Raw genomic sequence first — 576,716 nt, 5'->3', positions numbered from 1 at the left:
TGTTGCCTGCTGGGCTCTCTCACACACTGACTGTGGCCTCCAATGTGCAGCGATATTGGTCTTTTTAGTTCTCTATCTTAACACATGCACTAAAATATCCATACTCAATTAACATATTTTGTGATAACCACTATTTTTTTTTCTGATGGATGAATGTCAAACTATGTACCATAGAGGCAAACCCAGGTTATTGGCTCTGCCAATTTTCCTAGCCTAGAATGGATTTTTGCTCACCTTTAAAATGGGGCTGATACCCCCTACCTTTGGAGTTGGTGGGGGTTTGGGCTGATATAAATAAGGTACTTCTGGGGGTTAAATGAGATAGTTACAGAAGTGCTTAGTACAGGATCAGGATGAAGTAACTAATACTATTCTTTCATGCTCTTGTGAGAACTGGGATCTCCTAATACTATCAGAAAGCCAGAAGTTCCAGAAACTGTGTAATATTGAATTCCAAGATAATCATGAGCAGTATCCCACAAAATCCCTTACTGCATTAGTTTTTAAAAGCCTTCAACATATTAATATTTTCAAATTTGAAATAAGAGTATATTAAATGCCCATTTATCCTCTGCCTATATTTAAGAGTTATCACTGAAGGGCGCCTGGGTGGCTAAGTCGGTTAAGCATCCGACTTCAGCTCAGGTCATGATCTCATGGTTTGTGAGTTCAGGCCCCATGTCAGACGCTGTGCTGACAGCTCAGAGCCTGGGGCCTCCTTTAGTTTCTGTGTCTCCTTCTCTTTCTAACTCTCCCTCTCTCTCTCTCTCAAAACTAAATAATAAACATTAAATTTTTTTTTTTTTTTTTTAAAGAGAGAATTATCACTGAGATGCCTACGTGGCTCAGTCAGTTCAGCCTCCAACTCTTGATTTCTGCTCAGGTCATAATCTCACAGTTGATGAGATTTAGCCCTGTGTCAGGCTCTGGGCTGACAGTGTTGAGAATGTGTGGGATTCGCTCTCTCTCCCTCTCTCTCTGCCCCTCCCTTGTTCGCTCATGCTCTCTCTCTTTCTCTCTCTCTCAAAAATAAATTAAAAAACATGAAAAAGAATTATCATTTGCCACACTTAATTAATCTTTTCTCTCTTGCTGTGAATTTTCCTTGTTGAAACATTTGAAAATGACTTGCAAACAGCATGATCCCTCATAAACACTCAGCCTGGATTTCCTCAGGACATCTTCATACATAACTGCAGTAACATTGCCACACCAAGGAAAATTAACCATGCTTCCATGACACCATTGTAATATCCATTCTCTCTTCAAACATTCCTTTTTTAATAACAACAAAAAAAGTCCAATTACATTGGCAAAATGAAATAAAAATGAGTAATAAAAATGGCCAAAAATATCACAGAGATTAAAAAATTTTAACTAAAATGACACAGATAATAAACTTTTTGGCCATTTTTGCTATGGAGCCTCTCTGTTACACTGTATTAGGTAAACTGAGGAATTTTTCTTTTCTTCATTACCCAAACAGATCTATGTATGGTGGATAAAGTTAATTTATCTTTAAAAAACAAAGAAGAGGGGTGCTGGGTGATTCAGTCAGTTGAGTATCTGACTCTGGATTCCTGCTCAGGTCATGATCCCAGGGGCATGAGATCAAATCCCACATCAGGCTCTCACTGAGCTTCGAGTCTGCTTGAGATTCTCTCCCTCTGCCCCTCTCCCCCACTCACTCTTGCACTCTCTCTCTCTCTCTCTCTCTCTCAAAAGAAATAAATAACCATTAAAAAGAACATATAAATAAATTAATAAATAAAAGGTCATCTTCCCCAACTAAAGATTCTAACCTTGAGAGTCTGGCAATGAGAAACAACGATATTTACAACGCCCCGTATTGTCCCAACTTCCCGATGCACTGACCGCAACTAACTGGGTGTAGGAAACCAGCAAAGGAGGGGGGAAATGAAGACAGAGGTAAACTAAGAAATAGGCTCTTAACTATAGAAAACAAACTGACGGTTACGGGAAGGGAGGTGGGTGGGGGGATGGGGAAACAGGTGAAGGGGATTAAGGAGGGCACTTGTTATGATGAGCACCAAGTGGTATATGGAAGTGTTGAATCACAATATTGTACACCTGAAACTGATATTGGACTGCGTGTTAACTAACTGGAATTTAAAAGAAAAATTTTAAAACGGCCAAAAAAAAAAAAAACCTAAAAACAAAACAAGAAGCAAGAGACAAAGACCCCACCTGTTAAAGATGCCACATCTCTCAAATAGCAGACAGAGGGACGTGTGCCTTCTCTCTGCATTTCTTCTTGACACTGGAGATCTGGGCCAATGCCTTCCTGAAGACCAGACTGAGAGCTTCATTTCCTGTCTCCTGGACACACGCACAAATACTGCCAAAGACGCCCAAGTTTCTGGGTTTACATGTGATTGTCCACTTTGAAAATCAGTTGATTTCAGTTAAACAAAGAGGACACAATGGAGTTTTCTTTCCTCCCCTTCTTCTACTCTTGTCTTGGTCTATCTCTATGAGAGCATCTTGGGAAGAGGGAGAGAAGAGGTATGGGAGCCATGAGACATCTGGTCAGATCATCTTCCAGAGCCTGTGGAAGGAAGCTGAGACTGGCCCGGCGATCCCAGGGATCCCTGCAGCAAGGGCTCTCCAGGCTTCTTGCCACCAGAGACAAGCATGTCAGGGGAATGAGTTCCATCCCGTTCCTGCCCAGCATCAGATCGTCTCAACTGCAAATCTGACTGGGACACTCCCTACTGACCAGACCAAAACTCCCTCAGGCTGGCACCACAAACCAAGACTTTTCCTCCCCACTCTTTTCTTCTCTCTCTCTCTTTTCATGCGTTTCAGATTCGGGCCTTGGCCCAAAAGCTGTCTCTGCTTACTCTTCCTCCTTGATCCTTGACAGGACCTTCCCTGGTAAATCTCCTGCACACCTAGCCCCGTCTAGTCGTCTTCTTCTCTGAAGGATGTGAATAAGAAGTGACTTTGCTAGCATCACCCTTCATCAGTATTGTGTTCTAACGATGGTCAGTTGTGTTTTCCTTGAAGGACAGCAGAGGACAAGAGCCTCATACCTCACACAGCGCTTACAGATGTGATGTGGCCTCTTCAAGGCACTGGAAAGCTGAGAAGGAGTCAGAGGGAAAGTAAAGGGGAGCAGGGGTCTATGAAAGAGGAGAAAGGGGGACCCGGAGAAAGGGGGTCCATGGAAAGGAGATTAGGCAGGAACTCACAAAGCCATGTTGCTGTGAAAAAGGCAGGTCCTGAGTGCAGGACACATAGGTAGAAACACAGTCTTTGGAAACAGGAAGCAATGTTTCCATTGACATAAACATTCATCAGGCCCTTACAAAGTGATGCTTTCTACCATAAAGTGGTTCTAAAAGACACAGAAAAGGAAACCAGTAAAAACACAAAGGAGCACAGATGGTTTCACTTTTTAAAGAGAATGATAGGTAATTCCTCATTGATTCTCGAGCAAGCAGCAGGATGCAGACATTTTGAAAAAGAGAGATTAAGAGCACAGTTGAGAAGGAAACAGAGCTGGGTATGATGGCTGGTGTTGCCACTCATCTTGGGTTAGTTACTCAACTTCTCTGACCCTCAGTGTCCTCGTCTGATAATAGGGATGACAGCAGGACACCGTGAGTAGTCAATGCATGACAAGCACCAAGAACATGGCGTAGACAGCTAACACTCACTGAACACAAATTGTTCACCAGAGCTTATGAGAAAGGCTTTATAGGGAATACTTAAGTTAATCAAAATGGATTATTACCCTAAGGTTTATAGTGTCAAAAAGGAGTGAGTGACATCAGTTACTGAACTAAATCTAGAGATTTTTAAAACCTATAAATATCAATGCATGAGATAGACAATGTCATTGTTTAAAGAAATTTTGATCTTATTACTCTAAATGCTACCCTGTTTAAGAAGTCTTCCCAGGGGAACCTGGGTGAGTCAGTCAGTCAAGTGTATGACTCTGAGATTTCAGCTCAGGTCATGATCTCATGGTTCGTGAGTTCAAGCCCCACATTGGGCTCTGTGCTGGCAGTGCAGAGCCTGCTTGGGATTCTCTCTCTCTCTCTCTCTCTCTCTCTCTCTCTCTCTCTCCTCTACCTTCCCCTTCCTTGTTCACACTGTCTCTCTCTGAAAATAAATAAACTTAAATAATTCTTAAATAAAAAAATAAGTCTTCCCAGGTCAGATGCTTCCAGAACACAAATACCTTGTAACTTGTATTGCAACAGCCAACCTTATAGAACCTGACACATAGAATACATTCATAAATAATAAAATGACTACAAGTTTGGGGGCGCCTGGGTGGCGCAGTCGGTTAAGCGTCTGACTTCAGCCAGGTCACGATCTCGCGGTCCGTGAGTTTGAGCCCCGCGTGAGGCTCTGGGCTGATGGCTCAGAGCCTGGAGCCTGTTTCCGATTCTGTGTCTCCCTCTCTCTCTGCCCCTCCCCCGTTCATGCTCTGTCTCTCTCTGTCCCAAAAATAAATAAACGTTGAAAAAAAAAATTTTAAATGACTACAAGTTTGAAGACGGCAACTTAAAGTCTGCACTTCTTCTTTTCCTTCCTCAGAAATCATTCAAAAACAATGATGAAAACAAAAAACAAAATCACTAATCCATTTTTTGTGGAAATGGGAAAAAGCAAAACCCCCAAAAGTCAAAATAGGTACACAATCTGTCAAAAACAGTGAAGATCAAGCAGAAGTGTGAGTATGAAGGAGTTGAGAGAGAGAAAGCCAAGTGGAACAGAAAGAACATGGAAAACAAGCTTGGACAGGAAAAGAGAGCAGAGGGGAGGGAAGGGGAGGGGAGGGAGGGAAGGAGAGGGAAAGGAAGGGGAGGGAAGGGAAGCGAAGGGCAGGGAAGGAAGGGAAGCGAAGGGCAGGGAAGGGCAGGGAAGGGCAAGGAGCATTCCCTGAGGTATAAAATACTCCTGTGATGACAAATTTCTTACATGTGATGACAGAAATGAGATGAACAAGTGACAGGAGAATCATACACTAGTCATAGTGGTAGGCACCCCTCTGTTTCAGGGACAGAGAGAAAAGGCTTTTCAATGAAGTGTGTGTGTGTGTGTGTGTGTGTGTGTGTGTGTGTGTGTGTATCACAGATCCTTGGATCCTTTATCAATTGACTGGAAAGAAGTCCAAACAAACTCACATGCACAAAATCATCAAAAATTATCTCAACTAACCTGGAACAGAGTTCTGGGCCTCCTCAGGATGTGTTTTAGGCAAACATATGAAAAAGTTCAGGTATTTCAAATTTTGATAATCAAAAAGAACCTACACAGGATCTATTCAAACCCATCACAAGAAAAGAAGACAAAAATAAAAGAGAGAGGGGAAAAAAGCCAGATAAAGAAGGAACAAAAGGCAGGGGTAAAAAGTCATCAAGGAGCTGTTGAAAATTTGACCATACTTACACAAGACATTTTTAAATTAACAAAATATTACCATTTATAAAGAAAAAGTCAACTCAAGATTCAAGAGCTAAGACAAAGAGGAGGGAAAACAGAGGGAAAGCAGAGAGAAAAGAAGCAAAGAGAGATAAAGCATGAACTGACAAAGCTCAGAAAAATACAAATTGAAGAAAAAGTTAAACCATCACAGAAATGAAGACAAAACTGGGAGAGACAGAATGAAGTATATCAATAATTAAAGCAATGTAGAAGACAAATAGTATAGAAAAAATAAAATCATGCAAAGTAAAACATAAATGTAACAAAGTTTTTTAAAAAAATTAGGGAGGTTCACTTCCACCTAGAATGTAAAGGTTGAGAGGGGAGGGGCCAAGATGACGGAACAGAATGGAAGTTGTTTTGTGTTTCCCATCCCATAAATACAGCCAGATCAACACCAAACCATCCTGCACACCTAGAAAACTGATTTGAGGATTAACACAACAATCTGCACAACCTGAACCAGAGAACTCAGTAGGGACATGGCACGGGAGAGGTAAACTGGGGGAGAGAGAAGCCGTGGAGGGGAGGGAGCTGTGTTGGTTTGTGGACAGAGGACAGAGATGGGGGGCAATGGGGGGGAAGAGTTTGGAAAGCATCCCCCTGCCTAAAAGCAGCTGGAGAGAAAAGGAAGAGTACTCAAGGGACTGAACAAAAAAGGGAAAAAGGAGAAAGGAGAGGGTTTAAATTCCATTAAGACACTAAAAACAGGGGGAGCAGGGACTCTGAAACTCCACAGCTTGATACATGGCAGTGCTCTGGTGAGAAGGCAAATCCCCAGGAGCAGAGAGAAAGGTCCTCGGGGTCCTTCGTCACATGGGGAGTGGGGATATCCCTGCTGGGTGGACAGAGGGTAGAGGCGATACAGCCACCCCACACACAAAGGCTGCAGCGGACCCCCAGAGAACAACCACATTCACTGGTGCTGGAACAAGGATGTTAAGAGAGAAGCCTGGCACCAGATGTGTGTTGTGATTTTCCATAATCCCTGAAACGCTTCTACTACACAATCACGTGAACGTTTTCTGGGGTGGACCCAGCAGCAGTCTCTGGGCATCAGCAGCAGCACAGTCCCACAAATATTCCTGGGTGTGGCCAACACCCAGCCATTGCTCTGAGACCCTCCCCCAGAAGGTCAAAGCTACGGTCCCTCAGAAGTGAGGGGATGGGAAACATAGCCATATCTGAGATAAAACTCAGGAGGGAGGTACCACCTGGCAACCTGACAGCTTGGTCACAGACAGTGTAAAATCAGGGAGTGGATACAAGCTGAAAATAAAAGACAGGTGGAGACTGCTGGTCGGGGAGAACAGAGTTCTGATACTAGAGACTGGGTAGCTGGGTGATGTCATTTTCACCCCTCCCGCTCATGCACATACACATCTACAGGCACCACAACAATCCACCCCAGGAAGCTAAGCAGCGCCATCTAGTGGAGCACAGAGCTGTTACACTAAGCCCTGCCAAACTGGGCCAACCTTGGCCTTCAGAAACACCACAGGTCTCTCCACCTGCTTAGTTTATGAACTATAAAGTGCTTCATAGTTTACCTTCTAGGGCAAACCGATGTAATTTCAATTGTACTTTAGTCTGTTCACTGGTCCATCTATTCAATTTTCTTTTTTTTCTTTTTTGTTTCTTTTTCTTGAATACACAAAGAGAAAACACTTTATTTTTATTTTCCATTCCCATTAAAAATATTTTTCTTTAGGGGCGCCTGGGTGGCGCAGTCGGTTAAGCGTCCGACTTCAGCCAGGTCACAATCTCGCGGTCCGTGAGTTCGAGCCCCGTGTCGGGCTCTGGGCTGATGGCTCAGAGCCTGGAGCCTGTTTCCGATTCTGTGTCTCCCTCTCTCTCTGCCCCTCCCCCGTTCATGCTCTGTCTCTCTCTGTCCCAAAAATAAATAAACGTTGAAAAAAAAAATTTAAAAAAAAAAAAATATTTTTCTTTAATTTTTTCTACTATATTTTATACTTTTTGTAAATTTTCAAATTCTATTTTCTTACTTCATCATTTCATTTTTTTCTATTTCATTGTATTCATTTTCTCAAGTTTTCAAATATTTTCCTTTTTCTTCTCTTATCTTTCTCTTTTTTCTCTAGTCTTTCAAGCTCCTTTCAACAACTAGACCAGAAACACCTAGCATCTAGAATCCTTTATTTGATTTTTTGTGCTTTGAACTTTGAATTTTATTTTTTTTACCATAATATTCCTTTTCTTCCTTCAAAATGATGAAATGAAGGAATTCACCCCAAAAGAAAGAATAGGAACAAATGACAGCCAGGGACTTAATCAACACAGATATATCCAAGATGTCCGAACCAGAATTTAGAATCACAATAATAAGAATACTAGCTGGGGTTGAAAACAGATTAGAATCCCTCTCTGTGGAGATAAAAGCCAGTAAGGATGAAATAAACAATGTTGTAACTGAGTTGTAATCTCAAACGTCTGTCACAGCGGCAAGGATGAATGAGGCAGAACAGAGAATCAGCAATATAGAGGACAAACTTATGGATAAAAATAAAGCAGAAAAAACAAAGGAGACTACTGCAAAAGAGCACGATTTAAGAATTAGAGAAATCAGTGACTCACTAAAAAGGAACAACATCAGAATCATACAGGTCCAAGAAGAGGAAGAGAGAGAAGGCGTAGAAGGGTTAAGTGAGCAAATTATAAACGAAAACTTTCCTAACCTAGGGAAAGACATAGACATCAAAATCCAGGAAGCACAGAGGACTCCCAACAAAAGGGATTCAACAGAGGATTCAACAAAAAGTGACCATCAACAAGGCATATCATGGTGAAATTCACAAAATACTCAGGCAAGGAAAGAATCATGAAAGCAGCAAGGGAAAAAAGGTCCCTAACATACAAGGGAAGACAGATCAGGTTCACAGCAGACCTATGCACAGAAACTTGGCAGGCCAGAAAGGAGTGGCAATATAGATTGAATGTGCTGAATTGGAAAAATATGCAGCCAAGACTTCTTTTTTTTTTATCTTATTTTTTTAATATGAAATTTATTGTCAAATTGGTTTCCATACAACACCCAGTGCTCATCCCAACAGGTGCCCTCCTCAATACCCATCACCCACCCTCCCCTTCCTCCCACCCCCCATCAACCCTCATACTGTTCTCAGCTTTTAAGAGAGACTTATGGTTTGGCTCCCTCCCTAACTTTTTTTTTCCTTCCCCTCCTCCAAGGTCTTCTGTTAAGTTTCTCAGGATCCACATAAGAGTGAAAACATATGGTATCTGTCTTTCTCTGTATGACTTATTTCACTTACCATAACACTCTCCAGTTCCATCCATGTTGCTACAAAAGGCTTATTTCATTCTTTCTCATTGCCACATAGTATTCCATTGTGTATTAAACCACAATTTCTTTATCCATTCATCAGTTGATGGACATTTAGGCTCTTTCCATAATTTGGCTATTGTTGAGAGTGCTGCTATAAACACTGGGGTACAAGTGCCCCTATGCATCAGCACTCCTGTATCTCTTGGGTAAATTCCCAGCAGTGCTATTACTGAGTCATAGGGTAGATCTATTTTTAATTTTTTGAGGAACCTCCACACTGTTTTCCAGAGTGGTACAGCCAAGAATTCTTTATCCAGCAAGGCTTTCATTCAAAATAGAAGGAGAGATAAAAAGTTTCCCCAACAAACAAAACTTAAAGGAGTTCGTGACCACTAAACCAGCCCTACAAGAAATTTTAAGGGGGACTTTCTGAGGGGAGAAAAGACACGAAAAAAAATATTTAAAAAAAAAACAAAGACTAGAAAGGACCAGAGAACAGCACCAGAAACTCCAACTTTGTAAGAAACATAATGGCAATAAATTCATATCTTTCAGTACTCGCTCTAAATGTCAGTGGACTAAATGATCCAATCAAAAGACAAAGGGCAAAGAATGGATACGAAAACATAATCCTTCTATATGCTATTTACAAGAGACCCACTTTAGACCTAAAGACACCTTCAGACTGAAAGTAAGGGTATGGAGAAGGATCTATCATTCTAACCGTCATCAGAAGAAAGTTGGAGTAGCCATACTCATATCAAACAATCTAGACTTTAAAATAAGGACTGTAACAAGAGATGAAGAAGGGCATTATATCATAATTAAGGGGTCTATCCACGAAGAAGACTTAACAATTGCATACATTTATGCTCCAAATGTGTGAGCACCCAAATATATAAATCAATTAGTCACAAACATAAAGAAACTCATTGCTAACAATACCAAAATAGTAGGGGACTTCAACACCCCACTTCCAGCAATGGACAGATCATCTAAACAGAAAATCAACAAGGAAACAATGGTTTTGAATGACACACTGAACCCAAAGGACTTAAAAGATATACTCAGAACATTTCATCCTAAAGCAATGGAATACACATTCTTCTCCAGTCACATGGAACGTTCTCCAGAAAAGAATATAAAGATTGAAAAAGACCATCATTCATCTGGAGGAAAAAATGAAAAAATAGCAGGTAAACAGGAGAAAATATACTTGTCTTTCAAGTCACTGAAGATATGTGGAAACGAAGAAGTCTAGGTAAATTCAACCATAACAAGCAGCCGGCCTTCTGCAGGTGAGCAGAGATGCATGTCACCGTCACCTCTGTGGTGGTATTTCCTGGGGCTGGGAGCATGGAGAAGTCAGGGAGCAGTCCACTGGCAGGCAGCTAACCTATGTGGAGATGAGCAGAAACCACCTTAACTCTCAATAGCTATATGCTGTCTGGAATGGAGGGACCAGAATCCCAAAGAGCCCTAAATCTGGGGCTGGGCTTTCCTGTTCACCAGTTTCCTTCCACAAGACCTTGCTGAGTAAATAGTGGTATGGGGACTTGTCTGGAGGACACAAAAGGATCTGACAGACTTGCACTGCTCAGATCCAAAAGAAATATGAAGGAATAATGGGGGGGGGGGGGGAATTTTCCCCAAAGGATAAAGATGTTAATCATGCAGTCAAGCTGAGCAAATCCTAAGCAGGGTAAATGAAGGAATCCAGTGTTAGGTACATCAGAGTGAGCATGAAAAGTAAAAGGAAAATCTAATATGCAACCAGTAAAAAAAGGCACAGTAAAATCAGGGTTAACAAAAACAAAAAAGAATTACAGCTGACTTCTCATCAAAATAATGGAAGCAATGGCAGAAGGAAGGTAGCTTTAAAATGCTGAAATGAGAAAACTATCAATTTTAAGTTGTAGTGAATGTATCCTTCAAAAATAGGCAAAGATAAAGACATTTTTAGATGAACAGACGTTAAGTGAATTTGTCCTTCTAAGATTCATACAAGAAACACTAAAGAAGTTCTTCCTGTTGAAGAGAAATTATCCCAGATAGAAGTCCAGATCCACAGAAAGAAACTAAGTATATTACAAGGAATAAATATATGAGTAGATATAAGAGACTTACTTACATATTTATAAAAATAATGTTGACCATTTGAACCAAAAGTGGCATTTAAGTAAAGAAAGGAAAGATGAATTGTTTGATAAGCAGTTTGGGAACAGATGGTTAGTAACCTGGAAAAAAATTAAGTTGGCTTTGTTTTTCATACCTTAGATTAACATAAATTTCAAATGGATGAAACATTATAATGAAACCGTAGGGAACTGGAATGATCTCTGGAGAAAACATTTGTTAATCTGAGTATGGGGAAGAACTTTGTAATAGGACTTTAATGCCAGGAGCATAAAGTTTTAAAGTTTGAGTCATTCACTCCCAAAATTCAAATTTTTATACTTGGTAAAGGCATAAAGTCAAAAGTCATCCAAGAAATTAGAGGGAAATTGCTTTTGTAAATCATATCACAGACCAAGAAGTAACCATGGTAAAAATAAATAAAGAAAAGGTACGCTAGAAATCAATAAGACTAAAAGTCTAGTAGAGAAATAGGCAGAGTCCATGAAAGGCCATGAAAGGCCATTCACAGAGAAAGACATGACAAGGTGCTCTATTTTAGGTATGCTAAGAAGAATGCAAATTAAAAGTACACTGAAAGATCATTTTACACCAAAAGTGGTCACTGTATATTCATCTCAAAGACCCATGCCCTTTTTGGCAAGACTGTGTCAACAATGACTTTCACCCTTCCTTACAGAGGACACGCCCTTCTAGATGGCACATTAGTCAGTGTTCATAAAAGTTACAAATAAATGTATTCTCCGATCCAGCAATTCCATTTCTACAAAATTTGACCCATAGAAACAATCAAGCAAGTACAGATGTAGTCAATGAAATGTTGTTTGTAAAAGCAAAATGAAAAGAGACAACCCAAAGGCCTGTCACTGAGGCACCAGATACATTAATCATAGTACATTGCTGTAAAAGGAAACTATAGCCGTAAAAACAAGGAAGCAGGGTGCCTGGGTGGCTCAGTACACTGAGCCGCCAACTCTTGATTTCAGTTCAGGTCATGATCTCATGGTTCATGGGATCCAGCCCCATGTCGGGCTCTGCACTGAGAGTGGTGCCTGCTTGGGATTCTCTGTCTCTCTGTCTCTCTCTCTCTCTCTCTCTCTCTCTCTCTCTCTCTCTCTGCCCTTACCCCACTCATGATCACTTGCTCTCACTCTCTTTCTCTCTAAAATAACAAAAAAGGAAGAAGCAGTTTATGCACTGAAACAGAAAAGCTTGAACTTTACAAGCTAGGTTGTTAAGCAGAAAAAATTTAAAATGCAAAACAGTGTGCATTACAGAACAACTTTAGGAAAAAGAAAGGAAAGAAAATATTTTTACTTGAATATGCATAAATATCTGGAAGGATTCACCAGACTGATAACATCGAAAGTCCTCACAAGGGGTGGAGAGTACAGACCATAAAAGGGAAGATTGAATAAGAAGAGAGACTTTTTATTTCATATCCTTTCATACTTTTTGACTTTTTAAGCAAAAACTATTCAAACCATATTCAAACCCTATATAAACACAAGTTTAAAAAATACACATACTATCTTGGTCATGTTGAATTTGGTTGTAAGAGTAAGAAAAGAAAGGACTGTTGAAAAGAAAGAGGGAATCTTTCCAGTCCCTTTCCTTTCCCTTTTGTGGAAAATAAATCCAAACCTTGTGGAAACTAGAAAATACACATCTCAGTTGTACACAACCTTTCAGCTCTAGATTCTTAGCCTGTCTCACAGACTCCGTCTACACCTGAAGTACATGTATGCCCAGAAGACAAACTCTAACCACTCTGGCAAACATCACCCCTGAACACGGATGGTTGGCATCACAAAACCACCAGTGCAATGAGTAGGGCTCATTATCCCCCAAAAAGGAACAAATAATGGGTGTCTGGAAACAAAAAAGACAGAAATAAGTTAAGCTGGCAGTAGGGGAATTTAGTATAGACCCTAACGTTATTTTCCCCTGTGTCCACTGTGGGCAAAGATCATAAGATACAATTAGAAGATACCAGATAACTAAACCATAACTTTTATGTCTCCGTGTACCAGTTATCTATTGCTATAACATTACCACACACTTAGCATCTTCAACTACCACACATTTGTCATCTCAGAGTTTGTGAGTTGGAAGTCCAGGCATTGCTTTGTTGAATTCTCTGCAAAAAAATGTTGGCCAGGACGGGTGCTCATCTGAGGCTCTCCTGGGGAAAGGTCCACTTCCAAGCTTGGATGGTAATTAACAATATTCTGTTCCTTGCAGACTGCCAAACTGAAGGTCTCGGTGTCTTTCTGGCCAGAGAAAGTTCTTTGCCACATGGCTGTCTCCACAGGGAAGTCTACAAGATGGAAGCTTGCTCTTCAAGGCCAACAAGGAAGAAAATGTCTCCTCAGAGATTGGAAGTTATATTATCCAATGTAATCCCATATACAATCCCATACAACCTGACCCCTTTGCCATATTCTATCAGCTGGAAGCAAGTCAGAGGTTCCTTCCTCCCTCAAGAGGAAGGGACCACACAAAGCAGATAATACCAGGAGGCAGAGATCCTGGTGGCCTCTTTAGAGTCTATCCACCACATCCAGCACCACAAGAGATTAAAAGAGAATTAATATTCTCTGACCCCAAATCTTACCATTGATCTTCAAGTAGTTGTTTGACTTCTCTATTGAAATATTCATCTCCCACTGCTTGGTCTCTACAGCTAATTTATGAGTACTCTCTGGGCAGGGATGATTTGATGGCCTATTGGTTGGTTGGCTGAGTTTTTTGTTGGCAATCCATACCCCATTTCTATTCCACCCTCTACTAGTTCAGCTAGGTGTCTGAAAACTCTTAGTGGAATGCATTTCTTTATTATCAGTGTCTCTATTTGAGAGGTGGCTCTGTGCTGACAGCTCGGAGCCTGGAGCCTGCTTCAGATCCTGTGTCTCCCTCTCTCTCTGCCCCTCTCCCGCTCTTGCTCTGTCTCTCCCTCTCTCTTTCCAAAGTAAAAAAAACATTTTTTTAAATTTAAAAAGACAGAGAGATCTGGGTATTATATTAAAGAAGTGCCTTGGGAAAAAGTTGCTGCAAGGCAGAGAGTAGGTAAAAGTCAGCCCTGTACTTCAAATCAAGGAGGCTGTATTTAAAGGGGTCAGTGGCAGGTCTTATAAAACACTGCTAATTCCAACATCTTATGAATCTCATCTCCAGAGTTATTTCCAGGAGTAGAAAGTGAAAAAGCTTTTGAAGTGACTGTTTCCATTGGCCAACTGAGAAACCTCCTTTAAACTGTTTTTAATGCTGCATTTGTTCTTAAGAACTCTTAGGGATTCTAAGTTTAACTCCATCAAGAAAATGTCTGAGAATGCGACTCCTCCCTCTAAGAAAATTATTTCAAGTTTTCTCTTATGGAAACACGACATTCCAAATGTTTCCATCAGTGTTGTTTGTTTTTAACAGAGCAAAACTCACAGTATGCTTTTCCACTCAACTGTGAGCAAACAATAGCAGTAACGTGAATAAATCCCATTTCTAAAGCAGTATCCATACAGATTGGTTGGCTCTTGTAAGAGGCCTTATACAGCAAAAGAAACTGCTGGCTTTTAGTTTCCTACATGTGCTTTTTACTTCTTGTTCTCGAAGCCCTTTACATGAAGATTTATTTACCCATACAACAACTTACATCTGAAAAAATTACTGAACTCAAACATGCATTCTTGAGGCACTTTGCACTGTAAATAAAACACTGAGCATCTAGGACAGAAGAAGCAGAGAGAGAGACAGAGATAGAAACAATTGTTCAACCCATTCTGTTTCTTAATGGCCATTTCTCCTCCTCATTTTCTTTCCCTTCTTTATTTCCCAACCCTTGAAAAGTATTCCTTCGTACCTTCTCCGTCGCTATTTCTAAATTAGCTTTTTAAATTATTTTTATCATGAAGCAGGGCTGAACATACTAACACACAAAAGTGTTCACAATAGAGTAAGTAAGGGGAACAAAAATCAGAACAGTTATAGTAGGAGTCCAGTTTTTGTGTTTATATATACATAAGTTATAGTAAATACATATTTTTTTCTAGCATTCAAATCCATTTAATCTGTTAATATATATTAATAGACTTACGATGGGAGAGAAAATAGACTAAAATGCTAGAAAGATACCTACCAAATTTTTAATACAGTGATGTAGGGGAATGACAATGGGAAAATGGGACATTCAGTTGATAGGTATGAATTTCCTTGCTTTTAAAAAATGTCAGTTACAAAGAAAAAGGTTAACGCTTTCAAATTGCGTCTATCTGCACAATATCCAGTTATGCCCAAAGCTGCCCAATCTTGTTCTGCCTATTACTGATACACTGCAGGATTTTGACAAGGATGGAACTCAGTGGTGACTGTTTCCCCTGCTATTACCACAAATGTCATTGTCTCAAAAACAGACGTGCTACCTACAATGCAGACCTACACGCATGCACCTTGCCCTGGGAACTTGCCCGACGTGTCCTGTCTGCACTCCATGGCACCTGTCCCCACAGAACCTCCTCCAAGCGTTCCAGCCACTGCCCTAAGAGCAGAGCAGAGCACCTGCCTGCAACTGTCAGGTTTGGGAAGTTAGTCGATGCTTCCCCTGGGAAAGCTAATCACTGTTTTCAAAAGCCCAGTTATAAAAGAAATCACCACACAAATGGGAACCCAGAGAATAATCTCAAAAACAATAATAAAGCCATAAAACCTCATACTTAGCACGTTATACTTGCCCACTTCTTTTTTGATTCTCACAATAATTCTGTGAGCTAAGAGAGGCAAGGGCTTACAGAGAGTCCCTGCTCTTTGCTGCTTTGCAATTCACCCATGTGCTCACCCAACTCCACCAAAGATCCTTACACTTTGTGTTTTGCTGATTCATTTGCTTAATCATCACCTCACCTGCAATCTCCAAAAAAGCTCCAGACCTTTGTATCTAGGGAACATAGCTGAAATAAGCATTTTTCTTCTCCTGGGAAGAAACACTGTACTGAAGAGCCTGACAGCTGGAGTCAGAAAGACTTCTGATCTAATCTTGGTTCTGCTACTTAGTAGCTCATGCAGTCTTGGTCACATTGCTTAACCCACTAACCCTCAATTTTCCCATCCATAAAACAGGGAACTTAACTCCTACTTAACAGGGCTGTTCTAAGGATTAGATGAGAACACGGGATGAAGCAGCTGGCTTTAAGGAACCTCACTAAGCATTTGGACCTTGGCAAAATCCTTTCCCTGGCCCCATCTGCTGGCGATAAAGAGTAAAGTCATGGCTACAATGAAGGAAAACAGTTTTCACCAGGTAGCTGTTCTTGGACTCACATAAGTTACAGAAACTCGTAACATTGAAGAACAGGAATCGACTGTATCAATGTCTCTGTGTGGTAGTAAAAGAAACCAAAGGATGCAAGGCAGAGTCACGCAGCTCGCTGGGAAGAGAACTGCAGACTCAGAGTCCACAGAACCCAAACCAAAGAGGTCTGTGGGTAGAAGGAAGGGAAGACAGGCTTTCAAGTCTGCCTCCACTGCTGTTCTCGGGGAAATCTCTTCCCCTCCTCAGAACCCTTGGCTCCTTTCTACGCCTGTTCCATACTGACAGATACACATATTTTTGTGTTTTACAAACTTTGCGAAAGGCTTGCAGTAAGGATGCTATACATTGCTGATACATAAGCATTTACGTTGATGAGTGGACATCCACAGTCTGGACAGTTCTTCAGCAAACTGACACCAGCAGCTTCTCCCTAAGAGCCTCTTTCTGGAGACGCCAGCTTTCCACCACAGAGCTCAGACTCCTTTCTCCCTTAAGTCTCTATTATCTCCAATTCCTTTACGATTTTTCAGAAAATGTCAATTGCCACTTGCTCCTAAGCCCTGGACCTGTATTTGCACAAGCACATCCATTAATAAGGCCCATTCACATCAAGGCCCATCTTTCTGGGTCTCACCCTTCAGACACACCAACTTTCAGAGACGACAGCTTCATTTCTGTCTGTCCATACCCAAAAATCTCTGTAAATAAAAGGGCACAGTGTAGATATTTACAGAAGGACCAACCCTCCCCCACCGACTCTCCCTAAACTCACAAGTAAACCTGAGAAAGCAGAGGCAGTTACAGTTACATCTTTAACATTGCATTTTTTGTTCCTCCCACTACTCAAAGAGACAAGACAGACTGAGGCTGCTTACTTTTGAATATTAAAGAGCAAAGAGAAGTCAAAAATGACATATCCCTAAACTCAGGAAACTGGAAGGAGAAGGTGTCGAGATGCAGGATGGACTCTTTGGTTTGGGAAGCTCGGGGTCAGAAGTCCCTGGCGTTGAGCCCACGGACGTGTCCAGCTGTGCGCAGGACATGTGGGTGCAGAGTAGAGGGAAGAGGTCAGCGCTGGAGCTTAGGTGACACACAGCTCCCAAGATGACATAAGAAAGATGACTAAAACAAGACAGGAAGCTGTGCTCCTCAAAGAGAAAGGGGTGCAAGGAAACAAGGAAAGAACAAAGCTCAAGCCTCAGGCGATGCCTACAGTTAGCAGTTGCTGGGGAAAAGAAAGAACAATGACACAGAAGAACCCTGAGCATCTTAGAGACTGGAAGAGCCTCAAAAGAGAATCAAAACAATGTGCTGTCACAAAAGCCACAGCGACAGAGAACTTCAAGGGAGAGTGGGAAGTAGGATCAGAGGCTCCAGGTAGTTCAAAGATAACTGCTTCACAAGGTCTGCAAAAGGGCAGGAATCTCTTACCACTTCAGTTCTGCAGTGTGTTGGGAATAAAATTCAAGTTTCAAGTTGGTAGTAGCATCAACAACTTTATCTAACATTTACTGAGCACTTAAGCTATTCCCAGGTTGCCAGATGAAATACTGGATGCTCATTTAAATTGGAATAGTAGGCAAATAATGAGTAACTCTTAGTGTATCTTCCATTTCACATAAATAACTTTTTAGTACAGGTATGTCCAACTGCAAATAAAAATATCTGAAATTCAAATTTAACTGGGCATCCTGTATTTTTAAATCTAGCAATCCTACATACATGAGGCACTACATGAAGCATTTTATATACCTAACCCATTTAATGCTTCAAACATCCAGTTCATTTAGGAGGTCTGTTGCATTTTGTTCCTCTCTCCCCTGAGAAAGCCATAAAGGTTCTATACTGACAATAGAGAATAAGTCTAAATTTGCATATTTGCATTGATTAATAGAGCTATTTATTAAGGCCTATCTGTGCCAGGAATACAACAAGGAATAAAACACACTATTTCCTCCCTTATGGAGTTTATTATGTAGTCTTCCTCTCTTAACCCCTCATGAAAAGGAAGCCAGTATGATCACACTGTGTGTATGCATGTGTATGTGTGTGTGTGTGTGTGTGTGTGTGTGTGTGTGTGTGTCTAGGAGCTTTAAAGGCACTCACAAAAATCTAAAATGAAATGCTGACTGTCTAGCACCATACCATGTAAATGACCAGCACTGGCAAGAGTATTAGGAACATGCAAGTCATCTTTTATTCCATACGCATAGTTGTCTAGAAGGTAGAGGTAGATTAAAGAATAAAGAATGGGTATTTCCATAAGACCTTAAAGGTATAAAGCAAAAAAAGCAGTGTTGAATATAATTCATCTGATCCAGTGATCTTATTTATTAAAAAGTCTTGAATTTCAGGGGTGCCTGGGTGGCTCAGTCAGTTAAGCGTCTGGCTTCAGCTCCGGTCATTATCTCACAGTTCATGGGTTTGAGCCCTGCAATGGGCTCTGTGCTGACAGCTCAGAGCCTGGAACCTGCTTCGGAATCTGTGTCTCCCTCTCTCTCTGCCCCTCCCCTGCTCATGCTCGCTCTCTCTCTCTCTCTCTCTCTCTCTCTCCAAAACAAATAAACTTTTTTTTAAAGTCCCGCATTTCACCCTACATAAGTAAGGCAAACACAGGTCCCTGAACTGGTACAACAAAATTGGTTTGAGAACTGCTGAACCCATTAGAACTTCTAGTTCACTGCCTTAATAAGCTACAATGTTAACAGAAATCTCAAAATTTACATCATGACCTGTTTAAGCAGTGGACTCTAACATACATTTTTATATAACTTTTATCAAAGAGTCAATTCTTGATTATAGAGGTGCTTAGGAATATAGCAAAAGGAGCCTGGAATTAAGTATAAAACAACCTAAGAGAGTTTTCCTACATCATTACTTACTAACATTCCATGATTTCTCTTTGAGCCTAAATTTCTTACCTGTAATGATCGTTGCCTATTACAAAGGGTCATTGTGCAAGCTTGTGTCCATAAAACTGTTCCATAAATTATAAATACTATACAAGTGGAAGGAGACCTCATTATTATTAATTATGGCAACAATAGAAGCAAATATGGTTCGTGTAACACAAATTTGATTAATATGATTTTGGAATCCACCTGATGCAAACTAATTTTTCATTTAACAATGTGAATTTTCAAAAGCATAATATATAGTACAAAGCATTTTGTCTCATTTTATCCACTAACTGTGTTAGTAATTGCCTCATATTAACAATGAGAGTCTTATACTCCATGGTCTTTCCAAGGTCTGTTCATCTCTATGATAACTAAATCCACAATGACAGTAGGACAAAATGGCACCTAAGCATTGCTAGATGCTGGTGTGAAGTCAGCCTAGATTTAAATTTTTCTTGCAGAAGATGCACAAAGTAAATAATTCACACATGGACCATGAAATTAAAATTCTAAAATATCAACAGAAGGCAAAGGTTTGATTCCTTCTGGCTCAGATATCTTTCTCTAATAGAATTCAGCCTAATAATGAGTTCTTGCAAACATTTAGGAAGCCAAGTCCTATTGGGTGTTGGCAAACAAAAGTCTTTGAGATCAAGGGGTTTAAATAGCCAAGAGTAGAGACAGTCAGAAAACTGAGTACATTGGGGTACCTGGGTCACTCAGTCGGTTAAGCCACCAACTTTTGGTTTTGGCTCAGGTCATGGTATGTGAGTTCAAACCCCCAACATGGAGCTCTGCGCTGACAACATAGAGTCTTCTTGGAATTCTCTCAGTCACTTTCTCTCTTCCCCTCTCCCTCTCTGAAAGAAAGAAAGAAAGAAAGAAAGAAAGAAAGAAAGAAAGAAAGAAAGAAAGAAAGAAAGAAAGAAAGAAAGAAAGATGCATGGAAGGAGAGGAAGGAAGGAAGGAAGGAAGGAAAAGAAGAAGAAGAAGAAGAAGAAGAAGAAGAAGAAGAAGAAGAAGAAGAAGAAGAAGAAAGAAAGAAAAGAAAAGAAAAGAAAGAAGGAAAGAAAGAAAGAAGGAAAGAAGAAAGAAAACTCAGTACATTATGGGACATGTTTTTATGGTACAGTATTATGGGTATTACCATGAGGATGAAGTAATTACACAGAGATAATTCCACATCAGAGGAGAGCAGGAAAACAAGCGTTAGCAGGTCAAGGAAGCGGTCCCAAAACAAGTGACATCCAAGAGGGGAGAGGATAAGTAAATGAGTTAACCACACATGAGTGGGATGGGATAACATTTGGAACCAGTGAGTGTGTCCAGAGCAGAAAGCATAAAATAAATAAAAGAAGTATGCACTTGATAAAATATGGTAGAACTTGGGAGACCATGAGGGAGAGATAAGAGTTCAGATTGGACAGCTAAGGAGGAAGTGAAAGAAACAGTATAAACCAATCCAGGAGAGTTACAATTAATGTAGAGGGCAAAAGTTGACCTTGCCACATTTTAGCCAGAATAAATATTACTGTTACTAGTATGGAGAGTAGAGAATGAGTTAGACTCTAAATTTTTTTTATTTAAAAAATATTTTTTAATGTTTTATTTATTTTTGAGACAGAGAGACAGAGCGTGAGCAGGGGAGGCTCAGAGAGAGAGCAAGACACAGAATCCGAAGCAGGCTCCAGGCTCTGAGCTGTCAGCACAGAGCCCGACACGGGGCTCGAACTCACAAACCGCGAGATCATGACCTAAGCTGAAGTTGGAGACTTAACCGACAGAGCCACCCAACGCCCCTGGACTCTAAATTTTTAAAGAAATTAAAACTAGATGAATGATTTGAAGCATAGGTGAGGTAATTGTAAGAAAGAGAAAGGAGTCAAGTGAAATAAGAGATTTCTTGCTTGCAAGATCTGGTGGATGATGGCATTGTTAATTAAGAGAGGACACTAGTCAGTTTTCACTAGTTTAGACCATGGCAACAAACAACCTCAAAGTATCAATGTGCTATGGGAACAATTTATTCTATGTTTACATTACATGTCATTGGCTATAGGTCAACTGCCACAAATTTTCTCATTCGAGGACCCAACCTGAAAGAGACCCTGTCTGAAGCTCTGTAAACAGAAAGAAAAGACAAGATAGGTTCAGGAAGCGAGTATTAACATAAACATCATCAACTCATGCACCATTGGCCAAAGCAAGTCACATGGCCATTCCCAAGGTATTCAAAGAAGACAACACATACTTTCTTTGTCCAAATGATTCAGTCTAGCACAATCACCTTTCTGGTCACAACTATTTGCATACCTCTTTTATTCACACAAAATGAATGAGACTATAAATGTCTTCTCCAACCAGCCTGGAAATCCAGGATCTTGTTCTAGTCTCTATACCAGATTTAAGCCCCCCCGACTCAAGACACCTATAAATAACAACAAAATGAAATAGAAAATATCTTCTCTACACACATCCAACATACAATGGTAAGTGGGGACAGGAGAATGATAGATATTCCTATTTAACAAAGAGAATAACTGGAAGGCATAGCAGTCATTGGTTGATAGCAATGCTGAAGCCTTATGGGACTAAGTTGCGATAAACCTGTATCTTGGGGAATAGACATATTCTTGTTTAAGGCCAGGTTTTGTTATTTGGGATTAGCTCCCCAACCTATGTTTTCCCATAGTCCTTGGTTACTCCTCAGAGGTGCTCCCTTTTCCAATATCCTCCTTGGCCACACATGAAGAAGGTGTAGAATATGCAGCTCTTTGGGGCTGGGCAGCTTTCTCAGTCTACCCACTGCCAGAAACAGCTTTGGGAGTCACAGCTGCTTTTAATCCAAGTTGGCAACTCTTTTGGCATCAACAGTCATTTAAAAACTTTTTATCGGACGCCTGGGTGGCGCAGTCGGTTAAGCGTCCGACTTCAGCCAGGTCACGATCTCGCGGTCCGTGAGTTCGAGCCCCGCGTCGGGCTCTGGGCTGATGGCTCAGAGCCTGGAGCCTGTTTCCGATTCTGTGTCTCCCTCTCTCTCTGCCCCTCCCCCGTTCATGCTCTGTCTCTCTCTGTCCCAAAAATAAATAAACGTTGAAAAAAAAAATTTAAAAAAAAAAAAAAAAACTTTTTATTACTATGTTATAATCAGCTTCACTTGCCAGTAATCACACTGTCATTATTTCTGTGATATACAACTTTCTACATTCATAACTGGTAGTTTATCAGGATTCTACTAGACCAGTCCCTTAATCTTTGTCCACCAGCCGATTTTTTAAAACTAAAAGGATATACTGCCCCCTGCAGTACACTCTGTCCATGTGGAGGTTTTAACAATAGATAACATGGCACACTCTTGATCTGGCCTTTGTCCCAAGGCGGAACCCCAATGAGCCCTTATTGCTTAAAGCATTTCTGCTTCTCCTCTTTTTTAACTAGTTGGAGAAAAAACACAACTTCACCTCTCCACCATTCAAGTCCTAGAATTTCTCGATTCCTTCTGTTCTCTTCCATCCCTTCTTGCAAACTTCCTGGTTCTTTTCTAAGATCCTTTCTTCCCAGTAGAACCTTGGCCAAAGGAAGCTAAAAAGAACCAAGGCGCATAAGTGACATTCTGTTCCTAACCTGTTCACTTAAAACCACATGCACATCAGGCACATTACCTGCTTGTATGTTACCACAATATTTTTATCAAATAATTTTCCACTGAAGAACACAGGCTTCCATCTTTTGGGCCTCCAGTGGGTTTCCTTGCTGCCTACTTCGTGATCCCAGAGTCAATTCCACATATTTTATTTCTTTAGCTGAATCCCACTTCTAGCGACCAAATTTGGTGTTTGCATTTTCCCACGTATTGAAGTTAAACCATGTTTTTTTCAGAGCTGATTGTCATCCATATATCCTCTGTGAGGTGAATGGTCTTTTCGAGTCTTTAGCCCATTTTCTTTAACTGTATGTTACTTTCTTATTTCTGGGTATTAAGACTCTTTATATATTCTAGATCTGAGTTCCTTACCAGACATGTGATTCACAAATATTTTCTCCCAGTTTGTAGCTTGGGTTTTCATCTTAACAATGTATTTCCCAGAACAAAATAATTTTAATGAAATTCAATTCAGCACTTTTTTTTTTTCTCTTACAGATTGTGCTTTTGGTACCCTAACTAAGAATTCTTTGCCCAATCTCAGATTACAAAGATTTTCTCCTATATTTTCTTTTGGAATTAAAATAAAAATAAAGCCATTATAGTTTTACATTTTGTGTTTAGACCTGTGGTCCATTTTAAGTTAATTTTTGTATAATATCAGAGGTATAGGTCAAAGGTCTCTCTCGATTTGTGTGTGTGTGTGTGTTTGCTTATGAATATCCAGTTGTTCCAACACCACTTGTTGACAACAACTATTCTTTCGCCATTGAATTGTCTTTGTACCACTGTCAAAACAAAAACAAGAAACCCCATGAGTCATATTTGCGTGGGTCTGATTCTGAACTCTTCTGTATGCACTGACCTTTGTGTCTGCCCTGTTGTCACTATCACTCCATCTTGATTGCTGTAGCTTTATATTAAGACTTAATATTGAGTATTATGGGGGTGCCTGGATGGCTCAGTCGGTTGATTGTCTGCCTTTGCCTCAGGTCATAATCTCACGGTTCGTGAGTTCGAGCCCCAAGTGGGGCTCTGTGCTGACAGCTCAGAGCCTGGAGCCTGCTTCAGATTCTGTGTCTTTGTCTCTTTCTGCCCCTCCCCTGCTCTCTCTCTGTCTCTCTCAAAAATAAACATTAAATTTCTTAAAAAAAATAATATTGAGTACTATGGGGGCTCTTGGGTGGCTCAGTCGGTTGAGCATCCGACTTCAGCTCAGGTCATGATTTCACAGTTGGTGAGTTCAAACCCCACATCTGGCTCACTGCTGTCAGGGTGGAGCCTGCTTTGGATTCTCTGTCCCCCAACCTGCCCCATTCTCTCTGCCCCTCCCCCATCATATTCTTTCAAAAATAAATATACCTTAAAAATTTTTTAATAAATAAAATAGTAAAAAACTATGGAGTACTGCAATTTCTTTAACTTTATCCGTTTTAAAATAGATCTGGCTATTCAGATTCCATTTCTTTTTCATAAAATGTTGGAATCACCCAGACAGATCAAAGGTCTATACCCATGAGACAATACTAATAGTGAAAAATCAATTTGGAAAAATGTGAATGTATGTTGAAACTTCAATTCACTTACATGGTAAGTCTCTTCAGTTCTTTAGATCTTTTATTTCTTTCATCACTCTTTTGTAGTTTTTAGCAAACAGGTCCCTCCCTTATCTTTTTTTTTATAACTATTATAAATGGCATCCTTGGCAAATTTTGGTTTCAAGGTTTTCATTGCTTTTTTTTTTTTTTGAAGAAATGTACAGCTTTTTAATGCATTCACCTTGTATCCTACAATATTACTGAACTTACTTGTTAGTTCTAGGAATATTTTTGTAGATTCTTTGGGATATTCTACATAAATAATCACCTTATCTGTGAATAGGGACAGTTTTACTCATTTATTTTCCAATCTGGATTGGGGTTTGGTGTGTCTGTTTCTTTGTTTTTCCTTATTTTGCTGGGTAGCACTTCTAGTAGGATGTTGAACACGCATGACAAGGGTGGACATCCACCTGTGGGAAAGCATGAGGCTATCGCCATTAAGTATGTTAGTTGTGGGGTTCTCTTAGATGCTCTTTATCAGACTGAGGAAGTTCCCTTCTATTCCTAGTATGCTGAAAATTATTATGATGTGATGTTGAAATTTTCAAGTTACATTCCTTCAGCACTTGGTATGAGCATGTGGTTTTTCTTCAGATGGTTAATATGGTGGATTATACGAACTGTATTATTTCCCAAAGTCCCTATGGGGAAAGTGCAGCGGATGGATTTTGGAACTTTTTTCCTAATAAATACATTCAAGACATGAGTTGCCATACAGCACAATTTAGCTGCATCCTAGGAATTCTGATATGCTGTGTTTTCATTTTCATTCAATATGAAGTATTTCTCATTTTTCTTGTGATTTCTTTCGTGACCTATGGGTTACTTGGCTGTGTACTCTTTGATTTATAAATATTTGGTGTTACACAGGTATTCCTCTGCTATTTAATGCTTTGTTTTATTGTGGTCAGAGAATATAATCTGTGTGATCTCAGTCTTTTTAAATTTAATGAGACTTGTTTAATGACCCAGGAGATGGTCCATCTTGATCAATGTTCTGTGTGGATCTGAAAGGACTATGCAGTGCAGTTGTTGCTATAGCATTCTATGTAACTGTCACTTAGGCTGAGTGTACTGATTGTCCCGTTCAGGTCCTCCATATTCCTACTGGCTGTCTTTCTACCTGTTCTATCAGTTATTAAAAAGGATCACTGCCATCTTCAAATATAACCAGGAACTTATCCCTATTTCTTTCCACTTTCTCCAATAGTTTTTCTTCATATGTTGTGAAACCTGTAATTCATTTCTTACTGTTTAGTGTGGTTATATTTTTTTATACATTGAAGCTTTTATCATTATAAAACATCTCTATCTCTTGTAATATGCCTCATTCTAAAGTTTACATGGTCTGAACTTAATACATCCACTGTGCCTGTTTTATAACTAGCATTTGCATAGTATGTCTTTTACAAACATTTTACTTTTTGTTTATCTGTATCTTTTTTAAATGTTTTTTTAATTTATTTTTTAAGAGAAAGAGAGAGACACACACACACACACACACAGAGAGAGAATGAGCAGGGGAGGGGCAGAGAGAGGGAGACACAGAATCCGAAGCAGGCTCCAGGCTCCGAGCTGTCAGCACAGAACCTGACATGAGGCTTGAACTCATGAACCGCGAGGTGGTGACCTGAGCAGAAGTCAGATGCTTAACTGACTGAGCCACCCAGACGTCCCTGTCCTTCTTTAGTTCGAACAAACGTCTTGTCTATACTGATAGTCACAGATGTCATCTCTGCAACAGAAACAGAGGTGAGGACATTTCAAGAATGTTAAAAAAAAAATCACACCCACGTGCCTTTTAAAACCAATTAAACTTCTATAAAATGTCTCTGATTCTTTCAGAGTATGTGTTGTAAGGAGCAATGTAGGTGATGCTATAGTATTTTCTGTTTTTGCTTATAATGGCAACTACTAATTCTTTTTCTTGATAAGTTAGGTTGAGAAATTTTATTTAATGGCAACTGAAGGGCCATTTCCAACTGTCTTCAACTTTTTTTGATAAAAAGTTGCACCAGTATTTTACCACCAGATGAAAAAAAAGAGGAATATCATTTAAAAATTAATGTGTTTAGGGGCACCTGGGTGGGTCAGTTCGTGAAGCGTCCAACTTCGGCTCAGGTCATGATCTCACGGTTCGTGGGTTCAAGTCCTGTGTCAGTCTCTTTCCTGACAGCTCAGAGCCTGGAGCCTGCTTCGGATTCTGGGTCTCCCTCTCTCTCTCCCCTTCCCCCGCTTGTGCTCTGATTCTCTGTCTCTCTCAAAAATAAATGAACATTTAAAAAATTAATGTATTTGAAGTACAGAGAAAAATATGTATATATCAGGTTTTGTTTTGAATGAATCTTTTTCTCTGATCTTAACGTAAAGATCTTGTGCTATAACTTTTAAAGCCATACAAATAAGAGAGCTAAACTGTGGGCTTCAAAGTATGTGTGTTTAAACCGTATTACTTGGAAAATAAAATAGAAGAACTAGAAAGAAAGAAAGAAAGAAAGAAAGAAAGAAAGAAAGAAAGAAAGAAAGAAAGAAAGAAAAGAAAGAAAAAGAAAGAAAGAAAGAAAAAGACATTTTCATGGGGTTTACTGTCTTCTGATTTGCATAGTTTCTTATATATTGTTGTAATTCTTTGTCCCTTTGAATGCAATGTGTCCTTTTCTCTTGCTATTTTTAAGATCTTCTTATTACAAATTTTTTTGAAATGTGTCCAGACATGGTTTTACTCCTGTTTATCCTGCTTGAAGCTTGTTGAATTTCTTAGACCTGTAAGTTTACAGTGTTCGTCAAAATTGCAAGGATTTTTTTTTATTATTTCTTCAAATATTTTTCATGTTCTTTTCTCTTGTATCATTTGTGGAGTCCAATAACATATATTTAGGTTATTTATCTAAGAGGTCACTGATATTCTGTTCATCTCTTTTGGTCTCTTTCTCTCTGTGCGCTTAATTTTGGAAAGTTTCTATTTCTGTCTTCGGGTTTACTGATGATTTGTTCTGAAGTGTCTTACCTGTTAAGTGGACATGTTTTGTTCTCCAGAGTCTAATCTGTTGATTTTTCATTTATTTGATGTCTGTGTGTGTGTATACTTTTACTACCCTTTCTCTATTCATGCTTTCCTTTAAATTCTTGAAAATGTTTATAATTTGTTTTAATTTGCATGCTGCTAATTCTACTGTTCTGCATTATTTCTGAGTCTGTTCCTATTAACTGACTCTTCTTTTAGCATGTCCAATGGTATTTTCATTAGATGCTAGACAATAAATTTTATGTTATTAGTTCATGGATTGTGTTGTTTTTATTTAAGGAGTTTGGGCTTTTCTGATAGGCAATCAAGTTATTGGCAGTTTAGTCTAAAGGGCTCAAGGACTGTTTTAAGCTTTGTGAAGGCAGTTACAGAGTATTCTTTAGGGGTAGATTATCCTCTCTATCGAAGCAGGGCTCATCTGGGGTTTTTACTGAATGTGTGCAAACCATCAACAAGGGCTCTTTCTTCTGGCTGGTGGAAAAAATCAAATGATTCCATTCCTACAGGAGTTCTGGGTTCCATTCAGCTCACAATTTCCCAGTTACTCAATTTTCCAAATTCTTGGAGCTTTCATCTGATGGACTCATTTCTCCATATTCAGCAAAATTTATAGAAATCCATCTTCAGATTTGTGGAGCTCTTTTCCTCTATAATTTCCTCCTTTCCAGAATTCTACTCTGCAACGTCCAGCTGCTTCAAAGTCCCTGACCCCTGATCTCCATCTCACCAACCCAGTAGACCATTATGAAACACTTGGAACGTCTCTCTCTGCTGTCTGTTTGGGGATGTGCCCCCGGGCAAAAAGCCAGCATGGTCATCAGGCTCAACTCATTTGCTTCCCTTCAGGGATCATGATCCAATGAGTTCTGTTGTTTAATGTCTGAAAGAGTTGGTTCATAGATTTTGTCAAGGTTGCTAATTGTTTAAGACAGGAAATTAAATCCAGTCCCTTTACTCCTTCATGGGCAGAAATAGAAGCTGTCATACCATTTTTTTATTCTGGAAAAGTATTTCCCTGTTTTTCAAGAGACTAGAACAGTTGTTTTAAAATTAATGTTCAAATGGTTTGTCTAATCATCTCTTCATTACTACATTAAGATCACGTCCTCTTGTCAGGAAAACTACAAAATGATTCTGTGATCCTTCAGGATATATACCAGAAATATACCATAATATACCATAGTAAAGTAACTCATTGTTTATAACATATATTTAGATTTAAATACCTTGTAATTATTCATAATCGTAGGTTCAGACCCCATCTTTTCTCCTGATAAAATCTCTTTTTCCCAAAGAGTTAGGCTTTTTCTGGTAAAGACTCAACTCTACAGTAGAAAAAATATACATATATTTTCTAGATGGTTACATATTGAATAGAAGAAACAGATATTTACATATTTTTATATACAACATAATCCTGAAAATGTCATTTATGCAGTATGATAAATAGTATGTTTTAACATTTATTATACTAGAAACTGATTTTTGCTTTTTATACTTTCCCTATACAAAACCATAAAAATATGGTTTATATTTTTATTTGACCCTGCTGATTTCTTTTCCCACTCTGTGATTCATGGCCCTTGACAGATAAGAGGTTCTCAACAGTGTATGCCCCATTTCCCATGGCAGTTTTCATTAAAAATTATAAATGAGGATACAAAGTCTCTTAAAAGCATCACTGAATAATGGAATCAGATAAATTGCTCAGAGATCAGCTGCTATGGTTTTTACACTGGAAAAGGGAACATCATTTAACACAGTACCGTACAAAGTACAGCATTTTCCTTGACTAAACGCTGGTTCTCTTATACACCCTCTTCTCTCTCTGTGAGCAGGAAGACACCCTAATGCCCCAGTGGCAAAATCAAAAACGCTTGATTGTGAGACCCAGGTTCTGTTCAACGCTAATCTTGCTTATAGCTAAGATTTAATACGAGGCTAGCCCAACACTGTTCTCTTTACCAGTTCTAACACTGGTTCCAAAAGCACACTTAATTCCCAGGGATACGCTGGAGACACTTCATGACACAGTGAACCCCGGCTGCATATTGCAGCTAATGATCCCAACTATGCAAATGAAGCTGTGACATCTGTAATTAGAAAGGATCTCACTGTCAATCATTTGACATGAATCAGCGTCTTCACTGCACTTCAGGAAAGGTTTTTTAATGAACAAGGTCTAATCATCTTAAAGGCTTAATGAGCAATTACGCTAAAACCAATGATAGCACTAAGAAGATTCCTCATCATTTATTGTTTTTTTCTCAGATGTGATTTCTAATTATAGCATAGGCAAGATCGTGATTGAGGTTCGACCCTTATCAAGACACCATCTCCATTACAAAATGAATCTACCCTTTACCTAATGTTATGTATTCTAACTAGTGGGAAGGAGAAAAAAGAGAACGGATATTTATTAAAGATCATTACTACAAAGACTCTCATATATTAACTCATCTAATATATATCCAAATAGGACTATATGATAGATACTATCATGTATTACGTTCACATTTTTAATATGAGGAAACAGAGAGTCAGATATATTCAGGAACGTCTCCAAAGATTAGAAAGATAAAGAGAGGAAGAATTTGAGTTGGACCCAGAATAACAGACTTTAAACCTAATACCCTTTCCACTGTATTACACTGCCTCTCTTTTATACCACTGTAGCTACATACTGCCATTAATTTGGGGTCCAAGAGTAGTAATTTAATTCCTTTTCCTGTTTATGCATTTTGATTAAAAATTGATATATTAACATGCCTCTCATTTTTTGAAATTTTTATTTGAGGTAATTTTATCTGATTCCCATAGGAGATACTATGGCTTTATTCAGTCAGTAATACCTTGCATGTCTGATGTCAAGCTAATTTATAAATGGAAAGATGTGTAAATAGCTATCCATTATACTTCTGTTTACACCTGCTTCTGTCTTCATTGCACCTATCACTTCTGCTCAATGCCTGAACAAATGGGGCAAAGATGGTTTTCCTGAGTCTCATTATATCTACCAGTGTCTTGTGATCCTCTGAAATCCCTACACTCACTTGTTTTTTCTTCCCATCAGGAAGCCATTTCATTAATTTGTCCTATGGGCAAAAAAGTTTTGTTTGCCTAAACACAATGGAAACATGTCGACGTGTGTAATTAACAACATTAATGCCATTTTATCTGGGGGCTTAAGAGCAGAAATTAGTAGCAGTTCTTAGCTCAGAAGAGCCCATGTCTTTGTTTTTGTTTTGTTCTGGTTTTCCCTATCTCTTCTCTATTTCAATCACAGTCGTATTAGTTAGGTGAACTGAATAAATCTGAGAGGGCCCTCATTTCTTCTTTTTAAAGTTTATTTATTTGAGAGAGAGAGAGAGAGAGAAAGCACCAGGTGGGGAGGGCAGAGAGAGAAGAGACATCGAGAATACCAAGCAGTCTCTGCACCTGCAGCATGGAGCCAGATGCGGGGCTCAAACCCATGAACCTTGAGATCATGACCTGAGCCAAACTCAGACACTTACCCCACTGGACCATCCACGTGCCCTGAACCCTCATTTCTTCTTGCCTTCTCACCTGGAAGGCTTGTATTATAAAACCAAACTACCAGGAATCCCAGAACACTTAATTACTGCTAGTGATGATTTACCAGAATCAGTATTTTAGAACCTATTTCTATCCTAACTGAAGTCTTCCAAACCACGGTCATCAGAGTAATAACCCTGAAAATAAAATTTTCATTGTTTATTCTGTCTTTGGGGGGAGCTTCTGTAATGTCAACAAAATGACATCTGAGCCTGCAAGGCTATATAGAAATAACTGGAAAAAAAACACCAGAAGAGATTCATTTCCAAATGCATTCTTTTCCCCAGTGCCAAGCACAAATGTATCAGTTGGGGAAATCTAATGTCTCCAGAGGACCAAGGTCACCAAATGTTGTGGGCTCTATGAAAAGCCCACCATTTTATTTCAAATTGACACATTGCCCCATCTAGTTGAAACTCCACAGCTCAAGTACAGTTTAGTTTAGGTTCTTATTAAACTGGCTCAAAACACTTTAAAATGAAAGCTTCTGAAAGGAATTAGAAAATGTGCTCTGGAAATTAAAATAGTAAAATAAAAACAATGGATCTCGTATTTGCAACAAGTCTGAGAATCCAAAAAGAAAGTCTCAAGGAACAATATGCAACATTAACCACTGTGTTAACAGCTCCCCCATCAGTGACGACTAATTGAAAACTAGCCAATCCATATTTCTACTAAATGAATACATGGTATTATTGGAAGGCAGAAAGTTAAACTCTCTTCATCCAGCTCCGTATTAATAAAAGGAAGCTATTCCTTCACTATTTAAAAATGTGCCAAGATTTCATATAAGCCACACTATACATGTTTAAAGACAGGGACTATTAGAAAGGAAACTTAGTAGACCCTGGGTCCACAACAAGAAAGACAATGAAGACCTGAAGAACAGCCTCTCACCTGATGTCTCTCTTGCCCTGCTTTCTCATCTTCTCTCCCTAGTTTATTGGTGTCAGTTAATAGACAAACTCTGTTAGAAACTGAAATTAATATAAAAGAAGACAAGACATGGTCCCTAATCTGCTTTCTGAATTTTGTATGTTAACTATACTGGAATTAAAATGTGAAACTTAAAAAAAAGAAAAAGAAATCTATACCTAACAAAGTAAGATGCTCATGGAACATTTACAAAAACAGACCATATGTTAAAAAAAAAAAAGAAATCATCAATAAAAGCCAAAGTATGAATATTATGTAGACTATATACACTGACCATAATGCAATAAAATTGAAAAATAGAGCTTAAAATGTTTATATTTGAAAAAACTTAATAGGATACTTCTAAGACAAATAAAAAGGAAATCATATAGGAAATTCAATATGTTAGTGATTATGGGTCTTTTTTTTTTTAGGTTTTCACTTAAATTTTCTTATTTATAATATCTAAAAAGGCAGGGGGTAACAGCTAAAATGATGCACCTTCTGATGCTGATGTTAGTGATTATGAAAGCAATCTATTAAAATGGGGGGGATAACTAAAAAGTAAGATATGTCTTACCTCACAAAGAGCCAATTTTCACCTTTTTAAGGGTGATATCACCCATGTTGAGAATGCACACCCTAAATAATCTACCAATTTACAGGAACTGAAGCGCAGAGGGTCATATTAAATAACACCCTGGGATGTAATCACCAAAAGCTAGCGAGTGCTTATAAATATAAATGTAAACGGAAGGATAAAACAAGAACAATTTTTTTTAATGTTTATTTTTGAGAGACAGAGTGAGAGCAGGGGAGGGGCAGAGAGAGAGGGAGGCACAAAATCTGAAGCACGCTCCACGCTCTGGGCTGTCAGCACAGAGCCCGACATGGGGCTGGGGTCCATGAACTGTGAGATCAGGAATGGAGCCAAAGTCAGACGCTTAACCGACTGAGCCACCCAGGCACCCCGTAACAAGAACATTTTTTAAATGCTTAAGTGTAAGAAGGGGAATCTAGTAAGGTAGAAAGGACAAGGATGGAAGTTTAAATTATCTTAATATATCTTGTTTTGTAGAATTGACTCTTTGCAACTATTAATTTTCATAATTAAAAGCAAAATTAAATTTAAAGACGAATGCCCACAATTTGAAAGCAAAAATGAAACAAATCAACTTACAAGGCAACTTAAACCATACGGACTACTCAATTTCTTCAACAAGTATATAGCAAGAAAAAAATTGAAGGGAAATATATAGACCAAGAGTAACTTAAACAACACCTCACAAACTGTGGTGTAGGGTATATTTTTTCAATACTGATTGAGAAAAATAAACTGTACCAAAAAAATTCCCTACCCACGTGCAGAAATTTAATATTAATATATCATTCAGTTTTGATGCCACAGAAATAAAAGGGATCATAAGAGATTACTGTGAATAATTTTATGTCAACAAATTTGATAAGCTAGAAGAAATGGACAAATTCCTAGACACATACAAGCTACCCAAACTGAATCATGAAGAAACAAAAAATCCAAACATATAAAGAAGAATTAACAGCAACTTTTCCAAATGCTTCCAAAAAATTAAAAAGCAAAAGATACTCCCAAACTCATTTTATGATATCAGCATTACCATATTAGCAAAGGCATAAAAAGACTTTATGAAAAGAAAACTCGGGGCGCCTGGGTGTCTCAGTCGGTTAAGTGTCCGACTTTGGCTCAGGTCACAATCTCACTGTCCGTGGGTTCAAGCCCCGCGTCAGGCTCTGTGCTGACTGCTCAGAGCCTGGAGCCTGTTTCAGATTCTGTGTCTCCCTCTCTCTCTGACCCTCCCCCGTTCATGCTCTGTCTCTCTCTGTCTCAAAAATAAATAAATGTTAGAAAAAAAAAAAAACAACTCCACGTCAATATCCTTGATGAGCAGACATGCAAAAATCCTCAACAAAAAGCAAACCAAGGGGCACCTGGGTGGCGCAGTCGGTTAAGCGTCCGACTTCAGCCAGGTCACGACCTCGCAGTCCGTGAGTTCGAGCCCCGCGTCGGGCTCTGGGCTGATGGCTCAGAGCCTGGAGCCTGTTTCCAATTCTGTGTCTCCCTCTCTCTCTGCCCTTCCCCCGTTCATGCTGTGTCTCTCTCTGTCCCAAAAAATAAACGTTGAAAAAAAAAATTAAAAAAAAAAAAAAGCAAACCAAATTCAAGAGCCCATTAAAAACATAATATATCACGACCAAGTAGGGATTTATTCTTAGGAAAGCAAGGAATATGAAAAACATTCTATGGGATATGCCATTTAACAGAATGGCAGATGAAAATCACATGATCATCTCAATAGAAAATTATTTGACAAAATTCAACATCTTTTCCAAATAAACACTCTCAATAACCTGGGAATAAAAGGAAATTATATCAACATAAGGAAGGGTATATAGGAACCTACAGCAAACATAACACTCAATGTTAAAAAATGGAAAGCTTTTCCCCATGGATCAGGAACAAAACAAGGATGTCCATTCTCACCATTCCTGTTCATAATAGTGCTGGAAGTCCTAGCCACAGAAATTGGGCAAGAAAATGAAATAAAATCAAACAAATAGGAAAGGAAGAAGTAAAACTGCCTTTGTTTACAAATGACACGATCTCACATGTAGAAAACTCTAAAGATTTCACCAAAGCACTGTTAGAATAAACAAATTCAATAAAACTGCAAGATACAAATCTACATGAAAACAACCAGTTATGTTTTTTGTGATTTTCTTAACATTTCTGTTAGCTTTGAGAGACAGAGTGTGGGCGGGGGAGGGGCAGAGAGAGAGGAGACACAGAATCCAAAGCAGTCTCCAGGCTCTGAACTGTCAACACAGGACCCGACACTGGCTCGAACCCACAGACTGTGAGATCACGACCTGAGCTGAAGTCAGATGCTCAACCGACGGAGCCACCCAGACTTCCCACCACCAGTTTTCATACTCTATAATGAACCATCCAAAAAAGAAATTAAGAAAACAATCTCATGGATAATTCATCAAAAGAACAAAATACTTAGAAATAAACTTAACTAAAGAGGCCAAACACTTGTACACTGAAAAATTACAACACGGTGATGAAATAAATTAAAGACACAAATAAATGGAGATATGCAATGTTCATACACTAGAAGACTTAATATTATTAAAATGCCCAAACTATCCAAAGAGATTCTAGATCTGATGCAATGCCTATTAAAATGTCAATTTTTTTTTCTGAAATAGGAAATGCAATCCTAAAATTCATATGGAACCACAAAGGACTTCAAACAGCCAAAACAATCTTGAGAAAGAACAAAGCTGGAGACATCACATTTCCTGATTTCACAATATATTACAAAGCTACAGTACTTAAAACAATATGGTACTGTTACAAAGACAGACATATAGACCAACTGAACACACTAGAGAACCCAGAACTAAACCCATCCATATTTAGTCAACTGATCTTCAAACAGGGGTGCCAAGAATACACAACGAAGAAAGAGCAGTGTCTTCAAGAAAAGGTACTGGGAAAACTGGATATACACATGTGAAAAAATAAAATTGCATTCTTATCCTACATCATACACAAAATCAAATCAAAACTGATTAAAGACTTTGATGTAACAGTTGAAACTGTAAAACTTGTAAAAAAAAATAGGAAAAAAATCTCATGACATTGGTTTTGGCAATGATTTCATGGATATAACAGAAGCATAGGCAACAAAAGAAAAATGAACAAGACTACATCAAACTAAAAATCTTCCGCACAGCCAAGGCAACAATCAACATAAGGAAAAGGCAACCCATGGGATGGGAGAAAATATTTTCAAACTGTGTATCTGACAAAAGGTTAATTTCTAAAATATATAGGGAACTCCTAAAACTCAATAGAAAAAAAAAAAACAAACAACCCAATTAAAATAGGCAAAGCACTTTTGAATAGACGTTTCTAAAAAACCTAAATAAATGGTTTAGGATGAATCTTCTGCTATACCAAAAGATAGAGGATAAGATGCTCAATATCACTAACTATCAGGGATATACAAATCAAAACCACAAGGAGATGTTACTTATAAATATGTTAATCAGGTAGATTTCATGTGAAGTATCTTTTCTGAGGTGAAATGAAATAATACAATACAATAAAAAAAGATAACACTCAGTTTTTAACATTTTTAGGTAGGATAATGGCATTGTGGTTGTATTTCAAAAAGGAATCCGTATATTTGGAGATTACAGTGTAGATATTTATAGGTTAAATTCTATGATGTATGGATTTGCTGCATAATGATCTGGAGGGGGAGACAAGTGGGCAAGGTAGAGGGGAGGTGAGATGGTCCAGACTGTACCTGCTAAAGCTGCGTGCAGGCATATGGAACATCACTGTTGCATCCTCTCTACTTAAATAAATAAATACACACACACACACATACACATAAATATATAATGTTTTATAAACTATTCCATATTTTAAGTTATATATTTCATGTATTTTATTTTAAAAAATAATACAAAATTGCATATAAAATATATTGCTATATAAAATATTCAACATATAAATATTAAATTATATATAAAAATATGCATGAAAGTTGCAAAATAAAAGTTTTTTTAATGAGTATTATTCATCTCAAAAATTTGGACTTAGAACAACCAATCATAAATGCCCCCCCCCCAAAACAAAGAAACCAGAAGGGAGGAAATAATAAAGTTAAGAGCAGAAGATGAGCAAAACTAAATGCTAGTTCTTTGAAAGATGAACATAATAAGCAAGAAATACCTATAGTAAGATTAAGCAAGAGGAAATGGGGGAAGGATATGGTTAAATCAAATTTAATTAAAAATGAAAGTAAAAAGATATCAGTTATTTAAAAATGATAAAAAGCTACTGGAAGCAGTTTACACTAATCAATTTGAAAAAAGACAAAATGAAAAAGTTCTAAAAATGTACAAAACACAAACACTGGTGCAAGAAAGAATGTTTAAGGCACCTGGGGGGCTCAGTCAGTTGAGCATCTGACTCTTGATTTCAGCTCAAGGTCATGATCACACAGTTCATGAGTTCGAGCCCCGCATCAGGCTCTGTGCTCACAGTACTGAGCCTGCTTGGGATTCTCTCTGTCTCCTCTCTCTCTCTGCCCTTCCCACATGCTCTCCCACTCTTTCTCTCTCTCAAAATAAATAATAAATGAACCTAGGGAAAACAAAGAGAAGTTTTATAGAGCAGTAAGTATTAAAGAAATTAAAATGGTATTAAAGACTGTTTCTCCCCCCAAAATCCAGGCTATCTTGGCTTTGCAGGACAATTCTACCAAATTTTCAAGGAATAATGCTTTACTATTTTATATTAACTATTTCAGAAAAAAATGGAAAAACAGATGCCCAATTCTTTTTATGAGGTTAGTGTAATCTTTTTCTCAAATTTTTATCTATTTAAATTGTAATTAGTTAAAATATAGTGTAATATTGGTTTCAGGAGTAGACTTTAGTGATTCATGAGGTTAGTGTATTCTTGATTCCACTGTCATAACCTCAGGGAAAGAACATTGTCAGTCCATTTCATTTATACATTCAGTAGAAAAGATCCTTAAATAATATGTTAGCTAGTAACATGTTCATTCAATAATTCTACAAGTCCCCTCAAAGAATAATAGCATTAAGCTGCAGAGGGTTTACACAAGGAAAGTAAGAATGATTTACCTCAAAAATATTAGAGTAATTCCTCATGTCAGTAAACTAAAGGAGAAAAAGCATAATTATTTGAGCCTATGCCCAAAAAGATTTGATCAGATTTAACATGTGTTTAAAATCTTATTTTTAAGAAGAGCAAGCTAAATTAGACAAAAATCCTCTTTTATAAGTAATGAGTAATACTATTATAAAACTTCATCTTCAGTATTGGTTACTATATCAGACACTATGCAATTGGGTTTTATAAATCTCATTAAATGCTTACAGAAATACTATGAATACTAAGAAGTACATGTAGAGAGATTAATTTATTTGCCGATGATCATAAAGCTAAAAGGTGGCAAAGAAAAGACTCAGACCAGGGCTGCCCAGTGACAAAGCCAAATGATTTTTCCATACTCCCCAGTAATTCCTGTACAAGAACCAAGCCAATTGTGTTGTTTTCCATAAAGACCTAAAGCTACCCCATAATGAAGCTTTTTGTCCCGAGTAGAGGTCAGTGCTCAAGATGATCTTTCATCACTGCATCTATATTTTATCTTGGAAGAATTATAAACAGCCCCAAGATGAAAATAAGCCTTATCCAAAAAATAACTTAAAAGGTAACAGAGACAACACTAAATCGACGCAGACGAGACTGAGTGTGGTAAAACAGGTCCAGATTCTGCAGATATAAAGAGCCACAAATTCACTTTGATCAAAAGAATGCGGAGATGTAGTACACTGATTTCAGAAACAGTGACCGTGGGATGAACATACCGCTCATAAACAGCCATAAAATTCACCACAATTTACAGAAGAATAACTGTATGTCAACCGACCCTGCGTAACAATTAAACTTCTGTCTAGAGCAAAAGAATACAAGCTACAATTTTTCTGCCTGATGTTAAATGGAGGCAGATGGCAGCCAAGGTCAGAATATCAGAATAGAAGGCTATAGACGAGTGCCAGGAACTCTCGTATCTAATCTTCCCAGCTCAGCTTGCCAAAACTCTCAGGTGGTCTAGGGAGCTAGAGAGAGGAGACGCTGGGGACAGGTACACCCAGAAATTTGGTCCTGGAAAACTTACCTTTGACAGCCCTCTGAGTAAGTACTCTGAGGATATGCTGACGTTGCATCTTGTTGGCAAGCAGGAAAATGGATGGAAATCTACAGAACAGTCCAGAGATGGCAGGAGTCCACAAACAAACCAAAAGCTCAAAGAAAGGTAGAGGGCGCTACTCAAGGGACCAGACAGGATTCCTGTCCCAAATGATGGCAACACTTTGGTGAGGCCTGAAGACCAGGGACAGTTGGTACCCTGCTTCTAATTGCTTCTGTCTCTCCTACTCTAAGTAATATCTATCTGCACATTCTTAGTTCTATCCTTTTCCTGTATTAAAGGAACTTGTTTTCTTTACCAATATGTATTAGCATCTTTCTGTTAATCATATCACCATCCCATTACAACAACATCAAAGGAAGGGAAGGCTCAGTGATCTCAAGGTTACTCAACCTCCATTAGGTTTTAACAAATAGTACTCATTCCTATTTAGCTTCTCCTACTCCTGTCTTATCTATAATGCTACCTTATTAAAATATCAAGTTTCTTATAATACAAAAAATATCTATGGTATAAAACAAGGAATTTTGAAGCATTTATTGACCATTATCTATCTGGACAATATATATTTATTTATAATCCTTGTAACAAAGCATTCTATAGAAAACAAAACTTTTACCATGCATATGGCTAAAAGATTACATTTTTCAGATACATTTTCAGTTTTAGGGATGGCCATGAGATATGTTTGAGCTGATGATATACACCAAGGTGTTGTATAAAACTTCTAGAAAGTCTCCTTAAATGGGAGGGTGTGTGTCATTCTCTGCTTCCTCCATTCTGTTAATTCATGCAATGGCCGGAACTCCAGCAGCCATTTTTGGATCATGAAGACAAGGATCACACCACAGGGTGGAGAATCACAGAAATGGTTCCTATGCACATCATGAGGATTTTATTCCACACCCCTGATCTTCTCCTGTATGAGAAAGATTTTTTAAATATCATTTAGCCAGAATTGATTCTGTGTTTTCATCATATGTAGGTGAATCTGATCCTAAGTGACATAAGAATGTAACATTCCAAGTTCACATATCTAGTAAGTGACAAAGCCAGGATTCAAACATGCTCCAAAGCCAGATCTATATGATGCCAAAGTCCAAGAGCTCTAGAAAATAATCCAGTGAAGAAACATGTTTCTTAGATTTGGTTCTCCAGGAAACAGACTTAGAGCTGGAAATTGGAGATTTGCATAAAAGAAACTTACTGAAGAATTCTCTCAGGTACCACATCCATGAATGCTGGACAGATAGAGAAGTTGAACGGTAATTCAGTTGCAAGAGACCTCATTCAGTCCCATGGGTGCTTCAAAGCAGGGATGGCCCTTCAGAGATGTCTCCAAAGTGAGGTGAGGGGCAGGGTCTTTGAACTCCACCTCTCCCAATCATTGTATGCCAGGTGTCTCCAGGTAAGGCCCATACCTTGGGTGAAGTCATTTCTCAGAAGGGGCTCAGCTATGAGCCAGCACTGAGAGTTAACATTCCCAGCCGCAGGAATGAATGCCTTGGTTCTACAGCTTCTAGATGTTGCTAGAGCCTCCAGTGTGATGCGTTTATTATTAAGGAGATATCAAGAGGACTTAAATCTGTTTCAGATATGATCTGACAACATCTGTTCTCTCCAATGTGGTACATACTTCAGCACCACAAGGTGCTATGCTGAGTGCCACAACAAATAGGAAGATGATTTCAAAATATGTCCTGTATCAAGAGGTCAATATGGAGATGCCAGTGACCTGATGATTAGCAAGGTTGAGAATGTCTTTTGTAATAAAGAAATGAGTGCATGTCCTGAGAATTCAGAGAAGGGAGAAGATATTTCCAACTGGGGATTTATTTCATGAGAATAGCAGCACATGAGCTGGACCTTCAAAGTGAGTAAGATTTGGACATATAAAGGTAAGTATGGGACTCAGAGAGGTACTCCAAGGGGAGGAAATAATGGGACCACAATGAATAAGAAGAAACAAGTTTCATTTGGTTGACGTATAAAAGCACCAAAAGGAAGTAGGAAAACTCCCATGACAAAGGAGTTTGAGGAATATTTTGCTGAGAGTTGCAAATGCCTAAAATTAATTCCAGAAGCAAGAGTGACCAACTGAAGTACTCTGAGCTCCAGAATGACACAGCAAAAGCTCTATTTCAGGAAGATTAAACAGAATTACAGGGAGGACTAGACCTTCAGAGTTGTTGTCATCTGCTTCAGTGAAGAACAAACATCAAAACTGTCTTTGTCAGGCAGTTTCTTCACATAGTGCACCAAATAAGCAAGGCCATACTTTTGCATGAGACAATCCATTTTCTTCCCACTGTGTCAGTATTTCAGTCCCGGATTCTAATTTTCCCTCAAATAGACACTGTCTTTAATCAAACTGTTTTGTTCAGTAATTAATTTGATCATATACTGTAACCACTAGGAAGAGCACAGGGGTCTCAATCACTGATGCAGCCCAAGATCTAGTAAGGGTCAAGGACTAAACGGAGACCCAGAAGAGACAAAACTAGCATCACAAGGAGTCACAGAGGTGGGAGAGGAACGGATGAGTCACCATGGTGCCCCCAAACTTGTTGGAGAAAAAAATGTACTATTATGGGTAGGCTAGAAAATTGCTGAGTATGTTTATTAAGTAGGCTACCATTCTTTTATTTCTGTAACAGGTAAAAATAAAAATAGACCAAAACAAAATAAAAAAGGACACTCTAATTCAGTGACGATGACACTTCAGTCTCTTATGTGCAGTGGTTAGACATACAGTCTCTGGAGTCACATCCAAAATACAACCTGTATTACTTGTCCAAACTGCTGGACAGCTGTATGCCTTATTTTTCATTTGCAAAATGGGGTCACTAATTGTATCTGCCTTGAGGGCTTTGTAAGGATTAAATGAGTTAACGTATACCCTTATAAAGTGCTTGGCACAAAAAGCATCCAATAAATGCTAATGATCATCATCATTAGTACCACCACCATCATCAACATCAACATCATCATCATTTTACTAATGCAAGATCTACTCATACAAGTTTTTATGCAGATGCATTTACATAGCTTTGAATCACGTGGTATATGCATTTCTTACTAGCATTCAGTTATTCAATACAATGTCTTGGTCAACTATTTTTCTTTCTTAATAATAACTCATATTATTTTTAAACAATATGGGGTGCCTGGGTGGCTCAGTCGGTTGAGCGTCCGACTTCAGCTCGGGTCACGATCTCACAGTCCGTGAGTTCGAGCCCCGCGTCGGGCTCTGTGCTGACAGCTCGGAGCCTGGAGCCTACTTCGGATTCTGTCTTCCTCTCTGCCCCTCCCCACCTCATGCTCTGTCTCTCTCTGTCTCAGAAATAAACATTAAAAAAAAAATTTTTTTTAACAAAATAACAACATACACATGAAAATACCTCTTTTTTAATCCCCAAAACCCCTCAGTAGTTGTACTTCTCCAGCAGCATCTTTCCATCTACTGCTGTCTCTCTCCCCTCTCCACACTTTGTTCAGAATTAATGCAACAGATTAGACAGAAGTCATCAAAATTCCTGAATCCCGAAAGAGCTCTGTCCTAATGTAAAACCCACAGACAGCACTCAGGCCAACACTACCGCTGCCCTCCTAGCATGGTTCACTCCCGTGAGGTCTGTGCCACCATAATGGAGATGAAGTTGGGTACAAGGAGGAAGGAAAAGGTTAGAGTCATCTTTGTCTGCGTGGCCTCCTCTTTCTCATGCTTCCACATAATATGGTGGTGCAAAAAAAAAGCCAAGAAGGACCAGAGAGTCACCCAAAGGAAAGGCATGAATACTCATGTGATTAAAAAGCAAGGAAAAGGTATCACGCTCACAAGCTGTCCAGCAGTGTGCCTCCAATCAGGAGAACTACTTAGTGGTTCCATTAGCAAGGCCAGAGCTCACACATGCTCTCTTCTAGGCCCCTTGCCAGTTATGTGGGACCCCACAATTTCCCTCCCAAGGGTCTCCAGTCTGCTTCCAGGGCCTGCTCAGTTCTCCTCAGGAGGTCTGGCAAAGCTATTTATGCAGCATGGACAGAGCTTGGATGTGTGGGCCAGTGTCCTCCTCTGGGAATGCAAACCTCCATGTGGTGAATGGCACAACCGAGGGCATGCAGAGGATGGAGCAGACTACAGGCCTTGGCCAGGGGCTATGGGCTAGCTCCCCATTGCTGCCACATTCCAGCACAGATCTCCGAGGAAGCCAAGTGTTCTCAGCTCAAACTTGGCCTTCCATCATGAAGATAGAAATAGGGTAGACAGATAGCATTTAAAACATTTAGTCTGGTTAATCAATTTTTAAATATTTACACACATGGGTCCCCATTTGTACTCTTGTGCCACATCATGCACATGACAGCACGATCATTTGTCCACCTCCACTCCTTAAGAACCACGTGGGAGCCTACAAACATCGGTGGCCCAAAAGGCTTTGGGTCATGGACCACGACAGGTTCATCCCAATGAACAGTACTGAGACTGGTAGGAACAGGCACTGTAAAATGCCTAGATGGTTCACTCAAATACCTTTGTAACCCAGCAACCATCAAATACTTGTTGAATGAAAAAGGAAGGAGTGGGTGAGCCCAAACTTTCTCAAAGGGCCGGGAAACTTGAGAAACTTAAATACAGCCTTCCTCTGGATAGCACCATTACTGCTGATATGGACAGGTGCCTTGTGCATAAGAAACAACAAAGCTGATAAACAATAGCAAGAGCTGTGAAATTTGCATAAAATGCATATAGAAAGAACTATTTTCTGCTTTTTAACAACACATTGAGATACCCACATGTGTAAACCAGGGATGTTACACTTGGAAACAGGTGCCACTTCTGCTCAGCTCCTTGATTACACATTCAAATAAATGTACACAGCTTTATTTGAATGTGTAATCCTATGTGAATGGGAACATTCAAACAAACTCATTCAGTCCATTTATGTAGATGTCTGATGGCTCATTCTAGGAAAATGCATGTACTTTCCCCATTTTGCTTTCTACACCATTAACTGGAAGAAATACAATTTAAAACATTTTGTTAAAATAGCATTAAGGATGGTGGGTTATGTTTTCTTTCTTTGTGGAGAAGTTACACTGAACTGTGATGCACAGAAACATATGTATGCATCTCCAACATAATGAATACATATTATATATGACCTCAATAACATTCTATAGGATAAAATGTCGTAATGTCTAGCAATATAAGTTTTTATGTATAAATGGGAAAAAAATGGATTGCACTGGAAATAAAGGGAAAAGACATTCTTTCTTGCCTCCCCTGCTGCTTCGACAATTGTGAATTGCAGGATTTGGATGGGGGAAGATGGAAAGTAGGACTTTATCATTATATAAAGGTTTTTTTTTAATAGTTACACTTGTGCTCCAGGGCCGCTAACGTGGGGAGTCCTATAAAGCTGAGTTTCCAGAAGGTTAATCTGGGAGCAGTGTATAAACAAGAAGGAAGAAAGGAGAAGCTGGGAGGGAAGGCATCTGTCCCTTAAGAGGCTCAGAGAGAGTAACAGGGGCACAGAATGGGATGTGGTAAGGGAGATGGGGATGTTCAGCAAGGACTGGTCATGGAAGGAGGAACAAGAGGACCGGCAATCCAATGGCTATCATTGCCTCTGCCCTCACCTGAACCACAGACCCTCATTCCAGAGCATCGACGGACCTAACACACAGGCACCTTTCAGAACTCAAAGTCTTCATGGTCCACCATCTAAATACCCCGTCTCTGGAGGCAAGGGAAACAAAAGCAAAAATGAACTACTGGGACCTCATCAAAATAAAAAGCTTCTGCACAGCGAAGGAAACAATCAACAAAACTAAAAGGCAACTGAAAGAATGGAAGAAGATATTTGCAAATGACATATCAGATAAAGGGTTTATATCCCAAATCTCTAAAGAACTTATCAAACTCAACACCCAAAAAACAAATAATCCAGTGAAGAAATGGGCAAAAGACATGAACAGAAACTTCCCCAAAGAAGACATCCAGATGGCCAACTGACAGATGAAAAAATGCTCCACATCACTCATCATCAGGGCAATACAAATCAAAACCACAATGAGATTCCACCTCACACCTGTCAGAATGGCTAACATTAACAATTCAGGCAACAACAGATGCTGGCGAGGATGCAGAGAAAGAGGATCTCTTTTGCACTGTTAGTGGGAATGCAAGTTGGTGCAGCCACCCTGGAAAACAGTATAAAGGTTCCTCAAAAAATTAAAAATAGGACTACCTACGACCCAGAGAATGCACTACTAGGTATTTATCCAAGGGATATAGGTATGCTGTTTCAAAGGGTCGCATGCACCCCAATGTGTATAGCAATAGCTATAAACTATGGAAAATAGCTAAACAATAGCTAAAGTATGGAAAAAGCCAAATGTCCATCAATGCTTGAATGGATAAAGAAGATGTGGTGTGTATACATGTATATATATGTATGTATATATGTGTACACATATATACACATATACACACACACACATATACACACAATGAAGTATTACTTGGCAATCAAAAAGAATTAAATCTTGTCATTTGCAAGTATGTGGATGGAACTAGAGGGTATTATGCTAAGCAAAATTAGTCAGAGAAAGACAAATGTCATAGAACTTCACTTATATGAGGACTTCAAGATACCAAACAGATGAACATAAGGGAAGGGAAGCAAAAATAATATAAAAACAGGGAGGGGGACAAAACCATAAGAAACTCTTAAAAGTGGAGAACAAACAGAGGGTTACTGGAGGGATTGTGGGAGGTGTGATGTGCTAAATGGGTAAGGGGCATTAAGGAATCTACCCCTGAATTCATTATTGCACTATATGCTAACTTGGATGTAAATTAAAAAACTAAATTAAGTAAAAATTAAAAAACAACTAACCCAGTAATTAAAAGATTTCCTAATGGAATACTGTTGAAAAATCCGAGTCAGTCATGACTCCCCACTAAGCTTTCTAAGTAAGTGGCTTTCTTAGTTTTCCTACTTTCTCATCAATACAGACCATGTACTCTGACACAAATCTCCTCTTGCCCTGCCTCAAGGTTAGCAGAAAGAAGATATTCTCCTATGACTTGGCTTGTTAAAAAGAAAACAAGAAAGAAAATTCATCTGAGATAAACCAACTATTTCTCATGATGGAAAATCTGCATGATTACTTTGGACATAATGTATTGCATGTGTTTCTGGCTGACTCTGCCTAAATTAGCGAAGCTTTTTGAATGACCAAATACTGCACATTTCACTTACACTCTCTCTCACACACACACATAGCATGAAACAAAAGTGAATAGGATATAACCAAGGACACTAAGGACATAAAAGATTAGTTTTCCTACAAAATGTAAAAAACTGCTTTGGGAACAGTTTTCTATTTGATAACTTCACAAGCAAATTTATGTTGACTTCTAATTTATTAACCGCTTTTAGAAATACTATTTTTTTTATTTTTTTTTTAACGTTTATTTATTTTTGAGACAGAGAGAGACAGAGCATGAACGGGGAGGGTCAGAGAGAGGGAGACACAGAATCTGAAACAGGCTCCAGGCTCTGAGCTGTCAGCACAGAGCCCGACGCGGGGCTCGAACTCACCGACCGCGAGATCATGACCTGAGCCGAAGTCGGCCGCTTAACCGACTGAGCCACCCAGGCGCCCCAGAAATACTATTTTTAATAACTCTAAACACAAATGTGATTATGGTTCAGAGAGAGGGAAACATTTTTTTTCTCTTCGTAAATTAAATCTGCCAAAAAGTGAAAGGCATCAGTTTTGCAAAAGAAAATTCCAACAGACAACATTGTTGATATCTGAACTATCATTTCAGTGAAAGTAAAGTCAGTGAGGCTGTACCCTTGACTCAAAATCATGTACCATTTGCAGAGGGAACCCCAGAAACTTTCCTCCAACATGATGATTGTCATCCAGGAGCTGTACTTTTTTTTAATTTTTTTAATGTTTTTATTTATTTTTGAAGAGAGAGAGAGACAGAGCATGAACAGGGGAGGAGCAGAGAGAGAGGGAGACACAGAATCTGAAACAGGCTCCAGGCTCTGAACTGTCAGCACAGAGCCCGACACGACGCTCGAACTCACAGACTGCAAGATCATGACCTAAGCCAAAGTCAGACGCTTAACCAACTGAGCCACCCAGATGCCCCTAGACCTATTTTAAATTCACAAATTAATATCAGACTCCAAAAGTATTGATTATTATCTAAGCCTTTAGCTCATTCACAAGGTGCATTTACTTTGAAAAAAGTTTATTGAGATAAGATGCTTTAGTCTTCTATTTTTAGGAGCTACACAAACATAGAAGCAGAGAACCAAGAGCTTCCTCATACACAACTTAAGAGCCATCTCTACACCCCTGATGCCAATTTAAAACAACCATTACCTGGCGACTTGATCAACATCCATAAGTTCAGGGCAGTGGTTTGGAAATGCCAAAGGAAACCGGAGCTCAACAGGGGTGAGGAGTCATACCATGACCATTTCCATCTACATGTCCAAATGACAGCTATTAACAGCTGCTTTCCTGTGAATTAATGATTGCACGACTTGCATGAATACAAACATAACATACTTTTTAAAGCAAAGCTCAGTCTAAAGTAAAAATCTATGGAGAAAAATCCTAAGTTCTATTTTAAACAATCAGCTGCACCCAAAGAGAGAACGATACTCTCCTAACTATAAATAACTGACTTTCAAAGTCTACAACGTTTTTTCACCAAGAGAGCTCAGGCATGTTATCAAGAACACATGGTAAAGTCTTACAACAAAGTCAATGACCTTTTCCTCTATATTTTAGGATAAAATAACGGCTCTTGCCTTGACATTTATGAATTCATTGTATAATTCTGACCTCTTACAAAGGAAACAAACTCTCTTAGTATTCTTAGTGGCTAAATTTTGCCAAGGGAAGAATACATTTAATCATTAAGGATAACAGAAATTGCTGCAGTAGAAAAAAAAAAAGGATATGAAATTCAAACTCCACCTGTGGATATAATTACTCAGATTCTAAATGTAATCCTATTTCCTGAAAAGTGACACCAGCTTTACAGGTACCATTGCTTATAATATATCAGACTGAAGTATGGCTTTTCCCCATTCATCTTGGAGACAGTGTGGTAGATGAAAGAAAGGGAGCTTTGGAGCCCATGAGAACAAAGTTATCAAAAGAACAGCACTTACTAGTACTGTGACCTCAGAAACATGACCTACTCTCTTTTGAGCCTCAGATTGTAGATTTTCGAAATGAGAGTAAGCATACTTACCTCACCTGGAGGTTATGATGTGCATCCTAAGGATGTAATTCCAGTGCCAGCCAGGAACTTGGAGTATAGAGGTAGAGGGAAGATGCAAGCCTATACAAATAAATAAACAGTTATAACTTGGACTAAGGGCAAACTGGGATTAGCACTGTGTGGGCAAATAATGGAGGCAAGGGCATACAGAAAAAAAACCCATGTGAGTAGTGACTAGGTACTACAGACAGAAAGCTGTTATGGAATGGATTTGCCCCCAAAGTCCATACATTGAAGTCCTAACTACCCATAGGACTGTACTTGGATACCAGATCTTGAAAGGTAAAGTGGAGGTTGAATGAGCTCATTGGGGGAGGGGGGAGGGATCCTAATCCGATAACTAGTGTCCTATAAGAAGAGAGTGGGCACCTACACACACAGAAGGAAGACTACGTCAAGACAGGGGGAAGGAGGTCATCCACCAGCCACTGAGAGAGGAGACCCACCCTGCCCACACCTTGATCTCAAGTGGGAGAAAATAAATCAATCAATTTCTGTTGCTTAAGCCTCCCAGTCTGTGGTACTCTGTGATGGCGGACCCAGCAAACTAATACGAAATCCCAACACTTACTCAGCGAATGGTGTCTGAGCCTTTGTAGGAGTTAGACACTGTTGTAGAGGCATAAGGAAACAGCCCTAAACAAAGCTACTTTGGTATTTGGACCCCATAGAGCTGACATTCTGGCAGGGACTGCAGTAGGCAACAGACAGCAAGGAAGTAAGAAAAACAGATGATGCCCACGGCCAGGAAGAAAAAGAATGTGGGGAAGGGAGATCAGGTGTTTGGGTTGGAGAAGGAGCACTATTGTTTTAGATAGAGAGCTAGCAGAGGCCCCACTGAGCAGGTGACGTCAGAGCAAAGATATGACAGAAATGAGGGAGTATGTCATGTGGGCACATGGGAGAACATTCCGGACAGAGAGAGGCAAAGCCAGCGCAAAGGCCTGAAGCAGGAGTGTGTGCCTGACATGCTCAGGGAGCAGAGAGGGGGCCGGTGTGGCCGCAGCTCAGCAAACAAGGGGAGGGGAAGAGGAGAAGCCTTCAGGGAGGTAGCGGAGGCTGGGGAGGGTAGCACCTGTGTGGTGTGCAGACGGAGTCAGGCGTCTGGAGACAGGAAGAGCTGGGGGCAGAGCTTCAAGACGTGGAGGTCCCAGCTGCTTGTAGATAGAAGCCTGAGGCTGGCTGCGATCGCCCCAGAGTGAGGACGGGCGGAAAGCTGATGGGAGGTGGGAAGAAGATGAGGACAGACCAGCACAGACACTGGTGAGCAGCGGCCCGGGCGGTGGGAGGAGGAAGGAAGGAATTTTTAAAGAAAGGGAGTAGTTACGTGCGTCTGTAAAATGGTGCCACGTAGCCCGCAAACTGGGGGTTGAGACTTCACCGTGAGCTTCAGCGAGGTGAGTGTGGTTCCTTAATGAGATGAGAACTAGAGCCGAGTGGGAGAGGAAGCCGGCTCAGACTCAGCTGACAGAGGGAAGATCTGCAGGTGCTGGCACGTGCAACGTGGGACGTAGGGAGACAAGCAGGTGGTGGTGGATGGGAAGTGATTGCCCCCCGTGGGCCGGGAGAACCAGCCGCAGGTGCACGGGATGGCCGTCCCGAGGAAACCCCCAGGTGTGCAGGAGAGAGTGAAACGGCGCAGGAGCCGCGTGAGCGAGATGGCTTCCTCCCTTAGGAACATGGCTCAACTGTGGCAACGGGACACCAGCCAGGGCCGTGGGGACAGATGTAGCAAGGTGGGCGGCTGTGAGGTTGCTGGGACTGTGTGTGATTGGCAAACACCGTGAAGATGCCCTACGTTCTCTCTGCCTGTAGGACGGGATCACGGCCGGGATTTCAAAAGTGATGCACATGAGAAACAGAGCATCGGGCCCTCCACAGGGACCCCCGTGTTGTCCTCTTACAGCAGACATTCCCACCTCCTTCTTGCCCCCGTCATCTTCGCGATGCCTGGCAATCCCTCATCTGCTCTCCATTTCTATGATTTTGTCCCCTCGAGAGTACTACACAAGTGGAATCGAAAACCGTGTGACCCTTTCAGGATTCGCTTTCTCCCCTCTGGGCATAATTCCCTGGAGATCCGGTCCTGCTGCAGTGTCTATCAGCACTGCATGCCCTGGCACTGCTCACCGGTGAGCACCCCACCGCACGGGGCTAGCATGGTTTGGCTGTCTCCCTATGGAAGGACACGTTGTACTAGGCTGGACAATGGCCCTCAAAGAAATCAAGTCCTGATACCTGGGATCTAACTCCCATCAATGGGATCTAGTTAAGGATCTTGAGTCCTGGGTTTTCCGAGTGAGCCCTACATGGAATCACGAGCATCCTTAGAGAAGCAAAGGGAGACTTGACAGAAGAGGAGGCACTGTGTCCATGGAGACAGACTGGGGTGATGTGGACACAAGCCAAGGGAGGTTGGGGGCCACCGGGAGCTACCAGAAGGAAGGGTTATACACTGTCCCCTGGAGCCCTGGGGTCTCCAGAGGGAGTACAGCCCTGCTGACACCTTAGTCTTAGCCCAGTTAAGTGTATTTTGGGTTCCTGGCCTCCAGAACTGTGAGAGAACACGATTTTGTTCTCATAAGCCACCAAGTTTGTGGTAAAAGAGCAGGTGTGCACACAACAGGTCCCCATTCCCATCTCCCTCGGACCTTGGAGTCTTCCTTCCCTGAGAAAGTCAGGGAAGCTCTGGCATTTCAACCTAGTTGACTGAAGACAGCCATTGAGTCATTATTACGACCGTTCCCAGTTGTCAAGGCAACACGTTAAATCACATTTCCTGCAGGAGGAACCCTGCACCATGTCTGGCCTATCATGTGTCACCCTCCTTGGTTTAATACTCTTTGAACCCACTCCCATCCCCAGTCTCCTACCAGTGCGAAGTGGTAATGCCCTGCCACTCCCTGCATGAGCACCTGATCCTGTGTGGACCTGATCCCGCACCCCCATTTGGAGTACGCTGGCATCCCGTTATCTTCCAGGAAGTAAACACGGATGGTAGACGTGGAGCCTGAAGATCACTGCTCTCTGTCACGACGGTATTGTCTTAGGTGAAGCCATTGAAACTTTTCTCTACGGGTTCTGGGGGTGGGGTAAGACTATTTCCCTCGGACAGGGGGGTGGGGGTGGGAGGAGCTGCTTCTCTTGGCAACAAAATACAAGATAATCCCCTCATGAGGCCATACGTTTTCTGATGTTTCACCCTTGCTTTCAATCTCTCCTATTTGCTGAATATACCCCAGACATCCAAAACTGACCCGGACATCTCTGTAACTGCCCCCCATGGCCACAGTGAGGACTCCACCCGCAATCCTCCAGCGTGCTGTCTACCACTCTGCAGCAGCTCTAGTGGTAACGTGAGCAAGTGTGATATCACCTCTTGCCGCCAATGACCAGTATCCACAAGGAAGTTATTTGTATGTCCACCAGAGAGAAGAGCAGTCCAGTCCCAGAGTCCCATCTTGAGGCGGTTTCCTGAGGCCACTCCGGGTACAAATTACCATTTGTGCACAACTGCGACAGGAGACAGACCACACACCCAAAAGCAACGAGTGGAGAGCGCTGCAAGTGAAGGGAGCCTCCAGGAGACAGCAGAGAGAGTAAAGCAGCCATGCTAAGCGAAGGCAAGATGTTTCCACTAAGAGGAAAGTGCAAGGAAAAGTGGTTCCTGATCCTGTGAGATTTATCTGGAGACAAGGGTCGTGTGGGGAGATGTGATACAGAGGAACACGACCACAGAACCCCCCGTTATCCATGGGGATACGTCCGGAGACCCCAGGTGGGTGCCTGAAACCACAGACAGTACAAATACTACAGTAGCCATGAAGGGGTGCGGGCTGCATGCCCCCACAATGCCGATGACGGGGTGCAAGTCGCTGATGAAGGGGGACAAGTGGCACAACCCTAAATCTCCGACGAAGGGGTGTAAGATGTCCATGATTGGTTGCAGGCAGCACACCCACACCGATGAAAGGGTACAGGACGCCGATACAGGGGTGCAGGCAGCTCACGCCTACGTGTCCCATAAAGGGGTACTGTCAGTTCACCCCTACATGGCCCACAAAGGGGCACAGACGGCACACCCCTACATGGCCCATGCAGGGGTGCTGGTAGCACACCCCTACATGGCCCATGAAGGGGCACAGGTGTGATGCCCCTACATGGCCGATGAAAGGGTGCAGAAGGGGTGCAAGTGTCACACCCCCTCCATCACCGATATAGGTGAATCAAGGCTGTCCTACAAGGGTGAAAAATTTGACTTGCATACTGTACTCGGGTGTTAGGGATGCGGTGATGAGCGTTAGTTGTAGGGCTCAGGCATTGGTATATGATCTTAAGATCTGAATATCAAAAATAGACAACTAACTGCTAACTTAATACCAGGTGAATTTCACAATAAAAGCAATAATGCTAGGATGTGCAACAAGAAATATTTGTCCTTGCATAAGCTTCTATCAGAGCAGATAACCAGGGATAGTTAACAATAAGATAAAAATAACCTGAGTATTAATATCAAACCAATTGTGGACCCAACACAGATAGGAAATCAAGGAAAGATTAAAAAAAAAAAAAAAAGTAAAAGGAACTCAGCGCACACAAACCCCGCCTGTTTGCCAATCACATCACCTCTAGCATTTCTAGTTACCGAAAACCCCAATGGTAATCCTAACCCTAACTCTTAACAGACGCGTGCTTCTTCAGCTGTGAAAGGGAAAGGAGCCATTCGTGAAATGTCACATTTAATAGTGGCATCACTACTCCCTTGCTGAGGGGTGGTGCTGCACATGACCCGCTCCCGAGCGGAGGTGGATGGGGCGCAAGCATACAAACCCTCCCAGAAAGAGTTGTCCAGACGCAACTCTCCAGCACTGACCGAGGCGCATGCTTGAAACCCACGTGGGGGGGGGGGCAGTGCGCATGTGTGAACTCCCTTTTGAGCCGAGGGTGGGCAGTACACATGTGTGAAACTCACCCGCGCCGAGGGGGGCAGTGCGCATGCACGAACACCCTCCCCCTCCCCCCCCCCCCCATGAGAGGGGTTGGGACGCTTGCGTGAACATTATTCCCTGCTGATGGGGGCAGGGCACATGGTGAACCACGTCCCGGGGGCCAAGGGGGGGGCAGTGCGCATGCGTGAACACCCTCCCGCACAGAGGCGTGGCAGGGTGCATGTGTGAACGCCCTCTCGAGCTGAGGTTGGCCGCATGTGTGAAACTCACCCAAGCTGAGCGGGGTGAGGCGCTTACGTGAACATTCCTCGGTGTCAAGGGGGGTGGACGCATGGCTGAACGCCCTCCTGCGCCGTGGGAGGCGGGGCGAATGCGTGAACACCTTCCAGGGCCTAGGGGGTATGGGGCGCATGTGTGAACATTCTCTCGCTCTGAGGGGGGTACAAGCATGACCTACCCTTACCAAAACCCCTAATGGTAATCTTAACCCTAATGCTTACCTTAGAAGGTAACTGCTTCTTCAGCTATGAAAGTGAAAAGAGCCACTCGTGAAATGGCACATTTAATAGTGGCATCACTACTCCCTCGCTGAGCAGGGGGGGTGCTCCGCATGGGTGATGGCTGCTACGCCGAGGGTGGAGGGGCGCATGCGTAAAACCCTCCAGGCAGAGGTGGGGCAGGGCGCATGGTGAACACCTTCCCCCGCAAAGGGGGACGGGGCGCATGGGTAAACGTCCTCCTGCACTGAGGGAGTTGGGACATATGTGTGAACCCCCTCCCGCAACCCCAAGGGTCGGGGAATATGCATTAAGCACCCCCGCCCCAAGGGGGGAGCAACCATGACCTACCCCTTACCCTAACCCCTAATGGTAATGCTTACCCTAACCCTTACCTTAAGAGATTCGTGCTTCTTCAGCTGTGAAAATGAAAAGAGCCATTCATGAAACATCACACTGAATAGTGACATCACTACTCCCTCCCTGAGGGGTGGCTCTGTGCATGGGTGACCCCCCTTCCTGTGCAGAGGGTGGCGGAGCGCATGCGTGGAAGGGTGGTTTGGGGAGCTGTGATGCAGAGGAACACGACTATAGAAGCCTCCCCGTTATCCGTGGCGATATGTCTGGAGACCCCAGGTGGGTGCCTGAAACCGCATACAGTACAAATACTATAGATAGTATGTTTTTTTCCTATACATGCATACCTAAAGTTTCACTTATAAATTAGAGATAATAGTCTCTAATAATAACTAATGAGTTTAATAATTTGATAATTTAATACATTTTTTCCTATACAGGCCTACCTATGCTAAAATTTGATTTATAAAGTAAGCATGGTGAGAGATGAACAATATTTGTCTCTAATAATAACTAATAATCTAACAGTAATAGTAACTCATGATCAAATAGGGCAATTAAAACCAGATACTGTGATACAAGTTCTGGGAATGTGATCTCCCTCTTAGAACTTCTTGTATCAGACTCACCTTCTGCTTGTCAGGATGTGAGATGATAAAATGCCTACAGGAGGATCTGACAGGAGGTGACCATTGTGATGTAATGGGGCTCCTCATGACCTCCTGAGGATTCTACAGGAGGCTCACCTGCTTCCCTGGGAACAGGAACCACAGGGAACTGCACAGAAGGCCTGCTGCCTGGTCTCCAAACCACTGCCCAGCAAGGGAATCAACACCCTGACCGAGTTCCCTTCCCACCCAGTCTTCCTCGCACTTACCAACTCCAACAAGGAAAAGGGATTCTGTTTAACACAGCGCCTATAGTGAATATGCTTCTGGTGTCCTGAGCAGGTGGAGAATGGAGTTAGAGGGGGAAAGAGTGGCTGGATGGACAGGCTGCCTGTCCCTCCAGCACTGTCAAGAGCACAGGAAGGGTGCAAAGTATCAAAAGAAAAAAGTGGGGGCTGGCCAGGATCGCCCAGGTTCTGGGCCTCCAGTTGCCCAGGGCTCCAGGTCAAGGCCACAAGACTGGCCTCACTCCCAGTGCGTGGGCGCTCTCCTGTGGGGCAGCACACTGAGCATTAGGCTCGACTTCTGCTTCTGTGTCCCAGAATGTTTCCTTCCTTCCTTTTCATATTGGTTCCTTTCCAACTTTTCTACGAAAAAAATCCTAAAAGAACAGTGACTGTATACTTGTAGGCAAGAAAATTCCTTTGAAGCCCTCCTCTGCCTTTTGGCTTAAAATGTGGGCAAGTTTGTTCGCTTCTTACTAGATCTGTACTGCTTTTACCTAAGAGTCTTTCACAAACTTTGAATGAAATGAATGCCTCCAGAAGGTGTGCAGGTGTAACTGCTGGCACATCACCGCCTACCCCTCAGGGTACCTGTGATCTCCTTTGAGAAGTCTGAGATCAGTGAACTCATCATTCGACACCGTTGCCACTTTAAATAACGTACAGAGACCCCAACCTGATGTTTCAGTCCCAAGAGAAAAATCTAGAAGTACAGGACACCACACATCCAGGATGGGAGTGCATACTTAAGTAGTTAAGTGAATAAAATTACAAGTGATAAGAGGTTGTCTCTGGAGAGGGAAGGCTTAAGGGGGGAGGGGTGGGAGGTCTTCAGCTGCACCTGTGTGTGAGTGCACGTGGGGCAATCTGAAGTTAATACGGCAAAATAGCAGTTAAACCTACAAGCTGAGTTACACACGGGACATTATTTCACAAAATCAGCAAAAGCTACCAATACGAAGGCTCTCGGACCACATCATCCCTGCCCCAGGATGCCTTGCTGTTAAAACTTTCATCAGCATACCGCTGAATTTTGCAGAGTGGAGTTCAGACTCTGAATCTAGCCTATCTGGTTTGAATTATTGAGTCCACTATTCAACAGATGCATAATTTTTAAAAAGTTGTTCAACATCACAGTGCTTTTCTTGCCCCATTAAATGGGAATGATACTATAACCTACTGTAAATGTTATGAGGATCGAAGAGCCTGATACTCGTGAGGTGCTTGTGAAGGAAGATAGCTATTCTAATAGAAATACCCTAAGACAAAGAAGCCACTTGATCTTAACTGGATGTATGTCCAAAGACCTCTGCTAACTTCAAATTCACAAACACTATCATGGCATATTTATTTGCCCCATAAAATGAAACCAGCTCCCTTTATATTTCCTTTGAGTACTAGCACATGGAATTGTTTTCAGGAATATTTTTGACCAAAGATGTATGTACCCACATATTCATGTATAAACCTATTTTGTTATCAAGTTCAGGTGGCAGTAGTTAAGCCAGTGGGGGCTACTGAGCTACCCCAATCTGATGGGTTTCTGAGTTTGAAGCTGAGTAGTAAGGATAGTGTAAAATTTCATTGAAAATTTGATTTCTGAGCTTTACACTGCAATGGATATATGAACATGTACACATACATATGTCGATCCATTTTTCAAATCAACCCGTCAGTTCCTATGCAGGGAATAGTCTTCTATTCATAGAAACCAATGAAGCTGTCCCAAGCAGTATATGGTGTAATGCAAATAATGATTTTGGACTCAGCAAAACACAGCTGTGAAGCAACAGCACTGTGGTCCAGCCCAGCGCAGGATTTAACAATCGTCGGGACCAAACACTGGGCTTCAGTGGCAGGGAATGGAGTAATCTGTGTAAGCAGCAGCTGAATCCCTTACACCACCTGCATAAGGGGATTGCCCCTTCCTCTCAGAAAATACATCTTCCATGTCCCTTACGCTAGCATCTGCTACAAAACAAGAGGCAGAGGAAATGGGAAACCAGGGAGTCTAACAGAAGGAGAGGCAAGGGATGCCCTGGTGGGGGTGGGGGGGAGACAGTAAGAGGAGATTCCAGGAATGCAGCTGGGCTACAGCCACAGAAGGCACAAAGTCCAGACCGGACAAAACAGACTGCTCCAGACACGGTTTCTCCCAGAAAATGGATAAGTGGACAGTGTGGATATGTGTGAACATGCATCTCGTAGTTTCAGTCGGCATTAGCAAAAAGTGCTTACAACCCTATGCAAACAAAGTTAATTGTCAAGGAAAGAAAACTGCCATCTAGGGCAAGAACAGCCATGATCCCTGGGCACAGCTTTACATATTCTTAATAAAATGTAAAGGTTCTAAATCAGTGAACAATGTAAGCACTGAATCACATGATTATACTGGGAAGAGGGGGCAGGAAGGGAACATATAATGGACTGGAAACAGAACAAGCTTTTGAAACTAGAAATTAAAAGAATGCCCATGATTGCAAAATCAAGTAAAACAGAAGCATGTTATTCAAAGATATGGTAATAGATAACAAAAAGAGCTTGCTCTGGGGGATAGGACATGGAAGAATGAGGTCAAGGGGTGGTATTTCTCACTCAGAAAAAACGAGCCTATAGATTCTTTAGACTCTGTAAACCATGTGTAACTTTGAGAAACAGAAAAACAAAACATGAAATCTAGCGCAGTGTCTGGCTCATAAAAATTCACTGACGTTATTTGCTTTATTATCATGACAAGACAGATGACAGGTTTTCATATCACTATTACATTCATGCTAAGGGACAACAAGGTTTCCTATTTTATATGTTACTTGATCTTTTAAAAACACATTTGCTCTGCTTGGAGTATTCGGGCATGCTTCATAAAATAAAAAATTACAAAACATTCCAGTTGTGTTTTTTACTAAGCAAATTATCTAATTTTATGCAATTTACACACAATTATTAATTTTAGTAACAAAAACAACAGAATTCTTTCACTTCTTGGTATCCCACAATAACAAGACTTAAAGTCCCCAAGACATGCACTACAGCTGTGTAACAGATTCTGTCATCGACGTGATGGTCTTGGCATCTTCTAGATTTTGTTCCCACTTTAAGTGCTAATTCACTGAATTAAAACAGGCAAAGATTATGAACAACTGGTTCAGAAGAAAGGAATAAACACAGCTAGTAACAACAATAATGTATCAATCTCATTTGTAATAAAATACAAATTTAAAAACAAGACACCATTTCTCACTTATACTGGCAAAGATCAAATGAAAAAAACAGAGAATTTGTACAGCTGACCAGGGAGAATGTAGGGGGAGGGCGGAGGGGTGGTCTCACATGTAACATTAGCTGGAAGTGGAAACCACACGGCCTTTTCTTCTCAAAGTTCTAGAACTGTTTAAGCCTTGTGAACCACTTCCAGACACGCTCTTAAGGACGAGAAGCACGTTCCTCAACATGTGGTCACAAGGACACTCACTCCACCAGTGTTCACAGTAAACAGCTCACACGGACACAACGTCCAGCACGGGAAGGGGTGCACGTGGTGCGAACCAGACCTTCCCTGTGATGGCAGGTGGCCGGGCACCCTCGATGCCACGTCCCCACCCTCGCCGGGCTCCCTACCGCGGGTCTACTCCCCACAGAGGCCATTAACATCAGGGGTCCGATCTGAGTCAAGAGAAGCTGGGGGGAAACATTGTGGGGTCTGTTGGGAAGTTCTCTTCACGGATGACAATGAGACTGAGAGGAGAAATGGCCTTTCCTGCCTTTTAGACCCAATCCTATGAAGATGTGAGGCTCACGTTACGGGAGCAGCTCTCTCCATGAGGGACAGGAACCCCAGGCAGAACCGATAACCCGAGGCTGAGGTTACGGGCACCTTGGAACCGTGTGCCAATTCGGATGATAAATGCCCCGGGGTTACTTGGATAGTGTTACCTCTGGTCACGACTTCAGCGCCAGTTAAGCCACAGATGCAGACTGATGAACAGGAGATATACAGTTAAGCCAATAAAAAAATTACAAAACACTACGTTTCCATGAAAAAAAGAAAGTGGATTAATATGGATTCATTTGCCAAGAAAAGGGTCTGGAAAGAAACTTCAGGTTTTAGGAATCATTATCTCTGAAGCATAAAAATTTACATATTCCCTTTCTCCATATTCGATTTTCTACTTTGTTCTACAATGAGCACCTACCACCGTAAGATTCTGCTCCTTTTTCTACTCCTTTTGTCAATCCAGGACGATTTGGGAAGGAAGAGGTAAACGTGTGTTCTAGGGAATTAGCTTGAACTGAGAACCTGGTGTTTTTAATAGGAAAAGTGGTTTGCTTTTATAAAAACGGGTTTTTGAAATAAAATTGGATACTATCAGGCATTTATTGTTTTAGTGAGTACAGAAGATTACAAACAGTTTTCATTTTCCTTTGTTACTTGGGGAATCGTATCATGATTTTGTACCATTCCGTATTGGAATTTCTTCTGTGAAACAAAAACAGTCCCAAAACGAAGGATCTTCAGGGGTCATAGGAACAGCAGATGATATTAAATCATTAAAAGTGAGGACACTAAACTGCCTCGGAGTTGGTTTAGAATCATCTTGAGCTAGAACCTAAAAGGGAAAAAAAGAGATTACCTCACTGTTTTACTGCATGTGAATCTTATGATCAATTTCATAATTAGGGAAATGGGAAATATGACCAAATTATTCATGTCAGTAATATTAAACTGCAACACAGCAGGATTTCTAGGTAACTGCAATTACTCCTTATGTTACTGTTGTCAGTATAACAAGTTAAAAGAACCTAATTCTTGAACCTTTTTGGTACCTAACCTGTGGTATGTGTTTAAAATGTAGATTTCTAAGCCACACATCCAAAAATTCTCATAGAGGAGTTAAAAGGATCCCAGAAGATGAGTTAAAAGTATCCCCAAAATATGTAACTTTTCATAAGCAGGTAGGTTTTTCTGATAGAGAACCACAATGCTAACTTGTGAGGAACATTCTAAGGGACAGATGTGACAAAATACCCATGACTACACAAGAGACGCAACACTTCTATAGGAAATGATTCACTCAACACTAACCTGAAACTACATCTTATATTCTCAGATATAGCCCTTGTTCGCAACTGAGCCCAGGGTGGACCTTCTTCAACATCAAGAAGATCCACCAATTGGTGCCACCTCTCACAACAAGTTAAATGGCGGACGCGGGCCTGGAAGCCAGCCACCAGGTCAGGGGCCTGTCAGGCTCCCTGCAGTGCCACAACAAGGAGGCAGCACGTGTCCACAAGTGACACAAGTATAAAGCTCTATACAAACAAGAGAGTTGCAGAGTGTAAAGCTGAGACTAAATCACACGAGGACAAGTAACCAAGGCCAGAATATCTTCAGATAAGAGGGGTCAATTTTAACATACTGTCCCCTTTTAATTAAAGTATCTAAGAAGACTTTTAATCCTTTGATAATTTATCAAGAGTACTGTCTGGGGGCGCCTGGGTGGCGCAGTCGGTTAAGCGTCCGACTTCAGCCAGGTCACGATCTCGCGGTCCGTGAGTTCGAGCCCCGCGTCGGGCTCTGGGCTGATGGCTCGGAGCCTGGAGCCTGTTTCCGATTCTGTGTCTCCCTCTCTCTCTGCCCCTCCCCCGTTCATGCTCTGTCTCTCTCTGTCCCCAAAATAAATAAACGTTGAAAAATTTAAAAAAGAGTACTGTCTGTGCATCGAGCTATTTTCCAGCAGTAACGACACATATCTACCGATCATGCTACAGTGTCTGACGTGGATTCCTGAGAAAGGAGGACACGCATATAGCTCCAATTATTACAACATGACCAGGATTCCTTACAAATATATTCCCACAGAATCACAACTGTGTACATGGAGGCTGAGGGCCCTTGACCTGAAGGGTGTTTTGGTTTGTTTCACTTTCTTCACTCAACAACTCAGCACAGAAGAAAGAACAGACTGTGGCGGGAAGAACAGAGACCAGTGTCCCATAGCAGCATGACACAGGGCCTCACACGTGTTTGGCCCTGTCACTTGGGGAATCATTTGGGGGATTACTACAGAAGGTGGAGGGGTTCCATCCGACAGATAATGCCATCACTCAACACCCTCCACTGAACCTTTACATTCAACCCAGCTCTAGTTCATGGGGAAGAAACCACTGGTAAGATGCCTGAGACAGTGGTTATCTTGAATTTCTACCAACATATAAGCACTAGGACAATACTAGCGACATTTTTTCTTTGTAATATTCACGAATGTGAAAAAATAGATAACATGCTTTATAAAAATTACTGTGAAATTCCAGGATCTTAAAGATTTGGTCATGTAAAACTCTCTTAAATCTATGACCTTAAAAAACAAACACACACCTCTAACAGGATATAAGCCCAATGACTGCTTCTATTCAATAAAGAACACATTCAACAAGGATTCATGCTTTTTAGAAAGAAGTAAGAGAAATCTTAAAATCTTACCCCCTGACGTCTAGATCCGTCCGGTTTCCTCAGAGCGACTGCCACAAAATGGTGCTCATCTATTTTGCTTTCCTGAAAAATAAAAGGTAGTGGATAACATATTACTGAAAGTGCAAACGCAGATACACTTCTGTTTCCATTTTTAAATCTCCGTCTCCCTGTCTCTCTACACACATGCACACACATATTCCCTCGCCTCCCTTGAACCATTTAAGAAGTCACACAGATCGTGGCCCCTGACTTGTAAATACTTCAATATGTATTTGCTAATAGGGATATTCTCTTATTCTCTTATACAACCACACTAGCTAATAGCTTCAGTAAACTGACATTCAAAGAATACTTAAATCGACTACCTATAATCCAATTTTGTGAATTAATCCAATAATGTCCTCACAGCATTTCCCCCTTCCAAAACCAGAGCTCATCCAGGATCAACTGCTGCTTCCAGCTGTCATGTGTTGATAACAAGATGGATTATTGTATCTAGAAGCACATCTGGGTCCTCATCAGCCCTCACAGGTGACATTTGAAGTGTATATGTAAAAAATCAGACTGCAACACTGGTTTATAAGCATTCAGGTAACTAAATAGTACAGCCCCTGGAAACTCAGTGGAAATTCATAGCTAAGACTTAAAGAACACACTGTTTACCGTTTTCTGTTTTCCTCTATGTCTGAAGCAACAGGGAAGGGGTTTAGAATAGATATCGAGGCAGTTACCTCAATTCGCAACTACTAAAACCATAGAGGCACTGGGTGGTTCATCGGTTAAGCACCTGACTCTTGATCTAGGCTCATGTCATGATCTCATGGTTCAAGGGATTGAACCCTGCCCGTGTCAGGCTCTGCGTTGACAGCACGGAGACTGCTTGGGACTCTCTCTCTTCCCCTCCCGTACTCTCTCGCAAAATAAATAAACTTAAAAAAAGAAAAATCAAAACCTCCAAAACTATTAAAATTTTCAATGAAAAGACACCTAAGACATTCCTTCATAAGGTATCATTTGAAATGGAAACTATAATCAGAAACAGCATCCTCTTCATATCTTCACACCAAATGAGCGGAAAAGAAAAAAGAAAATCCAGTGAGGACAGATATGTGAAAAGAAGAAAAAATATAACCAGCTAAATGTCAGAAGATTTAACTAAAAACAAGCCCACGATATCCATTATTATGAACAAAATTACTCTTGTTGATATATGGTCTTCCACTGCTCACACTGAATATGCTGAGGGCATGAGCATCGTAAATGCAGACAGGTTTCAGCTGCCACTACTTTGGGAAAATCTCTCAGATCATGGGGCTCTGTGGTGTCCGTATCTGGGGGGAACATCAGAGGGAACTGTGGGCCGTCCACTAGAATACCAGGATGCCCCGCTCATTACTCACATTATCTCATCATCAGCCACAGTTCAGTGAGACTGATTTCACCATAAAGCTTCGTCCTCTCTACTCAGACCTCATCAGCAACAGGTAAATATGGCATCTGACACGGCAGATATAAAGAAACACTTCACGAGGAACAACTCATTGAACCCACATGAGAACAGAAGCCCTGTGTGGTGAGCTCTGCACTAAATCCTTCTTGCCAAGAACAGTGCACGAATAAGACTCAGGTGAAAAAGGAAATGAAACTAGCAACTTACTACCGACACGAGTTCATTCAATGCTACTGAAGATTGAAGTTTACCTTCCAAGACTTTCTAAATTTTCAAGATTTTCTTAACTTTATAAATTTTATCCATAAAATTATTGTAAATACCAGAATTTCCCTATAATCTCTGACAAACCAAAAGGGAGCAAGGATATTTTATCCTTTTAGTGTTAGATTACAAACATTAATCTGCTTCAGCAAGTCTGCATGTTATTTTCTTAGTACTTACCCATCTTAGGAACAAAGAAAAACAGAGTTTAAGCTATAACTTGAAACACTCACATTTTATCATTTTTTTCCCAGTGGCCTAGCACTGAAAACGTATCTCATCAATATTACCATTTCTACCTTTGTAAGTACTTTCCCTTCAATGCAAAGAATTACTATTCCATGTAACCTCCTCATCTGGAACTTTTTGGTGGCAACCTTCCTAACAGCAACTGGCTGTGAAAACTGAGAGCCTACAGAATAGGACATTCCTCTTGGCAGAAGAGCTCATATTTTCTCTTGAGAATTATCCTTCCAGGTGCGAGGTACAATACTCGGGGAAGTGGAGAGCCCTTGGCATTCGTTAGAGTAAATCACGGTCTATAAATTAGATACCAAAGCTGTCAGTGCCCCTGCCCTCAGCAAGCACTCAGGAGGTAAAACAAGGGGCCGAGAGATGATGAGGTGCGATGCGTGATGTCACAAGGAAGGAAAAAAGCACAGTCGTACAGGAAATCAGGAGAAGGCAATGGAATTGGGCTTCAATTGTCAAAGGAGAAGCGGGAAGAATGGGGGGGGAGGTGGTCTTGGAAGAATGAGAATAGGAGATTGGGGGACACTGGAGGAACGGAGAGCAATCTGCAAGGTGGTAACAGGGTGGAGGAAATGGGAGCTGATGGCCCGAGGCTGAAGGGCAAGCAAGCAGGAGACCAGCAGTCTCTGGTCCTCTTGTCCAGATGCTGTTCCAGGTGGTTCTTCACCTGTGCCCTCCCTGGGGCTCCCAGCTCCCACCGCACAGCCATGCTCTCCCTTCACGTGTCTTCAGACACTGAGCAGGTGTTCTGTACACCTGCTTTGTGGTCTTTGGATTTTCACTTCCTTCTGAGTCCTCAGGGAAGCCAATGTCCCTGTTCCTCTAGGGGCAGAATTTCACTGTGTTCCTGGCAGGATGGCCCTGCCCTCTAGCTGTGCCCGAACGAGGACAATGTCCTGGGCCTATGGCACCATCACCTGGGCTTTCCAGACCGATACCTGGAGTTGAGGCCGGTACCTGTACGCATCCCTGACTCTAGTGTCCTGCAGGCAATCTTTGGTTATTTTTTAATGATTTTATTTTTTTTAATTTTTTTTTTTTTCAACGTTTATTTATTTTTGGGACAGAGAGAGACAGAGCATGAACGGGGGAGGGGCAGAGAGAGAGGGAGACACAGAATCGGAAACAGGCTCCAGGCTCTGAGCCATCAGCCCAGAGCCCGACGCGGGGCTCGAACTCAAGGACCGCGAGATCGTGACCTGGCTGAAGTCGGACGCCTAACCGACTGCGCCACCCAGGCGCCCCTTAATGATTTTATTTTTAAGTAACCTCTATATCCACCGCGGGGCCTGAATCCACAACCGCAAGACCGATTGGCATGCTCCCCGCACGGAGCCGGCCAGGCGCCCCCAGACTTGCTTTTAAATCTGTGTCCAGAAACGGGACTTTTTCCAGCATAGCTAGTTAGTCCTCACACTATGAGGAAGAAAACGCAGGAGTGTGAGTAGCTCACACTTGTTCACGGCTGCACACGGTCATGAGTAAAACCTGTAAGCCTCCCACACGTACTATCCTGTTTCCAGCCCAAACAACACTATTTCTCAGAACGGTGTGGATTGTTAAGTCGTGCTTTTTTGTACAAGTGACCTGTAACTCAAAGACCCCACCTTATTCACTATGTCAGCAGCTGTGATGCGGTGAACACACTTTCTCACCACACCCCTGCCCTTGGATCCAGAACTTCTGGCCATCCTGGTCATTCTTCCTCGGTCTCTTCCACTCCACCTCCAACTGTCAGCATCCTTAGGACTGTCCTGCGCCTCTCTCCCCTCTCTTAAGCAATTTTACAGCTGCCACTTTAAATCCCGCCTGCGTGATGAGGACTGCCCCCGCCGACCCAGCCCGTTCTGTTCACCGGACGCCTTCGTGTGGGTGTCTCTACGGCTCCTCAGACTTAACATCCCTTCTCTTCTCTCGTGTGCGGCACCTCTCAAGATGGTCCTAGGAGTCACAGAAGTGTGCGTGCCTCTTTCACTTACTCACAGCATCACAGACAGCACTGGGTCTTCAATTACCTACCCGATCTTATCCCAACTTCATACCTGCTAAGCTTCCTGGAGAACACCAGTCAACAGCTCCTATCTTATCCATTCGTCGTTAACTCCTTCCTCCGTACCAAGCCTCCCTGCACACCATTCCGGTGATGACACCAGGAACAGCCACATTATACATGGCTGCCGGGCTCTCCACACAACAAGCTGGACCCATCCCAGGAGACCACCTGGCACCAGTGACCGGTCAGGAGGTAAGCACCCGGCCCAAGCCAGGCCAGGGAGTCCCTCTCCAGGTCTTTCCGGGCTGGAAACACAAAGGCAGTTCACCAAGCTCTGAGCTGCAAACTGCTATGTGCAGAAGTGGAGGGAGCCCCATTTCCTGCCACACAGAACAGAGAAGTAAAGAAAGCTGGTGTGAAGAATGAGAGGCAAGGGCAGGAGTAGAGAAAGGCAAAAGTGAACGGTAAGATTTCTGAGTTTCCTAGTCCCCAGTTCTGGCTGACTGTGGGACCCAGTTACAGGAATCAGTCTAACAGCCCATGAGGCTGTATCTCTGGCTTCAATGGGCTTGTGTTGGTTTCTGTCTCCAGCAAGCAAGACCTGCTGCTGCCAGAGACCAGATACTTCTAGAAAGAGGCCTGTACGCTCACTCAAACGTCCTCATCACGGCCACGGTGGCTCCCTTTGGCTGTTCACACACTAAAAGCTCTTCTTATTCCAGAGCGGCTTCTCTGCTTCTCCCTTCCCACTTTACTTACCTTACTAGGACCTATCTTTCCAGGATCAGCTTAAATGTTACACGCTCACATGGTGTCCCGGACCTCCCCTGCAGGGCACCAAGCTCACACCCGGGGTCCCTGACCGCCCCCTGCAGGGCACCGCGCTCACACCCAAGGTCCCTGACGCCCCCCTGTAGGGCACCACGCTTACACCCGGGGTCCCTGACCCCCCCCTGCAGGGCACCGCGCTCACACCCAGGGTCCCTGACCCCCCCCCCCCCCACAGGGCACCACACTCACACCCTCACACCCGGGGTCCCTGATGCCACCCTGTAGGGCACCGTGCTCACACCCAAGGTCCCTGACGCCCCCTGCAGGGCACCGTGCTCACACCCAAGGTCCCTGATGCCCCCTTGCAGAGCACCAAGCTCACACCCAGGGTCCCTGACCACCCCCTGCAGGGCACCGCGCTCACACCCAGGGTCCCTGATCCTCCTCTGCAGGGCACCGTGCTCACACCCAGGGTCCCTGACCCCCCCCTGCAGGGCACCACGCTCACACCCGGGGTCCCTGACCCCCCCCCCCCCCGACACAGGGCACCGCGCTCACACCCGGGGTCCCTGACCCTCCCCTGCAGGGCACCGCGCTCACACCCAAGGTCCCTGACGCCCCCCTGTAGGGCACCACGCTCACACCCGGGGTCCCTGACCCCCCCCTGCAGGGCACCGCGCTCACACCCAGGGTCCCTGACCCCCCCCCCCCCCCACAGGGCACCACACTCACACCCTCACACCCGGGGTCCCTGATGCCACCCTGTAGGGCACCGTGCTCACACCCAAGGTCCCTGACGCCCCCTGCAGGGCACCGTGCTCACACCCAAGGTCCCTGATGCCCCCTTGCAGAGCACCAAGCTCACACCCGGGGTCCCTGACCACCCCCTGCAGGGCACCGCGCTCACACCCAGGGTCCCTGATCCTCCTCTGCAGGGCACCGTGCTCACACCCAGGGTCCCTGACCCCCCCCTGCAGGGCACCACGCTCACACCCGGGGTCCCTGACCCCCCCCCCCCCCCGACACAGGGCACCGCGCTCACACCCGGGGTCCCTGACCCCCCCCCCCCCGACACAGGGCACCGCGCTCACACCCGGGGTCCCTGACCCTCCCCTGCAGGACACCGAGCTCACATCCAGGGTCCCTGATCCCCCGCCCCCCACCACAGGGCACCGAGCTCACACCTGGGGTCCCTGACCACCCCCTGCAGGGCACCACGCTCACACCCGGGGTCCCTGATGCCCCCCTGTAGGGCACCGCATTCACACCCGGGGTCCCTGACCCTCCTCTGCAGGACACCAAGCTCACATCCAGGGTCCCTGATCCCCCGCCCCCCACCACAGGGCACCGAGCTCACACCTGGGGTCCCTGACCACCCCCGGCAGGGCACCACGCTCACACCTGGGGTCCCTGACCTCCCCTGCAGGACACCGAGCTCACACCCAGGGTCCCTGACCCCCCCCCCCCCGACAGGGAACCACGCTCACACCTGGGGTCCCTGACCACCCCCGGCAGGGCACCGCGCTCACACCTGGGGTCCCTGACCTCCCCTGCAGGACACTGCGCTCACAACCAGGGTCCCTGACCTCCCCTGCAGGGCACCAACAATGCTTCCTGTCATGCCCACTTTCATCGAGTGGCCTCCCCTAATTAAGCTCACAGACATGCACAAAATAAATTCTTACAGCAAGTGATAAGTTTTTTACCTCAAATGCCCATTCTTTTTCTTCTTCCCCATCTAGGAACAAACGTGTTTCTTTATAAACTTGGCCTATATCGAGATTTAATGGGGATATATCGAATTCAAGCCGTTGCAATTCAAATCCTAGGCCAACACCAAGGGCTTTTATGAAGCTTTCTTTCAGGGCCTAAAATACAGAACAATTTTCTCTTAGCAGAGCCTTCAGCGGGTAAAATCTCCATAAGCTCTACAGGCCCAACACATCTGGATTGTTACCTCTGTGCTACACGGTGACTCCAAGTTGTTATCATTACTTTTACCCTTGCACTAGCACAGACACAAACCAGACATGGGATCACACGGTCAATCATCTGATCCCCTGGGCCTCCGCTCTGGGTGTAACAGCACCTCCCTCAGAGCCCTGTCATGATCATTAAATTAACCAACTCACGAAGGGCATGTTTTCTGGCATATAGGGAATATTACAGTAGTGTTTGTTAAATAAGGCCTCGTGTGTACGAGTTCCTTTGAAAAAGAAAACATTAAACATTGTGAGAAATGTCTTGTTTGAGCTTTAAGAGCAAGTACCTTATAACTGACCACTGAATATACATTCCATTTTCTTAACTGTCATTAAGATTTAATTATGCTGCAAAAAAAAAAAAAAAAAAAAAAAATCACAAAGTTCCCAACAATCACCCATTTGTTTTAAACACTGTAGGAACTCCCCTAGTAACCAAAGGACTTTGAGGCCGATTTTTAGTAAAGACAATGAGTCATCATGGGCTTTTAACTCTCAAAATTAGAAAGAAATTATACCCAATTCCTATAAAACATATCCAGTTGAGTCCATTCATCGTTAAAGCTTCTGATGGTTTCCCATTCTTTGTTGGTAAACTTTCTTTTCATAATATGAAAGAATTCTGGAATTGAACCACGACCTGTCAATTGAAGAAATACACAATTAAAAATAGACAGTGACAAGCAGGGGTTAGCCCAGGAACACAAGGGTAGTTATAGAAATAGTGAAATTCTGTGATTAAATAACAATGGGAAAAAAACAACACACAGTTGTATTGATAGATACCTTCCGAAAATCTGATACAATTTACCAGCCAAATGTGGTATAAATTCTAAATAACATGGAGGAAAAGAACTAGATGTGGTAGAGTATCAGAAATCTACAACAAACACTCTTAAAAAAGAGCTATATTCCTCTGGGGTTTACATTTTTTACTTTGCTATAGAACAGGAAAAAAAAAGAGCAATTCCTTTACTGAAAGTTTTTGAGAACTGCTAGAAAGCTGAGGGTTTATTTTTTTTAATTTTTTTTAATGTTTATTTATTTTTGAGAGAGAGAGATACAGAGACAGAGACAGAGCATGAGAGGTAGAGGGGCAGAAAGAGAAGGAGACACAGAATCCGAAGCAGACTCCAGGCTTTGAGCGGTCAGCACACAGCCTGACTTGGGGCTCGAACTTATGGAGTGAGAGGTCATGACCTGAGGTGAAGTCAGACCCTTAACTGACTGAGCCACCCAAGTGCCCCGAGGGTTTTTTTTAAAAGTTTTATTTTGGGAGAAAGAAAGCCCAAGAGGAGACGGGCAGAGAGGTAGAGAGAGGGAAAGAGAATCCCAACCAAAGCAGGCTCTGTGCTGTCAGCACAGAGCCCAACGCGGGGCTGGATCTCACAACTGTGAGATCGTGTTCTGAGCTGAAATCAAGAGTCGGACGTTCAACAGACTGAGCCATCCAGGCACTCCTGTTCTTGTTTTTTTCTAAGCTACCACTTTGGAAAACTACTTTACACTTCTTTCCTTCACAGGAATGATTTCTGAACATGTTTTCTTATTTGACTTTTCCAAATGAAAACAGATGCTAGCTTCTGCCTTTTCAGGGATGCTACTGTGAAGTAAGTTTTTCAAAAAAATTGAGATACACCCCTAGACCCTCTGTTCCACAGACAATAAAATATCACAGAGAATTCTGAACATAAATAACAAATAATTCAAGGAATCTGATTCTCAGAATTGAGAGCTGAGACACAAATTAAAAATACAAGATGTGTCTCTCATATTTTTCCAAAACAGAACTATGCGCTTATCCTATCATTACCACTAGACAGGATGTTTCTGTCTTTGTTTACTGATTCTGCAAATATGTCAACTGTAAATACTACACAAATGTGTACAGAACTAATGGTCACACATGGGTCAGTCATGGTGCCTGGCCTCCCACACGGCCAGCCTGGAGAGCCCATCAGAGTCTGGCCCTGGGCAGAAGGCCCACAAACGTTCACCACGTGGATAAACGAAATGAACCGTCATTTGGTCCATTACTGCCCCATGCCCTGCTGTCCCGTGTCCTTAGTTCACGACTACAGTTCCTCGCGGAGCACGGCTTCCTCTTCGTGGCCGTCCCTTTGCAGACTGTGTTAACTCCGACTCACAGTTCTAGAACACCCAGCTCTAAAATCCGACATTCCCACTGGCTACAAGTCCTCCAGTGACGGCCACCAGCACACGCTCTGTGGGTGTCAGAGGCCTGTCTGGAGACCAGAAGTTGAGTCCCCGTGCTTCACGCGTTACTGGCATTTCACAGCTAACTTCACTCTAGAAACTCCCCGGTACTGCACACCGGAATGCTATGGACTGCGTCTCCACAGGGAGCTCACAGCCGGTCCTACAGCAACCAAGGATCGTTCCCATAGTGATCTCAAGGGTAGAAAGTATCAAAAATCAGTTCCTCCACAGAACTGTTCACGATCCCCCACCATTCCCATTTCAGCAGACTTAAGAGTATCCTCCTTAGCCAGGAGATACTTCCGATGATCCTGTGGGGAGTGATATGTGGTCCTTTACAGATCAAGACAGAGACTCTCATTTACTTTCAAGTTCAACAGACTCATTTAATCCAACTATCTTCTCCTTGGCACTCTGTTCTCAAGAAAAATACATTCAAACAGTTTACGAGTTCAATTAGTGTTCACTGTTTGTGTTGTTCACATTGCTAAAATACTGTTACTTCCTAAAAGCAGCCCAGCAGACCTATCAAGTCATTTCACGTAACAGCACTGAAATATTAGCTGATCATGGAGTCCCAGGGGAGGGGGATCCCTCTGATGGTCCCGTGCTTCACTCTCCCAACACCTCCCTCAAGGCTCCTACTAAACAGTCTCCTTAGAAAGCAAGCAGCACTAGCACATGGCGTGGCTTGAGAAATGACACTCCAAAGTGACAATAAATCTGTAGAATTTAAACACGGGGAGCACTGTATCTAGGTAAATCATCAACTGCTTCCTCTTGAACACGTTCAGGCACAGTGCCAACACTAACAGTGGGGAAAACAGCTACCTTGGATTTGGAGACTACACTGTATGTTTTGAGAACTGTAGCTTTAATGGAACACTGCCCCAAATGCCATAGTCAAAAATATATGCCTATTGTCATCTATAATGTCATTTTGTTTGTTGGTTTCTTCATAACCTTCAAAAAACCCTCTAATTTTTTAACTAAATAAGATGGGGTAATCAAGACAAAAAAGATTAAATATGCAAGCTAATAAAAAATGAACTGATAAAGCCCTCTGATTTTTTAACTAAGTAATATGGGGCAATCAAGAGAAAAAATATGCATGCTAATAAAAAACAAAATGATGAACATAAAAAGCAATCTAGCACAATCACTGAAAGCAATCACAAACTGATTATGTACAGCTAAAAAAGTACCCAATATGAGGGCGTTTTCATATACCTTTGAGAGCATCTTATCCATTCCACAAAATAAGAGCTGTGACAGCAAGAAAAAGAGAGGATTTTCTAATTATTTGGCCAAAGCACAAGAGCGCCACAGTGTGGCACTATGGTGGAAATACACAGCGGGTGAGTCCTCTGCTAGGTAGTTTATCTAGGAAATTGGAATTCGTGGGGGGGGGGGGGGGGGGGGGGAATCAGTAGGAAATACCAGACCAGTACATTTGTCCCTCAAACCATCTGAAGGCAGCATAATTATCAAACATATAATCTGGCAAACCACCTAATAATACCATCACGTATTCATGTTTCCTGTGAGTCAGATTTAATCATCCCACCACATGCTGAAGGGGATAGGTAAGGAAGATGAAGTGACTGAAAAACAAAACCACTAACCACACTTACGGAAACCAGATTACCCCTCTTGTTGCTTAGCCTTTAGGAAAAGCAGTGTTAGGTACTAAGCTTCATAATGATCAACTAATCCAGACCACAGACCAACTGGTAGGTTGACTAAACATTCAGTAATAACCCACAACAAAGAGTTCACACAAACACCTCAAGCTGCTATTGCAAACCTACAAAAAGAAATCCCACTAGTACCAGAACCTCAAAGCCCACCTACATCAATCTGTCCCCCAATGTCACCAATGTGTTCACCATCCTTAAAAGGGATCTGTTACTTTAGGGAGGGGTTGAGCCCTGTCCATCTGTGTGCTTCGAAATAGTGAAATTTAGCTTTTGATCAAAAGTCCAATTAGAAACTCTAGTAGTGCCATTTTTTGGATTACATATATTCTTGCTTCCACAGGAGCGGGGGAGGGACAGACTTCTATTCTAGACTTTGAGCCAGTATGCGCACAGTGATGATGGACTTGTGTGGGAATTTACCGAGGCACAAACCCAGAATAAAGCAACAATGTATGAGGTCCTCAGGTGCGTTTCACAAATCCTGACAAAGAAGCAGGAGAGCACAGACTGAGATGCGGACACCTGGGCTGGACACCCCCACTCAGGCAGTCCTGAACCCCAGCAGCTCGTAGTGCCTATATAAATGCCCTTATCAACACATGTGGCAAGAAACAGGCCTGGAGAGCGAGAACGGGACTCAGGGGCTGCAAATGTGTAATCTTTTCAGGAAGAGGGCAGGACCCCCTGAAGGCAGGTAGAGGGGCCAGAGGGTGGGGGAGGCCCCAGGACCAGGAAACAGAGCAGGAGACACGAGCTATTCTCAGGCCTCGAAACCATACAAAGTTTGCCCTGTTGGCTTTTCAACCTGCTTGGGGCCCAAGGCCTCCCTTTCCCACTTGACCCTCCTGAAATGGGAAAGTCTACCCTGTGCCTATTCCACCAAGGTGTTACAGAAGCAGATGGTTTATTTTCTAGTTTAACAGGTTCACAGGAGAGAGAGGAATTCTGTCCCGCCATGGAACATACCCAGCCTCACCTGAACCTGAGTTAGATCATCCACATGATGAGACGTCGAAGCTTTGGAGCTGATGACGTTCAGAAGAGATGACGTTCAGAGTGAGTGCTGGAACTCCGAGCTAAGGCTCAGAGAGGCTGGGACGGGATGAATTTATTTTGTACGTGGGAAAGAGATACATTTATGGGGGAAGGTGGAGGATGGACCGTACTGGGTTGAACAGCATCTCCCAAAATTCATGGCCACGCAGAACCTCAGGTGTAGTCTGCAGACGGAATCACGTTAGGATGAGGTCACAGTGGATTAGGGCAGGCCCTGTATCCAGTGACGGAGAAACACTGAGGCACAGAGAGAATCTAGGAAGATGCAGGTGGCACCGAGGTGGCCAAGCTTGCGGCCAAGGGCGGCCAGGAAACCAGGAAGAGGCAACGAGGGGTTCTCCCTAGAGCGTCAGAGGAGCGCGGGCCTGTTGACTCTGACTGGTGGCCTTGAGGACATCACAACCCTCTGGGGTCTAACACAGGAGTGCACAGTGGCCACTCTGGAGCCCCGGGAAACCAGGGCCCAGGCACACGACGCACGTCACGTGTGCAGACGCACCCACACTCCAGACGGCTTCAGCGCCGGCGAGTCAGACGCTCACGTCCGGGCACCACCGCCTCTGTGCCGACAGTCCTTTCAACCTCGGTAGTTCCAAAGCTTCCAACAAGGCAGAGCGGGGGAGATTACGGAACACACGTGTAAAGGGCCCCAATTACTCAGTTCCTCACAAATGGGGGCGCTGGTGTCGTGCACACTCTTACTGTTCTGCTGCGAGGCGCGGCACTGCATCCCCTGTGCATTCACCATGTCTGGGCGGTTTTCCTGTCGCTACTTCAGCAGTTTGTACGTTAACAGGGTTAACCTCTGTCCGTCGTATGTGCCACAAATGTATTTCCTGGTTTCTGAGAGAAGATTTAATATGAAACCGATCACGTCTACGGACTTGGTTTCCTCTGACCTTTCTAGCTTCACAGGCATCCTGCTCCCACAAGTCTGAGAGAGTACACAATTCCACTGTGTTCTAGCAATCGTCATGAAAATCTAACTCTAACTTTGTTCTCTAGTGTAACACAGGGTCTAAGGGCTTTCTCATGACTTCCATCGTTAAAAAAAGGGACGGGTTACGGACTTCCTCACTGCTGGATCTGTAAACTATACCAAGTACAGGGATTCCCAAACATTAATACGACTGACATTCACCTGAGAAACCAGCTGTGCTCTCAGAGATTCTGGTCCAGTAGGTCTGGGGGGGTTTCAAGGAATCTGCATTTTGAGGAGCAGCCTGGCTGATTTTAGTATCCTGACCACCATTTTTTTTTTTTTTTTTAATTTTTTTTTTTCAACGTTTATTTATTTTTGGGACAGCGAGAGACAGAGCATGAACGGGGGAGGGGCAGAGAGAGAGGGAGACACAGAATCGGAAACAGGCTCCTGGCTCTGAGCCATCAGCCCAGAGCCCGACGCGGGGCTGGAACTCACGGACCGCGAGATCGTGACCTGGCTGAAGTCGGATGCTTAACCGACTGCGCCACCCAGGCGCCCCTATGACCACCATTTTAAAACCATCACTGTACAGATGTCTGAGTGGCTCAGTCAGTTAAGCATCCAACTTCAGCTCAGGCTACGATCTCTCGGTCCACAAGCTCGAGGCCCACATTAGGTCTGTGCTGATAGCTCAGAGCCTGGAGTCTTCTTCAGATTCTGTGCCTCCCTCTCTCTCTCAAAAATAAATAGTAAATAAAACATTAAAAAAACACAAAAAAACAAAAAACCACCACTCTATGCATATAACCACCACCACCTCAGAGCTAACCTTTGTTAAGTACGCAATCATTCCAGGCACTGTCCATGTCTATGCCTTCAACTATCCAGCTTTGGTGGTAGAACTGTTTAGCCATTAGGATATAAATCATCACATACACACAAATTGTAGAAGAATTAAAGATTTAAACGTAAAAATAAAATTGTAATTTTATTTTTTAAGTTTATTTAGAGACAGATAGCATGAGTGGTAGAGGGAAAGAGAGAAAGAGAGACAGAGAGAGAGAAAGAGAAAGAAAGAAAGAACAAATCAAGCAGGCTCCATGCTGTCAGCACAGAACCTGACCTGGGGCTCAAACCCACAAACCCCGAGATCATGACCTCAGCCAAAACCAAGAGTCTGACACCCAAGTGACTTAGCCACCCAGATGCCCCTAAAACTGCAATTTTAGAACAAAATCTAGTGGACTCCACCCTATAGGCAGAGAATATCTTATATCAATTTAATTATTTTTTCCGAATAAGACAGAATTCAAAATTTATCAATCAAGAGATAGATGTATTTAATTAAAAAAATATAATTCATATGGCCAAAAATATAACTAAATTTAAAAGGTAAATAATAATACAATGGGCAAAATACAACAAATTTGGTCAATAAACTATTAATATCCACAATATGTAAAGAAGTTTTATACAATGATTAGAAAGTACTGATAAGCAGTTTATACAAATCACAAATTCGAGTAGTCGATAGCTATTGCTCTAGTGATGAGAATAATGCACCATTTAATCAATAATCTTTGCCCACTGAACTATTATTTTGTGTAGACACCGGGCTCTCACTGTTAACTGTCAGTTTTCTATTCTTGTGTTTACAATGCTTAACAAACTCGTAGGAAATGGTAAAGCCAGTCCCCTCTCGCTGTATTTTTCATACTCTTAGACATGAATTCCTCCATGAAAACCTTAAGTTCATTTAACCCCATTCTGCAGAATGCTTCACATACTTTGTACCTGTAAAACCTTAAACAGGAATCAGTACAATCTAGTACAGACAGGCCACATATTACAGACTACGTGGGTGGGCTTTGCATCCTGGGTACAAATCATGTTCTACTTTTTTTTTTTTTTTTTTTAATGTTTATTTTTGAAAGAGAGACAGAGCATGAACAGGGGAGGGGCAGAAAGAGAGGGAGACAAAGAATCTGAAACAGACTCCAGGCTCTGAGCTGTCAGCACAGAGCCCTATACAGGGCTTGAACTCACCAACTGCGAGATCATGACCTGAGCCGTAGTTGGACGCTTAACAGACTGAGCCACCCAGGTGCCCCTCCATGATCTACTTTAGCTGTCACCTAGGGCCGGGGTCTTACTCTAGTCTCTAAAATAAAAATAGCACTTGGTCCTAGGCATCAAAAGACGAAGTAAGATAACACATCCAAGGCTCTAACACACATAGAAGCATCAGCACAGAGGAAGGTGCCCCACAGCCAACCCCACCCTGTAACTGGGAAGGGGATATTCCCTGCTGGGAAGACCTGGCTTTCCAGGGAGGAGGTCAGAGTACAGAAGGAAGTGTGACTTATTTCAGCTACCTGCTTCCATGTGTCCAGGCTGAAAGAAGACAAACGTGGTCAGTAAGCACCCCTGCAGAACACAGGTCCAGGAGAGCGGGAGCCTGGACGCGGCAATGACTGTGAAAGTAACCTCGGGAGCAAGCAGGTGAGACCTGGATGGGAGCGGAGTGGAGGCAGTGGAGACAAAGGGGGGCGAGGAAGACGACTCAACGGGAGGAAATGCTTGTAACCGCAACTCACTGACCAGGACAGTTTCTCTTGTAACGTTTTCCACCACGGATGTGTTCTCACTTTCTCATTTGTAACAAACACATTCAGCCAAGCCTAGGACTCCTCTCATTTGCACATGTGATAAATATTTACCAAGCACCTGCAAGGTGGCTGCACCCTCGGCTAAGTATGGGGTGCGCTGGAGCAAAGCCGCAAGAAGCCACAATCCCCAACCTCATCTAATGAGGAAGGACAGACGACAGTCCAGGAGTTAGGCTGTCAGGACAAATGAGAAGGGCCACACAGAGGAAAAGAAGGCCAGTCGGTGGCCAGAAAAGTCTCTTCGAAGGAGGAACTGGCCGGTGCCATGGCTCAGTTGGTTGAGCATCTGACTTCGGCTCAGGTCATAATCTCACGGTTCAGGGGTTTGAGCCCTGCATCGGGCTCCGTGCTGACAGCTCAGAGTCTGGAGCCTGCTTCAGATTCTGTGTCTCACTCTCTCTTTCTCTCCCCCTCCCCTGTTTGTTCTCAGTCTCCCTCTTTCAAAAGTAAATACACATTAAAAAAAAAACTGAAGGAGTAACTAACTACCTCTCACGCTCCAGGTCTCAGGTACTCAGGAAAAGAGAGGACAGGAAGAAAGATCAGTGTTTCTGCAAGGACGCAGAGCAGTTTGCTACTCGAAGCAATGAAAGCCAAGGACAGCAGCTAGAAGAAGAGAGAGGTACCAACAAGAAGGACACAGGGTCGTGAGAAGGGGACTGGATTTTATTAAGAACCAACCCAAGAGTTTTGAGAAAACTGCTGTAGGTATTTTTAAAGACCACTGCACTCCATACAGAGAACTGTACCGACAGCACAAAAGCGGGAAGCAGTCAGGAAGCTATTACAGCTGCACGGGGAACAGTAAGGTGGAAGGACACAGGAAGACCAGACCACCCGCCTACCTCACAGTCCCACCGTGCACTTTATACTCACTGTGCTCAATTTATGTAGCAGCTGTTCTAGACAGCAGTGCCTTGAGTCATTTCTAAGCTATTAAATTAGTGCCAAATCTCAAAACATCGAGTCATTTTGTCCTGCCAATTACTACCCAGCTAAGTTTATAATAAAAATGGGAACCTGAAAATGTAAAATCATGGGAAAAACTTATTTTGGTCTTTTCCCAAATCTAAATAATAATTTTGATACTGTGTCTATCTATCTTGTCTTGCTTTGTAAATGTGGGAACACAACTAAAAAACTCATAGAACTGCATTTTCTTTTATACTCATTAACCACAAAAGGCTTTGATGCTAGATAAAAATTAGAAAATGAAGGAAAAACCAATTTCCCAATCTGGGGCGGCAAATTATCACGAGGACCCACAGAACACCTGTCTCCAGGAGTTAGAAATGTGCTGCACTGGCTCATTACCCATCCTGGGGTCCCCAGCACCTTATAAGCCCTCCTGTCTGGACATTAACTAAACGATTATTTCCTGAGGGCCAGCCCTGCACCAGCTCTTTTCTCCAAGAAGGAAAGAACACAGCAGCAGCTGCCACATCGCCCTCCAGCTGTGGGCATCTGGCTAGAAGGCCCCCCCCCAAGGCTGCCTGGGTCCAGCAGTTACTCCCTAGTGCCCTACCAGCAGCGACGGGAGCCCTGGGAGAGGGAGGGACCTTTAGCCAGCAGAAATGGCTAACAAGTTCCTACATGATGCTTCCCTGCAGACACGAACAGAAGACAAAATGGAATGGAGTTTTCCCACACACCAAGGATGCCCCAACGGCTGACTCCGACCTGGAGGACAATCTGGTAACAACGTCCGCCACAAAGTTATGCTTCTGCTGCCGGCCTGGGCTGTGCCCTCCATCACTCAGCAACCTTGGGGAACGTGCCTTGCTCGGCTATCACTTATTCTGATAAGCAGAGCAATTCAAATGAGTCCCCATTGCAGTAGAACAGCCTACTTCCCTCTCTCACTGAGTGATAAACTGTCCATTCACACTTGAGAACCAGCGCAGTGACCGGAAAACCGCTCTCCCCCTGTTAGGAGATACAGCAAGAGCTTCTTGGCAAAGAAGCAAAGAAGAGTTAAGGTCTAGACACTGTGACTAGCCAAATAAGATCAGTAAAAAACGGTGTATGTGTATGGGGGGGAAGGTGTCCTAATAAAATATAATAGGAAACTGAATTTTCAGTTTTTGCTCATTTAACTTTTTAACTATTAAAAGTTTTAATCAGTGGGGTGCCTGGGTGGCTCAGTCGGTTAAGTGCCTGACTTCAGCTCAGGTCACGATCTCGCGGTCCGTGAGTTCGAGCCCCGCGTCGGGCTCTGTGCTGACATCTGGGAGCCTGGAGCCTGCTTCTGATTCTGTGTCTCCCTCTCTCTCTGCCCCTCCCCCGCTCATGCTCTGTCTCTCTCTGTCTCAAAAATAAATAAAAACATTTAAAAAAAAATTTTTTAAATTAGTAATTACTTATTTATCCAGTATTGACCATCAGCCAATATTGTCCCCAGGATGCCAACTGGTAGTAAAATCTATCTCACAGGCAAAGTTGCAAGGCAGCTGTGAGCCCCAGTGGCCAGCCATTCTTGTGTCATTGTGCACACTGCATTCAAAGGACCAGTGGCCTCTCAAATCATTTCTGACTTTTGGAATAAGGACAAAAGGAAGCTATGAAAGCATATGGGCTCGTTCCCATGCACGCCACATCTCCTTTTCAGCAGTGGCTTTTCCGAACAAGCTCTCTGTGACGCTCCTGCAAACCAGACGCTGTCCTGGGAAAAACACACATGTGCATATTCACACAAAACGTGGTGAACAATTTTAGGACATTAAGAAAAAAAATGCCTTGGGATGCCTGGGTGGCTCGGTGGGTTAAGCGTCGGCTTCAGCTCAGGTCATGATCTCGCGGTTGGTGAGTTTGACACCCACGCTGGGCTCAGAGCCTGCAGGCTGCTTCAGATTCCGTGTCTCCCTCTCTGTCGGCCCCTCCCCACTCGCGTTCTCTCTCTCTCAAAAATAAATAAACGTTAAAAAGAAAATTTTTTTTTGATGCCTTGATGTTTATCCAGGAATTTTTAGGCCAAGAATCTCCATTGTCACTAGTAGAGCCTCCTTTGCAAATCTGAGAACAGCGTGGGCGAGGAAAAAAGCAGGTGGTGGCAATGAGAGGTAAAGGAACACCCCGACAGCAACCGTGAGCAATGAGACTCACAGCCACACTCTGAAGGCCTCCAGCCAAGACACAGAGTACTTCTTCATGCACCTGGCAAAGAGCGAGCTAACGATGTTACGACCTGAACTAGGCAGGTGCTAAGAGATATGACAGCAGCCAGCCTCGGACATAGCTCACAGTTCCTGCTCTCATGTGGCTCTGAGGACCAAGAGAAAGACCATCAATTACCCTGACAAATAATTATAAATGGAAATATGTAGTGGAATGAAGGAAATATATTTTAGGAGGGCTCACGACAAAAGAACCGACCTATGACTGTGGCTCACAGAGGTGTCCCTAGTAAGGCTGAGGGGACAGCTAACCGGTACAGAAGTCATCTCTGCAGAGATGGGGGCAGGGGATAAAGTTAACACAAATCTTCCAGAGTAAGGCCAACAGAAGGAAAGACTGCGGTGGAGATAGTGTGGAGATAAGGAAATTATACCATGAAATTAGGAGAATGTTTTTCTCTTATTAACACCTTTCTTCTTAGCCTGTTACTTACCTCCTCATAAAAATAGTATATCGATGCTAGGGTGGTTGGAACAATTAAAATGGACAATATAAATAAGGCACTTAATAAAACGTGCCGGCTTATAGTAAGTGCTCACTAAATGTTACAGGTGATGAAAACTACAAAGCAGTTAAGAGAACCTATGCTCTAGTAAAACTGCCTGAATACTCAATCCCACAGTCAATGTAAGCAGTTCCTATGGCCACCAATTACCAATACCTAACGCAAAATATAAGCAACTTAAATATTTTAATAATGGCTTGCTCTTAATTTTCGCTCTTGTAAATGTGCTGCAAAGAGCTGTAATTAAAATATTCCAGAAATACAGGTCATCTCCACTATAGGACTATAGTATACTTCACCAAGGAGATGTTTTTGTTTTTTTCATTTTCTTTTTCTTTTTTTTAAGCGAAACAAGTTACTCATGAATTCTGGAAAATACCTGAATGAAACAAAGTTCTTACAATATAATTACTATGTTTTCTAACTAGAATGCCATTCGAAACGGACTGTTCATGGAGTTCATTTCGGTTTAACATTATTTAAATAATACAAAAAGCTACTGAAAAACTGTTCTTTACAAAAGTGAACAATCTTCAAAAACAGTTTGAAATGTATTCTTATTTAACAAGCTAGGGTATAATTCAAGAAGGAAACCTTTGTTATTTTCATTTTGCCTCTAGGCAAAGCATTACACATGTGCTCAATTCAGAGAACCTTTCCTTTCCACAGACGTTTGCTGATATTCACAGAAAAAGGGAAATATACCCTTTTCAGATACATGTTCTCTCAGCTACAGCACCTTTGACTACTGAGCACATTCTTCCTAAACTTAAAGATCTGTAATACACCTCCTGGCCCGAGTCTTCGGACAGATAAGAACTGAGAACACAAGACTGGTAACTTGTGCACTGCAAAAATGCAACATTACCTGGAAAACTAGTCTTCATTACATCAATTCCAACTTGTAGCTCAGGTTCAGCAGCGAGCACAGCATAGTCCCCTTGATGAGAGATGTTAAAGTTGAAATTGGGGTAAGGATTCAAGGAGTCTTTCGCAAGAACTGGTTTTCCCTTTGCAGTTCTCTGCAAACGAATATTATTCCAAGGGATATTCAATTTCTCTGCAACTAATTTCCTCATCATCAGACGACCGGCCTGTTAAGTAAGCAAAACACATAGCACGTATTGATGTGTACTAAAGATTCAAATACGCTGCCTGTAACAAAGTCCATTTTTGTGGTTTCTAAAATATATTCATTTTTAAGTGTTTAAAAGTACAGTGTTAACTGTTAAAAGTACATACTGTGTTAAGATTTCAGCAATGCTTAAGAAGCTAGAAGAAGAGGTCAAAGTCTCCTGTCAACAAGTAACCAATGTTAAGAATCGGCACCCTTCTGGTCTTTTCACGATGTGTCTAAATAAATATGTGTTCATTTAGCTATGCTTTTGCTATCTATCTCATATAGGAGATCCTACTCTAAGCGGGCCTGCACCATCCATAAGCTTTATAACGTGCAAGTGCTGGGAATTATGGGAATTATTTCATGTCTGTACACATGGGTCTGGTCTGTACCCTTTTAACTGTAGCATAGTACTTCATACTCTCAAGGTCCTCCTCTTGATGGACTACTCCCCTATTACCAGACATTTAGGCTGGCTCTAGTTTAGCTATTATAAACAATCTCCCAAGGAACCACCCTGTTGTTCCTACATCTTTCTGCCTATGTCCAAGTACATGCAGACCCTATAGACACATCACTCAGCTTCAATAATTAGCAAGTCAGGGACACCTGGGTGGCTCAGTAGGTTATGCACCTGACTCTTGATTTCAGTTCAGGTCATCATCTCAAGATTGGTGAGATCAAGCCCCATGGTGGGCTCTGTGCTGACAGCAGGGGAGTCTACCTCCCCCTATCTCTGCCCCTCCCCCATTCTCTCTCCCTCTCTCAACATACACACACAATTAGCAATGCATGACTTACTTCACATATACCTCATACCTCTCCCAGTGTCCCACGTCTTTAATTAGTAAATTACCAAAACCACACAAAAATACCCAAAGATATGAAGTAACAAAATATATGATATTTTATAAAATACCTTTCAAGTATTTTCAACCCTTCCATTCTAACAATGATTTTTAAAACTCACAACGCTCTGCATTACGGTTTCTTACAAATTATAAAAAAAGTTTTAAAAAAATTCACCAATATGCCTTCCAAACATTATCAATTAGCCCACCTTCTAAAGGAAAAGGCGTTTCCATACAGAGGCATTTTCAAGAACTGAGGGTCTTTGAAGTGATGGTAACTACAAGCTACTTCAAAATGCTGTCTACAGAAGAGATAATTTCCAAATGCAACTTTCCATATGTTGCTTAAAAATTTATCACTAAAATAAGTAATTCCGTTTCCCAAGGTATAGAGTCAGTACGGGGGTATGCCTAAGACGGCCCCTCCCCGTGGCTCGGCCCACCCCTCCCCGCGGCCCGGGCCTTCTCTTTTCGGTCCAGGACCCCTCCCCTCAGCCCAAGAACCCTCCCCAGTATTCGGCCCTCCTCCTCGCCGCCCAAGACCCCTCCTGGGGCTCAGTGCCCCCTCTTCGCGGCCCAGGAACCCTCCTCGGGACTGGGCCCAGCCACATCCCCGCGGCCCAGGTGCCCTCCCTGGGGCTCGGCCCATCCCTCCCCGCGACCCAGGTTCCCTCCCCGGGCTCAGCTCCCCGTCTCCGCGGCCCAGGACTCCTCCTCGGGACTCGCCCCCACTCCCCGCGGCCCGGGCCCCTTCCCCGCGATCCAGGAACTCTCCCCGGAGCCCAAGTCCCCTTCCCTGGGGCTCGACCCACCCCTCCCCGCGGCCCAGGCCTCCTCCCCGGGGCTCGGCCTCCCCTCCCCGCGGCACAGGTCCCCTTGCCAAGACTCGGCCCTCCTCCTGGCGGCCCAGGACCCCTACCCGGGACCCTAGGCCCCCTCCCCAGGGCTCGACCCACCCTTCCCCACGGCCCGGGACCCCTCCCCGCGGTCCAGGAACCATCTCTGCAGCCCAGGTCCCTTCGCCAGGACTCGGCCCATCCCCGTCCCCGCAGCCCAGGCCCCCTCCCTCAGGCCCAGGACCCCCTTCTCGGGACTCGCCCCCCTGCCCGCGTCCTGGGCCCACTCTCCGAGGCCTCGAGGCTGGCCTAGGCCTCCCCCAGCTGGGCGGCGTGCAGAGCTAAACAAAGTGGGGCCATCAGGGATTCCGAGGGCCTACCGCGCGCAGACCTTCTCAGGATGTGGAGACTGCAGCATCGCACCGGCAGGTGCATGACACGCGCGGAGGTAAGATGAAGATCTGACAACCCCGGACGTGCATGATGCAGACCCCTCGCCGTGGGGCGGGCGGCGGCGTCGCCCCCAGCATCACCGCCCCCGCGGCCGCGCGGCTCCCACGGGGTAGGGGCTGTCCTCGCCGAGGCCCGGCCACCCGGCCCGCACGTATAGGCCGTCCCGGGAGGCCCACGACCCCCGGCGGCGGCTACCCTGGCCCTTCCACCCCCCGCCCTCCAAACCTGTAGTACCATGGCTGCTTTGGCGTCCCGGGCGAAGACGAACTGGCCGATGCGCTCCTTCTCCTCGGGCTGGATCGACCGCACCGCCAGCAGCCACTCGGCGCGGCTCGGCAGCCAGGTGCCGCACGAAAAGGCCCAACGCACGCCCTCCATCGCAGGCACCGAAGAGCACCGCCTCGCGGGCGAGCCCATGCACGGAGAAAGGACCCCGCAACCGCCCCGGGCCCAGGTGGCGCGGACGCAGGCGTGGCCCCACCCCCTTCGCACCGGCGTCAGGAGGAAGGAGGCGGGCGCCGCCGACGTGCGCGCGCAGCCCCGCCCACCAGGGGGCTTTCGCTTTTCCCCGGCCGCGCCGCCGTCTCCTGGAGAGAACGGCTAGGGGCGGAGACGCAGGCCCGCCTCTGCGCTCTGCGGCAGCGCGTGACGTCACGCGGGGCGGGGCCTCAGGGAGCGTAGGGAGGGACCAAGGCCGAGAGCCCCTGGTTGCGCCACTCACACTCGGAGAAGCGCTAACAGGACAACGGTTCAGGCCAATCGCAGTGAGGCCTGCGGCGGCAGCGAGACTAGGGTGGAGACTTCGGAGACTGCAGTTGCAGGTGGGTGAGCTCTGGGGTCTGAGGGAGGAGTGGGATGGCAGCGCCTCGTTCTGGGGGCCCCGCGAAGGAGGGGATCCCCGGGGCTCCAGCCGCCCCTGTCAACCCTCCGTGTGCGCGGCCGGGCGGGCGGCCGGGCTTTCCGCGGCGGAGAGGGCGCCGCACGGTGCCCCCGGGCTGCCTTGCTCGCCGCCCCGGGCCCCGCGGCGGGAGGGGGGCTGCGGCCCTGTGCCCCGCGCGAGGCGGCCCCGCCGACCCTCACTGTGTCCCGCGCCGGCCGAGCGGCCCCTCCGACCCCTGAGTGCGGCCGGGCGGGGACGGCCGGGCCTGGCCCAGAGCCCTGGGGACAGGGCACCTGCGGTATCGCGGCGCCGGCCGCCCTGCTCTCCAGGAGCGTCGGCACCGAGTTAGAGCCCCAGCAGCCTTCCTTCCAGGGCGGCCGAGGGTCAGATCGATGCCTCTGCGCCCGCACCTGCCGCGGGGAGACTCTAGGTGACGCTTCTGCGAGAGTCCTCGTGACCAGAGCCCCTTGCGGGTATTGGCCCAGCGGAAAGTTGGCCTCTGCGGATGAATGTCAGAGCCCAACTTTGCGGTACACTGAATGCTGTCCTCCGAGATTTGGCCGGGTCCCTCCTTCCTTTGTCGGCTGATGGAGGGCCAGCAGTCGTAATTCGCAGTTACCTAAGGATTCTTTCCATCCTCTTCTAGGTGGCTTCTATTTTGTTGTTTTCTATACTTGTTTCCGTTAACTTTTCCTAATAACCGTGAGCCCTTTCCAGTCCTTTGCAAGTAGGTGGGATTTTGAACACACAACACACACATCCTCAAAGGGATGTAAAATAAATTACTGGCTTGATATATCAGCTTGGGTAGTACTGACCAAAAGCCTGTGTCAGGTGCCGTGTTTGAGATCCGCTTACTACCTGCAGAGAGCTTACAGTCTGGCAAGGCACGTAAAGCGTGTACAAAAAATCCGCAGTGAGTGACACGTAAAGGTGTGCAAAGCATAAGGTGTCTGCTAATACAGCTATCACCAATGATCATAACTCCTTTCTGCGCTTTTAACTTTATGTATCTAAGCATCCTATGATACCTTCTCCGCTCTTGTCTTTTTCAACTGATTTTTACAAAATTTCACCCTGTTTTCTGTTTCTAAAACACTTCTAGGTACATGGTCACATGTTCTGTGCAGTAGTGATTATTGTTACTGATGGAGAATCTGAGATCAGAAAGGGGATCTGTGGAATTAGGTAAATTCAGGTTAAGGAATGCATAGTTGATTCTTTTACCACGGAACTAAGCTCTGTATATTCATCCATAGAGCCTAATATACAGACAGATCATGTGCTTATTCATACTTGCTCTCTCTGCCTAGAATATTCTCTCCTCCCGTCATCACATTCATTCCCCTGTATCATTCAGGTCTTGGCTCAGATGTCCTCAGAGAATCTCTCTGTACACCAGATCTCAACAGCTCACTCTCCCCACCCCCTGCCTCATTCCCAAGCCTGGTCCTATCCTGGGCACTCTTTATAGGTTTCTTTAATGGAATCCCCTTCCCTGTGTACTTTGTAAATTATTACTTATTCAAGGCTGAGGGCAAACCTTGCCTTTTCTTAAGGACTACCCCAGAGTATGTTTTTGTTTGTTTGTTTTTAACTAATTAATTTGGCAACTCTTCTAGCACTACCTTATAATATCTATTATCCTGAATTATGTATGTGTGTTATCTTACAAATTAGGATGTAAGCTACTTGAGAGGGAATTTAATGCATACCTTCCCTCCTACAAATAGTATGCATAAGTAAATGTTTTGATCAACCTTTACAATATAGAGTTTACTCCGTTTATAAGCTAACACTGGCATTTATATTCGGTCTACCTTTATTTCCCTCATTTTTATCTTAAGGAAATATGTGCCTAACTATATTCAGTAAACCCAAACATTTTGTTACAATATCTTTATTGCATTGGTCAGGGGGAAAAGAAGACTAAAATATTAGAGGTTCAGCAAATTTGTGAGTAATAGTCATCTTGACAGATCTTGATCTGTGCCTTCATATTGGGATCCTAAGAAAACTGTTCTTTTCCCACTTCTGTCACCGGTTCTCCGTGTGACTTTGGGTAAATAACGTAACCTCTTCCAAGGATCAATTTCAGTGGAAAGGTATCAAATGAAATCATCTCTAAGGTTCAGTGATTTCTGAGTGAATAATGTGCATTTAGCTTTTTACTGAGTCCACTTAAACTTTATTCCATTGTAAAACTTAACTTTTCAAAACTTTAGTAAATAACTCCATGATTCGACCAGTTACTCAAGAAAGAAACCTTGATTTTTCTTTTCCTTCAATTTTCATGTCCAATCGATTCTATGTTCTACTGATTCTACTTCTAAAATAGAGCTAAAATCCATTTGTTTCTATCTCCATTGTTACCATTGTGGTCTAGCCTGCCATCATGTCTCACCTGCAGTACCGACTAGTTTTCGAGCCTGCAGGAGAAGGGAACGTTGTTTCCTGTGTCCTCCCTGTCGTAAGCACTCCTCGGCTCCGAGTTAACCACTGTGCTGTCCGCGCTCCGGACTAGACAGGGAAGGAAGGAGACCAGCAAGATAGAAAACCTGAAGAGTGATGTGCCACAGACACTAGAGATGCGTGTTTCCGGAAGGGAGACTAGTTAGCAACGTGAATACTCCTGAGAAGTTCTCTAAAATGGGGAGAGAGAATTTAGCATTGCTGGCGGCAGCGTGGTGATACTGCCTCAGTCAGGCGCCAGGGTGAAAGAGAGGAAGGGATGGTAGTGGGCTCACACAGCAATTGGAGGCAAAGCTACTGCGGACTGTTTCTGGGTCGCGGAGTAGAAAAATGGGATGGTAACTAGAGGGTAATACAGGTTCAAAGGACAGATTTTTGTTTGATGTGTAAAGTGGGAGATACTAAAATGTGTCCACTGATGGAATCTGTCCAACATAATTGCGAGAAAGTGTTGACGCAGCAGAGGGGGTAGGTTGTGTGCGCGCGCATGCGCGTGCGTGTGTGCGCACCGCTCTAAAGTGTACCGCAGAGTGGAGGACCCGGTGTCCGTTGTTTCTGGCTGTGTGCCCAGTTACTAGAATAGTGCTTGCCAAAATAGTAGCTACTCTGTAAACTTTCTAATATTTGAATAAATGAATGACGTGAATTCTATTGCCCTTTTTCTCTTAATTCTTCTTACAGCAACCAGGAAGATACTTTAAAAAGTAAATCAAATCATGTCACTGTCCAGCGCAAAGTCTCCCTTTGTTCCAACAGCACTTAGGGTGAAATCCCTGCTCCTCCTGGCCCATAGGACCTGCGTGAGGTGGCACGGGCCTCCGCAACATTCTTGCTCTTGTCAAACGGTTCCAGTGATGCTGGCCTCCTTTCGTTTCCTAAAACTGAAGGACCCCTTCCCACTTTAGGCCTTTCTACATGATTTCTCCCACCAACCCCTTACCTTCAATGACACCTTCTCAGAAAGGCGCGCCCTGACACAGTAGCGGACAGGACCATCTGGGTCCAGGTCCACGCTTACTTGCTGTATGACCTTGAGCAAATTAAGGTCTCAAAGCCTCCCCTCCCCCTCCCTGTAAAGTGGGGACAATAGCAGAATCTATGTTACACCGTTCTTCTGAAGATTAAAGAGTCTCTGAAGCACGTAGGACAGAACACACAGAGGAAGCACTCTGGAAGTGTCACCACCATTACTATCTGAAGTTGAACATTCCCCATTGTTCGTTTTTATTCGCGTTTCCCAGCTCTTTCTTCACAGTATGGATAACGATGGATAATTTGTCAGTCTTTCTCATTACATAGTGACCACTGGGGAAAGCCAGGGTCACGACTGCCTCTCTTCTCCATGCTTTCTTTAGTGTCTACCTCTGTACCTGGCATACAGTTAGCACTCTGTCGTAAGTGCTTATGAGAAGATGCCACCAATCACGTTCTGTTTTGAAACTCCGGTGACCAAATTCGATCACCGGAAGGCCAAACAGAAAGGGCCCACCCAGGTCAGTCACAGCACAACAGCACAGCTTTCTTTTCATACTGCGCTCCCATCAAATGGCACGTGCTATTCTTGTCACTACTTTCTATCAAGGTCTTATCACACTTGATTCTTGGACTTTTATTCATTTAACTATTTAAATCAAACGTTAGTGGAAGACATTAAAGGAAATAACGAGAATAGTTTTAAAAATTGACTCAATGTTTTGAGCACAGAGTAGTTTGTTGAAGTTGAGATGCAGTCTTATAAAATACACCATTGTTTTACGTGCCACTGAGAAAGAAAACAGCGCCATTTTTAACTCCGACACAACTCTATTGTGTGGAACTTTTCATACTTACGGAAAGCCCTTTTAAAAAATCACGTATCACCCTCTTACACACATAAAAAGCAAAATTAGCTGAGATGCTTGTAAAACTTTGTCATATTCAGAGTACAGTGCTTATAATTCACTTTCAACTCAGAATCTCAATGTCCATGTTTTTCTATATAAGGTCAGTCTCTGTAATCCAAGAGCATTAGTGACACATCATTTCATTTTTTTAATAACAAAAAAAATTTTAATGTTTATTTTTGAGACAGAGAGAGAGAGACAGAGTGTGAGCAGGGGAGGAACAGAGAGAGAGGGAGATACAGAATCTGAAGCGGGCTCCATACAGGCTCTGAGCTGTCAGCACAGAGTCCAATGCTGGGCTTGAACCCACGAACCGTCAGATCATGACCTGAGCCGAAGTCACGACTGAACCCCCCGATGCATCATTTCCTAAACGAGTATCCATTGTTATCTCCAGAGTTTTCTTTTAAATCACCAATACCCATTTTCCACATTTTGATGCACATACATATGTAATGACAGGTGTCATGACTGCTACCTGACCAAAAGCAATTATAAGATACCTGTCATTTTCAGATATGTTGAGTGTGAAAAAATGTGTGTCTTAAAATTAGTGAAGTGTCATGCTGAATTTGCAGAATATTTGAAGAAAAAAGTTGCCTTACAGATCTTTGACCAAGAATTGTTTTACAATTAATAATGTTACTAAGTACATGTTATTGCTGAGTTTAACCATTAATATTGATATACCCCATGACAATATTAATTTTCATGATATAATTTACAACAATACAATGTAATTGGGGTGTCCACTTTGCACATGAGGAAGCTAATGCCTCAGAGAGCCTCAATAGAGGTTACTAGAATAGTGATGGGCCATTTAGGACCCTGTTCTTGCAGCTTCTAAATCCTGCGGCTCTTTGTTGTTTGCAAAACACAGTAGGACTGCAAGTACACATTTACTCCAACCAAATTTAAGACATGAAGATTTCAGCTTCTTGGATTTTTCATTCTGGATTGAATTTAATGGCAGGGTTTATCTTTTAACAGCTTCATGAAAGTGGATACCTGTATATGACTCTAATATATTTAAGAATGTGTATTGGGGAATACATGAAAATTTCTGTTAAAGTTTGCTTTTTGTTACCATGTGCAGAAATAATCATTACTTTATACTTCCATCATTGGGTTCAGTTCTTATTTATGAACAATAAACCTCAATAAGTGACTTAATCCAACACAAGAGCCAAATTAAATGCATGTTTTTAATGATAATAAAGTTAATGTTTGTGGTTGGGGTTTCTTAAATTTATTTTCTCAAGACATGTCATTATGCAGAAATACAGTTTTTATCATTTTGAAAGTCTTAAGTTTGGGTACCTTTTAGCTTTTTTGTTTTACATTCAATTTCTTTTAAAAAACTAAGTAACTACTTATACCAAAAAATAAAATGATTTTTCCTTGGCATTTTTTAAGTGTTTTGAACAAGAAGAAAACTGGGATATTAAAATGGTTTCTAAATTGAATTTTTGTCTTTTAAATTTTGTTTTGAAATAATCACATATACATAAAGTTTTAAAAATAGTATAAAGCAATCTCATGTACCCTTCACCCAGTTTTCCCCATGGCTACATCTTACATAATTATTGTCCAATATCAAAATCAGGAATTTGACATTGGGCCACAGTTTGTGTGCAGTTTGATGTCATTTTTTTCACATGGGTACATTCCTGTAACTAATCAAGTTACAGATTATTACAAATCACGATAAAACTCTCCCTTGTGTTAACCCACCCTCCCACCCACACCAGAGTCCTCAGTCCCTGGAAACCACTAATCTATTTTCTATATAATTTTTCATGTCAAGAATATTACAGAAATAGAATCATACAGTATGTGACCTTGTGAGATTGCCTTTGTACACTCATCATAATGCGCTTGCAGTCCATCTAAGTTGTTAATGTATGTCAGTCGTTTGTTTCTTTCTAATACATTCCATGAGATGGACGTACCATCGTTTATATCCTCATGCATATACTGGGCAACACTTTGGATATTTATAGTTTTTGACCATACATGTAAAGCTGCTATGAAAAGCCATATGCAGATTTGTATTTCTCTAGGATAAATGCCCAGATCTATGGATAATATAGTGTATGTTTAGTTCCTCCCCCCACTTTTATTGAGATATAATTGATACATAACATTGTACTAGTTTTAGGTGTACAACATGATAGTTTGATATTTGTATATATTATGAAATGAATACTACAATAAGTTCAGTTAACATCCATCACCTCACATAATTAGAATTTCCTTCTTCTGAAGCTTTTAAGATTTACTTTCATAACAACTTTCAAATACAGAATACGGCGTTGTTACCTGTAGTCAAAATGCTGTACATTAGATCTCCAAAACTTCTTTCTTTTATAGCTGGAAATTTGTATATTTTCACCTCCTTCACTCAGTTCCCCCATCCCCCACCCCCTCTGGCAAACAACATGTTCTCAGTTTCTATGAGTTTTTTTTTCAACATTCCACATACAAGTGACATTATACAGTATTTGTCTTTATTATTTCACTTAGCATAATGCCCTCAAGGTCCATTTGTGCTGTCACAAATGGCAGAATTCCTTCTTTTTTAGGGCTAATATTTGTGTGTGTGTGTGTGTACCTCACGTTTTATTTATCCACTCATCAATCCACAGACATTTGTTTCCTTGTCTTGGTTACTGTGAATAATGCTGCAGTGGGGTGCAGATACCTCTTCAGGAGAGCAATTTAGTTTCCTTTCGATATACACCTAGAAGTTGAATTAGATCATATAGTAGTTCTATTCTAAAATTGTGAGGAATCTCCTGTTTTCTACTATATTGGTTGCACCAATTCACATTCCCACCACAAGTATACAAGATTCCCTTTTCTCCGTATCCTCAATAGCACTTGTTATTTCTTATCTTTTTGACAAAGGCCATACTGACAAGTGTGAGTTTATATCTCGGGATTTTGATTAGCACCTTCCTGATGATTAGTGACATTGAACACCATTTCATGTATCTGTTAGCCATTTGAGTGTCTTTGGAACAAGTTCTGTTCACATTCCCTGCCCATTTTTAATTGGATTATTTGGAGGTTTTTGTGCTATTGAATTCTATAAGTTCCTTATATTTTTTGGATATTAACACTGTCAGATGTGCAGGCTGAGAATATGTTCTCCCAGTCTGTAGGTTGCCTTTTCATTTGGTTGATCACTTCTTTTACTGTGCAGAAGTTTTGCAGTTTGGTGTGGTTTCACTTGTTTATTTTTTGTTGTTGTTGCTTGTGCTTTACATGTCCTATCCAAACAATCACTGCTATTACCAATGTCAAGGAGCTTTTTCCCTAGTTTTCTTTCAGTTTTTTTTTTTTAATTTTTTTTAATGTTTATTTATTTCTGAGACAGAGAGAGACAGACCATGAGTGGGGGAGGGGCAGAGAGAAAGGGAGACACAGAATCCGAAGGAGGCTCCAGGCTCTGAGCTGTCAGCACAGAGCCCCACATGGGGCTCGAACTCACAAACCGTGAGTTCATGACCTGAGCCGAAGTCGGACACTTCACCAGCTGAGTGACCCAGGCGCCCGTTTTCTTTTTTTTAAATTTTAACTTGTTAGTGTTTAGAAATACTACTGATTTTTGTATGTTGATTTTGTATCCTACAACTTTACTCAATTCATTTATTAGTTGCTATAGATATATTTTTTTGGTGTAGTCTTGAAGATTTTCTATATATAAAATGCCATCTGCAAACAAAGACACTTTTTTTTTCCTTTCCAATTCTGATTCCATCTATTTGTTTTTCTTGCCTGATTGCTCTAGCTAGAACTTCTAGTACTCTGTTGAATAGTGGTGACAGTGAACAACCTTCTCTTGGTCCTGATATTAGAGGAAAAGCTTTCACCCTCTCACCATTGACTTTGATGTTAGCTCTGCACTTCTCACATATGGCCTTTAGTATATTGAGAATTCTATGCTCACTTTCCTTCTGTCCCCAGTTAATTGAAAATTTTTATCATGAATGGATGTTGAATTTTGTAATGTTTTTTTTCCTGCGTCTGTTAGGATGATCATATGATTTATATCTTTCCATTAATGTGGTAAATTATTACATTTATTGATTTGCATATGTTAAACCATCCTTGCATTGTAGAGATGAATCCTGATTGATCGTAGTCTATTATCCTTTTAATGTGCTGTTGGATTCAGTTTGCTAGTTATTTTGTTGAGACTTTTTGCATCTGTAGTCATCAGAGATGTTAGCCTGTAGGGTTTTGGTTTTTGGTTTGTTTGTCTTGTTTTTATAGTGGCCTTATAAAATGTGTTTAGAAGTATTCCCTACTCTTTAGCATTTTGGATACTAAAAGGATTGGTATTGATTCCTTTTTAAATGTTTAGTAAAATTCACCCATGAATCATTTGGTCCTGGACTTTCCTTTGTTGGGAGGTTTTTGATTACTGATTCATCTTACAGTAATTAGTTTGTTCAGATTTTCTATTCATGATTCAGACTTGGTAGGTTGTATATTTCTATGAATTTATTTCTTTTGAGATTTTAATTTGTGTATAATAGTACATAGTAGTTTCTTATGATACTTTGCATTTCTGTTGTATCACTTATAATATCTCCTCCTTCATTTATAATTTTATTTGGGTGCTCAACCTCTCTTTAGTTAGGTAAAGGTTTATCAATTTTGTTCATATTTTCATGGAACCAACTCTTATTTTTGTTAGTTTTTCTGTTCTTTTCCTGATTTCTATTTCATTTCTTTCTGCTCTAATTTTTATTATGTCCTTAGTTCTGTTAATTTTGGACTTATTTTGTTATTCCTCATTCTTTGGGATGTAAAATTAGGCTGTTTATTTGGGGTCTTTTTCATGGTATTGTATTTATTGCTATAAATTATGCTCTCAGAACTGCTTTTGCTACATCCCATAAGTTTAGGTATGCTGTATTTTCATTTGTTTCATGATATTCTTTTATTTTCCTTTTAATTTCTTCTCTCATGCCTTGGTTGTTCAGAACTGTGTTTAATTTTCATTTATTTGCTAATTTTCCTTTTTTTCCCATTACTGATACCTGCTTTCATATGATCATTGCTGGAAAACATAGTGTAATTTCTGTCTTCTTAAATTTGCTAAGATTTGTATTATGGCCTAACATTTGCCCTATCCTAGAAAATACTCTGTGTATCTGTCACTTAGGTCCTTTTGGTCTATAGTGTTGTTTAAATCTACTGATTCTCTGTTCGGATGATCTATCCATTATTCAGTGGAATGTTAAAGTCACCAATTATTATATTAATACTGTTTATTTCTGTCCATTCTGTTAGTATTTGCTTCATACACTTAGGTGCTCTGGTATTGGGTGCATAAATATTTACAATTATACATTCCTAATGGATTGACTCCATTATCATTATATAATGACTTTCTTTATCTCTTGACTACTTTTTAGCTTAAAGTCTCTTCTGATATAACATCCCTGCTTTCTTTTGGTTACCATTTGTGTGAAATATCTTTTCCCATTCCTTCACTTTCAGTCTACATGTGTCTTTAAAGCAGCAGTGAGTCTCTTGTAGGCAGCACATCATTGGATCTTATATTTTTATCCATTCAGCCATCCTGTCTTTTGATTGGAGAATTTGATCCATTTATGTTTAATTATTAATAGGTAAAGACTTATTATTGCCATTTTGTTTAGCCATGTTCTGTTTCCTAGATGCTTTGTTGCTTCTTTGTGGTTTGATGACTGTTAGAGCAATATTTTGTCACTTATTTTATTTTATTTTATTTTATTTTATTTTTAATGTTTTATTTATTTTTGAGACAGAGAGAGACAGAGCATGAACAGGGGAGGGTCAGAGAGAGAGGGAGACACAGAATCTGAAGCAGGCTCCAGGCTCTGAGCTGTCAGCACAGAGCCCTACGCGGGGCTCGAACCCACGGACCGTGAGATCATGACCTGAGCTGGATGCTTAACCAACTGAGCCACCCAGGCGCCTCTGTCACTCTTTAATCATAGTCTTTTTGTGACTACTACAGGGTTTTCCTTTTTGGTTACCATGAGGCTTATATAAAAGATATTTATAATGTTCTGTTTTAAGTTGATAACAGTTTTAATAACATAAACGTTAAATTTTTATTTCTCCCCTCACAGTTTAGATTATTAATGTTTCAGTTTATACATATAAATATGCATATATACATGTATTTATGTATTAAAATTTTTTATTTTTAAGTAATCTCTGCATCCAATGTGGGGCTCAAACTCACAACCCTGAGATCAAGTGTCACATGCGCCATTGACTGAGCCAGCCAGGCACCTCATAGTTTACTTATATTTTATGTTGTGTATCCAGTAACAAATTTTTGTAGTTATGATTACTTTTAATGTTTATTTTTTAACTTTTTAATTTAGAGTTGTAGATGAATTGAAATAATTGAGATTAGTTTTCTACATATTCATATGTTTTTATGATGTTAATTAGCATCATTTTATTTGGCACGTGGGTGGCTCAATCAGTTGAGCATCCAACTTCAGTTCAGGTCATGATCTCATGGTTCGTGGGTTCGAGCCCCGCGTTGCACTCTATGTTGACAGCTCGGAGCCTGGAGCCTGCTTCGGAGTCTGTCTCCCTCTCTCTATGCTTCCCCTACTCGTGCTCTGTCTCTCTCTCAAACATAAATAAACATTAAAAAAAAGAGAGAGAACTACCTTTAGTATTTCTTATAAGTCAGGTATATTGATGATGAACTTCCTTTAGTTTGAGAAATTCTTTACGTCTCATTCATTTCTGGAAGACTGCTTCGCCAGCTATACTATGGTCAGCTGACAGTTTTTGTTTCTCCTTCAATATTTTGAATATATCACCCCATTCTCTTCTGGCTGAAAAGTTTCTGAGAAATCTGTGCATAGTCTTATGGGAGGGGAGGAGGTCCCTTGTACGTGATATGTCACTCTTGCTGCTTTCAAAATTCTTTGTCTTTGACTTTTGACAATTATGTCTCCCTGTGTAGCTGTTTAGGGGTTCAACCTATTTGGGTCCTTTGGGCATCATTACTCTGATATCCATTCCTCATGATATCCTTCCTCATGTTTGGGAAGTTTTCAGCCATTATGGTTTTAAAAATATTTCTGTCCTTTTTTCATTCTCTTCTCCTGGGATTCTTATAATGCATATATTGTTCTTTTAGTGGTGTCCACTGAGGCCCACAGGCTTTCTTTACTCTTTTTAATTCTTTCTTCTTTTTGCTATTCTGACTGGATAATTTCAAATGCCCTACTTTATAGTTCACTGATTCTTTTACTTGATGGAGTCTGCTGTTGAAGCGCTCCATTGAATTCTTCATGTCAGTCACTGAATTCTTCAGCTTTAGAATTTCTCTCTCTCTCTCTCTCTCTCTCTCTCTCTCTCTCTCTCTCTCTCTCTCTTTTTTCCTTCCCTCTCTCCCTCTCACTCCCCCTCCGTCCCTTCCTTCCTTTTTTTCCTTCCTCCCCTCATTCCTTTCTTTCTTTTCCTCCCTTCCTTCATTCATGATTTGTTTCTTTGTTGAACGTCTCATTTTATTCATGCATTTCCCTAATATTATTTAGTTATTTGTGTTTTCTTGTAGTCCACTCAACTTCTTTAAGAGGAATATTCTGAATTCTTTGCAGTTTATAGAGCTCCCATTTCCTTAGGGTCAGTTATTGGGGCTTTATTACTTTCATGTAGTGATGTCATTGTTTACCTGATTCTTCATAATCCTTGATTCTTTGTGTTGGGATCTATACATTTGAGTAAGCAGTCTCCTCTTCCACATTTTACAGGTCTTCTCCAAAGACAGTCTTTCACCAGTCAGTTCACCTTGGTTCTGGACTGGTCAGCTGGCAGCATCCTTGGTCAAGTGGGGCTTGCTATCAGGGCTTTCTATTTGGGCAAGGAGGCTGCCTGAGCCCTGAGGTCAGACTTGGTGCCGATGGCTGGAAACTGTTGGTTTCCTGCCCATGCACAGCTGTGGGATGGGCTCTGTGGCTGCATGGATTCTCTGGTTAAACTTCCTACTCAGGCCGACTGGGTGCTACACTCAACAGTTAGGCAGGGCTGCAAAGGTGCTTCCTTGCCTGAGTGGAGTTGTACAACAGGCTCCACAGCCCTTTAGCTTGATGGCCAGGGGCCTGAATCCAGCAGAGAGCTGCTCACCAAACTCCTTGCTCAGACACTACTACCAGCTTTGCTGTGAAGGTGGAAAGAGCTGCTGGCTTGGCTCTCTGCTCACCTGCTGCTGTAAGCTTGGCTACAGGTTGGGCTATACAACTTCCCAGGTGCTCTGGTTAGGCTTGCTTGTTGGGCAGGGCTGGAAACTGTATTCAGTGCGAGGCAGGGCTTCACATTTGGGCCACGTAACAGCCTTCACAGCCAGTTAGGCTCGGTAGTCAGGGACTTCAATCAGGCAAAACACATTGAGCTCTCTGGCCAGACGGGTTCACTAGCTGGGCTCTGCAGACTGGCAGAGATGTTGCTAGGTGCTCCTCTCAAGTGCTGCTGAGCTGGTCAGTTTCTCAGATGCTCTGCTCAGGTTTCTCGGTGAAGCTGGGCTGGGGCCTGCACTCAGCAGTGAGCAGGACTAAGATTTAGCTGTTCTGCCAGGCAGGGTGGCAGGACAGGCTCCGAGGCCAGCAGGACTGGTTGTCGGGGTCTTGAATCAGTCACAACTACACACTGGGTTCCCTGGTCAGATGGGGTCACGATCTTGTGGTTAGCTTAAGAAACAGCCAAATAATTTCCATTATCAACATGTGAATGATATGGTATCTCGGTGCCCTCTCAATCATCTGATGTTACCAATATTTTTTTATTAGCCATTCTAATGGATGGGGTGATATTTCATTGTGGTCTTAATTTTGTATTTCCATGATTAACGATATTAAACATATCTTCATGTGTTCATCTCTTGATTTTCTTTGGTAGAATACCTCTTCCTATCTTTTGCCCCCTTTTTAATTGAATTGTTTGTTTTTTTACTGATGGGTTTTGAGAATTCTTTATATTAATAGATATCAATCTTTTATCAAATTTCATTTGCAACTATTTTCTCCCAGGCTGTAGATGGTCTTTTCATCCTCTTAACAGGATCTTTCACAGAGGAAATGAAACATACTCAGTTTTGATAACATTCAAGTAACATTTTTTCCTGTTTTGTGAAGTGTGCTTTTAATGTCATAGATCTAAAACTCATTGACTAACCCTTTGTCACAAAGATTTTCTCCTATATTCTAAAAGTTTTAGTTTTTACATTTCACATTTAAGCCTATGATCCATTTTGAGTTAATTTTTGTATTAAATGTGATATTTAGATCAAGGTTCACTTTTTTGCCTGTGAATATTCATTTGCTTCAACACTATTTGTTAAGAGATTATCTTTACACTATTGAATTGCTTTTGAGCTGTGTCATAAACTGGTTGATTTTACTTGAATGGGGCTATTTATTAATTATATATTCTGTTCCACTGATCTGTGTGTCAGTCTTTCTCCAATAGCACAGTTTGATTAATGAAGCTATATAATAAGTATTGAAATCAGGTAGACTGACTCTTCCAACATTACTGTTATTTTTCAAAACTGTGTTAGCTGTTTTAATTTCCTTGTCTCTCCATAGAAGTTTTAGAATAATCCATGTCTACAAAAAGATCTTACTGAGATTTTGATAGGAATTGTGTTAAATCTGCACATCAGTATAGGGAGAATTGACACATTTACTATGTTGATTTTTCCAGTTTATGAACATGGTACAATCTGTCCATTTATTTAGGCCTCTTTGGTTTCTTTTGTCAGCATTTTGTAGTCGCAGTGTATAAGTCTTGCACTCGTTTCAGTAGATTTCATATCCAAGTCTTGTCTTTCTTTTCCTTTCCTTTTCCTTTTCCTTTCCTGCTATTGTAAATGGTATTATAATTTAAACTTTGGCTTCCATGTGTTGATTGCTAGTTTATAGAAGAAACACTGATTTTGTATGTTGCTCCTATATCCTGTGGCATTGCTGAACTCCTTTATTAGATGTATGTATATTTTGTAGGTTACTTGGGATTTTCTATGTAGACAATCTTATCATCTGTAAGTATAGAGGCAGTATGTTCCTTTCAAATGTATAAGCCTCTTGTAGAATTTTGTTGCCTCAGTGTGCTGGCAAGGACTGCCAGTACCATGATGAATAGCAAAGGTAAGAGTGGACATACTTGCCATTTTCATTATAGAGCAAAAGCGTTCAGTCTCTTACCATTTAGTATAATGTTAGCTATGGATTTTTTATAGATATCTTTATCAAGTTGAGGAAGTTCTTCTCTGTTCTTTGCTGAAAGGTTTTCTCGTGAATAAAAGTGGGATTTCTCAATGATTTTACTGTGTCAATTGATACAGTTAACATGATTTTTCTTTTTCACTTTGCTTCAACACTGGATTACATTAGTTGATATTTGAATATTGAACCACCCTTACATCCTGGGATAAAACTACTTGGTCTTGGTCTTGTGCATAATTCGTTTTAGATACTGCTGAATTATTTTTCCTGATTGTTAAAAATTTATATATTTATGAGGGATATTGATCTGTGGTTTTGTTTTTCCCTTTCTTTGTTTTTGTATTGTCTTTGTCTGGGGTACCACATTAGTACTGACTTCATAAAATTACTTGGGAAGTGTACCCTCCTCTTCTGTATTCTGGAGGAAATTATATAGATTTGGTATTAACTTTTAAAAAACTTTTGGTGAATTTAATTCCCTTAATAAGAAATTACAGGGCTGTTCAAATTTTATATTTCATCTTGAGTGAGTTGTGGTAATGTGTGGATTTTTGAGGAATTAGTCCATTTCATCTGCCCTACTGAATTATTACATGTAGAGTTGTTTCTAGTATTCCTTTCTTCATCCTTCTGATTAACTTCAAGGTGTGTAGTGATTCCCCTATTGCATTCCTGATATTAGTAATTTATGTCTTCTCTTTTTTGTTCTTTGTCAGTCTTGCTAGAAGTTTGTCTATCTTATCAAACCTTTCAAAGAATAAGTTCTTTATTTCCTTTGCAGTTTTCTATTTTGAATTTTGTAGATTTCTTCTCTTTATCATTTCCTTTAACCTGTCTACATTGAGTTTATTTTGCTCTTCTTTTTGAAGTTTCTTGAGGTTGAAGCAAAAATTATAACTGTCTATGTAAGGGTTATTTAAATCAATTATATAATAAGGATATGAGGGAGAGTAAAGGGAAGTAAAAGAGTGTAAAGCATATACACTTTATACTGACACTGGTAAAATGTTTACACAAGTATTTGTTATATACTATATACACACCATATATAATATATATATATATATGTGTGTGTGTGTACATATGTATATATACACACATATACACACATATATATGTAATACTTAGAACCACTAAAATGTCCATACAAAGAGATATGCTCAGTCACTATAGCCAAATCAAAATGGAATTTAAAAAGGTTCAAGTAACCCAAAGGAAGGCAGAAAGATAAAGATAAATTAAAAATAGAGAAACATAAAACAACCAACCAAAAAGCAGCCCTAAGTATTACCATATCAATAACTGCACTAAATATAAGTGGTCTATATACGTCAATTAAAAGATAGAGATTAGCAGAGTAGGCTTTTTTTTTTTTAAATAATCCAACTTTATACACTTCCTATAAGTCATTCATTTCAAATAGAATGATATAAGTAGGTTGAAAGTCAAGGATGAAAAAATATACACTACGCAAGCAGTAATTAAACGGTTGTGGTTATATTAATACCAGATAAAGTAGACTTCAGCAAGGAAAATTATGAGGGACAGAGAGGAATATTATGTGTTAATCCACCCAGAAGACATAGCAAACCTAATTGTCTATGTACCAAACAAGAGAGCTGCAAAATATCTGAAGCAAAAACTGATAGAACCAATAAGAAAAATAGACACATTTACTTTTACAGATGGAGACATTAATACTTCTCTCTCAATAGGACAAGAAGACAGTCAGAAGTGACACAGAAGAACTCAACACCATTAACGAATATAATCTAATCGGCATTTATAGAATACTCCACCTAACAAAAGAACCCACATTATTTTCAAGTGCCATGGAACATACAGCAAGAGTAACTGTATCCTAACCCACAGGACAAACCTCAAAAGACTTAAAAGAACTGAAATCACACAGACTATGTAATTGCTCACTGAGGCATATCTGTAAAGGCTGCTTTAAAATTCCTGATAGATAATTCTGACATCTGTGTCCTGTGTCGGTGTCTGTTGATTCTTCTCTCTTTCAACTTGGTATATTCCTGGTTTGGGGATATACTGGATATTTCATAATAAGACTCTAGATCCTATTTATATCTTGTATTTTGGTGGGTCTTTTCTGACACTGCTCTGTTGAGTTAAGGCCACCAGCTCGTTACTGCTGTGTTGGGATAGAAGTCCAGATTTTCCACCTCACCTCTTTGACATCTGGGATAGGAAGGGCTCTTTTTACTGCTGGATGGAGTTGAGAGTTCAGGCTCCCCTCTTTGCATCCTCTGATACCACTTTGGCTGAGAGAGGGAGGGGCACATCCCCTGGCAGTGAAAAGTCCTACATCTTCAGTGGGCCTCTGGCTCCACCCCAGGAAGGACAGGGAGGAATGCCATTTTACTTCCAGGTAGGGGTAGAATCCAAGATCCCATGTGTCACATGACCTCCACTGATGGTGGAGAGGAAGTGGAGGACACTTGCTACCCCTGGACTGGCTACCCACTCTGCCTTCCCATGGATAGGAAGAGGAGAGTTGACACATCTCATTACATCCTGGGAGGGGTGGGATGCTAGGCTCTCCATTCCGCTTTTGCTGACGTGGGTGCCTGTAGATAGTCAGTTTTTCCATCATGTTTGTCAAAACTCTTCTTACTAGGTTGCTCCTGCCCCTGGTCCTATGACTAAAGAGATCAGGTTTCTCTCGGAGCTCTTTATGCATGTGCCCGCCCAGTCGTGTTCGTGTTGTCCATTTGTTCAGTATCTGGGATATCTTAGGCAAAAATAAAACCCAAGGAACTCACCCCTGTATTATTCTTGGGTCCCATGTTCACTAGCCAGTCTGCCTATTTCTCTCCACCTTTCACCATCTGGATAGGTTTATGATATATATTTTTATATGTGTCCAGGGTTCTCAGTCATTTTTAGCAGCAGAAATAGTGCCAAGCGTGTCTACTCCACCTTACTGGAAGACAAAGCCTCACTGTTTTTATAGGAGTAATATTTATAAGAATTAAATTAAATACTGTGTGAAACCCAGGGATCAACACCTGACACAAAGTACTGGCTCTATAAATGTTAGCTATTTTTATTATCCTGTATATCTTTCTTATTCAGAATGATGTTAAACTGCCGTGGTAACTTTTTTGGCCAGTACATTTATGGTTGGATCTTGGGCACATGAAAAGGACTCTATGCTTTCATTTAATATTAATATCTATGGCCAGAAGAGCATTGAAAAGAGTATAAACTTTGAGTTAAGCAGGTTTCTACGGTTTTACATCTTTATGCTCATCATTCAATCTTGAGCCTCAACTTCCCATTTTGTAAACAGTCATTATTACCAAAGTTAAATTATAAACGCTGAATGAAATAACTATATAAATTACTTATTATAAATTCTAGTACCTTCAGGCTTGTTCTATCACTAAATAACTATAAAAGTTAAGAGTCTCTAACCATTTACTTGCCTATCAATGTTTACCTGTTAACAGAAATGGAAGTTTCACCATATAGTATTGTTCTTTGATGTACTGGTTTAAAGGTCCAGAAAGATGTGCTTTGTGGTATGGATGGAGGTGCCGAATGTAGATTGTTGTCATCATTTATCTCGATTGTCCCCATGTTGCCACTCTCTCCTCAGTGTATTTCTCCCATCTCAAACAAAAGACAACAGAATTTCCTAGAATCCACCTACTCCTCTAGTCCTTACCTCACTGAACTTCTTTAAAAAATAATTTATACAAATTTGTGTCCAGTATTCCCTTTTAAAACTACTATAATCTGACCTCTCCTCACCCCACCCCCGAATGATCAACATTGTCTTTTCAGTCCTTACCTTGCCTAACCTTTCTTAGCTTTGGATGATGTAACTACTTCCTACGTGAAATTCTCTTCCTGTGCTTTCCATCACCACTCCTAATTTTCCTCCATTTCTGTCCCTGCTCTTTGTGAGTTTTTCCTTAGCTGTAGAACTTCCTCACCTTGTGTCTTCCACAAATTATACTTTCAACTATATCTCCAGTTCATCTAGACTGTCACCTGGCAGGTAGCAGGTGCTACATGAATAATTCTTTTCAACTAAACGGTCTTTCCCTTAGGGTTAGTTATCATTGGAGTTCCATTCTCAGCCCTCTTTCTCTACTGATTCTACTTATTTTTCTTGATTGATTTGTATCCATTTCAGTGGCTTTACTTATCTTGTGGATTCAGTTCCCCTATCCCTTTCATAAACTTTCCAACACTCTTTCTCTTCAATAGCACTTATAATTATTATGATTAAATAAAGTCTACATATATAAATGTGCTTAAACCAAGTTAAGAAAATAGAAAATTTCAGCTTCTGTATGAAGCCATTCTATATGAAGTAACCATGGCAGCCTTTAACTTTTAACCACTTTACCAAAATGAATGCCTATGCATAATGCTAATGTATTAGTTTGATACTTGAAAGTTTCCACTAAGTAGTTTTACTTATATTACTAGTCATAGAAATAAAAATTACTGGGGGCGCCTGGGTGGCGCAGTCGGTTAAGCGTCCGACTTCAGCCGGGTCACGATCTCGCGGTCCGTGAGTTCGAGCCCCGCGTCGGGCTCTGGGCTGATGGCTCAGAGCCTGGAGCCTGTTTCTGATTCTGTGTCTCCCTCTCTCTCTGCCCCTCCCCCGTTCATGCTCTGTCTCTCTCTGTCCCAAAAATAGATAAACGTTGAAAAAAAAATTACTGTATACTATTATCATTGGGCTCACTTTTTATCCATGAATTATGATCCTCAATGATTGATTTAATCTAACACAAGTTACAAGTTCCTTATATATGTATAATTAGCTATAAAAAATTACATATAAATTATATATACACACACGTTTATTAAAAAGTATTACAAACCGTTGTTGCCTTAATTAAACATTGTACAGGAGATCCTAGCTACTTCTGTAGTAAAAGAAAAAGAAATAGTGCCTGTAAAAAAACAGGAAAGAGAACAAGCAAGCCCCATTGGCTACAAATGATGTAGTTTTTTATGCAGAAAACACAAAAGAATCAACAGATATTTAGATTAATAAATATACTTGAGTTGCTGGGATTAAAATTAATATGCATTAATTAAAATAATCCTATTTGTTGTAATAGACACATCTCAGTGGCTTAACAAAAACAAAAATTTCTTATCCAATAAAAAAACAATGTTTGGATTTTTTTTAATTGATATTACTCATACCAGTGAATGCTACCTTCGATGGTAAGTGCAGTGAGAACAGATGCCACATCTTGGTTACTCACTGCTGTATTCCTAGCAGAATGATGTTTCTAAAATATAAATCCAATGGTGCAATTCCTCTCCTATTTAAAGTCCTTCTAGATATTCCTCATTACCTCTAGAATGAAACCCAGGCCCCTTGCATGGTAGCAAGACCGCGTGAGCCAGGCCGTTTACTATTTCAGCTTTATCCGCCCCATCTCTGGTCCTCAACAGGGTGTCCCTCCCAAGGGGCTGTGATAACTCTGTCATCCCTCTCTCTCCACTTACCATTTTTTTCTCTTGGAAATGTCTTCCTCACCTTCTTCAGTAACCACCTTTCATTTTTTCTTTAGCACCTCCAGTACCACATCCATCAGAATGTCTTCCTTCATCCTCTCCCCTCTGCTTTGTCCTCCTCCTCCCTGAGAGCAAGTCTGAGATTGTCCTTCCTGCCTCCTTGATACTCTTCCCATGTCAGTTTTGACGCTTAGCACATTTGTCACTTCCTTCTTCCCAACTGGCCTGGAGGCCTGCGAGAGCAGGGATCCTGTGACCCATTTACCTTCATATGCCCAATGCCCACATAGCTCTGAAGCCCCGAGGGTATTCAATAAAACTGCACAGAGGAGGCGAGATCCGAGTGGAGGCACCACAGCCGTTCAAGTGAGAACAGTGAGAGATTCATCCTGAAGAACGGCAGCGGGGTGGAGAAAAGGTGGTGCTTTTAAAATAGATATGGTTGGTGGAGGAGGATTTCTGAGTGTCTGGCTTGGGCAGTAGAGAAGCTCTTCATCTCAATGGAAACATATAACGAACAGAGCTTGGGCCGGGGGGGGGGGGGGGGGCGGCGGGTGGAATCAGCATATTACTTAAACTTTGGTAGTTTCCAGTGGTAACCATGGCCACATTAAAGAATTGGAAAAGAGAGGTATTTTTTAATGCCCCTAAAAATATATTTTAAAGTTAATTGTATGTATAGATACACACACACACGCACATAATCACATGCAGAATGAAAGTGTTGTGTTCAGTATCTACCCACCTCCTTCCCTCCATCTCCCCCTCACTTGAAGGCTCCCCCACGGCTTGAAGGTCAGGGTAGCAATCTCTGCTTTACATTATCCCATGTGGATCACACAGCCTTGTCAACACCTATCATCCTAAACTTTGAAAGAACTTTTACAACCCAAGAAGAATCTAAGATTATAGGAGATGAGTGTGTATTTCAATCTTCAGCATCTAACTTCCTCTGTTAGATTTAAATACATACCTTTAAATGGATGAGAATTGAGAGCAGTTCCAGGGGGTGTCTAGGCGATGCGGACTGCATCTCCCAACCAATTCTGTGGTTCTCTGAGGCAGGACAAGCAGAGACCCTGCATTGCTATTACAGATTACTGATGCACCAGCCCACTGCTAGACGTGAGAAACAGACCAGGAGATACACCTTGGTCTCACTGTGTGGCTGAGAAGATGCTTTGACCCTTTGCACAGCATTAAGTCACATCTGTCTCTCTTATATAGACCATGCCTGCTTCTCTGCCCCGTGTACTCTTTTATGTAGTGGACGCACTCCTTGGCCTCTCCCTCCGGTGTCACGGAGGCAGTAGGAGAGGCTGGCTCAAGTCTCAAGCAGGGTTATGTCTTCTGTCCACTGATCTGGCACTTCAGAGAAACTCTTACAGTGACAGCACTTGTGTTCAACTCTTCTCTTCAGCTTAGCAATTACTAGAAAGCTGCCTCTCTCACTCTTCTCCCCACCATGTGAGGAATGTAAACCTCCTGATTAATGTCAATTAAGTGTTTTCCTTGGCTGTTGTGTTAAATTTTTGGTAGAAAGTAAGTGCCAAATTCCACTTATCTAGCATATACTAAATGCTCAAGTATGTATTATCTTTACTCTTCTCAACAGTACAACGACTGACAGGTACAGTTTGTCCCTATTTTACAGAAGGAAAAAATGAGAATCAAAGACCAGAAGTTCCTGGCCTCAGATATTTCACAAGTCAAGTGCTGAAGCAGCACGGAGCTCATCTCTCCAATTCTGAAGCCTGTTCATCCTACTGCTCACATTATATCGCAGCCCTGGGAAAATGGATGACTTTATAGTTCTTAGAAAAGGACAAAAAAATATCCATAATTTTAATAACAGAGTTTTACAAGTGGCTTAAGAGGCATGCCTTGCGAGGTGAAGAATTACTCCTGGGATGGCAGCCCTACACAATTCTCTGTGCACCCCACTCTAACTTGGGTTATATGTTCTTTTCCATCTAAGGTCAGATATTGTTAACATTGTTAACATTTGTAGTGTTGTGATGATTAATTACTATATCAACTTAACGGGGCCATAGGGTGCCGAGACATTTGGTCAGATATTATTGTGGGTGTTTCTGTTGAGTGAGCTTCCAGATGAAGTTAACACTTGGACAGACAGACTGGGAGAAGCAGGTTGTCCTTCCTCATGAGGGTGGGCCTCATCCAATCAGTAGAAGACCTGGATAGGACAAAATTGCTGAGTAAGACGAACCTTACCCGAGTGCGGAGTTGAGACAACCATTGCTGCCTTTGGACTCAAACTGAAAAAGTCAGCTGTTCCCAGCTCTCCAGGCTGCCCAGCTTTCAGACTGGAGCTTACACCACCAGCTGCCCTGGGTCTCCAGCGTGCTAACCACAGATCCTGGGACCTCTATAATTTTGTGAGCCAAGTCCTTATTTTTTATAGACACACAAGTACCAGCATGTGTGTGCATGTGTGTCTACACAAAACCAACAGGCTTGTAACCTGTAGGTTCACTGGCTCTGTTTGTCTAGAGACCTCTGACCAATACAACTGTTTTCTGCCTGCCTTTTCTTCAGAACTGACCCCAAACCTCTCATTATCTCTCTCCCTTCCTGACACCCACACTTATTATGTCTCCCTACTTACAACTACTTTAGAACACTGCTCACTGAATTACTGCAGGTAACTTACTTCTCCAATAATACTGCCAATTCCATCCTATTACTCCCCCACTTGTACACGCACATGCTCTCTCATGCATGTGCACACACTGTTCTTCCTTCATATACTACAGAAGCCATCCAACTGAACTTCCGTGATAAGGAAAATATTGTGCATTTCTGCTGTACAGCAGAACAGCTACAGGTGTTGGTGGAGTTCTCGAGGGAAACCAGGTGGAGACATAGACGGACAGATCTGCTATAAGTTGGTTTCCATGATCATTGAGTGTGAGAAATCCCAAGATCTGCAGCCCGCAAGCTGGAGGCACAGGAGTCGACAGCACCGTTACCATCCGTGACTCAGTTCAGAGCAGAAGCCTGAAGCTCCAACTCCTTGACATCCAGGCAGACAGACAGAATTCCTTCTTGGCCTTTTGTTCTATTCTGGGATGGACTGGATGAGTCCCATTCACATTACAGGGTGGGGGGGGGGAGGGCAGGGCAGCCTGCCAATTCCCAATTCAAATGTTAATCTCCTCCAGAAACACCCCCACGAACACACCCACAAACACTACGTAGCCACATATCTGGACACCCCATGGCCCAGTTGTGTTGACACGTAAAAGTAACCATCACTACATATGGCTACTGATTACTTAAAATATGGCTGCAGCAACTACATTTTTAATTTAATTTGATTTTAGGTAATTTACATTTAAATAGTGATACATGGCTCATGGTTACTATATTGGACAAGAGAGCAGTAGATGGCTCAGTCCTAGAGCTTTAATTGATGTTGTAGGACCACTGGGTATATAGCTCCCACCCGGGCCTGAAACGCTTTCTCTGGGAGAACCCAGCCACCGTGACACTGCCATGCTATGAGGGAGTAGAGGCTGGCCACATGGACAGAGTGCACATAGACACCGTCTGTTCTAGCCATCCCATTTGAAGCATCCAGAATGGGAAGGAAGGAAGCATGTTGGACCTGTAGCCCCATCAGGCCTTCAGATGACCTCAGCCAGAGCTCCCATCTGACTCTAAGTATATGAAAGTCCCAGAGCAAGAAGCTCCAGCGAAACCCACAGAACCATGAGAGACAATAAACTGTTGTCTTAAGCCACTAAGTTTAGGTTGATTTGCAAAGCACTAGATAACTGGGATAAAAACATACTAAGGGAAACAATGTTCCCTATTTCTTTGGCTCCCTAGTTCTCAGGCTTCTTTTCCTTTCTGAAGACTCAGGGATCATTTCTAGTTTGCTACTAGACAAGTTTCTCTGAACGGGTAGAGAACCTGTTTCCCACTTCCTTGCTTTTTGGTGGGTAAACTTGTTTGCATAGAATTGAATCTGCAGTTTGGCAAAGTCACAGTTGTCTGGCCTTCAACTGTCTTAGATTTCTGATCGCATGTTTAAAAGGCCTTTTTTAGTGAAGTTATACTGTTTTCTGTCCTTTCAAATAGGCCAACTTGGTTAAAAAAAAAGAGAGAGAGAGAGAGAGAGAAAGAACTAAATAAAATGACAAATGATGAAGGAGAAATAACAACCAACACCGTGGAAATACAATCATAAGAGAATATTCTAAAAAACAGTAAGCCAACAAATTAGACAATGTAGAAGAAATGGGTAAATACCTAGAAACATAGAAACTACCAAAACTGAAACAGGAGGAAATAGAAAATTTGAAAGGCCAATAACCAGCAAGGAAATTGAGTCCAAAATCACAAACCTCTCAACAAACAAAAGTCCGGGACCAGATGGCTTCACAGGTGAATTCTACCGAACATTTAAAGAGGAGTTAATATTCTTAAACTTTCCCAAAAAATATAATGGAAGGAAAACTTCCAAATTCATTTTTTTAGGCCACCATCACCCTGATACCAAAACCAGATAAAGATTCCACTAAAAAAGGGAACTACAGGCCAATATCCCTGATGAACATGGATGCAAAAATTCTCAGTAAAATACTAGCGACTGGAATCCAACAATACATAGAAACGAATCATTCACCACAGTCAAGTGGGATTTATTCCTGGGCTGCTGGGGTGGTTCAGTATTCACAAATCAATCAACATGATCCACCACATTAATAAAATAAAGCACTAGAACCATTGGATCATTTTAGTAGAAGGAGAAAAAGCATTTGATGAAGTTCAACATCCATTCCTGATAAAAACCCCTCAACAAAATAGGGTTAGAGGGAACATACCTCAACATAAAACCCATCTATGAAAACCTCACAGCTGACTGACATCATCCTCAATGGGGAAAAACTAAGAGCTTTTCCTCTGAGGTCAGGAACAGGACAAGGTTGTTCCCTCTCACCGCTTTGATTCAACATAGTGCTGGAAGTCCTAGTCATAGCAATCAGACAACAAAAAGAAAAGGTATCCAAACAGGCCAACATGTATCAATGCTTGCCTTTTTGTTCCTTTCTAAAGGCCCTAACTAGTTAACACAGTGTAACACTGATCTTTTTCAATTATTTCTGTCTTGAAAGTTGAACCCCACAAGGCTATGCTTCAAGATCGATACTTTAACATCAGCTATGCTACCAGAAGAAAAGGGATGGGAGGGCAGAGGGATGTGTTGGGTATATACCCATGTGATGGCTACTATAAAATAATACCTCTTATGTGTAACAAGACTAGCCATGTGGGGAGATCCTATATGAGCTATATATATAAATGATAAATGGTGCTATTTGACACAATTATATGGCTTGAACTTTATGCCTCAATTTAATATAGTCTTTTATTTTCTAGAGAGCTCAATATTTATAAAAGTTCAAAAGAAATTCATGAAAACAAATGTTTAGATCAAGGTTTATTATGATCTTAGATTTTTTGTGTAATTGACATTAAACAAATTTTGGATCTGAAATTTTTTCAGGACTCTACTACATCAGTGATTGTTTTTCTTTCCAGTTCTAAGAACAATTGGAATTGGCTATGGATAATTCATATCATCTCAACCAACGAAACTCATGTAATGGACTTCCATCTGAGAAGAAAAACAACTTCCTTGTGTCTGAAGATCATGGACAGAAAATCTTAAGTGTACTACAGAATTTTAGAGAACAAAATGTCTTTTATGATTTCAAAATAATCATGAAAGATGAAACAATCCCATGTCATCGTTGTGTCTTAGCAGCATGCAGTGACTTTTTCAGGTACTGTACCTTGTCTTTGACTCAGATTTTGTGTTATTACACTTATTTGTCATAACTGCTGAATTTCTCCCCTACAGGAGCATGCAGTGGTAATTTTTAATTCTTAAAAAAAAAAGCTAATTATAACCTAGATTAACTAATGATTTTTTAATATAAAAATTTAAGACTACCTTTTTTAAAAACTCAGGTCTTCCCAGATCAGCATTTCCCAATGTTGTATTGGACACTGATTCTTTGAAATGTTCTGGGGGAAAAAAAAAACAAAAGAAACTTGTTTTGATCCAGAGTCCATTTTATTTGGGGGAATTCTTGCACTGTGCCATTTAGAAAAAGAGGAAAGGATGGATAAAATATGGAAGTATAGTTCAAAGAAAACAAAGAGGCTGAGAGGAAAACGGATTTCAGTCATGTACTGTATCCAAGGATTATTCCAGGGAGGGGGGGCTCATACAGATATTTCAAAGTTTCTCCTCTCTTTGTTTGACAAAGGGGAAAAGTACCTCCAGAAGCATTTCTGGAGAATACCCAACTTTTCTGATTCTAGGCAACCTTCTGAATAGAATTTGGTTCTGAATAGAATGTCCTAGTCATGAGCCTGTACGATTCCACTGTGGTGACAGTGGTTGTGGAGTCTGCAAGGGTAAGTGTTGGATGCATGACCTTGCTACGGTGGCAGCTGTTTCACGGTCATACCATCCCGCGAGGCCTCTTGGTCACACACAGACCTCTCTTGGTGACATCCTGGCCTCCAGCCCTCCAGTCATACTGCCATAAACTTCATCCCAGTTGTGGTATGTGCATTATATTCGGTTTTGGAAGTAATTTGTATTCAAAGTAAGCAGGCCTTAAATCTCTAGTAAATAAAATTGGTAAAAACATAGTAAGATTTAAGATGTAAATACACTAATCCTTACTTTAACTCCCGTTTTACTGCCAGCATCTGATTAGACCTCACCCCTACTGCTCTGGAGCGAATCCTCTAAAAGTGTACTGATACTCCCCTGCCCCTGGGGGGTCCCCTGCCGGAGGTGGGAGCAGTGGCCCAGGGCCGCACCTGGCTCACTGGGGAAGCGCCTCTGGCCTAACTGGAGTCTGCTTCTGACCCTGTAACCTCAGCTGTTCTCCCAGTCCCACTGGAGCCCTCGCTGTCCCTATGCTCTGCCACACCCTGGTGCCACCAGTGTCCCAGCTCTCTTGTATTCCACGGGTCTTCTTCCTGGTAGCTCCATTCTGCTCCCTCCCCATCCTGCCACCTCGTCATGAGAGGAAGTGATGGTATAGGGATTAAGTACTTGGCCTCTTAATACACATGCCCTCAATCTAAATCCTGGCTCTGCCACCTACCAGACATGACCTTAGGCAAGTGACTTAATCTCTTCAGGCTTCAGGTTCCTGATTTGTAAAAATTAAGACCATAAAAACAGAATCTAATTCACAGAGTCATGATGAGACTTAAATAACGTATATGTAATGATTAGGACAGTGCCCACTATATTCAACCTATTACTATTATTATTATTATTATTATTATTATTATTACTGTTTCCAAACCTAGCAAAAATGGAAAAACTCTGGTAAACACACAAGTTGATTTCCCTACAGTGTTTTCTTGTTAACAAAGTAAGTCTATGTAAGCATTTCAGTTGTAAGTCCTCTACTCTTCATGGAGAAATATATTTTTTTTTAATGTTTATTTATTTTTTTTTTTAATTTTTTTTTTTTTTCAACGTTTATTTATTTTTGGGACAGAGAGAGACAGAGCATGAACGGGGGAGGGGCAGAGAGAGAGGGAGACACAGAATCGGAAACAGGCTCTAGGCTCTGAGCCATCAGCCCAGAGCCTGACGCGGGGCTCGAACTCACGGACCGCGAGATCGTGACCTGGCTGAAGTCGGACGCTTAACCGACTGCGCCACCCAGGCGCCCCATTAATGTTTATTTTTGAGAGACAGAGACAGAATGCGAGTGGGTTAGGGGCAGAGAGAGAGGGAGACACAGAACGAAGCAGGCTCCAGGCTCTGAGCTGTCAGCACAGAGCCCTACGTGGGGCTTCAACCCACGAACCGTGAGATCATGACCTGAGCCAAAGTCGGCCGCTCAACCGACTAAGCCACCCAGGTGCCCCAGAAATTATTTTTTTTTTTTAATTTTTTTTTTTTCAACGTTTATTTTTGGGACAGAGAGAGACAGAGCATGAACGGGGGAGGGGCAGAGAGAGAGGGAGACATAGAATCGGAAACAGGCTCCAGGCTCTGAGCCATCAGCCCGGAGCCCGACGCGGGGCTCGAACTCACGGACCGCGAGATCGTGACCTGGCTGAAGTCGGACGCTTAACCGACTGCGCCACCCAGGCGCCCCCAGAAATTATTTATTAATTAAATGTATCTGCACCTAATTTTTGGCCACAATATTTTCAGGTACTCCTAGCTTTTATGGATCTACTTTAAATTTTAAAAAAAACTGCTGTGAAAACAGAACAATATATTTAAAAATTTTTCTCCCCGCTTTGAAGTAACACAAATGGCAGTTTTATAATGACCTAGATTAGATATATTATATATAGTATTATATTTATTATATATAGCATTTTACTAAAGGAATACTAAATTTACTGTGAGTTTACTAAAGTTCATATAAAACTATTAACAAATTTAGACTGAAATTCTATAATTTACATCCTTATATGATAAGGCCACTAATTCATAATATTTGTGTTATGATCAAATTTACTGGATATTGGGAGGAAAAATATGAAATAGCAGGAAAGTGCATAATGCATGATAAATGCACTTTACAATGATTTTGGAAAATTAAAGTTTTTGAATGAGATGTAAAGTCATGGAGAGAAGACTGAACAGAGATCACACATACTGTACAGCCACTTTATGATTATGGTAAATTCAAGATCGATGTTAACTGGAAACTTTCAAGCTGATGAAGTATGGAAAGATGATCTTACATATCTCTCAAAGATCTCTCAAAGATCTTACATATTTCTCAAAGAAAATACACAGGATCTGATAGGAAATATTTTCCTTACATATCTCTCAAAGATCTCTCAAAGATCTTACATATTTCTCAAAGAAAATACACAGGATCTGATAGGAAATATTTTGTAAAAATGATAATAATAGCTAATACTTTGCATTGATTAACTCATTCCTCCTCAACTCAGCAAAGTAGATATATGTGTACCCATTTTCAGATGAAGAATTTGCAGCACAGTTAAGAAGTGCCCCCCCCCCAACCGAGGTCACACAGCTAATTAGTGACATAGGCCCGATACCCACCCAGGCAGCCAGATTCTAGAGGCCAGGCTCTCACTATTACCCTAACCTGATTATCCGTGTCCTCATAAGTCAATGTAATTATCATCACAGTTTAACATTTCTGACTTGATCTACATTATTGAAATAGTGTATATTGTGTATAGTTTTTGTAACCGTATTTTTTTGTGTATTAGAACAGTCCAGTGGGAAGATGTTTTGTTGTCCTTCCTTTTCCTAAGGGGTGTTCCATATTTGGAAGGCTCCTCAGATTTTTTCATTTGGATAATACTAGTGCTTCTTAAACAGCTTTCATTACCCTCTAGAGTGGACTCTAAAAAATAATTTGGTTTAGGGGCACCTGGGGGGCTCAGTCAGTTAAGTGTCTGGTTCTTGGTTTTGGCTCAGGTCATGATCGCACAGCTCATGAGTTCAAGCCCCGCATCGGGCTTTGGCTGACAGCACGGAGCCTGCTTGTGCTTTCTTTCTCCCTCAAAATAAATAAACATTAAAAAAAAACAAAAATGGGGCGCCTGGGTGGCGCAGTCGGTTAAGCGTCCGACTTCAGCCAGGTCACTATCTTGCGGTCCGTGAGTTCGAGCCCCGCATCAGGCTCTGGGCTGATGGCTCGGAGCCTGGAGCCTGTTTCCGATTCTGTGTCTCCCTCTCTCTCTGCCCCTCCCCCGTTCATGCTCTGTCTCTCTCTGTCCCAAAAATAAATAAACGTTGAAAAAAAAAAATTAAAAAAAAAAAAAAAACAAAAAACAAAAAACTAAATTGTATTTCCCCCCAGAGTACTTGAGCACCGAGGAGCACTGCTCACGGAGGTATCCTGGACAATTCGGTGCAGACACAAACCAGTATTATACCAGAACCCCAACCAGTCAACCTCCACTCCTACTGAATGTCCAACTACTGGAAGTCCTTGCTTCTTTGTCATAGCTCTTTCTCTTGAATCTCGACCTCCACCCACTGTGCTACCAACAACCACCATAGCGAGTCTGTGTAAAAGTGAATGATTCTGGATATGATGTTAACTAACATAGGAATGGGTGGCAAGATTGGTCTTACCAAGACCAATAGTAAAATACATACGTCGTAGTCTCCTGCCCAACCATTTCCACATAATTTATATTTTAGCTTAAACTGAGTCCCTAAAGTTCCCACTTCCTCAGAGTCTATTACGTCTGCCAGGTGGGGAAAAATTACAACTCAGAAGAACTCTTGGGCTGGTCTGATTATTCAAATCTGAGGACCCCCCCTCCATCTCTCAGTGGTTATTTCTTCACAAACTTACTTTGAGCCTTTTGGTTTGGCATTTAGCTTTATGACATCACGTTCCCTTTTCTCCCTAAAGTGCTGTATAAAACGTGTCTCTTTAGACATGTTTGGTGGATTTTCCACGCAGGCAGACTCGTTAGAGACATCTGATACCTCACTGTATCCCATCTTCCACGTGTGTCACTGCTGCCAAACTGAAAATTCATTTCAAAGATACTTTTAAATCCTAAACCCAGAAGCGCTATCTATTTTAAATATCTGTACTTATCACCTGCAGAGCTGATACTAATTAACTCATAAAAAGAGAAATTCAGCCATCAGAGAGACCTTACCCTAATCTTATGAATGATATTTAAGAGCATTGAAATTGGCTTACAAAATATGAATCTTTTTATATATAGCCTTCTTTGGAGTAAATGCTGTACCGCAGCTGTAACGTACGTATTCTGCAGTGTGGTAGCTACGTGGTCCGTGGGTTTTAAAGGTAAATGATATGGTACGTAACTGTGCTAGATATTCAAATGATTTACTAAGATGGTTTAAAAATACATTGCATACGCATACACCTGAGATTTGTGAAACATTCTATGAACCTGAGGGTAAAGGGCACGTCTTCAAGGTAACCTTGAAAAGTACCACGGAATCACATGCTCCTGTTTTCCTTCGCTCCTGTGTTCTCCTTCCTTCTGCAGGGCCATGTTTGAAGTGAACATGAAAGAGCGAGACGGTGGGAGCGTCACCATCACTAATCTGTCCTCCAAAGCAGTAAAAGCGTTTCTCGACTATGCCTACACTGGGAAAACCAAGATAACGGATGATAACGTGGAAATGTTCTTCCAGTTGTCGTCATTCCTTCAAGTTTCCTTCCTAGCCAAAGCTTGCAGTGACTTCTTAATAAAGAGTATTAACCTTGTCAATTGTCTGCAGTTACTATCGTTGTCAGACAGCTACGGCTCTCCCCGCTTGTTTGACCACGCGCTGTACTTTGTACAGCACCACTTTTCCTTACTGTTTAAATCCAGTGATTTCCTCGAGATGAACTTTGGAGTACTGCAGAAATGTCTGGAATCCGATGAACTGAATGTCCCTGAAGAAGAGACTGTACTCAAAGTGGTCCTTAGCTGGACCAAACACAACTTAGAATCAAGGCAAAAGCATCTGCCTTATTTGATTAAAAAAGTTAGATTACATCAGTTATCCGAGGAGACCCTTCAAAACTGTCTGCTCAACGAAGAGTGTTTACTCAAAAGCACAAACTGTTTTGACATAATCATGGATGCTGTTAAGTGTGTGCAAGGTTCTGGTGGACTCTTCCCTGACGCTCGACCATCCACAACTGAAAAGTACATATTTGTTCACAAAACTGAGGAAAACGGTGGAGACCAATATACCTTTTGCTACAATATAAACAGTGACTCGTGGAAAGTGCTGCCACAGTCACACCTGATTGACTTGCCAGGGTCTAGTCTGTCTAGTTACGGAGAGAAGATATTCCTGACGGGCGGGTGCAAAGGGCCGTGCTGTAGAACGGTTCGGCTTCATATCGCAGAGTCCTATCATGATGCGACTGACCAAACCTGGTGCTACTGTCCAGTGAAGAACGATTTCTTCCTGGTATCAGCTATGAAGACACCAAGAACCATGCATACATCAGTTCTGGCTCTCAACAGATTATTTGTCATAGGTGGAAAGACGAAAGGGTCTCAGGACATTAAAAGCCTCTTAGATGTCGAGTCTTACGACCCTCTTTCTAAAGAATGGATGTCTGTCAGCCCGTTACCCAGGGGCATATACTACCCTGAAGCGAGCACCTGCCAAAATGTCATTTATGTTCTTGGGTCAGAGGTAGAGATTACAGATGCCTTTAACCCGTCACTTGATTGCTTTTTCAAATACAACGTGACCACCGATCAGTGGTCTGAACTCGTAGCAGAGTTTGGGCAGTTTTTTCATGCGACACTAATCAAAGCTGTCCCAGTAAACTGCACACTGTACATATGTGACCTTTCCACCTATAAGGTTTATAGTTTTTGTCCAGATACTTGTGTCTGGAAGGGTGAAGGCTCTTTTGAATGTGCAGGCTTTAATGCAGGCGCAGTTGGAATTGAAGATAAAATTTATATCTTGGGTGGCGATTACGCACCAGATGAGATCACAGATGAAGTACAAGTCTACCATAGTGGCAGATCTGAGTGGGAGGAAGTCTCACCCATGCCACGGGCCTTAACGGAATTTTACTGCCAGGTGATTCAGTTTAATAAATACAGAGACCCATGGTTTTCTAATCATTTCTGAAAGGCGTATGTGCTTAGACATCCTAAAACTATCCCAGTTCTAGAAGCCTACCATAAATCTGTTAAGCTTAATAGCTGGTAAAAAGGTCTTTACCTCTTAGTAAAATAAAATGTACCTTCTGCTAGAGAATTACTATGAATGTATAGCATATATGACTTAGCGGTTGCTGGAAACTTAAATACAAGATGCATTTACCAAAAAATTATATCGAATATAATTTAATCCTGGAGAATCCAGAATACTTAGTATTTTCATATGTAAATAAGACTCATAGGCGTTGATGTCTTGATTTTGAGAGTAATTTATCCGTGAAAGACTAGTAAGAACAAATCAGTGTTCACAGATTTGTACTATTTAGAGGGGAAAAAATCTCTGTAGGTAGTGAAAGTGAATTATTTGTACACTATATTATATGAAGTGAAAATTAAGTTAGAAAGAGGTGAGAAGCCTACCTTGTTACTACAGGTGTAAGAGTTACTGAATTCCCGTCCTTTCTGATCACTACTTAGCTTCTTTTAAGCCCCTCTTTCTTTTTTCATCATCATTTTTTTTGGTCAGAAATTTTTCTAAAATGCAGTGTATTTCCCAGCCTTCTAAACTTGCGCTAAACATGGCTTGACATTTTTTACGATTCAACTCTTCATTAGGAGCATAATGTACCATGTCATAATGCCATAATGCCATTGGCAATTACTGGAATGCTTTTAAAATTGCTGGTTCTGGCAGTCCTCTGTGCTGGTTGGTTTCGATTTCTGGTGGCAGCATATCTTACTTATTTTCTGGCTGAAGCTCAGTAAATGAACATTCTTGATTTAATGATTACTTGTAAGTTACACCCCCTCTCAGTCTATCTTTACATGTAACCCACTGGGTGAAGTTTTGGGATTCTGGGATTTTCTGTATCCTTGCCACATTCCAGCATAATTGAGGACGTAGCAAATCGGATCCCTAGATAAGTGTATCATTTTGTTGCATTTCTTAAATTTGTAAATATCCAAATTTGATCTGTAGTAAGAAATTTCTGTGCTTCAGTTAGTACCATATCAGTTTTCCTTGGTGATGTATCCCAACTATAAAGCACCGTGTGGGTTTACTATTTTCATAAGATATTCATAGTGGATTATTTTCTAAATTTAAAAAATTCACTAGGTTTTTGTATTGATCACATTCGCAACCCATATCCGTTAAGATGTTTAATCACCTTTAACCCCAGTAAAGAAAGAGTAGCAATCATCCTTGCTCTCAGGTGTGACAAGATTGCGTTGCAAAAGGAGTATGTTTCTTTTCTAAGTTTAAAAGATGTAACCATATTAGGTTTTAAAAGTGGAAATATACCTAAATGAAGGTCCTTTTATTATGCCATATAAATTTATTGTATAAGCTTCAAATGTTTTTTTTCAGAATAGAACAGGATATTAGACTACATTACCCTGCAATTCCAAAAATCAGAGACTATCCCTAATCAGATGACAGTTGCCTGAGAAGCATTCTGTCAAATTGGTGGTCTTCCTTCCTACCTAAGTTGGCTCTGCCGTGTGTGTGTGTGTGTGTGTGTGTGTGTGTGTGTGTGTAAGAAAAACAGGAAATTCAATGACCAGTTTTGTGTGGTCTATTTGTGGCTTTGGAAACCAATTATTTAAGAAAGACCATACCACAATGGATGACCTATACGTGGATTGACTGAACTGTTGATTTAAGCATATATAAATAACCAAAGTATGTTTAAAATAAATAATTGTTTTCATTATTGACTCTAGGAAATGTTCATCCTTTCCAGAAAGGAAAAACTAAAGGGAAATAGAATCCCTGCTGATCTTGTTTCATTATTCTGTCATCCTGATATCCACCAATCTTCTCATTGGCCATTGATGTATGGTAATGTTTCTAGAAATATCCTTGTTGTCAAGCCTAGCTCCCTCTGCATTTAATATACTTCCTAACACACAAGGCTTTCTGCCTTTTTTCTACAATTGCTGCAGTTTACTTGCTAATCATTTTCTTCTTAGTGCCATCCCTTTACCCCAGGGAATAGTACTCTGTCTAGTCACAAAACCCCAGACTCTTCCTTTATTTCCTGTTCTTGATCCTTGGTGCTATCGCGGTCTGTGCTGGGCTTGGCTCCACTAATCACTGATCTTGTTCACTCTAATTTTGCGTCTTCTGTAGAGACAGCGCTTTCTTTTGATCTATCTGCCGTACTGAGAAATGGTTCTCTGTGTTCCAAATCCTCAAGGAACCCAACCACAGGCACGGCACACCCGGTCAATGACCGGACTGGTCACACCTTCCTGACCCTGCCAATCCCTGGCTTCACTGTCCGAGAACCATGTCTGTCATTCTGGCCTCACCCTCCGTTCCGGACCTCTGACAGGCAAGTCTCAGTGATCTCTCAAGTTCATTCTCAGTAGCCCCAGAAAGAGCTGTTTTTCCTGTCTGTAAGCTTAGGTGAGAGGAAATAACATCCCTTTATCTATGGCCTCTTCCCTGAGTCCCTTTTTTGTCTTTAAAGTCTGCTGTCCTTTCATTATCATCCTTCAGCCAGTGTTGCATTGTAAGAGACAAAGTAATTGTGCTCATTATCCAAATTGCTTTCATTCTTGTGGAAAAATTCTGTTAAACATTTCTAAATCCTTTATCATTTGGTTTGCTCCATTGCACTTGGATTATGCATGCAAAAAAAAAATCTAATATTGTAACCTCTTCTACAACTGAAGGTAATTATATGGCATTATTATATATAAAAAAATTAAATTCAGCATTTAGATGAGATCAATTCAAAGTCAATGGACACTTGTGATCTGCAAACTTGATTTAAAATGTGGACCACCTTTTGTTCGCCTGTTGCCTGTGAGACTGTGAAGTAGGAAGAATACTTGCATAATCACAAGTAACTCCATTCCCGTAACAGTCAGCTCTGGTTCTGGGTGGGAAAGAGGACTCCATCACAGCTGTATTCACTACATGCTACCCTTGAGGGCTAGAAACTTATTTGAGAGTGACCACATCCTGCAACACGATTCTGTTTTTCCCAGATACCAAGAGAGGCTGAGGATGTGAGTAGTGTACCTAACTCAAGGTGTATGGTCAAAAAATCAAAGTATGGAGAAAAGCATCTATTTACAGTGTGAGATTTGGAAGCAATAAATGCAATGATTAAATATACTGCTGAACATGTAGTGTTACTTTTAAGTCCTCATTTTCAGTGTGATCCAATCCAGTATTTGGAAACTCTTTTATATTTAGAATTGAAACTAAGACCGTCTTCCAGTGGGCAGCTCTGGAGGGCACTGAAGAAACGAAAAGTGTCGAATTTGCAGGGAAGCAGGTTTCCATCCAACGTAAGAAACAACTTTACTCCACAAAGCCATATTTACACGAAGACTAGTGGAACATGGCATGTGGCACAAGGTCAGCCCAATTAACTCCTATACAGGAGTGCACAACCAAAGATTTCTACGCTCTATTTACACATTTTGGCTCAACAGTTTTCTGTCCTAGGACCCATGACTTCCTCCTCCAATTTATTTAGCATCTGGGCATTCTAAGTAACTTGATTCCACTGGTCCTGCGTACTCAGTTTCTACAGGACTTGAGTCTTAAACTCCATCATTTCAGGAGCATTCTTGTTGGAGGGAATTTGCTCTTTGTTCCTTTTTTTTAATTACTCAGGAAAAAGTCTGTAAACGGTGCTGACATTTACAGTGCACTGGTAATAGGGATTTTTCCTTCCGCCTACCGATGGTGCACATTTGTTTCACAGAGAATAGAAACTGAAAGATCAGTACCTAAAATTTTCTCCTGAATTTGTGATTTTGCTGCACATGTTGCTATATAGTTAAATGTACTGATTCTAGTTAAAGATTATGTGATTTAAAAAGTATCTTTATATCTTAAAAACCTACATGTGTTTGTAAGTCAGTTCTATTTGATGGCACTATGATGCTTCATCAGATTTAATATCTGAATAGGGAATATGCTCACGGGATGATACTCTTACACACTTAGCAAAAGATAACTCTTCTAACTCCTAGACTCCTATTCAAACTTGAAAGTCACCTTGGAATCTGATACAGCTTCTGGCCTGGTAGAGAAGCCCCCCTAAATTCCAAAGCACCCTGACGATTTTTTTTTTTCCAATTTCTAGTTCAGTTCTTTCAGGAAGAAAGAGCTCAATGCCTTCATGTTGGAAAAGTTCTGTTAGAAAGTTCTCTTTGATATTCAAAATGCTGTTACCTCCCCGTACTAACTTCCAGCCCTTGGTCCTAGGGAGCTGTCTCCACAAGTATTTCAAATAGTAGTGGGTCTCCCCTTCCTCTAAAATCAAGGCCTCATTTTCCTTCTTGTTCAAATGCTTATTAACACCTTAAAACCTGCCACAATGGCCGGGGTTACAAGCCTTTTTTGTGTACAGTTGCCTCAGAAAATCTATTGGCAGCTCGCGCCTTGTTGGTGGGTTGAGCCTGACCAGCATTGCCGAATCTCTTGATAATTCTGGCATTATTTATTCCCTTAACCAGCTCTCTAGTTCTTAAACACCTAAATATGAGCTGGAGCCTTGCTGGGTCTCTGTTCTTTTACCCCCACCCCTAACCCGTCAACATTATCACAAACACAAATTTTCTAGGAAAGGAATTCTAAAGCCAAATTTTAATAAGTCTTTCAATCATTTGTCATTAGATAGGGTCTTCAGACTCTTAAAGACACTTCTGATAAAGACCTTAAAAAGTATGGAAAAATTAGAAATCAAAGCAGTCGCATCCTTGGTGGTTACTGGGAAGACAATTTGCTCACAAATTAATAAGGACCAGCCTACGGTATGAGTCTGGCGCTTCACCGATGCTGTTGGCCCAACTGGATAGAGCATGGTACTTCCGTGAGACGATGCCATTGTTCGATAATGCTATGTATGAATCAGGTAGCATTATTCATCCCATTAACCTTGACAACATTCCCTGCCATAACTGTCCAATGGCTCAACAAATTATGCTGTGGGTTCCAAGGGTAACAAGGTTGCTGGGATCACTCAAGAGTACAGTTCTCGGAGTATCACGGTGTGGCGTAAGTATTTCTTTACATGCCTGTCTTCCTCATTTAGTTGGAAGTTCTTAGGAATAGGGACATATATTCGTCATTTCTGGACCTGGCAATTAGCACAGTACCTGCATATAAGTAAGACATCCAGTAAATGGACATTCTGTTGAGCCAATATATGAAGCAAAATACATTTGCTACAATTAAATTGTTACTGAGTGGGTCCCTTATAACTGTACATTTTGCAACTTATTTTCATGTACAAACAAAGTTATTTTGATTTTAGGATTTTACATGATCACGTTGTACTTTAGTTATTTATTAATGTATATGTTAATTCTTTTTGAAATATTTGATATCTTTCTCATGTTCAAAGTCTGAGAAAATTGGGTTAGATAATTTCTACCACGGCAGTTTTTGTTGGTGTTTAGAAAAGTAAGAATGAAGGCCTTGTGGAGAGTCAGACTGCGTTACACGGTGCCCTGCCCAGCTACGGAGAACATGTACAGTTGCATAATACGTGGGTAGTTGGTTCTTGAAAGTAAAATTATAGATTCAAAGTCATTTTTCCACATAATTTTTTAGTGCATAGGGATTACTTGTTCTCAGTGAATTTTAATTATAATGTCTAATTCTGTGTTTCCTTTCAAAGGTAATAATAGATAAGACAGTGACTGCAAATTTCCTTAGGAGACCTGCAACCCTCTGTGTCCCCCGTTAAAGCATAACAGTTTCAGAGACCTTCCCCTTTGGGGAGGTAGTGCTCCAAGCTACCGGAATACCGGACTGGCACACACGAGTAATTTTCTTCCTTTGCCTTGTAGTGGAGTGTGGGCTCTGCTGTATGCTGTGCGAAATAAAATCAGAAGTTTCGCTTCAGGTCCATGTGAACCGTGTTAACACGCAGTAACCCATTTCAATTCTACAAAATCATTATTAATTTATTAAAATGTATCTCAGAAAAGAACGCATTCTGTGTGTATTTACTGTTCCTGGAAATAAAAGCCGTAGATAAAGGTGGATGCTAAGGTTCTCATCTTCTTGCCACCCTCGCCCCTGATGGCCCCAAGTGGCCCTGATGAGTGTCAGGAATACAGAGTGTGGCGGTGGAAGTTTGGGGGACTGGGGTGGGAGGGGGCATGTGAGAAGGGGCCTCTGTAGCTGGGAGAACATGACCCGCCTGTCCCTCAAGGAGGACACCCCAGTCTACAACAACAGAATACAGCCTGTGACCTCAGATGCGTCACAGGCTGCTGAGAGACGTGCGGGCCCTAAGTGAGCTAAGAGAGAACGGACCAGAGGTCCACAAGCCACAAATGACAACAGCAGAAGCTGCATGTACAGGACCAAGTACGTGGCCACCCCTGCTTCACTGGACACGAGGACACAGCTTCCCGGAGCAGGCCTCCTCCCTGACCTCCTCAGCCCAAATGCTTGGGGGAAGCTAGTGAAGGGGTCCAAAGCCCGAGAGACCACATGGTACCATGAAAAGACACATTAAATGTTCACACTGGACAGATTGCTCACTCCCAATCCCGGTAATCTTTCTTCATTCTGCACAGGGCCATTTCCCATCATCTCTCTGGCTTCCGTTTCCTGTGTGCTGGGCTATGGTTTACTAATGACCTCAGCTCCCGGGCCCCTCTTCTGGCCTACTATCCAGGTGGAAGCAGAGTTCCCCCTTGGAAACCCAACCCTTGAAAAGCCAATGCTGTCCCTGTCCCACAAGACTACATAAGGCCAGCCACAGGCTGAACTTCGAGGCTCTGTGGCGCCCTCTGGCTAATCCTGGGTCCAGACTTCCTGCTCCAGACATTTTCTCCTTGCCTCCCATTCCCCATGTGCCTCCCGCTTCCGCAGTTTACTCTGCCCTCAAATCCGGATTCATCCCCTCCTCTTTAATCCCCCTAGACACAAAACTTAAAGTTTATTGAGAACACAAAGGTGTCCCAGGGACTTGACCCGTTGCTAGGTGTTGAGTTTGCTGCCCTCCAATTGGAGGTCTCCCCTCTTGGTCAACATTTTAACACTCAAAGGGCCCCCAGGGACACTTTGCTCTTAAGTCATGGAACAGAATAGTTAACAGTCTCAGTGTGACGTACCAGCATTTGAAGCTCTTTCCCTGCATTCTGAGCCTGCTTCAATTTGCCCTTTCCCCCTCCCCACATGGGAGAAAAAAAATGAGAAAAGCCCCTCAATGACAGAAGTTAATCTCCATACTTACAGAAAATAAACCGCACAGAACATTTAAACTAGCAGTTTGTCCCCTTTCCAATCACCAAGGGTCACTTAATGCTGTGCTGCAGGCTCTCATGCACTTACAATAATTGATGCAGAATATGTTCCATCAAAAACTACTCATAGCAATTTAGCCAATGCACAGATTTTAATTGACTTGTACATACATTTTGCAAAAAAAAAAAAAAAAAAAAAAAAAAAAAAGAAGTAATCCTAAAAAATTATAGGACTATAGAGTCAAAATAATGTTTATAAAGTGCTTTGAAGTTTTTGAAACTGTAAAATACTGAATTTTTAGGCAATGTGGCACTAAACCAATCTACTTAATGAAGCTTAATGAATTAAAACTACAGGCAATATTTTTAAATGCTTGTAAAAAAACCCAATTTTCCAGGATAAAATTTGTTGTACTTATTAAATTTTACGATTTTAAAGACTTCTATAACGCTTGACGAAACCACAGCCAAAATAGCGAACTTAATAATATTCATGAAAAAACTTAAGAAATCTGTGGGAGCCATCTTAAAATAGAATTTAGGCATTAATATTAAACAGATCATCCTAGTATTTATAGTGTTTGATTCCACTGCACCTGATAAATATTTTTGCATTTCCTCCAAGTTCAGGGCTCATACAGCCTGATTTTGCCATAGCATTAATTAGTGAATCTTCCATGGGAAGCTAATTACCCTTCCCTAACCCTGACCAAAATGCATGCTGTAAAATGAGTTAAATTTTTTAATCAAGAAAAGGCTTTCCCTGTGGGATTTTCAGATTTAAAAATCCAATTAGCCTTAATGTTTTCCTTTTAGAGATTAACCACCCTTTTATGTTATGAAACATTAATTGGAATTCAAACTATTTATAGTTCTTTTTAAACAACCTTTTAACAAATCAGTAAATTTTTTCCTTCTTTTACAAATAGTATTTACCTTGTATCTATTCCTGAAGGAATAAAATGTTACCATAGTATTTTTCCATCTAACTACAGTTTGTTTCTCTTACAAGCACAAGATTACAAACTAATGTGCACTCTTATTCCCAGGAATTTTTACAAGGAAATTTATTCAATAGTTTAAAGTATCTAACTTTCTTCCATGGATACGAGAAATATTGGAGCTCTCACCAAATAATTACAGTGTCAGGCAGTGTTCCTCAAACTTGCTTCCAAAAATGTATCATCTAGGGTGCCAGTTAAAGATAATAGAATCCGGGACCTCACTCTTGGATATCTTGATTTAGTTAAGTTCTAGATTCGGGTCCTTGGAATTCATGTTTTCAGTAAGAACTGCAAACAATTCTTATCAGTGAGCAAGTCAGGAAACATACTGGGGTAGAGGTGGAGAAGCCAGTTCTCAGTTCTACTACAGAGAGTGTTTTAAAAGCTGCACAAGCTTGGGACGCCCAAGTGGCTCAGTTGGTTAAGGGTCTGACTCTTGACTTCGACTCAGGTCATGATCTCTTGGTCATGATCTCCAGGTCGTAAGACTGAGCCCCGCATCCAGGCCTGTGTCAGGCTCCGCGCTGAGGGTGGAGCCTGCTTAAGATTCATTCTCTCTCTCTCTCTCTCTCTCTCTCTCCCCCCCGCTGCCCCCCTTCTCTCCCCTGCTGCCCCCCTCCCTCACTTATGCTGTCTCTAAAATTAAATAAATAAATAAATAAGTAAAAGCTGCTTAAGCTTGACAAAGTTACTTAAACATTCTGTGCCTGTTTCTTCGTCAGTAAAACTAGGATACCAGTACCTCCCACAAAATGTTGTTGCGATAATTACATAAAACAATGCCTGTAACATGATTGACACAGTGCTTGTGAATGGGAAATGTTCAATAAACGTCTGGTCTCCTTCTTCTCTTTTTTCTTGCTTGATTTCAGCAGAACACATTCCCCTAACTGTTCACTGTGGTACTGCACTCTGACATTCTACAATCAGAGATAAAATCTTAAATCTGAAAAGTACCACTTACATCGGCGCAAGGAATGGATGGGACGACACACAGTTTACCTTTGACTTGGCCCTAAATATTCCCTCTTGGTTCAACCATGAGTTTCTCATTGACTGACTGATGCACCCAACAGGCACTTCCTGTGCCGCCTCTGTGCATCACCAGTCATCACCCTATTGAGCTTGGGAGGGTGATAAAGAGCCAGAAAGTCACGTGTGTTCCCTGTTCTCCTTGAACTCATTGAGTGTGCTCCTACTTCTACCCATTTTTCCAGATTTGATTTTTGGCCCCATTTTCGTTTTTCCCTCTCCTCTTCTCCCTTCTCTCTCCCTCCCTCTGTCGTGAGCCTTAGTGAGTTCCTTGGCTTCCATATTGCCCTGCGCACATGAGAATTCCCTTTTGCTCCCGGACCCAGCGCAGTCAAGTTCAGCCCTGGCTCCTGCAGCTGAGGCCAGACGGAGGATGAAGCCCACTCCCCTGCACACGCATGAGCAGAGGGCCAGACAGCCCAGATCACAGAGCCCTAGGAGGGGCATCAAATGGGTGAGGGCTCCCAGCAGTTCACAAGGGATCTCAAATCTAATATTTTATTTGCCCAAAATGCAACATAGAAAAATGTGTAAATCTTTGGACAAAATTCAAAATATTCTCAAAACTCTCCTACCCTGGGATATGCATCCAGCCCTCTCTAGCGTGTCACAGATCATGCTCAGTACAACTTTAATATGTTTTCACCATTTCTCGTCAGTCCCCCAAGTATGCATCTTCACCAAAATACCAGAAACCGTGCAGAGGTCAGCGATGGGCATCTGGAAATACAGCACGAGCACGGCCCGTCAGGAAAAATTCCACTCAGGTACGATGATGCCTCTCATGAACAATTTACGAGCCCTCCTCGACCCCTCCTTGATCCCGCAGCTGTAATTAAAGCAGCATCGAGGCAGTAAAGGAAACCAGAGGTGAGGGGTATCAACTCCACCTGATGAGGACACCGGGGTCTACACCTGTAGAGCCAGCACCTCGGTGGGCAGGAAGGGCCGAGGGCTCAGCACCAGGGATTCTCCGGGGGGGGGGGGGGAGTCCGACCAGTGGCCGTGCAAACCATCCTTCCTCATCCTGCCTTCCTGGCCATCCCTCTGGCCCTAAGGGGGTACAGGGGAACATACAGCCAGGGGTTAGGACACCTACGTCTTTGAAGGAAAGGAGACTATCCTGTGGGGAGCAGGAGGAAGCTGGACTCACATGTTCTGTTGGGTCCAGAGGAGAGACCCTCATATCCAAGCGGGAGCGGGGGGCGGGGGAGGGAGGGTGGGGGGCACAATCCTTGTTCTACCTCGTTTCTCGACGGTTCCACAGGGACCTTGCAGAGCAGGAAGAGCGTGATGCTTACTTAATGAAAATGGTTTCTTCTTGCCCCTTCTCCTTGGAGCACCTTCCTTCCTTCAGCTGGGGCCTAGGGGCCCAGAGCGCTGCTGCACAACAAAACTTCAGGATTTGACGGAAACATACACGGCATGAAGGGGTCACCTCGAACATGCCCCCTCAGCGGTGCCACTGTGTTTGCAGCAATCACCTGTGGCCACATAACAGGCTACCTCCAATCACGGCTCAACACCACCTCACCACCCCCGACTCTGTGGGCCGGGGACGTGGGCTCAACACCACCTCACGGCCCCCGACTCTGTGGGCCGGGGACGTGGGCTCAACACCACCTCACGGCCCCCGACTCTGTGGGCCGGGGACGTGGGCTCAACACCACCTCACAGCCCCCGACTCTGTGGGCCGGGGACGTGGGTTCAACACCACCTCACAGCCCCCGACTCTGTGGGCCGGGGACGTGGGCTCAACACCACCTCACGGCCCCCGACTCTGTGGGCCGGGGACGTGGGCTCAACACCACCTCATGGCCCCCGACTCTGTGGGCCGGGGACGTGGGCTCAACACCACCTCATGGCCCCTGACTCTGTGGGCCGGGGACGTGGGCTCAACACCACCTCACCACCCCAGACTCTGTGGGCCGGGGACGTGGGCTCAACACAACCTCACGGCCCCCGACTCTGTGGGCCGGGGACGTGGGCTCAACACCACCTCACCACCCCAGACTCTGTGGGCCGGGGACGTGGGCTCAACACAACCTCACGGCCCCCGACTCTGTGGGCCGGGGACGTGGGCTCAACACCACCTCACCGCCCCCGACTCTGTGGGCCGGGGACGTGGGCTCAACACCACCTCACGGCCCCCGACTCTGTGGGCCGGGGACGTGGGCTCAACACCACCTCACGGCCCCCGACTCTGTGGGCCGGGGACGTGGGCTCAACACCACCTCACCACCCCGGACTCTGTGGGCCGGGGACGTGGGCTCAACACCACCTCACCGCCCCCGACTCTGTGGGCCGGGGACGTGGGCTCAACACCACCTCATGGCCCCCGACTCTGTGGGCCGGGGACGTGGGCTCAACACCACCTCATGGCCCCTGACTCTGTGGGCCGGGGACGTGGGCTCAACACCACCTCACCACCCCAGACTCTGTGGGCCGGGGACGTGGGCTCAACACAACCTCACGGCCCCCGACTCTGTGGGCCGGGGACGTGGGCTCAACACCACCTCACCACCCCAGACTCTGTGGGCCGGGGACGTGGGCTCAACACAACCTCACGGCCCCCGACTCTGTGGGCCGGGGACGTGGGCTCAACACCACCTCACCGCCCCTGACTCTGTGGGCCGGGGACGTGGGCTCAACACCACCTCACGGCCCCCGACTCTGTGGGCCGGGGACGTGGGCTCAACACCACCTCATGGCCCCTGACTCTGTGGGCCGGGGACGTGGGCTCAACACCACCTCACCACCCCGGACTCTGTGGGCCGGGGACGTGGGCTCAACACCACCTCACCGCCCCCGACTCTGTGGGCCGGGGACGTGGGCTCAACACCACCTCACGGCCCCCGACTCTGTGGGCCGGGGACGTGGGCTCAACACCACCTCACGGCCCCCGACTCTGTGGGCCGGGGACGTGGGCTCAACACCACCTCACGGCCCCCGACTCTGTGGGCCGGGGGTGCAGGCCGCATTCATCAGGGTCATCTGTGTTCCCCACGGTGTTGGGCAGAGATGTCCCCCAGGGGCTTCAGCGCCCACACGGCTGGTGCCTGGGGCCTGCAGCCAGAGGACACGTCTGTCCTCTCTCACGTGGCCTCTGTCCTCTGGTGCCACGCTGTCCACTGCGGTGAGCGCTTCCCTTGTGTAACTATTTACACTGAAAACAATACCGATCCAAACTTCTAGCAATTTTAATTACACACTCAGCTTCTTGGTCACAATTCCACGTCCAGCGCTCGGCAGTCCCACGTGGCTACCACAGCTGACAGCATTTCTGCTGGAAGGAACTGCTCGCAGGCCCTTCTCCCCAGCAAGACGGCCTGCACTCCTCCCAGGCTCCTGCTTCTCCCTGAGTGAAAGGAGAGTGACCTGGCCTCGGACGTCCCTCACGTCACTCTGAGTTCTCCTTGGCCAAGGCAGTTCACAAAACCACAGATTTGAGGGGTGGGGCATGAACTCTAAAGCAAAGAGCAAAGAAAAGCTAGAACGGGTGCAGAAGCAGAGAGAGCATTTTCTGGGTGCCATTTTCAACAGCCTGCCACCCCAACAAATTCAACTGTGAGTTCTGGTCAGGAAGGAAGTCCTCCTGCCAGACTCCTCTCTCTTGGCGGCCACATTCCCTCAAATCTCTGCCCCGTATCCTCCTTCCCTCACCCTCGCAAGGTAGAGACTGCTTAAATCCCACTGTCAGACCTGATGATCACTCCCATGCATGCCCCAATCCTTTGTCCCTGTCTTGCTCTGCCACACTTTGCGACATCAACACCAATCAAAAGTGATCTGACAACCACATCTCTAAATTCCCACCACTGACCACGTCTACCCACCTAGCAGCAGCGTTACCTCTAGAGTCTTCCTTCCTCTTTCTAACAGGATAGGAGCTCCCCTTATCCACGCCGCGGGATACATTCCAAGACCCCCAGGGGAGGCCTGAACTACAGACAGTGCTGAACCGATGGACATTGTTTTCTCCTCAACATACACAACTATGCTGAAGGTAACTTTATAAACCAGGCAGAGTAAGAGATTAATAAGAGTAATAATAAAAGAGAACAGTTATAACAATAGATAGCAATAAAAGTTATGGGAATGTGGTCTCTCTCTCTCTCTCAAAACACTTTATACTGTACTCCCCCTTCTTCCTGTAGTGATGTGAGGTGATAAGATGCCTGCCTGATGAGGCAAATGACCAGGCACCGAGGAGGCGTTGGGCTCCTAATGAAGTCTTCTGACAGGAGGAAGCCTTCTCATCAGGAGGAGGATCTTCTGCTTCTGGAGGGCGGGTGACCAATGGTCATGGAAGCTGCAGATGAGGGGCCTACTGGAGATGCAGTGTTCTTGGTCCCCTCCCCTCCTGTGAGATCACACCCCCCTCTCACCCAGGCGATCCTTCCTCCTTCCATGTCCCCATGTCTGTGGATCGTTCCTGTCAGCACACAAACAAGGTGGCACCATGTACCTTTCAGCGACTGCCCCGTTTCTCTGCATGCATCCATTTTTTGTCTTTCTTCTCTCAGGCTTTTGCCAATTACTCCCCCAAAACAGCTTTTGTCAAGACCACCAGCAGCCTCTGGATACTCATCTCATTTGACCTATAGGCACCTTCTTACCCAGTTCTTCACTCACTTCTCCCTAATACAGTTTCCTCATGGGGCTTCCAGAACGTCACCCTCTTCTGGCTTTCCCTCTGCCTCACCCCAGCTCAGTCTGCTATGTTTGCTCCTCTTTTCTCTGATCTTTTGACGTGACAGTGCCCCAGGGACCAGCTCCTAAGACTTCTTACCTTCTCCCTCCAAGCTAACTCCCTGGGGGATCTCATCCAATGTCAATACCATCCATTTGCTGATGGCTTCCAAACAAATAGATCTAATCCATGCCTCCTCCAAAGTTCATATACTAAACTTCCTGCATATTTTCTTCTTGTGTATTAAATTTCCAAAGCTAAGCTCCTACTATACCTTCCTATATCCCAGACACTTGGTGATAGCATCTTTATCCTTCCATTTTCTCAGGCCAAAGGTTTTGCAGACATCCTCAACTCCTCTTGCTCACATCTTATGTCCCATCCATCAGGAATTGCTGTAGGCTCTCCCTTCAGAAGATCATCAGAATCACCACCGCCTTTGCCTCCACCTGGGCCACCATCATCTATGATGTGGATTATTAGAACAGTGTCTTGACTAGTCTCTCTGCTTCCACTCCTACACCCCTAAAGTCTGTTCTTAACACAACGGCCAGCATGATACTATTAAGATCTACCCAAAACCTTCATTCTTCTACCCAAAAGCCTTCCAATGACTCCAGATTTCTCTAAGAAAACCAAAGTCCACACAGTGGACCCATTCCCTCTTATCTCTCTGACCTCCTCTCTTACTAGTCTCCCCTCCACTCAACCAGCACAGGTGGTTCTTCCTCGGGACATTTACACAGCAGTTTCCTTTGCTGGAAGGCTCTTCCCCGGCTCACCCTGTCCCCCTTCAAAGCTCAGTGCAAATGTCACCTGCTGAGTGATGCCTCACCTAATACTCTACTTAAACCGGCAATCATTCCCCTTCCTCCAGGGCCTCCTACCCCTGACACTCTGCTCTTCCTGTATCCCATGGCACGGCTCATCTTCTAATGCACATATAGCTCTATTTCAGGACTTCTGCTGAAGTCCCACTAAGGCAGGGATCTTTGTCTATTTTCTCTCACTGCTTTATTTCTAGTACCTACTACTGGCTACATAATACGTACCTAATAAATATTTTTGTCGAGGGGCACCTGGCTGACTAGGTCAATGGAGCACACAACTCTTAAGCTCAGGGTCATGAGTTCAAGCCCCATACTGGGTGTAGAGCTTACTAAAAAAACAAAAACAAAAACAAAAACTGTTGAATAACTAAATGAGGTATTTGAACCGTGCATATTTTATCTGTGCCAGTACCAGAACCAATGCCAAAATAAATTTAAATACATCATAGAGCAGTTTGATAACCAACACTAACTACCCCAGGAGATGAAATAAAAAATGACAACAAAGATAAATCCTATCTTTTCTACAACCAGTTCCAGGTCAAATTGTCAAGACAGGTTAATTACCCTTTTCCTTTTCCTCTCTGCTGGCCTTCCTTATTTTTCTTGCCTATATCCCATTTCTAAAGAAATCTGCTACTTAAAATTCCTGTTAATGCATTAACCCATAATGGGCCAAAGGAGTTACTTCATCAGGAAAATGCCTATAACAAAAATTTTATTTTCAAAACTCATAATCATTTTAAACCAGAGTTTTGTATTACACTTTCACTTGTCCTATGTTTGTGAACATTGGAGAGGTTTAAAAATCAGTTTTGCATTGTGAAGTTACTGAATGAGTCTCTCCTCCTTGCCCTCTCATTCCCTCCAGAAGGAATTTGGTATGTCGAGCGAGACTGTCACGAAGCTATTCGGCATCTTAGTGACTGCCCGCCTCTGAGAAATGGGGTAATAGCCGTGACCTCATCATAAGACCACCGTGAGAGCTGTGTCAGCACGTGCAGAATCCTTGCAACAGTGCCAGGCCATCATGGTACCATGTGAGCCTTAGCTTTTATTACTGAAACTCTAATTTTGAAATGTAAGTCATATATTTATTCTCAAATATACTTCGATGGCTTGTTAACTTAGAGGGCAGATTCAAAGATAAGGAGATGGGAATGAGAATGAAGTAACACAATTTTCCAATAGTAGCTCAGTGAGCTAATAAGTTATATACTTACTATTAAGGAAGTTAATGTATTTGTATTACACCTAATGTTTATTTCATTCTAAACCTACCGAGGGCAAGAACTGCTCTAATTAAAAACAGAGCGGCCCCAAGTTCCAAATAGAGCACAGTCCGTCTCCGGGATATGCAGTCAACATTTAATGGTAACACTTCAGCATTTCTCAAAAAGGGTATTTAGTGTTTGTTCTCATATCTTTTGGCAAAGCAAACTGCATATTTGACCATCATGTCTTTCAGTAGTTGAGGCTGCATATACAAATGGTATTTGCAAGGTGAAATCTATTTAAAGCCAAGGACTCATTTAGCCTTTCCTCTGAACATTTTATCCCTTGACTAAATGCATTCATCAAAAACAGCATAGATCTGTAGCTCTGCTATTTCATAGCTTAATGGATTTTTGTTTGATTACTGTATTGATTTAATTTTTTAAAGATGCAAATATGCGTGGCCTACTTGCTGAAATGTTTTTTCTCAAATGGAAAAAATTCAGAGCGCTGTCTTCTTTCTTTCCCTTTTTTTGTCCTTGTTCCTTTCTCACCATGTTAGAAAGGCAAGTCAAAGAAACGTCTGATACCTAGGCTCAGCAGGCACAGCCACGTGACACTCTCCAGGCAAGCCGAGCCCCCGGTGTGACCTCTGACTTGAGACAGAAGGTGACTTCGCAGAGACTAGCGGGCGCTGGACAAGAAAGTGCCACATACAAGGTCATCTGCAAGTCACCTGGAGTCTTGAGATGCGCAGTCCCTGGGCTGCGGGAGAGAGGTTGTGCTCACTGGAAGGGAAGTCCATCATAAGGAAGGGCAAGTCATCAGGGGTCCTGTTCACAAGAGCTACAGACTCTGGAGCCATCCAAAAAGAGACACCAGAATTAAGAGTGTGCACAAAGTGTGGTGTGTGGTGTGCTTGCCGGCCAGGGCCGGGGCCCAGCAATGGCCGTCCTGGCCTCTGGGAGCTCTTCTGGCACCTGCCCGACTGTGGGCAGGCGTGAAGTGGACTGGGGCAGGACAGTGTCCATCAGCCGAACTCACGGAAAGCTGATCTAGACGAAGGGGACCATGAGAAACGTTACAACAGAGGCTGCCCTTCACCTGGATGGCTCAGTCATAAGAGTGTCGGACTCGACTTTGGCTCAGCTTATGGTCTCACGGTTTGTGAGTTCGAGCCCCAAGTTGAGCTCTGCGCTGACAGCGAAGACTCTGCTTGGGATCCGCTCTGTCTCCCTGTCCGTCTGCCCCTCCCCCATTTGCATCCACACTCACGCGCTCACTTGCTCTCTCTCAAAATAAATAACTAAACTTAAAAAAAAATGCAGGTTGCCCTTTTCAGGAGCCTCCAGTCAAGAAAAGCTTGGGCTCTGACCCATCAGAAGCAGTAACAAGCAGTGGCAATAAGACTGGTGACAGCGGTTACTGAAGGACAAGGGTGAAGTTAGTGGCGAAAGCAGCAAAATGGCCAGCCGGGGGTTCCGATAGAGATGTCGAAGCACAAATCCCAATGAGAGCCGTGAAACACGGAGCCTCACGACAGGTACCCTACGTCCACCTCTCGGTGACCTTCATAACCACACTGTTACCACATTCGCCATCCAGGAGTGAAGAGACGAGCAGTCTGAGGCAGAGATGGTCGCACGTGTTGCCTCAAGACGTACAACCAGGAAGATGACCCCACGGCAGAGCCTACAACCATCTCCTTGGAACCACACTGCCTCTCTCTGCAGATTGTTACTAACCAGATTATCAAACTGACCGGAACACCCAATTCCAGGAAACCACGCTTGGTCAATGTTTTCTGTCGTATTAATGGAACATATTTACCTGTGGTTCAACATTACAAGGTTATCATCTATGAGAATTATTATTGAAAAGGGAGCCCTTCCTTCATTAACTGGAATGTCTCAAAGCTTGAGATGGATTGAAATACATTATCGATCAATTCTGCAGATGAAGAGCCTCCTAGCTGACAGTAAATTAAAAATATGCTTGCTCCAGAGAGATAAAAACAGCCAATACAACTTTACTGCTGTTTTGATTTCTCCTTTGCTTTTCTATTATTTAGAGAAGCACAATTGATTTTTATTTCCTGTTTCAAATTACCTTGGTCAAGAAACAATGAGCCATAGGATCCCTTTAGGGGTTTGTGATTTGTTCACATGATTGGAAAATAATTTTGCTGATTTAGAAAATGTAGGAATGCTTTCTAATCATATGAGGCCGAGATATAAAATATATTTGGAAGGAAAAATGCTACTAATTGCTTGTAAGATTGTTATTAAAATAACATAATAGGGTAATTTCTATGTTTCATAAAAGATATTCCACCTAAATTGAAAGCTACCAGGAAAGACTGTGGAAGGAATACATGAGCTGATCTCCAAGCTCTGTGCTCATGACTGGGAAGAGCCAGCATGAGGTCACAGAAGTGCACACACACGGGCACACAAAGACCAGTGTTATGGACACAGAGGCGTGTTTCACAGAGCAGCCACGCTGTGTCTGTGCAACACTCTCACCTCCCCACCCTCTCTGAAAGTCACGGCAAGTAGCTGAGGGGGTGGGCAAGGAGCAGCATCCACATTGCTGAACGGCAGCAGTGGAACAGGAGCCCGGGTTCGCTTCCCTACTGCTGGGCGACAGGGCAGCCCCAAATTCACTGGTGTGCTGCCACCGCTGTATCTGCCCCCCAACCATGCTCTGGACCAGGAATGCCGCAGGGCCGGCTCAGCTGGGTGCTTCTGACCCAGAGAGCGTCAGCTGGGCACGGTGTGAGGGTTCGACCGCCAGCATGGTTCCCTGGCCCACACGTTTGCCGTCCCAGCACTTCTTTTCATCCTTCCCTCGCCACCTCGCAGCCTACCCTCCAGCTCTCTAGCACACGGGGCTTCTTGCACAGCAGGCAGTGTGGGGGTGGGCATGTTTCTTGCATGGCGGCTGCCTTGCTGCCCCGCCAGGCAGGGCCCTGTCTGAAACTGGGAGAGCAGCATCCTGCTGGTTTTCTTGTGGTGGTGGCAATGGTTGCTGTTGTTGGCTTTTTGTTTGTTTTTTGTCAAGGCGGTCACAAGACCTGCCCAGATTCAGGGAGGAGAAAGCGACTCCTTCTCTTGACTGGGCAGTGGCAAGGTCACACAGGAGAAGAGTGGGCGGTTGGGAGGTGCCTCTGTGGCGTCTTTGGAAAATCTAATCTTCCACAATCTCACACCTCTTTTAATCTGGATCCCGGAATGTCTCCGCCACACCCAACTGTTCCAACAGGAACAGTAACAAGAAAGAATCACTAAGCGCGTGATTTTAAACTTGCATATTAAAGTCTGTATTCTACCCATCCGATGAAATGTCTCATACAGCCATGTATTGCAGGGTATCTTGTGCTGTTTTTCCTAAGCATGCCGATTTAATTAGGCCTAGAAAATTGGCCCAACCCACTTTTTTTTAAGAGGAAAAAAAAGTGTATTGTTGACAAACTATTAAAGCAGACCGTGATGTGCATCTCAGGCAAACTGCAAAGAGGTTACACACCCAGAGACGCTTTCAAGACGGGCACCGCTAGAAATTGTCGTGCTGCTCCATCCCGACACCCGCTAGTCTCGTCAGGCCCAGCTTCCTACCTCCGAGCAAACCCCTTGTTTTCCTTGTCAGGCAGCCTCTATGGTCCTGTCTGCTCTCCTCACCAACTTTCCGCGCTAGTCCACAATACCCCAACCCACTTTCCTAACAAAGGCATGGGACCCCACTCATTCATTAGAATGTGACATGGCCTAAAAACATCCAGACCCCTCACCACCCCTTTCTCTGCTAAGCCAACAATACAAAGAGTCAAAAGTCTCCACGTGTACAATAGCCCACAGAAAAGGTATAAATGAGGGTAGAGAACTTGGCTGGGTGAGAAAAGAAAATGAACGTCCCCTCGTTAAGACTCAGAAGCTGTAAATGAGTTGCTGGAATGGAAAAGAACAAAAGGCAGCAGAACGAGAGGCAGAGGTTCTTGAGAAAGGGAGCAAGAAGATGGGGTTCATCCTCCAGATGGGACTCTTGGAAGCAGTGAAGAGGATGGGCCCGGGCAGGGGGGTGACTCAGGGGGTCAGTCCTTTCCACAGTCAAGAGATGTCGAGAACTAGGACACGGCAGAGATGGAATGGAACCGTTTGGAGACAACACTGAAGAAACAAACCAGAAAAGACCAACAAGATTTGGGGTTAGGGAGAAACATGCCATCCGTGTCAGAGCGTACCACGGGACCTTTCTTCTGTGAGCCGTAAGCAGCTCTCTGTTGGTGAGTTTATGTCAAGTCAAATGACCTTAGATGTCTGTGCCTCCCTGAGAAAGTTGTCCCTCATGCTTGTGAAGACTGCCTTGAAATAACAGTTATTAGTTTAGTCAGTGATGCTGCAAAACCATTTTGTTCTCTGCATAAAGCAAAACTCCCATTCAGCTTTACGGCATAATTTAAAATAATGTCCAGAGTGCACATGCATGAATGCAAACAAGTGTAATCAAACGGCCGACACAGAGAACGCCGGGTGATACTCTTCTTCCTAACTGTCCCCACAGCGCTCTGCTGGCATTTTGGCAATCAACTACAAAGCCATCGCTAGGTTCCCACATCTGGGTAGAATTTCTTCTTCTTTTCATTATTCTCAAAGTGCTGAGGCTGTGTCTTTGGTTTTTCATTGTTACTTTGTTTTCTAAGGTACCTTACCAGACTTTTGCTCATTTTTATTTGATGTCACTATTTTCAGGAAAAAAAAAGGAAATGGCAAATAATTGTGGGTTAATTGGCAAAATAAGTGTAAAAAGTAAAAAGTGGCTAAAAGTGTTTTTATTTAACGATCTGTTTACTGTGAAAGAGTGCCAACGCTTACGCATAAGTTACGGAACCTGTAAAAACAAAACAGAGCAGAAGTGAACACCTCACTGACCAGCAGCCGTCTAAAGGGGGTACAATGCTGGCAGGACCTTGACTGAGCAAGTTTTAAATAAATTCAAAACAAATTTAGAACTTAAACACTCATAAGTCAGTGATCCAGGTCATGAAGTCCATGAGATCAGTTTTTTTTGTTGGTTTTATTCACATGGTAGACCCCCAATAAATTTTTGTTGAATAAACATGGTAATTAAAATAAATAATATGCTTCATGCACAGAATATGAAAAGCGACGGTTTTCTTACTGTGCCATGGGGAGATCTCATTTTGAATCTACAACACTGCATCTCACAACTGGAAAGATAGGAAATTCTTAGTGATGCTGGGCAGAGGCGATACAGACATTCCAGTGTTTGAACTCGCTCTCCTGTACAGACCTTCCACTCCTGTGAGTCACTGGTTCCAGTCGTACTACTTGGAACATCGGACATTAGTTTTCCAGAGAGCTCTTCGAAAACACAGCATCGCAGCCACATTATTTCTATCTGGCGGGGTAACTCTAATACCTACATTAGACTGTAACAACTGTTGCTCCCGTAAGCGGTGGTAACAGCATACTCCTTAACTTCCAGAAATACACTTTGAAACATGTAGAGATGAACGAAAAATAAAGTTCAAAGTGTTCCAAGGAAAACGATTAATTTGTAATGACCTATGTGATGAATGGGATCACCTCTCAGGAATCAAACTTTGAAATACTTTTCTTTTGCGTCCCCTCAGCCCCTCTTCAGAGCTCCTCATCCACATGGGACGGGCATTTCCTCTCCAATCCATTCACGGAAACTTCCAGGAAGGGTGACTCTCCACCACCTCTCAAACTTGGGTCTCCTCCTGTTTGTCCCAGAAGCATTCCAAAGCCAAGGACTTTGATCCGGTTCTTAAGGGTTCAAAGGCTTTAATTTTTCATATGGACAAGGGCTAATTCTGAGTAACCTACCTAGTGAGTTATGAAGGATTAATAAAACTTGATCATAAACCAAAATTAGCACATCACGAGTTCGCTGAGCATCTTGACGTCACACAACGCTTGGTAACACCGCAATTTTCCTCAGTGTGCATAGGCTATGCACATCATTGGAATGCCCAAAACTGGAGGAAAAATCGTTATTTTACATTAATTTATTTATTTTGAGAGAGACAGACACAGTACAAGCAGGGGAGGAGCAGAAAGAGAGAGGGAGAGAGAATCCCAAGCAGGCTCTATGCTGTCAGTACAGAGCCACATGCAGGGCTCGAACTCATGAAACTGGGAGATCATGACCTGAGCCAAAACCAACCGACTGAGCCACTCCGGCGCCCCAAATTGTTATTATTGAATTGTACGTATTGGTTTGACCTGGCTATAGTTTTTGACTGCTATTAACTTAATATTTGTAAAATTTTTCCTTTTATTATTGTTTTTTATCTTTTAATGACTGCTACTTCCTATTTTTACTGTTATTTTGTACATTTTCAATATGACTGTGAAATTCTCTTGCTCACTAGGCAGGATGGGGACAGCTTTAAGGGGTCAGTGAAGGGTTTAAATGGAAGTTAAGTGGGTCCAAGTCAACAGCACCTCAGAACCACCATTCCTGGAGAGCTCACTTCCTTCGCATAGATGTGGACATTGAATTAGTTTCCTGTGTCTGCTGTAACAACACAAACACAGTGGCTTACAACAACACAGATCTATTCTCCCACAGCTCTGAAGTTCAGAATTCCAAAACCAGAGTCTCTGGGTTAAAATTCATTTCCTTGCTTTTCCAGCTTCTAGAGGGTTCCCTGGCTCATGGTTCCCTTCTCCCCTTCCAAGTTAGCAATGGGCGGTCATCTGCTCACACTGAGTCACTCTCATACTCTCCTCCTCCCTCCTTTACTTATAAGGACCATTGTAATTAAATTGGGCCCATCCAGGGAATCTAAAACAATCGCCCCATCTCAAGATCCAAGATCCTTAATGGCACGTGGAGAGTCCATTCTGCCATGTAGTAGGGTAACATGTTCACATGTTCTCCTGGCTAGTACGGAAATAGAGTTAGCCAGCACATTACTGGTACCTAAGAATATTTTTTGTTGCCAGAACTATCAGTATGGCTGGTGGGGATGAACTCCTGAAATCCTGAAAGGGCAATTAATTTTGAACAAGTAAAACAAATTTATGAAAGGGACTAGAAAGCACTCGAGTGGTACTATTATTTCCACAATTCAGGCACAACTGGCATTAGAGGCATTCTTTCTGGTCAACCCGGAAACTTAACTACCATTCGGCACATGGCTTGTATAGAAGAAATCCATCTTGACTTCCCAAGGCCACCTCCTAAATAAACCTACAGATACCAGTCATTTCGTTTCTTTTTTTTTTTTTTTTTTTTTAATGTTTATTTTTGAGAGAGACAGAGTATGAGCAGGGGAGGGGCAGGGAGAGAGGGAGACACAGAATTGGAAGAAAGCCCCAGGCTCTGAGCTGTCAGCACAGAACCTGATTTGGGGCTCGAACTCACGAACCTTGAGATCATGACCTGAGCCGAAGTCGGATGCTTAGCTGACTGAGCCACCCAGGCGCCCCAGATACCAGTCATTTCTAAAGCAGACGGTACTGTGACAGAAGTGACCCATCAGGCCACTGTGCCTATTTACACACTACTCCGAATGACCTGGTAGAGTTTCAGGAAGACTTAAACAAAGGGTACTGTTCGGTGGAAGCTCACTCCATTACGATTTATTCTGTCCTGCTATGAGCCGGGCACCGTGCCAGGAACTGCATTTCCAAAGGTAGAACTGAGCACGGCCCGCTCTCCATACTTCAGTCCAGCAGCAGTCATTCTGGTAGGTCAAGGTCACTAGTAAGTTGTGGGATGGAGAGAGCCTGGGTGAGTTACCATGATGACAATGCTTTGTCAGCGAGGAGAGGGGCTGCTGAAGGGAAAAGGAAGGTAATCAAAGGGGCTGGAATAAACGATCGCCTGCTTTAATGATTTTGCCTAGCAGGCAGCGCCCTCAAGTGCTACTGCTTAAAAAAATAAATAAAAATAAAATAAAAGGGTTTCCATTTCAATGTGGCAGAATTCTCTATTTTCAGAAGTTCAGAAAAAAAAAAAAAAAAAGGCTTGAAATAGCATGAAATGACCAGACAGACATGCCTGAAACCCCATGCTTCAATCTCCCTGACCACAAATGGGAAGAACACTTATTTGAACAGAAATGAGAATTTCTATCTCCCTTGTAGCCTTTTTGTAGAATTTGTAGACTTCTTATTAAATAATGGACAGTAAAGCAAATTGCTTTCATCTCTTGAAAGGCTTCCTTCTTTCTTAAATGACTTTGAACTTTTTCTCCCCTTTTTGAGCATTCATACAGATAAGCGTACTTTAAAAACTGACCAGAATGGAACGGTAAACATATCTGGGAAAGCAACTATCACTATGGCAACAATGAGTGTGTCTGACATTTAGTCTTTCCATTATTCTCTGTTACTATAGTAATGAAACTTTGTATTCTTGACACCATTTCCAAATTCTATTAAAATAAAGCTCCTCTCGGGGCGCCTGGGTGGCGCAGTCGGTTAAGCGTCCGACTTCAGCCAGGTCACGATCTCGCGGTCTGTGAGTTCGAGCCCCGCGTCGGGCTCTGGGCTGATGGCTCAGAGCCTGGAGCCTGTTTCCGATTCTGTGTCTCCCTCTCTCTCTGCCCCTCCCCGGTTCATGCTCTGTCTCTCTCTGTCCCAAAAATAAATAAACGTTGAAAAAAAAAAATTTAAAAAATAAATAAATAAATAAAGCTCCTCTCGCCTCAGAGAAGGAGGGAGGGCCAGAACTATTAATGCACAAGATGTCTAAGAATGTTTTCCAGCACTGGGACACAGACGATGTGAGACACTTTGCTACACTTTAATCGAACTGAGAAAAACATGCTTAAAAGGTGGGAAAAGCACAGAGGCAAAAACTCAGTAAGTACAACAAAAGTAAAGTAAATTTTTGTCGTTAAAAATCAGCATCTGATTTGGGGCACCTGATTGGCTCAGTCAATAGAATGTGTGATTCTTGATCATGGGGATGTGAATTCAAATTAAGTAATTGGGAGATTAAATAAAATCTTCAAAAAAATCAGCCTTTTATCTTAAACACATAAAAATAGCTTTAATTTACAAGATATTGAAATTTAACATCAAATATTAATGGATAAGGAGAATTTTTGTTTCTTCTTAGAAGAAACACAGAGGAGGATAATGGCAATTAAGGGTCACAAAAATTAGTAAAGACATTACTTGGGGGTTTTGAGGGGCTTCTGTGTTTAAGAAAATATTATCTGGGGCACCTGGGTGGCTTAGTTGGTTAAACGTCCAACTTTGGCTCAGGTCATGATCTCGTGGTCCGTAAGTTCGAGCCCCGAGTCAGGCTCCAGGCTGACAGCTCGGAGTCTGGAGCCTGCTTTGAATTCTGATTTCTCTCTCTCTCTCTCTCTCTCTACACCTCCCCCACTCACACTCTGTCTCTGTCTCTGTCTCTCTCTCTCTCTCTCAAAAATAAACATTTTTTTAAAAAAAGAAAATATCTGATGTATTATTCATCAACTCTGAAACTTTGAATTGGGAACCAGAATATTATTAGGTTATTATTAAATTATTATCTGTAATAGTGGAAACATGCTTCAGCGACCCATTTCTAACAAGAGATAAGCAGGGAGGGATTTAGAAGGAAAAGTGGGGGTGGGGGGAGGAGTAGTGAGTGAGAGTGCTGTGTACGAGAAGGGGTAATCAAAGGTAAAGTGAGTGATCATGTAAGAGAGCTCAGGCAGTATAAGAACCAAAAACAGGAAAAGGTAGACAGACGATCGAGAGACAGAGCCAAAGATCCTGGGAGGGATGTCTTCTATGACCTATAGCTTATGCCACAAGGGTTACTGATACATCATCAGATCTGGAAGTTGCCACTGATTTCTGCAAGCTTTTTCAGCTCTACAGTAATTCAGAAAAAAACTTCATTGCTAGGAGACAAAGTATTCATAAGGGTTCGGTGAAGCGTGGGGCTGAAACCAATGGAAGCCATCCTGGCCCCAACACTCCCTTGCTCTGTAACCTGGGGTAAGCCTCCTACCCGTTCTGAGCCTCAGTTTTCTTTTTCATAAAATGATGATACATGGGGCACCTGGGTGGGTCAGTCGGTTAGGCATCCGACTTTTGATTTCTGCTGAGGTCATGATCTCAGGGTTGTAGGACTGAGACCCGCGTCAGGCTCTGCACTGAGCATGGAGGCTGCTTGAGATTCCCTCTCTCTCCCCTCCTCTGCCCCTTTCCCCAGTCATTCTCTCTCTCTAAAAAAAGAGAATAGAATAGAATAGAATAGAACAAAAATAAAAATAACATGATACCTCCTAACTTTAGTTTCCCTAATTGTAAGCCCCTTCAAAGAGATAATGTGTACAAGTATTTAACAGGGTCTAGTGCCTAGTAAGCACACAGCAAGTGTAGCTGTTACATTTTCTAGCTAGGAATTAAGGGAAGGGAAGGGGGTAGAATTTGCAAAAGACATAACATGGGTGTATTTTGTCTTAAGTTGTTTTTTTTTTGTCTTTTGTTTCCCAAGTCATTAAGTATTTGAGAAATTAAGTAATTTGATACAGAATAACGTGCTCTCTGGAGTAGCACACAGGGAGGGTGCGGAGAACCTGAGCCGGAGCTCCCCCCACCTCCCCTGACTGGTGGCGTGGCCTCAGGCGACCAGAGGAGCCACACAGCATTCACCTGTCTGTTTTGTAAGATGGTGATAAAAGGGTAACATCCTGAGGACAGAAACGAAGGGCAGAGATTATAAATGAACAAACTCCTCTGGATTTATGGCTTTATGAAGTTCGAAATTACTTTGAAACATGATCAATCCCCTGGGTCCCCATATCCATCTTGTTAACCATGGTTTGTATCTGTATTTTCACTTCTTGGCCGTGCAGATGTAGCATGTGCATTAAAGGGCATTAAGGGACTGTGTGTTTGGAAATGGGGAGACAGGCTAAAATCTGAGGTGCTCTTTGTTCCTGGGTCTTGTGAAATGCTTTTCTTTTTTTTTTTTTTTTCTGTGCCCCTTCTGACCTTTGTTCTTGCTTGTATAATTGAACCCAAAAAGTCTGGCCAGGAATCACAGCTCCTATGTTTTAAAAATTTTAATGAGATGCACCTGGCTGGCTCAGTCTGTAGAGCACATGACTCTTGATCTCAGGGTCATGAGTTCAAGCCCCAAGTTGGGCACAGAGATCACTGAAAATAAGAAAATAAATGAGCTGAGTAACCGAAAGCATGTTTTCTAGGCCCACCCGGGATCCCATTTACATTTGTGTTATTGTTATTGCATACTGAGTACAACAACTATTACTCCCCACAGACAAATTATGTGAACAGGAAACATATCAAGAAGCAAGTCTGCCCAGAGACAGCACAGCGGTGGTGTTTGGAAGCCATTCTGCGGAAAGTGGTAAGGAAGTAAGGTCAAAGCAGTGGACGATGTGGCCCAGAGCAGCTTCTGGGCAGCTCCTGACCACGGATAGCCTAAGGCCACTGTTCAGAGGAACTAGTGACTTCGGTCCATTCCACAACCCAAAATCGAAATTCGTTTGGGAGCAAACAGTAAATCCACGGTACGTGCGAGGTGCTGGGTATAAGAGGCACGTGACACGACCCTCACCTTTGAGGAGCTTCTAACACAGTCCAAAAACATTAGGAAAAGAAGGTATTCTGTGAGGGAGTGTTGTTGCCCCCTGACTCCACTAAAATCTTTCCAAATGTTTTGGCCACCTTCAAATCCCCACGTCACAGGAACAAGCGTTTCGAGGGGGGCCACAGGATGGGGTTTGAGTGTAGACTGCCTGGGTTTACACTGTGGGTCTGCTACTGATTAACCGTGCAGGCTTGGAAAGATACCTAACATCACTTATGCTTAGTTTCCTCATCTAAACAGTATTAGGGTTGTTATGATAGTTAACTAGATCCATGTATATGAAGCCCTTAGATCAGTGGTTGGCACAGAATAGTATTCGGTACTAATTTTTGAAGTGAAATGAGCAAAGACGCCCGGCCAGTGGATGAAAAGCCCCTACCTCCAAAACTCCGTGTAATTCTTGCAAAAGGAACTCACAAATAAGTGTGCATGAACTGGTGCAGCCACTGTGGAAAACGGTATGGAGGTTCCTCAAAAAATTAAAAACAGAACTACTCATGACCCAGCAATTGCACTACTAGGTATTTATCCAAGGGACTCAGGTGTGCTGTTTGAAGGGGCACATGCACCCCAACTTTTACAGTAGCGCTATCAACAACAGCCAAAGTATGGAAAGAGCCCAAATGTCTATCGATGGATGAACGATTAAAGATGTGGTGTATATATATACAACGGAGTATTGCTTGGCAATCAAAAAGAAAGAAGTCTTGTCATTTGCAACAATGTGGATGGAACTAGAGTATATTATGCTAAGTGAAATTAGTCACAGAAAGACAAATATCATAGGACTTGACTCATATACAGAATAACATACAATACAGATGAACATAAGGGAAGAAAAGCAAAAATAATATAAAAACAAGGAGGGGAACAAAACATAAGAGACTCTTAAAGACAGAGAGCAAACTGACGGCTGCCAGAGGGGGTGTGGGTGGGGGGATGGTTGGTCTAAATGGGTCAGGGGCTTTAGGGAAGACACTTGTTAGGATGACACTGGGTGTCATACGTAGGAGATGAATCACTGGATGCGACTCCTGAAATCATTATTGCACTAGATGCTAACTAACCTCCAAGTAAATTAAAAAATAAAGTAAATAAATAAAAAAATTTAATTAAAAAAAAAAAGAATGTGTGTCCATAAAAAGAACCAAGAGGTTACAAACACTGACAGTCATTTCTCAAAGTGAGAAAACAGTACGATTAATCTTTACTACTAAAATAAAATTTTTGCATGTTTTTCTGTTGACACATTATGCAAAAAGGTCCAGATCAACTTCACTAAACATTCAGTATATATTTGGAATGAGTCAATTTAAAATACAGGCTATTTTGCATGAATAAAGCTCATTCTGCAGGGGATTTAAAGATACAGATGGTCACCCCATGAAACTGTTAAAACTGTCTTCAACAAGAGGTCTGACTGCCAAACAAGAGAGAGAAACCACAAGTATATATACGCCAAAAGTGAATTTTTTTAAACGGGCTCCAAACAGAAAGTCACCAGGGCACACATTCCAACTTGCAAAAATAGATTTGTAGTCGATCTGTTTCTCCCCTGGGAAACTCCATGTCCAGGAGCACAGGGATGAAAACCGTGATTATCTTCTGAAAAAGTGCCGTGAATGATTTCCTACTAAGGACTGGCCCGCATTATTTCATTGGCTACTCCAGGAGAGACCAAACCTCCCACCGGAAACAAAACTGGCAACTCACCCACAGCGGATGCTGGTGGGAATGCTGGGACCCGTCTGACTTCTGGAGATTTGACACCAGACTCATCTTGGAAATGAAAATCTGCCATCCCTACCTCTTGCTTTGATGATTATCATTTTTAAATAGCTCAAGTTCTAACATCTTCTATTTTTTCCAGTTGTAAAGAGAAACAAAATCCACAGGAAAAGAGCTGCAACAATTTCTACAGGAACCGTACGGGCTTTCCATTCAATGTAAAGTTTTTAGAAACACAAAATTCGCCAGTGAAAAGCTTTCAATGTCACTTTATAAACTGTTATAACTTAACTGATAGATGATGAAAATTGCAAGCGATCTGGCGACACCGCAGAGGACAGAACCGAGTGAGTTTTATTTCGTCAGTGTTCAGTTTGAATCACCAAAGGCGTGTTCGCCAGCCTAAATGCCAGGCGGTGTGTTAGGTGCTACCGATAAAAGGGGAAAAATAGCAACTCAGGAGAAATCTACATAAGATGACTTGTAAGCATAAAACTCATATGAAAAAGGACAAGTTGATCTGTTCAAAGGTTGTCAGGGAAAAGCTGGTGTTGAAGAACAAGACTATGTCACAGGGACAAGACAGGAGGAAGGACATGTGCAAAGACAAAAGTGGGGAGTGAATGCAGCACAACACAGTCCCTGTTGATATAAAATGTAGGTTAGAACATGTCTGCTGGGCTACATTTATCTTAAGTAAACTGCATTTGGAGGAGAGACAGCCCAAATGATCTCCTTCTTTCCCTTTGATTAAACAATAGGCAATGAAACAGCAATCTTTTAGCTAACGATTATATTCTCATTCTGGGGCTTTCAATAAGCTGTGGCCAAGCACAGCCTACAACAGCCTTGTCTAATAGAAATGTAATGCAAACCACATGTAGAAGATTAAATTTCCTATTAGCCTCACTTTAAAAAGTAAAAAAAAAAAAAAAAAACACAAAAAACAAAAAAAAACAACAACAAAAAACACACAGGTAAAGTTAATTTCAATAATATAGTTTCCTTAACCCAATTATGTAAAATTTTATAATTTACCTTACAATATGACAATTGTCAATGAGACACGGTACATTTTTATACTAAATCTTTGAAATCCTGTGTATGTTTTACTCTTACAGTACATCTCAATTCCGATGCTAATTTTTTTTATCAGGAATACTCCATTTGTATTTAGATTTCAAAAAATGTACAGTTGAAAAAGCAGATTCACATAATTCAAGTTTTCCAAACGTACCTATAAGTTATCCAATCACTGAATTGACTGAATTCCATTTTTAAAGAAAAATTAAGAACTAAAATTCAGTTATTCAGTTGCCCTAGCCAGGCGCTCTCTGGCTAGTGGCTACCACAGCTGGGCGGCTCAGTTCTAGAATAAGTGTGTAAGAACCTGGCATCAGATCTCTAGGCTGAAGTTAATATTAGCAAAAATCAAATCAGTAAACAGACTATCAGGTTCAGAATGGGGTCATGACATTAGGCATTTGGGATGACCCTCCGTCTCTCCCTTGTTGGCCCACTTGCACTCACGCAAGTTACAGTGGAGAAAAATAGCGAGGGTGTCTAGGACAGGTGTTGCACTCAGCCTGAGACGGAGGTTTCGTCGCAGGAACGTGAAAGAGTTCCTATGAAAGCAGAAGGTTCTTAGTACTTACGGACACATTCCAGGTGTGATCTCTGCTACTGAAGTAAATAGAATGGATTCAACACGCGGACATTCTCTGAAAGGGAACAGAGAGAAAGCGTCTGGTTATAATTGGGATGGAGTGCTGTCTTACCTTCCCACCTCAGAAACATCCACCACAAACAAAATCCAAAATTAAAAAATCCAAGTTCTCATATAAAAAAAAAAAAAAAAAACCCACAACACCTGTTTGTTTTAATTAGGCAAAAGTATAGGCAGGCTTCTCACACGAACTCTTAAGTGCAATCTGGAAGATTAAACCCATCATCACCTTTCAAAGACCCTATTCCACAAGCACTTCCTATTTTGCGGACTGGAGTTCCTCCAGGAACATCCAGCAAGCATCCACCGTTCATCCGGAATATTCCATCCTTTACTCACCAAATCTCTTTTGAGTGCCTTATATTCTAGGCACTGTGCTGGGCAGACAAAGTACAACAGTGAATAAGAAAGACCACCCACATGGAACAGGTCAGAACAGCTGACAGATGGAGGGTACCCCCCTCCCAAGGTGAAGGATTGGAGTAGGATTTAATAGCATGCCAGGTGGTGCCTTGGACCACACTTAGGCTGACCCTTGTCATTCACCTGAATTACAGATGTAGCTGAGCATCCTTTAACCGGGGAAACCTCCATCACAGAGACAACTCGGAGGGAGAAGCCGGTGAACGGAGAGAAGGCTTCCTTTAGAAATAACTCGTGAACCGAGCCGCGAGTCTGGCAGGGAAGAGCAGGGAGCGGAAATTACAGGCGGATGCAGTGCAACACAATGTCCCAACCACCATCGCAGCTAGAAACAGACAACCCGGTTGGGGCGGGGAGGTTGTGCAGGGATATTGATGGAAGACCAAGAAACCCTTGGAAAAGCTCCGCACTATCTGCCAGGACTGAGGCCGCACCCAGCAACTGCACACCCACCGCCCCGGCCACAGTGGGAAGAAGGGACCACATGGCCAGAGCCATCAGTGACTTAAGGACTGAGGGTGGCGGTGCACGACGCGACTGTCAAGGGCCACAGAGGAGTAGACAGCGAGGGAGGAAAGCACACAGGAAAACTAAGATATGGTCAACAGGTCAAATGTTTTTGGAGGCGTCAAGTGACACAAGGACACTAAGTGACAGTCGGGTTGGGCAGTAAGGAAATCACCGGTTTGTGGCAGGGGCGGCCTCAGAGCTCAGAGGTGCGGCCGAGGCGAAGCTGAGCCTCACTCGATAGGGAGGTGAGAGCGGACTAGGACGCAGGTGGGGCCACGCCTAGGCTTCACTTCCCCTCTGCCCTTTTAGCAGGTGAGGGTCAAGGACAGAGGGAGCGTTTGGAGGCGGGGCGGCCAGGGCCCCAATCAGAAGGAAAAGCGCCACGGGCTGATCGCGAGGAACCAATCCGCTTCTAGAGCGCACTTGACTGACAGAGCTTCGCGCCAACGCCCGAGCACAGAGCGGGAGGCCACGAATCACAAGAGTGCGGAACCCCAGAGCACTAACCCGGAACCGGTTGGGGACTCGATTCCCATTGTGAGGCCAGACCTGGGGCGGGCCGTCGGCCAGAAAGGCAATACCCTCTTGACCAATGGATGAGACGCCTCGCATGAGTGGCAGCCATATAATCCAATGGGTGGAGACTTGAGGCGGGCGAGGTTGGTGGGCGGGGAATCAGGGAGGCATCTCCCCACCCCCCCGCCCCAGCCCCGTAAGAGGCGATCGGGTGGAGGTGCGGTCGGGGTCGCAGGTGAGCGGTTCTGTCCTGGATGAGCCGGCAGCGCCGCGGACGGTGGGTGCCCTAGAGGCGGGGAGGGTCCCGCAGGCAGGTGGCCGTCCCTGCGCTGCTGGCTTTGGCCCTGGGGGTGCGTCGTAGCGGGACCACGGCGCCGCGAGGACCACGAGTCCGCGCGGGGCGGGTGGAAGGGCTGTATCAGCCCCCGTCCGCGCCCCTCATCGGGGCTCTGACCTCCGCCCAGGCTGCCCATAGGTGCGGTGGCGGGGCCCGGCCACCTCCCCCGGGTGGCCTCCCGGGAGTGCAGCCGTCCCCCGCCCGCCCGGAGTCCTCCTCGCGGCTGTGAGCGGGCGGCCCCCCGAGAGCGCGGCGGGGACGGGGAGACACGTTTACCTGCTCGGAGGACAGGCGGCCCTGAAGTGACCCGCAGGTGTCCACCTATCACAACTTTGAGACAAGAGCATCCTCCTGCTTGGCCGGGAAGCGAATTTCCTAGAAGGCGCGGGGAAGGGGGGTGGAGGACTTGGGGAAGTTTCTATAGTTTGTGATGCCTTTTTTTTTCTTGAACCACCTAACGAATTTACCAAAAAAAAAAAAAAAAAAAAAAAAAGTTTGTGCCCACAATTGAGTGCCTGAATGTCCTCCTCACAGCTCTTAATTTTGCCTTCTCGCGCAGTGTTTAGGAACTTCATTCTTAAGTGTTATTCCTTAAAAAAAAAAAAAAAAAATGCCGTTTTAATATGCCTTTGGTGGTACATCATTCTCACAGGAATGACATAAGCGAACTGCTGCACCTCTTTGCAGCCAGTGAGGAGTGGCTGTCCACCGGGACTTGAGGAAGACGGCCATTCTCTGGGTCAGGCCTTGCAAGAGCTGCGAATCTTTGGAGGTTGCAACCACCGAATTGCCTTCTGCAAAGATAGGGAACACAACCAGTATGAAAAGGAGAGTGCTGGACACCTGGATGGCATCTTTGCACGTTTTAGGAAGCAGTTCTCTATCCCCAGCACCAAGAGTATGTGCCTGGCACGTAGTAGGAGCTCAATAAATATTTGAGTACATTATTGGGTAATGGAGGATAGAAATCCAAGCTGTGTTATAGAGGAATCAAAGTGGAAAGAAAACAAGAGAGAAAAAAAAGACTTCCTGGAAACATAGCTTAGCTTTTAGCCATGCAAAGGTAGTGCCCACATTTCAACTCAGGTGCAAATTTCAGTTGATTTTGGTACTTTATTACATCAATCAGGTGTCATAAGTTTTCACACAAGCCGTAACCGCCTGGAGATCTAAGATACATTTACACAGGAATAATGTTGTGCTAAATCATATTCATACTCTTACATAGCTTTTATTGCATATATCCCATTATGTAGCTGTGGTATGGTTTATTCATCTAATCTTTTGATGGATATTTGTGTTTTTTACCATGCTTTTCCCTTAAAACACATGATAGCATTTTTTAAAGGGTTGAAGAAGTTATTTAAATGCCCTGAAACCTTCTATATCTTTTGCAAACAAAAAGTCCTATCAATACACTGTATTTAATATGATACGGAATTTGGTATTATTTTAGCTGTTCTATTTTTAAAGACCTCTAACCTGCTGATTCCATATTAAAAATGTGTCTTTGATAACCTACTCATTATTGATCCATACAGACTATGGTAGCAAAATAGCATTTTTGCTTAAAATTTTCTTTTTCACAGTTTCGTAGAACTTGTGATGTTTTTACGTTTTTCGGCATAGTGAAAGGGTGGGTAGTTTATCTAAAGGTTTCACGTAATTTTACGAACTGCTTCTTGCCTATACTGACTTGGGCTGCCTTTTCCTTTTAAACATATGCTTTGCCCATGGAAGTGTGTCAGCTTTGGTAGCTTAGCTTCCTTGAGTTATTGTCTCTCACTTTCTGACCTCTCCCATTCCCTCATCACCTTATTTTAAGTTGTATTTGTACCTCCTGTTTGTTAGGCACAGTGTTAGGTATTGAAGATAACAGCCTTTGGAGCCAGTGGGCTCCAGACCTTCCTAGATCCTCCTAGATCCTTCTCGATCCTTCTCCCAGACAATCCTAGTGCTACAGCAGTGGTACAGGAAGGCAAAAAAGCCCAGTTTTCACTGGAGTAATTCTCTGAAGTGTGTGCTGCGACACAGGTACTAAGGAGAAGCATATCCGGGCTACTTTAATGTGTAGAGCACATTGTGAAGCACAGTTTGCTTCCCTTCTTTCTTCTAAGTATATTAGAAATACGTAAGACACGTATAAAGATATATGTGTTCTATATATAAGCAAAAATATAACTTGTAAAAGGTATACACAAGTATATTTAAAAATAAACCTAGTGGGGCACCTGGGTGGCTCAGTCGGTTGGGGGTCCGATTTCGGCCCGGGTCATGATTTCCCAGTTGGTGGGTTCGAGCCCTGCGTCGGGCTCTGTGCTGACAGCTCAGCCTGGAGCCTCCTTCGAGTTCTGTGTCTCCTCTCTCTGTCCCGCTCATGCTCTGTCTCACTCTCTCAATAATAAATAAACGTTAAAAAATCTAAAAAAATAAACCTAGTTTATAAATGTAGTACCTCGTAAGTCACCTCTAGAGGAAAGCTGAGTACTTGACCAGCCCATTTTATAATTTAAATTACATAAGGAATGTTAGGCCAGAGTGCTAATTAAATGTGATCCTTTAACATTTACAAGTGTTCTAGAATGTTCACCGAACTTAGGATCTGATGTGCAAACAAGTGCATAATTTTTGTCAGGTATCCATGTCCTAGGCCGAGGGGACCGTGTGTGCAGAGGCTCCAAGCGGGGGAGGGGTGGACAGAACGGGTAATGGAAAGGCCAGTGTGGCTGGAGCAGAAAAGTAACTGGGGGTGGAGGAGAGTGAGGAGGCCAAGAGCGTCAGCCAGTGGTGAGGAGCCCTAGGGGGAGCCCAGGTGAGAACAAGCGGTCAGGGACAGGGGTGACAACCGCAGAGGCAGAGGGTGGGCGGTTTTGAACCGCATTTACAGGGACGTGTGTCCAGCTTCTTGGGTGGAGGTACGTTGCAAAGTTGCAAGCGGACTGATTTTCTACTTTTCTCTTTAGGCATTGTCCAGCCTGCCCGTGCTACCAGATGAGCGGAAGACTCTGATTTAGACAAAGCGCCAAGAAGGGACTGCTCTTGATTTGTGTACTTTGTAGCCTTTGTCAGCTTTTCACACCTTCTCTGACCGTGAAAACTCTGCACTTAAGCAAGGAAAATGAAGCAGTTGAAAAGGAAGAGAAAAAGCAACTTCAGTGTTCAAGAAACTCAGACCCTTTTGAAAGAAATTACAAAACGCAAAGAAGTCATTTTTTCCAAGCAGCTCAACACGACGATTAACGTGATGAAGCGGATGGCGTGGGAGGAGATCGCACAGTGTGTGAACGCCGTGGGGGAAGGCGAGCAGAGGACGGGGACGGAGGTGAAAAGAAGGTACCTAGACTGGCGGGCGCTGATGAAGAGAAAGAGGATGAAGGCCAACATTAAGCTGGTTGGCTCAGGGTTCCCCCTCCCCACCTCCGATCTAGACGACTCTCTCACCGAAGAGATGGACGACAAGGTTGCGTTCCGAAATGATCCCAACTTTGACTGGCAGAACGTGGCCGATTTCAGGGATGCAGGTGGATCCTTAACTGAGGTCAAAGTGGAAGAGGAGGAAAGAGACCCCCAGAGTCCCGAAGTAAGTACTGGCCTGGGAATCCTCTTTCTCCTTTTATTCCTTCAGTTCTGATGGGGGAGATGGTGATAGTCCGGGCACAGTTAAGATCCCACTTTTCAAGCCAACTCACCAGTTTGACCTAACAGTGTCATTCCATTGCTCTTCCGGTCACGAATCTCTCTTTTAACCCACGTATCCTTCTCTTAATTTTTTTTTTTTTCAACGTTTATTTATTTTTGGGACAGAGAGAGACAGAGCATGAACGGGGGAGGGGCAGAGAGAGAGGGAGACACAGAATCGGAAACAGGCTCCAGGCTCTGAGCCATCAGCCCAGAGCCTGACGCGGGGCTCGAACTCACGGACTGCGAGATCGTGACCTGGCTGAAGTTGGACGCTTAACCGACTGCGCCACCCAGGCGCCCCTCCTTCTCTTAATTACATACCCGGTTGAACAGCGTGGGTGGGTGAAGGTGCTGGCTCTCCGCACCAGCGAACGTCCCTGTATAAGCTTTCACTCCCCCAAATTAACTACTAACAGCCTGCGGTTGACTGGAAGCCTTATCATTCACATAGAGTCAACTAACACGTAATCTGTATGTTATGTGTACCATGTATTGTATTCTTAACACGAAGCAAGCTATAGAAGGTAGTTAAGAAAGTTGTAAGAGAAGATCCATTTGCAGTCCCACACCGTACTGAGCGAGAAAATGTACGTGTAAGTGGACCCGCACAGCTCCAGCCCGCGCTGTTGAAGGGTCACCCGTATTAGTGACAACAGGCAAGTCTTGGTAAATATCTTTCAAAACCCCAGTGGTTTTCTGTGCTCGCCCGGTGCACAAAGCTCGAAAGCAGTGTTTAGACACATTACCCGCCGAAGCTGAGATACGTCCTGAAAAGTGCTTTGTCCTTCTAGTTTGAGATCGAGGAGGAGGAGGAGATGCTGTCGGCCGTCATCCCGGACTCCAGGAGGGAGAGCGAACTCCCCGACTTCCCCCACATCGAGGAGTTCTTCACCCTGAACTCCACGCCGTCCCGTTCCGCCTACGACGAGCCCCACGTGCTGGTCAACCTGGAGAAGCAGAAGCTGGAGCTGGAAAAGCGGCGCCTGGACGTGGAGGCCGAGCGGCTGCAGCTGGAGCGGGAGCGGCTGCGGCGCCTGGACCTGGAGGCCGAGCGGCTGCAGCTGGAGCGGGAGCGGCTGCAGCTGGAGCGGGAGCGGCTGCAGCTGGAGCGGGAGAAGCTGAGGCTGCAGGTGGTCAGCTCCGAGAAGCCGCCCTCCCCCGACGGTGAGCTGGGCCAGGGCGAGAAGCCCGGGCCGCAGCCCCAGGACCTGGAAACGGAGAGGCTGAAACTCGAGAGGGAGCGCCTGCAGCTGGAGAAGGAGAGGCTGCAGTTTCTGAAATTTGAGTCGGAGAAGCTGCAGATTGAGAAGGAGCGCCTACAGGTGGAGAAGGAGAGACTTCGGATCCAGAAGGAGGGCCACTTGCACTGACCGAGCTGGCTGCCCGCGTAGCAGATGTCTGTGAACTGGAGCTTTCCCTCTGGGTCGGGCCACAGAACACTGGTGGAAGATGAACTGTGTTTTTCCCTGTGTCACGTCGGTGTTTGCGGGAGGACAGAGGTGGGTCCGTGTGGGGACCGTGGGTTCCGGCAGTCCGTCCGGCACACACACGGCAGGGCAGGGGCCCACGTGCTGAGGAAAATTCCACGGTGTCCTGTGTGATCTGTGCACGCAGAGTCTCAGTTATGTCTGAAGTTCCAGCTCCCTGCTTCTCCCTGGGGAGGATCTTGACCCCACCCCACCCCACCCCGGAGACGTTTGGTTGGGCTGTCGGGGCCAGAGCGCCCACCTCCTCCTGCTGTGCACAGGACGGCCCCCCAGAAAGGACTTCTCCAACACAAAACGTCCGTGTTGCCGAGGCTGACGGCCCCTCCCCTAGTCTGACTCTGCACCTCTCTGGCTTTGGTTGTAGTTCCAGAATATGAGAACCGCAGATACTTACGTGGGTAGTTACTTACATGGCCAAAAACTTTCACTGCGTAGCGTGATTGTGTAGTATAGTGAACAGAGGCAGTGATGAGGATGGCAAGTCCTTTATTCTTGTTTCCATCTATAACCAGAGACTCCCATCACTATAAGGGAACATCAGAGAGTGGCCGAACGGGTCACTCTGAAAAGCCGTTCATTCAGCTGGGTGTTGATGCTTTAGAAGCGACATGGTTTAAGGCTTAGTTGCCTTTTTTCTTTGAATTCGTGGTCTTAGTTTAGATAGAAAAATTCTCTTTTGAACCATGTACTGAAACTTTAATGTAAGTGAACGGGTGAAGCTAGTAAACGTGGTACCGACATATACAAATGGTACTAGTAGTCCATGGGCTTGAGATCAACAAGGGTTCTATCTTAAGTGAGTACTGGCAGCTATGGGGGAGCGGGGTGGGGGGGAGTGTGGTCTGTATAGGCTGGTGGTGGTGATGACAGTAGTAGCTGTGTGGGAATGAACTAGGGAAGCCCTTAGCACACACTGTCTGACCTGATCTGTACCATCCTTGAGAGTATTCATGACCGTCCCTGAATCAGAGGCGCAGAGAAGGAATAGGGAGCAAGAGTCTGGTCTCGTACTGTGGTGTGTTTTGTCTGCGCCCCTCCTGGAGGAGCAAAGTTGCTATCTCTTGTGAGACCAAGGCCTGGCGCAACGTGACTTGCCTTTAGTCCGCTGAAGGTTCTTTTCCTACCAGGTGGCTGATTCTAACGCACACCAACGCTGAGAATCACTGCACGAGACCACTTTGTTTTTTCTGAATTCCAGGCTGATACTGTAGCTTTAATACATGTCTTCTGTTGACAGGTCCTGTCTTGATTCTGTGTTTGTTCCCTGTTAATTTAAGAATGTCTTAAAACCGTATGTGATATTGGAGTATGGACATAGAAGGAAAAAATATACTTCTGTTTCGTTACCTTGACCTTGAAATAGTGTTATTTTTCTATAGCCGGAATAAATGCTTCTACCGTAGAAATAAAATTTGCCTATGCCAACTGTCTGGAAGTTTATCATTTCCAGTGATCATCAGCACTGTGAGGTTTGTAAGAATGCAAGAGCCCAGGCCTGGGGCCTAGCCTCTGTTAAGCATCGAGCTGGCCGCTTTTCATACATTATTTTATTTGCTCTCCAAAACAACGTTTGAGCTAAGTCACGTGATCCCTACCTTCATAAGAAAGGAAATAGTGCTCATCGACTCACGTAAATACCTGACAAATGATGTAGCAGTACCAACCCAAGATTTCACCCTATGAGCTTGGAGGGGAAGGGTGGAAATTTGCAGGTGTGGCTGTTCAGCAGAGCTCGTGCGTGAGCTTTGCCACTGCACACGGGGACAAGTCCCGTGACAGGCCCTGTGACTCGATCTCATGTGTCAGATGTCCCCAAGGCCTGCCTGCCTGTGCTTCATAGTTTCATTTTTTTTTTTTTAATAAAATGTTAGGTAAACCACAAAATGCTATTTAAATGCAAGGGATATTGGTGTTTATATTTAAAATCAGAAGATTTTCATTTTCTAGAAGCATGAAGATAGCCAATATTATTTTTGGGGTGGAGCCCTCCTAAGTTCCTGGAAGGAAGAAACTTAAAAAACAAAGGCCGCAGCAGCTTCTTACCTTCCAGGGTGTTGCTGGAAGAGCTTTGGGGTTTTTTCTGTGTTTTGTTTTACTTAAGGTTTTTGAGAGCTGGAGCATGAGCAGGGGCGGGACAGAGAGAGAGGGAGACACAGAATCTGAAGGAGGCTCCGAGCCGTCAGCACAGGACCTGGCACAGGACTTGAACCCAGAAACCACGGGATCATGACCTCAGCTGAAGTCGGACGTTCCACCGGCTGAGCCCCCCCCAGGCGCCCCGAGAGCTTTGGGTTTCTCATCACTCCCCAAGCTGTGGATAGATTGGGTGGGTTCTCTCCAGTAGGAAATATGATGGCTGCGTTCCTAAAGTGTGGGCACTTCTGTGTCCTGACCCAGAGCTAATGTTGCTCTTGATGATTCTGCAAATAAACGGGATGATAGAGATTTTTCCTTCTTCCCTACTTGTTACACAGCTGCCTTTAAACACCTTCCACTTTATCCCAAGGGTACTGCTAAAATGTTAGCACTTCTGATATGGGCCGAGCTGGGAGAGACTGCTTTAGTAAAAGTATGGCTTCGTGTAACCAAAATGGACTTGGTACTGCCTATCCACTCTACTTGTTAAAGTACACATTAAAAATTGTGGGGTGCCTGGGCTCAGTCGGTTAAGCGTTCGAGTCTGGATTTCGGCTGGGGTCATGATCTCGTGGTCTGGTGCGTTCAAACCCCACGCCGGGCCCTGTCATGACAGAGCGGAGCCTGCTTGGGATTCTGTCTCCCTCTCTGCCCCTCCCCTGCTCTCTCCCTATCTTTTTCGAAATAAATAAACATCTTTTTAAAACTGTGTATTTTTTTCTAAATATTTCCAAATGGGTAAAGTTACTGTGTGCTAAAGCTATGCTCATCTGTCCTGAAAGGAAGATTATCTGGACTCTTTTAAGATTGGGATAGAAATACCTGCAGCAGGAAGGTGCCAAGTTTTAATTAACAGACATTTTTGGGGGGGATGCTCAGCATCTATGTCCTCTTCCTGAGTTTATGGAGTTTTTTCTAGAAATCGCTGTCTCTCTCATCTCCACAATCCCAGGAGGGTTAACGTAACTTCTCACTCTAGGAATAAAGTATGATGGGCTCAGGCCCATACATATATTCCATTCTCTTGCTACAGTGGTTGCTTCAGTTCCAGGCACACAAGCCATTCAGAACCAATGTATTCGTTGGGACTTCTGTAAGAGATAAGCTTTCACACTTCCTACTGACGTCGTAGCTCCTCATCAAGTGGAGATGTCTGGACAGGCATAAAAGCATTTTTGCTGCATTGAGTGGTGCATTTGGGAAGTCTCTGTATGGAGCCTATCAGGGGAGGCTGAATAAGAGAGGGTGAATTTGAGTCCTTGATGACATCATCTGAACTCCTGGATCAAACCTCACCTGCTATGGGAGGGGATCCTGAAATTTCAGGTTGACAGATCAATGCATTCGTCCCTGTTCTGTGTTTTCTTAGTTTCTGTGATTGGTCTGTTTGGCACCCAGTCATCACAAGGTCAAGGTGATTGTGTGTATCTTGATTATATTAACTAGATCTTGATATGTTAACTAGACCTTCTAATCTTCTGTATTCTCGGTGCTCGGGCATTTGCAGCCTCTCTGGGGAGAGACTGCTTCCCCCAGGACTAGCCAATTCTCAGGCCTGGAGCATGTGTTTCGTATGCAAACCAACCAAGGCCGAGTCTATGCCCCCGGACACCCCCTTTATCAAACTTGCACACCCAAAGCCAGTGTTTCCCCTGCCCTAAATCAACCCAGGGCCAGGCACCAGACAGCTAGAGACAGCCCATATGGCTTAGATCCTGCCCTCAGACTTACCTGTCCTCATCTGTTGACCTGACCTACCACATCTTCCCCAGAGAAGCTTCCAGGAAGGCTCTGTCCTCTTCCTTGGGCCTCCAATGAAAACCTGCAGCTCCCCTGTAGCCCTGCCTGGTGTGGCATGGAAACGTAATTAATAAAAACCTTTCACGGGCCTTGGCCTCAGGTCCTCAGTCAGGCATCAATACACTAAATCCTGGCTTTAATATCAGAACACTACCCCCACTATCACCTTTTTTTTTGGGGGGGGGGGGGGAGGGGGTTAAGTTGTTTGAGTTTCTGTTACTTAAAACTGAAAGAGTGGGCGCCTGGGTGGCGCAGTCGGTTAAGCGTCCGACTTCAGCCAGGTCACGATCTCGCGGTCCGTGAGTTCGAGCCCTGCGTCAGGCTCTGGGCTGATGGCTCAGAGCCTGGAGCCTGTTTCTGATTCTGTGTCTCCCTCTCTCTCTGCCCCTCCCACGTTCATGCTCTGTCTCTCTCTGTCCCAAAAATAAATAAACGTTGAAAAAAAAAATTTTTTTTTAATTAAAAAAAAAAAAAAACTGAAAGAGTATGGACTTATGTAGCCAAACAAAGAAAAAAGTAAGTCACCCTAAGCTTATGCTCATCGGATAAATGTCTACCCCTTTCTTTTTTATTAGATAAACCATCTGTTCTTTTCTACCCTTCTTGTCCCCCTGATTCCATCCCTCCCACTTCCTCCCTCCCTCCCTTCAGTATTTGTGAAGTGCTCCTGAGTGTCTGTATTGGCAGAAATGTTCCCAAACTGTGTCAGACGTTTCCTGCCCCCAAGTGGCTTACAGCAAATGCGTGTGGAGTAGACACGTGGCAAGTGATGGGACAGGGGAATGGCGTGGGGCCTGAGGAATGGACAGACCAGCTTTTTCTGAGTCCTGTGCAAGAAGAGCTTCAGAGGAGGAGCGATCCCTCAGGTGAGTCCAAAGTCAGGAACAGAACAGAGAAGAGTTTTCAGTCAGAAGGCCTTGCACGGGAACTTAACTTTGTCAGGCCTGGGTGTGGGCAAGGGCCTTTCTCTGGCTGGAGCTGGAGCTCGGGCTGCAGCACTCACCTTAGCGCACAACGTAGCGGGGCTCCAAAAAACTGAGGCGTTCGTACATAATATTTTAATGTGGCATTTTTAAAAATAAAAATGAATCCAAAACGCTTGATGTGCAAGATATCAAACTTATTGTTAATCAAGATGACAATTTAAAAATGAACACGTTGGAATTCACAAATGGCACCACGCAAAAGACGTTTCGGCAAACTGAGTTGTAAATTATGGAAGGTGCACACTTAGTGAAAAAAAAGGGTCAAAAATGTCAGTTCTCTCAACTGAAAAGACAAAGAAGTGGATTTTCAAAGTATTACTGAGGCGTCTGCTTCCGTGAAAGCCAAGAAAGTAAAAAAGTAATACATTTAGTTTTAGAGGCGCCTGGGTGGGTCCATCGGTTAAGCTTAAGTGTCAAACTTTTGGTTTCGGCTCAGGTCATGATCTCACATTTTTTGGGATCCAGCCCCATGTCAGGCTCCACAAAGTCAGTGGATTGGGACTCTCTCTCTCTCTCTCTGACCCTCCACTGCTCACGCGCTCTCTCTCTCTCTCAAATAAACTTAAAAAATTGAATACATAAATTTTGTTTTCATGTAAATAAAAATTTAAACCTAGAAGAATATTGTGGGTTTTAGTACACTTATTTTGCAAATGTTTAATCTTTTTTCCCACTACCTTAATATTCTGCAATCGAGCTAATCGTTAAAATATATAAAAAACGTATAAAGGGACACATTTGTTTTTCTTTTACCTTGGGTTCTCATAGGGTTTAACAGGCAACTCTCTAAATCTTATCTTTGTTAAAACATTTGGTACGTTTTACAACAATTTTGATATTTAGAAACATGTTTAAAATATTATTTACCGGGTCGCCTGGGTGGCGCAGTCGGTTAAGCATCCGACTTCAGCCAGGTCACGATCTCGCAGTCCGTGAGTTCGAGCCCCGCGTCGGGCTCTGGGCTGATGGCTCAGAGCCTGGAGCCTGTTTCCGATTCTGTGTCTCCCTCTCTCTCTGCCCCTCCCCCGTTCATGCTCTGTCTCTCTCTGTCCCAAAAATAAATAAAAACGTTGAAAAAAAATTACAAAAAAAAATATTATTTACCTTGATCATCGAGTTTTTTGGTTCCCTTTCAGATTTCACTCTTGCAGCAAATGTCTCATTGACCTCAGCGGCCCTGGAAGAGAAATTAGATTCGTTTAAAGAAATAACCACTTAATGTTCATACCCACTTGAAATGCTTTTTGAAGGAGGAAATAGTTTAAAATGGCAATGGTTAACCGAAACTTCCCACTCCGGTCTAGACATGTAACAAGGGTGTTAGAAAAACTCAGTAGTGTTCCCCCTGCACGTCTCTCTACTCCTCACACAGAACGCCTCGCTTCTGACGCTTCTGGTTACCAAATGGGTGGGTTTTTTCTGAGGAGGGACACACAGGCCAGAACGATGTAGTTTAAACTCCCTTACAGCCGGCAGCCCAACGATGGATGTCAGGCACCTGCAGGGAGTAACATTTCCCAAGATGCTTATGGTGCCTTAATGCCTCAGTGTTTACACTTCCTTGAGAACTAAAAGCAACCTTATCTAGACAATAGGTAAATCTTCAGGGTCTCACAGGACCATACAGAAACTCCTTGGAGACTTACGGTAACTATACCTCCCTCCCTCCATAAACTTAAAAGTATGTGATCAGTGGTTCCTCACAACCCGGGTGTAGCTCTTTCTGCTCACGGGTCCTGTCCCCGTGCTTTAATAAAATCAGCTTTTTGGACCCAAGACGTGTCAAGAACTCTTTCTTGGCCCTTTGCTCACGAGCCCCACTTCAAATCTTGTCACCTTCCCCCGCATCCTAGCAGTTCTCCGTGACCCCAGCTGGGCGTCCTGCAATTGAAGTCAATTCTGACACAATCGTGTGGGACCTCAGAGGTGAAGGGCTCTCACTCCCAAGACGGCTCTCACCCCCACTTCAGACTCCAGCAGCAACGAGGTCCCCCTGCCACCCACACCGTCCGGCCCACCTGGCTCCAAGACCAGAGGCCCCCAGAGCTTCTCCTGGGGCTCCGTTACGTGTGGAGGTGCTGGCAGAGGGCAGGTGTAACGCGTACTCACCCTTATCACTTTATTGGCGTTAGCAAGTAGTTTGCAGATGGATTGCCAGATGAAGGGGTGCAAGCAGCAGGGGCTGGGAGGGGTCCCGGGTGCAGGAGGCTCTGTCCCTGGCCGGGTGGGGTGTGTGCCTCACCCCCGCCAAGGTGGGTGTGTCCCGTGACCGTGACCCGGAAGCTCTCTGCACTCCTCCCTTCGGGACCTTTAGGAGGGCTTCATCGGGAGCAATCAAGCATCAAGTCAATCATTTGCAGCCACTCCTTCACACCTTGAGCACTGTGGGGCCCCTCTCCAGCTGGTAACCCCTCCGCCTCCCCCCGAATGGCAGGCAGCGGTTGCTGCTTCCTCAGCAGCCGCTAGTGGTGGAAGGAGCAAGCTAGCGTTTCTTTCTGGTTTTTTTTTTTTTTTTTTAATTTAAATTCAAATTAGTTAACACACAATGTTGTCATGGCTCCAGGAGCGGAACCCAGTGGTACATCACTTACCTACAAAACTCAGTGCTCATCCCCACAAGCGCCCCCCTTGATGCCCATCCCCCACCCTCCTCCCCTCCAGCAACCCTCAATTTATGATCTGTATTTAAGAGTCTGTTATGGTTTGCCTCCCTCTCTGTTTTTATCTTATTTCTCCTTTCCCTTCCCTTATGTGCATCTGTTGAGTTTCTCAAATCCATATATGATTGAAATTGTACGATATATGTGTTTCTGGGACTGAAATTAGCATTTTCTTGTGCTTTTGAAGCACCGGATCCTACCAGGCAGTTGGTTTTCCCTTAGCCCCACAGCCTGGGGGGGGGGGGGGGGGAGGGGAGACTTCGTGACACCCTAGTCCGTCTTGGGGGGAAAAGTTCCTGCAGGGGACAGGATGTCTTGCTTCAGTCCCTTCTCCGGAAGCAATGATTTCTTTGTGCCATGGAGACAATAAGAGTTTCTAGTCCTCCTCATTCCCCTGAGGCCTGTGACTTGTAGGAGCGAGAGGTCCGGGAAGTCAGGCTAGACATTGTGGGTGACCCCCCAGGGGCTGTTCACCTCATGCACCTGCTCCACCCAGGGGATCTCTGTCCAGCCTCCACCCTGCCCTCCATCTTTCTTCAAAGCACTCGGTGAAGGGTCATGAAAAAAGGCTTACGAGTGAGTTCAAATTCTCTTGGTCCGGGGTCCTCAGCTATTTCCAACTGTATCATAGCCACGCTCAGCCTTGAAGAATGTGTTCATGTTTCGGGGGTGCCTGGGTGGCTCAGTTGAGCGTCTGACTTCGGGTCAGGTCATCATCTCACAGCTCGTGAGTTCGAGCCCCACCTTGGGCTCTGTGCTGACAGCTCAGAGCCTGGATCCTGCTTCGGATTCTGTGTCTCCCTCTCTCTCTGCCTCTCTCTCTCTCTCTCTCTCTCAGAAACAAATAAACACTAAAAAAATTTTTTTAAAAAACCGAATGCGGTAACATTTTGGCTCAACTCTTCTTACCAGCAATGTCACTGCCACCGGAACACCACCTCCTCTGTGCTGAAGACGTGAAACTATTTGTGTGTCCCATTTGTCCTGCAAGGGACTTGTCCTCTGGAATTTGGTTTACGTGGCTTCCGAGAGCAGCTTCCTGAGTCACACAAAAAAAGTTATGATTTTGTAGACTATCTGGCTTTTTGAGAAAGTCACTTTTCTCCCCCAGCTTTTTATGTCCTAAGCAGAACTAGAAGCCCAAAGGCTACAGAGACGAAATAAATATAGTTTTGTTTCCTGGGCTTCTATGGAACTCCACTGCTGTGATTAGCAGTCCATTAAACATTCCTCTTCAAATTCACAGAAACATCAAATACGAGGTATTCTTGTTCCCATTTTACATATGAAACAATAGGCTTTTTCCAGAGGCCAAAGAGTAATTGCCAGGGCAAGGATGCACACTAGTTTTGTCTGCCTCTACAGCTCCAACTTTGTTCTTTCTGCCGCTCACTGTCGCGTATGTAATCAATGAGTCTGGAGACATCAAGCGGAGACATTTATAAAAATAATCCTGAAACCGTGCTAGAAGTCCACAAGACACAGAGACATTAAAAAGAGGGATCTCCAAACTTAGAGGATTAGGGATGTGTGACCAGAGATGATTTCTAGAACGCTTCTTGATGGATGAGTAGATAGTCGTTATAAAGACACAGGTGACATATACCACATTTTGTGCCCATCCAGCTTCTTTTGGATTCTCTTCCCATGTTTATTTTCCAGATGGTGCTTCCCCTAAGTGGGAGGCCAGTACTTGGTTCCCATGTCTCCCCCGCTGCTAGGTCGCAGGTAACTGAGCGCCACGACTTAGATATTCCTGCCTGAGGTTTGAACTGGAAGGAGGCGCTGTGTGGAGTCCATTTCCTGGGAAGGAAACAGAACACGCTAGGGAGGCACCCCACGCTTAGAGATAGTACATACTGAAGCTTCTCCTCCGTAAATTCCTGGGTGGCTCAGTCACTTAAGCACCTGACTCTTGATCTCGGCTCAGGTCATGATCTCACGGTTTACGGGATCGTGCCCCATGTTGGGCTCTGTGCTGACAGTGTGGAGCCTGGAGCCTGCTTGGGATTCTCCCTCTCCCTCTCTTTCTCTGCCCCTCCCCTGCTCTCTCTCTCTGAAAATACATACATAAACTTAAAAAAAAGAAAAGAAGAAGAAGCTCCTTGCTCAGTGTCCTTGCTGTTACCTCTGTGTCCACGGGAAGCTGAACATGGCTTGGGGCAGATCGGTGACAGATTTTTGGCATTGTTCTTGCTTTCAGCCACTTGCTCTGCCTTTCCCAGAGAGTCTGCGAATTCTCTAGTATCTGTTCATGAATTCACCTGTGGCTTAGCTGAGCTAGAGTAGGCTCTGTTGGTTATAGCTGGGACCCTGCTCTGAAATAGAGCATTGCAGGGAGAGGTAATTATTAGAAAGGGAAGATCGGGGGACGCCTGAGTGGCTCAGTCGGTTAGGGAGGAGTGGGAGGCAGTGGGAAGGTGAACGGAGAGCAGGATGAGAAGCACAGGACTTCGGCTCAGGTCATGATCTCAAAGTTCCTGGGTTTGAGCCCCGCATCGGGCTCTGTGTTGACAGCTCAGAGCCTGGAGCCTGCTTTGGGCTCTGTGTCTCCCTCTCTCTATGTCCCTCCCCCACTCACACTATGTCTCTGTCTCAGTCTCAAAAATAAAAAATAAACATTAAAAAATAAAATAAAGGGAAGATCGAGAAGCACTCTGGAAAGTGTAGCTATGAGTAGTAACCGGGTGTTATCAGAGTAGCAGGTGAGTGAGAGAAGATAGTGCAGACATTGACAGGTGTCACATAATACACACAATTATTTTCATCAGGAAGGTGACAGGGCCATGTGTGGGGTTTAGGAAAATCACCCAACAGGTGTGTAGAGAAAGGACACAAGGGACATACAAGTGAGACAGGCAGCAAGGGGACCTTGCGGGAGACACGTGTAGTAACGACACTGAGAAGTCATGAGTCTCTGAAATGTGAGTCCTGGAACGGATGAAGAGAACAGGGTGCGGTAGGAAGATACCTATGAGATATAAGAAATTTAGGATGTTAGTTGGCTGGATGTGAGAATGATAAAGAAAGTGGGTTCTAGAATGACACTCATGCATCTAAGTTGTGAGATTAGGTAAATGGTAGGACCGTTCACCGAGACACGGAATGGAAGAGGAAGGAGGAAGGCAGCGGAAAACATGAGGAACTAGATATGTTTCAGTTGAGAAGTCAAAAAGGAACAACCCATATGAGATTGGACATGTGGGACTGGAGTAAACAATAGAGATTTCTGAGTTAACAGCGCATGGGTGATTATAGACATCTTGACGATGGTAAGATCAACCAGGTGGGATATGTCCTAAGAGAGGAGAAAGAGGCAGAAGATACAACCCTGGGTAATATCAGTAAATTGTTTGGAAGAAATGGGGGACATAAAGTAAGTGGAAAAAGAATATACAAGATAATTAGGGGGGGCACCTAAAGAATAAAGAGATCAATTGGGTTAGTTCCATATTGAAAATGTTCAGCTAATATGGCCATGAGATGTTTATTGGTGACCTTGGGATGGATATTTTGATAAAGTGAGGGAGCCAAATAGAGAAGTAAAGTAGGGGATGAAAGGTCACTCTTTCCAGTGACTAGGGTATGAAAGGAGGGGGAGGTGAGTCATCATCTCGAGTAAGATGAGCAGGCGAACGATCACAAGGTCACCTACGTATCTATTGGTGTGGTTGACTTCAATCACACAGGCAAAGACCAATGGGAAGTCAAGCAACCACAGGGCTAGGGTTCAAATGAAGTATCTCCACTGGCCTTGAAGGCACTCAAGATGATAAGAGCACTCAGGGGGCAATGGCAGAATGAGCCAAATGCCATAATCCTTGATGAATGTGAAGCAACGACAGAGAATTCAGCAGACACAGTGGACGAGTGGGTGATCCATGTGACAGCACGGTTAGGTGACCTAGACCTCAAAGAGGGGGGGTAATTGTAGGAATGGACATTCCTTTTCCTTCTAGGTTTGTGGTATGTGGAGTGATGGTATAAGGGCATTGGACAGTGCTCTGGCGGGGGGGCAGGGGGAGGCTGGGAATCCTGGGGGTGTCCTGACTTTGTGCTGAGGGCACCAGGGAGGGTGATGGCAAGGTCAGGGGGAGAGGGAGGCAGTGGGAAGGTGAACAGGGAGCAGGATGAGAAGCACAGGAGTGTATTGAGAGAGAATGTGGGACGAGAGAAAGGTTGTCAGGATGATTTCCACACGAGGTTGTGACCAAGGTTTCCATGTGGAGGGTAACCTAGTGGACCGAGCCTCAGAGTTCCTATGTGGGTCTGAGGCCCCATGATCCAGAAGCCACGTGCCCTGATGGTGGCCTTGGAATATGAATGGTGTCACCACACTTTAATTGTGCTTAGATTTACGAACAATATTGGTAGCAATCATGGCTTTGGAAAAGTCTCAGGCAGATGGAACTAGTCAATTTTGTCTTTCCACAAGTTTGAAACAGCAGTTTTAGGTGACTGAAGGATTAGGTACATCTTCAGGAGAGGCCAGCTATGGCCTAAATTGTTCCAAATCTCTTCTTTTAAAACAAAAATGCATTGGGGCGCCTGGGTGGCGCAGTCAGTTAAGCGTCCGACTTCAGCCAGGTCACGATCTCGCGGTCCGTGAGTTCGAGCCCCGCGTCGGGCTCTGGGCTGATGGCTCAGAGCCTGGAGCCTGTTTCCGATTCTGTGTCTCCCTCTCTCTCTGCCCCTCCCCCGTTCATGCTCTGTCTCTCTCTGTCCCAAAAATAAATAAACGTTGAAAACAAAACAAAACAAAACAAAAAAACAAAAATGCATTGAGAGCATTCACATTCACACTGGAGATTCCCTCTGAGGAGCAGACAGAAGCTTCTGCAAAGGCGATTTCTTTCGAGGGGCTTCACTCATTTCTTGTCTTCTTTTTCTTTTCTTTTTTCTTTTCTTTTCTTTTCTTTTTTTTTGAGAGAGAGAAAGAGAGAGACAGTGCTGGCGATGGGCAGAGACAGAGGGGGAGAGAGAGACAGAGAGAGAGAGAGAAAGAATCCCAAGCAGGTTCCATACTCAGTGTGGAGCCCAACGCAGGACTCGATCCCATAACCCTGGGATCATGACCTGAGCTAAAATCAAGAGATGGACACTCCACCGACTAAGCCACCAAGGCAGCCCTCATTTCTGTTTTTGTTTAGCCCGTCAGTTCATTCAATCATATATGGGAACTCTGCTTGCCAGAGGACTATAGGACTATAGGACTATAGGACAATAGGACTATAGACCTATTCATCTTGAGCAGTAACTCTGCACAGTATTCAGCTGGTGCTAAATGTTTAGGAACTGCACAAGTGTTGGTTGAACATACAGACTCGGAGGAAGAAATCATAATAATCTACTTGAGCAGGCTCACGTTGTGTTTGGGATTACAGGAATACACATCTCCTAAATCACCCAAAACATGGAGTAGTCTGGCTTGCTTTCTTTCTTTCTTTCTTTCTAATGTTTTTTTAATTTATTTTTGACAGACAGACAGAGAGTGAGCAGGGGAGGGGTAAAGAGAGAGACCGAAACCCAGAATCTGAAGCAGGCTCCAGGCTCTGAGCTGTCAGCACAGAGCCCAACATGGGGCTTGAACCCACGAGCAGTGAGATCATGACTCGAGCCCAAGTCGAACGCTTAACCGACTGAGCCACCCAGGCACCCCATGGCATTATAGTTTAATAGAATAGTTAGGTATGTATTCTAGAGATCCTCTCAGACCTACCCTCTCCTCCAGATCCAGAAAAAACTGAATGACATTGTGCTCTTTGCCATGAGGAAGGACAAGTCCCAGTATAGATTTCTGCACATTTCTATGGATAAGAGACATGTAATTAGGGTTATTTCTGGTGTAGCATGAACCCAAACATGGGACTTGGAATTTGCTCCTTGACTCCCTCTAATCCAACCACAAACACCAGCCCGTGGTTCGTAGGAAAACTTATATGCAGGTCGTGGGAAGCAGCATATATCAAACATTAACACACATAACAGTGGAAAATCATTTGTCAAGCATTCCTTTTCTGCCAGGTTCTTTTGCCCACCCACGGCTGGCCTTTTACTTAGCTTTCTGCTTTCTTAACACGTCCTTTGCCTTATCTTTTATTTCCCTCATTCCTCTGCCTGCCTCTTCCTCCAAAGAAAATAAAATCAAAGCAAGATTAACAGGTTATTCTATTTCACAGGAAATAATTATCTTTTGTTTTTTTGCAATACAATTTCCAAATTTCATCTTTTTCTCTTCCTAATTTGTCAAAATCGTTTCTTAAAGAACGGTTCTATTTTGCCAAGATCCCTGGTACCAGCTGTTTAGAAAATACATAAATGGGGCGCCTGGGTGGCTCAGTCAGTTAAGCATCTGACTTCGGCTCAAGTCAGGAACCAGTTCGTGAGTTCGAAACTTGCCTCCGGCTCTGTGCTGACAACTCAGAGCCTGGAGCCTGCTTCAGATTCTGTGTCTCCTCTCTCTGCCCCTCCCCAATTTGTGCTCTCTCTGTCTCTGTCTCTCAAAAATAAATAAATATTTAAAAAATTAAAAAAAAAAAGAAAATATGTAAACAAACCACTTGTTCTATGTGCCTTTGGTCCTACAAATGGTAAGGACTGGAGCCTGCTGGGCCATCTGAAATGAAACGCTACTTAGGGATGTGCACAAGAGCCCATACATTTCACGCAGCACCATGTAAACAATTCTAATGAACCTGCACGACTCCAACTTGTCTTTGCAGAAACTCCCCTGATGTCAGTTTCACTTGGTTCTTTTCTATTTGCACTTCCTTGGTGTTGCAAATTGGAATAGTCTGTTTTCTGGGAAAATTATTAGAGCACATTTTCTTTTTCACTGATACCGACGTAATATATAAATGTGTGCTTATGCATTGACAAATATGTATGTTACACCTACTGCACGGCACCTACTGCCTTAGGGAAATGGATGAGTTCACAGTCAGCAGGTGGGGAGACCAGGGAGCGGCCCGAAGCCAGCGCGGTAACAGGGGAAGCTGGCGTTTTTAATTAGTAGCTATTGAATTGAGTGTAGCCAAATGGTTCTCTGGAGGGCCCTCCATAGCCTTCAGACATGGTCATTGTGTGCAGTTAAGCAGCTGATGTAGCTGCAAAATTGGTTTTGCCGGGCATATTCAGAAACTTGTGCACTGGATGGTGGGCTGGCTTGCTTGGTAATTGAGTTCTTTTTTGGAACGAAATGCTTTCACTTAAATGTTTTTAACTTAAACAAAAATGTTTTAAAATCACATTACCCAGCTTTATATCACTTCCTCAGATTGGAGTCCAGATTTGTACTGGTGGCAGATTTAAAATTTGGTTTTGGCAAAATTATTCCATAAGAAATATAGAAATTTAACTCTAGAATGCTATTACTAATACAGAAATGGAAGAAAACAAAGACAAAAAACTATAAGAAATACAACTTTTAACTTTGCATCATTAATCCACTCTGAGGCTTCACGAGATTTTTAGAAGAATGGGTGAAACCAAACCCAAACCCTGTTTTGGGTTATTTACCTTGTGACAATTTCTCTAGCTAAACAAATTATTCCACGGCTAGGTACATGAAACACCTTCTCCTCCGATCAGAAAATTGATTAGATCATCTTGTTGTTGGTTTTTTTTCCCCTTTCTTTTGTTTATTTTTTTTTCTTTCTTTCCTTCTTTATTTATTTATTTTTTGCCGTTGCTCCTTCCAGTGAGATAGACAAGTTCATGAAATCAGCCAACTTTCTGCCTTCCTTTTGACCTGCTATATATTTCACACACACTCTTGGGACTGTTCATGAGGACACATGTCTTTCTGCTTCCACTTAATGAAATTAATTCGATTCAATTCATTCATTCATTCAACAAATATTTATTAAGCACCTACAATATGCCAGGCACTGTGCTGGGTGCTGGGGATACAACTGTGGACAAGATAGACACAGTCCCTGCCCTCAAGGAGCTTACAGTCTAGAAGTTACACAGACAAGTACACACACAGGCAGTTACAATGCGGTATGGTAATGTGGTGGGGAGAGGACGCCGAAAGGGCAGCTAACTCAGTCTCATAGGCAGCGGGTGGTGGACAGCTGTGGATCGCTTCCTGGGGCAGGTGCAGTCGATTTGGTACTGAAGGATGAGGACAAGTTAGGCAAAGATACGGGGAAAAGTTACAGCTCAAAGAAAGAGTAAATGCAGTGTCCTGTGTGTCCTGTGTGCTGCTTGTGAGGTTCGAGGGTGGGCAAGGTTGGGGAGGGGGAGAGAAGTCATGGAAGAGAGAAGGGAAGACCAGGTCACGAAAAGGACTCATTCGCTCTGCGGAGAGCTTGGGATTTTTCCTGAGGGAACGGTGCGTGTGTGTCCTCGGACCTGCGCTTGTAGAGACTGACCAGGGGAGGGAAATCTTGAGAGTGGGAGCCAGGCGCTCAAGCCTTCACCTGCTCCTAAGTCATCTTCCATGTCACACCCTGTGCTCGCTCCAGCCCGCCTGGCTGCATACGCTCCTTCAACAGTGTTCTGAGGAGCACAGCGGTGGATCTCTGCTCAACCCTAAGGCTCTTAACACCTCCTCCCCCTGTGAAAACGCATCTTTCAAGGCCACACTTCCGAAGCTATCTTAACTTGTGCTTTCTGCCGAGATCTCTACACATCGTGATGTTTATCGGGACCACACGATTAATTATTTCAAATGATCTAAACCTTCCTTCGAGCCATGTTAATTTCACCCATACCGAAGGTGGGTTTTGGAAATAAACATGGGTATAATTTTCTTCACCAATGCCGGTTGAAAACAAGGAGAAATTCTTCGCGTTTCTGGTCTACCACAAACCATTCTCAGTGCCTTCGAGTGATTTAAAGGGAACGAGGCGAATGGGGGGCTGGGGGAGAAGCCAAAGAGACACATTATTTTATGCAGCAGAGTGTATAGTCTAGTAAAATTTCAACACACAAGTGCAGGGTATGTTGCTCTTAGGACAATGAATCCTCCCCGACTCAAACACTCTGCCCGGGACAATGTCACCGGCTCACAAGGCAAAACGTCCGTAAAAGAGGGCAGCTTATTATTTGGAGACGGTAAGGGCTGAGGACACGCTCCAATGTGGCCCACACTTGACTTCTACAAATCCCCTCCTGCACAGTCTGAGAATTTCTCAGGTAACTTTTATAATGAGAAGAAAACAACCCTTAAGCTCTGTGGATATTATAAGAATGTCCCTTGTTTTATTCTTTTTGGTGGGTACAAAAACCACAATTTTGTACACAGAACAAGATTATAAATAATACTGATAACACGAGTGACCCGGAGTCTCTCGCGCTTCTACACTGCAGGCTGATGACTTCACATGACGTTGTTTTCGTGTTGTCTGTGTTCCGGGTACCGAGACAAATGGGATCTGTGGACACCGACGCAGGTGACAGAGGGGAGGTTACGGCAACGAGGAGGGGGTCAACTTTTGTAAAAAAAAAGTCTCTAGAGTTGATTACAGTGATGGCATTTATCTCAATTATTGCAATGTATTGTTCCCTAAGATGGTTAGAAAAAAGAATCGTGTTGTCCTCTACTGAATTTATGTCGGTTAAAAAGCAAGCATGTTTCAGTATGTTTTCTCCAAAGTGAGTGTAAATACTTCCTTTAAATTTTCACAGGATTTACATGTGTGTTTATTATTTTCTTATCACAGTTTAGTGATTTGTTTTCTCAGCTGGAGTCTTCAACGGAACACGTGGGTGTTCTGGAGACAGGTTAGCAGGTTCATGGACTTCTCTAACTACTTGACCCCTTGCGGTGAAGACGGAGGCCTTTCTGAGAAAGGACTTCACAGTTTAATGCGCTAGCTCGCAAGTCTGATTAGTTTTTAAGTCCACTCCAGTGAAATTTGTTGCTGTTAATACGCCCATCCCAGCTCCCCCTCCCCCCCCACCCCACTCCCCGAGAAAACCTAAATTGTGAGTTTTCCTGATATAAAATCTGAGTTTGGGTTTCCGAGCTGAGCTCATGCACGCGTTGCTGCTGGACCGGCGGGAGCATCGGGACGCGCCGCCCGCTCTGGCCCGGAGGCCTGGTCCGCGGCCCCTGCTCAGTGCGTGGGCTGCGCTCCCGTCCGTCACCAGCACAGTTTGATTAAGGCACTCGATTATGTTTTTGGTTTTCATGGTAGGTCCGATGCAATGACAGCCAATCCCGAACTCTGTCTAATCGTGGTTCCCGTGTGTACCGCCTTGGGGCAGTCGGGCGTCAAAACGCGGCCGTTCTCACCCACGCTCCCAGTGATGGATAATCTGGCTTTGTTTCTTATGGCTTCAGAAAAGGTCAGCTGGGTGCATGGAAAGGAAAGAGAGAGAGTGCGCAGTGTTACAATGCTTCTGTTCCTTCGGCAATGCGAGACACAACAAACACCAAGATATCGATAATTAGACATCTGCATTTTTTCCAAGATTCTCTTTGGTCATATGAACACTATGCATGCCAGGGAAGGAACGGTCAGCTACCCCCAAGAATAAATCGGTCTCCAGTTTGTGGTCCTACCTGTTTCGGAACTAATTTTGAAATTTGGTTTGGCACATCTGGGCAAGACACGGCTTTTGCCTCCTGGCCCTCTAGAGCCCGGGACTTCTGGTCCAGCTCACAGCCTTCCCTACGTTTGTTCATGGGTAATTGAGACTCTTGATTCTTGTCAGAAAATGTCTTTACGGTGCAGGCATTATCCTCAACACTTTGATGAGCTCCCTAGGCACACTGTATCTATCTATAGACTATTCTTGACACGCCTTCCTGTCTTGGGAATACAGATCCACAGACACTTCAATCGTGGGGTACACATGACCCAGAACAGCTCAGTTAGTGACTTCAAGGTCCTCCTCTGTGTCTTCTGGAAGCTAATTCATATTTTAGGAAGCTCTGAGTGCTTCAAGGAGGGTGCACAGAAAGGGGGCATGTTTAGATTCCTCAGGAGCTGGCCTGGCTGCGGAACCTTGCAGCTTGAGGTTATGGGGTCAGGTTTCTGAAATCCTCATGAAATTCCTGTTCTCTGTCACATTAAGTCAGTAGCAGGTGACAATATTATGCAGAGGAGAAACAGGCAGTGTTGTGTCACTAGATAGTGACTGCTCGTTCGTTGTCTTTGAAGTTTTTTCTAGTGGCTGAATTTTAATGTGAAGTCCAGAGGAAAATAAGGTAAAATGAGATGTTCCCTAAGTTTGTTATGGCTCATTATTTATTTCTTGTAACTTATAATATGTCTTAATTCCCTGTTGTGAATTTAAGTTTACCTGATTCTTTAGGAATTCTATCTTTATATTTATTCTGTCCTGGAACTTAAATATTAGAATAATTGTATATCAAATAGTAGGATTCATAATGGGAGTAGAAAATGGTGTAATGTAAAGGTTTAGGGATCAGATACCCTGATAAAGTCAAACTGTTAGTTAATGGCTTATTGATGAAAACCAAGGTCATTATCATAGTTCTTTAGAAGACAGTCTCAACAATTAATATGCATCTTCAAAATCAGAGGTTAGGATACAATCTCTACAGAAACTGCTCATCACCAAATTAAAATAAACCAGGACCAGAGTTTGAATTTGTTTCCTCAGATTCCCTTCCGACATTTAACATGAAGTAAAATAGAAAATTATTTTTAAAAGTCTACTGGTTTAGTTTTGTTTTCCTGTTTTTTTAAAAGGAAATACAGTTAATAAAAGCATTGTGATATTTTGAAGTTTTGTTTTGTTTTTTTTTTTCCCAGAAGGCATTTGCTGTAAAATCTATTTTGGCTTCCTTTCTTTTCTTGATTGTCTTTGTGAAGAAAGGAACATATACAAACGGGAAAGACTCTATGTGCAGATTCAAGTAATCATCTATAGATTACTTCTCTATAGATTAGTGCAACTGAGTGGAATAATGTCTTTGAGACCTCCTTATTTTGTCTTTAAATCTTAGCATTCTTAGTTTTTCTTTTTAAAAATTTTTAATATTTATTTTTGAGAGGTGGGGAGGAGCAGAGAGAGAGAGGGAGACACAGAATCTGAAGCAGGCTCCAGGCTCTGAGCTGTCAGCAGAGCCTGACGTGGGGCTCCAGCTCATGAACTGTGAGATCATGACGTGAGCCAAAGTTGGATGCTTCATCGACTGAGCCACCCCGGTGCCCCTTAGCATTCTTAGTTTTTAGCATTATTATTTCTTATACTTAAGTCTCCTAAGACTATTAGCATTATTGTTTCTTATACTTAAGTCTCCTAAGAAAGTTTTCCAATTTGAGCAGCCTCGATACGTTCACAGCAAGCTGAATAAAATGTCATTTCTATTCAGCTTGCTGTGAACCTATCGAGGCTGCTCAAATTGGAAAACTTTCTTATGAATTTATACGTGGTCTGGGCCGTTTTAGATTGTTGAGCCTCAAGGCAATGACCTTAATTGTAGGTGTTCCTGTGAGGGGTAATCACTTTTAGACTAAATATTCTACATACAGAAAGTTTCAGGTTTTGTTTTTGAGATTCTAGGACATTATTTAAATTATCAAAAATTTGCACAATTGTGGAAAATAGAGTTTTTGAAAGGAAAAAAGTACAATAAAAGCTCTTCAATCTTCGTGGTGGACATCATTTCATTTACCCTGGGTGCCATTAGGTCTTTTTAAAAATCATGGATACGAATGCTTTACTTTTATTTGAAATGTACTATTTCAGGCATGAGGCAATGGAGGCGAATCATTTGATAAGTTGTAATGCCAGGTTCCGACTCCAAAAACATTCCTACATGTAAATTGTATGCACGTCACCTGGGAATTTTTATCTCTTTAGCAACTTCCCAGATTTTGTAATGAACTGGCATCTGTGTTTCTTTCTAGCATTTTCTAAGGTTCTTTTTCTTTTCTTTGCAACCCTTGCCTTGGACCTTGCTGATGGTTGGAATGCTTTTGCTATGCTAAAGAGAAGTCAGTTGTAATGAACTGGTAATAAAAAACCGAAACAAACCAAAACAAACAAATAAAAAACCCCCTTAATTGTAAGACATAAAAATCATTCCAGAATTAAATCCAAATAACTGACTCTGAAAACTCGTCAGGGATTGTTTCTCTCAGTTTGGGAAAATCTCTCCTCATTTGCATAATTAAGATATAAGCATTTCTATAATGGCCAAGAGACCTTGACATTATCATTGTTTGTTGTTTTGCGATCAGAAGGCAAACTCAAAACATTCTGATCTGAGTGAACTGAGGCTTTGTTCTGAATTCTTTTCCATTCCAATTGGGAAAGAACCATTTGGGGCTTACGTATGTGTAGTTAATACTCAGTCATCCATCGATTTGTGGATTCTGGATAAAAACACATCTTGGGTAAAAGAGAATGGCTTTGTTCTTTGTTTTGATACACTAACAAAGTGTTTCAATAGCTTTTATATGAATAAATATCAAAATTAAGCATATTTATCTGTCAGCACCTCAGATGTACATCTTCTGAAAATTATATTGGATGTTTGAGTCTCGGTGCATCAAACATGTGGGTTCATAGGCTCAACTGTCATTGGACACAGAGTGAGCAGCTGATTCAGTCGACTATTATCTATAATTTTAGTAAATGGGTCTTACAGACCTGATTTTAGGAGGAGTAGTAAATGCTGGCAGATCTTTTTTTTTTTTTTTTTAAAAACACCGTCTCTCCTTAGAGAAAGAATGTAGTAGACAGATTCTTAAAAAAAGTATTGCCGTCTCCTACATTTCATTGACTATTTACAATTTTTTATCGTGGCACAATGAGAGGATGTGAATAACTGGGGCTGATCCGGCTTACTTGAAAGCAACTAAAGCGGGAGGAAAAAGAGGCCATAATTTACTGCAATTTTTATCTTTTCTGTCTCCTCGCAAAGAACACATACATCGTTGGCATCTTTGATGGAGACGCTGCTGTCTTGCCTAAGCTGTATATCCACCTTAGTGATACTGTGGACCTAAGAGCTGAATTTTGTCTAATAAATATGAATTGTAGTCAATATCCTGACGATCCCTCCTACCTAAAGGTCTGGCTCAAGGTACTGTCAGGTGAACAAACAGCAGAGTGGCACTCTTAAAAAATACAGAATATCGTTAATGCAAAACAAATCAGAATAGGAGCTAAGATTTTGGGGCACTTACTCTGTGTTTGGAGTTGTTTCTAAAAAAAACAACAACATATAATCATGGAAGAATAGGCAGCTGTCTAAGCTTTGATCATCTGAGACGTTTTTATGCTTATTTTGTTAGCAATTCTCCCAAAATTGGATTGTTCCACAGGAAACCCAGAACTAATTTCCGTTTTTTTCCCAAATTTGGGGGAGGAAATCCTGTTTTGGTCATTTTCCAGAGCAATCCTGGAGGTTTGTTTTTTGTCTTTCTGACCCTTTCAATGCAGATATCTATTGGCAACATAAAGTTTCGAACGGTGCACCCGCAGCCAAAGAAAACCGAACCACTTTGCACTGAAGTTTTCAAAAATATAAAGCTCTAATCGGAAGCAAGCAATATCACCACTGGACAGACAGGTCACGACACTGCGTTTACAGGATGCATCACCCACTCACTGTCGTCAGCCCTAAGTCCTACCCCTAAATTTTAATACTTTCGGTTCCATATACGTTGTAACCTTCTCTATAGGTTGCTAAATTCTGGGTATTGTGCGAGGAGGTTGGGTTAAAAGTCTGTGCACTGTTGGCCACCTTCATTCTCTTCGCTTCTGCCCTGGACTTGTAACAGAATTCTATCAAAGCCACCAGCATCGCCAAGCCCAAGCCGCCGACCAGAATGTAGAAAACGCCTGCGACGTTGCTCAGGCTCAAGGCGCTCGTCTTGTCCTGGGGGAGGGGCGGATAAAGACATTTCAGTTAACCCTGCAAATGTCACACCCGGAAGGCAAAACAGCACATGACATCCAAACAGCTAATCAAAGCAAGTGCCTAACTGAACCTGAAAGTATCAACGTGTATAGATCGCTGATGCAGGTGCATGGATGCAAGCATAAAGCTTACAGCTCTCAGAAGTGAAATGATGACGACTGCCAATACAATTGCATGTAATTACATTCGGTAAAATTTGTGACATGGTATCATTGCTAAATATGCAGGAGAAAACCACCCCACTCAGCCAGAGAGAAGCGTTTATGTATTTACTCAGCGCGGCAGAGTGGGCTTATTGTTAAGTTTGAAAATGGCATGTTCATGACCCAATTACATGGGAACGGGATTCTTCTGGTTTTCCTGCCATTACGTAGACTTTGAACGTGTGAAATTTCCCTTGAATAAATCTCACTCCAGGTTGCCTACTCAAGGAACTACGGTATTGTAAGCTACCATTTTCACATTTTCTTCATTGTTGCTCTACCAAATATACGGTCGTAATGTTCTGGGTCTGCACTATTTGTTCCTTCAGTCACAGGTGCATGGGAGATCTTAAATATCATATACTCTTTAGGAATAATTATATATGCATCACACTTAGGTAGCTTTTTACGAAAAAACCTTAAAAAATACATGAATCAGCATGGCTACGTGAGACATAAATTATTTTTCTATGGACAAATTGATAACTGTTCTTATTGATTGAAAAATAAGATTCTATTATTAATCAGTTAATACTTTAAACATCTGTTTCTCCAGAGCTTTTGTATACATACTATCTCATAAGCCATTTGGAGACAGTCAAGCATATGATTGGAAGATACTAAAATCGTAACAAGAATTCAGAATTTTTTCATGAATTGTAAAAATGTCCATTATGTCACGTCATTGGAGGAAGTATTTTGGGCAGACTGCATGCACGGTATATGTTTTGTGCGAGATGTGATTTAGACACTTAAATAGTTTTCTTAGGGGAGTATTTAAGTCAAAAGATGTGCTAGGTACATGGTCCGCTTAGCCGTGATATCAGCTGATTGGGCCACAAATTTAGAGTAACTTCATGTTAAAAATAATTGCTCATTAAGTATTTATGCTTCTCTGACTTTGCATGAGGATTTGAGAGAAGGATTTCATTATTTGGCCAAGCTGGTCTCGTTCCACTCTGGTGCAGAGGCAGGAAAACAAGTGGTGAAAACACAGGGAGAAGCCCTGGAAAAGTATCAGTGAACATAGATACTTTGTCTCTTTCTGAAATGAATGGAGGCTCTCCTCTTTAAGCCGTTTACTTGTTTAGTGTTTTAGAATAACTAATACATTTTTTTCTTCGTAAAAGAAGATAAAGAAAAAAATAAGAAAAGATTTCAAGAATCTCCAATCATGGCTTTCGGGCACCGGTATTACAGTCTATTAATTTGTGCAGGTAATTAGATTCTCTGGTAAATTATTACAGTGTTCCCTTTAGAAAGAAACATTTCCTTTAGAATGTAACACTATTTTCATTCCTACTCCGCTGAATCAGGTCTACAGATCTCCTGCACTTGCACCAAAAAGAATTCATGAGTAAGAGATCTTAACTTGATATTATTCACAAGTATCACTGACTTATTAAAATCATTTGGATAGACTCCCGGTCGGACAGTTCATCGCTCATCGGTCAGCACAAAACTGTAAGAGGGCCTCTTCAAACTAAAGTGGAATGCTTGGCAACACAGCGACCAAAGGCTGGCCTTCAGCATAATAATGTTTAGTGTTTACAATCTTTCTCAGGATGCTTGCCCAGCAATTTCCCATTTCCTGCTTTGAGAACCCCTGGGTTCCCGAAATCATTCACAGATTTCGTGGTGTTTGCCTCTGAAAACAAACAGGAACCGCAGCGGAAACACTACTTTCGCTCGTGGTTGTGGAATCTGAGAGCCACAGAAGGCATCTCGGCGTTTTGCATGGTTTTGCTGCCAATCGGAGTTTTCCGGGCAGCATTCCCGGTGGGGAGCAGGGCCTGGGCCTCTGCGGAGGCCGCCCCGGGCCGGGATGCGCCTCAACGGCCTCTGCGCCCCGCAGGGTGGGCACAGGCGCCGGGTGCTGCCGTGTCCGCGTGTGCGGTTGCCAAGCGCTCCCGTTTAGTGCCGTGGGGACCCGACGGGAGGCCCGAGCTGCAGGACTGACCTTGCTTCCCGAGTCCTTGGCTCCACATTCACCTTTATCGTACCACCATCTGTTTTTCAGCTTGTCTAAGACGCCTGCCTCACTGAGTTTCAAAACGGCAAGGTTTACAGGAGTTCTTCACGTGGAAAATAACATAAATAACATCATACATGTTATTTTATGTTATTCAAGTCAAACTACATCAGAACCGCACGGCAAAGTGACGGAGCGGAGGCCACAGTGGGTGCTGGGCGCGCCGGAGGCCCGGCTCCAGCCCCGGACGGAAAACTGGGGCCCTGCTCCATCGCTTCAGGTAACAGGCGCATACTGCTAAGGGAGGATCTGTAAATAACACGTATGCAATTACTGTGAACCCAAAACTATTGGCCTGGCTCGCTTTGGCGTTGGCGACCTTCCCCAGGCAAGGGTGGGAGTCGTTCGAAATGCAGCGGCCCCTCCCCGCCCCTTACCCCCCAGGCCCCTTTCAAAATTGGTGGCAGTGGCGGCAGAGGGATGTGAACAGGAGCTACACTGCCCTGGCCTCACGCCTCACGACCCCGTGATCCAGTCTGTGGGATCTGACTTGACGCCCAGGACACCTGTGCTGTGTGCATCCTGGCCCGGACTTGAACCACGCTCATCGGGACCTGCTGGGAGAGGACAAGGATGCCGGTGTCACTGACCAAGGGCTGGCTGCCCCGTGTAGAGGGCAGATGCCTGCATCACTGACGTGGGAGCCTGTGCTGGTACCTTCCTTCTAACTGCAGGATTGAATCTAAGTCATATCGCCAGGAGCCGGGTTCCTCTACCTTGAGTCTATCGCCTTGATGGGCTGCAAATACAAAGGGAATGGACTTCAGGATGTACTCTATGAACAGGGTGTTACCAACACACACATGACAGGTGAGGGGTAACCAAGATTTTTATGAACAAACTCTTGTCCGATAAAATACCACTCCTTTTGTATTAACTGTTACGTAAGGAGTCTCAAGGGAGAAAGGCCAGGCCTCCCTCAGGATCAGTGTTCCAAGGAATCGAAGAGTTGCCCCAGGTGTCGCCGCCGTGTTAACACCTCTGTGTGTGTCAAATGAAGGGGACGGATGGCGAGCGCTAACTCCCTGCCTCTCCCGTTGTTGTTACCGTTTCCGTGCTTGGTTGCTTCCTGTTTCTCTTTGCTTTTACACACATTCAGAGACAGACTCATTCAGTTTCTCCTGACATTCCTAAGGCTGCCACGATCGTTTTCTCTGGCTCTGTCTCCTAACACCTCACTTCTTCTAGGAAATACTGAGTGCATTTGGAGAGGCACGGCCTGCGTTTATTTGATTACCAGGGGACTAATTCCATAAACTTATCTGCACAAGGAGGCAATGCACTGATAATGATGGTGATGATGCTTGCTGATGCTGATGGAACCCTCACGACGTACCAGGAACTGTCAGAAGCATTTTACATGTTTGGATACTCTCAAAACCTGTATCTTACGAATGAGGAAGCCAAGGCACAGAGAGATTAAATCATCTAGTCCCACAGCTAGGAAGTAGCCGAATCAGGTGACTTCATAGCTTGTGCAGTTAAAAACACTAACAACACAACACTCAGGAAATGGAGTTTCTGGTTAATTGAGTTTTCTGATTAACAGGTAAGCCAAAACCCTATTTTTTTTTTAAAGTTCTGGAAAAAGTTTCTAAATTAATGTTTTTCTTTTTACCTGTTTTCTGAATAGGATTTCATTTTCATATCAATCTTGTAACGTCTTACAAGGTTCACTGTTCCATTTAAGAAGTAAAATGCATTTGCCACATTCCTAGAAAATTATATTGTGTTTTGGATTAAAACCTATTATGGGTGTGATTTAACACTTTGTGCTAAAGGCTGAGTTTGGGGTTGGGGCCGGATGAAGATTCTGGTAAACTGGGGTGCTTGGTTAATCTGGCCCCAATCTAGGTTTTACCACCTATACCCTCCCACCCCCGTTTATGATGATTACAAAACCCACATCAGGTTGGCTGATGAGCTGTGAACTCCAGAAGCCACAGCTCATTCGTCTGTGTAAGACCGTATTTACCAGGGTGTCTGACCCAGAGCGTGTGCTCTGTGAAGTTGCTATATTTATTTGGAATTGAAAGCAAGCTTTTTTGTTTAACTGATACTGTAAGGGTTTTGAGGTCCCAGGCTGCTCACCAAAGCCGTTTTCACACCTGCACAGGTGCATGTAGGAGCCTATGCTGCACTTTGAGAATGGGGTTCTCCGGGAAGAGGAGGACTTCATGCTGAAAAGGGCAGGAACATGAAAGCAGAGTTTCCTTCCAGGGTCTTTGAGAAGGGACGACCTGGAGGTCCTGCTTTCCCATTCTCCCTTAACTTTCCCTCTTGCCATTTTATTCCTTGTGCATTCACTCCCGGAGCCTGGTTTTAGAGAGTATGAGTAGGTTGGAACTGTGAAGTTGAGAAATTTAGTATGAGCCAAACTTAAAGGTCAGCTGGTGGAATTTTGGACACTGACCAAGGCGTTCATTATTGGGGGATCCCTGGTTTTTGTCTGCCAAACTTTTTTTTTTTTTTTTGCTTATGAATTTATATTTTTAGTAATAATCCCTTTATTGTTGGCATTGGCCTCTATGGTTATGGTGAAGGTGGGAACACCACTTATGACAAACTTTAAAGTCAGGAATGGGCTACAGCGTTCAAAGCGCCACATTAAAAATGGGTACTGTGTGATCTAACACAATTACTAAGAAAGACATCACTTGGTAATCACATTTACAAGATGATTTTTAGAGGAAGATCCACATCCACGACTTACCTATTTTTATATACACAGAGGGCATAAAACAAACAGAAAAAGTCAATAACTTTATAGATCATGAATGATGACAGGCGTTGCCAACATTTTCAACTAGAACCAGGGTTAACTAACTCACCTTAAAATTGGATTCAAATTCTAGGTATGGTTTGTGCTCAGACTGAACCATATCAGATTAACTGAAGAGGAAAATTAGTTTTAGACATTGCAATGTTATTTTTAAATTGGTTCATTGTTAATTAGCAAACTTCTGTTATTTTATTCACAAGAATAAGGATGAATTTCTTATAATCATTAAAAACAGACCCCACCGCAATAATCAGTAAATTTTCCAACAAATGCATTAGCATCCCCCAAATCGTGCCTTTCTACTTTAACTTTTTTTTTTTTTTTTTTTTTTTTAAGATGCAGGACTTTTTTTTTCTTATTTCTTTTCTTAAATTTTTACCTTTCCATGTAAAGTCTCTGGGTTGAGGCTCCGGGATCAGGACTTCATGCTCTGGGAAGGGCCATCAGGTGAGTGGGGAGGCTAATTATTTCGCAGCCATGGGGTGTGAGTACAAGGTGCCACAGAGACTCTAAATGGTCCAGGTGTGGGTAATATTCAATGCTAAGTTCCTTGAGACAAAAGACAGTGCTAATTCTCTCTCTTCCCCAGAGCTACTGGCACATGGCCCAGTGAAAGCAGAAGGTTAATAATTTGCTCCTTAATGGAAGGCTGGAGATGTCCTCTGGGGTTATAATCCTGCAAATGACAGGTGGGTCCCTTGTCTCCTCCAAGTGGGGTGGTCCCCCCTCCAAGGGGGGTGGTCTAAGGTTTTCCTCCTTCAGGTGAACCACTACTAGAAAACCGAGTTTTCTCCTATCAAGAGCCTGTATTTGAAAATCCGAGAAGCGTGAATTCCGCCTACCTGTGCTGAGCCCTCTGAATGGGCACATTCCCTCCTGCACTCAAGGGGCCTCATTTACTTGTCGCTCCTGCTTTGGCTCGGCATGCAGCCCATGCAGCCCAGGCTTCGGAACCAGCTTGACTCCCCACCTGGGCACTTCTCCTCATTCTGCCTCCTCTGAGGAAGATCGGGCTACACGGGAGGAACGAGGTCACTTTGAAAAGGAAACCGGTCACCAGGAGAAGGTACAAAACAAAAACGAAAAAGCAGCTGTCTCCTGGTCATTTGCTCTGGCCTAAGTTAGGTCAGGGGCGTTTAAAAAATCCCGTTACATTTCAAGGTCAGAGTAGGGCGTTATTAACATTGAGACTGTAACCCCCTACTCGCTGGGTGATAAACGTTGTATCAGTATACAGCCTGCTGCCAATGTTTTCAGGGCGAGAACAAAATTCCTGAGGGAAAACAAAACAAACTGTGACAGCATCTGGGGGAACGTTTTATGTTAATTTTTACAACACTTTGATAAGATTTGAAGTGACGTTTTAGAATATCACTTTGCAGTTCCTGTATGGTGAAAGTAATGTATTGCCTACCTGGGGGAACAGCAGTGTGATTTTGGAAACTAAAAGGTTAGATTTATATGTATTTTTTGACAACAAACATTTATTCAATGTCCACTGTATACCAAACAATCTGTGGTATACAAACATAAAAATCCAACTGAGCTCTCCAAACTCTTATTTCAATAAACGGACGTAACTTTTACTAAATGGATTTTCCCATTATGCATGCGTTTCTGTTCTGCTTATTTTTCTCTGGAAAGACTTTTTCATGGACACTAAAATAGGACTTTGTTATTCATTTTTGTAGAAAGTTTTACTTGTGAAGCAGTGTGATACTTCTATTGGAGAGTAAAAAAAAAAAAAAACACAAAAAACTAAACCTTTGGGAGCAAAATTTTTCTGATAGACTAGAATATCTTTGCTTTTCATTTTTGGTACTATCAGATTACATTTTCTTACACTTCTAATTTGCAAGGAAAGATAGTTCTTTGTGCAACTTGAAATAATTTCCTCTGCATATATGTATTTATTTACTTAGGTTTTTATGGAAGCTATCAAGTTGGGGCCCCAAAATATAGAAAGAGTTGGTGTTCCTTGAGTAAACATATGGCATGGAGGAATCTTGCAGGGTAACGATCCCAGAGATGCCCCCAGCATTCTCCTACCTTTCTGCTCTTTCTCTCCGGAAGGATTCTTTCCCTGGACCAGGAAATGGGTGATCAAGGCTGGGTCCAGATGCCTCTCTGTGGCTAGAACAGTCACTTGACAAAGTTTAATCTCTCTCTTCCTGCTACAGGGCTGGGGATTAGATGGGCAGAGACAAAGGAGCGAGATTTGAAAGTCTTTTCTGATCCAGAAAGAGGGGGAAGTTAGCGGCATTGGCAGAGAATGAGGTTACTAGCCATCCCAGCAGGCACTCTCTGAAAACAGAGCATTGTTCTAGGGGTTGGGTGGCCAATCGAGGGAATCTACACCCTAGTCAAGAAACAAGACAAGCAAGACTTCCCATTTTGGGCAATTCTCTAGATTTTAAAAGAAAGACAAGAGTGCGTACTTTAAAATTTTCGAGATTCTTACGTGCCAATTGAAAGTATGTAAGAAGAGAAAATTCAGTCAGAATATTCCCACCTCTGGATTGGTATCTTTAAGTCAATACATAGTGAAGAAGGTTCTGGCACACGAGTTGGTAATTTCTGCTGCTGGCATACCTTTTTTCTCTTTTGACACCGCTTAGGAAAGAAAGCTGGAAATATGCCACGGAGGTAGTGAAGACAGAACTGAGCGGGACTTGTTTTTGTAGTTTTTTGTAGTTTTGATCGTTTCGTAATTTCATCTACTTACGGGAGGCCAAAAATGTCTCGTTCACATGCCTATCCTTGACTTTTTATGTACCTTGATATTTAATGGAAACATGAGGGTTCTGGGTGGAGCAATGACCTCCTGGAAAGTATTCTATGGAGTCAAGCTATTGCTATTACTTACACACGCTTTGTAGAAGGTCTAGACTTTCAGTGGCAAAGGAAGCACACAGGCTTACCCTCTGTGTTCGCCCTGCTCCCTTCACTAAATTCCCCTTTTCAAGACTTGATCCCTCCCTGCTTTGTAAGATGAGGTGCACAGGACTACAGCGTCTGCTCCATAACCTCTTTGAAGCCAGAGCCGTGTGGTGACTATTTCGGTTAGGCTGCTGAGCGTGTCCCCAAATTGGTCCCAGTTGCAAATATTTTTGCTTTGACAGTAATTGCATACTTAGGTTTCAAAGGGACTTGACTCGCCATTTCTGGCCGTGTCCAGAGACCCAAACCCCGTCTCCCAGCAGATGCACCTGTTACTGTACATACTGTTTACCCGCTTGTGGTGACATTGAGGCTGACCTTGGAGTCACCGCCCCCGCTGCCACACTCTCCTTTGTCGTACCACCATTTGTTTTTCAATTTGTCCAACAGGCCTTGTTCATTCAGTTTTAAAACTGCCAGGTTAACAGCATTTCTTGAAACGATAAAAGATATTTTGTAAGAAACTGCACAGCTGTTAAGATGTTAGCAGGAATGAGGATGTAAGCTCTTTTATAAGCTTCTCCCAGACGCTAAATAAACCTCTCATTTTGCCATCCTGCACCCCCCCTTCCACTGGAGTCCAAACCAAGGGCGATTGTAACTAATTTCAGAGGGGATCAAACATGTGCTGTTCAAGCTCAGACTTCATTTGTTGTCAGACCAGCGACAAGAGATTTCTTTTTCGTTTTCTTTTGCGAAACAGCAATAAACTTGAATTTACTAGTAACTGAGAAAGAATGGTGTCTAAAATTCCTCTGCCTCCAAGAAGGTCAACAACCAAAAAGAGACTGAAATGAAAATTCATCCCCAGAAAGAGAAACATCACAACAGATCAAAATGGCAGCCACTTTGTCCTGACAACCAAGAAAAGGCTTAATTATTTTTCCCTTTATAGTCTGTGTGAGCTTAGTTTGTTCTATTCGTTGGCCCCTGAATCTAGGATTTGCATGTTACCTGGGCTACAAGTCAGGGGATATTCAAGAGAAAGGTAGCAGGAGACCTTTGGGAAAAGATCTTACATTTGAATTTTGTGCTGATTCTTAAAGGCTTTGGATGCTCTCTAGAAACCAGGATCCCACAGCCAATTTGACTGTTGACATTAAGTAACGAAACCCCAGGAAGTCCTCCTGCATGTGATGTGGACTTGGCACACAAACACTTGAGATTTGACCGCCTCTGTGGGTATCTCTATCGGGGAATGAGGGAGCAGATAGAAAAGATTCTCCAAAGGGATTACAGATGTGTCACGGGCTTTTGCTTCCCAGGTACTTGGTTTCTTACTTGCTTTCAAGTTATAGTTTTTAAATGAGTCATTATCTCTTTCCAGAGGTTTTCCCAGCGTTTAATGACATTTCTGTTAAAGCAAAAGAGTGGCTTTATAGACTGAGCATTTGGGTTATGCTCTTTGATGAATGCTGAGTTTGGGGATTACTTAATACCAGATGAATTACAAATAAAACAAAACAACCGCATATTAATGAACAGCACTTGAAAATTGATTTGCAAGTGAAATATCGTTTTGTGGACTAGTATAAAGTATCATGTATTTCACCACTATCAGCCTATTGAAGTGTTTGTTTTCTTAAAAAGGGTTGATAATATTTCACGTAAACAATGTTCATTTTCCAGGGTTGGGACAGTCTGATCCACTTGGAGAATAAACATTTCCCATGAGTAAACCATACACTTTAAGGGTACTACTAACTTCTTGAGAGGGAGACTGCCATTTACAAAATGCGAAGTAAATAATCAGCTGTTCCCACATTCCCCAGTAAGTGCCACACTACTGGTGTAAACTAATTAATACACTTCCTAAAGTGGACACTGTCAGGTGGTTGGTTTAATCACCAAATAGACCAGACTGAAATTTAAGAAGGAATGAATATTCAGTGAAGAAAGAGAGACCTATTAAAAAATTTGGGGGGAGGGGGGGGAAGAAAGTAATTTTAATTTATTTTGTGTCTACAACAAATTAAATTTGTCTTCCAATGATTTAAACTGAACTACTAAACTTTTTTGTTTTGGAGAAAATTATTTTTATAATCCAGTTTATTTTACTCTTAAACGTTCATATCATATTTATTTTATTGAAGTCGTATCCCCATAATTTTATATGTTGGTTTAGACCATTCCTTTGATAAAACTGAAGTCATTTCATGAGAGGGTTATTTAACAGGGTTATATTAGCCATATCCAAAGACAGTTCCACAGCACAGGAGAAAACAAAAAGCAAAATAAAGGAATGGATAAGGAAAAAAAGCTTCACGTTGAGAAAACTGTCTGGAATAAAGTTTTCTGCAAAATTATTCTATGACATTGTCTTTCTAATATCATCTAACAGGCCATGTAAAACCAGTTTAGTTTCACACTGCTATCCGTATGTGTGTGTATGTACATCTGTATTTGGTTAATGTAATACAGGTGACCAGTAGGTAAGTCACTGCCCAGTTCACAGCCGATCCACACGTTGTCCTTCCAGAAACATGGTCCCTTGACAAAGTCCACTTAACACTATGATATGTAAATTTACTTATCTTTAATGATGCATAGAAGGTAACTTATAATTAATATTCAGAAAGAAGTCTATGGATTCAAGATTGCTTTGCATATTCGAACTGCCTGTGTTCTACAAGTGTCTGACTACAGATGCAATTTCTTCGTATAACCACCTAGGTCTAGCAGCCTCCTTAGATTGTCATTTAAACTGCAGCATTCACCACATATGTAAGGACCGTTTGAATATCTGTCCTACCTCATTTATGAAACACATTGCCTTTACACATTATTAATAATGAGCATCATCAAATGACTTAAAAAATACATAAAATGACGTCACTCATTGGTGCTAGAATAGATTTAAAAGTTTTTTTTTTTTTTTTTTTTAATCTCGGCAAGAGAAAAGGGAACCCTGAAGGAGTAATTGTAAGCAAACTTAAGGAAATCCTAAGTAGTGGGATGAATGAGCGACTGAGAAAGCAGAGCCTTGTGGCAGCATGTTTTATGGTTGCTTTGCCACCGCCTTCAAACCTTTCGGACACAGATTTGAAAATCAATGTCAGAAACATATATTAATGATATGGGATATTCTGGTCCTGATTAAACTTCAGAGAAGCTGAAATAGTGGTCTGTCAAGAAGATAAGACATAGAAGAAAAAGGTTGTGGGCTATTCCTTACATTAATGATTCCTTTGATTCTGTAAAATGCAGCTTTTACATGTAAACTCAAATGAATGGATTGTTTCCATTTAAAAGAAGAAACAGTAAGTGACCACATTCTTGCTGGATGTGTAAACCACAATCGATAGCCCAGGTGTGTTGGCAATGACCTGTTTATAGACTGAAGTAGGACTCAGGCAACTGACTTCTTGCCTTTGCCTTGAGTACCTCAGGGGAATTCTACATCAGAAAAGCCCTTCTCCAAACAGCCTGTTTAGTAAGAGTGAGATGATGGGGGACTTGATGCAGGGAGGAATGAAAATGCTCATGTAGCCAAACTCTAGGACCTCAGGAAAACTTCCCAAGGTTTTCACTCCTGAAATTTCCTTCAGTTGAGCTGCAGATTATGAAAACCCTCAGCTCACTGCCCTAGCATCTGGGACCCATTTTTGTTCATCAGACTCTCACGGAAACACCACACAGAACAAAAGCTTTGCGACAGGAACCGACAAACCCAAACCTCTCCCGTCTAGTAATATTGGGAAAATTCATCCAGGGAACAGTAAGATTTTCCTGTTAAAAGCACGCTTAATTCAGGCTAAGACATCTATCTCTCACTGCACCCTTCCATAAATAATCTATCATTAAATTCTACAGGTTTGGACATGCTTTTATGCTTAATTTATGCCTTACTCATTACATTTACTTCTGGACCGTATTTGTTATAATTTTTCTGTCAGTGAGGTTTCAAAATTTACATCTGACAAAATATTTACCTAATAAGAACAATTTTAAAGTTTAAGTTTAGGAAAGTATTTTTTTATGATTTCCTGGATATAAGAATACTACTGTAAAGGACTGATATGTAAGCCCTAGACTTAGTCAATATCTGTACATAGGATATTTAAGGCATAAGCAGTTTGTAGAATAAATAGTTGGCAACATCATATCTAATCTGGTTAAAACAAACTCAATCCCATTTTACTTAATAGGATGGATATTTCCTTGTCGGTGATGAGATCAATGATATATGGACAGTCTATTTGTCTAATCTGCTGTGTAATTTTGCTGGTGTTCCATTATTCTTATAGGAAAGGATCTATTAATGATACACACATGAGAAAGTCCTGTCACCTTTAGGCTTGTGCTCTCTTAACCAGAATGCTCTCTTCATACCAACCTCTCTCTCTCTCTCTCTGTGTTTTGACATTTTATTTTTAAGTAATCTCTACACCCAATGTGGGACTTGAACTTACAATCCTGAGACCAAGAGTCACACACTCCACCGAATGAGCTGCCAGGGGCCCCTAAACTCTCTACCAGATTTAAATATCAGGTGTTCAAATGTCCAAAATATTTACCTGAATGATGCTAGGACACAGTTTTCATAGTCATTCACCACAAATCTTAATATACTTAAAAAAAACTGAAAATTGTGTAAATCCATAAGAAATTATGTAAACAGATAAGAAAATCCCTTTAAAATCAGCAAAATCCCTTTAAAATCATTGGTAGATGATTTATGCAGAAAGACATACAAACCATACAAAAATAATTCAACTTAACCTGGAATTAAGCTGATGTGAATTCAGACAATTCTTTGCTAATTCAATTCTTGGCCACTCATGTCAGGAAAGATAAAAGTAAAGATGATGTTCAGTATAGTCAGGGATTTTATAAGATGTGCATCCTAAACCACTGATGAGAGAATTTAAAAACTAAGAGGGAAATAAGATGGTTTTATACAATAAAAGCTTGAAAACAATTCCTGTTCTTGGAAATTATTGATAATGTTGATAATAACATTAATTGATTAATGTTAATGTAATTGGTTAAAAAGAATTCTCCTTTGAGGTATCAATTCTAATAAGTTTGTCAACAATGCTGATAAAGGGGCTGAATAAATCTCATAGTATATTTCTGTAGCAAAACATTGAAAGCAATGTACACGCCCAAGAGGAGGGGAGAATTAAGTAGATTTGGGGTGCAACAGTGATTCTCAAGCTTGATCTGGGTATAGAATCACTACTACAAATACAGATGATCAGGCCTGACATTGCGGTATCAGATTCCTCTGAATTGGGGCGGGGGGGGGGGGGCAGCATATCTACATTTTTACAAAGCTCCTGAGACGATGGTGGTATTTATTCATAAGCACCCATCGGTCTTATGACTGAATGTTTTACAACCATTAAAAGTTTTTAACAACATGGAAAAATAATTACAGTATAATGTTAAGTGAAAAAAGATATCTGTATGTTCACTATGACTTTAAGAATAAAAAATATATATATATATATATATTTATAGAGAAAGACATTAATAGAAAAATATTAGAAAAAAATACAACAAAGAGCTATCTCTGGATGTAGGGATTATGGTCAATTTGGATTGCATTTTGCTTTTTATCCTTCCCCATCCACCCCCCATTTTCTACAATAAAGTGATACTTTATTAATCAGTAAAAACAAACAAAAAAACCTTCTCGGTTATTTTACAATGTTACATTATTTTATAATCTAATGTCTACAAGAATTGTTTTATGCAAACCAAAATATACATTCTATTTTGGGTCCAAAAACAACAGAAATGGGGAAATGGTGGACTTCAGGAGTTATTATTAAGGACATCAGAAAAACACTCATTGCTCCTGATGCTGTGGTTTGCTTTGGTCCACTTGGTTCTGTCCTCTAGCCACAGGCTGGAGGGGGTCTGATGCACTTGGCTTCCACCAAGATTCTGTCTCATCTGAGGGGAAGGGGTCAGGCTGAGAAGTATGAATAACGCACGGATTAGCGGGCCCACCCGCTCAGATAGGATCTGCAGGAGGTTAATAGAACTCTCTGTGCTCACACACATATCTGCAGAGACAAGGTGAGCTTTTCCCCTTAGGCTTCATTAAAAAGATGTCACTGTGAGTACACTGGCATCCTGCTAAGTGGGCCATTAAAAAATACGGATATACTTCTGTTTTTAGTAAAAGAGTTTTCATGGCTGGCAACTACGTTTTCCCCCAAACAAACAGTAGTAGAGATTCTAAGAACAAAGTCCTTTTCATTTTATGGAGGTTTTTTTTTTTTTTTTCTTAAATGAAAAAAAAAAAAATCTTTCAACATAGCACATATTTACTGTATCTCTTTCTTGAAATTAAACTAAAATTCTAGATTGGAAAACTCATTGGATTTAAGCTTTGTTATGCAGCAGGTAAATATATGCAGAAACATTTCCAGGACGACTCTACTAAGAAGAGTAATTTCATGAAAAATGAATAACAATCAACTCTGCACTGGGGTGCCTGGGTGGCTCAGTCAGGTGAGCATCCGACTTCAGCTCAGGTCATGATCTCACGGTTCATGGGTTCGAGCCCCGCGTCAGGCTCTGTGCTGACAGCTCAGAGCCTGGAGCCTGCTTCTGATTCTGTGTCTCCCTCTCTCTCTGACCCTCCCCTGTTCATGCTCTGTCTCTCTCTCTCACAAAAATAAATACCCTTAAAAAAAATGAAATAAGACTCTGCGTAGACTTTTCGTTCTGTTATTTAAATGATGGTGGCAATGCCACTGTTGTCAGTGTTGTCACAAGGGTGACATACAGCAAAGTCTATCCCATAGAATAAGATGAGATAGGCAGAGAGGAGCACACATCATATGGGATTTTACTTTTGGGGTGTAATTAGCGACATCCCCTCACTTAACGGGGTTGGGGAAAAATCAGCCACAAAACTGAGAAGTTACAACAACAACTCCAGAACTTTGTATAAAGTCATTGAAAGAACTATGCTATCAACCAAGAAAACAGAATAAGTACATAAAAATCAATAGGTTGTCAGATGATAAGGAGGTAAGAACTAAGTATGTCTGCTTCTCAGGAAAGGCACTGGTGTCCACAATTCTACCCTTTCTCAGCTGTTGAAGGGCTGAAGAGCAACCAGGTCTTAGCATTATCAATGCTCCACTAAGTTTTCAATTTAACTTGTAGCTGCTATTACCATTCTTTCCAAACTACTCCTTCCGATAAACAAGCACATGGCTCTTTTCGCTTCACTGGATTTGTGCACTTATTTCCAAAGGTAGAATTTGGGCTGAATTGCTCTGCATATATATGCAAATGTTTTTAGAAAAGATAGTAAGTTCTCATCCCACTTTGCTCACACATTGACAGGTAAGATTTGCTAAAATGGCACCAACCAACTCATAATTTAATCTCAAAATTGGGAGGGAACATTTTTTTAAGTGGAAAGACAACTCAGACCCAACATGATGTATCATTAACATTTGGACACCACTTTGGTAAGGAAGGATTTATGGTCCTTGTGTTGGATTTTGGATGACGCATACACGGTTAACTTATGTATACAGTCCTCTGACATTTCACACTCCAAGTGAGTCAAAGACAACTAAATAAATTGAGTAGATACTGCGTTAGATTCCAGAAATTGTCTCTAAATTGTGTGTTCTTTGGAATTTGCATGACTAATTTCTATTTCAGGACTGGGTCTGAGGAACGTGATTTGTTGAAGACACGTTGTGATTTTTGTGAGGATGCCTGCCAGTAACTTAGAGCACTAGCTAGAGATTATGATAAATGAAAATTTTAATTCTATTTTTGGTGTTAAATTTTTAAAAATGTAATCGTTACAGGGGCGCCTGGGTGGCTCAGTCGGTTGAGCGTCTGACTTCAGCTCAGGTCACGATCTCGCGGTCCGTGAGTTCGAGCCCCGCGTCGGGCTCTGGGCTGATGGCTCAGAGCCTGGAGCCTGTTTCCGATTCTGTGTCTCCCTCTCTCTCTGCCCCTCCCCCGTTCATGCTCTGTCTCTCTCTGTCTCAAAAATAAATAAATGTTAAAAAAAAAAATTAAAAAAAAATGTAATCGTTACAAATATTTCATGTGGTTTAGTTTCATGATTTTGTCAATTTTAGGTCACAGAGTAGAACTTTCTATCTTCCTCTGGGTCAGGGACCTCTTTTAGAAGTCTGTGCAGGCTATGGAGACTTTCTCAGGACAAATGAACAAACATACAAAATCAGAGACTGGGGATCCACAGAGCTTGGAAAGGCGATCATGAACACAGATAAGAAGTATCTGTTCCAGATTCGAATAACAGTTATTTTACATTAATTGACTACTTTCAAGTATGTCTACGAAGGGAAGGGGAATAAAAATATTTCTATGACCGATGGTTGCTCCAGAATTTTCATAGAGAGGAGGTTTTAGACTGTGATTTGGTGGGAAGGAACTTCCACCATACTAGCCTGAATTTGGAATCATTCTGCAAGCACTTCATGTGTGGGGCTTCATAAAGACTATGTTATATTAATAAAAATTAAAAATACAAACTGTTGAAAGATACTTCTGGTTACCCTTCCATGATATGGAGAAAATGTTAATTATTCATAGCAAATAATGTAACTTTTATTTGTGGTGGTCTTGGGGTGCTGTTGGAGAGGATACGGGCTAAGTTCTGCACCCCAAGCCACCCTGTTTCTGTTATCATTATCTGTGATCGAATCCTACAAAAGAGGGCTTTGTTTCAAGAGGAGACCACAGCTACCTGCAGACTGTGAGGTGCTTTGGGTTGTCTCCAAATATCATTCACTTGTTCAGGTGTGATTGTTATTAAAGTAAAATTTCAAAAACGGGAGAGCTGGTGGCTGTCACCATTCGCCATGTGCGAGCTGTTCAGCAGTACTTGGCTTTTCACACAGATGCCTTGCGTGGCCCACAATTTGCTGTGTGGCCTCTGCTTCATCCCTGACTTTGGGTTCCTTCAACTCTTAGACCACCCTCCTTATTCTCTTTAGATGACTTCCAGAATTCTAAACACTCGCATTTCCCTTTTCTTGCCTTCGCTGATTTTTCAAAACTTCCAGCAACTGCTTTAAAGAACTAGAATCCTAGCAGTTTTTTTTTTTTTTCTGGGGTGGGCGGGGGGATCAAAAAAAATTTAGAGGTTGTCTCAAACCTTCTCATCTTCCAGTTGTGGGCAGTGGGGTCTAATGAAAGTTAGGTGAGTTGCTCACCAAGGCCCAGCTGGGATGCAGGTCTCCTGTCTCCTGGTCCAGTGCTCTTTCCCACAGTACAAGGATAACTTTCCTTCTGTTGGTGTCCGTTCCTGTGTAGCTAAACTATTTATTCATCCCTATTGTGGTTCTCCAAGGGAAATTTTCTTTTTCCTGTTTGTCAGGCTTCCTGGGGGTGATCCTTGGTGGAGCCTTGACTGATATATTTGCTACAACTTCTGTCCCTTCTGGCTAAGTATTTTTGGAGCTGAGATAAAGCTTCAAAAGCATGAGGTCTTATCAACTGAAATTGATCCTAAATATGCAAGAAGGAAGAAGTGTAGATGATCTTCTTTAAAAAGCCGTACCCATAACCTTTAGGTAAAATCACTTGATTTGATTAGATGGTAACCCTTTTTCTCTCTTAAGGTTGGAATAAGACGGATCTAGTTCGATACATACTAGGTTCCTAGTGATTTAAGTTCTGATCTTTCAGGACAGGTAATGTTGGATCCCAAGGACAGCATCATAAAGAAACTGTTTCACAGAAGATGGAGAAGTGTAAAAACAATGAATAGCGAAGCTCCATCACACAAACTCAATCTCCTCTTTGAATTTTCATTTCCTCTCCTTTCTTACAGCTAATTATCCATTAAGAACTTTTTTTTTCCTGAAAAGGTGTCTCCCAAATTGTATTTTCATTCTTATTATACTGTTATTACCTCAGGGAAAGCCTTTATTACCTGAAACAAGATCCACAGATTGTCTCAGTCTGTTCTGAGCGACCCAGACTCAGAACGGCCGTGCTTCTCTGCTTATTCACTGTGCTTTGTCAAAAACCCTTACTGACTCATGACTGCCTCCAAGGATACTATTCGATTTTTTTTTTCTGACATTCAAGGCTTCCTAACAATTCAGCTTATATATACCTTTAAAGTATAATTTAATTACATTTGATTGGGCCAGACTCTGTCCCAAGTTCTCCATATTTTCCCTGAATCCTTATTGAATCCACATGGCTAGTAACTGGTGTAGGCGGGATTAGAACCTGGATCCTTCTAAGACAGAAGCCTGGTCTCTTAACCACCCTAATTCCCCAAATAGACCTTCTCTGCCTCCAGCCAGGCTAGTTTCCTGAAAGTCCCCCAAATATTTTACTCACAGTTGATTCCAATCTCATGACAGAACCTTCACCAGACATTTCTTTTTTCCCCCCACCCCAGCTTTTCTAAAGTCCTTACCATTTTCCAGTCATCACTCCTAGACTTATTCATTCAACTAATATTTATCACCTAGTACACCTGAACCTTTATGAGGTCTATCCCAGATGCTCTGGACTCTATCTCCTTCAAGTTTTCTATTGTCTGGAGCACTCACACTTGCTCTGAGTCATACATTACTTTACCGTGTTATCTTGGCACAGTTCTTCTCCATGGAGGACAGTGACCGTGGGACTTCATACCCTGTTCACCCCCAAGGCAGGGCAAGAACCACAGTGGGTGTAACCCCTACACTCAGGGATTAATTTAAGGTGCTACTTTTCAAGCAGCCTGTTCAAATGAAAGAAGACTGTGCTGAACCATAAAAGGGAGTTCCTTTGACCATGATACCGAATGGATTTGGGAAAGACGTGGTATGGAGAGGGTTTTAAAACAAAACAGATAAAGCAAAAGGCTCCCAAACTGTCTACCAAATATTGGCAAAAGGGACATAAAAATTGCACTAGCTATTTTTATGAATAATGGCAAACAATTTTGTCCATCATATAAACAAAATTATCTAAGGTAATATTTCAGTGACATTAAAGATTGTTAAAATGAAGGGGTTACCAGCTCGATCTGTGTAGCTGGGCAAGGAAAAAATAACTAAATGATAAAATCAAATACAAGCTTGTTGTGAATATGAAGCGAAATCAGACATTTCCAATGAAACTCTAAGATAAAAATCCCAGATAATGGCATTTTTGTAATTCAGTACTAATCTATTTAAGTGTAGCAAATAAAACATGTCACTTTTAGAAAATTCTTCTGTTGCTAAACATACTACTGAGAACAGAATAATTCAGTACTTTATTTTAAGAATTACATTTGTCATCAACAGATTATCAAATGCCAACTCTATGTCTGGTTTAACTTGATTAAGATTTATTTTACTGTGTATTTAAGTACGTATTTAATTCACTAAATATGTCTAGTAAACCTTTACCTACAAATATTTTAACTTTCCCACCAAGCTCTTAAAATAAAAAAATAAAGTTTCAAATTTTCTTTCATTTACAGCGCCAGATTCCTTCACGACAGACTATTATTTAGTTAGAAGTTGAAATATATAGCTTGAAATGTCTTGTAATCACTCTTGTTTCATCTACCCTAACTTTTGGCTTGGATTTTGGTTAAGGGGGAAAAGAGCATAACCAGAAAAAGGAGACTGACAAAAACAGGTCTTGGACAAGAAGGGATTCTAAGGTAATCAGCACTGGAGGGGACGCTGTGTGAACCTGCCGTTGAAAGGCAGGTGCTTTTTCCGTTACTCTCTAACAATAGCCCAACCCTACGAATACTAAGCCTCCGTGTCTTTAAAAATTTTAAGTTGATGCCATTCTAAGTGAAACACAAAGCTGCTTATCTTTGAGAGCAACAGGGCTCACAACCAGATTTCAAAACAGAAAGGTATCCTCTAATTTACTTGTATTAAACAATTTAAGCGCGAAAACACCAAAAAGTTTAAATTCTTCAGATAGTTTCGCCTACATTTGCCTCTAGTGGTGTTCACACTAGACCACAGCACGTGGCCTTTTGGTTACTTGCTCCTCAGCAGAAGTACTTGGGTAACTTTTTAAGCTACCATTTCCGTTCGCTATTTTTAACGTACCTAAGAAACTGCATGTAATTGACAGGAGATCAATACTATTCTGTTTACAAAGCAACAAGACACAACAAAACAATAATGGTGATTCATCTCCAGGGCAGTTTGCCTAAAAGAATCACCACAGAAGCAGCACCAATGCTTTCCCCGAATGGGCTTACCGTGGAGCATTTCATAAAATTCAAATTATACAACAAATATGCCTGACACAACTAGTGTCAGCATGGATATCAAATTCTAATACATAACTGGTCCACTAAATGATACTGTAACAATATGGTAATATTCCTTCTTTGTGTCACGGCTTAGGCAAGCCATACATCAGGCATCTTAAAATTCAGGAATGAATAATGTGCCTCAAATATACCCTGTGCTTTTCCTTAGGGGAGTCAGTGAGCGGGAAAGTAAAAACTAGGTTCTATCTGACGTCTGATGACAAAATGAAGTATCTGCAGAAAGCCGAGCGCTTAGGTTTCTGTATCTGGTGACCACTGCGATGTTGTCGGCTACAAAAATAGTTTGCGTTAAATCAATTTAAAATCAAGTTACTATTTCATGTGTGCCTTCTCACGGACGTTCCTAATCACATGACTACTGAGGTTCCTGCTCAGAAGAAGACAATCTCTAACAAAAATATACCCGTCTGAAGTGATTTTCTTTCATTAAAACACCCCGACGATCCAAGTTGAAGGTGATGCCGAGCTTCTGAACCCTCTTGTAAGGAAACAGCCAGAACTGTTTCTGAATGACAACTATCTGTTGGCAACAAATCGCCTGATTTCTCATCCTTCCTGCATTTCCTCTCCTTTCTGAGCTTCCTTTCTTCTCGAGCCTCAGGTATGTCCATTGTCTGATCCTCAAGCTTCCCTAAAATCTACTGGAGTCACACAAGAGAGGGCCAGGAAGACAGAAGCTGTCCTTTCATGAGCCCAAAGTTCTACCTTTCTTCCGATATCTCAAATTCTGGATGTATTTGAATTCTCTCACTCGTTTCTCGCCTTGGATTTCTTCCCCCGCTGGAAGGACCAAGGTGAAAACAGTACCAAAGACAAGGAATACTGATGATTTCCAAGGACAGCAACATAGAACGTGAGAGATAACAATGGCAACCACTTAGAAGTGATACCCAAGGCCCGAAAGTCTCTAGAAGCGTGAAGAAACACTGCTCAAGACAATATCAGCTCCCCTTCCTCATTTTTCTATCCAGTTTTCATATGGTACCTTAAACATCTCATTAAATCTACGCTGCCTGCACACCCAAAATCTAGCCTGAGCCAATTCCAAATTATATACCATCTAAATTCTATCAGCTGCTTATTTTAGTAAAAAATTCTTAAGAATACTATTTTTTCTATAGAAATCCTTTGGATTTTCATTTTGATATTTTTATAACCCCATTACTCATGACGGCTTGATGAACAGTTACTATCTGTATTCTACACGTAGGGAAATGAATAGCCAATGGTAACTTCCTAAGGCCTATGCAAGAGATTGATCCTTAGTGGAAGACTAGCACTGATACTTGATGATGATGAAAAACATAAATGCATTCGCGTATAACTAGATATGACTAGTTTTCCCTGCTATCACATTTGTAAGGGGATGTTCAAGTGACTGTTATGCACAGGTGGCAAGCTGATTTCCTAATGCGTGGGTTAAAAAATATAAATGTATAAAGAAAAAGGGATTGAAAAACAGGTGGGGGAGGGGTTTCCTTCAAATGGATGGAACCCATTCTTTTGAAAGAAAACTCCCCTCTTACCTTGGTCCTGGAGCTGGTTAGTTCTCCTCTGTCCTCCTCCTAGGGGAGAAATACCCAAAGTTAAACAATAATAGAACATGGTCTTGTATTACAGTCAAGTTCAGTTCTGGCCAACCCTTTCCTCAGGTCTCACAAGACACTACCAACTGTCTGATATACTGGGGCGTTCATTGAATCCAGCTTAACATTTATTTTAAGGATTAAGCCAAAGGGGAATGAACGTTCACTGTGTAAGGGGGACAAAAGTGTCTGCCCTTCTCAGTGTTTTGTCAGAGCTCCAATGAACGGAAGGCTGGCTTAGAGCAGAGGAATTCATGGAAGGGCTTTGCTTGGGCAGTTCTCAGCAGCTGTAGTGAATCAGGGAGAGTGTATGGGGTGCCCCTGGAGCTCCTTAAAAACACAGAGGCAGGCTGTGGTCTTCTCAACCCATTTCCCTGATGTTCCTGGTGCAGGCCAACACCACGTTTGGGGCCGTACTGAATCTGGTGTTAACAAGAATTATTGCAAAAAAAGGAAAACAAACCCTAAGGGGATATTAAAAGGGAAGGTTAGGAAAGTTGGGGAGATGGGAGATTATCGGAAACTATGTACTTGTTTTATTTTTTCCAAACAGGATATCACAGTAGGGAAAAGATGGGATTTTTCTCCCTCAATGTACCTCCATGTAACTAGGACTCCTGGCGTCTCTGGAGAGAAACAAAGCAGCACAATGGAAGGAGCATGGACTTGGGATGAGAGAACGACGGGCGCCTACCTCACCTGAGTTTCAGGAGAATCACCTGTGCGGGTGGAGACAGTAACACCAGCATCAAGGATTCCTTGGGGAAAATATATTCGTATACATGTGCTTGGTATGGAGGAGTTGTTGGATTTGTTTCCTTTTCATCTATATGGCATCTGATACAATCTTTTCTTACTTGAACTCCTTTGTCTTTTATGAGACTGCCGTGTAGTTAACTGAGTTTAGAGTCAGTTCCTAGTTACCCTTTGGCATAATTTCAGAGACAGTGACTGGCTCCCATAAAACAGATCAAATACCAGACAATTGATTGAATTCCGTGAGACATGGAGGAAAGTGGAGACCAAGAATGAGCCTGAACCCATACAAGATCATGTGCTATTGTTATTTAACTTTGGGTAACTTATTAAAATTCTTTATCAAGCAAAATGACATCAGGTGAGAAAATGGATGGACTCTGGAACCTTGGGGTTGTCACCATATATTTCAGAGGCGTCAGAATGAAGGATGGGATAATTGTTACTCTAACGGCCATTATGAAAATATGCGGGGGAAAAAAACACCGTATGGCAGAGTCCACATTATACGTCTAGTACTATTACGGTGTCTTTAGCGTTACGCTCACCCTACGAACTCTGATCACCTTCAAGTTACAGGATGTGAATGTGGCATAGTCAAACTTCCCTCTATAAGCATACATGTTTTTCCTCATGTTCTTCCTTGGGAACTATATGTTCATTCGTTATATTAAGGAATATTCTAAAAATGGCTATTTTGACAAACCAGCCTTTTATCCACTAAACTCTATAGATTCCCAAGAATATACACAGAAATAGGGAATTGACCCCCGCCCGCCCCCGGAACAGTGCTTTTGGAAATTGTAAGGCTGTGTTATAACTGGAAAAAAACCCAGTAAACTGTCTTTTTATAAAACACATACTTCATCCATGGAAGTCACCTAATGACATTGGAAGGACGTATCTTTAGATTCTGAAATGATGTGAAAATTTCGGAGTAAGAACAACTCTGGGGACACTGCATAGATTGGATAAAGTTCCACTGGTTGTGCAGCCTTCATGCTTCAGAATAAACTGACGGCTACTTGTGATGAGGCCAAAAGGAAATTAAGTACCATTGACCTTGTTGGTGTTATTAGGGTGCCCTTAGAAAGCACCCTCTCAAGTACTACATATTAAAACACCATGGGACACCATATTACCTGGGTCAGTTTTCATCATATCTAGATATGGAAGCACACGTTTTGTTCTAAAAAAAAAAAAAAAAAAAAAAATCCAAGCTACATGTGTCTCACTTTTGCTGTTTTATTCCCCCTTTTATAATCCAGTGAATTTTGTCAGACTTGTACCTTGCCAAAAGTTTGACGTCAGTATATAATTTTAAAAGTCTGTATATAGAGACAGACAGGACCTGTGTCTATCTCTAGCTCTGTGCTTCTTAAGGAGAAGTGCTTTCCCTAAATACCTTTCTATTCACAGTGTAGACAGAATGCTACAGAAGCAGCTGTTTATCAAAGAAGTGACTTATTTGATCCCCAAACCAGATGAGATTCTATTGAGGTTCTGGGAATGAATTTCTCCCCAGTCTTAAGTGTCTGCAACTTCAAAGAGGTGTAAGGGAATTCGCCGGTTTTTCTGCTAAAGATAGTCCACTGCGTGACACAGATTCTCAGACTCTCAAGCTGGGAAGGGGACTCAGATGTCCCAGCACAGTCCCTCAGAGACGTGAGAAGCTCTTTGACTTGAGCGACTTTGGGATCTTAGCCAATTTCCTCCCATCTTTGGACCAGTTTTAATTGTTGTGAGATCCTGGTTGACCTGAAATCTACCTCTGTGCAATGTCTTCCATTGAACGAGCGTTTGTTTAGATCTTGATATAAGTTAAACGGTTTCTTGAGCTCTTTGTGGGTATTCTCAATACGCCTTGAGATTATGGATGCTGTTGAAACCGAAACACGGAAGAATCACAGAAACTGCTGAGCAAGTTTTCAGCGTAAACTGTATTTATGTTAAAAAGTTCTCTTTTGTTCTTTTCCCTGTAAGAGCACTGGAGAGAGTCAGAAGAGCTCAGTTCTAATTGCAGCTGTGGGACAGTGGGCAAGTCACTTAACGTCTCCCAATTTACAGAGTCTTCCCATGGAACGGAATGACATCATAAAAGGGTGAGAAGGAGCAAGTGAAATAAAGTGCTTTGAAAGCTCTCGTGCTGCACTGTAACTATTATTGTCTCACTTAAGAAATATCCTGCTTGGTAATGTTGAGAGTTCCATCATTAAGCCAAACTTGAACATCAGCTCTTAAGAGTGAACAAACTAAAAAGAACATTAATTAGATGGTGTATTAACTGAGTCTTTGCCTTAAATGATACTATCATTGCTAGATCATTTAATAGAAAGCAACTTTTTTTTTTGAAGCCTTCACCCTTTGCTTTTTACCCTGGGAGACCACTGAGGCCAGCTCTTGCTGGATCCGTTGACTTCTGTTGACCTCTGGCTCGCCTCAAACAGAAGCTAAAAGATTAGGGTGCTGACTTAGGGCTCTGGATACTTGGTTTGATTCTACATTTTCTATTTCTCGTGCCTTTTTGAAAAAAATTTACTTTGCGTGCTAAAGGCACTAGCAATGTAGAGCAGCCATACTTGCTGATAATGCCTTTGTGAAATATTGTGGTCTTAGCTGCAAATACCTGAAAAGACAGGAGAATCGGGGCTGGGTATCTGATGAGGGTTTCTCTTAGTTACGAGTAGGATTCTGGCATGTTGCCATTTTAAGAAGTACGTTCAGAAGCTGCATATCTGTCAGCCTCAAAGAGGCCACAACCTGAATTCTGTAAGAGCAGAGGCCTTATGGGTAGTTCTTGACCGTGTATGCAATCTTCTGTATGGTGAAGGGACAATGGAGAGGGGTCCATATGCCCCTATTTTCTTTGAAAGTAGAGAGCTGTTTGTGTCACATTGGTTTAACTGACTCCAACTTAATTCTTATTTTGGCTAAGTCCCAAAGACTGAACACGTAGAGAAAACAGAGTGAATAACATTTCTCTGAAAAATTATGTTGTGTGTCAGTTTCTTCACTGAGTACCCCAGAAAAAAAAAGTAAGCTACAGAAAGTCTAGTTTATTTCAACATGTGATATGACTCTGCATGGTTGGTGGTATTTAAAATGATGTATTTCTCTCACATCCTGGTATTATAAACTTTGAAAGGCAGAATTGACACTTGGGATTATTTTTATGCCTTTAACTTTTCTTCATTGTTGAGTTGTGTGATACTAAAAGAACATACTGAAATAATTTCGTAAGGTTTTTGAAAGTCTATCGGGGCACCTGGGTGGCTCGGTCGGTTAGGCGTCTGACTTTTGGTTTCAGCTCAGGCCCTGATCTCACGGTCTGTAGGTTCAAGTCCCTCATCGGGCTAGGTGCTCACAGCATGGAGCCTGCTTGGGATTTCTCTGTTGCTCTCTCCCTCTTCCCCTCCCCTGCTCACTCTCTCTGTCTCTCTCTCAAAATAAATAAACTTAAAAAAATTTTAAAAAAATTAAAAAAAGAAAGTGTATCTCATTCTGTGGATGAGTCCAAACAATGATTTTTTAAGGTTTTCAGAGCATATGGAATCTATCCATTTAAAATAAACTACTTTCAACCATGAAACAGATTTTTCTGATATTAAGGAGGATTAACAATACATAGACAGTATTTCTAACTTCTGTCAGTACTATTATTATTTACAAAATATTCTCATCACGAATACAGTGCTGTTCCAGAGAAGGCTTGGGGCCAGGGCTAGGTGGTTCGCAGAGTCATTTTCTATTCAGATGTTGCCAGATGTGTGTGGTGTTTGTAGCAAAGTTATCTCAAATGTATGTTCTTTCATTCTGAAAGCAAGAGTGCAGGACTGAATTGGGTGAGGGGGACAAACGTTAAAATAAATGAGCCACAGTTTCTTATTCCTAGCTAAGTTAAAACAGAACATAATTTTAAACCAAGGTCTTTACTATTTTCCAGCTCATTCCAAATCATGGCCAAGCTATTTTATATCCCCCTTTCTTAAGTATGAATTGTAAACCCACCTCATCTTGGCTGATACTATCTTTAGAGACAAAAGGAAGACAATATTGTCTAAACTTGCGGATGGCTGCTTTCCCATATGCTATGGGTACATTTTCATTTTTACGGAAAGCCATTATTTACTTAAGATGTACTAAGTGGATGTTTATCATTAGTATAAAACTGCATTAAAACAGCTTTGTATAGAACTCTGCATCTAGGAGTACATTACATCTCCACAATAAAGTGAGATCTATTTTTAGTTTATTAGAGATATTGTGGGGTTTTATGGTAAATCTGATTGCCATTCTCCCTCCAAGGTCCTGTGTGTGTGTGTGTGTGTGTGTGCACATGGGCACGTCTAAAATGTTCTTTACATGTCTAATCACTGCAAGCATAAAGAGCCCCTCTTCCCTCTCTTCCACAGTCCCCCCCCCCCCCCCGCCCACCTCCACGCCCTCAGGTACGAGGGACTTGGGACAGTAAGGGGAGGAATGTACCACAGCATCGCTATAATGCTTCTCCCCTCTCCGAGTACAAGGAGTTGTGGTCTCTCTGAGAACTTTAATGGCTCCTTCCTCTGCAGCAGCTTGTGCTGGACCTCCTTGTATCCTTTCCTGTAGGAAGGTTAAGTCTGGAGAAGAGAATCCTACACAAACAGTGCACTGAAAGCAAAAACAACAATAATAATAATAATAATAATAAAGCAACCCTACCACTTGATCTTGGTGCTGTTCTGAGAACTGCTCCTACTCCGTAAACGTCAAGGGCATTTACCATCTAGACAACTCGTGGTCCTACAGCCTGAGGTCTTCTAGGGAAGAACAGTAATCTGATACCTTTTCTTTGATAACTGAGCACAGACAGGGCCAAAGAGTAGCTGTGTAGCGTGGGGCAGAAGCTGCAGGACGCACGGCAGAGACAAGTGTCACACAGGGCATTTGTCCTGTGGCCGAGACTTGCAGTGTGGGCAAGTCCACGCACCGGACCACACCGACACGTGTGATTCAATATAAAAACACCAGCAGCCCATCCAGGTACGCTCGCAGCTGCTGCCTTCGCTGTCTTCCCAGCTCCAGAATTCCTGGTTCCACAGATTTTCCTTCCATCCCTACCTCCTACCCCCAAACCTTCTGTGTTGGACATTGTTTTCAATTCTTTGCTTTGACTACGTGGCCTTTACCTCCTTATTAAGGTATCTTGGTTGGGCCTCTTTCTAGATCTTGGCATTGCCAATGCCCCCAGGGGATGTGTCTTTTCTCCAGACCTGGCGTTTTCAGCTTTGGCTCTGGAGAACCCACACGTGGGCTTCCAGACAGGGCTGCACAACAGGGCGCCCAAACACGCAGAGCCCTCAGGCACTTCTTCCTGGTGCTGTGTTGTCCCCCTTTTAACCCGAGTCCTTAGCGCTGCCATTGTTTCTGGGAGCTGTTCTGCATCAAGATGACATAATGTGGGGGCGCCTGGGTGGCTCAGTTGGTTGAGCCTCCGACTTCGGCTCAGGTCATGATCTCACAGTTTGTGAGTTCGAGCCCCGCATCGGGCTCTGGGTCGACAGCTCGGAGCCTGGAGCCTGCTTCGGATTCTGTGTCTCCCTCTCTCTCTGACCCTCCCCCGTTCACGCTCTCTGTCTCAAAAATAAATAAACATTAAAAATAAATAAATAAATGTTTAAAAAAAAAAAAAAGATGACATAATGTGGAACCTGTCTGGCTACGAGACAGCCACCAAGAGGAAAACACTTCAATACGCTACTAGTGTAAGGGTAGGTTCATCTACTGCATGTTTATTACACATCAGATCACGAACCCTGGTCTCAGGCACCACGTTGCGTCTCCTAAGCACACTCAAACCTGTAGGTTGAGGCTGCCCGACCTGGCTGGCCACGGGCTCGGCACTCACATTAACTGCATGTTATCACAATTTGAATTGTATGGGAAACAGGCATCCTTTCCGCAGACTCCCTACCTTTACAGAATTTGCTCATAAGGCAATTGTGTGGGACTAATGAACGACATTTTGGAAATTCTGGCTTTCCCTGGAACTGTCAGAATTGATGTCCAGTCTTAGGTCTCTCCTCAGATCAGGCCGTGAAGGCTTGAGCTGTTGAACCTCTTTTACGGCATTTTTATCTCATTAACTTGCATCCTCTTTGAAGTGCTAGAAACTAAAATGGCCACAACTTACCCAGTTTCTGAGGCAAGCGATTCAAGTCCGGCTTCTAAGTGTAATGGTGAGTGAGAGTGCACAGCAAAACACTGAGTTTAGAAACTTTGCAATGTGCTTTTACCTCTTACAGTCACAAGGCTGAACACCAGCTGGCAAATTCTCAGTTGGAACCCAGTGACCATCTGTTGACTGAACTGGCAAATACATGTAGGCAAATCATTAGCATTGGCCGCTTTTCACAGTGGGCAGAATGGAAACCATGGATAATGCCTGCTGAATCTTCAAGAAATGCAGACAAATGCAACATTTTTTTTTCTTCTTCATGGGCAGCTATAATTTGAAGCATCTTTTAATCGTAGGCAAGAATGAAAAGTGTAGAATTTCAAATGGCAGTGGAAAGTTTTCTGTTTTCCTTCAGGACTCACCACCTAGAAGGGAAGGGAGGACGGGCCTCTGGATTCTAAAGGGGATTATTTTCCCCGGCATGGAGGCATGCGGCATTGATACATTTACCATGCGCATCTTAGTTGGTGAGGGCAAAATACTTGGTCCCCCCAATAAACACCAGCATCTCTGGTAGCCAACTGGGTAAGTGATTAAGCAGATCACGACCAGGGGATCTGTGTACTCGTGTGTGTGTGTGTGTGTGTGTGTGTGTGTGTGTGTTCTAATCCCTAGTCCAACAGACTATGTTCCCAATCATGGTGGGATATCCAAAACTAAGCTACCTATAGCATCTTTTCATATGGCACCAAGAGAAATGAAGGCTATTCATAAACAAAAACATCTCCTTCCAAAAAAGTTAAAATTAAAAAAAAAACAAAACTGTGTATCAATCTGCTGCAACTCATTTCTGGAAAACACATGAAAAGTTTATTCACTTGAGGCCAAGCACTGCCTAGGCATACTAGCTCTCAGCTTTAACTTTCTGTACTTTTAAGTTTTTCTAATGCCCACATTAAGTACTAATGGTTGACTTGTTACTAACACCAAAAACAGACATCAGCTTTATTTTCACGCACAACATGCAGCAAACCCTTTGTTTCTAAACCTTCTACATAGACTTGAATGGATGAATAAACACGTATCATCAATCCTCCATAAGAAAGTAGTTCCTTAGGGATAATACGTTTTCTCACACATGGATTTGAATATTAAGTTTAATACATCGGCCCTAAAGAATCCTTTGAAGTGGAAGGAACGATTTGGCCTACACAGAACTCTGCCGACCCTGACACAGAACTAGACTTGGGCCAAATGTCCTGTGAGGTTGGGGATGGTGTTAAACACTGAAAGAAAAAGTCCAGTGAAAGATGTGTTGCTCTGATTCCCATTCTTAGCACTTTCCCTCTGGCCACGCCATTGCTCTGGGGCCCTGAGCGCCTGTTGTAAACTAAGCACTGTGCTCCGTTTCAAAGGTTTCGCTCCTGTTGCCATGGGTTCTTGCAAGTGGACGTCAGCAAATCCAACCGAGCCTTCTGTTTGTCAAGACTTCAGTTACTGATCAAGTTCTTTTGGAACAGTTTTCTTTCAAAACATCATGAGTGTGTGTGTGTGGGGGTGGGGGGGTGGGGGGGGTGACAGAGCATTTGTCTTATTTTAGACACAGTCTTGCCAACATTTTTAGAGAAGGCAGAATATGAATGACAATTATCACTGCTGAATAATAAAAGCTAGGAGACTCTTTTTTTGTTTTTTGTTTTTAACTTGGCTTCAAACATTAGGGTCAAGTATGTAACTTCTTATATACTTGGCCAGGGACAGTCTTCAGATGTGACCCATTGCTATGCTCCCTAGAGATACTAGATACCACGTGTATCTTTAGAAGGGGTATTCTCATATAACAGCTATTTAGTAGCCAGTAAGTCTGCATTAACTAAGTTATTATTTGCTCTAAACAACATTGATCAGTTCTGCTTATTGCACAGTAAAGTCAAGAGTATAGCAACTGGTGTAATATAGACATAATCGAAAAGACAGAATTTTGGTAGCAAAGTATGTAACTTTACTATGCAATAAATAACTGCAGGATGGCAGGTATCTACTGTAGGGTAAAGCTGATTGTACTGACGGTAAAGTCAAGGTAAACACAGTGCCCCTTTTATCTAAACTACGGATTTCACTGTAGTGCTGTCTACAGCATGTCTTTTTTTTTTTTTAATTTTTTTTTTCAACATTTATTTATTTTTGGGACAGAGAGAGACAGAGCATGAATGGGGGAGGTGCAGAGAGAGAGGGAGACACAGAATCGGAAACAGGCTCCAGGCTCCGAGCCATCAGCCCAGAGCCCGACGCGGGGCTCGGACTCACGGACCGCGAGATCGTGACCTGGCTGAAGTCGGACGCTTAACCGACTGCGCCACCCAGGCGCCCCTACAGCATGTCTTTTAAGACAACCTTGAAACATTTCCCAGCCAGAGGAAGGACTTTGCAATTGTTTCTGGTTGCGAAAGGTACTGGAGAGGGAATGAGAAGGAAGACCAGGATGTGGACAGTAGTAAAGGTAGCACTGTTCACGTGAAAAGAAGACTCAAGACAAGTATCGGGGGGTGGGGATTAGACGGGGTTGATAAGATACGACAGGAGGTTTTGCCCTCTTCTGTCACAATGAGAACTCAAAGTCTTCTTTAGAAGATGACTTTGGAAAACAAGTAACTATGCCAGGGAGATTTAAGTTCTTCCGCTGGTCAGTATTTCTAGTTTATTTACTGTAATTGCTTCCTTTTATTATAGCAGGATCCATAGATGTCACATTCAACAGCATCAGTAGCCCTAGCATCCTCCTAGGACCTAAAACTCAATGAATCTATGTCAACGTCCAATCATCCCAACAACTTCTGAGCATAGCTACTGGCCTTCTGTCACTGAAAGCTATCTGTAAACCCAGCAAACAGAGTCTGGCATAAAGTCTCTTTGAACAAAGAGGAACCTTTGGGTGTTATTCTCTAGTGTAAAGACGGGTGCTGGTCATCCCTGCTGAAATATTTTCTATCCCAGACAGAAGCGGTCTCTGTAAGGATCCTGACTGCATTTGTTTTAAAGTCTAAAGACCCAAGCCCTGGCTTTCCATCATGATTCTATACGATACCCTTCCTCTTTTCTGTGACATTTATTCTGAAGCATTGGGACCAAACAGCCAGGTTTGGAAATGTGAGACTCCCAACATAAGATCGCTAGCCGTTTGTCTGCATTCTGACACAGAAGACTAGTTTTCCGGTTCTTAAAGTCTCATGTTGCCCTACGAACCACAACAGCAGAGTTTGTGAAACTTGTAACTAATGACAATGAAACAGACAAGTCTCACTGTATCCAGAAGTATTAACCTAAACACTTAAAAAAAAAAAAAATAGAACCTATCGGAAAACAAATAAGGCAGAAAGGTTTCAAAGACACTCTTGATATAGGTGTGCCTTCTGGATCTTGCTGTGATAAATTCAAATTCTTTTGCATTTGATTCTACAAACTAAATCATTCATACAGAGGGGGACTATCAGTCTATCTCTTTATTAGTTTGCCTCTGTTCAAACACAAGGATCCTAATGGAATAAGAATGATAATATAAGCCTAATGACACCCCCCCACCCCGCCCTGTAACCCCTCTCCCCATGTAGCATGGGCTGGGAGTGGGGCAGTGAGGAGGTGAGGGGTAAGGTGCATGCTGGTTAGGCCTCAGTGCCCTTCCAGTGTTCGCCAAGACAGGACAGAATGCCTGTGGTTTTGGCATGCAAGGGCCAGCTTGCTCAGGAAATTGTGGCGCGGATAAAACAAAGTGCATAAAGAAACTCTCCATCCAGGAAGTGGGGTCTAACAATTGACTCATTAACAAGATCCAGGGAAGGACAGGAAAAGGCGGGGGAAGCCAATAGCTGATGATTATACAGTTCCAGACAGACGAAGGCCTTGAGCTCGTCCCCACACAATCCCCGTAGTGTGGATTTGACAAAGTGGCACATTTAAGGGGCGTCTCTCTCTTGCCATCAATGGGAGTCAGGCGCACCCGTATCTGAGGGCCAAATGCAGTCCTTGGAACTTGACTTTATCAGCAGACACAAGACAGAGGACAAGGCAGCTACACCCACAGAGAATTAATTAAGAAAAAGCGACATCCGGTGAATGTGATCAGTGGTCTGAACACTGACGTATGTATCAACCACCGCTGCCGTCTCCCGGTCTATTTCTCTTACGTTACTTATGTTACTGCTTTGAGAGCTGGTACTTCCTTCAGGAGCGATTTCTTTGCTACGTGGCTTCCCTGCCATCACAGATTTTTACACCGCATCATGCAAAATACACCCTCCAAGACCGAATACCCTGAAGCCAGTTTACGTTTCTGAGTGGTTGAAATATTTTGGGGGAGAGTCTGATCGTGGGTAATTTATTGGTTTGGCTTTCTCCCTAAACATTTCTCCAGTTTCATGCGGGCGGGAGGGATGTTCAAATGAGCCTGACTTCACAATGGCCAGAGTCCACACCCAAACTGGACTCGACTGGCTAATTTCTGTTCTCTCTCCTTTGAGAACTGTCCCTTTGGACATACCATGAAAGCCCTCACTAGTTATCACGGTGTTGCTTGCAAACACAAAATACTGGTTTAATACAACCTTCCCAGGACTAGCATTTGTTTCCTCTATCTGTGTCACCCCCACCCACCCCTCCCAAGACACACATCCAAAGCACGCTGCAGTTCCCTTGTCAAACCAATGAAAACAATCATGTAATTTTTATATTGTTTTCATTCCTACTGTGCTCAGGTCTCATTATTTTCACGTTTCAAGGGCTTACCAGAGACATCATTTTTCAACACCAGGTTCGTGGTTAAGTCCTTTAGCAAAGATTCTGACTTCTTCTTGAATCTGTGCTTTGTACGAATCTCTCCTAAGCAGCACTGAGACCAGAGTAATTTGTCAGTTGTCATTTCTGACTCCGGCTTTGCTCTAGCCCCAACGATTCAACAGCAGCCTTTACTTGCTTAAGGAAAAGAGGAAATTCTGCCTCCGGGGCATAAACATGTGAATCCTCTACGACCAGGACCAAAAGGGTAAAAAGGGCAGGTTTTACCAACATTTCCTTCAGAATGAAAGTCTCATCTTTAACACATGTGGATTAATACCACAATGATTACGGTATTAACCCACATGTGTGATGCTTTGCTCATGACTCACACTGCAGGGTTCTACATTGTCATCAGGTCTGATTTTACGGATCTTACTTAGGCCACACTCCCTTTGCAATGGGCGAGAGTGTGACTGGAGTAAGCACCATAGAGTCAGAGCCCAGCTTTCTGGCCGATAGCGACTGCATCTATAAACAGATGCGGTTACAGAGTTAGCACCCATACAACCTCACGGGGATCTGAAATATAATGATGCCGTGATTAAACGAAACACTGAAATGGAAAAGAAAAAAAAAAGTGATTTGTTAGGAAAAGGTTGGTTTTTCTTTTACTCAGAAACTAGAGGGCAGGCAGAGTGCGGAAAAATAATGAGAAAATGTAGAATTGTTAACTGACAAAATGAAAGCGCAGATTTTAGTGACCAGACAAAGTTGATGAGACACAGAAGTGCGGCTACCCACGTTTTTGGCCCACTGGAAGCAGCTAGTGTTCAACCAGTTTGGTTTTTATATGGCCTTAAAAGATATACATGTCAACTGTGATTAATTATTCCAAAATTAAAAAAAAAAATTACCTGACTGTTGATCAAAACGTATGAAATGGAGGAAAAGAAAACGGACGGACATGCCACGTTCACACACAAAACCAGACACGTCTGTCGGGGACATCAGGGAAGGTGGAATACTATAACAACACATGTTCTATTGTTATACTATCCCACCCACCTTAATGAGGAACCCTTGGGCGTTGCTACTCCATAGCCTTTCGAATCCAGATTTCCTCCCACTTTCATCGTGTCACACGGCTTTCGCTGCTCAATGTACTCGTTCATAGTGGACTCCAGGAGGAACGCAAATTTGCCCTTGGATTTGCGGACACGAGCCACTCCCTCAGCTGTAGTCCTGGTGAACACGGACGGCTCTGCCGATCGCATGTAGGTCCACATCTTTTCATACACTGCTATTTTTGATCTCTGGAGGAAATTAAAATAAAATTAAATACAGGAAAGAAGGGAAAAACATGTTAATATCGACCGAACCCACATACGGAGAAAGCCTTGTTAAGCACCTTTTTTTCCCTTGTCCCGTCAGTCCAGTCTCGCCTTGCTAGCACTTTGCCCTCCAGCGAGGAAACTGCCTGTTCCAACTATTTTAGGAAATCACTGAAATGGCAGACACGTAGAAGCCATACCTGAAGGAGCGGGCCTGCCTGTCATAAACAATTACCCTCCTCAAGCGCTTAAAGAGCAAAGTACTATTATTTTTATTTTTAAATGTAGAATGCCATAACGAGAGTTCTGTCACATTCCTGGTAAACCGGAAAAGGGCCAGATTACACTTGAGGTCAGCTCTGTAAAACTCCTTTTAATCCGGCACTTGAACTGTAGCAAATGAGGGGTGTTACTATGCTGTGCCATTTTTGTCTTCTCTCGTGCTTCAGACTTGTACACGTGAAGCATTCTAAGTCGAACAGGAAGAGCGGTCCGGACCAAGTCAGTGGCAGAGGGGCACAGGAAGAGGGGCACAAACCAAACGACCACAGCACAAGGGGCAAACTCTAGGTCCACCCAATGTTTTTAGACTTTTTCTAATAAAATCTCCAAGTAGAACATACATTAAACTTAGAAGTGATTCCTTCTCTCTCTGCAGGTACACACTTCGAGTTAGAAACGTCATGGAGATGCAAAGCACACTGTAGGGAATATAGTAACTGTCCAGTAACGTATGGTGATAGATGTCAAGTGCAGTTGTCCATGATGCGCACTGAGTGATGTATACCTGAAACTACTGTAACGTTGCATGTCAACTACACTTCCAAAAATAAAAAATAAAAAAATTATTTTCAAGTAAAAAGTCAGAAAACCTGAAAAATAAAGAAAGTGATTCCTGTTTTCCTATTAAATATTTTACAGAGTTAGTCTTTCTAATACCCTGACTTCAGCCAAGAAATTTATTTTTGTCCATTTGGGCTCCATCTAAGTTACTCCCACTACTTAATTTTTCTAGATCCTTGTGCTGGTATCTGTATTCATATTAGATCTTGTATCCATACAGACATTTCAAATGCAAAAATATTTCCAAATGAACTCAAATGTCCCCGAGGGATATATTTAACGAGTCAGAGAAGCCTGCCTCGTGTTTGATGTTTGATAATACAATGATGCTCAGAGTTTTCTGGTACGAGTGTTTGCCCAATAACAAGGTGTTGACCTTTTGTATCTGGATCCAAATAAAAATTAATGGAGACTTCATTCAGACTTAAGTCTCTTCATTTGAGAGCAAATCCTGACTACCATCTATATTCATTGTACATGGACCTTCCTTTGTTTATCAGAATATAGAATCCGATAAATGACAGATTCTCAATTATCAACAAATATCCTGAAGAGCAAACTTAAGAAGACACGTCTTTGGGGCAAAAATCAAATGATTCAGGTCGACAGAGAAAGATGTTGATAAAAGTTGGATTTAACATTTTCGTTTCAGAAGACGGGAATGGAGTACTCCATATCCTATGTAACAGTTAAGAGACATGCATACTGCAACACTATAAAAAACAGATACTTTATGCCAACGTGTATTCAAATGGTGATAACTATCAAGATGGAGAAGGGACATCCTGTATTATCCCACGGAGTGTGTTTACGTTATTAACGCTTAAACATATCTCAGTGGCACAGAGCTTGTGGGGGGTGTGTGTGTGTTCAGGTAACGTTGGGTTACTTGCGCCTAAAGAAAGCCACACATGAGGAAACTGCATGCCGACACTAAATGAAACGGCAGATATTCTCTGTGGCTCCAGGACAGGGGCGGATCTGGACTCAGAACCCTCAACCTCGGGATCCACTAAGGAGGCCATGCTGCTTGGCCCCCTTCATTCTGTCTTCAATAACAGAGCTGTCTTCCAGACAACTAACTCTTCCATTTTATGAGTTCTGATCTCTGAAAATCCTAAACTGTCTGGATCACCGGATACAGAAGTCCTTAAGCATTCATTCTGATAATTTCAACTGAAAGAAATGCTGGCAAATGACATGTTTTAGGCGTACAATCACCCTAAAAAATACGTCAACTTGTGAGTGTCACCGAAAAAGGTACAGAGGTCCACATACATTTATACTTCATGAATACTACGTTGAAAACAAAAGAAATAAAACCTGGGTATAGTTTTCATTGAAAAGTGTTCTGAAATTTTTTAAGAACATGAGAGTTCGGGTGGTTACTTGGCAATTTTCCAGTCAGTGTCTGGCATCTTACTCGAAGGGATCAGAACCGCTAAACAAAACTAACACAGCAGAGTGGAAAAAGAGTATTTCCAGGGCTTGACAACGAGGAAGACAATTACAGAGTGCAATGAAATAGTAAAACAAATGATTCCTTTTTAAAAGAATAAAGTATCTTTAGGCCACTGATATTTTTTAGAAGTCCATTTGTACAATATTCATGTGAGGAAAATTACTGCTGCATTTGTTTAAATACATTGAATTACATACACCTTAAGTGCAAAGGAAGGTAAATTAATTCCTTTAAAATCCAGAAGAAAGAGGAATCCAAATGTAGTTGCACCAAACTTAGCAGGCCTTATGTATAACAGAAATGGTAATGAAAGGAACTCTTTTGGGGGGGAAAAAAATTGCACTGTCACTCTGTGAATGTTTAGGAATTCTGATTCAGAGTTAAAGGCGCGTGGCATAGATAACATCATGTTCACATGGTGAAGGGGGTGGGGGGGGGGGACATTCAAGAAGGGAAAGACGGAAATAACATCCCTGTGCCTTATCTGTGACCGCAAGAGGTGTCTGCTAAGGAGGGAGGGTAAGCAAACCTTTATACATTTGATGAGACAGGTTAAAAGGGAAATTTCTGCAGACCCAGCAAACTCATGAATGCAGTGATAATGGGATTTTAAGTCCCTAAAATCTTCAACTGTCACATCTTCTTAAAGATTAGGTTTGGGGAGTGACTAGGCTCAAGGTAAGAAGCAAAGATGATATAAAAGTCATTCTTTGAGATTAGAAAAATAATCTCAGATTTATTTGTTTATTGTGAAACTCCATGAATAGGAGGCTTACTTACTTAAAGCCCTATTTTATTACTTGAAATCATTCTTGGAGTTTTAAAACTATGCTGTGCTTTTAATTTCTCAAAAATGAAGTATTCTGCCATTCCGGTTTTTTAAGAGAAAATATGGACACATGTCACGCATTATACTTCATATGTGCATTGTTGTCAGGTGAATTATTTCCCGCTTCTAGTCGCTTATGCGGCATGGCTGATGTTCACAAGATTTGATAATCTTATAACCCATGAGAGAGTAATCTACCCCGTTTACGCATTCGTGGTTTCCCCGAGGGCTGAAACAGCCACAGTGTAAAATCTGTGTAGAAATAAAAAAGCAGCATGTGCAAATCAGGTGTATAATAATGTCTCAGTACCTACAGAGAAGGCTGTCGGTAAGTGACAAATAGGAACTCTCTTTAAACGCCTCTGTGTTTATGCTGAACTGGGAGCACAGAACACGAAACATACCAAGCTTCACAATGAGGCACGCCCAAGGCAACAGGTGAATTCAGATGTAATTTTCCCCCATGGCCTAATTCTTTGTCCAGTTGATTTTAACTGCAACATTTTTTGAAGCCCTGAGTACAGGTCACTGCCCGAGGCAGTTCAGTGGGGCTGAGAGATGTACCATTACTGTGTTCCTGCGAGGAAACATTTTCGACAAGGGCAAAAATACCCTTCACATTCTGTTTCCTCAACCCGTCACACAAAATGGTTTATTTAAACCAGGTCATCATCATCTGCGGGAGAGGGGGGAGAGCACAGGGTAGGAAATGAATTCGATTTTTATCAGAGAACCCGAGTTTATGCATTTCTGAAAGTGTGCGGTCAGGGAATGGGCTTTCTTGTCCCATTAGGGTTCAGGCAACAATAAATACCTACACTTCTAAGAAAATCTTTCCATTTTGAAACTGAAGTAGGGTGGGAGAGAAAGGAAACGGGGCACAGTGATTGCACAGCCTGTGTGAAAGGCTCTGCAAATCCAGCAAACAGCTTCCCTTAGTCCTGTATTTCTTATCAACATACTCTCTTATCTACCTCACCAGTTTTTAGAATTTGGGACACTTTAAAAAAATTCCATAAAGATTAAAAATAAACATTTTCAGGGTGCTTGATGCTCGAGAGCTTTACAGGGAGTTATTTATGAAATTTTTTTTCAGGGAATCATCATGACCTTTCTTCCTTTATCACTCAAGGCAGGATGATGAACCTGCAAATATTTGCCTGATTTCCATGAAAATCAGTCACCTTTTTCCAGTAAAATGCAAGTGATAGCACAAACTTGTATTCTATTTTGATGCATACACGTGATGGTTTCTGGGCACAGTCACTGAATTTTACCTACTTACTTTTGGACGGAAGCAGTTACAAACTTAGAGATTTCCGGCAAGGTACTGAAATTATGCTAAAACGTGTTAGAGCAGTATGTTTCTATCAGTAACTTTTAAAGACTGGGATGTACTCCGTAAATTTTAAAAATTTGCTTAGTTAAATGTATCCATAGAATACTGTTAATAAAATCTATTGCGATGACTATTATTTATAGTTTTAGAAAAATCTGCAAATACTCTCATTATCATTAATTTTTCATTATATCTATTGGCAATGTTCCAAATTGTTGACGAAGACACTGTTCACAGCCTGGTTTTTTTTTTTTTTTTTTCAATATATGAAATTTATTGTCAAATTGGCTTCCATACAACACCCAGTGCTCATCCCAACAGGTACCCTCCTCAATGCCCATCACACACTTTCCTCTCTCCCCCACCCCCCCATCAACCCTCAGTTTGTTCTCAGTTTTTAAGAGTCTCTTATGCTTTGGCTCTCTCCCACTCTAACCTCTTTTTTTTTTTTTTGCCTGGTTTCTTTTTTAAACAATGCCCAGTGATGCGTCTGGCAGAATTTTTGTGTGGTTTGTTCTTAATTTAGTATTACATAAACATCTGTAGTTTATAAGGATAACACAATCAGATCTTTGTACAAAAAGAGAAATCTCTTACTGAACTCCAAGCACATGAAACTTAAGGCCAGCTTAAGGATTAGGGCATTTTGTTGTTTTTAATTTTCAGGCTGAGTGGGAAAATGATAAGCATATACATTTAAAATGACAATGCAAACTTTCACGTCCTATACATCTAAGTGTGAACTTCCTTTAAAGGGCGATCGTTATTTTTACACAAAACCTTAAAAAATAGGGAAATCTGTCTTGTCTTCTGAATTACTAAGTATCTGTCACTAACCAACTGAAAGTATCCTCATTATTACTTTGGTAAATCCTTGAGAAAATGTCACTCTGACTACCTTTTAATGATTTGGTTCTGAAATCACAAAATGAATCCTTATCTCTGACCAGACATTACCAAGTATGTATGTCTGGATTAAGCAGAAGCAGAGTAAAAGAGTTTCACCGATCAAAAATTCATCCTCCTAATGGAACAAACAACTGAAAGACAGAAACAAAAACTCCCAAATACCTGCCATCCTGAGGGAAAACAAAAGGGATCATAGCCATATGTAAATTTCTAGCAGTGTGAACAATTTTATCCACAAAGCAGAGAAGTCAGCACATACAAAGCCCCACAAAGGTGTCCAGGAACATAACAGTTCTCTTACCATTACCTTGTGAGGAAGCAAATATATTGCTTTGAAATCCACTGTTACAGAATAGATTATAGACTATATATACCTCATAGAAGGGAGTATAACCTGCAGTTAAGGGTTTCAAATGTAGCACGTTCAATTTATTCTTTAAAAAAACAAAAACAAATCTTACGTTCATTTTTACGCTCTTAACCGCAAACACACATAAATTCAATCTTCCCAGATGCAGTATCATCATAGCATTACCAACACTGGAATCCTTTGGATAAGTTACATTATAAAGTTGTTTTAATTACCTTTTGGTTGTCACTTTTCCTTGAGTCTTTCTTGTCATGTGAATAAGTCAATTAGATTTTGCAAATTAAAGTGATTGTAAAATCCAAGTAGGAGTATTGGCATTAAACGTAGCAGTTACTACTGTATGTGTAAAACCTACCATGGCTACAGCCCATAGAATGACTGTTGGCAAAAATGGCCTGAGCTTCAAAATTACGAACATTTCACCGTTGGTGTTTCCCTTAACTTACTCTGAAGAATTCTTTTGTTGACCCTGAATCCAATGTTCCATAGGCAATTTCTGTTTGTTTGGCCAGGTCTTCCGCACTTTCTATGGGGGAGACCATTCGCTCTACCGTCAGGAAAGCAGCGAGGTTAGCGGTATAAGATGATATAATGATGAGCGTGAAGAACCACCAGACACCTCCGACAATCCGACCTGAGAGGGATCTGAACATGGAGAAGATAATGCACATTTTCCTTTCTCTAACCAACATAGAGAAATAAAAGAAATACCATCGATTCCCAATGTACGTTGAAAGCAACAACCGCAAATACTGTTTATTTTCTGTCTACTCAAGAATGATTCTAGCCTTCAGTACAATCTGATGCCCTTCATGGCACAGTGAATTTAGAAATGCCACTGGCAAGATGGAAAACGTTTCCTTTTTACTGTTTAGTCAGCAGAAACATGGGACTTAAGGCATTTCCTCAGGTGCAGAAAAGGAACACGCACTTAAATCCAGTGATACCCTCGTCCCTTTACATTTTAGCATCTCCGGAATGAGGATGCAGCCTACAGGCCAGGAGATAAAACATAGTCATGTGCTTTAATGGGCAGCATTATTTCTCTCTCCGTGGTACCTAAAATAGCAATACGACTTAACACTGGGAGAGGTCTTAGATTTGACACAATCTGATCAATACCCTTACGACAGAACCTGTGATTACCTTCAGTCAGAGCCCAGCCAGGGTGGGTGGGGCATGTGCCAAAGCGGCACCTGCCATTGGCTGGGCCACATGATGCCTCAGACTGGTCTCAGAGGGACTGCAGTCGAGGGCTGTTTTGTTAGTTTGAGATTTCCTTTCTGATAATTTCATTTGTGAGCGTTACTGATCTGAGTGGAGGATGGGCTATGCCCTAACGCATCTTCACTTTCCGGTGTAAAAATGTTCCCTCTGCCACTGCCAACATGAGACCTGAGCGTGTGACCTGTCAAGGGACAGCAGGACGGCATTAAAAACCGATGCTAACCTTCCAGAAAAAAAGTTCTGTCCTCATCCTTTCCCTGCTATCAGAGATGTGTGGGTGATGTGGATGCAGAGGAAAAGCGGGGATGGAATGAATTAAAAATCCAGGTCATTTTCATAATTGATTACCACTCAGTGGGACCATCAAACTATTTAAAATTCCTGGGACAGGGGCGCCTGGGTGGCGCAGTCGGTTAAGCGTCCGACTTCAGCCAGGTCACGATCTCGCGGTCCGTGAGTTCGAGCCCTGCGTCAGGCTCTGGGCTGATGGCTCAGAGCCTGGAGCCTGTTTCCGATTCTGTGTCTCCCTCTCTCTTTGCCCCTCCCCCGTTCATGCTCTGTCTCTCTCTGTCCCAAAATAAATAAACGTTGAAAAAAAAAATAAAAAAAAAAAAATAAAATTCCTGGGACAAATTGTCTTTAAACCATTTTGTAAAGTAAGAAACAAATTTTCGTATTTTCCATGACATTTCTAGCCTTAAAATTCTCCCTTTTTTATCAGTATTGTATTAGTCGCACTTGTTGGTTTTAATTTGGCATTTGCTTCATCCTGGTTTTCAAAACCATTACTTGATTTACTTTGCTTTCTTTTCATTTCATTAATTCAGAGTTATTGACTCAGATGCATATGTCAGTGGAATTTAAACACATTTATAGTTTTCCTGGGTCTTAAGGAACATCAAGTGACTTGTGGCTAAAATGTCTCCTTTTGAGAAAGCATACATTTCTTAAACAAAAAAATCTGTATATTTGCGATGATGATATAAGTCACTATTTAAATTCAATTCTTAGCTTCTCCGACTTTCTGTTGGTTTTTTTTTTTTTCCTCCAGGAGAAATTTGGTATTTTTCTTGTAACGGGAGATTAGCTGCATTTTTGGCAAACATAACTGAAAATGTCTTAGTGGCATCCAAAGGAAGTGAGGCATGAATCCAGAGATATTGAAAAACATCTCTATTAAACTAACACAGCACATAGCTGAACTCTGCCCACGGCTTGTATTGTTAGATAGAACAATGTATACCTGCTACCCACCATCCTGACTCAGGTTTTCGGTAACTATGTGGCAGAAATCTCCTGTAAGGTGCATGGGATGTAAATCAAGTTCGAAATTAATTAAAAAAAAAAGTGAACAACAGCCATAGTAACAAAGACATTTGATTTTGAAAAGGAGACAAAATGGAAATGAATTTCTGTTCTTACAGTTGAGATTTTTGTCTCCATCTGTCAAACCAGTGAAGGAAATATTAATACCGCAGTGCTTTTTGAGGGTTCTCACGGGTAGCATGTTACTTTTCCATCGGGAAATTTCATCCTTATGAGGTTTCCACATTTGGCGCTAAGTTGGAGAAATTGGCCGTGAATATACTTAGATTAATTTGGGAACTGCAAGTTTTTTTGTATGTTTCAAGTAAAGCTCTGCTTCCAGGACAAGAACCTGGATAGAGATGTTCTGCACGACACGAAGGATTACTGGGGAATCGGTGAAGAACTGAGGTTTTCAGACTCACCTGGGTGAAATGTCGCATCCTTGCTGCATGAAGGCACCCAGGGAAAACCAGAGGCTGTTAAAGATGCCAAACTCATTGGGAGGCTGGTCGCTGGGTCCTTCCTTTCCATCCTCCGGCTCTTCTGTGTGCCACTCGTATGGACTGAACCTGCTAACTAGGAATAAGACCACGCTGACACCAATGTAGGCAAAGACTATGCACATCCAAATCTCATAGGCCAGAGGATCCAAGAAGGAAAACACTCCTGGTTTGGATTTCTGAGGCTTTTTGATCATGATAGATATGCCCAAACTCATGAAGGGCTTAGAGAAGTCAATGACCTCCTCTCGGACCAAAGTGATTGTCAGAGGGGCGATAGCAATCTCTGCTTTCTAAAAGAGAAAAGACACATGAAAACACATAGGTTAATGCATCTTGTGAAGCTTTAAGGATGTGGGCTGGGGCAGAGGGGGAGCCCTAACTGCCTTTCCTTATGGCTGAATTTCTGAATTTCTTGGCCAGAGTTACTACGTTGCAGCCTTTTCTGTTTCCTTTGGAACGGTGCCACGGACTCATTACTTGGCCATGCCTTAATATTATGAATCGCAAATTTCAAACAGTCCTTCTTTTTCTTATCCCTTTCCAGTTGTAACAAACCTATCATACTGTCTGTGTTTGTGGGACAGAAGAAACCCGTTGTTTGATGACATTTTCCAATCCAGCGCGCACACAAAAATCTGGAAATTGGCATTTATTTCTTACTATGCCCATACGGTGATTTTTTTCTACTTCCAATTTCTAACACAGCTTTTGGAAAACAGTGGATTCAATTCTCAGATATTATGATCGTTAAGACACCAGCTTCCATTTTTGTTCTGAGCGATTTTTCTGAGCCCGTTTTCCATATCTCTACAATGAGGACACTTTCCTGTTTGCCTCGCTGCATTACTGTGATTATCCACTACAAAAATGAATAAAATACTAGTGAGCACTTATTGAGGGATTATGTACCTGACATCGAACTAAATATTTAAGGGCATCTCATTTAACATTCATGGTAATCCGGCTTATCACTGTTTTCTAGACGATGGAATGGGACTCAGGTGAATTCTACACATCACGGCAGTTCTGGGATTGGGGCTTGTGTTTCCTTGTAAATCATGCCATCTCTCAAACTGATGAAATAAAGTGTCATGAGAAAACTGTAAGATGTTACATGATCTACACTGTGAAAACAAAGATTATTTGATTGCTCGTTTGGAAAGGAAAATATTTGGCATTAAAGTGGTATCTGGGACGTTGCTCAAGCACTTGTGCTCTTACACAGAGGCTGCCTCACTCCCGTATACCCTCAGGTCGCTGGTTCCCCCGACGGCCAGCAGCTTGATACAGGGGCATCTGGAGGGCTGCGATGGGCACTGCACTGCAGTCATGATGCTGCCCGCTGGGTGAGTGAGGGTTCACCAGCAGTGCCTTCTAGGGGAACGAACTTAGCTTCCATCATAAACGCCCACACACACAGAAGTCAGATTCACTACTGGGAGGTGTTTATTTCTGCAATCTTATCACTTGTATAACTCTCATTATACAAGTGATATATAAACTAGCCATAGGAAAATTAGTATCTAAACACAGAATCCCCAAATTAAGGAAAGTTCCCTCCACTCTTACCTACTCTTATTTTTTTCTTAATATATGCCCTGCTAGACCTGGTTTGATGAAGAATATTTTTCTTATTTTACAATGGGGTAATATAAAACACTATGTTTTTTTTAAAAAAAATTAATATTTATTTTTGGGAGAGAGAGAGAGAGAGACAGAGAGACAGACACAAAGAATCTGAAGCAGGCTCCAGGCTCTGAGCTGTCAGCACAGAGCCTGATGCGGGGCTTGAACTCACTAACCTTTAGATCATGACCTGAGCTGAAATCGGAACGTAACCGACTGAGCCACCCAGGTGCCCCATAAAACACTATTTTATGATTCTTTTACTTAGAAGGAAAGGATGAACGCTTTTCATTTTATCTTACATATTAAAAATTAGTTAATGACTGCTAGTATTTTATCATATGAAAATAACAAAATTTACTCAATCTACTTATTATTTTAAGAGTTGTTGGTACTGTTTCCAGGTTTACACAGCTTAAAACTTTGAGGAACTATGTGAACATCTTTGAAGAAAAACCCTAGAAGATACCTTAATTGTTTAAGATGGATTTCGAGAAGTGGGGTTGCTGGTCTAAATGGTACCCCTCTTTGTAACGGTCATGATGTATTTTGTGCAACTTTTCTCCAGGAAGACCATGCAAATTTCTACTGTCACCAACATTGTGTGACAGCTTCTGCAGCTATGGATGGTGGACAGCCCATGTGTGTCTTTATTCTCATTTATCTTTGTCAATTTGCTCTATAGAAAATTAGATCTCTTTTATTGAGTTTATTTTTGTAAAACGAATAGCTACATTGGCTTTTTAAATATCATAACCTGTTATAATCTGCCCGTATTTTCCATACGGTGAATTCATTTTTTCCTGACTAATTTGTAAGTACTTTCAAATATATTCAAAATATTAACTTTTATTTTCCACATATGTTGCAAATATTCTCCCTACTCAGCATCTGTTTTCATTATATAACTTAGATCATGGTACTTCATTGCAATATATGTATTAAATTTTTTGTAGCCTATAAAAGTATTTTTTTGTGTGTCTTTAGCCTTTGGTTTCATGCTTAGAAAAGTTCTTGTCATATCAGGGGATCCCCGCGAGGCTCAGTTGGTTCAACATCTGACTCTTGATTTAAGCTCAGGTCATGATCTCCTGGTTTGTGAGTCCAAGCCCTGCGTTGAGAGTCTCGTTAGATCTCTCTCTCTCTCTCTCTCTCTCTCTGCCCCTCCCCTACTCAGACTTTCTCTCTCTCTCTCTCTCTCAAAATAAACATTTTGAGTATAATTCTTCTCATATCGTATGATCAGTCTCCATCATACGTGTTTTAGTCTTGCCCCCACAATTCCTCTAAGCTGTATTTGGTAGCATACGTGATGACATCCTACAAAATTGTTAGTTTTCTAAGTGGCTGTTCTGCTGTTGCAACAGGAGTATGTGGCCACGACATCCTTACACCGATCTGAAACACCACTCATGTAACTCGTTCTGCAGAACGTTCTTATGAAATGTTTTACTTATGCAAGTGACCCTGAATGAGTTAACTCTACAAAAGGAAAGCAACACGGAGAGAAACAAGGGGGCCCTCCTGCGTGTGAAAGTAGATGTGAGGGAGGGCAGACCTGGGATGTCTGATGAGGGTACTTGTGACGTCTGCAAGAGGATAGTGAACAGAGGAGACAGACCTGGGCTTTGTCTGCTAACCCTGGAGATGGTCCATAACCTTTCGGCGATTCCCGGAAGGAAGTAGGCAAAGGGTCTCCTGCAAGCGCTGTGTGATACCTGGGTTTTCCAGGGCCTCTGGGGCAAGGCTCATGAACCGGCACGTCACCACACGGCACACGTAATCCTGGTGCCGGCCGGCCATGGAACATGCCTGGAAGAACATTCCCGTGGATTCAACTCCATGCACACGAGTCTGGCAGGACCCAGCAGAAGGGCCACAGAGGACCACGGAATGGACTCGCTGGGCGCACAGGTGCCACAGGGGGAGAGCACCTGCCAGGAGCGGGGAGATCTGCGCTTGGGGCCACCTCCTGGTGGTGCACTGAGGCCGCACGTGAGTGCTTCACAGGACGCTTATTCCTGACAAGTCCATTACAAAGTGTGCAGAGAACATGACAACAACAACAACAACAACAACAACAACAACGGGCTCAAGGTGAATCCTTTTGCTTGTCTAAGGAGCTTTGGTCGCTAGGACAGAATGGGTGTTTCACCCCGGGCCCCGGAACCTGGACATCTGTTGTATGTGTTCGCAGTAAGAAAGTAAAATAACTCAGAAGAAAAGTGCAGACTTTACAGACACCTGGATGCACACTGACGCCACAGAAAGTGTACGAGACACGTGGGAGAAGATTCCTTTCGGGAAAAGCTCAAGTGGCAGAGAAGAGACAATTTAAACCCTGGAGGATTAACTGATGAGTGAACATGATGAGAACTGATAACCACTAGGTTATCTTCTCTTTCTCTTTGCCACCTGCTTGACTTTGGGACTTGCCGTTACTGTGGTGTGTACCACGGATACAACTTTTCGTTACCTATGCTACTCTCTAAATATCGCTCATTTTTGCTACTTGAACCATATGGTCAGAGCCCTCGCAAAGGGGTGAGCCTGGGTTGCCCAGTGGGTAGGGGCTCCGCGGAAGAGAGAAGTAACAAATGCTCTACAAAGAAACCTAAGTTGTTACGCCATCCATGGCTAATTGGTGATCCAAGTAGGATTTTTTGAGATGAAATACCCAATAGTGATCTCTGAAGGAAATGAATTCTTGTAGCTCCAACAACTTGAATAATGTTTATATTTAAAATCTACTTATTGTATCAAAAGTTAAAAATATTACCGACCGTCTAAAAAATTACCAAGGAACACCTGGTTTAGGGATCCTTTTCCTTTCGAGCTTGAAGCTCACTATCAAACCGCTGATGAGCCCTGTGGTAAAATACTTTCTGATTCTTTAAAACTGCCAATTTTTTTCACCTTCATTTAGGGCACCTCACTGGTCAATAGTTCTTATAAATGGATATAAAACTAACTGATTGCTCTTTAATGCCAAACAATTTCCTCTTCTGCTGAGGGGACAGCCACAGGCCTGGACTGGTTGCAGAAAGTTGGTCGCTGCATGGTGTGACGTGCAGGGTGCAGAATCATGACTAGTGGATTGCAGGTCAGGCTTGGGAACGGGGCCCCGCAATAGACCTCGGTTATGTCCTCAATCGTTTCATCATTATTCTTGTCTAGGGAAGGATGGCTCTCATGCAATTATCTCAGAGTCATCTTGTGAGGGTGAATCAGACAGGGTGTGCTCTGAAGGAGAAGTCTGTGAAATATGAATTGTCTTCTAGGAAATTTCTGAGGACACCTCAGGTGGACACAGCTTGCTGCGAGCTCTCGGGTTGGTTTCTGGACTTTGGTAGGATCACGCATCACCAGCACTTGGTAACCACTGGTTTCATTTCGATCCTTTGCAGGGACAGCTGAAGAAACTGATCTTGTTCTGAGTAAGGCAGGAATGTCTACACAGAGTATGCCCTTGGCGATAAACTGTGTATACTTCATATATGGTGAACTCACAGGGAAGGGCTCCCTCCACCTGTTTTCACATGAGGCCCGCTATGAAGTATGTTCTAGCTTTTTTTGTTTTGCTACATTGAAAAAAATGATGCCACTGCATAAAGTGTAAATTTACTATGTTCAGCAGGACTGTGAATATTTTATAGATGCTAAAGTAATTTCATGATTGCTTCACCAAATTACATAAAAGATATTTACCAGTAAGTACAAGCAATGGGGATACAGAGAACTACTTAAAATAAGGTCTTAGTTTATGCTGTTGAAGGAAATCTTTCCCTTCAATTACCAAGTAACATAAATAAAAGATTTGTTGTCTGGTGCTTAAAACAACATAGCTATGATAGAACAACATCAGGCAAGAGAATAATCATCACAGGTATTGAAGTCACCACTTTTTTTTTTTTAAATAGGACATCATATTCTAAATTTTTTATCTTTCTAGATTTTGAAGTTATAAGGTATTAACTTCTCTCATTATTTGGGAATGGCACCATAATGAACTACAGAAACGTCTGAACGTCGTATATGCCTCTCTGAATGTTAACTGCAAATTTAAAAACAGTAATAGGTCTTTAGAAACAGATATGTGCCCGGGCGGGGAAAAAAAAAGTTTCAGGTTTATGTAAGTAAATTCTTCAGTAAGTTGATTTGCTTACCCCATAAACAAGTTCTCCTACCATCCCATTCCAGATTTTTGTGTCTGCGTCCCTCGCTCCATATTTTCCATCAGGGACAATGGCAATTTTATACTTGATACCAATATGTTTTGCAATTTCAGATGCCAAATCTACACAGTATCCTTCATACTTGTCATTTCCTTCAAACATTTCGTGATTTTTCTTGTACATAACATATGGGGATTCCTATAATGAGAGAAGTAGAACTGTAAAGGGGGAAAATAATAAAACATTCCAAAGTCTTAAACTTTTCAACCACAGAATTTGACAAAACGATTGTATTTAGTATTAGTACACACACTGATTTTGTGTGGCAAGAAATCAGTAATAAAGGATGAATAGAGAAATATGCTTACAAGTATATTCGATGGCTTTATATTGGATACTGAAAGTGAAATCTTTAAAACAGTTTCCTGCTGAGTGACTGTTAAATATCTAGCACGGTGACAGGAAAAATAAACATTAATAATTGTCGAGAGAGGCATAAACTGTCATCTTTGGCAATGGGATTAGTATTCTAAAATATCTCATGAAGTTAGAGACCATTTAGTAGTTAGTCAAGGTCACAGGTCTCCAGATTCTGCATCTGGTTTAGGCCACATTCAACTGTGACCTCCTTTGGGAAAAGAGCTAGATGATTTTTCTTTGCTATCTAGCATTTTGCCGGATGCCTCTCTCAGAGCAGGTGCTAGCGAGTTCAATGAAGAAATGAATTAAGAGCTTAAAAAATTTATATACTTATTTGCATTAAATCACCTTTCCTAACATTGTCCAATAATTTTGCTTTCATTAGAAGTTTAATTAGGGTCGTGTGGTCCATGAAATTTTATTCTATTCTAAAATATGTCTCCGATGAAAACTAATAATTCCCCACCCCCCAATATGACAATCACGCCCTTCAAGTCATATTCCCATTTAGTTTTTGAAGCAAGTAAGAAAACAGGAAGAAGAATGACTGTGAAAACCCTTATAATATGAAAAAGTTTACTGGTGGCTGATAAGAGTAGACAGTTTTCAATTCACACGCACACACACACACACACACACCTAAACCAAATGATTTGAAGGCCATGAACTAGAGAGATAAATTAACAAACACCTGATTTTATAAATGAAGACTAAAGCCACCAAAAGACAGGTGTGGTGAACACGGCTGAGGTGTGCTGGTCACACCTCAGATTTTTTAGATTTTTTAGCCATATGCAGACAAGAAGTGACTGCTTTTTGGCCACAATGTCATGGAAATCATGGATTTATAACATTGTACTGTAACAGTCACAGAGTAGTTTTCACACAACTCTTTTCTTCTCCCTCAGCCAGCGTGTTAACTAGCAAAGTTGAACATGGCTCTTGTGACTCTGCGATAGATGGTATTTCACCTTGCATAACATGGCAGTTTCTATACTACTTCTGATTTTTAAGGACTTTGCAAACGTGGAAACTACTTTTGAAAATTTAATAAAAATGTAAATGACATGGTCCATAATTTTCTCTCAGAGATGCCCTAAGTAACTCTCCTGTGGGCAATTGTCTACGCTTGGTCCTTGAATACTACTGCCTTATGTTGACATAGTCAAGGGACCCAGAAATCTCTTGCCTCTTTGTAATTAATGAATATTTTTACACTGGACTTGGGTGAAGAAAGTTTCTCTACCTATAAAATTAAGGCAACTAATTGTCTCTTCTTTAGATAGATGAAAACGGTTTGGTAACTTACAGAAAACATTCTCCTGTATAATTTAATTAAATTATAAATGTGGTTATGAAAATTGGTGAGCTGTTGCAGAGCAGTGTTAATTTCTAAGAGAGTTTATAAAATATTGGTAGCTACAAGGAGCTAATACTTTCCTTCTTTTTTTTTTCTTGTGACAGCTAATTAAAATGTGGGAGAATATGTAGAGAAAATCAAGAATTACACATTTATAAAATACACCTGAAATTGCTTCATGGTTACCACTTATAACTTTTAGTATAACACACTTGAGAGTTTTCAAAAGTTGTACGGCTATGGCTCCCACGTGGTACTAAGGTTGAAGTACAATTCTAAAGTGTGTGCAATACTTGAACACTTGAGTATTTTAGCCTTCATATACATATATGACCGTATCAGTTCATGTGCACATGATTCTCTAGCTGGTAATCACATCTGTGTTGCTAAATTCCCTCTACATTATATAGTGAGCAAGTTGCTTTAGGAAAAGCTGTGTTTCTGCTGTGTACTCAAACATTTATTAAGCAGCCACTGCGTGCCAGGCAGTGGGAACGAGGAGGCCAAAAATAAATAAAATATTCCTCTTGTCCTCTTGTGATTAAGATTGTAATTCTTTGTAAAAAGGTGGTGGAGGACGATGATAAAATATAGTCGTGAATGGGGCGCCTGGGTGGCTCAGTCGGTTAAGCGTCTGACTTCAGCTCAGGTCATGATCTCACAGTTCGTGAGTTCGAGCCCTGCACCGGGCTCTGTGCTGACAGCTCAGAGCCTGGAGCCTGCTTCGGATTCTGTGTCTCATTTTCTTTCTGCCCCTCCCCAACTCGTGCTCTGTCTCTCTCTGTCTCTCAAAAATCAATAAAAATGTAAAAAAAATATATAGTTGCGAAAAATAATAGTAGCTCCGACTTATTTAGTACATGTGAAGAAATAATGTGAAGTTCTTTAACTGTACCTTTCATTTACTTTTCACACTGATATTTTGAGACAGGCACTTCCCACTTCTCAGGCAGAGAATTTGAGGCTCAGAGAGGGTAAGCAAATCATCCCATTTCACAGAAGTAGCAGAAGTGGGATCTGAATCTCTATTTTGAAGTATATGGAAATTGTTGAAGCTCTTACTGCATCTGTCAAGGTGTGTGCAGCTACTTGAGGTTTGTGATTTAACTAGAGAGGGGACAGGTGTAAGTAAGGATGTGGGTTTCTGTACTGTGAGTGAATGAAATACTTTATATGAAATTATAACTACACAGTGTAGATAAAACCTCTCCTTATCTCCTCTGTTGTCTGGTACATATAAGGCACTCAATAAATCTGAAGATTTCCTGGCGGAATTGTGCTCCTTAAACAGGAGGGTCAGGGCAAAGTAATTATATTAGAATTCCTGATTCAGGTCTTCAAAAGGAAAGTGACTATTAAGTGCTAGGCTATCTCTTCTGAAACACACACATGCAAATCTAAGTAAAAAAAAAATATCTAGTTTTCTTTTCTTTTCTTTTTTCAGTTCCCTTTTTGGACAGAACGGGCCTGTCAGGGTCTTTGAGCTCCTGCCAAACAAACCAACAAAGACTGGAAGACCTTCAGCGTACTGAAGATGTTGACTAGAGATTTAGCGAGACTTTTTGCACAGGTAGGGGCATGCACAGGTACTGAGATTCAGGTGTGCGGTGCTCCAGTGTGAGAGAAACAAGATGATCACCCTCAGGAAGGTGGGAGAACAGGTGGAGAGAAAAGCGAGGCTTTTCTTGAACAAAAGATCTCCCGGTTGCTCAGCTCAACCCAGCTTCTTTGCGAGTGCCTCATTTTGCTTTTCTTTCATATTAAGTCCACATGAGTAGCAGATCTTCAACACTCTCCCAACCTCGTCCTTTGCACCAACCCAATCTGACAATTTGCCCACATGTAGCCCTTCTACCCTGCATACTTGCGGAGGATTTGATACAAGGTTTTGGGGGCTACTATGCCTGAAGAAAATACCAAATCTTCTCAAAAGAAAAGAAAATAGAGTCCTGGTTAGTCATTAAGGGGGATTTGTGGGGCGTCTTTGATATGCAGCCTTATGGAGTCCCGGGTATTGAACTGTGAATAAAAACGGAAAGATCAGACAAGCAGAATATAACCACTTAGTTCTGCCTTAAGAGTATAACCTTCCATCTTTATTATCAACTACTGTGCTCTTTGGGACAGTAATTCCTCAGAAGTTATTTTAAATGCATTACTTCTTAGTGATTATGAGTTTATGACTACAATTTCCATAATGGGTAGTGTTCTACATCTGCTCTGCTATTTCAGGAAAGAAATCAATCCCTGTCTAAAACTGCTACATCAGGGCTTGCTTATGAAAATGTTTGTGTAAATGAATTAAGATGATTTTCAATCGATAAAGTATTTTCCTACTGAGAAAAATTTGGGGGGTTATTTGTATTTAGTAGAAGTAAAACTGTTGAAAGAGATACTTTTTGGAACGTTTTTAAGATTTTCTAAACATCATGAATATAAACATTACAAGCACTGTTGAAAAGAGTTAAAACAATAAAATCAGTACTATCAACCAAAGTCAGCTGCTACGTGATATTTCCTTTTCCCTGAAGAATATTAATGGATGTAGATAATTGATCCCATGGGTAAAATTCTTAAAGATGGGAATTAAAAGGTTATTATTCAATTCAGAAAAAAAGGAATAAATTGGATGGCTGCACAATTTTAAGTTCATTCAAAATAAGGTATTTCAAAACCAACCGAGTGCTAAGCCCTTCAGAGGCAGGCATATGTATGGGGAAATTAGTATTTAGTACAAGGGAGAGAATAAATACATCTATGTTTTTGTGCATAGGTCTATGTACATGTCATATATTATATAAAATATGTGTGTACTGTTATATGTGCACATGTATATAGACAGTGCATATCTATAAAATCCTAGAGAAAATACGAAACATCTAACAAAAGGTATAATAGAGTAACCTCTGGAAAGATCATGTGTGATAAGTAGAACTGCTTTCAGGTTTGTAACATAATTCTGATGCTGTAGTGAATAAATCTGGATGTATGTATGCACAATCTTCCTCAAGGTTTGTTACATTCACAAGACGGTAAGAAATACCTTCTAAGCTGAGTCATGCATCATAAGCATTGTTTAGCTTCAGAAGTGAACATGCAGGGGGAAATGGGCTCGGCTGAAATACTGCTTTATCTCTCCTTTTCCAGAGAGTTCCGCAGCCCGAGTAGTGAGATCACAGACGGAACCACCATTCTTGCTTTTCTCTACGGCACTAATGCCTTTTCCTCAACCGCGTGTCCTCAAACCACATGGTGCAGACCTGGCTTTCTTGGGTTGTTGACAGGAATTGTTACTTAGAATTCAGAAAGTTAGGAGGGCTCAGAGTCTCATATACAATTACAGACTTTATAAAATTTTTGTAAGTTTTGGTCACTAAGGCTGACAGAAAACAGTGAGCATCTGAACTCAAAACTTCAGCCCTTCCAACTCTGTAGTCCTGACCCTCATGGGAGGGCACTACCAATTTTACATTTTATGCACGTTCAGCTAAGTCGCTGTCAGCATGACTACATTCAGGTGGAATAAGCCATTCAAACGGAGACCCCACTCTAGATATACAACACGGTTCTAAGGGGAAAAAAAAACAAATTTCACCAGTTCAAAAAGCGGAAGCCACACTTTACTTGAGCATGAGATCTAAGATACTCATCTACTGCCTGTCGTCTGCTTTCTCTCACTAGGATATAAACTCATCTGAGTGCAGGGTTTTGTCTGTTTTGTTGTGCAGCATATCCCGTGCCCAGCTTAATAAATATTTGTGGATGAATAAATGAATTTCTCAATCAATTTTATTTAACAGCATGTATCATTACAATGTATCGACACATAAATAACAACATACACAAAGGAAAGACAAATGGGAGAACAGCAACGCCATATCAGTTTTGATCAAAACGAATGATTTCCAGGGCCACAACACTCTCAACCTTCCGTGTCTGGGTACGTGTCTCGTGCACGTTACAGTGTCTAACCAGTGCCATCTGTGTTGGGAGTTCTCAGTTGAATTTGGGAGATTTTTACATGTTGGTGCCAATATCTCATTCATCTACAAGGAATCAGATTTTGTTCAAAATGAACGAGATGGTGGAGTGGTCATAGGTCCCGGGTGACCATTTTCAACAAGAGCAAACACAAGGAACACTTTGAGGGAAAAGATTCTGGGATGTTTTTAAATTACCGAATCATTATGCAATTGCACAGCCCAGAGGTATTACTATAGGAAGATCACATTTTTATACAAAAGACAAATACGAGTATTGCACTGTTTTAATAGCAAAAATATTGATATCACTGTCAAACAACAGTTAACTTTACAGAATATTCTTTACGTATATAAGAAACCACTGAATCTCAATCACTGTAACTTATGTTTTGGTAGCATGCTTCCTGAAAATGAGCCATGCTTGCAAGGCGATTCAATATTTTGGTTTCAAGAATTAGATCTCCCGTGCCTTTAATAACATGGACGAAAAGGAGACTGTCTACATTATACCTATAATGCACATGAAAACACTTTATTTCACACAGAACAGGCAAGATTTCAGAGAACCTTTAAAGAAAACAGCTGTGTATACTCAGAAAACAAGCACACAAACTCAGAGATATTTACGTTTAGAAGACCTTCACTTGGAATTAGAAGTGACAGAATTCCACCTTTCTGTACAATGCCCTCGTTTCAAGATAGGGGAATTGATAGGTCAAAATTACTGAGTGATTCTTTTTCGACATCTACGGATTTTCTTGAGAAAGAGGATTAATTCTTCTTTTGTTCTAGTATCTCGGAAAAGTCACAGAACTTAAAAAAAACTTTTTTTTCTGGTAGTCCAGAGCTGGTCATCCAAGAAGAATCCCACATGAAAAATTAGCTTAAATCTACTACACAGGAGAACAAGACGGGAGCCTTAGTTAGGAATGGTCGAACAGCGTGGAACTCATTTCCTTCTTGATCAATTTCTTAAAATAGGATTCTTCATCAGAGGCTGAAAAGAGGAGGACTGTACTGAAGTACGACTTTCCATTACTGTGTCTTTTTTAGGAAAAGAAATATAGACGTGTATATATATATATATATATGTATATATATATATATATATGTATACTATATATATTATATACTGCTTTTCAAGTCCCATGCAACTGTTACACAATTAATTAGAAGGTGTATATTTTGCACTCTTACACAAAAAACTGCTGTAAGTCGGTTTGCATTCTAAAATCATCAACCTTCAATCAAGGCTTGGCAGATTAACAGTAAACTGCTAGCTGGTGGTGCAACACAGAGAAAACGAATCCCAGCACACGGAGGCTTCTTTCCCTCTGGCATTTTCTCACGCTTTGACCTCAGGGCCAAGAGTTTTGGAAATAACTTGAAGTTACTAAAAACTAAAGTTACATAAGCTAAGAGTTAAATGACATAAAATACTTCCACTTTATTTAGAGGAAGGGCTTCATGAATTATTAAAAATGTGTTCTGCCTAACGAGACAGTGAGCTGAGGATATAGGTCACCGACTGTTCATCTCCTTTGACCAGCATTGACTCTAAAGGGCCGGCTTGACTTTAGGGGAGAAAAATATACCAGATATTCTCTATTATTTAAAAGGTATTTTCGTTAGGATCGCTTTGAGAAAATGTCCTTAAAACTTGGAGTATTTTTCATTTTGTGATGTGGTGGAATGGAGCAGTCGTATTTTTCTTAAATCTTACGGGAAGTCCAAAAATTATATTGCGTACGTGTCAGTGGTCAATGAGAAAAATAATCGGTGCAAAACACCCTTTCCACGTGAAAAATATAAAATAAAATTTTCAAAGCATTTAGTTCTGTAAAACATGCTCATTAAAATCTTTACATTCATATCCCCACTATTATAAACAGACAATGCAAATCACTATCCAATGATTAAACTACTTGAAAATTATCCATTTGAACACTATGAACTATTATTACATTGATGTTTAAAAAAAACAGTAACAACAAAAATATGGTGTTTACTACCAGATATTTTTCTGTGATTGGCTGCTGCTTTTCTCATGTTCATTCTTGTGTCCTTTGGAATGTTAGCATTTCATCCATTTCTCACTAGAGTGTGACAGTTTCAATTGTTAACATCTGAGCATTTTTCCAAGAACAACAGTGCAACAAAAGATAATACAAATGAAAGTACCGAGTGTACTCAAAGCTCAGGACAAACCTATTCAGGGCCTCAACGGACTCCCGTGGATCGTGTGACCCATGACCCATGCCACCACACATATGATGCAGCGCTCACCCTGTTCCCCATGGCTGGGGAATCAAATCTGCCTGCGGACAAGACGGAACAGCATAAAGCATAGACCAAAACTTACCATAATTGTGGTTACAACCACTGTTCTGTTCTCAATAGCTGCTGTGTCATTGCCAAGAGTGGGCACGTCCTGAATCAAGACTAATTTATCCATATCATTCCAGTAACCAACCTGCAGAACAGAGAAAATTGTTGAAGACGCATTTTAGAATAGTCTTCTCCAGCTCTTTTGGGAACAATGAGGGGTATTAATAAGCAGGCAGATTTAAAAAGGAGATAAAAAGAAGGCTTTGGGAGTTTTCTTAGTTGGCAATGAGCCGATTTTTCTGATGTTAATGATACTGCCCGGTTGTACATTTGGCAACTTCACAATATACCATCGTGGAGTGGCCACGACATTGGGGAGGAGGGGTTCAAAAAAGAATAGGGATACAGATGGAACACCATTTTATGTTGAGCCTCTCTTCTAGTGGGACCGTAACCTTCTAAAACTAATTTACATGGTTTTATCAATGTTACTGGTTTTATCGTAAAGGGAATATATACAGGTTATTTTCAAGCAAAAAAAGTCTTGCATATTTTTGAGGCAATATAGAAATAGCTTTGGGTTTTACATAAGCTAGCCCTGGGGTAAAAGCCTGACCGCTTTCTAAAAGGCTACATACATCAGAGATTAATATTAATGAGCAGTATTTTCACTTTCAAAGATAACACTTAAATTTGTATTCTTGCATTTTTACATCCTTGTATTACTTCCTCATTTGGACATGAAACAAAGTCCTTTCCATAAAATCTATGAAGTACTTAGTTAAGTACTTTACAAAGTAATGAACTGTGACGGGGTCCTAAAGGAAATCCAGGGCTCTTTGTATCATGTAGACCATGAAGTAACAGGAAGAGCCACCACTTGGGCTGCTTGCACTGGGACACACACTGCATCCGATGTGTTTTGTTTAGATGCATGGAAAAGTTTATACACACAGCAAATTCAGGAGTAGGTGCATTTACGAACCAGATTTTGGAGATGAGGGCCTATAAAAGAAGGTTAAATACACTGCACTCGGGAATACTCCATGGGGTCAGAATTCAAAACTCAGGTCTGCAGGACACAGAGTCCACACACTTTGCTATTAGGCTCCACAGCCTTCTCAAACAGGTGTTCACTTAATACTTGCTTAACTTCCTTCCTGAATTTCTGGATGCAGGTGATCATACTCGTGTCTCCGATAAAATTTATGTAATTGCTTACTGGTCTCATTTGTTCCAGTATGTTCTGGAAGTCTCTCCTGCTTCTTCCAAGCTTCTTAACTATTGTGTTAGTATTTGTGAACATAGTAAAATGAAGTAAGGATTAACATGTCAGAAAGAAGCACCATATTATTCACAAATGTTGCATGTATCATCATAGGGCAGACAGAGGAAACTGACTGTCATTAAGAAGGTTTGATACCATTCTTAGTTTGATCTGAAATCATGAACGTACAGCAATTCAGCAATTGTTTTCAAGTGTCCGAAAGAATCTATTTGTAGCTGATGTTTATTTAAGAACTCAGTTAAAAAGTTAATTTAAAAACAAGTACGCCTCTGAGACATACACACACATCCTCATAACCGTCAATTCCTATGTGTACTTAAAAAAAAAGCAACATGTCAGTTAACAGGCTTCCAGTTAATTCTCCTTTCCGCATGACAATTATAAGATGTGAAAATAGGTTTTACAGTTTAGCACTTCGTTAAGAGGCAGCCACCTTCCAGGTCCCAGCAGCTCATTGTCTAGGAATGGCATTTTTCTTTCTTAATGAGTTCCCACAACAGAAAAAACACAGATTTGGGACACATCCTGGAGAGTTCTCAGATGTTGGCAAGACCCTGACATTTTGCATTTAAAAATGGCCTGCGGCTTCAGGACTCTCGACCCTTAAAAGATAAGTGATTTAGAAGTGCTGACAAGTTAAAGTAATAAGCAAAATTTTACCTAAGTGGATGTGTTTGCCTTTTATTTACTTGCAATTCTGTGCAAAAAGAAAGCCAGGGCTTGGGGTATGGGACCATTCATGGCAAATCTCATTAGACCATGGACTCACTGGGAATTGAGTCAATTAGAGCGGACAGCGATATAGGGGTCACCTCCTGAAGAAAGGAATCTTAAGAGTTGGGACCTAGAACCTCACGTGAGATGCAGTTTCTCTCTTTAGTTCGTCACACCATCGGACAATGTACTGGCAACTTTTCCCAAGCCTGATCTCATTTAATCAGATGGGGAGCTAGGCATTTTTCCTAGAGACAGAAATTGGGGGAAGGATACTTTTGTAATGCTAGAGCAAAAATAGGGAAGCATTTAAATCACTAAAACGGCAGCGATGTCAGAAAAATATTTGTCTTCTTTGGACTCCTAAAGGTGAATTGTGCATAAATATTGCCATACTATGAATAAACATCTCTGTTTTTACAGGGGACCTTGACTGCAAGGTAGGGATCTGGTGAGGACTGAGGGGCCATGAGGAGCCCCTGTTGTACTTAAAGCTTGCTCCTGGGAGGGCTGATAAGACCAGACCTGTCCCCCCAAAATAGGAATCTCATACCAGCCCTAAAGAGAACTCTTGGAGGCCCTGGGACTGACAGGGTTTCACAGCAATGAAGAGAGTGAGCTCTGGAGCCTGGTGAACCCTGGTTTCCACCCCATCTCCACGTCTTTCTAGCTGAACATCGCTGGGCAGGTTAGTTTCTATGAGCCTTACTTTTCTTTAAAACGAGAATAAGCAGGGGTGCCTGGGTGGCTCGGTTGGTCAAGCTTCTGACTCTTGATTTCGGCACAGGTCATGATCTCATGGTTCAGGGGATTGAGCCCCGCCACCGGGATCTGTGCTGACAGAACAGAGCCTGCTTGGAATTCTCCCTCCCTCTCTCTCTTTCTTAAAAATAAATAAACTTAAAAAAAATAAATTTAGAAAAAATGTATCTCACCTTCAGGCTGTTGTGTGGATTAAATGTAAAAATGCACATCAGTTTTCCATTTTGGTGTGTGGGATGTAACCTGCTCTCAATAAATACAATTGTTCCAATTAAAAATCCCTGCACCAGGCACATCTGGTTCCAGGGCACTTCCTGGGGGTCAGTGGAGTGGAAAGGTCCCACCACACTCAGGAGCCAGCGTTTCTGAAAGAGCGTCATGGCTGCTCCTTAAGGAGTCTCTCCATCAGTTCCTCTGTTACAGAAGTCACGGAAACTGACAGGCAGACCTTCTGATCTATTTTCAGAGACAGCTCCCTTGCCGGCAACTGTTCCATTTACAAGAACGATCGCTCAGTTTGCAGACACTTTGCCGAGTTCCACCAGCAGAGTGTTTCTCGGCGTGGCTCGTTTTTAAGTTTGATATTCCTGACAGAAGGCCCAAGTTGCTCGCTGCCATGGAAAAACGAGGACGGATGAGTCTACCCGATTTTACACTTCGTATTTCTCTTAAGGGTTTTGGATGGATGTCAGCTGAGTGGGAAGATGTTCATCACTCTCCCAACTTGCTCTTTAGCCTTCGCCTCCAAAAACCTTAATTGCCGTTAGCGTCACGGTTCAACAGGCCATGGAAGGATTCAGTGCCATATACAGCTTCCTTGCTACTACTGCCAGTTACCACCAGCTTCCTTTTTATTCTTTCTTTTACGGAGAGGCCATTCTACTCTCTGTACTTACTGTTTTGTGAAGTAGGGGGTGGTCTTTTGCATTTCGCAAAGCTTCTGTTTACAAGGCTCCTCTTGTAAAGTCTGGTGTGTGGCCGGAAGGTGCGCCTGGGGGTGAGTCACTGTTGTTGGGGCGGGGACTCTGTCTGCTCCACAGAGGGGAGAAGCATTTGCCCCAAACGGGCTGCCTCCTTTCTTGTCGCTGGCGGTGTGTGGACGCAGTGGGTCCAGTCGGTGTGTACACGGGACTCACCACGTTTCTTCCCGGGAGCACATCTCATTCCCTTGCCATGGGCGGTGTCCTTGGAGGGGCCCATGGGGCAGGCCTGTTCCACAGGTGCCCTGTCATCTGCTCTTCCTGACCTGCTTCAGGTTCTCACCACGTCCAGCCTCCCTTTCCACCTGTCCGGACGCTGGTTTCCTGCGTCTAAAGCCTCCCTCCTCGACACAGCCTTCCTTGATTTGTCTTCCTCCAGCTGGAAGGGATCTCCTCCTCTTTAGGATTTCCACATGCCTTCTTTTTAAGTGTCGTGGAAATGACTATATTCTACCGTGCGAGAAAGTAAACTCCTTTGGAGCAGGACCACGCGGGTGGGGTAATAATGTAGAAGGTTCTGGCGTCAGACACATCTGAATTAAAGTCTTCGTTTTCTCACTGCTGGGCCTGAGACAAGGAGCTATAACCTGTCCGGCCGTAGTTTTCTCGTTGGAAAAAGGGAGCTCATAGTACTCACGTTACAGGTTTGTTGGATTAAGTCATACCAAGTCCAGTGTTTGGGACACAGCAGGCATTCCATACGTTCTAGCTACTATTACTGCATTGTAGCAGGAAATTATACATGAGACAGTTTTTTAAAACAGCCAAGGGTTGAGACAATTTTTAGATGAGGGAACTGAACACGTCTTTCCTTGGGCATCCTAGCTAATCCTAGTGAAAGGAATGTTAAAAATTGTATGTGTTGGGTATAAAGTACCTACTAACTACTGAGATTGGATTGTCTGGTTCCGTAACATCAAGTACTGGCTGGATGTTCAGACGACCAATGATATGCCCAGTCAGGTCATCGGACCAGCAGAGTCACCTTCTGAAATCCAGGAAGCTGGCATCAGCAGCTTCCTATCCAACTTCCCCATCCCCTCAATTAGAGTTTCCCAGGTGTTTGTTCCTCTACCCTGCTGGCCAAGTGATAAACTTAATCTCATCTTCTATCTGCTCTTTCTTTTGTTCATTGCAATGTGTTTACTTGCTTATTTCAAGAACGTTTCATCTGTTCTAAATATGTTTTTGTTGTTCTGATGATTTCATAAATGACTGCATGGAGGTGAGTACGTGTCTTATCTGCTAGGTATGCTTTCCTGCACTGTAAATTTTGGTTTTTGAGACTCTTTTTGCTAAATCTTTTTTTTAAAAAAAATGTATTGTTTCCACTTTGGATACAGGATATAAACAGCATATAAATTAGTTTGTTTCAGCTTTGGCATACCATTAAATATCAATTATATGACACAAGAATTTATTTCAGCACAGATTATTTAAAAAAATGCTATTTGTAAGTACTCACATTTAAAAACCAGTGTAGACCATCCAGCTACCTATTATGTATAAGCCTTTACCAATGTCAAATGCAAACTAAGAAGACCGGTTGAGTGTGGCTCACCTTTCTAGGCCCTGTGCTCTTCAGCTCAAACACATCCATTGTGTAATTGACCCTACGTCCATAGTGGTCAAACTGAACATTTCCTGTCAGTCCTTGAATTCGAACCTATGAATGAAAAACAACACCCACACATATATTCATTTGCCATTTTGCTTACAGAAATCTTGACTTCATTTGCTATAACTATAAGCTATGAATAACTAAAATACCATAGGATATTTGAGCTGCTGGGATATAATCTGAAAGAAGTAAATCAAAGGGATATAATCAATTCTGATATATATTTGAAAGAGGAATATGTTTTTTTTTTTTTTTATGTGATAAAGAATACTTCCTTAATATTGAAGTATTGCCTATGGGAAAGGAAATAGGGTTATTTATAGTTGCCTTTCAGTTTTATCTATGTATTCACATAACACATTAAATAGTCCTGATAACCATACTGTATCATATTCTCCTTGATAATATTAAAATTAAGCCCTGAGGGGTTTAAAATACAGATATACTAAAAAAAAACTTTCAAGGGTTTTTTATTCCAAATTTCCTTTTAATTCATTTTTACCTATGATCTGAACACATGGCATTTCAGAACGTTTAAAATGTAAGATTACAAATATACACATATTACATTAATCATTTGAAAAATACTGTTAGTATAACCCAAACAGAGTAAAATAAACAAATTACTTAATCCAAGTTTACAAGACAATTTAAAGATCTACTGTGGTAGTAATTAGCAGTGGTTAAAAAACATTTCTAGTTTTTGGATGTTCTGGCCCCAAGATAGCATGGACTTCCTAGAGTCCTCGTAGTTAGGTAGGTCAATGTGACTGAAATAAGTGAGTTGTAAACAGAGGTGATGAGTGTCACCACTGGGCCACAGCATTTAATTGCCAATTCAAAACCTTCCATAACTCTCTTTCTCTTTGTAGCATTTGAGACAGTTATTGCTGTGTTAGCCTGAGTGATTACAACAGGCAGAGTATCTTTCCTAATCTAACGTGTGTGTGTGAGTGAGAAATACTCCTGTTGTTTGAAGTCACAAGGACTTGGGGTTGTGATTGTGACATGACCTAGTTTATCTGGACTAAGCATCTATATAAGATACGAACAGTATTCTACTTAGTATTTTATTTAGAAATGTCTCAAAAATGATAATGGCTTAATATATTAAAATGGCAATTGTAGTATAGATTTACTCTCAAAAAAATTATTCCATTTTCTTGAAGATGCCACACTTAGCACTGCGAAATCAACTGAACTTAATTAAATAAAATTGTGAGTTACCTGTTTGAGTGTCCTCTCCATGTCAATTCCCTGGCCCCATGGAGCAGCAGGATTTGCCAGACAATCCCCAGCATTTCCTCTCCTTGAAATATCAATTTTCTGCCTCCTAAGATTTCGGAAAGTTTCAGCCATCACAAGGACTCCATCATAAGTCAGAGCAGACGTATACTAACAAAATGAAAGTAATTATAATGGTGAATGATCAACTCTTATCAGTCACCAGGAACAGTCTTGGGGTCCTTGAGCACCCGAAGAGGGGCCATTAAACACCCTCTTGCCTGAAGGACAGTTAAATTACCGATATTTAATTGACTCTGGCTTCAGAAATTTCTATTATCACTTTATTACAAAGAGTGTATACTGAATCTTACCACTCTGATTTTAAAAGGGGAAAACACACTCTGAAAAATAGAAATTTTAGTGCACAGTTTTCCATTGGGTGAGAAAAGCAAGACCCCTTGGTGAGGTCTTTTCACTGGGTCCGAGTAGAAACAGATAAAGTGCAAGCAGCTAGGTGCATTATTACCACCATCTGCCTTGTAGTCATGTGCTGCGGCTGAGTCCAGAATGGCTGGGGTGCCTCATTCTCCTCTTCTGAAATGCCCAGCAGGGCTCCTTAAGATTTATTGTGCATTTACTGACTTGACGTGTCTATGTTGGTTTGGTTTCTCAGAAGAATGTGGGAGTGTTTACTGTCAGCCATAAGATGCCAGAAACAACATCTACTTATTGAATAGAAGTGTATGTACCGGTCACTGTGCTACATAGGAATGAGCATAGTTAGGTCCACGCATGTTGTCCGGTGTGCATGTGCACGGGAACATTTGGTCATCCCCCTAAGTTTCTGCTGTCACATAGGGTCAAAGTAGAGACCTGAAGTGAGGACCCTGTGCTTTCTGATGATGCCCCTCGCTTCTCTGTGAGAAAAGACAAAGCCCTCAGGAAAAAATTATTCAGGACAGAAGAGGAAGCGAGAGGAAAAACCAAGAACGTGTAACTTGTTTAAGCTGAAAATAAAAAGAACAGTGCCCTGGGGCTCCTGGGTGGCTCAGTCGGTTCAGCGTCCGACTTCGGCTCAGGTCATGATCTCACGGCTGGTGAGTTCGAGCCCCGTGTCAGGCTCTGTGCTGACAGCTCAGAGACTGGAGCCCGCTTCGGATTCTGTGTCTCTCTCTCTCTCTCTGCCCGTAACCCACATGCATTCTGTCTCTGTCTCTCTCAAAAATAAACAAACATTAAAAAAAAAAAAAAAAAAAGAACAGGGAATATGTGTTGGCTTTGACTTGGCAATGCCTGAACACGTGGAACACAGGGCACAATTTTCCTGAAGCACGGCAGAGCGCCAACCACCAATCATGACAGAGGCCTGCCTGATCTCTTTCCCGAGTTCCATCTGGTCAGATCTCTATGATGAAAACATTGTAAGCCTGTACGGGAGGCAGTTGTGTGCTGTGGAAGGTAGAGGATGTCCCCTTGCTTTGCTGCTAGCAAAGGAAGAAGAATCATTTGAAATTCAAATTGCAGAAAGTAAACTTAGGCGATGTGACTAGTAGGCACACCAGCTGGAGAAGAGAGAATGAAAGGTGGATGAGGTCGAGAATATAAATCCTGACAAAGAACCTTTCTATGTAGAGAGCCCAATTAAAACGGTTCATCAGGAAGATGTATGGCAGACCTGTAAACTATGAGCCTTGTAATATATTCTCCTAGACATGATGAGGTAGGCGTAAGGGCAGGCATGTACCATAGGCAAGGGCCAGCTACCCTCGTAGCTGGGATGATGTTCTACCTCCTCCCCTGCCTGGACCAGACATCTCTGAGCAGAGAAAGCCATCAAGTCATGTTGTTGTTGTTGTTGTTGTTGTTTTGGAAAGTAAGAAAATAAGAACAAGAAAGAAAGGAGAACTTCCTAAAGACCTAAAACACCTGAGAAAAATGCAATGTTGGTATTTTAGGTTTCAAGAAAGGAAACAACAACAACAACAACAACAACAACAACAACAACACATTGTCACTTGTTTAATAGGGAGAATAAAGCTGAGAAGAGATGGCACCAGAAAGCGAATGCACTTGCTGTGTTTTAAAAAGTCCATCCAGGGGCGCCTGGGTGGCGCAGTCGGTTAAGCATCCGACTTCAGCCAGGTCACGATCTCGCGGTCCATGAGTTCGAGCCCCGCGTCGGGCTCTGGGCTGATGGCTCAGAGCCTGGAGCCTGTTTCCGATTCTGTGTCTCCCTCTCTCTCTGCCCCTCCCCCGTTCATGCTGTGTCTCTCTCTGTCCCAAAAATAAATAAACGTTGAAAAAAAAAAAAAATTAAAAAAAAAAAAAAAAAGTCCATCCATTTTCATGAAACAAGTGAACTCCAAAAGAGAACAGATATCACACAGAGTGGAGCATGAGTGGCAAGGGCCTTTGACAGGTTGGAGAGCTGGGACTTGGGAAGATGTAGTGGTTTATATAGATTTTCCTTTTTTGAAGGATATAATTCTCTTCCACGTGTCTTACTGTGTTAATGTCCAAGAAATCAGATTTATGGACGCACATTTCTAGATGGCATCCAGAAAATTCTTACTGACAAAACACTTCATTTTAGGGCTGGGTAAAACTCCGGTTTGGCCTGGAGTTATTCCTGCTTTAAATGGTGATGACAATGGTGAAGTGAGTTCTGGTTACCCAGGTTCAGAGACAACAAGACAGAGTTTGGCAGAATCATAGTGCAGCGCTGAGAGCCTGAGCTTTGAAAGGAAAGGACTACGTGAATTCTAACTTGTTACTCCTAGTTTTATGGGAATGAGTACATTTTCCAGCTATGGAATCAGATCAGAATCAAACCAAACAAGCTAATAGTGACTATTTCCTGTGGTTGTTGCAAGGATGAAATACCACATCTGAGAACTCTTTGAAAAATGTGCTAGACACTGGCTAGGAATGGCAAAGTCTACAAAGATGTGTCCTAGATGGTTACTGCTGCATAGGAGTTTACAGAAGTGCAACAATAAGCATATAAAAAATTACATTAAGTCCTCTGTGAGAATTACACAATTAAATAACATGGAGGGTACACAGCAGAAAGGGATTGTATTTACGGGGAGACTAAGGAGAGGCTTCCTAGACAAAGTAGGATTTGAGATGAAGGCTCATATAAGGTGGTTGGGTTTGGACAGCTGGAAATAAAGGTGGAGGACAGCTAAGGTGGGAGCAAGGACACAGGGACTGGTAAGGAGGGGAAAACTTCAGGGCCGTCCAGCGTGGCTGGCCAGAAAGGCAGCAGAAGCACCCACGACTGGAAAGACCTGCTGGGCCTGCACTGTGGAGTGCCTCTATTCCAGAAGGTTTCCTTTTCTTCACAGCAGGGGGGGGGGGTGACACGATCAGAAATCGTGTTTCAAATCTTTGATGAGGCACCAAAGAAACTCAAGGGAAGTTCAGTTAAGTACATTTGATCCCCATTACTCACGGATCCAATATCTGCAAATTCACCTACTTCCTAAATTTGTTTGAGATGCCCCAATCAATAGTCTGCAGACGTGTGTGGAGTTGGTGAAAAACAGGGTCAGGCAACACACGCGCACCCAGCTGCAGTCAACCAAGGCAACACTCTGCCTCCTTGTGTCTCCTCCCACACTGTAAACAAGGGGCCTCTTGTGGTCTGCTTCGTGCCAGATTTTTCCACAGCGATGTGCTTTTTGCTGAGGATTTCACTTTTCAAGATGACCCAAAAGTGTAGTGCTGCTGTGCTATGTAGTGATCTTCTGTGCAAGAAGGCTGTGGTGTGCCTTGTGGAGAAAATACACGTGTCAGATAAGCCCTGTGGAGGAATGAGTGACAGCGCTGTTGCCTACGAATTCAATGTTAATGAATTAACGATGCAATACATAGGGTGTCTGTAAACAGACCTAAAACAACATGTCATGTGATATGTGTTGAATGGTTGACAAAAATGTTACGGCCAGAGGCTTGTAAGAACCTAACGTTGTATTTCCCTTAGGAGCACGTGTTCACATGTCACTCATTGTCCATGGCAACTGTATAGACCATAAATACCATGTGTAATGAGAATTGATCGCGTCTATTTATGACATGCCTAGTAAGTGCCTAGCATCATGCTAATAAGAGCTGTGAAAAATGGGAAAATTATGTTTTTATATATAAAACAAAGTGTCTCACTCTGTGACATAGACAAGTCTAGTTGGAGGTTATCAAGTAGGAGACACTGGGACGGGCTCAAGGCAAGAGAGGGAAAGACTGACCCCATCAGTGTGCCCAGAGGGGAGAACCACAGTGGACACTCTGACCACGTGGTGATGTCAGTAGCCACAAGGAGCCACAAAACCCTACAGAGAAGCTTGAAGCCTGTTCTGGATACCACAGCTCAAAGGGTCACAAGATCTTTGAAAGATGGTTTACGGAAGAAAGGCCGAGCAAAATGACGGTGTGACCATAGACAGGGTGAGGAAGAAAGAGTCAGACAGATCGGTGTGAGGAGCAGTAGTGCAAGGAAGTCTCTGCACACAGACAAGAGAATGAGGGGAACGTGTGGCAAAGTGTCCGGATCAGAAATGAGTCCAACAGGAAACTTTGTACATCCTCTCTTTGCACATTAATGCTTGATATAATTGGGCTTTACGGAGGATTTATCTCTGAACTTGCGTGAAGGCTAAAGGACTTCTCAAGGTGCTTTGAATCCGGATGGTGATTTGCATCTTAAAAATATTTAGGCTCTTTCATATGCTTTCACATGCGTTATCCAAAGTACAGAAAGTGGTAAAATGTAGTAGACAACGCACTTGTCTAAGACTCAGGAAGCACATGATTCAATTCTGGGCATCCTGCAAACTCAAAGATGGCCAATTAACACACCTGTGTAACAACTTGTATTTATTAGTTCCTAAAATCAGAGGGTTGGATATGGTGCTTGACGCATAGCGGATACTCAATAAAGGCTCTGTTTTGAAATTTCATGATTCTATAGAGTAGTGAAGCTGATATGATCAGCCAAATTCCTGTTTTACCGAGGGGAATTGACATAGCTGGTGGCAAAAGTGTTACATTGAGAGAACAAAAGACGTAAGACTATTTACCTCTAGATCTAGATTACCTATAGTTTTCTAGGATTGAATTTCCAAAGGACATTTGAAAACATTTTAGTAGAAAACACTGACAGTGAAGGATCAGTGCACATTGAGAATGAGAACTGCCGTAATTATGCAGGAGCTCAAACCCACTAAGCTGGAGTTGGAGACACATTACACCATTATTTACATGACGTCTACGGCCACTGTCTCTTCAGCTGAGGAGAAAATGGGCCGTGATGACAAGTTTGCCAGCTTCTTTTGTGGCTACCACTAACATGCTTCTGCAATGTCAGTTAGAGAAACATTAAGCAACCTGACCTTGAACTATTAGTGTCAAAGAGTTTTGCATTTTACATTTCTACCAATTCCCCAATTTGCCTACTCATTATAAATCACTTTGCAAATATAGTTTTTGCCTAGCGGTGGTTTGGGGGTGGACTAGTTACCAAGGATTGTTCACCTTTGAGATATTCAGTGAGTGAAAAATTGTTTTAAAGCCTACAGTTTCTTCACAGAAATTTATATGCGACGGAATAAAAATAATAATAGTAAACTACTCGAGCTAACGTCCAACAATCCTGCTCTTACGTATAAAACTTAGAAATTATTAAAGACTTGTACAGTGCAGTGCTAGTGACAAAAAGCTTCCGCTCTATGCCACCCTATAACTGACAAACATTTACGAGAACAACTACATAATGAACTTTCTACCTTACATTTTAAAAACGCTAAAAATACATAAGATAAAAACAAATACATACCTTTGGAGGCGTCTCAGATCCTGGATACTCTCTCTGGTCTAGTTTCTTCCAGCGATCCATTAGTTTGGTTACCATAGGTGTATTAAAATCAACCAGCTGGAATCCTGTAACATTGGCTCCACCATGGATAAATCTCTCCAGAGAAATATCCTTGAATCCCTATAGAAATCAATATGATAGTTTGTTAAGTTTAGTTCATTATTATACATTTCAGCTCTTCAATGGAAACATAAGTTAATAACCAACATGTACATTTATCTATATTTCTAATAAAGCAATGGCTGGAAACGTGGAGGGTTTAATTATGCCAATTTAACTGTTAAATTCTGTCATTCAAAATCTAATACATGGGGAAAGCAATAAAGATATTTTTAGTTCAGTTCAACTCAATTTAACAAGTATTTCTCGAATGGCTCTGAATGCCTTTTATGAAGCATGAAGGGGGATATAGCAGATGAAAATGACAGTACCAAAACGTCTCCTATTGAGGCCATAACTGCCCTCTGATGTAGATATGTAGAAACGTGTCTTATGTGAAGGGAATATCAAGGTAGTATACTTTGAGTATGTGATGCAGAGTACCTTTATGGGGGGGGGGGTTCAGTTTAATTACAAAGTAGTCTAAAAGCAGACAGAGCCGATAAGTTGAGCCAGGGAGAGTAAAAGCTTTGATCGTATGAGTCACTACAACCCTTAGAGTCCTGGCATGTGGTAACAGAAGAGCAGAGAGCAACACAGGCCATTTGTGGACTTCTGTGTGTGGGAAACAAGATGGTGTCCCCAGGCGGGCTAGGGGAGCTTTGAGGGAAGAGTGTTCTCTCTCTTGGTCCACACATAGTTATTATCTGAGTTTCAAAAATTCTGGAAAAATCACTTATTTTATTTCTTTTTTAATTTTTTAATTTTTAATATTTTAATGTTTATTTATTTTTGAGAGAGAGAGAGAGAATGCGGGAGGGGCAGAGAGAGACACAGAGAATTCAAAGCAGACTCCAAGCTCTGAGCTGTCAGCACAGAGCCTGACGTGGGGCTTGAACTCACGAACCATGAGATCATGACATGAGCTACAGATGGACGTTCAACTGACTGACCCACCCAGGTGCCCCTTATTTTATTTATTTATTTATTTATTCATTCATTTATTTATTTAAATTATTATATTATTATTATTATTATTATTATTATTATTTTAATGTTTTATTTATTTTTGAGACAGAGAGAGACAGAGCATGAGCAGGGGAGGGTCAGAGAGAGAGGGAGACACAGAATCCAAAGCAGGCTCCAGGCTCTGAGCTGTCAGCACAGAGCCCGACGCGGGGCTTGAACCCACAGACCGTGAGATCATGACCTGAGCTGAAGTCAGACACTTAACCAACTGAGCCACCCAGGCGCCCCATGTTTTGTTTTGTTTTGTTTTTAAAAAAATTTTTTTTTCAACGTTTATTTATTTTTGGGACAGAGAGAGACAGAGCATGAACGGGGGAGGGGCAGAGAGAGAGGGAGACACAGAATCGGAAACAGGCTCCAGGCTCTGAGCCATCAGCCCAGAGCCCGACGCGGGGCTCGAACTCACGGACCGCGAGATCGTGACCTGGCTGAAGTCGGACGCTTAACCGACTGCGCCACCCAGGCGCCCCAAGTTTTGTTTTGTTTTTAATGTGAATTTGATTCACTTGTGTTGAGGAAACTAAGAAAAAGTGTTTTGTTTATCTATTTATTTATTCTTTGGCAAAAATAAAATATGCAGCTGTGATCCTGCGGTCACAGCGAGAACCAGCGCAGGAACCAGGGAGAAGAGAAAGACCCGGTGCTCCCTCTCTTCCTGAAATGTGTCTCAGACTCAATTTTGGAAACGTCTGTGTTTTTTGTTAATAACAAAGCAGGTTATATACACACACTGCTGTGTGGCTACCTGAGGAGAAACGGCCCGTCTACTGGCAACCATGCAAAGTTGCTCCTGAAACCTCCAGGAGTGTGTGTTTATAGCTAACCTTGATGCTGCGCTTCTTATGTGTCGGGCACTGTGCTGAGCACCTCACACGGGCTATGCAGTTAGTTCTCATCACAAGCTTGGAGACAGATCGGCGTCTCAGACTTCTCTTACAAACAAGGAGACCCAGGCTCGGCAGATTACAGCAAGACTCCGGAGGATTACCCAGAAACACACATGATGTGTATGAACCAGGACGACTCTTGCGTTTGCCGTCTCTGCCCTCTGCTCCTGTGTCTTCCTACAAGAGTATGTGTTTTCAGTTTTGGTATCTATCATCACTGCCTCTAGCAGAGGGAAGGTGACACTGTAGAAAACTGCCCGGACCCTGACCCCTCCTCCGTAACCCTCTGGCCTCAGGTTTCCCGTGTGCAACACAACAGTCACAACGCTGGATTAGCTAGCACATCTGGTTTGAGTTCAGCCAGCGATAGCTATTATTAATTAATCCCCTCGACAAATATTTATCTCAGGCCTATTACGCGCCAGCTAATTTGACAGCTCATCAGTAACATTCTCATTTCACTGGGAAAGAAACTAGACACCAAAAAGCAAATCTACGTTTCTGAAATGGGAAAAACACTGTCCATCAATCTCAAGCTAGTAAAATGTCAGCCGAACATTTGTTTGCGTCTATGAGAAGATAGGGCAGATTCACAGGCAGCCCAAAAAACCCACAAAAATTCAGTTTTCTAAAAGCCACAGTGATTCAACTATTGCATTAGTTGCTAATTGACGACATTATTATTTTCTTTCAGCAGAGGCTGAAATCAAAGAGCTGCCACGCTTTCTCTCATTGCGTTATCCCACAGCTGCAAGACACAGGCAGAGACGCAGCCTTCAGAAAAACCATCTGATGGAAAGTCTAACTGATGAATAACAGCCCACATTTCTCTGATTCTATCCTACTGCTCTGCTGAAGGTGAAGGAAAAAATATTACCGCATCTGATTTTAAACTCCTTTCAGTTATGATCTGGATGAATGGTGGGTGGCTCAGTTAATTTTAGCCATGTCTGCTTGAGGACAGGCAATATTTTTCCTTTCATATACTTTAAAGGGTTTTAGATCGAAGAGTGATAGGATCTAGACTGTGAAGCAGTATTCTTGGAAACAGTTACTTTGGTGGCTCTTTAGACTTCAGTTTTTAACCAGAGAAGTGAAGACACTGCTATAAAATTGTAACTCTTCACAGTGTGTATGTGTGTGTGAAATCCACGGTTCAGTAACTAACGTGACTAACTTAACAGTGTCTATATGATACACTGATACCCTAAGGAAAGATTAACCTCCAACTCGGTTTTCCTCTTAATGTCCATTTACAGTTCATACATCCAATGGGGGCAAAGAAGCAGAGGGAAATTAATAAACTACAGGACTTCAGATATCCTGCTGACTACAGATGTAAATCTGCAGGTCGATCACATCATAGGTGTTTAATAAATGCTCGCCCTTTAGCATTTGTCTAATTCTGATTACATTCCTGCTGTTTTCCATTTCAGGCTCAAAGGATGACTCAATCATATCGACACAGCTCTGGTCAGTTAACAGAAGGACTGGCAGGGAGCATGGGAGAGGTTTCCTTTTTTAACGTCTTTTAAAAGCTGGGTTGTTAAGAAATTGACTTAAAGTATGCATTTTTGGTGATCAAGTGTATAGATGGTGGAATCAGACAAGCTCAGTGCGGAAGTTAAAAAATGCAGTAAGCACAAAACAAGAGGTAAAACAATGTCTTCAACTTCATGGAATCTCGAGTGGGGTCCTCGCCCTAGAGCGAAACGATGCTATTGTGCAAATTGTGGGAACGGAGTTCTAGTCCCCATTTGGACATCAACTGGATGCTGACATGTGGACAAGTCACTGTAATTTCCTTACCTTCCAGATGAGGTGTGGGTGGTGTGTGCATGTCTGTGTGGTTCTGCGTGCTGAGGTGAGGGACAGGCAAGGAACAGATGCAGTGAGTCTTCAGGGACATACCCTGGTCAGTCCGCAATTTTATAATTTTACACTACTTCATGAAAGATCCAGGCGTTTTCCTACGTGGAAATGGAATGTATTTTTAAGATGAGAAATCTAAATGAGAGCAAGATTCCAGGACCTTGCCTTGTAGGTACAACAATGTCCACAGCTTCTTGTGCCTACTGGTGGCTCCAGTTACATACTCTGCTGGAGGAGGGGTGAGGAAAGACATGAATACAAACACAGAGGAGGTCTAAATGGATGCCCATTTTGTGCCTACAGCAGGTATTTACCCATCTTGATTTTATTTATTTGATTGATTTATTTTTTGCAATCAAACAGGACAGAGTTTCAGTCTTGCTTTTGAGACTTAGGGTCTGTGTGATCTTGGATAAGTTACAGTGAACCCCAAAGTCCAGTCTATAGAATAACATATGGTCTATGTTGAGGGTTACTTAGAATAATTATAGCAATGAAATAAGCACAATGACATAAGCTGGGAGACAGAGGATAGCCAGCCACTAAGCAAAGAGGAAGGATAAGGGCACTTCTTATAAGATCAAAAAAGGCACTGTTTCCACCTCTTATTCTTTTTTTAGAGAGAGCACTTGAGTCGGGGGAGTGGGGAGAGGGGTTGGGTACAATGAGAGATTCTTAAACAATGCTGAGCATAGAGCCTGACACGTGGCTTGATCTCATGACTGTGAGATCATGACCTGAGCTGATCAAGAGTCGAAGGCTCAACCCACTGAACCACCAGATGCCCCAATGCCCTTAATGAGCTTTCGGGGTGCTAATAATATCTTACTGGCAGCTGGGCCACAGGATAGTGGAGAATATCCGGCATACAGGAGGTAAAATAATGATTTCATGACTAAAAAAAAATAATGCATTTTGTATTATATGTATTCTTTATAAATCATGGGGTGATTTGTGAGCCCTGACAAGACACTATCAGATTAAGTGCATAAGGACAGCTTTCTAGAAGATGTGACTCTCAACTGGGTGGGGTAAGTACCTCCCAGGGAGACAGGGCGAAAGCTGTAGAGACTTATCAGGTATCTGGGAACTAGTCTGATTTCAGGAAGGGGCACAAGTAGGGTGCCGTGGGAGAAAAGATCTGGGATTAGGAGGGTAAAGCTGGAAGGGCTTTGTGCTTTGGGGAAAAGAGTGTCAACACCTCACCATTAAGGATTTTTGCAGCCTGGCACCTAGATTTACCCTGGTAGGAGAGGGTAACAGATGGGATGGTGGCAGTGCGTCATTTTGAGACCTGCCAGTTTTGTGGGGAGGTGAGATGACTAGTATTATCAGGTAGGGTTGGAGAAATCTCAGGGTCCTTCCCTTTCACAAAGCACCTGAATCCTTTTATTGTATTTGCAGCCTGGAGTCAAAGAAATAATTTAAGCTGGGAAAAAATATGATCGTACCTGTGTTAAAACACACACACACACACACACACACACACACACACACACACACACACACGGGAGCTAAGTAAACACAGAACCTGAAACAAGAAAGTCTGTGGGCAAAGTAGGGAAGCAATTTCCTCCCTTAGATCTCTGAAAAAGACAGTATAGTGAACCAACAGATAAACTTTTCCTGCCTGTAAGTATCTGGGAAATTTCTAGAACAGAGCTTAATCTAATGAGATACCATGGACTTTCACCAGTACCTTTAGATGATGGGCATGTCTAAGTAAAATATTCCCACACACAAACAAAAACAGGACAGAGAAAAGACAGATTTCAGCAATCTTTCCTTACAAATTTTACTCATTCTTAGTATTCCATTGTTAATGATAGTGGCAGTGATATCATGGAAAATTTTCAAAAATCTGGGAGAGGCATGTCCATTCACCTACACATGAGGCACAGCTCATGCTATTTAGATGATGCCAGCTCCCTGTGGGTCTTCTTGGACTCTTGGCAGGCTAAATAAAGTTTGGGTAATAAAGAAACAGGGTCCTCATTCCCTTTGGCTCCTGAATGGAGGTGAGATTCCCAGCACACCGCAGTAGCTACAAAGGGAACCAGTGGGGCACGAGGACATCAATCTATTCGCATTACATCAAGACAGAAGGTTGTGTGACACTGAATCACAGTTAATTGAAGATGATAAATTTAACTTACGGATAATGAAAAGACAGTTTAAGGAATGCTGATGAGCTTTCACAACCCATTCGCATCCTTACTCATAATGAAATGGAATATTATTTTATTTAAATATGTGGAGTCTGCCTTCGATATTTCAGCCAAAGAATTTGATGGTCATTAAGGAGCCAACGTTTCTGTGACTGTACTTATTTTCTTTCTCGGTTTAGAGATTTATCATTTTGAAAGATCCCCAAAAATATCCATAATGAAACTCAACTTCTCCGTGGAGTAAACCCTGCTTAAATAAGGGAGGTTCTGGACTTTTGCAAAAATGTGTGCCTGTAGATAATTTCATGCATCACATACTGATGTCTGCCTTGCTTCATTCTTTGGTAAATTTAACTTGGTGTTCATACTTTCTGCTTTCCTTTTCAACGTTATGACTACGGAATATTAAAAAATTTTTTAAAGTGTTTGTTTATTCCTGAGAGGGAGAGAGAGAGACAGAGAGACAGAGAGACAGAGCACACGTTGGGTGGAGCAGAGAGAGAGGGAGACACAGAATCCAAAGCAGGCTCCAGGCTCTGAGCTGTCAGCAAAGAGCCCGACGCAGGGCTCGAACTCGTGAACTGCGAGAATGTGGCCTGAGCTGAAGTCGGACGGCCAACCGACAGAGCCACCCAGGTGCCCTTGACTACAGAATATTTTAAAGTGTCTGGACAACTTGTATCTACCAGTAACCAGTAAGAATTGTTCATTTAGAAATCAGTTCTAACTACTACTGTTAAATCAGTCTCTCTTTCAGCTATATTGAGGTATAATTGACAAGTGAATTTGTAATATATTTAAAACAGATAAGGCGATGATTTGATGTACTGATGCTTTGTGAAAGTGTTCCCACCATCGAGTTCATTAACTCATCCATCACGTCACGTGTTTACCTTTTTTTTTTCTTTTTAGGTGAGAACCCTTAAGTTCTACTCTCTTAGCAAATTTCAGTTATATAATACAGTATTACCAACTATAGCCACCATGTTATATATTAGATTCCAAGACCATATTCATCTCCTAACTGAATGTTTGTACCCTTTTACCAACGTCTTCCTATGTCCCCCACCCTCCAGCTCCTGGCAACCAAAACCCTATTCTCTAAGACTTAATCTATGAGTTAGATTTTTATTTTTTTTTAAAAATGTTTATCTATTTATTTTTTTTGAGAGAGAGAGCTAGAGAGAAAGCAGAGGAGGGGCAGAGACAGGGAGACAGAAAATCCCAAGAAGGCTCCACACTGTCAGCATGGAGTCTGACATGCGGCTCAAACCCACAAACTGTGAGATCATGATCTGAGCTGAAACCAAGAGTTGGACGCTTAACTGAGTGAGCCACCCAGGCACCCCATAAGTTAGATTTTTAAAAAAATTCCCAATATAAGTGATACCATGGAGTGTTTGTCTTGCTCTCTCTAATTTTACTTAGCATTATGTTATCCTGATTCATCCATGTTGTCACAAATGGTGGGCTTTCATTCTTTTTTATGGCTGAATGTGTCCTATGTCTTTTATCCATTCATCTGTTGGTGGACACTTAGGGTGTTTCTATAACTTAGCTATTATGAATAGTGCTACAATGAAATGGGGGTATATATATCTTTTTGATATAATGATTTTTTCCCCCTTTGGATGCATACCCAGAGTTTGGACTGATGGATGATATAGTAGTTCTATTTTTAATTTTGTGAATAATCTCCATATTGTTTTTGACAGAGGCTGCATTTCCACCAACAGTGTACAGGGCTTCCCCACTTTTCTACACCCTCACCAGCATTTATTCTCTTTTAAAGAATAGCTATCCTAGCACATGTGAGAGAATAGCTCATGGGGGTTTTGATTTGCATTTCCCTCATGATGAGGGACGTTGAATACCTTCTCATGTACTGTTGGCCATCTGTGTGTCTTTGTTAAAATGGTGCTATGCCCATTTTTAAAATGAAGTGTGCACGTGTGTGTGTGTGTGTGTGTGTGTGTGTGTGTGCTATCGAGTTGTAAAAATCCTTGTATATTTTGGATATGAACCCCTTCTTAGATATGTGGTTTGCAAATATTTTCTCCCATTCTGTAAGCTGCCTTTTCATTTTGTTGATGCTTTCCCTTGCGAGATAGAGCTTTTTAGTTTGTTGTGGTCCCACTTGTTTATTTTTGCTTTATGTGGCTGTGCTTTTGGTGTCAAATCCAAAAAACCATTGCTAAGGTCTATGTCAAGGGGATGACGTCCTAGGTTTTCTTCTAGGAGTTTTATAGTTTCAGGTCTCATGTTGAAGACTTTAACCCAATTTTTATTTCATTTTTGTGTATAAGACAAGGGCCCATTTCCGTTCTTTTGCACGTGAATATTTACTTTTCCCAACAGCATTTATTGAAGAGACTGTCCTTTTCCCATAGTATATTCTTGGCTGATTTGATGAAAGTTAATTGACCATATATGCAAAGCTTTATCCCTGGGCTATATGTGCTGTTACACTGATCTGTGTGTCTGTTCTTATTCCAATAGCATACTGTTTTGATTGCTACAGCCTGGTAATATAGTTTGAAGTAGGAAGCATGCTGCCTCCAGCTCTATTCTTCTTCCTTAAGATTGCTTTAGCCATTTGGGGTCTTTAGGGGCTCCAAACAAATTGTAGGATTGTTTTTTTCTATTTCTGCAAAGTACGGTATTTTAATACTGATAGGGGTTGCATTCAGTCTGGACAGTGCTTTGGATAGTATGGAAATCTACACATACTTTTAATTTAATACTTCCATTCTATGAACACACAATATTTTTCCATTTACCCGTGTCTTCTCTCATCCATGTCTTTGGGTTTCTGGTGTACAGATCATCCACTTCATTGGTTATATTTATTCCTAAATATTTATATCACTTTTGATGCTCTTATTAATAAGACTGTTTTTTTATTTTCTCTTTCTGATGGTTTGTTGTTACTGTATAGAAACACAGCTGATTTTTGCATACTGAGTTTCTATTCTGCAACTTTAATGAAATCATTTATTCTAATAGTTTTAGTGGAATCATTAAAGTTTTCTTTTTTTTTAATGTTTATTTTTGAGAAAGAAAGGGAGTGTGTGTGTGTGTGTGTGTGTGTGTGAGTTGGGGAGGGGCAGACACACACACACACACACACACACACACACACACACACACACAGAATCAGAAATAGGCTCCAGGCTCTGAGTTGTCAGCACAGAACCCGATTCAAGCAGGGATTGAACTAACTAACCTGAGATTTTGACCTGAACTGAAGTCGGATGCTTAACCAACTGAGTCAGCCAGGTGCCCCATCAATGTTTTCTATATATAATATTGTAAGATCTACAAGCAGAGGCAATTTTATGTCTTCCTTTCTGGCGTGGATGTCTTTTATTTCTTTTCTTGCCTAATTGCTCTAGCTGGGACTTCTAGCACTATACTGAAAAACAGTGGTGAGAGTGGATATCCTTGTCTTATTCCTTACCATAGAAGAAAAGCTTTCAAAGCTTGTCAACATTAGTTGGGTATGAAGGTAGTGGTGGTGGGCTTGTCATACACGGCTTCTGTTATGTTGAGGTATATTCCTTCTATACCCAGTTTTTATCATGAGATGATGCTGAATGTTGTCACATGCTTTTTCTGCATCTAATGAGACGATCATGTGTTTTTAATCCTTTTGTTAATGTGACTGAGTTGTGGATGGTGAGCCGTCTTGGCCTCTCTGGGATAAATCATGCTTGATATTGGTATGGCCTTGGTATGATCCTTTTAATATACCTGCTGAATTTGACTTACTAATATTTTGTTGAAGATTTCTGCATTTATGTTCATCAGGAATATAAGGCTTTAATTTACCTTTTTATTGTAGTGTCATTGTCTGATTTTCGTATCAGGGTAACAGTGGCTTTTTAAAACGAGTGTGGAAGCAGTCTTTCCTCTTCTATTTATTGGGATAATTCCAAAAGGATTGGTATTAACTCTTCCTTAAATGTTGGTAGAATTTACCCATGAAGTCATCTGGTCCTGAACTTTTTTTGGTGGGGGTATTTTGATTACCAATTCAAACTCTTCACTTATTATTGGACTGTTTAGATTTTCTTTTTCATCATATTACATGGTAGGTTGTATGCTTCTGGGAATTTATCTGGTTCTCCTAGTGTTCCTTTAATGCTGGTGTATAATTGTGTATAGCACTGTGTTAACGATCCTTAGTATCTGTGTCATGAATTGTATTTCATCTTCTTAACATTTGTTATTTTCTTCAAGTCTTCTTTCTTTCTTCTTAGTCTAGCTAAAGATTTCTCAATTTTGTTTACCTTTTCATAAAACCAGCTCTTAGTTTCATTGATCTATTGTCTTTTTTGTTTCTAGTTCATTTACTTTCACTCTGACCTCTGCTATTTCCATTCTTCTACTAACTTTCCCCTTAGTTTGTTTTTCTTTTTCTAGTTCCTTGAGGTATAGAGTGAGACTGCTGATTTGGTATCTTTTGTCTTCATGTAGGCATTTTTCACTACAACCTTCCTTCTCAGAACTGCTTTTGGTGCATCCCACATGTCCTAGTAAGTTATGTTTCCGTTTTCACTTGTCTCAAGATATTTTTTGATTTCTCTTTTAATTTTTTATTTAAGCCACTGGGTATTCAGGAGCATATGGTTAATTTCCACATATTTGTAGATTTTTGAATTTTCTTCTGGGAATTGATTTCTAGTTTCATATCTATGTGGTCAGAAAGGATGCCTGATATTTCAGTGTTTTTAAATTGATGAAGATTTGCTTTGTGGCATAACATAAGATCTATTCTAGAAGGTTCCATATGTGCTTGAAATGTATGTTCTGCTACTGTTAAATCAAAACTTCTGTTAGGTCCATGTAGTCCAACAGGTAGTTTAAGTCCAAGCCCTCCTTACTGATATTCTGCCTCAAGGATCTAGCAATTACTGAATATGGGGTATTAAAGTTCCCTACTGTTTTTGTGTTGCTGTCTATTTCTCTTTTCAGATCTGTTAATATTTGCTTTATATATGTAGGTGCTCTGACGTTAGGTACATAAATATTTACAAATGTTATATTTTATTGATGAATTGACTTCTTTATCACTATGAATGACATTCTTTGTCTCTTGTTATACTTTCTGGATTACAGCCAATTTTGTTTGATATAACTATAGCTACTTCTTTCCTCAGTTTCCATTTGCATGATCTCTTTTTTCTATTCTTTCACCTCTGATCTGTGTGTATGCTTCAAGCTGAAATGAGTGTCTATAGAGTTGGGTCTTTTCTTTCTTTCCTTCTTTTTTTAGGAACCTATTTTCATTCAGCCACTCTATCTCTTTGGATTGGAGAATTTAGCCCATTTACATTTAAATATATGTTGGTAGGAATAGACTTACTACCAACATTTTATTGTTTTCTAACTGATTTATAGTTCCTTCCTCCCTCTCTTCTTTTGTGATTTGAGGATTTTCTGTAGTGGTATGTTTTGACTCCTTTCTCTTCATGTTTTGTGTTTCTATGAGAAGTTTTTGCTTTGTGGTTACCATAAGGCTTAGATAAAACATCTTATAGCTCTAACAATGTACTGTAAGCTGGTAACAACTAAACTTTGAATGGATACAAAAACTCTACAATTCTACACATTTCATCCCACATTTTATGTTTTTGATGTCGCAATTTACGTCTTTTTATATTGTGTATATATTAAGAAATTATTATAGTTATAATTATTAATATTTTTGTTTTTTTTAACCTTTATAGTAGAGTTAAAGTGATTTACCCACCACTATGACAATATTGGTGTATTGTAAATTTTTCTATATATTTACCTTTACCGCTGGGTTTTATACTTTCATGTGTTTTCATGTTACTAATTTGTATCTTTTTATTTCAGCTTTAAACATTAACATTTCTTTTTTTTAATGTTTATTTATTTTTGAGAGACAGAGCATGAGCATGGGAGGGGCAGAGAGAGAGGAAGACACAGAATCCAAAGCAGGCTCCAGGCTCTGAGCTGTCAGCACAGAGCCCGACGTGGGGCTCAAACTCACGGACTGCAAGATTATGACCCGAGCCAAAGTTGGATGCGTAACCAACTAAGCCACCTAGGCGCCCCTAAATATTAACATTTCTTACAGAAACACTCATGATCAATTCTTTCAGCCTTTGCTTGTCTGGAAAGTTCTTTATCTTTCCTTCAGTTCTCAGGGACAACCTTGCCAGGTAGAGTATTCTTGGTTGCCAGTTTTTTCCTATCAGCACTTTTTTTTTTATTAAATATTTATTTATTTTTGAGAGAGAGAGAGAGGGAGAGAGAGAGAGAGAGAGAGAGAGAGAGTGTGAGTTTGAGCAGGGGAGGGAAAGAGACACAGAATCTAAAGCAGGATCCAGTCTATGAGCTCACAGTACAGAGCCCAACACGGGCTCAAACTCATGAATCCTGAGATCATTACCTGAGCTGAAGTTGGACCCTTAACTGACTGAGCCACCCAGGTGCCCCTCAGCACTTTCAATATATCATCCTATTCTCTTCTGGCTTATAAACCTTCTGCTGATGGTCTTGTGGTGGTTTCCTTGTACATAACAAGTTGTTTTCCTCTTGCTGCCTTTAAGATGCTCTCTTTGTCTTTAACTTATGACAACTTAACTATAATGTGTCTTACTGTATATCTCTTTTTTTATGTTTATTTCTTTTGAGAGGGAGAGTGAACGAGCAGGGGAGGTACAGAAAGAGGAAGAGAGAGAGAGAGAGAGAGAGAGAGAGAGAACCCAAGCAGGCTCGGCACTGTCAGCACACAGCCCAACGTGGGGCTCGATCCTGTGAACTGCAAGACCACGACCTGACCTGAAGTCTAGAGTCGGATGCTTAACCAACTGAGCCACCCATGTGCTGCCCTAGATCTTGATTTCTACTTGTTTCCTCAGGTTAGGGAAGTTTCCAGCCATTATTTATGTGAACAAGCTTTCTGTTCCTTTCTCTCCTCTTCTTCTTCTGGGAGCCCTATAATATGTACACTGATCTATGATGGTGTAACAGAAGTCCCTTAAGCTATCTTTACTTCTTTCGTTTTCTTCTTCTTTTTACTTCTCTGAATGGATGGATTCCATTGCCTTGTCTTCAAGTTAGCTGAGGTTTCTTACTACCTATTCTAGTCTCCTATTGAACACCTCTATTGAATTTTATAGTTCAGTTATTGTATTCTTCAGCTCTGTGATTTATGTTTGGCATTTTAAAATATTTTCTAACTCTTTGTCAAAATTCTTATTTTTGTTAATACTTTGCTTTTCTGGCCTTGATAAGCATCTTTATGACTGCTATTTTGAACCCTGTTGTGTAAATCATTTATTTCCATTTCATTAAGATTTATTTCTGGAGATTTATTTTGTTCTTTTGTTTGGAACATATTTCCTCGTTTCTTCATTTTTACTGATTCCCTGTGCTGGTTGGTTTTTGCACATTAAATAAGACAGACACATCTTCCAGTCTTGGCACAATGGTCACATATAGGAGATGAGCCTCATCAAATGGGCCTGGACTAAATTGTTGGTTGTCTCTTAAACCTATGTGATTGCTCAAACAGCTTCTTTTTTTTTTTTTAAGTGGATCTTAGTAGTTGACAGGCCTGCCAATGTTCCAAAGGAAGGAATCACAGTCAGCACCTAGATGCAGGCTGAATGGAAGTTTGACTCTCAGGTAGCAGCCTGTGAAATATACGGTCAAACCCACTTTTAGGGAAAGACTAGGAAATGTGCACCTTGCCAGCTGCCTCTACATTGAGCCCTGGGGGGATGGCCTGGGTTAGTACTTTTGCACATACCTGTTAAGAAATGCCTCATTGCTTGCTACAGTACTGTGGGATTTGTGAATATAAGCTCTGTTGCCTATCGGATCCAGTCACCTCTTGCGTAGGTCACCAGGCACATGTACAATATTCTAGAGACAGGTTGATGTCCTGGTTTTATAGGAGGAGTGAGCCAGAAGGAGAAGGTGACAGAAATGTCCACCAGCTCCCCTGGGCTCCATGAAGAATCATGGCCAGTTCTTTGATGCACGCAGCTGGACCCTTACATATGGACACTGAGGCAGCAGACTGTGAAGTAGATAGTCAACTGCCTTTCAGGGAAAGAGTGGAGATGAGCATTTTTGCTTGCTCCCTCTGTGCTAGTAGGGTCTGTGGGGATAGTTACATTGAATGCTCACGAGCCCATTAAGGATATGGCTTCTTTGTTTTCTATAGTCCTGTGGGTCTCATGGACATATAACCATTGGCTTTCAGAACTAGGTGTTTCGGGGCCTGTCTCTTGACAGCCTTAAAAGCTGGGGTGCTAAATGTATGGTCCAAATCCTCACTGCTCACGGAGAAGCTGGGAGTCGGGGATTCCCTCCTGATTGTACGGCACTGTGCTGGGGTAGTTTTTATGGAAAGAGTGGTCTCAGCCTTTCCTATCCATTTCAGTGTGTGTAGTTTCTTAGCTGCTTGGATTTCTCTCAGGGCGATGACTCTGTGTGTGTCTGGGGGTGGAGGGAAGTTCAGGAGCTTCCTACCCCACCATCGAGGTCCCTCCAACTAAACAGTCCCGATGAATTGGTTAAATACCAGTTCCTGATTAGTTGCAAATTGTAAGTGGAAGTTATAAATGGAATTATTCTCTTAACTTTACTCTCAGAATGTGTGTTGCTAGTGTACATAAATACACACATATTTTTTTTTAATGCTGACCTTCTATCTGGAAACCCTGCTGAAACTCTTTATCAGTTTTCAGTTTTTTAGTTAGATTCCTTAGGATTTTACATTCACAAAATCTCCTTTTCTTCTTAATCTGAATGCCATTTATTTCTTTTTCTTGCCTAGTATCCCTTGCTAGAAGCTTTAGGACCATGTTCAACAGAAATGATGAGGGGCCATTCTTGTCTGCTCCTGATTTTAGGGGGAAATCATTCAGTCTTTCAACATTAAGTATATTAATATAATCTTTCTTTTGATAATGGATTTACTTCACATTTGGGAATCCTATGCAGTAGTTTTCAGGAAACAGCCGTGACTGGCCCAATGAAACAAAAAACATTCTGGTTTTGGAAGTCACAGCTATTTAGAGATAAATGAATTAAGTCAATAGAAACCATAATTAATAAATATATTGTAATTTAGATCTGCACAATTTACTGAATAATCATGTATTACAATGATATCAAATACATATGGTAAGGGCTTTGTTATTTTTAGTGAGAGTGATGATCTATGCCCTAATTCAGGGAAATATTTTTTCCTACTTCATATGCTGTAATGACACACATAACTTAACATGCTGTCATCTCCTAGGGCTGTTTAAGAAAGGCTGTGATAGCCATTAGGATGTTATAACCATTCTTTCCATTTTGTACTGGTTTGTTTGTCAATGTCAGCAATTCATTTCTGGTATGACAGTCTATAACACATTGACTTTTTTTTTCTTCTTTAATTCCACTGTTTGGAAAGAAGAGATGTCAAAACGCTCCACTTGCTAGAATCACCTTGTACAATGTCACTGTGAGTGTACACATTCCATAAACATAAGAGTTTTTTCTCTTATAGTGACTAATATGAGAATATATTAGCTTTAAGAATTATACTTTTATAAAATATATTAAAACATCCAGACTATGGACCTACTAAAAGCAATGGAAAAGACAAGTCAACATTTCTCAGTGTTTTCATGATAATCCATGAAGTAGCAAAATTATACTTTATTAATAAAAACAAGGAAATAGGAGTTTACAGTCTATTGTTGCATTTTACTATCTCTATTCCATAGTGAAATCCAGTTCACTAAAGACTGAAAATTCCTGTCTCAAAGTGTGATGGTCCACTCACTACATGACAAGAATGGATAAATCTGAAATCTCTATTGTAGCCTTTGGCTCTTCTGTTGTAAGCAAAAGATCTTTACCAAAGAAATATACGGTGGAAAAGAGAAAAAGGAGAAAAAATTCTTAACTTTTCTAAAATAAACCACTTTTGAGAGCAAGCCCTTGGGGCAGATGGCACTCTAATAAAGCAAGGAGAATGGCCCTCCACATAGTTCGCTTTCCTTCTTCACCGCAGTTAACAAGAAATACTTGGTAAGCCTTGCCAAGAAATCTAAAAGGACTTGCCTTAGGCCTTTTAGGATTTTATACTAATGTATGTATCTTGTTCGATAACCTTCTACATATATGAAAAACTGACTTAATTAAAAAAAATATGGATCACTCCCAATCAAAAGACTTCCTTATACAATAGTCATTTCAATCTTGCTTTTTCTTAAAATCAGAGGACATGGGTCATCAGTTTGACGATCCTTGTGATAGCCCAAGTAATGGAAATCTGGATCTATAGGTACATTTATCATTTATACAGAGGAAAGACCATTATTTAATTTGCCAAGTGATATCACAGTAAAGCAAACATTATCATTACTTTTAAGGTTGCTTTGGCAGATGTCAAGCTAGTCTGCACCAAAATATATTGAATTGCACATTATGAATACAATGACCACTGCAATAAAAATATTATCCTGTTACCAACAGATTAGTAAGTAATGTCGTTTATTCATTTACTGAAGTGTTATTGTAAAGCACAGTTAAAATAATCTGGAATGCTTGAGCAATTCTTATGAAAAACAGAAAATAAAGAGTTCTTACCAAGTTTGCAATGATGTAGTGGTAACCCTTAACATGCTTCCCAACACTCACAATCTGCAAAGACAGAAGGAAATAAGAGAAAACCTGTTTAACTTCACTGAATGATATTTTTAAAAACAGAATTTTAACTATTGTAGCATAATTCCATGTGGAAACATGAAGAAAAAATGTTACAGTTTTCGTTATAATAGAAGAAATGCACAAGCCACCTTAAAAATTAAGTGATTAAAGTAAAAAAGAAAACCCTCTAATATCAATCGTGCTGTATAAATGACTCTTCATTCACTATACCTTGTTCTTGTTCAGAAAACTACTATGCTATGATCCCCTCAAAGAGAATGACAAGGTGATAAAACAAACTGATAGTTTATATGAATATTTCTATAACGGAATATGCACTAACATAAGAAACTTGAAATTATTCTGGTCCAAAGACTATAGTCATCCTTAATTTGTTGATAATTTATAGAAATGTATGATAGGCTGCTGGTGTCTTCAATTGTTAAGAATGATTTTCTACGAGTAGACTGGATTTTTGTCCCGAGCAGGAAGCAAGGTTTTTCTAAGGCACAATCTCTGTGTGTAGACACCTCTGATACTATAGAATACTTAGTTAATTCCCCCCTGCATATGGATAGACTATTATTTTATTATAATAAAAAGACTAAAGACAAAACATCAAGAGACTTTTTCTCTCTGCTAGATTCATTTTTTTCCCCTAAGAATGTTTTCAGAAATGTTTTGAAAATTATAAAGTCAGAAATTTCTAATGCAGGAATAACGTTGCATTAGAAATTACAACTCTTAGGGGCGCCTGGGTGGCTCAGTCGGTTGAGCGTCTGACTTCAGCTCAGGTCATGGTCTCCCGGTTCATGAGTTCCAGCCCCGCGCTGGGCTCTGTGCTAACAAACAGCTCAGAGCCTGGAGCCTGCTTCAGATTCCGTGTCTCCCTCTCTCTCTTCCCCTTCCCTACTCATGCTCTGCCTCTCTCTGTGTCTCAAAAATAAATAAATGTTAAAAAAAATAATAATAAAAAAAAGAAATTACAACTCTTATTTTCTATAAAACTGAAAATTCCTTCAATGAGAGAAAATCTAATGACAATTACCGATGGGCAGCTTTGGAATCTCACTGGTTCCCCAAAGGTGATAACACAATACATGATTTTCATGTACTTTCATCATAAAAGGAAAAATTAAGTTGCTTTTAGCATTTTAACATCCTCTAACAGTAGTTCTTTGTAAATTGGTGACTTGTGTATAAAATAAAGGAAAACCCTTTTGAAACAGAAAACAGAGTTTTGCATACACGGCTATTGGTGAAATGGTGTCTCTGCTCATGCAATCTTTCCTTTTTGGTGACAGCTAAGACCTCCTCTGTTTTTATGGTTCTGCAGTTTCACTACAAGGCAGTTTGGAAATTTTACTTTGAAATTTTTGTTCATATTGTTCAGGATATGTCGTGCATTCTAAGTATGAGGATTTCCCTTCAACAATTCTGGGAGATTCTCTACCAGTAACCCTTCACACATCTGTGTGTTCTGACAAATACTGCAGTGTTGATGTCACTGATTCCCAGATCTCAGCAGGTGGAATAAATTCAAACTTAAACGACAATCTACCTCAAGAAGGTTGCGATGACCAATTCTCACAGAAGGTGTCTCCCTCACCACGCTGAGCCCAGGCCAAGGCAGAAAACACTCAGCTGACTCCTTGTACAGGAAGCAGATTTTTTTCTGCTCCTCTCTTTGACTGGGTTGTCACTCTTCTAGAACGTGGCTTTAAATGGGACCTGAGGTCTAACTTACTGCCTTGGCTGAGCCCAAAGTCCCTGTTCTCGGGTGAGCATGAAACCCCCAGTCAGTCAGGCTGCCCAATCTGGCAACTTCCCTGGGTGCAAGTTTCTTTCACTCTTGGCTCCTGGAGACTTCACTCTCCAGGAAGCTCAACTACACATTTGCAATGTTTTACAAGTCGTTTTTATATTGCCCCATTTATCCAGTCCCCAGTTTATCTAAAACTGAATACCCCTTGACAGTCTCACCACAGAAATGAGAACAAGCAATACAGAGACAGGATGATAAGGAAAGTTCAGTAAAGAAACCGCTTAATTGGTCACCATATTGGGTAACCCAAACCCGAGTGATTTAGCGGGGGGCTGGACGGGCAGGAGCCCTCTTTTTCTCCGGAATCTCAGGTACAACTTGTACAAAAGACAATGATCTAGGGACACTTGACAGCTGGTACTGGTAGGAAACTGCAGAGTCGATGATCCAGTCGGCCAGCACTTCCTGCTATTTGACCCCAGCAGGGATTGCTGCCACAAGACAATTCATTATTAATCTCTTGCTGACTCACTGGAACTTTCTCTGGCTTGGCTGTGTAAGCCGTTTTGCACTCTCTTTAAGCCCCCCTGCTCATGCTGCCTCTTCTCTCTCAGTGCTCTCGGCTTGGGGTTTCTCTGTGGCTGCAGTCAGTAACCTGTGCTTTCCCCTAGAATCATTTTCAAGAGTTAACACTTGCACATGTGAAAAAGCTGTGGAAATTCTGCACTAGGTGTCTCCGCGAGGAAATTACTGTCAGTTCTAGACTGCCTAGCAAAGAGCTGTCATAAATTAAAGCTTATGTAATGCGTTTTCGAGGGATGAGGACTTTTAGAAACCACAAACAATTGAAAGTGACAAAAATCCCGGCAGAAGAGGCCTTGCAGAGCGTGATACGCCTCAACGTTCTGGGAACCAGGGGCCTCAGGGAGAAGTGATCTGAGGATTTATTTCCCTGGGTGGGGACGCTACAGAGAATGCCATTTTTGCTGAGCCAGATCCTGGCTGGGGTAAAACGAACGTGAGAGCCTCACTGCCTTTGAACACTCACCACCCTGACTGAGGGTGGCCAGGGGTTAATAACGGCCAGATCTCGGTCCCTCTGCCAAGCATCCAACACTAGATGGAAGTTTCTTCGTGAAAACAAATCCAATTTATACTCCATTACTCCGTAGTAAAGGGCCCTGCACCTAGGGTGTCATTTGCTTAGGTTTTTCCATTGTTTTTATGGTTGTGTAAAACCAACAGTCTCACGGATATGGTTCTCCACGGCTGTCGTCATCTCAACCAAAGTGAAGGCTATGCTGTATAAAAACAAAACAAAATAAAAAATCCGAGTGGCTGGACTTTGGATGCAGACCACACCTGTGTCTTGCTATTTCTGACATGATTCTTTATAAAGAAGGAAAGTAAACAGTGTGAGGTGAAAGATATTAATATCTAACAGCACAACACACAGTGTGTTTGGCCCACTTGTTATGGGAAAGCAATGTCTACAACAAAGACTTCGCTGCAGCAATTAATTATAGCCTTTCATAAAGACAGAAAGGTGTAGGAGTAGAGACTCCATCTCCGTTATCTTCTTAAAAGACACAGAGGATGATAAATGGACAAAGAATAATGATCAAGTGTCTGTTCAGAGTTCTAAAGAGTGAGTTAGGGAGAATGTACAAGTTACACTGATTGTACACTTGCAGAAGAACCCATCTTTACAAGAATAAAATGCTTCAGAAAAGGCACTAAATGCTTTCTTTCATTACTTTCTCTTGGTTGTTTTTTAGGAAACAGTTGCTGAGAAATATCTATGTTGCTGGTCAAAAGATTCAGTTCTAAAGTCAGGCCTATGCATATTTAATAAGGTAAATGCCAGATGCACTCACCAAACTGTTCTATTAACAAATTATGGCATAATCTTTATGACTGTAACTTCTAAGTCTTTATTCATTTATTAAAATTAGGGAAGGATGAACCCAGGATACTTTTCACCTCAATCCCACCTTTATTTTTTTCTAATTTTTAAAATGTTGATTGATTTTTTTTTTTTTTTGAGAGAGAGAGAGAGAGCTGGGGAGGGGCAGAGAGAGAGGGAGACACAGAATCCAAAGAAAGCTCCAGGCTCTGAGCTGTCAGCACTGAGCCCAACGTCAGGCTCGAACTCATGAACCATGAGATTGTGACCTGAGCTGAAGTCGGACGCTTAACCGACTGAGCCACCCAGGAGCCCTGACCCTACCTTTAAATAAATTTAGTTCAATAAATGTGTCCTATGTATAAGTTTAGGGTAAGGAGATTCAAGGCTTAAAAAGATAAGTCGGTGCTGCAGTTATAAGAGTGTTTAATTTCTCTCCTAAGACGATAAGCCTCAAACAGAAATGACTGAAATACCGAGTAAAGGGTGTGCCATGGATTTGAAGGAGAAGCGGGATCATTTTGTAGGGAGAACAAGGTAATTTTAAAGACAGAATAGATGTTAAATAAATACTGATTGAGTGGATGAATAAAGAAGTTAGCCTATAAATGCCACAAACACTAGTATATTAAGATCAATTTGAAACTTGTAAATGGTGGGAGTTTGGCCTTTAACCCACCATACAATTTTACGTGAATCCTTTCTGTATCAATGGTTTATAAAGCATTCAGGGGTCTCTCTAGATACGAGGTGCTGTGTATTACCTCCCACTGTTATTACGAAGCCACGATCACTGTAGTGAACACTATCTTCAAGCTAGAGACCGGCAATGGCACATCCGAGTAGGAATGATTTTGGCTCTCCTTTTACTCCGATTTAATAGGCAGCTAGAAATTCCTCTCCCAGCCGTTATCACGTTCCAGAAAATTCCATGACAGTGGCCAACCAGTACAGCCTACCTGGTGGTGTGGGGGACATGATGCCTCGTCAACGGTAGAGACTTACTGTAACGAGGGCAGTCACTCACTAGTCCTTTGTCTCTGTAGAAAGCCCAACCCCCTAGATGCCTCCTGAATGTTGACTTTCAGGGTGCTTCAAAATACCTTATTATAGAGAGAAACAAAAGCTTTCCCTTGTTTCGTTTGATTAGCTAGTTTACCTCAGTTTCACCAAAAGAAAAACGTAAGGCAAAGGATTTCTACAAACACACTGCAGAGTTCAATTACAACCATGTAAGAGAACAACAGGACCTTTACTTCTGGGGATGCAATTCACAGCCAGTGAGGGGAACATGAAGAACCCCAGAACAAAAGGAACTAAGGCTATTTGTGTGAGAAGAGATTTAGGGAGAGGACAGAGAATCAGAGCTCTCATCAGTATATGCACACGCGCGCACACACACACACACACACACACACACACACACACAAACTGTATTTTTTCCTTCCACACTTGAAGATGTTAGAAATTACAGAAGTTTCTAATTAGGACACACTCATTTTTCGGAAGCTCTGAACAGTGGCTGACTGCCTTCTGGTAAAAGATGTCAGGGGAGAGTCTTTCTCAGGCTTAAAGTCATGTGTTTGCATGGCCAGTGAGTGTCACAGACACTACTGATGGCCCACCAATGCTTTTCCTCTTAGCACTTCAGTGCATATTGCTATAACTGCCAGCACCTGAATTTCCTGGACGTTGGGATCTTCTCTGATCTCTGGCGCCCACTTTGCTCATGGTCGGGTGGGCTAGCAGGCCAGGCAAGAGGTGCCAGAGAATTAATGCCCTCCTTCCCAGCAGCCCCCACACAGAGGCGGACGGGAGCTGGTGCAGAAGTATTCCAACGCCCATGCCAGAGAGAGGAGTCTGACATGTGTGCTCTATTTACACTAATTTCAAATGACATTTACAATAATCCTCTAGTAATTTACATTAATATCAAATGAGATTAAGCCTTGGTCACCCACATGGTAATTTTCTAGATAAACGTGCCTTTAATTGATTGCATTTCTCCACTGCACTTGCAGTGTGTTCTTCAACTCCCAAACCTACTGATTACACACAAATCCTTGTCTTAAGATCTGCTTCCGGGGAAACCAAACTAAGTCTCCAAATTAAAAAAAAAATTACCCATGTGACAGTGACATTGTTAAGGGTGAAAAAATACTTTTGTTGGGTAACTGTCCCAAGCTTTCATCTCTGTAGCATACACATGTACGTTATATTCTGAGTTCCTAATCTCTGAGTATAATCAAGGACTCAAGTTGCACGAAATACCATGATTTTATTTGGATATCTAAAAAAAAAAACAAGAAAAAAAGGTTTATTTTGATATGGAGAAATAGGGATGAATCAGTATCTTTAATAAATTCTTTTCATTCCTGATACGTGATTTTTCCCTTTGTCCTGTCTTATATACTTTAAGGACATCCATACTTAGCACTGGTTGGCTATTGGTTTTTTCTTTGAGTGTATTCCAGATGTTAAAAAAAACCCTTCAGTTTCGTCCTTCCAGAACAAAGACAGTAGATCACTTCTCCCCACCGAGGGCCCTCTGGGGGTAGGAACTGAATGGAGTCGTAGAACTATGAGCGAAAGAAAACCAACTGCTAAAACGTAGGTGTTTAGTTCTGTCTCCACACCTCACCTCAGCATGGTAACTGCCAACAGCTACAGAAAAGCACATCGTAGAATATATCCTTCTCTCTGACTGCTATGGTGGCTCCAAAATTCTACACCCACAGAGCTTGAATAATATTAGGATTCTCATCATGTTAACAATGGCCATCTCTTAGCAGAGATCCATTCTGTTTAACAGCGTTTTCATTTAGTGATTGAAAATATTTGTAGAGAGGCACAGAAGGTTCCATGGAATTTGTGATTTCGAATGTGAAACACACATAGCGGCCTGAAAGAGCCAGTGAGCACAAAGCTCTTTTTTAATTACAGAGATTATTTTTTAAGAAGCAATATAAAAAACAATTCTATGGGGCGCCTGGGTGGCTCCGTCGGTTAAGCATCCGACTTCGACTCAGGTCATGATCTCACAGTCTGTGGGTTGGAGCCCCATGTTGGGCTCTGTGCTGACAGCTCAGAGCCTGGAGTCTGCTTTGGATTCTGTGTCTCCTTCTTTCTTTGGCCCTCTCCCACTTGTACTCTGTCTCTGTTTCTCAAGAATAAACAAATGTAAAAAAAAATAATTCTTTTGAACAATTCTAATGAGCTGTAGGTGGAGGGGGGAATATTTTGCTTTCATAAACAAACACATTAAATAAATACAGTCATTAAGTGATGAAGCTGGGATGCCAGCCCAGATGTTTTGACTACAATTTCGTCTTTTTTTTTTTTTTTTTACTATACCCCGTTGCCTTCCTTAGGCCATAGCAGTGAGAAAAATGACTTATTTTTTGGCCAGTTATTATACATCTTTCCTAAGAGGAAAATAAATAACAGACATTTATGACAGTGCCCTTCATTATCACATTAGGTAGTAGGCAAATGCCAAGGCTGTGGGTGAGAAAAACCAGCTTTCTTTTAAGGAACCAAAAAAACCAATTCCTTTTCTTTAAATAATCTCCTATCTGCACATACTGCTTATTTGAATCGCATCATATATGCAAGGTTTCCCTAGTCCCATTTTGTAGCAGATTGGTACAGGGCCACACAGATGGAATGCTATCAGGTAAAACTTAACATATCTAAGTTTAGGTTTGCAAATTCTTCATATATCCATAATAAAGCTAATAGCAAAAAAGCTTCAATAACTTGCATTCAGTTTTGTTTACCTTGTACTCTATCAGGTATACATTTAAGATGACAGTTCAAGTATATAGTCTAACTTTAATGTAAGTGCAACTCAATCCAGTGGATAATTCTATTTATGTGACAACCTCAAAGTGATCATTAAAGGTTCAATTATGTACCATATAGTTTTTTTTTCTGTGCAGTTTTAAATACATTTTATGTTGTTCTCTTTGAAAACCCCACAAACAGTAGTTTATAGAGTACATAAATCAGAATATTTTATTTCTTGGGGTGCCTGGGTGGCTCAGTCAGTTGAGTGTCTGACTCTTGATTTCAGCTCAGGTCATGATCCCAGGGCCGTGGGATTGAGCCCCATGTTGGGTTCTTCGCTGACTGTGGAGCCTGCTTGAGATTCTCTCTCTCTCCCTCTGCCCCCTCCCTGCTTGCGTGACATGTCGTCACTGAATAAATATCTATTTATGGGTTATAAAGAAAACTTGAGGGGGTGGGTGGGGTTGGTGGTGATGGGAAAAAATGTCTTCAAATGTCACATATTGTCACATAGGTTTCAAAGGGATAGATAATTGTGAGGGGATATTTGAATTATACGTCAACTATGTTCGAACACCCTGGAAAGGTGTTGTTTCTGGGATAGATGGCCTCTAAGATCCAGCCAACCTGAGAGCCTCTGATTGTGTGACTTTCCAGTGTAGGGAAGTGTTAATGAACCACTGGTTCTGGGGGCTCCTGTTAGTATACCACCTTCTTACCACTCTCCCCTTAATTTTGTATTTCTTTTCCTTATCATTTTGATTTGAAATATTATCATCTGAACATTCTTCCCTCTCTCATTTTTAATTCAAACTTCCCTTATTTTCTTGGAGACGTTTTATTTTCCTGTATTTTCTAGGCAAATAAAATGTAAAGAGGTGACTGCAGGGAGGGAGGGAGGGAGAGAGAGAGAGAGCTAAAGAGAGAGCAAGAAATTCTGTGGCCACTCTTGCAGGGAACACCAGGTTAAATAAGGTTTGAGGCTGCTTTGCTATAGGAATTTTTAGAGACTTTAATATGCTAATGTTCACCAAAATCCCAAGAGCCAGATAGAGTACACAGCTCTGTAGAACAGTTTTAAAAGGTTGTTTAAGGACATCCTTCCTACAGCTTTACTCTCTACTCATCGCTTTCCTTAACCGTCCCATACATTTCAGACTTGAGTTGCTTTAGTGGCATTTTCTTATTTCTCTTCTGTGTTGATCATCTTTACCCACAATAAAAAGTCAACGGAACTATTTGAGGCATATTCAAGATATGTTCTGTCCATAATTTTTGTGTTAGTGCCTCAACTATGTAATAATGCCAGCTGGTACCTTTTTAGTCACGAGTTCTAAAATTTGCACGTTGGTAATCTATTCAACAGATGGTAAACTGTGACTAGTTAAATACAGAAGACATATGACCCCAGAGTTACTCTCTTTACTTTTATTTCAGGAGAATGCTTTCCTTATAGGGGACTTTATTAAGTTTTTTGGACTTCAGACAGCTTGGTGCTGGACTTCAGAAAGCAGCTGGTGCACAGAACCAGGTTCCTATGAAGTGGATTCAGAGTGCAGACAGAGATGTACGCAGAGACCCAATCTTCACAGACAAATACAGACTTTTCTATGTAAACTCTTTACATTTGTTCAAGTGACTAACTCTGAAACTATTAAAAAAAACCAAGCAAATGAAAGGTCATAACCAAGAGAAAAAAGGCAGGGAAAATATGTCCCTCCCTAATAAATGACATTGTCCTATTTCAGTGTCTGTATGCTGTATTTGCATGTAGGTGTGTAGGGATCTTATTCCCATGAAGGCTATTATCCATAACTAACAATACCGTTTAATTTTCCAAAGGAAATTTTCTTTTAAACCCTAATCATTTTTTAAATGATTTTTAAATTTAAAACATTTAAACCATTTTTTAAATGTTTTTTTTAAACCCTAATCATTTGAGCTTCTCAAAATCTTAACCAAAGTAATGGTGACTATGAATCCCTGAATTAAATGCATATCGTGGTGCTTGGCAAAGGAGACATTAATTAATACGTTTAAGAAGTTCTCATTATCACTACTTGGCATTAGATATTTACTTGTTTATTGTGTGGCTCCCTCACGAGTCAGGGACTTGCGGGGGGGCCTAGGACATTGTCTGGCCTCTGATAAGCACTCAATAAATATGTGTGATATAGACGCCAAATAAATGAAGCTAACTACTGGTATACATGAGACATAAAAAATAAAGACGAAGCACCATTGCTCTCTTGATCACCAGTCTATTCCCCTTTCAGTCCATTCTCTATGTTGTCATGAGAATTATCGTTCTAAACCACAGATCGATCAGATCACATCTAAAAACACCCAGTGACATTTAAAGGCTATGCGGAATAGAAGACTACTTAACAGAGACTGTGAGGCCCTTTGGAACCTGTCTTCAATTTGCCATGAGCGTCTTCTCATTTCCCCTGCACCTGATGTTCCAACCACACGTACTTGCTTCCAGCCACCCGCACCCCCCCCCCCCCCCCGCCCCGCCAATGGCTCCATCCCAGGGCTCTTCTTTCCCTCTGCCATCTGCCAAGGCCCTTTCCCACCGCTTCCTCCTGGGGAGTTCTGACTCATCTTTCAGCCATTTGCTTTAGTCTTTATTACACCTTTCCACACTGTGCTATATTATTTGCTTGTGTTCTTGTTTTCCTTTACATTTGAAATTCCTTTAAGGAATGAACCACAACTGATTTAATTTTATACACAGTGCTTAGAAATGGATAGGTATGGAATAAATATTTGTTGAATAACCGAGCAAATGGGTGAATGTTAGGTTCATGATTAAGAAAGGAAAATGATAGGGTACAGTGGGCAGAGACCAGAAAATTAGTTTCTTTCATGTTATGGGCAAGATACTTCTATTGTTCTGTCATTATACTGGATTAAAATACTTGACTTTCAAATTTACATATGATAACAACCAGCAAAAATAGCCATAATATTATTACAAGAATAGAACTAAAAAAAAATTTTTTTTCTGGGGCACCTCGGTGGCTATGTCAGTTAAGCGTCCGACAGGCTCAGGTCTGATCTCATGGTCTGTGGTTTCGAGCCTTGCGTTGGGCTCTGTGTTGACAGCTCAGAACCTGGAGCCTGCTTCGGATTCTGTGCCTCCCTCTCTCTCTGCCTCTCCCCTGCTGGTGCTCTATCTCTCTCTCAAAAAAACATAAATAAATAAACATTAAAATAAATTAAAAAACATTTTTTTTCCAGTATACATTCTGTGGTTATAAAGGAAAAGACATAAGGCAATATTCAGACAACTGAGGCCTGGACTTGGAAGAACATAACAATCTCTTGGTATATGTGACACTGGGGGTGGGGAACTTAACAAAAAAAAAGAAAAAAAAATTCCCTGTGTATAATCTTAATCTTCCTTCCATTTACCAGTGATCATGTAGACCTTCTTCTTCTTTTTTTTTTTGTAACAATGACGCCATTTTAACTTCCTTCCACCATCTGATCTTAATATATTTTTTAAAGTTTATTTATTTATTTTGAGAGAGAGACAGTGGGGGGGAGGGACAGAGAAGAGAGTGAGAGACAGAAAATCCCGATGTGGGCCTTGAATTCACGAACGGTGACATCATGATCTGAGCCAAAGTTAAGAGACGCTTAACCAACTGAGCTGCCCAGGAGCCCCCATAATCTGATCTTAAACTTGGCACCAGTTGTACGCAAGGGTAGAGAAAATCTAGGTGATCAGTAGGGAAGATGTGTGCAACGTAAGGGGAGGATTAAGCATGAATCTGTCCTGTTACCTTTCTAACGAAATCATTGATTAAAAGATGTGTCACTTCACGTACTGGCAGGTAGTGCACTCTATTACTCAACTGATAGGAACACTGGACGTTTTATACAGTGTGGTTATACTGACGTTTACAAGACCCCGAAAAGTGTCCTCAAAGGTCATATTGGGAGCTTTGCTTCCTTTTTGTCAATCTCACTGCCTTTTAAGCATTTGGAGAGTGGATGCAGAATTCTGATGGAATAAATTACATAGTTATCCTCTGTCTCCCATTCAATGAGGAATATTACTTGCCTTTCTCTAAATCATAGTAGACAAGTCTACGCAGCAGCTTTCTATTTAAGGCTAGAAACACTAGCTTACTTCTCTAAAATTATCAGATTTTCTTTTATCTTTTTAAAAAGAAACTGAGCTTTTGAATGTTTGTGTTAACAACAATAACAGAAACTATTTTAAGAGGTATTCTTGAAGCAGCAACTAAAACAATTTTAGTTGAACACAATCAATGCCTAGAATTCACAATTCTTCCAAGTTAAAGTACTAGCATTCTGCCAACCAGTTTCCTTCCTCCTCAAAAAACATACATCCTTTGCTTTCTTCACTTATCCTTTATATATTAATTTTTTTTTTTTTTACTTTGTAAGGAAATGAGGAATATCCACAACCATGGTAACGGTTGCTAGGAGACAATTAGAGACCCCTTTCTAACTCCCACCAAGTTCCATTTGCACTAGTCTGACTGAGATCTATAAAGGTGTTTTTTTCCCCTGTTTTCTATGAAAACAACATACCCAGTGCATTAGAATGGGATTTACCCATTCAAATCAATTCAGCTAAAACGTAAGATTAAAGAAGTGAAAATTCACCTTTAAGAAAAAAACAAAAAACAAAAAACCATAACCTCACGTCTTTTAAGTTTCTCCTCACTTTGCTGCGGTTCCTGACGGATATGCAGAAGCAGCTTTACAATGGAGCCAAGCAGCAGGCCCTGCCAAGGGCCCGCAGTGCAGGAAGCTGCTGATACAATTTCTTTGCTGTAGTAATTTCTTTGAGTGCCTGATTTGCTCCCATTCCATCTCACTCATTGTTGCTCTAATATATGGAAATGAAACACTTGTGCTTTTTCAGCCAGTACGAGCACCAGAAAACCCGGATTTCCCATCATCTTCGGCGGGCGAGACATATTGGACAAGAAAGCTTCCCAGGTAATTGAGGGCTGACCTCCAGAAACTTCAAGGACTGGTGAGTGCTCTTCCTTCAAACGCGGGAGAGAGATACCTCCTGCCTGTGTCTTCAAACGAAGCTCATTCAGACTTTCATTTATTGGACAATCATTTTGCTCCCTTTTCCTATCACTGGGGATATATTGGCAAATGCTAATTACAGACTCTGCTCTGATGGAATCAAGATTTCGACAACAAAGACAGACAGCTGAACTAGGACAGCACAAGGAATCCGCATTCCTGCTGCCTCGAGTCTTGTCAGCACCATCTTGGGTTACCTGCTCCACTCCAATTTCTACGTTTGCCACCTGCCCAATTTTTACCACGTAGAATGGGTCTCCGCCTCCTGGGCTTTCCCAGAACTCCTTGCCTTCCTGCTTGTTTCCATCTGGAATATCCTTACCCCTCCTTGGTTCCTGGAGAACTACAATGCATTTTGAATTTAAAAGTCTGTTTTCCCCCGGGAAGCACTTCTGACTTGTCTCCATTCTACTGGGTCAGCACATTTGCTGGGGTCCTGATACACGTTGCAGTATTTCTGATTCTGAACCATCACATCGTCTGGTCATTATGCATTTTTGTTTCTGAGTTCCCAGCTTGAGAGTATGCCTTCATGGTTTAGGGGCCATGTTTTGCCCATCTTTGTTCAGCCCCGCAGGGCCTGGAAGGATGTTGGGAACACAGATGTTGAATGCATGCATTCGGAATCAAGTGTAGGACTCTCCTGTCTCTACTGCTGTCTCCTGTCTCCTGTCACCTCCTGTCTCTACTGCTCATTCCTACTGTCGGGATGCATGCTGCTTAGTCCTTCCACAGATGGTTCCAATAATCAAAGCCATCATCCCCAGTGATGAGGCCTCTTCTGGAGTGACTACTCACGACTGAAGCTAGTGTTCCTCGTCTCCATGCTTGTTTTTTGTCTCCTCTATCTCTTATACTTCTGTTTTTGACGATTTTTTTTTGTCTTGGTGTGGAAAAAAAATGACCCCATGGGTATTAGTCAGTAAATAAAATGCTCCTTTTCTACATAATGATTCAACTAGTTATGGCACACGGAGGCAGGCTCTTTAAGCCGTTGGCTCTTTTTGATGCTTTATTCAAGTCAGAGATGTTTTTGGAAGTGGAGGTGGGTAGAGTTCTAGATTTAGGGCAGTTCTTTATGTTACAGACATCTGAAAACTTATAAAGGCAGATTATAGATAAGCAGACGCTATCTGTTCCGACACATTTGGCAGTTCGCCAAAAATCCTGTCTGGGCCCTGATCTTATCACTGGGCGATACTGGATGAAGAGGCAGCCTTAGCCTTAGGACACACTGCTGAGGCCCTGTGCACTTTCCATCACTTAGGTACAAATGGCCACATTGCTGTTTGTGAGAAATTTGCCTCTTTCCAATTGGTCGTGCCCTGAAGCAGGATTACTGCCTTCCTCTGGTAACGCAAGAAGCCCCTGAGAGGTCAGGCATGGCTTTTAGGCTTTCCTGATTAGTTTGCAAACAGTATGGGAAGGTCACTGGCTTTGCCAACTGTCTGAGTGTCACGTTGTGTCTAATGAGAACCTGAATTCCCCCTTTCTGTGGTGAAAGGGGAAACAGTGCAGAAAGGGGCACCAATTATGTTCGAGGTATGAGACAAAGTGGCAGTTTGAGATACTCATGAGCCAATTTCTCTCTTCCCTTGTCAAACAACTATTTCATAATGTAAGGTCAGTCCTTGTCATCTTCTCCTGAAAAGACTTGGTGAGGCTCCTTAAATACAGCCATCATGTGCCCTAAGGGCAGCTGGCTCTCGTTCCCTACCAGACGCCTCTGACATCATCACGTATTGGATAAGAACGGGCACTCATCCCCAGATCGCCGAGATGTTATGAGATCCTTGATCATTTTCTACGTGCTCTATTTCTAAAGGAAAGAAGGCATTTTCATAGGATTTTAGCCAGTGCTTTTGGTTTAAACCTTAGTTAACCAGAGAAGAGTTGCTAACTACAACAGAAAAGAGAAATAAATCTGTTACCTCATCACTTGATCTTCAGCATACAGAGTCTAGTGTCTCACCCAATGTGGGCACTTGATAAATATCGGTACGATGAATGAACGTACAGAAAGGGCCAACTGACCAAGGTTTTACTTTATACTCCTTTTCAAGGTGTATCCCGTGTGTAAAATTATATTGTTTCAGGATCAAATGCAATTATCAGTCAGTCTTTATCAGAAATAGCATTCGTGAATTCTAGAGTGAGCAAAATTTTCTAACATCACCTCAGTCTAACGTTCTTTATTCAGAGAAAGGAGAAGTAGAATCACGGGCATTAAATTATTTCATTTACTTTTTTTTTCCTGTTATTTATTTATTCTTGAGAGAGAGAGAGAGAGAGAGAGAGAGAGAGAGAGAGAGAGTGTCAGTCCCAAGCAGGCTCCATGCCCAGCGCGGATTCTGACATGGGCTTGATCTCATGACCCTGGGATCATGACTTGAGCCAAAATCAACAGTTGGACACTCAACTGACTGAGCCACCCAGGTGTCCCTCTGTTTACTTTTTAAAAATAAATAATTGCACATTTCTTAAAAAGTGAAACTATTCATCTTTTTTGGAATCATAATTTTGGGGATATAGGTTGAATGAGCAAAGAAAGAGGTAGCAGAGAGTACAGACCACCTGTGGCCCTATGTAATGACTGTATCCAGAGGATGAGTTGGGTGTAATGAGAGAAGCGTTTCACTGACCACAGGAACACGGGAATTTAGCTGCGTGACCCTTGTTATTTTTCATGGTGGAGTAAAACGTGTGAGCAACCATTAGCCTTAAGTGCTATTTTGCTCAAATAATTTTTGATGCCAGAAAGACAGTTAAGATCAAGTTTGTTGTTGCTTTTCTGCTACTGGGCTAAGTATATGTATCAGTCTGGTAGTCGATATTCAGTTGATAAGGTCTTAGACTCCCTAAGGACTCTTTGTAAGTAATGAAGCTCAGGATTCAAAATTAATGGATATGTGTGAAAATAAAATAATATATAAAAAGGTTTCCACTATAAAGCACTGATTTTGATATGAAAGCAATTCATTGGATTCCAGCTATATTATTTTTAGCTATTCTATAAAATAATTGTCAGAGGAAGAAAACTATGTAAGGTGAATAATGCTAGTGCCCAATATGGTATATTAAAGTAAAAATTGACAGCTTTAATAATTGATCACAAATTTAACAAACACTCATAGAGTAGTTTTGGTTTTTGTCTTTTTTTTTTCAGAGTTATTTTCAGCAGATGAGTGGACCAAATTGCCCACTGGATTTAGAAGGCCAAAAATGCAACTTGTTTTATTACAGCCTTGGGCAAACAATGACAATAAATCTAGCTTTGTAGTTTTGTTACATTTCTATTACCTTAAAACTCAGTGGGTAATATTTATATAAATTCTTCCTTTTTTCCTATGGTGTAATTTAGCATAGAAAAATCAATATACCTTAAACTACACTCGCGAATAGTTGTTTTGAAACTGATGTTTTGAAATGTTTGAATGCATACACGGCTACTTGCTATTTTGAACAGTAATCTATGGAAGGGAAACTTCCAAACTCATTCTATGAGGCCAGCATTACCTTGATTCCAAAACTAGGCAAGGACCCCACTAAAAAGGAGAATTATAGGCCAGTATCCCTGATGGACATAGATGTAAAAATTCTCAACAAGGTACTAGCAAATTGAATCCAAGAGTACATTAAAAGAATCATTCACCATGACCAAGTGGGATTCATTCCTGGGTTGCAAGACTGGTTCAATATCTGCAAATCAATCAACATAATATACCACATTAATTAAAAAAAAAAAGGGTAAGAACCATATGATTCTCTCAAAAGATGCAGAAAAAGCATGTGACAAAGTACAGCATCAATTCTTGATAAAAACCCTCAACAAAGCAGGGAAAGAAGGAGCATACCTCAACTTCATAAAGGCCATCTACGACAGACCCACTTCCTTAATATCCTTAAGCTAATATCATCCTTAATGGGGAAAAAGTAAGAGCTTTTCCTCTATGGTCAGGAACGGGAGAAGGAGGTCCACTCTCACCATTGTTATTTAACACAGTACTGGAAGCCCTAGCCTCAGCAATCAGACAACAAAAAGAAATAAAAGGCATTCAAATTGGCAAGGAAGAAGTCAAACTTCAATATTTGCAGATGACATGATATTCTATGTACAAAACCTGAAGGACCCCAGCAAAAAACTGCTAGAACTAATACATGAATTCAGCAAAGTCACAGGATGCAATCAATATACCGAAATCTGTTGCATTTCTATACATTGTAATGAAGCAGTGGAAAGAGAAATCAAGGAATCGATCCCATTTACAAACGCACCAAAACCCCTACGATCCCTAGGAATAAACCTAACCAAAGAGGTAAAAGCTCTGTAGTCTGAAAACTATATAACCTTCATGAAAGAAACCAAAGAAGACACAAAGAAATGGAAAAACATTCCATGCTCATGGATGGGAAAAACAAATATTGTTAAAATGTCTATTAGTACCCAAAGCAATACACACATTCAATGCATTCTCTATCAAAATGCCACCAGCATTTTTTTTGCAAAGCTAGAACAAACAATCCCAAAATTTGTAAGGAACCACCAAAGACTGCCAATAGCCAAAGCAATCTTGAAACAAACAAACAAACAAACAAACAAACAAACAAACATAAACAAAACGAAGCTGGAGGCATCACAATTCTGGACTTCAAGCTATATTACAAAGTACAGTATAGTACTGGCACAAAATGACACACATAAGTCACTGGAACAGAAGAGAAAACCCAGAAATGGACCCACCATTATACGGTCAACTCAACTCATCTTCAACAAAGCAGGAAAGAACATCCAATGGAAAAAAGTCTCTTCAGCAAATGGTGCTCGTAAAAATGGGACAGCACTGTGCCAAAGAATGAAACTGCACCACTTTTTTACACCATACACAAAATAAATTCAAAAAGGATGAAACAGAAAAACTATTAAAACCCTAGGCACAGGCAGCAACCTCTTTGACCTCAGCCATAGCAACTACTTACTAGACATGTCTCCAGAGGCAAGGGAAACAAAAGCAAACATGAAGTATTGGGACTTCATCAAGACAAAAAGCTTCTCCACAGCGAAGGAAACAACGAAACTAAAATGTAACCTTCGAAACGGGAGAAGAAATTTGTAAATGACATATCTGATAAAAAGTTTATTCAAAATCTGTAAAGAACTTCTCAAACACCCAACACCAAATAATCCAGTTAAGAAATGGGCAGAAGACATGAATAGACATTTTCCCAAAGAAGACATCCAGATGGCTAACAGACACATGAAAAGATGCTCAACATCACTCATCACCAAGGAAATACAAATCAAAACCCAATGAGATCCCACCTCACACCTGTCAGAATGGCTAACATTAACAATTCAGGAAACAAGAGATGTTGGCAAGGATGCGGAGAAAGGGGAACCTTCTTGGTGGGAATGCAAACTGGTGCAGCCACTCTGGAAAACAGTGTGGAGGGTCCTCAAAGAGTTAAAAATAGAACTATGCATTCAGCCCAAATGTCTATTGACTGATAAATGGATAAAGAAAATGCAGAACATGTACAGAATGAAATACTACTCAAGCCATCAAAAAAGAATGAAATCTTGCAATTTGCAAGAACGTGGATGGAGCTAGAATGTATTATACTAAGTGAAAGGAGTCTGAGAGAGACAAATGTCGTATGATTTCACTCACATGTGGAATTTAAGAAACAGATGAACACAGTGGAAAGAAAAAAAGAAAAACAGAGAGGGATGCAGACCACAAAAATGACTATTGACTATAAAGAACAAACTAAGGGTTGATGGAGGGAAGTGGGTGGGGGATGGGCTAGATGGGTGATGGGTATTAATAGGAGGGCACTTGTGATAAGCACTGGGTGTTATATGTAAGTGATGAATCATTGAAGTCTACTCCTGAAACTGTATGTTAACTAACTAGAATTTAAATAAAAACTTGAAACATTAAAAAAATAAGCCAACTGAAATTAAAAAATAAAGATAAAGCCCATATTTAAAAGTATAACTATGAAGCATTCATTTACTCAGCCTTATAGTCAAGAACTTTAGCTTTAATAAACACCCTAGTTTTGTTGTCCTTATCACAGATTTCTAGTGACAGTTTGGCTTTTTTAGTAGTGTTTTGGGCCCAAGGTCAGAGTTTTTCAAGCAAACTATCTAAAGACAGGGATAAAATTCTGCATTTTTTTTTTAAATTATTTATTTATTTATTTATTTATTTAAAAATTTTTTTTCAACGTTTATTTATTTTTGGGACAGAGAGAGACAGAGCATGAACGGGGGAGGGGCAGAGAGAGAGGGAGACACAGAATCGGAAACAGGCTCCAGGCTCCGAGCCATCAGCCCAGAGCCCGACGCGGGGCTCGAACTCACAGACCGCAAGGTGAAGTCGGACGCTTAACCGACTGCGCCACCCAGGCGCCCCAGCATTTTACTGTTTTAAAAACTGCTTTGGTTGATTCTCTGAAATTGTTTTCTCCTGTCATTTCAATTTATTAAAGAGGATGTTGAAATACAGGTGTATTAAAATACATGTAGAAACTCTTGATAAAGTTTGGATCAGCTCTTATGTTTAGATGAGACAGGAGTAAAACCAAGAAACATTAAAAAATGATTTGGCTTAGAGGTACAAAGCATTAAAATATAGATAGTAAAAAAAAATCATGTTCAGGATCAGAACATGTCTTTTTGGGGGGAAAATTTTACAGGACAAAGAGTATATTATATTCTCATAATGCTGTAGATTTTGTACAATCGATTAGGTTTATAGTTGAGAGGGACAAAGTCTCATTATTACTATGCAGTCACGAGAGAAAAGAAACAGTTTAGAATGTGGAAGGAAGAAGAGACACGGAAAAGACATGCTCAAGTTTTCTAAGTTCTGGGGATCTAATGTACAGCATGGTGACCACAGTTAACAACACGCTGTCCCGAGGGCGTCGCGGGGCTCAGTCCGTTAAGTTTCCAACTCTTGGTCTCGGCTCAGGTCATGAACTCGTGGCTTGTGAGTCCAACCCCTGCATCAGGCTCTGTCCCGACAGCGCGGAACCTGCTTGGGATTCTCTCTCTGTCTCTTTCTCTGCCCCTCCCCTGCTTGCTCCATCTCTCTCTGAAAGTACATAAATAAGCTTAAAAAATTTTAAAAAACCAATACTGTGTTATCTGTCTGAAACCTGTTACGAGAGTAGATCTGAAATATTCTCATCCCCAAAAGGAAATGGTGACCACATGAAGTGACAGAACTGTTCGTTCACCAGCCCTTCTGTGGTCGGTCACCACATCATAATACGTTAGTGTATCAAATTACCACACTGCACACCTTAAACGTACACAATGTTATATGTTAATCATATCTCAATAAGGCTAAAGAATATAAAAACAGTATTTTTGAGGGGCGCCTGGGTGGCTCAGATGGTGAAGCATTCAAATCCTCCTTTCGGCTCAGGTCATGATCTCACAGTTCGTGAGCTCCAAGCCTGCGTCAGGCTCTGCGCTGACACTGGAGACCCTGTATGGGATTCTCTCTCTCCCTCTCTCTGTCACTCCCCTGCTCTCTCTGCCTCTTAAAAAACAAAAGTGTATTTTAAAAAATGATCTTTTTGAGATGACAAAAAAAAAAAAAAAAAAAAAAAAAGACGTCTGTTTCCCGTAGCAAGATTTTTTATTTAAGGCTTGCTCACAGAGTTTATCCAAAGCCCCCGGGCAGGATTTCCTTCTCAGAAACCAGCTAAGCCCTGAAATGGGGCTTCTCCAGACGTGGTCATTTAAGCACAAGCGCTAAGCTGGGGGTCTTTCTGAGCCTTCCTGGCCCTCTGACAGGAACGTGGTAACCCAGGCAGTTCTCAGAACTGACTGTTCTGTGGGATTCATGAGGAGGTATTTACAGAGCTTCAGTCATTCATGGCAAACAACTCAAACTCTCCACGCAGGGGTGGCGGTGGGAGGGAGTGAAGACGGGGTTTGAGCTGAAGTGACTGTCTTACTTAGGCAAGTAAGACCGAAAGCTTTTTCTTGGATTCCATAAATACACATTTAAACGTTCCATACACCTCGAATAGTTGCAACCTTGATGACTTTTTGGACTCCTACTCAGGAATAAACCTGAGTGACATACAGGTTTATAATTAATATCTTCCAATACGGCATAAACGTATTTCTTCAATCAAGTTTCTTTTTTTCTTCTTCTATGAAAAGTTAACAGGCAGTGAATACTGTTTCATTTCCTCTTACAGTATAGACTGGCTTCACCAGACGTTTCAAAGAACGACCACAGGCTTTTTAACCTTTAACTTGCACTAATTCTTACACAGTTGATGGGGGAAACTCTGGCCATTGAGTTTAGGGCCCCTCAGTATTAAGGAGGAAGCTCTGAAACGTATTTTGGTTTTGATTTTTCTAGTTGGGTACCTGAGTTATTCTTATAAATACACCTCCACATTGGTAAGTTTACTACTACAAATCAAACCCTATTATGATGCAAACTGTATGTGGTAAAATAACCAACAAAACATCACTACAATACTGCTTCAGCCAACCTGACTTGGTGTAGAGAAACAGGAGCGAACATTTCCGAAGCCACTAGATGGCATTCATTCCCTGCAATTTTGGCCAAATAGAGCTACAGCTTATCATGACATGTAGGGTCAGGAGGAAGGCAAAAGTGAACCACTATTTGAGGATATTTTCCTATCATTTAGCACAATAACAAAGCTCACTTGTACCTTTTCCTGTCTACTTCAAATCAAATCACAAGCACGTATTGAAAAATTTATTAAAGGAGTCTTCATTTGTGAAAAGAGTTGAAAGCCATCTTCACTGCACACTTCAACACGTAGAGGAAAATATGCTACACACGGTATGCAATTTAACTCTTACTTCATTGCTTTACATGTTGTTGGTTCTCACGCAGCTAGTTTTCTAAAGGTTACCGAAAACACACAGTCACAAATACTGAAACTTTCTAAGATTGTAGATGGCATTAGTCTTCAAAATTAATGTTTATGAAAGTAGGAGGCCAAGAGCTCTTGATGACTCACAAAAGGTCCTTTCTATGGCAGGTCTTAAAAATGTGTGAGAAAGAGTGCTTCTAGCGCACTGAGACCTGAGAACCAAAACGGCCTTTGGTGATAAAGGGTTATGATTTAGTTGTGGAGATGAATCATGGAATGAAAAATCCTGACCTCTGCACTTCAGACGAAATGGTGGGGAGGAAATATTGATGGGAACAAGTAAATCAAGAGTCAACTTTTTGTAGAAGGCATAGGGTTATAGTAACATAAAATCCAGGACTTACCTGTTCTAATATGTTTTGAAGCCTCTCTATCTCACAGTCTATGACAAATTTCTTCTCTTGTCGTCTATCAAGTTCTTCTAGAAGTTGCCTATAGCTGACATCATTAAAATTTTCCACACATATAGCGCTGACATGCCAACCATTTTGTCCTGCTTTTTCCATAATAGCTTGAAGTATTGAGTATCCTAGTGGGGAAAAAAAAAATCCAGACGGGTTACCAAAATCATACTTTAACTCCCCTTCAATAACTTATGTAGGCACTGAATCTACAGCAACATTTTTATGTTGCAAATACACAATGAATGCTTTAGAAATTTAAAATCTGACTGGCTATTTGTGAATCACTTGTTTTTGCTTTCTTTACTTGAGGCAACACCCTTTAAAATATTACTTGGATGAAGGAAGAACACCTTAAGAAGTTCTCAAAATTTCTCTACTGGAGAACATTACATTGCTTTAGACATGTTTTTGATGAGATAAACCAAAAACCAAATTCAGTACTACCAGCAGTCAATACAATTTCATAAATTCATTTTGTTAATTCTACTCACTGGAAAGAATTAATTTTGAACAACTGTTTAGGCTCTTCACTCGAACATGGTAGTAAAAACATTTTTTTTGGATTCAGCTATGGAAAAGATGATGTAGAAAAAACAATGCAAAAGTATGTATTGAAGACCCATTATTGTGACTGGAGAGGCATGATTATGTCCCCTCCCTGCCTTTTCTGGAAAGAAGGCGTTCTTTAACTCTTTGTCTCTTGGCTGGGGAATGATGTGGATTGAGGTGGAACTGAATGGCTACTAGCTGGGGCAGTAGGCACCCAAACTCATAATCTAGTAGAGGAGAAAAAGACATTCAAAGAAACAAAGGCAATCGAGTTTAAAATGGTGTAATGATAGCTGTGCTCAATGCAGTGTTGGCCCAAAGGGACGGTTTGGTTAAATCTGCCTTGTTGGACGTGGGTACCAAGTGCGGAGAACAACTTGTACTGGGTCGTGAAGATTCAGGACACTCATCCAAGATTGCAGAAATCCGAGGAGTATTCGCTAGCTGGAGACAGCCTTCCAGTGAATGGCGGGGGGGGGGGGGGGGGGGGGGGTCTGTGCCTTGTTATCCATCCAGACCTCTCTGCATCAACCAGCACAGAAGGAAAGTAAGAGGTCTTGGTATCTGGATTAAGGAAGATGCGCAAAACTTGGAATACAGCACCTGGAGTGTTTCTTCAGGCCAACACTGTCTTGAAATCTTGCTTTTTTCGGCTCTCGGTTTTTGACTGGCGGAGCCTTTAAACTATGAACAGCCCTTACACACGAACTGGTTAGACTCAGAGCCTGGTACCCAGTTATTTTTTCCCCCTTGTGGCTTGGCATAAAAAAAGATGCTAGTCCTTTTTAAGAAGGTCTGGCATTTCTTTGAGTTCATTCTATGACAGATGCCTTCGGTCTCTCCCTCCCCTGGTCCCGGGAGTGAGCCTGTAGAACCAGGTAGATTAAAAGCAAATACTTGAATACAAAGAACTTGCAACATAAGAGGACATTTATTCAGGTTTATGATTGGTATGAGTCTCTCAGATTCAAGGGTTTTGATTTTTCGGTATATTTTCCGCAAGTCAGAGTTTCAAACGTTACGGATGCTCAGTTAATATCAACAGATGGAACTGATGATGAGATCATATTTGAAATATAAATTACCTGATATCCTGCCAAATGAAATACTGTGGCAGTCAGGACTCATTTTTATCTAAATGAAAAAAAAAATTCCCCAAAGAGGAAGAAAGAGGGCATGTTAATTACTATATAATTATTCTGATACACCTACTGCTCTATTTAGTTTTCCCTTCTGCAACGTATGCCTGTCATTATCTTTTCAAATCTCACCTAGATTCCCCTCGGCCTCCACCCCAAGTCCAGGGCTCTTTCCCTTGTTTTCGGTTGGGCACAAATGTCACAGGATGGTCTGAGTGCTCTTAATGTACCTGTTTATGCCTCATTTATTCAGTTACTGAGACTTGCTCTCTGCTAGGAAGGGAGGCAATGTTACTTTTATTCACTTTTGACACCCACGAACACGTTCTTTTCAAAAATACCAACAGACATCTTCCTTTTCCTTCTTCTCCCTCTATTTGTTGTCAAACCAAAATAATTTAAAGGCATTCTGCTCGATTTTTTGCATGTCGTGCAAATGAGAACTACTGTTCGCACACACCAAAGCAGATGTCCTGCTCCGTGGGATCAATTCTTTATGTATCACCTTTAAATTTATTTATCTTTTTAAATTTTTGGCATCATGTGATTATCAGGATTCATGTCACCAACTAAGCATCCAGGTTGTTATTATCCTTCCTACGGGACTTTCACAGAATACACAGCATCAAGCCTTCTGATGAAATTCATATATGGTCACCGCTGCATAAGAGATATTTCACGATTCACACTAATGCCAAAACTATAATTCAAATTCAACATTTCGTGATCTGCTTTTTCCGATTTACAAATGACACTAGAATTGACATAGACGAACCCCTAGGACACAATCTTTGTTAAACGGCAAAGAAAGTTGGCTGCCTAAAAAGAATCATCAATCATGGTCAGAAGTAAATGGCATCTTTTCAATGCAGTGCAAGGGACATGCAGTTACAGGTTGGAAGCTTGAATTCTTTTATAAGCTGTGTTGGATTTTAAAAGGCTTTCTTATTTATGCCACTCAGAGGTGTGTGTCTTATTTATTTGCCAGGACAGTTGTAACTTGGAGAAAATACTGCTGTTGAATCTATGATTATGTAACTTAGCTGTTATGTAAACTAAAAAATCACAAGTCGTGTCACACTAAATCTACATCTGGCTATGATTTGTGTCTCCTACTTATTAGAAAATCTGTCAGGCAATATTGTTGGCCATGAACACTGCAGTGCTGGGTGAATCCCACAAGACAGACGGAGACTGTACTACTGTAAAGGATCTTTTTAGTGTTGCTTCGACATTAATAAGCTGCCTAACATTTTAATTCAATATGATTTACTGAAAACCTACTACATCCAAGATTCTTGAAGGTTTGCCAAGATAAAGACATGATTCCTGTGTCTACAAGGAATTAACTAGCTAGTCACTTACTAAGTAACTATTATGCAAATTACACAGTATCGTATAAATAACCAAAATAATTTTTTTTTCAACGTTCATTTATTTTTGGGACAGAGAGAGACAGAGCATGAACGGGGGAGGGGCAGAGAGAGGGGGAGACACAGAATCGGAAACAGGCTCCAGGCTCTGAGCCATCAGCCCAGAGCCTGATGCGGGGCTTGAACTCACGGACCGCGAGATCGTGACCTGGCTGAAGTCGGACGCTTAACCGACTGCGCCACCCAGGCGCCCCCAAAGTAATTTTATTAGACTCGTAGCGAAACCATCCCATGGACAAGATCACAGTGCTGTCCTAGAGTAAGTAATTAAAGAACACTATCAAGTGACACACACAGGTATTTTTAAAAATGTTATTACGCCACGTAATGATGTTGTCAATGATGCTGACAACTGATCACAGTGATGTAAGCGGTACTCAACTACTGCATCCACACACACATCAACAGTTTTTACATCATCCCCGGGGAATGGCGTATTTCCCATGGACAGTACCATCCAGACATGTGGCTGCTAGCAACGCAAGCTGGATTTTGTTTATGTGATGTTCTCTCTTTCAAGAGTTATTTGATTCAACTATCTGTACACAGAGGAGCAGGAGGAGAATCATGAAAAGTTTATGTCATGGTGGACACAATTTCAAAAGAAGCGAGTTATCCATAAGCTGTAAAAAAACAAAAACAAAAAACTTCCCTGGGATAAGGACAGAGAAGAGCTCATAGTGCTCTTTAATTAGAAGGTCATTGGTGCACTCAAAGCTGCATCACTGGAAGGCTGGACGCAGAAGGCATATTTCAGAAGGCTGAGAAATTGAGAAAACGAGAGGAAGTGAGACTGTAGACATTATCAAGGAGTGTCGTCAGGGTACTGAAGTAATCAGATGAAGTGTGCCCCATCATGATGAAGAGGGGTGTAGAAACATCGAGGTCGTGAGAACCCGTCTGGAAAGGAGAGGGCTGAGTCTATCCCACGGGGGTTGCTGAGCTTAGAAAAGAGAAGGGGCACAGCGACTGCTTCTTTGTACTCCAATGACAACCCCTCTCATTAACCTCATGAATTGCTAGGCAGGCATGGACCACCAGTCTAGTGATTTCTCTGGTCTGGGCACAATCACGGGCATCCCCAGCTAGTGGATTTGAAGAGAAAGGTTTCTATGCCTGGGAGTATACTTCATGCTGTGGATTAACCTCAGTTTTAGGGAGGAATAAGAGTCTGGAATCCTCGGCATTTGATGCCGCCATGCTGGAAACGGAGAGCAGATGTTGTGACCACAGAGTCTGGAACCTTACCAAAGCAGCGTCGCCTGGAAATCACGTGTTCAAAGGCCACTGTCTGGACTCTAAGGTCTCGGCACATGGATGGAGGAACAACATGCGGCTTGGTTAAATTTATGGGCAGCTGTGACCATAGCATTTACTTTGTGCCACAGTTCATGAAGGGCAGAGTGAAAATAAACAAAGATCTTCTAACTTAAATAGTTTGAGGCCATACATGCACAATCAAGAGTAAAAATGGAAAACCCATCTTTAAAGATGGGCATTCTGGGCCTTAGATTTTCCCTGTGGCCTCTCGTATTTTCTGACAAGAACATTCATCGTTTCCTGACCCCTATACTCCAGTGTTCATAGTTAATTCAGATGCCATCTTACAGGTGAACTTAGTAATTTAAATGTTTAAAGTTTCCGTTAGTTGCACCTGAACCTAACCCTCAATATGGGAATACAGCAAATATTTTTAACCATTTGCCAGAGGTTCAAAGCATAGAACTCCTCCCTCCAGACATGCCCTAACACTATTTTTTTTTTCCTTATTTCTCTTGGGCTTTTCTCAAGGCCGCTGGAGAATTTGATTTCAGTGCAAAGAATGGTTGAACCTATTAACTGATACATCACTTGTTTACACAGCAACTAGACTGCCTATTTTTGTAAGCAGAAACTCCATGGCACTTCCTTGCAGTGCCCTGTTTTCTTATTCTTTTCTGATATATACCAAAGTCATAATCATCCCTCCCTCTCTTTCAGTATCATTTGGGCCACTAATGTCTCTGTTTTACATTCTCCAGCAATACTGCTCTTCTCAGAAGTTCTAGGCGGTACCATGCATCTCTACCTCAGTGCCTTTGCACATGCTACCATCGCCCTTAAAAAACTGTTTCCTTCTACCTTTGTCTTCTTTCATCTTTCGGAGCTTATTGCAAACATAACTTACCTACCCCTGACTGATCACTTTCTCCTCTGAGCTCTTCAAGCTCTTATAGCTTTCTGTACATTTCTTTCAGAGATTTTTACCACAGTTTCTGGCTACATATTTAATGATGATCTGATGATGCCTCTGCCTTCCACTGTATTGTGAGCTCCGTGAACATAGTGACCACTTCTGGGCTCGGTTCGTAGTTCAGTGGGGGCACAGTTGATGCTCAGCAAATTGTCTGAATGCATGAGTGAACTAGTGGGAATTTTAGAGGGAGGAATCAGAATTTTAAAAGGCTCAGAGGTCAGACAAAGCGTGGCAGTTCACATCCAGGAACCTGAAATATGTCCAGTTTATCTTGTGTGTTTGGAAGGACAAGGAGGGTGCTGGAGAACTGGTGAGGACTGCAGGAAGGGCTGGAGAGAACAGCAGGCAAGTGTCATCACAGGGGCTTTCTCCACTGTATCACAGAATTCAGTCTTTATTCCCCAGGGACATCAGGAAGCGCATGACCAATGTGTTGTACAGTGATCATTCAGCTGAGGTGTGAGAAACACTGTGGATGAAAGTGACAGGAAATGGGAAAATCAGTTCATGCCATACTGAAAGGATCCAGGCAAGAGATGATAGGAAAGGAGAGTGGATTTGAGACTATGCGAGAAGGATAACTCAACTTGGTGGTCGACAAAACAAACGGGATGAGGAGGACGTGGATTTGGGCGTAACAACAATCTGTTCTGCTGGTGGTCATTTTGTCCCGTTTTCTACAGCAACTTAGGTCTCTTTGACGTCCTGAAGAAGCACGTACTTTTCTACTTGGATTTCAGATGTCAAGTGACTTCCGGTGATAAGGCCCGGCAGTCCCCTCCTTCATCACCCGAACCAGTATGCTAGATTCTGACACAGGTTTGAGAAACCCAGTGTTCTCTCTTGCTTCAGGCATCCAATTTTCTAGAGACCGTCTCTCTACATTCTGAACAGTCCCTAAGAATAACCTGGAGGGGCACCTGAGTGGCTCAGTCAGTTAAGCATCTGACTCTTGATTTCGGCTCAGGTCATGATCTCACAGTTCCATGGGTTTGAGCCCCGCCTTGGGCTCTGTGCTCACATCAAGGAGGCTGCTCGGGATTATCTCTCTCCCTCTACCTCTCTCTGTCCCTTCTTCCTTCTCTCTCTCTCTCTCCCGAACTAAATAAATAGACGTTAAAAAAAGTTAAAAAAAGAATAAACTGGAGGTCTTTTCAAGTTTGCTTCCAGAATTGTTTAATCTGCTCAGCACTATGAGTATTTATCCATCTTTTTATGGTGCACAGCAAAGCCTTTTCACGCAAGAAAGGCATTCTTCAGAATTTTGCATAGTTTTAAACTCCAATAACTAAAGACTAGTTTCCTGATCAGAATAAATGTCTGGCATGATTTCTGTATGGTTATGATTTTGCTCATAGGCTGAAGTTTTATAAATTTCAAATATCACACTAAGCAAAGTTCACAATTATTTTTTTTCACAATATAAAAACTTCACAATTCAAACTTGCACTAAACGCAACCATATAGTTGCATCTAAAATATAGGTTTTGAATTGGGGCGCCTGGGTGGCTTCATTGGTGAAGTCTCTGACTCTTGACTTTAGTTCGGGTCATGATCTCGTATTCGTGAGTTCGAGCCCTGTATCAGACTCTGTGCTGACACCTCGGAGCCTGGAGCCTGTTCCGGATTCTTCTTCCCCACCCCCGCCCCCACTTGCTCTCTCTCTCTCTCAAAATAAATAAAAATAAGCTTAAGAAAATAATAAAAAATATAAATTTGTGATTTAACAGCAAGCAAATAACTTTAGTCTCATATTAAGCATTTAAAGTACTTAAGACCTAATTTTGCACGTTAAACTTATTCAATATGCAACACTCTGGGAGAGCAAATTGTTGCGTGGAAAGGAGGGACAGGGCCCCTTAGAGACAGGACTGCTCTGCGCAGAGAATGACAGGTGGAGAAGGGGAGGGTCTGCTGGGGAGACAGTGAGGTGGGAAGCTTGAGGAATACTTAACAGATTACTAATAGTTTAGAGACTAGTCTGCTGGAGTAGTAGGTTCATAAACATACAAAGCTTTATTTTCATTTGACAATGTGCCGGGACCTCAAGAGCGGCCCGGCCCCTGAAAGAGGTAGGACTGTCCCCACCCTGTAGGTGAAGAAACAGAGATAAAGATGGGCTGTGTGATCGACATCAAGTCATAACCCTAACAACCGGCAGGGCTGTGAGGTTCAGCTCAGGCCCTCCGTTCTCAAGCCCAGGGGTTCCTGCACCCCATGTGAGCACACAGGGAGCTGGAGATGATGCTTCAAGGAGGGCTGGGGCTGTGTTGTGGTCTTCACCAGCTCTGGTGAGCCTCTCACCAACACCCCTCGCGCATCAGCAGACGGTGTCGGTGCTGTCTTCAGGGACACCGAGAATCTGACCGCTTCTCCCAGCAGGTGCAAGCCAGCACTGCCTCTGGTCTGGAACATGCAGGTGTCTCCTGACCTTGTCCTTGCTCTCGTCACCACCCCCCACCCCCCGCCCCTGGGACCACTGGTAGCACAGCTGTGCGCAAGCCAGATCCCGTCACTCCTGCTCACCCCTCCTGCTGGACCTGCGCTGCGGGCCACTGAGTCACATCTGTGACCTCAGCCTCTCCTACCTCAGCATCTCTGACCCCAGTGTCTCCAACCTCAGCCTCTCTGACCCAGCCTCTCCGACCCCAGCCTCTCCGACCTCAGCATGTCTGACCTCAGTCTCTCTGACCCCAGCCTCTCTAACCTCAGCCTCACCGACTGCACCCACGGGGCTTAGTCCCAGACCCGCCAGTCAAACCAAGAGCTGTGCCCTCTTGCTGTCCTCCAGGCGGGTCCATGAGGCTCCCCTTTCACCTCCGTCCAGCCTTTACCCCCTGCCCTCTCTTCAGCAGGCCATCCCAGTCTCATTCTCCAGCAAGACAACTCTCTGGTCCTGAGACTCCACATTTCCCTTCCTCGCCAGACTCTGTCTCTAACATCACCACCTAATATACTAGGTACATTATTCATGTACCGTGTGTATCATCATTGCCCCCACAAAAGTGCAGGCTCACACACAGAGGCACACTGGTTCTGTTTCCTGAGCTAGAAGACTGGTCACTAAAGGGCACTCAATGAATGTGCTTCAATAGTTAAAAACCTCAAGTTAAATTTTACTTAATTTTTTTTAAATGTTTATCTATAGCTGAGACAGAGAGAGAGAGACAGACAGACAGACAGACAGAGAATGAGCAGGGGATGGGCAAATAGCGAGGGAGACAGAATCTGAAGCAGGCGCCAGTCTCCCAGCTGTCGGCACAGAGCCAGACTCAGGGCTCGAACTCACGAACCATGAGATCGTGCCCTGAGCTGAAGTTGGGCGCTCAACTGACTGAGCCATCCAGGTGCCCCAAATTTTACTTCATTTTTAAGAGGGAACACAGGCAGATGACAAAACTGCTTTCATATTAGCTGACATGATGCACTCCAGTAGAGAAGGAAGAAAGGGAGCCCCAACAGGAGGCTCCAGAAATGAGTCCAGGTCCAAGGCAGTGACTCCTCCAGCCTACAGTCATTTGAACAAAGATGGGGGACAATGGAGAAGGTCAGTGGCTTGCTTTTCTCCAAATTCTACACTTGCCACTCCATTCTGTACTCATCCATCGAGTATACCGGGAGATTCTTTACCATAGCAGGTTGGAACCATACAAGACTGCCATTTTTATGCATTTAGATGCTAAAAGAATGTGGCAGGTAAGTGCAAAAACTCCCAAACCAGGGCAGAGAGGAGTCATGAGGAATGGGAGCCAGGAGCCTGGCACACCTCAGCCCTCCTTAGGGTATCCCTGGAAACTGCTCTACAGTTTCTGTTATCAGTCTTTCTAGCAACCATCTTGAGTCATTAACAAAGGCTGAAACAAGCCTCAAAAAAAAAAAAAAATAATAATAATCAGAATTAAAGGAAATTTGAAATCCGGTTTGGAAAGAACTCTATTCTAAATGCTAAAAACAGAACTACATTTGGTTTATAAAAACAAATCCTCAGCTAACCTTGAAGAGCTCTTTCACTGGCTGAGGATGGTCAGTGCTCTCTACAAAATGCTGGTTTTTAAAAGACCAATTAATTTACTCTACCCTACGTTGAAGCCTGAGTCCCAGAGAGCTCATTAATTAAACATGAAAGCAATCACTAGCAACACAAAACACATGGAAGTGTTACACATCCTATTAGATGTCAGTTTGTTACTTCACGTGCCGAACTGTGTACTGTAAATAATATTAATTTAGATCTGGCTTTTATATACAAAGCCAAAACCATTCATTTCGGTTGATTTGAAAGTGATATTTTAAAACATTACTTTGTCTTTTCTTTTGAAAAGGAGTAGCAGCACATAATTTTCTTTAGATGATTCTGTTGAAAAGATTTGCATACAATTACCGAGACAATTTCTGTTCCTAGCGGGAACAAACACAGGATGAAGTAAGTATTCACCATATGATTAGCCTAATTTTTATATCCCACGGAGGCTTGCTCAATTCCAAGAAGTAATTGTAAACTCATGTCAGTGACTGAGAGTGAATACATTTGATTACTCACTATTAAATTTCTTTACTGGGGAAATGACACTGAGGTGATCATATAAATAAAGAGTGATTTCTTGAACAGCGTGCCAAGAAACAAATGACGGATTCAGTGGTAGACTCAGTTACCTTCAGCTGCAACAACTGTGTTTTTCCCTTCAACTATATGGTTCTGAGGCAGGGTATTTGAATTCCTTAATCATCCAGTTTTGACTTGTATGCAGTGAAGATGATTAATGTAGGATTTTATTACATATGGAATCTGCTCCATAGCTGTTAACAAAAATCGCCTTCACTCCCTATGGCAGAACGGAGGGAGAATGCTCTTGTCTATTTGAGGGATGTGCTTTGTGAATTCATGGCAGGCGAGGGAATTCTTCCCCACAACTCTGGGAGACTCAGAACGTATAACTCAACATCCCATTCCCGCTGGAAAACGAAAAGAAAAACTTAACCCTCATTCTCCAATTCTGTATTTGGTTACTAGCCATGGACTCAACTCGGTTTCGTCAGGAACCCAGGAGATGCTCTCAGACTTGTCACTTTTTTTCACCGTCATCTCTAGTCAATGCTGATATGTCTTCCTAAATATTGTATTTAAGACCTTCCATGAAAAGGTCCCTACTTATCCTTTCCATTTTCACTCAGTGAATATTTCCTGAGGGTCTGCTGTATGCAGGCCATTGCTCCAGAGTCTGCATATACAGGAATAACAAAGACAGTAGAACGTGCAGACCTTCGAGAACCTTACACTCCTGGGCTTAGGCAGACAATAAACAAATACACCAATACATTTATAATGACAAGACGTGGCAGGTGTTATGAAGGAAAATGAAGCAAGGATGGGACAGAAATGACTGGCGGCGATGGTGGCACTTACTTTTCCACACCAGTCTCTCACAATCTCTCTGAGCTACACATCCCTCAAGTCACACCGAAGACCAGCAGCTCACTGAGTAAACCAGTTTCTTTTTCACTTGCTTCATGTATTCCAGTGGCTACCCTTTGTGCTGAGAAAGTCTATGTTCCTCATCCTAACTTGTACCTTCTGATTTCAGTTTAAGCCTCAGCCTTAGTCTTAGGTCATTTTAGAAGACTTCTTTCACTGGGTCTACTAAAACAAAAGCTTCTGCACAGCAAAGGAAATAATCAACAAAATGAAAAAGACAGCCTACGGAATGGGAGAGGTTATTTGTAAATGACATCTCTGATAAAGGGTTAGTTTCCAAAATATATGAAGAACTTAGACAACTCAAATAATACCCCAAAACAATCCAATTTAAAAATGGGCAGAAGATATGAACAGACATTTCTCCAAAGCAGACATCCAGATGGCCAACAGACACATGAAAAGATGCTCATCATCACTAATTATCAGGGAAAAACAAATCAAAACCATGATGAGATACCACCTCACACCTGTCAGAATGGCTGAAATCAACAACGTAAGAAACAAGTGTTGGCAAGGATGTGGAGAAAGGGAACCCTCTTTTACTGTTGGTGGGAATGCAAATGGGCACAGCCGCTGTGGAAAAGAGTACAGAGGTTCCTCAAAAACTTAAAAACAGAATGATCCAGCAATTGTGCCACTGGATATTTAGCCCCAAAATAGAAAAACACTCATGCAAAGGGATACATGCATCCTGATGTTTATTGCAGCATTATCTATAAGAGCCAAATTAAGGAAGCAGCCCAAGTGTCCATCAACTGGTGAATTCACTAAGATGAAGTGGTGTATGTATATGTGTGTGTGTGTCTGTGTGTGTGTGTGTGTATATATGAATATATACACCTATATGAATATATACATATATATGAATATATACACATATATGAATATATACACATATATGAATATATACATATATATGAATATATATGAATATATAAAGTATATATGAATACATAAAACATATATGAATATATAAAACATACATGAATATATGCATATATAGGAATATTACTGAGTCATTAAAATAATGGTATCTTGCCATTTGCAAGGATATGGATAGAGCTAGGCAGAAAGTACCAAGTGAAGTAAGTCAGGGAAAGACAAACACCATAACATTTCACCCATATGTGGAATTTATGAAACAAAACAATCAAGCAAAGGGAAAAGGATGAGAGACAAACCAAGAAACAGACTCTAAATACAGAGAACACACTGATGCTCACCAGAGGGGAGGTGGGTGGGGGGATGGGGGAAATAGGTGATGGGTTACTAAGGAGGGTACTTGTGATGAGCACTGGGTGTTGTATGGCAGTGTCTGAATACCTGAAATCTAATATAACACAGTATGTTAACTAACTGGAGTTAAAATAAAAGAAAGGAAAAAAAAGAAGACTTCTCTGTCTTTTCATATTGAGTATTTTTTGTCTTTTTTGAGTATATTTTCTTTTTTCTTTATTCTTCCCCAACTGTCTGTACAGAAATTACAGCTCATATCTCATTGAATTAATTAATTAAATTATTTATCAAGTAAGCACGATACGCTACTTTTGGAAGTACCAAGTACACAGTGAGGCCCAGTTGCTGATCTGAAAGACTTTGAACTTTAATAACCATTATTGTTAATTTACCTGTCTAGTTCTCTTTAAGTATGATATGAGTTCTTATTCACTTTTGTTTCCCTAGTTTGTTTGTTCTTTTCAACACAAAGGAAAGAATCCAAGAAGGAGATCGAACTGAATGGCAAAGGTAAAAATCCTGCCTGTTTTATATCACACCCCTCCCCCATTTGATCAAGTGTAATAATAATAAGGATAATAAAAATACCTGTAAGTTATTGAAGGCCTACCTAATCTGTAGCAGGTACTGTATTAAGCGCTTTATGGGCATAGTGTTAGTTTTATTATCTTCATTTTATATAAAGCAAACTAGATGATGGAGAAGTTGAATTCTTGGTAAGATTACTTAGCAATTATGTTAGAGCACTTCGTGTGACGTTAAAGTCTGCCTTTTATTCTCCTCTGTGATACTGTCTTTAATACAATGAACACTTAATTCCATTCTGTTTGGGATAATTTTATGCCCCTATTAAGGATTCATTTTTGACCCAGAAATATCCCTGACCATGAAGCACTCCTGGTATCAGGGGTGTCTCCAAGGAGCGCTATATATGGCTGCTGCTATTCGTGTTGGGGATGTGCTTACTGTTTCAACTCTAGGTTCCCAGGGAAGTGATATGCCTGTCCCCCAGCACCCCACCCGACCACTCTCTGGCAGATCTGGCCCAAATGTTACAACTGAAAAGATTACAATAATGAACAAAATTTATTCCTTCACAACAGTTTATGAATGCTGCCCTGTGGTTAAGCTTGGTTAATGATGTCGCCCTGGCCCTGCTCAGGACATACCATCAACTGCCTTCTCTCTGAAGGATGTCAAACACTAAATCACAGAATTAGGTCAACTCTTGACAAAGAGCTTTTGAATTACTATTGAGATCTACCTATATGTTTGCCCACATTCTTCCCTTCTAGAAAGAGTCACAAACCCATTTCACAAATTATATTTGAATCACAGTACAGAATAGCTTTTGCTGATGCAGGGGTTAATGTAGGGGAGTTTTCCGGATAGGTATTAAGACAGCAAAACCAGAAAGCACTTGCATTTTTAATTAAAATAAATTTGCCCGAAAATTATAATGGATATAGAAACACTTGTCTACAATTTTATAATTGTAGCAAAATTGAGTCAAGTTTGTACTATCAGGTAGAAAAAAATCAGATGGAGCTATTCATTTTTTCATCAAATACTCAGAACATGGCAATAAGTCAGTAAGTAAGTGTCTGCTTTGCTTTCTGACCCAACAATCTCTACTATGTATCACTGACATCTTGACTGAAACTCATGGTGCAAATTTCTTTATTAAGTGCTTTACTTATTTATTTATTTATTCATTCATTCATTCATTCATTCATTCTTGGAGAGAGAGAGTGTGCAAGTGGGGGAGGGACAGAGAAAGAGAGAGACACACAGAATCCCAATCGGGCTCTGTGCTGAGCTGACAGCTGACAGCACAGAGCCCAATGCGAAGCTTGATCTCACTAACCATGAGATAACGACCTGAGCTGAAACCAAGAGCTGCATGATTAACTGACTGAGCCATTCAGGTGCCCCCATTATTTGAAATGTAAAATTTGAGCTATGTTCTGTATTTTCATCTCCAAATGCTCCCTCAAGGCTCAAAATGTTATTAATATAATTATAACACTTAAACCATTGTTTTTGTTCTAAGAAGTGTTTAGTGCTGGGTGTTTGTGAACATATATTATACATCATTTCTGAAAATGTCCCCACTTGCAGAGAGATACTTGAGAGTTAAATGAGCATCTACATAGGATATTTGCCCCAAAACTGCTAACTTCTTTAAACATGGATTGCTTTTCATGGTACCCCTTATATGTTTGATAATTCCAGCAATTTCTGTAGATCAACTGTCTTTAAGCACTATTTCAATACAATCAGAAAAAATAATAGGTTTTTTAAAATTTAAATGAAGGAATTCTATAATTTAAAAGATTTTTATTTTTCCCTGGGACTCACCTCTTTGTATATGTGGGGTGGTCTTGTTTGCAGAAGAGTGTATAAATGGGATTCTGAATTTTGTAGCAAGAAGTCAGCTTTGCCATTGGTAGATCTTTTACATAAAACATACAAACTCACCCTGTAACTGGAAATGCAGACCTTATGCATTACAACCATCCTAGCAAATCTAAAACCTTACAGACTATTTGCAGCCCAAAGACTTTAGAGATAATATAGTCCAAACTCTTGACCTTGAGAAAATGAATACCCCTCCACCCACCAAAAATGACTTACCAAGTTATGTGTTAGGTATCGTAGAGACTCAAACAGAGGCCTCCTGACTCCTAAGCTAGTATACTTTCCTGAATCTCACTACTTCCTGTTAAAAATCCAACTTGACAACTGCTATTTGAGGAATGTGAGCTAAGAAAGGTGATCACCAAGGATGTCATCCTCAGACATAAATTTATTTACTTATTTATTTATTTATATTTATAGACCACAGAATCATATAATTTGCAAAGTAATGAAACATTCTTAATGTCCCTTGTTTAAGAAAGAACCTCATGATAAATTCTTTACTTTTTCATTCTCAAGTTAGTTAACATAGTGTAGTCTTGGCTTCAGGAGTAGAACCTAGTGATTCATCTCTTACATATGACACCCAGTGCTCATCCCCAAAAGTGCCCTCCTTAATGCCCATCACCCCTTTAACCCACCTCCATCAACCCTCAGTTTGTTCTCTTTTGGTTTGCCTCCCTCTGTTTTTGTAAAGATGTCCATCAACTGATGAATGGATTAAGATGTCCATCAACTGATGAATGGATTAAGATACATACATGATGGAATACTACTCAGTGATGAAAAAGAATGAAATCTTTCCACTTGCAACAATGTGGATGGAACTGGAGGGTATTATGCTAAGGGAAATAAGTCAGAGAAAGACAGATATCATAGGATTTCACTCGCCTTTGGAATTTGAGAAACTTAACAGATAAACATAGGGGAAGGGAAAGAAAAAGAAATTCATTTTATAATGCAGAATGAGGAAAGGATCTGCCTCTCATAATCTAAATCCTAATCTAATCTAGGTTATTTTGTAAAACAGTCTGAATACAAACCTAGCCAATCATAGCTCCTGTTTTCCTTTGGATCCAAAAAAAGGTAAGAGTGAAGGCTGAAGTCATGGTACATCCGTCCCTGATGAATATAATTCTAGTGTATAATCACACCACCTTTCATATACTAAATGTAAAACAACTATTATTATGCTACCAGATGTAAGCTGATGATCGCAAGTAGCCCAGAGTAGAGAGATGGGAAGGTGTGTCTGTAAATGCACTGGCCCTGTAGGAAAAAAGTTTAAAAGTACCGAAGATGGCTGAGAACTTACTGAACATGGCTGAACACTAGTTTCACATTTAGCAGTCACAAAAGTTTAAAGACAGAAGAACTCGACTCTCAGTTGACAAATAAGGGAACGGGTAGTCTGGAGGAGAGGAAATGACTTCCTAAGAAGCCAGTTGTGAAACCAGTACCTGAAGATGAGAGGCTATAAGACATCGTCCACACAATGAGGGCCTGGAAGTCTCTCTCTGTCTCGTCTCCCCACCCTCCCTGCCTTTCCTTTGATTCTCTTTCTTCTCCTCCATCCCTCTGGTATCATCTCACCTTGCTACACATATTTACATTTATTACATTTTACTTTACAAAATGGGATTTACTAGACACGGAGACACAACACTCAAAATATTTAACCACTTGTGTGACATTGGTCAATCAAAATGGCCACCGGTGCAGCACTGTCCTAAGGGGAAGAGTATCTCATCTACACACATGCTTTTTGTAAACCCATTTTTCTTTAGTAATAGATCATGTGTATCTTTTTTAGGTAAATAAACACAGAACTACAACATGATTATTAATGGTAACAGAGCATGCCATTGGATGGGGTATCATACTTCACTTAACATTTAGGTCGTTTCCGCTCTTTGCTCATTGTATACAATGCATGGACTTTTCATTTTAAAATGTAATTCACATCAAATCCATGTTCACTGATAATTTGATGAAGAATAAAAAACAAGCTTAAGTGTAACAAATCATTTCCGTGTTTAATGGATAACATATCAGTACTAAATTGCAACATAGCTATTAGGCTTTTCTAAACAGAAATAAAGTGGTACTGGAATGTTCTCTCCCCATCCAAAATTCCTTCTATGAACATTTAAAAGTGCATATAAAATGAAACTTATTTCTCCTTTCCTCGGTGTTTTTTTCCTGTTGCCTTTACTTAAGTCTTTGAATTTAAACTTCAGACTAAAAATTTTAAAGGCTCTTAAATTATGTACTAGCTGCATCTAAATGAAGAATATCTTAAGATGAACCAAATGAACCGTTTGAGAGACAGAAGCATATAAAATAAACGTGCTTGTTGCCAATTTGTGTTTCCTGTGCCTCAAGAGCTCTGATCTGAGTTTTAATGCACTTGGAAGTGAGAGCAAATGAAGTGTGAGATAGGATAGCTTCTCCTCCATGACAGGCACTGCCCTGGGTCTCTCTCACCTGCATCAGGCAATCAAACAGTTTAGACCACTCAAGAAGGTCTCAGGGGGCAAGTCAGCACAGCATTTGTACAGAGACTTTGCTTGTTTCTTTTCTTATGCATTACTGTCTACCCAGCCTACCTGTAACGTCAAGACTCAGAAGTTGAGAAGTGTTTTAAAACCTGTAAGCATCCTTCTCACATGAAAATAACTTAAAAAAATTTTTTTAATGTTTATTTATTTTTGAGACAGAGAGAGACAGAGCATGAATGGGGGAGGGGCAGAGAGAGAGGGAGACACAGAATCTGAGGCAGGCTCCAGGCTCTGAGCTGTCAGCACAGAGCCCGACGCGGGGCTTGAACTCACGGACCACAAGATCATGACCTGAGCTGAAGTCGGATGCCCAACTGACTGAGCCACCCAGGCGCCCCCCTTAATAACTTTTTAAAGGTTTCCACAGATTTTTAAAAGTGTAGCCATTTAACATCTTACTATTCATAAGAGCAATTATATATATATATGTGTGTATGCACACACACACACACACACACACACATATATAGAGAGAGAGGGAGAGAGAGGGAAAGAGACAGAGAGAGAGAGAGAGAGAAAGAGGGCGAAATTGCACATGCATGTAAGAGATAGGCATAAAATAGAAAAAAAAATTAAAAACCAACCACGTATCTACCATCCAAAGGTATCTATTAATATTTATTGAATTTTCTCCAGTCCTTTTCTCTTACGTTTTCACCAATATGAATGCCAATATTGCATGCACACTTTTCTTCCATGCAAATAATTATGTCTATGCTCTTCAAAACTTAACAAGCACCATTTTAAAGGTTGCTTACTATTAGATATTTAGTCACATTTTTTTTTTCAGATGAAGAAACAGAATTAGCAAAGTTAGTAGCAGAGTATTTTCCAAGAGAGCTGCACTAAAATTTTTTGCCTGTCTTCACACGTGAAACTGACCCTCCTCCCATACTGAACTGTGGGGATCAAAGTTCCCTCCTCTTGAATCTAGGAGGCCAGTGACTGTGGGATTCCCAAGGTTAGATCATGAACGTTGACAGAGCTTCCTCCTGGTCCCCTTGGGATGATTGCCTTTGAAACGGAAGCCCAAGCACCCGGTGCAGAGGGTATTACGTCGGGGTTGACAGCCAAGAGCACAGATGAGGTTTTCAGCTGATAGCCACAATCTCCACGAGACCCACGAGGTAGAGGGTCTCTGAAGTCACTGGCGGCCCAGTGCCCATCTGACTGAAACTACACGAGAGACCCCTGAGCGGGAAGCACCCACCTAGCTGCGCTCTGCCGTCTCTAAAGCCATGGGAGGTAATCTACACTACTGTCAGTTAGATTTGGGGGTGAATTCTGACGTAGCGATAGATGACCAGAACCCCAACCAAGGTCACACAGCAAGTATGCAGAGCCTGGCCATGGCAGGCCTACATATGGCAGTCCTACTTCATCACCTTATCTACACTTCCGACCACTACACCATACTGCGCCCTGTTGACTGCCTTCTATAAACTGTAGAAACGTACACAGCTTTCTTTATGTAGACGCAAGGAACAGTGCGTGTGCGTGTGTGTGCGTGTGTGTGTGTGCGTGTGTGTGCTAGAGGTAGTAGAAGCAGCACCAGCAGCAGCAGATTCTTGTGCACCAGTAACAGTTACAGTAGTGATCTCTGGATAGCAAGAGAGCGAATGCCATTTTGTTTAAATGCTAGATAAAGGAAAACATTCCACGGACTAGTTGAACTCTTAGGATATTTTGGATAAATATTTATATTCTCAATGCATTTTCTCAGGACCGTAAATTCTACAAGTTACGAAGACTATATTATGCAATGGATGATAGTTACCTTCTTAAAGTTGGTACTGCATAGTTTGGTCTTAACGCAAAGGGTTCTGTTTTACAATTGCTCTGCAATTCATTAATTTTCATTTTGTTCCTTTCAAGGGCGTTTAGGGTCTGGGATATACAGTTGTAAAACACAGCTCTCACTAGAATTCATAATTTACTAGGTCTTAATATTCCATTTGAAGAGGCTCCTGGAATATGATGAGGTCAGAAGAGAAGAATAAAAAAGAAAACCATTTGGCATGCTTAATAACAGACTATTTATCCATGGCATAATCTGAAATCTTTTCAAGCACGGCTGAAGGTGACCTGTACCTCAAACTCATTCAGATGGGATTGGTCACTTTGTAAGAATTGGAAGGGGAGGTTATATACATCTCATTAGTTTTTCTAGCCCAACGATATTTAACTTTGATTGCTTATTATAAGCAGAGTGACTGTGCAATTTTTCATACAATCTCAGCCACTTTCAAGAGTAAAGGGGGGCACTGTGACCATTACACTAGGCTATCAGGTGTAAACCAGAACGGTGCAGGCAAGCCCAGATGAGTGGGCCAGCTGCCAGGTGGATCCTGGGGGAAAACAGAGATGAACGAATAAGGCACTGCCCACAAGCAGCTCCTAATTTTCCCCCTCCTCCTGCATTGTAACTGAGAACTAACAAAAAGTATTGACAGAAAAAGTGCCCAGCGGGAGAAGTCATGTGCAAGTTGAGAGGTACTTGGTTGTCTAGGCAGCCCCTGAGTCTCCTTCACTGTTTTTCTCCTTCTAATCTGGCCAGACATTAATTAATCCAGGTCTCTGCAGAGTTACAGTGATCCTATCAACACTTCCATTTTTTATTATTCTTAGAAGGTTATGATAATATTAGAAATTCCATGAGACTAGAATCTAGTGTTTGAGATCAAAGAATTCTGGATCTCCTGTGTTCGCAGGATGTTGAGACCAAGTTTATTGGAACTTAACTGAATTCCAATGCAAATCAACTAAAACTTTCTTGGTCTAGAAGACACTAAAAAGTGTAATGCAATTAGGTTCACAGAATGGGTTCAATGGATTCTATTCCTAAAAAGCCAAATTAAATTTTAGACATATGAGAGTATTCAATCAGAGGCTCTAATACATCATGTATTGAATTCTCATGTTTATTGCATATTTTTTATATTTTCCAAGCCAATTTAAAAGTGTTAACAAATAAACATTATAGTATTTTTTTATGAAGCAATAGAAACTAGGAGATTTAGAGATCACGTGACCATATTGGGCAAACAAATTTCCCTTCCAATTCTAATCTGTGTGAAATCAAAGCATTTTACAGCTGAGCGGATCATGGAAACTTCTGATGTGGACAAAGGCTGAGCCAGAGTGCTTATAAGACTTGCCCAAGGTAAGTTATGGGAAGAGCTGGCTGATGACAGAGAAGGCTCTATAAACTTCCTTTCTCATGTCTCTGAGAACTGTCATTGTCCTCGGGGGAATGTGGACAGGGCAAAGCTGAGTAGGAAGTCTAAAACCTTCCAGACGATGTGAACTCCTATTAGTCTTGGGCAGAATAGAGCAAAAGACGAAAAAGGACAAAATTTAACAACATGCCTATTGAGTTCCCATTAAAATAAATCTTTTAATAAGGCACTTAAAGGTTATCCAAAAGTTTGTTACTCTCTTCTCAGCATTGCATTCTTCTAGGAATGGATGTGCAATGAGAATTCTTGATCATTCAGATAAACTGCAAACCTATAGTAATCAAAACATTACAGTACTGGCACAAAAAGAGACACATAGATTGATGGAACAGAAAAGAGAGCCTAGAAACAAACCTGCAACTACATGATCAATTAATCTATGACAAAGAAGCAAGAATACACAATGGGGAAAGAGTCTCTTCAACAAATGGTGCTGGGAAAACTGGACAACTACATGCAAAAGAATGAAACTGGACCACTTTCTTATACCACATACAAAAAATAAACTCAATATTGATTAAAGAATTTAATGTGAGACCCAAAACCATAAAACTCCTAGAAGATAACATAGGCAGTGATTTCTTTGACACTGGCCATAGACACATTTCTATGGGTAGATTTCTATGGACCATTACTATGGTCTAGCAATAGCACTGCTAGGAATTTACCCAAGGGATACAGGAGTGCTGATGCATAGGGGCACTTGTACCCCAATGTTTATAGCAGCATTTTCAACAATAGACAAACTATGGAAAGAGCCTAAATGTCCATCAACTGATGAATGGATAAAGAGATTGTGGTTTATATGCACAATGGAATACTACGTGGCAATGAAAAAGAATGAAATATGGCCTTTTGTAGCAACATGGATAGAACTGGAGAGTGTTATGCTAAGTGAAATAAGTCATACAGAAGGACAGATTCCATATGTTTTCACTCTTATGTGGATCCTGAGAAACTTAACAGAAGACCATGGGGGAGGGGAAGGCGGAAAAAAAAGTTAGGGACAGAGGCAAACCATAAGAGACTCTTAAAAACTGAGAATAAACTGAGGGTTGATGGGGGGTGGGGGAGAGGGGAACGTGGGGGAGGGGCATTGAGGAGGGCACTTGTTGGGATGAGCACTGGGTGTTGTATGAAAACCAATTTGACAACAAATTTCATATAAAAATAAAAATGTACCCCAAGTAAAAAAAAAAAAAGAAACATTTTTTTAGATATGTTTTCTGAGACAAGGGAAACCAAAGCAAAAATAAACTAGTGGGACTACACCAAAATAAAAGGTTTTTGCACAGTGAAGGAAACCATAAAACAAAAAGACAACTTATTGAATGGGAGAACATATTTGCAAATGACGTATCTGATGAAGGGTTAACATTGAAAATATATAAAGAACATATACAACTCAATACCAGAAGAACAAATAATACAATTAAAAATGGGCAGAAGACCTGAATAGATGTTTTTGTGTTTTTTTTTTCGAAAGAAGACATACAGTGGGCCAACAGACACATGAAAAGATGCTAAATATTACTAATAATCAGGGAAATGCAAATCAAAACTACAATGTGATACCACTTCACACCTTGTCAGAATGGCTAAAATAAAAAACATAAGAAATAGAAAATGTTGGTGAGGATGTGGAGAAAGGGGAACCCTCATGCACTGTTGGTGGGAATAAAAACTGATGCAGCCATTCTGAAAAGCAGTATGGAGGTTCCTCAAAAACTTAAGTGATCCAATAATTGTACTACTGGATATTTACCCAAAGAAAATGAAAACTAATTTGAAAAGATACATGCATCCCTATGTTCAGAGCAGCATTATTTATAATAGCCAAGCTATTCAAGCAACCCAAGTGTCCATCAACAGATGAATGGATAAAGAAATATATGTATATTCTTTATCCATTCATCTGTTGATGGACACTTGGGTTGCTTGAATAGCTTGGCTATTATAAATAATGCTGCTCTGAACATAGGGATCCATGTATCTTATGCATCTTATATCATATATATATATATATATATATATATATATGATATATATAGGAATATAAAGGAATATATGATATATATAGGAATATAAAGGAATATTATATGATATATATAGGAATAAAGGATATGATATATATAGGAATATAAAGGAATATTACCCAGCCATAAAAAAGGATGAGGTCTTGTCATTTGCAACAACACAGGTAGACCTACAGTGTGTTATGTAAGTGAAATAAGTCAGGTGGAGAAAGACAAATACCATATGATTTCACTCATATGTGGAATTTAAGAAGTGCAACAAATGAACAAAGAAAGGAAACAAGGGAGAAAAAAACCTCAGACTCTTAAATACAAAGAACAAACTGGTGGTCACCAGAGAGGAGGTAGGTGGGGGGAAGGGTGAAATAAGTGAAGGGGATTAAGGCTACACTTATCTTGATGAGCACTGTGTAATGTACTGAATTGTTGAATTGTTACACTGTACACCTGAAACCAGTATAACACCATATGTTAATTATACTTCAACTAAAAAAAAAAAAAAAAGAATTCTTGAATCATTCAGTGATTGGTTGGTTCCAGAGTCTGCGGATCTGAAACTCCACTTTCCATTGTATCTCACTGCGTTTACTCTTTCATTTCTCCTTTAAAGTGAAGGGCTGCCTCACTTGATCTCTTCGGTAGAGATCAGGAGATGTGAGCTAAAATTATCATGTGATCGTCTCATGGCCTGCTTACACAAACTGGCAGGTAAAGTATTTGTTGGTAAAAGACCCTAGGAACACATGGGTCCATGCATTCCAGGAAAGGGTGATCTACTATTGCTACTACTAAATATTGTTCTACTATCTAAATCTGCCTTCAGAATAAATACGGGAACTTCTCAATATCTTCACTACTATCACCCTTGTCCAAATCTCTGTGTTTTAGTAAATGGACTTCACTGCTCTCCTGTACTCATACAAGGCATGATCTCTTTTCAAGGCTTTGCACATTCTGTTCCCTCTACTTTACATGCTTTCCCCCTAAAGCACCACACAGCTCCCTCATTCCTTTTAAGTTTCACTCCAAGAGGACCTTCTCAATGAGACGTCTCCTGAGAGTCCCATGTAAAACACTAAATTTAAAAGATTAAATAAAAAAGTAAAAGCTACATCCCCAGGGCTGAGTTGACAGTAGGCACTCAGTAAATACGAATTCTGTGAATGAAAGACAATGGCTTGTGCCTCCACTGGCTGTGACATTCACAGTTACCAGCACCAGGCATCTCTTACCAGCCCTAGCTTTTCTCGGGGAGAAAAAGATAACCTGGGTAGATTGGAGGGCTATCAATGCATAACTGGAGTGTGTGTCTCTGTGTGACTTCGGGCTCAAAGTCTCCACAACGTCTGCAATGAGAGCAACAAGAAAAATGGAGGCACCCAACTGTACTCACCAAGTTTTTATTTTAACGAGTCAGAATGATAAAAAAAACCCCACAAAAACCTTATACCCACCATATATATCTGCCTAATTTTATAGAAGAAAACATTTTCATTCTAAAAAAAAAATTTTTTTTTTTTCAACGTTTATTTATTTTTGGGACAGAGAGAGACAGAGCATGAACGGGGGAGGGGCAGAGAGAGAGGGAGACACAGAATCGGAAACAGGCTCCAGGCTCTGAGCCATCAGCCCAGAGCCCGACGCGGGGCTCGAACTCACGGACCGCGAGATCGTGACCTGGCTGAAGTCGGACGCTTAACCGACTGCGCCACCCAGGCGCCCCGAAAACATTTTCATTCTAAAATGGTAGGAAACATATAATTTTAGGATAAAGGACATTTTTTCAAATAAAAAAATTAGCTTCACAGAAACTCTCTACACTGTCCTGATTCTTTCTCCTGCCTTTTTTTTTTTTTTTTTTTTTTTTACCTTTTAAATGTTTATTTATTTTTGAGAGAGGCTGAGCCACCCAGGCGCCCCTCTCCTGCCAATTCTTGAAGGTGGATCCATAAGAAGTCTGGGCTTTGGATTCCAGACCTGCAGTCCTGCTGTGAAAGTTCCCAGCCACATGCAGGCAGAGCAAACTTCCCCCACCCTCAAAGCTGCAGACACAAAGATGCTTACGTCTCCATTTTGTCATCAGACGACTAAACAAATGGTTTCAGCAGAGGAGTTGGTTAAGATTTTGTATGTAGAGACAAAAGTGAAAATCCTAAAAGATTTAAGGACTTTTCTTGGGTATACCCATTCTTCACTCCTTTCAAGGTCAAGCATCTGAATGATCACTTCTTTGATTTTACTAATGAGAAACCATATTGTTAAGAAAGGAAGGTTGAAAAGAATCCATAAAACCCCGAGGTGGATGGGGCACCTGGGTGGCTCAGTCGGTTGAGCGTCCGATTTTGGCTCAGGTCATGATCTCATGGTCTGTGAGTTCGAGCCCCGCATCGGGCTCTGTGCTGACAGCTCAGAGCCTGGAGCCTGTTTCAGATTCTGTGTCTCCCTCTCTCTCTGCCCCTCCCCTGCTCACACTCTGTCTCTCTGAAAATTAAATAAACATTAAACGAAATTAAAAGCAAAAAACCCCACAGAGGTGGCACGCTAATCAGTAGAATCTTGCCACAGAGTAGACTGGAAGGTTAAAGCCCAAAATGAAATCCCAGTTTGTAGGGTTTCTTAACAAACAAGCAGCCTACACAGGCTGACCCCTTTGCTTGCTTTTAGTGTTTTCCATAAGTCATGGAGGGCAACAGGATATTTTTTTGAGGATTTACTAAGATGGTTGATTATGAAAAATCCAAAATGTAAGGAAAGGTCAAACCTTTTGGTTAATAACAGATGAAGCCACACGCAAACTCAAGTGAAGGGGCAGTTTTGATACCAATTCCTTCAGAAGACTGGATTTCTATCAAATGCACGTTTTCACCATATTTTGAGTCTGTGAGCTGCCTGTACTTTTTGATGTCAAACGCTAAACTTACAGAAGACATGTGGAGACTCAGAGTCTCCTTGAAATGATTTTGGTGACTATTGTAATATAGCAAAGAAAGTGCACTGTTCAAACCTTCTCAGTAGATGGGAACACGGCCTGGTCCCACCAGTATCATCAGAGCATCAGGACGCATTATGCCGCGTTAATGGCGCATTCTCAAATGCAGTGCACACATTCTGTAGGTATATTTGGGGATTTCTGTCAAAACAAATCATTTCACATTCACCTATCATATCATACTTATCAAGTTCCTCATGAGTTATGCTGTCAGTTTTGAGGGACAGTCTTGAAATTTTAAACACAAATAGTGTACTTCGGGTGCATTTATTAGTAAAAGAGCATATATGGTTTTGTGCCAATAATATGACCACTTTGTCGTGGGTAGTAATTTGGTTAAGATTTTAAATAGCATGGTCAAGAAAAGTCTTGTGTCCAAGAGTTTATAAGGGCAGGAAACTTCAATACAATTTAATAAAATAAAAATTCATTGACTTTAAGGGCACCTGGGTGGCTCAGTCGGTTAAGCATCCAACTTTGCCTCAGGTCATGATCTTGTGGTTCATGAGTTCGAGTCCTACGTCGGGCTCTGTGCTGACAGCTCAGAGCCTGTAGCCTGCTCCAGATTCTGTGGCCTCCCCCCCCCCGCCCCACCCCTGCTTGTGCTCTGTCTCTGTCTTTCAAAAATGAACAAACATTAAAAAAAAAATTAAAAAAGTTATTGACTTTAAAATGAATAAAAGTACTCAGAGATTTTAATCTACCATTCAACATAAATAAAAGTTGTTTGAAATATAATAATATCTATCTATAACAACTTGTAAAATATTAATTAAACTGTTTGAAAACATGTAATATTGTTTTGACAATAACAACAACCAGCTCAAAAGACTTACTTAGTGCAGACTTAACTACTTCCGCTTCTGCAAAAAGTTTAGGTAAGGTCGAACCAGATTGACATTTCCCTTAGCTTACTAATGAAATTTTGTAAGAAAATAATATTAATAAAGTAACTTCGGAAAAGTTGATTATGTTTAAAAATATACTTTAGAAACTTTAAAAATAATACGATAATCACAATATTCTGGTTAAAAATACACTGCAGGCACATTTCTCTATAGGGCAATGATTACGTATTATAAGTAACTGTACTGTGTATTACAGAAGAGCCCTAAGAAAATCTACTTGCTCCCAACTGCTGGTCAACAGCACGCTACTGAATAAGCTTTATTCACATAAAATGCTATTTTTGTTAAAATGTCTATACTTCTGACTTACAGGCAGAAAGTAGTAGATAGAATTTGAGAGCTCCAGATAAAGTTCTGTGAAAGTTCAATGAAAATAACCTCTCATTTTCTAGCGTGAGTAGAACGTACTATATGTCTGTCTTCCCAACATCAGAAAGGAATGCAACAGCCATGGCAGTGGAAAGCAGGCCAGAGGAGGCCTGGGCCTGGGTGGGGTGAGACGCAGGTCCTGTCTGTCTGAACGCATGTGGGGACGTTGGAGACACCAAGGAAGCAGACGAAATACATCTGGGGGGCAAGAGCTAGAGAAGGTCTCAAGGAGCAAGTCGTGTGAGTGGAGCCTGGATGTCAGTTTCATGAAGTGGGCAAGTCTTGGGGGCCTGTCATGAGCCACTGTCATGAGCCACTGTCCTGGCCCTGCCTCGGGTAGATTTGACATCGCTTCAGGGGTCCCGTGCATATAAGGTCTTCTGCATCTTCTTTTTTTTTTTTTTAATTTTTTTTTTTCAACGTTTATTTATTTTTGGGACAGAGAGAGACAGAGCATGAACGGGGGAGGGGCAGAGAGAGAGGGAGACACAGAATCGGAAACAGGCTCCAGGCTCTGAGCCATCAGCCCAGAGCCCGATGCGGGGCTCGAACTCACAGACCGTGACATCGTGACCTGGCTGAAGTCGGACGCTTAACCGACTGCACCACCCAGGCGCCCCTGCATCTTCTGAGCCCACATTCCTTCAATGATTCTGCAGGACCAGAACCAGAACTCCAGAACCGAGCATCTACCTGAGAGCCTGGGGAGTACAAAGTCTGTAACTATAAAGTAGCAGGGCTGGGTCTGTAAACCCTACGGCAGAAGAAACCCCATTACTTTATACAAAATAAAATGGGCCTATGGTCCTATGTAGGCCCACATGCCACATCATTACGTAGGAAAAGGCTCACTTTACTGCTAATTTGTAGAAATGGAACTTCCAGATTTTAATTTAAAACTAAAAACATTTTAACTCATAAAAAGAAAACCATAATTATTTGATTAGGCGATTTCATCTTTATTAGAAAATAATGCTAGTGTTAAGTACTCATTTTTTTTATCTTCACCTTTTATTGAGCTTTGTAATCAGCTTCTTATCAAAGTTTAATTTATTTTAATGATCAAAACCTTAATGTGCATTTTTAAATTGCCAGAAATAGGTCAATAATTTTGAAACTAATCTAAATAAAGTGTCTTCAGATGAGAGGTACAGAGGGGGCTTTATCTCTCTAGTCCCGTTACGAGTGTATTGGGAAGATAAGTGATTGCAACAGAAACAGAATTAATCACTCTGGCATGTTTTCTCTCCTAGTGCTACAATTCCTGGTCACAGTTCTTACTTGGAAATTGCAATGTGCTAACAAGAAAATCTGCAGTATTCTCCACTTAATTAAAAGACAGCAAATATCCTACTAGAACAAAAGAAAACATAGGACATTCAGGAACTCGTGATTTAAAAAATGTCTTCATACCGTTAGAACCTATTTCCTAGGTAATACGGAATGCATTCATGGATTCCTGATCGAGTTCCGTGAGGTACCTCTCTTTTCCTTTTTGATTTCCAGCGTTAGTGTCCCTGGTGTCCTGGGCTAATCTCACCTTCAGCAGCTGGCCTTGGTGTCCCACAGGAGAAGACAGAGGACACCTGCAAGCACATCCTTCAAAACCTCTCCAAAACTTCAATCTACACAGGGCTCTGTATCCTTTCTCCAACAACAGAGGGCCTGGCTACACGTGCTTCTCTCTAACGCCAATGACTCCAGCTGTGACCACGGGTCTAGCACGCAAAGATCTGATGTGGTCTTAAAAAAGTTGTCTGTGGGGACATTTTTGCTAGTAGAAGAGCTAATTTTAACGATGTCACCTGAATCGTCCCACTGCTACTTCAAGAGTGCTACGCAAATACTGTTTGGAACATGGATTATCACACGTATGCAATATAGAATAAGAGTTACCACTTTGAGGAGTAAGGCACACACACAATACACTCATCGCTGTGCATCGCTTAAGACTATTTCTCGAAGTGTGACATTCAGATCATCTACATCAGAATTACCTCTGTGCCTGTTAAAAGAGAATACGCCTGGCTCTCCACCAGACCTCTGGGGAGGGGACTCACAGGCACCCCACATGATTTTTTTTGGTAAAGGGGGTTTGGATGCCACTGACTTAATACGACGACAGAGACAGTATTAGCAATGAGTACTCCAAAGCTTAAGCCTAAGGAAGAAAATTGGGGAAAAAGGAGGATCATTGGTCAAGGGAGGGAACCCAGAGCTAGCAGTGGGTGGGTGGCCTGCTGGGGACGACTAGAGTTCCCCCATCAGCTGGTCTATGGTCCTCACACCACCCTACCACCTACAGGCGTTCCCAGCTCAATGGCTAAAAACTCTGGGGCAGCCACCACCAAGTTCAACAACTCCACGGCCAGATTTCTCATTGAAATTAAGTGAGGGGATCCCCCCTGTCTCTTGCTCTGGGTCTGCTGAAAGGGAAGAGGGAAGAAGAACACAGTAACATAGCTCCTTCGAGAGTCCCCTTCTGCCATGACTAGGGACTGTCCTTTTCTAGCAGCCTCGGGGCTTAAACCCTCTACTATGAAGGGAAGCTAAGAAATAATTATTGACCTGAAATTCTGTTAATTCACAGTACATTTTTGTTATCACATTATCCTCTTCTCCGTGATCATGAAAATCTCCTTTTCTCAGCTCTGTGCCTTCTTACCCTCAAACTCAAAGCCCCTTTCTTCTTCATAAACTGTTTTATCCTTTTCCCCTTTTAACCTAATTAATTATTGTCTTATTTTTCTCCTTTCTTTCACTACTAAAGTTTTCAAATAACTAGGGCTAATATGCTGGATTCAGCTCCTAGCCCCCACTTTAATTGACATTGTTCTCTCAAATATCACCAATGGTCTTTGCTCTTGTAAATCGAACGACTTTCACTTTTTTTTTTTCATGTTGGTTAAAAGCTATAAAAGAATAATGACATTTAATATGTATCACCTGGGAATCCAAATGGCTTAAACTGCTAATTAATCCCAAGTTTTAGCACAACAATCAATCAGTAAAAGCCCATGGGCTTACAGATCTGCACTTAGATGTCCGTGGTTACATCTCATCAACACGGGGTCTGCCCACTGTTGCATTTCATAACATTACTTCTTATTTATTGTAACAGAGGATGAGAAGGGAAGATCCTAGTACACCAAAATTTAAATAAATACCACATCACACACATCTGTGTTTTAGACCTTTGTTCAATTTATAACGTAGTGTACTACAAATATATTAGTAAAGGCCATATCACACAATGCATGTATGTGTGACATACGTGCATACATAAATAAATCAAATTTTACACATCTGGTCGTAGGATATTTTAAATGATGAATAGAATTTTCTACTTAAGGGGCGCCTGAGTGGCTGAGTCAGTTAAACATCCAACTTCGGCTCAGGTCGTGATCTCACAGTCCGTGAGTTCAAGCCCCACACTGGGCTCTGTGCTGACAGCTCAGAACCTGGAGCCTGCTTCGGATTCTGTGTCTCCCTCTCTCTCTGCCCCTCTCCTGCTCATGCTCTGTCTCTTTCTCTGTTTCTCTCAAAAATAAACACTAAAAAAAATTAAACAAAAATTTCCTACTTAAAACTGGGCAATGTAATTAATTTTTATTTGTTTTGCTCACGTTTTTATTTATTTTTAATTGTTTTTTTAATTTTTTTTTAACATTTATTTTTGAGACAGAGAGAGACAGAGCATGAACGGGGGAGGGGCAGAGAGAGAGGGAGACACAGAATCGGAAGCAGGCTCCAGGCTCTGAGCCATCAGCCCAGAGCCCGATGCGGGGCTCGAACTCACGGACCGCGAGATCGTGACCTGGCTGAAGTCGGATGCTTAACCGACTGTGCCACCCAGGTGCCCCTGTTTTGCTCACGTTTTTAAATAATGAAGTACAATGTTTAATAAGGTTAAATAAAATATTAAATTTTAAAATAGATTATAAAGGCATATGGAATAGGGGATAATGTCTTGCAGCTCTCTGGGATTTTCAGTATCATATTCACATTTCTAGAACATTAAGTTCACTTTGCATTTTAATAAAATACAAATAATTGGAAATCTTTTTTTCTTAATTTTATTTCTTTATTTTGAGAGAGAGAGAGAGTGTGCATGCAAGCAGAGAACAGGCAGAGAGGGAATCCCAAGCAGGCTCCATGCTGTCAGCACAGACCCCAATGGGGGACTCGATCTCATGAACTCACGAACTATGAGATCGTAACTTGAGCCGAAATCAAGAGTTGGACACCCAACCAACTGAGCCACCCACAATAAATAATTGAAAAGCTTAATTATCTCTCTTTCATACACATATATTGATCAGAAACTCATGAATCAAATGCACTACACTAATGAAAACTCTACTTACTAGGGTGATGTTAAAATTTATCAGAGACTATCTATAGCAGGCTGACATTTAAACAGTCAGCCTGAATAGGTTTTCTCTTTGTTAATACGTGAACTTGCTGCAGGCACACTTGAGGACTGGATGTCTGTTTGAACCCGGGGGAACTGAACTTCTGGGCTCATGCCCCAGAGCACGGCAGCTAGAAAAGGTATTTATGTAGCAGGACAGTAATACTTACACCTGAACGTTTCCTTAAATAACTCTTTGTGTTTCTAGGTGAAGGCCACATTTTCCATAATTTCTTTGATTCATTTAAGACCTTTCTTTATTTTCTTAACCTTAAAATGCCAGCATGCTTCCCACAGAGAACACTGGCATCACTATCCCAAAACACACTTCATTACTGGGGCAAAGTGTAACAGTGTGCCATGGCGTCACTCTCTGTTTAGTGAGGCTGGAATGGTCAGGGCTTCGAGGTACAAAGGACCAGGGGTACAGGCAGCAGGTATGGGATGACGTGGGCTCCAAAACCTCATTTGTCCTTAAGACCTTTGCCCATGACCTTCCATTATATTTGCACAAATTAATTTACAATGTTAAATAATTATTAGATAACTCAGCTATTACACAAAAGATTGAAAGATTGAGATATGCAGTAAGGATTGTGTGTGTGTGTGTGTGTGTGTGTGTGTGTGTGTGTACACATACTAGCTTGGAAACATAAAGACAGCAACTTCGGGAACAGTGCTGGCATTTGCTTTCTTCCTCTAGTTTTATCTAACTAGAGTTTACTCTCAGATGTTCTTTCTGGCACATCATAACATCCTGTATTTCCAAGGTCATGGCAACAAACATTTTTATTATAATTATCGCCTACATCGGCCGTCTTGACACAATCAACTAATCAAATATTTTGGAATAGAAAGGCATGGACACTGATCCCATTAAAATAAACAGCTGGGACCGAAGGGACAGGAACAGTGTCTATCAAAAAACAAAATAAATATAATACATAACGATCATGTAAAAATAACAACATAACAAACAAAATGGGAAGATGGCTGCAGACTGTGTAAGGGGTTCCACGTCTTCTACAGAACAGAGCCATATGACATCTTCCAAAGTGGAAACACATAGCTGAGACAAAACAAAAAACCACCGTAATTGCTCCAGCCTCTTAAGATCGTGCACAGTCTTTGTCTTCATATTAAATAAATCTTGTGGATAGTAATACCATTTATTATAAAAAAATTTATTGGATGTTAATCAATTACATATTTCCTTACCTTCTAAAACTTCAAGAAGAATAATTGTAATTTTTTTAAAGTTTATTTATTTTTGAGAAAGAGAGCGGGCACGAGTCAGAGAGCGACAGAGAGAGAGGAGACAGAAAATTCTAAGCAGGCTCCACGCTGTCAGCACAGAGCCTAACACGGGGCTCAATCTCACAAACCATGAGATCATGACCTGAGCTGAAGTCAAGAGTTAGGCACTTAATTGACTAAACTACTCAGGCACCCCAAATAATTGTTAATTTTATATATAAAAAGAGCATTATTGTTTGAACTCAATTTTGTGAAATTATTTCCATTTTACTCCCTTAAGATATATATATATATATATATATATATATATACACACACACACATATATATACATACATATATATTCACAAATTAACTTACACAAATATATATATTCACAAATTAATTTTCACAAATTAACTTACAAGGTTAATTATTATCTTGAATAACTGAGATATTATAAAAGGAAAGACTCATATGGAGTAGCCATATGAAAATATGTCCATACAACTATAGATACATGCATAAATCTATCTATATTTATCCAGGAGTACTTGAAATAATGCTCAGCAAATATCAATACCATTTATTTTTGGATAATAACCCTTTTGTAACTCTAGAATATTACTGGAGTGTTTACTGCCTGCCAAGCAGTCAATAAATATTTGTTGCATCAGTGATAAGAAAGAAGCATTCTGCTTGGAAATAGGGAGTAAAGTGGTGAATACCGTTCAGAATAAAGTTTTGATGGGGGAGTGCTAAGTGTTGCCAAAAGATGTGGGAATTTGGCAGAAACGGTATTATTAGATCATTAGGAATATGTTTTATAATTACATAAATTTGGGACATGAAAAAATAATGAAAGATGTTTCTACCTGCAAAGAGCATGTTTGATTTCCTAATTTTAAGCTTTGTGCAAATGCATTCCTAAAGGCAGAAATAACCAATTAATTTTCTTCACGGTGTGGAAAAAAGTAACATATACTGTGAAATTCGTGTCACAGAAAGAGAGGGAGAGGAACACACAGCCACAAAAACACAGAAGGAGGGACAGGTGTCAGCCATCCCGGAGTCCCAGATGCTGCCACATCTTCCGTGGCAGGACCGACACCTGTAAGATGGGGAACTCCCAGTTTAGATAACCCAGGCGTCCGCTTGGACAAACGAACCAAGCAAGGATTTGATCCTTAATGTAATTGAGTGGCTCAGCGGAAGCAGAACTGAATTAAGAGTCAGAGGACAGAGCTCCACTTTGGAATAATCACCGCTCTTGGCTTCAGTTTGCTCGTCTGTAAAATGAAGATACTAATACCTGCCCTGCGTACTTCAGAGGGTGACGGTAGGGAACAAATTAGATGAAGTAAGCGAACATGCTCTGTAAACTGTAAAGCACTATAGGAGGCAAACTTATCATTATTTAAGGTCATCCTTGATACTCTGCCGTGAGAGGAAAGTCAGAGAGAAAATGCAGCTTCTCCATGAATTATCATCTTGTCTCTGAGAGACTCTGGGAGAGCTTGTGTAAAGACGGCAATAGAAAGTTAATTGCTCCTGTTTTAAGTAGAGATCTTTACTTTTTTTTTTTTTTTTTAATGGCTTTTAGTGCTCTGTCTCCTTCTAGCAGATAACATGTCATGTCGTGGCGGCTTTCTGGCTGCTCCATCTGAGAATGCTTCACTGGATGCCATCACTCCGTCTCCTACTTTACAAGACTGTTGTTTTAGGCTCATTCTCTTCTTTCCAACCCTACTGTCCTTCGATGATCTCATCTATTTCCCGGTCTTACTCTGCTCCTACTATCCATCACACACCTCAAGGTGGCTGATGTTCGATGGATGTTGAACAGGCACCTGGAGCCCAGTGTGTCCAAAAGGGAATTCATGATCTCCCCCCACACCTCCCTTACACTACTCTTTCTTCTGGGTTTTCTATCTCGGTTAATTACATTGCTATCTCCCTACCCAGTCTCTCAACTTGGAAATCACACAGGTGGTGGGTGGTTTTGCATGGCACACCTCTACAGTCAACTGTAGTCTCTGTGAATGCAGCCAATGCTGTGCAGTGGACAAGGTGCATAACCTAACATGGCAGCCTTCCCAACAGCTTGGTACACTATCTCAGTGGCCACTCATTCCTGGATTTTCACCAATAGAGAGGAGTCTGTGGACTTCTCAATTATCAGAGGCTCCCACTTAAACATTCACGACACTTTATCATGGTTGTACCTTCAACTGGTAAGTGTGGGACTATTTCTGAGTGTGCATTGTTGTGTATGAAAATTATAATGCAGGAGGTTTTTATTTATTATACACATGCATATTTCATCACTATTTCCACACGTGCGTGTGCATGCGCGCATGTGTAAGAATCTCTAAAGGGAGCACTCGGTGATCCCCTCTCCCCAGATTCTCTTGCTGCTCCTCTTATCCAGAGGTAGAAGTTGTTTGTCTTTCCCTTGAGTCTATGTGGATCTTGGGTCCACCCTGGCCCGAGCTACAGATATTACCAACAAAGATACAATCAAAGACTTGCTGAGTCTTGGACACAGTGCTTGAACACTGGGATTTCTCCTTTTGAAACACTCCTTCTTAGAACCCAGCTGCCATGTTTTTTATATGTTAATATACTTATTTTGAGAGAGAGACAGACAGTGGGTGCATGGGGGAGAGGCAGAGAGAGAGGGGGAGAGAGAATCCCAAGCAGGCTTCATGCTGTTAGTGCTGAGCCTAATGCAGGGCTCCATCTCACAGACTGTGAGTCCCCTCCAGCTACCAGGTTTTAAGAAAGATACAAAGAGAAGAACCAAGGCATTTGGGTAATGGACCCAGCTGAGATCCCAACCTACAGCTAGCATCAACTTGCAAGTCATGTGAATGAGCCATCTTGGGATATTCTAGCCCCATCAAGTCCCCAGATGACTACCACCCCATCCATCACTACAGGGAGAAGAACTGCCCAACTCAGCAAATCACCACAAAAAGTCATTAGGAACAATAAATGCTTCTTCAAGTCACTACGTTTGGGGTGGTTTGTTACTCTGTGAGAAAGAAGCCAAACAGAGAGAGTGTGTGTGTGTGTGTATGTGTGCACATGAATGTACATTTAGTTCATCTCTTCAAAGAGCCTAACAGAAAGGCAATTCTTTGCCTAAAAGTGGTATGTATACTTTTGGTTGAAATAGTTTCCAAGATAATTCTCTGTAACACTTAGTAAAACTGTCTGTTAAAGTCATGGATCAATAAGAGAAGAGACGAGAATGCCCCAGAGAGGAGGAAAACAGAGTCTGACCCTGGGTGGAGAACACAGACGAGGCGGTCTTATAATCTCAGCTTCTCGCTACCCTGTTACATATCATACCCACGGCCAACTGATGCGATACAATGTCAAGTGAACGACACCTAAGACTCTGGAGGTTCACACACCTCTTCCACCTCGGACTTCCACAGGAGGAGTCCCTACCCACCGGCTCACTTGTCTGTAAGGCCGGGGAACCTGCCGGTATGTAGCTTGTCGTGTGTGTGGCACTGGTCTCACTACCGGCTCGAGGGGCACTGCGAGCCAGGAGTGGGAAATTTGCCCTCGTCTTTCCAAATCCTCATGTCACGTGGGTTCTCCGGGTTTTATCTAGATAGCCTTGAGATAAGACACCCTGCATCTGAGAAAGCTGGGGTACATCCCGGTCAGTAGTTTGAAAACGAAGCCCAACACAGCTCCCATTACCACTTTGACTATTTGAGCTCACGTCCTCTTCATCTTTGAGACCAGACCACCACACTAGTTGCTTAAATTGCGAACCCCTGGCCGGAGTTTCCCTTTCTTTCACAAATGCTCCACCTGCTGTCAGTGGTATTCCTAAGACACAAATCTGTGCCCTCACTGCCCAGTTAGAAAACTCATCACTGAACTTCTCAACACACAGAATGGGGTCGTCATTACGAGCGTGGAGATGACACAGCTTGGCTGTCAAGCTGAGGAGTTTGGAGTTTACACAGTAGGAAATAGGGATTGTGTAAGGACGGCTGAGGACAGAAATAAGCAAAGCGGTTTTCTGAAAATGTCTTTTCTTCCCTCTCAATCAGATTCATTCACTGCTGTTGGTTTTTCCCGGGTCTACCAGTCTGCTAGCTTTCATTCACAGCAACTAGAATAATGTTTTGTGGGCCTCTCTGTTACACTTCTCGCATTCTCATCCACACGTTGTCTCATGCTCCAATGCACATCCGTGGTCACATGCTCCAACTCAGCCCTTCCTACCCTTTCCTCTCTCTCGGAGTCCATAACTTCAAGCTTAGATTTACATACAGATAAAATAGCTTTCTGCTTGTCTCCCTTCAATTTCTATCTAAAGGAAGTGGAACCAGTCCCAGTGGATCAGATAAATGTTTCCCTTTCCTTCAAACATCTGCCCAAACACATACCAGCACCTCTGTTAGGGTATGTGGACATGGGGCGGGGATATCTTGTCACTGGGCCGCCATAAGTGGTCGCTCTGGCAGGAGGACTAATTCTCTGTGGGGAGCTGATCATATTTCAATTTAAGCTGCCTGGCAAAGTCCCTTCACTTTCCACAAACACAACTGCAGGGGCTGTTCTTGGAAGCCAGCAGTCATTGCTACTTTTGTCACTGGCAGATGAGGCTGGTAATTAAAATCATCCTACAGCGATCCTCTGAAGTCTTCTCAAGTTGTGGCAGATTGGCTGAGTCAGAAGATTAAACATTAGGAGACATTTCTCGACTGTGTGAAGCTCCTGCTAAAGAGCTGGTTATTGCTCTTGGGTTGTCAGAAGGCGGGACATCAGCTCAGAAGGGACTTGGGTGTCTGAGTTCCTCACTTGAGACATAATGTCAGTGTGAATCTCTCTCTACCTTAGTAACTAGGTGGTCTTCCAGAAGTTACTAAGGCTTAAAAATTACTCTCAGCTGTAAAAGGGTTGTAATGGTATCGGTGACAATTAGAGATGAGCAGCGTGTCTGTGCGTGTGTGGGTCCGTGCACGCACGTGCCTGTGTGTATGTGTGTCCACATCCCTTGATGTAGCGCACAGTAAATGGAGCTCTTATATTACGTGATTCTGTAACTCTTTGGCCCGGTGCAGAAACATCTGGGCAAAGCAGGAACTCTACTTCTCTTCCCCACTGTCCGGTCTCCAATTTGCAGTATCAGTCAGTGGTTCCCCGTGGTAAACCTGAAAATTGTCTCTGAACATGCGGAGTACTTTACGTAGCTGAATATAAGCAATCTTGTGTCAAAAATCACATCTCATGACACCACAGGAACAAGAGGCAATCCCCAAAGACGGGAGGCTACGATGCTTCCAGATAAACCGTTCCTCAAGAATTGTGTGATGGTCCTTTGAAAATTGCTGCACCATGCATGAACAATCAGACGATGGAGCACAGAAAAACCGAAAATATGAAAGCCTTAGACTCTCTTAATGAAAACACTAGGCTTTGTCTTACCAGCCTTTCATCTTTTAGAAAGTCTGCTGACTGACAAAAGGTCACGCTTAACGCTCTCCCTATTTTGAATTGTGACTAGGAAGTGCAAGTTTTACTAAATCTGATTTTCATCCGTTTGGGTAGCTTGTACTGGCCATCCTGGGCAGGAAGTGCCGACAGTGCATAGGTCGTATTTCCAACATATGGAATCGGATGGGGACAGATCGCACGCAGGGTCAGTGGGGGCACTGTGCCAACCGCAGCTCTTCACGTATAAGAAATGGAAGCTTGGCTATGTCACTGGCCCACCTTTAAAAGTCATTCTGGATTCAGCACGAATGCAGTGGCTCTTACAGAGCACAAAACAGGTTGGGGAGATTGTATTTTCCCTCTGCAAATGCCCACGGGCACTCGCTCCAGTTACGACACAAATTGAGTTTTGTGCAGGAGGATCAGTAGTATGTCAGAAACATCCAGCCTTGCTCCTCTTCACTTGTATTTAAAAGTGACTAATCTGGGGCGCCTGGGTGGCGCAGTCGGTTAAGCGTCCGACTTCAGCCAGGTCACGATCTCGCGGTCCGGGAGTTCGAGCCCCGCGTCAGGCTCTGGGCTGATGGCTCAGAGCCTGGAGCCTGTTTCCGATTCTGTGTCTCCCTCTCTCTCTGCCCCTCCCCCGTTCATGCTCTGTCTCTCTCTGACCCAAAAATAAATAAACGTTGAAAAAAAAAATTAAAAAAAAAAAATGACTAATCTGATTTAATTCACATTTGTGATGTCAATTGTCCGATCGAAATAAAATCCTGTGGTTCTATTCTGAACGACTAAAAATAGCGTTGCAATATACATTCTGACTGGAAAAGCATTTGCCTCGTGGTATTTAATATGTGCACGAAAGTTCTTCTTTGCACCAGAAACATAACAAAGTTTTTTTTGGCATTCTTCAATCTCTGCATACATAAGAGAGCAAATTTAGCTAATACTCAATTGATTTAACGAGAAATCATTGATTTAAAAATACTTGTGAAGTCGAATAAAATGTAAGGAGCTTCAACAAATGCATATTTTTCCTTCTGGTGCCACCATTAATTTCTCTTCTGTCCTTTTGATGATGAAAATCATAAAATAATCAGCAGTAATATCATATAGCTCTATCTCTTCTCTAGCTCTGTAGCACTGATGAATGGAAAAAAATTCAACAATTTTTTTTAGCTCTCATTATAGTTCCCTTTTATGAAAGACAGCGGTACCAGAATAGCTACACCATTCTCATCTCTATTATCCTCTGACTGTAAAATAAAATTATAGAATATTTTAGTAAACTTACAAAATGAAGTAGAATTGATTTTAAGTAAGTTGCTCTAGCATGAGAGAGATTTCGGAAATAAAATTCAACTTCAGGTTGAATTTTTCTTCAAGATGTTTCCTAGTCTGCTTAATTGGTAATCAGTCAGCAATATAATCAAACAAATACCCCTTAGACAATGCCACCAGCATTGGTATCTTGAGTGGAAATACATTTCTGGGCCTATGATTGGGGCCCGTCTGCCTGGGTTTCCAGGTCTGCAAACCGAATTTTGTGTCACTTTACTGTCCCTGTAAATGCTCTGCTCCAAGGCAAATGCAGTATATCCAATCAGCCAATGCCCAAATGCCACACCAACTCCGGGCTCTATACTTACTTCCTTGTTCCTTAGTCATTTCTATTTTTCTCTTCCTTGTTTTTAATTTTTTATCCTATAAAAGCTTCCCTTGTGCCCCATTTTGCAGTTCTCTGGACCTTGGAAGCCAAGACTTCCCACTTCAGTAAGTGTTAAATAAAGTTTCTTTTAGCATTTAAATTGTATTCTCTAATTATTTTTAACCCTTGTACATAATAAAATGTCATTATTTTACTTTGGCAGTATTTCATGAATTCTTGGTTTGAGTGAATGTTTTTGGAATGTTTGTGGATTTTAAGCAGACACTTCTGGAATGATGGGAGCCTGAATGCCTCAAAGTGGCAGCCTAGATATTCTTCGAGGTCATCTGAAAACAATTGCTGGCCTTAAAAACTTTCTATCTGAATTCCCCAAAGCTTTACAAACAATGGCTCATGATTATCATGTGAAATCCCCCATTTCACCTATGGGAAGTGAGAGTCCTTGCCTATTCGGCTTCTTTGCCTCTCTAGAGGCTCTTCCCTTGCTTAGAAGTGTAACATAGTTAAATATGGCAGATTAAATACAAATGAATATTTTTGCTTCCTCTTGAAATCCAACTAAAATGACATTGTAACTGGGTAAAACTAAGAGAAAAAAAAAAAAAACCACAAAGGCAAAGAAAGTTGGAGAATATATGAGAGCATGCTAGAGAAATCAACAAATTTTTGGAAGCTGGAAAGCAGGAGGACAAGTGGTGATATCCATTCTATCACAGAAAGCTGAAAGCTATAAGCAGGAATCAAGATGAATAATGCCAGAAAACACCGGAATGTGTCAGGATTTAGAAGTGTCAGAAAGCTGAAAGCTATGTGTCTATAATGAAAGAAGCAAGAATCAAGACGAATAATGCCGCAAAACACCAGGATGTGCCAGGATTTACAAGTGTCAGATACTCTTGAAGGCTGACTAACTGGTAGGGCTAAGTAAGAGACATAGAGTGGGTTAGGCATCCAGGTTCTTTCATCCTGCCAAGAGACAAGTAGTTTACTGCCTGGAGAGGACACCAGCCCAGCTGTGGGTAAGGGCGCTGAACTGGAAAGAGGAGAGGATTTGAAAGTCTATGCATTAAAAGGTAAAATATCAGTCCCTTTCTCAAGTTCACCTCCAAGAATTTTGGCAGCCAGGGTTACGTACAATAGGTGTGAGTTTGATGATTTCTCTCTAGGGATATTGACTAATGCAAGAGGAAAGGCCCAGGGAGCTGGAACAGCTAGGATTCTGTCCCATCACCCTATAGGGAGGCCAACCACTTCACAGGCTCCGCCTATTCCAATAAGAGCTTCCAGTCTGCTATCTGGTGCTGTCAATCTTACAGAAGGATGAACAGGTGAGGAACATCACAAATTTCAAGAAAGCCTCTATGACTAAAGACAGAATAAAACAATCCAACAAGAACTAAAAGGAAACATGGTGATGCAGGGGACAGAAGACGACTCAGAAGACAAAAAGCCCTTAAAATTGGTATACTCAGAGGGGCGCCTGGGTGGCGCAGTCGGTTAAGCGTCCGATTTCAGCCAGATCACGATCTCGCGGTCCGTGAGTTCGAGCCCCGCGTCGGGCTCTGGGCTGATGGCTCAGAGCCTGGAGCCTGTTTCCGATTCTGTGTCTCCCTCTCTCTCTGCCCCTCCCCCGTTCATGCTCTGTCTCTCTCTGTACCAAAAATAAATAAACGTTGAAAAAAAAAAATTGGTATACTCAGAGAACCAGGAAAAAAACTGTACCCACGAAACAAAAATAAGTAAGATTTTGAAACGAACCATTCAGAAACTTAAAAGAAGAATCTTATATTTAGAAAATTTAAAATGATGGCAGACATTAAAATTTTACTAACAGAGGTGGAAAAGAAAGTTGAGAAAAATCTCTCATAAAGTAGAACAGACAGAAAAGGAGAAAACCAGAGGAAACATAAAAGAATGAGAAGGTAAGCCCTGAAAATCATCATGAATAACAGGGGTTTTAGAAAGGGAAACAGAGAACCCGAGAAGAGGACATGACCTAAGAAATAAAGATATGTCCTAGAAATGAAAGGCGTGAATTTTGAAACAATGTACTCAGAACAATTAATTTAAGAACAAATGTGTATCTTGCACAAATTGCTGGAAGACAATTCATGGTCTCTCACACTTACACAGGTCTTGGTGAAACTGACTGCCTTTGTCCCAGACTATCTTTTCATGGATATGGATACAGCAAACAGCCTTGAAAAACAGAGATAGGCATCTCCCTCTGGGGCAAAAACTGGGTTTGTTTATAGTGTTGGAAGATAAAAACAGCGTCTCCCTCCAGAGCACAGGGCAGGCATGCTTACTACTCATGATAAAAGACTCAGGATCCTTAAACTCATGGTTCCCTCCCCTTAGATGCAAACTACTGTGTATGCAGGTTTCCCCTAACCCTCCGTGTCTCAGCTTCTAGAAAGCAGGACTTAGGCAAGTGACACAAAGATGACACTCTAGCTACTATGATTGTTGTGATTAACAAACCGTCCTTCACCTTTGACCCAGGAGACTTTTGTCTTCTTCCGGCAGCCGTGAAACTGTGGCAGGATGACTACTTAGCTGAGAGGCTAAAATCTCAGACCCATTACCACTGCTTATGGTTTTGGCAAAGAGGATGGGACATTGAGAGATACAGCTTTCTAAAAGAAGAAAGACAAGGGTCTCAGGCTGACTGATAGGACTTGAAGAAAATCCACAGAAATGAGTAACCAAGATATTGATTAAATTGCATGGTCAATCAGGCAGTATCAGGGTAATGCTGGCTTTGTAGAATGCATTTGAAGCTTCCTTTTCTCTTCCATTTTTTTTTTTTTTTTGGAACAGTTTGAGAAGAATAGGTATTAACTTTTCTTTAAATGTTTCTCTTAATTCACCAGAGAAGCCATCTGGCCCTGGACTTTTGTTTGTTGGGAGCTTTTTCATTACTGATTCAATTTCAGTATTAGTAACTGATCTGGTCAAATTTTCTATTTTTTCTTGATTCAGTTTTGGAAGGGTATATGTTTATAGGAATTTATTTCTTCTAGATTGTCTAATTTGTTGGCATATAATTTTTCATAATATTGTCTTATAATCCATTGTGTTTCTGTGGTGTTGGTTGTTATTTCTCCTCCTTCATTTCTGATTTTGAGTCCTCTCTCTTTTTTTCTTGATTAGCCTGATTACAGGGTTATCAATTTTGTTGATCTTTTCAAAGAACCAGCTCCTGGTTTTACTTCTCTGTTCTATTGTGTTTCTATTTCATTTATTTCTGCTCTAATCTTTATTATGCCCTTCCTTCTACTGGCTTGTGGTTTTGTTTGTTCTTTTTCTAGCTCTTTTAGGTGTAGGGTTAGGTTGTGTGTTTGAGATTTTTCTTATTTTTTGAGGTAGGCCTGTGTTGCTATAATCTTCCCTCTTAGAATTCTTAGTTTTTACTGTGCCCCAAAGATTTTGTACAGTTGTTTTTATTTTCATTTGTCTCCATGTTTTGTTTTTGTTTTTAATTTCCAATTCACTGCATTTCTCCTAAATGCCTGAGTCACATCCACTGGTGGTTCAGCTAGGCCAAAACCCAGTCATGTCTGCTGGAATGCTGCAGCTATACAGACTCATTGCCAACCATGCAGAATTAAAAATGGATGTGGTTGTCTTGCTCAGTGGACAGAATGTAAGTTCATTCTCATACCTCTGGCATGTTCCCCTTCATGAACTTTGTTTTATTTTTACTGACTCATGGGTGGTTGCCAGTGGCCTAGCTTTTTGGTCTGACACTTGGAAAATTATTAACTTGCTAGATGAGCCATACCTCTCTTTGAGACCACAAATTGTGGGGAAAAAATGTGGCTGTTGATTGAACTATCTGAGTCACTCACCAGCCTCAGGGACTAACAATGGATAAGTGCACACTCTCTGAGAAGACTGGAATCAAGGGATGATGAAGTCTGCACCCCTCAAATTGCCACCATTGCTCCCTGGATGCATCGTCATAGTGACCATGGCATCATCCACCATCACAGACAGGGAATGAAAATAAAGGGATCCAAGTGTTTAAGGAAACACTGAGAGTCTTCCAAAATGAGGCTATCCTTGGTTGATTAAAGATGTTCCTGGGAACATCTGTACACAATCTGTGAGGCAACTATTAAGTCCAGGGAAAACAAAATATTGTACATTGATAGCCATGGTGCGCAACATGGCTCAACTATGAATAATACTCCAACAAGCACAGAAATGAACACACCAGATACTGTGATGGGTGTGTCTTGTGAAGACAAGGAAAGGGAAATGTGCATGTAGATGTGTTTTGCGATACTGGAATAAGCTTCCTTAGTAGGAAGTCATTAGAAATTGTCTACTTAAAATGTAAGAAATAATATGAAATGCTATTTAAATATAAAGAGATACATGCCAGAAGCAACAATGGGAAGAGCTGAAAGTGATTACCTTTGGGATATGGGAAGGTGGATAAGCAGGGGGCGGAGCAAGACGACACTGTGGAGGAAGTTTTCAAGTCTAACTAAATTGACTTGTTTTTTTTTTTGTTTTGTTTTGTTAGAGAGAGAGACAGAGAGAAAATTAGTAGGGGAGGTACAGAGAGAAAGGGAGAGAGAATCACAAGCAGGCTCCTCACTCAGTATGGAGCCCTACGTGGGACTTTATCTCACAATTGTGAGATCATGACCTGAGCCGAAATCAAGACTTGGATGCTTAACTGAATGAGCCACCCAGATGCCCCTTGAATTTTAAAACCATATGCATGCTATCTTAGTTTCCTAGGATTGCTGTAACAAAACACCACAGGCTAGATGGTTTAAACAACACAAATTTACTTCTCTCAGTTATGGAGGCTGGAAGTTTATAATCGAGATATCTATAGGTTTGGTTCCTTCTGAGGTCTCCTTCCTTGGTTAGCAGATGGCTGTTCTCTCTGTGTCATCACATGGTCTTCCCTCCGTGCATCCTGTTGTCTCTCTTGTGTCCACATCTCCTCTTCTTATAAGGACACCTGTCAGATTGTGTTAGGGCTCACCCTAAGGGCCGCATTTTAACTTAATCACATTGTAAAATGTCCTATCTCCCAGTATGGTTACATTCTGAGATTTTAACGGGTTAGGGCTTCAACATATGAATTCTGGGGTGACAATTCAGCCCATAACTCATGTATTAATTAAAATAATTTTAAAAACCCTATGTCAGAAACATCCTTCAGATTTAAACCACATAGGGCTTAACAGTTATCTGGAGCTTTCAAACTGTTGTCAACTCCACATGCCATATCCACAGGTACTATTATCCTTGGCACAATACGTCGGGACTTGGAGAGTAACATTTACTTTTAGATTCAGTGATCGTGTTTCAAGCCAGATAGCAGTAACTACAATAATAAGGGGGAATTACGCTTCTCCTTCCACTAGTTGTTTCCACTCGATCTTGCAAAACCTGCTCTCTCCACCACCTGTTTCTCAAATTCACAACTGTCCCTCAAGCTTCTTCTCCATATTGTTAAAATTTGTTTGCTTTACGGGCGCCTGGGTAGGCTTAGTCGGTTAAGGGTTCGTCTTAGGCTCAGATCATGATCTTGCAGTTTGTGAGTTCAAGACCCGTGTTGGGCTCTGTGCTGACAGCTCAGAGCCTGGAGCCTGCTGCAGATTCTATGTCTCCCCCTCTCCCTGCTCCTTCCCTGCTTATGCTCTCTCTCTCTCAAAGTTAAATAAACATTAAAGAAAAATTTAAAAATTTGTTTTGTCCTCTCTCCCCCACTTTTTTGATCTCTCCTTATTTTATCCACAAAGAACCTAACCACAGAATTCTTGCCTGTTCTTGTAAAGAAACTGGATGATTATAATGAGAGAAGAAAAAAAGAAATGCCCCTCCGTGGTAACTAGTTACTTCTGCAATTTGAGATCCGTGCTATAGGAAGTCAAAACTAGCGCTGGTCAAACCTGGACATCGTGAATCTGCCAACAGGCACTGTGATCCCCAATGACGTTCTCTAAACAGTGATACGAATTCCGCTTTATGACAATGCCTTTGAGATGATGCTGACAGAAATCCTCCACAAGAGTAATGGGCAAACATGAAATGGGATTGAACTCAGAGTTAATGGATGGCCTAGCACCACTGTCATCGTGCAAGGGCAGAAAATACTGTAGCACCTGTAAATACTGGGAACAATGTAGTACTAAGAACACTATGGAACTGGAAATGTTCAGGAGCATCACTGATGTTAACGTTGGCAGAAAGGGAATGACCAGCAAAAATATATTTATTCAACATTTATACTGTATGCAGACCTTGCAAGTAATTCCCAAATATTATACGTTCCCATAACAAATCCATTTTGGTTACATAGTCTTGCTACCTAACAACTCCACCTTTTTTTCAGATGGTTTCACTCTTTTCCGTGCCATGATCCTATTATTATATTAAGATATTTTAAATTCCAGTTCATCAATGTTAACTAATTACTCAATTACCAAAACACAACAAAATGTAAGTAAGCTTACTAGGACAAAGAATAAGAGTGTGAGCAAATATGATAAATTAAAAAAATCACCGTAGAAGCAACTCAGTGCATTTCCCGAGCATCCTATTATTTGCCGACACTAAGCTAAAGGCCATGCACCTACAGAAGTGGTTAAAAAGAATTCAAAATCAGGCAGTGACTTACATAAACATAAACACTTACTGTAATGATCTAACGTTCTCACACTGAGAAATAATCCTCTCAAATCAAACCAAAAGAAAACAAAGAAAAGAATGAACTTCAGCTTGCTTCGCAAAGACCCACCCTGCCTTCCTTTGGGGGAGGCCTGAGACAGCACTCCTGGCCAACTCTTCTGGGCAGCATCTACACTTGATCTCAGTTATCACTGCATTACAGTCATGAAACTATATTTATATTACTTGTCAAGTGCCTTATTACCTTGAAGAATGAAAGATGCTACAGGAGTTAAAGTCACATTTGGTCTACAAAGGGATGGCTGGGCTTGAAGCTAAGCATTTCAGTTCTACCTAAGCCCTGGGTATCACCAGCCCTGTTTAACGCAAATTGTTCCACTGCACAGCATTTTCCCAGCTCTGGAACCTGGTGGCAAACAGAGGTGCCGCAGCTGATCTACAGCTTGCCATGTTCTGTGGCGTTATGAGGCTACCTCCGCGCGGCAGTCCAAGCAGCCAGGCTCAGCTCAATGTGCTAAGTTATGTTCGTGCCTGCTGTTGCCCTAGTGCGGGGTGTTTGTGTGTGTAGATTTTTTAACGTGAATTTTATGAAGAAATTATAGAGAAGAAGTAAAAATTTCAGAATTCAAATTAGTAAGATCCACCCGTATTTCTTCATGAGTGATACTGCTGACATTAAGTTGTTTCAAGACAATTTTAATCCAGGGGCACCTGGTGATTTTAATCTAGGGGTGCTGCTTCAGTCGGTGAAGCGTCCAAGTGGGCTCAGGTCATGATCTCACAGGGCATGGGTTCAAGCCCCACGTCCAGCTCAGAGCCTGGAGCCTGCTTCGGATTCTGTGTCTCCCTCTCTCTCTGCCCCTCCTCCACTCTCTCTCTCTCTCTCTCTCTCTCTCTCGAAAATAAACATACATTAAAAAAAAATAAAAAATAAAAAATAAACACACACACAAAAACCCAATTTTAATCCAGTGACTTCTTCCTTCATTTTTCTAGAGTATTTTCTGGAAACATTTTCTATAATGTAACTTTTGAATCCAAGTTTCCATCTTACCATTTTATTGAGTACTGGGATGAAGTGAGGTTTCAGTTCAGGACCTTCTAAAAATTCAGTGAGATTTCAAAATTAACAGAAGGCACAAGACCGAAGAAGAGGGTTAAATGGAGAGTCAACACAACAACAACAACAACAACAACAACAACAACAACAACAACAACAGAAACCAGTGGAAGGCCAGGCTTTGTATGATATCTTGGACAGTCTTCCCTCCATCCCTAATAGACTGCTAGTCGATTTGTGGATTAGAGAACAGGACAGAGATTTCATACAGCATGAGCATATGTGGCAAAAGTTAGATTTCAGAAGTGTGAGGTCCCAGTAAAATTTCCAGTGCATTAGTCTGTTGTTCCTTAAAGGACTATTATGTTTGTGATCCCGACTCTAAGATACTTAACATTCAGTGAGGCCGACAGACCGTTATGAACTACTAGTAACCTACAGACGCAACTGAACGAAACGACAGCTAAGTGGGATAACGGAAGACAGGATGTGGAAATAAACAGGGGAAAAAGGCGTCATTCTGACTAGCCAGGTGACAAACATGGATCTGGGGTGTTGGAAGTGGCGGCTGAAGGATGAGGATTTTCACGAAGGGAAAAAGGAGGAAAACTTATTTTAAGTTGCGAGAACACTGCATACGTACGTTGCCTGTGTGATGCCTGGCATGGAAGAACCAGTCAACAAATACTATTTCTTCCCTCAGACATGCAGCATGGGCACGGATAGCGAGTATGAGGGAGGCTTAGCTGCAGAGTGTGGCTGGGGTGGAAGGGATGCGAAGGGATGATGGAAAGAGACAAAACACATAGGTCCCTTTACCTACTAAGTGCGTGACGCTGGATGAGTCTCTGCCTGGACTTCCTTCTTTGCAAGATGGGGATGATGTTAGCTGTCTGTGGCTGTGATAATAAAGCGCCACAAGCTTGTGGCTTAAAACACCAGAAACGTAGTGTTCCATAGTTCTGGGGGCTACAAGTCCACAATCACGGTGTCTACAAGACTGTGCTACTCCTGAAGCCCAGAGGGGAATCTTTCCTTACCTTTTCCTACCTTCTGATGGTTGCTACCTTCTGATGGTTTGGTGTTCCTTGGCTGGTAGCTGTGTACCTTCAGTTTCCGCCCTTGTTGTCACATGACATTCTCTTTTTTGTGTGTCTTGCCATGACTGTAGTCTTTATTTATTTATTTTTTTTTAAGTTTTTTTTTTTTTTTCAACGTTTATTTATTTTTGGGACAGAGAGAGACAGAGCATGAACGGGGGAGGGGCAGAGAGAGAGGGAGACACAGAATCGGAAACAGGCTCCAGGCTCTGAGCCATCAGCCCAGAGCGTGACTCGGGGCTCGAACTCACGGACCGCGAGATCGTGACCTGGCTGAAGTCGGACGCTTAACCGACTGCGCCACCCAGGCGCCCCCCATGATTGTAGTCTTAATAGGACCCTAGTCTTATTGAATTAAGGGCACCCTATGACCTCATTTTAACTAACTGTGTCTATAATGATCCTATATCCAAATAAGGTCAGGTTCTGAGAGATTTCAACATATCTTTTTATTTTTTTAAGGGGACACACTTCGACCCATAAGAGGGACAGTAATATCTACTTATTTCATTGTTGAGAGGTTTACATATGTGATGTATGATAATGTATGCATGTTACAAAATACAAAATTAACTGAGAGTATATGTCAACTAACTGGAATTAAAATAAAAACCTGGGTGGCTCACTCAGTTAAGCTTCTGACACTTAATTTTGGCTCAGGTCATGATCTCAGGGTTCATGGGTTTGAGCACTGCATCTGGCTCTGTGCTGATGGCATGGAGCTTGCTTGGGATTCTCTCTGTCCCTGTTTCTCTGCCCCTCCCCTGTTTTCTCTTTCTCAAATGAAAAGAGTCTGTTAAAAAAAAAAAAAAAAAACTTGGGAAGGGGGTGCCTGGGTGGCTCAGTAGGTTAAGCATCAACTTTGGCTCAGGTCAGGATCTCATGGTTCATGGGTTTGAGCCCCACTTCAGGCTCTGCAAGCCTGCTCCGGATCCTCTGTCTTCCTCTCTCTCTGCCCCTCCCCTGCTCATGCTCTGTCTCTCTCGATCTCTCTCTCAAAAATAAATAAACATTAAAAAATTTTGAAAAACTTGGAAAAATTTTTTAAAAACCGAGTGCATGCCATATGATGAGCACTGCTATGAGTGAATCACAAGAATTGTCACCAAAATAGGTCCATGAAAATTCTCATTTTAACAGAAGGGAAAAGTGAGGTACAAGATGTTAATTGTCTTGCACAGTCACATATATAGTAAAATGGAGAGCCAGGATCCAAAATCAGATAGCATGACTTTAGACCAAAGGTTCTAGAACTCAATCCTGTATGACTCTCAACTGGAGCATGCAAATAAATAAGTAAAGATACATTTCTACTTTTCTACCTTTACTTGCCCTAGTTCTTCCTGAAACCATAAAATGTTTCACCATACCTCAAGGCACAATTTATATACTAAAATAAACTGACAGCACCCAAACCTGAATGGCTGCTTTTTAGGTCTTAATCCATGCACCTTAGAAAGATGAAGGGAAAAGTTCCTTCCATTGTCCTAATTTCCTTGTCTAAAATGTATGGTTATGAAGTCTAACCTAATTCATACAGCTTGGCTTTCTTATACAATCATAAAAAGATGGACTAAAAAAAGAGGAAACGTTTAGTTTAAAACATATGACTTCTAGGGGCACCTGGGTGTCTCAGTTGGTTAAGCATCTGACTCTTGATTTCAGCTCAGGTCATGATGTCACAGTTGGTGAGTTCAAGACCCAAATTGGGCTCTGGCTACTGACAGTGCAGAGCCTGTTTGGGATTCTCTCTCTCTCTCTCTCTCTCTCTCTCTCCTCTCTCTCTGCCTCTCCCCTGCTTGTGTGAATGCATGCTCTCTCTCTCTCTCTCTCAAAATGAATAACACTTAAAAAATATGACTTGTAAAATTCTACATCAAACTTGTAGCAATTTTCAGAGGCCTATATTAAATGCATGTCAACATGATGGAGTAAAGGTCACATATGTAGGGCTATTAGCACAAGCCTTTCTTGTTTGCTTTCTCTGTCCTGCTGCTGTTCCTTTGGCCATGTGGTTTCTGTTATGCCCTCTCCTGTGCCCGTGAAGGGAAGATGTCAGCATGGAAAAGTTGCACTTGTCATGAAACTGTTCTCAGCAGGCATTTTGTGCTTCACACAGACGAAGTTTGTGCCCATTCTGCGAGTGTTATCCATCTGCCCTTTGTTGTCATTATTATTATGTGTAATAAAATATTACATGAATATTTGGAGAAGAATAACATAGGCTCTTTACCTATAAGTATTGGAGGCTATAACAGGTGGAAATATCACTAATCAATATGACATGCAAGTTACTGTCACACAATAGGTTATTCAGACCACTCTTTGGATGTGAAAACAGTGTAACCATGAAGTTACATTCACCTCTCTCCTGAGTAACAGACCTGTACTTCCAACTCTCTAAGAGACCTCCCCTTGTAAGGGTGGCACAGTCACTCCTAACTGATTAGGCTCCAAACCAAACTCCACCTTCTCCTAACCAATTTTTGGGACTCTGAATTTGGTGAATTTTCTGGACCTGTCTTCTGTAACTGCATTTGCTATCTAATCTCTTAAAAATCTTTACTTTATCCCACTTTATTTTGCTTACTTTTGATGACCCATACTGTACTGTTAGCAATATCAAGTCTAATTTTTATTTCTGATGTATTCATTCATTCATTCATTCACTCATTCATATATACACTACTTTCCTGAGCTCTAGTCTTGAGAACCTGTATCTCTGCTTTGTGCTCTTGCTTCATTTAAGTGCTTGCATCAAATTAAAACGTTTGCCATAAGTTTTGCTAGACTCAATTTGTTGTCACATGTTTTTCAGTTATTGTTTGTTTACATCCATTTCTCTATCACATTGCCATGTATCCCTTTTGATTATTAACTTTTGAAGGAGGCCAGTTTTTCCTGAAATAGCTATTTATAGGCAGTATATATTGGAGGAGGATGGATGGAGGTCTTTTCTAGGAAAGCAGAAATTTTCCTTAATAGCTTGGGTTTTGCCTGTGGGTTTATTTACCTTTTACTTCTTCCCAACCATTGGAGAAATAGAGATGCTATGTTATTGACAATGTAAAGCCTCTTTTCCACCAGAACCCCTCCTCTTCTAGCTATGGGGATTTGGCTTCTTGCAAATACAGACTGTGTCAGTCCATACTTAGCAATGTCTTCTCAGTCCTAAAACAGTCCAGAGTAGCCCTCACAACCATGATCTGTATGCTATTTTGCTGTCAAAGTCACAGAGTTTTGGTTATACCTCCAACTGTGCCTCTCACTTTAAGACACATGGTTTTCCAGTTCTGAGATCTGCAGCCTTGATGTATTTTCTACAATGCCTTCCACCGCAACCCTGCTTGATACCACTTTGGGCAAACTTTTTATAAGTAAGTAATAGTTGTTTTGTTTTAAGGTTTCTGTGTTTTCTAGTTTCACCAATGATGGGGTTTATGACTGTTTTTCAATTTTATTTTCTGTTATTGCGGAAAATTTTCATGAGGAGAAGCAGCTAATTTTATTTCATCATATTTAAATATAATTAGAATGTGATAAATGTTTTTAGGTAAAATATTCCATGTGATTTTGGCTATACAAGCATTGTAGCTATATTGCTTTTCTTGAACATGCTATCTTTTTAAAAAAATTAAATATAATTCACATACTATAAAATTTACTCCTTCAAAGTATGTAATTTAAGATTTTTAGTATATTTTCATTGTTGTGCAACTCCCTAATTGTACTTTATAATTCCAGAAAACATTCATCACTCTATAAAGAATTCAGTGGGCAGTTCATATTTCTTCTTCCTCACAGCCCCTGGCAACCACTAATCTACTTTTTGTCTCTATACATTTGCCTATTCTGATCATTTAAACGGAGTCATACAATATGTGGCCTTTTGTCTCTGGCTTCAAAGTTCACCCATGTTGTAGCAGGTGTCAGTATTTCATTCCTTTTTATGCTAAATAATATTCGGTTGGATAGAAAGACCATATTTTGCTTATCCAGTTATGAGTTGATGAGCATTCAGTGTGTATTCAAGAAAACCAGAACTTAGCAGAAAAAAAGGTAGGCATATACTATTTATTGTATTTACTCATCACTTATAATATGTAAGATCCTACTAGAAATCATAGTATTTCTAAACATAAAATATTTAAAGTGTAGGTATTATTTTCCTAATCAGAAAGTAAAGATCACAGAAGTGAAGTGCTTGGCCCAACATCACAGACCCAGGATGAGTGGGCCCTTGCTTTCTCCATTATGCTTTCTCCATTATGCTTTGCTGACTCTTGTTACAGCAGGCTTTTCTCACATACACACCTAGAGTGGTACCCATGATATGGGGGTGGGCTACTGGGCATTAAGGAGGAGCTGTATCTTAATTAAGCCATTCATAGGAACATGTAAAAAATGGATAAATATCTTGGCACATTAGTAAACTCAACCAACTTTAAAGCTACAGAGATTTATGATCTCAGTATGATGGGTATGATCTTTTCCCATTAAAATTATATGGTCCTTGAAGCTATGTGACTTCCTAAAATATTTATTAAAAAACTAGAGAGAGCCAAAATTATTTCCAAACTCTCAACTCTGCTAATGCTTTGGAAATAAGAAAGAAGAAATCACCCTAAGACTCATCCACACAATTTTTTTTTTTTATGTGTGTGTGTGTGTTTTGTTTGTTTGGTCTTTGCGGGGTTTTTTTTCCTGTTGGTTTTCATTCATATAACCCTCTTAAATATATCTGTTAATGAATCTAAAAGTTTCCTACTCAGCTTTCAGCAGTAACAGCTGGAACAGCATCAACAGCAGATAGGTTGGGTGACAGAGAGGACCTAGAGAGCTCTGAAAATGAAAGTGATGTGGCACATGGAGGATGTCCGTGGTCAGGTGAGAGGACAGATGCAGAATGGGAAGAGCAGAGGGCTCTTGGAAGGGAAGGACATTTCCATTTTCCTTTCCGTGAGATCAAAGAATCTTAACCGTGGTACTTCTTGTCTTAGCAGATTATCTTTATAAGGCCCTTTTTCCAAACTGAGTAAAGGATTTGCTTTGGAGAAGAGCAATTTTGTGTCCAAAATGAATGCATATACTCCCTTCCTTCCTTCCTTCCTTCCTTCATTTATTTTAAGAGAGAGACAGTGAGAGTGTATGTGAGTGAGGCAGGGGCAGAGAGAGGTAGAGAGAGAACCCCCAGCAGGGATTCCCCAGCTCTGTGTTGTGAGCACAGAGCCCTACATGGGGCTCTATCTAATGAACTGTGAGATCATAACCTGAGCAGAAATCATGACCTGAGCTGAGATTAAGAGTCAGACGCTTAACTGGCTCAGACACCTAGGAGCCCCTATTTTTTTTGGTTGTTGTTTTTTTTTTTTTGTGAGAGAGTTGGGGAGGGACAGAGAGAAAGAGAGAGAATCTTAAGTAGGCTCAATCCTGAGTGCAGAGACAGATGTGGGGGCTCCATCTCATGACCCTGGGGTCATGACCTGAGCCAAAATCAAGAGTTAGCCACGCAACCAACTGAGCCACCCAGGCACCCTGAGAACTGATTTTAAATTGCACTGGTTTATTCGACAGGAATCTTTGATTCAGAACACTGGTTTAAGCCAAAAGGGGACTTAATGACTTGTAAGTGGAGGTGTCCAGTGGAAAGTCTAACTTTAGCTACTGCTTGACTTAGATAGAGCCTCAAACCCTGTCATCAGAATTCTCTCCAATTCTCAATAAGCAAAACAGATTGTTAGTAGCTCTAGACTTAACGTATCTACCTTATTCACTCTAACAAAAAGTGAATTGAATAAGAAAGGTGAATTTTCTTATTGCTGGAGCAGGAAAGTCCCTGACTGGTGAAGCCTGGGTCCCGGGTCACATGCTCGTCTCTGAACCAATCACTGTGGCTGGGGGAGGGTAATTGTAGTTTATCCAGCTCTGGATCACATGTTCATCTCTGGTGTTAATGGTCAACAAGATCTACCCCATCCTTGGTAGGGACTCTCCATGAACTGCAGAGATTTTCCATAGCAGGAATAAAAAGAGGGGCAAGACAGGAATATATGACAAAAGATGTTCACACTAATTGCCATGCATTTATTTCTCTCTATATTGCATACATGTTTAAGAATCTAAGGCTGACGAATGTATCCAATTTTGTTTTTCCCTTTGTGTATACACTTAAAATGATAATAATGGGTAGCATTTGTTATTTGCCTACTATCGGCCCTTCTGCTAGGCATTTTATATATGCTCTCTGGTTTGAATCCTATAAAAGCCTTACTATTATTACCATTTTACAAATCAAGTCACTAAATTTCAGAGAGGTTAATTTGCTCAAGACTACATAGAAAACAACAATTGCTGCAAAAGAATTTATCCTACTTAATGGTACAGATCATGTCATTTTAATTTCTGTAAATGGTCACCATACACATGACGCTGTCATTAATACTCTGAGTGCACATCTAGAGTAACGTCAACAATAACGATTAGCAGAAGTATTATGAAATAAGTAATAATAACATTAATTACTAACATTAACTGAACACTTACTATGTATCAGCCACTAATATTCCTTTTCTCTATAATAGCCACAGTGATTTTTTTAAAAACTATAACCCAGATAAGGCCACCCTCTATTTAAAACTCTTCGTTAACGCATTCTGCACTTCAAATGAAACCCTCTTTTTTTTCCCGAGACATTTCTTGTTATCTTTTATTGTTACTACACCTTTTATTTTATTTTTTGCTTTTATATTTATTTATTCATTTTTTAATATATGAAATTTATTGTCAAATTGGTTTCCATACAACACCCAGCGCTCATCCCAAAAGGTGCCCTCCTCAATACCCATCACCCACCCTCCCCTCCCTCCCACTCCCCATCAACCCTCAGTTTGTTCTCAGTTTTTAAGAGTCTCTTAAGCTTTGGCTCTCTCCCACTCTAACCTTTTTCTTTTTTTCCTTCCCCTCCTCCATGGGTTCCTGTTAAGTTTCTCAGGATCCACATAAGAGTGAACACATATGCTATCTGTCTGTCTTTCTCTGTACAGCTTATTTCACTTAGCACAACACTCTCCAGTTCCATCCACGTTGCTACAAAGGGCCATAAACCCTAACTTCTTAAGATGGTTTAAAAGGCCTTGTTTCCCTCCCTAACATCAACTCATACCCCTCAGTCCTCTTGCTCATTTTGTAACACATTGAATTCTTTCTCAGCTCAGCGTATTTGCACTTGCTGTTTCATCTTCTAGAAAGGTTTCACCTTTGTTTGGTTGTCGTTTGCAGGGCTGAGTCTTTAACTATTCAGGTTGTAGTGAGTCTTCCAAGACCACCTATCTAAAGCAGCCCAACCCCCTTCCAGGACCCTTACTCTCTCTCACGTCCTCTCATTTGTTTTGAAGGAATAGAGAATATGTCACCCCAAAATATGTCATTTTGGCATAGTGATTATTTTGAATTGAAGTTACTTAAGAAACAGCCGGTGCAAGGAGTCTGACCCTTCTTTGTCCCCCTGAAAGGAGGAAATAAATCTCTCAGGTGAAAGGGACCCTTCCTGTACCAGAAGGAAAAGAGATACACATCCTTATTGCCAGAGATGGGGAATTCAAGGCTGAGAAGTATGTATAAATAAACCTTGTTTCTTCTTTACTAATTTACTACCCCAAGCCCAAACCTCTTTGTTCTGTCCATTCTTCAGCAACGTATTGTTTCTTTGTCTAAAAGGTATAAAAGTTACCTTCTCTGAGTCTCACATTTCTATGAGCTCCCGTAGGTACAAAATTAAATTTGTTTTTCTCCTAATGTTTTATGTCAAGTTAGTTATTAGGCCAGTCAAAGAACATAGAAGGGAAGAAGGGGAAAGTTTTCCTCTCCTTCAGTTTCCTTCATGGTTCTTTTCTTTTCTTTTCCTTTCTTTTTTCTTTTCTTTTCTTTTTTCTTTTCCTTTCTTCTCTTCTCTTTTCTTTTCGAAAGAGACAGCATGCAAGAAGGGGAGAGCAGCAGAGGGAAAGAGAGAAAGAATCTTAAGCAGGCTCCATGCTCAGTGCAGAGTCCAACACAGGGCTTGATCCCATGACCTTGGGATCATGACCTGAGCTGAAATCAAGGGTCAGACGCTCAACCAACTGAGCCACCCAGGCACCCTTCCTTCATGGTTCTTATGGTCTGTAAATGTTTACCTTGTGCTCTTCATGTTTGCTTAGTACTTTGAGCACAGGGCCAGACACATCCTTGGCACCCAGTACTTTCTGAAGAGAGGACTGTTCACAGAGTCTTATAAACTGCACACTATTAAAATCTCACTTTATACCAATAAGAAAATGACGAGCTGGATGGGCTTAGGTAAAGTATCCAAATATCAAACAGCTAATGAGTCACAGAGTCCACATTCAAACAAAGCCTTATAACCAGATTCCTGACCCTACATACATATTGACCTTATTCGTCTGGGGCCTTCCTAGATCCTGCTTAGAGCTAGAACTAATAAGTGTCCCTATACCATTCCCTCCCCAGGGGAAAAATACTGATTGCTTATCTACTTAGAGTCATTTTTAAAGTATAAAGCAGGAATGTTTCTGCCTCCAACTCTTTCTAGAAATTTTCTTTGTTTTGCAGAACTATTCTCACTACTTTAGTGACTCAGTATCAACAGCACAAATTTTATTACAACTGTTCAATTCCTGAAAATATTTCAAGCTCTACAAAGCATTGCTAAATATAAAAGGAATTATATAACGGATGAAATCTTCCTTATTGAGGACCTCCAATTAATCCATTATCTGAATATGAATAGGCCAGATGTGGTTTCATGCTGCCTCCCCCTTCCTCCCTTCCACCCTCTTATAAAAACTGGCATTTCTCAATCTTCATGCTAACTCTCATATTTATTTTCTAGCCTACACGAAGAGACCAGCTCGACATTCCTAATTTCTTTGTAATCATCTCTTAAATAAGAACCAAAGCACTCTTTGCTAGTCTTGCTGTCCCAAATATATGAAATTAACCCTGTTTATGAGCTGAATGATTTCAAGAGAAGGTATGGAGCAGAAGGCTGGAGTTGTTATTTGGGCTCTAACATCATGGAGTTGTGACACAGTCCTATAAGGGAGAAGGAGAGGAAAGAAGGGAGTATTGATTCTCCACCTTGTATCAATCACTTGATATCCGTGTTCTTATGTAATTTACTCTAAAACCCAAGTAGGGCATTATTATCATTGTTTCAAGGAGGAGGAAAATGTTTCGTAGGGATTATATACATTTCCTAAAAGGACAAAGGTAATATACGTTGACAGAGATGGGATGCAAAATAAGGTGTCATGGTCTGGCCGTTTACATCATGCTAAAAGAAGGCACCCAGTAGTCGAAAGGACAAATCGTAACTTGCCTGGGTCTTACTGTTCCAATCTGGATAATGAGATGGCTGGAAAAGAGTTTCTAGAGGTTCCCTTCACACAAACTTTCATAATTCTTCATGCCCCATCGTTCACAACATATTCATGGAGTCTGGTTTGTCCGTATATTTATCAAATAAGCTGTGGCGGTGGCCCCCCTTCTCCTCCTATCACCTAAGAGCCCCTGCATGGGTAATTTTAGAGTTGGGGAAAGGGGTGACTGCTCTCTCGTTAGTACAAAGGCAACCCATCACTCCCAAATAACTTGTACTTCTCCCACGTCTTCTCAAATCTACCAGATCTCACCATGCATGGAATTTGATAAAAGTTGAGGCACTGCAGTGTTCAGCAACAACAGCCCTGAAAGCAAGCAAGCAGTCATCAGACACTTAAACATGCTAAAACACAGTTGCAGATAATGTACTTTCTCATAAAAATAATTCTGAAGAGCGCAGCCCATGAACATTTGCCTTTTTCCTCACTGTGGTTTACGCAAAAGAGCCTGCTTATTCTTGTCTCGAGGTGTCAGGTGAGAAGTTCTGAAAGGTGCTGGGGAAATAGAGAAAGTTTACCTGGAATATCCAGGCAAGCTTTAACTTTTTTTTTTTGACAACCTCTTCTTCAGAGATTCCACTGGGGCTCAGGAAGAAAGTAGGAGACAGATACCTTCTGATAAAGTTCCTGAGAAAATTTCTTTTTCCTGCTCGCCTGGACCAGCCATCCTCAGGAATGGTTGCTTGTTTAAGTTAGGCTTTACAGAAGCGCTCATGATGGGGCTACAAAGCCCCAGGAGGATATGATGCCTCTTGGACCTACTGGAACAGATTTCTCAAGATGGGCTTTCCCTTTGACAAGATGACTACGCTGATGTGCGTGGCAGGTGTCATTGTGTGAGGCCTTTGAGGTCATCTTCAACAGGTGGCCAGGTGGCTAAGTGAAAGCACACAGACCCTGGCTCTCAGGCTGAGACCTAGCTCCCCTGCTCTTCCCCCTCCTCTCAGAGCAGAGAAAGACATTAACTACTGGCAGGCTGTCTTCCAGGCAAAACTGGTTACGTGACTGCAAGGGCTGCCCACAACCTGGCCAGCCAACGGCGTAGCAACAGAGGCTCTTCCTTTTACAGAACACAAATGTTTCTCTTGAGCTGCCTTTACATCTAAATTTTTAAGAGAAATGGATTAGTGACAGTTATATAATGCATCACATTTATTAAGTCGCTTTAAAAAAAATTTAATGTTTATTTTTGAGAAAGAGAGAGAGAATGAGAGCAGGAGAGGGGCAGGGAGAGAGGGAGACACAGAATCTGAAGTACACTCCAGGCTCCAAGCTGTCAGCCCAGAGCCCGACACGGGGCTTGAACCCACTAATCACGAGATCATGACTTGAGCCGAAGTCAGACGCTTAACCGACTAAGCTACCCAGGCGCTCCAAGTAGCTATCTTTTTTTTTAAGGAATCTATTCCCTTCCTATAATACATGTGGCTGTTATTACTGCTCTTATTTCTGGTGGAAAATAAAGCACTCAGAACTTACAAGTTTGAGTTCAAACATGCCAAGATGCTCTACCATGAAAGCCTCAAGCTCAACTCCAGGCTGGATGGATGAAGTCCATGAGGGAAAGCAAAATGAAAGCTGTCCTCACTGGTGCAGGTCAACGGTGAGGAATCCGTGGAACAGACTCAGAAAAAGTAGAAATCAATGAGCTGTCCTTTCTTGTAACAGGTAACAAAGCAGATCCTTAAATCCCTGCAAACTCTTTACAGATGGTGACTGATGGAGCTAGCATCACCTTAATTTGATCATTATCTCAAAGAAAATTTTAAGTATGTGCATTTATGCCATGAATTTGTGACACTATTTGTTTTCGCTCAGATTGCATTAAACTCCACATTGGTGGTTGTATAATGAATTGGCTGCAGATTTTTTTTTGTTCCCCATTTGTTATTATAAACTTAGCACTTAATTTTAAATTTCAGGAGATAAAGATTGAATCTGTATTTTATGACTTGCAAGACAGGCTAGACATTGGCATTTATTCATGTTTGGGGAAAAGACGGATTCAAATACACTTGTGATCAAAAATCTCTATCCACTTAGTTTAAATTTTTGTGTTGATCTGCCAGCTATATGGTTTTCTTACTTCTTGAGAAAGGAGTGAATTACAGCTATGAGTAAAGATCTTGCCATCCTCAACTGCTTTATCATAATTAAAATATTTTAGATCAAGTGACAATGGAGAAGGATAGAGATTGTTACAAATCCTGAGTTTAGTACCATAACTTTTCCCAGTGAAAATGGATCTTCTATTTACATTTTTTCCGCCTTCTAATCTTGGATCCAGAGAAAAAGGACTTTGAGCTCTTAGGCTATAGAGAAAAAACATAATTAAAAGTTGCCCCCCCTCTCCTTTGAATGCAAACTGGTGCAGCCACTCTGGAAAACAATGTGGAGTTACCTCAAAAAATTAAAAATAGAACTACCTTACGATCCAACAATTGCACTACTAGGTATTTATCCAAGGGATACAGGTGTGCTGTTTCAAAGGAGTACGTGCACCCCAATGTTTCTAGCAACACTATCAACAATAGCCAAAGTATGGAAAGAGTCCAAATGTCCATCGATGGATGAATGGATAAAGAAGATGTGGTATATATATACAATGGAGTATTACTTGGCGATCAAAAAGAATGAAATCTTGCCATTTGCAACTACGTGGATGGAACTGGAGGGCATTACGCTAAGCAAAATTAGTCAGTCAGAGAAAGACAAATATCATAGGACTTCCCTCATATGAGGACTTTTAGATACAAAACAGATGAACACAAGGGAAGGGAAGCAAAAATAATATAAAAACAGAGGGGGACAAATACATAAGAGACTCTTAAATGTGGAGAACAAACAGAGTGTTGCTGGAGGGGTTTTGGGAGGGGGGATGGGCTAAGTGGGTAAGGGACATTAAGGAATTTACTCCTGAAATAAATCATTGTTGCACCATATACTAACTTGGATATAAATTTTAAAAAATACATTAAAATTTTTTTAAAAATAGAAACAAAGTTGTCTGCCCCTCTCTTTATTGTTTATCTTTTCCCCTCTGGTCCTAGACTTTGGTAGGATTTTCTATTTCAAACAGGACTAAAGGATGAGTTTTAAAATAGTCCTCCAAGATTGATGGAAACATAAAACAAAGATCAAAGGAGTTGAACTCATGGATGAATAAACAGAAAACAGTAATATTAGATCCATGGAAAATATTCCTGGCACACACATAAAAAGAAGGATACACTGTAGAAAGATGAGGAAATATCTCCTTAATTACATCTAATAGACTTAAAAAAATAATTTCTACAAATAGCTCTTTTTTTAAATTAAGTAGAATAAGACAGGAATAATAGAAATGATCATAGCATAAAAATTGAAAGAGACCAAATAAAATTAACATTGAAAACAGTTAAAAAGTAACAGATCATCTGAAGTTATACAGAAGGTAATTGTGACAAATACCCAGAAAACAAAGGAGGTAAGCAAAAAATCCAGAAAAATGTGAACAAAAATGAAAAGAGTAGGGACATAATAAGGAGAGGTATTTTAAAATTAACCAAAGTCTGTGAATAATCAATGAACAGAGTTAGATTCAATAATGAGTGATACAGTAGGACAAAAATCCCTTCAAAGCCCTGGTAACCCCTGACAGTTTTTGACTGAATTCTAAATATCTAAATATTTAAGTTCCGAATATCATACTTATACTGCTATTTTCTTGGCCCTTTTTTTCCATGTTAAATATTACCAACTGACTTTTTGCCATGAAAGGTGAAGATTGATCTATCTTGATTCTGTTCAATACACACTCCCTTACCTTACCTCTATTTTCTTCCTTCTAATACAACTGTTATAATTATTTGCATTAGGCCACTTTATTATGCACTCTGGAAGCTGTTAGCATCTTCCCTTTATTCTCTGCATTCTTGAATTATATAAGACATGAAGGAGACTAGCGTTTTTCCTTCCATTCATTGTGCCGAACTGTCTGTGGATCTGTTCGGTTTGGAAATTCTTATACTTGGAGCCTATGAAATTTTTAGTTTTCTCTGTTCTCTTTTTGGAATTCCTATTATTTGGATATTGGGTGTCATATACGGATTCAGAAATTTTCTTAAGTTTCCCACTCTTTTTTTCCTTTCTTTGCCTTTTGGTTGCAGCTTCTAAGAGATTTTTCCAAGCTACGCTTCTTTCTTGTATTTCTTTTCGTGTTTTTGTCATCTTATTTTTCCTTTTCAAGAGCTCTTTGTTTTTGTCGTTCTCTGAATATTCCTGTTGTTGTCTCCTACGTACATAGCATCTTCTCTTATCTCTGAACAAAGGTGGTTTGAAATATTTTTTGGCTTCCTGAACTGAAATTACTTTACTACTTTACTCCAAAATTATTTTCTTTTTGGTTTTATTTGGATGAATAATTTGCCAGTTGGGACATTTCACAAATTTCTCAAGGGGTGTCTGCTAATATTTATAAAGGCACTAAAAAGCTGACTAGAAGGAGGTGACCATTCAATAAGTAGAATTTCATTTCACAGCCTGCTTTCATCATGGCACATCTCTAAACTCTGCTTCATGTCCTCAAGTTTAGAATATTTTTGCATTATTCTCTTTCGAAAGTACACATCCAGATTTGCACAGGGTGGGACATGGACAAATGCTGACTTAGGAAAGGAATGGGGAGTGTGAGTTTTTATTTATCTATTTTTTCTAAGTATACTTTCAACCAATATACCCATTACCAGCCCCAGAAGCATTCTCTTTTCAATGGAATTGGTACCTCCGTTCTTGAACCTTCTTGGTGGGGTCTGGGCTTCTTATTGTCCCTCCTTGGGTCTATCTTCCTTCCTCTTCCCACCTGGCACCAGCTCCCTCTGTTCTGCTAAGTCAAATCCTTGCAACCTCCCTGCTTTACAGACCCCCCCTCCCCAATTTCATCGGATCCCCATTCCCACTGCTCAAGTAATTTTATGACCACGACTCACCATTTATCTGTTTACCTGTCGTTTTAGGGAGGGTTTTGGAAGAAATGGTGGTGAATAAAGATGTTCAGTTCTTCTCACTTAACTGAAAGTTTAAATGTTTTACATTAAAAAAATAGAATCCTGTAATTATTGATCTACGAAGGGTAAGGAAAAAAGATGAATCACTTATACTGGTTTAAAAAAATTAGGACAGCTTTGAATTCTTCTGCAATTACAAATTGCTTTGGTTCTCTACTATCTTAAGGCCTAATTCTTTCCTTCTCATCTTTGCTTCTTAGATAATGTCATTTCCCCCCCTAAATTTCGTGATTAAATGGAACTCTTAGGTCAGGCCCTTGGTTTCCAGTTAGGCCACATTTATGGGTTACTAAGGAAGGCTCTCTGCCACAAAATAACCTTAACATAGTCTGACATTCTGTCCTTTAATAGAGGAATATACACTTAGTGTCTAGAAGGCTTTTAAAATTTCACAAGTCCGCATTAAAATGTAAATGTCTAGGATGGGAGACCCGCCCAGGCTATTAGCAATTACTACAGTCAAGAAACCCCAGAGCCAGAGGGAAATGCAGCTGATCACATACAATGACCTTTAACAGTCTGAAGTATTTTGGTTTTGACTTTTATGTTGTATTCCTTTAAGTGAGCTATTTATCTTGTGACAATTCTTTGACTTTGACACTATTTTTGCTTCTGTTATTTTAAAGTTTGGCTTCTGATATAGTTTCCTCTTCTTGCAGCCATTTTCCATTGCTTTTATAATTTCTTCCTATCAGCTTAAGCTCACACTAGTCGGGCATTTTGAACATTCAGACTGACTTGAAAGCCATTTTAGACTTAATTGTTCATGTTTTCCCTCTAAATTACCAATTGCAGGTGAGTGGGTCTTCTTACTAGAACTTTATAAATGATCTCTCTATTTTTTGTTCCCTGATGAATCTTTCACAGATGAGTCACATTAACTAATACAGACTTTTAAATAAAACATTACTCTGATTCCTTGTTAGCATTCTTACTCATTCCTAAATAGATATCACAATTCAATAGCATCTCTCTCTCTCTCTCTCTCTCACACACACACACACACACACACACACACACACACACACACACTGTATAGGAAGGCTAGCTTAAAGTCATCTATGCAACAAAGAATTAAAGTATTAGCAACCAAATTCTCAATCTAATATAAAACTGTTGGAAATTTAAAAATTCTTTGTCTGAAAGGGAAAGTCTCCGACATCAGTTGCTTTAGCTTAGGAGGATACAGACAACCTCTAAAGTGAATTTTTTCTATCATACACTCACACACATCAAGTAGTTTTGTTTTTTTTCCCCCGTAGAGTCGTTTTTATGTTCTCCTTGAAAAAAGGCAAATGCTGTGTTCCAGTCACTTAATTCAAAATACCTCTGCAATGATCTTCACATCTAATGCATTTCCCAAGTGGTTTTCATACAGGAAGAGTTTTCAAGTAAAGCATACTTTTCAACCATTCAAAGAAGCAGCTAGTGGTTAAAAAAATGAAGGCCATTAACTTGCCACCAGTTACTAACATGCTCTTGGAATTTTAAAATTGTGCAATCATCCATGTAAAATTATTTATTTCATAACAGTTTTCTCCTTCTTCCAACAAATTATAGTTAGCTATGACTTAGTTACCTTCTTGCACCTCTAACAATCCTTATCAAGATCTCCTTGTGTCTACCATCATTTTTTTGTGCAAGAGTACATGACCAAAATGCATTTTATCTGTTTCAATATAATTCGTGGCTTAAAATAGCTGTTAGGAAGGGGATTCTGCTTTTTTTTTCCTTTAAGAAAACTTGTGTCATTCCCGAAAATGATCCAGGTTGTTTGTGTGGTGTGTGTGTGTGTGTGTGTATGTGGTGTGTGTGTTTTAATTAAATGGAACCACGGATACTTAATGTCCAGAAAACTGCGCTTATTAAGAAAATCTGAAGATAGTTTTAATCATAATATGCCTCTAATAATGAGGTTTATATTCTTCAAACTCTAAGTGAAATTATTTTAAGAGGTTATATTTATATGGATCTACTAATTAGGATGTTTAGTTAACATTTCCAATGTGTGTAATGCATGAGTGAATCACTAGATCACCAATGTACATCATAAGTAAATGTCATATCAATAATAGGTAAGTAAAAATGCTTTCTGCATAAAGATTCCAAATACTGCAAATGAACAGGTTTGTTAATCTCTTTATGCTCAAATTTCATATCCCTTTCATCTTCAAATATACTTTTAGGCTTTTTTTTAAGTCTAGGAAATGTCAAACATGCAAGACAGGACAGAAGTATACTCTATTGTAATATTCAAGATATTAGTCACCATGGCTCTCTACTTTTTGGGCAGATAGCACCAGTTAGAATCATCGATGCATTCTATCTATCAACTGTACTGCAAACTTACTGCGAGACAAGTACCACATCTATGTTTTTGAAGCCTCAAACAAAACTCATTAGGAACTCATAGAGTGCTCTTTATCTGGAAGGTATACAATGTGTGTTGCTTAACTAATTAACAATTATGATGGAAATAGCACTCAATTTATTTAGCTGTTCATGAACAGTGATCTAAAATATTGCTCAGAAAAGTGTATGGATTTAATTATCTCAATTATGCCTTAATGCAGTTAAAACAATTAACTTTTCAGTATAATTTTATTGTCACATTAGCATGTATAATAAAGAACTTTTGTTATACTTTATGAAGTATATCACCCATAAGATTCTCATATATATAAAATACTATTATGTACACATCTACGTGTATGAATTTGTGACAACATGGACGGAACTTGAGAGCATCAGGCTAAGTCAAACCAATCACACAGAGAAAGACATGGTATGATCTCTCTTAAACGTGTAATTTAAAACTCCAAAACAAACCCTACGAAAACAGACTTCAAAGATTAAAAAAACAGATTGGTGGTTGCCAGAAGTGGGAGAAATAGTTAAGAAATGAGTGAAGGGGACCAAAATGTAAACAAACAAACCACAAACAGTAATACCTGTAGCTAATACCTGAATGCACAGAAATTCAGTGAAAAAAAAAAAGACTCTTAGACCAGGAAGGTGGTATATATCTAAATCATGAACAGGATGCATTAGCTATGGATTCTAAAAACAACCTAATGAAGTGGGAACTCTTAATACCATTTAACAGATGACTACACAGAGTTTTAGCAAATATAAAAAATTTTCCAAAATTTGCAGAGCTAGTAAAAGATAGTGCCAAGATTCAACCCTATTTTCTTTTTTTTTTTTTTTTTAATATATGAAATTTATTGTCAAATTGGTTTCCATACAATACCCAGTGCTCATCCCAAAAGATGCCCTCTTCAATACCCATCATCTCCCCTACCTTACCTCCCACGCCCCGTAAACCCTCAGTTTGTTCTCAGTTTTTAAGAGTCTCTTATGCTTTGGCTCTCTCCCACTCTAGCCTCCTTTTTTTCTTTTTTCCTTCCCTTCCCCCATGGGTTTCTGTTAAGTTTCTCAGGATCCACATAAGAGTGAAAACATATAGTATCTGTCTTTCTCTGTATGACTTATTTCACTTAGCATCACACTCTCCAGTTCCATCCATGTTGCTACAAAGGGCCATATTTCATTCTTTCTCATTGCCACGTAGTACTCCATTGTGTATATAAACAACAATTTCTTTATCCATGCATCAGTTGATGGACATACAGGCTCTTTCCACAATTTGGCTATTGTTGAGAGTGCTGCTATAAACATTGGGGTACAAGTGCCCCTATGCATCAGTACTCCTGTATCCCCTGGGTAAATTCCTAGCAGTGCTACTGCTGAGTCATAGGGTAGGTCTATTTTTAATTTTTTGAGGAACCTCCACACTGTTTTCCAGAGTGGCTGCACCAATTTGCATTCCCAGCAACAGTGCAAGAGGGTTCCCGTTTCTCCACATCCTCTCCAGCATCTATAGTCTCCTGATTTGTCCACTTTGGCCACTCTGACTGGCATGAGGTGATATCTGAGTGTGGTTTTGATTTGTATTTCCCTGATGAGGAGCGACGTTGAACATCTTTTCATGTGCCTGTTGGCCATCCGGATGTCTTCTTTACAGAAGTGTCTATTCATGTTTTCTGCCCATTTCTTCACTGGATTATTTGTTTTCCAGGTGTGGAGTTTGGTGAGCTCTTTATAGATTTTGGATACTAGCCCTTTGTCCGATATGTCATTTGCAAATATCTTTTCCCATTCCGTTGGTTGCCTTTTAGTTTTGTTGATTGTTTCCTTTGCTGTGCAGAAGCTTTTTATCTTCATGAGGTCCCAATAGTTCATGTTTGCTTTTAATTCCCTTGACTCTGGGGATGTGTCAAGTAAGAAATTGCTGCGGCTGAGGTCAGAGAGGTCTTTTCCTGCTTTCTCCTCTAGGGTTTGGATGGTTTCCTGTCTCACATTCAGGTCCTTTATCCATTTTGAGTTTATTTTTGTGAATGGTGTGAAAGTGGTCTAGTTTCAATCTTCTGCATGTTGCAGTCCAGTTCTCCCAGCACCATTTGTTAAAGAGACTGTCTTTTTTCCATTGGATGTTCTTTCCTGCTTTGTCAAAGATAAGTTGGCCATATGTTTGTGGGTCTAGTTTTGGGGCTTCTATTCTATTCCATTGGTCTATGTGTCTGATTTTGTGCCAATACCATGCTGTCCTGATGTTGACAGCTTTGTAGTAGAGGCTAAAGTCTGGGATTGTGATGCCTCCTGCTTTCATCTTCTTCTTCAAAATTACTTTGGCTATTCGGGGCCTTTTGTGGTTCCATATGAATTTTAGGATTGCTTGTTCTAGTTTTGAGAAGAATGCTAGTGCAATTTTGATTGGGATTGCATTGAATGTGTAGATAGCTTTGGGTAGTATTGACATTTTGACACTATTTATTCTTCCAATCCATGAGAATGGAATGTTTTTCCATTTCTTTATATCTTCTTCAATTTCCTTCATAAGCTTTCTATAGTTTTCAGCATACAGATCTTGTACATCCTTGGTTAGATTTACTCCGAGGTATTTTATCCTTCTTATTGCAATTGTGAATGGGATCAGTTTCTTTGTCTTTCTGTTGCTTCATTATTAGTGTATAAGAATGCAAGTATTTCTGTAGATTGATTTTGTATCCTGCAACTTTGCTGAATTCATGTATCTGTTCTAGCAGACTTTTGGTGGAGTCTATCGGATTTTCCAGGTATAATATTATGTCATCCGCAAAAAGTGAAAGCTTGACTTCATCTTTGCCAATTTTGATGCCTTAGATTTCCTTTTGTTGTCTGATTGCTGATGCCAGCACTTCCAACAGTATGTTAAACAACAGCGGTGAGAGTGGACATCCCTGTCGTGTTCCTGATCTCAGGGAGAAAGCTTTCAGTTTTTCCCCATTGAGGATGATGTTAGCTGTGGGCTTTTCATAAATGGCTTTTATGATCTTTAAGTAGGTTCCTTCTATCCCAACTTTCTCGAGGATTTTTATTAAGAAAGGATGCTGAATTTTGTCAAATGCTTTTTCTGCTTCGATTGATAGGATCATATGGTTCTTATCTTTTCTATTATTAATGTGATGTATCACGTTGATTGATTTGCGAATGTTGAACCAGCCCTGCATCCCAGGAATGAATCCCACTTGATCATGGTGAATAATTCTTTTTATAAGCTGTTGAATTCGATTTGCTAGTATCTTATTGAGAATTTTTGCATCCATATTCATCAGGGATATTGGCCTGTAGTTCTCTTTCTTTACTGGGTCTCTGTCTGGTTTAGGAATCAAATAATACTGGCTTCATAGAATAAGTCTGGAAGTTTTCCTTCCCTTTCTAATTTTTGGAATAGCTTGAGAAGGATAGGTATTATCTCTGCTTTAAATGTCTGGTAGAATTCCCCAGGGAAGCCATCTGGTCCTGGACTCTTATTTGTTGGGAGATTTTTGATAACCGATTCAATTTCTTCGCTGGTTATGGGTCTGTTCAAGCTTTCTATTTCCTCCAGTTTGAGTTTTGGAAGTGTGTGGGTGTTTAGGAATTAGTCCATTTCTTCCAGGTTGTCCAGTTTGTTGGCATATAATTTTTCATAGTATTCCCTGATAATTGCTTGTATTTCTGAGGGATTGGTTGTAATAATTCCATTTTCATTCATGATTTTATCTATTTGGGTCCTCTGCCTTTTCTTTTTGAGAAGGCTTGCTAGAGGTTTATCAATTTTATTTTTTCAAAAAACCAACTCTTGGTTTCACTGATCTGCTCTACAGTGTTTTTAGATTCTATATTGTTTATTTCTGCTCTGATCTTTATTATTTCTCTTCTTCTGCTGGGTTTGGGGTGTCTTTGCCGTTCTGCTTCTATTTCCTTTAGGTGTGCTGTTAGATTTTGTATTTGGGATTTTTCTTGCTTCTTGAGATAGGCCTAGACTGCAATGTATTTTTCTCTCAGGACTGCCTTCGCTGCATCCCAAAGTGTTTGGATTGCTGTATTTTCATTTTCGTTTGTTTCCATATATTTTTTAATTTCTTCTCTAATTGCCTGGTTGACCCATTCATTCTTTAGTAGGGTGTTCTTTAACCTCCATGCTTTTGGAGGTTTTCCAGACTTTTTCCTGTGGTTGATTTCAAGCTTCATAGCATTGTGGTCTGAAAGTATGCATGGTATGATCTCAATTCTTGTATACTTATGAAGGGCTGTTTTGTGACCCAATATGTGATCTATCTTGAAGAATGTTCCATGTGCACTCGAGAAGAAAGTATATTCTGTTGCTTTGGGAGGCAGAGTTCTAAATAGATCTGTCAAGTTCATCTGACCCAATGTATCATTCAGGGCCCTTGTTTCTTTATTGACCATGTGTCTAGATAATCTATCCATTGTTATAGGTGGGGTATTAAAGTCCCCTGCAATTACCACATTCATGTCAATAAGGTTGCTTATGTTTGTGAGCAATTGTTTTATATATTTGGGGGCTCCTGTATTCGGTGCATAGACATTTATAATTGTTAGTTCTTCTTGATGGATAGACCCTGTAATTATTATGTAACACCCTTCTTCATCTCTTGTTACAGCCTTTAATTTAAAGTCTAGTTTGTCTGATATAAGTATGGCTACTCCAGCTTTCTTTTGACTTCCAGTGGCATGATAAGTAGTTCTCCTTCCCCTCACTTTCAATCTGAATGTGTCCTCAGATCTAAAATGAGTCTCTCATAGACAGCAAATAGATGGGTCTTGTTTCTTTATCCAATCTGATACCCTATGTCTCTTGGTTGGCGCATTTAGTCCATTTACATTCAGTGTTATTATAGAAAGATATGGGGGGGGGGGCGCCTGGGTGGCTCAGTCGGTTAAGCGTCCGACTTCAGCTCAGGTCATGATCTCATGGTCCGTAAGTTCAAGCCCCGTGTTGGGCTCTGTGCTGACAGCTCAGAGCCTGGAGCCTGCTTCAGATTCTGTGTCTCCCTCTCTCTCTGACCCTCCCCCATTCATGCTCTGTCTCTATCTCAAAAATAAATAAACATTAAAAAGAAATAAAAATAAATAAATAAAAAGAAAGATATGGGTTTAGAGTCATTGTGATGTCCGTAGGTTTCATGCTTATAGCGATGTCTCTGGTAATTTGTCTCACAGGATCCCCCTTAGGATCTCTTGTAGGGCTGGTTTAGTGGTGATGAATTCCTTCAATTTTTGTTTGTTTGGGAAGACCTTTATCTCTCCTTCTATTCTAAATGACAGATTTGCTGGATACAGGATTCTCGGCTGCACATTTTTTCTGTTCATCACATTGAAGATTTCCTGCCATTCCTTTCTGGCCTGCCAAGTTTCAGTAGAGAGATCAGTCACGAGTCTTATCAGTCTCCCTTTATATGTTAGAGCAGGTTTATCCCTAGCTGCTTTCAGAATTTTCTCTTTATCCTTGTATTTTGCCAGTTTCACTATGATATGTCGTGCAGAAGATCGATTCAAGTTACGTCTGAAGGGAGTTCTCTGTGCCTCTTGGATTTCAATGCCTTTTTCCTTCCCCAGATCAGGGAATTTCTCAGCTATTATTTCTTCAAGTACACCTTCAGCACCTTTCCCTCTCTCTTCCTCCTCTGGAATATCAATTATGTGTAGATTATTTCTCTTTAGTGCATCACTTAGTTCTCTAATTTTCCCCTCATATTCCTGGATTTTTTTATCTCTCTTTTTCTCAGCTTCTTCTTTTTCCATAATTTTATCTTCTACTTCACCTATTCGCTCCTCTGCCTCTTCAATCTGAGCCGTGGTTGTCTCCATTTTATTTTGCAGCTCATTTATAGCATTTTTTAGCTCCTCCTGGCTGTTCCTTAGTCCCTTGATCTCTGTATCAATAGATTCTCTGCTGCCCTTTGTACTGTTTTCAAGCCCAGCGATTAATTTTATGACTATTATTCTAAATTCACTTTCTGTTATATTGTTTAAATCGTTTTTGATCAGTTCGTTAGCTGTTGTTATTTCCTGGGTGTTTTTTTGAGGGGAATTCTTCCGTTTGGTCATTTTGGATAGTCCCTGGAGTGGTGCGGGACTGCGGGGCACTTCCCCTGTGCTGTCTTGAATAACTTGCGATGGTGGGCGGGGCCGCAGTCAGACCTGATGTCTGCCCCCTGCCCACCACTGGGGCCACAGTCAGACTGGTGTGTACCTTCTCTTCCCCTCTCCTAGGGGCAGGATTTACTGTGGGGTGACATGGCCCATCTGGGCTACTTGCACACTGCCAGGCTTGTGGTGCTGGGGATCTGGCATATTAGCTAGGGTGGACTGGCAAGGAGCACAGGGGCAGGAGGGGCAGGCTCAGCTCGCTTTTCCTTCGGTGATCTGGTTCGGGAGGGGCCCTGCCGCACCGGGAGGGAGTCAGACCCGCCGGAGGCATGGATCTGCAGAAGCACAGCGTTGGTAGTTTGCGCATGCAAGCAAGTTCCCTGGCAGGAACTGGTTCCCTCTGGGATTTTGGCTGGGGGGTGGGCGAGGGAGATGGCGCTGGCGAGCACCTTTGTTCCCCGCCAAGCTGAGCTCTGTCGTCCGGGGCTCAACAACTCTCCCTTCCGTTGTCCTCTAGCCCTCCCGTTCTCTGAGCAGAGGTGTTAGCTTATAACCTTCCAGATGTTAAGTCCGCTTGCTGTCAGAACACACTCTGTCCGGCCCCTCCGTTTTTGCCAGCCAGACTCCGTGGCTCTGCTTTGCCGGCAGGCTGCCCCTCTGGCCCGGCTCCCTCCCGCCAGTCCGTGAGGAGTGCACTGCCTCTCCGCCCTTCCTACCCTCTTCCATGGGTCTCTCATCTACGCTTGGCTCTGGAGAATCCGTTCTGCTAGTCTTCTGGTGGTTTTCTGAGTTATTCAGGCAGGTGTGGGTGGAATCTAAGTGATACGCAGGACGCGGTGAGACCAGCATCCTCCTACACCACCATCTTGCGTTCCCAGAATCGATTCAACCCTATTTTCTATCTGAACTGTAAAGCCCATGCTCTTTTGTTATTCTGACTTTAAAAAAAATTTTCTGAAAATAATACAATTATATAGCAAATATTATTATCAGATTTACATTCCTTTTAAAAATAATATTTATATTCTTAATATAAGTGTCATTAACATAAGTTCATAAAATATAGCTATCAAATCATCTATTTTTAAAGAAGCAAATTAAAAATAATTTTTCAATGACATAAGTTTTAAAATTAATTAACTTGTTGGATGTACTGTAGTAAGAAAGTTGTGTCTAATATACTTGTAAAGAAAAACAAACTTGGTAAATAAAGAAATACCTAATGTTTTTATTGTAAAGTTTCTTTTTTTTTTTAACTTTTTAAATTTATTATTGAGAGACAGAGAGACACAGAGCATGAGCAGGGGAAGGGTAGAGCGAGGGGGAGACACAGAATCTGAAGTAGGCTCCAAGCTCTGAGCTGTCAGCACAGAGCCCGATGTGGGGCTTGAACTCACGAACTGCGAGATCATGACCTGAGCCGAAATCGGTTGCCTAACCAACTGAGCCACCCAGGCACCCCTTATTGTCAAAGTTTCTTAAAAAATTTATTTTTATTCGAGTATAGTTGACACACAATGTTACATCAATTTCGGTTGTAGGACATAGTGATTCCACTTGTCTGTATGTCATGCTGCGTCCCTTGCAAGGGTAGCTACCACCTGTCACCATGCATGGTATTACAGTACCATTGACTATATTCCCGATGCTGTCCTTTTATTCTGTGACTTAGTCATTCTGCAACTGGCAGCCCGAATCTTCCACTGCCCTTTACCCATTTGGACTGTCCTCCTACCCTTCTTCCCTCTGGCAACCATTAATTTGTTCTCTGTATTTCTAAGTGTGAATCTGCTTTTTGTTGGTTCATTCGTTTTATTAGATTTCGCATATGAGTGAAATCATATGGTAAAAATATCTTTTTGATTTAATAAGCATTATCTAGGAAACCTTTCAATAGCTTCACTAATTGTTGAGTAGAAGAGAGAAAATATCTTACCTATTGCAATATACTGAAATATATTTACAGTTAGAAGTTACCTTTATTGATAGGCTTGATTGTATCTCAGACCTTTTTTGTTGTTGTGGTTTTCATTTTGGATCCAGAGTTCAATTAGCTACTACTTTCTACCTCTTGATGGCTAGGGTCACTGATGAGATTGACTAAGTGCTTGGATTTTATTTGTTATTAATGTGTGTCTACTCATCATCATCCTGCAAGTACCTAGTTATTTCAGATTGTTCTAAATCTCATGGAGATTGCCTCTGCTCCTCAATAGGAATGCACAGGAGAAGCTCTATTTCGACACCTCGTCCAGCACCGCCATTCTGGCTTTGCCTTTGGTTTTCTACCAGCAGATGGATTCTTGCTCTTGAACACCGCCCTCTGTTTGCCTGTTTTCTGTTCTTAGGTTCCCTTCTGCCACTGACAGTCTCTGGACCTCAGATGCCCTGTAAGTTTGTTTTGGGTCATTGACCAGACTGATGAATCTCCTTGATGGAGAAGCATCTGCCCATCGGGACCCAGGCAGGCTGTCTGCCCATCTGGGCTTTTGTTAAGTCATTCCCTTTCTTGGATCTCCACTAATTGCCTGCCTTGTTCTGCTCCAGTTGGCGCCCCAGATGCTGGCCTTTTCTTCAACTTTGCCTTACAATACTGCTATTGTGCATGTTCTCCCCCTTGTGACTCACAGCCAGGTATCACACTTAGTATTTGTAGACTCCCTTAGTTAGATACCATGAAACTTGTACACCTCTGGGTTACCAGAAGCACAATAGCTACCAAGGAACTCAATTCCATTTTCATTACACTTATTGTTAGACAGTTCTTACTCTGAATCAAAATCAACCTCCTGATAGCTTATTCCCTGGTTGGCCTCACTGATAATGAGCATAGTACTTGTGCATTGCAATAAACAGTAGCAGCTGCTATTATTTATTACTCAGAGTTTTCCAATGAAAGTCCCCCCCCCCTCCCATGGAGAATATTATAGTGGGAATAAGAAAATGAGGCTCACAAAATGTAAGTAACTTGCCAAGTTATAGTTAGTAAACTGTGATCCCTGTATGAACACGGGCTGTCTCAGGTTCTTTACTTCTTTTTTTCAGTGATCTTGGTTTTACCCAATCACACTGTAGGCACTCACTCCAACGGTTATAGTCTTGACATTGATTAAAAACTGCATCCCATACATAATATCAACTTCAATTAGTCACCTTCTACACTCTACCTCCTGTCCCTCAGACCCGGTTATCTCTAGTGCCATACTCCAACAATCCTTTGGCCTCAACAGAGTCATCAGTCCATGGTTCCTACTGCGTTTGCTATATCCCTTATTCTCGTCTTATCTCATGTGTTTTCTTGTCTTATCTCTGGAAGAAATGAGGGCAGGAACTGGGAGGAAAGGTCACAGAACCAAGGACTAATCCTTCTCTAGACGTGGAGAGTGAGAGAGATAGACACAGCAGAGCTCAGTAGGGCTGGTTTCAGGGAAAGGGTAGAAATAAGGAACTGAGATCTGAGCTAGATTTTATATTCCAGAAATTCAGATGTCATATTAACACACCTGAGCACAGCCTGTTCAGTCAGATAGACCTGCGTTTAAATGGCACTTCTGCTTTTTACTTGCTGGAAGACCTTGGCCAATTCACCACATTTTTTGAGCTACAGTTCCTTTTTGTTTTTAAATTACGTTTTTAATTTTAATTTCAGTATAATTAACTCACAGTGTTACATTAGTTTCAGATGTACAATATAGTGATTCAACACTTCCCTATACAACCCTGTGTTCATCATGATAAATGTAATCTTAATCCCCTTCACCTATTTCCCCCATCCCCTCCTCTCTGGTAACCATCAGTTTGTTCTCTATAGTGAAGAGTCTGTTTCTTGGTTTGTCTCTCTGTCTTTTTTTCTTTGCTCTTTTGTTTCTTAAATTTCACACATGAGTAACATCATACGGTATTTGTCTTTCTCTGACTAATTTTGCTTAGCATTATACCATCTAGATGCATGCACATCGTTGCAAATGGCAATATTTCATTCTTTTTAAAAAATTGTTTATTTTTTTTTGAGAGAGCAGGAGTGGGAGAGGGGCAAAGAAAGACGGAGACAGAGAATCTGAAGCAGGCCCCTCACTGCCCACACAGACCCCAATGCAGGACTCAACCATGAGATCATGACCTGAGCTGAAACCAAGAGCCAGACGCTCAACTGACTGAGCAACCTAGGTGCCCTAAGATTTCATTCATTTTTTATGGCTGAATAAAAATATACACACATATATATCCCACATCTTTCTTATCCATTCAACTATCTATTAATGGAAACTTGGGCTATTGTAGATAGCCATACATTTGGATATTATAGATAATGTTGCAATAATAATTACGCTTGTAGACAACCTCAACTTGTTTTTCCTCTTTCATTATATTCATATAACAAAATTGCAGCCCAGATGAAATCCATTCTTCATCACTCTGAGCCTACATCCATATTGTTCAATGTGGCTAGATAAAAACTCACAGCCATACCAACTCATCGCCCTTTAATGGTGTCTAAAAATCTACTCTATCTCCCTAGTCCATTCTCTTTCCTACTCTTTTAGATGATTTTTAAATCTTTTCTTCTCTTTCCTCAAACATACCACAACTTTTCCATATCCTCAATTTCATAACTTTGGTTTTATCTAAAAATTTAAGCTTTTAGAAAAGAACTTCACAGCCTACTTTCTCTTCTATTACTATGGGTGGATGATCTGTACTCCTAGGTAAGACCAAGTCCTCTATGTGTACCCTAGATCCATTCTGACCCTGCCTACTCAAGGACATCTCCAGAAGTGCTCTCCTGTGTCTTCAACATCACCATATTTACCCTCGCTAATGATCATTTATCAGCTTATGGATATGCTGTTATATCCCCCGTATCTTAATCCCACTTTCCCTCCCGCTACTGTCTCATTTCTATCTTTCCCTTTATAGCAAAACTCCTTGAAGGAGTCCTTTATTTTTGAGGTCTTCATTTTCTCTTTCTGTGCTTCCCTGATCACACTCAAATTAGGTTTTCACTCCCTCAAGTAAAATGGCTATTGTGAAGTCACCAATGACCACCATGGTGTTAAATCCAATGGGATTTCTCAGACCTAATTATACTTAATTTACAAATACATTTTACCCAGTTCATTACTCTTCCTTGAAACCGTTTGATGCTTGGCACCTACAACTACCACATTCACCCAGTTTTCTATCTTTCCAGCCACTCATTTCTCGGTCCCTTTGCTGTTTCCGTTTCATTTCATCTGTCTCTACGGATCACAGTGACTCAGGGCAGAGTTCATGACTTCAATTTCTCTCTCTCTCTCTCTCTCTTCTGTCCTCATGGTCTAGGTGCTGCCACTCTTAAGAGGTGACTTTAAATACCATCTTAAGGGTAATAACTCCCAAATTTCTATCTTCATTCTGTTCCTCCCTTCTGAATTTTAGACCAGCATATCTGTCTACTTACCATCTCCACTTGGTGATGTAACAATAAACACCTCAAAATTAACATGTCAGAGTCTGAGCTCTCCTCCACTCTCCACAAATGTTCTTCCATGTGCTCTCATCTCAGTAATGACAATTCCATCTTCTGGTTGCTAGAACCTAGGAGCGTAACGTCACTGGTAATCCCTCCCTTTCCCTCACATCCCACAGTAGCAAGTTCTATTGTCTCTACCGTCAAAATATATTCTGAATTTGACCACTTCTGACTCTCCCCAGTGCCGGTCTATGAATTGCTTGCCTGGTGCTAAATGTCCTGTTTCTGCCCTGTCCCATCTTCAGTAATGAGAGATAGCCCATTAAAATGTAAGTCAGATTATGTCATTTATTTTTTTTCATTCGAAATGAAATCCATGCAAAGTCCCATGTAATAAAGCATCCATTATCTCTTTGACCTAACTTCCTATTCTTTTCATTCTCTCTTTCTAGCTTTGCTTTGTCGCTGTTTCTTAAGAACTCACAGGAAGGTGCTTTCTCACTCAGATATTTGCAACTGATGTTTCTCCTGCCTGCAAAGTTTCCCACAGATGTTCTCAGGGTAAACTCACCTCACTTCCTTCAAATTTTCCCCAACGTTACCTCCATAGGTGACTCCAGCCACCTTCATATCCCTTTTCTCTGCTTTATTATTATTTTCTTTGCTAACCTATTATCTGACATATCTTTGTTATTATATGCCTCTTCTAGAAGAATGCAAGGTCCGTGGGTATAGAACGTGTTGTTGTTGTTGTGTGTGTGGTTTTTTTGTATACGTGTTTGCACTTACTTCGCTTTTATTGCTAAATCTAGAAGAGATCTTGGCACATAGTAGGTTCTCTATAGATATTGGTTAAATAAATCAATCAAGAGAGGAGGAAGAATTCAAACTTAGCATTATCTTGTTCCAAAAATTCACTTAATTTCCGTTGCTTCAATTTTAGTCAGCAATCATCTAAATAAATGACCCGAGCTCTATGCTGTATACTAGAAGGCATGGTGATATGGAAGTTTGCATTCTTTCTGGAGAGTAGATGAAACTGACAGCAAAGAGCAGGGCTTGGTCTATAATTAATTGTCATTGGTGTGGTGCAGATTACAAGTCCTAAGAAGGGGAAATGAGCATGATATAAAGGAATCCATTACAGTTTTAAAAAGGTGGTGTAATTAAGCTGATTTAAGTGATGGGTGATATGTAGCCAGATTATGTGAACAAAGCGTGAGTTAAGTTGGAAGGGTGTTGGAGACCTGACTAATCAGGAGTGAAATGAGGAAATACATTTTAATACGGTGGTGGTGGTATTCCAAGAAAAAACAGAAGAATTGAGACTCCGTGCAGTGGTAAATGTGAGAGTCAGAGACTAATCATAGACCTAAGAGCTCACTGTATAATCAAGTTCTGTGATTATTCATTTTGTAGACACAAAACACTTTAATTTTTTTTTAGGTACACATACATCATAATTATCTTCAAAAAGGTGCACACCACTCATTAAGTCTTCACTCTGTAACCCTGCATTGACAGCTTCGTTCGTGTCCTGCTTCTCATCTAAACACAAACTCCTTAGTAGTTCTTACGTGTCAGTGCTTCTAAGGCAGTGCCTTCTGCATAGTTTCTGATTTGTTTTAGGCTTATTTATTCCCATTACCAATGGAAAACAGAGGCAAATTACAGAAACTGTAAATGAAAGAAACAAATGGCAACCTACCGACTGGGAGAAGATATCTGCAAAGGGTGTGTCCAGTAAGGTGCTAAAATGCCCAGAGCAGATAAAGAATTTATACAACTCAATATGCCCAAAGTATATAAAGGATTTATATAACTCAACACCAGAAAAACAAATAATCTGATTAAAAAGTGCACAAAGGACCCAAATAGATATTTTTCGAAAGAAGACGTACAGATAGGCAACAGCCACATGAAAAGGTGCTCACCATCACTCATCATCAGAAAAATGCAAACCAAACCACAATGAGATGTCACCTCACACCTGTCAGAATGGCTGAGATAAAGAAGACAAGAAATGACAAGTGTTGACAAGGATGTGCAGGAAGAGGAACCCTGTGCACTGTTGGTGGGAATGTCAATTGCTACAGCCACTGTGGAAAGCAGTATGGAGGTTCCTCAAAAAGTTATAAGTGGAAGGGGCGCCTGGGTGGCTCAGTCGGTTAAGTGTCCGACTTCAGCCCAGGTCATGATCTCACAGTTCGTGGGTTCAAGCCCTGCGTTGGGCTCTGTGCTGACAGCTCAGAGCCTGGAGCCTGCTTCGGATTCTGTGTCTCCCTCTCTCTGCTCCTCCCCCCTTTGGCTCTGTCTTTCTTTGTCTCTCAAAAATAAATAAATGTAAAAAAAAAAATTTTTTTTAAGTTACAAGTGGAAATACCATTTGATCCAACAATTTCATCAGGAGGTATTTACCCCAAAGAAACAAAATGACTAATTCAAAAAGATACACACACCCCCATGGGTACTGCAGCATTATTTACAAAAGCCAAGATATGGAAGCAATTTGTAACAACATGGATGGACCCAGAGGGTATTCCGCTAAGTGGAATAAGTCAGAGAAAGACAAATACCATACGAGTCAGACATATACATACAGAGAACAAACTGATGGTAAGCAGAAGGGAGGGCTGTGGGAAGATGGGCAAAATGAGTGAAGGGAAGAGGGAGGTACAGTGTTCCAGTTATGGCCCAAGTCATGCAATAAAAGGCTCAGCCCCGGGAGTACTGTCAATGGTGTTGCGATAGTGTTGTGTGGTGACAGGTGGAGGCTACACTTGTGGTGAGCACAGCATAAAGTGCAGAGACGGTGACTCACTATGTTGACACCCGTAACTAACGCAACATTGTGTACCAACCATACTCCAAAACCAAAACAGAACTTCCATCAGCTCCTTATAAGACAGAAGCTACACTGTCTAGGAAAATAGCAATTTAGTGCTCAGTGTAAGTCTGGCACAACTTTAAAAATGTCCAGAGGAAACTAGATATTACTTGATTTACTTGAAGACACTTTATTTTGTAAGGAAGACAATTTTTTCCTTCTTGTTATTTTCTTCAATTCCCATGTGTTGATGCTCTAAGCAATTACTCAGTACCTACTTGTCCTCTCCTGCACCTCACAGGACGATGGAGGAATCTGAACCCTGACGGAGATCAAATTCACACAAAGAGAGAATGGTTGCAGGTAAATGCAGTAATTACAGTGTTTACCAAGTTCTGCAAACATATGACTACAGTTGAGGACTAATATTCATGGGGTGAGTTACAGTGGAAACTAAATCCTTTTTTAAAAAATATTAATTTTTGAGAGGGAGAGAGAGAAAGAGAGAGAGACAGAGAGAGAGAGAGAGAGGCAGGCTGAAAGACTGAGAGAGCATGAGCAAGGGAGGGGCAGAGAGAGAGGGGGAGCGAGAATATCCAAAGCTGGCTCTGCACTGACAGCACAGAGCCCAACACAGGGCTTGAACCCACAAATCATGAGATCATAACCTGAGTCAAAGTCATATGCTTAACCAACTGAATGACCCAGGCGCTCAGGAAACTAGACACTTTAAAAAAACAAACAAACAGGGGCGCCTGGGTGGCGCAGTCGGTTAAGCGTCCGACTTCAGCCAGGTCACGATCTCGCGGTCCGTGAGTTCGAGCCCCGCGTCGGGCTCTGGGCTGATGGCTCAGAGCCTGGAGCCTGTTTCTGATTCTGTGTCTCCCTCTCTCTCTGCCCCTCCCCCGTTCATGCTCTGTCTCTCTCTGTCCCAAAAATAAATAAACGTTGAAAAAACAAACAAACAAACAAACAAACAAACATTTTTAATGTTTATTTTTGACAGAGAGAGAGAGAGACAGAGCATGAGCTGGGGAAGGGCAGAGAGAAAGGGAGATGCAGAATCTGAAGCAGGCTGCAGGCTCCGAGCTTTCAGCACAGAGCCCAATGCGGGGCTCGAACACAGACCGCGAGATCGTGACCTGAGCCGAAGGTGGATGCTCAACCGACTGAGCCACCCAGGCACCCCAAAGGCAACTAGACACTTTTAGAGGCCAGCTCAGTTTCTAGAGCTCACTCATTTCCAACATATATAACAATAATAATAATAATAATAATAATAATAATAATGTTATAAATGATGGATAAAAATCATAAATAAAAATGATCCCTATATAAAAAAAAATCAAAGTTGTAGCATGGTTTGTAGGGCTTGGAAAGAACACAACAGTTTAACATTTAATCAACAGAAAGTAGCCAAATAAGTGACACACGTTACAAAGAGCAAAATTTTGGACAGTCTTGCCGAACAATGTACTGCATTTGATTTTAGGCTAATGGGTAAGTTGGATGCAATCAATAAAAACACTGAATTGCATCCTGAGGAACAAACAGTACAGAAAAGAGAGGACTTGGCTGAGATAAAACTAGAATGGAAGCAGCTCACGTCAATGTCCTTTGACAACGATAGAGCTTATCAAGAAATCGCTCTGTCCGGACTGGAAGCTTGGAATAACGATTAGAAGTGGGTCCCCCAGCAGAGGTGGCCGAGCATCTTTCTCGCATCAACTATTTGTCGTTTGCTGAAGCTCCTACCTCAGTTTCTGACTGCGAACGGCCTGAGTCACGAAAAGATACACACAGGCAACAACAGTCAAGTGCGTGCTACTGCTACCGCTGGCAGCAGTAAAGCTGATACGAAGACCCGGGAAGCACCGACGGGCTGGTGCCAGGTTGGTTTTCTTCGTTTCTGTATCTTCCTACTGGTAACACAAGACTCTGCGATCCTCCTGAACGATTCTGCGCACACTGCTTGCTCTCTGTGCTGGATGCATGCGCGCCCGTCCTGTAATCTACGGTCTCCGGAGAGATCGCTTGCTTTCAGGTTTTAAAACCCACAGGGAGCTTCCAAGCTCATCCTTGGAAGGCAATGCAGACTCTCTTGAGTCTTACTTAACTTGGCGTCAGTTTAAATGTGCCCTTCCAACGGCCCCCAACGCCGTCTTCCTCACACACTCACGCGGTAGTTCTTTCGTTGACAAACTTCCTTCAGTTCCTCGAACACGTCCACACTCTCCCCTGTGTTTTCAGGGGCAAGAGGGCACGACTTCTCCGGGAATCCTTACAAAACCAGCCATCTGCCCCACGTATGTGCAGTGACCGCATCTCATTCTTCCCCAGTCGGTACACCTGCCGTATCATCAACAATAATTACTTCCCCCTAGACCTGGAGTTCTTAACAGTGTGGGTGTCATGCGTATATAGAGCGTTCTGGTGAGGTCTACAGTTCCAGTCTCAGAACACTGTTTCTAAATGCGTAAGATAAATTACTTATGGTAACAAAATAACCCAGTTATTTTGAAACATACAATTTCAAAGTATTAAAAACTAAATTGACGATATCATAATATACTTGCTTTGTTATTAAAGTAACAAAGCCTAGTGGTGTGTCCACAGCAAATACCGTAAAAATCATGTCAAGCAAAAATGAAATTTTCAGCCATTTAAAACACTGAAATGGAATATGAAATTATCTGTGATTTTTAAAATACTTTTTTAAAAAATGTTTATTTATTTTTGAGAGACAGAGAGAGACAGAGTGAGAACAGGGGAGGGGCAGAGAGAGAGGGAGACACAGAATCCGAAGCAGGCTCCAGGCTCTGAGCTGTCAGCACAGAGCCCCATGCGGGGTTCGAACTCACGAACTGTGAGATCATGACCTGAGCTGAAGTCAAAGCTTAACCGACTGAGCCACCCAGGTGCCCGAAATTATCTGTGATTTTTAATGGTGACAAAGTCACAGGGACTATTAGTACCTGTATGGTTTGTAGCCTATGTTCATAATTAAATTGAATGCTAAATTTCAGTTACAGGTTAGGGAAAATAAAGATGTCATTTTGTTGTTATTGTTATTCTCTCCATACAAGTTTATAGTACCTTTCCTGTGTTCCAGGTTCAAACCCCTGTGCTAGTGTGCCAGTTCCAGAAGGACAGCCATCAGCTTGGCCTTGTCTATCACTGAACCCCTACGTGATATCGCATAATCACACAGCCATAACTGCATACATCAGACTTTCTGTTGTAGCTGTTGGGAGACAGGGCTGGGAACGAGACAAAAGCCCCGTGTTATGGAGCTTTCTTTCTAGGGGGAGGGCAAAGCTGTGTCCAGTGCATCATAGGCACCCAGACTGTGTGTGAAGCTGAATGTTCCTCTTTTGCTCTGAACTCTTCTCACATCAGTAAGTGTCCACAAACACCTGCTATAATGGTGTTTAAGCAGGTACTGAAGTTCTGAATTAATTCGCTGACAATAAAGAGGTCGTTTAAAAAACTGAGAGAGATTCTGTGTATTTAACATACACCTTTTCATGATTGCTAGCTACATTTAGGGTTCCTTGATTTACAGAATTATAATTCCTAGATCTCTGTGTCTTTGCTCATGCAATTCTCCCTTCCTTGATCCAAGAGTTCCTGAGGCTCCTGGTTAACTACGAACATTTCAAGACTTCTCTCCACTCCCGTCCTGGCAGCTTCACCGCCCTGGGTAGGAATCTCTACGTGTTCAAAGAGCACTGTGAGCATCTCTCTATTTTTGGACAGCTGACAGACAGGAGTGAAATGATCTGCCTGTGTATTCACATCCTCATTTTCTTCCCCTTAAACTGTGACCTTCTGTCTCTGCTGGAGCTACAAGGCCTTTAGCAAAGCAGACATATTGCTCTCCTCACTGAGGCACTGCTTCCAAACTCTCCATGGGAAGGAAAATCTTACCGGAGGCTTTCAGAGCTGCAAGAATCCGTTCTTGCTTTATTAAGAATGTGTGGGGCGCTTGGATGGCTCAGTCGGTTAAGCATCTGACTTTGGCTCAGGTCATGATCTAACAGTTTGGGAGTTCGAGCCCCACGTCGGGCTCTGGGCTGACGGCTAGGAGCCTGGAGCCTGCTTCACATTCTATGTCTCCCTCTCTCTGCCCCTCCCCTGCTCACGCTCTATCTCTCTCTAAGATAAATAAACATTAAAAAAAGTTTTTTAAAAGAATATGTACAGGTCAGCTTGAAGACATGTATCACAGTGCCTTCACTGGAGTTCTCAGAACCCCCTGAGAAGGGACATTATATGGACTTTCTGAGCTCCTTACCATTGGCTTCTATGGCACTAGCTCCCTGCAGGAGACAGAACCCGCAGGACTGTGCCTGGATATGGGGATCCTAATGCCTGACCCACGCTATGTGGCTCCCTCTCTTTGCGCCTGGGGAAGGGCGAGAGCAGGGTCTGTGTGGTATGCTTCTTACTGGCTGGACCTTTCAAAGTATGGCAAATGGCACTGGCCTCAGATACGCACCGAACGCCTGCCGGACCTCACTCCATCTGCGTGGTCTAACCTCGGTACCCCAGGGACTGGTAGCCCGTTCTTATTTTTATTTATATCTCCAGGAGTTAGCCCAGTACCCACGAGATGGTAGTTCCCCATACATGTTTCCTGAACTGAACCTTTCACAGTGATTTTAGGGAAATTATGAGATTGGCTAGCCTGCTGGCACAAGAACCCGTTTTTCCGTAGATAAAGTATGCTTTTCCTTAACTAAGAGAATAAAGGGAATCTTTGGGATCTGACATAATTTTGGCTGTATGGTTTAAAGTCTCAATAATCGAATTCCTGAGTAAACAGGGATGATACACAGCCCATCTTTGCATGTGGGACAAACTCCCAGTTGGTAAAATGGCAAAGACCCAAACCACATGCCTGGGTAGGACTCTAAATATCAATTTCGTGTCTGTCTCCTGCTCCAGACTATAAGCCACTTGAAGGCGGTGTCTTAACCCATTAAATTATATTTGCTGAACTGAATAGTTTGGATAAGGGTTTCAATTAAAAATTAAACTAGCAGGTCCCAGAAAAATAAGATGTATAGCCATTAAGTACTTTCCCCCTTGCTGATAATTATGGGAAAAACGAAGAAAATGCCTTCAGGTACGGTAAAAGTATGTGTTCCTAATTTTAAAAACTCCCATCTTCATAATACAAATAGTGAGTGTAAAATTATACGGGAGCAACTGAATATGTATTACAGTTACAATGAGAGGCTGTATTAGTTTTCCATATAGAAAAAGGACCTAACTTATTCTTGACAAGAAATCTCTAAAAGTGTTACAATAGAAACAACCAAACATTCTACGATCAGGTGTGAGGATTTTGTTTTCACTGTGAATGCCAAAATTTTTCCTTCTCATAGGAACTCTTCTGCATAAACTTAGGCAAAATAAATCGCATATTTGGCTATGGCTATTCCCCTTGCAAATTACTTTTTGTATCTTAACGTACTTAAATTGTTTTTTAAATAATTTAAGCTCTGGATTTTGAGAGTGGTTTACTTCTTGATGTGCGTTCTGTCTACTTTTCCACACTCCACAGCCTGCTGTTGCTGCCTTTCATCCTACAGATGAAATAGTTCTATGAAACTCGGTACTACTTTATTTCTGCTTTTCATACGAGAAGAACCAAGTATAGTTTTATTCGTTGGCATCCTTACATTTTTTTTCTAATGTCCTTAACGTATGACATTTATAAATACTACTAAATTTTTTTTTAACATTTATTTATTCTTGAGAGACAGAGAGAAACAGCATGAGCAGGGGAGGGGCAGAGAGAAGGAGACCACAGAATCCGAAGCGGGCTCCAGGCCCTGAGCTGTCAGCAAAGAGCCCGACACGAGCCCCAAACCCATGAACTGTGTGATCATGACCTGAACCAAAGTCAGATGCGCAACCAACTGAGCCACCCAGGCGCCCCTATAAATACTATTTTCAAAGCACTGAGTCACCTAGGGGATGTGATGTATTGCTTCTGTTTTCATTTCAGCCAACACTGGATTGTTTCTGGGTGAACCACCCTTCTTATATGACATTCCCTGAGAATCTCTTCAGCATTCTACATCTCTTATGGGTCATATGGGGATAAATTCTTTTACTAAGCTTTAATGTTTTAGAACATTGATGACACTGTCCAAGTGTAATTCATTTTGAAATTAAATATCTATAAATATTGGGGCACCTGGGTGGTTCAGTCAGTTAAGCATCTGACTTTTGATTTTGGCTCGGGTCATGATCTCATGGTCCTGAGATCAAGCCCTTCGTCACGCTCTGCACTGAACGTGGAGTCTCCCTGGGATTCTCTCTCTCCCTGACCCTCCCCCACTTGTGCACGTGCTCTCTCTGTCTCTCAAAATAAATTTAAAAAAATCTCTATAAATGTTCATTTCAAATGGATAGTCAACTGATAGCAAAACTCCTATTGCTATAGCACCTTTAGACACTGGGTGTATTGCTGTCCCTCACTCTCTATGACGACACACTGTAAAAGGAGTCAGTCTTTTTGAACACCTCAGAAGATCCTTGAGTGGCTAATATTAACGGGAACAAGTTTCTGTGCAGGTACGCGTTCCGGGTAGTTGAGAAGACTGCACAGCTTTAGACCCTGGCACTCCTGGCACATTTGATGACTGGTGACGACAAACAACCATGAAGGATTCAGAAACAGAAGGAGGGCACCTTCTGTTTACACGTGTAAACTGAGTCTATCGTAATATTTTTAACCTTTGAAAAGTGAATTAGAAAAACAATTCCAAGCTCTTCTATAGAAAGGCACTATGTATTAATGCACAATCATTGCTTTTTGAGACCAAGCAACCAAGTAGAGTGTACATGGGCCTGTTAGTCTTGATATACACAAATACCACAATTGTTTCCCCTTAACACTGTGCAAAATACCTTTACTTTGGTAACTGTCTTTGGTATCTTAACTGATAACTAATAATTCAACTTTATGATTACTTTTGGTTGGCTCACACCAAACTGCCTCAGATGTATCCTGTATTAAATGAGCCAACTTAAGGGAAGAACAAAACAAAACAAAACAACCCTCAGGCTAAATCAGCAAGAAGGCCATCTGGGCTGGAAGCTCCCTCAGCACTTGCCGGGCTGGAACAGTAGAGCTCATCATCCACCCAGTTGGAGGACAGCAGAGGCCACGGGCTCTGCTCACACACACTCGGGGTGATGGTAAGTGGGGCAGAATGCTGTTGATATGAAGAGGGCTCCTCAACGGACGGCCAAGGTTCTTTAGGGGCAGAAAAACAAGCAAATGAATAAACCACATAAGAAGTAAATGGAAGTGTACGTGATTCCACAGGCAATGACCACGAACATAATTTTAACTTGCCATTTCAGGCCTCAGCTCTCCTCACCTCCTTTTGTTTTGTTTTGCTTTGGTTTGTTTTTTGATCTCAAAGAACTTTTTTGATGTATCGAAGCCTTAAATTTAAAGTATCAGTAGTAACATGATAATTCTCCTGTATCTTGCAAACCTGGACTAAAGCCACCACGGACTGTCACATTTTTCAATTTATAGCATTACATCTAATCCTTTCAGTTCCCTGGCTTGAGGCAGAAAGGTGAAAAGCAAGGGAAGAACGGTGCACAGGGGCATTAAGGTTATATTATAGATGCTTCATATTTTTTTTCTTAATTCTCTGTGCTTGACGGGGTAGTTTAAAAGCTGGCAAGGGAGCCATAGAGGTTGCATGTCATTTTTTGCAGCGTGGGAGAAGATAACCAAGCTGACAGATCACCTGCTGCCGGCGTCTGAAGTTGAGGGTGGGTGACACAGGTGCCCCTAGTGATTGACAGAGCTAAAGAGAGTTTCCAGACAAAGCTCGGTGAAAAGATTGGTCTCAGAATGTTGGCAATGAAACACCAAAGCAGGACACACACCAATGCGCATTGGCTTCTATAAAGGTAACAGATGTCTCTCTGACAGGTTAGCTGGAGAAAACGGTTTGTATAGCACAAGGATGTAAAAGGGAGACAGAATAAAGAAATTTGGAGAAGTTCCCATCCAGCCTGTGGTTCTTACCAATGCAGGTGGAAGGAAACAATGGATGATCTTCCGTCAGATTTTAGTAGACAGTTTAGCATTCTGAATAGCTAACAGCATTTCATAGCTGTGTGAGGTTGATAGAAAAAGATTCTGCATTTTCCTCCTCACTTGCAGAAGCATAAAGTCCCCTTGTGCGATTCAGACTGCCCTGATCATCCATCAATGTTGCTGTCCACTCTGTTTTAAATAGGAGTGCTTCAGAAGAAGCGGCCTATTCTTCAAACTGACGTTTAGGACCGTTAAGAACACCACAATGACTTCACTTAGCAAATTTTCTGTCCTGCTTCTTTTGGTCAGTAAAATCACCCTGAGCATCAGTGGTATTAAAGATATTCATTTACAGAATCTGCTTATGTAAGCTTAAATTTCACATCAACAGGGCAGAGTATTATCTTTTGTTTTCCTTTTAAGTAACGTCAACAGAAATACGGTAACAGGATCTGAATTGTTGGGACTGTAATGAGCCAAGGGTAAGATTCACACTAATAACTTTCCAGTCTAAAAACCAAAGCCCAAACAGGTAGAACTGCTTCAGGTCACAGGGCAAATCAGGCGCAGCCGCTGGGGGAGATGAGGTTGCAAGAAGAAACCAGAAGCAGGTGGACACCCACACACCGTCTCTGAATACTTTGATCGCTTGTTTAAATGAGCCCTTGACTTGTCATCCAGATGTACAACTGGTATTATATTCTTTATGTTTTCGGAGAGTTTAGAGAAAATAAAAAGTCAATGGGGGCTTGACTAGTTAGGGAGAGCTTTCTCAGCAGTCTGAAGTCTAACACTGAACCACTGGTAAGATACCCCTTGTGGCCTTTTATGGGTTCAGTCTAGCAGACTAGAAGCCTAGGACTGTTTTTGTAGATCTGGATTTCATCACATCAAGGAATGAGCCACTTCATTTGTCTTGCATGACTTTTATGTCTTTTTGGTCTTGACAAAAATTCTATTTGGAAGGCCACAAAGTTTATGTTCTTTGTTTTAAAAAATGCTTATTTCACTCTGAGCTGATTTTACCTTCAGAATAAGGGTAGAACCCATTAAATACTTTCAGCTACTTCTACGTGGGCTAGAAATATCTAACTCCCTCATCTGATTATAGACATTTCAGTCCTAAACGCAAATTCCCTTTGGCTTGAGAATTCCAGCATCCATGACTCAATTTTCTTATACTGTCTAATCTTTAAATAAATATATTTTATCAGAACTGTAAGAGTTTTCTAGGGCTTTATTAGATTGTCATTTCAGTACCTGAATGCTAGTTCTAAATCCAACCAGTCATGGAGATATTGACTAATGCTGGAAAGTCTTTCTTTTCCTATCATTTCTCATATGGATATTCACAGCCCCTCATTGAAGGTAATGGTGATGTTGACCACCTTAATGCTATTAATTTTAGAACCAACACATAGAGTTATATGGGATTGTTATTTATAAGACTTGAATGCCATTTTAATAGAGTATAAGTGCAATTTCTAAAATAGCATTTTAGGTGTAGTCATTTAATTTTTTTGATCATTATTTTATTATCGATAATAGTATTTAGTATTTGTGTTACTGATCAAACATGGATTCATTCCATTTGCTTTTCTTTCTTGGATTTGGAGGAAGAATCTCTTTTTTGAAATGAATAGTGAATCTATTCCTATGCAGAAGTACATTATGGTGAAGATCTATTTTCACTGCTAAGGCTAGTGAAACAAAAAATGGAACAAACAGAACCCCTGAGACTAGGGACAATTCATCTTTTTACTCTAGAAATAGTACCTAAGCAACATTTGAAAATATTAAACTTATGTGATATTAATAACAAAAGTGTGTCTGATTGTCCGAGTCTACCAGCTTTCCTGTTTCTGAACTTGTAGAACAACTTGACATACAGGATTCTTCACCTCTTACAGACTGTCTTATGTCATTTACAAAATGTTTTCCTTGTTTTAAATTTCTCTCAACTCTCTGACTGCAGGAACAATGTCTCCTATTTTTCTGTATACTTCAGAGGGTCTAAAACAGTCCTACGCAAACAATGAGACTTTATGTACTTTTAATTTATCACGGGAAAATAATCACCATTGCTCATTTACTGTGTCTGCTCATATTTACATTACAGAGCTCTATATAATCATTTAGTAATTATTTTGCATATCAGCTTATAGAGTCAAATGCCTTTATACTCCTTAATACACAGAAAAACAGATTTTGAACAGCTGAATTAAACTGAGGTCGGTATTCAATTAATTGTCTTTGGCTTGAAGTACATATTAGAGTCTCTCTGTGTTTTTCACGACAATGGCAGGAATTGAAGTCACTGTAATGTTTAAAATGTGCACTAACAACACTGGGTATTATATGTAAGCGATGAACCATGGGAATGTACCCCAAAAACCAAGAGCATACTTTACACACTGTATGTTAGCCAATTTGACAATAAACTATATTAAAAAAAAAACAGAAACAAAAACACTCAAAAAATAAATAAAATGCACACTAAGAAAAAGAATGCTTTTTGGCTATTTTCTGAGGAGAAGCTTGGAGAGTCTGAGAACAGTGCATCTACCTGCATGGGGGTGAGTGTTGAGTGCGATAGCTTTCTGTCTGCTCCCTCACTGAAGATTTCTCTCTTTGTGTGAAGGAATCCATTTCTCTTTTCCAAAAGCCCAACATGCGCCATAACAGCATGTTTAGAGTCTAATTCACAGCGGAAATGCTAGTGGTTCAATTAAAACCACTGTTTTGTAGATTAAAGATTCTAACAGAGCTTCTCCTGCAGAGTAATAGCAACCTTACTTTTAAGCTTACCTTACAAAAAAGCAAAAGAACCTCATGTAATAAAAGACCTTGCCCTTGGGCAAGATTTTTTCCCCCTACTGATTTGGAAGAGAAAGACTGGAGTATGCACTATATCTTATTTATTGTTTAATTCCCAGAATCTAGCACACTACATAATACAGTATCAACCCATGACAGTTTTTGGTTAACTGAATGAATTAATGAGTTACTATACTCCATCTAGCATTCTGTTTAGTATACTATCTTTCACCTAAAAAAGAAACATAGGGAGAAATTAAAGCATTATAAAGATAAGGGTTTTACCAATCAATAATATATTGAGAAGTAAAATCTACTATGCTCTAATGGTTAGATTCTCAAATGTGTTATAATGAATGAGCCCAAAAAGAAACAATTTACTGCCTCACTTCCATCAGAACTTGTGATAAGTCACTGTAATAAAAGATTCAACTCAATAATGTCATAACAAGGGCATTGCTGTTGTGTAAAACATTGTCGTTAATTGCTGGTCAATAGCAAATATGTCATTCCGGGCATGAATGCCTGTATCCTAGCCCATTGAGACCAGTGACAAGAGTTCATCACTATTTCCTTTTGCTTCAGTTACTTGATTTTATTATTAGATTAAAAACCAGATAAGGGAAGTTAAGAGAAGTTAGCTACCAGAAATGTGAAAGAAGTAATTATTTTGTTGCCGTATAACCTTAAAGATAGGGGCATGACGTGATTTATTTTGCAAGTTTCCTATGGGAAAGATTGGGATTAGAAAAAAAAAATACTGCAAGTGCTATCTTGCCCATGACGAGGTCATGCTTCAGAAATGTCCGATGGTGATCATTAGTCACAACTTCCTCAGAAACAATTTATGTCCCTTTGGTACTTCGTAGCAATAAATTAAATAAATCTTGATTAATGTTCTATTTGTCATTTTTTTCATTCTGTTCTTGTAATGTCTTGCTTATTTCCAATTTGATACTGAAAACAAAATTTATTACCTTTCAGGCTGATATAATTGACCAAATTATAGCAATAATTAATAAAGGCATCCTTTACTTTCTACTTTTTGATTCTAAATTAATTTATTTGAATTCAAGTTAGTTAACATACAATGTAGTACTGGTGTCAGGAGCAGAACCCAGTGACTCATCACTTACATACAACACCCAGCGCTCATCCCATGTGTCCTCCTTAATGTCCATCCCCCTGCCTACCTCCCCTCCAGCAACCCTCAGTTTGTTCTCTGTAGTTAAGAGTCCCTTATGGTTTGCCTCCCTCTGTTTTATCTTATTTTTCCTTGCCTTCCCCTATGTTCATCTGTTGTGTTTCTTAAATTCCACATATGAATGAAATCATATGATATTTGTCATGCAGAGAAAGACAAATACAGACACACTTTATACATATACGCAAAACACTTTCAATATGTACTGGCAAACTTCACTTGATTGACTCCTTACCCCAAATGAGTAAATTTTGGACTTCCAAATGAAGAACGTGAAGTTCAGAGAGACTAGTTGATTGCTGGAGCCTCAATACTTTACATGAAGTATGCAATAGAAAGAACACAGGCTTTGAAGCAGACTGCCTGCTTTGAATCCTGGCATATGAGTATATTGAGGTATTAAATTAGTGAACTATATAAAGCATTTAAACAGTAGCTATCACATTAAGCATAGTCTCAGTACATGATAGATTTTGTTATTATTTCTTCAGTGTTTCCCAAGGCATAGTATCCAGAATCATCCAGGGTGCCCTACACTGCAGATTCCTGGGATCTCCCCAACATCCACTGAATCAGGACCTCTACTTGAGAATCACAGCTGTTATATTTTGCTTTTGCAGGCTTTTTTTTTTTTATTTATGCTAGCAAAATGACTATGGTTAAACCTTTAACTGCAAGAAATACTTGTAAGATCAAAACATTGCCTAACATACCAATGGAAAATTGGTAGCTTATTGTGGTACCGTAGAAAAGATGATGTGAACAAAAAAGCAAAAGAAAGAAATTTCAAGGTCTAAGCCAATCCTCACTATTTAGTAAATAGCTCATTCATTCAGCACATACTGACTGAGTGCCCACACAGGCCTAGCACTCTGTTAATTACCAGGATTACAAAGATGAGTCAAAGGGGCCAGACTCCTGCACTCATGCCATTTAAACAGTGAAATGCTCACATTCAAGAATTACCGAACACTGAATTAAATATTTTATTAACAAATATGAATTTTTAATAGCTACTTATCTAGGCTGGATGTAAGTTATAGAAAGGTTGAGATGTCTATAGGAAATGTTTCAAAAAGCCTTTGAAATTAATCCTGATTACAAGGTCACCAGACTGTACTGCAGTTAATTTGCTAAACCAACGTAGAGATAAATTTCTGGGATGACATTAATAATACGAACAATGACAACTATAACTTAGTGTTTATGATGACTTCGGCACTTGTTCAAAGCACTTTCCATAGATGGACTCAATTAATCTTCCAAAACCACTGCACGGGGAAGGTAGGATTATTGCCTCCATCTGACTCGCAAGGCTGAAGTAGAGAGATAAACAACTTGACATCACACAGATATAGGAGGTGAAGTCAGTACCTGAATCCCTGGATCCCTCCAGGCAGGGTTGCATTCAAGTCAACTCTGCTCTGATAACGCTGCTCAATCAACATTTCAATGACTAATGTATTTCAAATGCTGATTCACATAGTTGAATAGTGTGAAGCCAGAAAGCTGTGTTTTCTGAAATTAATTTTTAGAAATTAATTACCCCATACATTACTATTTCAATTATATACAGACTAGTAAGATTTTTACTCTTTCGTACACATACACACACACTCTTATACACACACACACACACACACACACACACACACAACCAGAAGCTGTTTTAGCTCTTCTTATTGCAAGGCCTGAATATATTCTGAATAGCGTAATTAAGGAAATATTTTAATAGTATGGCTGAATAAAAAGTATCCAATATAATTTGAAATTTCAACTGTCAGCAAGAAACATATGGATGATAAAGGAAGCTTTGCGATGTTTCTGATGAGCAGCTGTTCTAGTTGGTTGAATCCTTCCTTGGGATGACCGTTACTGAGTCTTTATACTTCTGCACTGGCATTATGCTTCCTCTGAAAGCAATTCAGAATTATCCGAATGAATGGAAAGAGATCTATCTGTGTGCAATTGGATAATTCCCAGTGTAACAGCTGTGTGGAGCTAAGACTGAATGTAACTCGGGAAACGAGAAGATTGTGTGACTCTGTGTTCCCTTAATTTTGGATTTACACTTCCCCAAGAGTCTGGGGACTGCTTACCTCAAATGGTTCATGTTAGATTGAGTTCAAAATGCCTTTTAATCCACTGCAATGGTGAAGTTAGTACACACGTTTTCTTTTCTTCATTGGGAGTGAGATATTTGGGGGAAAAAAGAGACAGACACAGTAAAAGACATTTCTGCCTGAATTATCTTACTCTTGATTTTTTTCTGCCCAGGGCCACACGGCGTTGTAATTGTGAAAGTATTGAATTTAGTATCCAAACCTCTCAATTTTAAGCTAATTTATGAATAAAGTGTGCATAGCCTTTAATAAGCAGCTTCTATGGGCTAGGTGTTTATTATTTCATTCAATTCTCAGCCCTACCTGAGGTTTGGAAAGGTGAGTAAGCAGCCAGTACGTGCTGAAGCCAGAACGCAAACATGTGTCGGGTCTGTTTGAACCCTTCCTGTCTGTGAACAGTTATGCTGGTCTTGTGTAGAGGAGTGTGGTGTTCCTACGTATTCCTTGGTTTCATCTGAGCACGCAAAGTTCTACCCACAAGTCTGCCCAATCCACACCCTGCCCCCCACCCCCACCCCTCCATTCGGTCTTCAAGTTAAAGGACACGTTTCTTTCTCAAACTTGAGAAATCAAAGGCCTGCAAGAGTATCTTCAGATCTCCAAGAGTCCATGAGTCCAAACGCGAGAAGTATCACCTTAAAAACTGAACCCTCTAACACTGACTGATGTTTGATGCCAGTGTAATGGAGAATTCACATGTTGACAGAAACACTGAAATCATGCACCACTTGGTTATAGAGGGATATTCAAGAAACCTTTACTAACGTTCTGTTATCGCTATTGAAATGAAAACACGCATTTTAAAAGTCCAAAAACTTGATAATTACTTTGGGATATGGATTTTGTTTCTAAGAAACCGTTAACATCAAATACACATCTTGGCAGGTCGTATGTTTACTCAGAATCATTCAGTAAAAAGTCAGCCCTGATACATTTATGAGATTATTTAGTAAATATCTAGAACTATCTTGAGGGAATGAGGCACAGGCCATATAAAGTTTTCTGTAGGAAAGAAGTCTGAACTTTGTAGGTTGAGGGTTATTGATACGGGAACTGATAACAGAAATGAGACCCAGGCCAAGTACACCATGTGTGATCTGATCATAACAGGACTTAAATTCAGCAAGGGGAACAGTTTACAAGCTCTCATCTATGCTTTGAAAACACACTGAGTTTCCCTGGGCATCATCTTCTGCTTCAGATTTGTTTATTCTCCCATTAACAAAAGGGTACTGTCTCCTCTGAATCTTTAAGCAAAAATTTCTTAAAGAGCCTAATAGTCTTTTGTTAGTTGTAAAATAAATCTGCAACGAAGAAATAAATGACTCTCTTTTTGGGGGCCAGGGGGAGGATTCTTTTTCTAACCATTCTTTCTAAGCCAGCTGGGTATAATTTATCCTTGAGTTTGCTAGAACTTCAAAGGTAAGAAGTTAAACTGTGTTATTATGTCCTATCTGATTCCTGTGGATATTATAAGTGATTTTTAAAAGAACTGTGGGTTTGAATTAAACATAGCTATAAATTGAAAGAATATCAATAAAAAAAAACAGTTGGTTTTATTCCTCTAGGAACTAACACTAATTCTTTATAGAGTCATCAATTTTTACTTTCCATGAGCAACAAAATAACCACCAAAATAAAATAAGATGTACCCCAGAAATTATAAATCAAAATCAAAAGAAATTAGGTATGCAATTTATTTATTCTTAAACTTCATCTCTGATAAAAACAAAATTCAGACTTCAACTGTGGAAGAAAAATGAACATAAGTATGCATAGATGAATAAATGCAGCCACAGAACTAGAGATCCACAGGTGAGAGATCCCTGCGAGGGTCCCTGCAATGTTAAATTTAGGAGAGACAACTAATAATTTTAAAATTCCTATGATGAAATCAGCACATATAAAGATCAGCAGTTATCAGCAACTTGAATACAGGATGAGTTTTGAAACTGATTTAGAAATCAGATTGTTATTTTTGTCTAATAATCTATCAGATTAACAGATAACCTAGGTTCCTGGAACATTTCATGTTTCTGTTATTCAAGTCTGTGGCGTTTCTTTCTTCCTCAAACATTAGAGCCCGTGTCATATCTCAATTATAAACGTATTCTATAAACTTGGCTCCCCCCCCCAATTCTTGGTAGGTAGTGAGGCATATATTTCCAATAATAAAATTCTAGGTAACAAAACCCAGAAGGCTGTTAGAACATGGGGGAAGATCACACAGGAGGAGGCCAACACAGAGGGCCAACTGGGGTAGACTTGAGGTTCCCGTCCCCTTGAGAACTAGCTTTAGCTGTGCACTTCCATTATCCTAATGTTCATACTGTTTTAGGAAACTTCTTGAGTCAGCTGATGCCACACTGGACGAAGACATCACATAGCTTTCAAATAACTACTAGTGAATTTCAATGCAAGCCTGTAATGTGAGCTACTCTACAAAAATGTGAATAGTATTCTTTTATACATAGATACCTTACCATGATCATATAGAGCATGAGCTGAGGTCTATATTCTATAACATTGATGGGATTTTTAATAATGTTTTTCCTATTCTTGACTGGTGTCTTAAACTATCTCCCCTTTCACTTAGCATTTGAAAGATTTTATTTACATTTGCTTAATAACACCAGAGAGGCATTTGTCAAAGATATGCACACACCTTTCTAAAAAACATCCTTAGGGATCTGCATGTAACACACAATGATCCCATTTTCTGAAGTGCCAAGCTGTAAGACAGAATCCCTGAATTTATAACAAAATGATGTTAAGTACTAAAAACTAGAAGGCTATTAAAAGCATGAGTGAAAACTACACATGAACATACTACTAACTTTAGCTATTTGGACAAAGGGAATTCTTTCCCAAATCTGAGCCAAATGAATGGTCTTTTCTACAAATTTGGAATAAAAACTAAAACGACCTAACCCAGTTCAGTGTGCCTTAGTCTCATGAATCAGCATCTGTGGAGTGACCGCTCTTGACCTAACCTTGAAATAAGCAATCGCAACTGAAAACACACACAAAAAAAGAGGAGTGTCTCACTGCTTATCCTGACGGATTTTCAGTTCTTGGTCCCTTTCCTTTTCTGAGGCCTTTTGCATTCCTGACCTTGGGACCTATGAAACACCCCTGTCTGCTAACTGTTGTCACTTTCTGTTAGTTTCAAATGAAGAGTCAGAACAAGTAACACTGTGGGGATTGTGAGTGGACATCCGTTATTCCTGGGATTACAATGATGGAGGTGAATGGCTGTCACTGTATGATGAGGAACAGGTTCTAGAAACTAAACTCTTCCAGGTCTTCTCTCATACTCCCATGAACATAGGCTTCATCCTGATGATATCTGGAATCTTAAAAAATCTAAAAGATATTATTTGAATGATGTGTTATTTTGGGCACTGGTGAAACAACTTCAAAAATTTTCCTGAATGGTTATGTATTAAAATGAATGGGGACTTATTTTAATCAGATGAATATAGGTTTTATTTAAATAAAACAGGAGGATGAAAAGCAAGACATATAAGTCTTGATAGAGTATTTATCTCCATGGGAAGTAAAACATTCTTCTGTTGCTATTTGCCTGCCATTACTGGCTTCCTTCATAAATTATTCTGTGTGAATAAAAAGGCCTAGCTAACTGAAGCATACAACTAAATGGCAATTCAAGAGAAAACAAAACATGTACTTTGAAAAACTGTTTCCTTGAATTTATTAGGAACCACCTCTATTTTAAAACATTTTTTTTCCAAATTCTATAAGCAATATCTGTTCACTGAAGAACAACTATAAAATAAAGCACAAGGAAAAACTTAAAGTCACCTGTAGACCTCAATTCTAAACCAAGCGCCACTAATGATGTTTGGTACATGGTTTTCACCTATAACATTCTGTGGTATGTAGTGTGCGTGTGTGTGTGCGCGCGCGCACGCGTTTGTGCATACACGCGCTTACACACTAGGTGTTGCTTGGCACCAGAGCCTCTGAGAAGGGGCCACAGTGTTCTCCTCGGATGAGATGAGGTTCTCTGTGGATACGGGGCCAGGACCACCTCCCGTTAGTGCGGTGGTAGTAGAAAACTGTGCCCTAAAAATGCCTAAAATACGATTTGAGATTAGAGATACTTTGTAGGGGAAGGAAGCCCTAATTATTGTTTTAAACTGGCATTGCCCGAGGTTATCTCTCTCCACAACCCCAAGCATTTCAATAAAGTCTTCTCACAAATGTTTTGAGAGACCAGTTTCACATCTGGCTCCCTGCCTCATGGGAAGGGATGGCACGTTGAAAGCAGGGGTCAGGAAATTCTTTTTTTTTTTTTTTTTTTTTTAATTTTTTTTTTCAACGTTTATTTATTTTTTGGGACAGAGAGAGACAGAGCATGAACGGGGGAGGGGCAGAGAGAGAGGGAGACACAGAATCGGAAACAGGCTCCAGGCTCTGAGCCATCAGCCCAGAGCCTGACGCGGGGCTCGAACTCACGGACAGCGAGATCGTGACCTGGCTGAAGTCGGAAGCTTAACCGACTGTGCCACCCAGGCGCCCCAGGGGTCAGGAAATTCTTAAGGTCCTGGGATTTGTTTGAAAATCATTGAGACATTCCAAACCAAGCAGCTTTTATCTAGTCCTGAGAGACGAGGGAAAGTGTACTTGACACCGGAGATATATATATGTGGGTATTTTCTTTTTTTCTTTTTTTTTTTTTTTTACATTACTGTGTGCCTGGCATTTTGCTAAGCAGTTTACACGAATTATCTCACTGAATTTCCATTACCCCTATGAGGTTACTGGTAGATCTAGAATTCAAATGCAGGCTATCTGGCGTGTAGATCAATTTCTCTCTTACCTATCTATCTATCTCACAAAGAATATACTGGTTTTCCAACTATCCAACTAACTTTTCTTCTCGTTAATATGGAGACAAGGTTGATATATTCCTAAAATACGAATGTTAAAGGCAGATATCATTATTAGCAAAAGTGATCTTTTCCAATTTGACGTGTGTGGTATTTCAACTTAATTCATTAATGTGAAGTTGAGAATATTCCACATTATTTGTTGACTGGGCGTATAATATCCTCACTTATGGCCATGTCTATGTATTTTGGCTCAGGGATGTGTGTATTCTGAATATTTTAGCCTTACAAGTTTTCACGTCTGGTATGGAGGCATCTGGCTTCTGCCAACTTCTCTCCTGTCGGCTAATGCTAGGTAAATTTTTTCATTGGCCTTAAACATTAATACTATCTCCAGATCAGTATATTTGCCTTTTGAAGAAACTAGGTCTTGAAATTAACAGTTTTACTTTTTTCTACTTCTTCAATTACTGCTTTTATCTTTGGTATGTTATATTTCCAGCTTTTCTTCAGTACCATTTTTATTGTAGAGACAGGAGATTGTGTACATGGTGGGGATATTTTAATCTTTTACTATTTACTAAAGAATTAAATGCTATAATTTACATCTCAGTATAGCTCTGGTTCATCTCTGAGATTTTATGGTTTCTGTTTTCTTTTCATTATTTTTAATTGCTTCACATTGACTTTTTTATTTCCTCTTTGGCACAAGTTCATTTTCCATATTTTTATTTTATAAATTTACATAAACTTTGATTTATATTAAGTTTTTGCTTCTCCTATGTATTTATCCTCTATAATAGAAAATATGGCTTCCTTAATCTTAATTTTTTGAACCTATTAGTTTTCATTGCATATATGGACTTAATATATAGCCTGTTTTCATAAATGTCCTGTGAAAAATTTATAAAAGAGAATAAAAGAATATCTATTTCCTCTTGTAATTAATTTTTTCTTAAACAAAACATTATTTATATTATCCAAATCCTCTATATTTTTATTTCCTGTCTGTTAAAACCAAGAGTCATCTTTCTTTATTATGATAACTTTCTGATTATATATTAATTTAATGTATTACTTTATGGTTTAAATATCATGGCTTTTGAATTCAATTATGAATTCAATTATTATAAAATTGATTTATTAATTTTTTAGTAAGATTGCTTGCTTTGTAAGAAATTAATATACACCTGTTAGATCTTTGTTGCTTGCCTAAACGATTACACAACTTACTTTTTTGGACCACTGCTATTTTTCTTTTAGATTTGGCTCTTCTTTCTCTCTCTGCTCCCCTACTTTGGACTTAATTTATCTTCTTAAAAATGTGCATTTTTCTTTTTTCTTGTTAACTCTTTACCCCTGCTTCTCTTCTACCTCTCCTGCACTTTTGCCTTGAGAATCTTTACTTCTCCTTTAACTGATGGCTCCCACATCACTGCCTCGGAAAAGACTTTCTTCAGTTTCCAAACTAGGTCATAGTCTCTCTGTTATGTATCTTTTAGTACCTTGCATTTTAAAGAAGGTGCAATTTCAAGGACAAATGTGGAGAAAAGCACATTTAAAGCATACTGTTAATTACACAAGGGGAAAAAAAAGGATGAGAAGAAACAAGAGTAGGGGAGGTGGAGGAGATAATGGGGACCCACTTACTAATGAATAGCTAAGTGAAACGTCCCTGCACTTAGTCATATATATTCATTTTTCCCTTGTCTCTGTTATTTAATTTTTTCCTGAGTGTTTAATTTAGGCCTAAAATGTGTCTTTTTTTAAGCTTCTTAAGTTGAAGGCTTATTTGTATTTGCTTTTCTTCTTTTATGATAAATGTCTTTAAAGCTATGAAATTTCCTCCCAGAACAACTTTAGCTACATCCCACATATTTTTTACAATAATTTTTTGGAAATAAGTTTAACTTACTACACATAAAAATAGGGGCACCCAGGTGGCTTGGTCAGTTAAGAATCTGACTCTTGATTTCAGCTCAGGTCCTAATCTCACAGTTCGTGGGTCTGAGCTCTGCTTTGGGCTCCGTGCGGACAGTGTGGAGCCTGCTTGGGATTCTCTTTCTCCCTCTCTTTCTGACCCTCCTCCACTCATGCTCTCTTGCTCTCTCTTTCTCAAAATAAACTTCAAAAAATAATAATACAACAAAGACCCATACACCTTTTACACAAACTTGTGTGTGTGTGTATTCCAAGTGTCTTACACACTTTTTTTCTGAAACAAATGCATTCATCATGACCCTTTACTTTAATTATATCAGCACATATTTCTTAAGGATTAGCTAACCTATACAAGTTTATTTAAAAATGTTAATTACGCCTTCTTAGAGGAACTTGTTTGACAATGGGAACTGAAGCTTTAGCCTAAGTTCATACTGAGATATGGATCTGGGAATCATTCAGATCAAAATTTTAGTTAGGGCAACAGCAGAAATAGCACTGGCTCCAGAGACCATGTTGAGAGAGTTGGGCTGAGTAATAAGCACCAAATGCAGAGGAAACTTATGTTTAGGATCAGGAACATAAGGCAGATAGCATACAGATTGAAGATGACCATGGAAACACAGGGTTTCAAAAAATAGTGAAAAATAGGGGCGCCTGGGTGGCGCAGTCGGTTAAGCGTCCGACTTCAGCCAGGTCACGATCTCGCGGTCCGTGAGTTCGAGCCCCGCGTCAGGCTCTGGACTGATGGCTCTGAGCCTGGAGCCTGTTTCCGATTCTGTGTCTCCCTCTCTCTCTGCCCCTCCCCCGTTCATGCTCTGTCTCTCTCTGTCCCAAAAATAAATAAACGTTGAAAAAAAAAAAAGTTTAAAAAATAGTGAAAAATAGTGTCAGATACCCAAGAGGTATTTGAGAGGATAAAGAACATGAAGCATGTAAGAGTAGGAACTATCGGGAACATCTCTGGGTTTGGAGAGCCGAAGGTTAATTTTTGCAAAGGTTCAATTTTGTAGAGTAGGGTAGGGGTAGGCAGAACCTACTGAACAGGGCTGAGAAGTGAAGATATAGGGAGAATTTTGTGCACCATGTTCCAGTGACATGATGAAGAAAGACTTATCAGCACAGGGACTCAGCAAAGTTGATACTGTAAAGGGTACTGAATGTCTGTTTACAGCTTGTGGGGGGGGGGGGATTTGGGCCATGTGGGTAGATAACTGAAGAGAAATATCTTCAAGTATGAAGGAAAACATGGGCTCATGTGGAAGGTTAGCCTTTGATTGAAGGCAAGGATGGGTTCTTTTTTTTTTTTTTAATTCTTTTTAATGTTTGTTTATTTTTGAGAGACAGAGAAAGAGTGTGAGCAGGCAAGGGACAGAGAGAGAGGGAGACTCAGAATCCGAAGCAGGCTCCAGGCTCTGAGCTGTGAGCACAGAGCCCAACACGGGGCTCGAACTCACGAACTGTGGGATCATGACCCGAGCTGAAGTCAGACATTTAACCGATTGAGCCACCCAGGCACCTCAGGATGAGTTCTTAAAGGTAGAAAGAACACAAAGGAAATGAACGAGTATACAGATCATTTCAATATTGATAGAATATTGATAGAGAACTCATATTAACTGGCCCCCAAAACAGTACCTGATCTCCAGAGAAATAAGGGAGGCGAAAAGTCCAGCTTGATATTTCTGAAAATTGGAAAAATATTTGATACAGAAGCTTTGGGGAAAGTAATAGGGTTTTAATAGGGATAAGCAGAGGAACTGCTCAGCAGAGGGACAGCCTAGGTCAGTTTGTAATGGAATGAAGTAATCCCATTTTATGTCTTTCTTTAGGCCTAGTAGGCAATTTTTCCAATAGGAAAAAATTAGATAATTGGGATTATTTAAAGACCAATTTCAAATTGGAAGAATATTTTTAAACCATGTATTAAAATACTTAAAACAAATCTGAGGTAGATGAGGAAGGGGTTGACAAAATTTGGCCAAGTACTCAAACCTGTCTAACTTACACAAATCTATTTATCTAGACAAACTAAGACAGAAAATATATAAAACATGACAAAAATATACCATAAGTAAAGGGAAGTGATACTGGTAAATACATTTCATACCTTAAAGGTCTTGAGAAGGAATTAATTTTTTCTTCATAAAAATAGCAAAATTTTACAGAGCTAAACAAATCAGAAGAGTCACCTATAACTGGCGTCTATCCTTAAATAGGGGATGTTAGGACATCAGCAAGGTGTCATCATAGATTAAACTCTCCTTGCATTGGGATGTTAGATACATTACAAGGCTACGGTGCCCTAGAGCACTTTATCATCCATGTGATAAATATGAATCATGTAAATACACCACAGACTAATATAAATGATGTATTATAACATATTGAAAAAATTTATATATTGACATTATAACCAGCATCTTTTGTACACACTCTAATACATAATAGGAGTTCATGAATTAAAATAACTAGTAATCTATATCTGGTTTTTGTTACTTTTAAGTTAAAATAGGGGGTCAGATCTTTAGAATAAAAGCTGGCACCAAATCCCAAATGATAAACTCTGACTAAAGCCAGCCTACTCTGATGATTCATGTACTTGACATCTTTTTAGCATTTATGGATATAGGTTGTACTATCCTCATTTTCACTTGTTTATGTGTCACACTGTTAATTTTCCTGGTTGGTTTTTCTTGCCTGAAGAATCTCTCTCACTGCCCCCATTTCATTCTCCATACTGCCTTGGTGTTATATTTCTGCAGCATAAACTTTTATCATGCCACTACTCTACTTTAAAGTAAGTACTGGCTCCCCTTTCCCTAGGCCACAGGATCCAGGTAGGGCATATTCAAGCCGGCATTATCTGTTCTCATCCATCCCCAGCAGCTTCATCAGCCCTATTCTCTCTGCCAATCATCTCCCCCTGACCCTCTGAGTCAGTCTTTAGGATCTACTCCACTCAAGCGTCATCCTTTCTAAAGCCTCCCTGCCTCTCTAGGCAAAATGACCTGCCTCCTCTGTACCTCTGCACAGTCTTGTATGTGTTTCCAGTAGAGCATGCTTTACACTGTAGAATGGTTGTCTGAGCAGAAACCATTCTACATTTTGTCTCGCCTGACAATTCACCTGCATGCCATTTCGTTTTACCTAACGTTAACCAAACACCTGCTAGACGAGTCAGGACAAGAGCTGGTGCTTGTTGTCCGGGGCTCCCAGTTCCCTTACTAGACTCTAAGCTTCTCAGGTTACTGAGCTTGTGCTCCAGAAAATGTGGGCAGCTCCCCAAACATATTGAAACTTACCTACCCACATCTTCTCCTTTACTCAGTTTCCTCTCCCTGGAATACCTCTCCTCTAGCTGGACGCCTCTACTAACTTCTTAGCCACCAATTCAAACCCGACCTTCTACTTAGGGCCCAACTTAATCCCAAATCTGATACAGGGTCTTCTTCCCTGGACTGTCAACACTGTCTTTGTGATTCTCTTAGGCTGCTTACTGAGTGCACTTTCCATTACAGTGACCTGTTTTCTGATTTCTCTATGCTATCAAAATCTACAGCTTGTGCACATATTCACGTAGCATGGTGCACACAGCTGGCCATTCAGGTGAACGACTCAACTCGTAGAAGGAAGGCTACCACGCCCTTGCACCAAGGTATCAGCTATCATGGTCACTGAGGCATCTACTCATAGAAAGTGCCAGGTGCATTTTTTGGAGGGAGTGGGGGAGCCCGGGTGTAGTTTATTTCTTTGCTTTTCTTTTTTGAAAAAAAACCTAAGCACTCTGACTTCCTAAAACTGAACTATGTGGATTCCGACGGTTGTTTACTTGGTATTCAAGTGGCCGTTCCTTGACATAACTCTGAATTCATCCCTCTCTCAACTCCAGTTTGTAAATCAAATTTTAATTCTTAAGCCTGCTAATGCTACTATTTGTTATGCCAATATATCCTTTATCTATCCACAGATGATGTTTTTTAGAATACGACTTTGTTTTTCTTCAATGAAAATGCATTTAGAAGAAAACTGGCACGTGCATATGTTTGACTTTCAGTATCGAACTTGGCATTACCTCCTGGGGCTGGCAGTCCCCACTGTGCTGGCCTTGACATCCTCTATTATGTGCTCTAGCAGTACAGCCAACACCTGTGGCCGCACAAAAGACCAAACACAGCAGCTGCAGGACTCAGATGTCCACACTGAAATCAATTTCTAAAGCTGAAACATTTGGATCTCAGACGTGTTCTTTTTTGAGCCTTTCAGGAACTGTTGGGATTGCCCAGTGCTACACAGTGATATATATCAAGTGTCCAGCACTTGGGTACTCTATCTTCTTTGGCTATTAATTCGAATTGAAGGTGGAGGTCCTCATTGGTAGCATAATATACTAGTTAAGAGCACAGATTCTGAGATCAAACGGCCTGGATTTGATGCCTGGATCTACCACTTACTTGCGGTATAATCCTGGACGAGTTATTCAACCTCTAAAGACCTCAGTTTTCTCATCTGTAAAATGGAAATGTCATGTACCTCAGAATGCTGTGAAGATGAAGTGAGGTTATACATATATAAAGCTTTTAGAACCATGCCTGTCCATGGTTAGTGCTATAGAAATGCTTACTGTTATTCTTAGATTATAAATTCTTGAAGACCCTTTGGTACAACTTGAAAGCAACTTTTTCATATCTATGATCTATGAGTTTTTCTCCTTGTTCATACTTTTCTTTTTGCATTTTCATTTTTTTTGACAAATGCTCCTTGCTCATCCAAAAAATGTACATGGGTCATTAAAAACACATCGGGCTGAAGCCTAACCCTGGGTGAATTTAGAACAAAATATGTTAAGAGTTTTTTCCCCTTCTTTTAGAATTTTAAGAGCATACCATAACACTACTTACTTATACAGTCAACACTTGTTAAGTGGTAAAATTATTTTTAAACAGCCCTTCTTCAAGTATAAACAACTTAATAAGCGATGGGAATATCAGATACTCCATGAATCCCACACATATCCTAGATGCCAAGCACTCCTGGTTATCCATTCCTGGGCCTAAGGAATTCCAGACCACCCTCTCCTGTGCTTACTGTCAGATTATTATGCAAGCTCCGGTTCTTTATTATTTTCATTATTATTCTTGCCAATTTTAAAATTCGTTTATCAAACTTCATTTGACACATATGTATGATGCACCTTTTAGGTGAAGACCCTGAGGCTGCAGCGTGAATAAATAAACAAAATGCCCTATCGCAATAGAGACTACCTGAAGTAAAATGTGTAGAATGTAGGGTGGTGACATGTGCTATAGAGAAAATTAAAGCAGACAAGTAGAATGAGGGTATGAGGATGAAGGATGGAAGTGGTCAGAGGCTCACTGAGAAGGTGACATTAAGCAGAGATTTAGAGGACAAGAGGGGTGAAGTCTTCTTAAATCCATAGAAAGAGCATTCCAGGTAGAAGAAAAGGCATGTTCAAAGGCCCTAAGGGGTAGAATGTACCTGGCATGCCATCATGAGAACTGTGATTCGACACTGAGTGATTTGGAAGCCACTGTATAGCTTTGGGTGGAGCAATGCGATCTGTCTGTTTTAAAAGGTTCAATCTGGTTATTGCGTTTGACAGACACAGAATGGAGAAAGGATGGGAGTAGAGAAATCGGTTAAGAAGCTATGATAAGACAATTTAACAAGATGGCAGCAAAGGAGGAGAACCCTAGGCTTGTCTCATCCCTCAAACACAACTAGATAACTACCAAATAATCCTAAGTACCCCAGAAATCAACCTGAAGACTGAGAGAACAAACTCCACAACTAAAAGGAGAGTGGATGCCACAGAGAAGAAGGTAGAAAATACAGAGATGTGGCTTAGGGGAGAAACACACCAGGGGTGCTGAGGAGGGGAGGGGGCCATGGTGGAGGAAGGTGACAGAGGAACACACAGGGGAACACACAAGGAGGATGTTTCCCCAAAGCTATTGGCTTGGAAAATGAGAGGCACTGAATTTCTTGAGTTCTTGAAACCAGTGGGTTTAAAGCATGGAGTTTTGGGGTGCCTGGGTGGCTCAGCTGGTTAACTGTACAACTTCAGCTCAGGTCACGATCTCACAGTTGGGGGGTTTGAGACCCATGTCAGGCTCTGTGCTGACAGCTAGGAGCCTGGAGCCTGCTTCAGATTCTGTGTCTCCCTCTCTCTCTGCCCCTCATTGTGGTCTCTCTCAAAAATAAATAAATAAACATACATACATACATACATACATACATACATACATACAGGCTGGAGTTTTCATGGTCATCAGGATTGTCTGGGAGAGGCTGGAGGGCACTTCCCTGCTCCTGAAGAGAAGGCAGGCAAACAACCCCGGGGGCAGAGAGCATGGAAATAGGGATCTGAAAAACACCTGGGGCACCCAGTGGGGAGATTATTCATTTTTCTTGGAGCATGTTCCTGAGAAGCAGCGTTCACAGAGATGCCTCTCCTGGAACAAAGGAGCTGGCTGGTGCCATTTCTCTCCCCTGCCTCTCGGCATAAACACAGAGCCACCTGTGGGAAGTGGTGCAGTGCCCACACTAGCTGCCTAACCTGCCTACACAAGCCCCACCCTCTGTGTTCTGGTGGAACACCTTCACTCCTGCCTTACTCCCAGCGTGGTGGGCCCCTCCCCCAGACAACCAGCACATACATATATATCTGCTGACCAGAAAGTTCTGCAGGGCCTCAATTCCGATGGAGGTGGTGACACGTCTCATTTCACAAGCACACCAGAGCAAACATAGTTAAAACTCTCCACATTCAGGCCAGGGACCAAACACTGCCCACAGCATGCCGGAGCACCTCCGCAGATGACACAGAGCACACACAGTACATACTAGGGACAGTCCCCGAAGCACCAAGCCCTGGGCACTGCATGACCTCTTCCTCATAAGGCCATTACTTTCAGAAGCAGGAGACATAACTGGCATTTCAATAACACAGAAGAAGAAGGCAAAGACATAGACAAAATGAGAAAACAGAGGAATTCATCCCAAATGAAAGAACAAGATAAGGCCACAGCCAGAGACCTAAGTGAAACAGATGTAAGTTACATGGCTGATGGAGAATTTTAAACAAGGATCTTAAAGACACTTGCTGGGACTCAGAAAATAATAGAAGAAATCAGAGAGATCCTGACCACAGAGATGAAAGAGTTAAAAAAGAATCAATTCGAGATGAAGAATGCAATAAATAAGACTGGAAACCGGCTTGATGCAATGAACAGCAGGTTGGAAAAATCAGAGGAATGAATTAATGACCTAGAAGAAAAGTAATGGAAAGCAATGAAGCTGCACAAAAGAAAGAAGAATTACAGAACAAGAGAACAGACTTAAGGAACTCCAGAACTTCATCAAATGTAGTAACATTTGTATTATGAGTCCCAGAAGAAGAAGAGAGAAAAGGGGTCAGAAAATTTATTAACAGAAATAATAGCTGAAAACTTCCCTCATTTGGGGGAAAAAACCAGACATCCAGATCCAGGAGGCACAGACAATTCCACAAAAATCAACAAAAGCAAGCCAACACCAAGACATATTACAATTACATTTCCAAACCACAGTGATTAGGAAAAAATCTTAAAAGCAATAAGACAAGGGGAGCTTGGGTGTCTCAGTCAATGAAGCAGCTGGCTTCAGCTCAGGTCATGAACTCAGGTCCTGAGTTTGAGAGCTGCATCAGGCTCTGTGCTGACAGCTTGGAGCCTGGAGCCTGCTTCAGATTCTGTGTCTCCCTCCCTCTCTGCCCCTCCTCTACTCATGCTCTGTGTCTCTCTCTCAAAAATAAACATTAAAAAAAATGTTTAAAAAAAAAGCAACAAGACAAAAGAAGTCCCTAATCCAGGGAAAACCCATAAGGCTAAGTTGGAGGTTTCTCAACAAAAACTTGGCAAGTCAGAAGGGAGTGGCATGATATATTCGAAGTGCTGAATGGGAAAAATCCACAGCCAAGAATACTCTACCCAGAAAGGCTATCATTCAGATTACAAGGAGAGATAAAGAGTTTCCGAGACAAAAACTAAAGGAGTTCATAACCACTAAACCAGCCCTGCAAGAAATATTAAAGGGGACTCTAAGTGTAAAGGAGAGACCAAAAGTGACAAAGACAAGAAGGATCAGAGAAATTCTCCAGAAACAATGAAAAAACAAGTAATAAAATGGCAATAAATACATATCTATCAATAATTACTTTGAATGGATTAAACACTCTAATAAAAAAAAAATAGGGTATTCGAATAGATAAAAAAAACAAGACCCATCTATAGGTTACCTACAAGAGACTCATTTTAGACATAAAGACACCTGAAGATTCAAAGTGAGGAGATGGAAAAAAATTTAACATGCAAATGGAAGTCAAAAGAAAGTCAGACTGGCCATATTTCATCAAACTAGACTTTTTTGGCCTTGTATTGTTTTTTTTTTAATTTTTTTTAACGTTTATTATTTTTTGAGACAGAGAGAGACAGCATGAACGGGGGAGGGTCAGAGAGAGGGAGACACAGAATCTGAAACAGGCTCCAGGCTCTGAGCTGTCAGCACAGAGCCTGACGCGGGGCTCGAACTCACGGACCGCGAGATCATGACCTGAGCCGAAGTCAGCCGCTTAACCGACTGAGCCACCCAGGCGCCCCTGGCCTTGTATTGTTTTCATCCTGTTTTGGTATTAGTGTAGTACTAGCCTCATGGAATGACTTTGAATGTGTTCCCTCCATTCTTTGTAAGATTTTGGTAAAGATCGTCAACATATATTTTTTAATGTTTATTTATTTTTGAGAGAGTGCAAGCAGGGGAGGGGCAGAGAGAGGGGGAGAGAGGATCTGAAGTGGGCTCTGTGCTGACAGCAGTGAGCCTGATGTGGGGCCCGAATTCACAAACTGTGAGATCATGACCTGAGCCAAAGTTGGATGCTCAATCGATTGAGCTACCCAGGTGCCCCTAAGTATTTTTTTTTAAAGTATGGCAGAATTCACCAATGAAACCACATGGCCCTGGGCTTTTCTGTGTTGGGAAATTTTTGATTCCTAATTCAACTTTCATTCTTGTTACTGGTGTAGGATTTCCTATTTCTTGGATTCAAGATTCATAATTCAATCGTGGTAACCTGTGAATTTTAGGAATTATCTTTTTTTTTCTTAATTATCTGATTTGTTAGAATATAATTGTTTACAGTAATCTGTTATCACACTATGTATTTCTGTGGTTATCTGTTGTATTGTTTTCATTTATATTTCTCATTCTGGTTTTTAGTCTTCTCTCTTTTTTCTTAATGTAGTTAAATTAATACCAATTTTATTTTTTTAAACTAGTCATTACTTTCAATGTTATATTATTGCTTATTCAGTTCTCTATTTTATTTATTTCTGATTTTCTTTATTTCTCCCCTCTACTAAATTTCAGCTAACTTTCTTCTTTTTCTAGCTCCTTGTGGTGTAATGTTAAGTTGTTTATTCAAACACTTTTTCTTTTTTTTTTAATACTTTTTCTTACTACAAGCACTTATGGTGCAAATTTCACTCTAATATCTGCTTTTGCTGAATCTCCTAGGTTGTGGAAAATTGTTTTCTTTTTCTTTTTCTTTGAGACACATTTTGATTTGCTGTTTGATTCCTTATTTGGCCCACTGCTTGTATGGTAGTGTGTTGTTTAATATTTACACATTAAATTTTTAATACTAAAAGAAAAGAGAGACTATGGTAATAATCCAGCTTAGAGAGTATGGCCTTTGATCTACTTTCACTTGAGTTAGTTAGTATGCAAGTTATCAAACAAAATTAAGCCATATACACAGACCTAATTAGGATTTTGGAAATAAGCCTACATTCATTCTAAAATTAAAAGATCTGTTACTACACTGCAATGGTTCCAAGATTAATTTCCAAAGTCCGTATCTATTATTTAGTTAACATAAAATATAAAGCAGCATTAAAACAAACAAAAATACTAAATATGATTTGAGATAGGTAAAAACTCATTTTAGGTAGGTTTACTTTCTTACTAAATATATACACAATAAAAACTTCTAAATGCTTGGGAAACAGTTTTGCTTTTCCACAGATGCAGCTCATGCATAAAGCAAATGAACAATTGGCATTTAATGTAATCTCTAGTTCAACAGTCTACGTTAAAGGCTTTGATCAGGCCTATGATTCTACGGTATCCTCAAGAATGGGAAATACCATTTTTTAAAAACAAAGGCTTTTGTTCTATTTATCCAGTAGCTAAAAGGTATATTTCTTCATTATTGTGAAAGACACAGAAACTAAGAGTTTGTGGGACACCTGAGTGGCTCAGTGGTTAAGCATTCCACTTCAGCTCGGGTCATGATCTCACGGTTCGTGGGTTCAAGCCCTGTGTTGGGTTCTGTGCTAACTAACAGCTGAGACCCTGGAGCCTGCTTCAGATTCTGTGTCCCCCTCTCTCTCTCTGCCTCTTCCCCAATTGTTCTCATATCTCTCTCTCTCTCAAAAATAAATAAACACAAAAAAAAAAATAAAAAAAAATAAACTAGGACTTTGTTAGTTCAGGAATGCAATATATCACGTAAAAGCATCTATGTCCATGATGTGAATTTATAATACTGTTTCCAGGGCACCCGGGTAGCTCAGTTGGTTAAGCGTCCAACTCTTGATTTCGGCCTAGGTCAGGTCATGATCTGGCAATTTGTGAGACTGAGGCCCCCATTGGGCTCTGCAGTGACTGCAGAGAACTTGGTTGGGATTCTCTCTTTCTGTGTCCCTCCCCCACTCACCCATGCCCTCTCTCTCTCAAAATAAATAAATAAACATTAACTATATAAACATTAGTAACATACACACACACACACACACACACACACACACACACACATATATATATGACACTATTTCCATGGTACTCATATTCACATTCTTGCACAGATCCTGAAATCAACTTGACAAATATTTATTGAGTTACTTCTATGAATACTTTCTAAAAGGTATTTTTGTATACTGCAAATTTGGTTTCCTTAGATATGAAAGAATACACAGAACAAACACAAACTTGAGTATCTTATTTATGTCAGATGATCCTATTGAAGTAATCAATTTTCAGTGACGGTTCTAAGTCAGGTGTTGGCAAGCTTCTACAGAGGGTCAGTCAGGTAGTAAATATTTTAGGCTTTGAGGGCCATACAGTGTCCGTGGCAACTCTTCAACTCTGCCACCACAGTGTGAGAGCAGCCACAGATGACACATGAGTGAGGTGGCTGTGTTAATTACAACAAAAGGCTGCCAGCCAGATTTGGTCTACCAGCTATAGTTTGCTGACTCCTCTTTTTCAGGTTAGGAATGAAAACCTTCAAACCTATGAAGATCTGTGGTTACTGGTAAATTCTAGTTATTATGGGTGCCCAAGAGCAATGTTTTCAGATTTGGTCCTGTCTACGCTCTTCGGCACTGGCCGTTCCACATTTACTTCCACTAAGCAGCTCATATTCCTAATTTCTTGAGGAATATCCCTGTCCTAGCACATCTTTAAACACATTCCGATTTGTCTAATGCACACTAATTTTCAGTACCTTAACTCGTGCTGTTGTTATCACTCTTGCTATTTTTTTTAAACATAACTCTCTCTTCTTAACTTAAACATCTGTATACAGAATTACAGTGCTGAACAGGAGTATTGCTCTATGTTGGGTCAGAAAAATTTTAACTATTCCATGCTCTGTTCTTCTTTGCCCCCTGTGTTAATGTGTACTGAGTTCAGCTGCATCATGGCCTTTTAGAACCACTTTTTAGGGCTGTACTGCTTTATTGGTCCTCTCCCTCTAAGGGCACATCTTAGACTCTGTAGCCATAGGGCTGAAGGCACCGTTGGTCACACACTTCTTGGGGCCCAACTCCTTGGCTATGGTAACATTTGGCCCAATGGATTGTATTGGGTTTGTTCTGACAACTGCATGTCTCTAATAGTCTCTTGCACCTATTGTAAGAATGAACCTACCTTTTCTCACGTTCTTAGGCAAGAAACAATAATTTGCGGCACTGGTGCTACTAAGGCTGCTTCTTAAGAAAATAAGAATTCCCTTTAAGTATCTTCCCCCCTGTTCATCTTTTAAACACAACCTGCCTTTCCCTGACACATGTTTAATATGAAAGACCACTACTACTCACTCTCAAAGTAAGAGTTCCACCTGAACAGCCATTTTGACCATTTAAAATATGCTAACTCCTTAATACACTATCTACAGTTCCTATATAAGCCATTTTTTTTAGACTTAACAGGCATGTGGACTCTGATTCTATATGCAATTTATTTCCTAAATAATTGAGTGAAAACAGATTACACAATATAGATAATACAAAATTTACGAAATGAGGTATTTGAAATGCTTCAACTAACATACGTTTCAGGTAAAGAATGTACATGGGAATTAACAGAAATAATCAAGTTTAATATAAAAATACAGAAAAATAATCTCTTTAGAATATATCAGTGATAAAATGTGACTTTTAATTTTATACTCTAATCATCTATTTCTGAATTGGCCCTATAAGGTTGTGTTCAGGGACATTTTAAGATACTTTACATGTGGAATAATTTTTTAAACGAGCCATAGTTCAAATCTTCCCTAAGTTAGAATTGATAGAAATGTACCTCTTAAATATCTTTTTCTAAAAGTCACAAAAATGAGCTAATTCCCAATGAAGTGAGAAAGACAGCGTAATGTGCACTCACATAAAATACTCATGACATGGAATCCTTTTTGGCACAGTATACGTAGGTAAAGAGCCCACAGAGCAATACCCCTCACAAAATTATTTTCTCTACTTTCCAAATTAAAGCTGCAGGCTGTTATAAAGATGGGTGTTTATGCTGTTTTCCTCTAGTACTCGAAGTATACTTGTTTGCTTGATCTTTGTCAGTCATCTATAAAAACAGAATAAACCCTTAAAATAAACTTTAGAAAACAGTAAGAGTGTAATCTCTTCTAGGACAATGACTCCCGTGTTTAGATAATAACATCTTCTGGTGTATTCCATCCACACAGGAGACCTTATCCTTTCTGCCACGAATTAAGAATTAATAATTCTAGTTAGGTTTCAAACTCTTAGAAAAGTTTTGGAAGGCAGCTTAAGTAATACACAATAGCACGGGGCCAACACTTAACCCTAGTGAACTGGGCGAAACATGATCATCATAACCACATCGCTGGCCTCTTTTTTCCATCTCCCGGTAAAGCGCTGAGACCAAAGGTTTTAATCAAACCAGACTTCGTAGCATCTGCACAAATTCAGACTTCACGTGCATGCTTGGTTTGGGCTACCTGCTGTACTTGGAGGGCTCTCTTCTCTTATTCTCATTTCTTCTAAAAAGTCCTTTTTCTTCACACTCTTTTGTTCTCCCCAGGGAGTATTACAATCTATTACTTTGAACCTGGTATTTACCCATGTCCTCCTTTTATTTTGTGCTTCTACCCCCTGCTCAATGTAGCACAGTACCAAGCATATGCCACAAGATAGAACACGGTCCTTAAATTCGTTTCAATAAGCGCTCCTGTCACGGTGATCTCAAATTCTTCTTTATGCCATTCGGTTTGCTATCCTACAATTTGCGTGCATGTAGCATACAGGTAGAGCTGTGATGTAAAACGTGCTCAAAGGAAACAAAAATATCTGTGGCACACACATATTTCCAAAACAAACTAGTACAATACAGGATGGAGAATTGGCTAATGTTGGGATACATCGGAAGGTTGTTCTAGTCATCAACCAATTAGAGACAAAGTCACCTAGAAAATAATTGTCAGGAAAATTATTACTTTGACTTTAAACAAAAATTTATCAAAGCATATCTGGTTCATGTCTTACAGAGTTTAAATCACAAGAGTTACCACAGGAATATGAGTAAGGCCTACATCAGAAAGGGGGTGCATGCTCATACCTGTGCAGGGACGCCCCATTTACGCCTATGATGGGAGAACTGCTTCTAACACATTAATGGATTTTTAACTTAACCCAGGTTAACCCTATTAAACAATAATATGATGTCTAAATATTTTACATCTTTCTTTTTTTTTTTTTTTTTAAATAGAAATCTATATACATATTGCAAACTAGAGCCCACGGGCCAAATCTGGCCTACCATCTGCCTTTGTGTGGCTTTTAAGGTATGAATGGCTTTTACAGTTTTAAATGTTTGGAAGGAGAGAGGGAAATAAAAATAGGATTTTGTGACACATGAAAATGATGTGAAATTCAGATTTCAGTGTCCATGAATAGAGCTTTATTAGAACACAGACATTCTCATTCACTCATGTATTATCAATGGCTGTTTTTCACTACAACATCACAGTTGAACAGGTGTGACAGAAACCATACGTTCTGAGAAGCCTGAAGTATCTACTCTCTGGCTTCTTACAGTTTGCTGACCCTCAGTATAGATCACCTCCTCTCATAATGAACATAATGTAAAATTTCCAGGTATGTAGTACAACACAGCGGCTAAAGGCAAGAGTCTGTTGACTAAGACAAGTAGCTGAGTTCTCGCCCTGTTACTGGCTGCTCTGTGACTTTGGGTAAATTACTTAAGTTCTCTATTTTTTAACTGTCTTAGGAATAAAACAGGATACTAATTCTGCTTACCATTTGGGTTTGGGGAGAATTAAATAGGCAACACACACAGAAAATTACCCCATGTATAATGGCAGTTATGCTGCCCAAAAGATATGCCTAAAATATATGGATGCAGGAAAGTCGAAAATAAGAAGAGGGCAAAAGATATACTGTACAAATAGGAGCCTCAAGAAAGCTTGTGTAGGTACATTAATGTTGAAAAAAATAGACCTCGAGACAGAAAGCACAGTTAAGGAGAGCGAGGTTCATTACACAGTTTTAAAAAGTTTCAGTTTATAAGGAAAACACTAAAAATTCTAAAGAATTCTATATGAAAATGTATCAAATATAAAGCAAAAATCTATAAAAATACTACAAGAAATTGACAAACCTATGACCAAAGTGGGAGATGTCCATGGACAACTCTCAATTAGGTCAAGCAATCAGAAATTTAGTAAAGACACAGAAGATTCAAACAACATGTAATGATTATTGAGAACGCTGCAGGAAAAAAGAACAGAAACAAAAGAAAAGAAAATACTCTTTCTTAAGACTATCTGAAATATTATTAAAATTGAACATATACTGGAAAAGAAAGTTCTACAAAATTTCAAAGAGCCAGTATCACAGAGAATACATTTCCTGCCACAATCCACTAAGTTCCTCGTACCGATGCACACTATACACCTTAACAAATGTGACATGTGGATAAACGAAAAATCTGAACAGGCTTCCGAATCATGAAGGAAATTGAAAAGTGGTTTAAAAAAGTTCTTCAGACTTCATGCCAAAATATTTTAAGGCATATTCTACCAAAACATTTGAGGAAAAGCTAGTGTGACCATTATACAAACTCATCTGGAAAACAGGAAAAAATGTAATATTCTGCAGCATATTGCAGAAGGCCAATATAATTATGCCACAAAATTGCATGTAAGTACATGTGTAAAATGACATGTATGGTGAAGGGAAGTGGTGTGGCTGTATTTTCCGTGCACTCCTCCCAAGTGATTATAATATGGATATGAGTGAAGCTTAAGCAGCCACCATAGACCTTGATGTGAAGCCAAATGTTGAGGACGATACAGTAACGATAGCAGAAGTGTGAATGCCGGAAGATAATGAAGCTTCCATAACAGTATAGAACAGCTCCATATTATATATTCTTCAGGTGTATACATACATTCATACTTAAACATACATGCATATGCATACTGTTATTTTGTATTTTTTATTATGTGAAGCCTAAACTCTTCCTATGGATATACAACTCGAGATAGAAACAGCTGTTCTCATCTTCCATGGCATTTTCCCTAGAAATACGACATCACACAAGTATCTTTTGAAGTCATTCTTTCCAAATACAGGGGGGGGTCTCCCTGACAAGTATCTGGCAAAGTAACATGTACAATTTCTGTGTCCTTCTGAAGATGCTAAGGCACAGAGGTGACGTGTGTGAGGTCGGGGTTGCCGAGCGCTCGCCCTGGCAAGGACAAGGAAGACGGACTTGAGAGGCCACCATTGGAGTCAGGGACGGAGCTGGTGGGTGCAGGAGAATGAAGAGTCCTGAGGCCTGAGCACAGACTCCAACACTGTCCCTCTCAAACCCGTCTTCCACGCTCTCACTGGAGGAGGGGCGCACTCGCATATTTCTATGTGACACACATTCAGCAAGGTTGATGACTGCTTGCCTATGACTGCGTGAAGGAGAAACAGGAGCGGGGCGGGCTCTTCCTTTCCTAGCCTCCCAGGCAGAGTATACCTTCTTGGATAGTTTAAGGGGGCAGGTGATAGGTCGACTCTTGGAATGTTGAGATTTTTAGACACAATGGTTACTATGAACATGAGTCTCCTCCAAGAGTGAGGACTGAGTTCTATCTAAACATAGATCTTGAAGTCACCGTCAATATACGTGAAGATGAGACCTTAAGATCCATCCTTTCCTATTTACTGAGTGTGACTACATGACAGGTACAGTCCCTGTTCAGGGAAACCCAATGAGCAAGACAGAGTCCTGGCCAGTGTGGACCCTAAAGAGTGTGGTGACAGGGCATGGAATGAAAGAGACAGAACACTGTGTGTGATACGGGGAACATGGAAGGGGCCTAACACTTGAGGGCAAGTGTGTAGAACAGACCTCTTGGAAGACATTATGCTCACACCTGAAGGATGAGTGGGAGTCACACGAGGAAACAGACATGTGCACTAAAGGCGGAGGCTGCGGGAATGGGACGTGCAGAGGTGTCAAGTCAAGCACTAGAATCTAGGCACAGGGTGCCTGTGCCCCTTCGAATCTAGTGTCAAGTCAAGCACTAGAACATGGTGACTAACTACAAAGCGTATCACTGGAGTAAACCTGACCTCTGGCATAAGTTTCTCACTGTAAGGATTTCAGCCTATATTGTGCACTGTTATTACATTAACATTTGTTGCATTTTTATAGTAAGGGAGAGAGAGAGAAATAGAGAGGGAGAGAGAGAGAGAGAGAGAGAGAGAGAGAGAGAGAGAGGGGGAGGGAGAAGGAACAAGTGGGGGAGGGGCAGAGAGAGAGGGAGAGAGAGAATCTTAGATTATCTTGAGGCAATATGTTCAGTCAGAGGTCATAAAGAAAGATCTTCCCCCAGATCTTCAGTTAAGCAGTTTTTTTGTTTTTTAAATGGCTAAGTTGTCAGAAAATAACAAGTCATTTGCAGACTTACGGCTTGAGAAAGGTGAGGATTGCTGGAAAGATGCAGCCAGTCCAAAAGCTTTACAGTTTCTCTGTCTGAGATAAGAAAACTGCTAAAACATGATACCCACATTACATCAATCTAAGGATCCTCCAGGAACATGCTCCTCCTGTTAGTCCTCAGACGTGGCTAAATAACTCAGCTGGCAGGTTGAGTACATGCTCAGGGGTCTATCATGATACAATGTTCTATACGAGTTTAGTATTTCAAAAGAAGCATTAATATAGTGACCATGGGGGGAAAACAGAGCTCTGTTGGACTTCCATACAACTGTTTATAATTTGTGTGTTTGATTTTTATTTTATTTTTTTAATTTACATCCAAGTTAGTTAGCATATAGTGCAACAATGAATTCAGGGGTAGGTTCCTTAATGCCCCTTACCCATTTAGCACTTCACCCCTCCTAAAACCCCTCCAGTAACTCTCTCTTTGTTCTCCATATTCACGAGTCTCTTATGTTTTGTCCCCCTCCGTTTCTATATTAGTTTTGCTTCTCTTCCCTTATGTTCACCTGTTTTGTCTCTTAAAGTCCTCATATGAGTGAAGTCCTATGATATTTGTCTTTCTCTGAGTTATTTCACTTAGCATAATACCCTCCAGTTCCATCCACATAGTTGCAAATGGCAAGATTTCATTCTTTTTGATTGGTGAGTAATACTCAATTGTATATATTTATACCACATCTTCTTTATCCATTCCTCCATCGATGGACATTTGGCCTCTTTCCATACTTTAGCTATTGTTGATAGTGCTGATATAAACATTGTGGTGCAAGTGTCCCTTCGAAAGAGCACATCTGTATCCCTTGGATAAATACCTAGTAGTGCAATTGGTGGGTTGTAGGGTAGTTCTATTTTTAATTTTTTGAGGAACCTGCATATTGTTTTCCAGAGTGGCTGCACCAGTTTCCATTTCTACCAGCAGTGCAAAAGAGATCCTCTTTCTCTGCATTCTTGTCAACATCTGTTGTTGCCTGAGTTGTTAATATTAGCCATTCTGACAGGTGTGAGGGGGTATCTCATTGTGGTTTTGGTTTGTATTTCCCTGATGATGAGTGATGTTGAGCATTTTTTCATGTGTCAGTTGGCCATCTGGATGACATGTCTTTTGCCATGTCTTTTGTCCATTTCTTCACTGGATTATTTGTTTTTTGGGTGTTTAGTTTGATAAGTTCTTTACAGATTTTGGATACTAACCCTTTATCTGATATGTCATTTGCAAACATCTTCTCCCATTTCATCAGTTGTCTTTTAGTTTTGCTGACTGTTTCCTTCACCAAGCAAAAGCTTTTTATTTTGGTGAGGTTCCAAAAGTTCATTTTTGCTTTTCTTTCCCTTGCCTCTAGAGACATGTTGAGTAAGAAGTTGTTGTGACCAAGGTCAAAGAGGTTTTTGCTTGCTTTCTCCTCGAGAATTCTGATCACTTCCTGTCTTACATTTAGGTTTTTCATCCATTTTGAGTTTATTTTTGTGTATGGTGTAAGAAAGTGGTCCAGGTTCATTTTTCTGCATGTCGCTGTCCAGTTTTCCCACCACTACTTGCTGAAGAGACTGCCATTCCTATTTTGTCAAAGATTAGTTGGCCATACGTCTATGGGTCCATGTTCCAGTGATGTGAGTGTCTGTTTTTGTGCCACTACCATACTGTCTTGATGATTACAGCTTTGTAATACAGTTCAAAGTCCAGGATTGTGATGCCTCCTGCTTTGGTTTTCTGTTTCAAGATTGCTTTGGTTACTCAGGGTCTTTTCTGGTTCCATACAAATTGTAGGGGTGTTTGTTCTAGTTCTGTGAAGAATGCTAGTGTTATTTTGATAGGGATTTCATTGAATATGTAGATTGTTTTGGGTACTATTGACATTTTAACAATATTTGTTCTTCCTATCCAGGAGCATGGAATCTTTTTCCAATTTTTGTGTCTCCTTCAATTTATTTCATAAGCCCCTATAGTTTTCTTTTTTTTTAATTAAAAAAAAATTTTTTTTTCAACGTTTATTTATTTTTGGGACAGAGAGAGACAGAGCATGAACGGGGGAGGGGCAGAGAGAGAGGGAGACACAGAATCGGAAACAGGCTCCAGGCTCTGAGCCATCAGCCCAGAGCCCGACGCGGGGCTCGAACTCACGGACCGCGAGATCGTGACCTGGCTGAAGTCGGACGCTTAACCGACTGCGCCACCCAGGCGCCCCAGCCCCTATAGTTTTCAGTGGGTAGATTGTTCACCTCTTTGGTTAGATTTATTCCTAGGTATTTTATGGTTTTTGGTGCAATTGTAAATGGGATCACTTCCTTGATTTCTCTTTCTGTTTCTTCATTGTTGGTGTATAGGAACTGATTTCTGTGCACTGATTTTATATCCTGCAACTTTGCTGAATTTAAGAATCAGTTCTAGCAGTTTTTTGGTGGAATCTTTTGGGTTTTCCATATACAGTATCATGTCATCTGCAAAGAGTGTAAGTTTGACCTCCTCCTGGCCGATTTGGATGCCTTTTATTTCTTTTTTTTTTTTTTTCAACGTTTATTTATTTTTGGGACAGAGAGAGACAGAGCATGAACGGGGGAGGGGCAGAGAGAGAGGGAGACACAGAATCGGAAACAGGCTCTAGGCTCTGAGCCATCAGCCCAGAGCCTGACGCGGGGCTCGAACTCCCGGACCGCGAGATCGTGACCTGGCTGAAGTCGGACGCTTAACCGACTGCGCCACCCAGGCGCCCCCGGATGCCTTTTATTTCTATGTGTTGTCTGATTGCTGAGGCTAAGACTTCCAATACTATGCTGAATAACAGTGGAGAGAGTGGACATCCCTGTCTTGTTCCTGACCTTAGGGAGAAAGCTCTCAGTTTTTCCCCATTGAGGATGATATTAGCATTGGGTCTTTCATATATGGCTTTTATGATCTCGAGGTATGACCCTTCTATCCCTCCTTTCTTGAGGGTTTTTATCAAGAAAGGATGCTGTATTTTGTCAAATGCTTTCTCTGCATCTATTGAGAGGATCATGTGGTTCTTGTCCTTTCTTTTATTGATGTGATGAATCACATTGATTGTTTTGCAGATATTGAACCAGCCCTGCATCCCAGGTATAAATCCCACTTGGTCATGGTGAATAATGTTTTTAACATATTGTTGGATCTGGTTGGCTAATATCTTGTTGAGGATTTTTGCATCCATATTCATCAGAGAAATTGGTCTGTAGTTCTTTTTAGTGGGGTCTTTGTCTGGTTTTGGAATCAAGGTAATGTTGGCTTCATAGAAAGAGTTTGGAAGTTTTCCTTCCATTTCTATTTTTTGGGACAGCTTCAAGAGAATAGGTGTTAACTCTTCCTTAAATGTTTGGTAGAATTCCCCTGCAAAGCCATCTATCTGGCCCTGGACTCTTGTTTTTTGGGACATTTTTGATTACTAATTTGATTTCTTTACAGATTATGGGTCTGTACAAATTTTCTATTTCTTCCTGTTTCAGTTTTGGTAGTGTATATGTTTCTAGGAATTTGTCCATTTCTTCCAGATTGCCCATTTTATTGGCATATAATTGCTCATAATATTCTCTTATTATTGGTTTTACTTCTGCTGTGTCAGTGTGATCTCTTCTCTTGCCTTATTGATTTTATTTATTTGGGTACTTTCCTTTTGATTAAACTGGCTAGTGGTTTATCAATTTTGTTAATTCTTTCAAAGAACCAGCTTCTGGTTTCACTGATCTGTTCTACCGTTTTTTGTTGTTGTTGTTGTTGTTGTTGTTGTTGTTGTTTTTTCTCAATAGCATTAATTTCTGCTCTAATTTTCATTAGTTTCTGTCTTCTGCTGGTTTGGGGTTTTATTTGCTGCTCTCTTTCCAGCTCTTTAAGGTGTAAGTTTAGGATGTGTATCTGAGACCGTTTTTCCTTCTTTAGGAAGGCCTGGATGCTATACACTTCCCTCTTATGACCACCTTTGCTGGGTCCCAGAGGTTTTTGGCTGTGGTGTTATCATTTTCAGTGGCTTCCATGTACTTTTTAATTTCTTCTTTAACTTGTTGGTTAGTCCATTCATTCTTTAGTAGGATGTTCTTCAGTATCCAAGTATTTGTTACCTTTCCAAGTTATTTGTGGTTAATTTCAAGTTTCATAGCATTGTGGTCTGAAAATACGCAAAGTATGATCTCGATCTTTTTGTACTTGCTGAGGGCTGATTTGTGTCCCAGTATGTGGTCTATTCTGGAGAACATTACATGTACACTGGAGAAGAATGTATATTCTGCTGCTTTAGGATGAAATGTTCTGAATATATCTGTTAAGTCCATTTGGTCCAGTGTGTCATTCAAAGCCATTGTTTCCTTGTTGATTTTCTGTTTAGATGATCTGTCCATTGTTGTAAGTGGGGTGTTGAAGTCTCCTACTATTATTGTATTATTATCAATGAGTTTCTTAATGTTTGGGATTAATCAATTTACATATTTGGGTGCTTTCACATTTGGAGCATAAATGTTTACAACTGTTTACATAAATGTTTACAACTGTTATGTCTTCTTGATGGATAGACTCCTTAATTATGATATAAGGCCTTTCACCATCTCTTGTAATAGTCTTTATTTTAAAGTCTAGATTGTCTGATATACATATGGCTACTCCAGTCTTCTTTTGTCAACCATTAGCATGGTAGATGGTTCTCCATCGCCTTACTTTCAATCTGAAGGTGTCTTTAGGTCTAAAGTGGTTCCCTTGTAAACAGCATATAGATGGATCCTGTTTTCTTATCCATTCTGTTACCCTGTATCTTTCGATTGGAGCATTTAGTTCACTGGCATTCAGAGTGAGTACTGAAAGATATGAGTTTATTGCCATTATGTTGCTTGTAGAGCTGGGAGTTTCTGGTGGTATTCTCTGGTCCTTTCTAGTCTTTGTTGCTTTTGGTATTTATTTATTTATTTATTTATTTATTTATTTAGTCTTTTCTCCCCTCAGAGAGTCCCCCTTAAAATTTCTTGCAGGGATGGTTTATTGGTCATGAACTCTTTTAATTTTTGTTTGTCTGGGCTACTTCTAATCTCTCCTTCTATTTTGAATGACAGTCTTGCTGTACAAAGAATTTGTGGCTGCATATTTTTCCGATATAGCACATTGAATATATCCTGCCATTCCTTTCTGGCCTGCCAAGTTTCTGTGGATAGGTCTGCTGCAAATCTGATCTGTCCTCCCTTGTAAGTTAAAGACTTTTTACCCTTTGCTGCTTTCAGGATTATTTCCTTGCTTGAGTATTTTGTGAATTTGACTATGATATGCCTCGATGATGGTCAGTTTTTGTTGAATCTAATGGGAGTCCTCTGTGGTTCCTGGATTTTGATGTCTGTCTTTCTTCAGGTTAGGAAAGTTTTCCTCTGATTTGCTCACATAACTCTTCTACTCCTTTTTCTCTCTCTTCATCTTCTGAGACCCCTATGATTCTGATGTTGTTCCTTTTTAACGAGTCACTGGTTTCCCTAAATCTTAAATCATGCTCTTTTGCCTTAGTCTCCCTCTTTTTTTCTGCTTCATTATTCCTCAAAAGTTTGTCTCTATGTCGCTGATTTGCTGCTCTGCCTCATCCATCCTTGCTGCCATGGCATGCATTATAGATTGCAGCTCAGTTAGAGCATTTTTTATTTCATCCTAACTAGCTTTTACTTCTTTTATCTCCACAGATAGGGATTCTAATCTATTTTTGACTCCAGCTAATATTCTTATTATCGTGATTCTAAATTGTGGTTCAGACATCCTACTTGTGTCTGTTTTGGTTAAGTCTCTGGCTGTCGTTTCTTCCTGCTTTTTCTTTTGGGGTGAATTCCTGCTGAGTTCTGTGGTTCAGGTTGTGCAGATTGTTGTGTAAATCCTCAAATCAATTTTCTAGGTGTGCAGGATGGTTTAATGTTGATCTGGCTGTATTTCATAGATGCAAGACACAAAAAAACTTCCATGCTGTTCCACCAACTTGGCTCCTCCTGTATTTTGTGTGTTTGAACAGTGCATGTGAATGGGACCAACGCAATGACCTTTCTAGGGTGCAGGGGCTCCAACGGTCCTACCCAGATCTTCTTGCTCTTCTCTTCACACTGAGCACCAACAATGGGAAGCAAACGTGAATGGAGGACCATGTTGACAGGTGGTTTGTCAGTCAGTCAACAATGCATCTGTCTAGTGCCTTCTACATGACAACCAAACAGACCCAGCATAAATGTTGGTGGAAGGCTGCATATTTACTTTCCCTGCCAGTCCACTTGGGTCTCTTTCAAATGAATGAGTGGAAGGCTGCTGGCACAAGAGCAAGTGTAGGCTCTGTGTGTCTCCAGAATATGTCCAATCTGTCCACACACTGCTTATGGTCCTGCTCCTCACTCCGGCCCCTTCTCTGCCTACGCTTGTTGTACCTTTATGGCATTGTTCTTCGATAACCGTCTTGTTTGGCAGTGTGGTTCTGGTTCATCATACTTGTGGGATTTGAGCACAAGCATGGCACTTCCAGCACCCCTCATTGTAGCTTTATGGCACTGTTCTTCGAGAACCCCCTTGTCTGGCAGTATGGTTCTGGCTCATCATCCTTGTGGGATTTTAGCACAAGGATGGCACTTCCAGCACTTGCCCTCAACTCCTTCATTCTGTAACCAGGGAAGGTGGGAGGGGACAGACATACACGTGCCTCCCTTTGCCTCCTCTCCCCAGGGAAAAGGGATGGCACATGTAACCCTCTTTATGAAAATACCCACCAGGGTTCCTTCACCCCATGCATGTGCCCCTCCATCCACTATCCCCCCCTCTTAACCCGCAGAGGTGCCAGCCTGTGGAATCGGGTTAATGAGGGCCGAAGACAGACACTGCAGTGCCACCAAAGGAGATGCTGTAGAGGGAGCAGGGGCTGCCTTGCCAGCTTATGATTACTTTTTCTCCCTCAATTACAAGTTAGAATCGCCATAGGAAGCTCCATTGTTATGTTTACACATGTTTTTTTTTTTTTTTTTCAACGTTTATTTATTTTTGGGACAGAGAGAGACAGAGCATGAACGGGGGAGGGGCAGAGAGAGAGGGAGACACAGAATCGGAAACAGGCTCCAGGCTCTGAGCCATCAGCCCAGAGCCTGACGCGGGGCTCGAACTCCCGGACCGCGAGATCGTGACCTGGCTGAAGTCGGACGCTTAACCGACTGCGCCACCCAGGCGCCCCTACACATGTTTTTTTTCTTTGCTCTCCCACTGGCCCGGCTCCAGCAGGAAGGCAGTGATACATGCTTGAAACACAGAGTGAAGTGTGTTCTCCTCCTGACAGAATGGGCTAGCCTCACACTTGGCAGCTGGTAACAAGTAAATATTTGGCATCATCAGCCTGATGAAAAATGTAATAAATATCAGTAAGCAAACATATTTAAGTGAGCTATAAAAAACAGTCTAAATCCTAATGAGTTAATTATAAACAAAGATAAATGCTTGAGGTTCACCATGAGAAGTTTATAAAAAGGGAACTCCTCTTCATCCCAGTGAGGGTTTTACAGTTAAAGGTGTTTTCCCTGAGGATTAGGAAATACACTGAAATGAGGCTGAATGTACCAAGCACTAAAGATAAATTTTCATCCCTTCTTGGATAACACCAGGTTAGTGTCTGAAAGATTCTTACTTCTCCTGAATTTATACATCAAAGATCTCTGTTTTGCTAATGTGTTTCTAATTTTGTTTTTAATAAGAAAATTGGGCCATAAGCATTTTAAGTGGCACAATTCATGGGAGATGTGTGCTGGCGTCACATGAACCTGCGCAGTAACTGGAAACTGGGAGGCGGGAACTCGTAAGCACCCCTACACACTCAGCACTCCTCTGAGCAGCTCCGAGGCCAGGTGACAGGTGCACAGTCATCCCTGAAAATGTTCCCCATCTCACACCTCTCAGAAAGGAATTTCAAAGAAGAAGCAGAGCCAGTGATATTATTTTGCTGTGAACTGAAGTCATTACACCATATTCCTTGCACTTTTCTGCTCTGTTATCCCCCTACATTACCTATGGACGTGAGTTTACTACAAGCCCATGCTGGTAATGAGTGACAGAGGACTGAGGTTCCCAGGTCCATGGAAACATGTTGCCTAAGCACTCTATGTTGTGATGCAGGAAGGAGGGAAAGAGTAAAAGAATAGGGCAATGTGAGAAGGAATAGAGAAGTGGAGCTGAGAACCCGAAGGGAAGGCAGGCGAGCTCTCTGAAGCCATTTATTCAATAGGCTTATTTCCTGGAAAGTTAAGAGAGGTATTGTGGAAAGGTATCTCATGCCTCTTAATTTGTTCCTATTTCTGTGATTTAGATCTCGACTCTTTTTGCAAAAGGATTTGAGGCAGTTTAAAAATAAAAGGCACGTATGCAGCAAAAAACCCAAAAAGTAGAAATAAAATAGCAAGATCTCTGCCCTCCCCACCCAAGCTCCCCTCTCCACCCCCTTCCCTCCTTGCTCTGGCTTCAGCGCAGGGGAGCAGCACACATAATTATGCCACCCACAACATTGTTTCCTAGGTTTTTCAAAATATGTTATGCTATGTGTAGAATATAGTTTTGTTAAAAAACAAAAAAAACAGGCCAAAGGAAATAAGCCAAACCAACCCAAATTAAAGTTTTCTACTCTATGTCTTGCCAAATCCATGTCTCCTAGGGACAATTTACATAATGTTATAATAATAATTCATATATTGAACACAAGATATTCAGCAACCCCTGAAATAACGCTGTGAACCTGGAAACGGCCAATGCGATAAAACGTTGAACATTAAGCATTAAAGAGAAGGATGAAATAAAACAAGAATAGTGCCAGCCACTGCTTACTCTGGCCTCCAGAATGGGTGCGTGAAAAATAATGACAGTGATCCTTACAAGTTTTAAATGTTAGGGGCACCTGGGTGGCTCAGTCATTTAAGCATCCAATGCTTGATTTCGGCTCAGGTCATGATCACACAGTTTGTGAGATCGAGCCCACATCAAGTCTCAGGTGACAGCGTGGAGCCTGCTTGGGATTCTCTCTCTCCCTCTCTCTCAAAATAAATAAATGAATATTAAAAAAAAAGAATTTTTAAATATTAGGTTTATATCTCTTCATCTCTCCCTTGATCATAAATTCATCTTGTGACCCGTGGTGTTGGGAATGGCCATAGATGCATCATAAATATGTACAATTCTGTGCAATACACAGAAGTAAAAAATATTTTCCTTTGAAAACATCTATTTCAAGTGAGAAAATAATGACTTCTTATATTATTTAAATTAACATCTCTTTTTCGCTCAAGGAAAAATGACATCTTGTTAAGTAGATTTGACAAAAATTCAAGGTTTTATAATGCCAAAAATATGGATTATTTTAAAGTGTTTTAAATATTTAGCTTGATTACATCTAAATCAAGAATGTTCTTTTTCAGTGCTCACTTCAGCAGCACATATACTAAAACTGGAACGATACAGAGAAGACTGGCCTGGCCCTTGTGCAAGAATGATACACAAATTCATGAAGCGTTCCATGTTTTTTGCAAACTGGTGCAGCCACTCTGGAAAACAGTGTGGAGGTTCCTGAAAAAACTAAAAATAGAACTACCCTATGACCTAGCAATAGCATTGCTGGGAATTTATCCAAGGGATACTGGAATGCTGATGCACAAGGGTACATGTACCCCAATGTTTATAGCAGCACTTTCAACAATAGCCAAATTATGGAAAGAGCCTAAATGTCCGTCAACTGGTGAACGGATAAAGAAGATGAGGTTTATATGTACAATGGAATACTACTTGGCAATGAGGAAGAATGAAATCCTGCCATTTTAGCAACGTGGATGGAACTGGAGGGTATTATGCTAGGTGAAATAAGTCAGTCAGAGAAGGACAGATATCACATTTCCACTCATATGTGGAACTTGAGAAACTGAGCAGAAGATCATGGGGAAGGGAAGGGGAAAAAATAGTTACAGAGAGGCAGGGAGGCAAACCATAAGAAACTCTTAAATACTGAGAACAAACTGAGGGTTAATAGGGGATTGGGGGGGAGGGGAAAATGGATGATGGGTATTGAGGAGGGCACTTGCTGGGACGAGCACTGGGTGTTATATGTAAGTGATGAACCACGGGAATCTACCCCAAAACCAAGAGCACACTGTGCACACTACATTTTAGCCAATTTGACAATAAATTATATTTTAAAAAAAAAGGATGTTCTTTTTCAGGCTGCTCCATACTTTTTCATGATAAGAAAAAAATTAATTCAAGGACCATCTCTATAGGAGAGTTTTTCATTTTGACTAATATAGGAATTATTTGATACATTAAAATACGGTATCATTAAAAAACAAAACAAAACAATTGAGGCACCTGGGTGGCTCAGTCGATTAAGTGTTCAGCATTGGCTCTGTCATGATCTCTTGGCTCATGAATTTGAGTACCGTGTTGGGCTCTCAGCTGTCAGCATGGAGCCTGCTTGGGATTCTCTCTCTTTCTCTCTGTCCCTCCCTGCTCATGTTCTCTCTCTCTCTCTCTCAAAAATAAACAAAGATTTTAATCATTAATAAAATTTGAATTACATGATTAGTTATGAGAGCATCAAAATTATTTGATACCTATTGTCAAGGACTTTGATTAAGTCATTCATCCACTTCATGTTTATAGCATACTTATTAGGGGTTACTATGCTACACAGAAAAGATATAAATGCAGCAAGATATAATAATTACTGCTTAAAGAAGTATTTCTGGGGGAAGAAAAGATATATAAATATACACACAATGTAATGTGAAAATTACTATAAAAAGGATTCTGCACAGGGTGTTCTCTAAGTTCTTTTCCTACATGAATTGAGAAAAGATTTGGACATCTCGCTCAAACTAAAATATGTTGTTCCAAATGAGCTCATTGTTTAGATACACTGTGTTGTCCCATATGGTAGGTAGCCATTAGGCAAATGTGGCTACTTAAGGTAACTAATTAAAATTTAATATTCAGATCTTCAGGTTCATAAGCAACATTTCAAACATATTCAATAGCCTTAAATTTATCAACTCAAAAATCTTACCAAAGTTTTATTCCAATTGTAAAAACATCACACTGTGTCTCAAAGGCAAGCTCTTGGCTATCAAACAGAATCTTGTGTGCCATTTCCTAATGAAGCTATAGCAAGTGAGTTAACTTCATCCTAGTACAGTCTTGCTCATCACTGCATTCTTTTTAAAAAAAAAAACTTTTTAAAATTTAAAATTAAAATTTTTTTTAAGTTAAAAAAATTTTTTTTAATAAAAAGCAAGGGAGAAAGCAAGGGAGGGGAACAAAGAGAGGGAGACGGAGAATCGGAAGGAAGCAGGCTCCACACCATCAGTGAAAAGCCAGACATGGGACTCGAACCTGTGATCTGAGATCATGACCTGAGCTAAAGCTGGACATTTAACCGACTGAGCCACCCAGGCACCCCTGTCACTGCATTCTAAATACGTATCAAAGTGTCCGATACAGACAAGGTGAACAATACATTTTTATTGAATGGTAAGTGCATAAACTGAATGAATAAATGGACGAACACTCTCTTCTTCTTTGAGAGGCCGTCAAGCGAAAAGAAGCCGGGAGCGACCTGATAAACAGGATGCTTATGTGACCTACCATCTTTCTTTTTCTGCCCACCGTTTCTAGGGAAGGAATTTGGAATATAATACATATTTATTTATATACAATACCATCCGGAATATAAAGAAACATTAAGGATGACATGAATGGACCTTAAAGACAATGCAGTTCAACTTTCCTCCTTCTCTGTCCCTGCCTCTATTTCTCCCTGACATATGTGGACAAACATACAGGTAGGTTCACACAGTTCACCAAGAGCAGAGCAGAACTTGAAAAGAAGTCTTACATCAGAGGAAAGAAAATATCATTCCTTTGACGACAATTCATCATCAAAACACTACCTTAAGTTATGACAGAGTGAAGCTCTTGTATTTTATAAGATCAGTGTATCACTACGGGTATTAAGATTTCAGAAATAACTAAGTGGATCAATGAGATAACATATTCCAAAATAATGATTTATGACGCATCAGACAGCCATGTTCCACTCAAGATTGTGGAGAAATTCAGGGTCATATTAAGGCAGTTATTTGTAACACAAAAAATGTTGAAATAAACAGTTAAGGATAACTGAAGATCAAAGAAAAGTACTAAAATGTACTAAACCATCTTATTTCTTGACAGGTGGTTTTGTACATTATAAAAAAAAATCTTATCTTTAAAGTGGATGTGTGCTCTCTTTTTCTGCATGATGTGAAAATACTGATGGCTCTTAGCCAACTATGTTTATGAGAGAAATTAATCAAGCTCACAACTGAAGTTCAAACCTCGGTTGGTGATAGTGATACATAATTTTAAGCCCACTATCTAAGAAGAAATAAATTGATCTTGTGATCCTAAACTTGTAAAATGAGCACAACAATTTCAAAGGGAGAAAAAATTATTACTGTCTTTTGCAAGTACTTAATTGAAACCAAGAATATCGGGAAGCATGGTCATGTCATGATAGAGTGAACCATCTCAACACCACGACACGGCCACAAATTTCCATTTATAAAATAAGTAAATCACAGAGATGAAAAGTACAGCATAGGGAATAGAGTCGATACTGTAATAACACTGTATGGTGACAGATGGTGACCACACTTATTGTGGTGAACAATGAGTAATGCACAGAAGTGTTGAGTCACTATGTTGTACCCCTGAAACTAATACAACATCGTACGTCAAATATACTTCAGTAAAAAATATAAAGAGCCATCTTCCTGATACGTTATTCTTTCATTCATGCAATTGCCCCTTGGGATAAAGGTGTCTGTTTTGAAGATGGGTTGTATTACTCTACTAGAAGGCAGTGCAAAGGGCTGGCTGTTCATCCTGCAGCAACTACTAGAGAGAATTCAGAAATTTGAGAGCGTGACTTGCACTAGCTGGTTAAAAGCAGGACAGGGAGACAACAAGGAAAAGCAGACTTTGTTCAGCAAGCCAATAGGAATGTTAAAGGTAACAAGATGCCATATTAGAAGAAACAGAGCTTGTTCCATGAAGGGTTTAAGCCTTGGGAGGCAGAAACTCAGCCAGGAGAAAGACTCTTTCAAGAACGAAATAGGTCTGCTTATACTAGAGAGATTCCTGGACAGACAATATGGGACATGGCTCAGGGTTGAAGCATCTGATGTGCTACACAGGGGTGAGGATCCCGGAAAGTACATACTAGTGTGAAAGCAAAGCACCACTTTGAATCCCTGTTTGGTAGGGAGGCTGATGCACGAACGCCTACAACCTTCTTCTTGCCAGAGACTGATGGATCCAGGCACAGAGGGAAAAAGTAAGACACAGGACCCACTGATATTTCTATGAGATCAAGATGTCATAAAATAAGGATCTTGTGCCCAAAGTGACAAACTGAGTTATATCATAAAGAACCACATAAAGAACAGTCTCATCTATATATATCCCAGTATGTATTTCTTTACATCATGATTCAATTTTTTAACATCGTAAGTCAACTTTATTCAGGTGTAATTTTTTTTTTTTTTTTGCATTTGACATTCATATGTTACAACTGATGAAGCTATACTGACATATCATTATCACCTAAAGTCCTCGGTTTACATTATGGTTCACCCTTGGTTTCAGACGTTCTATGTGTTTGGGCAAATGTATAATGACATGTCTACCATTATCATAGTGTCACATCATGATCCAATGCCAGAATCATACTGAGCAACTTCGCTGCCTGACAAATCCTCTGTGATTCACCTGTTCATCCCTCTTTCCCCTTAACCTCTGGCAATCACTAATCTCTTTACTGTCTCCATAGCTTTGCCTTTTCCAGAACATCACATAGTTGAAATACAGCATGTAGCCTTTTCAGATTGGCTTCTACACTTAGTAGGACTCTGCATTTAAGGTCCCTGCATGTTTTTTTTTTTTAATTTTTTTTTTCAACGTTTATTTATTTTTGGGACAGAAAGAGACAGAACATGAATAGGGGAGGGGCAGAGAGAGAGGGAGACACAGAATCGGAAACAGGCTCCAGGCTCTGAGCCATCAGCCCAGAGCCCGACGCGGGGCTCGAACTCACGGACCGCGAGATCGTGACCTGGCTGAAGTCGGACGCTTAACCGACTGCGCCACCCAGGCGCCCCTCCTGCATGTTTTTTAATGTACTGATAGCTCATTGAATAATATTCCATTGTCTGGATGAACCACATTTATTTATTCATCCACCTACTGAAGGACATTTTGTTGCTTCTGAGTTCTGGTAATTATGAATAAAGGTGCTATAAGTATCTGTGTGCAGGTTTTTGCGGGGACGTAAGTTTTCCACTTATAGGTAAATACCAAAGAGCACGAATGCTACATCACAAGGTAAGCACGTATTTAGTTTTGTAAAAAACTGCCACCTTGACTTTCAAACGACTGTACTATTTTGCCTTCTCACCAACAATGAACAAGAGCCCCTGTTGCTCTGCATGCTCACCAGCGTGTGTCATTGTCAGTCATCTGGATCTTGGCCATTCTAATAAGGTAGTAATACCTCATTGTTGTTTTAAGTTGCCTTATGGTTCAATTTTCAGTGTCCCCTTGCTGAAGGATTTTTCCCAAAGTTAGAAATGAACAGAATGATTTCTCTCATCTATCATACATACAAAGCTCTAGGATGCTTTGGACTTTTAGATATTGGAAAATGTCATCACAAGACATGGGTAGGCTCCCATATTTCCAAATGAGAATTACGGCATGTGGCAACCATGCAAAAAATACACTGATGATATTAAGTTTTCTAAACTTGTTACTGAAAGGAAAATTTAGCAAGAAAACCAATATAAAATGTACTAGGACCACCAGTGGTGTGACATCTTATAGGATATACCATCTCTGAAAATAGGAAATTATGCTTTGGCCTTTGAAGATAATTACATCTTCAAAAGATTTATTTTGCTTGTTCATTGTTTTATGCTTATTGTTTTACTCATGTCACAGAGAGAATTCTATTCAATGATATTCTCAAAACGTTGCCAGTTCGAATTTTTATTCCAACTTCTTGTCATATATACTCTTTAAAGGAAAAATATTGAAGATAAAAAGCCCAAAGGGAGTTCCCTGCTGTTTATTCTGCAATATAATCTGTTGCTGTGATTCTAGACACTAAATAGAAAGAAAAAATAAAAAAAAGAATATGCGAACTTAAGTTATGTCTCACAATGAAAAGTCAAAGTATCTCAAACCTGTATAAAAATGGATGATTGTCAATAACTTATTCACCTTGTTTTTCCAACACATGGGTTGCACAGTATCAGTTCCTGATCTTCAGAGCCCGATAGGTGATGGTAAAATGTAAGGTTGCCAGGGCCCCGAAGCCTTACCCCAAATCTGTACCGCACTGTCACCACATTTCAATTACTCACTTCAAGTTTCACATGTCAAACCCATGACTATGGTTCAACTATTACTTTCTTTTTCCTTTTTCTTTTTTAAATAAAATTACAGATATAGAGATGCAGACAGAAAAATCAACTTGCTCCCTTAAAGACATTCCAAGACATGAAATCATCTGCACTTGCGGCAAAAGACATTTATTTCCCGATTGTACCTGAAATATCATCACAGAAATGTTCAAAGAAGTATTTATCTTGATTTCAGCTAAGTCACAGGGCATGGTTGGCTCATGAATAACCTGGTGCATCTGATGCTCATTTAATTAGAAGTTTCCAGAGAAAATTACTGATAATACCCATTGACCCTTTTCTGATTTTAGCTGTAGCAGAGCTCAAATCATTTCCCTAAGTCACAAAAGTGATACCAGGCCACTTCTGGTTGAAAGTTAGGGTTTTTACTCATGTGGGCGTGGAATTGCCACTTACCCCTGTCCGTGTCGTACAGGAAGACGAAACAGTTCCACTCGTAGTGGTCCAGCAGACTCAGGAGCGCGCCCCGCAAGGACGGTCTGAGCTGCAGCACAAACTGGCTCTCCCCCTCCGTGGGGAAACTCGGTGTGATGAGGGAGATGTGCAAGGCGCTGCAGAACGAGGTCAAGGTGTGTACCGACCTCTTATCGTAGAGTCCGAAAATGGCGAACACTCCTCTAGAATACTGGGAACAGACTGAAAAAGAGAAGGAAAGAAACACACTATTAGCACACTCAAGCTGGTGAGTTGCACATCTACAGTCCATGAACTTAAAAAAAAAAAAAAAAAAAAAAGTCTGAATCACTCGTATAGTCAGGAACATAAGGAAAGTAAAAGCGGAGAGCGCACTTAATAGTGGAATTCATTAACGGATTGCGGAGTATGTGCTCAGAGCCTTGCACTGGGCCTGGTAACAAGGAACCATAGGTTTCCTCTCTCCAGAAGCCAGTTCGGGGCTGTGTTCCCCAGACAGAGACTAGGAAGACCCCAGCCGCCAGGAAGAACCCACCAACATAAGTCCCCGCCACTAGGAAAACCCCGGCCACCAGGAAGGCCCCGGCCGCCAGAAGACCCTGGCCACTAGGAACACCCGGCTGCTAGGAAAACCCCGGCCTCGCCTGGTCCGCCAGATCTGCACCTGTTGGTAAGGCAGCTCGTCCTGAAGGAGTCCTGGGGGCTGACCCCGAGGCAGAGAGAGAGAGGACTCCGTAACAAAGGGACCCCAGCCCCACGCCGGGAGTTGCCCCCGCAGGGGTGGTACTGAGGCTCCGGGTACAGATTCGCCCGCCCTGGGGCACAGAGAGAAAGCTGTGGTTTAAAGGAGCAACTAGAGGGGCGCCTGGGTGGCTGGGTCGGTTCAGCATCTGACCCGCCCGGCTCAGGTCACGATTTCTGGGTCCCTGGGACCCACCCTCCCGTCTGGCTCCGGGCCCGCAGGGCGGACCCTCCTTGGGAATCTCTCTCTCCACTCTCTCTGCTCCTCCCCTGCCCGGGCTCTCTCTGCCCTGTCTCTCTGTTTCTCTGAAAACAAACAACTTAACATCTAAGAAACAAACAAAGGAATAACCAGAACCCAAAGAAACCAGGCCTAGCAGGAAGCCCGGAAGGTGGGGGGTGGAGCGACCAGAGCTCTTCCGGGTCAGAGGTCGGCAAGCGCGCGCCCCCCCCCCCCTTCCGGCGTGCCCTCTGCCCCGGGGAGCCCGCGGCGAGGCCCCAAACTCAGTTCCAGGTGCCACGGAAGCGCGCCGCCTCCCCCTCCGCCTCCGGCTCCGGGAGCTCTGCCACAGATGCTCTCGGGCTCGGAAAACAACCCCGGTGGAAAAGGGCAAGTACAACGTAACAGGTGTGGCCTTGGAGCCCCACGAAAGAGTGCGGAGCCGCTGGAAGTTTCACGGTTCGTGCTCCCCCTCCACCTGGACGGCGCAGAGCCCCAGCCGTCCCGCCCCCCAGGCACCCTCAGGGCACACACCTCCCCCAGCCCACCTCCACCCTGTCTACCCGGGGACGCCCTCAGTGCCCACAGCCCCGGGGCCACCCCACCTCCAGCCCGTCCACAGGGCAGCCACAAGGCAGAGTGACCTGGGACCCCCAGTCCACCAGCCACTGGGCACAAAGAGTCTACACAAGGGTCGACCATCCACACATCATGCCTTCCAGTTGGAGAAAGGTGGCTGTTCAGCCTCATTCACTGAAACAAATAGGAGGTCAAGCAAAGTGTGGATACAGAGGGATTTGCTCCAAATGAAAAACAAGCCAGAACTCCATAAAAAGAACTAAATGAAATAAAGATAAGAAATCTGAAATGTTATTTTATTATTATTTTTTTTTTAATCACAACCTTAGAGTTCTCTTGAACCATGTCTGAAAACAAGTTAAGCTGTCTGGAAAATCACTGTTGGGCGTCCTCAATACTCAGGGGAATTGTGACCAGCTGTGTAGCTTCTAGGTTGGATATAAAGCTAACACAGAGCAGTTTCATAACCCAGCAGAACCAAGTCCCCCCTGCAGTAGACAGGTGCACAATGTCCCATTCTTTCCCTTCTATGTTCCCAGTTATTGCAAGGACAATGAGGCAAATGCAAAAAGAGAGAAAACAAAACAAAAACAAAAAACAAAAAACTCTTCTCAAGATTCTTGCCCAGCTACATTTTGATCCCTCTTTTGACATGACCAAATTCTAGTCCAAACTTGGATGACTTTTTCTAATTTACCTTTATTTAATTTAATTTTAATTTTATTTATTTATTTTTTTTTTTTTTTAATTTTTTTTTTCAACGTTTATTTATTTTTGGGACAGAGAGAGACAGCATGAACGGGGGAGGGGCAGAGAGAGAGAGGGAGACACAGAATCGGAAACAGGCTCCAAGCTCTGAGCCATCAGCCCAGAGCCCGACGCGGGGCTCGAACTCACGGACCGCGAGATCGTGACCTGGATGAAGTCGGACGCTTAACCGACTGCGCCACCCAGGCGCCCCTTAATTTTATTTTTCAAATGTTTTTCATTATTTTTGAGAGAGAGCGAGCGAGCAGAGGAGGGGCAGAGAGAGAGGAAGACGAAGAATTTGAAGCAGCTTCCAGGCTCTGAGGTGTCAGCACAGAGCCGAATGCTGGGCTCAAACTCATGGACCACGAAATCATGACCTGAGTAGAAGTCACACGCTTAACCAACTGAGCCACCCAGGCACCCCTCTAATTTACCTTTTAAAGGATACAAACTTGCATGAAAAAAAATACTCCATGTATGCAATAAAGCAAGACTGTTTGAATTCCAGATTCTTAGAGTTTACCACATAATGGTTTTAAGGTCCATTTCTCCTTGGCTTATATAGCTAGTTTAAGAAGGCTTTAGTTCTATGAAATGTTTATGTTTTCTGATTTTGGTTACTACTTTTAATTGCTAAGTTCATTATGAAGTCTTGAATATTGGATAATCTAGAGGTATTTACCTTAGGAGTAGTTTATTGTGATACAAAGAAATTAGATTCTGCTTTGTTGAAGCAGTAATAGGCTCTTGGAAAAAAAATTAATTACCTTAATAACATTTATATCCATATTCTACAATACCTGGGTTTTAGGAAATTAGGAGGCATAATTAAATAAGATAAATTAATAAAACCTGGCAGTATTTCTTCTGTTCTTGTTTATTTTGCTTCTGAAATTGGGGATACAGTCTGAGCAATGTAATTATAGCAGAAGAAGGTACCAGTTAAAAGAAAATGGATGTTACTGGTCTTCTTTAGATGAGGTGCTCTAAGAGATATTGTATATATTGTGGAAAAACTAAAGCCTAACTAAGGGACCAGCATCTATATTCAAATGGATAAGACTAGGATAGACCTGACCTTAAAAAATAGAAGATGTATGTTACCTAACTAGAACTTCAAGTTGGAAGAAAAAAATAAAATATACAGGAAAGGCTGCAAACGTTGCAAACCAGTTCAAATCCTAGTGCTCTTGTTAGCCAGGTGACCTTGACTAAGTTATTTAATCTTACTTGCCTCAACTATAAATATATAATATGCCAAAAATTAAATAACATAATGTATGTAAAAGTACTATTACATATGGGAGACAACCAATAAGTGGTGAGTTATATAAAGAAATTCCACCAAGGAAGAACATCCAATTCTAATTCTATGCTCACCCATGAACTACCATTTGATCACCTGAGTAGACTGACTAATCTAGAAGGCTGGGTCTGACAGTGTGACTGGCTGCAATTTTCTCGCAATATATAAGACACAAGGTAATGTAACATTTGGGTATCCGGAGTTGCAACTCAGTTCATTTATATAACTTAAGAGACTTGATCTGATAAATCAAGTTGCTGGATCAGATGTTAACCTTGTGAATGTTCCACCAAGGCTTTGGATGTATTTACATAAGTGCTATCTATATATTTAGCATACAACCAGGCGGGAGTCGCTTGGCTCCTTTGTAAAGTTTTCATATTGTCCTGTTCTCTTGACTTTTATGCAAATTGAGGGACCACTCTCCATCTTTCCACAGTAAATAATCTGGCTTAAATAATTTTTATTTTACCCTATTGAAAAAAAATTTGAAGAGCATTAGAACTCAAATCTAAGATACTGGCTTGCAGTTTGGTGTTGAAACTACAAACATGTTAATTCTTGTTCAAGAAAACATAATAAACAAATCCTGTACTTCAACATACTCATGGATGTAATAAACATTTACATAATCCTTTCTGTTACGGCATTTTAGAACCATACCATTGTCAAGTTTGGGTTTCCAAACTGTTTTTCTAGGAACCCCACAAGTTCTCTAGGAGGACTTGAATAGTTTTGCAGAAACTTTTTTTTTCTAAATTTCTTTATTTATTTTGAGAGAGAGAAACAGAGTGTTGAGCAGGGGAGGGGCAGAGAGAGAGGTAAAGAGAATCCCAAGCAGGCTCCATACTGTCAGTACAGAGCCCAATGAGGGGCTAGAACCCACAAACTGTAAGATCATGACCTGAGCCAAAATCAAGAGTCAGATGCTCAACCAACTGAGCCACCCAGGCAGCCCTGCAGGGAAAGCTTTGATGAGACAGAAAAGGGTAGTACAGTATGCCACTCCCCCCCCCAAAACCCTACAGCACATCTTATTTCATCTATTTCAAATATTGAGCTACTGCCTATATAAACTTTTATATAAGAATAGTATTAAACTACTACTTTAAAAAAAAAGGTCAAAACAATGAATATACTCTGTACAAAGTTCCCCAACTGTTTTTTTTTTATTATATTGTTGTCAGCGTAATCATTATGACTTTCCACTACTCTGGTGCTTGCTATATGATTTAGCTTAATTTATTCTACCTGTGACTCAACTCAATATTTTCTGGTATTTAATCATCTTGTATCTGCTTTCATTCATTTGCATCATCATAAATATCTACTCTTTTTCACCGCCATCTGTCATTCTGCTTCTCATAAACTTATTTTGTCACTCACATTTTACTTTCCCTTTGCAAAGGTCCAGTTTTAGTAGGATTCATTTGAATTTTTCTTTTTGGTCTATTTCATTTAGATTATTTGCTTGGCAGGTGAAGATTATTGGGTTTCCTATGTATGTGGATAGATTGTCAGTCAAATGTTCAACGTTATTATCTCCATGTGATACCCCACATAGTATTTTCTTGGGTCCAACAGATTCAAATTCTAGAATATAATTATTTCTATATTTATTACTATAGCTTTGCAAACACTCAAATCGAAATTTATTTGGTGGTATCTTATGATATCTATTGTTGCTTACCATACAGATAATTATTCAAACAATGGATCTTTTTCTTAAACTATATAAATGCATACACAAATTAACGAGAGTAAAATAAGCTGAGTACCCATGGGTTCAGACATGTATACACAAAAGGGAAACTGAATTTTAACGTTCTTGTATAACATGGCTGAATATAACACAGAAGAAGTAATGCTTAGTCACCAACAAGATGTGATGACAGTATGCTGATATACTTGGGGATACAAACAGTAATCAGGATAAGACTTTGAAATAATCCAGTTATATTTTTAAGCACATATTATATATTCTGCTTCACTAATGAGATCACTAGGATTGTGTGTTATGTGGATAAATTCCTAATATAAACACATCATATTAATCCATTCATCTTTTACCTGATGGTGTCAATTAACCAGATCAGTCTTCTCATCGGGTAGTTACCCCATCCCATTCCAGATGCCCAGCCAAGTCACATGATAATATAATTTGATGATTCATAGCTTACCTTTGCATGTAAATCACATGACATGGTTTTAGCTCAGTGTTTTGCAACTTGTGGGACATAAATCCAGGTGCTATGCTGGATTTTCCGTGACCTCTGCCTCAGGGGTAGGAAGAGTGCAGGCCAGTGCTCATTGCCTGCCTGCCTTCCTTCCTTCCTTCCTTCCTTCCTTCCTCCCTCCCTCCCTCCCTCCCTTCCTTCTTTCCTTTCCCTCTCTCTCTCTCTCTCTCTCATCTGTCTATCTATCTATCTATCTATCTATCTATCTATCTAGAGAATGAGACAGACAAAGACAAAGAGGACTGGAGAAATCTGAGCATGTTTCTTTGAGGGAATGGAGGCAGCAGAGAGGGAAATACATACAGAAGAGAAAAGGGGTACCAAATAGGGAAGGCCCCAAATAGAATGTACAGGGTCAAGGGCACATGTAAAATTGCCCTTGAATGAGATGTGCAGGTGTGTGGAGGGTAATTCATTCTAGAGTTCAAAGATCAAAAGATAACATTGTATAGGGTACAGTTTCCTACCTGCACTGATCGAAGAGACAGGGTTGCAGCAGTGAGATTCATTCAATAAAGCTGTGTGAAAGTGGCACCAGTTACAAATAATTGCAGAGAGGGGCACCTGGGTGACTCAGTCAGTTAAGCATCTGACTGTGGCTCAGGTCATGATCTCCAAGTTTGTGGGTTCAAGTCCCCACACTGGGGTCTGTGCTGACAGCTCGGAGCCTGGGGCCTGCTCTGGATTCTCTCTGTCTCTCTCTGCCCCTCCCACTAAAAAAATAAATAAAAACATTAAAAAAATACAAACAATTGCAGAGGGTAGGAGAGGAAACTAAAAACACATAACATATATTATAAACTTCATGATGAGAGGGAACCCTTCTTATTTTATCCACAACTGTATCCAACTCAACACATACAACACAGTACCTATAAAACCTTATGGGATGAATGACAAAACAAAATGAAGGATTAAGTGACCACGGACAGAAGACAAGATATGAAAATATACATTAGAAGTGGCAACAATTTAGAAATTCATGATTTTCTTCAGGCACAACATGCAGATGGTACCCAAAATGAAAGACAATGAGGAGTTCAAAACTTTCCTCCTTGGAACGAATTCTTCTCTTGCTTACCCAACACACGCTTTCCTGGGTCTCCACTTATTGGAATGCTGTTCTCAATTTTCCCCCTTGCAACTCCCTGTCTCACCAATCTTCTCATCTTCTTCTATACCCTTTCTTCAGATAATGTCATCTATTTCTATGACTTCAAATATCATCCATGTGCCAGTAATTCCCTGATTAAGACCTTCGGGTTTTATTATTTCCTATGAGTTAAGACTCAAACATCAATACTTAATGTTTCCCTTTGTTGTTTTTTCGGCACCTAAGACCCAGATGGGCCAAAACGGGACCCTTCATTTTTCTTTCAGAACCTCGTTTCTGTCCCCCATCCCAATAAAAAGCATGGCCATCTATGAAAATATTCTTGATCCATAACTTCCTTCTATTCCCACATTGAAGTCATGAGAAAGTTTCAATGGTTTTATCTCCAAAATATCTAAAATATATCAAAATTCCTCCAACTCCTCTGTATCTCCACTATGCTGCCATTGTCCTGCCCAGTCTACTAGTGAAGTCTCCAAACTGTACTTCCTGTTCCTAGTTTTCTTCCTTCCCCATCATTCTCCACTCAGCAGAGTGTGATAAGATGGCCTCATCACTAATTAATGTCCCACTGGATTTTCCTCATATTTAAACTAATATCCACATGGTCTAAAATGCTCTTATGAGGAATACTATGAAAAATTATATGCCAACAAACTGGACAACCTGGAAGAAATGGACAAATTCCTAAGCACCCACACACTTCCAAAACTCAAACTGGAGGAAATAGAAAACTTGAACACACCCATAATCAGCGAAGAAACTGAATCAGTTATCAAAAATCTCCCAACAAATAAGAGTCCAGGACCAGATGGCTCCCCAGGGGAATTCTACCAGACATTTAAAGCAGAGATAATACCTATCCTTCTCAAGCTGTTCCAAAAAATAGCTGTTTCAAAAAATAGAAAGGGAAGGAAAACTTTCAGACTCACTCTATGAAGCCAGCATTACTTTGGTCCCTAAACCAGACAGAGACCCAGTAAAAAAAGAGAACTACAGGAAAATATCCCTGATGAATGTGGATGCAAAAATTCTCAAGAAGATACGAGCAAATCGAATTCAACAGCATATAAAAAGAATTATTCACCATGATCAAGTGGGATTCATTCCTGGGCTGCAGGGCTGGTTCAGCATTTTCAAATCAATCAGTGTGATACATCACATTAATAAAAGAAAAGATAAGAACCATATGATCCTGTCAATTGATACAGAAAAAGCATTTGACAAAATTCAGCATCCTTTCTTAATAAAAATTAAGTCAGGATAGAAGGAACATACTTAAAGATCATAAAAGCCATTTATGAAAAGCCCACAGCTAACATCATCCTCAATGGGGAAAAACTGAGAGCTTTCTCCCTGAGATCAGGAACACGACAGGGATGTCCATTCTCACCGCTGTTGTTTAACATAGTGTTGGAAGTGCTAGCATCAGCAATCAGACAACAAAAGGAAATCTAAGGCATCAAAATTGGCAAAGATGAAGTCAAGCTCTCACTTTTTGCAGATGACATATTATACGTGGAAAACCCTATAGACTCCACCAAAAGTCTGCTAGAACTGATACATGAATTCAGCAAAGTTGCAGGATACAAATCAATGTACAGAAATCAGTTGCATTCTTATACACAAACAATGAAGCAACAGAAAGACAAATAAAGAAACTGATCCCATTCACAATTGCACCAAGAAGCATAAAATACCTAGGAATAAACCTAACCAAAGATGTAAAAGATCTGTATGCTGAAAACTATAGAAAGCTTATGAAGGAAACTGAAGAAGATATAAAGAAATGGAAAGACATTCCGTGCTCATGGATTGGAAAAATAAATATTGTCAAAATGTCAATACTCCCCAAAGCTATCTACACATTCAATGCAATCCCAATCAAAATTGCACCAGCATTCTTCTCGAAGCTAGAACAAGCAATCCTAAAATTTGTATGGAACCACAAAAGACCCCGAATAGCCAAAGTAATTTTGAAGAAGAAGACCAAAGTGGCAGGTATCACAATCCCAGACTTTAGCCTCTACTACAAAGCTGTAATCATCAAGACAGCATGGTATTGGCACAAAAACAGACACATAGACCAATGGAATAGAATAGAAACCCCAGAATTAGGCCCACAAAAGTATGGCCAACTAATCTTTGACAAAGCAGGAAAGAACATCCAATGGGAAAAAGACAGTCTCTTCAACAAATGGTGCTGGGACAACTGGACAGCAACATGCAGAAGGATGAAACTAGATTGCTTTCTTACACCATTCACAAAAATAAACTCAAAATGGATAAAGGACCTGAATGTGAGACAGGAAACCATCAAAACCCTAGAGGAGAAAGCAAGAAAAGACCTCTCTGACCTCAGCCACAGCAATTTCTTACTTGACACATCCCCAAAGGCAAGGGAATTGAAAGCAAAAATGAACTACTGGGACCTCATGAAGATAAAAAGCTTCTGCGCTGCAAAGGAAACAATCAACAAAACTAAAAGGCAACCGACAGAATGGGAAAAGATATTTGCAAATGACATATCAGACAAAGGGCTAGTATCCAAAATCTATAAAGAGCTCACCAAACTCCACACCCGAAAAACAAATAATCCAGTGAAGAAATGGGCAGAACACATGAATAGACACTTCTCTAAAGAGGGCCAGGTGGCCAACAGGCACATGAAAAGATGCTCAATGTCGCTCCTCATCAGGGAACTACAAATCAAAACCACACTCAGATATCACCTCACGCCAATCAGAGTGGCTAAAATGAACAAATCAGGAGACTATAGATGCTGGAGAGGATGTGGAGAAATGGGAGCCCTCTTGCACTGTTGGTGGGAATGCAAACTGGTGCAGCCACTCGGGAAAACAGTGTGGAGGTTCCTCAAAAAATTAAAAATAGATCTACCCTATGACCCAGCAGTAGCACTGCTAGGAATTTACACAAGGGATACAGGAGTGCTGATGCACAGGGGCACTTGTACCCCAATGTTTATAGCAGCACTCTCAACAATAGCCAAATTATGGAAAGAGACTAAATGTCCATCAACTGATGAATGGATAAAGAAATTTCGATTTGTATACACAATGGAATACTACGTGGCAATGAGAAAGAATGAAATATGGCCTTTTGTAGCAACGTGGATGGAACTGGAGAGTGTGATGCTAAGTGAAATAAGTCATACAGAGACAGACAGATACCATATGTTTTCACTCTTATGTGGATCCTGAGAAACTTAACAGAAGACCATGGGGTAGGAGAAGGAAAAGAAAAAAAAGGTTAGAGAGGGAGGGAGCCAAAACATAAGAGACTCTTAAAAACTGAGAACAAACTGAGGGTTGATGGGGGGTGGGTGATGGGTATTGAGAAGGGCATCTGTTGGGATGAGCACTGGGTGTTGTATGGAAACCAATTTGACAATAAATTTCATATTTAAAAAAATAATTAAAAAATTAAATTAAAAATGGCAAAAAAATTAGATTATCTAAAATTATTTGTATGTAGCCATTTTAGCTTAATTGTGGTATGTGCTGTTCTATTGTAATGGACTTTAGTAGTTTTTTAAAACAAGGTTAATAAAACTACAACCTTTCATATTTTAGAAATTTTACTAATAAAGGGCAGTCTTACTTTCAAAAAATAAAAAATTAAAAAATAAAACGCCCTTATGATTTTGTCTTTACTAAACTCATGGACCATTGCTCCCTCCCACACAAGACTAAGCCATAGTCTCCCTTTTTGTGTTACTTAAACACACCTTCTCATCCACTTTAGGGCCTTGGCACTAACTGGCCAACCCTTGACTTCTCGCTGTTCCTGTCTCAGTGAACATGTCAATTCCTCCCAGAGCCTCTCCCTGACTCCTCTAGAAAATGAGGTTCCCAGAGCTCTAGTCATGCTCTACTGCATGACCTTGTTTTATTTTGTACATAGCTGTTACTACTTTTTGAAATCACCTTACTCATTTGATTGCTTATTTATCTCTTTTCTCCAGGACAGTAGGAGTTCGGCAAGAGGAGGGAACTTGACTGCCTTTTCACTGATTCAAGCTCAGACTCTAGAACTGGAAAAGAGAAAGCTCTCTGTTAGTGTTTGCTGAATGAACAAAATCATGGTTTCTCATAAAGGAAATGAGGAGAGAAGAAAGACTAAGAGGGTGTGGAATGATTGGCTAAAAGCCACAAAAATCAACTTGCCTGTTGCTGAGTTTACTCTGGCAGTTAAGTTCCCCTATCCCTGGCCAGGAGTCTAGGCAACATACTGTTGGTGTCTATACGCATCTTTCCTCCCCTTTCAACTGTGTATCGACTCACCATTTTTCTTAAATGTTTACTTACTTTGAGAGACAGAAGGAGATAGAATCCCAAGTAGGTGTTCCACCGTCAGTGTGGAGCCCATCGTGGGGCTCAATCCCTCAAACCCTGAGATCATGAGCTCAGCCGAAATCAAGAATCAGATGCTCAACCAAGTCACCCAGGCACCCCTCACCATTTGTTTTTAACTAAAGCTTAGTTACTGAAAACTGCCACGTATTGTGGCCTAAAAATTTCATGATTCTTTATGAGGAAAACAATTGTAATCTTAACTATGTATTACTGTTTTTTTAAAACAATTTAATGTTCAGTTAATGAGACGATTTTCTTTCACAACTGACCCAAACATCTATATTGTATGTTTCTATCAGGGCGATATTATATTATCATTTTTATACATTTAATTTTGACTAGCTGGAATATGGTGAGGTGAGAAGTTTCATCAGCACTGGAGAGTCTGATCTCTGTCTGAAATGGTATAAATTCCAGGTCTGCTGCCCTCTCCCACCTTCCCCTGCACAGCAACTTGGTCCTAGACTGTCCTGAGGATTGTTTCTCACCCTGTATTTACCTAATTTCTACCTATTATTTTTTATAATCCTGCCATTTATCTTTCTTCTAAAAGAACTCTTATCACTCACCTGGATTTTTAAAATAATGTCTCTTAAAATACCAATAGTCTATTGGAAAACTTTACAAAGTCAGGAAGTATTACTTAAGCACCTTCCCTCTTTCTCTGATTATTTGATGTTAAAATGATGAGCTCCTCAGGTTCACATTTGAAAAGGCTCAATCAGATGGTGGATAGAGCATGCTGGGCCCAGAATTCATTAATTTATGCCCTTAAGGCATTATCATAGATTATTAATATGTAAAAGCTAATTTTCTTAGACTTGTAAGCAGTGGTTAGCTGGAGTACATAAAGTTATTGGAGCTAATCACTCTAAATGACAAGTCGAAATGCAAATTACACCAAAATATTTCACTTCAATTATATCACAATTAAGTACTTCCGCTTTCTCAGATGTACTTCCGCTTTCTCAGATGTCTTCTCCGAAGATGCTTCTGGACGATGCCATCAAAGATCACAATGAGATGTAATCACTCGCGTGGCCCTGCACATGCTCTCCTTCGGTTTTATGACATCTGAGCTAGAAAGCACATTTCAATTCTAAATTAAAGTAATCGAGAGCTCAGTAAAAATATACAGGCTTGTTTGCACATTTCTTTCCAGAGTCAGGCCATCATAATGGAAACACATGGCTCATTTTGCTTCCAAGGCCCATAAAGGAAGAAGCAGAAGGCTATTTGCAACGCTCAGCACAAGAAGCAAAGACTTCATCCCGTGTAAAAATGGCTGCTCGGGCAGTCATTAGGGTGCTGCGAAGATCATAGGATTCTTTTATACTGCTAATATATAACCATAAGGACTCCAACACGTAAGTCTTTAGAAGGAAGGAAGGTGAGAGGAGAGGAAGAAACCAGTTCTGAAGAGCGCATAAATCCTAACAGGTGTGTTGGTTCTTCGCCTTGTCAACTTCCAGCCATAAAGAAAATTACAGGGGAAAGGCACCCAGTGATATACTGTTCCGCATTCAAAGATCTGGAACATATTTTCACCTTTAAGTGGCTCCTTAATGGAAACATTCGATTCATCATCTATATTTTATACTATACAACTGAGTGGCGTAATTGCTTCAGAGTTCTTTGTACGCTCGAGAAACTTTTTCAAGGGTCTAAATAATATGTCGAAAGCTTTTCTTCATCAGAGGAGACACAGCTGTTCTACTGAGAAGCATTTAAGTGCATCATGGGAGTGGATAACATCAATTAAAAATGGAATGGAATAATATTGGACAGATATTGGAGTGGGTTTTACAAACAACTGTTCTCATGAATATCGTGCTTCCTGGAGAGCGGAAGTGTCATCACTTATCTTGGGTACAGAATCTGTGACATCTGTTTAGTGTCTGTCTGTACTACCAGACGTAACAGCAAGGACTGATGGGTCCTGCCATCGTCTTCTTCCCTCTCCAGCATCCAGCATCATGCTTGGCACATAGCTGGTGTTCAATACATACCTGCCGAATCAACAGGCAAATCATAGAGGCAAAGAGGAGGTCATGTGTGAAAGGCATGGGAGATTTGTGAAGACAGCGGATCTCATCAATTCAGTGGGACACACAGCCATCTGAAGCAAATCTAACAAGTAAAATTGTGTTTTGACAAAAGATCACAATGTCTCATTGTACTTAATAGGACACAATTTAGCAAAGTTAATTCACATTCAACTTATCTGGAATCCACAGCTTACACACCTGTAATGGGGCTACCTGCTGTGTGCATTAGGCTAAGGATCCACACCCAGGTGCTCTAGTGTCACGTCCTGAGCACAAGGGAGTCATCCAGGCAGCCAGCTGGGGAAAGGAATGGGAAGAAAGCCTAGCAATTATTAAGCACCTACAGTGTGTCAGATTCTGCCACATTTTGTATTCATTATCTCATTCAAACTTCATGGCAACCCTACAAGGTAAGTCTTAAGTCTTCTCATTTTTCTTTTTCATTTTTAAAGATGAAATGTGGTAAAGTGATGCAGCTTGTATAAACGTACACATCTAAGTGGGGAAAGAGCAATTTTTAACCCAAGTCCGATTCCAAAGTTGACACTCATTCTACTCTACCACTTGAAAGGAGAATAGTTAAACATTTCTACCATCTTGCTCTGCTGAAGGCATTTGGGCCATTACACCTTGACTGCTACCGGAAGAGGCAATGTAAGAACATTTACACTTCATGGAAACAGAAGTAGGTTTTAAGGGATTATGGAAAATTGTTTTCTCTTAAAAAAGCCACTTCTTAAAACAAACCAAGTTTTAGCTGTCAATGTAAAAAGGACAAGCACAGGGTGCCTCGGTGGCTCAGTCGGTTAAGCATCTGACTTCAGCTCAGGTCACAATCTCGTGGTTCATGGGTTTGAGTCCCGCTTCGGGTGAGCCCCGCTTCTCTCTCTCTCTCTCTCTCTCTCCCTCCCTCCCTCCCCCTCTCTCTCTCTGCCTCTTGCTCATTTGCACCCTCTCTCTCCCTCTCTTCTCAAAAAAAATTAAAATAAATAAATACAAAGGACAAATACATATATAACTCAGAAGAATGAGATCACAATATGCAATGTTTCCTTTTTTGGGGGGGGGCGGTAATTGTGTGTTTCTAAAATACACTGCACAAAATCTTGGAAGAGAATTTACAGGTAACCATGACTAGATGAAAATACTGAACACCTGTATGGTTTAGTTTATGCATATATGAAGACAGATACTAAAAGGTTTTCCCATTCTAGAGTATAATATTAGAACCAGTAGTCAGACGTTAGTAAAGATCATAAAATAGCTGGTTTAATTCTGTGTTGTGATACATTATTTTGCCTATATTCAAATTTCAAAAACAACTGTCAGACCTCTGGGCTGTACAATAAGAAGGCTAATGTGAAATGGAAATAATAAGCTGTTCCAGTTACTTTGTCTAAGTTGTGTTTTAAGCTTTTTGATTGCTCAGAGACATTTCCAGAGTTTATAAAGCACTTTACTTCTTCCTTATAAATTATTAGGGTATTATAGAACAGAATGGTGTCTAATAAAAACACTATTTCGTTCCCTATGATGTTAAACCATGATTCACTATTCAAAGAACACTATTAATCTGTTCTGACTGTGCGTGTACGCATGTGTGTGTGTGTGTGTGTGTGTGTGTGTGTGTGTGAGATGAAAACAGAAAATGCCTTTGGATTTTGAGAAATAATAGAATATGCCTTGCTTCAATGATCACTATAAGGGGCGCCTGGGTGGCGCAGTCGGTTAGGCGTCCGACATCAGCCAGGTCACGATCTCGCGGTCTGTGAGTTCGAGCCCCGCATCAGGCTCTGGGCTGATGGCTCAGAGCCTGGAGCCTGTTTCCGATTCTGTGTCTCCCTCTCTCTGCCCCTCCCCCGTTCATGCTCTGTCTCTCTCTGTCCCAAAAATGAATAAACGTTGAAAAAATTAAAAAAAAAATGATCACTATAATCACAATCCTTTTAAATGCACTAAAACTTGAACTATATATTTCTTGTTTTTACACTAAAACAGCATTTCTTCCCTCCCTGGTAACTTTTCTTAGAATAGTTAAAATCACTTATAAAAAAAAAGGCAGGTGTTATATTAGAACATAGACTTTTGAAAAAAATTGAAATTTATGTACATCTGTTTCCTAGCAAATAAAGTGAAGTTTATTCACCTCATCCAAAGGAAAAGCAATTATGCAATATAAGGTTTCATTATGCATATAAAGTCATGAATGCCAAGTGTTGAAGAGCTTGTTGAAGGAAGTCATCAAAAGGACGTGACCAATGGTTGACCCATGAGCGGGCCCTGGGGAATCAGAGCCTCCTCATCTTCTCCTTGTCCTTGGAATATGTGTTCCACTGGCCTTCCCTGCTCCTGGACATGGCCTTCAGATAGCGATGTGGTGTTGGGAGCATCTGAACAGTATATGTGATGGAACCTTCTGTATAATCCTTTAAGATTCTGGCAGGCAAGTGGGACTGTTTACTCATCTTGTGGCCACCCAAGACAAGCCTCATATGTAAGTTCTCTTGCTTATTAACCCTGTCACCTACCAATATGGAATGGTCTAACACTTTTTCTTTCCCTTTCTTTTTCTTCCTTCCTTCCTTCCTTCCTTCCTTCCTTCCTTCCTTCCTTCCTTCCTTCCTCTTTCTTTCTTTCTTTCTTTCTTTCTTTCTTTCTTTCTTTCTTTCTTTCTTTCTTTCTTTCTCTTTTTCCTTAAAAAAAAAAACAACTCTATTATTGAAGTGTGCCTCTTTCTTCTGTCTTGCCCTGCCCTTCATGTACAGGACTGGCTGCAGAGGACACCCAGATAGCTCCCAAGGAGGCTGCAAACCAACAGAGATCATCTGGCATAGATACTATGCCATACGCTACATAGGGAGATTCTAAAATTTTTCTTAAATAATGTGACTACTTGACATGCTATTAAAGGAAAAAATATATTTCAGAAATTATATAATTACACTGAGATACACAGTTTCCTGAATAATCATGACCATTTCATATATTCCAGTTTTCTAATATAGTCAACCTTTTTTTTTTTTTTTTTTTTTTTTTTAAGAGTGGTAGAATTAATGGCTATTCTCTCAACGTGGCTTTTCAGCCACCTGGTCATTCACTAACATTAACTTCCTCCTCTAAATAAAGACTGCAAAATCCAGCCCCCACAGGGACTAGTCAGGGAGCTAGCTGGGTGAAACAGACCAAGCGAAGGGTGGTGATGTCAGCAGTGAACTTGAGAACACTTACCCACCTCAAGGGTCCTCACCACTCTCACCCGCAAGTGACTGATGCTGGGACAGATTAATGCCTCAACGTGCCTGGGAATTCTGTATTTTCAACAGAATGTATAAATATGAATATACGTGAATAGTCTGCTCGTTTAAAAATGTTGGCCACCAATTAAAACATTACTTATTTTAGAGTGGTTCAGGACAGATTTTATCTGTGGGCAGCGTATTTCCTAGACCTGACATTTTTCTGGAATTACTGTTGCCCACCCCCCCTTAATTCAGATATGACCATATGATGCCAAACTAAATCATCTGATCTCTGCAGTGTTTATCTTAACCTGGTACTCTCGAATTTTGCCTGTATTCAAAAGTATGCATAAGTATTTAAGTGTGCACCTGTATAGCGCCAGGGGGAAAATAAACTTTGCTGGATTATGGAATTTCATGACTGGCTATATAGATGGAACATCTCATTTTATAGACAACGAAAGTGAGTCCTTGAGATACACCATCACTACCCAAGGCCGCGAGACACTAAAGCAGACCTCCTTAGCTTAGAGAAAAAGTAAAGATAAAAATGCGCATTCCAGTGAGAGAAAAACTTAATAGCAAGATCATACCTATAAATTAATAGGTATTTGAAATTTATAGAGCAAGGATGCGATCTGTGAGCAAGAAAAGTACACATGTGTGTACTGTGTACAAAGGTATGTTGGTAGTATTTAAAGCATATTTCATGAAATCGTTGTGCTCAGCAAGTCTGACAAACACTTCTGTAGATTTTTATTATGGGTCTCAGCACATTTTAATTACTCAAATATTTAATCAGTAGTGCCTTCATGCCATAGAAACTGTTCTCCTTTTTCCACTGCCGATTAAGACAAATGGGTTGCTGATTTCTGCTATTCACTTACAGGCAGAGAAATGTATAAGCCACAGTCCACTATATTATAGACTCTTTCGGCAGGTTTCTGTTTTGTAGCTTGAGTTTTCCTTTTTCTTTTCTTCCTTCCTTCATTTTTCATTTCTTCTTTCTTTCCTTTTCCTTTCTTTTCTTCCTCCCTTTTCACTTTCTTTCTTTTTCATTCCTTTTCTTTTTCTTTCTTTCTTTCCCTTCCTTCTTTCTTTTCTTTCCTTCTTTCTTTCTTTTCTTTCTTTCTTTCTTTCTTTTCCTTCTTTTTTGTCCTTCCTTTTCTTTCTTTCTTTCTTTCTTTCTTTCTTTCTTTCTTTCTTTCTTTCTTTCTTTCTTTCTTTCTTTCTTTCTTTCTTGATGTAATGCTCACAAACATTATGGGGTAAAGTTTCCAACAATTTAATCTAAAAGTGAATTGTTTTGAATATTATTTTGTGTTTGAGGTAGCTACGTATTAAGTCAGCATATAATTACTGATTTGCCTAGTGTGTCTCAGGTACTGTGTTAAAAGCTGAGATGACAAAAGTAAGCAAAATATATTCCATAATTTAGGGAATATGCAAAACTCGAACTTTATGTGATAACATCTGATCCCATCAAGGCTAGAATATTTATTTCAACAATATGGAGCATCTCCTGAGTTGGGCCATGTGCTAAATGCTGGGGGCACTGCAGGAAGGAGTTCACATGTGATCCCTGCTTTTCACTGAGTAAATGATGACAAGTGGATTACGTGCCTATAAAGGGGGCGGAGTAGTCAGACGCTAGAATGACACACATTTAATCTGAGTGTGAACGAGGAGTATGCCAAGTGGGGAAACACATTTTCAACACAACAACTGGAAATGAAAAGGGTTATAAAGAAACTGAAGACCATTTGGTTTGGTGCCTAGAGAGGGAGAGGATATGGTGAGTGATGAGGCTGAAGAGGTAGGTCTTAGAGAACACTGTAAGTACCTCATTCTCACACTGATGGAAAGACACCTTCCTGTTTTGAAGCACAAAAAAGGGGGAAATAAGCTAATTCGTGGTTTTAGAATGCAAGCTGCTGTGTGGAAAATTAATTACGCTGGGCTGGTAATGCATCCTGGTGAACCTGAGAGCCAGTATTGTAGTAGGGCAGGCAAAAATTGTTGCTAATTTGGAATTCTGGGTTTGTGAGGATGGAGAGAAATACATGGGCTCAAGGCATAGGTAGCAAGGTGAATTAGTAGGCTTTGGTACTTACTGACACACACACACACATACTCACACGAGTATGAGGCAAAACTCATGGCTCAGTCTCTCCCTAAAGCAACTGGCCAAATGCTGACTGGCGCGTTCATCCTTCTCAGAGGCGGAGGACAGCTGTGGAAGAGCCAGTGAGTGCAGTTCTGTACGTACTGAGCTGCAGATGCTTTGCAGAAAGTTCTGAGAAATGTCAACTAAATAGCTGCATATGTGCGCTCAAAGTTGGAGATAGAAATTTTGGATTTATGAAAAATAAATGGCGTCTGGATTTAGAAGAATACACACAAAAGCTCGAGTGAGGCTAGTAAAGTAGCCTTAGCAAGAAAGGCCAGAACTCATCTGTGGAGTGGAGGGTGCGAACCAGCAGAATCAGATCTCCAGAAGCATTCAGAAAGGCATGACAATAAGGACAAAATGAGCACAGTGCCATATCATGGTACCCCCAAGAAAACAAGCACTTCAAAACAGAGAGGGATCACTAGTATCAAATGCTGCTGGGGCAGGGAGACAGGACAAAACGGGAAAAACACACGCCATTGGAAACCAAAGACAAACCAAGTAATGGGAAGAAGAAATTCTTAAAGATACAAATAATACATGAATTCTATATTATGTAGGAGCCTATTAATATGTATTTGCAAGCAAACTTCAGTTTCATATTTGTATCACATACAGGGAGGTCTTGTATCTACTTGTTTACTATACTAACATGGTATCCTATCTCAAATAGTGTCTCATCTAATAGTACGAGAGTGAAGATACCATTGGTTGCGATTATTTTCTGAGACCGTGATAACTCTGAAACAATGTGGTAGAAACATATGAAGCTGTCTGAACTCTTTCAAACTAACAATGTTGCTACTGTGAGGGTAGTTTGCCCATGTCTGAATTTGCTCATAGACATTGATTTGGGCATAAGAAAGGAGATGACATGAAACATAAGATATAAAGAAGATGTTTAAGTGTGGGCTACACAATCTGGACATGCAACCACATCAACAGAGACAGCAGATGGGAAAGCGATGCACAAACTATGAGGTACTAAGTGATGAATTAAGAATGTTGTGTTCACGGATGTTAGTCCTTCTTTTCAGCTGCCTGATCTCTGAAATGCTTGCCTGTGTTTGGGGAATTCACCACCTCCTGACTCTTGGAGCCTGGAAATGCCAGATATTATTTTCTCCAGCACCCCTGGCAACTAACCTGTAGACTCATGCACAAGTTATTGACTTATTTCCCTCAGCTCCAATCCTACTTTTTTTTAAATACTGGCTCTGTACCCTGCTTTGTGATGCTAGATCCTGTTAACAGTGTCCTTTGCCCGATGGTGATGCAAGCCTTCATCAATGGAGGGCACTAGAATTAACCTATCAAGTGACTGCAAGCACGTATTCCTTTGCTAATGAGTGCTTGGTCATCCATCATCATTTTTCCAGGCAGCAGTCCAGCAGCCATTTCTGAGATGCTCCAGAAGCACCCCTGGCCAGACTGTCCCCACCAGAGGCTTCCAAGCATCTCTGGACCACCAGAACCCTCCAGCAACACACGAGTACTTCTCTAAGCCTGCACACCCTCCACAAGGCAGCAGCTCTGAATGCTTCTGGAGGTCTGATTCTGTTGGTTCACACCCTCCACTCCACAGATTGGTTCTCACCACTTCTAGAAACCAGCACTGGCCCATCATGGCTGGAAAGTTTCTTTGCCACCTGCAGGCTGCAATTTGTGACAGTAGCTATACTTTTTTCGAAGACATCAATATCAACCTTGGCAGGCAACCTTGTCATAGTCTTTAATTCTTATTGTTCACTCTTCCTCAGCCTAGGGTTTTTAACTATTCTTTGGCACTTGCTAATTCTGGACACCTTACCATCCTCTTGCATGCGTTTTAAGAGCTAAGCTCTTAAAACAATTCTTTTTGTTTAAAAAATTTTTAATGTTTATTCATTTTTTAGAGAGAGAACCTGAATGAGGGAGGGGTAGAGACAGAGCGAGACACAGGGGGAGACAGAGGGAGACATAGGCTCTAGGCTCTATGCTGTTAGCACAGACCATGACGTGGGGCTCAAACGGATGAATTGGGAGATCATGACCTGAGCTGAAGTTGGACGCTAAACTGACTGAGCCACCCAGGCGCCCCTACTAATTCTTCATATTAATTCTCCCTTGCAAACAACAAACAAACAACAAACAAACAGTGTGGCTTTTGACTCATGATTAACTAATATAGCCCAGGATCTGTACTCTGCCAATCAGAGTTAAGTGTTAATGGAGCAAGCACAGGGCGCTGTCCATGGTGACAGTCAGAAATTAGTGCCAGCAATTTTCTGGTGTAAGAGGCTGTATGCTGCGTGCAGGGATGAAACCAGGCAATAGCACACAGGTCTTCACTGGACCATTTTGTTGTCGGTGTGGGCAGTGTTCATGCCTTGTCCTAGATCCAGTTAATCAGGCCTCCTGGCATTTCTGGAAAGTACTTAGTAAATTTTTAAGGAATTATTTTTGACTTAAATGAGCTGGAATTTCTGTTTCTGTTGCTTGTTACTAAGACCTGTTAAAAAGAGCTAACATTTGAGAGCTTAAATTATTCAAGCACTGTTCTAATTGCTCTCTGTATATTATCACATTTAATCCCCATACAAATACCCTAAAGTATCAATTATTCACATTTTATAAATGAGGGAACCACAGCTCAGAAAGATCTGTCTAAGTTTGCAGAAGTGAGGCGTACAGATGGTAGTCAAACTCAGACGTTGATTTCCAAATCTGGTGCTCTTGATTGCACCCACAGAATCCTCTTTATTGTTTTTGTGACAACAATGTGATCAAATATCGAGTTTTATTTTTCTCCAACAGTAATTATATTTGACTGTCAAGCTAGACAGAAAAATCTACTTCTGTATCATTCGTGTTAAGACCCAGGGCTCAGATTTTATTGAGATTTGGAGCTAAACTGGGTCAACTATTTCCCTAGGTATCTTTTCTGATCATTTACTACCTATTTCTCATAGTTCTATAAAAAAAAACTGATATTATTGGGAAGTCTGCATGAGATCATTATTAGTTTTCTGTCCAGTGAACAGTCTAAATGAGGGAGGAGCAGAGAAGTGGGGTTGAGGTTAGCTTCTACTAAAATTAAGGGAAATAAAGTTGGTAGGGAGTAAGAATCCCATATTCTGCCTTTATCATGGTTAGGATAATTTCCCTTCTTAGAATTTACACATCCTAACTCTCTCATTTGTCCTTTAGAACGTCATGTTATTAACTTACTATAAATGCTGACCAATTACTAGTTTTCATTAGATATAGAGATATCTTTTATTCTTGAAGAATAATAAAATTTATATTTTTATTTTAAAAGTGAAATGATGTAATTCAGTACGTCATTCTTTAAGGATATTAGTTCAAATGGCATCTTAAGGGACCTAAATGCTCAATGTCTGGACCATTTTAGAAAAAGGCATGGTTTAAACAATTTAAAGAGCCCATTACACTCAGCCACATTTTAAAAATTGCATAATTTGATTAAATTGACATTTAAATGTCAAGTACTTTTCCAGCATTTCCTTTCTCATGATTGCTCACTGCTGAGACGTTTGTGGGTAATTAGGAAGATTTTCTTCTCCTCTTTCTTTTTTAATCAGTCTATCTCTTCAACCTTATTCATTGACAGATTCCAGCGTCCAGTTGTTGTTTTCTTGGCATTGAATTCTGGGGTCACTAAAACTGAGCTGTTATAGCTCTAAAAGTTTTAATGTTCAAGTGAAAAATCATTTAAAATATCCATTTAATTAAGTTGATTTACAGAAGTGACAAATCTGTGTGATTACAATATGTTTGGTGGTAGTATGATTTCATTATAAAAATACCTTAAGCATGTAAATTCGGTTGAAAAGTTTAAATTTTTAAGTATTTACTTAAATTCCTACATTTTCATGTGCATAATTTAATGGATATGTAGTATAGTTAGGATACCTTAATAAAACACACATGCCGTACACAGCTATAGCTAAATTTAAATACAACCACAAGGAAATACAAATTAATTTATATCATTTTAATTTTTGAAATTAGAGAAGATTTTAAAGAAATAAGAGTCAATACTAGCAAAGGCATGCAGAGACAGAAACCTGTATTTACTGCTGATGTAAACACAAATTCATATAAATCTACAAGAAACACAAGACATAAATATCTATGAAAAGTCTTAACTTTTAGGGGCGCCTGGGTGGCGCAGTCGGTTAAGCGCCCGACTTCAGCCAGGTCACGATCTCGCGGTCCGTGAGTTCGAGCCCCGCGTCGGGCTCTGGGCTGATGGCTCAGAGCCTGGAGCCTGTTTCCGATTCTGTGTCTCCCTCTCTCTCTGCCCCTCCCCCGTTCATGCTCTGTCTCTCTCTGTCCCAAAAATAAATAAACGTTGAAAAAAAAAATTAAAAAGAAAAAAAAGAAAAGTCTTAACTTTTATACGAGGTACCTTCGGGGAGTGATGTGAAAAGGCTACTACAGACAGGTGTCTCAACTCAATAATACAGTAGAAGAGGGAAATTGGAAACTGCCTAACGTGCCAGTGTTGGAAGATTTCACAACTAAATACACAGTGTGATTTCAAATTAGGAAAGACAGCAGAAGATTATGTGCCAAGACATCAAGACAAGTCATCTTTGAGAAATAAGTAGAGGAAATTTTTTTAGGTATTCTTTGGTAATTTCAAGCTTATACCAAGTTCACTAGAGTCGACATTTTTACTTTTAAAATGAGGAGAGAGAGGGGCACCTCGGTGGCTCAGTTGGTTGAGCAACCGACTTCGGTTCAGGTCATGATCTTGTGGTCCATGAGTCTGAGCCCCGCACTGGGCTCTGTGATGATGGCTCAGAGCCTGGAGCCTGCTTCAGATTCTGTGTCTCCCTTTCTTTCTGCCCCTAACCCACTCGCATTCTGTCTCTGCCTCTCTCAAAAATAAATAAACGTTAAAAAAATTAACAAAATAAAAATATATATGTAAAATTAGGAAAGAGTAAGCTTTATTTTGAATATGGGAAGATGACAGCTGGTTCTTCCATAGACAGAAAGCAGTCTTTGAGCTCAAGACCATGAGCTCCCTGACATGTTAGCGGCAGTGGGTCCTGGGCCATGTAAACTCTTCACATCCAATACTGATGATTGGGAAGCTGGGATTTAGCCCCCTGTGGAAATTGCTGAGGCAGAATATTCCAGGCAGAAAAGAGAAAAATATAAAGGTCAGGATCAATAATTGCACAAGGAGTTTGTGCAATTACTTGTTTAATTAAGTTTTTATTTTCTGTTTGGTTGTAAACCCCACTAGGGCGGGGCTTTCTGCAGGGATCTGTCTGCAGCACTTTGCACCATTAACAAATATTTGTAGAATCAATGAAAGAAATCCAATTATAGAATATTCCTTAATGTGCCTGTTTGAGTCAAGGTTTATAGATTATTTTTGTAAACAACAGAACACATGTTCCCGGATGTTATGCTGAGACTAGAAATTAAACTACAAGAGTCCTTGAATCTGTTGATTTCCCCTGCCTGTTTGTGAAAATGGAAGAGAAAAAAGAAAGGGAAATGAAAATTCAGGCAGAAAACAGGAGGAGGAAGGGGCATTCCTGGTCATTAATGCTGCTCAGAAATCGGTCTAAACCATTCACAGAAGAAATGGAATTTTCTCCCTTTTTAAAACCATTCTACCTTTTGTAGTGATCTGTCCCTAAAAAGGGTTATTTCACAGTGAACCTCAATTAGCAAAGGCATTACCTAGATGCAAAAAGCCTATAAACACAGGGCCCAAATCCCAGTGTAATGGGCTGGAGGAAAATTAGGGAGTGGGCCCCAATTCTGGGAACAAGTGTCCGATCTCAACAGTAAGGACCCAAAACAGGCAGTACTGCCTGTAAAAATGTGTTCTCCAAGTCAGACTGACCCATTCCCACTTGACCTCTGGAAACCAGCATCTCTTTCTATTTGAAACTCTGGCTGGTGAGCACTGGATCACTGGATAGCTCCGATCCAGGTAATCCCCAAATATACTTTATTCCTGACGATATTCCCAAGGAGCTGCCAAGAGTTCTACAACCCGAGTCTGTAATGTTGCACATTCCTGCAGTACACAGATTGGAGATTTCTCTATCCAACGTTTCTGCATTCTCTCAGAGATGTGAATAGCTACTTGACAGTGGGGGAACCAAGACATGTGCTATGCTAGTTCGAAATATGAATGCCTTGGGGCTCCTGGGTGGCTCAGTCGGTTGAGTGCCCCACTCTTGATTTCGGCTCAAGTCATGATCTCAGGGTTCGTGAGATTGCCTCCCGCAACAGGCTTCATGCTGAGCATGGAGCCTGCTTGGGATTTTCTCCCTCTGCCTCTCCCCTGCTCTTTCTTTCTCTAAAATCATATATATATACATATATATATATATATATATATATGTATATATATATATATGTGTGTGTGTGTGTGTGTGTATGTGTAATTAGATATGTATGTGTATGTGTATACATATACATACATAAATACACACACACATACCCATAACATACACCTTTAATTACAACTAGTCTGGGGACACCTGGGTGGCTCAGTCTGTGGAGGGTCTGACTTCGGCTCAGGTCATGATCTAGCTGTCTGTGAGTTCAAGCCCCAAGTTGGGCTCTGTGCTGACAGCTCAGAGCCTGGAGCCTGTTTCAGATTCTGTGTCTCCCTCTCACTCTGTCCTTCCTCCACTCATGCTCTCTCTCTCTCTCTCTGTCAAAAATAAATAAACATTAAAAAAAATTTTAAAAAAACTAGGCTGGAGGTAAAATGTAGTACATCAACACAATTCTGCACCTTTGATGTACAAAATCAGAAGAGGTTCTTTTCACAGATGGCAAGTGACTATTTTTTGCAACACATTAACGAATAAAGTGCAATAGTTAATACTGCTCATGAGCGATCTTAAAATGAAATGAGCTGAGTGATGAGGGCTTCTGCATCTGTTTTCAGAATAAGCTTATTTGAAAAATAAACTCTGTCCGGAGTGCCTGTTATGTGCCTGCTGCCCACTATGGCAAGTCTTGAGAACTATATAAATGCAGCCCTTGCACTAAATAGTTCATAATTATACACGCATTTCTGCCTGCTCAAAATTCTCTAATGAACTTTGCTAATATTTACAAAATTTAGGAGCATACATATGCACCAGAGAGAAATGCTGGTTTGCTGAGAGGTATCTGCACCACAGATCAGGAATCCTAAACTCCCAAAACGCTGTGGCTCATGGGAGAACTAATCCCATGTGGCTCATGGGAGTTACCTAATCGTTCTGGTAATTCCTCATGCTGATCACAGTTCTCTCCAGCAGTCATGATGAGTGACAGGGAAAATGAAGAATTCTATTTAGTCCTCGCTACCCTTTGGGTTAAAACTGAACTCTTGGTAGCACTTTCTAAACTTACAGTTTAATAATTGAGTTCCGAGATCAGGTACTGATGCCTGAAGACGTTCAGCTTGCCTGTTCTAGAAATCAATACCGTTGAACTGTCATTCGCCAACTTACCTAAAAATGACTCAAAAAGAAGTCCTCAGATTCTGTGATGAGCGCTGGGTGGTGTATGTAAAGGACGAATCACTAGATTCTACACCCGAAACTAACATTACACTGTATGCTAACTGGAATTTAAATAAAAATTTGAAAAAGAAAAAGTAAGACAGGAAGAGACAGAGACAGAAGGAGGGAGGGAGGGAGGAAAGTGGGGAGAGAAAGAGAGATCACCCGTTTAAGATTAAGAGCTGTGCACTGTTAATGGCTCAAATATGGAGCTCGACGACATACCTATGATGTAAGCTCACCCATGTGTAACTTCTCACCTTGTGTCCCCTTGCTGGTTCAGAACTCCTAAGTAGGCAGCTGATTGAAATTGACAAGAATTCTGCCCTAGGAGCTTCAGCAAACACAAATCTTTTCCATTTCAATAACCTGGTAGCTCAAAGGAATGAGCTGCCAAAGGACCAATGGAATAGAAAGGCACGTACACATTCCCTCTCCTGCCATCAGAACCCATGCCAACAGTAAACTCTGGTCTCCTTCGGATTAGCTCCTTGTAAGAGGTGTTAGTTCAAAACATAGCCACTACCACCAAAACTAAAAAGGGGCTTTATTAGGACCCCAGATATGCAAAGGATTTGGTAAGAAAATAATCAATTCCGTTTTAGGCATGTGGTCTTTTTAACTCTCTGCTATTCAAGTTTTTTTTTCAATGAATTGCTCTCTCACTGCAGTGAAGAGTATCCAAAAGATTTTATATATATGAGATATATATATATATAAAATACTTACAATTTATATATAATAATATATATTTTATATTTATATACATAATACACACACATAAACGGAGACAGATGGAGAGACAGACTTGCCTACATGTTTTAAAATTGATAATCCCTCAAAGAGACAAATGTTATTTCTGAAGATTCTATGTAAACATCTTTATGAATAATGACATTCTGTCATATCACAACCTGTGACATCTTCCATACTTTTCTAAAAGAACAATGATACTGAAGGTTAATATTTGCATTGCATCATGTGTCTTAAAAACCATGTTTGCATGTGTTAGGTGATCGCTGATCTGCCGTGGACTGAATAGTTGCTGCATTTTTTTCTTCCTGAGATATCATGGCTCAGCAATAACTTTTTGTTGTTATTTATATTGGCTTCAGAATCTTTGAAATCTTCTTAACCTGCCATAAATGTCCATTTGCAGCATCCACCTGTCCATCCATCTGTCCATCCGTCCATTCATCCATCCATCTATCCATCCATCCAACCAACCAACCAAATTTGTTGAAATGTGCTTTTTGCAAAGCATCATAACTGAGGAGGCGGAGAGTTTGTATGTCTGGCTCTATGTGTTTGGAGCTTCCTCATGGAGTCTCATACTGGCTTGGTCATGAGTGAATTACACCACTGGTTCAATCACACCCATTTAAGTAACTACACCACTGCAATCTTGACAAAACTCAACTGGTTTGTCCCTTAGTCAGTGCTACACACACACCCTATACACTTGTGTGATGACAGCGAATCGTGTACGTTGGTTTCACAGGTACTACCACCCCCACAGTGTTTCAGCGCTACACTTATTTTGTTCACATACGGGGTATACATCTGAGGTGAACCATAGAACATAACTTTGGTTTTGACTTGAGCACACTTAAGCAACGATCCATCTCTGTTTTTTGAGGAGAAAAATGACTGCATTTGAATGTTTTAGTCAGTCTGACTCAATCTTATATCCACTTTTCATTGTCAGTCTTACCAAAATGACCTGTAAATAGGAAAAATATACTATCATGGGCATTTGTGTTTCTTTCTCCCAGGATGACTATTCCTCATTTCCAAGAAAAGAAACCTATTCACAATGATGTCTTTTTTAGGAATTCGGAAACATATGTAATTGGATGAATTAAAGAGAGTCTCTTTTGGGCAGAATCTTGCTTTGAGAGGGAAGGTTAGTTTTAGTTCAAGTTCTTTAAGGATATGTAATGAAGAGTTGTTTAAGAAGGTAACTGCTAGGGATGCCTGGGTGGCTCAGTCTGTGGAGCGTCTGACTTCAGCTCAGGTCATCATCTCACAGTTTGTGGGTTCGTGCCCCATGTCGGGCTCTGTGCTGACAGCCTGAAGCCTGCTTCAGATTCTGAACTCCTCTATCTGCCCCTCCCCGACTCACGCTCTGGCTCTGTCTGTCTCTCAAAAATGAATAAATGTAAAAAATTTAACTCTGTCTCTCTCTGTCTCAAAAATAAATAAATGTTTTAGAAAATTTTAAAAAAAGGGGGCGCCTGGGTGGCTCAGTCGGTTAAGCGGCCGACTTCGGCTCAGGTCATGATCTCGTGGTCCGTGAGTTCGAGCCCCGCGTTGGGCTCTGTGCTGACAGCTCAGAGCCTGAAGCCTGTTTCAGATTCTGTGTTTCCCTCTCTCTGACCCTCCCCCGTTCATGCTCTGTCTCTGTCTCAAAAATAAATAAACATTAAAAAAATTTTTAAAGAAAAGGTAACTGCTAAAGTATCTCAGGTAAAAGCAGGATTCCCACTTACATTTTTAAAAAATTTTTACCTTTTGTTAAGTAAATAGGCTCTACTCATGGTCATAAAGCTTGCCATGATCTGGTATGAAAAATGAATTTTAAAAATGTGGCTCAGGGGACTGAGAGCTCATGCTATGAGGCTAAAGATAATGTCAACCTCATTTTCAAAATAAGGGGGAAAATATTCCCTTGTTTTGTATATTCCAGAGATAATGAATAAATTATCATGGAGAATTTGGCTAAAATAAATATCTATATAAAACTGAGTAATAAGGATTACAGAGAGTAGGGGAAGGCAAAGATTCAGTTTCTTACTTTGTGGATTATAGCAACTGCCTATCAAGTGGTAGAAAGTGAGGACAATCTGCCTTTTTGAAAGTAATGCGTCAAGGTAATTTACATGATAATGTAGTATCTTCTCTAGTTCAGGACTGAATTACGGTCCGTCTGAGTGTGAATTTTTCAATCATTCCCCATTTTTACATAATTTTTGCTCTCTGCTTCCTACAGATATTTCCACTGAGTTATGAAACCTCATAATATGATATTATGAAGAAAGTGGTGTTGATGTTAAATACAAGGATTCTTCTCTAGGGGACCACACTGATATTCTGGTAATACTGTACAGCCAAAATGCACATATCTGTACAGTACAGAGGTCTCTAGGAAAGCGCCCACCAGTTCTTTCCTAACCAGAGTACCTGTACATCACATTCTATTACAGTATACATATTTTAGGCTTCCAGTGACTGTCATATGTTTTAACTTAGGAAACTAAATTTTCCATTCTGTTTTAACCACTGGATGATCATTTAAAATTATTAAAATTAAGGAAGTTGAGAATCCATTTATAACTACAACCTGTCAAAGTCATTTGAAGGGTACACATTACCGAAGGCGCTGTAGAAATAAGTCAATTATTTTACTCTATTATGTAAATAAGAGTTTTTTCATTGCCTTTCTTCTATGCCCTCCCTAGAACATATATATATATAAAACCACAGCTAAAATATGTTCCTTAGTGTAGAATGGTCTCCCATCAATATAGGATCTTCAGTAGATTTTGAAACCTTTGAGAATATAGCTGAGGCTCTTGCATAAATGGAAACAGAAAGTTGTAATGGTTAAGAAATTGACAAGAAGTGTTAGTCACCATCTAATAGAAAAATAATGCTTTGTACTATGTCCAAGACTATTTGTGTTTTAGGTTTAGTTCATTATTTTTAATATTTGTGGCCGATTCCACCAATACCTCAGGTCGTCTTCTTCCTGGAACCAAGGTGCACTACATTTCTGGGCCTCACTTGGTTACTGGTGACTGAGTGACTAAGTCCCGAGTGGAACGATGTGAGTCACTTGCAGGCTTGACCCACTTCACAGCTCAGGTGCACTTTGCACTCCTTCCCTGCCAGCTATAGGCTGATGACAGGGATGTGTTACAAGATGCTTCTACATCAAGATGAAAAGATCCTGGGTCCCCAAAGACCAAGTAGAGGAAAACCCCTTCCCCAATGACTCAAAAACCCATGTAGAGTTATGACTTCTCTTTTACTGATCCTTAAAAGTTTGGATTTTTTGTTCATACAGTTTAGTCTATTCCAACTAGGGCAGAATGATATTGAATCCTTTATACCTAATATCCAAACACATTCCATATGCCAAGACCTGGCTCAAATCGAGAATCTTCTGTGCCTCTTTCCTTGATTCTTTTATCTTGATGTGGTTGACCTCTTCCTGATTGGATTTCTTGTACTAATCAATTGACTATTAATGGAAGTAAAACATCTATCTGTACGCTTATTGACCATCAAAACAAAAAGGGAAACATGGCCAGTTACAGTTTCTTACATCCAATGGGGACAAAGCATAACACTTCATGGCTGGAGGGGAAGCTTTTTCTAATGTTAAATTCTTAAACAAGATGTTGCAAACATGGGAATTCATTTAGGGAAGGCAGTGATTTAATAGAAAATATCCTCCACAACATGCCTAACGCAGGTGTTATTAACAGATCTAATAGTACAGTAAGTTATAGCATCTTTTAATTGTAACCAAGTTGTGGTTGGCATGTTTGCAGGATGCCAATATAATACATATTAAATACGGAATTGCCCTGTTTCATTCGGCCTCAGTCCAAAGATCAGACCTGTTTGATAGCGCACTCTTGAGAAATTCTCCGTGAAATATAGTATCAGAGTTTTAAAAAATGAGAATTGTACACCAATTGATTGTGATTGCCATCAAGTCCGCCCATGATGGCAGCAAGTTCTGAGCTGTTGGTTGATGGTGAGTCCATTATATTAGAAAGCAGAAAAGCTGACGGCTTGACTGTTAATCTTTTGTGGACATCAAGGAACCTAATCTAGACTCTTCACTAATAGGATGCTCTCAATGACACCTGTTGAGGGGCGCCTGGGTGGCTCAGTCAGTTGGGCATCCGACTTCAGCTCAGGTCATGATCTCATGATTCATGAGTTCGAACTCCACATCAGGCTCACTGCTGTCAGCACAGAGCCAGCTTCAGATCCTCTGGTCTCCCTCTGTCTCTCTGCCCCTCCCCCACTCTCTCTCTCAAAAATAAATAAAACATTAAAAAAATACATATATATATTAAAAAATGACACCTGTTCAAACTGCCAGAATCAACCCATCCACCACCCCCTCCCCCCAACACACACAGAAATCTGGGTCTGCTGCAACTTAAAGCTAAAACTGTGCTTAAGACTACAGAGTTCTTTAATATCATAAAATTGTATTATATGTCTAAGGCAGATGCTACTTTGTTTCAATAAATGTCTGCATTGGCATGTCTAGTTTGAACAATATAGATTCCTGACGACCTTAAATAAAATAATCACTTGGAAATACATCTCTTAATATGGGTTTATTGTATGTGAGCCAACTACAATTTGTATGATCATTAATATTATTTTATAATTGACTACACCAATCTTATGTCTGATAATATTTAGGTATGAGGATCAGCTGATGATGACACCACTGCTAATTGGTGTCAGAAAGATGTCATTTTCTATGGGGACTTGTCCACCTACTTATTGTAAGAAAAGTAGTCACCTCAGTTGTATAAAAGTCAGATTGTTGTCAGATTGTGATGACATTGAGAAATTGAATTCAGTCTAATTTTACGACACAAAATTCTGTACTACAATTTCTTTTTTTTATTATTTTTACATAATCTGTACACCCAACATGGGGCTTGAACTCCCAATCCTGAGATCACGATTTGCACACTTCCCTGAATGAGGCAGCCAGGCGCCCCTAGTACAATTTCTTTTACATAAAAAGTGCACCAATAGCTTTGACTCTCAATTATATGTTAATTTTGTTTCTATTTGCTCTTCAAGTTTAAAGAATTTGCAAGTTAATTCTTGTAACTTTTAGTTTGAAAATTACTCATATAAGCTTGAGATAATCAATGACTAACAAGCAAAAAAACAAAACCAGAATCAGACCTATAAATCCCCAGAACAAACTGAGGGTTGCCAGGAGGCTGGGGGTGTGGGGTGGGCAAAATGGGTGAAGGGGAGAGGGAAATACAGACATGTGGGTACGGCCTGAGCAAGTCATGGAGATAAAAGGCGCAGCATAAACAATACAGTCAAGGATATGGTGATAGCATGCATGCTGATAGATGGGAGCTACACTTGCGGTTTGCAAAACATAACATATAGGGATGCTGAATCACTGTGTTGTGCACCTGAAATAATGTAACATCGTATGTCGACTACCCTCTAATGAAAACTAAAAATAAATGGAACTAAAAACACTTAAGAGACTTATCTACCACCAAAAGAACAATAAAAATTATCTTTAGTTTTTATCAAATGTAGCCTCTAAGTAATAATGTTTCTGTAAATTTAACTTGGGAAGTTGAGATAGAATTTCTACAATTCTCCCATACCAGCACTTCAAAAACTATTTTGTAAATCCTGAATCTTATAGACTTTGTCTCCAGGCCTTTCTAAATTTAGTGGTTTCTATATTGTAATGGTAACAAACAAAATTAGCTGAGCACAGCTGTGCTCAGTGAAGTATTACCCAAGGTCCAAACCTGCCCAGGGTACATGTAATTCTTCCCTGCCGCTGTATTCACTACTCGTCCTCTGGGTCCGTTGCTAATAATTTTTAAGTTGTCCTTTTGTTATTTCAGTGGCCTCAAGCTACTTTTAATTTCCATTCTTGTTCTGTTTGTGCATCTTTAAAATATTTTATGCTCTTAATTAGCATAAATTAATTAATAATTCCTGAACTATTTTCCTTGAGTAATTTAATTTAAAAAATTTTGTGTGTGTGTGTTTATTTACTTTTGAGAGATAGAGAAAGAGAGAGAGCTGTCAGCACAGAGCCTGATGCAGGGCTTGAACTCAAGAACCACGAGATCTTGACCTGAGCCAAAGTCAGAGGCTTAACCAACTGAGCCACCCAGGTGCCCCCTCCCTGAGTAATTTAACAACAATCCTAAAGTACAAAGCTTCTTGTACAATGTAAAGAGGCAGGTAGTTGAAAATTTACTGAAGGACATGATCCCCCAGAGATCGTGCAGGAAAGAATGAACACCTGCAGGTAAAATTAGAATGCATAATACCTGTTGGTGTTTCTGTAAATTAAGTGTGGCTCTTACTTATAAAAGCACTAGAGAGAAAAATCTGAGAAAGTCCCACAATCCTATCATTTTACCAAATGATTTCATTTTGTGAATTTCCTTTGTGTGTCCATATGCACAGGATTAAATATATTCAGAATAGTTTTTTCTACATATTACATTGCAGGAGCAACCTGTTACTTAGTAGAAGAGGTTTACTCAGATTTCTAAAGATAAATACTTATTTCTCCATCTCCATCATGAAATTCAACAGCTCATCACATAATTAAAAAAAACAGTAATATTTACCTTTCTACAGTATTTCTAAATTTAATGTATGGTTTCTCTTTACAAAGTCATTTTTCATTGCTCTTTTAAAAATGTTTTTCTTTCTTTCTTTCTTTCTTTCTTTCTTTCTTTCTTTCTTTCTTTCTCTTGTGTACTATGTTCACATTTTATGGGCATTCACTAGTTATGAGGAATGGCCTGAGGCCAAAAGGACTTTTAAATCTGGACTATAGTGATTTATTTATAGATAACTCATTCAAAGCTTTTTCTAGGTTAAAAAAAAGAAAAGGAAAAAAAAACTCATCTAAAGGAAAATGTAGGCAGTAAACTCTTCCATATTGGTCTTAACAATATTTTCTTAGATAGGTCTCCTCCAGTAAGAGCAACAAAAATAAACAATTATGACAATATCAGGCTAAAAAGCTTTTCCACAGTGAAGGAAACCATCAATAAAATGAAGACACAAACAACCACATGGGAAAAGGTATTTGCAAATTATGTATCTGGTAAAGGGTTAATATCTAAAATATATGAAAAACTCATACAACTCAACACCATAAAAACAACCAGATTAAAAAATATGCACAGGATCTGAATAGAGATTTTCCCAAAGAAGACCTACAGATGGCCACAGACGCAACAAAAGATACTCAACATCACTAATTTTGAGGGAAAGGCAAATCAAAACCGCAATGAGATATACCACTTCACACCGGTCAGGAGGGCTAGTATCAAGAAGACAAGAGACAGCAAGGGTCAGGTAGGAAGTGGTTAAAAGGGAATCCTTAGGCACTGCTGGTGGGAATGTCAAGTGAGGCAGCCACTGTGGAGAACAGTATGGAGGCTCCTCAAAAAGTAAAAATAGAACTACCATACGATCCAGTGATTCCACTACTGGATATTTATCGAAAAAACCCTCAAAAACATTAATTCTGAAAGACATATGCGCCTGTATGTTCACTGCAGCATTATTTACAACATCCAAGATATGGCAGCAGCCCAAGTGTCCGTGGATAGATGAACAGAATAGGAAGATGTGGTGTTTATATACAAGGTAATATTATTCTGCTATAAAAAAGGAGATCCTGTCATTTGTGACAACCCAGAGGGATGTATATTGAAGGTAATATGCTAAGTGAATAAGTCAGATAAAGAAAGATAGATAATATATGATTTCACTTATATGTGGCATCTAAAAAACACAAGAAACAAACAAAACAACATAGAAACAGACTCATAAATACAGAGAATGAACTGGTGGTTGCCAGAGGGGAAGGGAGTAGGGAATGGGTGAAATAAGTGATGAGGATTAAGAGATACAAATTTCCAGTTATAAAATAAATAAGACATAGGGAAATAAAGTACAACATAGGGAATACAGTCAATAATGCTGTAATAACTTTGCATAGTGACAGATGATAACTAGACATCGTGGAGAGCATTTTGTAATGTATAAAATGCTGAATCATTATGTTATAATCTGAAACTAATGTAACATGTACATCAGATATACTTCAACAAAAAAAGAAAGAATCATAAACCCCTAAAAATAAAAGGAAAGAACAAGTCTATATTAAAAAGATTCACTTGGGGTGCCTGGGTGAATCAGTTGGTTAAGCGTCAGCCTTTGGCTCAGGTCATGATCTCACAGTTCGTGAGTTCCAGCCCCACAGTGGGCTCTCTGCTGTCAGCATGGAGCCTGCTTCAGATCCTCTGTCCCCCTCTCTCTCTACCCCTGCCCCACTTGCATGCTCTCTCTCAGAAAACAAATAAACTTAAAAAAACAAAAAAAGATACACTATATGTGGTAAAGGGACCAAATGATGTGATTTTTAAAAAAATTATGCTCAACAAATAGAACTGGCTATTTGTGTTGGTATAATTTTTTTTATCGGGAAGTAAACGAATTGACGTTGTAATTTTAAAGCAGGTGGTGGGAAGTTCTGCATCATTTATCCCTTTTCCATTGCTGTCATATTTTCTCATCCCAAATACGATTAAAATGTTAGTAAACAAAAAGGCTGACAAAGCATGGATAAGAATATAGCTATAGGTCTTTATACTTTGCTTGTGTTTGTCTTCACTATCTGCAGGTTTTTTTTCTGTATCTAGACAATCTGCTTTTGACAGTTTAACATGAATTAGATATTCCAGTTCTTTATCATGGAGGGAAAAATCCATCCTCCTCTCCAATGTCAACATGTTGGCCATGGAGATACATACACCAAAATATGTATTCATTTGGTGAGATTGGCTTTCTTGAAAAATGAGAGTCAAGTGAACCCATTTTTGTAATTACTCAGAAAAACTACTATTTACATCAATGCAATGATATATAACCTCTAAAATTTATGTATTTAAAAATTGAATCTTCTCAAAAAAATGCTGTGACAGGGAGTAGCTACACTTCAGAGTACAACATAATGTACACAGAAGTTGAATCACTATGTTGTACGCCTGGGACTAATGTAACATTGCAGGTCAACTATACTCCAATAAAAATTAAAAAGTAATAAATATACTAAATTAAAAAATGCTGTGATAAAGGAAAAGAAGCCCTTACATTTATTTCTTGCCAGTTATTTTCACAATAGTTTACATTTAATTTTCACAACTTTGCAAAGTAAGTATTGTGGTATGCCCATTTTCAGATGGTAAAACAGCCACTTGCAGAGGTTTTCATAGTTTGCCCAATATCCCAGGCTATGGTAAATTGCCTCACCAAGAGGGTAGGGAGCCCTCAAGACCTACCTGGTCCGGTCTGGTTCCAAACCCTAAGGACAGGTGCCACATCTTAGAAATGTAGCAACAAGTTGCCTTCTCACGTCTAAGCCAAGGAACATGCTAACCAAGGTTTACTTCTCTGAAACAACCTCTCTTCCCTTCCCTGTATCACCTTCCATGTAATAGTGAAAGAAGAGTATTTTGCTTCCAAAGAATGGCTGTTATTTTGTTCATTTTTCAGATTGTTTCCCAAATGGTGTATATAGATAAACTCCATATAAATTAAGTTCTATAACATGAGCAAAAGTTTGGGCAAACTAAAACATGCATATGCTGTATCACACAAAAGGAACAATTTTTTTCGTCTCTTTATAATTTTATCTTTGAACGCAGCTTTGAACCAAAGTGAACACATTTGAGTGACACACATGAGATATATTTTGTATGTTGTGGGGATGATTCTGTGTGCTTCAGCAATGGCTCCATATATTGGGATTTATGATTTTCAAATAAATAGATTATTTGATGTTTATTTCACAATGTGGCCAAGAAAAAGATGTTTTATGACAAATAATTATGAGATCTCAGTACTGATTACTTAGTTTTTGCTTTCCTAAATATGATGACAAAGAAAAATGAAAATATAACCTACATATGTGTTCACTATCAGCTAAACTTAATCCACTCATTTGCCGTAAAAGAAAATCCACATACAGAGTATACAGTTTACAATAGTCAGCATTGCAAGAATTTCAAATAATTCTCTAAGAATCCTATGAGGTGAGTCTTCTACTCCATTTTTTTTTCCTAGAAAAAAGAGGCTTATATTTGTGCCCATATTCAAGGTCTGCAGACTTGTTTTTTTTTTTTTTTTATAAAATTTTTTTTTTAACGTTTATTTATTTTTGAGACAGAGAGAGACAGAGCATGAACGGGGGAGGGTCAGAGACAGAGGGAGACAGAGAATCCGAAGCAGGCTCCAGGCTCTGAGCTGCCAGCACAGAGCCCGACGCGGGGCTTGAACCCCACCAACCGCGAGATCATGACCTGAGCTGAAGTCGGACGTTTAACCGACTGAGCCACCCAGGTGCCCCTGCAGACTTGTTTTTGACTAACTAGTCGCCCTGGAATTTGAACCCATGTCTAATGGGTCCAAGACCTATCCTCCCTCTCCAGATACTGCAGCGTAGTAATGCATGTGAGGTACCTGTAAATATTTCCTATGTGCACAGAATAAAAAGTAAGCTAACTTTAGATGAGCTGACATGATGAATTTTGTTTTAATTATCTCCCAAAATGACATTATAATTAAGTGGAAACTTTGCGAAATAAGATGTAAATGGACCTCTTCATAATTTTGCCCGTTATTTCCCGGACCCAAATATTAAAGAATCAGACTTTAGCAAAAGCATCCTAACTGGAATAAAACTCTATTTCTGCTTTATCTACTACAATGGTGTATCTTTGCCATGATTATGCTTTTCTTAGAAAATAAAAGCATTTGCCATGATTATGCTTTTCTTAGAAAATAAAAGCATTAAAAAGCGTGATTAGAAAAGCTTTCTTGTAAAGCCATAAAACATTTCCTGATTTATACAGTTTAATCATTCATGACTTTTTTCAAAATTTCAAAATGTTTCCTTTGGAGTATTTTTATATTGTTCCACATTCCTTTTCCCAGTTTCAAATAGAAAACTTTTTGAGGTAGTGGGCTCAGGGGTCAGAGATTTTTCTGATATTAGTACTCTGAGCCACAACTCATTTTACAGGTCTTGTCCATGACATAACCAAGGCCAGCACTGCCTCCTACAGATCCCTTAAGCTACAAAGAGCAAGAATTTACTACCAAGAGTCAACCAGGGAGAACAGGACTGCTTATCTATTGGTCCCACATCTCATGAAGGTAAGCATTCCAAGGTGAGCTGGCCTGCCAGTGTGAAATTTGTCAGTCAAAAACTAGCTTCCCCGTCAATACATCTGATAAACAATAAAATAAGATAAAATAAAATAAAATAAGATAAAATAAAATAAGATAAAATAAAGTACAAAATAAAATAAATAAAATACATCATCGGTAAAGATGTGCTATATGTTTTAGAGGGAAGTATTAATAAGTCAACAGTCTTTCCAAGTCAGAGGAGGATTCTCACTAAAACTTGGTCTCCTGCTCTGGTTAATAACTGGCAAGATTATCCACCTGTTGTGCAGCCCACAAATTGGGGTGTCTTTCTTTTATCTCTTTTTCTGTGATACCTAACACTGTAATCATTAGAATGTCAAGTGATGACTCCACACCAGAACATATTAAAACTTTAGGAATTTCATAGGATTTCTAGAACAGCTACAGCATCTACCCAAACAACATAACCTAAAACTTATCATGATTTGCTTGACAGTGCTTCCCAAGCAACGTAACATACCAAATAAAAAGGCCTAATTAGTCAAAAAGATGTCATTTACGATTCATATCTCGGGGAACTTTGTTAAAAATCCCACAGAGTTACAAAGCACATGCCTAAATAGGATTGTAGGTCATTACCATGGGTGACTTTCTTTAAATCTCCTTCGCTTTCTAGAATACACCACCTAGGGGCGCTTGGGTGGCTCAGTCAGTTAAGCGTCCTAGGCTCAGGTCATGATCTCACGGTCCGTGGGTTCGAGCCCCGCATCGGGCTCTGTGCTGACAGCTCAGAGCCTGGAGCCTGCTTCAGATTCTGTGTCTCCCTCTCTCTGACCCTCCCCCGTTCATGCTCTGTCTCTCTCTGTTTCAAAAATAAATAAAACCTTAAAAAATTTTTTTTAGAATACACCACCTTAAATCCTGTTTTATGAAGTTTGGTTGACTTGCTATTTTTCTTACAGTTCATTTCTTTCACCTCTACCTCCGCTGTTGGTATCGTAACCCAAAGCACCCTCAACAGCTGTCCTTTTCCGTCCCTCCCTGTGTCTTTGACAATGCTTCCTAATTTCAGGGTCTGATGTTGTCACATGTGGCAGAAATACCACAGAAGAAATGCTGTACCCTTATGCCTTCCACAGGGTAGAGGTACACGATGCTGGCAGGTCTTAATTACTGGTGATGTCAACTTCAGTCACTGGGATAAGATGGTGTCCGCCAGATTTCTCCAGGGGCAAGTTACATTCCCCCCCCCCCCTCAATTATTAAGAAGTATTTTGCGGAGAAATACTTAGAGACAACTCAGATATCCTGATTCTTATCATAGCTTCACCTATTAGTTTTAGCATCCATCAATAATTCTTTCCTGCAACAATTACCGTATTGTTTGCTTACCCGTGATTTTGTTTGCATCCTTTCTTCTACATTATTCATTGCAACCATATTGTAGACAAGGGCTGTCTCTTCTCCCCTATTTACTTATTTATTCAGTTCTTTACTGTTGACATCCTTTGGGACTCATGGATATTTACTTATTCTTTGGTTGTCTAACCTTATGACCATTACTTGTTCTTTGTTGTTTTGTTCACATTGTCCCAGATTTTGGCCATTGGTAGCTTCTGTAAGTTGGCTACTGAATCCTTTGCTTCATGCTTTACCCAATCATTTTATAAACATTTCCTTGCTTTCTGGTACAAGATGATCTTGCCTCATCCTGTATTTTATCTGTTTTAGCCCTGTAACCATCCTTTTTTCTTTTTTTTTAATGTTTATTTATTTTTTGAGAGACAGAGAGAGACCGAGCATGAGTGGGGGAGGGGCGGAGAGAGAGGGTGACACAGAATCCAAAGCAGGCTCCAGACTCTGAGCTGTCAGCACAGAGCCTGATGCGGGGCTTGAACGCACGAATCACGAGATCATGACCTGAGCTGAAGTCAGACGCTTAACCGACTGAGCCACCCAGGTGCCCCTGTAATCACCCATGTTTCTAAAAGTCATTGTCCTTTAATTGTAGAATGCGATTCAGGAATTAAGATCTGGATGCCAGGTGTCTTCATTGCCCCTGGAATGTTCTTGCCTCCAGATCCTCTCAGTAGACAGAGCTAGGAAACACATGTATGGACACTCAACACACACATACATATTATAATTATTTCTATACCTAAGGTTCTGTATATATATTGAAGCCATGGGTTCATACTTACACGTCCAATTTCAGGGCTCTTTCTAGCATTTCCCCTTTTCTTATTTGTAACCCGGCTCTTATTACCTACAATATATTTACCTATCTGCTAAATCTTAGTATGCACATAGTATTTCAGAATCTCTAGTCAATACGTTTGTTAAAAACAAATTTACACGATATAGTGTATGTGGTGGGGGATATATTTGCATATGGTATGCAATCAAAATATTGTTCCTCACGTCACTTAATTATTGTCTTCTCTACCCCCTTCGATATAGTTATGTCATTCATTTATAACACCATCAGGTAAATTTGTTATTTTTTTGTATTCTATTTTGGGTTCCCCTACATCCTGGTCGGTTTTATTTATTTATGTTTTGGGGTATGTCCTAAAAGACAGTGCTATACAGAAAACGAAGAGAAGTTTCATTCTGTTCACATTCTTGAACTGCCACTCCTACCCAACTTATGTTGGCAACCGATCTCATTAGTTTCTGGTTTATTTTTCTATATTTCTTTTGAAGACATTAGTGGATAAATGTGTATTTTCTCATTCTCCCTTTTTCATTACATAAAGAATAGCACATTATAGACAACTTCACAGTGTATTTCTTGTTTGTTCATTTTTTTTTTTTTTTGGTGAATGTACAAATAGCCTTGTATTTAACAATACAAAATAAATTATCTGTAGGCATGGACAATGGCAGTGATAGATCATTCTATATTGTTAAATGAAACTAGTAACTATGGGTATATTGAATTTCTTAACATCAGCCAGCCTTTTCAACTTCTTTAACTGACTTCTTTAAAATTACTGGTGAGAAACATTGCCTCAAGCACCCTGTCATAGTTTATTAGTAATGGTGAAGCACTATTCTAGAAAGTAGAACATATCCTCCCTGACCATTCCACCTGTTCCATGGTCCTTCTCTTCAGCACCCGATAAAACAGTTCTTATTAACTTGGTTGGATCAATGATTCATTTCTCCATCACATTCACAAAATCTCCAAGCAGAGTATCAGAACCAACTTTTGAGAAACTTAGCATAATTATCTCAACTATCAATGATCCTACAACAACTACTTTCTTAGTAATGACCTTTGTAAGCATATTTTTAAACGTTTATTTCTTTATTTATTTTGAGAGAGACAGAGAGACAGAGAGAGACAGAGAGACAGAATCCCAAGCAGGCTCCATGCTGTCAAAGCAGAGCCTGATGCATGGCTGTATCCCATGAACCATGACATCACGACCTGAGCTGAAATCAAGAGTTGAACACTTAACTGACTGAGCCACTCACACACCCTGTTTGCAAGAATTTTGAGTGTTCTTTTAGTAATTTCTGTATCATTGAAAATATCTTCATTAGCTGGAATTAGCAAGTCTCAGGCTGGAATGCACTGAAGAATAACACAACCCCCTCCCAGAACAATGCCTTCTTCAACAGCTTACATGTAGTATTGAGGGCATATGCAGGTCTTTCTTTTCATTCACTTCCACATCACTTGTCCCACCAACCTGCAGCAGAGCTACTCGATCTAGAAGTTTTTCAAGATATTCATTCAATTTTTCCTTTTCATAATTACCAGTTATGATATGTAACTGCTCAATGATTCCTTGAATAGATTTTTCAATTTGAGTCTGTTATCTTTTCCCTTCGAGCACACTGGCTAATTTTTGGTCACAATGACATCTCTATCCAACTTTTCCTAAGTGTGTGACTGAGCATCAAGATTTAGGGTCAACCTTTCTTCTCTGAACACTGAACCACCAGCATCAATAGCCATGTGTCTAAGTAGGTTTTTCCACTGTCACCAAAACCTGGAGATTTGACTGCTATAATCTGAAAACCAAGTTTTAGACTATTCAAAATGGGTATATTTAGAGCTTCTCCATTAACATCTTCAGTAATTATTATGAAGGGCTTACAATAAGCATTGACAATTTCAACTGCAGGTATAATGGAGTAGACACCAGACATCTTCTTTTCACCCAATAGAACACAGGCATTCACATTTCTGAGCTTCTGATGTATACTAAGTATGAAGAAACATAATCAAACTGCAGTCCAGTAATTTATAATTCATTATTCAGTGTTTCCCATCTTTTGGTGTCTTTACATCCTTCCTTTCAATCTTTTTCACTGTATAAGAAATGATATTGCTCATTTCTTGGTTTGCAGAAATAATAGCAACCTAAGTGATTTCTCTGGGGCTCAACACAGGTTTGAACTGCTTCTTAAATTCATCAATCACAGCATCTACAGCTAACACCACACCTTTCCTAATTTCCACTAGATTAGCACCTTGGCTAACCTCCAAGCCTTCCTTGGCAAGAGAGGATACTGATGGGGTAGCAGTGGTGGGGGATCTCTGGTCTTTTCCTTTGTGATAGTGGCAACATCTTGAACAAGTAGAGTCCACACATTGTTATCTTTATCCTTTAAGTCAATTGAGACTGATACTCTGGGACTACTCACTCACTAATAATTGCTAATCATCACTCCAGCATCAGCTCAAAGCATTAAGGCTCAGATACCTGCACCAAATTTTACATCTTTGGCATAAGCCTGAGTGAGATGAGGAACCACTGCCTGCACAGTGGCCTCACCTGGTGAGGCTGTGGGCATGCACCTGAAGAGGCAAGGGAGGCAGTGCTCAGCACACAGAGCAATCAATCCGTGCCCCCTCTCTGTGCTATGTCACCGTCTGTGTCACCCAGTGGCTTCCATCCCTTTCCTGGTGGCCCAGGCCTGGCAATCTGCATGCACCATGCATATTTTTGTTTTGAATGTTAACAATAAGTCTTGGAAACGTCCCCATATTATTTCATTCAGGTCTTCATTCTTTTTCAGTTTCTTGGTACTCTACTGTGTGGATGCATCATACTTTAATCAAACACTATCCTGTGTATGGGCAATTTAATTGCTTCTGATATGATACAAATCAAATAACCCTGCAGGGAAGAACCTTGTGTAAATATAGTATTCGAGGAGTACCTTTCAGAACAGATTCCTAGTAGTGGGATTGCTTGATCAAACCATACACACATATAAAGTTCTGTTATTAAACTTCCACCAGAAGGACTGTGCCAGTTTGCATTCTCACTAATAATATAGGACACTCCCTGTTTAGCCACAGCCTCACCAAGAGGATATGTTGTCATACTTTTTAATTTTTACCCATCTGATCACTGAGAAATGACATTATTTTAATTTGTATTTTTCTAAGTATGTTTGAACTTGAAAAGATATGTACACTTAAGGGCCATTTTTATCTTTCTAATATGTGTGAGTTTGTGCTGATGTCTATTTCATATTTTCCATTGTTTTTCAGTTTCTTTTTCTTTGATTTTAAGAGTTCTTAAAATATTGAGATTATTAGCTCTTTGGGTTACATGCTACAAATATTTTCTTCTAGTTTATCAATTATCTATGATATTATGAAGACATTCATCCCTGTGTTCTTCTAGTTCTTATATGTTTTCATTTTTTATGTTTAAATTATTGATCTCTGGAGTTTACTCTGGTATATCTTATAAGAATTGTATCAAAAATTTTTTTTCCAAATGGTTACTCAGATGTTCTACAACCATTACTTAAAAAGTCCATCTGGGGTGCGTGGTTGGCTCAGCTGGTTAAGCCTCCGACTTGAGCTCAGGTCATGATCTTGCAGTTCTTGATTCAAGTACTGCATCAGACTCTGTGCTAACAGTGCATAGCGTGGAGCCTGCTTTGAGATTTGTGTCTCCCTCTTTCTCTGCCCCTCCCCTGCTCATTCTCTCCCTCTCTCTCTCTCTCTCTCAAAAATAAGTAAACATTAAAAAAAGTCCATCTGTGTCCCAGTAATAACCCAAAGAGAGTAGCTGTATCATAGAATACGTTCCTTACGTACTTAGACCTATTTCTGGGTTTTCTACTCTGTTCCCCTGGCCTCACTGTCTGCTTATGTGTCACTGCCACACTAATTTAATTATGGGTACTTTGAAGTACACCTTTATACCTTTATATCCAGGGGAGGGGGAGGGGCTCATAGCTTCTCATAGATTTTCTTTTTCAGTGTTTTCCTGCTTCTTCTTAAATGTTTTTCCATATGAACTTGATTATCAATTTGTCTTATACCACACACACACACACACACACACACACACACACACACCAACTGCTCGTGTTTTGATAAGGACTGAGTTATGTTTATAAATTAATTTAGGAAGAACTGAAATTTTTATAACATTGCATAATCTAATACAAGAAAAGGAGATGTCTGTCCACCTGTTCAAGTCCTCTTCTGTGTCTTTCTGTTTTGTTTTAAAATTTTCTTCATGAAGTGAAGTTTCTTATCACTTAAATACTTCATCTTCTTTGTTGGAGTTGTTATAGGGATTTTTCCCCCCACTCATCCACATCTTTCTTAGGCTGCTTGAGAAACTCTCAGCAAATACCCATGTCCTCCTCCAATGCTCTCTCTACATTGGATCCAGAGTTATCTCTAAAAAATGTAAATTTGTTCATTTTCTTTCAAAGATTTTGAAAAGCTTCTGCATTTATTAAGATGAAGACCGAATTCCTAATTAGGCCCACCCAGTCCCCCATCTTCCGGCCCTCACAGACGGCCACTTTGTGGGCTTTAACCACACTGGCCACTTTTCTTTCTATGGGGCCTTTGCCCCCTCCCCACTCAGGCTATAGAGCTTGAAGAGCAGAGCACCTGCCCCAGCCCCTCCAGTCAAGGTCAGGAAAGAAACCTGGAGAGTGAAGACATGGGCGGCCACGGTTGAGAGAGGAATCCCAGAAGTCTGGCTTCTCATGCATTTGGAGAAAACACGTATATGTGAGTGTGGATGCTGTGGAAATAGTAAGAAGAACCATCCCCCTCCCCCCCCCCCCACACACAGCAACAATGCATGGAACTGTACTATCAGGTGATGGTGACCCCTTCTAGTGAAGAAAAGGAGAGTGGTGAGTGACTGCCCATTCTCTCCAGCAGCACCCGGAAAACTGAGACAGGACCTCTGTGACTGGGGGAAGGGAGGAGATCTGCAAAGAGGCAGGTAAGAGTATGAATGAGCATGGAGGGGATGCAGTTCCTGCTTCTTCAGGACTTCAGGAGGAAGCCCTCCCATGAGCCCCTGGATGTCCCTCACCTGAGGGTCTCTCTACCTGGTCTGCAGGCACCCTCAATGCCCCAAGTGTTAATCACACACTGAGCAGGCTCTTTGGGTGCGCCCCTAAGTACAGCAGCTGAGAGGCCCAAAGCAGGCCAGGGGCTGTGGGCAACGGAGAAATCACAAATTTGAGCTACAGTGCCACCTTCTGGAAAATTACAGAGAGCTTTCTAGTAGCTAGGTGGGAGAATACATAAAAAGACATAAAAGACATAAAAACTAATTTAGAATTCTGCCAGGGGCGCCAGGGTGGTTCAGTCAGTTAAGCCTCTGACTCGTGATTCTGGCTTGGGTCATGATCTCACGGTTCGTGATTTCGAGCCCCATGTTGGGCTCTGCACTGACAGTGTGAAGCCTGTTTGGGATTCTCTCTCTCCCTCTCTCTTTGCCCCTTCCCTACTCATTGTCTCTCTCTCAAAATAAATAAATAAACTTAAAAAAAAAAAAAAAAAAAGAACTGTGCCACAAGAGGGAGCAAGAAGAGTGGAATTACCCTTATAAAGACTGAAAACCCCAGGTAATATCGGCGCCATTGAACAGAATACCCCTCCCTACCTAGAGGCAACTAGGAGAGAATTTTGCTACTTCAGATGCAAAGGCAGCAGTGTTAAAAATACAAGAAACGTGGGGCGCCTGGGTGGCGCAGTCGGTTAAGCGTCCGACTTCAGCCAGGTCACGATCTCGCGGTCTGTGAGTTCGAGCCCCGCGTCGGGCTCTGGGCTGATGGCTCAGAGCCTGGAGCCTGTTTCCGATTCTGTGTCTCCCTCTCTCTCTGCCCCTCCCCCGTTCATGCTCTGTCTCTCTCTGTCCCAAAAATAAATAATAAATAAACGTTGAAAAAAAAAATACAAGAAACGTGAAAAACCAAGAAGGCATGTTATTATCAAAAGATAATAATAATTCTCCAATAACTGAGCTCAAGGTAATGACATCTTATGAACTGGCTGATAGAGAATTCAAAATAGCTGGGGTGCCTGGGTGGCTGAGTAGGTAGAGCACCCAACTTTGGCTCAGGTCATGATCTCACGGCTCGTGGGTTCGAGCCCCGCGATGGGCTCTGTGCTGACAGCTCAGAGCCTGGAGCCTGCTTCAGATTCTGTGTCTCCCTCTCTCTCTGCCCCTCTCCTACTCACATTCTGTCTCTGTCTCTGTCTGTCTGTCTCTCTCTCAAAAATAAACATTAAACATCAAAAAAAAAAAAAAGAATTCATAATAGTTGTTTTTGAAAAACTCAGTGAGCTACAAGGAAACTCAGAAAGGCAATTCAACAAAATCACACACAAAAAAAAATGCAGAAATTCTGGAGCTGAAGAATGCAATGAATGAAATTTAAAATGCATCTGCAGTGAGCATAACAACTGGAAGACAGAAGAGGCAACTCGGAGGGTAGGAGTTTGTAAATAAATCATTTAGAGGAGAACAAAGAATAATGTAGAAAAGAGAATATCTATGTGATCTATGGGATTTCATCAAAAGAACAAATATTGGGGCGCCTGGGTGGCTCAGTCGGTTAGGCATCTGACTTCGGCTCAGGTCATGATCTCTCAAACTCAGGTTTGTGAGTTCGAGCCCCACATCAGGCTCTGTGCTGACAGCTCAGAGCCTGGAGGCTGCTTCAGATTCTGTGTCTCCCTCTCTCTCTGCCCCTCCTCTGCATGCTCTCTCTCTCTCAAAAATAAACATTGAAAAAAAAATAAAAAAAAAGAACAAATATTAGGGTAATCAGGGATCCAGAACAAGAGAGGGTAAAGGAGGCTGAACATTTATTTAAAGAAATAATATCTCACAACCTCCCAAGCCTTGGGACAGAATCGGGCATCCAACTTCGTAAAGCTAATAGATCACCTTATTATCTCAACGCAAACAACCTTGCCTAAGACACATGATAACGAAACTGCCAATAACCAAAGATACAGAGAGAATCCTAAAAGCAGCCATATATTAAGAGATTATAACCTACAAAGTAATTCCTATTAAACAATCAATATAAATGAATCAGTATCATGTATGAAATAAACATACAGAAATCAGGAGCACTAACAATTATACAATAATAACAAAACATCTGAAAAAGAAATTAAGAAACTATGACATTCACAACAGCCTCAAAAACAATAAAATATTTAGGAATAAATTTAACCAATGTCAGGAAAGAGGTGTATAATGAAAACAACATGACTGGAAGAAGACACAAATAAATGGAAAAATACCCTGTGATGTGGATCAGAAAAAATAATGTTGTTAAAAGGCACATAGTACTCAAAGACATCTATAGGTTCCATGCAATTTCTATCAAAAGTCCAATGGGATTTTCCATAGGAAAAGAAAGAAAACTCTCCTAAAATTTGTATGAATCCACAAAAGACCCCAAAGAGCCAAAACAAGCATGAGAAATAACAGAGTTGGAGGCATCACACTTGTTGATTTCATACCATAGGCCAATGGAACAGAATCAAGAGCCCAGAAATAAACTCCAACATCTATAGTCAACTAGTATTTGACAAGGAAGGCAGGAACACTCAATGCGGAAAGGATAATCTCTATAACAAATGGTGCTGGGAAAACTCATAACCACATGGAAAAGCTTTAAACTGAACCCTGATATTATACCACACTGAAAAATTTTCTCAAAATGGGTTAGAGATATAAACATAAGATCTGATACTGTAAAACTCCTAGAAAAAAAGCATGGAAACCCCTTTAACGTTGGTCCTGGCTCCTTGACGCTCGTGTTGATTGCTCTACCCATTCCCTCATTTCTCTCTCTCCCTCCTCAGGCCTCCCTGTTCCTGAGACATAGCAATATTGAAATTAGGCCAGTTAACCCTACAGTGGCATCTAAGTGTTCAAGTGCAAGGAAGAATCACATTTCTCACGTTCAATCAGAAGCTAGAGACGATTATGCTCAGGGAGGGGGGCATATAGAAAGCCAAGATGGGCCAAAAGCTAGGCCTCTAGTACCACACAGTTAGTTAGCCAGGTTGTGAAGAACAAGAGAAAGTTCTTGAAGAAAATGAAAAGTGCTACTTCAATGAACACAGAAATGATTAAAAAAAAATCAGCCTTCTTACTGATATGGAGAAAGTTCTAATGGTCTGGATAGAAGAAGAACCAGCCACAACATTCCCTTCAGCCAAGGCCTAATCCAGAGCAAGGCCCTAACTCTCTTCAGTTACGTGAGGACCGAGAGAGAAGAAGCTGCAGAAGAAAAGTGTGAAGTGAGTAGAGGCTGGTTTGTGAGGTTTAAGGAAAGAAGCCATTTGCAACATAAAAGTGAAGGTGAAGCAGCAAATGCTGATGTAGAGCCTAAGGTGAGTTGTTATTCAAAAGGCCCAGCTAAGGGGACTAATGAAGGGGACTACGTTAGACAAAAGAGTTTTGATGTAGATGGAATAGCCTTCTCTAAGGAGAAGATGACTTCTAGAACTCTCCTAGCTAGAGAGAAGTCAATGCCTGGCCTCAGAGCTTCACAGGACAGGCTGACTCTCTTGTTAAGGGTTAATGCAGCTGGTGACTCAGTGTTGAAGCCTATGGTCATGTTCCACTCTGAAAATCCTAGTCCCCTCCAGGATAATGCTCAATCTACTGTGCCTCTCTTCTATAAATGGAGCCACAAAGCATAGATGACAGCACATTTGTTTACAACATCATTTAACTGAATATTTTAAGCCCATTATTAGGATCCAGGACTCAGAAAAGACCCCTTTCAAAATGTTATTGCTGATTGACAATGCACCTGGTCAACCAAGAGCTTTGATGGAGATGTCCAATGACATCAATGTGGTTTTCATACATGCTAACACAACACCCTTTCTGCAGCCCATGGGTCGAGAAGTAATTTCAACTTTCAAGTTCTGTTGTTTAAGAAATACATTTTGTAAGGCTATAGTTGCCATAGACAGTGATTCCTCTGATGTGTCTGGGCAATGTAAATAGAAAACGTTCTGGAAAGGATTCACTTGTCTTGATGTCAATAAAAACATTCATGTTTCATGGTCAAAATGTCAACATTAACATGAGTTTGGAAGAAGTGGATTCCAACCCTCATGGACGACTTTGAGGGATTCAAGACTTACGTGGAGGAAGTCACTGCAGATGTGGTGGGAACAGCAAGAAAAGGAGAATGAGAAGTGGGGCCTCAAGATGTGACTGAATCGCTTCAATCTCGTGATAAAACGTCAGCAGACGAGGCATTGCTTCTTATGGACAAGCAAAGCAAGTGGCTGCCTGAGATGGAATCTACTGGTGAGGATGCTGTGAAGACTGTTGAGATGACAACCAATGATTTAGAATATGACATTAACTAAGTTGATGAAACAGCAGCAGAAATTGAGAAGAGAGATTAATTCTGAAAGAAGTTCTGCTGTGGGTAAAATATATCAAACAGACCTGCATTCTATAGAGAAATGTTCATAAAAGGAACCGCCAATCAATGGGGCACAAGCTTCACTGCTGTCTTATTTGAAGAAATTTCCACGGCCACCTCAGCCTTCAGCAGCACCACCCTGAAGGGTCAGCAGTCCTCAACATCAGGCAAGACCCTCCACCAGCAAAAAGATTCTCACTCACGGAAAGCTAAGATGGCGGTTAGCAATTTTTAGGAATAAAATTCTTTTCAAATTAAGATATGCACATTGCTATTTATTTATTTACTTATTTATTTTTAATTTTTTTTCAACGTTTATTTATTTTTGGGACAGAGAGAGACAGAGCATGAACGGGGGAGGGGCAGAGAGAGAGGGAGACACAGAATTGGAAACAGGCTCCAGGCTCTGAGCCATCAGCCCAGAGCCTGACGCGGGGCTCGAACTCACGGACCGCGAGATCGTGACCTGGCTGAAGTCGGACGCTTAACCGACTGCGCCACCCAGGCGCCCTGCACATTGCTTTTTAGACATAATGCTATTGCACACTCAATAGACTACGGTATAGCATAAATATAACTTTTATATGTATTGGGAAACCAAAACATTTATTTGACTTGCTTTATCGTGGTGGTCTGGAAATGAACCCACAATACCTCCGAGGTATGCCTGTATACGGAAAGGAAATGAAAACAGGACAAAGAAGAGATGTGTACACTCCCATAGTTTTGCAGCATTATTCATAATATCTAGGATATGGAAACAACTAAAGTATCCATCAACAGATAAATGGATAAAGAAGATGTGGGATATACATATAGTAAAATAATATTCAGTCATGAAGAAGAAAGAAATTCTACCATTGCAACAACATGGACAGACTTAAAAAGGATTATGCTGAACGAGACTAGTCAGAGAAAGACAAATACTGTATGATATCACATATATATGCAATCTAAACAAGTAAACAAACAAACAAACTCATAAAAACAGAAAATAGAATGGTGGTTACAAGGGGGTTGAGGGTGGAAAAATTGGGGGAATGTTGTTTAAGGATATAAACTTGCAACCAGTAGATACGTAATTCCTAGAGACACGAGGCAGAGAATGGGGATTATAAACAATTTAGTATTGTACATTTCAAAGCTGCAAAGAGACTTTAAGTAGTTGTTCCCATCATAAAAAGGAAATGGTAATGATGAGACATGACAGAGGTCGTACGTAGTGAGTGCTATGGTGGTAATAATACTGCAATATAGGAGTGTATCAAACCAACATGGGCCACACCCTACAATACACAAGGCTGTATGTCAATTATCTCTCACTGTTAGAAAACACTATATGTGTTATGTATTCTTAGTACTGCGATTTGTTAATACCTAAAAACTATTTTATCGTATGAGTTTTTTTCCATTCCCTTTCCACCAGCCATTAGTTTTACATTTTCCTCATTCCTTGGTTTTCCTACTATCTTTATGATCACTATTATTTTTGTTTGGTTGTGTAAGTATGTATACACATGCATTTAAAATTATCTGGGGCTCCTGGGGGGCTCAGTCGGTTGAGTGACTTTGGCTCAGGTCATGATCTCCCAGCTCACGGATTCGAGCCCCATGTGGGGCTCTGTGCTGACAGCTCGGAGCCTGAAGCCTGCTTCAGATTCTGTGTCTCCCTCTCTCTCTGCCCCTTCCTCACTCAAGCACTGTCTCTCTCTCTGTCTCTCTCAAACATAAATAATCATTAAAAACATATTCTAAAAAATAAGTAAAATAAAATTATCTTACAATTATATTTATCCATTTATCTTTGTATTTTCTTGGAGTGCTCCAGATTCATCTCAATATTTGGATATTCAATTCTATTTTCCATTTATTTTCTATTTAATTAATTGGAACGTGTAGTTTATCTTTGAAGGTGTAATGATAAGTTAACTTTTCTCCAATGAGTAGAAAGAGTATTCGCATAAGAATGTTAAGTGGCTATGTAAAAATTAATATATATCTGTGCTCAAATATTTACTCTTCAGCAAAAATATAAATAAGAAAATGTGTAGTTTTTTAAAATTTATGTGTGTATTTATTTATTTATTGACAGAGAGAGAAAGAGCACGCACACATACAAGTGGGGAGGGGCAGAGAGAGAAGGAGAGAGAGAATCTCAAGAAGGCTCTGGGCTGACAGCAGAGAGCCTGACGCGGGGCTTGATCTCATGAACCATGAGATCATAACCTGAGCCAAAGTCAGGCACTTAACCAACTGAGCCACCAGGTACCCCAAGAGTTTATACTTTTAAGTCACACCCCAATTTTAGGGGAAGCCATCTTTAAGTTCCATAGTATCAGGTCAGAATGTGTAGTAAGCTTATTAATTTGTTCATTTTCAGGTGCTGTCACACATCCAACAATTAACACTTTTCAGGGGGAAGAGGCTAAGAGAAGGTGCAATCTTAATCAATGATTTCCCCACACTATTTAATTGCATTCAAGGAGGTTAAAAATTGTTTGCTCACACCTGCGGGGAGTACCAGCCAATACCTTAAACAAACTTCATTTCCTATTCATACGAACACACACACTGTCTTTAATAATGGAATGGAATTCTTGATGGACATGGAATGGATACATACTGCCTTGAAATCAACGCTTTACTTTAAAATTTTTTTTTTTTCAACGTTTATTTATTTTTGGGACAGAGAGAGACAGAGCATGAACGGGGAAGGGGCAGCGAGAGAGGGAGACACAGAATCGGAAACAGGCTCCAGGCTCTGAGCCATCAGCCCAGAGCCTGACGCGGGGCTCGAACTCACGGACCGCGAGATCGTGACCTGGCTGAAGTCGGACGCTTAACCGACTGCGCCACCCAGGCGCCCCTCAACGCTTTACTTTAAAAACACACAGGTACATATTGTAAAGCCTCTAATTGTCTTGAAGGATCTGTGAACTTCCAAAAGTGACTTCTAAGCAGATAAAATATGGACGCTTATGCCACACTATCTCCATGCATATAAACACCCTTTCATTGTGATTAAGAACTAACTCATTGAACACATAATGCTGAACATTTACTGTGTGCCTAGCACTGTGTCAAGCTCAGAAGGTATATTTGCAGTCCAGTGGGTAAAGAGGAAAGTAAGAAAAGCATTTCAGGGGCACCTGGGTGGCTGAGTCAGTTAAGTATCCAACTTCAGCTCAGGTCACGATCTCACGGTTTGTGCGTTCAAGTCCCGCGTCGGGCTCTGTGCTGACAGCTCAGAGCCTGGAGCCTCCTTCAGATTCTGTGTCTCCCTGTCTCTGCCCCTCCCCTGCTCTCTCTCCATCTCTTTCAAAAATAAATAAAACATTAAAAATTTACTTTTAATTTTTTTTTTGGTGTTTATTTATTTTTGAGAGAGAGAGCGAGAAAGGGGCAGAGAGAGAAGGAGACGTGGAATCTGAAGCAGGCTCCAGGCTCTGAGCTGCGGCACAGAGCCTGACGTGGGGCTCGAACTCACAACTCGTGAGACCATGATCTGAGCCAAAGTCAGACATTTAACTGACTGAGCCACCCAGGCATCCCTAAAAAATTTATTTTTAAAAGAAAAGCAGGGGCGCCTGGGTGGCGCAGTCGGTTGAGCGTCCGACTTCAGCCAGGTCACGATCTCGCGGTCCCTGAGTTCGAGCCCCGCGTCGGGCTCTGGGCTGATGGCTCAGAGCCTGGAACCTGTTTCCGATTCTGTGTCTCCCTCTCTCTCTGCCCCTCCCCCGTTCATGCTCTGTCTCTCTCTGTCCCAAAAATAAATAAACGTTGGAAAAAAAAAAAAAAAGCATTCCAGCACTGCGTGTTCTCAGCCCTTAGCGCTTAGGGATGAGCACAGTATGACAAATGTGCAGGGTAAAAGATCCCTAATTCGGCCTCAGGGGGTTAGGAAATCTCTGGATAAGGCAGTCTTCAATGTGAAATCAGAAATGGGAATAAACTCTAGTAAAAGTGGGAGAGGACTTTTACAAAGGGTAGGGAATAACATGCACAAAGTCCAGGGTCAACACAGAATGTAACTGCTTCAGGGATTTTCTAGGTAACTCAAAATGACGGGAACTCAAAGGGATCTGGGGTAGTTGGGAGGCTGGAAAATGAGCAGGTGTCTATTCATGCGTGTTGCCTCATGCCAGGCTCAAGAATTTGACTTAGCTCTGAAGATTTATCTTCAGAGACGCTGATATAGATTTACATTTTTGTGTGGTTAGGAGAATGCACTGCAGACGAGCCAGACCAGAGGCAGGAAAGCCAGTGAGGAGGTAATGAATGCATTTGTCTACACAAGACGTGAGGGGGGCCCAAACTAATTTAATGTCAGTGGGAATTGAAAGAAGAGGACAGTTTGAGGACAGAGCTGATTTGTCACTGTGAATGCTTGGATTTTAGGGGTAGGTTGTCAAGGAGGGTAGCCCAGCCCTGACCTGGACATGTAGGTAAATGTATTCATTGAAAAGTTGTCAGCATCTAAGTAACTGTCACGTGGGATTTGCACACCTTTGCTGGCAGGGAAGCTTAAGAGGGAGGCACGTAATTGGGCCACAAGGGGGTGAAACTGGTAATAGGAGTGATGTATTCTGGCTTCACAAGACGTGCCTGGCATCAGCCTGCAATTGCCAAATCAACTGTCTCACTAAGTAGAGAAGGGGAAGGCCGTGTGGGAAAATTCTGGAACCTACCTAAGGCTCAAGAGTTATACCAAAAAATCAGTGGATTCGTTTCTCTCTCTTTGTCTGCAGTTATATAATTAATGCGTCACATCAGGTCGATGGTTGTCAAAAATGCTTCTGCCGCTGCGAGCTGTAGCATCATCTCAGAGGGACGCTTCTAGAAGCAGCTCCCTGCACTCCCCCTGTAACGCCAGCGTCATATAATAAACTATCACATCTCCGTGCTTTGTTAGGCAGTATATGACACGCACGGATTTACAACATTCATCCATTCATTCACTCAGCAAACATTTATCGAGTGTCCCACTAGCTCCTAGGCACTGTTCCAGGCATGGGGAATAAAACAGTGAATAAAACAAAGCTTGTGCCTTCACAGAGCTTTTGGTGATGGAAGACGATTAATATGCCAGATGGTGAAAAATGTGATGAAGAATGATAAATCAGGGTACGAAGAATGTCAGGTGTGGGCTGTGGTGGACAGCTGTGCCATTTCTAAGGTAACTAGGGTGGTTATGATGAGCCTGTCTGATGAGATGATGTTCCAACCGGGTGAAGGGTTGAGGGAGTGCATCGTGTGGCTATCCATGGGACAAGTGTCTCCAACCGAAAGATTAGCAAGGGCAGAGGCTCTGCAGGATCAAAGCAGGAACATACTCCCATACTCATGGAACAGCAAGAAATTTTATTGTGCCTCCACGATATATACGCTAGGGTCCTGTGCAATCTCTAGGAAGGAAAACAGAGATGAATAAGCATAGATTTTGCCCTCAAGGAGCGTATACTTAAATACAGGAGCTAAAAGAGGTAGACAGTCGAAGGTGTCGATATAGAGAAAAAGTTCTAATATTACTTCTGGTAGAGTGGCTTAGGAAAAACGAAACACTGCTTGAAAACCGGAAGAGCAACAGATACCAATGTTGTGTCCATTCCCAAATGACCCAGAAGGTGGATGATACCTGAAGTCATGGTCATGCTCACAGGTCATTACGGTCATGTGACACGATCTCGTCCCAGGCAGCACAGCTTACTTCCTGAGTTACTCTAGCAACCTTGCTCATAGGTTCTCTTGAAAATCAAATAGCAAGTTTGGAGCCCCCAAAGGGATGCCGCTGGTCTTTTCCCCGGTCCATCCTGCACATGTAGCACATGGAAAGGGTCTTCAGGAAAGGTTTCCCGAGGGAACGGCTACACAAGAGAAACTATGTGCCCCGAGTTGAAATGATATTCATGAAAACATAAGCCTTGATGATTTCAGCATTAATCAAGAGTAGAAATGAGGACAAGTGTACTGGGAGGAAGCTGTGTATATACCCTCAGATAATCCACTGCAGCCGGGAGGAAGTTAGGAGACGTGGGCACGGACAGACCGAAGTGACACAGCATATTCAGAGTCTGGGTGGCTCTTTTGTGTGAAGATTTGGGACCGACTTCCCATCTAAATGGATGCCCTTTAAACGGCAGCATGTTCTGTGAATAGTGGTGGCAGCTGCAAAATCAAAGAATCATCACGGCATGTGCTCAGGGAGAGGGCCCGTGGTTCAGAGAGCAGTCTTTCCGCCACGCCTGCACGTGCATCGTCACGAGCGTCCGGGTCATCACCGAGAATGACCGACAATGGCACCATATGCACACAGTGCTGTCCCCTCATTTCCGAGGTGACTGTGCATATTCTCTCCGGGTTCCCGACACATGAGACACAAGAACTTTTCCTCGGTTTCACTGCAGCGCGCTCGAGGCCGCAATTACTTGCACATTGATTTGATCAAAGTCTCCCCTTGGTGTGTTATTGTGAAGCAGTTCTACGTTACTAGGGAAACAGACTCAAGTCTGAGTCTCAATGAATGGCATCAAGGATTAAAATTACCTCCACCCCTACCTGAGCTCTACTATAGCCGCAGGACTGTTATCCTAATTTGAGGCTTCCCTACGCACAGGAAAGATTTCAGGCAAATTAAGAGATGCCACGTTTTTCTCTAAATTTCTACATAAAAATATTCATCCTATTTGGGGCACTGTTAGGAAGCTTTCAACCGTCACCTTATACCATTACTGCACGGAGTACATGTCACGTGAATAATTTTCATTATAGTAACCTTATTAAATCACATTTTACGGCTCTACCATTCACTAAAAACTTCATGTGTCTGCACATCAAATCGAGAGTTATGATAAATGAAAAATGGCTGCTGGGTATAAAATCAGTGCCACATTAGCAGAAACTTCTATGAAGAGATGGATTCACTTTCCTTATCTCTAGAATGATACGTGATTTCTAGAATGGTATTTCCCTATTTCTGGAACGTGAGAAACGCAGAGGAATCACCTCGTCTACAATAATAACCCCCATCCACACCCAGCCCCCATCCTCCAGCAGAGCGGCCAGCTGAATGCGTCGATGAATGAATGAGCACAGGTGTTTTGATTCCAGACAATTCAGATCATCGTGTTAGGGAGCGTTCAAGTTAGGGAGTATTTCACAGAGGTTTATAAAGCACGGTGCATTCTTTTCTGAAGCCCAGGCTTCCTGACCATCTGGAATATGCTGGCCTTCCTTACACCTTATCCTCCCTCTTGGCTGGCTGAGTCCACACTCTTTTCAGGCTGATTTCAGCCTAGGGTTTCTTAACCTATTTTTCTTGAGTGAAACATAGGAGGCCTAAATTGTAGGCAAAAAAAATTGTAGGTGAGCATATGTGCATCTGAGCATTTTTCTGGAGCAGAAGAGAGAGAGCTTATGGCTTTTATCAGCTTTTCAGAGGGATGCTGTGTCCCAACACAGGTTAATAACTACCTTTAAGTGCCTTTTCACACATCATCAAAAAGTCACTCACTGTGTTCTGAAGGCTTTTTTTTTATTATTTGTTCCAGAAAATAATAAAGTAATAATTATGTTAGAAAATATAAACAATAGTTATTTTAGAACATGAAATATGTTAGCAGGAAAATGCTACTCTTTTATCTCTCAGCGCATTTTATGCAGGATAAAATAAACTTGAAAAGTCCTTACCAGATACGAGCATTTCAGTACATTACATGTTAGTAAGAAGTAGTATCTTGCAAACTACAGAGTGCTTCTCTTATCAAATGTGACACAACTTTAGTACACAAACTTCTTTTTCATACATTCTGAGCGCATCTAGGAAGCCCACAAGGATGATATAATGACTTTGTACAACAACTATTTGCACATTAAAGACAAAATGTTTGACTCAATACAGATTTACTGCGGTCCTGCCTTGTGGTTAGGCTCAGTGGTCTATGTTCAAGTAGAGGCACAGGAGAATTAGACCCACCTTCATCCTGAGGGGTGTAGCCCAGCGTATGGAGAGAGGCAGTGATAAAGGCAAGTGAAAAGTCTTACTCAGAGGGCACACCAGGGGCCCTGGAGGAACCTAGGTCAAGTGCCTGACAAGTCTTTTGGGCTTGGAGGCAGTTTCCAAGATTAAGTAACTCCTCAGTAGCCGGTGTGAGTAACCCAGGAGACCCGAGAGGGGGAAGAGACACTGAAAGATCAATGCATCAGGCAGCAGGGGCAGCCAATATAAGCATCCAGACATTTCAGGGAGGTTGCCTTTTGACAGAACTAGAGATTTTATCAGGAGAATTGAAATGCCAAAGGTTTCAGCCTTTTAAAAGGATTTGCCTGCCTCTCATCCAGAGGGCAATGGGATCCATTAAAGACTTTAAACCAGAGGATGCAAAATTGTACACAAGAAAGTAAGGCTATGCAGCATTTAAAGTGTTCACAAGCTGGTGGAGGCACCCTGGAGAACAGCATGGGGGGGGGGTACTCATAAAGTTATAAATAGAACTGTCCAGGATCCAGCAATAGCACTACTAGGTATTTACCCAAAGAATACAGGAGTGCTGATTCACAGGGACACATGCACCCCAATGTTTATAGCAGCACTATCGACAATAGCTAAATTATGGAAAGAGCCCAAATGTCCATCGATGGATGGATGGATAAAGAAGATGTGGTATATATATACAATGGGATATTACTCGATGATCAAAAAGAATGAAATCCTGCCATTTGCAACTACGTGGATGGAACTGGAGGATATTATTCTAAAAGAAATTAGTCAGTCAGAGAAAGATGAATATCATATGATTTCACTCATATGTGGAATTTAGGAAATAAAACAGATGAATATAGGGGAAAGGAAGCAAAAATAAGACAAAAACAGAGAGGAGACAAACCATAAGAGACTCTTGAATACAGAGAACTGAGGGTTGATGGAGGGAGGAGGGTGAGGGATGGGCTAGATGGGTGATAGGCACCAAGGAGGGCACTTGTTGGGATGAGTGCTAATGTTGTATGTAAGTGATGAATCACTAAATTCTACTCCTAAAACTATTATTACACTATGTATTAACTAGCTTGGATTTAAATAAAATTAGAAATGAAAAAAGAGGGTTCACAAGTTACTGGCTGAGCAAAATCAGTTTGAATACTTCAGGCCTTGAGAATTTGGCTTCCAAAATCATCAGGATTAAGGAATGGCTCCTAGCCAAAAAATACATTTAAAAAATCTAAACTAAATTCTCATTTCCTGTCAAAGAAACAGCCATTCTTTGATGGGAAATAAAAACAAATGTAACTATAAAGATTAGAGGACTTGGGGGCGCCTGGGTGGCGCAGTCGGTTAAGCGTCCGACTTCAGCCAGGTCACGATCTCGCGGTCCGTGAGTTCGAGCCCCGCGTCGGGCTCTGGGCTGATGGCTCAGAGCCTGGAGCCTGTTTCCGATTCTGTGTCTCCCTCTCTCTCTGCCCCTCCCCCGTTCATACTCTGTCTCTCTCTGTCCCAAAAATAAATAAACGTTGAAAAAAAAAAAAGATTAGAGGACTTTAAGATTATGCTTCAAACACAGTCATAGATGGCTTCGCTACAGATTGGGAAAGAAACACTGATTAATTGGCATTGTTTAGGTAAGGCCACTCTTTCCAAATTTAGGTAAGAATAATGGGAGAATCATGACAAGAAAAGACATCTGTTTTCCCCCTCGCATGAGGATAAAAACATAAGAAGCTCAACAAGAAGAGGGAAGACGCCAATGCTGATGACCAGCAGTGACGTTAGCCATGGAGTCATTCCCTGGACTGTCGTTGGCCATGGAGCCATTCCACAGACCGACGTTGGCCATGGAGCCATGCCACGGACCAAGCAAGAATGATGGAACAATGAGGGCAGACACTGTCACAGCAGAGAAGAGAATGACTAGAAAAATATACCAGGTATGTTAAAAACAAAACAAAACAAAACAAAACCGAAAAATTGTAAGGTACCGAATACAGTGTTCTGCGAGGTAACACACAGGTGGGAAATGGGTAAAAAAATTTTAAAGATATTTCAGTCCAAATTAAATGAAAAGACAGCATTTTAGCATGTAAATATACACCAGTCATCACAGTTTGACCGTTGGAGAAAAGGTGTCATGAAGCAAGATGTTGGGTTCAGATCTGCTACGTCCTAGCCACACACCCTTGGGCAAATTAACTTTAGTCCCTAAATTTCACACCTGTTTAGACTTTTGTGACATAGTAAGTAGACGGTAAATGGCCATTTTTCATACCATATTTCTAATAATCACAATAACACTGTTAAATGGAACCTACCATCCACAGTTTTAGATATGAAAACTAAATTTAGTACAAGTTAAATAACTTACTGAACGTTACACACTTAGAAGTAAAAAAAACAAATTCCTACATAAAGGTGTTTTTAAATATACACACACACACACACACAGAGTATCTTATTGACTTCTAAGATTACAACACTCAATTTAGGACATGGTTAACATAATTCCTCAGTTTTACTAATTTGATGGAACATAAAGATAAAAGTAGTTTCCAAAGTACATAGGTGCTACAACTTAATTTTAAAGTGCTCTAAGTTGACCTCAGAAATAAACAGCATGGACGATACAAATAAGGCTAGGGTCAAAGTTTGGCTCCTTTAAGCAACCTAATCAAATCTCAACGTCAGGAGATAAGGGTTTCTGTCTGTCTTGTCCATGCTGTCTCTTGAGCATCTTGAAGACTATTTGGTACAAAGTGGGCTCTCAAAAAAATATCTTCTGAGTAAAGTTGTTTTATACAGGCAGCTAAATTTTAGATTCTTAGATTGTAGGACACTGCATTTGGACATTGGACAAGCCTAGTCCTCCACTAGGAGAGGGGATGGGCGAGAAGTAATGAATGCACAACAAAAAGTATTTTAGAGCAGTTAGAAACAAGACACTGGAGGTCTGGGTTAGAGGTCTGCAAAAACATGGAGGAAGGGAAGGAAGGAAGGAAGGAAGGAAGGAAGGAAGGAAGGAAGGAAGGAAAGAAAGAAGAAAAGAAGGAAGGAAGCGAAGGAGGAAGAGAGAGAGAGGAGAGAAGGGAGGAAGGAAATGGGAAGGAGGGAAGGAAGTGGAAAGGAAGGAAGGAAATACTATGTACTGTGTTAGGGTTTACAATGAGCAAACAGGGAAGCCAGCAATGATAAAACAGAAGAGTGTAAATACCATGCTAAAAAGAATACCTGCAGAGTCTTCACAAGATAAAGAGTGAACACACAGGAAGAAATGCCAGATTCTCCGGCCTTCTGGGAAATCATGTCTCTAGGAATATTTACATCCTGTCTAAGTTCTAGAGTTTAAAAATATATAGACCGCTCTACAATGAAACAATCAAAAATTTTGCTCTAGGGGCCCCTGGGTGGCTCAGTCGGTTGAGCGGCCGACTTGGGCTCAGGTCACCATCTCGCGGTCCGTGAGTTCGAGCCCCGCATTGGGCTCTCTGTGCTGACAGCTCGGAGCCTGGAGCCTGTTTCGGATTCTGTGTCTCCCTCTCTCTCTGCCCCTCCCCAGTTCATGCTCTGTCTCTCTCTGTCTCAAAAATAAAAGTTAAAAAAAAATTAAAAAAAAAATTTGCTCTAGGGGCACCTGGGTGGCTTAGTTGGTTGAGTGTCCAACTCTTGATTTCAGCTCAGGTCATGATCCCAGGGTCATGGGCTTGAGTCCTGCATTGGGTTTCATTAAGCTGAGTGTGGAGCCAGCTTAAGACTGACACTGTCTCTCTCTCTCTCTCTCTCTCCCCCTTTGCCCCTTCCCCACTCAATCATGTGCATGCACATGTTCTCTCTTTCTCAAATTAAAAACAAAAACAAACAAACAAAAAAACCCTCTGCCTTAAAATTTTTTTTTTTGGCTCTATTTTAAAAATCAAAACCACTGATGTAGTGTTTTCTTGTAAACAGCGATTTTTAGAAATTCTAAACCCCAAGCAGTGTTTTCTTTTCCCTTGGCCAGATACCATCTTCCATGCTGTTGACAAATTGAGTACTGATCAGATGCAAGAATATAGTCATAAATAATATTTTCATATTCCACATACACAAGTAGCTTATATGTATGTTATGTATTATAGTATGTACATTTGTATTATTAAAGTGTATGTGTGTATTATACATATACTTTGCAGGAGAGTAAGTAGCAAACTTTAGGATTAGTTGTATTTTTATTCTTTTCTTTTTTCAAATGATGACTTGATTCGATTCTGGTCCTTTATTTTACTTAGTTATGACTTGTAATCACTGGCTGATTTAAAATATTTTTAAAAACCCAACCCATTAATATTAATAACATAAAATGGCACGGAAATCGCTGCAGCTTTGAAATCCATGCTCTCGGTGAAGTCTGAGGCAGATAATGACCGAGCTATTTAATAGCAGAATACTGTGAATCCAGAATCTCAGCTAGGTTTTGTTATTTTTTTGCCAAGAAGCACAGGATACGCTAAAAATGCTGTAATTTTCTTTCGCATGTTTCATGTATATTTATATTTCAGTAATCCTCAAGACTACATTGTTTAGCTGAAAGAAAGAATAGTATAAATGGGCTTAGTTATTTATATTAAATATTTGCATTATTTCATAAATGAGAAATTACTCTTGATGTGTTACAGATGAGACCGTTGCATTTTTGAACGATTGCCATGTGGGTGCTGACTTATAGAATGCAAAGCCTCTAGTTCCAGAATTCTGTATCTCTTGGGGCTAAAACTTAAAATTGAAATAATGAGTTAACCAAAATATGTAAAAGCATAGGCTGGCAAATGGTTCTTTTGAGCTTAGCAGTTAAATGGGTATGATATTCTATCCTTTTGACTTGAATTTCAAAGGGACATGTTAAGATAGACTTTTTTTCTGGGTTGATCTTATGCTATTATGACTGAAAACAGTACTACTCTCCAGTCAAAGGGATGGGGCTACAGAAGTTTAGAGCAACCTGAAATGTTTCACTGAATGTTTAACTTGACCCAGTCCTTGTCATATCTCTCCAATAGCACGGGGTGCCTTAAGGGCGAAGTATTTCCAATAATCATGTTTACAATGGTGCTTTAGGCCTAGAAATCACTCAACAAATGCCACCTGTAGTGCAGCGGTGTTGTTTTGTTTTGTTTGTTTGTTTTCAGAATAAGTGATTACAGATACGATGTTCAGGGCACACATCTACCCACAAGAGAGGTACTCAATACATGACTATCATCATCGTCAGTATCATCAACACCATCAAATTTAAACATTCCCTAAATTCTCTAAGTTCTCTTACATCTCCGGGATGGTGTATCTTCCAATGAGGTCGGCACTAAGGTACCTGGTAACTCAGTTTGTGTTGATTTTAGATACTCTAATGTGTGGTTTTATAATCCAGCAACATGTATTTATATATCTATTATCTAACATTATGTGCTGGAATTCTGAAATATGTTTCAGTAAAAAATAACAATTCATTTAATCATCTAAGTAGTCCTTTGCTGCGATTCCCTTACTTTCTTCATTTTACAGATGATGAAATTGAGGCACAATGTTTTAAAATGTTTAATTAAATTAAGCGAACTGTTTATTATCTAAACCTCCTTGCAGAATTCAAGTTTGGTTTTCAGACGAACATTTAATTTCTCTTTCTGGCTCACATATAAAAAGGGCATAGACTATACTCCTTATGTCTTCGCAAGAAATGTCTTATTCTGTATTATTTTTATTGTCTATATTTAAACATCACTCCCGGGAAGCTTATTTTACTTATTGATTTTTGATTGTTCAATTTTGTCACCCTCAGGAGGCACACAACGGTCTAACTGGGCTGTTGTAAATTACTTACAAAAATCTGTAGCCCCAATCGTGCCTGCCCGTGCTACACAGCAGGCTAGACAGACGCTAAAGGGCTAACTTACTAGCGAACCTACTGACTAATTAACTAGAGAAATAAAAACTCTGCAAACACAAGGAGTGGGCAATGTTCCTGTCATCTTTGCCTTTGCTCCATGTCTGTTTACTCATGAGTCAGTACAAACTGTCCAGGAAGCATCTGATTTTGCTTATTCCCCTCGGGGTTCCACCACCTAGCGTCCTGACCTCCTATTCCCTGCCCTTGGCTGTTCAAGGGCAGGACTAACACTTGGTGACATCATGATGCTCCCAGGAAAAGCGTCTATTTATATTTCATGCCCTGATTTTTAAAAAGTCCTTAATATTGAAGAAAATTGATACAATCAGTTATTTGTATAGAAGAGAAGGGTCACAATGATTCCTTGCACACTCTTACACCTACCCCCATCCACATGGCGTCTTAAGAGTCTCGTTCTGACTTAACTCCAAACACACCTCAGGATTCAAAGGCAAGTTCAGCATCCTCATTTCAAACATGAGGAAATAAAAACTTAAAATGAAACACATGCTCACAGAGAGAAAGAGGAAGATGGATGGGAAAATTAATCAACCCACAGTTTAAATATTTAATCTTGAAGTTGATTATGATTCTTTAATAACTTTGCCTTTATTAAAAATGACTGGGATCTGGGATGTGAATTTTTTTTACGTCTCTGATAAAGGTCACCTGGATCAATCCTGGGCCTCGGCAGGAAAGTGATAACCCGTAGTGGGCGGGTGAATATTCTCAAAGTTCTCGGATAAAGCATTCACGTATCTTTTTATCCGAGATACATATTTCTGTTATTTTAAATATCTTGATCACAAAAATAGTGACAATATTGTGGAGTAAGCTTTTTGTTCATCCCTAGTCTCTTACTTTGTACCCTTGCTTTAGGAATGCCCTATGTCCGCATCCCTATTCAGACCCTTTCTCCCCAACTCTGTTAGGAGTAACCCCGTCATTGTTTATTAATTTCCATGAGGATACAAGTGACAGACTGCTACTTACTGCATTAACCCACACAGGGCACATTTTACCACATAAGCATTGCAGATCAGTCAAATGTTAAAGTGGTCCAAAAATTGTGAGATTCTTAAAAAAAGGTAAAGGAAAAAAGGAGAAGCTTCTCTCAGCAAGTGAATGTGAGTCAAGTGAAGAAAAATAATGTTGACCCTATTAACTATAAGGAGAAGCTAAGTGTAAACTTTCGCAGGGCAGGAGCAATGGGGTTGCCATGGAAATCAGGGGATACTGATAGGGCAGAAAAATCATGGGATCAAGGGGCACAGAGACATTATTTCTTCCCTCTCTCTCAATCTTCCACTCCCTCTCTCTGACTTTGAAGAAAAAAAGATAGAAGGCTAGACACCAAGGGAAAACGCCAGTGAAATGATTCTTCTGCCAGGGCCAGCAGAAGGCTGCTCTAGATAAGGGGGTTAGCCTAGGTGTAAGGATGAACGCTAATTACAGACGTGTAGCTCAGAAACGTGATGGCTCTTCAGTGAGGACAGGCTAAGCTCCAAAGTTAAGGAATAATCGTGCTTCTCAGGAGTCTACAGTCACAACCTGGTAAGGTCCGACTCTGCAAAAGTTAGTTGCTAGAGAGGCTGGACCTTGAAGCACAAAGTTTGGGGTTGAGGGCATGAAAGCCTTATAGCATAGGACTAGCTGGCCACTTAGGAAAAGGAGAGAGAATAAAATCATAATAAAAATCCACCCAGACCAATATTTTGAATTAGAAAACTAAGTGTTCTGGTTCAATGTTTTTGAAAAACCTTGCTCTTGAAGGTGATATTCTTTTGGCATCTGTTATGATTTACTTTTGTAAATTATAGGGCAATACCTTGGCAATACAACTTTAAACATACTTAAGGAAATAATTATGATATAGGGGCGCCTGGCTGGCTCAGTCAGTGAAGCATCCGACTCGATTTTGGCTCAGGTTGTGATCTCACGGTTTGGTAAATTCGAGCACTATGCAGGGCTCTGCGCTGGCAGCGCGGAGCCTGCTTGCGATTCTCTCTCCCTCTCTTTCTGCCCCTCTCCCACTCGTGCTTTCTCTGTCTCTCTCAGGATAAAAAAAGGAAAATAATTGTGATACAAAATTTTAGAAGCTTCTTTATAGAACAAAATTCAGTTTAATTCACGATCCTGTGGTTTCACAGTAGACCCGAGACACCAAGTTCTACATCATAAGTGGATTCAGGAAGGAAGTCTACAAATCGCATACTTTCCTGGGGCATTTACTTTTTCATAGGGGGCAAAGCCTTGAGTTTTTGCAGGGGAGAACAAGCAGCAGATGGGGGCTCAGGGAAAGCCATGAAAGCATTTTTGTTGTCTCTTAAACGATAGTAGAAGTATTATTTCATACATTCCTCCTCAATTCAGATGTCTCCAAATTAACCCAATCTCTTTGTGCCCTCCCCCAAATAACCAGAATCATGAGTAGCTGCTAAAACACTCAACATCTTCATCATAAAATACATTTATCAGCTTAAAATAGCAAATCATGTTGCATTTTGTGGAATGCAAGTTATAAGAGAAAATCTAAACCTCTGTTCACTGTCTCCTTACCTAATGCACTCTCTCATTCTTGGTCACTTGATGTTCATCTGCCTAAAATATCCTTGCCACAGTTAGTCTACTGGATAAGTGATTCTTCGGGTGTCAGCTTGCATGTCCCCTCATTGGAAACAGCTTCCCTGATCACCTGGACTAGGTCAGATTTCCCCGATAGAAACAGCATCTGAGCCTTCTTCTTCCTATGGCCGCCATCTTTGCTAATGATATATCACGTGCGTCATGTGGTTACTGTCTACTAGGCTAACAGAATGCCTTTCTCATAGCAGATGTGTAGGTCCATGAGTTTGAGCCCCGCGTCGGGCTCTGTGCTGATGGCTCAGAGCCTGGAGCCTGCTTCAGATTCTGTGTCTCCCTCTCTCTGCCCCTCTATCTCTCTCTCTCTGTTAAAAATAAATAAACCTTACAAAATAATAAGACAACAATGAAGTATGTAGCACTGATCCACTCTTCCTGTCATGAACGAACTCCCTGCAGCATGCAATGCTGTTTGATAGCATTTTATCCACAGTAGAACCTCTCTCAAACTTGGAGTCAGTCGCCTCAAACCCTGCCACTGCTTTATCAATCAAGTATGTGTAATCTATTCGTAAATCCTTTGCTGTCATTTCAACAATCCTCACAGCATCTTAACTAGAAGTAGATTCCAACTCATCGTTGAGAAGCAGGTCCTCATCCAGGAAAAGTAGCTCCTCCTCCATCCAAGTTTTACCACGAGATTGCAGCAATTCTGTTCCTTCTTCAGTCCCCACTTCTGATTCTACTTCTCTTGCTGTTCCCACCACCTCTGCAGTGACTTCCTGCACCAAGGTCTTGAATCCCTCAAAGCTATCCGTGAGGGTTGGAATCACTTCTTCCAACATTGTGTTAATGATATTTTGACCTCTTCCCGTGAATGATGAATGTTTTTACTGGCATCTGGACATGTGAATCCTTTCCAGAAGGTTTTCTATTTACTTTTCCCAGGCACATCAGAGGAATCAATGCCTATGTCAGCTATAGCCTTACACAATGTATTTCTGAAACCATAAGACTTGAGAAGTCGAAATTACTTCTCGACCCATGGGCTGCAGAATGGATGTGTTAGCAGGCATGACAAGAACATTAACGTCATTGAACATCTCCATCAAGGCTCTTGGGTGACCAGGTGCATTGTCAATGAGCATCAATATTTTGAAAGGGATTTTCTTCTGAACAGTAGGTCTCAACAGTGGACTCAAAATATTTGGTATTATTCGTGTTGTAAACAGATGTGCCGTCATCCAGGCTTTGTTGCTGTACTTATAGAGCGCGGGCAGAGACTGAGCATAATTCTTAAGGGCCTTAAGATTTTCAGAATGGCAAACTAGCACGGGCTTCACGTTAAAGTCACCAGCTACACTGGTCCCCAACAAGAAAGTCAGCCTGTCCTGTGAAGTCCTGAAGCCAGGCATTGACTTCTCTCTACCTAGGAGAGTCCTAGAAGGCATCTTCTCCTTAAAGAAGGCTGTTTCACCTACATCAAAACTCTTTTGTCTAGCGTAGCCCCCTTCATTAGTTCCCTTAGCTGGGCCTTTTGAATAACAACTCACCGTAGGCTCTACATCAGCATTTGCTGCTTCACCTTCACTTTTATGTTGCAAAATGGCTTCTTTCCTTAAACCTCACAAACCAGCCTCTACTCACTTCACACTTTTCTTCTGCAGCTTCTTCTCTCTCGGTCCTCACGTAACTGAAGAGAGTTAGGGCCTTGCTCTGGATTAGGCTTTGGCTGAAGGGAATGTTGTGGCTGGTTCTTCTTCTATCCAGACCACTAGAACTTTCTCCATATCAGCAAGAAGGCTGTTTCACTTTCCCATCGTGTGTGAGTTCACCAGAGTACCATTTTAATTTCCATCAAGAACTTTCTCACTGTACTTACAAGTTGGCTAACTTTTGGTGGCAAGAAGCCTAGCTTTTGGCCCATCTCGGCTTTCCACATGTGCTGCTCACAGTTTCATCATCTCTAGCTTCTGACTGAAAGTAGGACATGTGATTCTTCCTTGCACTTGAACACTTAGAGGCCACTGAAGTGTATTAATTGGTCCAATTTCAATTCTGTTGTGTCTCAAGGAGACACTCAAGGAGAATAGAGGCACTCAAGGAGAGGGAGAGAAATGGGCAAACAGCGGGTTGGTGGAACAGTCGGAACACACACAGCCTTTACATGCTGAGTTTGCCATCTTATGCGGGTGTGGTTTGTGGCACCCCCCAAAACTACTATAGTAACACCAAAGGTCACTGATCACAGATCATCACAACAAATATAATAATAAAAATAAAGGGGTTTTTGGGTGGCTCAGTCACTTGAGTGTCCGACTTTGGCTCAGGTGAGGATCTCGCAATTTGTGAGTTAGAGCCTGGCGCCAGGCTCTGTGCTGACAGCTCAGAGCCTGGAGCCTGCTTCAGATTCCGTGTCTCCCTCTCTCTGCCCCTTCCCAGCTCATGCTCTGTCTCTCAAAAATGAATAAAAATGTAAAAAATTAATAAAAAAATAACAGTGAAGTCTGAAATATTGCACGAATTACCAAAATGCAACATAGAGACACAAACTGAGGAAATACTGGAAAAACGGAGCTAATAAACTTGCTGGTCACAGATGCCACAACCTTTCAATTGACAAGCAACTCACTTTATCTGAAGTGCTATAAACGGAAGCACAACGAAACGACGGAGTATTGGGGCACACAGAAGAGCCGAACACTTTAATTAGATTAATTAAACAGATTAATACTGCAAACAGTAGACATCGAATTACATTTGTTACCTTCTCTACTAAACTCTAAGATCTGTGGGCCCCAAATCTAGATCTTATGTGAATATTAATGCCACAGCACTTAACAGTGCCTTGTCCATGGAGGACAGCAAAAAAATGCCAATTCTCATCAACAGCCTCCTCACAGTGCGTCTCAAATCCGTCTTTCTGTCTTTCGTTCTCCCCATTTCTTCTGCCACCACTTTGCTTTGGCTTTCCTACCCTTTTCTACTACAGGTTCAACTTTATTTCTCAGATTCGAGTATCTTTTTTCTTACTGCTTTCTGCCCAAGATTCATTCCATTGCCCTATTCATTTTTTTTTTTAATTTTTTTTTTCAACGTTTATTTATTTTTGGGACAGAGAGAGACAGAGCATGAACGGGGGAGGGGCAGAGAGAGAGGGAGACACAGAATCGGAAACAGGCTCCAGGCTCTGAGCCATCAGCCCAGAGCCTGATGCGGGGCTCGAACTCACGGACCGCGAGATCGTGACCTGGCTGAAGTCGGACGCTCAACAGACTGCGCCACCCAGGCGCCCCGCCCTATTCATTTTTTTAAAAAAATTCAGCTTCTGTGACTTTTCTGAATGAAAACCCCTTATTGTCTATTATTCCAGAGTTGCATATTCCTCATTTCACTCCCAAGAAGTTTCACAGTCTGGCCCTGCCGACCCGCAGACACGTCGTTCCGTAGTGACACCTGTAACATGGGGCAACCGGCCCTGTCTTTCCTAACTCTCCAGACGCACACCGTGTTTCCCGCCACCTGCTTCACACAGCGCACGCCCCACCTCACAGACCGGATGCCCCGCCTCACAGACCGGATGCCCCGCCTCACAGAGCGGATGCCCCGCCTCACAGAGCGCTTGCCCCGCCTCACACAGCGGATGCCCCGCCTCACACAGCGGATGCCCCTTCTCTTACCACGCCCTCACTTCCATCCTGGATCCAGTCTAACCCCCTTGAAATTTTTATGATCACGTACAAGTCATGTTCCATATGTGACTTCTGTCTGTTACGTAACTAAGAATTATTAGCAGACCAACTTGTCACTTGCTTGTCTCTGTGTACGCGCTACTTAACTACAACTCTTCTATTTGCTTGGGTGACAGGAAAGTGCTGGTATTTGACAGTGGTGATGGTCAAAATGGCAAGTCCATAGGATTTAACATAATATTTTGGTGCTATCACAGAGCCAATTGGGCAGTGATTTCAAGCCAGGGGCTTGGTAAGTTTGATCACGAATTCATTTCATGTTTATATTTTATTTTGAAAATCAGAGCTTTGGCTGCAGACCTCATGTTAATGAAGTGCCATCACATTTCTGAGGATAGAGAGGCTGATACATATTTCAACATTCTGGCTGAGTCAAGAAGGGGAACTCCTCTTTACTGTTTTTTCTTTTTTCTTTTCATTTTTCTTTCTTCCTCCCTCCCTCTTTTCCTTCCTTCGTCTGTCCCTCCCTTCCTCCTTCTTCCTTCCCTCCCTCTCTTCCTTCCTTCCTTTCCTCCCTCCCTCCCTTCATTCCTTCTTCCTTCCCTCCCTCTCTTCCTCCTTCTTCCTTCCTTCCCTCCTTCATTCCTTTCTCCCTCCCTTCCTTCATTCTTTCCCTCCTTCCCTCCCTTCCTCCCTTCCTCCTTTCCTTCCTTCCTTCTTTTGTAGCCTCCATTTTGGCGACAAAACCACAGACTTAAAACAATCTGGTTGGCAGATAATCAATACAGAGATGTGTCAACTAACCATAAGTGCTGCCACTCAGACATACAAGGAATATTGTCCTTTTTTTTTTTCAGAGAGGACATCATTCATATTATTTTTTTTACTCACAAGATTAATCTATGCAAATAGTTATTCAAAATTCCAAATCTTTAAATGACTTATGGAGAAAAAAGCATACACCAAATATTAAGCAATCTTTATAAGTTACTAAGATAGAGAATTTTCTCAAAAAATAAACTTTCCTTATGAGAATATCAGTGATGCATTATTTCCTACTGCATTAAAAAATAAGCATGCATCAATTTAAACAATATTAACAATCCTAAAAATGTTAATGCTATTTCCAATGTGCCCACCTTTAGAATAGGCAGGGTTTAAGTAAGCCAAATTTTTTTCTTTCTTCTTTGATATCAGATTGAGGAATATAGACTTTTGTTTCCATCTTACATTTATTTACCTTATTTTTACTCAGAAAAGGAAATCACCTAAGGTGGTGTTTTGTTTTGTTTTGTCTTTGTGCTTTGTTTAATTTTCTCTATCAGTGTGGTCTAAGCCAACATAGTCTTCATATAATTATATTATAGCATTTGAAATGAAAGGAAACTCCTTCACTCAAATAAATGACTGAGACTTAGAACATCAGGATTGTGCAAGTTGTAACTGATCCCTGGTGTAATGATACAAATCATGCAACCACCATGCTTCCCGTCTGTAAACTATCAGTAAAATTCTTAAGCTAAGAGTACTGTGAAACACAAAATGGATCATACTTCTGACACTAGGTTTCCCTTGAAACATTCTGGGTAGCAAACTTCCATTCCAAGAATATGCACTTATTTCCATTTCTTCTATATCTTCTGCTTTCTCCCTTTTCATTCTTTCCTTTGGTCTTGAAGACTTTAGATATTCCCTGCCCTGCTTTTTTCATAAGAATATTGTACTGAGCAACCCTGCATTGTCCAAAATTATGCTCCAATCATTGATCGATGTATCATGTATTATGTGATAAAGATGGTGGGAATCAAGCAAGGATTCTTTTTTCATTTTACTTTTTGTATCAGAGAAATAGTAGAAAATAGTAACAAATATTCCATGAATCACATTTTATATATAAAAACTGATGAAAATATTTCATAATTGATTCACAATCAATTGGTTTTAAGCTTAATCCCAAGTTTGGGTGCATTTTCTCTGTTGTCACACATTTTCCATTCAAAGTATACATTTTTAAAGTGCCCAAGATACTAATTATGTGCCGTTTCACATTAATTATGAGTATGAGCAGAGGAAACAATTAATATTAGCCTATGCCTTATCAGTTTAGGAGCTGTCTGATTCATTTGCAAAATATCAAGGGCCATACAAATTTAACATATAAATGTTATTACATATCATTGAACGATATGCCTAAAAAATTAATATACATTTTAGTGTACATAGAAAAAAATAGGAATTTTCTTATTTCTTATACTTACTCTATCTTAAATGTTTTAATTTTAGCTTATTAATTTATTTCCTTAGAGTTCTAAGACTGGAAAAAATCCAGGACCTACCATTATTATAAATGGCTCATGGATTTCAGGGGTACAATTAATATTAGGTGATAGATTTTTTTCCCCCTCTGAATAGGATATATTTGACCTATCAAAGATAATGGATGGCTCCTGGGATATTTTCATATGAGGGGTGAAGGTTTTGTCATTCCTCACAGCAGGCGCATGGATCATCAGTTTAAGCATACAATTTTTGCTCAAGACAACTACATCACTGGTCCAAATCATTCATTACTGAGAAGGTGACACTCATTTCCTAGAGATTAGTGTCAGGATACCAAGCTTCGCTCTTCTCTGAGTTGTAGCTTTGGTTAATTAATCATCTGAGCCAACTATGGCACTGAGTTAAAATAAAAGTGTGAGACAGAAAAAAAAGGTGATCATGACTGTTTTCTGAGTACAGGATCAGGTAATGCTCAAAGCTGGAAATGTAAGTGGGAACAGGGCTCACCATAACTCTATCCAAGAAGTGAGCGTTTGCTATCTGCTTCAATCCCACTACTAAGTAGCTAGATCTTACCTACTGCCTTCTGAACACATTGATTATACTGGAGTTTCTTTTTTTCTAAATTTTTAATGTTTATTTATTTTTGAGAGAGAGACAGAAACAGAGCATGAGCAGGGGAAGGGCAGAGAGAGAGGGAGAAGCAGGATCCAGCCTCCAAGCTGTCAGCACAGAGCCCGTTGTGGGGCTTGAACTCATGGACCACGAGATCATAACCTGAGCTGAAGTCGGACGCCTAACCGAGTGAACCACCCAGGCAACCCCTGGAGTTTCTAGTGAGACCAGAATTACTTAGATCAAAAGGTGAAAAGAGCAGCATATGATCCTAATATTACCCATTTTACTCAAGAGAAAGTCATTAAAAAGCACTATTACTTAAAGCAAATAAAACTTTGGTTCTACCTGTACTTGTCGCTAAAATTAGAGATCTCAAAGAAATGTCCTGTTTTGACCACTGAGGAATTCTAACCTGGAAAGAGATGAGGAATGGAACACTCCAATCTGTTCACTGGTTCTTGCCAGTGATGGTATTTCCTTTTTAATATATTGGAAACAGCACCGAAGTCGAGAAGAAATCTGCCTTTAGTTAGAAGCTCCTATGAAACTTCAGTGGTTGTATCACACAGTACCCAAATATCTATGTCTCAGGAAGGAAGGTTTGGGTTACGCCATCAGGTAAAGAACCATGACCGCCGGAAGTGTGTGTTGCAGTAAAATACCAGCTATGGCCACATGGCTAGTTATAGGAACAAGTAGTTGTCATTTAAGTACTTTCTTTATTTTCTTATAAATATATTTGTGTCTGTGTTTACAGTTACATATACTATCTTTGTTTTCTGTCTTCTCACATCCTATTATATAACATGAGATACACACACTTCTTATCATAGCATTTAAGTACTATTAACTTTACACCCAACTGTGTACGTTGTAGGATGTCAAGAAAGGAGTAAATATCACTCAAGAACTTTGCATTATTTCTTGGGAGAGTGTTAGTCATTTTCAGTTGTATGCAGGATAGCTGTACCATGTTAGGCAGAAGTATGATGTGATTGTCTTTATTCAAAGTTTAACTATGACTTAGGGATGCATTGAGATGTCACATTGACACGGGATGGGTTCGTGATACTTAATTTTATGTGTCAGCTTGGCTGGGCCACAGATGCCATATGGTGGATAAAATTATTCTGGATGTTTCTGTGAGGGTGTCTTTTTTTCGAAAAAGATTAACATTTAAATCAACAGACTTTGAATAAAGTGGGCCTCGTCCAATCAGTTGAAGCCTTAATAGAACAAAGACTGACTTACCTCAGTGAAGAAGGACTTATGCCAGCAGACACCCTTTGAAAATTAACTGCAATATGGTTCTTCGCTGGGTCTCCAGCCTGCTGGTCCGCCCTGCAGATTTTGGATTTGCTAGCCTCCAAAATCATGTGAGCTTATTCCTTAAAATAAATCTTTTTCTCTATATATAAATACACATTCATTTGGTTCTGTTTCTTTGGAGAACTGTGACTAATAGATCAGCTGAATTGGAATTTCCTTAGTGGAACCTCCAAATCTCTCCCCCCGCCCTTTTTTTTTTAAATATTCTCCAAGGCATTCTGATGACTCAGGGTTGGAATCTCTTCAAGTGGGAAAATTAACTACATTTTTCTGCTCACTTGTGACCCCTCCATTCCCCAAAAACCTTCCATCTTACCCTTCGTGATTAAATATTAGCTCCTTTTTATTTATTTCTGCAAATAGAATGCTTTTAGCCTGAAGGTATTTGAGAAAATTATCCTGGAATGGCTCATTCAGAGTCTCATCTAGCCATACTTTCTCGATATGCTTCACTGATATCAATCTCAATGGCAATTTCGATGAGAAGCTTCTGTGGAAAAACACTCAGAAGAAATTAATTTCACGAGCTGAAATTCAGAGGTGAATTCTGGAGACCACACACAGAACGTTTTCATGCAGCAGCAGGTTATGAGAGTTGCTGAAACAAATGTAGAGCACAAATTCAGTTCTGCTTACATGAAGTGTCAAAAACCATACTGCATTCACAAGGCAACTATTATAAATAGAAAGCTGAAAGAAAAGCATTAGCTTTCCTAATTAAATATAGAATTAAAGTGAATAAAACAAGCAAGAACCATTTTCAACTATTATCCCTGTCTTTAATCTTATGAAAGGCTTGCTCACTAATGATCAAGATAATGGGCAAAGCCCATTACTGCTCCCCTGAGAAGAGAGACATCGTTATCAAAGCTGAGACAGATTTGCTTAAAATAGTGGGCACGATTGGGCCCCCACCTGAATTTTACATATACTCATAGAGGACTTTCTTATTATTGTCAGTGAGCCAAATCCTGGCTTCAAAAGAGCTTGCTGTACACACTACAATATTTTCTAAAGTGCATGCTTGAAAAAGAATTACATATGGAAGTACCAAATCAAATCAAAGAGGTTGTTCATCAATTATTTCATCCAATAAATATTTATTTAGTGTCTAATTTACACTAGGGGCAGCATGGACCATTGGTGACATACCAGGAGACGAGATGGTCTCTGCACTCAAGAAACATACAGATAGGCTGATGGGAGGTGTAAACAGGTGATGGAGTAGAACAAATCCAGGCTCCTCACCACGAGTACAATTACTTTCACGGTCTACCTGCCTCTGGGACCTGACCCGTTAGTAATATCCCTACCGCTCATGCATACTGGCCACGGTGACCTTTGCAACAGCGGATTCCTGAATCTACAATTCTTTCTGTACATCTTTGTGTGCTAGTTCCTTCCTCTCATGCAGGTCTCAGTTCAAATGTGATCTTTTCAGAGTGAAATCCCTGCATGGCTGTGCTATTTTTTTAAGTTCAAAGGGAAAACAGGGTATGGCAGCCAAGGACTCTGATGGGTGGTGAACTAGATTACATGAAAAGACAGTTATACCATTCAGCATGTTCTCTGGGTTCTAAATCGAAGTTCTCCTTTGTTTTAGTTTAGGGACGAACTACTTGGATCAAATGCTTCTGTGTTTAAATTTGTAAATTCCTTTTGAAAAAACTGCTAGTTCTACTGTGTCAGTTACTTCCTGGTTTTGGCATCTTCTTCATCTGATGGTATTTTATTAACTGGTCGTGAAGTTCATCGGGAATGTTTCCTGGCACAAAAAAATTAGGAGAATGCCACCTCCATTTCCCTTCGCCCCTTTAACCACTTGCCCGGATAACATTACAAATATCAAGAGTACATTGCCTGACTGTAGTTATCGCTTCATCCTTCTCTGTAATTCACCAGAGGGCATACCACAGAGTTACACGGATTGCTGCAAAGCATGTTGTCCTTAAGGTTTTTTAGCTTAATTATTAACTTCACAACTATTCTAAAGACAAATACAAATTAGAAAGACTGGATCACTCAGTTGCCACTCATTTGCAAATAGTGAAAGCAATCATTTTATCTTAACTCAATGATTTTTTCACATATATTTATTTACCAGTAACATTATACTGAGCTTCTTTGGTGCTTTATAAATTATATGGCTAGAGTAACTGAATTTTGAAAACTGAAAGCATGTTTTGCTCATTAAAAACATGTGACCTATGCAATTTATTTATATTCATACGTAATAACCAAGTATTCAACAGCAGATATGCAAAGGGGGAAAATTCATTTCCCTCCACTTCTCCCCAAGACTTCTTTTCTCTAGCAATACTAAAGTATTTAAACATTTCTCTTGTTTTTAAAATATATTCTTTGAGCTAAATCATTTAGCTCATCCTTCAGGGCCCAGAAAAAGCATTACTTGCTCTTTTAAAATAAGCACTTAAAATGTCATCTTCTCTGATAAAAAAAATCATATGATCTTCTCAATAGAGGCAGAAAAAGCATTTGACAAAATTCAGCATCTGTTCGTGACAAAAACTGTCAACAAAGTGGGTTGAGGGAACATACTTCAACATAATAAAGGACATATAATAAAACCCTTGCTAGCATCACACTCAATGGGGAAAAACTAACAGCTTTTTGTCTAAGGTCAGGAACAAGACAAGGATGTCAACTCTCACCACTTTTATTCAACATGGGGCTGGAAGTCCTAGCCACAGCAATCAGACAAGGAAAAGAAATAAAGGAATCCATATTGGTAAAGAAGTTAAACTGTCACTATTTGCAGATGATATGATACTACATATAGAAAATGCTAAATATTCCCCCCAAAATGACTAGAACTGATAAATGAATTCAGTAAAGCCATAGGATACAAAATTGATACCCAGAAATAAGTAGTGTTTCTATACACTAATAACAAAAAGGCAGAAAGAGAAATTAAGAAAATTATTCCAATTAGAATTGTACCACAGAATAAAAATACTTAGGAATAAACTTAGCCAAGGAGGTAACAGGTCTGCACTCAAAACTATAAACACTGATGAAAGAATTTGAAGATAATACAAACAAATAGAAAGATATTCCATGCTCATGGATTGGAAGAACAAATATTAAAATGTCTATACTAGCCAAAGCAACATATTTATTGTAATCCCTAGTAAAATACCAACAACACTTTTCATAGAACTAGAACAAATAATACTAAAATTTGTATGATACCAACAACAGACCTCCAATATGCAAAGCAATCTTGAGAAAGAAAAACAAAACTGAAGGTATCACAATTCTGAATTTCGAGATACATTACAAAGTTGCAGTAATAAGACCAGTATGGTACTGGCACAAAAATAGACACACAGATCAACGGAACACAATAGAGCCCAGGAGTAAAACTGCCCTTATGTGATCAATTAGTGCATGACAAATGAGGCAAGAAAATACAATGGGTGAAAAGACAATCTCTTCAACAAATGGTGTTGGGAAAACAGGACAGCAGCATGCAAAAGAATGAACTAAGATCATACACAAAAATAAACTCAAAATAGATAAAAGACCTAAATGTGAGACTAGAAACCATAAAAACCCTAGAAGAAAACATGAGCAGTAATATATTTGACATTGGCCACAGCAACATTTTTCTAGACATGTGTCCTGAGGCAAGGGAAACAAAAGCAAAAATAAAACTATTGGGACTACATCAAAATAAAAAGCTTTTGCACAGTGAAGGAAACCATCAACAAAACAAAAGGGCAACCTACTGAATTGGAGAAGATATTTACAAATGATGTATCTTTTCATAAAGGATTAATGCCCAAAGTATATAAAGAACTTATACAACTCAACACCAAAAAACCAAACAACTAGATTAAAAATGGGCAGAGGACCTGAATAGACATTTTTCAAAGGAAGACATCCAGATGGCCAACAGACACATGAAAAGATGCTCAATATCACTCATCATCAGGGAAATACAAATCAAAACCATGAGGAGATACCACCTCACACCTGTCAGAATGGCTACAATCGAAAAGAGAAGAAGTAATAAGTGTTGGTGAGGATGTGAAGAAAAAGGAATCTTTGTGCATCCCTGGTGGAATGCAAACTGGTACAACTACTGTGGAAAACAGTATGGAGATTCCTCAAAAAAAAAAAATTAAAAATAGTTACTACTGAGTATTAACCCAAGGAAAATGAAAACACCAAGTCAGAAAGATATATGCATTCCTATGTGTACTGCATCATTATTTACAATAGCCAAGATATGGAAGCAACCCAAGGATCCACCACAGATGAGTGGATAGAGGAGATGGGCATATATATACAATGGAATATAAGCAGCCTTTAAAAAGAATGAGATTGTGCTTTTGTGACAACATGGACAGACCTAGAGGGAATTATGCTAAGTTAAATAAGTCAGACTGAGAAAGCCAAACACCGTATGATTTTACTCATATGTGGAGTCTAAAAAAGCAAATGAATAAACAAAGAAAAATCAGAATCAGACCTATATATACAGAGAACAGATTAATGGTTACCAGATGGAAGACGGGTGGGGGATGGACAAAATGGATAAGGGAAGCAGGAGATACAGGCTTTCACATATGGAATGAATACTTCATGAGAATAGAAGACACAGCATAGAAAATATAGTCAGTGATATTTTAATAGCGTTGTATGGTGATGTATGGCAGATACACTAACAATGAGTAAAGCATAATATATAGAGAAGTTGAACCACTATGTCGTGCATCTGAAATTAATATAACTTTGTGTGTCGACTATACTCAAACCAAAAATGAAATTTAACATCACCTCCTCTATGAAACTTTTTCCATCCTTGCCACTTAAATTTAACCATACCCCTGTGTGGTCGATGCTAACTCCTATCACGACATTTACACAATGTTAGTACACTACTGGTCAACCTGTCTGTTCCGCTCTCCTAGACATGAAGCCTCTGAAGATGGGATTGTATCTGACTCACTTTGTAGCCAGGACACCTGGTACGATGTTTTGCAGATACAATGCATAATAAGGTCAAGAGTTTCAGTAGTCAGAATTCCAGGGAGAGCTTTTCCTCATTAGAAAAGCAGACTAAAGGACAGGCTACTTGAACTCCCAGATGACACTGTGATAGACAGATTGTGGTGACAGCAAGAAGCTTTTGGTAAGAGATGGCTGCGTGAGATTCACAGGACCAGAAAGGAGGATGTCAGAGAGGAAGCAGCAGGGGCTGGGAGGGGAGAGAAAGACATGTCTAGCAGCTGGTCACTGTGAGACTTTGGGGTGAGCAGTGTCTGAAAGGCAATGTGAGAAGTTCTGCTCTGGGAAAGACTTCAAAAACCCTCTATCCTGGGGCACCTGGGTGGCTCAGTTGGTTAAGCGTCCGACTTTGGCTCGGGTCTCGCGGTCTGTTAGTTCGAGCCCTGCATCGGGCTCTGTGCTGACAGCTCAGAGCATGGAGCCTGCTTCGGATTCTGTGTCTCCCTCTCTCTCTGCCCCTCCCCCGCTCAGGCTCTGTCTCTCCCTGTCAAAAATAAAATAAACATTAAAAAAAATTAAAAAAAAACCCTCTATCCTATCTCCATGAAAACTGTATTGAAGATACAGATTGGTAACATATTCTGGAAGGTAACACACACCAGGGTGTATATGAACTTAACAAATATCTGTTGACCCCAATAATGTGAACTATTTCTCTGCTCTAATGCTATCCAAAATTAGTCACTTCCTGGTCTTCAATGACATTAAACATGCATGCTTCCATAGTTATATTCATCACACACAACTTTATTTTTACTATTGTTTTCAATGTTTATTTTTGAGAGAGAGCGCATGCATGCAAGGGGCAGAGAGAGAGGGGGACAGAGGACCCAAAGGAGGTTCTGCACTGACAGCAGTGAGGCTGATAGGGGGCTTGAACTCACCAACCATGAGATCATGACCTAGCCAAAGTGGGATGCTCAACCGACTGCGCTACCCAGGTACCCCTTACTATTTATTTTTAATTTCACAAATATTATATTATCAATTGAGAAATAGTGCTAAGGTCCACTTTTACCATTACCCACAGGCCGCATTCTTTCTTTACAGGGAACTATGACCATCAGTTCGTGGAAACATTATTTAATTTCTTCCTATGCGTGTATGTATACATACAACCTGTAGATACCTTGATTTATTTTTTATAAATATTTTAAACATATAAGCTATCTAATTAATATATCCTATAAGCCAATAGAAACTTTTGTTATACTTTGATATTATTGCAAAGTATTACAATGTATGAGTATGAAATGATTTGTTTGGCCATTATTGATGGAAGGACATTTGGTTTGTCTTTCCATTTTCTCTACAAACAATTCTGCAGTGAAATACTGAAACTGCCTTCTGTGTACTTGTGCAGGTATTTTTCTGGGGTGGACCCCAAGAGATGGTTCATAGGGAACATGGCATATATTGTTAATTATGTTGTGTACTACCAAATTTCCTTATACAGTGGCTGTAACAATTTTTACATCCATCAGTAGTAAAAGTACTCGCCTACTTCCTTTTACTCTTTCCAATATTTAATATTCTTATGATACATTATGGTTTTAAAAGAATATTCTATATTTTATTTATGGATACATCCCTTATGCCTGACATATTTTACTTGGTTCATTGGTGTTCATTTAATACTTATTGAATAAATTAATAAATTTATACATGTGAGGAGACTGATGTGAGGGGATCGAAGTGTACTGATCAGGTTTTGTATATATACTGGTATTATGTTCTTAGAATCACTACATCAGCCTAGAAACAAATGAGTTATCTGGAATATGTCTAAATTTCTCATTTTTTAAATTGGATAATTGAAATACTATTAATATCATAATATGTAAATACTCATATTTCCCCAAAACTTTGATCCCAAATTTAAAAAGAAAGGTCTTTAGATTCAAAAAGGATAAAAGACAGTACATGATAAGCCATTCAACTATTACAGGCAATTAAACATTACAGAGACACGTTTTCTGAGTTCAGGATTCTAGGAAACACTGAAACTAATTGGGTATTGACTCTACTGTTTGATAATCCTTGTTCTTAAGAAAATAGTTCAAAGAGAAAAATCGAATTCCAATTGGGGAAAAGTATGACCCCTGAGATAGAATTTTTAAGTGTCAAGTTATGTTACTTCAAAGTTTTTTCTTAAAAACTAAGCAACAGAAACTGTAGAGATTAGTTGAATCTACTTACTGGTCAAGAGATTGTGCTCTGAATCCTAAGTATTAGAACCATTACTCTTTGACCACGTCAATAAGGAGATGACTCAAGTAATTACATTTTTATGGAATTTAAAATGTGCAGATTTCTTTTGAGAATTAAACTGGGTCATAAGAATCATGCAAAAAATTTTTTGGTTTTTTTTTTTCATATAAATAAATGGCAGGTAGCTTTTTACAAAGACAGCAACAACACAACGGGGAAGCAATGACTCATGGGAATTTGCCCCATGTTGCCATCAGTTCATACCTAATTACTTGAAAGTAGAAACCAACCCAAAGCCTGTGCCATTAATTGACTAGATTTCCTGAGTTACAGCTATAATGAAAATCTTGAAAAGAACGTGAACCCTCTGCCTGTCAGCTACTATAAGAACATGTCCCCCAAGGAGCTCTTTTAGTACTTTAAAAATGGTCTCCATGCAGCAATTTCCTTTTTTACATAGGTACTTATATCTTCAATTCTTTACAAGTCTCTGAGGATTAGGAAGAGAAGGTTAACACTTTCATCTGTAAGATGAGGGCCTCGTGCTACAGAGGTTTTGATTTTTACAACTGAGTTTCCTCCCTGAATCGGCATTTGTTTTATTTTTCATGGAGTAATAAGTTTGTTTTATGTTGCCAGATAGGGATAGCGAAGTCAACTTTCATTTTCTTCTTTCAATGTCCCTTTTCTAAACTCGGAAAGTAGCTTTTTCTTTCAATGCACATCTTAAATGTGCAAAAGTAATAACAATGATAATGTACTGAGGCATCTCAGGTATAATATGCAACTTAATGGAAATGCTAGAATAATGGGGTTCACTGTTTATGCAGACAATTTCAAATTTGAAGTCATATGGAAGCCATGTGGTCCAACTGCATAGAAATTCATCATTTTTGTCCACGACCAAATTATAATACAGCTTATATTTGGCCAGTGTTTCTATTATCCTCAGAGGGGGTCTGCTCTATCCTTTTCCTTTCAACTAAGTCAATACAAAAATCACCCTGGGCAGATGGGTTTCTAAATCATCAAGCAGCTAGAAAGCTATGGAGACACAGGCTTGACTAGTTTAAATAAATGTGAAAACTGACCTCTCCCCTTCTACATACTCATACACATCTATCAACTACTTTGCTAAATTCATCCTAACCCAACATTGCTAAAATTAATTACAGAATTGATTTACTCCCTGGTAAAACATTAATATGCCATGGAATTTACAGGTTATCAAAATATATACACATTCCATAAACCTGACTACAATATGTTGGTAGAGTATTTCACTATTAGAGAAAATACTTAAAGAGCTAATTCTCCACTTCCACATATATTTTCACATTCTCCATGCTTTATACATTTTTCAGGTAAGTAACACATTACCCTTCATATATAAAGTGTAACATAAAATTGATTGCATATGTAGATCGTTGTCAAAAATTCCTTTCTTTGACTCTCAGTAGATTTAAAAAAATCCAGAAACACATTAAAGTCCCCTTAAATTTTAAAATATTAGATATAAATCTCCAATTTAAAGTGGTTAGCCTTTAAAACTATATTTAATTGATCTGGTAATTTGATGTGGATAACTTTAAGGAATTGTCTCATCAGTGATAAAAATTCTGAATATAATAATACTTCACGCGTTTTGAATATCTATCTTTAATTAAACAAAAGTTGTGTCTAACTTTGTTTTTATTTAACTTATTTTTTATTTTTTAAAGTTTATTTATTTTAAGACAGAGAGAGAGAGAGAGAGAGAGAGAGAGAGCATGGGGGAGGGGCAGGGAGACAGTGAGAGAGAGGAAGACAGAGAATCCCAAGCAGGCTCTACACTGTCAGCTCAGAGCCTGATTTGGGGCTCAAACTCATGAACCACGAGATCATGACCTGAACTGAAACCAGGAGTCAGACGCTTAACCAACTGAGCTTCCCAGGTGCCCCCAAGTTTATTTTTAAATAAAATGGGGAACCTCAAAATAGAGTCATCTCTTGTGCGGTGAATGTGCGGTGAATGAGAGCAGTAAAGTATGAGCTGCTATCTTGTTATGATTCCTAACACCCCTAGAGAATGGACAGAAGCCCTTTCCAAATCCTACAGAAAGGAGGAGTGAGTAGTACAACTGCTATCTTTCATATTGAAGAAAACATTCCTCTTTTTTCTATCATTTTACAAGGGGTTCCTTCTTGTTTTACATTCTGTCAACTTCAATGCGATGGTCAGGGAACATATCTCTGTACCCACTGATTTACATATGCCCAGTTTGCTCTTAATGTCACCTACCTTATTATTACACTTCAATCTGTGTTGATAATTACTTTGTTCCATTATATGGTGAGCTACTGGGAGTCAGGCCTCTAGTCTCAGTTGCCTCTATAGTTTCAGCACATAGGACAGTATTTCTTTTGGTTAATTAATTCCTGGGGTCCACCTTCAACAAGCTCATGGTGGAGGGATGACATAAGCAAGTGCCTACTATGAGATGGATGAGATGGTAAGTTACGGTGACGTCATGGGAAAATGTAGGCGAGGCCCTCACCTGGATGTGGTGTGTCACAGAAGGCTTCCATCGGGAAATATTTGAGGACTGAAAATAACGTGGTAGGTGTCCAGGCAAGATATGGAGAAAGAATCGCTTGTTGTTGGCTTAGAAAAGGATGCACACAGGTTTAGAGAAGGTACAGAGAACAGCGGCTTCACCACCTGAATTATATGAGCCAGAACTTGGGTGGGTGGAGCTAAGTGGCAAGAAGCAAGACTGCAGAGCTGAGTAGGACTTAGATGGTACAGGTCCTTCCAGCCACATACAAGTTTAGAATTATTCTAAGGGGTATATTAGAATATAGGGAACTTGGGGCGCCTGGGTGGCGCAGTCGGTTGAGCGTCCAACTTCAGCCAGGTCACCATCTCGCGGTCCGTGAGTTCGAGCCCCCGCGTCGGGCTCTGGGCTGATGGCTCAGAGCCTGGAGCCTGTTTCCGATTCTGTGTCTCCCTCTCTCTCTGCCCCTCCCCCGTTCATGCTCTGTCTCTCTCTGTCCCAAAAATAAATAAACGTTGAAAAAAAAAAAAAAAAAGAATATAGGGAACTTGAGGGAACTATCCAATTCATTTCCAGCTAAGAAAGCTCATTTGGCTATAAGGAAATAATGTGACCTTTTCAAAAAATAAAGTGTTGAATAAATTCTGGTATTTAATAAATAACATATCTATACTACGTGTGTGTATGGAAAAACTGGTAAGTAAAACATAGTAGAAAAAAGGAATTTTGTATCAATGAAAAGAATCAAAAATTAGAAAAAGTGATTTAATTTTCCTAACAATGAATCATTTAATTAATTTACATGTATTTTTTCTTTTTTTTATGTTTATTTAACATAAACATATTGAGAGTGAGACAACGAGCATGAGCAGAGGAGGGAGAGAAAGAGAGAGAGATATAGAATCCGAAGCAGGCTCCAGGCTCCGAGCTGTCAGCACAGAGCCTGAGGTAGGGCTCAAACCCATGAACCGTGAGATCATGACCTGAGGTTGGATGCTTAACCAACTGAGCCTCCCAGGTGCCCCAACATATATTGTTATAGTACTTGTAGGTGAACTAACTCATGAGGATGACAGCAACTCTGGTTAAAATAAAAAGTGAGGGGCGCCTGGGTGGCGCAGTCGGTTAAGCGTCCGACTTCAGCCAGGTCACGATCTCGCGGTCCGTGAGTTCGAGCCCCGCGTCGGGCTCTGGGCTGATGGCTCAGAGCCTGGAGCCTGTTTCCGATTCTGTGTCTCCCTCTCTCTCTGCCCCTCCCCCGTTCATGCTCTGTCTCTCTCTGTCTCAAAAATGAATAAAACATTAAAAAAAAATTTTTTTTAAAAAAAAAGTGATAATCCAGTAAAACAAAATAAAACCAACGATTTGACTTTGAGGATACCATTATCATTGCCATTACAGATCAATATTGAGCCCTGCATCAGAAAGTTGCTCTGAATTCCAAGTTAAGAAGTCAAACTATATCTGCTGGGACCACTGGTCTTGTCTACTTGGAAAAGTTTCATAGTTGGGATTTAGCATTAGAAAGGGTCCTTCAATTTATATTATATTTATAGTAAACCAAATATAGTAATATTAAAACAAATACTTTGTTTAGTAACTTATGAGCTATATTAACTTCATTTTTCCATTAATGTAAAGAAGTGCCTTTCTCCTTGAATTGATGCAGAATGAGTAAGATCGGATATACTTTGTAAAGGTGTGGCTGCTGAAAATTCTCGTGTGATCCTCCCACAGCACTTGGCTCGGTTTTATGTGTAGAGTGGACAGTCAATAACCATCTTTGGAATAAAGGGCAAAATTTATGATTATACAACTCATTCTAATTGTATACAGTCTTTAAATGACAGAAAAGTTGTAGTAAATGATCAAAAAATTCTATTTTTCACAAGCCCCATTTTATTTACATCAGCTTAAAATTCTATTTTGTGCTATCTCACGCTAAATGTCACTTTTGAATAATATATGTTCTCCAGGGTAATAGCTTCCCATTCCAGTTAGAGTGACTCAGCTGTTTTGGCTCCAGTGGTGAAGAAATCAACACTACAGCAGCACTTCTCAAGTGCGCCAGTAAATGGACGTAGGCATCAGAATCACCTGATGTGTTTGTTAAAAAGCAGAATTCCGAACCCCATCAAAAGCCTCCAGAGTCAGTCAGCCTCTGCGGTGGGTGGAGTCTGGGGGTATATAGGTACAACTGAGCCCCTAAATATCAGTTGGAACAATGGAATAGAACTTTACTAACATTGATAGACATTTCCCTAAAAGTAGGTGATATTCCAATGATTTATCTTGTCCATCTTTTCTTCCCCTGAAATGATAGTGACTATATAATTAATTCCAAAATTATTTAAATTCTTTTTTGAAGCTCATTTAATCTATTATCAAAGTTAAAAAAACATAGAACAGATTATCTGTTCATTACCTGCTTTATACACTGTTTTTAACTCCTTCTCATCCTTCCCCAAACCATTTCTCTATTTTGATTAGAAGGCATGGTAGGTAAACAAACAAACAAACAAACAAACAAACAAAAGAGTTCCAACAACATGTTTATGTTTTGATCCTTGGAAACTGAGATGTTATCTTACAGCACAAAAGCGATGAATGTTAAAGACTCTGAGGTAGATTATCTTGTGCTACCCAGGTGGGCCTAATCTAATCACACAAAGCCATCAACAAGACGACCCTTTACTAGATGTGGCCAGAGAGGGAGAGGACACTATGGAAGAGATGGACAGTTCTGAGTATCTTTGAATTTGGAAGAGGGGAACCACAAGGCAGGGAATGCAGGTGGCCTCCCTCTCAAAGCTAGAAAAGGACAGGGAAAGGAACCTCCCTTCCAGGGAGGGATGAAGCCCTACTGACAAGTGACTGTTAGCCTAGGGAGATGCCTACCAGACTTCTGATCTCCAGAAGTGTAAGATAATGAGTTTTTGCTTTCTAAGCCACTAAACTTGTGGCAATCTGTCATGGCAGAAGAAGAAAACAAATACAGAAGGCATTGGCTTTGATCCCAGCTATGTTGGTCTATTTAGAATAGAAGGTACTGATGGGACTGGTAGCTGCCATAAGAAAAGGACATTCTAGTTATTACTAATTCAGCTTTTCTGAGTTTCAGCTGAAGTTGTCAGAGATTTATACTAAATAACTCTAATGTGTGTAACACACAAAGGTATTTAGAACTGAAGGTTTTATCATCACAATTACATTGCTGGATCCCCTTTTAACTGTTGAGATGCTGAAATTATTTAATAGAACTACAACTAACCTTGGAGTTGATCTAGATCATCTAACAGTTCTTCGCCCTGGTGGTCTTAGACAAACCTTTCTGTATACACCGTTCCTCACTTATGATAATGCACAGGGTCTCAACTTGTTTAAAACGAGGCAATATATGCAGAGGCAATCAATGAACTTTACGACAGTCTGAAAATGTAAGATACTTTTAAAGATTACAGTAAAGTATCCATGGGAATTAAATTACCTTAAAATAAATCAACACAAAAGGAAACAACAGAAGGATTTTATGTGCCTGCTCTAATTGAACACACGGGCATAATACATCTTAAGGTTCTTGGTCACTTGCCCAGAGTCTAGAAGCAAATTTACCCAATAAATGGTACATTCTAATTACTCACTTTTTTTGTTCTTGAGATTATCTTAAACTTTTATTCTGCTTTATATTTATTATACCCATCTAATATAAAGATGTCTTGCAAGTCCAAATGGTGTTTTTTTTTCCCCAATTCTCCCATTGGGTATGGAAACGCAGACATCTATGTAAAATACATAAAACAGATACGTTCCTCCAGGATCAGCAGCCTACAGAAACAACTTTACAAAACATACACCTTTGGCCCCACTGATTCTCCAAGAATCAGTGAAGACTGACAATACGGAATCATGTGTCATACAACACATTTTGAAACAGAACGTTTACTCACTCACAAACTTAGTATCTACTTAATTTGAGCAGGCAGCCTGGTGGGTACCTGATACAGAGAAGACTACATACATGTGAAAAGTCTCTGATCTACAAGTTTGATAAAGGAATATAATTGGGGAGACCAATGAGTAAACCATGAAGTACAATGCACTGTGGTTAGTCCTGGTATTCATAAAAGCCACATTATCCATACATGACTATATATTATATATATATACATATATATATGCATATATATATGCATATCTATATTTATATCTATCTATCTATCTATCTATCTATCTGTAATTGTTTTTTTATTTTATTTTAATTCCAGCGTGTTTAACATACAGTGTTAGGTTAGATGCAGGTGCACAATACAGTGATTCAACACTTCCAAACATTACTGTGCTCATCACAACAAGTTCATCCTTAATCCCCATCATCTATTTCACTCACCCCCCACCCACCTCCCCTCTGGTGACCATCAGTGTGCTCTCTGTAGTTGAGTCTGCTTCTTAGTTTGTCTTTCTCTCTCTTCTTAATTTTTCCTTTGCTTGTTCGCTTTGTGTCTTAAATTCCACATATGAGTGACATCATATAGTATTTGTTTTTCTCTGACTTATCTTGCTTAGCATTATACTCTCTAGATCCATCCACATCATCGCCAAAGGCAAGATTTCATTCTTTTTATGGAAGAATAATATTCCATCGTATATAAATACCACATCTTGTTTGTCCACTCATCTGTTGATGGACACTTGAGTTGCTTTCATATCTTGGCTATTGTAAATAATGCTGCAATAAACATAGGGACTCATGTATCTCTTTGAATCCCTCTTTTTGTATTTTTTGGGGTAAATACCAGTAGTGCAACTAGTGGATAGGAGAGTAGTTCTATTTTTAACTTTTTGAGGACCCTCCATACGTGGGCTGCACCAATTTGGTTTCCCACCAACATTGTAAGTGGGTTCCCTTTTCTCCACATCCTTGCCAACACTTGTTTCTTGTGTTTTTTATTTGAGCCATTCTGACAGGTATGAGGTGATATCTCACTGTAGTTTTGATTTGCATTCCCTGATGATGAGTGATGTTGCTGATAGGTTACCTTTAAATTTTGGTGATGGTTTTCTTTGCTGTGTAGAAACTTTTTGTTTTGATATAGTCCCAAAAGTTTATTTTTGCTTTTGTTTCCCTTTCCTCAGGAGACCTCTAGAAAAATGTTGTTATGGCTGGTGTCAGAGAAGTTATTGTCTGTGTTCTCTTCTAGAATTTTTATGGTTTCAGGTCTCATTTAAGTCTTTAATCCATTTTGAATTTATTTGTGTGTATCATGTAAGAAAGCAGTCCAGTTTCATTCTTTTGCATGTTGCTGTCTAGTTTTCCCAACGCCATTTGTTGAAAAGACATTCTTCCCACTGGATATTCTTTCCTGCTTTGTCAAGATTAATTGACCGTACAATTATGGGTTTATTTATGGGTTCTACATTCTGTTCTATTGGTCTATGTGCCTATTTTTGTGCCAGTACCATATTGTTTTGGTTACTATAGCTTTGTAATGTAACTTGAAGTCTGGAATTGTGATGCCTCCAGCTTTGTTCTTTTTCAAGGCTGCTTTATCTATTCAGGGTCTTTAGTGGTTCCGTACAAATTTTAAATTACTTCTTCTAGTTCTGTGAAAAATGCTGTTGGTATTTTGATAGAGATTGTGCTGAGTCTGTAGATTGCTTCGGGTAGTATAGATGTTTTACCAATATTTGTTCTTCCCATCCATGAGCATGGAATCTTTCCATTCCTTTGTGTGTAGGTCTTCATTTTCTTTCATCACAGTTTGACAGTTTTCAGGGTATAGGTCTTTCACCCCTTCGGCTAGGTTTTATTCTTAGGTAGCTTATCATTTTTCATGAATTGCAAATGGGATTGCTTCTTAATTTTCTTTATTGCTGTTTAATTATTAGTATAAAGAAATGCAACAGATTTCTGCACATTGATTTTTATCCTGCAACTTTACTGAATTCATTTACCAGTTCTAGTAGTTTTTTGGTGGAGTCTTTAGGGTTTTCTATATATTCTGTCATGTTATCTGCAAACAGCGAAATTTTGACTTCTTCCTTAGCAATATGGATACCTTTTATTTCTTTTTCTTGTCTGATTGTTGTGACTAGAACTTCCAGTACTATGCTGAATAGAAGTGGTGAGAGTGAACATCATTCTCTTGTTGCTGACCTTAGGAGGAAGGCTCTCAATTTCCCCCCCTTGAGTATGATGTTCACTGTGGATTCTTATGTTGAGATATGTTCCCTCTAACCCTACTTAGATGAGGGCTTTTATTGAATCACTCTTCCATTCCAGAAATAAGTGCCATTTGATCATGGTCAACATTTTTTTACATGTATTGCTGGGTTCTGTTTATTGTATTTTGCTGTGGATTTTTGCATCTATGTTCATCAGAGACACCGGCCTGTAGCTCCCTCTTTAGCGGAGTCTTCATCTGGTTTTGGCATTTGAGTAATGCTGGCCTCATAGAATCAATTTGGAAGTTTTCCTTCCTCTTCTGTTTTTTGGAATAGTTTGAGAAGTATTAACTCTTCAAATGTTTAGGAAAATTTCCCTGTGAAGTTGTCCACTCCACGACTTTTGTTTGTTGGGGGTTTTCTGACTACTGATTCAGTCTCCTTGCTGGTAATCAGTCTGTTCAATTTTCTATGTTTTTCTGCTTCAGTTTTATATATTTCTAGGAATTTATCCATTTGCTCCAAGTTGTCCAATTTGTTGGCATATAGTCTTTCATAATAATCTCTTACAATTGCATTTTGTTATGTTGGTTGTTACTTCTCTTTCATTCGTGATTTTGTTTGAATTCTTTCTTTTTCTCGCTCTCTTTTTTTTTTTTTTGATGACTTTGGGTAAAAGTTTATCAATTTTGTTGATCTTTTCAAAGACCATCTCCTGATTTCATTGATCTGTTCTACTGTGTAATTATTATATATGTATTATTATTATTTATATAATTATGTATACATATATAATAATATATACAAGTAGATATTTTAACTCTGGTGTGGAGAATAGACCGAGGTCCAGAGAAATTACTGTAAAGCTGATATACATAAAAAGATTATTGTAATAGTCTGGACAGAAGATAATGGTCTAAATTAGGATATAACCTGTAAGAGTGGAAAAGACGAGAGAGAACAAGAGAAAAACTGTCAGGTATCATAGCAGGAATACTTAGGATTTGGTGACTGATAAACGTAGCAAGTGTGGGAAACATAAAAAGGACTCCAGGTTTTCTGGCATACATGACTGAAAAGTACACATTCTACGAAAAACAGCAAATTAAGGTGGCTTAACTTTTTTTGGACACTGTGGTGCCTGGGACACCTAGTTGGCGATTTCCAGTCAAAGGTTAGAAACAGATGAATGAAGCTGAGAAAAGGTGTTGGGATTAAGATTTCATGTCTTGTTCACCTTTTAACCACATCGCCTTGCAAAAAAAAAATGGGGAAAAAATTTTTGATCAACGAGATAGACAAAAACTGTTGATTAAAGGGTCGCTTGGGTGCTCAGTCGGTTAAGCGTCTGACTTCAGCTCAGGTCATGATCTCACGGTTGATGGGTCCGAGCCCTGCGTCGGGCTCCGTGCTGACAGCTCAGAGCCTGGAGCCTGTTTCAGATTCTGTGTCTCCCTCTCTCTCTGCCCCTCCTCTGTTCACACTCTGTCTCTGTCTCAAAAATAAATAAACATTAAAAAAATTTTTTTTAAATATGCATTTTTATGGGAGCTATAGTTTTACTGAGGTTGTTTATAAACTCCTATTTACTTGAAAATTAAAACAAGATGTGGGGTGGCCCCACAAAACCAGAATGAGGTAGAGCTAAAAAGAGACTTTAAGAGACAAAACAGATGAACATAAGGGAAGAGAAACAAAAATAATATAAAAACAGGGAGGGGACAAGGCAGAAGAGACTCTTAAATATAGTGAACAAACAGAGGGTTACTGGAGGGGGTGTGGGAGGGGGGATAGGCTAAATGGATAAGGGGCATTAAGGAATCTACTCCTGAAATCATTGTTGCAGTAGGTGCTAATTTGGATTTAACTTAAAAAAAATAATAAATTTAAAAAAATAAAAAAATAGAGACTTTTAATTCTCCTTTAATATTTTTCATATTTTAAAAAGATTATTTGTGTAATTAAAAATAATAAGGAGGCACCTGGGTGGCTCAGTCAGTTAAGCATCTGACTCTTAGTTTCAGCACAGGTCACAATCTTATGGTTCCTGAGTTCAAATCCTGTGTTGGGCTCTGTGCTGACTACGCAGGGCCTGCTTGGGATTCTCTCTCTCCCTCTCTCTGCTCCTCCCCTGCTCTCTTTCTCAAAATGAACAAACATTTAAAACTAATTAAAGAACAAACAAAAATCACAAGAGGCCATCTCTTGCTTTAAATGATATGAATTAGTCTATTCCGTCATCCCTTAAGCTTCACCTCCTACACGACTGCCTTTTCCAGTTATCAGCTCTGTCTGTTTATCACCATGGTGGTTTATACCATCCCCTCTATGGAATATGAAGTCCGGAGAAGAAAAATAGAGCCTATTTTCATAAGTGCTACTTTGCCATCAAATTTGTTTCTTTGATGGGAGCAAATAAAATCCAACACAAAGTACATAGGTTTTGGGGCTTTGCTTAATAGAAATAAAAACAACCATGAAGTCGAATTACCTTGTCTGTGTTATGTGTATTCGAAGCGGCTCTTAATATGTGCAGTTATGTTATGTGGCTTTGAAAGTATTAGCACTAAAGCTAGAGAAGCTCGCTGTAGGAAACACTTCGTGGCTTTTGCTTTGTGCTCTCACATAAACAAAGAGACTGAATGATCTTGAGACCATGTTTTTCAATATGCAGTGGAGACAGCAGATAATTAATTCAGGAAGATGCTCAGGAACTTGATGGTTTAAGCAAGGCCCAAGAAAGCATGATTTTTGTTTTAAGTCAAACGAGATGTTCAGAAGCAAAAGCAAACAAAGGAGGAAATTAAATAGTTTCATGTAAGGCAGAAAGATGATAAGGTTAAGAAGTTAAAAAAAATTTAATTTAATTTTAGGTAATTTAAGTAAGGTAACCACAACATTTATGATAGGCAACGTAGCTATTCTTTCATGAATAACTAGTTCCAAAGTGATTAAAACTACACATATCAGATATTAAGGAATTCTCTTCAGTATTTTAATTATACAATTGGAAAAATACCAACAAAAAATAACAGCAAACATTTACTGAGAGCTCACTCTGTACCAAACACTGCCTCATCTAGACAGATGCATTATTTCATATATTAAACAAAAAAAAAAAAAGATTAGGTTTTCCAGTACATCTGGCTTGAAACCACTCAATTCAGAAACCACAAAGGAATACACTCAGGTTAAAATCTGCAGAAAATATGAATCATTGAATCTCTGGTAAAAATATAATTTTATTTCTGGTCGTCTTTCTCCCCTGTTCCCCACAGACATCTGGGAAAGAACATGATAAAAATTTATGGAAATATATTTTAGCACTAACATAGTAGTTGGTACATAAAAATATTTAGTAAGTATTCTTTGAATGGATTAGTGACAAATAAGGTACAATTGATGGAAATTCATTGTTCTCTGAGATGTATCTTTGACTAAAATGCTTTCTTTCATTCTTTGGTCCCTCGAGGGAGAGAAACAATGGTCAATGCTACGTCATGTTTAGTGCCCACATTTTAAAAACTCTCAAGTCATGGTCTAAAGTTATTCTAGTCCACAGCCTCATCCATTCACAGCTATCAATTCACCTCATTAAAACAGTGCATCACATTAAAATAGCACAGATTCAAAAACAAGATGGAAAGGCGGCAGGTTTTGATGAATAACCGAATTTCACTTGACTGATCACTAGTTGTTATTTCTTATCCAAGTGACGGCTGTGACTAAGACTCTTTTTGGCCAACAGCACCCATCCATCACACACCTGCATGCCAGCAAGCATCAATGTTCTTCGATAAATGGCACGGAGAACAAGCTTGGTGTGTTTTCTCTCCGTGAAAATGTTTTGGCAGCCTTGAATCCATTGCAGGAAGTATCTCACAAATAGAAGTGATGTAGTAACAGGTTCCTAATTTTGTCTGAATGCTCATGGGCTCGTTGTGACATACACTGCTTCCCAAAGGGGAGTTTTTAAAATTCCAGTAAGTATCGAGATATTAGCAGAACATTATCTATTTTATTTTGGCTCTATGAAGAACAGGAGTTAATTAATGATTTGCTGAGATACTCTACTCAGCCAGATCCTTTCACACTGTGCTTCCTCCTCTCTGGGCGCCTTCCATTTCCAGCTCCCAGGGCCTCGTCCTGTGCCCAGGCTCCTTGTGGTGGGTCCCACCTGGTCATCACCACTGCCGCTCTCTGTGGCCAAGCCACGTCCAATATGGAGTGATGGTTAAAGACCTGGAATCAGGGCCAGGATGGCTAGCTTGAAATCATGGCTCTGCCATTTAATATGTGCATAATTAGGACAAGTCTTTGAAGCTCTCAGAGGGTGGAATGTATATCAAAGGGGAATAAAAATGACCTTAGAAGGTAGCCGTGGGCCTTGAGTTTCTATGTGTGAAGCCCTTAAAATGATGTTTGGAACACCGTAAGGACCGTAACGGTTAGACATGATTATTATTCCATAATCAGATCTTTTATTCCTTTTGTGCCACTAAGGAACTTCCGAAGTATTCAGATAAATAATTCAAACTGAAATATTTCACCAATTCAAACATATAAAAGAATTCTCAGTGATTCATTCCCTAAGCTGAAGGAATACATTTCCAGAAAAGTTCATGACTCACAGGAGGCCAAGAGGCCTTCTTTCTAAATACTGACAAATCACTCTGCAAAGGTTAGCACCCACTCCTCCTCCCGGTGGGATCGTTTATTTAACGTGAAAACAAAAGATTACTAGAGCCATGCATCCATCTCTGAGACTGATGCATTAGGAAGGAAGAGATAAATATTAAAGTACAAAAAAAATCATAATTCTATAATAATACCAAGATAGTACTTTTTGATATTGAGAAAAGGACTAAGAAGGGAATGAATTGGCTATATTATAATTTGCCTCTCATAAAATCAATTTTTTTGCCTTAATTCTAACCAATGAAAAAGATGACAAAATTTTTAAAATTTTCTTCATAAAACTCAGACTGTATTTTTGTTTTTGGAAGCTGCTAGATAAAAGTTTAAATTATTTGGTAAATTACATTATTGGCAGGTACTTTGTCATTACCTCAAATTAATTCCTTTTGAATTATCTCCCAAATATTTCCAAATTATCTCTCAAATAGTGCCAGTTTAAATTTGAATAAATTAATTGAAAGCGCTTCTTATAATTGCTTATCCTTTTTGAAGAGGAATCAAACATTTGGATCCTTGGGGCATCATTAAACAAAATGAAAATCACCCAATTGATTCTGTTGTGGGGTGAATATTTTAAAAAAAAAGATTAAAATTAAGCTTATTTCTCAACTCACAAAATAATTGTATTTGAGATCCTTTGACACCTTATCTGATTTAACTGCTTGGTTCTGCAATGATTTCTTTTCTGAAGACTGTCCAGAATATTGCTGCCTTTTTCAGAGGGCTAATTGAATCACACTAGTTTCACAAAATAAGCTTGTTAATTGCTTGTTTTAGCAGGTTATTTTACAAATAGAAAAGTCCGGTGGTTCTTCCAAAGAAGAAAGTGCCAGATAATGTTAGCGGCCATGGGTACCAAAGCTACAAAATGCATATAACATTAACTAAAGTTTTCATTTTAATTCATCCATAAAAAAATGCTGTTTTCTGGCTTATATCCCAACTTGGGGTACAAACCACAACTCCTCGCTCTGGTTTTGAAAGTTCCTACATGCTCCTACCTCTTGGATCTCATCTTGTACCATTTTCTCCTCTGCTTGCCACCCTGTCCTCCGGCTGGAAACATTGGGTTCCATCCAATGTCAAAATCAATGAGCTCATTTTGATCCCAGGATCTCTGGTGTAGAGTTTCTCTTTCCTAATCTTCATTGTCTGACTCCCAGTCTTTCACATTTCGGCTGAAAATGGACTTCAAACAAGAGACCTTTCCTAACCACTCATGTTACTAGAATCTAGACTCCATGAAACCAACATCTTGGTTGCCTGATTCTCTATGGTTTCTTCCAACATCTTGACTAGCTCATCACACACGCATCAACATAACTCAATATGTTATTTGTTGAGTGTGGAATATGCATGGACTCCCTGATATGCTCTGTACTGTTAGTGACACATACAGCATTTCCTAATAACCTTGCAAGGTAAATATTATCATGGTTTTATAAGAAGTAAGGGCCCAAATTAACCACCTGGTGTGTCTGGTTCCAAAACTGTTATTTTTCCTCTAACCTACTAGCAAGGACAAATGAGTACTTTAGCACGGTGAGTCCAATCACCTCCCTGCTTTAATGTCATGCTACAGACATCTACTGAAGGAAGTATCACTTTAAAACATGTTTACATGTGGATTTTCCAAGAGAAACTAGGGTTCCTTGAGCGTAATGACTGTGCCTTATTTATCTGGATAGTCCTAGTGCCTGGAACACAGATTTGCAATAAATATTTGTTGAAAAAACAGAGGAACTTAAAGAATTCCATTACTGGTAATTAACATGAGATCTCAATGTTGAATTGATACAACGTATATAGAGGTTTACAATGAATTTTCTTAACCAAGTAATTTTTGAAATGGAAAACTATGTGCTTGGAATGCATAAACTTCTGTATATTAAAAATTGGCTGAGGGGCGCCTGGGTGGCTTGCTCGGTTAAGCGTCTGACTTCCACTCAGGTCATGATCTCACAGTCCGTGAGTTCGAGCCCCACGTCGGGCTCTGTGCTGACAGCTCAGAGCCTGGAGCCTCCCTCTCTCTCTGCCCCTCCCCTGTTCATGCTCTGTCTCTCTCTGTCTCAAAAATAAATAAACGTTAAAAAAAATTTAAACCCTTAAAAAAATTGGCTGAGTCAATTGATGAATTTGATATGAAGAGTTTATGTTTTTATAGACAGTTAATTCTTTTAAAATTTTTCATTCTCAAAGGCACGAGTTTATAATAATTACTGGTATTCATTCATTCATTCTTTCTTTCTTTCTTTTTTTTTTTTTTTTTTTAAAGTTTTTTTTTTTTCAACGTTTATTTATTTTTGGGACAGAGAGAGACAGAGCATGAACGGGGGAGGGGCAGAGAGAGGGAGACACAGAATCCGAAACAGGCTCCAGGCCCTGAGCGGTCAGCCCAGAGCCCGACGCGGGGCTCGAACTCACGGACCGCGAGATCGTGACCTGGCTGAAGTCGGACGCTTAACCGACTGCGCCACCCAGGCGCCCCATTCTTTCTTTCTTTTTTTAAGATTTTATTTTTAAGTAATCTCCACATGCAATGTGGGGCTTGGATTTACAATTGTGAGGTCAAGAGTCACACGCTCTACTGACTGAGCCGGCCAGGCGCCCCTCAATGTTTCTTTATCAAGGTAAAAGGATAATTTGGGGGGCACTTGGGTGGCTCAGATGGTTAAACATCCAACTCTTGATTTCAGCTCAGGTCAGATCTCATGGTTCATGAGTTCGAGTTCTGCATTGGGCTCTGCACTGTGCATGCAGCCTGTTTAGTATTCTCTCTCTCCCTCTCCCCTGCTCATGCTCTCTCTCTCTCTCTCTCTCTCAAAATAAATCAATAAACTTAAAAAAAGGTAAGGATATTTTAAATTATCTGGTATGTAAACAGTTTTGGGAAAACGACTTTCGTTCACTAGTGTTTGATACTACTTTATTATATATTTTGCTTCCCGTGCCTTAGCTGTAAAGCAGCAGGCAGTTGCATGTGAAAGATACCGTGAGTGCCACTGAAGTAGTCACCTCATTTGGAGTTTAAGAACACCGGAGGCCCTTCCATTGTTTCTCCCACTGACTCTGGGAGAATCTGAGTCTCAGCCTGGAAGTCCTCAGATCTGCTTCTTAATGACTGTCTTTTCTCCCATAACATCTCCTTTTATCAATGTCTTCCTACAAAGGATCCCTTGGTTGTATACCATTTGCTTTGCTATGTAATATTTTCCTTCAGGGGCGCCTGGGTGGCTCAGTTGGTTAAGTGTCCGACTTCGGCTCAGGTCATGATCTTGGGGTTTGTGAGTTCAAGCTCCGCCTCAGGCTTTGTGCTGACAGCTGGGAGCCTGGGACCTGCTTCAGATTCTCTCTCTGCCCCTCCCCCCACTAACACTCTGTGTGTGTGTCTCTCTCTCAAAAATAAATGGCTTCAGGGGCACCTGGGTAGCTCGGTCGGTTAAGCGGCCGACTTTGGCTCAGGTCATGATCTCACGGTCCGTGAGTTCAAGCCCCGCGTCGGGCTCTGTGCTGACAGCTCAGAGCCTGGAGCCTGTTTCAGATTCTGTGTCTCCCTCTCGCTGACCCTCCCCTGTTCATGCTCTATCTCTCCCTGTCTCAAAAAAAAAAAAATAAAATAAAAAAAAAATAAATGGCTTCATCCTCTTCCCTTCCTAACCTGAACCCTCCACCTTAGTCTGCTGGCATTCTCACCTCCAGCCCCTCCCCCTCCCCAGCAGCCCACAGGTGCATTTCCATCACTGCATCCGTGTCCATACCTTTCTTCCCCATGAAATGCCAATCTCCATTTCTTTATTTCTCCCCTTGATTATTTTAGGAGTAGGAAACGCAAGAGGTTGGGAGATAGGCAGAGGTGGGTCTGACTACTAGTTTTGATATGTAGAGTTCTGTGAGCTTGGACCAGTTACTCAACCTGAGTCTGTTTTCTCATCCATAACATTGATATTTCATAATGGTTAGAGAAGATAAGATATTTGATTACCAAATTTCTCATCAATTTCTAGCCAATAGGTACATGATCCTTTATTTCTTTGGGTCTCAAATAAAATCTCATCTGCTTTGTGACATCTTGCCTAGCTTGACACATCACATTCTTTAATCCCTGTCACTAGATTGACTTCATATATTTAACATTCATTTGGCACACACACACACACACACACACACACACACACACACACACTTTACATGGTTGGAAATCTCATTACCTCAAGTCCCCATTTCCTTAATGGTTGTGCTGGAACAATGAACTCATTAAGATTTCTTTTTCATAGAAATATATGATTAAAAAAAATCGAATAGTATAGAAAGCCCTAAAATGACAAGAAACTCATCTCTTTTCTTAACCTCCTCAGCCACTTTCCCTAGGAGCAACTACATTAAAAAAATATTATTGTAACTCCCATATTCCATCACCCAAATTTAATAGTTATCAAGAATTCACTATGCTACTTATCTTTTCCTCTTCTTTGTCACCCTGTCTCAGCTACATTATATTGGAAAGCATAGTCCAGACAAAATGTCCTGTCATCAATTTATACATCAGTTTGCATAAGGAGTTAAGCATTAATTTCTTTAAAATATGGAAATTTTCATCATGTGATATGATGCCCTTATCTTGCCCAATTAATTAATTCCCCAGTTAATTAATTAATTCCTCAATTCAATTAATTCCCCAATTTCATCTAATATCTAGCACATATTCATGTTTTCTTACTTATCTCAAAATGATGTTTTCCCTCAAAAGACCATTTGGATAAGAATCCAAAGAAGATGGACGTATTACATATTGTATTTAGTTGTTTGTGTTTTCAGTCTCTTAATTTAAATGAGTTCCTAGAGGCAATGAATTTTCTGAGGATTCTAATTAGAGATTTTAGCTTTTAAATGTCTGTTCTTTGCACAGAATTTGATCTTTTGCTTCTGTGGTAATTTTTCTGATATTCTTACAATCCTGTGTTACAGGCTTTTCTCAAAAGTCTGCTGAATTTTGTCCTACCTGTTCATATTTTAGAACTGGGCAATAAAAATGTGCCTGGGACTCGGTGGGCATGGTAGGAACATGTCAATTGACAGGCTTTACGTGAGGCTGTCTGTCTCTTAGAGGAGTCTTTAAGCCTCAAGAAACAGAATATTTAAAGCGGCTTTAACAGTGTAGAACATCTATAGATACGGACCTATGTTATTCCCAGGTTAATTCAATAATTTTGATGATGGTATTTAGGCGCAGAGGCTCACAGACCTGCCCATTAGTCACAAACTGCCACGGCAATACCATGTATCCTAAAGAGATACAAGGGACATGGTGAAGAGGAAGGGTCATTTCGCCTAATATTCTCTTTACCGTAAATTAGAAAAACCTCTCCCAAAGGTCTCTCCAGATGTCATCACACCTGATTGTTTAGGGTTGGGTCAAATGCTCACTGCTGAGATGGGGAGGCATCTTCAAAAGTGAGTAGTGGACACAGCCTCAATGCTGATGGCTTAGGACGTGCCCACAAGGAAACGCCTGGAGGGTGACGTCAATGACATTTGGGTAAACAGTCCCCAGCACCATCACACAGGTTGGGGAAGGAACCAATGACTATTCTGGAGCCTCAGATATTTTTGTTTCATGAATCTCCTTGGAGGACGGCCAAGTTCACCGGCTCCCTCTAAGCTTTGTTTCTGTGAACATTCTAGCATCCGCTGATGGCCTCTTCCCACTGTCTTCATCAATGTGGAGTTATGTCTTTTTACTATCTGACTATCATTTTATAAGGCTTTTGGGAGAAGAGATTAGCATATGAATTCAGTCTCAACATGTTGACATGGCAGAATTCCATTTCAACAGCAGTTTTGATGACCTACCTACCTATCTTTTCAATTCACATTTAAAGAGAAAATTGTAAGTTCATCACATTGTGCTACCTTTCCACAGAAAACATCTTCTAGAAACTATTCCCCAAAATTCAATGATGATCTAAGTCTTTTTCAATCTGAGTCCGATATCACTATAATTTTCTTCTTGTACAGACGATGTTAAATGCCACTGCCAACATAATTTGACCTGTTGTTTCATTTATGGATAATTTTTCCTTCTCACCCTCATTTCTTTCTGCATGAAATTACTTATATTGAATTCACAGACCTCCACAAGGTGGTCCCACTAATCTCATGTCTATCTTTTTACCTACAATAGTGAACTTTTCTTTCCTTTTTCGAGACCGCTCCATTCTAATACAATAGATCATTGTATACATTCCAGATCATTTAAAATACTGTGTTTAAAGATTAGGTGCATGTTATTCTGAACCAAATTCTCGCATTGTAGACTATGAATGTTAAAAGAAAAAAAAATCGGGGCGCCTGGGTGGCGCAGTCGCTTGAGCGTCCGACTTCAGCCAGGTCACGATCTCGCGGTCCGTGAGTTCGAGCCCCGCGTCGGGCTCTGGGCTGATGGCTCAGAGCCTGGAGCCTGTTTCCGATTCTGTGTCTCCCTCTCTCTCTGCCCCTCCCCCGTTCATGCTCTGTCTGTCTCTGTCCCAAAAATAAATAAACGTTGGAAAAAAAAAAGAAAAAAGAAAAAAAAATCTATTCAGGATGAAAAATAAAAATCCAGTTATCGTTTTTATCCTATAAACTCATGGCAAGTATCAAACTCCTCTAGAGAGAGATTTCATCCCTCTAAGCGTGCCTTAAACCTAAAAAAAGTACCCAAATATTTACTCAGCTCAACTATTTGTAATTTACTAAAATATCTTATTGTGTTAATGGTACCCCTCTGTGAAAACTCATGATGCTTTTTTACAAAGGACAACTTAGTCCAAAGTCAGTATTTTCCCTCTACATAAATGCTTCAGGATTCTAGATACACACACACAGCAGTAAGTATAATTTTCAAAACATTTCTATTCCCCAAAGCCACCACTAAAAATAATAAATTCAACATATTTTCAAAAAAACTAGAAAATACATTCTGTACACTATAACACTATGTTTGCTAATTTTCCTCTGAAGGTTAAAAAATGTTGTCATCACTGGGAACATTTCTGTCAATGCTACGTTGAAGGTTTCTACCGATGTGTATGTAAATTATTTATTATGCCTAATCTTTCTGGGACATGATGATAATGTCTGCCACATAGTTTGAACGTTGAAATACATATATCATATCATTTCTATGCATACTCCAGTATTATCACTGATCACTTGGAAACTAGGAAGGACCAGATACTCAAACATTTTTTAAGTTGAGACTATATGACATTCATATTAGTAGTTTTTTTTAAATTCCACTGTATTTATGAAATGTGCTAATTAGTATTTTCTCTAAAAATAATATTTAAAACTGAGTTTATTCAATGATAAATTGACTACCTTAAAAGCTATAATAAAATCTAAATTATTTTTGATTACAAAGAAATGCTTCCATCTGTATTTTCTTTAAATATTTTTCCTTTTCATGTTGAAGTTCCTCTAACTTTGCATATACAACTAAAATTCCTTTTCAGATAGGCTACTTTGATGTAGACTGTGAAATAAATTACTGCTTGCACAGTCAATAAAAAGAATGCAAGATTTAGGCTAAACTTTGGTCAGAAAATCTAATATGTTTTGAGATTTGTTCCTCCATCACATAGTATAAATGCCAGTGTTTGCCCATTTACTCTGTAACTGCTGCTTTTAGTTATAACCCTTGGAGGCAAAAGTTCCCTATAGAGGAAGAGTTTTAGAACAGCAGACAATACAAAGATTCTAATATTTCTAAGAACAAAATCTACCTTTTCTCTATGTCCTATAACCCACTGTTTCTTGCTTGTCACCGGCCTCTACTCTGTGGCTGTTCGAAACACAGCAAAGTGTTAGGATTATGATATGATATGATGTGATGTGATAGGATACTCTTTTGAAATTCAAGACACCATCGAAACACAGATTTTCCAGAACAGAATGACTATGAAATGACTTTATATGATAAAACGCCAGTATTTACAAACTGTATACAGATAAAGGAACTGTTTTTTTTTTTTTAATTTTTTTTTTCAACGTTTATTTATTTTTGGGACAGAGAGAGACAGAGCATGAACGGGGGAGGGTCAGAGAGAGAGGGAGACACAGAATCGGAAGCAGGCTCCAGGCTCTGAGCCCTCAGCCCAGAGCCCGACGCGGGGCTCGAACTCACGGACCGCGAGATCGTGACCTGGCTGAAGTCGGACGCTTAACCGACTGCGCCACCCAGGCGCCCCATGTTTTACTCTTCAAATACAGAAATAAATCCAGGAGAAACTTGCTAAGTGTTGAGAAGGACATAAATATTCAAAGAACAATTTCCTCTTTCCTGAAGAAGAGAGCCTTCTTTTCTGTACTGAACATGAGATATATATTCCCTAATTCTCCTTCTCAGTTCATGTAGTCACTGAGTGAATTGGGTGGTAACACTCCATTGTTCTAATGAAAGATAAAATGGTTGTTGACTGAATTCCATATGCTGATTTTCTGGAAATCAGAATTACTATTTACTGGAATGTTGCAAGAATATATCAAAGTTGTAACAAATAGATACTTAAAAAAATTTTTTTTAACGTTTTATTTATTTTTGAGACAGAGAGAGACAGAGCATGAACGGGGGAGGGGCAGAGAGAGAGGGAGACACAGAATCGGAAGCAGGCTCCAGGCTCTGAGCCATCAGCCCAGAGCCCCACGCGGGGCTCGAACTCACGGACCGCGAGGTCGTGACCTGAGCTGAAGTCGGACGCTTAACCGACTGAGCCACCCAGGCGCCCCACAAATAGATACTTTTAAAGATGAACGGTTGAAAAGCAGAAAGGAATAATGGAACAAGGTTCTACTTAATTCTGAAGTATCAACTTAGTCATGCAAATTGTCAAAGTCAAAGTGTAAAGACTCCTGACTCTTACAAGTTCCCAAGAAAGAGGTCATGTCAGATTGATTGACCACATCAATAAAGCTGCAATGAAAATGTACTGGATAATCTCTCCTAGGAAAATAAAACCAATTTTTAAGATTTCATCCTTATAGTATTAGAATCTATTTATTTCTATCTGTTCATGTGCTATTTATTTCTACATAACTCTTGTAGGTTGTTTTTTGTTTTGTTTTTGTTTTTTTACAAGACCTGTAGTGCCTTTTACCCTCAAAGTTCTACATAAAAACGAAGTCCTGTGCTGTTCCTTTGGCTTGATTTCAGATTGCTGTGTCTCCGTGACAAACTGCTGAGCAGTATATGGTTATGGAACTTATGTCTCTGGTAACATGATAGTTAAATATACTAGCATGATCAGATGAAAATGAGAAAGATTGCTGGTTACTATTAGTGAGAGGCTGACATTTTTTTTTTAATTTTTTTTTTTCAACGTTTATTTATTTTTGGGACAGAGAGAGACAGAGCATGAACGGGGGAGGGGCAGAGAGAGAAGAAGACACAGAACCGGAAACAGGCTCCAGGCTCTGAGCCATCAGCCCAGAGCCTGACGCGGGGCTCGAACTCACAGACCGCGAGATCGTGACCTGGCTGAAGTCGGATGCTTAACCGACTGCGCCACCCAGGCGCCCCGAGGCTGACATTTTAAAAAAGTTTTTAATGTTTATTTATTTTTGAGAGAGAGAGGGACAGAGTGTGAGCAGGGGAGGGGCAGAGAGAGGGGGAGACAGAGAATCAGAAGCAGGCTCCAGGCTCCAAGCTGTCAGCACAGAGCCCGACGCGGGGCTCGAACTCACGGACCATAAGATCATGACCTGAAGGCAGACACTCAGCTGACTGAGCCATCTAGGCAACGCTATGGGTGGATGATTTTGAACCTGAAAAGCGTCACAGCAACCAGAATACTGTGAGGCACATTTGAGTTGATTTTCCAAGGGATTTAGAAAGACGGGTTAGTGGCCTTAGCAATGTCTTTCAGCGTTATAATGTCATAGATCAGCCCCTGAACCTACCCAGGTTTTGTAATCATCTCTAACATGAAGCCTAGCAGTTCTCAGCCAATAATACTAAGGACAAATCAAAGGAAGACCGATAATACATCTAAGAATCATGCTATTTCCTTTGTTAGTGGAGGAATAGAAAAAAAAATTGTCCCAATATTTGTAATAATGTTTTTGAATAGTATGAGTAACTTTCACAAAGCTTGATTATTACAGATAAACAGGGTGTGGGAAGCTTACAATTGTATCAATTAACAATAATTATTTCTTCAGCACAGACTTATTTATTCTGGAGTCAACTACAGAAGCACCAATGTTGTTTCCTTGGCTCTCTCCGCATTTTCTAGGGCCTCTATTAGCCTTTGGGGTTTAAAGCCTGCACTTCATTAAAATATACTGTTTTGCGGGGCGCCTGGGTGGCACAGTCGGTTGAGCGTCCGACTTCAGCCAGGTCACGATCTCGCGGTCCGTGAGTTCGAGCCCCGCGTCGGGCTCTGGGCTGATGGCTCAGGGTCTGGAGCCTGTTTCTGATTCTGTGTCTCCCTCTCTCTCTGCCCCTCCCCCGTTCATGCTCTGTCTGTCTCTGTCCCAAAAATAAATAAACGTTGAAAAAAAATAAAAAAAATATACTGTTTTGCTCCCTGGAGAGACAGCCCCCCCCCCCTCACTTCTTAAATGTACAGACCAAGTGTCAGTGCATACTCAGGACTCTAAACCATTTCATTTAGTTCTCATGGACCCTCAGCATACATTCATCTGTCTGGGTTCATTACTGAATTAGTAAGTACGCATCGTATAACGTAAGTACACTCTTTGATTTGCCAGTTGAGTCCAGAATATCAGCTTTTCCTTTGTAAATCAAAGTGGCTTCCTCTTGGGATGATTATGCATATAAAACACATAGTATTGTTTTTAAAAGAAAACACTGCAAAACAGTAAACACACACCTATTTCTGATAAACTAATTGCAATGGGGGATCTCAATAGCCGCCTGAATTGGAGGTACTATGATTTTGAGGGAAATAAAAAATCTGAAAGTGTCAGAAAAATCACCTCTTACTGTACAAATAGGGTCGATGTAACTCTGAAAAGTGGTAGTGACGCAGAAATACTTCCTTTGTCACAGTGTTATTGACACAGTTATGTCCATTAAGTGGTGATGTCCAAAGAATCAAGAGAAGAAACCTATCGTATTAAGATAAGAATAATAGTTGTATGCATCAAAGAGAAATTATAATTCGATTATTTAAAAAAAATACTATATGGAAAGGGAAAAGAGAGTGTTGGTAACGCTGGGGACCGAGTACCTGGAGAATTACGTGAAGTGACTGATACCTGGTGGCGACTAAAAACAAAACGAAACAAAACACTACAGTTTCAGCTGTCTGAACCCGCCTGCTGCTTGCCACCGTAAAGCAGGCAACCCTTTTATTAATGACATTAGAAAGAAAAAGCCAGACGCCAGTTAAGTACATGGAAATTAGGGGTAGGACTCTGACTCATCTAGGCAGTTCTCCCTTGGAGAGGACAGAGGAGGAGTTGAAGAGGGCTTTGGGAGAGTGGGACAAAGGACCAGGACAAAGAGCAGTGGTCCTGAGCTTGCATGGAGGTGTCCTGAGCCTTGCTGTTCAGGGACTCACTAGGTACTCAGATCTGTCCCTTCCCCGGAGGTCTTTCTCCGTCGTTGTAAGAAATGTGTTATGTTACTGCAGCTTCTTCCTCATTCCTGCGTGGGACCAAACCCTGGATGGGGACATTCTCCTGGGGTTGTGGCTGTGTGTGATCTTACCAGACTAACAATGGAAGCATCCTCCTCTTTACTGAACGCTCAGAAGCCTGGAGGAGCAGACGGGGTAAGTTAACACTATGAACTACATTTAACATTATTGTTTTCATTGTTTTCAGGCCATCATTTTCTCCACAAAATGGAAATGAACAAGTGAAAAGGGTAGAAAAGTGAAGCCCACATCACCTTTCCAACCCACCTCGTTTCGCTCATTCTTTAAGACTTCCATGTGAACTACTTCTACGACGTTCTTCTTGACTGCATGCTTCCTTTTCTCTGTCTACCCAAACAGTCTCACTTCCTGGGTGCATTTCTTTCTTTAATGTTTATTCATTTACGTTTGATACAGAGAGATAGGGAGCAAGCAGGGGAAGGGCAGAGAGAGAGGGAGACAGAATCCCAAGTAGGCTCCATGCTGTCAGCGCAGAGCCCAACACAGGGCTTGAAATCACGAACCTCGAGATCATGACCTGAGCCAAAACCAAGACGGGATGCTCAACTGACTGAGCCACCCAGATTCCCCCCTGGGTGCAGTTCTATCCTCACAAGGACCCTACCAGGTTCACCCGGGGAGGAGATTTTTCTGGAAAACACTCCCTCACAAACATTCAACTATGACCTCATTGGTCAGTCAACATAGTACCATACCAGATTGATAGGCACTCTCGATACATGTATGAATGAAAGAACATGACCCCGTCCTGTCATAAAAAAAAAAAAAAAAACACCTACTTTCCTAGAGGAAGAAGGCTAAAACTTCTCCAAAATGAGGAGGCAGAAACCTCTAGTTTTTAGCTTCGCATAATCTTGAGAACCAAGTTTCCTAAAAGTGTCAGGTATCTGGTCTATTCCTTTTCTCAATTAGATTAAACACAAAGAAAGGAACATCTATTGACAAAATCAGAGTTACAGTGGGTGTCATAGTCCTAGTTACACTGGAAGCCTATATTAAATAGAAACTTCTAGACAGGCTTTAAGTCCTTGTGAGGACCGCTTCCCACTGGTTGGATTAGATAACCTGACAGAGGACCTGCTGAGATTTTCCCAGGTGTACCCTCTGCTCTCCTTCTATCCTTCAACCGTGAGTGAGTCACAACCTGATTATGGTTCATATGTTCATTATTTGTTGATTAAAAAATCACGGATTCCTCTTCTCAATGCAATAAGAATGCAACTATGTCTGTTGAAATATCATTCAAATCTAATCCCTTTTTAGGGGCACAGCGTTGTTCAATAACTGTCTTAGTGGCCCTTCTAGAACAGGAGTCCTTATACCTGATAATAACTTTTAAATATCGAGAAAATTAACCTAAGAAAGTGAACCACCTCCTCTGTGGAACACACAAGTCTGGCATCGACGTTCTCGAAGGCTCCAAATTAAGTTAAAGGTCTGTAAAATGGCCCACACACTGCGTGTGAAATTTGGACCTGTTTCATCAGCAATATTTAATTACTATACTGGACATAAAGTGACAGGAGTCCCATTAATTAGCTCAGGGACAAGCATTATTCATTCTTTTGGCATTGAAGCAATTCTCATTACAGTGAAGCTGATAGGGGAGTGATAAATGACAACAGGCTACTAAAATTGTTACTATCTACTGAGCCAAATCAATGCATCCCCAAACAGAAGTGTCCAGAAGAAAACACGGATGTGACATGGCAACAATGTGGAGTGTTATCAAAGTGTCATAAACCCGCTGGGTGTATCTGAGACGCTCTCTTCGGTATTTAACAAAGCCACGTATAGGTCTTTATTGGGGAAGAACGTCCCAGCCATTTACATTCAGAACAGTGGTCCTCCAACATGACTGATCATCAAAATTTATGGACATTTTCCTAAAAAAAGAGATTCTTGTGTGTGTTTCTCCCTCCAGCTTTCCAATTCCTCACCAGAGTCTCTAAATCTATGTATCGGTGTATTTTCATGCATATTTCAAAAAAATTTTTTTTGTAATTTTTTTTATTTTTGAGAGAGACAGAGCACGAGTTGGGGAGGGGTAGAGAGAGAGGGAGACACAGAATCTGCAACAGGATCCAGGTTCCAAGCTGTCTGCACAGAGTGCGACACGGGGCTCGAACTCACGAACCACGAGATCATGACCTGACCAAAGGTGGACGCTCAACCAACTTAGCCACCGAGGCGCCCCAATTTTAATGCGTACTTCAGATAACTGTGATGCAGGCTGGGGGACCACAGATTAAGGACATATGTGCACACATGCTTCTGTTCAGTCACCGAAGCTCTGTGTTGCCAAGACGATGGTTCCAAATCAAGGCATGACATTATTTGAGGAAAATGGTATTTGCAACAAAGTGTTCATATTGATTGTCATTTCAGAAGAGTATTTTCACTGACTATTACTTAGGCATGAAAATACATCTTTTGTGAATTTCTGTGTTTACCAGTCAATTGGAATTACTCTTTTCTACCTGTATTTAATCAGTTGATTGAAAATTCATAAGAAAATTCCATTATGATGGGCTGATCTGCCTGAAATTTCATTTTTAAACATAAAAGTTATAATATTTGGATTTTGTTGTTGTTGTTGTTGTTGTTGTTGTTTTTGTTAAAAGGGAGTGGGAGAACAAGGGAGGGGCAAAGAGAGAATCCCAAGCAGGTTCCACACTCAGCACAGAGCCCAATGCGGGGCTCAATCTCATGACTCTGGGATCATGACCTGAGCTGAAATCAAGAGTAGGACACTCTACCCACTGAGCCACCCAAGTGCCCCAAGATTTGGATTTCTTATACATTTCTGATTTCAAGTGATTACACAGCAAAATGCTCACTCAAACACCCGTCTATTTTAATAGACTAGGTCTACCTTATCTGACTGATACGGTTTTGTGGTAAAAGAGGCCTGCTGAAGACTGTCTATTTCTCACAGACCATCTAATTTTGGTGAGAATATTCATGAATGATCTTCTTTTTCTGAGATTTCTAGAGGGAAAGCCAGGTTGTCATCTGAAAGTTTAAAGTCACTGTGTTTCACAGCCGTCTGAATAAACTGCCTTGGAATACTCATAAGAATTTTAATTCCTGAGCCCTGCCTCAGACCAACTGGATCAAAATTTCAGAGGCAAAGTCCATGAATTCATAATTGTTTCAGAGTGCCTCTCCACCCTCTCCAGGGATTACTATGTACTAAAAGTTGAAACTCCATGGTCAGATTTTCAGTTTTTCTCGTCTTGAGGTTTAAGAGATTTATTTTGTGGTCAAGACCTTTTCAACAATGCAAACATGTTTTTCACATCCCTTTGGTGGCTACATAATAAAATGTTCAAATCTTGAACCCTGTCGTAACTAGTGTCCTCTTTTCCATACCCGGGATACTGCTCAGAGAGTAGGTTCTAGGAACTCCATGGCAGGGAAACAAGGCAACCTGCTTTCTTTCATCCGATAGTCCTTCTCTTCTGAAAACACACCCTTTTTGAAGTCTGTACTTTCCAAGGCTTCCATCACGAAAAAGAAGAATGGATAATTCCCCCAAAAGGGAGAGACTTGAGAAAAACAAGTAAAAGGAAATATTTCCACCATTTTGAAATTACGAGTTTGGAACACTTGTAAAGGTTGAACAATTGAATGAAGCATCATTCATTCATTCTCCCAAAACTCAGAAAGACTCAGTGAATACAAGATTGTGGCATTTTTTTTCCTAAATGTTTTCTCTTCATGTAATTGTTTCTGTGGCTGAGCTCACCTTATATACATGGCTTTGACATTCTTATTTTTTATCTTAATGTCTTCTCTCCTATTTTCTTAGATAATTCAAAATTATTAGCATCATCCTTTTAAGGTCTTCATTTGAGTCAACTGTATGAGTGGTTTATTATTTCAGTAATCATGTTGCTACATTTCTACCTTTAGGATGTATTTGAATTTTCAATTTTATAAATAATACTGAAATCTAATTCTGTGTTAGAAGTAATTTATTAACTTACAGGACAATGGTTATGAATACTTAAAAGTTCTTGATAAATATAATAAGATTGCTTCCAGAAAGATTAAACCAATTTAAACTTCCACTATAAGTGTCTGATAGAACCGATGTCTGAAATCTCATGAGGCTAAAAGTTTACCTTGCTTTGGATTTGGCTAATTTGTAATGAATAGGCATATTGCTTTTGCATAGGCTATTGTTAGTTATTAGACAAGGAAAACGGGTCACATTCATGGGCCAATGGTAATGTATAATAAAAAGAGAACTGAAATGCTTGATTTCTATCTTTCACCTTGTCTGTCAAATGGAAGAATTTTCAGGCCAATGGAATGATAATAAACATTATTAAGATATAACCTAAGGTCAAGAACTGGATAAAATAATTTTAATAACACATTATTTTCCAAAAGATTTTAAGTTCTACACTGAAATACTCCTGAATACACTGAAATAAATGAAATACTCCTGAATACACTGAAATAAATGAAAACCCTGAAACATTCTCAGGGATATTTAGCTGAGATCAACTGAAGAATTAATTATATATTTAAAAAATTTTTTTAACATTTATTTATTATTGAGAGACAGAGAGAGACAGAGAGTGAGCAAGGGAGGGGCAGAGAGAGAGGGAGACACAGAATCTGAAGCAGGTTCCAGGCTCTGAACTGTCAGCACAGAGCCCGACGTGGGGCTAGAACTCACAAACCACCAGATCATGACGTGAGCCGAGGTCGGAGGCTTAACTGACTGAGCCACCCAGGCGCCCCAAGAATTAATTATATTTTTAAACACTTTGTAGCTTTATTTCTTATCTGCCTGATCTAGTCTGGTCTATTAACTACCAATGCATTTATATTGATTTCTTTCTGATCTATCTTACAGTTTTTACTTTATATCAATAATATGTGTGATGTCTGAAGATTTAGAACTTCTTTGTTACTTACAATCTATACAGTTGTAAGGAGCAAGCGAACATTCTTGTACTATTGTTTTACTGCATTGGCATCAACTTTGATGAGCACTGGGGTGTGAGCAGAGCAGTGAAGATGGGGGCTGGGACACCCTGCACGAAGCCCTCAGCTCCGGATGCCACTGCCTGTACAAGGGCAATAATATTAGTTCCTCCTCACAGGGATGTTGAAAAGATTAAATGAGCAATCGGGTCCGGCCGAAAACTTAGACAAGTCGAGCATCGATGCTGGCTTCTTTTACTGCAGTTTTTCCCTTTCTACCCTCCCTCTTTCTCTGTCTCTAGTCTGTCTTCCTCTCCCCTCCCTCCTCTCCTGGCTCCTTTTTTTGCATTCCCTGACACCTTTGCAAATATTTGATTTTAAACTCTCTTTAAGAAGACTGTTTGTCCACTCTTGGTTTTAGCTCAGGTCATGATCTCATGATTCGTGGGATCAAGCCCCGCATTGGGCTCTGTGCTGAAGCCTGCTCGGGATTCTTCTGTCTCTGTCTCTGCCTATCCCCTGCTCACGTCCTGTTTCTCTCTCTCTCTCTGAAAATAAATAAACTTTAAATTAAAAAGATCATTTGTCTTCTTTAGGGCATAAAATAAGAAACACTATTTTTAATCATTGAGGATATCAAATGATATTTATGACGATTTTTTTCATCTTATTGTATATATTTTTTATTTCTTCAATTTCCTTAATATGTTCTTTATAGTCTATCATTTGTCATAGGACTTCTCTTTCTTTAGCCTTTTCCCCACTGAGGATGTGAAGAGAAAATGGTGGTCACCTTCTAGCTCAAAATAGTATAGTTTTCTCAACGCATCCATTTCAGCCATTCTCAGGGGTCTATGTTTGCCCTCACACTCTAGTGTCCTTATTTTTTAGTAACGTATTGTTTTTTTGTAACAGTGAATTACATTCCATGTAATATTATTTTTCTACTTTATTTCAAGAATGCAATCACCTCCATTTCTCAACAATAACCATTAGAACTTCATGAATCATTATTTAAATAATGATATTGCCTCCAGATTTTTAATAACCTGCTTCCCACCAAGATTAAGTATTTGATAAAGCTTTCTGTTTATTGAAATCCATTTTCTGAACACATAACAAGTTCTTCCTGTACAGAGCATCATGGGAACGTTATTCTAGAAAGCTTTCTTTGACTCATTTTTGCATTTTTTTTCTGCTCCAATTTTCCTGTCTCCAGAAACGGTGATTATTTGTATAATCTGACCAACACTATGTTCAGTAGCAATAATATTCGCTGAAAGTGCTACTTTATTCACCCTAACTTCCTGATATTTCACTCAGCTTTTTAAAAATACTAATTCTACTCACTGGCATTGCTAATTTTAGATTTTGAAATAATTTCATTTTTCTCATCAAATGCTGTACTCAGTTTTGCCAGCTACGTCTAATCTTTTGAGGTTACTTCTTTCTTTATTCCTACAATTCATTTCGTAGAACCCATGGTCTCTTTAATTTTTCTTTTGGTTCAAAAACCTGCTTCTGTCTCCCCACTAATTTCTTAGGATATACATTTAAATGCATACTCCTTCCTGCTCTTTTTCATGCTACATTCCTTTTTGCCATTTTTAAGAGAAATTCCACAGCATCCCCATGGGATTCTCTGTTGCTTTTGTTTTCTTATGCTCTTCATTTCTGCATCTAGGCATTTCCATCCATTCCTGTCCATTGGCCGGAAATAATGTTGTCTTTCATTTTCCTGTCCTATTCATATGGATGCTGTTGCAATCTTCTTATTCTGTGAACTGGGAGCTCCCCTCAGTTACTCAGATGCTCAGAGGAGCGTGAAGTGGGGCTCGTGGTAATGCATGGCTGATTCTGGGCCATCACTTCTGCAGGTCTCTTTCCAAATCAGTTGACTCCCCTGCCAGTGGACACTTCTGTATCTTGTCATTCTTCACTTTGGGCACAAGCAACCTGCCCGAGCGAGTTATATCACACAAGCCTTTCTAACTGCACTTGTGCAAACTCTCCCTGCTGCAGCTACAAGGTTTATTTCTTCACCTCTTTTTTCTCCGTATCTCTTCTGGCTCAGCTCTGCCTTCCCACAGCCCTCCCTGGTTAGGAAGCAGAATTTGCAAACAAAAGCAGCAAAGCCACGTTGCTTCCAGGTCAGCCCTCATGCACCTGAAATTCTCTGCCTGGAGGTGGGGTGTAGGTCTGCAGCTGGGAGTCTGTTTCCCCTGTGGGCCAGCACTGCTTTCGCCGAGGCCTCACATCTACCGGGGGCCTCGAGGAGGTACAGTGACCTGCTTCTCGCAGACCACACCTTGCTATCAATTCACTAGGACACATACCAAAGGCAAGGGCCAGATCCCATTCTCTTTGCCTAGGCAAACGAATGCCTGTAACTATTAGGATTCAGGAGTGTGGGCTACCAGTTTCCAAGAGGCAGCATCAATAAAATTTCTTTATCTTAGGATTATTTTATCCCAATGTGCTCGTACCAAATTTCCTGGAAATATCCTTTTCAGTTATGCGACTAAGATTTTGATCTTCTAAAAGGATAACAAGGTAGACTCAACCATCACAGATCACCAAGCTTGATGTGGCTCTGAGGTAGCAAAGAGGGACACTGGATCTCATAGCATGGCAGTCACTTTCTCCAAAAGCGTCTCTCAAGAATCTCTTCTTTTCATTATACTCTCTTTTTCTTCCCTTGAAATACATGAGTAGTTTTAAAACCAGGTGCTCGGTGATTTCCTTTGAAAATCTTGATATGCAGAACTTTCCACATACTTACTTTTTTCATCTGATACAACCGTACAGGTAACTCAGTTGAGCTGTTGCAGGAATAGTTGCATGTAACATACTGTGAGAAGTACCACGACTTCCACTTCCACAACCACCATTAGAACTTGCACTATCATGAGGCTGAATCCCACCAATACCACCAGAGGAGACCAGGTAAATGAGGAGCACTTAGTGTCTCAGCACCTCAGTGGACTGCATGGCCGCGTTTCTTTAAAATCCCTGAAGAAATCTTAAGGAAACATGGAATCAAAACAGAAGAGACAAGAGCTTTATCACTGGTTTAACCACAGTACATAGAAGTGCCGGTGGTATAGTCAACCTTTCCTTCCCAAAAGGAAGATGTTTTAAAGAATCCTACAGGCTCTTCTCTTCTTCATGGTCCTATTCAACACTGACATCACTATCCTAATGGTTGCCACAACATTTTTAGAAAGCAATAAGCAGACAGAATGGTGAATGTATCATACATATGGTATTGAACCAGACCTATATCCAAAACAAAACTCATAGGAAGAAACAGAAAATGCTGTACTTTAATTTGAAATAACTGAATAGTTGTAGAATGTGTGGCTTTGCACCAGAACTCAAAACAGACTTAAGATATGAAGCTAGAGGGGCGCCTGGGTGGCACAGTCGGTTAAGCCTCCGACTTCACCCAGGTCACGATCTCACGGTCCGTGAGTTCGAGCCCCGCGTCGGGCTCTGGGCTGATGGCTCAGAGCCTGGAGCCTGTTTCCAATTCTGTGTCTCCCTCTCTCTCTGCCCCTCCCCTGTTCATGCTCTGTCTCCCTCTGTCCCAAAAATAAATAAACGTTGAAAAAAAAATTTTAAAAAAGATATGAAGCTAGATGTGTCTTATTCAACGATATCATACAAACATAGCAAGCATTAATAGAAGTCCAACAGAAAGCCTGACCTCAAGATCTAAGATAGATGGTCTTGATCAACTTAGACACGTCTGTTTTTGTTTTTGTTTTTGTTTTCCCCTGGAACTTTAGTGGGTGGGTAAGCAAGCACAGAGGGCTTCTGGGGTCATAAAAATTTGAAATTTTTGAATAAACATTGAGAAGTTGATAGTACATACTTGTTAAATACCTTTGAAGCTTTTACATGAATGTCAAGATTTAGGCCCCTACTTAGGACCAAAGGTCACCTTTAACTTTTGTTTTCTTTCTTTTTTTTTTTAATATATGAAATTTATTGTCAAATTGGTTTCCATACAACACCCAGTGCTCATCCCAAAAGGTGCCCTCCTCAATACCCATCACCCACCCTCCCCTCCCTCCCACCCCTCATCAACCCTCAGTTTGTTCTCAGTTTTTAAGAGTCTCTTATGCTTTGGCTCTCTCCCACTCTAACCTCTTTTTTTTTTTTTTCCTTCTCCTCCCCCATGGGTTTCTGCTGTTTCTCAGGATCCACATAAGAGTGAAACCATATGGTATCTGTCTTTCTCTGTATGGCTTATTTCACTTAGCATCACACTCTCCAGTTCCATCCATGTTGCTACAAAAGGGCATATTTCATTTTTTCTCATTGCCACGTAGTATTCCATTGTGTATATAAACAACAATTTCTTTATCCATTCATCAGTTGATGGACATTTTGGCTCTTTCCATAATTTGGCTATTGTTGAGAGTGCTGCTATAAACATTGGGGTACAAGTGCCCCTATGCATCAGTACTCCTGGATCCCTTGGATAAATTCCTAGCAGTGCTATTGCTGGGTCATAGGGTAGGTCTATTTTTAATTTTCTGAGGAACCTCCACACTGCTTTCCAGAGTGGCTGCACCAATTTGCATTCCCACCAACAGTGCAAGAGGGTTCCCGTTTCTCCACATCCTCTCCAGCATCTATAGTCTCCTGATTTGTTCATTTTGGCCACTCTGACTGGCCTGAGGTGATATCTGAGTGTGGTTTTGATTTGTATTTCCCTGATGAGGAGCGACGTTGAACATCTTTTCATGTGCCTGTTGGCCATCCGGATGTCTTCTTTAGAGAAGTGTCCATTCATGTTTTCTGCCCATTGCTTCACTGGGTTATTTGTTTTTCAGGTGTGGAGTTTGGTGAGCTCTTTATAGATTTTGGATACTAGCCCTTTGTCCGATATGTCATTTGCAAATATCTTTTCCCATTCTGTTGGTTGCCTTTTAGTTTTGTTGGTTGTTTCCTTTGCTGTGTAGAAGCTTTTTATCTTCATAAGGTCCCAGTAATTCACGTTTGCTTTTAATTCCCTTGCCTTTGGGGATGTGTCAAGTAAGAGATTGCTACGGCTGAGGTCAGAGAGGTCTTTTCCTGCTTTCTCCTCTAAGGTTTTGATGGTTTCCTGTCTCACATTCAGGTCTTTTATCCATTTTGAGTTTATTTTTGTGAATGGTGTGAGAAAGTGGTCTAGTTTCAACCTTCTGCATGTTGCTGTCCAGTTCTCCCAGCACCATTTGTTAAAGAGACTGTCTTTTTTCCATTGGATGTTCTTTCCTGGTTTGTCAAAGATGAGTTGGCCATACGTTTGTGGGTCTAGTTCTGGGGTTTCTATTCTATTCCATTGGTCTATGTGTCTGTTTTTGTGCCAATACCATGCTGTCTTGATGATGACAGCTTTGTAGTAGAGGCTAAAGTCTGGGATTGTGATGCCTCCTGCTTTGGTCTTCTTCTTCAAAATTACTTGGCTATTCAGGGCCTTTTGTGGTTCCATATGAATTTTAGGATTGCTTGTTCTAGTTTTGAGAAGAATGCTCGTGCAATTTTGATTGGAATTGCATTGAATGTGTAGATAGCTTTGGGTAGTATTGACATTTTGGCAATATTTATTCTTCCAATCCATGAGCACGGAATGTCTTTCCATTTCTTTAAATCTTCTTCAATTACCTTCATAAGCTTTCTATAGTTTTCAGCATATAGATCTTTTACATCTTTGGTTAGATTTATTCCTAGGTATTTTATGCTTCTTGGTGCAATTGTGAATGGGATCAGTTTCTTTATTTGTCTTTCTGTTGCTTCATTGTTTGTGTATAAGAATGCAACTGATTTCTGTACATTGATTTTGTATCCTGCAACTTTGCTGAATTCATGTATCAGTTCTAGCAGACTTTTGGTGGAATCTATCGGATTTTCCATGTATAATATCATGTCATCTGCAAAAAGCGAAAGCTTGACTTCATCTTTGCCAATTTTGATGCCTTTGATTTCCTTTTGTTGTCTGATTGCTGATGCTAGAACTTCCAGCACTATGTTAAACAACAGCGGTAAGAGTGGGCATCCCTGTCGTGTTCCTGATCTCAGGGAAAAAGCTCTCAGTTTTTCCCCGTTGAGGATGATGTTAGCTGTGGGCTTTTCATAAATGGCTTTTATGATCTTTAAGTAGGTTCCTTCTATCCCGACTTTCTCAAGGGTTTTTATTAAGAAAGGGTGCTGGATTTTGTCAAAGGCCTTTTCTGCATCGATTGACAGGATCATATGGTTCTTCTCTTTTTTTTTGTTAATGTGATGTATCACGTTGATTGATTTGCGAATGTTGAACCAGCCCTGCATGCCAGGAATGAATCCCACTTGATCATGGTGAATAATTCTTTTTATATGCCGTTGAATTCGATTTGCTAGTATCTTATTGAGAATTTTTGCATCCATATTCATCAGGGATATTGGCCTGTAGTTCTCTTTTTTTACTGGGTCTCTGTCTGGTTTAGGAATCAAAGTAATACTGGCTTCATAGAATGAGTCTGGAAGTTTTCCTTCCCTTTCTATTTCTTGGAATAGCTTGAGAAGGATAGGTATTATCTCTGCTTTAAACGTCTGGTAGAACTCCCCTGGGAAGCCATCTGGTCCTGGACTCTTATTTGTTGGGAGATTTTTGATAACCGATTCAATTTCTTCGCTGGTTATGGGTCTGTTCAAGCTTTCCATTTCCTCCTGATTGAGTTTTGGAAGAGTGTGGGTGTTTAGGAATTTGTTCATTTCTTCCAGGTTGTCCAATTTGTTGGCATATAATTTTTCATAGTATTCCCTGATACACCTTTAACTTTTCAAGGACTATTGGCTGTGACCCAACTACACGGATAATAAGTCACTATGATATTTAACAGAGTTGGAGTGTACAAGGTTGATTCATGAATAATGGGTTCCCATCAGGAGCAGATAGGGGACTTTGTTTGATGGAGTTGTGTTCTCGGTTTGCCTGCCACCACTCCCCCCTCAAATGTGGGTCCCTGTGGAAGCAAAGAAGGATGTGAAGAGCTGCTTTGTGTCCTGAAATAAAGAGACTACAGGCAACACTGCCTTGTGGCCTAGTAACACAACATGGATGGAAGAACTTTTTTCCTGACGCTAGGTACTGAAGGATGGACAGGTGACTAACTTTACATAGGCTGGAATTGAAACTGGAGAATGCCATCACCATGGGGCCCTTGGGAATCACATGACCAACTGGTAGTGACACAGGATGATATTATACCGTAGCCCATATGTTTGTGAGATATTATTCAAGGATTCTTTGGAGATTAAAAAAAAAAAACCAAATTAGAGATGCCTTACCTACCAACTCTGTTGCCATTAAATGCTCTCTATACTAGTCTCAGTTCAGTCATTAAGCAGAAAAATTCTTCTCTGGGGCATCTGGGAGGTGCATCCAACTTCAGCTCAGTCAGTTGAGCATCTGACTTCAGCTCAGGTCATGACCTCATGGTTTATGAGTTCAAGCCCCGCATCTGGCTCTGTGCTGACAGCTCAGAACCTGGAGCCTGCTTCCGATTCTGTGTCTCCCTCTCTCTCTGATGGTCCACCACTCACTCTGTGTTTCTCTCTCTCTCTCTCTCTCTCTCTCTCTCTCTCAAAAATAAATAAAAATTTTTAAAAATTTAATTTAAAGAAAAATTCTTCTCACTTTTCTGCTCAAGTAACTACTATAAGGACTATCAGTGACCAGACTGAGCTGGACAGTAAGTCAGAAGAGAGAATAATGGCTAAGGTGAGTAAAGAGAAAAAGGCTAATAAAATAGAACAATTTAGATTAAACTACTAGATTTTAATTCTGTAACTCTCAGGTAAAAAGTTAATATGGTAGCTAAATGCAGAATTTTATTAAACATATGAAATAATTATTATTTTCTTACAACATTTTTTTGTAATGTCTATTTTTGAGAGAGACAGAGAGACAGAGTGCAAGTGGGGGAGGGGCAGAGAGAGAGGGAAACACAGAATCGGAAACAGGCTCCAGGCTCTGAGCTGTCAGAACAGAGCCCAATGCAGGGCTCAAACTCAGACCTTGAGATCATGACTTGAATTGAAGTTGGATGCTCAACCGAGTGAACCACCCAGGCATCCCTGGAATAGTTATTCTTATATCACTTACTTATTAAATGCTAATAAAGTTCTAGACTTGAATGATGAATCAAAGTTCTATTTTATTTTACTTTTATTTTCTTCAATATCATCATGACAGATATTGGATAAACACTCTCACAAACTTTCCTAAGTGCTTATTAAAACCTTGTAAAGCAATGTTCCATGATTCTAAACATAGTGATTTGCCATAAAAATAATAATTAGGATAAGAATAATGCCATAAAACATTCTGTTTGAAGCTTCAAAACATCAATTTAATCTAATTTATTTTTACATGTTAAATGAAAAGTAAAAATTAAGCAAAAGAAATGTAATTTTAAGAAATACATTACAAAGAAAACAAAACAAAATGAAAATAATTAGCTATCACTAGTCAACTAATTGAAAAAAATAAACGAAAATTAATATGCATTGTGATGAAAAGGGGATAACCACACACTAATGATAGCCATGTATGTCTATTTAGAAAGCAAATTTGCGGTATATCTCAAGAGCCTTTACAGTGTGCGTGTTCCAACAATATGGAGGTTTCTCAAAAAGCTAAAAACAGAAATACCACATAATCCAGTAATTCCTCTACTGGGTATTTACCCAAAGAAAACAAAAACACTAATTTGGAAAGATATTTGCACTCCTATGTTTATTGCAGCATTATTTACAACAGCTAGGATGTGTTAGCAGCCCAAGTGTTCATCAATTGATGAATGGATAAAGGAGATGTGGTATATATACAATGGATTATTATTCAGCCATAAAAAAAGAATGAGATCTTGTCATCCGCAACAACATGGATGGAACTAGAAGGTATGATGCTAAGTAAAATAAATCAGACACAGACAAAAAAATACCATATGTTTTTCTCTTATGTGTGGAATGTAAAAAAACAAAGCAAATGAATAAACAAAAAGCAGAATCAGATCCTTAAATACAGAGAAGAAACTGATGGTTGCTAGAGAGAAGGGGGTTTGGAGGGTGGGCAAAATGGGTTAAGAGGAGAGGGAGGTACAGGGTTCCAGTGATGGAATGAATAAGTCTTGGGGATAAAAGGCACGGCATGGGGAATATAGTCAGTGGTGTTGTGATAGCGTTGTCTGGGGGCAAATGGTGCCACACCTATGAGCACAGCCTAAGTACAGAGTTGCTCAATTACTATGTTGTATGCCTGAAATCAATGTAACATTTACATCAACTCTACTTCCTTACAAAAAATAATTTTTTAAGTTTGTTCATTTATTTATTTTGAGAGAGAGAGACAGCAGGGAAAGGACAGAGAGAGGGGGAGACAAGCTGGGGGAGAGAGAAGATCCCAAGTAGGCTCTGTGCTGTCAGCGTGGAGCCCAATGCGGGCCTTGAACTCACAAACTGTGAGATCATGACCTGAGCCGAAATCAGAGTCGGATGCTTAACCCACTGAGCCACCCAGGTGGTGCAATAAAAAAAAATAATTTAAATAAACTAAAATATGCCTGCTCTTTCATCCAGTAATTATTCTTCTGGAAATATATGCAATGGAAATAAGTGGAAATATGGTCCAATTGTTACTTATAATTGTTGAACTGTAGAAAAAGTAAAACATTTAAAAACAAAATTGTTAAATAAATTATTATCATCCATAAACTAAATTATTATACGGTCATTAAAGTAGTACTATTGAAAAATATTTATTGGGAGAATGCCTATAATAAAATGTTAATCTGAAACAACACAATAAATATTATAAATATTTTTAAAATACGTGAAACCAGTATGTATACTATTATTACTTGGTAGTAGGATTACTGTGATTTTAATTGTTTTGTTTGTTATAACTGTATTTTTCAAATTGCCTGCTACAGGCACATTACCGTGGTAATTAAAAAGATTTCTCAAAATGAAGCAACAAGTGTAAACGTGTTGTTAAGGCATTTACAGAACACAAGGAAACGTTTATTTTTTTGTTCATTTTTGTGGGTTTGAAATTGTTCTGACATGCCCAACTTCTTCAGTAGGAAAATGTCTTTTCTTCACTTTCCCTTTCTGAATGTTAGGGAAACGTCTACATCAGACTCTTGGTCAGAAGTAAACCTTTGATTATTTCTGAAAAGCTAGAATGAAGTTATTGATTAATATAAATGTTGATGCTCTCAAAATAATAAAAATAATTATCTACCTATATTCTTTGTTAATCATCTACTACAATAATTCTAATGATTTTTAAAAACTATTCATGAATTGCTACACATTTTTAATACCCGAAGTAACTGATAATGGAATTAAGCAAATGGTCACACATGCTGCAATAGACGTGGGCAGTATGAGAACACAGGATATGTGTACTCATGTTCTTTTTTGTATTTAAGTGAAAATTAAGATGCAAATTTGTAAACTGAAAGGTGTGGAAAACATAATCTTGATTGTTTTCTCCAAATTCTATGGTCCTTTTCTTTCTTTAAAAAATTTTGTTGGGGCGCCTGGGTGGCGCAGTCGGTTAAGCGTCCGACTTCGGCCAGGTCACGATCTCGCGGTCCGTGAGTTCGAGCCCCGCGTCAGGCTCTGGGCTGATGGCTCAGAGCCTGGAGCCTGTTTCTGATTCTGTGTCTCCCTCTCTCTCTGCCCCTCCCCCGTTCATGCTCTGTCTCTCTCTGTCCCAAAAATAAATAAACGTTGAAAAAAAATTTTTTTGTTAATGCTTATTTATTTATTTATTCATTGAGAGAGAGAGAGACAGAGAAGGGGAGGGGCAGGGAGAGAGGGAGACAAAGAATCTGAAGCAGGCTCCAGGCTCCAGGCTGTCAGCACAGAGCCGGAGGCGGGGCTTAAACTCATGAACTGTGAAGTCAGGACCTGACCCAAAGTTGGACACTTAAATGACTGAGCCACCCAGGCAGCCCCATCCTTTGCTAACTTTATATTAGCAAGGACACTATGGAACAGCAGAAGTTTGGCCTCAAATTGAGGAAACATGGATGAATGTCCCCACCTGTGTCCAAAGCACATCATGTGATCTTAGGAGAGCCATTTAACTTTCCTGGTGACAGGAACTACCTCATTTAATAGGCTCTTTTCAGTTTAACAGCCTATGATTATCGCGCTTAGAGTTTAAATGTGAATGCTATGATGATGGCATTATCACTGCAAATTAAAAATATACAGTACCATGTTGAAGTAAAATATTACATTGGATGTTGAAGGTCTCCTCAACTTTGCTAAGAGTCTTTGAATTTTTCCACATGACATGATTTCATTTCCTATCTACTAGAAGGCACAGAAACGGCTGAGTCTGGCCCTAAGTGAGACACACAACACCAAGCTGAAAGCTTCACGGGGCGAGAAGTCTCGGGTCCCTGGTCTAAGTACTCTTCACAAACTGCCATAAGTAAATTTCATCCATAACACTAATAACCTGCACTTAAACAGAATTCTGAAACACAGTTTGCACTTGTTCAGTTACTCGTCCCCTTAGTAAACTTTTTTTTTTTTTTTAACTTTTCTTTCAAAGCGAATGAGTGCACTTGGAATGCCCAAGTCTGGAGTGAGGACGGAATGGGCACTAAGTTAGGTCTGGCACAGCACAGACACCCACTCCTCCCTGCAGAATTAAAGCGAGTTCGGAAGTATTCGCTTCCCAAGGACGAGGTAGACGGGGTGAATTTCCTGCTTTATTTATGGCGATTCATTCCATTTCTTGCTGGTTTATTGTTTTAAGAGAAAATACAGACATGCTGGTGAAATGTTGAGTATTTATGTAAATATTCACTGATTAACCACTAGGTTACCGATTTGAAAACTGTGAACAGGTCATGGAAAAGGATACGTGGGCCACCTCACTAATAACAAAGGTAAGAGGTGACAGAGAAGGGAAAGGAACAATGAATGTTATCCCGGGAACATCACAGAAAGAAAGAGAAGACAGTGAGTTTTAATAATTCACGGAAAGATGCAGAAAGACAGAAAGTGATCCCCTCAGGGACAGAGATACAGTGAAAGAACAGTGAACTTAAGGTATCTGATGGAGGTTCTTTCTCTCTCTACTTCTCAAAAATAAACATTTTTTTTAATGTTAAAAAAGGGGGAGGGGCACCTGGGTGGCTCAGTCGGGTAAGTATCCAATTCTTGATTTCGGCTCAGGTCATGATCTCACAGTTCATGAGCTCGAGTCCGGCATCCAGTCCTGGAGCACAGCTCCGGATTTTCTCTCTCCCCTGCCTCTCTCTGCCCCTACTGTGCTCGTGCTTGCTCTCTCTCCAAATAAATTTAAAAATTTAAAAATACTTTTTTTAATGTTAAAAAAAGGTATCTAACAGAGGTGAAAGTGTGAAGTCAGAAATGAATGAAGAAACTTTGAAATCACAGGGTAAATGCAGAATTAAGTGATTTTAGTAAGAAGACAGGGTAAATAATCAAAGACACTATTTAAAAAGGGATACAGAATTTTCTTATTCCATACACAAAAATAAACTCAAAATGGATGAAAGACCTAAATATAAGACAGGAAGCCATCAAAATCCTAGAGGAGAAAACAGGCAACAACCTCTTTGACCTTGGCAGCAGCAACTTCTTACTTGACATGTCTCCAAAGGCAAGGGAAACAAAAGCAAAAATGAACTACTGGGACCTCCATCAAGATAAAAAACTTCTGCATGGCAAAGGAAACAAGCAGCAAACCTAAAAGGGAACCGACAGAATGGGAGAGGATATTTGTAAATATCATATCAGATAAAGAGTTAGTATCCAAAACCTATAAAGAACTTATCAAACTCAACATCCAAAAAACAAATAATCCAGTGAAGAAATGGGCAAAAGACATGAATAGACACTTCTCCAAAGAAAACATCCAGATAGCCAACTGACACATGAAAAAATGCTCAACATCACTCATCATCAGGGAAATACAAATCAAAACCACAAGGAGATACCACCTCACCCCTGTCAGAATGGCTAACATTAACAACTCCGGCAACAACAGATGTTGGGGAGGATGGGGAGAAAGAGGATCTCTCTTGCACTCCTGGTGGGAATGCACACTGGTGCAGCCAGTCTGGAAAACAGTCTGGAGGTTCCTCAAAAAATTAAAAGTAGAACTACCCTACATCCCAGCAATTGCACTACTAGGTATTAATCTAAAGGATACAGGAATGCTATTTCAAAGGGGCACATGCACCCCAATGTTTATAGCAGTGCTATCGACGATAGCCAAAGTATGGAAAGAGCCCAAATGCCCATCAATGGATGAATGGATAAAGATGTGGACTATGTATACAATGAAGTATTACTTGGCAATCAAAAAGAATGAAATCTTGCCATTTGCAACACCATGGATGGAACTAGAATGTATTATGCTAAGCGAAATTAGCCAGTCAGAGAAAGACAAATATTGAATAATTTCACTCATATGTGTAATTTAAGAAACCTAACAGATGAACATAGGGGAGGCAAAGGAAAAACAAGATAAAAACAGAGAGGGAGGCAAACCCTAAGAGACTCTTAAATACAGAGAACAAACTGAGGGTTGCTGGCAGGGTATTGGTTGGGGGATGGGCTAGATGGGTGATGGGCATTAAGGAGAGCACTTGTTGGGAGGAGCCCTGGGTGTTTTATACCTAAATGATGAATCACTAAATTCTATTCCTGAAATTATTATCACACTATATGTTACCTAACTTGGATTTAAATTTTTTAAAAAAGTAAATTAAAAAAATAAATAAAAAGGAGTACAGATAATGTGTACCAGTACAACATGGAGAAAAAAAAAATACCTCCTAAGGTGTAGATTCCTGACGAGGAAAAGTATTTGGTAGCATCATTCCTCTGAACTTACCACATATGTTGAAAAATGACTGTGTATTATTCATGGAATAAAAGAGTATGATTTAGAACAAGAGGTGTTCAGCAGATTCACGGTAGCTGAATACACTCTGTTTCCCGGGTATGTCTGTGGTAACCCAGGCCCTGAGCCCTCAGGGATCACAAGGTTTCTGATCTGTCTCTTCCCCCACATCCCTCACTGTTCTTATCAGCATGATCTCCTGCTGCTTTTCGTGTCACACCGATCACTGCCAATACCGCTCGGCTCCCAGTGGTGCTCCAATACCCAGCTTGAGGATTGCTCTGGGGGCAGAACTGCACAGGTTCACTCTTGGCGTAACGCAGTATACGAACTACTCTACTCCTTTCAGGAAAAAGCAACCTATATCACCTATCAGGTCACTCGGTGAAATCAGGTCAAACTTACATGACATAATGGCAGCAAAAATACACCATTAGAAGCATTCAGAATCTCTGATATCCTCCGTCATCATTCTTATAGGGGTTAGATTTTAAGAATCCTCACATTCAAACTGCATTTTTAAAACCTACTTTCTAGAATAACAATAGCTATACCCACTGTCAAATGTAAGCTATTAAAATATCTGCCTAGGTTTAAGACGCAAAGCCATATCTTCCTGAGTAGAAGCTTTTCTGTCCTTAGAACCCGCAAAGTATACTGTAGTATTCACCACCATCTCATAGAAACGTCATCTATTTACATGGATTCCTCCTTCTAGACTTCAACTTCATGAGGGCAGAGCATTTATCTGGCTTTTCTTTGATCCTATATAGTGCCTAGTATAGTATGATGCATTGGACAGTCAGTCAGTAAATATTTATAAATAATTGTGTTAAGAAATGGAAATGTTTTTCGAGATGATTCATTATCACATAATGTGCACAATATCCAGAGATTCTTAGTCCCCAGAGAAGTCAATCCAATTTAAAAGCATTTTTTAAGAATGTTTATTTGTTTATTTTTGGGAGAGAGAAAGAGAGGGAGAGAGAGAGGGAATCCCAGGCAAGCTCTGCACTGTCAGCACAGAGCCCAACATGGAGCTCGAACTCACAAACTGTGAGATCATGACTGGAGTCAGTCACAGTCAGAGGCTTAACTGATTGAGCCACCCAGGTGCCCCTAAAAGCATTTTTATAAAAAACTGAAATAATATTTCAATAAAATTTTATAGGATACCGTTGTAAGCAAAAGGATTGTTTGAAGGTGACAGGCATTGTGTTCTATTGTTAATGTCATAAAATGTACTAAACTTAATTATGTATTTCCATTTCTTGTGTTAAGAGCAACCAACCTCTTCTTCATACCTTGTACCACTAAGATTATCTAGTTTCACAGGAAATATTTTCAAATGATTATTATTCTCAACGATAATGTGGAGTACAAATATCAAAATTAAACAGCATTTCATAGAGTTCAATCTTCTAAATGTTCTAAATTCTTCTCTATCTCTATACTTGAGATTTTAGATAAAAACAACAACAACAACACACCATCCTTTTTTACTGATACATGCCGAGGCCACTGTTCTACTAATACCAACTGAAAAAGTCAAGAAACTGAATGACTGTGTGATCAAATCCAAACACAGCAGACTGAGGGGAATCAGGTGACTTGACGGTCACGACGGACATAAGGCGCTGATTCAATTCCAGCCAAGAGTACTTAGAACTGAGCATCTGGGTGGTTTACTTGAAACAAACCATTGTGGAGAGAGATATTATAATCCTATGTCATTGTTTTAAGATTTCTCTTCACAAAGAGTTCATGGATTAAATAAGCATCCTTTTCCAAGGCATATGTTTACAATGACATTGTCGCAACAGTGAGGAAGCATCACCATATGGTGAGTACTAAATGAAGCTAGACTTTATTGACTACAGGCTAGGGAAGCCTGGGGGTGCTAGGGAAAGTGGAGGGGGCACTCTTTCCCATGTTAGCCCTCACAATGTAGAGGCCACCTCTGCACTGTGCCTAAGGAGAAAGGGAAAGGATAAAAGTACAGGAGGTTTCGATTTGGTAGGAGTGTCAGGTGGGGTAACAAAAGGAAATGAGACTCTGAATAAAAAAAGTCACTTGAAAGTGTAAAGGAGGCTCATCTTGAACAAAATGAAAAAAATGGCAAAGTATTCTAGAGGGACAGAATGAAAAGAGCAAGAAATTATACAAGACACAGAAAATTCTACTCCTCCATACTTTCAGAAATTGTGTCCAAATTGCTTTAAAATGTACATTTCATGTACGTTACCTGCCTTTAATAAACATGAAAATTTTACACTATTAGACATTGCATGAGGGGGGCATCTAATAACAATTGAACTGATAAAAAGGGAGGTAGGCATTTGTGTTTTATTTTATTTTCTTTGGAAGCTGCTCTGTGTGTATTCTGAAACTGTCTGTTTTGCATTTAATAGATTGCAAATATACTTGCGAGTTAAGAGCCAGTGTTTAGAGTTTTTCTGCACCTGCACACGTGAGGCAGAGGCGCCTGTGGGTTAGTGTGGACACTTGGCTCTGAGGCCTGCTGGCAAAGTTCCATGCCAGCGCTATAAACATCTTCGTCTACACCTTCTTTCTAACCCACCTTGGGGATAGGCTATGTTTTTGTTTTGTTTTGTCTTGTTTTCAAGATTTGAGTTTATCGGGGCGCCTGGGTGGCTCAGTCGGTTAAGCGGCCGACTTCAGCTCAGGTCACGATCTCGCGGTCCGCGAGTTCGAGCCCCACATCAGGCTCTGGGCTGATGGCTCAGAGCCTGGAGCCTGCTTCCGATTCTGTGTCTCCCTCTCTCTCTGCCCCTCCCCCACTCATGCTCTGTCTCTCCCTGTCTCAAAAATAAATAAACGTTAAAAAAATTAAAAAAAAAAAAGATTTGAGTTTATGGAGAGCAGTTTAAATAAATAGGGTTATTTTCCTGTGATATCTAAACTATAAGTAAAAATGTAAGCATTTGTTCATGATTGATCAAAGGCAAAGCCAAAGTCCACCCTCAAGCCACTAACACAATTTCAGGTGCAATGATGGTGGGGGTCACTCAAGGGGACCACTTGGTGGGGAGGCTCTGATGGGAGCACTGCCATGGGCCAGGCAGGCGAGAAGGGAGCTTTCTCTCATGATGCTAATGATCTGTGAAATGGCCTGAATCCAGCAAAAGGCTGCCCTTGCGATTCCCATAGAAATTTTACAATGTCCTTTATAGCCTTTTCCTTTGCCAAAAATGTTAATTCCCAGGGCACCTGGGTGGCTCAGTTGGTTGAGCGTCTGACTCTTGATTTTGGCTCAGGTCATGATCTCACGGTTCGTGGGATTGAGCCCCACGTGGGGCTCTGTGCTGACAGTGAGGAGCCTGCTTGGGATTCTCTCTCTCTCTTCCTCTCTCTCTGCCCCTCCCCCACTCTCTCTCTCAAATTAACATTAAAAAATTTTTTTCTTAAATGTAAGTTCCACAATTCCTATTTCAATTTTACCTAGCTTTCTCTCCTAAAGTAAAACCAATGATATTTTAAGTATATATATGTATATACATATGTGTGTGTATATATATATGTATATATATGTGTATATATATGTATATATGTATAAATTTCTTCATGTTTACTTATTTTTCAGAGAGAGACAGAGCATGAGCAGGGGAGAGGCAAAGAGAGAAGAGATCATGACCCGAGTTGAAGTCAGATGCTCAACCGACTTGAGCCACCCAGGCACCCCAAACCAATGAAATTTTTAATGCACAGTCTTCCACTTGACATGTATTGTGGAACCATCACTTATCAGCACCATGACAGATGACTACACTGCTTTTCCCCTTCAAATACAGGCTTTTGCTTCAGAATCACAAATTGTGTATTTATACTAAACTTTCTTTAAATGGTTATAATTGAAAAACTGACAATTTATTTTAGTTTTAAGCAGTTAATTTCCTACAGAGAGGTTATTTCCCCAGTTCAATTTTGTCTTCCAAAGAAAATTAAAGATAATTTATTTTTGAACTCTCAAATATCATTGTTTTAGAGAATATTTAAATTTATGACTCCTGTACTTGATTGTGGATATTTTGAAAAAAGATTCAAGTTGTACTTTTAACTGTCAACACACTTGTCAGAATCCCTGAATATATATCATTTAAGTTCTTAATGCCTCATTTTTGAAATACTGTGAACTACTATGCAGGCATGAGGTTTTATTATCATAGGTATGTAGACGAAGGTATCTATATTTGTCAAAGTCCACCCCAAAATTACACACCCCAAAATCATTTAATAAAATGTCAGTGCAAGCTCTACAAATTGTACTTTCTCCTAATGAATATTCAAAAACGTTTCTGACGGTCCCCCAAAACCTAGAATATAACTGACAATGTTTTATATTCAGTATTACTCAGTATTATCAAGCAGCCATTCCAGAAGGTAATTTCCCATGTATTATATAATAAAGCCCATACGGGAAAGCTGAGGGAATTTGGAGGCTGTCAGAATCAGAGATGCTAAAAAGTGGCAATTTGTGATGTGTAGGTTGTCTTTGTTGACACAGGGGGAAACAGCATGGGATGTGGACTCAGAAGGCCTGGGTTTGAGCCCACGTCCCAGCTTCAAAGAGCAAAGTGGCCACAGTCACGGCTGGCTTCACGCATGCGCGGGCCCTACGTAGGCACTTTGCAGGCAAGATCTCCCTCAAGACTCGCAGCCAGCTCTTCACATTGCTACTCCTGTCCCTGCTCTGCAGATCCAGAAACAGACTCTGAAATGTTCGGAAACCTGCCTTCGGTCCTGGTGTCTAGGGACTGGCAGAAACCTTGCTCACCCAAGAACACTAAGCAGCGAGCTATAAAACTTCAAAGAAATGGCAATATTGGTCGCTGTAAAAATGCGTGGTCATTCAAAAAAATTTTTACAAAAGGAATTTTGAGTTTAAGGTCATTTTCACACAGAAATGCATATAAATGGAAGAGTAAATGAAGTTCCTCTATTTCAATTGCACACATTCACTGTGGTCATTTAATCATTCCCGGGCACCGGTGCAACCAATGTCTCTCATAATACAGAGAACCCAAGAAAGCACCCCACATGAGAACCACCCTCAAGGAGCTGAGGGATTGGAGACACTGTCGGAGCACATGATCTTTAAGCTGAAAAGTCTGCCCTGTAAACACACGTGAGTTCTTACTTCCCACCCTTGTCTGGAGCGCTCCCCTCCCCCCCCTCCCCATGTGTACTCTTGTCTGGAGCATTCCCCGCCCTGGATGTGTACCCTTGCCTGAAGCACACACCCGGATGTGCACCCTTGTCTGGAGCATGCCCCCCTACCCTGCCCCAGATGTGTACCCTTGTCTGGAGCATGCCCAACCCCCACCCCGGAGGTGTACCCTTGTCCGGAGCGCATGCCCCGGATGTGTATTCTTGGTGGCTTCTGAGAAACTGCTCCTTGTTCTTTCTGTCAGGGACCAAATGTCTACAGATTCTAGACAGGAAATAAAATTATAGGAAGTAGGTCTTGGGGTTTCTAACACCCCACTAGAGAGAACAGACCTTACTTAACTGGGGGCCACTTACCAAACTCCAGCCAATTACTGACATTAGGAAATTCCGATTCATCATAGTAAGGATTTTGTCATTTTCCAGAGAAGCCAGAAATCTAAAACTTGATGTGCAATCTACTGATTTTTAGTTAGGAAACAAATTAATTACTTTAAAGCTTTGTGGACCAAAGAGCCACAGTTTGTATGTTTCTTCTCGGTGTTGTTATCTTCCCCAGGAATCCTGATCTTCTTTAATGCTAACTGGAATTTCAACAATCTCCTTCTTGTTTACGGCTTTAACTGTAACCTATATGCGGATAATTAAAAAACCCATATCTTTATGCCAGATCTTTCTACAGCTACTTGAATATTCAAGTGTGTATAGAACTCCATAAATTTCTAACTGGATTAGCTCCAAAATAAAATCGTAAAATTGCTCTGGGCCTTGTATTGCACTTTCATTTCATATGCTGCTCAATAGCACCGCCCTCTACCATTTTCTAAGTCATGATCCTGGAGACCCCTTTTCCTTCACGTCGGTTCATTCCATTTTGTACACACAAGACTGGGAGAATGATGCATAGTGTTATTTCAATGAGGACTGGGATTACACTGATACTTAGAGGACCTTAACACTTTACAGAATGTATTTTAATGCACTGTTTTACATGTTTCTAATTAAAAACAAGGGAAGGTGTTTTTTCCCCCTCCTTGATTTATAATTTAGAACCCTGAAACTCAATGAAGTTGATTAACGTTTCGAAAATTCACATAGTTCGTGAGCTACAAAATGGGAATTGAATCCAGACGGAGCTCCAGAGCCCATACTCTTATAATTCTACACCGATGAACTAGATTTGGAAGGATGCAAGTGTTCCTACAGATGGAAAGAAGGTGGAAAGATGTTCAAAATGGTGCTGTGGTCTCTCAAACCGAATACAAGTGAAACAGCAGAGGCTGGAAAGTAAGAGGCAGAAATAAAGATACATGTCCGGAGATCTTATGAAGAGAGAAGATGAGAAGTCAGTGAAAACCAGACTCGAGAAACCCCAGAATAATGAGGGGTGATGACTGCCGAGTGAGCCTTTAACTGGACTCATTTTACATCCTTGTGTCTACCTTCTTAAGTCGATCCTGCGTACGCATGCCTGAATAATGGTCCCAGTATTCCTCTTTTCCTAATACCAGTCCCCTGCCTACACCTACCCTGTTGTCAATCTTCACTTGGCTTCTAAAGTCCTGAATTTATAACGGGCTCCCCCTCCCTGCTTCCCTTCACTCTGTCTCCATTCAGATCCAGCGAGATACTTTACTGTGCCATCCCGCACTCTTCCAGGTTGGCATGATCGCTTATGCTCCGTCCAACCCTCTTTTATTTCCTCCCCTTTTGTCTCCTTCCCTTTTATGACAAGATTAAATGCCACCTGACCAAGGTTAATGTTTATAGTCTGGGGTCTTCTGATATTCCTTCTTTGGCGATTGTATGATACAGAGTCACTTCTAATTTAATATCTACTTACTTCCTTGCTTCATGTTAAATGACTTCTGCCTTTCCAGAAGACTATACGTTTTTCAAAGTCCAATATCACATCTAATATCTCTTTCCAACAATATGTGTGACACAATGAAGGAGGCAAGATGGTAGTCAAATAAATATTCGATTAAGGGGACATGTGACCACTTAAAAAGCTGCATATTAACAAGGGCAGAATAGCTAGGTAGCAAACACACCCGAGGCTGAAGGATATAGAATATAGCAGTGATAAGGGGCATGATGTCTCTTGAGACAATTTGGGTGATTCAGATTCATAGGTTTTGAGTACGCCTGAGGTAGACAAAGAACTTGGATTTATTCTTTCCATATGAATTCCAGCATCTAGGTAAATTGATCCAATCTGACTTCTTTAATCAAGTAAGTCTGGGTAATAGAGCCCTTTTCTTTAGTTTCTTCTCTTGGCCCTATAAGAGTTGGTCAAACTGTCCTTCCGGCCCATGAGGAGAGAAAAGAGAAAATGTCTTTTGAAGTACATTATAGATACACTCATGCAGGCAGGGCTCCCATGTAATCATAGCATCTGTCACACTGCACTGAGATTTTCTGTGGTCATCACTGGACTGTGTGCTATTTATAACCAAAGAGGCCTGTGTCCCCAGAGTGGAATATTACTTGGCACACTAGACACACAAAAACTGCCTCTGAAACCGAGAACAAGTGAGAGGATTTCAGTGGGTCTAGTGGGTAAAGAACAAGGTTAGTGGTAGAAACGAGAATGAATGGTTGTTGCTCAGATCAGAATTTTATTTTTTTTTATTTTTTTTTTATTTTTTTTTTCAACGTTTATTTATTTTGGGGACAGAGAGAGACAGAGCATGAACGGGGGAGGGACAGAGAGAGAGGGAGACACAGAATCGGAAACAGGCTCCAGGCTCTGAGCCATCAGCCCAGAGCCCGACGCGGGGCTCGAACTCCCGGACCGCGAGATCGTGACCTGGCTGAAGTCGGACGCTCAACCGACTGCGCCACCCAGGCGCCCCAAGATCAGAATTTTAAATGGGGAGCTGTGACATCCCTGTCCGTGGGCAGGCAGTCAGCATCAACAGTCATTCAGGTGAAGCAATCCTCATGCAGAATAGGAACTCAGGAGGATAATGGAGGGCAACTTGTACAAGTGTCCATTCTCACTTGGAGACTCTCATTATGGGGCTCTTCCCCTCGAGACCCTGAAGGCAATGTGTTTTAATGAGCAATCATCTTCACAACCCTTCACCAGTTACCTACTCATATGGACTAGTCCATAAGGAAATTGTTTTTCATCTTTTTACAGTCCCCATAGTTCCTCACACAGAGTCTGCCGTAATTCCTTAAGTGGACGCTCAAAATATTGAATTAATATCTACCATCTACAACCATCAATTAAAAATGCCTCCATTCGTGAGGCACCTGGGTGGCTCAGTTGGCTGAGCATCTGACTTCGGCTCAGGTCAGGATCTCGGAGTTTGTGAGTTTGAACCCCGTGTCGGGGTCTGAGCTGACAGTTCAGAGTCTGGAGCCTGTTTCAGATTGTGTCTCCCTCTCTCTGCCCCTTCCCGCTCATGCTGTCTCTCAAAAATGATTAAACGTTAAAAATTTTTTTAAAAAAAGTGCCTCCATTCTCTTAACATAACACTGTATATTAGCTATACTAGAATTAAAAAAATGAGTATACTTATCTTGCTGAGCTCTGGGTAATACACGGAATTGTTGAATCACTATATTGCACACCTGAAACTAACATATCACTCTGTTAACTACACTGACACTAACATTAAAAACAAACCCCCTCCATTCTCATATCCATACATTCAGTGGGTATCAGTTTGGAGCTTTCATGTGCCAGGCATTGTGCTATGGATCTGTTCATAAATACACTGGCATCTGAGAACACAGGAGCTCACATTCCAGGGGGACAGTGATCATATAACATGGCAAGGTAAACTCAGGATGCCATGGGACCACAGCAAATTGGAGCCCAAACCGGCCTAGGGTGCTCAGAGAGACTGACCAGAGAAAGTGACCAGGTATCCAAGAGACATCAGCTCACACATGCAGCTACTGGCCTCTCTACAGAATTGAACATAATACATGCAATCGAATTTGATAAGTTACATATTTCGACTGTCAGTGAAACATGCTTATAGTGACCCCAATAATCAAAAGGTGTGTAAGCAGAGAGATCAAACACAGCAAATGCTGAGTGGACGTGGTATTTTTTTATTAAATTTTTTAAACATTTTTTCATTTTTGAGGGACAGAGAGACAGAGCATGAGCAGGGGAGGGGCAGAGCGAGAGAAAGACAAAGAATCCGAAGCAGGCTCCAAGCTCCGAGCTGTCAGCACAGACCCCGATGTGGGGCTCCAACCCACAAACCGTGAAATCATGACCTGAATGGAATTTGGATGCTCAGTTGACTGAGCCACCCAGGCGCCGCCCTCCCCCTCTTCTTTTTGATGTGATATTCTGACAAGTCTTGCTACTAGCTAAAATGTCTAAAGATCTCCCTGGATTATCTGCTCATTTGGACAGAGGAAGACAAACTCAATACGTGGTGGAAACATCACTGCATTTTCTTGATTTAAATATTGTTAACCAGAGAAGTGCAAATGCATACTTTTTGCAAATATGTAAAAAAAAAACTCAGAGAAATAAATTAAAAATAATAGTTCTATATAATAACACGAAAGAAAAATAGTCGCTAACAACATTTTGGCATTGTCTTTTTCAGCGTCTTCTACATGTCGTGATTCTCATGAAATCGTAATCAAAAGACAGCCTGTTTTTTTTTTCCACTCACAATTCTATTAAAAGTCTCTAAATCCTGTTGTTTGATAGTTATATACTATTCTGCCTAATAGCACATTGGATGCAGTCCAATGGTTTAACAGTACTAGAATATTCCTAACACTAAATGAAAAATTTCCCTTTGAAATAAAACAAAGCATAAATTGTAAGGGTGGTGAAGACATTGCTCTTTTGAAAATCAAAAAAAAAAAATTCAGCAAGAGTTGTATGTGAATAAAATATCCACACTTGGGTTTTTAATCTGTGATTTTATCACTTCTTTAAAATGAGGTTTATTTGCAGTCACTTAGGTTTTTGTAACATATAATCATTACCAAATTTTGTGACAACAATAAGAATCAAATGCCAAGGGCATGTGTTTATTAAATATGCATACAAGACATTCTAATGTATATGCTATCTGTATATATAACACAATAGAAAATTATCTACAGTTATCCTCAAATACAGTGTGTGAGTGTGTGTATACAGATACAGACATATATGTACACACACTGTATTTTTATTTTTTCTATATTTCATTTTCAAAAAAATATTATAAATAGTAACGGACAAAAATATGTACCTGAAAGTTTGTTATTCACTATTTTGAAGGCAATGAAAAAATCATTATCTTACAAATTATACATGCTATTTTTGCACTGTATTTTTTTTCCTTTGGTAAGCTCTGTATGTGTATCTGTATACACATACATATTCATTTATATGTATAGCCACATATGTGGCGTCACTTGTACTAATTATTATTGTAGTCTTACAATTGTTCAACTCGCTTAAAAAATTTCTTTTAACGTTTATTTATTTTTGACACAGAGAGAGACAGAGCGTGAGTGGGGGAGGGGCAGAGAGAGAGGGAGACACAGAATCCGAAGCAGGCTCCAGGCTCCTCGCGGTCAGCACATAGTCTGACACAGGGCTCGAACCCACGAACAGTGAGATCATGACATGAGCTGAAGTCAGATGCTTAACCGACTGAGACACCCAGGCGCCCCTCAAGTCACTTTTTAAGAACCAGTTCTTACTACTCTGTATTATGTGACTGAGTGGCAAGTGATAATTTTGGGACACATGGTTATTTGGGCAACTAAATTAAATAATAAACTTCTACCAAGAACAGTAACACAAGAAGAGCAATAACAAAGGGGGGGGGGGTAGTCGGAAGTTTAATTCGTAATGGAAAATGTACTTTTCCATCAGCAACTATACTAATCTTTAAGGAGACTGAATTGCCTTTATACATATTATAAATGATGCTTATTTGCTCATTTTTTTTCTTCCCAGAAATACCAGCTCTTTTCCAACCTGCCTATTTCCATAAAAGACCTGGTTTGCAGTCTTAAGCTACGCGGTTGAGATGATAAGCTGAGTATTTTTTGCTGGAAGTAACAGTTCTCGATGGAAAACGGCGAGAATTACATACAATAATGGGTTCTAGAAACAGCAGCTCAAGTAGCAATACAGCATTTCCTGTCTAGGAAATGGTGTCTTAGTGTGTGTGGTATGGGAAAGGAACTGTGTTTTGCTATATACATGATCAACAGTGGTGCTAGAATTCTTTCTAAAACATATAGTTATGTTATAAACTACTTAAAAGGGTTTTTGCTGTCTTCTGGCCCAGAATAAAAACCAAAATCCTTCTAGTTTACCAGGCAACATGCAAGGCTCCTCCCTGCCTCTCCAGTGCTGTCTGCATCCCTCCTCAATCTTCTACTCTATGGACCCCAAACCCCCATCCCTGCCTCCACTTTCCTGCCTCATTACTACTCCCCAAAGTTGCCCCTACACCTTTACCCTTCATCCCGTGATCTCTTTTGTCTGCCTGGAGTACTTCTGTCTCTCTAGTAGAGCGTGGCCAAATCTGACGCATCATTCAAGACCCAAGCGGACGATCACATAATTTCTGAATCTTCCCACAATGCGCTCTGTTCTTGGAAGGATGAGAGGAAAAGAGGAAGGGTATAGGGAAGGGGTTGGGGCAGAAACAGTGATTTCCCATATCCTTCCACGAGCAGAATTTCTACATATCTGCACAGAGGGTGGAGGTACGCTCCCCCAGGACAAAGTCTGTACCTATCTTAACCTGGCTATCAGCCAGGTGCGGTAGATCTATGCTCCTCTACGCAACCGATGCTTTTAAAACATCACCCGGCTACCTCTATTAGCTCCATAAATAAGTCATTATTACACTTGGAGGACATCTTTGTTTTACGTCTGACTAGAATGCTTTTATTTTATTTTTTTCCTACTATGACTCTGGCGTTTCTGTAAGAACACAAAAAAACATAAAGAAAAAAAGTAGCGTCTCTATATAAAGAGAGAAGAATTCTTGAACTCAGAACCTTCGCTCAGGTCAGACAGAGGACTCTCATAATTGACATTCCTCCTTAGACAGACTTCCTGGACTTCAATTAATTTAACCATTGCTCAACTAAATATTACTATGTAAGGCTTTCAGGAGCATTTCAGGACTAGAGATTTTCCCATATTCATGAATTCAAATGATCCACAATTTTTAGAGTTTTTGGAAAAATTGTGACAAATTGGTTTTCAAATAATATCAATTTAAAATGCCCCAGTCACCTTGAGGGGTGCCTGGGTGGCTCAGTCAGTCAAGCATCCAAATGTTGATTTCAGCTCAGGTCACAGTCTCAAGGTTCGTGGGATAGAGACCCACATGGGGGTGGGATAGAGTCCCAAGGTTTGTGGGATAGAGACAGCACAGAGCCTGCTTGGAATTCTCTCTCTCCCTCTCTCTGCCCCTCCCTTACTTGCAGGCATGTCTCTCTCTGTCTCAAAAATAAATAAATTAACATTAAAAAAATACAATTAAACGCCCCAGCCACTTTGAATGATTTAAAACTCTCTTCATCTTTACCACCAAAATGAGGTAATTTATTACGTAAAACTGTATAACTCACTTTAATTTGGTTTTCTCTGATTAAATATATTTTATATTTTATTTACTAGAATTATTTATTCCAATGTGAATCATCTATTATATATCTTTTGTCAATTCTTTTCAATCTGAATGATGTATCTTGTCTTTATGTGTACACGCTGTATTCTCCCTTATCCAATAGATGCATGAAGTCTTTTCTTAACATTTATGTGTGTGTTTGTTGTAACGTGCATGTTTTAATGTTTAAAAAGCACAAGTGAAGTAAAATGACAATCTGTGTGAACAATATGGATAGATTTGTCTAAATGAATTATTTTAAGAGAATTCACATTTCTTTGACTACACGCACTTAACGGTATTGGTTCATGACCCAGTGCCATCCGATATCGATTATGTATCACAGCCTGCTCTTAATTTTAATCATCAATATGGATAATTATAAAGAGTCACACAGAATTTAAAATAGTTTATAGCTAACTAATTTAGTTAATTAATTCAGTTAATTAACTGATTCAGTTTATCTTAATTCAAGATTCAAGATGGTCTTGATGTTCCCTAACTTCTTTGGAAATTTAGGAATATACCTCTAAAATCTATCATTTAGAATTTTTTTAAATGCATTTATAGACAGAGGTTGATAGAAATGCATGTGGAGGGGCGCCTGGGTGGCGCAGTCGGTGAAGCGTCCGACTTCAGCCAGGTCACGATCTCGCGGTCCGTGAGTTCGAGCCCCGCGTCAGGCTCTGGGCTGATGGCTCGGAGCCTGGAGCCTGTTTCCGATTCTGTGTCTCCCTCTCTCTCTGCCCCTCCCCCGTTCATGCTCTGTCTCTCTCTGTCCCCAAAATAAATAAACGTTGAAAAAAAAAATTCAAAAATAAATAAATAAATAAATAAATAAATAAATAAAAGAAATGCATGTGGAAAAAAAAAGCAGAACGTTAGATTCTAATTGATCATGAACTTAACATGAAGAGTGTTGCAACTAACAAATTTGGGGCTACACTTCATATGTAAAATGTCTAAATAGCTGGAATTAATAATCTCTTATGGACAACTCTTGAGATCATGACCATGAATACCAAAAATGTGGAGTTTAGGGGCACCTGGGTGGCTCAGTTGGTTAAGCACCCAACTTTGGCTCAGGTCATGATCTTGTGGTTTGTGAGTTCGAGCCTTGCGTCCGGTGTTAACAGCTCAGAACCTGGAGCCTGCTTCAGATTCTGTGTCTCCCGCTCTCTCTACCCCTTGCCTGGTTCACAGTTTGTCTCTCTCTCTTGCTCTCTCTCAAAAATAAATAAACATTAAAAGAAAATTTAAAAAACATGTGGAGTTTAGTTATGGATAGATCATAATAGAGTATGGGGTTAATTCAGGTCAATATATTTTAATGAAATTATGATAAATCCAGAGGATATTCAAAATGCCAGAACTCAGATGTTAAAGGCCTTAGAAACCAAGTTATATAAGGAAATGATATTTAGCTTGGGAAAGTACAAAGGGGACATGTGATATGTTTTTTAAAAATGTGAAGGGTTTGAGTCATATAGAAAAGCTAGACTTGTGTTATTCAATTCTGCTAAGAATTAGTTGTTATAAATATGCAAACAAGAAATCAGCTCTTTCTCCTTTCCTTCCTCTCACAATTAGTCAGCAAACAATTATTGAGTATGGAACAGCAATGTTCCAGGCACGGTGCCAGGCCCTCAGAGCAGAGTACTAATGGCCACCATCCTTGTGCTCCAGGCACCAGCAGTCTGCTGAAGTCGACAGGTCACCTACCTACCTACCTCCCTGCCTACCTACCTACTGATCTACTATAAATCATTTTCCAAGACATACCAAAATACAGAAGGTACTAAGCAGAAAATGTAACCATTCAAGCAAAAGCTGACCAACACCTGTGTCGAATGGGATATAATCTAGACTTTTAATGGACAGCAACCGTGTCTTTATGCTTCTCTACTAAAATGATGCACATAGTCTTACAAGGTATGTTTATCTGAAACAGGCTCATACCATATTTAATACACACCTGTGATATATTATTTATATCATATATATGATTTTAGAAAAATCAAGGATATAAAAACAAAGCAAAATGTTTAAAATGGGGAGCAATGTTACTGAGCAGTGAAAGTGAAACTGAACTCCCTGTTTATCAGAGGAAAAAGACAAATATTTTGACTTATAAGCTTTCCACTAGGAAAGGAAGAAGCACACATATTTTTCAGAAGAAAAACAGTATCTTGACTCCAAATCTTTGGATCAGAGAAGGGGTGAAGAGCCTTTCAGAATTGCCTGGGAAAGACTGTGTATGCAGTTGAAAATTAAGTAATTTCACCCAGGGTGGGCTAGTTTCAAAAAGGGAGGGATGAATGGTTATAGAAACCAGCCGATTGTGAAATTTACTACTGAAGGTGCAAGAGAGGTCATCAAGAACGGGCAGAAACAGCATCAGACAGTTGACTCCAGCCTACTGTTTTTACAAGTTTTCTAGTTTCATGAACTTTAAGAAGTGCAAACAAGCAGTCAGTGTCTGAACAGATGGGAGTCTCCTGAGTGTGCTTATTAGTTCACCTGGCTTCCCAAACGGGCTTTCTTGTACTCTGAAAGTGGATTGTATCAGCATTTTCTAGTTATTCTGTCCGCAGACACCACATGGTATAAGCACCTAGAAGTTCTCTTCGACCAGATGCACATTTATCAAAGTGCTATCTGGCCAGCACGATGTCTGTTAATTTGCATTAAATGTCCCACTTTCCTCCTTATAGGACTTACTTAGCCTCCTTACTTAGCCCACCCCATACTTGAATCTAATGGAAACAAATAACAACAAAAACATGCTTCAGATAAAGAAAATATGGAACATTTATTTTGGATACCTCATTGCTTTCATATCCTCAGCTTGATTTTCTCTAAGATGACATACAAAATAGTCCTAGCTATCCTAAGGATGCCCCAAAGATGAGTGAAGGGAAAATTCATCACATAACGCTCATTCATTTCTTCAAAGACATTTATTGCCTCTCACTTTGTGCCAGGCATTGTGCAAGGTTAGGAGGAAGCACTTGGCTTTGGTAGTTTATATTCAAGTGATGGAGACAGAAGATAAAGAAGTAAATGAATGGAAACAGTAACTCACAGTAATTGTGATAAAAGTAGAGGGTTGGTAATACAACAGAGAGTAACTAGAATTTGGGAAGGAAAGAGTTTACTCTAGAGGGGTGGGTCAGGAAGACTTCTCTGAAGTGCTAATTTTGACTGGAGTCCTGAAGGTTCAGAAAAAAGCTAGTCAAGCAAATAACTGGATTGGGAGGATTCCGAAAAAAGGGGGACATCAAGTACAAGACACTGAGAAAAGAAAAGGTTAAAGCATGTCAGGGAACCAAAAAGAAGACCGAGCGGACTCTAGCACGATGCACAAGTCAAAGAAGTGGACGAAACTCACATCATGTAGGGCCACGCCAGGGTTGCAATTCTATCCTAAGACAATACAAAGCCTCTGGAAGGTTTGAGGTAAGAAAGAGGCGGTCTGTGAGTTAGAAAGTCAGAAGACCATCACTGGGCGCAGTGTGTAAAGTGGATGGAGAGAGGTAAAAAGTAGAAGCAGGAGATCAATTATGAAATTATGAGAAAAAGCACCATTGAAGGGGACAGAACAGCGGGACAGAAATGGAGAAAGGTGACAGTATTCACGGTGCACTTTGGAGATGTACATTGGTCAGATGGTGAGTGACAAACAGGGAAGAAAGAGGAGCAGGAAAGGAGATGATAAACCTATCAAAACGAGTAGTGTGACCACCAGGGACCCACAGGGGAGAAAGGAGAACAACAACAAACAGGAGAACGTTGGGAGTGAGAAAATGCAGAACTCCCGTCCAAGCTCGAATTCACTCGGGAAAGAGCAGGAGGTGTGCACAAATGTGTCAGTGCAAAGCAGCCGTGGAAGAATAACTCATTCAAAAAATAGCGCAGAAAAAAAAAGTCCCTAATGGACATAAGAAAATTCCAAAAGTGGGTGTTATGAATATAACATTTAAAATCATAAAGGTATGAGTAAAATGTAGGATAACATTTTTATAGGTTTAAGGTTAGGAATACCCTTATGAGTATAACCAAAAATACCAAACCGAACCAAAACAAAACAAAAATGAAAAAAGAGAAGCCATAAAGAAAATAACTCACAGATCTGACTACATAAAAATTTAATGTGTCTGTATGATAAAAGACATCATATATAAAGCTAGAAGCCAAAGGCACAGGAGAAAAATAATCTGTAACACAGACAACAAAGGGTTAATTTCTATAGTACATAAAACACTCCCATGAAGAAGAAGATGTTGGCAAAGGAGAAGAACACAAGAGAAGGCCACAGGTCTTATAAATATATGAAAATATTCTCAGCCTCGCTATTAATAATAAATATGCAAATTAAAGGAGCAATTAGATGTCATTTGCACCCATCAGGACAAGTGAAGATTCAGGATACTTAACAGCTTAGTGTTGGCAGGTCATATAAAAACAATCATCCTCACATTTTGGCGATTGTAAATTTAAGTAACGTTTTGTTTTTGAGGAGAAGAAAATGACAGTGTCCATTAAAAGCAAAAACTCACAATATTTGATTCAGTAAATTTCATCACCAGGAATTAGCTCTACAATACTCACACAGGTACACAAATAGTTTTTCAGATATTTTGTTTGTACTCTCAAAAATGTGGAAACAACCTCAAGGTTGACCCACCACAGTAAAGGCAGAAAGACATACCCTGCAGGAGTAAAAGAAAGTGGGACCACTCTTATGTACAGACGGAAAACTTGTTATGGTATGTGAAATAAACCCTCAAAAACATGTAAGCAGAGAATGTCATCAGTTTTATTAAATGCTTTTATTTCTAGACATATGTTAGCCTCGTATCCTTTAGTTCTCTCTGTCTCCCTATCTAGGTCTGCACTGTGATTACCTCTAAGTGGTAGGATTACGGACTACTTGTACTTTTTAAGATTTCTGAATTATTCGAAATTTTCATAAATACATGTTACTTAAAAGACAAAAACATGAAAAATAGAACACAGGGCATAATATATGTAAAGTTCCTGACGAAAAGCTGCTTAATTTGGAAGCACATAAGCAACAAAAGTAAGCCAATGCTACCTATCGCTGATTGTGGGATTTCTCCTGCATCTGGAGAAACACAGTCATCGACTCAAGGAAAGTACTAAATCTCACATTTTGTTACCATTCATTTCTAAGATAACTTTTTATTGATGATACCAGTAGTTTTATTAAGACAGAGACAACTGATGATGCTCTCCAGACAGCAATTTTGACTTGGGTGATGTTCTTTAAGACTGTCAACGCTATGTTTCTTTGGAATCTAATAACACGTCCAAGAAAACCTGAAAGAAAACGTCTGAGAGCTAAACAAATATGAAAGGGAAGGACTTGGGAAAATATGTTTTGAATGGGAGTAGTTACTCTGAAATCAAATGACACTCCTATAAAAGAATATAAAATACAGTAAACCTTGGGTTGTGAGCATATTTGTTCTGGACACATGCTTGTAATCCAAAGCACTTGTATATCAAAGCAAATTTCAAGAACCATTGGCTCATGTGACATTCGGCATCACGGACTACTCGTATTGCAAGACATGGCTCATTTATCAAGTTAAAATGTATTAGAAATGTTTGCTCGTCTTGCAGAACACTCACGGAACAGGTTATTCTCAGTCCAAGGTTTGACTGTAGGTTGGTCAACTGATGAAGTAACCAGACACTGTTTGCATAACATTTAAAAGAGTCATTTTGTCATTTTTATACCTGGCAGTACTTGTGACATGGACTTTATAAAGCGATGGGGGTGTCATCAATTAGAAGGAGAAGTCTCTCATTTCTGTGCTGCATGGCAAATCCATCCAAGAATCGACGTCCACTGGTAGAATGCAACACGCAATGGCTGGGGTGAATCAAAGTTGTTAAAGCAAAGAGGTAGCTTTAAGAAAAACAGGTTTCTATTTAAAGTAAGAGTTACCTAGCTGCTGTCACACCAAGTGATGGGTATCTCGTGGATACTGTGCTTCCCAAGCTGCCATAGTATGAATGGCCAGTAAAACTGGACTTCCATATCTGATACCCTGAAAACATGACGGTGAGGCAAGTTTTCTTCACCACAAATGTTCAGTTTCTCCACAAATAAAACGATGGAAATAATAAGGCCTGCTTCTTGCAGCTGTGTAAGAACTGAGGCAACTAACACAAGACCTTGGTCAGGTAGTCAGCCCCCTGCTGAAGTAGCTACTGATACCAGACGAGGAATGAGTTTCAAAGAACAGGAAGTCTTCAGCAATGCAAATCTCGAAGACTCCTAAGAGACAATGAAGACCAAGGAATAACAATTGGATTTGCTAATTTGTAAGTCACTGATGACCTTCAAGAACACAGTGTTCCAGGAGTGGTGATAGTAAGGGAAAAGACAAATCATGATAAAAATAGAAAGAGCTGATGTGGAATGCGTAGAACCTCTGATAGTAAGAGAAGGAATAAAAATAATGGGATGGCAGTTTGAGAGGCTGAGGACCAAGCCAAGCATTTTTCCAGCCAGGGAGACACTGATTATTTTCTACGTCAAGAAAGAAGCTAATGGAGATGGATTTGATGGAAAGATTCCTGGTTAGTTTCAAGGATAAAATCCAACTGGCTTCTAAACTGATGAAGGTAGGGAATGAAGTAGTGTTTGTCTGTTTCTAATTTATGCGTAGCTCTTTTAGACCTGTGGTCTTGGACCCTTTTTCTTGTGGTGGGGATTCACTGAGAAGTCATCCAAAAAGTTTAGACTGTGTCTGTGTAAACACACAACACACACACACACACACACACACACACACACACAGAGTGCTTAAAAACATAAAATTTTGCATATACTTAGGAGAATTTATCAACCTCTTTCATCCATCCATGAACTAATCCTCTCTCTGAATGGTCCATAGATTCCAGATAAAGTTATCCTCTGTTAGGACCTGGAAATAATTTTGAAAAATAGGTATTTAGACTTTTATATGTAAATTAAAATTAGCCATTCAGTGGGAGGTAAAAAAATATTCCTAGGAAATGTCTACAAAATATATTCATTCAAAATATAAATTACTTCCCAAAATCTCAACAGAAAATGTAACTCTTACAATGTGAAGTTAGGCTCGGAAATAAATGCTCCATATGACACAGAAAATGTTCACACAACTACATTTAATTGTGTTATGAATGAATGTTCTGTTTTCCAAACACTTTTCTAAAATTCGTAAAATTCACGTATGGAAGGTGTTATTTCCCTGGGTTATTGGATTGAGAAACTGAGGCTCCGAAGTGTTAAGTGACTTACCCACCAGCACGATGCAAATTCAAGCCCATCTGGGTAAAAGTCAAGGAAGACTTTCTCCCTACCTCTGAGAAAAAGGTAAGAATATTCTAGGCCACTATCTACGAAAGAGTACTATTAATAGAATCCACGTGGGGTTAATGAAGGCTTTTTTTTAATCTAGTCAAAATATAAAAGAACACTCTGAAGAGAAGAAAAGCCTGATGTTTAAGATCAGTTAACCCTGCAATTCATTCTTTAAATTCTGCAGCCTTTGATAAGGTTTTTCACTATTTACTTGAAATTGTCCTCACCTCTTGACTCCCGTGAAATTATTCTTGTCCCATTTTCCTCTGAACCTTCTGACCCATTGTCCTCCCTGCCCCTCCAGTAAAGGCATTTCCTAGGGTTTTTTCCTCAGCGTCTTGTCACCGCTCTTGCTCTCTCTGGGTGATCTCACCACCTCCCTGGCTTCAATCATCACCAGATGCCTGTCTTCAGTTCCCACTGAGCCCTGCAGCTCCAAAAACACAAGTCCAACCATCTACAGCACAGCTCCATTTTGGATGTCTCTTAAACCCTCAAAATCAGTACTTCCGTAACCTCACCTTCGCCATTCAGGTCTGCTCCTTCTCTTCCGTGTCCTGTCCCAGTGCATGGTACCAGAACCCAACTGTGTGCCCAGGCTAGAAATCTGAGCACTCATCTTTCATTCTCACCACGCCTCCTTTCCACTCCCCGACAAAGACACCTAACCCAGCATGAGCTTCTGTCCACAGTTCTGTATTCTGGGATCTGTGTGCTCTTCTCAGTACTCGGGGCTTCTACTTTCATTCAAGCATGTGTCATCCTAAACTGTATTCCTTCAAGACTCAACCGACTTGGGCTTTTTCTTCCATGATATTCCCTTCCGATTCATTCACTTTCTTGTGACCAGCCTATTCTTTATAAAATATACATCTGATGATGTCACTGTTGTGTTTAAATCATTTAACGGCCCCCTTTTTTATCCATCGACAAAATCAAAACATCAACAAGATCCTCTGTGGGTCAAGAAATCTGCTCCCCTAGCAGACCTGTCCTTTCCCTCACACTCAATACCACCGGCCAGACTAAACCATACTCAGTGGCTCAAAGACACCTGCCTCTCCCACACCTGAGGGCCTTGTCCTGTGCTGTTCCTTGGGGCCAGGCTTGGCTCCCTTCCTTCCTCTTTTTCAAATGACTCAATGAGACCTTTAAGACGGAGATCTGCACCTGAGATGTCACGCTGAGTTTGGTGCTGTTCTCGTGTTCATCTCTGTGTAGCGCTGTTTTTCCATCATGGCATTGAGTTCGACTGTACTGTAATGCCTGACTTTTCTGTCTTTCCCACAGGGCTCTCAGCTCCTTGAGGGCAGTACCCAACCCTACATGTTCCCGTACCCTCACTGCGAGCACAGCGTCTTAAATACAGTTGCCCTTGGTAAATAGGCTTAATGAATAAATGGTTACATTCATTACCTAATCCAGTGAATGGATGGAAAAATTCATTACATAATATGACTTCAGCCTTTGCTAAATCACTCACTGTCATATGATTAATGAAGAAGTTGCCCAGAAATGTCTTGCCCTATTTTCTTCAAAACATTGCAAGTAAATTAGAAGAAAAGATAAAAGGCAATTCTTTTTTCTTTCTTAACATAAGTAATCTCAATATAGATGTATTTTTCACACCCAATAGACTCCTCATAAAATAACTTAGGACAGTAGTTAGAAAACCAGAGTTCAAACCCTCACCTGTAGCCTATTAGCTACCTGGTGTTTGACAAGTCCCGGGACTCCTTGGAGCCAAAGCTGGCTTACCCACCAAACTAATGACTATCTTCTGAGAGTGTTTCTCTTTAAGACAAGCTTGAGGGCAAACGAAATCATGTATATGAAAGCAGTTTAAAAACTATGTGTCATCATAAAACGTAAGGTGTACTACATTTATTCTTCACGGTAAACTCCTCAGCAATAATAAAATTCTGTGAATAAGATACACACATATTTCCTAACGCTGCAAAGTCAAAATTTTCCTCTTTGGGAAATCAATAACATTTGGAATGATCTGGATGGGAAAAAAAAGTTTAAGGAATTTTTCTAATCGTTTTATGAAAGCTTAATCCCATGAAAATTTTCAAGTACAGCAATGCAAATTATGGACCATCCTATCCCTCAAGAAAGGGACTAACTATATGAATAGGACTTTCATCATTCTCAGGATAGAAAAATGAAGAGGAAGAGAGAAAGATTATCAAAGAATCATTCCAGATCAACATAGAATTTGGAATCAATTCAAAATAAAGAAATCTCATGGAGGTCAGAGTAGTCACACTGTTCATTTCTGTAAAAATAATCAAAAGTCAAACAGCATTGAATTCTTATATTCCTCTAATAACAACTCTGCAGGTCAAACTACCAGACTTTTATTTTTACCATGTTTAGGATTATTATATTGGCCCAATGTAAACTCTTAGAATGGCTTTTTAGGGCTTCATGCCCCTAAAATGGAAAATGTATGGTATTTAAGCATTGTTGAATTAGAGCGAGGAGACAGTATTATTTAGTACCCTTAAATTCAGTGAGTTTTTATTAAGGACCATATGTAAGTGGAAAGGCTTGTAAGTGTCGACTGGTATAGTGTCACATTTCCAAAATATTTAGATTAACTAAACAAGTATATTTTACATAGAAACCTACTTTTACAAGTACCACTCATCCTGAATACTTAGAGTTGACAAATAAACAGGCCACAAAGAGAATGATTATTTAACTCTAAAAAGAACAACTTTTCCACCATTACTAGGGTATAATATTCATTCTACTTGGGATTGTTACAACTTTCCAATCCACCATTTTTTAAACCACCAAAAAGACTTTAGACAGAAAAGGAGAGTAAGATTAACACCTCATCAAAAAAAAAAAAAAAAAAAAAAAGAAGTATTACCTGAATGGTCCTTCCTGTCCAAGTTAAAAAAGTTGGATATATATCATAAGATTATTTTATTATTTCACCAAAGCAACAATATAGTACTTGATCTGTTTTATTATGCGTTTCCGACGGCCCATCTGAAAAGTGAGTCATTTCAGAAACGGAGTCTTTGTGGATTACGTTGCATAGGTACTGTCTTACTAAAGGAAGGGTTTCTAATGCAAGCGGATTAGGCTAATAATTGTAATGGCTCAGATATTTTTAGCTTTTAAAAATTTGGTGATAGACTACTCTACTATTTTGGTTATTACTTACGGTCAAATTTAACACACAGCATCCTCTAAAACAAAATATCTCTGTTAACTACTGAAAATATAAGAAAACAGCGTGCTTTCAGACGATCCCAAATGTTTTGCAAAGGACATATCCAATTTAAATAGCATGTCTGTTTGTAAGGATAGCTAGTATCAGTCAACTGTATGGCATTTTATTAGAGAGCACCGCCATGTTGAATTTATTTATAAAATATCCATTTTGCTATACCCCATGCTTAGATAAATCACAACAAAGAAAGATATACTTTTAATTACATTTTGGAATTTGAATACTTGGGTCATTTATTATACCTACTTTTGATCGTTATTGAAATAGGTCATCGTTTTATATTATCTGTATTTCCTATAATTTCAGTTTTATACTGAGCCAAGTGTGACTTTCCGACAATGTGAACAGTTTGAAAGGAAAACAATATGAATCTTCCACAAATATTATTAAAGACAAAAGAAAACCTAAGCCGAAATTTCCCCCCTCCCCGCTCAGGAACTTGGTATTCGTACCCAAAGTGGTAAGTGTGAGTTAATCAGGTCTAGACTAACATCGTATGTAAACTGTGTATACAGAATGTTTAGATTGCCCAAAGTATTCTTAGAAGTCCTAGTTCTGAGGCAGAAGCAGCAGCAAGAAATTGTATCTGTCCAGTAGATGACCAATATTCTTTATTCTTTAATCTGCGTTTTGTGCCTTTCACGTATACTTATCCTGTGTGATGGCCCTTATTCACAGACAGGCTGGACGGTGCAGTTTTACAAGGATCCAGTACAGGAAAATCGCAATGAAAATAAACCTAGCCAGTCATATATTATATCTTTATATTTAATCTAACATGAAAAATTTAAAAATCCAGTCTGTATCACTCTGAGGAATAAGTTCCATGTTAATTTTCCAGAATACTATTTTTATCCTTTTGTACCCAAAGGCAGAGAGCTTGATAGATGAGGCTGCCTCATACTTACTGCTTATGCTTCACCTTTAATTAGACCGGAAAACCACACATGTATGTATTCTCGGTGAGTCCACACAACAAACACCAATCCCCTGACCCACAGTCTGTGACAGTTGATTTTTCCCCCCCCAAATTCTGCTTAGATTTGCCTTAAGGACATTTGGCACACTCATTTGTCAAAAAAAAAATAATCATAATACGTCCTTTTCTTTACTAGAAAATGTTTCTTCCTCATTTACAATTTATGTTGTTTGAAAAAACTATGTTAAACGCACACAAAATCAATTATTTGTGATTATTGAAAAATATTATCATTAACATTGTATCACACTCGGATTCAAACATCAGCAGTCTTAAAGTTTACCTAGTTTTCTCAATCCTAACATGTTAAAAAATAGCATATTTTCTCTATTTTAGATCTTCTAATTTTTCATTCTGTGTGCAGCATCTTGGCAATTCCTCATGTTTATAGGTACTTTACCAGTAATACTTTATATAATAGTTTCATTACATTAAAAAAATAATGCTAATTAAAATTATCCTGAAGGAGATTAACAAATGATAGGAGGTAAGAAAGGATCAGCGCTTTATGGTTTCTACAGCTGGAAGTCACAATACAAACTTCAGAATACTTAAGAACTTAATTTGTAAAAGCAAAACACAGTAAAACTAATATATCTGACACTTTTTAGAAAGCCTTTCAAAATTTAGTAATAAGGATTAATATTTAAATAGGAGTTTACTGTCGACAAAGCACTGTCGAATATATGTGGATCATGACTTATTTTTAAACTTAGTAATGTTTTGTTGATAGAATCTCAGGACAGACAAGCAAAAATAATTTAAAAAATAAAGAATATTCAGGTACTGAGCAGAATACTTTAGAACTATTTGAAATGTTGACATTCCTTTCAAAACTTCAAACACAAAACTAACAGCTGATAAAATCTGCAAATATAACTATCCACAAACATGGCTCTAATTCACGTATGTTTCTGCTTAAAAGTAACTTCCTCCTGCTATAATATTGATTGTATCACTAAACATGACAAACGATTTTTCCTAATTCAATAGTGCTCATAGCAACTACAGAATCCCTGAAAAATAACACAATTGTGGCAGTTTACAAATATGTCAAGTGCTTGTACCTCCTTATGAAACCAACTAAAATAAAGTAATAGTTGGATGCCAAAATTTACAGAAAAGCAATCCTGGTAACTGTTAGATGAGTCAATGGCAAAATAATATGAAATAAAACAATTAAATTAATGAAGTAGATATCCTCCAAATATTTAAAAACCATTTGTTTTCAATATCACTTCCTTGTTCAGTATACTTTCTTGTACTGACAGGACTTTTAAAATCAAAATATACTCCACTTGATACAATAATAAAAATACAATTCAAATTAAACATTTTATTACTGCTATGCAAAACTACAAAGGAAGTCTTCCTATCTCTCTTACATAATCTGTAACCATCATCTGAAGCCCCAAAATTTTGAACAGGGTAAATGAGAATGTAAAAGCTGAGGAGATATTTGAAACATGTATTTCCCTCAAGAGGGAAAATGCTGTATAAATGCTCTGGTGGCTGATCGTATGTGAGAGAGTTTCAAATTAGTACACAATTGATTACCTTTTTTTGCATTAAGTTATACAGCACTTTGGTGGGGGAGCACTGTGCCAGCGTTTCACTACAGCATTAGGTGAGGTCACCCGTTGAGTTTCATCGTGCGGGATAATAGATCAGGCTGGGCTGGTTCGTGAATTCAGGTGGAGTGTAGACTAACATGATTTGGCATCGAGCTAAGGATTCATGGAGGTATATCCACAGGATACATGCATCACGCGATAGTAAGAGACATTTACAACCCAGAATATAAGAGTAGGGCAGCCTCAAGTGACATCACCAGATCATCTGCAGCGTCAACCAACCATCTAGAATATATTTCCTGCACATCACAGCTCCTCTCTTTCTCACTCTTAACAAAGCTGCCTTTGCCTTTGCCAGGGTAAGACAGCTTGTGTCTTCTTTAAAAGCAAGACATGGGCTTACTCAAGCGAAAAGCAAATAAGAAAAAACAGGGGAACAGAATAAAAAACTAGATTGGGTACAATTTTCCCTAACTTGACATTCGGGTAATAGGAATAACACCGGAATGGTGAAGGAGAAATCAACTTGAATTATCCAGACAAGAAATGGAGGGGTGGGGGGGGGGGGGAGGAGAAGAGGAAGAAGAAGAAGAAAGAAGGACAGAAGAAAGAAAGAAAGAAAGACCGGCTGCATATCCCCAAGACTAAATCTTGTTTTTAACTCTGATTTGCTCTGGAAACAGCCAACTGTAGCAATCTTGCGTTTCTTTCAAAAACAATTTGTAAAATAATAATGATACAGGGGAGGGGGCGCCGTGTGGCCTCACTGTGATTGTCTAATTTATCCACAACTTATGTTTTACTTACAAGCATTTGTCACGGCAAAACTGTTGGCTGTCTCGATGTTGTCCACATGAGGTACCAGATTAAAAGGAGCTTCGGACGCATTGGGGCTAGTGTTGTGAAGAAAGATTGCTAATCGAAAGGCCGTGTATTCCTGATCTGTGTTTCGGATGAAGAGACCACCTAATAAAAACAGCAGGAAAAGCACATTCAACGTTTCCTCTTGGAAATGCAGTCCCCACCCGGAGCCCTGTCAAATCCACTGTCATTCAGCAACACACACACCATTAGGAAGACAGCTTCCAGTCTCGGGACTGCCCTTTGTCCCCAAGGTACACGCTTGGGATCTTGGTCTTTAGGACAGCTCAGCTCTTTCGTGCCCCAATCTGTCACAGCACAATGACCTCTGGGCCCACGGAGTGTGTTTCCCTTTCTGTCTCTTGCCCTCCCCATGATTCCCAGCACCTTGCTACATCAGCCAAGCTGGGGGCATCTCTCTCCAAGCGGCAAGCGGAGGCACCCAGGGGAGGATCTGCATTAAAACGCGGAAATAAAGGGACGCGGGGAGTCGGGAAGGAGAAATGAACTTTGTCTTCCTGCAGCTCGTGGACTCAGCCTCCTGAGCTCCGTCTAGTGCACAGACCCGGGGACGTGGTGCAGTGTTGAGGCTGGGCTCAGCTGGAAGAAATTCAATAGCTGCGTCCCATTAAAAGACAGGAGCGGAGAAGGCACGAAGAGCCAGGCATGGGGAGGGTCCCTGGCGACAGGGTCGAGTCGAGTGGGAGGCGTAAGGGCCAAAGAGGCAAGAGGAAAACAAAATAGAGGGACAGAAGGCTTCGGGAAGGAAAGCGACCTAACTTTGCAATGGGTTAACCGGCAGCGAGCAGAGGCGGCGGGGTGCGGGTGCAAACGCTTTCTGCTCAAACAGGGTCTTCCCGGAAGAGCCAGAAAGCTGCGGAGTCCAGCAGGGGCAGAAGGGTCTTTACAACATATAATAATAATAATAATAATAATAATAATAATAATAATAATAAGGATACTACCCCCGCCAAACTCGACACCCCTTAGCGCTCCAGGGAAAGGGGTGAAAAGAAAGACCACACTGCATGTAATCAAACCCACGGAGGGCTTCCCCCCCGCAACTTCTTCCAAGCCTACTTAAGCGACGCGAGCCCAAGGTGGCAGTGAGAGAGCGGGCGCGGAGGAACGGGTGTGCAGGGTGTGTATATCCCCAGTGAGCCTGCACCGGGGCGAGGGGAAGGGAGAGGCGGGCTCGCCCGAATCCCCGAACGGCTCCCCGGCAACTCGCCGAACTCACTTTCGGATGCCTGCCCCAGACACCCACATGCACGCCCCACCGAGGCACAGCTCACCTATCTGCACGCTGCTCGGAAAGGCTCCCATGGCGAGTCCCCAAAATCCAGAAAACAACAAGACAATCTGCCTGCAAATAATCCTCATCTTCTTTTCTCCTCTCCCCGGCGCGCGCTCTCTCTTTCTCTCGCACTCTTCCTAAAGGCTGTTCACACAGGCATTGACCACGATGGCGCTAAAATTAAAAACGACCAAAAAAAAAAAAAAAAAAAAAAAAAAAAGAGGAAAAAGGAGAGAGGTGCGGGCGGTTGGTGGTCCCCCACTGCGCCCCTTCAGCAGCCCATCGCGAGCCGCCGGGTTTTTCCCGCAGTCTCCATAGCCCCGAGAGCGGTTTCCCGTCCGGCTGCTAAGGTTGCACATGCAGAAGATGGTGGTGGCGCGTCTGGCGGCTGCTCGCGGGGACGAGACATGCGCCCTGTCCTCGCCTCCCTCGCGCCCGGCCCGCCGCTCGCCGTCGCGCGCACACACCGGCACTGCGCCGCGGCCCGCGCCCCTCCCCGCGCGCCCCCTGCTCCCGGCGCGCCCCTCCCCGCGCCCCTCCCCGCGCGCCGCGCGCCCACTCCCCCCTCTCGTCTTCTCCCGGCTCGCCTGGGCACCTGCTCCGGGGAGGGGCACCCCCTACGCCCCTCTCTGCGCCGCTCGGCCGCGCTCGGCGGGAGTGGGGCGGGGTGGGGAGGGGGGCCCGCTGGCCCGGGTCCGCCAGCCCGGAGCAGGGGCTCCGGCACTTAGCAGCGCCCCCGGCCCCTGGCCCCCTGCAGCATGCCCGCAGGCTCGCGGGGAGGACGGCCGGCCTCCCTCCCCGACAGCTCTCGCCCTTCTCGCAGCCTCGCCCTCTGCTGCCAGCGGGCCGCGCGCGGGGGACTCCGGTCCTGGCTGCAGCCGAGATTTCTCACCAGCCAGCGGCCCGGGAATCTGGAGAGCCCAGCCAGGACTGCGGGAGGTGAAGGGGCGCGGGGAGGGGGAGGAGGACACAAGGCCCAGGGGGCTGGGACCGAGGAGGGAGGGACTGGAGGAGGCGAGGCTGCGGGAGAGCCCCGGGGCAAAGACCGGAGGGAGGAAAAGTTCATTTAAATAGCAAAGTTTAGGGTGACGAACGGGATGGGCACGAGCCTGAGAAATGCACAGCCAGTGGGGCCTCCAGTCTGGCCTCTGGAAGGTCCAGGAGGAAGAGTGTGTGCGGTGCGGAGCAGGGACTGGGGGGGAAGCCCCCTTTCCTTCCTGCAGAGGCTCTGGAGGTCACTTTCCCTCCGTGCTGCCGCCCACTTGGGGAGCAGGGCAGACACAGTCCAGGGCTGATGGGAGCAGGGGAAGGACGGTGCAGGGGAAGAGGGCGCCAGTGTCTGATGGAAAAGTGGGGTGTGTTTCAGGCACATCGCTTCTTAGCCTGGGCTCTGGAATATTCGCTCCACTCCATGTCAACCCCCAGAAGACCAAGCTCTGGGTTGATGTTGTCAATGGTTGGGTTGACTGGGTACAAGAACATTGATCATCCTAGAAAGTTTTAGAGCTCCTGTGTCCCTTTGTCCCCAGGGTGACCTGCCAGAGTTCATTTCCCCAGGCTGTGCTGGATGGAGTCTATACTGCACCCTGAGAGAGACAGAGAGAGAGAGAGAGAGAGAGAGAGAGAGAGACAGAGGCTTTGGTGGCAATGAAGGACAGGTGTCTGATTTCCTCTGTAAGGCCTGAGGTCTCCTGATGCAGACAGTAGCTACCATTCCCTAATTCATTAAACTCTGAGACATGCTCTTTGAAATCTGCACAGTTCTTTGGGTGCTCTTGGTTGAACAGTTTGAGAGCCCGGAAAATGGGTCACATGAGTTCACACCAGGCTTCTGAGCCATCCTTATAGGGGGACGGATTCTCCTTAAACGTTAGGGAGCCTGAGGTAGTGTTTCCGGTTACATTCTACCAAAGAATACAGCAAGGGCCCACGTTTACCTAGGGGAACATTTGGGAAAAGAGCAGAGTTGATTTGATTAAGGGGAATTCTTGCAAGGCCCACACCTTGTTAGGTTTTTTTTTTCTTTTTTTTTTTTCAATATGTGCTACATTTACCCCTTCCAGTCTCCTATAAGATATCACCAGTGACCTCTGTTTGCCGTTTGTGGAGGACATTTTGTAATCCCTTCTAAAACTTCGCAGTGCTTTTCTTCAGTGTTTTTGTTTGTTTGTTTTTTGTTTTTTTAAGTTCTGAGTTTTACTTGTAATGTCACATCTTTTTGTGGTGGTTGTTAACTTTTCACCACAGAGTGTTATGACAAAAAAAACAAAACAAAACAAAACCCAAAGAACAATCTAATTGTGAGTAACTGGATTACACAAATCATACATTTGTCATTTCAGTTTATAAGACTTGAGGCTTGCAAGCCAAGTGGGAGTTGAAAAGTTTTTGTTTTTTCCTGTCAGTGTAAAAACCAAGGCTGTAAATAAGATCATTCTGTTTCTCTTACAAGATAATAAAATGGGCCACATAAAATTCAAGTTGGATTTAAGTTAAATTAAAATTTCAAAACCCACCGAGGCATGAAACTCATCACCTAGTTGTGTACCCAGGGAAGTTCTGCTTGACGCACAGAGGGAATTCGCAACTTTTATTCTTCTGCAATTGGAAAGATCTGAGCTCTCATATGACGTAATAGATGCAGGACGATGTTTCTTGTTCACCTAACCACGGTGATGATGCCTTGGCTAATAGGACCACAGATAACCTAATTGTATTTTTCCAAGATAATAACCCTGGTTTCTTTCTTTCTTTCTATTTTCCCAGTTAATAAAAACCTCTCTTTTACTTTCTAAACCTAAATTGTCTTTCTCTCTCTGTATCTATCTCTCTCTGTATAGACATAGATGTATAGGCATCTCATTGCGTCATACCTGTCTTTGGGAAAGACTTTTGGAGCTGGTGAGCAAGGAAGGGAAGGAGAGGCTGGGGCACCTTTTGTGTCTTCATGAATAACAACGATCATCAACAGAACTCAAGAGAAAATAATGAGGAATAAAAACGTGGCTAATAACAGCAGAGTCCACACCTGCACTTTCCAGCCCTGGGGGTCTGGTCCTCTGACCCATTTTACAATTATGACATG

At 40.9% G+C, this 576,716-nt stretch overlaps 4 protein-coding genes, 1 long non-coding RNA gene and 1 other non-coding gene across 29 annotated transcripts; 3 read left to right on the top strand and 3 right to left on the bottom strand.

Annotated features, from left to right (window-relative positions):
* Positions 1–57,393: 57,393 nt before the first annotated feature.
* Positions 57,394–83,889, bottom strand: AASDHPPT (aminoadipate-semialdehyde dehydrogenase-phosphopantetheinyl transferase). 3 transcript variants are annotated; one of them, XM_045482642.1, is made up of 6 exons: positions 83,619–83,889; positions 80,993–81,218; positions 68,394–68,515; positions 67,600–67,761; positions 61,173–61,244; positions 57,394–59,298 (listed from the first exon to the last, which is right to left on the bottom strand). In XM_045482642.1, the coding sequence occupies exons 1-6, from the start codon at positions 83,799–83,801 to the stop codon at positions 59,134–59,136; spliced, it is 930 nt and encodes a 309-aa protein (XP_045338598.1). In that variant the 5' UTR covers positions 83,802–83,889; the 3' UTR covers positions 57,394–59,133. The 3 variants fall into 3 exon arrangements, with proteins under 3 accessions (XP_045338598.1, XP_045338599.1, XP_045338600.1); XM_045482643.1 differs by lacking the exon at positions 83,619–83,889 and adding an exon at positions 83,323–83,483; XM_045482644.1 differs by lacking the exon at positions 67,600–67,761 and having other exon boundaries at positions 83,619–83,868.
* LOC123600588 lies at positions 72,888–74,100 on the bottom strand. The gene is made up of 2 exons (XR_006713664.1): positions 73,993–74,100; positions 72,888–73,694 (listed from the first exon to the last, which is right to left on the bottom strand). It is a non-coding gene; the product is annotated as an uncharacterized LOC123600588 (long non-coding RNA).
* A 199-nt stretch (positions 83,890–84,088) lies between the features above and the next one.
* On the top strand, positions 84,089–123,048 carry KBTBD3 (kelch repeat and BTB domain containing 3). The gene is made up of 3 exons (XM_045482641.1): positions 84,089–84,205; positions 109,964–110,208; positions 115,448–123,048. Exons 2-3 carry the CDS (start codon positions 109,988–109,990, stop codon positions 117,048–117,050), a joined length of 1,824 nt encoding a protein of 607 aa, XP_045338597.1. The 5' UTR covers positions 84,089–84,205; positions 109,964–109,987; the 3' UTR covers positions 117,051–123,048.
* Positions 123,049–149,731: 26,683 nt separating this feature from the next.
* Positions 149,732–156,541, top strand: MSANTD4 (Myb/SANT DNA binding domain containing 4 with coiled-coils). 7 transcript variants are annotated; one of them, XM_045482636.1, is made up of 4 exons: positions 149,764–149,846; positions 150,601–150,846; positions 152,912–153,528; positions 154,421–156,541. In XM_045482636.1, exons 3-4 carry the CDS (start codon positions 153,067–153,069, stop codon positions 154,997–154,999), a joined length of 1,041 nt encoding a protein of 346 aa, XP_045338592.1. In that variant the 5' UTR covers positions 149,764–149,846; positions 150,601–150,846; positions 152,912–153,066; the 3' UTR covers positions 155,000–156,541. The 7 variants fall into 7 exon arrangements, with proteins under 7 accessions (XP_045338591.1, XP_045338592.1, XP_045338595.1 ...); XM_045482639.1 differs by lacking the exon at positions 150,601–150,846 and having other exon boundaries at positions 149,768–149,888; positions 154,421–154,624; positions 154,676–156,541; XM_045482633.1 differs by having other exon boundaries at positions 149,794–149,888.
* A 15,337-nt stretch (positions 156,542–171,878) lies between these two features.
* GRIA4 (glutamate ionotropic receptor AMPA type subunit 4) lies at positions 171,879–574,520 on the bottom strand. Of its 16 annotated transcripts, none has more exons than XM_045482616.1 (17): positions 574,227–574,515; positions 573,630–573,805; positions 572,281–572,439; positions 419,836–420,075; positions 286,094–286,278; positions 264,202–264,255; positions 247,476–247,634; positions 241,640–241,807; positions 240,353–240,457; positions 235,082–235,192; positions 226,948–227,154; positions 221,075–221,445; positions 218,564–218,762; positions 212,100–212,347; positions 185,831–185,945; positions 177,379–177,513; positions 171,879–173,002 (listed from the first exon to the last, which is right to left on the bottom strand). In XM_045482616.1, the coding sequence occupies exons 2-17, from the start codon at positions 573,715–573,717 to the stop codon at positions 172,838–172,840; spliced, it is 2,709 nt and encodes a 902-aa protein (XP_045338572.1). In that variant the 5' UTR covers positions 573,718–573,805; positions 574,227–574,515; the 3' UTR covers positions 171,879–172,837. The 16 variants fall into 16 exon arrangements, 15 of the variants coding, with proteins under 15 accessions (XP_045338572.1, XP_045338571.1, XP_045338578.1 ...); XM_045482615.1 differs by lacking the exon at positions 185,831–185,945 and adding an exon at positions 179,719–179,833; XM_045482620.1 differs by having other exon boundaries at positions 172,890–173,002; positions 177,266–177,513; positions 574,227–574,520.
* LOC123602883 lies at positions 413,346–413,452 on the top strand. Its single transcript, XR_006714636.1, has one exon. It is a non-coding gene; the product is annotated as a U6 spliceosomal RNA (small nuclear RNA).
* Positions 574,521–576,716: the final 2,196 nt, after the last annotated feature.

Source organism: Leopardus geoffroyi, chromosome D1 (assembly GCF_018350155.1).
Source record: "Leopardus geoffroyi isolate Oge1 chromosome D1, O.geoffroyi_Oge1_pat1.0, whole genome shotgun sequence".
NCBI lineage: Eukaryota > Metazoa > Chordata > Mammalia > Carnivora > Felidae > Leopardus > Leopardus geoffroyi.
The sequence above is the reverse complement of the archived record's forward strand: the minus strand, read 5'-3'. Positions and strand labels throughout refer to the sequence as shown.

Bases quoted from the DNA above. Each gene is read 5' to 3' on its own strand.
- AASDHPPT (XM_045482642.1), bottom strand. From the start codon at position 83,801: ATGGGCTCGCCCGCGAGGCGGTGCTCTTCGGTGCCTGCGATGGAGGGC. The intron at 68,516-80,992 runs GTAATGTTGCAT...TTCAATTGACAG, and splicing joins AATGAAGACTAGTTTTCCAG to GTCGTGGTTCAATTCCAGAA. The intron at 67,762-68,393 runs GTATAATTTCTT...TCTGTATTTTAG, and splicing joins ATATGTTTTATAGGAATTGG to GCCCTGAAAGAAAGCTTCAT.
- KBTBD3 (XM_045482641.1), top strand. From the start codon at position 109,988: ATGGATAATTCATATCATCTCAACCAACGAAACTCATGTAATGGACTT. The intron at 110,209-115,447 runs GTACTGTACCTT...TTCCTTCTGCAG, and splicing joins GCATGCAGTGACTTTTTCAG to GGCCATGTTTGAAGTGAACA.
- MSANTD4 (XM_045482635.1), top strand. From the start codon at position 153,067: ATGAAGCAGTTGAAAAGGAAGAGAAAAAGCAACTTCAGTGTTCAAGAA. The intron at 153,529-154,420 runs GTAAGTACTGGC...TTGTCCTTCTAG, and splicing joins GAGACCCCCAGAGTCCCGAA to TTTGAGATCGAGGAGGAGGA.
- GRIA4 (XM_045482616.1), bottom strand. From the start codon at position 573,717: ATGAGGATTATTTGCAGGCAGATTGTCTTGTTGTTTTCTGGATTTTGG. The intron at 572,440-573,629 runs GTGAGCTGTGCC...TGTTTTTATTAG, and splicing joins TCCGAGCAGCGTGCAGATAG to GTGGTCTCTTCATCCGAAAC. The intron at 240,458-241,639 runs GTAACTCACAAT...TTTCATTCATAG, and splicing joins TGGAGAGGACACTCAAACAG to GTTCGAATTCAAGGACTGAC.